Source organism: Agelaius phoeniceus, chromosome 6, assembly GCF_051311805.1.
Source record: "Agelaius phoeniceus isolate bAgePho1 chromosome 6, bAgePho1.hap1, whole genome shotgun sequence".
Classification (NCBI taxonomy): domain Eukaryota; kingdom Metazoa; phylum Chordata; class Aves; order Passeriformes; family Icteridae; genus Agelaius; species Agelaius phoeniceus.
Genome location: NC_135270.1, coordinates 52,753,935 through 53,294,917, shown reverse-complemented (window position 1 = coordinate 53,294,917; position 540,983 = coordinate 52,753,935). Strand labels below are relative to the sequence as shown.

At 39.2% G+C, this 540,983-nt stretch overlaps 4 protein-coding genes and 2 long non-coding RNA genes across 14 annotated transcripts; 2 read left to right on the top strand and 4 right to left on the bottom strand.

The window, feature by feature from the left end:
• Nucleotides 1–16,604: 16,604 nt before the first annotated feature.
• On the top strand, nt 16,605–23,891 carry HSP90AA1 (heat shock protein 90 alpha family class A member 1). Its single transcript, XM_054634375.2, has 11 exons — nt 16,605–16,765; nt 18,460–18,618; nt 18,713–19,079; nt 19,560–19,693; nt 20,164–20,472; nt 21,028–21,193; nt 21,463–21,653; nt 21,770–21,917; nt 22,265–22,533; nt 22,654–22,987; nt 23,147–23,891. The coding sequence occupies exons 2-11, from the start codon at nt 18,460–18,462 to the stop codon at nt 23,254–23,256; spliced, it is 2,187 nt and encodes a 728-aa protein (XP_054490350.1). The 5' UTR covers nt 16,605–16,765; the 3' UTR covers nt 23,257–23,891.
• Nucleotides 23,892–33,854: 9,963 nt separating this feature from the next.
• On the bottom strand, nt 33,855–78,715 carry DYNC1H1 (dynein cytoplasmic 1 heavy chain 1). The gene is made up of 78 exons (XM_054635707.2): nt 78,371–78,715; nt 75,902–75,989; nt 75,136–75,309; nt 74,657–74,912; nt 73,570–73,756; nt 73,138–73,409; nt 72,802–73,029; nt 71,255–72,331; nt 70,749–70,928; nt 69,671–69,820; nt 69,258–69,404; nt 68,971–69,111; nt 68,662–68,838; nt 68,439–68,549; nt 68,237–68,356; nt 67,769–68,008; nt 67,106–67,261; nt 66,618–66,731; nt 65,933–66,043; nt 65,645–65,854; nt 65,112–65,258; nt 64,718–64,884; nt 63,885–64,058; nt 63,024–63,189; nt 62,755–62,943; nt 62,483–62,671; nt 61,531–61,813; nt 60,070–60,170; nt 58,452–58,611; nt 57,925–58,168; nt 57,549–57,732; nt 56,855–57,067; nt 56,450–56,688; nt 56,193–56,349; nt 55,570–55,797; nt 55,077–55,307; nt 54,820–54,960; nt 54,363–54,596; nt 53,545–53,751; nt 53,326–53,447; nt 52,811–52,976; nt 52,415–52,578; nt 52,020–52,149; nt 51,104–51,237; nt 50,732–50,846; nt 50,449–50,610; nt 50,157–50,371; nt 49,866–50,070; nt 49,555–49,728; nt 49,335–49,454; nt 49,090–49,210; nt 48,305–48,500; nt 47,537–47,654; nt 46,363–46,578; nt 45,598–45,810; nt 45,281–45,408; nt 44,725–44,878; nt 43,843–43,989; nt 43,610–43,760; nt 43,169–43,422; nt 42,884–43,018; nt 42,695–42,789; nt 42,432–42,606; nt 41,529–41,604; nt 40,388–40,548; nt 40,050–40,161; nt 39,907–39,967; nt 39,398–39,521; nt 38,956–39,069; nt 38,504–38,674; nt 38,140–38,357; nt 37,843–37,946; nt 37,254–37,465; nt 36,657–36,810; nt 35,708–35,850; nt 35,147–35,315; nt 34,660–34,787; nt 33,855–34,243 (listed from the first exon to the last, which is right to left on the bottom strand). The coding sequence occupies exons 1-78, from the start codon at nt 78,639–78,641 to the stop codon at nt 34,115–34,117; spliced, it is 13,950 nt and encodes a 4,649-aa protein (XP_054491682.2). The 5' UTR covers nt 78,642–78,715; the 3' UTR covers nt 33,855–34,114.
• A 4,724-nt stretch (nt 78,716–83,439) lies between these two features.
• Nucleotides 83,440–155,050, bottom strand: PPP2R5C (protein phosphatase 2 regulatory subunit B'gamma). Of its 4 annotated transcripts, XM_054635883.2 has the most exons (16): nt 154,895–155,050; nt 153,264–153,329; nt 137,841–138,000; nt 105,962–106,161; nt 100,757–100,867; nt 100,043–100,135; nt 99,812–99,942; nt 97,256–97,315; nt 96,791–96,899; nt 95,640–95,693; nt 93,737–93,907; nt 93,059–93,186; nt 91,409–91,510; nt 89,471–89,543; nt 87,055–87,171; nt 83,440–86,362 (listed from the first exon to the last, which is right to left on the bottom strand). In XM_054635883.2, exons 1-16 carry the CDS (start codon nt 154,919–154,921, stop codon nt 86,231–86,233), a joined length of 1,734 nt encoding a protein of 577 aa, XP_054491858.1. In that variant the 5' UTR covers nt 154,922–155,050; the 3' UTR covers nt 83,440–86,230. The 4 variants fall into 4 exon arrangements, with proteins under 4 accessions (XP_054491858.1, XP_077036827.1, XP_054491860.1 ...); XM_077180712.1 differs by lacking the exon at nt 153,264–153,329 and having other exon boundaries at nt 154,895–155,029; XM_054635885.2 differs by lacking the exons at nt 153,264–153,329; nt 154,895–155,050 and adding an exon at nt 125,775–125,898 and having other exon boundaries at nt 137,841–137,961.
• LOC143694248 (uncharacterized) lies at nt 146,236–152,929 on the bottom strand. Of its 2 annotated transcripts, none has more exons than XR_013182593.1 (2): nt 152,871–152,929; nt 146,236–147,737 (listed from the first exon to the last, which is right to left on the bottom strand). It is a non-coding gene; the product is annotated as an uncharacterized LOC143694248 (long non-coding RNA). The 2 variants fall into 2 exon arrangements; XR_013182592.1 differs by lacking the exon at nt 146,236–147,737 and adding an exon at nt 152,073–152,697 and having other exon boundaries at nt 152,871–152,913.
• A 15,454-nt stretch (nt 155,051–170,504) lies between the features above and the next one.
• On the bottom strand, nt 170,505–285,159 carry DIO3 (iodothyronine deiodinase 3). 5 transcript variants are annotated; one of them, XR_013182891.1, is made up of 6 exons: nt 284,930–285,159; nt 275,613–275,698; nt 190,429–190,537; nt 173,507–173,727; nt 172,499–172,712; nt 170,505–171,877 (listed from the first exon to the last, which is right to left on the bottom strand). XR_013182891.1 is itself a non-coding variant. In XM_077180711.1 (3 exons), exon 3 carries the CDS (start codon nt 214,066–214,068, stop codon nt 213,376–213,378), a length of 693 nt encoding a protein of 230 aa, XP_077036826.1. In that variant the 5' UTR covers nt 214,069–214,075; nt 275,613–275,698; nt 284,132–284,657; the 3' UTR covers nt 213,349–213,375. The 5 variants fall into 5 exon arrangements, 2 of the variants coding, with proteins under 2 accessions (XP_077036826.1, XP_054491626.1); XM_077180711.1 differs by lacking the exons at nt 170,505–171,877; nt 172,499–172,712; nt 173,507–173,727; nt 190,429–190,537; nt 284,930–285,159 and adding exons at nt 213,349–214,075; nt 284,132–284,657; XR_013182889.1 differs by lacking the exons at nt 170,505–171,877; nt 172,499–172,712; nt 173,507–173,727; nt 190,429–190,537 and adding an exon at nt 270,125–271,196 and having other exon boundaries at nt 284,930–285,148.
• LOC143694418 (uncharacterized) lies at nt 285,041–517,314 on the top strand. Its single transcript, XR_013182892.1, has 6 exons — nt 285,041–285,466; nt 314,654–314,773; nt 324,633–324,740; nt 438,241–438,345; nt 455,381–455,446; nt 516,913–517,314. It is a non-coding gene; the product is annotated as an uncharacterized LOC143694418 (long non-coding RNA).
• Nucleotides 517,315–540,983: the final 23,669 nt, after the last annotated feature.

Sequence of the window (540,983 nt, the reverse complement as noted above, 5' to 3'; positions counted from 1 at the left end):
TTTCTGGGACTTCTGATGCCCAAAACAATTTAAGCATTTAGTGTGACTGGCTTAAGAGTCAACAGAGTCCAAAGCTCTGCAATGTGTCAAATTTTAACAACTTTTGAATGTATGTGAGTTACTAACAGGTACACAGACATGTAAGGAGCACATCTGAACTAGGCAAAAGTTGGTGCTGGTGGGAGGATGGCATGAAAGTTCCATTTAATATGGGGAGAAGAAAGAGGAAATATATTTCCAAATACTTACATGGTCTTTAAAGTACATTTAACTTGCTTTCATCATGAGAAATTATTGTTTCTGGCATAGTTTCATAGCTGCTTATTTGCATTAGGAATCTCTTCTTAAACACTGCATACATTTAACATTAAATATGTGAGGTAATGCATTATGTATTACAAAGTGAAAGGGTGTTACAAGGAAATTTCTGCTCTCCTAGAACACATTACATGTTGTTTATACTTGTATCCCTCCACAGAGGAGCAAGAGCATGTGAAGCATTTTGTTTTCATAGTGTGGCAGTTAATTGCTGAGAAACAAATGGGTACTCTTGAAAACAGACATTTGGATTGAAGGAGGCAAGGTAAAATGAGTCTGCTTTGTAGCTGGGACAGGATGATGGGTGAACTCTGTTGTTGTCTTTGGAAAACTTCATTCTGCTGTTTGCAATCAGGTCTCTGTGAGTTGTCTCCTGAAAAGAGTACCTTGCCTCCATAGCCAGGAGTGCTGCTCATGTCAACAACAGTTATTATCTTGGAACTGTAGTTGTCCTGGAAATTACATTCTCTGAAGATAAAGACTGAGATATTGAAATTAATTTAAATTCTACGGAAAGCCAGAGAGATTGTTTTGATATACCTACAAATGACTTGTGTTTCTAAGCTGTGCTGCAGCATTATGTACTTCTCAAAACTCCCTAAACAGGGAAGACATATTGTCCATATAAACAGTACTGCTGTAATCAGTTGAGGAATGACAACCTGTGAATAAATAAGGTCTGATTGTTGGTGAGCAGCAGCAGCTCTGTTTCTCACAAAACTGGAATTTCTAGACAGTGTTGCAGTGTGAGAATGCAGTGCCATTGAGACAGCCAAGGACACTCCTGAAGTGCAGTCTGCAATAGACCCTTGAATGTTTGTAATTCAAGAAACAATAGATTCAGCAAATATGTGCTTCAGAATTATTTTTTCTTTCATCTGAACTGGCTGTTTCACTCAGCTGTTTTTCACTGGGAAGCTCGTGGTTACTGAGTTACAATAATGCATGGTTGGTTATTATGAGTCTTGTAGGTCAGCCAAGCAACCTGCAACAGTGAGTTAATGGTCATCCATGCAAGAAAAGTGGGCTGCCAGTGTGTGATTTAGGAGTCCCTAAGCAGAACAAGAAATAAGGAAAGCTGAGAAAGGTGTCCTTGGAAAGAACAGACTTTAACAGTCAAAGAAAGGGAAGCATTACCAGCATTAAAAAAAAAAAAAAAAAAAAAAAAAAGTGTCTTAGTTTAAAGGTGACCAGATTCAGGAGCCTCTGAACATTTTGAACATAGGACAGGTATGTGCATGTGTATCTTAAGTTTATGTCAGGTTCTTCAGTGTCCCCCAGGTCACCTACCTAGCTGATGGTGAGATCTTTCTCTGTCACTTCGGTGAATTACACAAAGAGGAACTGAAAACTTGTTAGCACATTCTTCATTCCTTTATCACCTTTCTCACATCTCAGAGGTTGCAGAGAGCTTCAGTAAAAGCATGGCTATCTGCTTTCTGTCCAGTCACAGGAGGAGATTCTCCATCAGTGTCACAAGCATAATTTCATTTCCATGGCTGGAATCACTGTCTCCAAATTGTTTTAGATGAAGCATTGAAGCTTTAGATAAATGATCATCTAATGGGAATTTTTATGAGTTTTTCCATAAGCTCACTGAAGCATGGGAGCTCTGGATACTGCACAGCACTGGCTCTTCATTCAGTGCTGGTTGAATCATTGCACATTTAAAGAAAGGAGAGCTTATTTCCCTGAATTATGTGCTGGCTCCATTCTGGTCATCATTATGTGCTGGCTTCGTTATGGTCATGTGGTCGCTGATTTTCATTTGCAGGTCTAGAAGGGCATAAGTTAAATTCACATGGCTTTTCCATCCATCTGGTGTCCAGAACTTACTCATATATAGGAAGATTATATACAACCTTATAGATAAAATTTACCAGTACAGTATTTTCCATCAAAGTGGCGATAGCTTTTTTATGATTGGGGTTTTGTCACCTACAAGATAGGCTGAGGAGAAAGGGTATTTATTATTATTACATATGTACTCTTACATCATTACCATAGCTACCTTATAATTTCATCACACACAAAATTTAATTAATCATAAAAAATTATCACCACTCAGGCTTTCAGCAGCCTAAGTGCCTGTCTAAATGGAAGCCTGACTCTCTCCATGCCTAATGAGACCTGTTCAGTTTCTCTCTCCTCACTTTCTCTCACTGCATACATAAAGCTAGGGATGGTATTACTAAAGAAAGGTGTGATTTAGAAGATTACCTGTGTAGAGTAGGCTCTTGGGACCCTGCTTTTCTGGTTTATCTGAAACTATCATCATTATGCAGCTCATACAACATTGTTCTTACATAACAAGCACTTCTCAGTAATCATGTAATCAAGTACACACATTCCTGTGACATTCCTTGTCTTTAGCCTCCATCTTTCTAAGGCCAAGTGCTAGGTATAACAAGATTTATGTCATTTTCCAATAGCTGCTCTGTTGGTTGAGCTAAATCCCATCTGAAGTCTGTTTGTTCACTGTCGTTTTTCTTTTCATGAGTAGGTATAACAAGCTAAAATCAAATGTAGGGTAGATGTGTATTAAATCTTCATGTATTTTCCTTGTTTTCAGTAGTAAAAATGATGGAATTGCTTCTTATAGGCATGGTAAAATACAGACAGCACCAGTCTGACATCTTTCACAGGCAATTTCTTTCAATTTCCAAATACTAACTTCTTGATTCAGTGATTTGACACAGATGAGGATATTTGATATATGCACTGGCATACAGATATTTCCTTTTTTTTTTTTTTAATCAGTTAACTAAAACTCTACTGTGATGTCTAAATATGTTGAATCTCTACAGGAAAATAAATCTGGGGGATGGACTTCTGTGACAGGATCAGTCTCTGCATCAGTGTACCAAAGGAGAAGGGAAAGCTCTGCACATTTATAAACAAACTGATTTTTACCACTTTCACTTATTTAAACAGAGATAAAAGTATAATAACTAGGAATTGATCTTAACATAAACCTTCAACTTTTATATATGTGGTTTTATAGTTGTTTAGAGTTTTTTAAAAGTTAAAAATAAGCAAGCCTGATCCAACCAACAGATTTCCTGAGACAGCTATTGGTTTGTGGAGTGGGAGAGAATGGTTGAATAGTTAAACATATGATTCATAGAAAATTAATTTAACAAAGTATCTATTAAAAATAATGGACTCATTGAGGGGGTTAACTTAAAAAAAAGAAACCAGGCAACTTTTATAAGGTCAAAACTCCTGTGCCATATACACAAATATATATTGCTCTCTCTACCTATCTCTACAGATTTGTTCAATATGACTCCTATAGAGAATATTTATATTTGCTGTATTAGCCCCATCTGGTGAGTTCTAACAGCATTGCAAACTGGACAGCCCTGATGCTGCTCTCTCATGTCCCAGCTCTTGGGTGGGTGGCAGGGCTTGCACAGAGACCCCTGTATTGCTCCCTTTGCCCACTGCACAGGGCACAAACAGCAGCAGGAATCCTCATCAGCATGGCAGTACCATGGCTCATGAGCTTCTCTTGTGCTTTCACGGATTCAACTCCCAAGTCAGGGTGTTAATCTGTTTGTTTGCATCCAGAAACATGCCCAGCCCATCAGTGCACCTGAGTCAGCCCCATTCCCAGGAAATCTGCCATTTCTGATCCTTGGTGCTGTTCCAGCCAAGGCCACGTGTGCCAGGGCTGAGCCCACTGCTCCTACACAGACTTTACCTTTCAGTGTTTTTCTGGGAGGGCTGTGGTCCACTTTCTGTGACTGCAAAGGGATGTCACCCATCAATTAGCTCATTTCAGAGCAGCTGCTAGTGGACACAGTAATGGGCAACCTGCTCCAGGTAGCCTTGCTTGAGCAGAGAGAGATGAGGTGGCCTCCAGAGGTTTCCTCCCATCCTCAAACACTCCATCATCCTAAAAGTTTGCCCTTAATATTATAATTTATTTAATATCAATATGAATAATTTATTCAATAGCAATATGAATCAACACTGGTTTGGGTAGGAAGCACTTTACTTACCTTCTGTAAAAAGAGATTTTTATAAAATTTTTTTGAAGTGCAGGATCATGCTGTTAGTTTCTAAACAAGAAACAAGGAGGCTGCTTGCCTCTAGTAAATGAGTTAGCAAACCCTGTCAGCCTTTGATATTTGGTAGGTCAGACTAAGACACTCTCCATGGCTGCCTTGACTTGCTCCATGCCTAAGGAGTCTTGTTCAGTTTCTCTCTACTCTCCTTCTGTTGCATGTCTAAACCAAGAGATGGGCTGATTTTTAATGTTTTTTTTTTTAATTTTATTTTTTGGTGGCTTAAAGGTTACCTACACTAATTCTGTAGAAAGATGAGTGATGACAATGATTCTTTTACTGCCAGACTTAGCTGATGAAGATTAGTTGCTCTTCTAATATAAGCTGAAATGTGGCTACAGGCTGTTTCTTTCCATCATTTCCCTTTGGAAAATTCAAACATAATCTCATCATAGTATTTCTAGTCAGTTTAAATTATAATTGATTCTGTTTCTTCTGTCTACTTTCCTTCCCACAGCTGTGACAGGAGAGAATTGGGGCAAAATAAAAACAGCTAGTAGCCAGACACAAGGGCCTTGTGGCCTTTTTTCATGAGAGGTGAATAAAGGGGGTTGTTAAGAAGAACTTAAATAGGAACAGGAAGTAATAGCCTATCTTAAGGAGCAAATCTACATCTTTAGGTGGTTTCAGACTTGGTTTCTGTTAAATGATCAAGAGAAGGGACATTGTAACATGTGCCTTCAACAAAATGTGTTTCCTTCAGTGTTATTGTGACTTGAAGGGACTGTAAACAAATTTGTGTTAGTGTCATCATTATATCAACTAAGCCAGTATCTCCCATTCCCCAGAGAATTTTCAAGCTTATTGTTAAAATTAAAGAGTTACCTCAGAGTATTCCTGTTGAGGCAGTGTTTCAGTTAAAGGAGAGTGAAAATCTTGTGTTTATTATTCTGTCAAAACTGCAAAATTTTATCTCTGGGATGTCCTAGAATGTACAAGAGAAATTAATTAGTGAAAATAAATCAAATCTTGTGATGACTTTTCTTACTTTATAATACAATCTAACATGACAATATTAAAAAGCCTATGGATTTCCTCTTGATTAAACAATTATTCATTCTATGTTATCTTAAGTAAGTAATCAGTGAAAAATCTAAAATGTATATTGGATTATTAATGATACATCTGAATAATTAAATTTCTCTGCCCTATGCTCTCAAGAAAAATTATTTATATTTTGTCAGTTTAAGAACATATGTGCCACTGTGTCAAGTGTATGTGTGGGTGTACATGCAGTGAGGTTTCAACTCTGTGTATCCTTATTAACTCTGAGTCTGTGCAAACTGAAGATCAGCCCATGGATGAAGACTCTTGCCTTCCAGGCAGAAATAACTGCTCACCAACACTTTCCATTCCAGCAAGAAAAACTTTCTGAGGGAGGCAGTTAGCAAATCACTGGTTGCAAGTAATCTGGCTATTAATGTGACTCAGGCAGTAAAACACAGCCTGGATTCTCAACTGTAACCCTGAGAATGCTCAAGCCTTCTGTTGTGATCCCTGGACAGGATGAGACCTGAGGCTGTGACTGACCCTAACAAGCTGGATTCTGGGAATGATGGGTCTGACAAGCACCACTGCACTCTGACCATCCTGGATGCAGGCACAGGATGACCAAACCTTGCATGCTACTGCAAGGTCCAGCAGAGGAGTTTCTATAGAAACATGGCTTGTGCTGGTGTCTCTGGGAATGGCCAGTTTGGGGTCAGCTTCTCTGCCTCCCTGGTTGCCAACGTGATCGTGGTCACAAAGCAAAGACAGGAGTAGGAGGGTCACCTCCATTCCAGGTTCTTGCTGTCATTGATAATGGTGAATATTTGCTAACAGAATTCATTGCTCTCTGTCTCGTGGCTGGTGAGAGTGAACTGAACATTGTGCAGAACACAGTGGGAGCACAGGTGCACAGTCTGATGGCACAGGATCTCTACCTTCAGCAGCAAATTTGCCTGGCTGGGTAATAATCATTGACTGAACTTTGTGCAGCAGAGAATGAATGTGCATCACACAATACAGCACCAGTGCTGTGTTTCATTTCTAGTATGTGTAACATTTAAAGAGAAAGGTCAAACTTAATGAATTTCTGCTTTATAGACTTCCTCTTGCAGTTCATATGTTATATTGCTGTCCTTCATGAGGGCTTTGAAAGCTGGCAGAAATACACATTGAAATGGTATAATTGCTTTAGTTGTTCCATTTGTTGGAGCACAGAACAGGTACAGAACACCAGCTCAGCATTATCAGGTAGTCAGTGATGATTAAGAATTTATTACAATTGTATTAACTCAGAAAAAGGTTGCTGTTTGTCCATTTGTGCTGTCACTAAAATACATGTATTTCCTTCATGGGGAACCACATGACTGTAAAACAAAGATTATCCTATATCTGAAAGAAGACCAAAGAGAATACTTAGGAAAAAGGCAAATCAAAGAAATTGTGAAGAAGCATTCTCAATTCATCAGCTATCCAATTACACTCTTTGTAAGTGCCTTGTTTGAGATGCTAATTGTACATGCTTTGAAACACTAGCTGCATACCTAATGTCCTTGCATCATTCCCAGATGCTACTAGTACAACATTAACTGAGATGGCTCTGTACTGCCAGAATTAACATTTGCAAGAAGGACTCTTTATTGTGTGATAATTTCTTGGTTTCCTTTCCTAATGAGCTCTGAAAGAGTACTGCCTATGTAGGACAGAGTTATACCATATATCAGTCTAGATGCTGAGCTTCTCATCCACCAACCCAGAGGAAATCTTATAAAGATAACATTTATCTTAGTGAATTTAGTAAGACACAGTTCACTTTTTTGTTAAAATCTGGACTACTTGGCAATGAAAATATGTGCTTCTAGCTGAAGATCATAATTATTCAGGTGAAGCAACAAACTCTGATTATGCATTTTATATTGATATCTACTAAAGCTGTGCTTTTGGGGCCAAAAAAATCTCCTGACGTATTTAGATATGCTTCTGAAAGAGGTCTGGTTGGCAGTGACTAACTAGTAATTCTGGATTTTAGGCCAGACTTATTATGGCTCTAGTTCCAACAGTGAGAACAGATGAGCAGAAGGCAATTTAGAAAGGTACTTTCTAAAGGTACTTTGAATGCCAGGTGCATCAGGATTATTTAATGAATTAATTCTACAAAACTGCAAAGCAGAGTTGGAAAGACATCTCATATGACCTGTAATTATGTTTATTCATACAAACCCAAGGACATGCAGGGAAGTTCATCAAGATGGAAATAACATGCAAATTAAATAATGTATTAGGAATGTGACTTGCAGAGGTTTCTAGAAACAGAATGCCCTCCTGTAATTTTCTGTCTTGAACTACAAAGAAGGAGTCCAAGCCATCATAGTTATTCTTAGTATAAATTCAGAACTGTATTTCTGTCAGATGAAACAAACTTGAACAGGTCTATAGAACCACAACCAAGAGAGAGATTTCACTTTGAACAAATGGTCTGAGGAAACACAATTTTAGGTAAGTCATTAGAAAGAGCGGCTATGCCCTAAGGAAGAAAAGCTGAAAAATCCCTTCTTTTACTGTCCCAATCCTTTGATGCCTCTTCCTGCAACTTAGCTTTGTAGATCTACTGTGAAGACAGCCAAAACAAGAAACAGAAAATGCATTCTGTTATAATTTTTTTAATAGTTTTGCTTTATAATAAAGAACTTGACTGGTTAGAGTAAACTTGCTGATTCACTAGACATTTAAAAAGTAACTTGAATTTGACAAAATAAAAGTGCTTCCACTCTTTCAGATATATCTAATCCAAATAAAGCAGAAGTGAAGAAATCCTGGGCTGTCAGCATCTGAAACAGTTTTAAATTTGTCAATCACAAGAGTCATTGCAATTCCCACAGTGCTGAAAGACCCATTCTGGAGGGGTTTTCTTCCTTGTTTTGTTTTATCAGTGATGTGGGGAGAATAGGCAGAGGTACCTCCCTGTTAAGTGTTTACCAGCACCCCTCTGATTAGGAAATAACCTGGTGACTTGTAGTAGCTGTGGTCTGTCCTACTTTCCCAGCACAGAGCAGCTGCATTATACTGACCTGCATATTAACTGGCTAAGAATACCCTCGGCTCAGCTGACTGCAAAGCAGGATTTCAGCATAAAGAGCCAAGTTACATCAGAAGATTTGCCTCAGTATGGCAGCAAGCATCTCCTTGAAAGGGATGAAACCCAATTTTTTCCCTCTAATTCACTATGCCTGGTTCCTGTAGCCCACAGATAAATTTGTAATGATTAATCAAGTACTTACACAGCTCTTGACAAAATTTCTCAAAGTACCTACTCACAGTCAGCTTTAATCAGAATATCTTACTGCTACTATTCTTTTTTTTTTTCCCCAGCATTCTTTTGTGGAGAGGAAGCTGGGATTCAGGGTTCTCCTGTTTTTTCACAAGAAATAAATCTTTTGATCTGTCTGACACAGCAAGAAAATAACATTAAACTGTGCCTAAGCAGAGTGTTCATCACAGACAGCTATTAAGCCTTAATCTGTGATTATCTGAAAGCACTCCATAATTTTAGTATCTTGTTTTTTATCCCATCAATATCTTGGTAATAAAATGAAATTACTCTCTGGAATATGAAAAAAAGGGTCAATCTAGAATATATGGACAAATATTTAACTAATTTCTTGCCTTTTTTTTTTACAAGTATAGAGTGTCAAATTAAGGAGCATATCCTGTTTGAAATACTAGAAGAAAATCAACCTTATTGACATCTGTTTTAAATGCTCACAATGTCCCATCCTGAAAAATGTGGATCCTGAGCTTGTAGATTTTAAAAATTTCTATGACCTCTAAAACCTTTACTGAAACACGCTTCATGATGAAATTTGAAACCTCTAGGTGTGTAGCAGACTCACAGTATAGCATACAGCATATACTGAATTCTGAATAGCTGACTTCAAATATTTTTTCACAGATAATGCAGCACAGCACAATTACGAAGGTGACAATAATAAAATTTTTTCCAAATTTTCCTTGACCTTCAGAAGGAAAGAAGACAGCAAGTTTGCACACAGCTCTCTGGACTGTAGGGTGTTCTGCCTGGACACCTCTTTGGCCTTGGCCAAGACTTCTTACACATCTTTTTCAAAGAATTCCTTTCATACTGGTCACATCTGTGATTCCAGAGCTACTTTTGAGAAGTAATTCACACTTAACACATAACTGAAAGTCTGCCACGCAAATTCTTTCTAGACTCAGGTTTAACAAATTAGCACAAATTTAAGCAGTTGTTCAGCAAGATTCTTAAATTCTTTCCATTTCTGTGCCCTCTTTAAAGTAGAATGATTGAGGCTGTTGCATACTCAGTATCCTCAATAAAAACATGTAATTGATTTTCTTTAACCTAGCTCACCCTGATTCCAGCTATCACTGCTTAGTAAACCTACTTTCTCAGCTCTTTATACAACTAAAATTCCATTCACAACTAAATCCAAAAGTGTGATCTCCATACCAGATTGCTCTCTCTTTCCCTGATTTCTAAGGTAAACCTGTCTTTGAAGGACTTTTTCCCTGTTTCTAGGAAATGTGCTTATAAAGACATAGATGCTTTGGAAGTGTTCCTGAACTATAAAGGCCTTTCCAACAATTTTTCTTCTTCCTTTTGCTGAAGTCAGCAGAGCAATTTGATCCCAAAGATATCTTCTTTATAGAAAATCTACCTAATGCCAAAATACATGATCTTTCTTATCTGCTTAAAACCCAGGACTAAAACTTAGCTCCTGTGCCTCTGTTTAAAATGAATTGAAAATTTATTTCCTACTATCACTTTTCTTTCATGTCATAATCACCTAACTTCACTTTGAAAAGTTGCCTGTCGTCAATAATTTGCAAAATCAATAATATTGCATCAAGAATGTTAGTGAAGTACAGAACACATCTTTGTGACATAATTACCAACAGCATCCAACATTTAGAAGGTGGCTTGAAGGAGAGTTTTGTCTCCAAATCTACCAGGCACACAAAATAAGTAAATAATAATAAAATATGCAGCAGTGCTCAGCTGTTATAGGTACTAAACCCCCAACCTTTACTGTTATACTGAATTCAACTCCTGCAACTTGAGTATGTACAGGGGAAAAAGTGTCAGGTTTATTTCCATGCTCACTGATACTGGGGCTCTATTAAGTTATTTTTTAACCATGTAACTTTACCATCACTATTGTTTTTAACATCTTCATGGGAAGTCCAGGGTTTTGTTTGTCTAGGGACTTTGTAAGTCAAACCTTCTGCTGTCTGGAAGGGCTTTTTCTCCAAGCTTCTTGTCCTTCTGAATTAGGATCTATTGAAACTTCTGGCTATGAATAGAACAAGGCTCTTAACTATGGATAATAAAAGTTACAGCTGCCACTGTACCTCTTGTTCTCCCTCCAAAGTTAACAGTTTTATGTAACTGTTCCTGATTTAAGGGAGCTCTGATGGGCATGACATTCTCCTGTCGCTCTCCAAGCCATGTAACTGTGTCCTGGTTTCTTGGTCCCATCCTACATGGAGATCACACACATTTCCACAAAAGGCACCACAGTCGTCTTAAAATGCTCTTAAAACAAAGAGCAGAACCAGAGAAGAACTTTTAACTTGGTGGAAGACAAAGTGTCTTGTATAGCTCAGCTGGCATAGGTATGATGCTTGATTTGTACATATAACTTCAGCTAAGAAGTACAAAATGATGCATTTATACTGGGAAAGTGTAAAATATTATATAAGGTCAAAAACTATAATGAAAATATGTTTTGTTCCAGACAAAGGGAATACTAAGATGAGGAAAAATTTAAAATATCAAATTTGAGTTGTTATAAGGTTAACCTATAAATTTTGTAACGAACACCACATAAAGTAATTTATGATAAGCCTGAATAATTATTCTGGAACCTTATTAATGTCCCATGAATTAATAAGGCCTTTCCATGCTCATTCTCTCAGCTTTTCTATGCAGCTAAGCTTTAAATATCTATAGAAATATATAATATATGTTATATTTTATATATATAAAATATAAATTATAATTGGCATTTGTTGGTAGTGGAATTGTTGACTTTAGCTATAACAAATATATTCTTGTTCAACAGTAAGTCCCTTTAGAATTCCTTCTGAGAGAAATGACTGACAGTTTTCACAGTCCCTGACAAATATTTCAAGAACCATAAGCTTTTAGGGAAAAAGAACGTGTACACACAGCCTATGGTCCATGCAATTATTGCTGCCACCTGCAGTTCTTCAGTACAATTACATTGTATGAGATCGATTTTGTTCTTTGCCTCTTAAGTAGCTTCTTCACCAGTGACTATCGATCCTATTTCTAGAATGAATCACCTTTTTTGGTGACCTACAGATCTTATGATCACTTTAGCTTCCAGCAAGCAATGAGAAAGCACAAAAGAACACAGCCTGGGAAATAGTTTTAAGAAAACATGAAGCTTTGCTCAGACAAATATCCATTCCCAGCTTTACATTTCATTATGATAACACAGATTTTACATGCATAATTCCATGTGTTAAAGCACACTAGGCATATAGTATCACATCTTTATACTTACATCATTCTTCTGAAATCCACTGTTAAGCAGTTTCAGTTAGTGCTGTTTTGTTTTCCTTCAATAAACCCTGAAGCACTGAGGTAACATGGCAAAACTGTCTCAGAACTCAAACAAAATTAATTTTAAAGCAATGCTATAAAAGCATTAAGGCTACAACACCAAACACTCAGAAGTCAATTAAATGCTGGAGTTCAAATTCTTTGTGCAAACATTTTTTAATTTCTTTGTGGCTTATAAAAAACAAAAGAATCTCCAGCAACACAGAAAAAGCCTTTGATTGAATTAAGAATAAACCCAGGTTTTCCTGTGTGTTATTTCAACACTGAACATTAAATACCTTCCTTTCAGCTTTTACTTTGTTCTTTTTAAGTAATATAACTTTCACATAGCAAGGAGCTCTATGAAGTTGTGTAATTAAAGATTTTAAAGATCCTATTAAAGAGGATGAAAATGTATACAGAGACCAAGCATGGAACTAATCCTTAGGAAAGCAGGAAATGCACAGTTGAGACTTTCTGGTAAGGAGTGTCCTGTTGGTGAGTTGGGGTCAGCTGTCCCAGCTGAGTCCCCTTACAGCTCCTTGTGCCCCCCAGCCTCCTTGCTGGGGGTCAGTGTGAGGAGCAGAAAAGGCCTTGATGATGTCCAAACACTGCTCAGCAATAACATAAACGTCTCTGGGTTATCAACATTGTTTGCAGCACAAATTCAAAATATAACTCCATGCTGGCTGCTGTGAAGAAAATTACCTCTACCCGATGAAAACCAGCACAATCTCTTGGTTGAAAAATTGATCTCGCTCAGAATTTCCTCCAAAATTAACTCTGACACGAACCAAGTTAGGAACCTTATTTTTTTTTGTGCCTAAAAGTGAAGCAATAAAAAACTGGGACCAGTTAAAATAGAGTAACCATAGGAACAAAATGTCTATATTTGCTAGCCCTCACTGCATAACAGAACAAAAAGACTACAGGTTATTCACAAGTCATGAAGAAAATATGTGTTTGACACAGTCACAGAGGAACTCGGATTAAGCAGAGCTGGGAAAACTTCGATGGTTTGGTATGAGATTACATTCTCCCAGTGCACTTGTCAAACAACTTTGACAAAAGAAATCAGCCTGCTTTTGAAAGCTGAATAACACAACCACAAAAGAGAAAACAGAATGATGTGACTGGAGATTAGGCATGTGATCCTGCAGACATATGCAAAACCTTCCATAGGTTTTCACATGCTTGAAATGACATATATCCCTAAGTCTGAATCACCGGGCCCACATTAATCGAGAGATTAGAAAGGAAAATACTTTCTTAAATCTTGAATATTATTATAAAAGCGGCACCCTTAAAATTCTAGACACCACAAAAGGAGAGCACACAAGCAAATTTAGCAGGATATTGCTGGATAAAATGCTTGGACATATATTGCAATACTTCAGCCATTTTCTGAAGTACAGAAGTTACTTTGGTGCAAATACATGTTAGAAAGCATTTCCCTCCATGGAATCTGAATGTAAGAGGGTTTCAGCCTAAAAGGCACATCCTATAGTATTTATACTATACCATGACTGTTTTTTTAATCTAAGAGAACCATGAAAGTTACATCATTATGCCTGAGTGTAACTGCCACACTTTATTAGGGCAGTGGTAAAGAGCCACTAGGCTGCTTTATGGAAGCAGACAAGCAAAGCAGCTGTCAGATCACTGAAATCACAGTCACTGTGCAAAGAAAGGAACCTGTCGTACTCAAGAAAGCATTTTGGTGCACAGGCTCTTCATACAGGCACGTGTCTGAGAGAAAGGAAGAGAAATACATTGAGAAGCCCCCTAAAATCCAGCTTGAAGACAGTACAGAAAACAACCAGCCAAATAAGTACCAGGAAGGTGACCCAGACGTAAGTGTGGAACTTTCAAGCCTGAGCACTGGCTGAAGGCCAACTTTTCCAGTGGCTTAGAATGGTGAGCAAATAACCTCACCCTTACAGTCTGATTTCTCCTGTGGGCTGAGCAGCAGCTCATTTACACACCCTTTTACGTTGTTGACACCATGATTAATTTTTCCACCTAATTAACTAACCTGCAGGATCCTGTATTTTGGCCAGCTGCTTGGGTCGGAGCTGGAGCACCAGGACTGAGAAGAGCAGAGTCCTCTAAGACATTGCACCAATGCTTGTTCTGATCCAGATACTGCAGAAACTGCAGCAAGACAAGCTGTAATTTTAATTCCTTGGTGTTCCTGCATGTTTTACATGTGTACTTAATGTATCTTCTTGTCAGAATACTGAAAACTCTCTGAAAATATAATGCTACAATGAAATCAAGCCAGTGGACCCCAATTCAATCAGATTTGCTTGTCTGGGTTAAAACTGCAGGATAACCAATGCAAAGGACATGAATTTCAGCATGAGGATTTTTGATTAAATGTGTTAATGGATATAAGTACTGGAATATTAATTCATGCTAGCCAGTCTATTTCAGATGCTCAACTTGGAGAAGGGCAAGTTAGGCAACTTAAACTTCAATTCCCCAAAGTCAGACAGATGTTGAATAGAAGTCTGGGGCACATTTAAGAGCCAAAAGAAAATGGAAAGAAGTTGCACCTGAGATAAATTTTTGCAACAGAAACATTCTTTTTATTCCTCAAACAGCCATTCTTTAGAGCAAGGAGATTTGTCTAAATTCATGCTTACATCAGTGCATAATTTTAACATGTAGTTTCTCTGGGTATTTATATCCTCGAAAGTGGATCAGCTCCAAGAAGAAAGTTTTAGAAGGCTGGTCTGGAACACATGGGATGCAGATCATTCTCCTGAGATGCAGAAGATCTGCATTTAACTCCCTGCTCCCAATCAGGTCATTCAGGATATAAAAATACCCGCCCTGCTAAATGCTGCAATCACAGAGCTGCTTGGTATAATGAGATGTGTACATATCAAAGCCTTTATGCAGGATATGTAAATGTATGTATAAAGGTGTGTCTTGTGGTGCCCTTTGAACATCAACCGAGATTTCCCAGATGAACTGGCAAAGGCCACGTTCAGGCTGAGAATCCCAGCGGGTTTCAGGCTTTGGGCTGTTACAAACCCAGCAGCACTGGCCTACGCCTCATGTCTACTATTAGCACTTAAATCCTTAAGTAACTGCATAGCTATGTAGGTCTGCTGAGCCGCTTGGCTTCGGTCCCACGGCTCTTTGCAAGTGCACAGGCCGAGAGGCAGAATTCTGTTAACTCGCAGACTTATACTTGCTGCGTGAGAACCGGTGTTGTTTTCCCTGAGCAGGCGAAACGCGTTACCACAGCATCCCTAAGCTGTGATTCACCCGGCTACGCCCGGCAGCGCGACCGGATCCTGCCCGGCGAGCAGGGCAGGGGCAGCGGTGCCGCCCTCCCGCAGCCCCTCGTCCCAGCCGAGGGGACGGCGGCGGCTGCACAGCCCGCACACCTCCACTTGCACACACACACAGAGCCACAGAGCTGCACACCTCCACCTGCACACACACACAGAGCTGCACAGCCCGCACACCTCCACTTGCGCACACACACAGAGCCACAGAGCTGCACACCTCCACCGGCGCACACAGAGCTGCACACCTCCACCTGCACACACACACAGAGCCACAGAGCTGCACACCTCCACCTGCGCACACACACAGAGCTGCACACCTCCACCTGCGCACACACACAGAGCTGCACACCTCCACCTGTGCACACACACACAGAGCTGCACAGCGCACACTTCCACCTGCACACGCACAGAGCTGCACAGCGCACACCTTCCTGCACTCCTGCACAGCCACGCACCTTAAATCCTTAAGTAACTTAAATCCTTGAGCTTGCACAACTGCACCCGCATACCTGAGCACCCGCACACCTTCACTTCCGCACCGCCGCGCTCCGTCCAGTACACTCCCGTATCTGCACCCACACTCTCCCAGCCTCACACACCCGCACCCTCACGCACCCTCACACACCTGCACCCCGCACACCTCAGCGCCCTCACACACCTGCACCCCGCACTCCCGCACCCTCACACACCTGCACCCCGCACAGCTGAGCACCTTGCACTCTCCCACCCTCACACACCTGAGCACCCCCGCGCTCCCACACGCCAGCGCACCGGCCGCGCAGCAGAGACAGGGGTTCAGCACAGGGAGACAGAGGGTGACCGCAGCCCCACACTCCAGTCCTGGGCCATTCCCGGCAAGAGTGGGGGGGGCACCCCGAGTTTTCTAGGCCCTTCCCTGCCGCTCGGCGGGGGCGGGGGGAGAATGGGCGAGGATGGCGGGGGGGGGGCAGAGACCCCGGCCCCGGCCCCGGCCCCGCCCCCTTCTAGGACGTTCGGAGCGGGGCTCGGCAGCTAGTGATGTCATCCAGCACCCGCGCAACCGCTCTGGGCCCCGCCCCTTTGGCACCGCCCCGCGCGGCTTCCGCGCACGCGCCCGCCTCCTTCCTACTTCCCCCTCCCCCCAGAGTCCCGGCCGAGCCAATCGCTGGGGGCGCAGCGGGGCGGGGCGCGGGGAGCGCGCGCGCTCGCGCCCATTCAGCCGCCGGTCCCGCGGCGCCTGTCGCGGACGGCTGCGATTGGCTGCGAGAGGCACGGCCCCGCCCCTCGGGCGGCTTGTTCCGCCCCCGCCTCGCGGCCCCCTCCCCGCGCCCCCCCGCGCCGGCGGTGAAGGTTCCCGATGGTTCTGGAAGGAGGCGGATCCCGCCGTATATAAATCGGGCGGGCTGTGGGGAGCGCGCACTAGAGAGGCTACAGCGGAGCGAGAGGGCTGTGTTACAGCGTCAGTGCGGAGAGCAGCGCCCCGTCCCCCTGCCAAGGTGAGCGGTGGGGGCAGCAGCTGGCGCTCGCCGGCGGTGGATCGGCGCAGGGAGCGTTTTCTGACCGAGCCCCGGGGCTCGGTGGTTGGGGCGCGGGGCTCGTGCTGGGAGTTGCGTGGGTGGTGGGGGTGGGGTGTGCTGTAGGAGCCGCGTGGCGCTGGTTGTGCTTTCTTCTGTGCTTCTCTAGATCCTGGGAAAGGTGATCGGGGCTTACAGTCTGGGTATAGGGGAAAAGGAGACCGGGGTTGGTGATTCTGAAGGCAGCTTACTAAATTTGCATTCTTGTAAGAATGGCGGCGGAGGTGGGGAAAGCGAGCAGCTCCGTGGGGGGGTTCCGGTATGGCAGCGGAGCGGCGGGCGCAGAGGGCGGTTATGGAAGGCTGTTCTTGTCCTGGGCTGCAGCTGCAGTGCCCCTTCCGGCTGGCAGCGTGCGCGGGAGGGCTGTGGGAGGCTGACCCGAGCACGCCTCGCTGCGGAGGTACCGGGTGGCCGGAGAAATCCCCTCTCAATGAATGGGCCCCCAGCCATGAGAATGCAAGATAGATGGAGGAGCGGGGGGGGGGGGTGGAAGGTGCCGGACCGGGAAAGCGGAGAGGGGGAAGGGGGGGGGGGGAACGGGGACGGACGGGGTCGGGAGCAAGAGAAAAGGAGTGGCGGAGATAAGGGGGAAGAAAGAGGTGGCATAAGCAGAAAGAACGGAGTATTACGGGGAGAAGGAATAGGGATTAGAGGAAAGGAGCGGCGGGGGGGAGGTTGAGAGTGGGGGCGGCAGGAAGGAAGGAGCGGGATAAAAGCGGGGGATGGAGGAGGGGAAAAAAAAGGGGGGTGGGGGAGTAAGCGGCGTGAGGGGACAGGCAGGCAGGAGATGGGGCCAGGAGCGGGTTCGGGGGCTGCTCTGCTCCGCAGCGCTCTGGGGGGGTGGGGAATGCGCGGGCGGGAGGCGGGGGCAGCCAGGGAAGGCTCTGGCAGTTTCTAGAACGTGCCGCGGTTCCGGCGGGCGCCGCCAGGGGGCGCTGCGCCGCCGCTCCGCCCGCGGGCTCGGGGCGCGGTCCCGCGCGGGCGGGGGGAGCCGGGGCCGCTCGCGGCGGGGGCCGGGCCTGCGCTCGGTGCCCTTGGCTGTGCGGGGTTGGACAGAGCTCTGTCGGGTGAAGGGTCGGCTCCTGCAAGGGGGGCAAACGGGCAGCTATAGCCGGTGAAGGACGAGTATTTATTAACGCAAATATTTGTCCAGAGAAGCGAGTCCAGCTAAATAGTGTTGGTATCCAAGTCAGAGGTGGGGATAGTTGTGTATGCAAAATAGTCAGGGGATGCGGCTAAGAGAGAAGTACTCCAAGTAAAAATTTTAGGTACTTTCGTGAAACGGGAAAATAAAGGTCGTATATCAATTCATAAATTAAAGGAAGGAGAGGGGAGCAGTCCTGTTTTACCTTAGGTGCTGCAGGGTACAATGAATGTAAAGCAAGCCTGTTGTAAGTCTTATAATCTATTTTCTGCGTTCTTTAAAACTTCTGAATAGTCACTAGCTGTAAATAGAGTCTAGGAAGGGCTTTTTTATGTGTGTGTGTGTTCTCTGGTACTGAAACCACGTGGTTAATAAACTTGATCTCAGAATACCATTGTTACTGCCTGTAAGAGAGGATATGTTAGGTAAGCTGTTCTGGATGGAATTTCAACTCCTCCCTCTCCTTTCACAGATGCCGGAAGCTGTGCAAACTCAGGACCAACCAATGGAGGAGGAGGTGGAGACCTTTGCCTTTCAGGCTGAGATTGCTCAGTTGATGTCTCTGATCATCAACACTTTCTACTCCAACAAGGAAATCTTTCTCCGTGAGCTGATCTCCAATTCCTCCGATGTAAGTGCCAAAAGTTATTCTGGTTAGTTCTGACAATTACTGACATTTTCTAGGAATAGCCAGGGAATGCTCAAGCATGTCTCTTCTCTTACAGGCTCTGGATAAGATAAGGTATGAAAGCTTGACTGATCCAAGCAAGCTGGATTCTGGGAAAGAGCTGAAAATTAACCTGATTCCAAACAAGCATGATCGCACTCTAACCATTGTGGATACTGGCATTGGCATGACCAAAGCTGACCTCGTCAACAACCTTGGTACCATTGCCAAGTCTGGCACCAAGGCTTTCATGGAAGCCCTGCAGGCAGGTGCTGATATCTCCATGATTGGTCAGTTTGGTGTTGGCTTCTACTCCGCCTACCTGGTTGCCGAAAAGGTGACAGTGATCACCAAGCACAACGATGATGAGCAGTACGCTTGGGAGTCCTCAGCTGGAGGGTCCTTCACTGTCAGACTGGATAATGGTGAGTGTTCAGTGTTCCTGCTCAATGACATCTTCTAAAGATGTTTGGCAATGGTGCATAGTCTGCCTTGGAAAAGACACAAGATAAACTAATACAACTAATGTGCCACATCAGGCATAGATCCAGGTCTTACCTTGTAATTTCTGTTAGCATAATTTGATATGTATGGAATGCCCAGGTAAATGGTGCATTAAGCTTTCAAAGCTTACACATGGAAAAGTATTTGTGAGATCTCAACAACTTTGTATGCAGAGTCTTTAAAGACCCTGAACAGAGTAGTAGACATCTTCTGAAGCTTGTTTGAAATACATGCAGTAAACTTGAGAAAGCATAACCTAGGCTGTTTTTATACACAGAAGCTCCATTTTGCTAAGGTGAAAAAAGAGCTGATAGAGCAGTGTGGTTTTTACAGAGTTAATAAAAACTCTATAAAAGTATTGCCCTGCTACAGCAAGGTGAAACATGTAAATTCCATTCTAGGTGAACCTCTGGGCCGTGGAACCAAAGTCATCCTGCATCTTAAAGAAGATCAGACTGAGTACCTGGAGGAGCGGCGAATCAAGGAGATCGTGAAGAAGCACTCTCAGTTCATTGGCTACCCCATTACACTCTTTGTACGTATCTTGCTTGAAATGCTAAATAAGTATTATCAGTTTCACAAGTGGGAGTTCATGTAAGAAGGAGCAGTCAATCTTTCTTTGGCTAGTTTCAGTTCTCTCAGATAATACACTGAGGAAGCTCTGGGGAAACGTAGTTCTGTTACTTAAAATTGTATTTCACAGGACTGTGTTAAAAAAAAAGTTTTCCAAGCCCATAGTATTTGTTTCCAAACAGTTAATCTAGGTGTATTGTTAGGAGCCATTCAGTGTAATGAAGCTGAACAGTAAGAACTTGGCTCATAGCACATGGAAACACCCACTTGTGTCAGCACCCAGAACGAGAGTCCTCAGAGTGTGGGAGGGAGAGCTTGACACCATGTTCCTTGTGAGGTTTGCTGGCTTTGTGAGGCTGCAAGGGATACTTTAGTACTGTTACTTACTAAATTTACAGCTTTTGCAATTCAAGTACTGATCCTGTTTCATAGGTGGAGAAGGAGCGTGATAAGGAGGTGAGTGATGATGAGGCTGAGGAAAAGGAAGAGGAAAAAGAAGATAAGGAGGAAAAGACAGAGGATAAACCAGAGATTGAGGATGTTGGTTCTGATGAAGAAGAAGAGAAGAAGGATGGAGATAAGAAGAAGAAGAAGAAGATTAAGGAGAAGTACATTGATCAGGAAGAGCTCAACAAGACCAAGCCCATTTGGACCAGGAATCCAGATGACATAACCAATGAGGAATATGGAGAATTCTACAAGAGTCTGACTAATGACTGGGAAGACCACCTGGCTGTCAAAGTAAGTTTTTCTCTAGAGACACAGCTACAGTTGCTGTATCTGTAGATATATAAACTGTAACACACAGCACTGAAGCTGGAAGGTTGCTTAGCTTAGCATGCTGCTAAACTGATCCATTGTGTATTGATGTTGATAATCTGGATTAAACCTGCAGTCAGGAAGTGCAGGTGCCTTCCCAGTTAATAGTTTAGTCACCATGTGTAATTGAACTCGAGACTAGGTTATATACAAGTACATAAACTGATCAGGTTTGTAATTTGTCATTGAAAAGGTTTTGTGCCTTTTGTTTAAAGATGGGAAGTACCATTGGAGCACATTTGCTTTCTAAATCTCAGTATACTGTGTAAGGAGCTGAATGTGCTCTGAATTGGCCATAATGTGACACTAATGCAGTGTGTCTGTCTGAGGACAGGCTGTTCTCAGCAGTGTCTCAGCTGCTCTGTAATCTGATCTTTGATGGGTTGCAGTTTGTGTTCTGCATTTGAAGAGCTGTTAAGTGGTTATCACAGTGGAACCAGGCAAACTGACTAAAATTATCATCTTGTTTTCTCACAGCACTTCTCTGTGGAAGGGCAGCTGGAATTCAGGGCTCTCCTGTTTGTCCCACGGCGTGCACCCTTCGATCTGTTTGAAAACAGAAAGAAGAAGAACAATATCAAACTGTATGTGCGCAGAGTTTTCATCATGGACAACTGTGAGGAGCTGATCCCTGAATATCTGAGTGAGTATAGTTCTGCAGAAAGTGTTCCCTGAAAAGTTTGAAGAACTGCTTAGCTATTCTGTAGTTTCCTTTTGTATGTAAAGAAATCTGGAAGGGGGAAAATTTCAGTTGTAAACAGCTGTTGAGCAGTTAGAAAAGTATTGCTTACTTCATGTTTATTGGGGTTCTGTGGAAACAGATTGACAATTTCCAGTGGACAGAGGCAAATGTAGGTAGAGTGACTGGTAATACTTGTTTGAGACTAACAAAGGTAATTCTGTGGTTTGCAGATTTCATGAGAGGTGTGGTAGACTCTGAGGATTTGCCTCTGAATATTTCCCGTGAAATGCTGCAACAAAGCAAGATCCTGAAAGTGATCCGGAAGAACTTGGTGAAGAAGTGCTTGGAGCTTTTCACTGAGCTGGCTGAAGACAAGGAGAACTACAAGAAGTTCTATGAGCAGTTCTCCAAGAACATCAAGGTTTGTAGTCTTTCTGCTGAGCACTGCTGATACTTGCAGTTGCAGATGGGTGACTGTGGCAGTTCAGTATTTACCTGAAGGAATCACTAAGTGATTTTTCTTCTTGCTTTTTGTAGCTTGGCATCCACGAGGACTCGCAGAACCGCAAGAAGCTCTCAGAACTGCTGAGGTACTACACATCTGCATCTGGTGATGAGATGGTTTCCCTGAAGGATTACTGCACTCGGATGAAGGAGAACCAGAAACATGTCTACTACATTACTGGTGAGTTGGGACCTCAAATGGCCAGGCCAACACTGTGTGTAGATTTACTTTCTGGGGGATTTATAAATGCTGTTACAGGGTCCCCATTTCCCTTGCTTGGCAGGAATGGGAAGCATTTTTTACCTGTAAAAAATATATTTCAGGAAATAAAGATTTGCTTCCAAATCAGTTAGGAGTATTAAATGCTGGAGTGTCAGTTTAAACAGCTTTGAGTATCTTTTGGGCTGTTGATGCCCTTTTTTCCCTGTGGTTGGGCCACAAAGCACCACAGCTGTTGCATAGGCTCTGCAGAAGCTGAACAAGCTGCTGTTAGTGCTGAGGTTCATCTGTGGTGGTGTTTGTTGCAGGTGAAACAAAGGATCAGGTGGCCAACTCTGCTTTTGTGGAGCGTCTCCGCAAGCATGGGCTGGAAGTGATCTACATGATCGAGCCTATTGATGAATACTGTGTGCAGCAGCTGAAGGAATTTGAAGGCAAGACCCTGGTTTCTGTAACAAAAGAGGGTCTGGAGCTTCCAGAAGATGAGGAGGAGAAAAAGAAACAGGAGGAGAAGAAAGCAAAGTTTGAAAATCTTTGCAAGATAATGAAAGATATCCTTGAAAAGAAAGTAGAAAAGGTAAAAATAGTACTTGGTTTACCTGTGTGTAAAAGTCAGTCTAAAATGAATTTTGGGTAAATCAGTTGTACTTGTTGAAATGCTTAAATTGCAAACTTGTGCTTTGCATTCCCTCTGCAGGTTGTTGTGTCCAATCGTTTAGTTACTTCTCCATGCTGCATTGTAACAAGCACGTACGGCTGGACTGCCAACATGGAGAGGATCATGAAAGCGCAGGCCTTACGGGACAACTCCACAATGGGATACATGGCAGCAAAGAAACACCTGGAGATTAATCCTGATCATTCCATCATTGAAACACTGAGGCAGAAAGCAGAGGCTGATAAGAATGACAAGTCTGTGAAGGATCTTGTCATCTTGCTGTATGAGACAGCACTGCTGTCCTCTGGCTTCAGCTTAGAAGACCCTCAGACACATGCCAACCGCATCTATAGAATGATCAAACTTGGGCTGGGTAAGTTACCAAATCTGTCCTGGCCCCTGTGAACTTGGGGTGTATTGTCTTGGTCCTGCTTGGTAGTGTGGAAAATGAACCCTCAGGTGCTGAAGTACTGTGGAGATTAAAGGTTTGGGTTGTCCTGTCAGCATTAATGGGTGTGTGTTTCCTGCACAGGCATCGATGAAGATGACACTGCTGCAGAGGAAGCCAGTCCAGCAGTCACCGAGGAGATGCCACCTCTTGAAGGAGATGATGACACATCACGCATGGAGGAGGTGGATTAAACGAGTTTACAGGAACTCATGAATGTTTCCTTGGCTAATATGAATAAGTTATATTTTGTATATTATGAATGTTACCTGCCAAAAAAAATCTTTGACACTTTGTCTGCATTCCCTCTTTATATTTATTTTCGAAGATGTTATACCTTTATTTTTGTTACATTGCTTTTTCAGCTGATGTGAGATAAAAATGCCATTGAGGGAATATTTTCTTTAACACTGTACAACCCTAAACAGGCAAGTAAGGAGTAGTTATTTTTGTCTGTATTAGCTGGTTGCAGGTGGCAGGGTTTTTGACTTATTCTTAATTGCCAGAAATGTGGAAAGAAGTAACGAAGATGGGAAGACATCCGGGTGTTCAAGTTTGTTTAGTGTTACACAGCTCTTCAATTCTTAAGTGTCTAACATACAGTACCTAGTAACTAGGTATCTAGGAGAGCTGAATCTCTTGGGGAAGCTTTAATCCTTCTGCTCCTAACAAGGTCTTGATGTTTAAAGTTGTTTTTTATACTGTTCAAGGATTCTGGATTGCACTCTACCATAGAATAGAATCCACTGTAAATCTCTATTGTGACTTATGCAACTCTGCATGTACAGTTCAAACCTAGAACTGTAAGAATAAAAGTGTTAAGAATTGAGCTGTGTCACTGACTTGTCTGTTCACACTGAAATAAAGCTGCTCTGCCCCATGCCCACATGAGTTGCTGTTCTGGATCCTGAGCTCCAGCTGCTGCCCTCAATATGTAATGAACAGGGTGTGCTTGGTGATCCCACTGCAACACCAGTGCCACACCAGAGCAGGAAGGGTCTCTGGAAAAGTGATTTGCTCTGAGTTGGGGTATAATTCACAGGGATGGTTCAGCAATTTTCTGAAGTCTGGGTGAATGGAGCTGCACCCCTGTTCCATGGTGCTTCTGGGAGGGTGATAAGAGCTTTTTACCTCAGAAGTTGCCAGTACCATCACAGAGCCTGCCAGGGAATGAGGTGGTTGTGCTGCATTCTGTATTCCTTGGCATTTGTCTTGGAGAGTAGCAAAGATAAATTCTTTGTAAGCAGTTCCATTCAGCAGTTGGGCCTTGGTGCCTCTTGGGTGCCCTTTTGCTGACTTTAGGCAGATTGTATTTGGTGCATTGTCTTAAATTCAATGAACTGATTGGGAGTAGGAGGGGTTTAAGGGCAGGTTCTGACCAGCTTGCCCTGCAGGTTTCCTGTGTCCATTTGTCCTGCTCCATGATACAGGAGTTCCCAGTATAAAATAATTCACATATATATATTACACTGGTGTGTTGGTGTTCTCCTTGTAGTAAGGTGAAAAGATGGAGTTTCTGGCTCTAAGTATATTTATGGGTACCGAAACTGGGTTTCATGCAAACCAATTCAAAATGAGTTGGACAAGTTGTGGTTTGTAAGGAGACCTTTATGTCAAAGCAGCCCTTGGTGGGGAGAGGCTGACCCATTTTGTGGCTACACTGCAAGCTGAGGAATTCAAGCTGGTGTCTCTATATATGTCAGTTCAACAGACTGAGCTGGTCACACAGCTCTAAATCTGAATCCTGTATCAAAGATGAGAAATAAGATGGGTATGAAAATCAACTGCTTCAATGCTGCTTACACAACTGCTGAAGGCTGAACATACGTAGCATGTGGGGCATTTGTCTTCCACACCTCACATTCTGTATCATGACATGAAATGTTCAAAATCATTTCACGTGGTAGCCTCATAAAAGCCTGCAGAAGAGGCTGGTGCCTGCCCGTCAGTGAAAGCAGCACTGTCAAAGCAAGGGCATCATTTCCCTGGGCAGTGAGGCAGGAGCTGCAGCTCCCCCACAGCCCTGCCTGGGGACTACGGGGTGTGCTGTGATCTCAAGTGTCCTGTGCCTGGCAGGAGCTGTTTGCTCAGACTGGCTGAGGTGTCCCTGTGTTCCATCACCACCCCTCCCAGTGATGGATGTAATAACTGCTGCTGTAATAACAAACATGGCATCGAGCCAGATGCAAAAAGGGAGTTACAGTTTCTAATGTGTGCACCATTATTGACTTCCAGTTTTGTGTGTGGGTGACAGAAACAATGATCAGGAGGAAAAGACTTTCCTTCTGTGATGTTCAGTCTTGGAGGTTATCAGAAGAGCAGACTTCAGCAAGCTTTAGCTGTTGCTTCAAGACCTCAGTGTCAAAAAATAGGATTCAATAGTATCAAACCTAAGGGAGATTCTAAGGTATGTGTGACTTGTAACTAAAATCTATTCTACAAGATCTTGCATAAAAAATGGTGAAAGTGTCTTCCAGTTAGTAACACTGGGATTTAAAATTTACATAATGCTAAAGACTTTTCCACTTGGTCAGTGATGGCACAAATCTTAACCTCTCTTGAAAACTAATTTAAGAGAATAATTCAGGTGAAACTTGCATGTTATCTGCAGTATTTCTTGCCCTGAGAACGTGTTGGGTGTTTTTGAATCATTCCCTGCATTACACTGGGCAGCCCGACCATAAGAAACCTGGACTCAAGGGAAATCAGAGCTTGTGGGGCTGGCACAAGTTCTGTGCAGGGCCAAGAGTGATGAGGAGTGGCAAAGCACTGGGAAATGATGGGAATGAACCCTGGAACAAACTTGCTGCACCCCTGGGACCCTCGGGCCCCCTCCTCACCCCCACTGCAGCCACAGGGCTCAGCAATGGCATCCCCTGTGTGCCTGGAAGGGGGACACCCAGCTCTCCCTTGGAATGCTCTGTGTGACTGTCACTGCTGCCTGGCCCTGCCCAGAAGGGCTCAGGGGTGCTGTGGGGGACTCGGGCTGTGCTCCCCCTTGCAGCCACCATTTCACCTGCAGCCCCTCGCACACCAAGCAGCCCATGGAGCCCAGACCTTGCTGCTAACAAGAATCTGTAGCTAATTTTGAGCAGCCTTTGTGGGAGTAACGAGTCCCAGCCTTGTGTTTGGGTGGAGCAGGATTTGGTCATTTGTGCTCATTGAGCTCAGCTGGTGCTGCAGGCACTAACACTAAGTGAGCCTCCTCAGCTCCCACTTCAGCAGTGGGAGGTGCTGTGGGGTGGTGAGTGAGGTTCTTGGTTGCTATGTTTTGAAAATGGTTGGAGATTCTGAGGAGAGGGAGTAATCATCAGATTTTTAGTCTGTGTGGAGAAGCTAAGGAGATGGAAAGGCAGGTATGGGGAATAAAAGTGCAGTAAGAACAGGGTCTAGCTCACCTGGAGGCAGAAATGGGGTGAAGGCTTGTGAGCTGCTCCTAGTACAGCTGCTGTCACTATCACCCCCACTGGGACTTGTTCCTGGTGCCTTTTCAGAGCAATAACCCACTGCTGGCTTTAGAGTGAGATGTTTGTTTTGCTGAGGTTTTTATACAGTAGTACCTTCTGCACTGCAGAAAGATGCAAGAAAGCCAGCTAGGATAGAGATAATGGCAAGAAAAGGAATTTGATCTGGAAAAAAAGTAAAGGGAGTTCCTAATTTCCTATAAAAAGAAGAAAGGAAATGACAATGTGGCTTTTAAAGGGTCAAATAAGATGTGCTTCTTTGTGAAAAACAGACCTGATCCATAGCTCTCTGGTAACTCTGAAAAAATATTGCTCCTGGTATTTAAAAATAGTAAAATTGCTGTGCTGGATTGTAAAAGATTAAGAAGATGCTCAGAAAGCTCTTCTGTGTCCAGCTACAACAGTCCCTCTGCTCCAGAAATCACAGAATAAAGATCTCTGGTCGCCCTGGCTGCCTCTGGAGGGAGCAGGGGGTGCAGAGGGCCTCCACTGCTGGCTCTCTGTCAGCCCGAGGGTCCTGTGAAGGAAATGGGCTCCAGAAAATAAACTGGTGAGAGCACAGGGGAAGCGCCACACCCCTGGCCACCAGGCCTTGCAAACTGGGGGTGTGTGCTTTGAAATATACATATGTATAATATATATGTGTGTATTTTGTATGCACATGGGAAATGCAGTGACTAAAGGAGTGCAGGCCCCACAGAGGCAGCGCTGGAGCCTTGCAGTAGCACAAAGGACATTCTTTCACAGGAGGGTTTCACTCCCGAGTTTTCTTGCCGAATTCCGTGTTCGGAAGGAGCAGCTCCAGGTGCAGGGGGTTGAGCAGGGCCCGTGTGAGGGTGCCGGGCCCGGCCCATAAAGCGGCAGAGGCGGAGGCGCCGGGGCCGCCATGGCCTCGGCCGGGAGGAGGCAGCGGCGGAGGAAGAGGCGGGAGGCTGGGCAGGACATGGAGCGTACGGGAGAGAGGGAAGGGGAGCCCCTGTGACAGGGCCCTGAGGGGGGAAGGGGATGTGGGAGTGCCCAGGGACTGAATTTTGGCAGTGGGGACCTGGCACAGGGGGTTGGTTTATGGCACAGCTTTGCATTTATCCCTCTCTAGTCTGGTCGGTTGTCTTCAGCACAAATACCTCTTAAAGCATTCAGAAAACTTGCAGTGCCTAAAAGAAAAGGAAAAAAACCCTCTATGGTCTGGTATAAGTTCTATAAAAAATTTATATTTTCCTCATGAATGAAGGCTTATTGTTATAGAAGACAGTCGCTGCTTCTTATTTATTTTTAAACAGAAGCTGCCTTTGATTATGTGAAGGACTGATCAACTTTTCTAGCATAAAGGGAGTAGCCATGTCTGGGCATTTTATCTCAGAGAAGGTTTTCTCTAATGTGCTCTGCTACTCTACCTGTTTCAGTAGATGCTCAGGAAAAGGAGGATTCTGTTAAAAGCCCAGACTGTGTGGAAAGACTGGCACGAAAATACATGGTAACTTTTTAAATTGCTACTTTTTCTACCTGTCTACTAAAAGACAATTCAGAAAGTATTTGTTGGTTTGCCCTTGGCCTGATGGTGCAGCTGCCTCGGCTGGAAAAGATTGCATGAAGAACAGGTGTGGATGAATTAATTTAAATGGGAGGGATGGAGGCAACTCCTCCACTTCTGTGCTACCCTCTGGGGACGAGGGGAGCTGTTTGTTTGTAAGGTCTCTTTCTAAGCAAGAGCTTTAGAAGAAATGAGGATGTTTTGAGTCATTCATGTGCAGTTACATTTCTGAGCTGTAGGGTTACCAAATGCAAAGAAACAAAGAGAACCACAGTGCAAATTAAAAAATGTGTTGTAAAGTTACTCACAAGGCTGGAGTAACCATTGTTAGCAAGTGTGAGGCATGCTCTGGACTGCTTCCCTTTGTGGTTTTGGGGTGAGAAGTGATGAGAGAGGCTTCTGTTTTCCCCTTATATCTCACTTGCACAACCCAATCAGCACAACTGTGGGATATTTGGGAAGACAAGCTGGCTTCAGATGGGGAAGCTTTGGAGAAACTCAGCACCCACAGTTGGTACTAGAACTTGAGCTTCAGCCTGAAGCTGCAGTAACTTCTACTTTGAGTGGAATTTCTTTCCTTTCCTCCTCTGCAGCAGAAGTGCACAGTGGAGTCAAGCACAGAGTCTGAGTCTGAATCCAGGGCAGAGGTAAGGACTGGCTCTGCAGTGTTCTGATGGTGATGTGATTCCCTGATGTGCATCCAACCCTTCCTTCAGCCTCAACAGGGAGCCTCCAAGACATGTTGTGGGGTTGTTGATTTTGTGCCTGGAAAAAACCCAAAACAACCCCAAACCCAATACTCCCCTTTCCATTGGGCTCTTTCTTACAACTGTTATTAACTTTAGAAAAGTTGATTCTAGGGGCATGAGGCAGGAAAGGGACAGTGTTTTAGGCAGACACCTGCTAAGAAAATGCTGACCTGAGCTGTTCCTGGTGGTTAACTTTCAGCAGCTCTGGTCCAATGAGATTTCTGCAGCTCTGGGTGGAGAAGACCTGATGCTGGAGTGGAGAACAAAATACTTAATTTGTGGGTTAATTTGATGCTCACTGTTGGTCCATGTGAATCACTGTGCTTTGGGACTTGGAGAAACTGCTTGCCACTACTTCACCTTCCAGAAAGGTCAGGGCAAGGCTGGAGTTGTCTGTTCTCCTGTGAGAAACCAGGCTGGAAGTGCAGCTGTGTGATGGCAGGGCAGGGTGGAAGGGGGGCTTCCACAGGTCCCAGCCTGAGCAAAGAGCTGGCTGCTCTCACTGAGGCTGCTGAGGCAGGGGCCAGGACTGGGGCATTTCTGTGCTCTTTGGGGGTGTCTCTGTCCTTGAAGCGGCACAAGAATACATGGTCACAAATGGGCTTGGACTTCACCTCCTCTGATAAAGCCTTTGGTTTCCTGTTGAGCCCAGATTCCTGAGCCCTGATTTGTCTCAGCTGTGCTCAGTTCTTCCCCTTCCCACTGGAAGCAGCACAGCACTGACTGGCAGGGTGTTCTCTGATCCACCTGTGGTGGATCCTTTTCAAGAACTTTCCCACTTTCCTTGCTGTTAACTTCTTTTCCTTTGTGAGACTTGGTACCTGGGGTTTGCTTTCTAAAGGGAGTCTCCCTACATGGCTTTTTTTTTTTTTTTCCCATTAATAGGCCCAGACTCTAAGCACTATTTCAGAATTTCAAATCATCCCCATGTGAAAGAACAGAAAGGGACCTGAGTGGGAGGGAAGGTCTGTAAAATGTATCCTGACTATTATTATTTAAGTACTAGTTTGGTTTATTTTGGTGCCATGTAATTACTCATTGTTCTCCTTAGGGCAATGCTTTAAGTGCACAAAGACTTACCCTAGCTCTATTTGAGGTTAACTTTACCAAGCCTTTACAAGTTAGACTGAGACACATTTTTTATTCTTTTAGCAAAGTGATAATCTGGCTTCCTATTCTCTAGGATTTCCACCTACTCTGTTTTTCATTTGGCAGCTTAAGGGAAAGTGCCTGATAAACCTATGTTAACTTCTCTTAAATAGGTTGTGCCTAGCCCACTTGCTGGAGGACCCAAGAAAGCAAAGGAATCCAGGGGACTACAAGTAGGTTTTGGGTATTACACAGTTCTTGGTCTAGCATCCAAAAACTAAAACAGAGGTAGGGAGTGTATGGATAAACAGAAAAGTTTCCACAGCAAGTCTGTGACTTAGGTTGGAAGGGATTTTAAACTCCATTGTATGTAGCATCTTGTTTGGTTTTTTTTTTTTTTTTTTTTTTTAGGGACAAATAATCATCCACCATGTTTAGAGAGGTTTATTTTAGTTTTCAGATCCTTATGATGGTGATTCAGAAGATGCATCTGTTCACACTGACTGTGGTATGAAAGATGCACCATGGATAAACAGTGCCTCAAAAGCAGTGCCTCTGGAGGACGCTGATACTTCAGAAGGTGAAGAATCCTTCCCTAATCCTCCAAATGTCAGAGAAATTCAGGCAGTAAAGGAGTGTAGAGCAGCCCTGGAGAAGGGTGTGTTGCAATCACCGGAGCCGCCTCCAGGCACAGAAGGCTTTGTGCTGACACCTGGCCACGCCTCACCGAGGGCTGTTAACCCTTCAGCCTCCGCAGAGCAACCCGCAGTCCCGGCTGACACTGCTCCACAGCCCCTGCTCGCTGCTCACTGTGATGGCACAATGGCCCAGCAGCCCATAATTAAAAGAAAACAAGGGATTCCTGCTCCAGAGAGTGCTAGTGAAAAAGTAAAAAGAAAGAAATTCCGTGCAACTTAATCTAAGGGATGAATAAATCGTTGGACAGACTGTTCTGAAGGATCATTCTGGTAGAGATTTCTTTTGCAGTGTGTACCTGAACTAAGCAGGCTGCCTCAAGCCTGTTACAAATGCACTGCACTGTACAGTAAGCTCTGAGATCCACCTGAAAAACTGAACCAAAAAAGTTGTGTGATAATTCCAGTGAAAACTAGCAAAGTTATACCCACAGCATGAAAGACAAGCTCAGTGCCCAGGTCCTCTGGAAGCAGCAGCCCCAGCTCCTGTGTGCAGTACCTGGAGGCAGCTGCTCAGTTTCAGTGTAATTTCATCAACACTGACAAGGGTTTGTGGAGGAGGGAAAGAAGAATGACCCCTTGGCTGCAATTATCTTCCAACAGCTATGGCTTGTCTGGCACCTGCTGGGCATCATGTTTGGCTCCTGCTGTGTCTGACCTCCCTCGAGTGGTGAACGATACAGGTTTGACTCCCCACAGCTGCACTGCATCACACTGAACTGACTCCAGCTACTGGCAATCCAGCATTTATTTTCTCCTTCAAAGGAGGAGAAAATGTCTAATTGCTGTTAACACAGCTGCTCCTTCCTTGTTTGACCAACGTTTTGGGCAGTTTCTGTGTAGCTGCCAGAAGAGTGTTTACAATGTGATGTGGAACGCATTAGCTCAGAGCTGCTTAGTGAAAGCAATCATTCAGGAGCTGCAGGAATGGTGCCCACAGATGGGAGGCCAGTTAGGGAGCAAAAACTGTCTCTCTGATCTCCCTTTCCTGTATGGTAATTTATTTAATCAGGTTTAGAATCTGGGTAGTCCATTTGTGTGGGAGGGAAACTACTAACTATGAAAGTATAATGATGGCTTGAAAGATGTTAGTACCAGCAACTTGTGAAAGGATTTGTTTTGTACAACTGGCAGAGACTTTTAGTTTCTAGTTTCTTTCATAGGATGGAAAGCTGCTTAAAATGTTATTTAACTGCTAACATTGCACCCTCTCCCACCTGTGTATTTATTTTATTAAAGCAACTTTTCTTTCATCCTTATTCCTCCAGCTGGAAATGGTTTTTAATCAGCTTGGAACATATGTGGTTAAACAGTAAGTTTCAGAGGCCTTTGCCCCAAGACAGAAGCTACTGTGGTTGCCCCTTGACTTGTCCAGAGGCAAAGACTGCTGCAGTGAAAACTGTGAAGTTATTTGAAAAAAACCCCAAACAAACCAACAACCAACCACTTGCAGCTATAGATTTGTGTGGACTACAACTAGGCTACAGCTCTCTCTGGAATGAAGATGTGTGAAAAGATTAAGAATACAATATTGTGAGGGAGCCAAGCCCCTCATTTTAAGTCCTAGCTATCAGACACCCTAGCTCTCAGCCCCATCAGCTGAGGCTAAATAAAACTGAACCCCCTGACTTTTAAACTGCAGCCAAAACCCCATAACTCACCTAAAGAGGATTTCACTTAAAGCAGCTGTTTCACATGGAAAAATCACAACAGGAGAGGAAGGAAGGGAGTGGAAAGGTAAGCCATATAGGACAGTATCTACTCATTGAAATATGTTTATTCAGTATGAGAATCCAGATGTAGATTAACTTGTGGCCTGAAATTGTACCTTTTGTTAATTCAGGCCTAATGCAGAAGTTAACATAGAAGAGCTGAAGAGTTTGGGAAGCTCAAGCTCTAGGATAGTTGAGACTCTTGATCTCCCCATCAGTGTTTGCCAATAGGTGGAACTGGTTTGGGCAGAGTTTTAATAGCAGCTGTAAGTGGTACCACAGCCCAGGTCTATGAGCTGGGCACAAACAGCAGCTGCTGAAAGGAAGGTGCATGTTCAGTGGAGCTGCCAACAGCCAGCTCTTGGTTTAAGCTAATACTTCATACTGCAGCTGGTACCCAGAGCATGCTGCTTTTTTTCTGTACAATGTAATTGAAACTATGCTGGAGGCAGTGATACCAGTTCCAGACATATTCTGGTGCTGGAAAGCAAAGTCTCTCAAAGAGGCTGAGAGAAAGCAAAGGCATTATAGTTACAACTCATCTTGGATCATGATGCATGCAGTTCTCATCTCTGTTCCTCACAACTGGGTAAGAACTGCACAAAGATTATTAAACTGCACATGATTCACTGGTCTGGGATTCACCCTTTGTAAAGTAACAAAACCAGGACAGTTTAATCTCAGGGATTAACTTTGCAAAACAGTATGGAGAGGGCAGACAGCAGAATTCTGTTTTAGTAAACAGCAAGCACTGACCAAAACAAGTATGTGAGGCAGGCTGAGATAGATAGCAATTTTTCTTCCCAGTCCAGGCTTGTACTATGGAACCCTTATCACAGAAAAATACTGGAGCTGATGAAAGTCACTGCTTTCATAGGAGCAGCTGGGGAGAAAGGAGCTCCCAAGATTTCTGTTTTGAGATTAGAAAGCTGTGTACCCACATTCTTCATACATGCCTTTGAACACTTGACTTCAGCCACTGTCAGAGAGGACAGCTGTGCTGAGAGGATGGTCAGAAAGGTAGAAATGCTGAGCCAACAAATTCAGGATCAGAAAAAGCAAGCAAATGCCCAAACCATTACAGCAACCCAAGCAAATAGCAGGAACTCTCAGCTTTCCTAATTTAGTAATGGTTGGTCACATGTGTGAGTCTCAAATAATACTGTAACTCCTTGTGTAAGCATTTAATAGCCTCCTCTTGGGTTACTGAGACATAAATCTGGGGACATATTTCACCATAAAAGCAGTTTGAGAAAGAGAAGCTCTGTGGTCAATAGGACAAGAAAGTTTAGCTCAGGATGCTCCAGCTTCTCAATGCATTGTAGCAGGTGACTTCAAGTAAGACCCAGTCCATTGCAATTAATTAATGCAATGGCCTGAATTGTCACAGTAGATGTCAGGTTTTGTGTATTACTGCACTACAGACTTACATTGCAAGGTTCCTGTTACTGGAGGTTAGCTTGAAGAGCAATTCATAGTTATTCTCTGAAAAGATCATGGGTATAGGTTTTCCAGACCGAAAACATCACTAAGAATTAGATTAACAGAAATAGATGGTCAAAATTTTTGCTATATATTTTATTTAATATAACATAATCCATCAAATATCACATCTACCAATAACCCTCTAAAAACCTCATTCAATCTTCCTTCAAAGAAATCTCTCTGGCCTATCTTCCCACTGCACTGTTACCTTTCCAGCCAACTTGACACAAATCCATCTGTTAACCTACCCTGATTACAAAAGTACAGGTGAGCACTACATAGAAGACTGACACTTACTACAGCATTAACCAGTGAAAATAGGTTTGTTCACTCAGTGCAGAGAACTGCAACACCACGCTCATAGAAGCTGCGGGGATCTTCCTTGGTGGCTATTTCAAAGTCAACGGTGAAAATCAGATCAGCACGAGTGAAGTTCAGATAAACTGGTAAAGTAACCTGGGGAAAAACAAGAATATAGAGTTCTATAAGACAGCTGAAGAGTGTCAGAGGTTTCTCTAACATTATATGATATCAATGAGATGGGAATTCAGTCTCAGATAACTCAGTACTCAAAATATGAGGAAAAACCCCAAGACTTAATAAATTCACAGATGCTGCTATAGATATAAATTTGAGTTTTGACTTGAACAGCACTGAACAGCATTTTTGGATGTCTCTCCTTTTTATCTATCTACAAAGGAAAGACACAGTCAGCACTAGGTCTGTTTGCTGCTAGCCCTGAAATCAGATGCAACTGACAACAAGAGTAATTAGAGAACACTAATTTGATTTGTTGTGCCCGGTACAAGTATCCATAAAGCCTTAGGAAAGAATTGCTAGGGATATCTAAATATTTTCATCATCATACTTACAACATTTGCTTTTTTATCAGCGTTTGTCTGCTTGATCCAGCGAAGCTGTGTAATGGGCAGGACAGTTGAAATAGCATTTGAAAGCGACAGCTTGTTGTTACTGCACGTAGCTCCCTGGAGCTTCAGGCCTGCAAATTGCAATGCAGTTTAGAGTTCTAAGAGCTTTCATACATCCAAAGGCTGTCTCCTTCTGTATCATTTAAGGGCTAAGTCCACTAAATGAGAAGTATTTCATAATGCAAAATGAAGAGGTTGTAGGTGATAGACTATGCAATACCACTTCAATATATATTCACCCTGGTCTTGAGATTTATTAGCATTTTAAGTACTTCCCTTATAACTAATATCAAACTAATCTGAAAATACTTTCAGAAAGCATGTATTAACTTTTGCAACAACAGCCCCTTTTTCATTTAACATAGCCCATTTAATACAGAAGCTTCTGCAAACATTTCAGAGGAAGCTCCCTTCCTTCAGCTCAGTTTACCTGTGACTCCAAAGCTGCAGGCATCCAGGACTGCGTTCTGGGTAGTTGTAACATTGACCTCAAGACAGAGTTCTTCAAGGGACCAACTGTTTGCCTGGGCAACATATTGTCTTGTAGCAGTAATATATGCCTCTGGCACAAACAGGCCACCCAGGCACACATGGATGTTCTATTTAAGGAGAAAAAATATAGGGGAAAAAAAGTATTTCAGCTGCAGTATTAATGAATTACTATTATAAATACTTAAGCAATCTATTTACATTAAAATGTTCCTGCTACTACTGGAGCACAGTGTAACTGCTAAGATGCTTTTTGCTCTAAGGCTTTGTCTCCCACTGTCCCACAATACTAATGCTCCCTCTGATCTCTGTGCACAGGTACCCTGCTAAGCCTCATCACGCTGCGATCAGGAGACGCTCAGCAGTATTTTTTTTACAGACATTTCAGAGAGCACTGACTCAAGTTCATTGATTGAGGGGCTACTTAGAAGTCCTGATGTGAAGACTCCAGAAAGCAGTTACACAGCTCCACCAATAACCCCGAGAAGTCAGCACAAAGTACCTTCAGTTCTTTTGCTCCACCAGATGCAGCTGCCTGGGAAATATTCTGGAGCTGTTTAATGCGCTCGCTGAAGTCAGACACCCACTGGATAACAGTCATACCAGCTGGCACTGTGTAATGAGACCAGCTACGAGGCAAAATACCTACAAAGATGTGATTAGAATTAAGTTTTGTTCATATACAAGTTGAAATTACACACTATATTAAAACTTTGAAGACTTGGACTGGAATATCAGCCTCTATTTTAAAAGGCCCTTCAGTAAGTGAAAACACTTTCAAGGATTACAGAGCAAATGGCCTCTAGGTCTACTTTGTATTTAAAATGCCGCCCACTTACAAACACCCTTCAAGAGCAGCTGCAGTTACACACAGCTATTTACTGCAAGACCTAATCTTCAGCTCTGCATGAAGATTTGAGTCCTTTAGAAATAGCTGAAGAGGTTGAGTATCTGTGTTTTAGGAAATGCTTTTGTTCAAATCACCATGTATTACAACATGCAGCATTGTCTGTGAAAATTCCACATGTACAATCTTTAAATAGAAATTCAAAGAGCTTGAATATTTTCTAGATTTTATAGGACCAATACTGCTCATTTGGTGGTATAAATAGCTTTGTTCTGTCACAAGTCAGAAATTGAGAGAACATAGTAAGGTTTCAGCCTAGAAATTAAGCTGCTAATGTAAATTGTACAAAAAAGCCTAATATATTAAAGCTGGACTATTATTATTATTATTATAGCCTAAATATTAGGCTATTATCAACCTCAACTTGGAATCTCATATCAAGCCAATTTTATGCTAAAATTTAAGTATTACTTGTGTTAAATGACAAAATCTATCCACATTTTTCTACCATTTTTGTTTTTTTTTAAGCTGCTGACCACAGCAGCCTCTTACAGAGTGCAAGCAGCAAAGAGAGCCCTGGAGATGCTAGTTTGAACTGCCATACCTTTCACCAGCTCATTTATCAGTGTACGCAAATAATTGGTTTGTTTCTTTTTCCCTTCACACACTTGAACCACGTCCGCCAGGTCCTGTCGAACATCCTGGAGCAGCTTAGCTCCCATTTTCACCTCTCTCTCAAAGAACCGGAACAGAGGATCCTGATGGTCAAAACATTCAAAGTAAGACACAGATCAAAGTTCTTGCTGGAAAACTGCTACGAAAAACAACCCCCAAATTCTGTGTGGATAGAACACTCTGACTACAAGCACTGTGGTGCAGAAAGTGATTACAGAAGCTATTTTACAACCAACAATCTCCTCTCCCTCGGAGAAGCAAGAAATTAGAAGTCACAGTTGAACAATTAATGCAGACTGCCCAGCTAGACTGTTTACCATTGCATTTCTTCAAATACTACCCAAAAGACACAAACCAGGTTTTGGGAGCATTTCAAGAAACCAAGCAGGTCATTACATGGCTATGGCACTCAAAATCAGCATTGACACAGGTTCCATTGACCCCTCAGCAGTGTAGTTGGTACTTCCAAATCACAATGCACCTTGTGCTTTTCCTATGCCCCCATTAAATAAAACACAGTTCTTACTTTAATGTTTTCCACAGTCCGCTTCAGATGGTTTAGAGTTTGTGGGATAAGGTGAAGCCAGTTAGAGGCTGTGGTATGCAGTGTTCTCATCCAGGCTGGCCGTCCATCTGATGTAGAATCAGTTCTTGTCTTCTTCTCAGTTTCTGCATAAGCCAGATCATCCTCATCCTCCAGCATCTGCATCTTCAGCATTTTACTGATCATATCTATGCCTAAAACAGAAGATTTGCTGTTAGAGAAGCAGTGGCATCAAGGCTACAACATCCCACTACATGCAAGAACCAGGACTTTCCATTATTCCTAGTCTAGACCTAAGATTCAGAACTGCCCAGCTGTAGGTGGCTCCAGAAGCTTACAATAAAGCTTTCCAGAATCAAGATAGGAGCTTGCCATCTGGAAGACTAAATGGAACTGGCTTTTTTTGATTCACAGTCTCCTGGTCAGTTTTTCGATTACTCAAAAACCAATTATGTTGAGGGAGAAGAAGAAAGCTATTGACTCTTCAGCAAAACTTGTATTTCTCTTCTGCTTTTTAGTTAAAATGGTGGCCTGGTACTCTATGGAAGACATTGCTGAGTTCTGGATTTACCTTGTGTGGTGAGAAGAACTTTCTCTGCATTATTTGGCAGCCCCAGCCATGATGGTGTTTGTGTATCTGGGAGCATCTCAACCCACTGGACAAACTCTTCACGCCTGCAATGCAGAGTTTTAATATCCATTAAAGGGTTTCCTCTGCTAGAATGCCAAGTGAATGCTTTGCCTGAGACAGATGTTCACACAGCACAGAAATACAGGTTATGTGCTTGGTCTTTTTCATCTTTATGTGCAGTTTTCTAATTAAAAAAAACGTTTTACATAAGAGATCAGGATAAGAAAAAAACGATACCTGATTCCATCTGGCATCTGAATATCTTTGTGTCCATCAACCTTGCAAGCCAGTTTGAATTCACTGTCAAAACTTAAGGTGGTGAACAGACGTTCCAAGAAAGTGTTTAACAAACGCTGATCAAATTCATTATCGATACGTCCTCCATAGATAGACTGGGCCATCAGTGTCTTCAGTGCAGACCAGGGGATCTTATCAGGGGAAATGTTCTGGCGACCCTATAATCAGCAGGAAATAATTGTTGAATCGCCAACAGGTTTTTTGTGCCTACTCATTAAACTTCCTTAATTTTTCCAGAGCAGACTGTTTCACTGAAGATCTTAAGTAATGTGTTACCTGTGCCTAAGCACACAACACTACTTGCCTTTGCTGTATCATCCAGCCAGGTATCCACTGTGTCACAGGCAGACCTCAGGTCAGACTCTCCAAACTCGTACTTCTTGGACCAGCCCAAGGGAGCGTAGCGCAGGCGCTCTTGGATAATGGCATGGAACCAGGCAAGGAGGAAATACAAGCGAGCACGCTCGTTTGGAGACTAGAAGTGGGGAGGAAAAATCCAAAACAACAAAACCAAACAACTGTCACTCAAGTGAACTGATAAAACCAAAGCTGCTAAAAGACTAGAAAGTATCAGATTTAATGCTAAGTTGCTACTGAAACTGAATACATTCTACAGAAAAAGCAACTATTTTGCTTGGGTGAGGAGAGAAAAAACACTTCAAGTACATCTTAATATCTCAGGTTTTATCATCTAAGGTAAGATTTCAACGAACATGTTCTTCCATTTAGTTTCATCAAGACAAATCACAGCCTCACCTTGCACATCCTAGAAACTGGAATGCTGCTGAAGGTCCTCAGCATGTTTGCCTTTACACCAGGAGGAGGCTCAAACACAAAGATCCGGCCAGCACGTAACAAATTCACTGGCACCTAGAGAAGATCAATAAGCTCAAATCCAGCTGCTTTAGCCTTCACTAAATTAAATCCCACCAGAGTTTGCATTAGCTTCAAAACCTCACGGTGAGCACATGAAGTACTGCCTTTTTTTTGGAGATTAGGGGAATCAGCAAAAGGAACAGTATCAAGTTTACGGCTACAGTTCATTCATCAGAAAACAAGGATAATAACTGCCCTGACAGGCGTGTTTTCCTTCTTCTTTACTACAGAAGGCAGTCATGAGAGAATGTTCCCTGGGGAGCACTCTTAGCTCTGCAAGCCAGTTACTCAGCAAGATAATAAAATTTTAAATCACCATTACCTTTGGATTAATCTCCATGGTAAGGAAGAGTCTGAAGCAAGCATGGGGTTGCAGGGAATGCAGTTTCTTTTCTAGCTGCATGAGCCAGCCAGGAGCCAGGTGAACGTTCTTCAGCATTACCCATCTGTGAATTTTTGAGACAAAATAAGTGCTTTTTAGTGAACAGCTTATGGATCCTAGCTGTGATCATCACAAAGAGCAACAGAATATATCAATGCTACAGATTTTCCTCCCTCTTAAACTTGCCTTCTACATAGAACCAGTTACTATGTACTGTAAATGAGTTAACTTTTTGTTTTGCAGGTACAACCTACTTCTCCTGAAAATATTTAAACAGAAGATGTATGCAGATGTGCTTGCTATTATGAACTACAATTGAAAAGATAGGCCTGCTTTTTGTTTTAGTCAGTTTTATCTCTTTAACCAATAGATAACTTTCCCCTTTTACCTTCCTACCTTTCAGCTAGAATACTAGACAGTATTCTAGCTGAAAATGAAATAGAACTCACCTTCCAGATTTCACTGCTGTGTTTATTGCTTTATCTGCTTGGTTAAACCCTTCGGCAGAACCTAAAAGACAGAAGAGTTGCTAAATCTCTTACTGCTAACAACTTCATTTATGCTTAGATGTTGAAATAAGGAATGCTCTTACCAATAGCAATAGAAGTAATCTGTGTATTCTGCTCAGCTGCAAGGTCTTCAACATGACCACTGGCATCATAACCAGGCACTGAACACATCAGCACAGGGGTATTTGGTTTCACCTGTGCTCCAAGAAGTTGAAAAGGATATGAATCAATCACTAGATAAATATGAGAATGCAGTAAGCTCAGTGTTTCTTCCCTCTGAACCACTAAAACCATTATGTTACTCTTAGTTTTACTTAAAAAAAAAACAATCCACTCATCCCAGAGAAGAGAAAGTGGAAGAAATGTTCATTGTGGAACTCATGCAAGGTGGCCCTAAGCATTTCAAATCCAAGTAGTTTACCTCTGTATCCACAATGTGTGTCAGATCCAAAGGCTGCTCCATAATGGACATGAAAGACTCTCCAAGATTTGTTGAAACAAAGGTATGTGCCATGGCCAACAAACGATCTGGACGGAAGGCCTGGATCAGAAGCAAGCGATGGATGGCCTGTCCAATGGGAGCTGGAAACAGGAGACAGGATTAGATGGACCCTCCTCTCTTCAATTCTCCATTCAATTTCTCCCCATCTTGTTCTGAAGACTACATATTTAGAAAGTTAATTATCCTTTTGGAAGAGCTGATGCAACTTTTAATGAAATGCTTAATATTCTGCTTTTAATTTGACAACTGAAAAAAAAAATTAGCAGCTTCAGCTGGTTTACAAAACCTACAGGCTAAAATTATTGACAGGAGTGATTTTAATTTCCAGGGACAACAGATCTTTTCACATCTTCTCACTCACAAAATGCTTGACTAGCATGGACAGGGTAGATAACCTAGAGCTGCTTCAGTTAATGCTCCAGCAGCAGCTTTAATAAGCAGCTAGTAAATATGAGCTTAGAATCCTTAATTTAGATAGCTACAGGAATGAGCATGGAATGATCAAAGACAGCAACACTTCCTGAAATTACCTTTCAGATAGGGGAGGAACTGAAGGGCAACAGTTACCCTCAAGTTCTCACTCTTGAAAAATTAGCACTGACTACTAAAGTAGCAAGAAGTAACTTCATGCTTAGGTACAACTGCAGGTCTAAAACTTTACTAGACCAGCCCTGTCCTCAGAAGATATGTGTCTTGGAGCTTTTTAGAGTATTGAGATATCTCCAGATTGGCAATGGCTAAGGTTAATCCAAACCTTTAAGCAATCTAATGAGATTGTAGAATTACGTAAGGTGAAGCAACCAAATGTAGTAACTACAGCTTAGAAAAGTTTGATTTAAAAAAAATCCAGTCAAAACAAACAAACCTCCCAAAAAACCCCCAAAACAACCCAGTTGAAAAACGAGCTAGACTTGAGGTTCTTATACAATCCCAACTTCATGATTTTCTCAACCATTAAGGTCCAAATTTAAATTCTACTTTAGAATTGCTTTTAAAATCATAGTAACTACTTAGATCAGTACAGTAGGACTGATATGGACAACAGTGCACATTCACTTACTTGCAGGTTTTTCTTCAGTCCAGAGGTATGGTACAGTCTGTTCGGGGGAACTGCTGTCCAGCCAGATACAGAATTGCTGTATTGAAAAAAAAAAAAGGCAAAAAAACCTGAAGTTGACTTTCAAGATACCAGAAACATACAGCAAGGACATGGAAAACTCAAATTACACTTTGTCTATTATCCTATCTTTAGATGTGCCAAATCATTTCACTGATATGCCTCATGTCACTGATAGCCTCCAGCACACCTAATTCTACAGATCTTTATCAAGTCCCAGGCCAAGCTGTAAGTTATTTTACCCCAGGCTGAACAGTTTGAGAAAAATTAGATGTAGTAAAGAGAATTCAACTTCTAAGATAAAAATTAGGCAGGGCAAACCAAACAGGTAACTATTTAAGATATGGATATAATTTATGACATAGTTCACAGTCAAGACAAAGATGTATTACTCTTTGAACACTTCAGTCACGAGAAGGTGCAGCATTCAGCAGCTGAGTACTATCCAACTTGATTCCACTTAGGCATGTCCAAGAGCCCACCACAATGAAGTTATGTGTGGCTGGGCCTGCTCATCTCTACTGCATAATTATCACACAATAGTGATGCAGCAAAATACATGCAATGTCACACCTTCTGCTACCATGGGAACCAAAGCTGGTCAACCACAAAGCCAGAGGCATGGTGAAACTGTTTCTGAATGATGAACAGTGCTGGTCTTCACAAGTTTCACAGTGTTATGAGGGAAGTAAGAACATTCATTTCCACAACTACAACTAGTTAATCTTTAGAACTTCCCTTTCCACAGCAGGAGAGCTTGTTTGTAAGCATGAAGCTTTTCAAGCAGACACCTGAAAAGCTTAACAAGATAGTTCAGTGGAGAGACAGAACCTAGGCAACACTCACCTCATCAGCTTGAACTTTTGAAACAAGGTCTTTAAATGCAGGAAGGCAGCTCAACCTCATCATTGCCTCTGTTTGCTCTACAGTCAAACCATTGATTTTGGGGAGAGATGCAGTGTTTAGTACAATCTCCTTCCCTCTCAAGAAGTGCTGGAATTCTGCATCATATGTAGGCTCCCTAATGTTAAGGGAAAAGAAGACTTTAGCTAGATGCCTTCAAGACAGCCCTCTCTTTTTCAACTAAAGTGAAGCAAGAAAACATTTACCCAATAGTGCCTTTCAGTTTGATCCGGGCCAACAACATGGCAAATGTTATGTGATCCTGGTGCAGCATGCCACGTGCCACTCGGTTGAAGGCCACCTAGGAACAAAACAGAGTAGTAGTGTAAGAAGCTTTGAATTCTGACCCTTTGAAAATTATTAAAGAATTACATTTATTAATTAAAACACTGAACCTGAAAGAGATCCTTTGTGATGATTGAGAGACGATGAGTATGATCTGTAATTCCCTTCAGATTTGGGTTCTCATACAAGACATTGTGATAGATGTCCAAGAAAAACTGGAGGGAGTATTGGTACAGGAAATGTATCTGAAAGAGAAGAGAGTTTATTTTTTCTCTCCACAATCTTGCTGTTTGATAACCAACAGAGTACGCCTACCAAACTACAATATTGGGCAGTGCCTATTTAGCTTTGACCAGTAAACACTCAAAGCTCCTGAGAGGAAGAACTCAATTTACCTGTTTCAGTGATTCCATAGTAAAGTAGATACTGCTGCAAGCTGTAGAAAGAGGTAAGTACTGCTGGGAAACAGTCTCCACTTCTTGCATGACAATATCAGTCTCTTCTACTTTTCTGGTGACCTCTGCTGCTTCCTTCTTCAGGTTCTCAAGTGTAGTAATGATGGTGTCATCATCCAGGATACGTCCCTTCACTTCATTAAGTGCTTGGAGTAGGGATTTTTCCAACTGACGTAAGCGCAGCTGAAATTCACCTTAATTAGAAGAAAAGAAAGTCATACATACATATTGTACAGATATATTAAAGAATTATGTGAAATGTGTGTCTTTGCTATTGGGCATCCTGAAAAAAAGAATATGAAGATAAGAGCACTGTGTGCTCTTAGAGTAAACCCACTGTATTCTTTTAGAACAGGAGGAAGTTAATTTTGGCAAACATACCCTGAAGCTTGAGGAGGTCAGAGCGTTTTTCGTCAACATCTGGTCTTTCAGCTTTCAGGACTTCATTCAGACACTGGCTCTGCAAGCTGCTGCGAGTTACTGTGAAGTTCACAAACGTAACACGAGAGCAGAGGTCTGGTGGGAATTCAACCTGTCACAGGAAACATGGAAAAGTTTTCTCAGCTCTCTTCACGTGCCATTTCTACAAACAGGACTGCTTTGATTTTACTTACTGTTGGATCTCTGGTGGAAAGGAAGATAACGAAGGACGGTGACAAATCAATGTCTTGGTCTCCCAGAGTAATCAGAACTCTGCCTCCAGTTCTTCGGACTTCACGATTCAGAACAGGATTCAGAACTGGGTCATAGCTCTCCACATCCTAGAAAATAGAAAGATGTGTTAAAGACTGTTGTTTGCAAATGTCTCAAGCTAAAACTCCCAATCCAACAGAGGCTTAAAATTCTGGTAAGCAAACAACTGGTAGTTGGTTTGGAATAGGTATCACATTCAGAAGGTTTACACACTTTAGATGTGTAGTTGAGCTACACAGGTACAGAAGAGAAGTATTATTAGTGGCTGTAATTTTGTTAGCTCTACTGCAGGTAAGCCCTATTCTAAACAGCACAAGCAACAGTTACTGATCTTTTCCATTTCTATACTAAGAAGTGAAAAACATACCCATTTCAAGTGAAAGTCAATTATTCTTATAGCTGCCTATTTCTTCATGTTACTGAAATTTCTCCCTGATATTCAGAGCAGATTAAATTCTAGATAACTAACCATATTAGTTGCCATTGTCTGTGACAAGAGAAAGCACATAAAAACAAAGGAACAGAGAGGTTGCAAGTCATTTTACAGTATGGAAAGATCATTTCAAAATAAAAGAATTTCATCTTGAAATGGTGGAAAAGGAAATAACTTCTTTTGATTTTGTAGCTCACTAATTCTTCTCAGGACTAACACCACATGTATCACTAGTTTACTTGTTAAATTGTAAATTGAAAATAAAGTTGCCTGCATGTTAGTTACATGCAAGAGAACAACTGAAAACTTTTCTAATACATAGGACAGAATTCAAGAATTTAAATAGCTTCTACACAATCATGCCACTAACCTGAACAAGAAGTGGGTTACCAAATCTCAAGGCACTTTCCAAGTTCTTTCTGAAAGCATCATCCAAGAAACTTGTACGAGTTATCTTACGGTCTTTATATTCATTCATGATAAACTCTGTAGCTTGCCCAGAGGGATCGATGATCAATGGATACCTTAAGTTAACAATAAAACACTTTCATTGGTTAGGTTTTGACTGCAGACAGTGTCTAAGCAGTTTTATGAATTTACATTGCATTATTAGTCTCACCTCTAAAACCTTGTTTATTCCTTCACTAAGCTGAGGCAGGTTCAATGACTCACTTCAGTTTTGAGCAACAAAATAACTCAAATAACAAAATAGTCCAAGCCAACTTATTTTAACAGCTAAGCAAAAACGGCAAGCAAAGGTGGATGAAAGTTTTTACGTTTACACATGGTTGAGAAGCTTTTATGAATATTAGAACTTCACACCCCAGTGAAACAGTGCTTTGCAGGAGCTACTGTGATTCAATAGGTGCAAACCCTGCCTGCTTCGAGAATGTTGCTTAAGAACTTCACATCTTAGAATGAAGTACCTGTTGAAGCGTTTGAGCATGATGGCATTCTCTGTGCACAGGTCATCTGCAGGCAGGGAACTCGCCTGCCAGCGCAGCCGCTCATCGGCGTTGGAAAGGTACTCGGTCCTTGCGATGTCTGTGCGGAACTGCAGGAAGGAAACAAAGTTCATGTTTAACTTGACATTCTCCAACCAGCTGGTGAAGATATTTTAATCAAGTGCAGCTCTACAAAGCTGCAACAGCTTTCCAACAGCTCCATTCTTTACCTAGCGATCCTAAAGCTTAACTCCTGCAGTAAATCAATTCACGGTTAATTATCATGCCTGTATCTTTACCTGGATATTTGCTTGCTGCAAATGGTGAGACCACGTAGTGAAGAGATTCTGACGCATCTGCTGATCAAAGTAGCCAGCATAGGCAATAAAAGCTCCTGAAAGTAAACAATCTCCTGCAATAGTGGACATCTGGTTTTTGAAAGTTTCACTTGTCTTCTCCCATCTTTCACGTTCAGCAGAAAGACTCTTCAGAAGAGCTGTGCTACGGTTTACCTAGAAGTAAGTGGTGAAGGGAGATTCTTTAGATGATGAAATGTTCTTATATTACAAGTCTCTCAGAACACTTAAATTCCGACTCAAGGCCCAAGTTAAATTTAAAAGCTCAGAACGAGATAAATTTGGGGCTCTTCAGTGCTAATTTATTAAGTTGATTCTAACTGTTACCTTAAGGAACTTAGAAGTGCTAAGTACTAGCAGAGTAGCAACATACTAATGATGAGATCAAGTACATAGAGAAATCCATACTCCTCTCCTTGAAGTCCAGTTAAGACATTACAATTCCACTACATCCATGCCTGTTTTCAAAGGCTTTCTATATATTTTAAACCTTATGAGAACTGTCTTGTTAATCAAATAGCAATACGAGTTGGTATTTCTCTAACTTCAGACAGGCTTCTTGAGAAGCCTCATGACACCCAGAGATGAAACAGCTCAAATGCACTGCACAGGGGAAGCAAACAAGTCCACTCTCAAATTTGAAGAATGATTCAATTTCAGACTGTCAAAGACCAAAGAATAAAAAATTATTGGTATATGAAGTCTTACTTTTGCTTCAACAGCAGCCAAGTCTGCCTTAATAGCTTGAGCCTCCGAAATCAGTACTGCATATTCTTCTTTGTAACGGGCAATACTGGCCTCAAGGTCACGAATCATCTGCTCCACTTCATTTGCTTTCTGTTGGTTGTCTTTGGCATCATCCTCCAGCTTCTGCAGTTCATTGCGTAGAGGCTCCACTCTTTTCAACATGTCAGCATAGTTCAGCTGCAAATGGAAAATAGAACCTTTCCACTTTCTAAAATGACATGTTAACAGGAACCACAGCATTCTGGTATATACTATCAACTGCATCTTTTCAAATTTATGTACTTCTGACCTGTGTAAGAATTAATAACCACTTAAGAGAATCTCAGTATTGTTTATCAATCCCTAGGACTCTAGTTTAAACTAAGCACAGATACATAAGTAATTGCTTTTTGCAAGATCCTTGTACTGCTGTAGATTTACACAAAGCCATTCAAAAGGTTCAGACCCCATTAAGAAGTGCACAGCATTGTTTTACATAAATATTCAACGGGGTGTCCATGCCAGTACTGTGCTAATCTGCTCTTCTCAGCAGTGAAATGAATAAAGTTAAGCCACAGAACAATTAGGACAGGGCCTGTTAGCAAGATTCAAGTTAAATAGAGTCTCTCTAGATCATGCCATAACAAGCAGGCAGAGTTTTAACAAGCCAAGAATTTTGCTGTATTGGGACACCAACAGGCAAGTAAAACCATTCTTAGGTACCTCACTCTAGAGGCAAGATTCCCAAAGCTTATTCCTTCAGGAAACTTAAAAGTCTGCCTTGAGTGGGTCCTACTCTGAGGCAACACAAATGCAGTCTCATTAAGAGGACTGCATTGCATTTTCCACTGAAGAACTGTCTTGTACTGTAGAGTAAGATCACATACAGAAAGTATTCACCAGTGGTCACTGTAAACCCAAAGTCTTTCCGTGCAGGGGCCCTATCACGACTGGCCAGTAATTCTCTGACAGGGCACTATATATATATACATCCCATTAGCATTCATCTAAACCAGCATACATCTAAACCATTTCTTTGAGGCAAAATAGCTTGCAACTCAGCTGAATAAAGGAAAATTCAGAGTCTTTAGCCATTGCTATGTGCCTTCTGGTTCACTCTTTTCACCTTGCCTTTGCTTCCTCAAGCTGACTTTACCTGTGCAATTGCCCATTTCACCATAGGTCCACAGGCCAGTGATGCTCTGTTTACAATTTCATAGTTGTAACTTGGATTTGACAGGTAGTTTTTCTTCATCTTCTCCCGGATGGCATCACTGCAGGGGAAAAATTTTTACAGACAGCATGAGTACACTATGTCAGCACACAGGTGCTCAGTATCCCTTTGTCTAGCCTGCCTTCCCACAGCTGCCAAGAAACATTTCCTGTCAGTTTTGCTGAGTAGTAGCTGGGATGTTCAACATGTTGTTTCAGAAACTACAGCTTAAAGGTGCTAAAAAAATTTTATCAATATTTTAAGATTAGTCATTCACAAACTGCTCAACTCTGGAGCTGGAAGGGAATTTAGATGTCTCTAGTCTGACCTTCTGCTCACAGTTAGAGCCAGCTAGGAAGCTGACCTCCTAAGCTGAATAAAGCCCTCAGCAGCCTGGTCTGTTATTGCTGCAAAACCACTTTCAACTGACTGTGGCTTTGGACACCAACACATGCTTTGCAACCATGCCATTAAGTCACACAACAAGTAGCTGCTTTGCCTTGTCATGATACACCTTGGCTTCAGCAGTTTATTTCCTGTACCACCTGCACATTCACCATGTGCAATAAGCTGGTGTCAAAAGAAGTCAAGTGTCAAAAGTGTCAAAAGAAGTCAAGTCAAGAAAGCAATTACACAGAGGAAAGTCCAGTTAAGACCCTCTGTTCTTTGTAAATGGTTTGTTCACATAAATATCTCACAGTTGCACTTCACCTGATTTCCTCAGCAGAGAAGTTGACAATGGTTGGAATGAAATTCTCCCTCATGATGATGGAACGTATTTGTTTCCAGTCAGTGGTGCTTTCACCCAACAGCAGGCAGATGGACTCCAGGGCCAGCTTCACTGCTGCAGGGGGATTAGCCATGGAACGCACCTCTACCAAGTGCTGCTTCTTTATTGACTTCACAGCTAACCAGTGCCACGAAGATGAAGAGTGTTGATTGGGAAGAAAACAAACAAGTTAGCAAAGCCCAGCAGAGTACCCTGCAAAAATGCTTTAAGATTCTAAAAAGGAATATGAGGTTATTAGAGAAGCAGATACTACTGAAAAACTACTATATTACAAGAAACACATTCATGAATGTCAGCTTGCCAAATGGGCACAGGACTCTGCTGCCTAAAAATGATTCCTTCAAACCAGTGATTTGTCTACACAGTTTAATGAATGGGCAGGTTGACTGTATACTGTCTGTTCAGCAGCAAGGCATCACTGGTCTTTCTACAGCTGGCCTGCCAGAAACTAAGCCACAAGCCATAGAAGGAGTATCAAGAATCAGATTGGTACTATTACACACAGGAAAGGAAAAAAAAAAGGCACAAAAATCACAGCTCAAAGACTGTGAATTTAAAAGAAGGGATTTCTTCAACTCTGTTCAGCCCCATGCTACGAGCCTACACTTTTATTAGACAGGGTCAACCTAGATCACAAGAAAACACATTCCCATAGACCAATTTTAGATCCAAGACCACAGTGTGATCTCTTGGGGTGCTAACATACCATTCTGAGCTTCAATGACAGCAGGCTCCACCTTGTCCAGATCTTCTTTCACACTCATCTGCTTGTCTGCAATGACCTCCTGCTGCTTGTGCAGCTGTTCCTGAATCTCCTGGCTCATAACCTGTAAGAAAATGTCACAAAAATACTGCTTTTTAGAAGCTGAACTTCTTCCAGTACTTGGACTGTAGGCTCTGTTTTGTAAATAAAATAGTTCCTATGCACAGAGATTTAACAAAAATTTTTACCTTTTTCTTCTCAGCTTCCTGCTGGTCTTTCACCATCTTTTTCAACTTGTCATTGGCTGCAGCATTTTTCACTTCCAGCTCCTGACTCTTTATTCTTAGGTCACGCCGCAATTCTTCCACCTAAGATTGATTGCAAGATGGAAGAGAGAATTCATATTGAGCATTGAGATCTATTTACTCACTCCAGCTTTATAGAGGGCAAAGTTTTAAGAATACACACCTGATCAACTGTTTCCTTGATTTTTCTGAGACCAACATTCAGATGCATTTGCTGTTCCTCCAGTTCACTTCGTTTCTCATTGAACAAGTTGGCGTAATGGTTGATGAAGTCCAGATAGTGGCGTGGTGTGATTGCCATGGTTCTGCCTCCTCGTTTCGCCAGCCGAGCATTAGCCTTGAGGGAACAAAGCATTGTAGAGTATGTACTGTTTTAAAATTTATCTGCATGCCAAGGATCATAGTTTTTAGGAAACTGGTCAATGATGCCATGGCCTAGAGGTTAAGGCTAAGTTAAGCAGTGTAATAACATACCTGGTGAAGAGTCTGATGAACAAACACACAGCTATTAACAATAGCCTCCCTGTGTGATGGTGGTTGTGGCAGCTTATCATACACAACTGGCATGTAATCAGGCACAATGTAATTTGGTTTCTCAAGATCCATTTTGCTTGTGAACTCTTTGCCAACTTGGTACAGTGCCTCAGTTGACCAGTCTCCAAACCAGTTCAGGACACATCTGAAATACAAAGCATTTGTGAAGACTTCCCCAAAAGCAGTGTTTTAATGGTACCTGTAAAATATATTGGAATATGCAGCAATTACCTGTTGAAGAGAGCAGGAGAGGTAGCTGCCCTGTCCTTCAGGCCCTCAGAAGATGGGTTCATAGTGAACACTACATGGAGATTGCGAATAACTTGGCTGGTGAACCATTTGTAGAGTTCCTCATGTGAATCTAACATTAAACCTTCTTTCTGTGCTCCTTCTTTACACTGAGTCATGAGGGTAGCATATTCATCTCCTTCAAAGAGACCAGGAACCTAATTCAAAGGGTAAGTTTTGTTGTAGCTTATGGTTGCAAAAAGGTGCAAAAAATATTTATTTAAAATCTTCTTACCTCTCCATTGGCTAGGAGAGTGTTCATTCTCTCCAGGAATCCAGAATCCAAGACGTTTGACTCATCCATAATAAAAGCTATTTTTTCATTTTTGCAGCCAGAGCGTCTCAACACTGTCCTGAGGTCTTCATCAAAATCTTCACCTGTGTATTTTCTGTGAACCTGGTACGAGTTTACATTGGTCATTAACATTTTGGTTTAGCTTTTAATGGGATTTTAGGGGTCAATATGTAAGTGGGAGTTTTGACTCACAGGATTTTAGAAGTAAACTTAGCACACCAACCTTGATTTGGTAGACACTCAAACCATTCATCCAGGCAACAAATCTTGACAGGGTAGTTTTCCCTGCTCCACTGACTCCAATTAGCAGCAAGTGGCCCTGAGGCTGACGGAAAATTCTGAAAAAGAACACAACCAGGTGTGATTGATAAGTGTTAGCAACTTACTGAAGCATTTCCTAGAACATCTAAGCTTCAAGTTAGCACCAAAACTGACACACCTTTCCAGATAGGATCCTGCTATCTGAAGGCTGGCAGTATATTTTCTAAAGATATCAATGAGACCATGCTCCATTCTTACTCTGTTCTGAGGCTATTCTGGTTTAGAGTAATTCTACATACTGCTTATATGAGCAGCAATGGAAGTCTGAACTTACCGGTCAATTCTTAACACATGATCCAAGACTTCATTGAACAGGACAAGTGGTACATCAAGTTCTTCTTCATAGAAGACTTTAAGCCTAGCTTTCACATAGTCTCTCAATTCTTCTTGATCCACTGGAATATAATCCTAAAAGAACCAATACAGTCAATACAGTATGGAAGTTAACACGAGGGAATTTGCTTAGGGGTAAATTTATGAGCACACCAAAGCAGAACTACTAGAATACTTGAAGTAGCAATCCTCTACAAAAGCTTAAGAACCATGTAGCCATTTAAATTGCACAGGAACATGCCCACTGCCTAGAGTGCCACAGGTAGCAGCATGAGGTTCAAACACTGTATGCACTGAACCTACCATAGGCTGAGCCTGTGCTGCCAGTTACCAAAGAGACTGGGAAGTAGCACTACAGACTAAATCCCTTCCCCAGTTTATTTTGAACAGCATTTCCTAGTCATTTACTATTGGTCAGAGATGAGCAGTGAGCTAGGTGGACTTTTGCCTAAACTCACCAGGATTTGTACAACTTACCCAGATGGATAATTTCAGATTATAAGAAACAGGTCACCAGAAAATGTGTAATATCAGTATTGCTCAAGGGTCATTGCCTAATCCAAGAGATTCCAAAAGGAATAACTGTCATCTGGTAGTGTCACAGTATTATTGAGACATATTATTTTATACTGCCTTTACATTCCACTGTGGCTCTTACAATAGCATCCCTGGCAAAACAGGTATTAAATTTGTGGCAGAGTTCACTTCAGATAATAATATTAAAAATTTATTGAAGATCGATTTAACAGCATGATGGGCAATGATTATCACTTTAATATGGTCATAAGAGCTGCATCACTCAATTGCATCAAACTTATTTAATTTCAGGGTTTATTTTTTCTTAAACTTTGACTTGCCTTTGACAGCCAGTTGCTGTACAAGATAGGTCTGCTCATAGCCTTTTCTTTGTCAATGTTGGGGAAGTGTTTCAGAGCAACCATGTCAATGTTCTCATCAGTCCAGCGCCTCTCCTCATCTTCCACAAGTCTGGATAAAGAATTAAGTCAGTGAGTACAATCCTCTGTAATGGGAAGAATATAATCACACCACATGGCAGCACTATGGCTGAAGTGTATTTTTGCTTTGTACAGATACAACTCCTAAGAGAGTCAAGCTGCAGCGAAATGAAATATTCTCACTGGTATTCCAGTTATTTAACATAAAACACACTTTAGTCTGATGTTCTAATGAAAGTTGGCAAGGAGTAGGCAACTTTTTATGGTTTTGCTTCCCCAGCTCATGAATTTTTTACCTGTCCTGGAAGAGACGTAAGGCTTCGTGGGCCCAAATCCTGATAAGGCCTTCAACTGGTAAGGTTTCCAGTGGTCTTAATGCTTCAAATATACCTCTCACCCACCGAGTCATTTCACGAGGTGAGTAGATGTAGTGTGGCTGTGTGTCTTGAGTGAATCTCTCCTAAAAATTTAAACTTAATTAGCTACTTTATCTCAAAGTTGCACTGTATTTTTTACAGGACTTGGCATTACAAGATATTACTGTGACAGCATAATTCATTTTTGCCAGAACTCAAGTAATTAGTTGAGTTCTTGTACACATATTATCCATGTGAAAGGCTAACAACTCATGTTAAATGAAGCATAGAAGAAAGCATTCTAAGTGGAGTTTGGAGTTGCACTTAACAAGTTACCTGAGACATTGTGTAGAATTCTACCATAGCAGCAGTGAGAGGCTCTGCATACGTGCGCAGTGATGGGATCAGCCTCAGCATTGCACGGTTGAATGTTCCATATATCTGAGTAAGTGAAGCTGGTCCAGGATAGTCCACATAAACCACAGGAACATGTCGTAAAAATCTGAAAGATTAGCATATTACACAGTACAGAAAGTCAAATTACTATCTGTATTCTCTTGGTTATCTTTTGCCAAAATTAAAGAACTGCTTGATTCAAAACCATCAACAGCAGCTGTAGCTGGTTTGATTGCTCCCATTCTCAAGGGTTTCAGACAGGTGATTCAACAGCCTAATACTGAGTCCACTGCTGGGCTTTCACAGTAAGAACCAAGCAGCAGATAGTGCAAAAGCAAGGAACAAAATTTCAGCACAGCTGTTGTTAAACAAGTGTATTAAGAACAGATTATATAATCAATGCTTCAGTTTTGATTCCTATTCCATTGTTACCTAGAATTTACTAGACACATTACCTATGAGACAGAGGCTTTCTTCCAGGATCAGTAGGTGGATTACATGCACCAACAAACTGAATTCTCTCCAGTTTCACCCATGTCTGGTCAGATGTACGGTAGAATCCTCCATGTTCCACCATCTGGAACAAAAACATAAAAATAAAATCAAATCAATGGAACGTTTTATTTCTCTGTAAGTAGCTGTTCTGATACAGTTGATTACAAAGAAAAACAAACCTGTCTAATGAAGGATATGACTCTCTGTGTGCCATACTTGTCCATATCTGGCAAGTTGATTTCATCACAGAACAGCACCAGCCACTTTCCTAACTGCACAGGAGCCAGCACCACTCCATTAGGGGTACGCCTGTATTCACAGTAGTGATCAAAAGTTTTCAGCAGCAGTTCTGGAGTGGTAGCACTTGAAAAGTTGAGTCCAACCACCTTAAAAAGAGTACAGTGGAAAAAAAAATTAAAATACACTAAGGACTGAAAGAGAGTGCATCAAGAGTCCTGGAAACAGGTATGCTTGGCTGTTCAGAATCAAGTATATACACCATCCACATTACAGGTATATTACCACATATATACAGCTATGTACAGCCTAGATACTCCTTGCTTCCCACTGCAGGTTCTCAATTTACCATGCAGCAAAGCTTCTTGCCCAACCCTGTTTTGAACATGACAGCCTCATGTAACTGTCACTCCACCTAAATACAATACACTGAAGGATGAGAGCTACTCTTAAACATATGCACAGTATTTTTAAATACTGAATGCAAGAATGCTCCTCTGTTACTGAAGTGGCAAAGGAAGAAAGAAGAAATGATTTAGGCTAAGGAACTTGAGAAATGAATTTGCATTCTCAACATGAGTTTTATTTTTTACTATATATACACATGACTGACTGAGGTGAAGCTATCACTGAGTTTCAGCTAGGAAATAAGTTCCATGCTATCTTTAATCTTAAAAGGATTAAAGACACGGTACTACTCTGTAATTCACACACCCAATGTGCACACACACACACATACACACACACGTCTCTTGTGTACCTCCATGTCAGGCAGAGCTCTGAGAGCACTGAACAGGGTCATGGTCTTTCCAGATCCTGGTGGTCCACAGAGCACCAGAGGTTTGTGTTCTGCCAGCCAAGTGTACAGCAATGCTTCATGGCGAACTGTATCTAGGGTTGGCACTACAACATCAGGAGCTGCAACTTTGTGTGTTTCAACTTCAATTTGAGGAACTTTGGATTGCCATGGCACCCATTCACCTGTAATGGACACCTAGAAGTACAAAAACATGATTAGACAATTTAGAAGAGGAATCCAGCTCAACTTTAGTTAAATTAATTTTTTTAAGTGACATCAAATTTGATGTGTTTGTTGAAGTGTGAAACTGTAAAATTTTAGACAGTCTAGCAGCTTATTCTCCAGGTTTGCCTCCAAAATCTAAAGCAAGCTTTTAAGAAAATGAAAGAGCAACATTTCTAGCACAAGAAAGGTTTACCTCATAGTCAATGATAGGTATGTTGGGTGCAGTTGGCAGTGGCACAGTGGTGATTCTCCTAATGTACTCTCCCAGCTCCGCTCTCATTTTCAAACGACTGTCTCCAGAGAGAGACCACAGTATGGCATACACCAGGTACCTCTGTAAGAAGCAAGAGCAGCAGCTATTGGTTTTAGAGTAAGGGAACAAAGCCCAGTGAGTAACTCAATCTAGGCAAACACAGGAGTCACTAATGCAGTCATCCAGGCTGCATTTACCTGGATGTAACGCTCCAGCTGGTCTATCTGCATCGGGAAGTCGGGGTGGTTGGCGTTGTACTGGGCCACGTTGCGGCACGCCTGGTGCAACATGGAGAACAGGGAGCCCAGGCAGCGCAGGCGCGTCAGGTCCATGATGTGCTCCAGCTTGAAGGCGTGCTCAAGCGCCTTGGTCACCAGGCCGTTGGATGTGAAATATGGCTGCATTATTGTTGCAGCATCTCTCTGAATCTGTTGGGGGAGATAAACACTGCTCTAAGTGTTTGCTTCTCATTGGACTACCAGGCAGAAAGAAAAGGTTTTTTTTAAGGTTTGAAATGCTTCATATTAAAAAAAAAATAAAAAGGAAAAATATGTAAAGAGGAAGTCAGCTTTTCTTTGATAAAGAGATAAATTCTACTGTCATAAATTCTACTGTCATAAATTCTACTATGGTGTACCTGTGATACAAGCATTTTTACTACTTTATCCCATAATGAAATCCAAGTTATACCTGCAACATTGGGGATGCTGCTTCTTCTCCTTCATCTTCTTTGCCCTTTCGCCTGCGCTGAGCTTCCTCCTCACCTTCATCCAGAGGAATACTTCTTAGTCTGGCCAGGAAGTTATTGAATATCATGTCTGTACTGAGAACATCCTCACTGAACCAGACCATACCACACCTTGACACAGTAGCCAAAGTGGCGTATTTCAGATCCTGTACTTCAAACATGATACGCACCTGAAAAAAGAAATTTAAAACAACATTTAGGAGTAAAAACAATCAACCAAAACAATACAAACACTCTTTCCCTGAAAAAACAGAGAGCTTTTAAAATATGCAGATTTGCATTTAGACTCTGAATAATTAACATCAGCATTATACTCTCCCCTAAGGTAAGTTCATCGTTATTGACATTTACCATAAGACCTACACAATTCCCATTTTGTTTTATAAGGTCAGAGTAAGTGTAACATGAAATGTTTCCACAAAAACCCTGTACTCCAGCAAACCACAATCTGAACTCGGTACTACTTTGCTTGTGATGAGAAAGAGGCACAACACTAGTACATATTAAATTAAACCAACAAGCTTATACACAGCACATAAACACAATATAAAAAAAGTAACATTACATTTGGTGGGAGGCTGAGACGTTCTCCATTTGGCAGAGTCAGAAGTTTGTTGTCATCCAGAACAGAGTTCAAGTTCTCAACCCATTCAGGGTCTACATCACCATCAAAGATAATCCACTGACGTTTTTGTAGTTCACCTCTCACATTGTCTATGATTCTATATTAAAGAAAATATTCATTGAAGGAGAGAATTAAGGTGAGTTTATCCTAGGCACAAATGTACCAGACATTCTGTATTTGTGTTATTACAGACTTACTTTCTCAGAACATGTGTAAACAAGCCATCTGTCCATTCCCTGGTATTTGGATCCAAAGTACCATAGAGGTGATCTTTGCTGATTGCTTTTGGATCTATAATGTGAGCAACACCTTCCACACCCTCCAGCCGTTCAAGGGCCTTCAGCAGTACTCTCCAGGCCATGCTCTTTCCACTTCCAGAGGGACCAACCATCATCAAACCATGATTTATCTGTGTAATCTGATACAGCTGAAGAACCTGTGACACAATAATGTACCAATTAACTTCAGCAGGTAATCTAAGCTTTTAGGTACAGTTTGTTTAAGACAAGAAAAATTTAAAAGCTTTCAACTTTTCATAATATAAAAGGAAATTTAGTCTTTTACATAAACTTCAACTGTACATTTTCAGTTTTATATTTTACCTTTTCAACCCACATGCCACCAACTTCTTCTCCATCACCATAGGTAAGGTACATTTCCTGACACACTTTCTTAAGTTCCTCTCTCAAGGCTGTCATCTCTCCACGGTGATACTGCACTCCAGGGAATACATCAGAAAGGAGACTGAACAGCAGTGGAATGTCTTCTGCAACCAGTTTTGGCACCATAGTTTCACATACACTTTGGATCAGGATCTGCAGAGAGAGAGAGAGTCACATTTCATTGAAGATTTGTTAAGTTCACTTTACCAAACATGTTTGACAAGGAAAACTTCACTAAATAATTTACTGATAAGTACCAGACCAGGGTAGTCTTAGTCAAAACGACTGTTGATGTGGTTTCAACTTTGGAACTATCCAGTGATTTTCTAGTGATTTTCAGTTTATGCAAGTCCTTTTTGAGTCTCTTCATTATGCTTTTGGCATTAATTGCTGAGACGCTGTGCAGCAATAAATGTCATGGATGCACCACCTCATCTGAATAATTTTCTCACTATGATTCAGGGACTTAGAAGACATGTTTAACTTGGTGCTTTTAAGCTATCAAATTACCTTTGGTAACTAACATTATTTTGTTCACATGGCTTAATACTAAATGGCAAACACTGAAGGGTAACTTTCTTTGTTTAGTGTGCATCCTCTATCACAAAAGTAAAAATCTTTGCACACACATTACCTCTTGCTCTGGCAAGTTCTCAGCGATTTCTCCCTCATCAACGACTTCCCCACGCTCTTCCTTCTCCCGCTTTATCTTCTGAATCCTCTCCCTCTTCACATTACCTGCACTAACCAGCACACTCTTCAGTGCTCTCAGGCCAAAATCATAGTGACTTTGGGAGGACAGCTGTTCATCACAAAGCCTAAGAAGCACAAGAGACAAAATTCAATTTGATTCTCAGTATGAAACAACATAACACTCAGTAAATGTCATTCTTTACTTGAAACTTTGGCTTGAAATGACTGCTGCACAATGTGCTTAGTGAGTTGTGGAGAATATTACAGCTTTGAAGTAAGTTCTATTATTACTGACTGCAACCAAACTTGTTACTCACTTGAAGAATGGTACTATCTTATTGGCAAGAACTTCAGCAGTACGGAAACCTTGGGAGTACAGCATGACCTGGGCAATCAACTGACGGTCTGGTTTTGTCATTGCCAAGCTACGGAACAACTTCTTCAAATTGTCAGGCAGATTGGATCTGCCTGCATAGCCAGGATTCATGGTGATGAAGATAGCCATGTCAGGGCTCACTTTGACTTGTTTGTTCAGCAGCTCACAGGTAATGGGTGTTGCAGCTGAAAAGAGAGTGCATTTAGTTATACCGGAGTCAGTGATCCATCACTCTGAGAACTGAAGTCATACATTATTCTATTTTAGTTTCCTACAGTAAAGAACAGCAAGTTCTCTAGTACTGCAACTCAAACAATATGAATTTCTCCCAGCTGAAAGTGACATCAGATATTTAAGTTTTGACATAAAGTAGCTTCATCCTTGCACAGTTTTAAAGAAACATAGCTGAGCAACAGAACATGAAGGATGTTAGAGAAGCATGAAGGATGTTAGAGAAGAATTACATACTCTTGTCATAGTTGGGGTTGGAATGCTCTCTCAAGGCTTCCTGGATGCACTGAACTTGCTGTGAAACTGCAGAGAGCATCCTCTCCTCCAGTCTGTTGAACTCATCAAAGCAGCCCCATGCGCCCACTTGGCAAAGTCCCACAAAGATGCGTCCCATTGCCTGCACAGAGAGGGGAAAATTCACTCAATTGCATTGGCAAAAGAAGCAGAGAAGAGCACTTTCTACAATGCATCCAAGGCAGAAGAAGCTGCATTTATTTGTAGGTTACTGTATTTGTAGTATTGTAAGAGTTATGAAAGGGTTCTGAAGTTCAGCCTTCACTGCTTCACAGAACCACAGATCATAGCTCCCTATTACTTCACACTGTACTGCAGTCCTTCCAAAATAGGCAAACTAAGTCTGCTGCATAATGTTTTGTTTGCAGATACCATTAACATCAGGTGCAGTTCTAGTCCATTATCGCAAGGAGGGTACAAGAATTACAAAACATTTCAGAAGAGCAAATTGGATGGCCAGAGTATGATAACCTTTCTACATACAGAACAACCTTTAAGGTAAGATTCTTAGAGGGAACATGATGGAGGTCTGCAATGTACTGGTTTCAGATAAATAGGAATCAATTATTCACTGTCTTTTCTGCTACAAGTACTTAGGAATCGTTGAAAAAAGACAAAAAGAAGCTGCCCTTTCATGAAGTGCATAGTGCACAGTGTAACAATTTGGTAAAGATGTTATAGAACCAAGAGTGTAAGTGGATTTAAGGGGAGAAATGGTACATTAAAAAAGGTTCACTGGAGCATGAAGAGAGTAACACACTCCCACTGGGACATCCTGACTGTTCTAACTGTCAGAGGGAGGAAGTGAGCTGGGGAAAGGAGGATCACATTATCTGTGATATTAATACTCCCTAGGCATTTTCTTACAGTCACCCCTACAAGCCAAATGCTGGTTAAATGGCATTATGATCTGGTCAAATTACAGCTGCAGAGGAAAAAAACCAGGCAGAATCCATAAAGTTTAGTGCTTCCTTGTCCACGTTTTATATTGTTTTTTATCTATACACTTGACCAAGGATTTCATTTTAAGATAATTTGCTGTGTTACAGTTTAGAGACATTTCATCTGGTTCTCAGTTTGAAGATGTCAATAATCTTCAAATGTCTGGATAAATTTTCTTAGTTTTGAAGAATTCTTCACACATTGAGGTAAACTGCACATCTGTGTTATAAAGGATAATTTGGCAATAGTACAGCTACTTCAGTAATCTCACACTCTCATCTATTCCTCATTAAACTAGTCCTATCAATGCAAGCTACATAGTTGAAGATACTTTCCTAAAGCCAGTCTTAAGCCCCTGCCCCTGTACTTCCTTTCCCTCCATTTGCTGTTACAGAACTACCTGTTCAAAAGCACAGAACCTCTGCTTTGGCAATGTTCCATCCCACTTGTGCTTTAGGCATTTTTTTGTTATAGAGGTTCTATATGACCAACAGATACCAGCTCAGTTAGGACTTTACATAATCATCTTGAAAATAAACACTGCTGGCTGTTTCAGGGTTCTGAAGAGATTCCTACTGCTTGTTAACAAAGACTACCTTGTTTTAATCAAACAGCTTACCTGGAAGTCAAATGTTTCATCGCAGTTGAAAACCAACACAAAGCGGCCGAGCTGATGTCCAAGAGCTTTAACAGATTCTGTTTTACCAGTACCAGCAGGACCTGTTTTTGAAATGGGATGGACATGCTTTAGAGTTTATCATCTGAACAGCACTGCCAACTTGTGTAATCTGCCAGCATGTGGATTCTGAAGGTGCCTGTTCAATCAAGAGGGCTCAAACAAAATCTAAAACTCTTTTGACTTCCCCCAAAGACCATTTTGTTCTTTGCCATCTTAGTTAAAACTGCATGTTCATGTTAACACTGCATTGTGGGGATGCACATCCTTTCCCCAGTCCACCCCCTAAACCCCATCCTAGGCCACACCACAGTCTCAGCAATGCATGTTAGCCCTTGGCCTACATTAACAGCGCCAGTTAGCTCCCCTTGTGCTTATCAGAAATCCTGTCTGCTCCCACAGCTTTTCTTGTCTAACAAGCTCCTGTCTTCTACTTAAATAGCCTTGAGACTTCTCTTTTTTCTGTCTGAACAACAGAACAAGTAGAATAATATTTTTGTTGTTGGACTTTTCAAGGAAAGTTCCAGCAACCACCAACTCGGATTGTGGCCAGGATGGAAATTTACTGATGACTAAAATCAGTAATTTTGCAACTCTATAAACAGTGTTCCTAAGTGAGACGCTTTGAAATCTCCCAGACTGCAGCAGGCTGTGACCAGGATCTCCCTCCCAGTGGGATGCCTCTTGGAGCTTGTCATCTCCAGTTTGCAATGGAGGATTGCCATTGAAAGTTGACAACTGAACCTGGACTGATATCCCCCACTCCCTGAGACCCAACCCTTCATCTCTGGAGAGCTGCAAAGGCATCTGATGTATTTCACTGAATTTAAGGTGAGTTTTTCATAGGTATACCTTTGCACATACTTCATGTCTGTGTGCCTTTCAACTGTTGCCAATTTAGGTCCATAATTAATCTAAACTTTTTGATCAAATTACTGCTGTGCTTATAGAAAATCCTACTGAATAATTTTGTTTTAAATTAATAAATTGTTCAAGTACTGCTATTATTGTATTGATTAGGTAATTAAGTTTTGCTAAATCCTTTAGACCTTGACTTGATCCAGTCTGAAGTGAAGTTTGGCAAGGGAGTCCACTCTGACCCTTGTAACACAATAGCAATCTCCCTTACCCCTTTGCATCCCTTACTGTTATCCCTGCTTTTCTTTCTGTGTCCCCAGTCTCCACATACACCATTTTAGACTTATTTTCATCAGATTTTTCCTTGTGTGCTTTATCTATATAGTAAGTAATAGAATGAACCTTGCCATACGTGTTGTGCTTTTACAAATTCATATTTAAACCTGCCTTTACTGATTCCTCACTGGTGATTCTTTAAGTGACCTAACCCACTCATTCTTATATAAGAGAAGATAAGAATTTTATACACTTGTCTCACAAACTTACCAAATGGTGATCCTCCAAGTCTTGCCTCCAGGGCCTGTGTCATTGTCAGGTAGCAGCGGTCAGTGAGAGGAGTCTGCACCAGCTTATCCTGAACCCCAAGGTACTCGAATCCATAATTGAATTTGGCATTTGCCATCTGAATGGAGAGCTGCTGCAACACATCTGTCTGCTTTGGGTCAAAGTAGAACCGCATTTGGCTGAGCCACTCGAAGGATTTGGAGTTGTCGATCTTGCTTTTGATCAGTGATCTTGTAACATCTCTCTGGTGCACCAACTCAGTGATCTGGAGAAGGAAGGAACTCCTTAACACCACAACAATACAAGTCAATAAAGACAGGAATCCTACAGCTTCTCAGATGAGCACAGTGAAATTGCCATCACTTAGAAATCATGACCTAAAACCAGTCTCTGGTTTAAAAATTTGTTGCTACAAGGCCAAAACTAACAATGTTGCCTACTGTTCCTAATGACTTCCCTAGTTTACAGCAAAGCACTTTGGCCCAGTCAGTCTGTTAACCCATTACACTACTGAACTTGGTATTTTACTTGCCAGAAACCAGGTATTTCCCTCTAGAAATAACCCAAGATCATTTTAATTCTCCCCCCACCTCCAATCCCTATCTACAAACAGAAGCATATTATGATTACAATAATAAGCAACTTAATGACATATTTCACATTTGAATGAAAAAAATCAGTAACTTCCATACCTGGAAGATCCAGTTTGAAGATCAATTCACTGAGACAGTGTATCATATGATATCATACATTAAGCTGACTAGAGTGAAAAACTACCACCACCTACATTGAGGATCAGGCCTTAATGTAATTGCTTAAATCACACTAAATCTTTTCCTGGAGGAATAGTAAATCTTAGACTGATCAATTTTTTCATTAAAATTTAAAAATGCTCACCTGTAAACCCTGAAGAGGAAAGGAAGTTTTTACTTACCAAGTGCTCCAGTTTCCTTCTGCGAAGGGGTGGCTGCTCCATCAGCACAGAGTCTGCCAGGACATTGAGTGTGACCTCAACATTGGCTAGTACAGACTGGAGAGGACTGTTGTCTCCACCTCCACCATTGAGGGCTGACTCCACATTCTCAGACCAAGCAATCTGGGCTGACAGCACAACAAGCTGAGCCTGTGTAAAAAAAACCCTCATCAGATAGTTTTCCTTGCTGAAGTAACCAAGCTGCAGAATACTTAAGTGTTCCACATTAATACCTGGTATTTGTCAATCCAAGAGATGTAGACTGCTGGATCAATTGAAGTTGCTTTTCCAAAGATTTCTACTTCAGTAACCGACTCTGCAAGCAATTTAGCAAGGGTCACTCTCATCTCTTTTTCAACAAGAGTGAGCCACTCATTGATCTTGGGGTGTTCTGTGATGGAGACGGGTGTTTTGAACAGCACCTGCAAGAATTAAAGGTTTAAGTCAGTGCACATCCACTTATTTTCAGAATTTTATTTAAAAAGAAGTACTGCAGCTATACCTCCTCTCCTTCACGTGAGGATATTCCAAGAACCACAGAATTGTCTTCATTGAGAATAATGCTAGAAACTCCAGCAAACATTTTCTTGAAGTGTTTCTGCAACTTGGCCACATTTTTGCTGTTTCCAATGATTTCAAGCAAGTCTTCATCACCAACAAAGTAGAACCTATTAATCACATAAAATCAGATCTGTATCAGAACTTCAACTATCACTTTTAATTTATAATTTATGCTTCATCCATGGCCACTATATGGAAGCAATTGACAACCATTTCCTCAACACTGCAAGACTGCATGATCCACAAATTTGCCAGCAGTTATACCCCAGTGCTACCTTTAAGTTCAAGTGTATCATACAGAAGTGTATACATGCTCCATAGTGTGGATAATTTTCTTATCCATCTCTGAAATACCAACAGTGGAGTTTGGGATTGAATTGCCTGTCAGGAAGAACTCCCACTCAGTACCTCCCTCACTCTTATTTTCTCATGCTAAGTTACAAACTAATTGAATTCTACAGGTAAGTCAAAATCAATGACCTAAATACTGGACTGTGACAATTCAGACACTGTCCTTTAATCAAATGGCAGAAGAACCTCTTCAGTTTACAGAAATCAACTGCAATGGTTCCTTAGGCAATATCCAAATCCTGAAACCAGCCACAGATGAGCAAGTAAGGGAAGTTTCAGCCCCACTTCTGGAGAAGTAGCTGTAACTGAATTATGTATATAGACAATACCTAAGTAAATGGTCATAACATCTCATATATATGCACCACAGAAGGACTGGTAGAGGCTTTACAGAGCAGTACACCAATTCCTGCACAGAAACATCAGATTACTTCAGGAGTCAACTGCTTACCGAGGGAAAGAGGACCTCTCCCTTTCCAAGTATTCTCCCAGGGCTTTCTGTATCTTCCCAAGTAAGTCTGCCAGTCTCTCTAATGATCTCTGCACACCTTGAATGTTCAGAACATCCATCACAAGTGGAGATTTGGACACCTTTTTCATGAGTGCCAAGAATTCAGTGCTGATGCTGCAAGTAAAATAACACAATACATTAGTGCAAACTCAGTAACCACAGGCCTACAGAACACTGAAGTTATTTGTCTCTGAATGACCACTCCACCTCTAATGGCTGTACCAGCTCTAGAAAACAAGCCTAAATTCCCCAAATTTCTCTTCATCTGCCTCAAGCCCTGAACAACAAAATCTCACTTCTCTGTAATGTTCAATCTACCAAGTCCAGAGCAGATCTAATTATCTTTACTTCCTGAAGTGATGCATAAATCTGATTCTTTGATCTGACTGGAAGTGTGTGGAATAAGTATTATCAGACCAACTTAAAAGAGATGAAGTAAATAATGTTTAAAAAGTGAGATTAAAGGCTGCAGCAACAGAAACTTGCCTGTTTGTTGCAGCCACAATGCCAGAAAAACCCTTGAAGTAACTGACAGGAACTGAGTCCAAATCATCTTCTAAAAATTGTACATCACCCCATTTACTACATTTTCTGCCATAGTTGCACCTCTTTGCTTGATGAACTTGCATCCCGAGCAGCTGTAATCCAGCTGGACCAGGTAAGAATGCAGCCAGTATTTTAACTCAGAGAGTGCTACAGTGAGTCATGAAGTTTCAGGCCTGCCCACAGGGTGTTCCAAGGGAGGCAAGAAAACAACAAAATGAAGAAGTTACCTCTGGAACCGCTGGGTCTCCACAGGCAGCAAGTGCTTGATGTCTGCACTGCCAGTAAAGATTCCCTCCAGGTAGACCCACCGCCTCTGGACATCAATCCAAACATCAAAGAGGGCCATGATACGGTTCAGCTTATCTTCCCAGCTAAGGGCATCTTCCTCAAACACCTGAAGTTTAAACACTACATTAATATTCATTTTGATATTATAAAGTGTTTGTCTATTAATAATTATTAGAGGAAACAGTTTTTTGAGAGTTACAAAGTATGCATTATACAATTAACAGTCTGTCAGCTTTAAATGGTGAATATAGTCCCTGATGACAAAAATATAAACTAAACAGAAGGGGAAGGCAGAAATAAACAAAAATTCTTTAGCTTTGTTCTCCATTTTACCTTGTAGTATGGTGACAGCTTCATAGCAGACACGCTGTTAATGTGCTCCTTGACTTTGTTGAAAAGGTCATCCCATCCACGAATCAAACGACACTTGTTCTGGTAATTGACCAAGTCCAGTTCATAGGTGTTCCACACTTCTCTTATCTGAAGAAAAAGATGTTTAAGATATGACATCATAATTTCTGCTCCAACATAGTTACAAAGTAGAAATGTATTACAGTAGTCAGATACTATTTTTTTACCCAAAGATTCTGGCTTTATACTTAAGCTTTTGTTAAAAATACTGAGACTATGATGAAGTTCAAGGTGGGATGTTTGCAGTTACTACCAAGAACTGCTTTTCCCAAATAATGCAAGTTTCATCAGAGGAAGTTTACAAAGCTTTAAATTACTCCCCAAAACAGAACAAACCATGGAGTCTTGGCACTTGTTCCAACAGCTCAGAGTGACAAGTTAACAACACAAGTAGCCACTTAACAGCAACCCTCAGATTTGCTATTACATGCATACATACAAGGGCTGATACTAACCTGTTTCAAGAACTCTTCCAAAGCCATCTCTCCCTGAGCCACAAGCAGAACATCTTTGACAATTGCTTCATTTCTCTGTAGATCGACATCCCAGATCTGGCCCAGGGTCAATTCTGAGACAACCCAGTTAACATGAAGCCTCTTCATCAGCTGTTTCCAGTGTCGGTCTTTAAGTGCCTCGGATTTCAGTTCAATAACTAACATGTTTATCTGCAGAAGAGAAGAAAGCAAGTTACATCTTTGAAGTGAATATAAAACACATGCATTTTAGAAATGTGGGCAGCTTACCTTCATGTAGCCCTTCAGAAGTCTCTGGACATACTCATAGGAGGCGTACTGTCGCAAACGGGCAGGGAAGTTTTTCAGCTGGTTCAGCAGACCATCCAAGTTTTGTCGAAGCTGTCAGTAACACAAAAGCATTTTACCTATACATTTGTTATGGAAAACTTTCTCTAATGAGACATTAGCAACAGGACAGCATTTACAAGTGTTATCCTTGTTTGCCTAAGATGTGGTTACTCTGCAGCTGAGAATGTAATTTTATTGGTCTGATTGAGATTCATGATGCAGTCTTGTCACAGGCAGTTAGTTTATAGGTTAGTGTTCTTTCTGCTCTTTACCTTCTGAGCATTAAACTAAAATCAATGCTGTTTACCCAACTGTATAATGAAGTTTCTCTAATGAGGTCCAACAGACTATTTAAAAACAGCAGTTTCTTCTCTGTAGATGCAGTCCAATCTCAAACTATGGAAACTGCATAAATTCCCTGTATAATTACTTAAATTATGACAATCCTGTGAGTATTTTTTATCTTACCTTCAGAAGAAACATGTTCCCAAGATATTGAAAAAGGTACCTAAACACTGAAAATTATCTAGACTGATAATAGAGCATGTCTGTCTCAAGAGGTCTAATTCCTAATTTGCATACACTTGCAGCAGTTATATTGTTAATGTACACAAAAATGAAGTACCTTGCGAGGCTGTACTGAGACCCAGGGTTGTTCTTTCATTTGATCAATTTGTTCCCAGACCTTAGAGAGTTCAGACCAGACACCTTTGAGATCTTGCAGCTCTTCAAGGGCTACCTGTAATAAAGAATGTATCAAACATCATCAGTTATTCCTAATTTCTTCAAAGTCAATAGCACGGGTGAGTTAAACAAAATACTTCTAATCCATCAAAAACCGTTGGACAAAAACCTTTGCCAGTTCAACAGAACTGCAACAGCAAGTGACCAAGATGAAATTTTCCATCTCAGCTCACAAAACAGTTTCAAAAGAGTAAGACAGTCAAGGAAGAGATCATGGACAAGCTCTGAAGGCTACAACTGAGTCAGTGTGGAGACTGTGCCCTTGTATTGGTAGAGCACACACTACAGGTCACTCTCCTGAGGGAGAAAATGATGGAACTGAAACATTTTTATCCAAAACAGGCAAGAAGGTGTGTGAACAAGTTGTACCTGGACACGCTCTTCACTGCCACTGAGCAGCCCAGTGTCTGTAAGCTCCAGAGCTTCCTTGGCCTTGGCACACTTCTCACGGTCATCCTTCAGCCTGCCGAATTTTCCTTCGTAAATGGTCAGAGCCTGAAGAGCCTCTTCTGGACGCAGATTTCCCTAAAGTTTGCACAGGATACATTAATCCAATAATCCTACAGTTACGCTGAAGGCAAGTTAAAAGTAGGGACTAAATATAAATGTTGGTTTGTCTCATGTTTTTACATTTCTATTTTGCTGACAATAAGACAATATACCATTCCACATTCTCATTTAGTTTTTACATGCAGTTTTTTGCTTTGCTAAAAAGCACTTCAGAAAAAAAAAAAGGCAAAAAGCAGCTTGCTTCTGAATCCTCCTACCTGCATACCTCTGACATATACTAGTTTCAGACAAAGCTCTCTTAGTCAATGAAGTAATTTACTTTTCTGCACCTAAGAGAGGTCTATGTTTTAATGGTAAATTTCCCTCTGCAACTATTACCAAAAATCAGGCAGGTTATTATACAGGCAAGTTATTACAGAACCCTTAAAAAGAATCACCTAAAATGAAAAACTGCAAAAAAAGCATAAAAACAAACTGCAGAAAATCCACCTCATTCACTGAATGTTAACCATCACTACTTACTGTTACAGGCTTTGTTTTCTCCCAGTCTGTCAGTAAGTCAGTTGTTCGGCTCTCCACTGCACGATCCTCTTGAACTATTTTCATCTGCAGATTTGCTACTTGTTGTTGAATGGCAGAATCCTTCCTCCGCATGATGTCATTGAAGGCACCCCATTCTCCTTCAATGTTGTCAATGTAGAGCCAAGAGGAAGGGAACTGGAACCTTTGCTTCTCAAGCAAGCGCTGACCATTGCGATAAAGCTACAAGACACAGTGGTTTTAAGTTAAAAACAAAAAATTTAAGCTGCAAGGCTAAATAAACACACTTTAGTAAATGCTCACTATAGAGCTCACAGGATTTTTCAGAATACGAAGTTCAAATCTGTTTTTAAGAGAACTTGAGTATTATTTTATGATGAAGCTGCATTTTATGAGCTAAGCCTGACATTTCCACAAGTCAGAAACATTAGCAAAAGACAACAAACCTACCTCAACTTGCTTTTCAAACTGTTTGATTTTACGTTTCAAGGACTGCACATAAGTGATGAATGTCACGGCATCTGATGTGCTAGCAGTGTCCACAGAATGCTGCTCCAGCTCTTGACGGGACTGTTAAGGGCACAAATCAGTGTTTTAGCATTCTACAAAAGCTGATCTGAAAGTCAAAAACTGGAATTAGGACTTTTCTTACCTTAGAAATTTGTGAATGAAACTCTGTCATATTCTGACCAAGCATTTGGCCAAATTTGCTGAGCACCTCCTTGTGCCAGGAGTCATACTTCAAGTTCACCTTTGATTGTACCTACAAGTGAATAATGTTACATAACAGTAAGTTGTCACCCTTGCTATTTTCTGTTATACACCTATTCTGAAATTCAATGCATTTATCACAGCTAATAATTAAGATTTCTCACCTTGCCATAGTCTATGACAACAGGTCCAAACTCCTTTCTGGTTTCTGCATTGTCAAATGTTCCTCTTGCCTTTCTTATCTGAACCAAAAGGGCCTGCCACTTATTCAGGTCTTCTCCAAGACGGTTGTATATATTTTCAGCCTGCATGTCCCACAGACACTGGTACTGCAGCCAAACCTATTGGAGGTATTTCACAATGTTCAGAACTTCTCCAGTATATTCCAAAACACGTGTCTCCCTCCAGTCCCCAGGAAAACTGAAAGTCCATGTTAATTCTAGCTGTTCCATTATATCCTGTCAGCCTCCTACCTTGACATACTGCTCCACTTCAGTCACAATTCCCATGACAGCTGAGTATGACTCCTCCAGAGCTGCAGGGCCATCAGGCATCCTTGTCAATGCATTACGATAGAACTTCTCTTCCTCAGACAGCTCATAATGCACTCCAACCTAAGAGCCACAGTTACACTTGTGATATACTGGGATTTCCAGGGCACTCAGGTTTGGTTTTAGGTCAATACATTAATATATTGAGGACAGTTAATTAATAAGTGAAAGCAATTGCTCAGACTTAGATACAGCTTCATTACACTTACCTGGTATCTCTGACTTTGAATTCTTGGCAGTGACAGGATTACCATTTTCCAAGAAAACATTTCTTGGTAAAGTTTGTATCTACAGTCTTCAATTGGTGGATTCAAGTAGATCACCTGGTTGGTTATTCTTAGTTCATGTACAATGTTCTGCAGAAATAGTAAAAACACCTGGTTTTACTGGCAGATACTGCTACATCTAGACAAGAATTTTGAACTTCAAGAAGTACTTTTTAAAAATCAACTTGCACTTAAACGGAAAGAGGAAAATATTTCTCCAAAAACAGATGCAAGAAGAAATATTTATCTACCATACAGGCCTCAAAAATAATTTCTGCATTAGTTAATTGACAATACGGAAAAAAACCCAACAAACCAAAAAAATCTAATGCAAAAAAAGCCACAGGAAAACTTACTTTGATCTTGGGTTCACCACCAGGCTTATGGCTCACTTGAGGAGCATCTGTATCCATGTCAACTTCTGCTTTGTCATCTGCTTGTCCCAGAAGAACCTGGGTCCAGGCCCTCAGTCCAGCTTGCAAACGAACACCCAGGATTCTTTCAATCTAAAGAAAATGAGGGACATTGGAGGAAAAACCTGCATATTCACTGCATGAAGATCCCCACTATCAATATATTCTGACAGGCACACTACAGCACCTCAAAGAACTGCTCCTTTACTAAGCCATTCCAGCACCAGAAGGGGCCTACAAGAATTGGAGGGACTGATTATTAGGGCTTGTAGCAATAAGACAGGGAATAATGACTTTAAATTGAAAGAAAGGAGGTTTAGATTAGGTATTAGGGTGGTGAGGCACTGGAACAGGTTGCCCAGAGAAGTTATGGATGCCCCATCCCTGGAAGTGTTCCAGGCCAAGCTGGATGGGGCTTTGAGCTACTGAATCAGTGGCATCACTGCCCATGGCATGGGGCTGCAACTAGATGATCTCTAAGGTCTCTACCAATGCAAACCATTCCATGATTAAAGAGGTTTAGGAGTTTTGGTAAATTTGCACTGAATATAATTCAAAGCTTCTCCCCCTCCTCATGGACTTTATTGTAATTAGACAATTTTTACCATATTGAAGTTGGCCTAGCGACCAATAACCTGAAACTTAACAGGCAGAAGCAAACAATATGATGGCAACAAGTCTTTGCTACCAGGATAGCAAATTTCCACCACCCTTTATCTACCCTGCTCCCCAGCATCCTCTAGGCTGTAAAACTGCATCAAACTTTTTTTCTTCAAAGGACAAAATTCCCTTTGAATTAACTGATCCCAAAAGTTAACAGTAAAAAAAACCCCAACACGGGTCTTGCATCTTCTGCATATCAAAAATGCACTGAAATTTTCAGGGAATGAGAATTAACTCCCTGGTGTGACTATAAAGAAAAGTCTCCCTGGGTGACTATAAAGACAATAATCAAAAAATATTTTGCACATGAATAAAATGTTACCTCTAAACATATACTACTTCTCAATCTCAAACCTACCTCCATATCCAACTTATTGACCCAGATTGGCAAATTTGAGTATGAATGAAGATTTAAATCATCCACAGCTTTCTGAACTCTGTTCAAGATTTCAGAGAAAGTCTTGTGATCATACATGCATGTTTCCAATGATCTCACTTCCAGGTCTATCTTCTCTTCAATAATGAGCAGATCATCGACCTAAGACAGTTTAGAACAAATGGAATGTTGAGTTTGACAGGTTAGATCAGGGAAATAATAATTATTCAGTAATGGTTAATCATGTATTTTTATTTGGATGCAGCAAACCATTGATTTTAGCAATATCAAATGAAAACAGTATTGCTAATAGCAATTTTAGCATACTAAAAGATCCATCCAGTTGGCCAATTTGTGCTGACTCAATCAGCTACTTAAACCAAGAGCTGCAAAACTGGTTCTCAGCTATACAATGACACTTTTGGATAACCACACATTACTGAATTAGAAATGCAAAAGTTTTGCAGATTTTGAGAGAAAACACAAACCTTTTCCTGGAAACTGAAGACAGTCTCAGCCAAGCGCTGTACGTATGGATCCAGCTTGTATGATTCCCACACGAGTGCAATTCCTTCTGCAATCAAAGCCTGCACCTCTTTCTTCAGGCCAGCGACCAGCAGTGAGATAGTATTACGCTCTTCTACCTTCTCACATGTTCGCTCATATGTGCGGACACTTTCAATGAGAGAAATAGCAAATGGATAGAGCTGGTTTGCTTGGTGAGCTTTGTTGACAATTGCTAGTGGGACACGGAAACCAAGCCACTTCAGGTTTCGGACTTCTTTTGAAAGTGTAATTATTTCTGGCAAGAAGTTGACTTTCAGTTTCAGGACATTTCCAGTTCGGCCTCGAACACGAGTGCTTTCGATGGTGAAAATGCGACCAGACACGCCAAGGTTGCGCTGCTGAACTTTTCTTGCCCAGTCATCGAAGATCTCCTGAGTGTTGAGCTTCATGCGAAAGCTATCTCCATCCTGCTTCAGCTTCTGACCTTCCACATGGTTCTCCCAGCCTTTGCCAAGGACATCCTCCACACGCTTCATGTAAGCCGTGAGCTGCCTGTCGATCTGTTTTGCCCAAATTATAGACCCAGACACAGGAGGCAAGTCACGAACGTGACTCATTTTACATGCCTGACTCTGTGGATATTGAACTTTGAATTTGTCATGAAGAGACTCGATATCATCCTTCACACGCTGGATCAGCTGTGTTTGGTACTCACGAATGGCACCACGAATGTGAGGTCTCACAAACAAGGCATTAAAGCGTGAGAAGATTCGGAACATTTCATTGGCGTTCTTTGCTGTTCCGAGCTGGTCCCTCAAACGGGCTGTTATCCTTGTTTCAACTCTGTCAATTCTTTCATCATAGCGCTTCATCGCTGCCTCCCAGGCTTCTGTACCTTCTTTGGAAACATCCAATCCATCTACTTCCTTAACATTCTCATAAGCAAGATTGACTTCTTCAATTGCATTAGCGTCTGCAGCATCAAAAAGGACTTCTGCTACTTTCATATCCTGTGGTTCAGGTACCTCTCCTTGATTTTGCTGGGCAACAGCTGTTACCTGTATTAGAATCACAGTTTAGTGAGCTGGATACTTCAAAATTTCCCTGAAGTAGCAAAATGCAGTTGGTTCTAAAAAATATTGCACAAACCCTCAGCCAATCAGTGATAAATTCTTAACAAACTTCAGTCATGCTTCAGAATTAACTTCCAGTAGGAACAGGGCAGCACAGTTACTTTACAAACTTCCACTACTGTGCAGCATAATCTCATTTTCCACTGTGGTTTAGCCAAGTTCAAGGATTTAAACATTTATTAATCTCCTCTGTGTTATGTACAGACTTGCTGAGTTTATGAACATGAGCATGTATTATGCAATGTAAGTCAGAATTCAAGCTAAGCCTATTAGCAAGGGTTCAAAACTAAACATGGAAACTGAATGTTACACTACATCCGTATTGCTAACTTCAAGTAACAGTAACACTCTTGAAGAAGCCACACAGATTTTTGTTTTGTAACAACCAAGATTACCTGAGGTCGCAGGACTCTCACAATGACAGCTCTCAGCTGCTCATGCTGACGCCTGAATTTCCTCATTTGGTCAAGACGACTCTGGAGTTTCCTGTGAGCAGGATTGATGCGCCACACCATCTTCAGGTTCTCTTCCCTTTTTCTCTTCACGATATCTCTCAGCAGAACTTGTAGCTTCTCATATTCATCATCCCAGGTTTGGAATACTTCAAAGCATGCAACCATTACCTGAAAAAAGTTTTAGAACAGGAACTTCAGCTTCCAAATTTAATCCTTCCCAAAAGTCACCGTCCAACACAAAAATACAGCAACCAGTATCACAAAGCCATAACATACCTTTTCAAATTCTTCATAGGCCACATGCATCAGTTTTCTGGTACCCAACACCTTAAGCAGCTGAGAGCTCAGATCTCTTGAAATAGCCTCCACTAAACGCAATGCCCTTTGGATTGGGTATTTTGTGTTCCTGATCTTCCTCAAATGGGTAAATATTGCAACAAGGGCCTGTCTGATTTTGTCCAGCTCCGTGGCAGACAGCAAATCATTCAGTGGAAAGTCTTTCATCAGTGGATTATAGTCATTCACAGTTTCCAATGCCTGTTTCAGACCTAAATGGAAAAGATTTTGAATATAACTTTTCATTTCATTGACCAAAATCTCTATCTGGTTCCTCTAAACAGCACTGCTCTTTGTACCACAATGTTCAGGTTTTTTAACAGCTTAAGTTGCAGGACATTTGAGAAAAATGTTATTGAACAGATATTTTACCTGTGTCAGTATCAAAGCTGACAGTTGCATGGAAACGTTTGCCATGTTTCAGAATGTCCAGAGTCAGCAGAACTTCCGGACTTTCCCGTTTTTCCTGAATGCGGTACAGAGCCCTTTCCAAATTTAACCAGAAACTTATCTCCTGTAATGCAGTGCCTGATGCAGGATCTCGATCTAATTTGGTCACCTGCAAGGTAATGGAGAGAAAGAGAAGGGAGAGAGAAAAGCATTCAATTTATATGCTTCAGCTGTAAAAACTTGCTAAAATATAATTGAAACATTCAACAACTGCCAGGTTTTAACAACCCAACCTCAGACAGTTTTGGCAGTCATTCTTTGAAGAGTGTAGGAACTGTATGCAACATGTGTAATTCCAGAGATCCTAAAGGTTGGTTTTAGGACCCTCATGTAATAATCTTCAGCATAGCCTAAAAATGTCACCTGCCTGCTTTCCTGAGCAGTGTCTGTATTCTGGTTAAAGGCAGATGAGCCAGGCAAGATAACAAATGTTTTATGCTCTTAAGCAAGAAAAGACAACACTGTTCCATGAGCGATAGGTGTTTCTTGTGCAACGGAGGCAAAAAGCCAGACTAGTATCTCAGATGCTGCTTTTGAGTAACACCAGCAGAACAGCAGTACTTTTGAAAAGTAACAGAAGTATGAAATTATAAAATAGGGCTGGAGCAATCATTGTGGTTGTGGATGGACCAGGGGCAAATAATAAAACAGGCCAAATCAGATGTGTTCCTCAATCTGCTATATCAATCTGCTGCTCAATCTGTAAAGATCTGAAGAACAGTTACAAAATTCACAGGATTACTGCTAGTCACTTGAGTCTATTACAACATTTAAAACAAAGTCATATTCTTGGTTATTTGTCAAACAATTTAGACTAGGCTCAGCCTAATTTTAGACTAGACTTAGTCTAATTTAGACCAATGTCTCTGGTGAGTCAAAAACCTGGTCTGAGATCTTCAGAGCATCCTGCACAAGCAGCATTTTCCCAGTTAAACTGTGAAGTTGCACAGTACTACACAGAAGTGCTTATTACTTAGTTGCTTTTTCCCCCTGTTCTTTATTTGGTTACCTTTTGTATTTCTCTAATCCAGCGGTTGACTCCAGACTGTAACTGATTAAGGAACAATGGATCCTCAGCCTTCTCACCAAAATCTGTAACTTTTGGTTTTTCTCCACGTTCATAACACTGCTTGGCAACATTGGTAATGGTTGCATGAATAGGCAGACTGATCTCTGGAATTTCAATATTCTGTTGCAAATGCAAGAGACCCATTTCAAGCTCTGCAATCTTTTTCTCAACTGAAGGAGCCATTTTATCTCCATCCCTGAAAAAGCACAGAGGTTTACATATAAGAAGACAAACCAAAAAACCGTACATAACACATTTAGACCTGAACTGTTTCCCCAGAAACAGCAACAGCATCATACCAACTGTGTGCTTAAACAATTCATGGGATTCTTCTTGAAGAGTCACTGCTGTTTGTTACTTTTTAATTATTAAACACTTTAGTTCATTAGCACAGAAATGCAGCATTTCTACTGAATTACCTGTCTGCTTTGCCAGATTCTCGGATATAGGACTTGAAGAAGGGAGCAACAGCATTGCTAATGAAAGAGTGCAGTGTTTCATATGGAGAATCTTCACTGAGAGTGAGCACTCTGAGCTGGGAAGACACTGGTTTGTCAGCATCGATCACTGCTGTACGTTTAATGAACGCCAGGCTACGGAACAGAGGAGGGAGAGTTACTAACCAATCATCTGACACTTAAATGACACAACAGCTTAAATCTGACTGCAACTTTAGGAGTCAAATGGCAATCTGTATCATCATACTTCACAACCTTTCTTCTAAGAGACTTGAATACAAGTTTTCCAAATAAATACATCTTTACAGTTCAGCAATAAGCAAGCTGAGCTATCAATAAGGACTCTGAAATAGGGGCGCACTAAAGAAAAAAACATTTTACAAAGCTTCAGAGTCAAATATGCCTCAATATAAGCGACAAAGATGTAACAGCCAGACATAACCAAAGAATACTGAACCTAAGTTGTGTATGTTACAGCTGCATGTATGCCAAAATTAATAAAACTTTGTTTCTTTAACTCTGTAGCTAGAAGTCCTAGGTCCACTCCTTTCAGCCTCATGACACACCCTTTTTTATCAGAGCCTCTGCCTTGAAAAGCTTGAATAAAAACACTGCCTGAAAGCAATAGGTAAACCGAAGGTAAATTTGTAGGTAAAGCAAGTAAATTTGCTTATACAAGTGTTACATACATAGAGTAGAAATGTTAAGATCTATTTTACTAATTCACCTGTTTGACTTTATTCCATAATGAATGTCAGTGCTGATACTGTAGGAAATGAACTCTTTTTCCTCTTCTCCTTCATCTCCCACATCCTCTGCAAAAAAAATAGTATGTAAGAAATAATTTCTAACACATCTGCCACTCCTTCTGCTGTTACCAGACTATTTTCTAATCTTTAAGCTCCACACCAACTTAATTAACTAAATTAGATGAAATGTAGCTTTGCAATAAGTCTCAGATGCAGAATGGGTTCATTGTCTTTAAACAAATCTCCATTAAGATTTAGGTTGCTATAAAATAATAAAGCATTACAGTAAGTGAATTATAACTCACAGAAGAGTTATATGAGAGAGAAATCTGCAATACAGAATGTGCATTTATTTGCAGAGGTATGTTGCCAGGACAACTATGCTTCAGTAAGAACATTAAACAGCTGCTTTTTTTTTCCAAAGGTGGCTTTGTATTTTCAGACATCTACTTTGAAAATGATTTGGAAATAAAGTCTCTGAACAACAACAACAACAAAAATCTCTTGGCAGAACAAAAAGCCAAGCTGTGGGAAGTACTCAGGCATTAGCACAGGCAGTGCATCACAGATGATGTAATTGCTGAGGATGCAGGCAGCCGTGCTGCAATGCAGTGATTTCGGTGCAGAAGGTTACTCCCGGTTGGGGGACACACTCTGACTGGACACATCACAGCAGACTCTGTCCTGCTCTGTCCCCTGCAGGCTGGGGAGCTGGTGATACCAGAGAGCTGCTTTCACTATGCAGAAATAAGGCTTCTGTTTTATTGTACTTGTAATCAATAATCTACTTCATGCTATGCAGTCCATGGACAAGCTTCAATAATAACAGTTTTTAACAGTGTCAGAGCTCTCCATATGCTGCTGGACATTTCAGATCTGTTAAGTTTGAACACCTGGCTGTCATTCACAAAATCCACTCTGCCCAAGTAACTGCTATTAAACAAGAAGACATGGACAGAAATGGCATCTGTGCATCATAAATTAGTATTTGGCTTTTGACATGTAATGAGTCTCTCAATTTCTTTTTATGCATACATATATAACAATATCTATGCCATGAGCCTGGAGATAACTGATCACCACTATATTATTTCCAACCTGAACTAGGGATAACCATTCTTATGATCCAGGCATAGGAAAAATGCAGGAATCAACTGCATTAATATTAAATGGTTTTCTTTAAACCTCATTAAACACTGTATCATGAATTCATAAAGACAGCTGTTCTTTTGTTCTCTTTGAGAAATTAACCCTACTGGAAAAGACATCTCAAACTTTGGAAGGGGAAAGAGGAGGATAATCTGGATACAGGCAAAAAATAAACAATGATGGGGTGTTTTTGAGCAACATCTGAAGTTTACAATTAATAGACAGTGAATGAAAGAACCTTCTTGCTGTTTCTCTCTGTGTGCAGCAACTGCAGGGCATATATCAGGACGTTAAATTGTTTCTGTTGGCATGTTAAATAACGCAATGTGAAACGTGATTTTCTTAGGATTTGATACATACAGAAACAGAACCACCAACATACTAGGAGTAGGGATTCAGAAGTTTAATACAATTTTGCAAGCTCACGCTGGCAGGCAGGTAGCCATTTACGGACTGTAGGGGCTTGTTTAACAGTAAAACCCTGCATTATTGATGAAACCTTGCTGTATTTTGTCACTGTATATTAGGCTGCATTCTGTGACACTAAGAGCCTATTTAGCAACAGATTTGTTGACAAGTCATTTTCGAAATAAACAGTTACAGCAGCCGTGAGTAACAAAGACACTCCAGCCACAGTCTCAGCTTGGCTGCAGTATTTCATGCAGCATTTGATGCGGTTCTGAGAGCAAGTACCACGGCCACCAGGCTTTGATAACGAAACAAAGGCACGGCAAGGTCCACATCTTCCTTTGTCAATTACAGGACCTACCTATTTAACCATGAAACGACGCTTTTTACAGGTCGATTCAGGCTGGGGTTATTTTTTTCCCTTTATCCGGGGTTTTGGCGCTCTCGCTCTGTTTCAGAGCGGCTCTCTGCCTCGCCCAGGAGGTCACTTCCCGAGCAGCCTGCCCTGCCGCAGCAGCGCTGCCACGGCCGGCTGACGAAGCACTTTAGGTGCCTTTCCAAGCAGGACCGGCCGCGGCCGCAGCACGCCCGGATTTGCGCCCACAGCCCGGCCGCGCATCCGCCTGGGCCCCGGACCGCGGAACAAAGGCGGCGGGGGAGGCCGGGCCGGCGGCCAGCGGGACCCGCCCGCAGCCCAGGCTGTGCCGCCACCGCCTGAGCCCGACAGCGAACCCGCGGTGCCCGGCGCGGCGCCTCCCGGCCGGGGCCGCGCTGAGGCGGAGCGCGGAGCGGGGCCGCGGCGGAGGCGCGCCCCTCCCACCCGCGGCAGGGCGGCGGCCGCGGCCGGCAGCGGCCATTTTGCCACCGCGGCGGCTCCGCTCCCGCCTCACCTTTGAGTGTGGAGCGCTCCACCAGCACCGTGTGGACCTGCGGGTCGGAGAGGAACTTGCGCATATGCTCCACGGCGCCTTTCTCCTCCAGCGCCGCTTCCAGCGCCGCGGGCGCCTCGCCGCCATCCTCCAGCAGCAGCGGCACCAGCTTGCGCAGGTGCTTCTGCAGCACCGACACGTCGGCCACGTTCTGCACCGCCGAGCCCGACACCTCCATGCCGCCTTCCTCGCCGCCGGGGCCGCCGCCCCCGCCGCCGCCGGAGTCGGACATGCCGAGGCAGAGGGACACCGGCCGGCACCGCGCTCCGCCCGCCCGGCCGCGCCCCGGCTGAGCCCGCCCGCCGCGCCGCCAGCCCCGCCCGGCCGCGCCGCGGGGGAGCCTGGGACGGGCGGCACCGCTCCGCCCCTCCCGCCCCGCCCGGGCAGCGGCCGCTCCCCGCCGCCACCTATTCGTAGAATCACGGAGCGGTTTATGTTGGGAGAGACCTTAAAAATCATGGAGCTGTTTATGTTGGGAGAGACCTTAAAAATCACGGTTCCATCAGGCCTACCATAGGCAGCAACACCTTGTACTAGACCAGGCTGCTCAGGGCCCCATCCAACACGGCCTAGAGCACTGTCAGGGATGGGCGCCCACAGCTTCTCTGGGCAACCCATTTCAGTGCTTCGCCATCGTCACTGTAAAGAACGTCCTCCTAATAGCTAATCTAAACCTACTCTCAGTCTGAATCCATTCCTCTTGTTCTGTCACTACATGTTCTTGTAAAAAGCTCCTCTGCGTCTTTCTTGTAAGCTCCTTTCAGTTACTGAAGGGTTCCCCACAGGAACCCTTCCACGAGGGTTTTACCAGAGCGATTTATTCTGGAAGAAGAGGGCGGGATGTGAGCGAAAAGGGGAAGGCAAAGCCTCCCCCCCACTGCCCTGGCAGCAGCAGCCGGGAGATGTGTCTTGCCGGAAGATAAAGCCGGCCCGAGGCTCGTTTGTCCAAAGGACAATAGTGTTTATTTCATGTGAAAAATTAGGCCAGAAGCCATACGGTCAGGTGGTGCAAACGACACATTCCCGTGAAGAAAGCAGCAGGCCAACTGCAAGGCTTTTTCAGTGAAGTATCTCTGGTGCTTTGCATGCCCAGCCAGCCAGCTGTACTAATTACAGCTTAATCAATCCGGCACCCAAACCATTAATCCCAGTCTTTGGTGAGACTGCTTCCCAAAAGCAAAGGACATAAAAGGAGACAGGGACAAAGAGTACTTCCGTGAGAAAGGGGATTTTATTAAAAATGAAAGAATTTAATTTTTAAAAATTCTTAAACATCTGTTAGAGCTGCCACATCTCAATGTATGTTTGACTGATGGAGGTATTAGATGAGTTTAACTCACTGCTGCTGAGATGGACCATCCTGGTTCCTCCTTGCCCAAACTAGTCCCCCAGTCCTGGCTGCTGTTTGGAGGTGTCTGGGAGAGGGGAGGGGGCAGTGAAGTTCCAGAGCAATTCAACTGACTCCCTAAAAGTACACTAGGGATGGTGGGTGACCCATAGACTGAAACTCCAGCTTTTGCTCATATGGAAGTAGAAAAGGGAATGTTGTCCCCAAAAGAAAAGCAAAACCACCATACAAAACTGCATCTGAACCTCCCATGCATTTCCTCAATAGATACACAGGGAAATGCACAGACCCCCAGGCCCAGGATCTGTTCAGATGTACTGCCCAAGTAAGGAAGCTGGGGTGGAATATCCTGCCTAGCAGAGGAAGACCTGATCTGTAAGCCTCTACACAAGTGTAACTCAGAATTAAAGTGTTTATGTCCAGCTAGGACACTAGAAATCTGCAAAGCCCACTCACATATCCCAGTTCCTTTATTTCTACCAGGGGAAAAAGCATACTGTGCTCAGGCAGGCTCCTAGAGAATTTATGAGTCCAGTTTACCTTTGAAAAAACAGATTTCTTAAGTAATAAAAATCTCAAACATTCCTGTCTGGAAGAAAAATTATTTGTTCAGCAACTAAGTTTCAACTGCAAGCACCAAAACTAACAGAGGTGATTGTTTTTTGATGAATCAAACCTATTCAACACCCCCCTCCCCCAAGGTAATTTTTTTGATTAAGAAAAATACTGGTAAATACTTCTCTGAGTACTCTGTTCATAGAATGGTTACTGAGACAGTGTTTAAAACAGCACGCACCTATTTCAATTTTCTGAAGTCTAGTTTGCCCACACTTTGTAATTCTTCTACATGAAGGTTGTTCCTGGATTGTGTTTTGTATTAAAAAAGTGCTAACTTTGCATGGCTGTCTGAATTCCACCCAGGCCCCCATGTCTTGGCTGCCAGCTTTCCAATGCAGGGAGAATTAGCTACTTCTTACATCCACACAGTAAGTGCCAGCACAGGCCAAGCACCCCAAACCCACAGGTTAAATTAACATTCTGGATGTGGAAGATGTTCATTAGAAGGGTGTTGATAATATTCCTAAACAATCTAGATACATCTCAAGTGTAACTTGGCATCTCTTTGGAGGTGAGCTCAAGCAATGATTCCAAGTACTGGCATGTTCAGTTCTTCTGGAGCAGTCATCATCTGCTGTGCCAAACTGTCACAGAGTTTCTGTAGTTTACAAAGGAAGATACAGTATCCCCCTCCTGTAAAACTTGCCAGGAAAAAATGCAAATAAGGAAAATAAGGCATTAAGTAGAAGAAAGCAGGACAGGGATAGGAAATTAAAATTCAAGTAAATATTTATATATATTGCTGCTGACTTGCAGAAAAAGTAGGGTCAAAAATCCTCAAGTCTCATCTTACTGTAGATTTTAAAATCAGAAATGCTCTATGTGCAACAAGTCTTGAATTCTGATATCAAGTGTTAGGCCACTTGCAACTAAAAGCCAGTGTATGCAGAGACTTTGTATTTCTTTAATCACTTCAGCCTTATCTACTGTGCTAAGGGGAGCAGGAGGAAGATGCAAATTCAGTTAAAGGAAACTGAGGCAGAGACAAGATAAACTAGATAAACTAATTAACAAGATAAACTAATTTTTAACATAAGTTCTCTTCTGCAGTCAAAGCCTATGGAGAGAGGAAAGGCTTTACTTGCTCAGTCAGGGTGAAAAATAATTTGCCTTGATCTAGTTATAGTTAATTATCTATGTCCTTTTCCTGGGCACACAGAAGACCTGACCCTTCTTACAGGTGTGAGAAGCCACTGCCATCAGCCATCCAAAGGGAAAGACTGCCAGTATGACACATTTCCCATATAATTTAACTAAAGACACATACTTCAGAGGTTCATAATGAAAATAGGACTTGTCAAGATACGAGACTTACTCCTAGAAAATGCAATACAATGTATGTAGAAACAAAACCTTTTTTGTAATTTATAAAAGAAAGAGCTTCAGCAGGGGAAAAAAAAAGGATTTTTTTTCTATACTCAATATTAATTTGGTAGTATTTGAGACCAAAACCAAAGGAAAATACCCCAACAAGTAACCATTAGAGCAAATCACCTCCTTTCCCATCTCTAATCCTCTTGCTTCTTTAATTCTACAGCGACTGTACTAGAAAAATTACTATGGCAGGGTCTTCATGCTAGCATGAACCTGCTCAGTGTGGTTTTTTGGATCACAAAAATGCCTAAAATAGCTCAAGGCAATTATGTGACTGCACTCTCCCCTCCTCACCGCAGGGTCAGTGCTTACAAACCTCCCTGGGGAGGGAATGAATGCAGTCCCCGCGTGCCTGGCTCCAGCGAGAGCCAGCTGCAGCCGTGCTGCTCTTCAGTGAGCTGGGCGAGGAATAATGAATGCACTGCCTTCTTTTAGCTCCACAGTCAATTCTCCCTTGGGAATTTGTTCATACAAAATGTTTAACTACATCCAGTTTTATTGCATAAAGTAAAGACAGCCCAAGCCAAGTCTCCTCATACAAAAGAAACTGTAATCCAGGGAGACAGTGAGATGGTAATTAGAATGGCATTTCTTAATTAGCTATACACAGTCAGTCTCGACAATCACTGCACACAGTAAGGACAAGATACAAGGGGCAGAAGTGCTCCACTTCTAGGTGGGTGGCCCATAAAACAATGCAGAACATGGCTAACCTGAAATCACAGCTATCTCCTGTAGGCACCTTTGTGAGGTGCATAAAGCAAATGAACACATCTCCAAACACAAGCAATATGTGCTACACTAGCACCTTCCTTTCCAATTCTACAAAGCCAAACCATGAAAGCAGTGCCAAAAACCCACTGCTGGTCAAAGCCCCTGAGACTAATTCCCTTAGAGGGAAAGGATTAAAGGTCATTTCCTGAAAAAGCTGGCAACTCACTAACGTATTTATGTGGAAAAAATGTCATTGCTCTCAGTATTTTAAAACACTGTCTTTTGAGATGTATTTAACCCTGATTTCCAAAGGTGAGTAACTGGATCCTCAGTTGCTTCAATATTCAATGTTTTTCATTCATGATTTGGTGAGTTTACTACTGAGCTCATGCAGAAAACTGTTCTTTCACTACCCAGACCCAACTTGTAACTCCAACCTTACATTTGTAACTCAAGCCAGTCGTCAGCTCTTGATCCCAGGCCCAACCCCCCCAACTCCCCCAGGTACTGAATGTCAGCTTTATGTGACCAATTTCCTTAGTTCTTTTGCAGATTTTTATGGATTGCAGAGGGAAGACAAGCCTTACTGTAGACTTCAGTTTTTCCCCATATCCTTGCCACCTGATTATGTATTGAGTACCACAATATAATCCCAGACTTTATGGCTACTTTGCTTGAAGCCTGTCAATACAGGAATGTTTCAGGGGAAAATCCTATGGTATGAAAGATTTTTTTTTTAGATTAGAGTACAACCAGATTTCAGTACTGATTGCTGTTCTACAGGCAAAGTCTGCTTTTTCTACCTAATATCAATTATTCCTGCTTTTTCTTTTTTTTTTCTTAATGGCCTTTCCATAATTTTGTCTTGCTTTTGTGAAATGTATGAAGTTAATTTGTACATATGATTCTGCTACCAGTGATAATATGAACACACCCCCAAACACCTTGTGTTAAACTTAGTTTCATGATGAGCAAGTAAAATTCACATGTTCTTTATTTGTCCATATAATACACCTTTTTTTTTTAAGTTTTAAAATTAGATAAAAGCATATTAAATGGCAGGTGTATGAAGTTCTTCAGAAACAATGCCAGAACAAAAAATTGAATTACAAAATGTTAAAAAATATGTAGGTACATTTGAACTTAACATTCCACTAACGTATAATGTTACAGATATTGTCTAATGAAAAATAATTGTGCCACTTACCTAATTTTTGCTGTTTCTAGGAACTTTTTATTCTGTACATAGGACGATTCTGTACAAAATATGAAGTCTACATTTTTATTACTTATTACCATAAAACAAGGTACAATGTATGTACAATATTAAAATGAAGCCATACTAAAGCCACACTAAAAAGACACTTGTAATATTACTTTCGACATTCCTGATGTACAGGTGTAATTTTGGAAAATGGGGGAAGGTATCAGACAGAACTTTATGAAGAACAACAGTCACCAAAATTCTACTTTAATTTTTCTTTTTATTTTGGATGTATTAGTTTTAGAATTGTTTAGTACAAGATTATACGAAATATATAAATATTGATAACAAACATGCTAAACCATTAGTGATGGTAAGATTTTGGAATATTGCCTAAGCAAATGTTCGGTGACCCAAAATTTCAAATATGCCTTTATAGAGAACTTGAAGCGTCTAAATTACCACAATACTTCCCTTTTTGGTGAGTGTTTATCTTCAATAAAGAATAAAAATAAAATCTAGACAGTGAAAGATGTTCTTATACGTTGAGTATCACACAATCAATCAAACACTGATATACAGTTGGGTTTTTTTCCCCCCCTTGGATAACATAAGAATAATTCCTTTCAGCAATCTCTTGCACAGACATACTGAACACCCAAAATCAAAGGTAACTGATAATCTACCAGCTAAAGATGGAAGTTCAAACAATGGTATATCAAAATACAGAGACGTTGCTTTACACAATTAAAAAAGCACCCTTTTTCCCTCAAAAGTAGAAGGCATCTTAAACTGTTTTCATATAGTTTATCCTAATGGTAAAGCATTTTCTTTTTCAAGTTTTACAGGAAATGTTTTCAGACACAGTGGACATTCCACTTAAAGGTTGGGTTGGTCTTTAAATTTAGGTGTTGTAAGCCAATATTTACCACTCACAATTTTCTTCCAATAGACAATGTAACAAATATTGGAAATTGAATGTTAAATGCAACCAACGAACAGCAGGCACTACATCTGCACAAGGTTACTATGAATGTCTGCTTTGAGCAATACTTTTTTTTATGGATGCAGGAGATGTTATACTTCCTTAAAAAGTAAAACAAAACTATTTTTAAAGAAGCCACGTTTTTTATCTCTTTATGCATCAAGACATTAAACATTAAGTTATATCATGTTACTGCCAGAGACAAAAGAAACTAATCACCCATTTAGAATAGCAGAACACATTTCAAACAGCTTGTAAGCAGGATAAGTAAGTCAAAATACTGGCCACCCTGAGAGAAATCAAATATTGAAGACAAAGCACTATATTTTAAAAGAGATTTTCCTCCCGTGCTTTTCCATCTACAACAAAAAGCTCATTACATGCAAGTAATCTTGTGGAATATATAGCAGCATTTGAAGATCATCAGCAACTCAGATGCATTTTCAGTTCACTTGTGAGGTGTATTTGCAGCACATGTGCTCTTTACAACAACAACAAAAAAATATTTTCACGGTAAAATTATGGTCACTATCTCCTCAGCTCTTAGACTCATTTAAAAAGAAGCAGAATGGAATTCAAGAGCCTGTTCTTTTTTTCTTTTTTAAATTTTAATAAGCTTATGATGTTGTGTTCATCTTTCAGATAAAAACTGATGCAACTGAAATCACACATAATATCTGCCACAGAATATTGAACTCCTAGAGCCCAAGAAAAATGCTGAGTATTAAAAGCTCAGATAAGGGAGAAAACAGTGAAAGAATTATTTTATTGACTTGAAAAAAATTAAAATGAATTTTTATATTCAGTCTGTTCCCAGTCATAGTAAACAAATTTTCATTTTAGGAAAAATTCTTCTACCAGTTCGTATCTGGAATACTGGTGCCATATTACACACTAAAGACTGGAAGATATGGCTTTAAATATACATGAAGTATTAGGATGTGGTATATATAGATATATATATCTTTACCCTAAGCAAAAGAGAAATGAATTTACAGAATTCTTAGAAATGAATGACTGAGGATTGTCATGAATGTTACCAGTTTGTAAGCCATGTTTTATAATACGAAAGAATAACTGTATTTTCAAAACTGCTGGTATATAACAAGACAGCAATAATGTTGAAACAACTGTAAAGCTGAGAAATCCTAGAAAAAGTTTAATATTTATATCTGAAATAATTTTCCTTCTGAAAACACACATTTATCATTAGTACCAACTATTGGTCATTCACTTATTTAGATGGAAAGATTTTATGGAACGTTTTTCTCAAATGTGACTATAAAAACTGCATGTTATCAGCTAGTTGGTACTATGACAACACCTCCAGGAAATTGTGTCCACTTGATTATAGTCAACCCAATATTCTGCAAATGGAACTGGGTAATTTACCATTGTTTGAACTACTAATCTTGAGCTGCATACTCTATTAAGTTATTGCCTACAGAAATGGGTTGAAGAAAGCTTTGACTTTGTGTGTAACTGATTGGTATGGCACAAAAAATTAAGTTCTACTGTAGAACTGAGTCCAGAAAAGAAAACAACTTTTCCTCCAAAATAAAATTTCACTGTAATAGTTTAATGCCCATCATGTGATATTAATTCATCAGCTCTGCAATGTGATTCCAAGGCTTTCATGGTATAGATATCCTGAGGCAGTTCTGACTTGCGTCGCACAAGAGGACGATCTTTTTTCTGATCTTTTTGTGCCTGAAATAAAAATACAACCAAGTTAGCCAAACATACTAATTACTAAACATTACTTAAGAGTACTTCTTGCACATCAGTATACTCACTTACAGGAAAAGAAATAAAAAAATCTCTGGAAAGAAGTTTATACTTTCTCCTCTTTACCCCACCATCTATGCAGTTTCAAGTATTAATACCAATTTTTTTGCTAAGAGGAAAACTAGAAACAAGTATGAAATTCTCAGCTATTAACAATCATGACATCACTACCATTTTACCAATGCTCTCTCAAAACCAGACAATATTCCTAACAAAGTACCTTTGACTTTATAATGGTGTTTTTATGTAGTTCCCATGTCTGGCTCACCTACTCTAATTTGCTTGTTTATTTTTTTTTTTCCTATAAACAAGTCCTTATTAAAAATTGCCTGGCTTTTACTCAGCCATTTATTTATTGGCACGTAAATCACAGTCCAACAAAGTTTCTAAGAAGAAACCTTAAAAGAGACTATGTAGCAGATTCACAGGCATTAGAAACATAACACTACTTCTGGCTGCTAGACTATCATTTGAAAGTAGCAGCCCTGCTGAAGCCTATTACAATAGAACAAATGGTTATGAGGCTGAAAATACAAGCCAAGTTCATGATTAACAGTCACCTAAAGAAATTAATTAATAAATTGGAGCACTTTGCTATCTCCACAAGGCTTTACCTGACAAGCCTCTTCTTTCACTGTCTTTTTCAGCGTCTGCAAATCTTCAATTAAAGGCCCGTCTGTTTCCATTGCAACAGGACTGTTCAGCAAACTCGTGTCACTGTATGTTGGGTACTAATAAAATGCAAAACGTTAAAATAATCATTCTTAGTCACAATAACGAAACACTAGGAGTGTATTTGAGCATTTGATTGATATGACTAGTTATTTGAGATTAACTTCAATATTTTATGCATCCAGGGATTAAGTAACAGATTTTAGAATTGAACTCCAATACTTTCACACTTGGCAGAAATATCCTGCTGAAAAATACAATCAGCATTAAAAAAAAAAGATGGTTTGATTATCTGAGTCTCAATTTCAAAATACTCAGATTTTGTCAGTATTGCATGTCTACTTTGGCAATCTGAAACATTATTAATACATTCTCAAGTGCTCTGTGAACAATATAGTAATCCAAACACAATCATTTTACTTGCTGCTGCAATTTTGTGTTGGAAGAAAAAATACACTGTTAAAAGACCAAATATACCTAATATACATTTAATATGATTTCAAACAAAAAAGCCTCTTTTCTGTCTTTGGAAAGAAAACATTTATAAAAGTACTTTAGGAATTAAAAAACCCCAAAATCTTTGTTGCCCAGTAATCTCAATACATCAGATCTTATTTTATTTCAGATGAGGTGTATATAGTTTTGAATTCAGAACTTATTTATATGCACACACAGACCTTTTTATCAGTTTTTCCTCATAAATATTTTGGTATCTGAGTAATAACTAATAACCAGGTACCAATAACTCAATGCAAATGAGAAAAAATTAAAAATAAACCCCTAACAGCAAGAATTTAACAAATATAATGATTTAAAATCTTAAATGGTACTTTTGTGTCACGCAGAATCAGGAACAGGTCTGAATAACAAGAATCATCAGTTATTAGACAAACTGAAAAGTTAATAGACATTTCAGGAAAAAAGAAACTCCTAAAAGTCCATTATCTAGAGCACTAAAAAAAGCATTTATATCTTTATGTCAAATTCAGTGGAGCATTCAGTAATTTGTTTTTTAAATTTCTTCCAAATATTAGCTTTCTTCAAGCAGACTATGCAGAACATACTGTATATGGGTGGTGTTAACCAGTATCAGAAAATGTATTTACAAAAAGTTCCTTAGAAAGAAAAGGAAATTGATACTGTAGAACTCTGAATTTTTCTGCAACTCAATCCACTTATTTAGCTAAACAGGTAATAGCTCATCATTTGTGATAGCAAGTGACCATGTATATCAAATTCTCTTCAAGCAATGCTTTTGTATGACTTATGTCATTAGAGAAATGTTTCATCGGTGGAAGTCAATTATTGCATTCATATGAATAGTCCTTTCTGAGACATTTAATTGATTTGTTGTCAACTGACATTTTATTAATTTTAATAGATTTTACTTAAGCAGTTTAGTAATTGCTCCCTGGCAAATAATCCAAGAGGAAAAAAACATTTACGAATTTCCTCTTCTTAGAAAAAGAGATTACCTCATACTTTCTGTTTTAAAATAGCACTGAGATCAGGAAGTGTCCCACTTCTGTTTACAGAGTACCATTTCTCCCTCTTCCACCACTTTAAACTCAGCTAGATGGTTTTGGAAATATACAGTACATGAAGTTTCTTGCCACAGTATAATAGAATTCTGGCTGCGAAGTAATTTGAATGTTTGGAGGTTTTTTGTTCATATGACTGAGCTGAAAGAAAACTGGCAGCAATCTCCAAGGAAGTGAAGGGGGTGTGGGGGGGATCCAAGCCAAACCATTTCCTTCTCCTGTAATTTCAACATCCAATGAATAGTCTAAAGCACCTTTGTTTCGTTATCATAACTGAGCCACATCATTAATGCTGGACAGGATGGTTCCTGCAGGAAAGACCTGAGCAGCAGGTTCACCTTCACCAGCAGAGCAGCCCAGTGCAAGTATGGGAACAAATGCACCAGACAAGAAGGTACAGTATTAATCCATCTGACACAAAGGAAAACTGACCAGTCAAAACTCACAGTTTGCAGAAAGATCTCTTTTGTAATATATTGTTTGCAAAACAGCTTTTCAAGAGAAACCAATTATGGCCTCTCTATATTTTTCCATAATTTTGCACAATAACTTTTCAAACTGCAATACGGTATAAGTCCTATTATAAGGAAAGGAAAAAGTGCTTCATATCATACTTTTGAGAAATCTTTTTTTAAAAAAAAATAATTACTTGCACAAGAGAAAGGTTACAAATTTGAAAAGTACTTTTATTGTGTATCTTTCATAATACAGTTGGTGAAATTCCTTTATTTCCATGATCAGTCAGATCTGTTTCTCCCACTGGTATTTAACAAAATTAGAGTATTTAAACATGATCATGTTAATCTTTTCTAAATACCTGGGGATTTGATTTGGCTAGATTTTCTATTTTAACCCATGCTTCTTCCCGCTCCTTCAATTTTAGCTTCTCTCTGGAAAAAAAAAATCATATAGAAGTAAAAGAATTCAACAAAATAAATTATTTAGCTATACCTGTTTGAGTCTACTGTCCAAAAAACTTGCATCATATCCATACCCCATCATCTCAAAGCAACATTAAAAGGGAAAAACCTCAAGATTTTCTCATGAAAGCAACAAACCAGATGATACCAGCTTATCTTTAGCACATGTACATTGTTAAAAGTAAAAATTAAAACTGGAAGAAGTTTTGATCTAGGCTGAAAGCATATTTTTGTTTTATTTCTAATATTAGAATGCTATATTGGTAAATAAGAAGTTGATAATTGACCATGAAAGGGCAGATTTTTACTTGTCAGCCCAATGGCTTCAGGTAACAGGTTAAGGGAAAAGGCACCAGAGATATTTGGAATTGAACTCTAACAGAGAAGTACCCAACAAAACCTTGCTCATCCTAGGGAGTAGCAAGCCCAGAGCGATGATATAAATGTGGGTTGGTTTTTTTGTTTTGAGTTTTTTTTTTAACAAAGTAGAAAAAATTTGTTTTCTTATGCCTAATGCAATTTGAAAATGTAAAATCTAGGGTTTGTTTTCCTTTCTTTCTTACAAATAAACATCTTCTTGCAGAGACTAGAATGATCACCTGTCTTTGAAGGCCGGTAGAATTTAAAAGAATTTTGAACTAAGAGTGCTAAAAGTGCTCTCAATGCACAGAGCAGATGATGTCAAGAAAAAAAAGGAAGAGCAGTTATATCCAAGCATATCCACAATTTGCCTCCAGCTCTCAATTAAATTAATTCAAGATGGGAGCTAGGAACCCTTCAAACATTCCCTTTTCAGTTCTTATGTGGTGGGAGATTTTTTACTTTGGTTTTGTGTTGCTAGCTCATCACTCAGCACTCTGCTTTAGTTCACACTCAGAACATCACCCAAAAATGTTGTAAAAAAATCAGAAAATATTTGATTTCTCATTTAAAAGGGGTTCCACTTACTTGCAATCAGGAAAAAGAGAATTACAGTCTTTTTTTGAAGAGCCAATGCTCATATTTTGTCATCTACAAACACACAAACCTTAAAAATTTGATACAGTACAAAATCATTTCTTCTTGAATTCTAATTGGAAACTTCAAAACTTGGACAAATCAAGCTACATTGAGAATCTGTACTACTTCCAGTATACCAGTTTAAAATAGGTATATAATCTGAACCACTACTTGAAAGAATTCCTGATTACTTTGAAATTTAAAATAAAATTCAAATCCAGGTATTCTATATCCAGTTAGTGGGTAGGTACTAACCCACTTCTGCTAGTCTACTAACTGCTTCCAGCCCCTAAAATGAGACCCAAACCACTTCATTTCAGCAGGATTCTTCCATCAAATAAAATCTGTACTAGAGACCTGCACTACAGTAGAATAACCACTTGATTTTAAGTAACTTCTATAATAATATGAAGATATGCTAACACACAATGCAATGCTGAAAAATACTGGGAAGGTATTCTGGGACAGAGTGAGTGACAACATGAAAGGAAATAACACTGGGTAAATAAAGCATGCAAAAATAAACACAGGATGTGAACTAAACTGTTCAACAGATTCTCTACACTGGGCTCCACCATTACCAGATTGTCCCTCTCCAAAAAGTTAATTTTTAGGAAGATGGTGACCCCAGAAGTATTAGGTCTAAGCCTACATGAGATGCCTTATTGTTACAAAGATTTACAATTCACATATAACAAGAAGTTTCAGCAAGTCAGCTTTGAGACTGCTGGAATCAAATGGGCAACTTCCCACTTAAGACACAGTGGTTTTTCAGAGCTAAAGCTCTCTGAACAAATTACTCAAGAACAGACAGACACACTGACATGAAAACTTACTTCAGTTTTTCTGCTTTAAATTGCTGTGTGCAGTCATCGAACAGTTTTTGGTTCATCTCCATGAAGAGTTTCAGAGCATTGTATATCAAGCCATGTATTGTCCTATAAGTAAAACTTCTGGTTGAAACTCAGAGTACTTTAAACTTTGAAATCTACTTTTTCTGGTCAACAGTAGCCAATAGCCTACATAACTGGAAAATTACATCATTTCAGAATAAGTGGAAATAAAATTAATTAGTGGAAGTTTCAATTTACCCACAAGAGGCCTAACACAAATACTAGAATTACCAACTTTGAATGAAGTTTTCTTACTCTGCAGTTCTACTCATCACTTACACTGCTGACATTTGAAGTTCACTCTTAATACTACATGTATCAATCAATACAGGCCTAGTTGTGAAATTTAGTAGCAGACACTAATCCCATAAGGGTTAGTAGAGAAAATGCAGTATGGCATTACAGATCTTGATGTAAGTAACTTACTGGCAACTGATAAATTGAAGAAAAAAAGAGATAGTAATTAAAAGGAGTGCAAAAAAGACCTCATTCCTTTTGAAAATTGCCACACAGCAACAGCACTCAGTTCAATGCAATTACGCCAGAACTCTTAAGAAATGTGTTAGAAAAGTAAAGTTGAAAACATCACAAAAATTACACAAAACCAATCTGCTTTATAAGGCACTTTTACAGATTAATTTACAGCTCCAAGCTATAATGTACTGCTGCTCAAAAAGCAATCTGTTAAATGATTACTTTGTATTGTATTTGGAGTTACAAGTAAGAGTGCAGCTGTACTGGTAGCACGACTTTTACTCAGAATAAAATGAATGCATGACCTTGAAAGTCAGAAAAAAAATAACCAACAGCAACCCACATTTACTATGTATAATTGCATCACTGAATTGGAATTTTATTAATGAGTACATTATCTGTTACTGCTTGCACCCAGTGACAGTAAGCAACCACTTTAACATCACTTTATTTTCCATTTCTTTCCTAGTGTTTAATTGCAGACTGATTACTCATTCTTGGCCAGCTCATCAGCAGTCCTCAATTCACAGCTAGAGCCAGACTGGGATACTGTCACCATCCCAGCAGTTGCACAATAGCTCAAACAAAGAGGCACTTTACAATGGAACAGCTGCAGAAGGGAACTGACCAGGACTGTTTTCATGCGTAAGTACTACGTTATTGTGGGGGAAAAAGTGAAAATAATCAATGGAGAAAGAAGAAAAAAGCAGTAAACAAAAAGAAAATAAAAAGAAGGGGAAAAAATTCTACAACATATTTCACTAGAATGCAGAAGAAATGCAGATCAGCAAATAGGTTAGTGATCAGAAATCAAAGTTAAGTCTTTAGAAGTATCTGAACTACAGATGAATGCCAAATTTGCTCCATATTTATAGAAGAATGTCATGGATTAGATGCACTAAAACACTCTTTCTTGTTTAATTAAAAAAGGGAAAGCCATCTTCCATAGTTCTAAATACTTCCTCAAAATTGACAACAACAGTCTTTTTATCCAGCAACTTCAATGTCATGGAATAAACAGCTCAACACACTGTTAAACTAGCAACTCACAGATCCAAACTCTTCAACCTACAACTACACAGAAGTGAAGTAGCAGAAATTTGTACAAGTGTTTCTTACTTATTCCAATGCGTCTTTGAATTCCGGTACAAGGATGGAAACATGATGGGTAAAATCTTTGCTGCATTATCACTGATTAAACTCATAATATATTCATTATTCCAGTAGTATAATGCTCGCTCTGCAACCTAAGACAACATGAAAAAAGGAAAACTTCTTCAATCTCTTACAGAGCAAATAATTATAACATTTGGCAAATATAAGGGAAAGGTAAAAAAAGTTGCAAATCAGACTTGGATTTTTTAGTGCTAATGTGAGTCATGGAGCTGATGGAGAGACAGAAAAACTGCTTTTTACCTTGCTAGGGTCATGATTCAATCTATAACCCATGAACTCTGAAATTCAAGCAAAGAAATACTTCCAAAAGAACCAGTATTTGTAGAACTTGTATTACAAGTAATGAAATGCAAACACTATACTGAAAGGGTTCAGGTACTTCTGGAAACACTGAGTTTTTCAGCTTTTTTATGGTAAGCATAACACTGAAGTGAATCTCCCAAAATGAATGCACATACTGCACTCCTGAGAACAAACAGTAAAACTAATGTTTGGATCCCTGCAACTTGACATAGAATTGAAGACTCCTTTGCAACAAATAAAACTCATTATGGTGAATAATACATTACAAGTCTGCTTTACAAAGATTCTGCTATCATTATACATGCAGTAAATACAGACCTGAAAGTGTGGACTGGACACACATTTGGCTAGCTGTCTGAAGAGAGGTTCCATAACTTTAACAAATTCAGATGGCTCAATAACATCTAAAATTTCTTCTAGTTCATTTAAAAACATGACTTCTTTTGGACTGTGAGTCTTTGGCCAGTATTTCAGCAGTGCCATTACCACCTGTAGAGACAAAGATAAAATAATTTCATGATAATTCCACTTTACCTTGAACTCAATTATAATGCATTAATACGTCTGGTATTTTAAGCAGAACACAAAAGTCATGATTTCTTGTCCCATGTAACAGTAGTAATCAGACATGGTTTAGTGTCACAGAAATAACTGTTAATAGGTCCAAAATCACTTCTTCAGAAAACAATGTTATATGTCTGTAAGATATGTTCAAAAATAATAATCATAATACTAGAGAGAAAACCTAACATCCAACTTAATATGATCAAAGTACACACTTGCTACTACATTATCAGGAAAATTACCTGCCACTTAAGTGACAGCAGCTTTAAATCTCTACCTTCTTGGGGATGCAATCCAAAACTCAAGCAATTAAGTTCTATCAATATATTTTAACAAAATATTTATTATAAATGCCTGAATTACAGGTGACCAACTATTCTAGGTATGTTGCTCTTAAACTTTGATGTGACTATAATCTTACTATAATCTTAGTCTTAACTTTCTTCATGATTAATAAACTATTTACCCAGCTTGCTTACCTAGCAAACCAGGAACACTCAAAACACCATTCTGTGATTCTATGATTTTTAAATATAAAAGCTGTAAGCAGTAATTATTATCATCAGTGACAAGACAACTCTGAGAAATAAGTGCTTCTTTCAGGTATATATTATTCAATCATGAAAGCAGACATTATGTCCTCAATTAAGCCTTGGTTAATATACACAGATTTTTAAAAAACAAGATACCAAAAAGTCTCATGTGACAATTATAAAGGGAAGCAAAGACCAGGATCTTTTGAAGAGGAAGTCAGTACTTTGCTGATGTGTGCGCTAAGTTTTTAAAGAAAGTTGTAATCACATACTAATTTGGGATCAAAAAAGGAAACAAACCTGGTTGCAATATTAGTTCTAGATTTCTGGATTCCTACTAGGAAATATGCAACATCCTATCTGATGCTGGAAGAAAGCTAAGAAAACAAGATCTCATCTAGTACAAATGATAGAATGCCTGACATCTGCTATCTTATTAAATATCAAAAGCTCCAGCTAGGAGTGAACTCCTGCTCAGGTCTATACTTCCATTTGTTTCAAGAAATCCCATTTCCATTTTACAATGGAAATGGCCATAATCTAATAATGTGCACTTTCGTTAGCAGCAGTTGTTTTATTGATCTACTGATTAAACAGATTAGTTCTTACTTACTTGATATGGGGTGTAATGAAGCAAACCACTAGATACTATAGAGGACAGCTAAAACTATTCATCTCTGCAATTAAGTGCAGCCAGACCAAAGCCTGGTTTTGTCCAAGGCTGGTAGACATGAACAGGATCTGATTCAAAAGCCTTGCAATAGGTAGCTATGTGTCAGAAGTCTCTGTTCCACTGTAAATCTATCTCTGAACAGAGCACAGTTCAAGCAAGCTAATTTCTGACTAAACTGCTTCTAGATCCACCATCTCCTGTCTGCTCAGCCAGAACAAAATAAGCAGAATAAAATCTGTCTCTTCATAAGACCTGTACTAATAATTTTGTTTTAGATATTCTGAACGACTGCTGGAAAAAACTAAACTTGATAGATCAAAATGGTTAAATATTTGACTCAAATATAAACAATTACAAATAAATAGTTTGATCCCCAAACCTCCTTAAACAGTCTACAGATGTAAGGTGCGTTAATATTTCAAAATATGCAATAATAGAAAGATAAACTTACCGGTTCTGTAAGTGTGCTGTCCTTTTCTAAAAACTGAACTACACAGTATGCCAGCTACAGTAAAAGAAAAAGAGTTTTATTAATTCTCACCATGAAACTGAACACATTTTGAAGTCACTAGCAGAAGTCAAGAATAATTTTGAATGCTTCAAAGAAAATACAAGTTTCTTCTGTAATTAAAAAAATTTAAAATTTAAAAACCTATTTGGCAGACAACTTAAACAGAAGGGTAAATAGGTTTTAGCAATTCTTTCCAACCTTTGCAAGTGTGTCCTCATCTTTTCTTGTGTTATAATGTAGATACACATGATGATGCTTCCTTTTTGGACCCAGTACTTTGCATTTCATCACACTTCATCTTTTCAAATACAGGATTTAAAAATCATGACCTTGTCCTATAGAGTGCTTTCCACTCAATAACATTTTGGTGTCCTGTGCTGATTTAGTAAGTATATTCTATTTCATAACCTAAGTTAGATAGAAGTGCATTGAACAGCTGTAAATCTTGAGATTTTAAAATATATTAAATATATTAAAAATCTTGAGATTTTTAAATACATCACAATGATCACTAATGATAACTATGCCCATCAATGTAACTGATGGATTAAAAGCATGGTACAACTCAGGAGACCCCTTTTTTCTACGTACTTCTGAAAGGATATATTGAATTAAATAATGATGTCCTTGTAAATTCCCAATTCCTTTCAAAACAGGAAATTCAACAAACTGAATTCAGATGAATTGCTTAATGTAATTTAGAATAAAGTGTTTATAGATGACATTCATTAAAACCATACTTTTCTGCAATTTTTTATGTCTAAACATTACAGACAAGAAGATAAACAAAAAATGCTGTGTGGATAAATACTAAGAACTCTCACATTAACCAACTACTACATATGTTTCATCTATAAACACTACAGTGCTTTTAAAAAGGGTATTATTGCATACACACATGTTTTCTTTTTAATTTTTCTATCAGCAAGTCAAGCATTACAGACATATGTGTTGAGTAATTTTCCCCAGGCCGGTTAGCAAGGAAGTTTTGGAGCTTAGAACTGAATTTACAGCAGACTTACTCAAGTCCCCCAACCTCTTCAAGCAAGCTTACTTAAACACTAGTAAGAAAAACACTAAGTAAAATTTACCTGTGGATGGTAGACACTGAGTGATTTCACTTTGTGCAATGGTAACAAAACCTTCAATAGGAATATTTTGTGCTCTTCTTTTAATGGTAAGGCAAATCCATTAATTATGCTGCCGGAGAAAGAAATTAAAAATAAAGATCAGTAATTACATGGAAGTTCGCACTAATTGTGCAGGATATACAAAAATTCTTGGACTTGTTTTCTAATATTTACAAATGAATAGAATAGTCAGATCAATCTCTGTCCACACCTTAACCAAGTTTTAGAGCTGTCTCAAGTTCTTCTTCCAAGCTGCACACAACTATACCTACAGCTGAGACGTGACAAAAATTGTCATGTCCCAAAACATCCCCACAAGGTTCAAGTTTTTTCCGTGTTTCTACAATCTTACACAAAATCCCCTTAATTTTTTGAAGTCTACTCTTAAAAGCAAGTGAGTTAAATGAAATGAAATCTACAACTTACCTTCCCAGTATTTCCAGTAATTCTGCTATGCCATTGTGATGTTCTGTTTCATAAATAAACCTAAATAAATGAAACATTTTATTGGTTTACTGCTGAAGAGAGATACAAATCTAATACCATCTATCATTACCCAAATATTTCAGTCACTCAGTAAAAGAAAAAGCAGAGAGACACAATGGAAAAGAAACTTTGTGGAAACAAAAATCAGTAGCACACCCAGCTGCTTTCAAGCTTCACACCTGCTTGCTCTTTTCTCTCACATTTAACAAAGCAGCCTACACTCAAGCTTCTCCCAACACTCATACTTTATGCCATTTTAATAATGCAAAACTGAACACAGCAAATAACACTTTAAATATTAAAATAACACAAGAGTATCTGGCACAATTAAACACCATGACTCAACCTTCTATAGCAAATATGCAAGCACAAGGTGTTCAAACAGTTACTACTTCTGGATCTAAAAAGCTTTCTGGCATTACAGATCTCTGTGCATACAAAAGGCTTGCAATAAACAAAGGAAGTCACATTTTCCTGAATCTCCTTTAGACAGAGCACTGTAATTTACTAGGCAGTCACCTTTCAGCCTCCTACACCTGAGTGCAAATTTATTGACAAAGTTCTATGCATGGCTTCAGGTAATTTGCAGAGTTATAAACATTTACACTTAGGAGAAAATAGTTCAACTAATTCGAAAGCATTTTTTAATTTGAAAATTTGTCATAGGTTGACATAAAAGCTACTTTTAATCCAGAATATTTGAAGCGACAGTTTTTAACTCTTAAAGATCCCTTCCATATAATTCAGGATATAATTCCAAGCAAAATTAAACACAGTGATACAAAAAGGTTTGAATTGAAGTAATAGGCACATACAGGTTTCATAATTTTCATAAAAAGTATTTTACTTCTGGGAAAAAATAGATGAACACACTATGGGGAAAGAATTAATGTAATTCTGGTCAATGACTAAAAGACAAATGAAGGTCACACATTTCTTAGGTAAGCACAGTAATAAACTGACAACTTGAAGGTAAAAGTATAACAAAATTAAGTATTTTTAACGTTGTACATATACTTTATGTGTGTACACATACACATCCATTTCACACAGCCCAATTCACTAAGTCAAGGCAAGTTGGAACAACTTCTCCTTGGTGATCATAAACAAATGCACTAGTTTACATTTAGATGCAAAATTTTTAAATGTTGAGCTGCTAAATATTACACAGCTAAGTGAGTTTTTGTCTAAGTTTGTGGTTGGCTTTTCTTTTTCTCCCACAACTTCATAGCTGTGCAAATTATATAATCTCCCATATACATGTCAGACTGAAAACTCTCTTATACAAACTATACGAAGCTGATCTAACTTCCAGAAGATTTCTTAGTCTTTAAAAAACTTAGCACCAGAACTATCTGTATTTGAAGACTTTGCTTTCAGAGATAACGGAAGCAAAGTGCCAGAAATGGCAAATAAAACCACTTTTCAGAAGTGCATATAATGTGCTATGATGTTGTTTTATCATCTGTTCAGATATTTGACCAAATTATGCATTTTGGATTAAATTTACTCAAATCATTGGGAAATTTATTAATGTGTGGGGGAAAAAATCTGCATCTTCAAGATCCACTTGTACTTTTTCCTTGGGATATACTGGCTCTTCACTTGTCCTGTCAAGACTGTCCTGTGAAGTCTACTTCCAGCTGACTGCAAGACAGTACAGGCTCACTAATTATATTAGAGTAGCTCCTCTGTATCCCTTCCAAAGGCTCAGTTGTTACCATAGGCAGCTCCCTCAGCTCCCTCTACAGCTGGTACTGCCCAGTGCCATTCATGATGTGGCGCTGAGGGCCTGGCAGCTTTTTGCTACTTTTTTAAAGAGGTACCACCATACATTCATTGTGGGATGAAAACAGTGGCAGAGAAGGAGCAGAATGTAAAACTGATATACAGCATTATTATTTGTAGAAAAGCAAAGAATATAAGAATGAAAAAAGTCAAACAGGCACCACAATCTTGCATTCACACTAGACATAACAGCAGTAAAAACACACTTCCAAAGACCTTTGGTAATAGAGTGGTTTGTATCAGTGATAATACTAGAGTTCATTCTAGGCAGCAAACAAATATTTCACAAGAGCTCAACTGCACACGTCAATGCTGAGGAAAGAAGAGGTAGCAGACATGTTCCTTTAAGCAAATAACAGATCCCTCAGTCATTCAATTTCAGCCCATTTTCTGCATTATAAAGAACTACACCTTATGAAGGCATTAGTATATTACAAACACTACTATTCCCTCCCACCAAAAAAAAGCCTCCCACAAAGATACCAAACCACCCAGTAAATCATATATTAACTCAAATTTCAGCTGCCAGATATATGCCATAGGCAATACTACCCTAATTTAAATCTCCCAGAGTGGGATTAATTATTATTAGATGTAGCAATATTGAGTATAAACATATTAAGAATTTTAAAAATTGCTAGCAGTGTCTTGGAGTGTTTTAACTGCATACCTGATCACATGTACCATAATACAAAGATACTGACATACCTATAAAATATATTATTAATTTGTTTCCGGATGTAAGCTCTTAAGCCTAAGAATTTCCCATATATTCTGTGTAGGGTTGTTTTAAGAAAATCTCTTTCACGTGGATCTTCACTGTCAAAGAGCTCTAAAAGCTGAAAAGAGGGGAAAAAAGATGCACTTTAACTGAATCTAATGCATTGTAAAAACAATTTAGAGCTTGAAGTTAAAAAAAAAAATATTTTTTTACCTCACCTGTAATACAAACTTCTGATCAATATATTTCTTAGCTATATTAGGTTGAAAATCTGGAGATTCTAAAAACCTTAAGAAAAATTCATAAACAAGCTGGAAAAAATAAACAACAAAAAACCCAGGATTAGTCTTTTAAACAAGAACCATTTTATAAGCATCACATTACTAAAATTGCTGATTAGTTGCTCAGAACTGCAACATGTTTTTAGTTATGTTTATCTAAATAACACACAGTAAAAGCTTTGCTCTTGTTCTCCTGACAAATTACAAGAACTTGAGGTTATTTAAACTGCAGAAATTCTGCTGAGCTCCATCACTACACTTTACTCAAGTGACACACAGTCATCTAATATTTATCATGCCCAGAAGTCCATGTTCTAAGAAGTCTCTGTTCTCCTCTGTTTGTCATGATACCTCTGAAAGCTAAAGCTGTGCCAGAGCCAGATCAAAGCATTCATAGTGACAAATAGAAGCTCATTTAAAATCTCGGCAGTTACATCTCTACCATAAGAAACCATGAGCCTTTAACCTATAACAACTGATTTTTTAAAAAAAACCCCTCAGTTTTAATTCAAGAAACACATTTTAAAAATTACATGGAAAAGTAACTGTTTTGAGATAAACACATAACATAAACAATTTAGAATAGACAAACAATGAATTTAATGTCAAAATTCTGTTATAGACTGTGATGTTTCAGCCTCCATGAAGTACCTGTAGATGAGGCCATGCAGCTTCTAAGGTTGGTTCATCTTCCTCTGGATCAAATTCTGCTCCCGTTGGATTGGAAGATGGTGGTAATGTTCGAAACATATTAACTGCAAACTGAAATTACATGTGCCTTTAAGAACTCTGAAACAACTGACTGACTAAAAAAATAACTTCCAAGATAGTTTTGGCTAAGAATTCTTTACATCAACTATTTCAATTAACATTTGCAAAAATACATGCTATATAATGCAGTATTTTAAACAGTGAGGAACATTCATGCTTTACATAGTTCTAACTTGGAGAACACTTTTTTATGCTTTGTAAGTACTCTTTGAAGCACAAAACTACTGTCAGGATGTGTTTTATGAGGATACTGCTCTAATCTCTCTACACACAGACATGTATGTAAGCAAATGTATGTAAAATGTTTACACAAACTTTTTTATATATACACACTTCATAAGGCCTTGCAGCAACCTGCAAAAGTGTAAGCCAGAAGTAGAGATGCAAGCCAAAGATAACTCACATCTGTTCTTCTCTGTAAAATACTACTTTCATTTCACATAGCAGTTGCACACATATGGGAACACTTCAAAACCAAGTTTCACAACACCAACCTCCCCAGTGGTATTTCCCTTAAACCGTGTCCATATACCTGACATTACACAGCACCCAGGAGGAAGAACTACCCACCCTCATCCTTTTAACATTTGAATTCTGAATGCCCTGAAAAACATTTAGCATCCTCATGGAAGTGGACTAGTCTGCAAACATGAACTACTTATCAAGTTTGTTGATATAACTGTATTTTAGTGCTTCCAAGTGCTTGTCTACATACAAGGGCCACGGAGAATGTGTACGTCTGTCCTGCCATCTCCCATCTGACAGATGGCTGAGCAGACAGTGGGAGGCAGTATCAAACTGCATCAGCTAAATCTGCAAGGCTTACATTATACTCCTGTGAGGGAAAATACTGCAGAGAATTAAAACTAAAGCTGATATATCTTTATGTTCCCCTTTTTAAAAACATGGACATCAAGTGATTAACCACCTATGACTTCTGTTTAAAAAATATGGTAAAAATTTGCAATAATCAGTCTTCCAAGAAAACAAATCCAGAAAGATCAGACTTGAAATTTAAAACTTGTTGAAGTTGTTAAACAAACAAAAATGGAAGAATAAGCTTATCTAAAGAATTCTTAAAGTCTCAGGCAATCGCTATTAAAAAAAGAACGTCTGGGTCATGTCAGGTGTTAGCAACCAAGTTTTGTACTTTGTATTTTTCAAAACAGAAAACAGATTAAAAACCTAGAGAGTATTTTTTCCATGAGAAATGGAACCAGTGAAGCCTGATGTGATCTATTTTGCATTTTATATCCTTGACCAGCAGAATAGAAAACTGCTTAAATCAAGCTGCAGGATCTTGCATTGAAAGCACAAACCTGAAACTCTCTTGTCCTGTCTCTCGTCTACCCTACTGAGGTTTAGGAAAATTTACAATGAATTAATATCACCGAGTCCTTTACCCATTAAATGGCTGATCTTTTTTCTAACTTCTCAGTCTTGACCAAACAGACAAGACACAATCTGCAAAGCCTGATCTCCTCTAAGGCAAATTTCCCACAGAAGTATAAATAAATACAGCATAACTGAAAAACATTTCCCCCCCCAGCTCCTCCTCCCACCAATAAAATTCCACAAGACCCCCAAACTTATGAAATTAGAGTCTTTATGAACACTGGCCTAGTGTGCCAAAATTCTGTCAGTGCTGCCAGCACTAACAACACTTGACTTCAAAGGACATAACAGGAGGATGGGACAACGAAAAGGGAAAAGAAAACAACCTGCATTTTTATCAGTTCAGGGGCTTTTGCTGTAATGGTAGTCACAAATCCTGCTTTTCTTGTGGCCCATTTCATACAACATGAGAATATTTTCAAGCAAGTAGGCATCAGATACTATGCATTTTCTCCTCCCTTCTGCTGAGCAGCCTGTGTGAAGCTTGATGAGAACAGCTCTGAATGAAGAGGCACATAAACTGAAAGTCTGTGCCTTCTGTATTCATATGAAGAAAGCCAACCTTACATTTAATAGAGCAACAACAGCACACTTCTATTCACAGCAGCCCCTCTTATTCTAGAGCAAAGATAGAGAACACCACATCTGCAATGCCCCTTTGAACACAAAACTAAAAAAACCAACCAAACAAAAAACCAACAAAACCTCAAGCTCACATAGGTATAAATGAGTATGTAGTTCTAATAATGCATGAAAAGTTGCACTGAAAACCATGTCAGTTGCTGAATAAAATTAGATCTGCTCCTATATATGGTATCAATTAAAAAAAATAGTACTACCCTATGTGCTAATGCACAAGAGAATGTTGTTGTAAAGCCCTGCTTTCTGCTACAGCAAGCTAAAAAAAAAGCATTATTATTTTCTAAGTAAGATTCTGAAATGGATGCTTTTCATCACAAAACCCTGAATACATCATGCACATTTAGAAAATTTACTCAGAGATTTGCCTACACATTTTATAGTTTTGAGAAGAAGTACTTAACTATATTACACCTAGGAAATGGAACTTGTATAGCAAGCAGTTAATAAAACATTTCCTTTTTCATCACATCTTTGCTTAGAAATATAAAACAAATTTGAAGGACACATCAGCTGGCTCTTTGAGGAAGAAAGGGAAAATACTCTTGATTCCACTCTGAAAGAAGAACATTAAATCAATTTTAGAAATTAATTTCTCATATCTTTTGAAAAAAAGACTTAGGCTTAACACTAAATTATTAGCTAAGCCACTAGATGAATATATAGCTTAAAGAAAAGATCTTACTATAATTTAGTCCAGGACACCTAAAGTGGAAAAAAAAAGAAGGGTGGAATGGATAGCCATGACATGAGCATTATGACTATAAAGAATAAAGAGGAATGAAATTATAAGGTAAATGTTTATTTTGTCAGAGAGAAAGAATGTTTGAAGCTATGGAAAAGGAAACATTATTTTATTTCTAGTAAACAGACAACTTGTGAAATTCATTGCCCTGCATGACTAAGTAATAATTTAGTAACACCAAACAGAACTTGTACACACACACACACACATATATAGGATGTACACATGTACACAAACAAGTAACCTCCAAGCTGTGAAGTCTGGCAGAATGGCATAGCAAAATCCCAACTTCCCTGCCAACTCCACATACTTTACAAACTGAGAACCATTCTCAAATCTGAATATTTCTTGATCCTCATAATTTTATTGAAAATGCTATTCCTTACTAATATAATTCAGTGGCAGTAGCAGCACATAACTTATGAATGTTTCTTGGAAGAGTTTTAAAGTACATGAAGACATTACATTTATTTTCCTTAAAATTCCTACAACCAATTCAGATATGTCTAAAATTTAGCAAATGTTCATGACAATCTACACATACATGCCTGAAAGAAAGATCATTAACACTACTGGAGAAAGTATACAGTTGTTTGACCAAAGGAAATGACCAAAGGAAAAAAAACCTATCTGAATTTAACCTCAAAATACCAGTCCAGGGGCCTTCATTGACAGTGTCTCTCACAGTGCTGTGTAAAACCAATGCAAGAGAACTCCATACCCTTCAGACCCTTGCAGACAAAAAGCATTTTAATATCACCAAAAGAATTTTCAAACACCGCCTGCTACCAGCAAAACCCTGGCAACCAAGATAGCAGCCAAATTCTGCTGCAAGATTTGTTCAACTGACCAAAGGGCAGACTTGGTTACCATTGGGTACACCTGAAAACAAAGAAAGCATACATTCTCCTCAGTCAAATGTACTCTGGCCACAACTGTTTAGTGGAGAAAGATAATGCAGGCATAGAAAGCACAAGCAATGAACTATGGGCAGTTAAGAACTCTTGCACAAAGCAAGCACCAATGTCTGACATTGGTATTGAAGAACTCATCATGAACTCCACTTTACCCAAAGAAAGTCTCAGCAAGCTTATTCTCTTTCATATCTCTCCTTTCAACAGTGCCAAGTACTCCCAAAGAAGCAATCAATTAGGGAAAAAACCCCAGAGATATAAATAAGTTATCAAAACATGGGAAAAGCCATGATCCCACATCTCCCATTAACCATCCTCAGTGCTTTGGGTACATGTTTGACATCCAGAGTTATGTGTAATCCTCATATTCTCAGAAGTTCTCATGAAAATAACTTCTGTCTCAGTAAACACTTATGGCTGATTTAGATAACAATCTTCATCATAAGCAACATCCTACATATCCTTAGAATCTTTGAAGGAGCTTCAAAGTCTCTGATTTGTGGGAGAATTACTAAATTTGAAGTTTACATTCATGTTAAAGAAGCACTGTTTTCTCAACCCACTGAAAATTCACCCTAAGTTATAAAGCCTTGGGAAACACCATCCTGTTACACACAGTCAAGAGCTTCTTGTAGGCTTATTAGTTAGGAATTTCAAAATATGCCTTCTGTTCTCAGGGTTTTGCAGACAACAGCTACAGAACCCCAACTGCGACTCCAAGCCTCTGGTGTCTGCTCACCACCACGATGAGAGCTGAAAGACTCTGCTGTAATTTTGTGGCCTCCTCTTCTGGAGAGGACTTGCAGACAACAGAAAAATAAGCTAAGTCTAGCTAGCCAGGATTTGGATATTGAAAAGGGAGGGACAATGCAGGTCTGAGTGGCTCACATAACTTGCTCCAGCAGAAACCTCATCTGCCATCCTGTGTGCTTAATAAAGTCTGACTCTCATTCTCACCGCTGAACAAAGTTAGTCTCTGGTACCGAACAGGATTACAAGTGTCAAGCTTGCACATGTGATCTTAATTCTAACCTTCCATTTTTAAAAAATTTCAATTTTACAATTTACATGTCTTTTAAGCAGCTTTGCATATATACATACATATACATATGTATCTATGTATGTATGCATGTATTTAACTTCCCTATTTTTATAAATACAAGATTTTGTTTTTACCAACTTTACCCATCATCTAATTCTGCTTCATATATGTGTCTAGTTTCTGTCTTACAAAAAAGAAATATCAACACTGGCAATAAAATTTCAAAGTCCTGTTACTCTTTTGCAGATGTGCAAACATAGTTGATCTTTTCTAAAGACTTCATCAAAATTTCTTAAGATAAATTGATACAGGTGAAGAAGCAACACAGAATCATAAACAGGAACACTTACCATATGTACTACTTCAGGGTAAATAGGTTCTGTAATCACATTGCGATTGTGTGTGATATATTCTACCATTTCACTTAAAGCTGCTCGTTTTACTTCCTTCCACTTTAGGTCACTTAGTGGATCAGAAACAAAGTCAAAAAGTACACAACATTGTCGTAACTTCTGGATAAAAAGCTTTTCTTGATCCGCTGGAGGAACATCTGAAAAGTGAAAATAATTATACAGTGTTTAATATTTATATTATATTGTAGTGGATACACTGCCCTCCCAATTTTTACTTTGTGAAACACAGGTATAGAAGTGTTTAAGATGATAAGCAAACTTTCTAAATCGTCACACAACTTTCAGGAATATCACATTCCAGAGTATGAACCCCACTGAAATACTCTGTACATATCAGGATGATTTCAAAAATTGCAACAGTGATGCATAACTTGCCCTTGCCAGAAGCAGAAACTGCATGGAAAAAATACATACTTGAAGAAATGCCTGCATATGCTTTGTGTTTTGCTGAAGTAATCCCATGAGCCATTAAAATGACAGATATATGTGAGATTACAAATTATACATAGCAAAAACTTCCAGGATCAGGACTTAAATATCTAGGAAATACTAGATAACTGGCCAGAGGTAAAGAAAGCACTACTATGTTTTGACTGCAGCAAAAACTCGTGTCCAATTAAAATGGCCACACGATTACAGCACGAAGCTTAAGAAATGAAATGTGAACACACCACAGAGAATCTGCCTAAGTTTTTACCATAACACATTTTATGTTTCTGCATAATGACTTTTTTATTGTTAGATATGAACTACTAAGGCAATAATAGCATGTTAAAAAATAGGACTAGAGTAACTTTGTAAATAGTTCTGCAATTTACTCCCACTTCTCCTAGTTAATGAGCTTTTCTTTTTCCTTAGAGTTATCATAAAATGCTAAGAATTTTCTTACACAAGCAGCAACAGCTACCATCCAAGTATTTCAAGTGGTATTACTGAATACAAGCTCATGTGTATGTACAATCTAATTAACTGAACGTGCAACAGATCTACAGTCCAGTTGTTTAAATACCAGTTGCTCTCCTTCTAAGTGCCTGAAGAACTTCCTGTGATAACAAAGCTGGAATAGCTCCTCTCTTGAAGAGAAGCTGCTTTCCAAAGTATTTTTGATATAATAAATCTTGAAGACTTACTTGTTTAAAACAGCTGGCAATTTTTTAAAGTTACTTGTACCTAATTGCTCTGAAGAACAATTCCAGTAAGAAAACACTGTATAGTAATAGCCCTGGAGAACATACAGAATAAAAATGCAGCCTTCATGAAAGAAACCACAGCCAGTTATAGACTTTGGTGTCACCAAGACACCTGAGACAGTGCAGAATTCTAGAAGTAGAAAGAAGGTGCTAGGTAACAGGTGTCCCTATGCAGAGCAACAACTTTCTGACAAATCAACCAAAATTTCTGTGGGGTGTTGTGAACGAAGCCACGCAAATTTTGTATCTCAATACCTGTGCTTTTGTTTATTTGAATCAAAAAGTCTTGAATAATTTCTCCTGAGAAAATACCAAAAAAGTAATTAATTGAGAAGTCTGCATACTGAAAGCCAGCCAAATTTATGACCTGAATGTAAAAAGTCTCAGACATACAAAGTGGTTGGAGTGGTCACCTTTCCCCCATTAACTGTAAAACAGAAAAGGTTCAACCTGAAGCATAACAGCAGTTACACTTAGGGATACTGTGCTATGAATGCATACTCCACAAAATCCAAAACCTAAATACAGACTATAATTACACAAATAATGGACATACAATTACAGTGATTACAGTACACTAACCTTAAAGAGAGGAAGCATTAAAGATGTAATTACCACAAATAGAGAAAGTTAAAGACTGAAAACTAAAAAGATCAAGAAACACCCTCAGCTAGGCAAGCCACCTCCTTCGCCATTTATTCTGAGGTGGCTTTACTATTTTAAGTACCTCAGTCATCCTCATTATTTGAGACATCCTCTTTATACAGACTGAGAACCACACATGTTTCTAAAGAACTGTGTTTTGTTTATTTGGGTGAGACATAACTGCCTCCTTTAGGAGTATTCATCCACAGCTTTCAAGTGTCTGGACCTCACATCTCTTCTAGTAATGGAGTAATTGCCTTGAAATCAGGATCCCCCCCACTTTTAAGGTCTGAAAGGATGATTTCAGCATGATACCAAGCAGGTGGTTAAGAAGATGACTTGAGTAGCCCATAAGTTTTGTGCAGAGTTATGTGTGCATACCTGCAGAGCAGCTCTGGGACACCCAATTAGTCATTTATCCTCAGACATTTGCCAGGCACTACCTGGTTATGTTCTTTCAGTTAACTGCATGCCGATTTCTAAATCACCTTCCAGTTTAATTAAGCGATAACTCCTCACTTCCATTTGCTTAATTAACTGGCATATTTGAAGAGAATGCCATTAGGGAAAAAAATCCCCTACTTGTGCAACTCTGGTGCTCCATTCCCTGATGACTGTGGGAAGGTCATAATTATTCAGAAGCTACTCCTTGAAATTATACCAGAACTGATACTTAGAGCTACTCACTAAGCAACTTTTTAAAAAACTTCGGTTTTTTAAAAAAAAAACCCAAACACCATCACTTCCAATCAAACCAAACCATAATCCCATATATTCTCCTCCCCTTCTCCAACTGGTAGCAATGGTTTACATAATTTTCACAGGACTTGCTTCTGAACAGTAGCAGTAGAATAATCTTTTTTATTCACTCTGAACACTTATCCCTGTCAGTACTCATATCTTAAATGAGTACTATTTTTGCTCTTCTACTAGAACAGGAGTACAGTTTGTTGTAATCCCAAAGAAGGTCAGTCTTATATTTGGATTCAATCTCCAGCAGTTTCTGACACAGCTTTACAAAAATTTGTTATGGCATGTTTTATGCCTAGGCCTGCATCCTACAGTCCTTTTTGTAAGAGAGAAATATACACTGGGAAAAGTATCAAAAAATGATAGGTATTATGAAAGCAAGGTCCATCTTTGGGACTGAGGGATCAGCTTTTTGTCTCATTTGGGTTGTCCAGAGGCTCTTTCCTTACAATCACAGGGTAACTGTTCGATCAAGTTATACAACCGACAGATATGCAAACTCTGCCCCTTCTGTTTTAACAGTATTAATACAGAAACAGCTATTCAGTATAAAATTTTCAACATCATCTTAGCCTGTGGCCTTGCCAGATTTTCTCCATACTGATAAGTATAAAATAAGATACTTTCCACTTTATAACTGATACTAGCTGTGCTTTTATTATCAGATTACCTAGACCAATATCTCACTCTGAAAGGCATCACTGCCAGTCTATATTTCCCTTTGAAACAGCCAGGTAAAGATCAGAGGTCCTCAGCGACCAGGTCCTCAGCAGAACACAAATAATTGGCTGGAAAAGTTTAAATTCAAACACTGAACTCATGGAAACAGATTCTTTGGAAGCTTCAGGTATGTCTTCAGTAATTCCTACTGTGAGTTGACTGCAAACAGACTTCACACTGGGGTAGTTGTCCTTGACCTTGAGTGTTTCTCAGCCAGGATGTGGCACTGGTCTGCACCCAGGAGCTACCACCCCCACCCTTTCTTTAGTAATATATAGAGCAGCTAAAGAACTAAAACCTGTGAATATTCTAAAAAAGCAAGATGTCTTCATATTAAAACAAAATTTTCCTGTTTTTTAAGAAAATTAGCTAAAGTTAAAAAAAAAAAAAAAAAATCAAAAAAACCAACAGAAAACACTGAAGTTTGTGTTTTCAGTGCCTGAGCTCATGTTCAGTATTCTATGACACACAAGTATTTTTGCTGTGCAGGCCTGTAGAGATCTTACTGTTTTCTTAACTATATTTTTTATGTTCCTTCAAATCTAAAAGTCTTATTTTTAGTTATGTATTGTAACTGTGACATCACTGGGCACTGATGGCAGATCCATCCCCTACCTTTTTCATTGAAGCTCATTTTTCTGTGACAACAGTGTAATATAATAGCTGCTGAAAGGAGGACAAAAGGCAAAGCAGGGTAAGTGGGTGACCCAGAGATGTCACATGAAACAGTTGATTTCTAGTACAGATTGGAACTGAAATAAGGTTGAATTTCAAGTTTTAGGTCATATTCTGACACAGAGAAGAGCTGATGCAATTCCTACCACAAAACACAATTTGTGGTCAGTAAAACACACTATATTACATAATTTTAAAAACAGAAAACCAGAGATATGGTTAAAAATTTACAAAAAAAATACATTCCGACCACAAAATTCATTTCAGTTTTGTGACTACTTTTTTACTCATATATAAAAGCTTAGTAGAGGCATGAGATTTGGTTGGCTGATAGGTCCCTATTTCATTGAAAGAGAAGTAGCTCCTTTTTCTTAGAAGGTCATAGAAAAAAAGACAAACTAAACGTCATATGCTGAAAGTAACTGCTTCTATAATACACTGGTGTAGAGCAGATGATGCCTGCTTGCAAGTAGACAAAACATCTCAGGAAATCTGTCAGCAACCCTAATGAAGGACTAGAATTGTTAATGATTTGGAAAAACAACATTTAATTGTCAAGTAGAGTGTTACCTGGAGGATATCCCTAAATTTATTGGTCACATGGTCCCCTCTGCTAGTCAAAAGTATTAGTGCATTTCAAATTTGATGTTCATTGGCAAAAAAAGCAGCATTATTGAAGCTTGGTAAGATGCCCTATAGAACTGTACTTCAACAAAGGGACTCTAGTATCTTGCAATGTTCTCTTAAAACATTTCAGTTGACAATACCACAGCAGCATTTTTACAAAGAATAGAGTTCAGTGCCTTGAGTAAGAGAAATGGAAATTGCCAGACACAAAGGCAGAGGAGCTACACAGCATAGAAAGGAGAACATAATCTGTCAAAACATGGGTTTACCAGAACTAATACTTTTTCCAAAACTAGGGATCAAGTCCTTAAAAATGAGAAGAATTAGAAAAAAAAATTAGAATATTACAAAAGCTGAACCAACATCAGGTAAAATTCCATTTAAAATATTTACCTTATTTTGAAATTGTATAATTACCATCCTAATTCAAAGCAAGAAACACTACTCTGGAATGATTTTTATTGCATTTCTATTATGTGACCAACTCTTTATAGTTTTTAGTGATTTTACTGAAATCATGATGACAATAATTAACACTAATTAAAGATGACAGTCTCCCATTAACAGAATTATATCCTAACACATGATATTGGAGATAAGTGGGTGGCACAGGGAAGGAAACTTCCAATTCATGCATGGACAAATTTAATTAAAGCTATTTCTTCTAGCAGCATATAAAAATAAACTCAAGGAATACCAGAAAGTACTAAAATTATACACAATACATTTTATACTATAACTAGCAACTAATAGCAGGAATTTGGCTGCAGATAACTCAAAGCAGGCAAGTTGTTGTATGGATACACTGGACTAACAAATGCATAGAAGACATTGGTGTTTATATTGTTTTATTTATTGACCCTGCAGAAACATTTTGCCAGAAGAAATACTTAAAACAAGAAAAATGACCACAATTACCAAAAAGCCACAGGAACACTCATGGAAAAACAGAGTGCTAGTACTAAGCTCAAGAGAGCACCACATATAAACACTTTAAGCAGCACAGAAGAGGAACTAATTTCTGTTCTTTATCTCACCATTGAAAATTAAGGGATGTACATGTCAGTGTTGTAAAGTGTCATAAAGAATACAGGCTTAATCTAAAAGAATTGAACTGTAAGTTCAAGGTCCTTCTCCAACTACCATGTATGAGACCTGTAAACATTCCTGTTTTGTTTTTTTTAAACACTTCAGCCACTTCCCATCAGAAATAGGTCACTGAAGAGCAGATAGACTTTGTCTCATCTACAAGCTCATGACTCCCAAACAACTCTTGATCAGTAATTAAAAATATTTTACAGACACTTAGAGCTTCCTTAAGGATTACAAGAAAACACTTAACTACTCCAACCAGCTATTATCAAAGTAAAGCTGTTTTGTTCAAGGCCAGCTAGAAGGTGAGCTGAGAAGAGCAGGTGGGTGCAGAGGGGAAGTTTCCAGTCTCAGGCAATGCTTGGACAGCGAACCAAAACTTCCAAAGTGTGTCCTTGACCTGCATGAGCTGCCCTGCTGCAGCCCCATGATGTTCAGCACCTGTGCAGGTACTCCAGAGACATGGGAATGAGAATTAGCTGCAATTACAGGCCAATGCCCACTGCATTCAAGGAACTGAGCTGCTGCCAGAAATACCATTTGACTGTTCTTCAGATAACAGAAATTTGTAACTGGAGAAAACCCTGCCTTTCACTTCCCTGTATTTGAAGAAATTACACTGTTCCTATCTGCCACTGTTACACATTTTCACCTGAAAAGTTGACACCCAAAATGTGATAGACATACAAAATACAATTACTTCCCTGAATACCGATAGGAAAAAAGTTTCAAAACAATATCTAAAATTATAAATATGTAGCACATGTTCTACCTAAATTTCAAAAGCAAGTGCCTTTTATTTAATTTTCAAGTAGTTCAATTTTTGGACCCTCAGATACTCCATCTTATTTAAAGATGTCTTCTTTCCACCAAACAAGTTCTGTTTAGTAATAAGTATTCAAACTTTATATTTTTAATAAAGCAACAGCCCTGATATTGTTTCTATGCCAATCTGCAGCCTGGATCAAGCTGTAACTCCACTTACAATGAAAAAGTTATTTCACCTGTGACAGCTTGTGTATGAAAACAGTCTTAAGCATGTGCCCAACGCTGGGGTCCCTGACACAGGAAGGACAGGGACCTGCTGGAGTGAGCCCAGAAGGGATGAAGATACTCAGAGGGCTGCAGCACCTCATCTGTGAAGACAGGCTGTGGGAGTTGGGGCTCTTCTGCACCTAAGAGTACTCTGGGGAGAGCTTACAGCACCTTCCAGTATGTAAAGGGACTACAAGGGAGCTGGAGAGAGACTTTTTACAAGGAAATGGAGTGATAGGACAAAGGGTAATGGCTTTAAAGTGACAGAGGGCAGGTTTGGTGTAGTAGACATTAGAAAGAAATGCTTTACTGAGAGGGTGGTGAGACACTGGAACAGGTTGAGCTGAGAATGTCCATCCCTGGAACTGCTCAAGGCCAGGTTAGATGGGGGTCTGAGCAACCCAGTCTGGTGGAAGATGTTCCAACCTATGGCAGGGGGGCTGGAACTGGATGTTCTCTAAGGTCCCTTCCAATTTAAACTATTTTATGATGTGATTTTATGATACAGAAGTGGGGAGGGCAAAGGCAAGAACAACATGTTGGAATTCAGTAAGATACATAGAATTTAAGATTTTTGGTTTCTACAAATAGAAATCTCTTGGCTAAATTTTCATTCAAAATGTGGCTTTTCATTTGATTATGAGGCTTTTAAAGTAATATTTTTTTTTTCATGTAATGAAAAAAAAAAGGCTGTTAGAATCAAATAAGCTATTACCAGACTAATTAAACAGCAACTGAAAAAAAGAAAGAGGAGAAAAAAAAAAAAAGGACAACACCTCAAGAATCCTACAGTTTAAAGGAGCTGGAAAGGAATGGGAAACACATGTTTTGTCAGTCCCAGCGTGAAGCTCAAAGCAGGTGCTTTACAACACTAATCCCCTCTGAAATCTCCAGTCATTGGGGAATCCAGCACTGGTGGCAGCCTCCTCCTAACAGAGATTGCACTGTGGTTTTGAGGATAGAGGAACTAAGTAATGACATTTAACTGTCAAAGATTTAAGACAGGAGATTTTAAGGACTGATTAATAACGACATAGGAAAAAAGGTCTGCTGTCATTTTGAACTATTTGGCATAATTTTTACATACTAAACAACCTGAGGCACTGAAATTACTGCCACTAACTTTATTCCAGGTGTAAATCATAAGTCTGATGATGATAAGGGTAGATCAACAGTGAATAATATGCACACCATATTATCTAACGATTTTTCTAAAGCAGACCAATGCCACTCTGAACCAAGAGCCTGCTTTAAAAGAGTTTTATCAGAAGTTAACTGTTTTATTAGAAGCTATGTGAAATTTTTAAAAACCTTAAGAGGATATTTATAATATGGTTAAGAGAAATAAGGATTTTTACACTATATTAAAACATTTAAAAGCAGAAAGTGAAAAGTAAAAGCAATAATAACTGCATAAATATTTTAAAGGCAATGTAGCATAAAGAGGAAAATAGGAATGCTTATACAGGAAATAACATGTGAAACAAGCTGCAATGGGCTAGAGCTAATGAAATGGAAATTCTACCTGAGAATTAGGGAGAAAAATGGCAAGGAGGATAATCAAACAGACAATGGAAGAAAAAAAAGTGTCTTAATGGGGAAGGAGACAAACCAAACAAAGAACTCTCAGTGAAGCTTTTTGGCACACATCCAGTTAATATGACAGCAAATCTCACTTTTAAACACAAAACACTAAGAGAAAACCCCTCAATTTCATAGGCATTAGAGTGTACTTGAATCCACTTTCAAGTTACCCAACAACTTCAAATGTGCTTGAAAACTTTAAAATGGTTTTTAAATATATGTAACAGTCTGTCTGAGAAAATTAAGCACTACTGTTGTGAGACCAGACCTCAATTATATTCTGTAACATTACTGAAGTGCGTGGTGTAAGTCAGAAGGTTTGTATTAAGTAAACTGAAGAAATACATAAACCTGAATAAACTGCCACTCTGGACACTTGGCTCAAGTAAGAATAAGGTAATCAAGCCTACCCATCTGCTGTAAGCAAACGCAGTTTCCATTAACACACCCAAACTCCACACACCAACCCCTAATTTTAGTCAGATACCGCTCTGAGTCTGAGTAACTTGTCAGTCAATAGTACCTGTCACACATCCGTGATAAATACAATTCAAAGAACACTCAACTGCCAAAATGTAAAATAACTCAGTTCCTTCTCCAGAGCCTGTCAGACTGCCTCCCCCTCTCCTCACTCCCTGTACATTTGCTAAACCTGGGGGCTGCTGCCTGCTTTCTGCTGAACGCCAAAATTGGTGAATTTAACAATGACACTTAGAATAATCATTAACAGATATCACAAACTGGGTCTTGTGTAGGCTTAGAAACAGATTACACAATAGATTTTTCCAAGCAGGAAGATTTTTCCCCAGCTTTCCTGTGATCAAACCTGATGCGTTTTACACTCCAATGCAACCTAAAGCAAATACCCAGTACCCATGAAGGAACTCTGGGTAAAGTTATAAGCACATCCTTACTTGTCTGAAGCAAACATTTATTTTGAAATTAACAAAAACTTACATAAACCTTCCTTGAGGACAACCCCGGTTTTGTTTTCTAAATTCTCTATTTAAAATTAGAACTAGGAGGGGTAAGTCTTTTTTCATAGGAAGAACTTAAACAGCATAGGTCACACTGAGCCTGAGATGCAAACTAAGGTCCTGAATGGCTGATCAAGGTCCAAATCATCTCAAATTGTCACACATCATTTTTTGCATACAAGATATGCAAAAAATGTTTTCACCAGAAACCAACTGGGCTTTTGTGGTTTTCTTGAGAGCAATTTCTTAATAGACTTCAGTAGACAGCAAGCCTATCTCTAGTACAGGGTATTTTTTGTATGTATTTGTTTTGGTTTTTTTTGGGGGGGGGAGGGTAGGGTTTTTGCTTGGTTGGCTAGGGTTTTTTCTTGTTTGATTGTTTGGGATTTTTTTATATCCACTGGGAAAAAACCTCCAATTCAGTGCATAGTTTTCCTCAATGATCAAGCAGCACACAAACAATGATTTGGTAAGAAAATAAAGGAATATATTTAGAACTAGGTCAGTAAATTGCTTAGCAGTCAATGCTGGCCATGTCAAATGCTAAGAGCAATTATGAGCAGTTCTCTGATGGGAAATAAAAATTGCTTTCTAGCAATGAAAATTTCGACTCAAACAAAGTAGAAAGCCAACTATGCCCATTTAAAAATACATGTTTTCAACATCTAAGAAGACTGAATATACAATATACTTGTATGTTTGTCAGGAGTTAAGTGCATAATGGTTTCCCATTTAACCCAAAGATTATTCCTGCATAATCCAACATTATTTCCTCACATCATATTTGTCTGAAAACATACACATTTGCTTCAACAGATGTCTTCAGTCTCCAGTCATACTAACCTCCAGTCCCACAAAGGAATTCTAGTAAGGACTGAAAATGTACCTATTAGCAAAAGTGTCCCTATTGCTTGGCTGCCAGAAAAGCTGACATTCTGCTGATAATTTCCACCCCTCTCACACAGGAGGAAGAGTGAACTGCAGTGTGGAATACATTTAAATTGGAGGCTCCAAGAAATCTGTAAATTTACAGGGCACAAACAAGTTGATTGGCTGTATTAGCTCTGAATCCAGGACTGACTCCCTACTACATGTCCAGAAGCTCTGGACATATTAAGACATCTTACTCTCAGCAAATTTTTCAAAATATTCATTATTCTATTTATATTTTCCCTTTTTAACAGAAGATTTAATGTGCAATGAAAGCAGCTTGTTCTAATTTCTTCCATTTAACTACAAGTTTTGAAATGCTTTGTTCCTTAAGATACATTAATGATTACTGAGTTTCCAACAATATGAAATAAGAAAAGTTATGCAGTGAAATGTATGCTGAAAATTTTGCTTTTGAGAGGATGTGTAATATTCTGATTCAAAAGCCATAAAAATCTTAATTTTGTACTGGGACAAGAACAAATCAGTTTTTATTGCATGCAAACAACTTTAGGACAGTCCTCTGTGGATCAATTTTTGGATTTTAAGGCACTGTATATAAAGTCAGCGTAACAGGAGCAAAAAGTATAAAAGTATTATGGGAATAGGTTAGAAGAAAGGTTCCATTGTTACAACTAGTTTGTCTGGAAAATTTTTTTGAAGAACTTATTACACCCAAAGAACAGACATCCCATTGGTTTTTTGTGGGCTTTAATAATTTTGTTCGTTTTCTTTCCAATATGACTTGAATGAACACAGGACACCTTTGAAACATCATGGACACTGTTACACATTCACTTTAAATATAAAAGTAGCAACAGAATTTGGTTCTAGAGGCTGTGTGAAGCCACACAACTGGTAGATTTAATCCAAAACGCAAACTAAAAACCTTCCATAAAAATATTTAAAATTAAAAAGTGCTTCCAATTGGTAGGCTTCTACAATCAGAAAAGTCCCAAATGAACAATTTTAAAATTAGTTTTTAAATTTTAAACTTCATGTATAATTTTTCTTCATGAAATTCAGATCATTATCAGTAACAAGAGCAATTATGAAAATTGACACAAAACTGTCACTTCCACTACTGATAACAATGCAGAGTCAGATCCCACCCCTAAGTTTAACTATACTTTTATTAAAGAAAACTGCATTGGCAAGTTATAGCAGAAATGGTACCACATGATTTGTATGCACATTATGTGGAATTGATTGAAGGATGTGCAGATGTGGCTTTAAAACACCATGCACTCCAAGTGCCATTTATCTCAGTTTTATCACTTTAGACAGGGTGGTGCACACAGAGGGCAGCTCTGTGAGGCTGCTGAGACTCTGCTTTACCTTTATGACGTGTCCACCCCCAGCACAAAGGTTAGAGCACAAAAGCCACCTCCCCCAGATGAACATCTTGTCTACATATGATGCAAATAACCCTGTATCTATTAAATATTGCTGGTACTCACTTATTCTGTGTGGTTTACAGTGCAGTTTCAGTAACTAATTGTTTGATAGCACATCGAATTAATTTTACAGAAGTCTCAATTATTTATTAGAAGCTTCAAATAGAAATGGAAATGAAAATTTTCCACAGAAACAGATAATACTTAATTTTTGCCTTAAAATGCATTTCACAGCAACCATCACAAAACAGTATGAATAAAAATTTGAGGGCATCCATTTTTGCTTCCTTGAAAGGGCATGCACATTACTCCATGAGTCAGTAAAAGCAATGTAAAAATTCCAGCTGACTACCTCCCTACAATTTCATGGTATTTTTAGCTCAACATAAAGTCCCCTCTAGAGACATTGTACAGTCATGCCCTCAGATATTTCACATGCAGTGTGAACACTTAACATCCTCACTGTTTCCAGCAGAAGAACCCATACATACACTCTTTATATTGGCAAAGGGTCTGTGTGAAGGTAAAAACAACCCAAAAAAGTCAAGAAAGGAGGAGTGACAGAGAACAAAGAGTAAAGGTAGTAGCAAGGTAAAATACACTCTCTGATAGAAAGTGCTACATAGTAAGTGGAGAGTTAATAAGCCTGTCACCATGTTAAAGGCAGCAGGAATAATAACCAAATAACCTCATTTAAACCTGCTTTTGGTCAAATATTAAAACCACTCTGCATGAGTTTCTTTGGTAGATATGTTAAAAAACCATCAGTCTATGTCTGGCAATGTCTGAATGTCTTCCAAAAGATCTAGCAAAACAGTACAAGAAGTAATACAACAACAGAGCCATTTGTACCAATATCAGTCCTTTGATAATTCAGGTGATTATCTAATGCTAACATATGAAAGTTTTCATAATTTGATATATACAAGAGGCCTAGGTTCATTAAGAACAGAACTGCTGCTTGTCCTTGAGGAAGATGGTCTTGGTTCTATTTTTTGAGGCAACACTTCTAGAAAGCAACAGTGGATGGGTTTCAGAGCTAACAATTAAGGGTACAAGTCATTAAGCAATATTAAACAGCAGCAGGCTCAGAATTTTCTAGGAGAAGTTGGAAACTTTTGGCAAGACAGATGACTATGAGCTCCAGGAGTCAGGCCATGCACCTACGGAGTCCATGTGGCTTGGCAGGAACAGAACAGCCCAAACACAGGCTTGATACCTGTTCTCACCCCTGCAGGTTACCAAATTATAATTGGCTAATGGGGGAGAAAAGGGAACAACAAGCATTTTCATCTCCTTTAAATCTCAACTGAGGTTTATCCATTAGATCAACACCCAACTATGACCCACAAGCAGGATAAAAGGTGCCTGCTGACCATGGGAAATTCCATTTATTGGATTGGAAGGACTAAAAAAAGTTTTGAAGGTCTTTTGCATGGAAATATTTCCACAAAGGTACAAACAAGCCTTCCATTTTAAAATTTAAATTCACTCAGAGACATAACACAGTTCATCACTACTATGGAAGCATCTCAGAAGAAAATTAAGATGTCTCCTCTATACACCTTTCCTCCCAGGAAGACTTTGCTCACTTCTTACAACAAGGAGTGACTGTACCTTAAATATTGACTGAATTTAAATGTGCTAAAGAATTAAAGAAAATTAAGATTTAAATAAACATATGTGCTCAGACTGAATAAATTCACCATCCTTAAAATACCTACTTAGGTGGATAGTGCAAGATGCATTCAAAGGTGTAGATTATAGTTACACAGAAAATACAGAAGGAATAAACCAGATTAATTTTCTGCTGCAGAATATACTAAGAGGAAAAAAACCAGTATCATGAAATGTGACTGAGATTTTTTGGTATGCTTTTATAATCAGAATAGGCTAGTTTCAGAGTATAATAAAATATTATTACCCCCAAAAAGGCAAACTCAGCACATGTAAAGGAAATTATGCTTGAAATGCATCAAGTTCTTGGATAGTATTAGAAATTTGGTAAGTGACAATTATCCTGGGATTTTTGTATTTTTAACATAATGTTGTTATAATGCAGGAAGATTACTACAAACATGTTGTAAGGATGTGTTAGAAATGACACTGTTCAACATTTTCATAAACACCACAGAAGATGAATAGCAAGGTCACACAGTTTGTTAAAAGCTGTACTCATTGTCAATTCAAACTTGTCAAAAAAGGCTAGAGAAAAATCTCACAGTACTGAGCAAGTTAATTCAATCTATTAGAGCTCTCCAAAAGCTGATAAATGTAAAGAAATGTGGGTGAAATAGCTGTCTGTGTACATTTATTAATTCTATCTTATTCAGAAGGTATGGACTGCTGAGCTTCTAACTGAAGATTTAGAAATGAATAAAACATTCTTTTAGCATGCCAGTGTTTTTAATACTGCATGCAGTTCCAGTCATCCATCTTTAACAGTTTGCTAAAACATGGTAAGAATAATTTAAAACACCATTAACACCAAAAACTGTGAGTTAACAAAAGTAAAAGTACTACTAATAGGCATGCTAGCACCAAGTATTAAAATGTTTGCCTTAGTAACTAAAAAGAAAAGAAGGGGCATAAAGAGAGTCTACAGTAAGAATATTGTTCTTGAACTTGAAAAAAAAAAAGACATTTAAATTAATATTGTAATATTTTTATGCTACAGCAAGGTCAATAATTTTTTGGTCCCACAAGAACCAAAGAATGACAGAATCATAGAATAATTTTCACCACAAGGGACAGTCACTTCTGCTAGTTTAATCCCCCACTACATAAACCCAGCTGCTTTCCAGTCAAAATATTTCCAATTACAGAGATTTCACAGCCCCTTCTGGAATCCTGTTCCAGCTTTTAACCACTTTTATGGTGAAAATATTTTCGCCTTGTGTACAATTGCAATCTCCACAGTTACCAAGTCATATTGGTTACTTCTCATTCACCCAATGTGGATCTCTGAGAAGAGCATGGCTCTGTGCTCTACACCCTCCCATCAGTTAGTCAAGGATCCAATCTCCCCTCAACCTTCCTTCCTTTAGGCCAAACAAATCCAGTTCTTTCAGCCTCCTTTGTACATCATGAGGTAAATGGTTGCTGCTCTGCATGCTCTGTTTGGTCTGTACTGCTTCTGAAGTGAGAGCTTTGGGCTCTGCTTCCCTTTTAATTACAGAATGGATAATTTTTTATTCTTCTTTTAGCTCAGACACAATTCCTGCAAAGCAACAGTCTAGCAACAGTTTTTAGCAACTGTGGTTAGACAGAAGTATTTTCAGGTCAATTATTTTTCAAGACAAACACACGATGGATTCTTTCTAAAATGAAAGTGCCAAGCTTTTCTCCTTTAAGATATAAATTGCTCAACTAAACAAAGATCTTTCACCACCTTTGAAGAACATGCAAATTTCTATCTAAATACTCAGATATTTTCATCACAGAAACACTACCACTGACATTTTTTGCCCTGAAGAACACTATGTAAAGGTGGAATCTGAAATACCTTCCATGAGCCCTCACACAAGATGAACAAGCAGCACACAGAAAAAATGGACACAGTTAACATAAATCATCTTTGAAAAAAAGTCAAAGCATCTTCCACAAAATCTAAAGTAATTTAAATAATGACAAGTCAAATCTGTCAAAAAACATTTGCTGCTCTGGAAGGCAAAGGAGAAGGATGGACAATGAGATATGTGAAACACGTTATGGTCTACAGGAAGCATCAGTTTGAGTGAACATAGTATCAGGGTGTTCTCACCCTTCTTCCCACACAATTTTCAGTATGTCTTGCAAAACATCTTGAAAATAACTTTTGAAAAGCATGAACAGACATTACCAGTTCCAGCCAGTCAGCAACCAAGCCATTAAAGTAACCTTTACATTCTAATTCTGCCATTGCAGATCAGAACAGAGTTTTATATGCATTTTGTTCAAAATATGTCTTGAGTTCATGGACACATTGGCATCTGGACTACTTCTATGCTCTGACAAAACAATATTAAGGGATTTTTGTCATCAACACTGGTATCAACACATTTTCCTAATGAAAAACATCTCCTCCCCCCTGAGTATTCATAATCTGCCTACAGAATGAATTACTATTATTTTCTACCTGTAACTACACGCTGTATTACAGTTATGGTTTTGAACACTCAACAGTAAATATGAACTGGTAGCTCTGAAGTCTAGTGATGAACATTTACTATTTGTTCTAATCTATGCAGCTTTTACAGCTGCTTTCTCTGACTGAAGTGCTGAGATGGAAATAAAAATGTTTCCTTTCCCCAAGCCTCACCTTGTTTTTGTGGCTAATCCTGTCAGGGCCCTGAATGTACTTCATCACCCTGGGCCTTTGGCTGCCAGAAGGGCTCCATATGGAGGGATGCATCCTGAAAACACCATCCAGATCTGCTTCCCTCCTTGCTGTAAAAACACTAAATTCATGATACCTAATAACCCTCTGTGTCACCTTGATTTCAAGTGGCCTGTCAATGCACAAAGATCCTAAAGGAGCTCTCCATGCAGATATCCCATGATGAGTTCCTTCAGCTGTATTTGTTTCACAAGGTCAAGCCTCCATCCAAGATCACAAACCACAGCAGTTATTCCATGTCTGTAACAGCTGCTTAAACTGAAATTGTAATTTTCCTAGAAGCCTTATATCATTCCAATACAACTAAGTTTTCAGTTATGATGGCAATAAGTGACAATCAATTCAAGGGCATAATGTTCAGCTACCTTTGTACTCTGGAAAGATCAGTGCAGCAGCAGCATAGCTCAGATCCCCAGGAGAGCCTGTTGCTGACTAAAGACTCACTACCCCAGCAGGCCAATCACTCTCACTGAGCCAATGTTTTCAGCACAAACAGATAACACACAGCAATGGTGCCACACCACTTGCATTTAGCATGGATTAGGCTCTTTTGGTGCTTGTTATTTTCCACCAGTGGGTCAAAAGTCACCTGCATTTCTGATTTCTACACACTGCTCTTGAACAACTGCCAACAGTCTACAGTTGTGACAAAGGGCATAGTTTTGCAGTACCTGAATGAAGAAAAGAGAGCAGCTATTCTGACACTGAGCAGGCTCAGCTGACAGTCCTGTGGCTGCTGAACAAGTGCTCAGTGCAGAGGGACAGCAACCTGGGAAGTCAACACACCAGGATCCAGATCATCGAGGCACATGACAGGACAACCACACAGCTGAGGCAACAGCCGAGGCCACAGGCCTGAGCCTAAAGACAGCTCCTGAATCAAAGGGGAACCCCAACACACTCACAGCTCTTTCCACAGCACTCTGAGTCACGATTACGTGGCTGCACCATACTCAAGATGAACCTGCAGCCAAATGAACTGCTGGAGGACGGGGTATGTGGGGCCATGACACCTCCTATCCTGCAAGTACCCACTGCTCCTTCTTTTGGTGATGTTGGAGATTAACAGTGTCAGCAACGGCAGTCAGTAAAATTCTGACATTCTTATTTCCTATTCACAAGATCACAAAATCAATTGCATCTTTTTCCAACTGTGTTGCTTAGGTAAATCTGTAAGCAACCCAGACAACAAAGCTCCTTACAGTTCAGGATGCACAGGACAAAGGTTCTGATCTGGCATGACATTGTTGCTTGCTCAAAATTTCCTTTTAATTCTGCAAACATTACATATTTCATACGATCCAGGTACAGAAAGTGCTTTGGAATTAACTTTATAAGTAAGATTGCAATTTTTATTTTCAATAAAGTACTAACAGTATAGTCCACAAGGCTTCACATATTTTGTAGAAGCAAGATTGAGTTCAAATATGGTACCTATACCATCTCAAAATTTCAAAAATTTTATGGAACTGGTGCTTAAGAAATTTTTTTTCTATTTCAACAAACGATATATATGAGAAACACCCAAGGGGCTTATGCCCCTACCCCCTGTCCTTGACCTTGAAGTTTTAGCTCTCACAGTTGCCAAGAGGAACACTTCTACTAGAAATTTAATCCTATATTACAACAGATGATGCAAAAGGACAACTGTAAAAGCAGCATGCATTGGGACAAACAGTAATAATGTGTCATTAGCCTTCAGAATTACCAGCTAATTTTTACTGCCATTAATTTTGTATGTATTGCTCTGACAGGCTTCAATTTGGAAGCATCAGTACTGGTAGCATCAGCACAGCTGGTGATATGAGGTACACATAAAAAACCCAAAGGAACTTCTGAGGTACATATGAAAAACCCAAAGGAACTTCTGCACACTTCAGGATGTATGAAGGAGATGCTTTGCTCTCCCAGTGTCAAGAAACTCCTCTGGGCTATAATGCCAGAAACCCATTTCATTTCCTGCCACCTGAAAAATGAAAAACAATCAATCTCGCAGTAATTCTTTAACTGCTTACAATAAACTCTACTCTCATAATCCACTGAAAAACTGTAACCTACCAAACAGAAAAAAACTGTATCACCCAAAAACCCCCTAAACCACGAACCCCTTTAATTTCTACTACTGTATTATTCAGTGCACCAAAAATGTAGGTCTTGGGAAAGTAAATTTCAGAACAGTTTCTTAAAATCCATGGTTTCCACAATTATGTATTACATTGGAGGAAAGGCAGGATAAGGACTTCAATGACAAGAACCTTGTTATCATATTGAGACAAAGGATTAAGGACAATCATTGCAATATTTCATCATTCTAATTCCAGCCTTCGATTGTTTTCCTAACTTGAACCTTTAAAAGATGGTGCTTTTACCCTTCCAAAAGGCAGCATCCAACTGAAAATTAAGATGATTTGTACAGAGTGAAAAGCAAAGGCTTGTCCACAGGTCTGGCAGTTCCATGTATATTCCCTTGAAAACGAGCATAGTCCCTTATTTGAAATCATGGGAATTTTACTGCATTTCTTCCCCAGTCACAGATCAAAATTAGTTTTCTAGATTATCCAAAATTATCCACTGCGACTTCAGACAGAGCAGGTTATGGCTCTTTTAAAAGGTAAAGAGAAATCATGATTTTTAAATACTTGAACATCCATGTTCCTACTTAAAAGAACAGACTTCTGAACAGTTGGGGTTTATAAACTTCCAAAGGAAAATTTTTTCAGTGTATGGAATATTAATTTAAAAAAATTTATTTCCAGTACTGACATCCAGCCTATGGCAGTGAAAGCTGAGAAGCAAAGGTAATTAAGAACAGTACCAGCTATGTTTCTTGCATATAAATACCATTGTTCAAGATGTGCTCATCCCAGCTAATACATGTTCTGCCTTCATAAAGTTCTAAACCAGAAACACCCCACAGCAGATATTAAAAAAAGGACTGGTTGCTTAAGAGGCAGCTAAAAAAATACACCCAAAACCCCTCCAACACAAAGGAAAATTTTACTACGCAAAAAAATACAGAACAAGAGATACACGCTCGATATTGTACCGAAGTGTCAAACCAACATGTATTTTCAAATTATATAAAACGTAATTTGCAATGCACTAATTCTATAAACCCAAAAGAACATATTCCGTGAAGAACTGAACATTCAGAACTGCACAACACGGCAGGCACACAAGAGCTTGCTTGTTAAAGCCAAACCGCATCTCTTCTAGGAAATGCCTTCTAAATACATAAAGGATATTTTCATAGTAAGCATCACAGCTCCTTCCCCCTCCTTCTCTGACACTTCCAATTCTTTTACAAGCTGCAGTGCACTTTAAGGCAGATCTATCTGAACAATTCAAACAAAAAAGGGCTTTGAAGCACACCAAAGGTTTGCCCTTATTCTCTAGAAACGGTATAGGGATAACTTGGCTCTTCCCTGCCCCCCTCAGTACCTTTCTGGGGTAGTGACTTCACATCCTTTGACATCAGCACAGCTTGGAAGGGGGATGGGAGAGTTACGGCAGAAAGCTGTAAAACCTGCTTTTAACTATGTATGCAATGCCACCATGAATTCTTAAATCTTCCCCGAACACATTTAACAGAAAATGGGTTTTGCTCTCCGCCGGTTTTACCGCGGCTGAAACAAACCGAGAGGGACTGAGCTACAAAGGACTTCCTGCTCCCCTTCTCCGAGCTCCACAATAGCCATTTATTCGCTCGTCAGAGGGTCGCGATTCACTCTCACACGCACAATAACTCACCTCTAATATGCAAAAGGGCCACGGGCTGGAACGGCCCATTGGAATTGGCTGCGTCAACCACCATCCTGCTGCCAGCTCTGTTACATGTCAACATCTAGGCTCCAGCAGGCACGGCACTGTATTCCTTAAGGCAAGAAACCAGCCTCCATTTTAGTTTAAAAAAAGACAGAAACTGAACGCTCTGCAGCTGGAGGGAACTGGCTGGGGAGTGATGTCAGCGGGCGGGAGGAGCCCCATTGGCCGACGGCAGCAACTTCAAATGACACCGAGGAGGCCGCGAATGAGCGCGGCCGGTGCGGGGCTCCCCCCGCGCCCGCGCTGGCCCCGGCCCCGCGCCGCCCGCGGCAGGGGCGGAGCGGCTGCGGAGATGACGGCCCTGCTGCGTTGGGTTTGGGTTTTTTATTATTGCCAGGATGATCTCATTGCTGCTGTTGTACCCCCGCCCCCTCGATAATATTCAGTAGCACCTGCTAAGAGCGCATGCAGTTTTATTTTTCCTCTTTCCTTAGCCTTTCCTTCAGTACGGTTTCTCAGGATTATCAAACCGAGGTTTAATTTAACCGTGGAAAAACACAGCACTGGGGGTAACATCTACAACTTCAGCTTTCAAGAGCCATAACAAAAGGTAGTTGGTTTACAGTAAGATACAGGTCCTTAGATTATTACTGTTGATTTAGAAATATAAAATCTCATAAACATTCCTTGCACTGTTTCACCACTGGTTACTAGTATGTACATAACAAATAAAAATACACATATATGACAAGCAGCAGAGGAAAACCTCATGTTTCATGCTGAATATGTCTTTTCATCTAGAAATGGACCTGGATACTTCTATCAATCTAGAAATGGATCTGCCTTCAGTTTATGTTAATGTTCCTAAATTTGGATGTTGCAAAATACTGGTTTTCCTTTCTAAAAAGATCAGTAATTATAAATAACTTTTAAAACTATTACTGTAAAGTAAATAAAATTACTAAGAAGCAATATATAAGCATATGGAAGCATGATGTCAGAAGTACAATAAAAAAAGCATAGCTAACAATTTCTGAACTTGTTAGTTTGATTGTTTAAGGTATTTACAACAAAACTGTGAGCAGCCTTTTTTTGGTCATATGAGACTTGCAGATTTATTTTTACAATGAGCTATTTGAAGGACCATTTTGTCTGCTGGGAGTGATGTTCAGAGAAACTGGCACTGTTACTTGTGCTGTCTCCAGATCTGTCCTGCCCAAATACTGTAGGTCACATACTAGTGCAAATGAGTATGTAGATTACTCAATCTATGACACTGTCTTAACTTATATCTGCTCAAAAAAGAAAAAAAAAAAAAGGCTGCACATCAGAAGACATTTTTTCATTAAGTAACTTGCTGATGAAAATTTGAAATAAAAACAAATTATAGGGCATATGTGTACCTGGTTAGAAAAATTACATCACACTACAATAATATACTGTCAAAGGTGAGTTAGAGCTGTACTGGATATTATTCAATTGGTGAAGGGAAAAGACTAACTGGGATATAAAAAAGAAGAATATCATCCATAAGACACACAAAGAAATCAATTGGATTTAATGATTGCTGACAAGGCCCAATTTGAAGTAGTACATCCTGGATGTAAACCTGATGAGAAAGCCCAAAGACAACAAATCTTTAAAATATTACTTAGTTAAAAAAAATAAAGCTCTTCTGTTTGATGTGGTGTGTGGGTTGTTTGTTTGTTGGTTTGTTTGTTTGTTTTTAAATAGAATGGACCTGACTGAGAATACCCAAGTATTTTAAAGAATAATTATGGAGGTGGAAGGAATTAATTTTCTACATTCACTACAAACAGTAAATGCATCCTACCTCAAAGAAGATTAGGTTAGAAATTAAATTAAATCCTCTCACAATAAGCACACTTAAAAAAAAAAGACTGCAAAGTTTCTAGTAATTTAAAAAATGACCAAACATAATGTGTGACATAAATGTAGTTGATCCTGCTTTTGACAACATCAAAACAAACCACATGAACTTTTTAGACCTCTTCTCTAAGACTACAAAGATTCAAATCCTTTGTCCTTACAATGTAGGCAAAACCAGGGAAGGTGTATCCCCAAAAAAACCACGTTTTTTATCTATATATCCCTTAAGTATACCTAGAATCATAGGATCATCAAGGTTGGAACAGACCTTTAAAGTCACCAAGTTCAATGTGAGTTTTAGCCTTGCAAAATAAAAAGCTACCATAGACATATGCCTTTAAAAAAACTAGATTAAAACCAAGACTGACCTCTAACAAGGTTTTGTATAAGATTTTGATGGATGAAGGAAAAAACAAAACAACTTGGGTATTTTTTGAAGTATTTTCACATGCAGGATCTTGTAGCAAATTCTGTTTCTTTCCCTGATATTAAAGCAGAATTAGATTATTTTATAGTAATAAACCACAGTACAAAGGTGCAAAAAATAAGGTTTAAAATTCCAGTTTATCTGGTAACTATATATTTAAGAACAGCTGCTCTATCACTCCTCTCTACTCATGTCTGCTTTAATGGGCAGCTGCTGCTTATGTCTCTCTGAAACTCCTTACAAAGATTAAATGGCCAGGAAGGCTGTCCCTGTGGCCATGGACACAATTTCACAACAGAGCAAAAAGGGAACATTAGTTACAGTGCCATTTCCTAATTTATACATAAGCATGACTTTTATTGTTGGAGGTTTATTAGCCAATTTTAGGTAGTGCTTTAAGAGTAAAGCTCCCTAAAAAGTTCTTCATTAGACAAAGTAAACGTGACATTCACAGGACTAGCAGTCCTATTGGCAGATAGGACTCAGTCACATCCAGGAAGTTTTCTCTTGCAGAAATGTTCTCATTTCTTCTTTTTTGCTGGACTCTGTTAGGTCTGAGCCCAGTACTTAAAAAAACCACAGAGAAACTGGTTAAAACACCCATAAACCAGTATATTTCTAGTGTAATTCTGACAGGACGCTACTGAAGCTGACTTTGGTCTTCATAAGACCTTTTGTGGTTTAACAGCTCTACAGTTTTCTCACCATTGTACAGATTGAGAGTACATTCTGCTCAGGAGGTTTTTATACACTCCCTTTGTTTCAGTCTTAAAATATTTGATTTGCCACCAAAGGAAAATATTTACTTAAGTTGAATTATTTTGAGCAACTTCATTTGGAAAAAAAATTGCAAAGAAAATTGAGTTAGGAATTGATTTCCTAATGGAAGGGAAGGAGTATTAGTGCAAGTGGAGCAGAGCTAATGAATATCAATGGGAGGAAGAAGAGCTTACTTTAACAAATTTATGAAGACATTTCTGTTGCAAGAAAATGAAAAACAGTATTAAACTTCAGCTATCGATTTTTAGAATTAAATGAACAAAAAACCATATTGACAATGTAGTGAACCTGTAGCTATTACAGGTTCCCTCTGAACCCTGCTCATCACTTCTAACTTTCCAATGATGGAAATGAAGGAAAAATCCTATAAAGTTCTCAGGAAATAACTGTGTAACTTTTTAGAATTATAGAATGTTTTTGGTTGGAAGGGGCCTTAAAATCAGATCCTTTAGTTAGGATCCAGCTTTATAGCTAATGAATACTCTTTAAACTTGGAGGCTATGTGCCACTTTTTCAAAAACAAACACTCCATTTGGGTTATTGATTTTAAAAACAACCACTCACCCTGCTTATCATCCCCCCACAACACATATAGCAAATTCACCTGCCCAAAGGTTGCCTTTATTTCCATTCTACACCACCTACTACTCTAACAGATAATGGCAGAATCAACAACATTATAATTAAAACTGCACAAACTTCTACTTACATGAAGACATTTGGCTTGGTTACCTCTCAGACTGTATGAGTTTTCATTTTTTGATTGAGAGAGGAAGGGAAGATATTTAGTCTCAGCTTTAAGGTTACTAAAGGCACAATTGCTGAAATTGTAATTCCTCACCAATCTAAGCCAGCCTTGTTGCAGGCTGCTTCAGGCCCCTTCCTGCACTCCTCTCTGCTTTACATTTGAAAATAACTTGCTCTCATCTGCTTCACTGGTCATCAGACCCACAGCTGAGCTGGTGTAGTCCCATAAGCCAACAGAAAGCCACTTTATTGTCAGGTTAGTTTTCTGCTAACTTAGACTGTGTTCCATGGCAGTCTAAGCTGAGTTAAATCTACAGGAGCTACTGCTGCAATCTCCTCTCTTACGAGGCTCAGGTGCCCAAGTGTCTGAAATTGCTGTACAAGGGTTGTGCAGCTGCATGGCTGAACCAGATTAGGAAACTGAGCACAGTTAAAATGAGAAAAGGGTGAGTTTGAGCCATGTTGATTCCATTATCTGGCCCACCAGACAGACACCCAAAACGGGACATGACTTGCTTTTTCTGGTAGGAGCAATATAATTTACTTCCCCCCCCTCCAATTATAACTTACACTAAACTTACTGTTCTCATAAATGATGTCAGGCCATAAGAAAACATGGGTCTCATCACAACCCTGAACAGTGAGTTACTCAGACAGTAACTTTGTTTTAGAGAAGGAAAGGTACTGGATACTGAACATTTTGGAGGAGAACCTGTAGCAATAGGAAAGATATGGGCTTCTCCTTCTAGGTTGTGACTAAATCCAAAGGACAGCCAAGAGGAAACTCTTCAAGGAAACAGAGGCAGTAAACACCATGTTAATACTTAGCTATCAAACGAAATTCAGAGATAAGAAAAATATACTTACCTGGATAAATGAAAGGGATATGAACTATCATAAAGCTTCCTTAAAAAATTCCCAAAACTCAAGCACAGCAAAAGACAATTCCTCATTAAAAAAATTTAATATTCACTCCTTCTAGTACAGCAAAATTTGGTTAAAGAGGAATTGGTAAATGTCTGTTTGTGACTGGATTTCCTGTCTCTATCTGCATTTCCTAGTATTTGCACAGTCACTAGCACACAGGTTCAACAGTGCCAAGTTTTCCTTCAATCAATCTTGTACACTCAAGAATTTTTGTGAGTGGGGACAGGGAGAAAAACCAGTAGATATTGGTTGAGTTTAGAAAGCTGTATAAGACCATTACCTTAAAAGAAACCTGTTTCAAAAATAGCATTGGTACAAAAAAGTAATTCCTAGGGTAGATTGCAGAAGCTCATTTCAAATACTGCCACACTACTTTAATCAAGCCCTGTGCAAAATCCACCAAAATAACACCAAACTCACTAATGTCTGTGGCATTATTACATAGGTCACACATACCACTTTTAAGAAATAAAGTGTAAAAATAACATTTAAAGAGTAAAAATTTGAGACCAGGCTAGTTATCCAACAACCACTGATTGATATTCATGTGTAAAAATTCAATGTTTGATCTCTAGAGGTCTTAAGAAGAAGGAAGTTCAGTGCAGCAGCAAAAATGTGAAGGTCAGAGTATAATGAGGATCTATGCAATGGAACAAAATGTTCCCTTTGTGAGTGAGGGCATAATAAAAGGCATTTTAAGAGAGATCTAAATTGAATTCAGATACAGGTTAGAATCTAGAAAATAAGACAATACCACATTTTAAATCCTATTTTTATGGATTCTATCCAAACTTCAGTGGAAACAAGTTGGGTAGGAAATGCTGCCAGTGACAGATGTAGTGCATTCTTCTAACACGTTCAGCTGCTGACTAATGAGTAGGTGTTTGATAGGGCAGTTGAAATGAAAAATGGCTCATTAATCCAAGCCTATGATTTCATGTAAAACTAGCTGAAGGAAAAGAATTCACACACTCAAGCAAAGTATTTTTCCTCTACAACCTTCTTTTTTTGGAAGTTCTTCATTCATTAGGTATCATGTTTCTTAATCTTTAAAATGCTACAGAGCAATTCAGACTGGATAATTTCTAAATATTTAAATATTAATTATTTTATAACCACTGATAGATCATATGTTCCTGTATGAACACCAAACAATTGTCAGCTTTTGGTTTAAGAAATGTATATGCTCACCACAGACATTTTAATGATTATGTTAAACATCTAAAAGAAAAATCAGTACAGGAAAGTCTGTTTAGGCAGTACTGATAATACTTTTAAGGTCAAAGTTCAAGGACAAAGTTGCTAAAGTACAGGACAAAAAGCCTCCCCAGTTCCTTCACATGATACAATACATACATTCACTGACAATACATGCATTCAACCATACTCATATAGGAAAGAACGACCTTCTGCAGTATTTTCCATTATGGACTTTTTGTTTCAATAAATATGATACAACACTGGGCTGCCAAAAAAACCTATAAAAGCACAAACACAGTCAGGACCAGAAGGACAGCATTTAGCATGCTCAGTTACTCCACTATAGGTCACATATGAAGGAGAGGATGATGATCTGTTTCACAAAACTGCATTCATTGATATTTTCCATGAGAATTAATTTGTTTTGCCTTAGTGTCTTGCCTTTTAAATGAATTATGTATTATGGTAAATTATATTTTATAGCAGCATTATCTTGTTTAATCTACCATCTCACTTTGCATAAAATACTTTTATCTGAACAGGAATGCTACCACCTTGTAGTTGGACACAATTCCTGAATTGCCATGCATGCACAGAAGAAGTACAATTAAACTGAAAGGCCAAAGTACTGCATATTTGTCCTCTAATAAATTATGAGTGGCAGGAGATTTCTGCAATGAAAATGATCTTAAACCTTGAGATCTCCAATTTCAGCAGCTTATATGAAAATTGCTCCTCAAAACCCCAAAGCAGTCCATTAGTGCCATGATTCTCACAAATTCAATTACATTGCACACATCCAGTCAGTCTCTTTTGTACCATGAAAATAGATGCTAGTTTTAAATGAACAGGTAACACACTGCTTAAGTTTCAATGTATTCCAGTAAGAGCTTGTAGAAACTATCAACATACATGGCTGAATTTCTCTACAGTACCGAGAACAAAACTTGACTTGCTTTCTCATTTACTTGATATCAGTTTTGCTTACTTATTAGTACTCTGCACTTGAGAAAAACACACAATAATTTTACATTTCTGACCTCTTGAGCAATTCTCACATTTTCCTCCTTTCTTGTGGTTTCAACAGTTTTATCAATCAAAATTTGGTACTATTGTTTTTTTAGGTATTAGACTCAAACTGAAATCACCTCTTCTGCAATTTTGATTAATCAGACAATATTTTACAGATGATGAAAACAGAGCTATCTCCTAGACAGCCATTTACAACTTAAAAACATTAGGAAAGCTTTAATAATGCTTCCCTCCCTATCAGAGTCCTGTATCACAGGCAGACAAGTTGAGACACCACCCTGATGTTCTTTTACACAGAACAGAGTCAGAATTTGGCAGAGCTCTGAAGTCTCTGCTTGAAGAAAAACAAGAACCATGCTCTCTGCATGAAATGTGCTCAGAAAAATGACCTGCCATGTTCCTTTCTTTTCCATCCCCCCACTTTTATTGAGTAGGTTTTTTTGCGTTGTTTTTGGATTTTTCAAATAGATATGACTAATAGTACTTCTAATGTTGAAACCATGCTAAAGCAGAAGCTGACATCATCAGAAGATCAAAACCAGGACTGATCAAAATGTGTGCTAAGATCTTAAACAACAAAATACCAGAATCTGTTTAATCCTATCCCATGCAGATATTCTACATTAAAAAAACAATTCTATACTTCTCAGTACTAAAAGTCAGTACATATTCCTCAGCTGTCAATGTAGCTTATTTCTTCCTACCTTCATAAAAACATTTATAAGAATATTGTATCCACATGTTTGAGATCAGAAGTCCAACTCCAAGAGGTAAATAGTAACTTTTAAAATAAATTGAGAACTGTATTTGAAAATAAAAGCTGATGTACAATCTCTGTTGTATCTAACAATGTTCACTTTTATCTGAAAGAACCTCCCAAACAAAACCAACAAAAAACTTCAATGCCAAATGCACAAACTGAATCACGACACTGCATCCCAAGAGGCCTTTATATGGCTGTAAAAGGATTTTACCCAGCTTTAAAAAAGTATATATGAAAATGCTACCAAAAAAGCATATTTTTGAATCATGCCCAAATTTACATATGCATGACTAACATATGTTCATTGGGAAAGTTTGCAACGTTTCGGAATATTAAGTAGTACTGACTTATTTTTTCAAATTTGTTATTCTAGAACTGACAGAGAACATTGCTTTTAATGAATATTACTGGAAGGTTAAAGTTAGATTTGTGACACAACTGTATTTGACAGTGCACGAAACATTTTATCCTATTTAGGGTGTTTTAATATTATATTTTAAAATTCTCATTGTGACATTTTCTTACATATTGTCATGATTCAGATCATATCCTTAAAAATCTCAACACTTTGTAGAGTCATTTCTCTATTTTACAGTTTACTACATTTACTGTTTACTAAAATCAGCACATTCATGCAAAATAACTTACAAATACATTCACCTGTTTGCACAGTTAGAAATCTCACTTACCATGAAAAAATTACCAGTAATGTAACAATGAATTCATAAAGCTGAGGTGAGCATGCAAAGAACACAAACTCTCTTCACTGTGTCAGTGCTCAAGTGTGCACAAGCCTGGATATGCTACTTTTTAAATATATTTACATAATAATATTGAACACTTACACTGTTTATTTCACAGAGAACACATTTTTAAAGTTTTAAACAATTTTAACTGTTTATGTAATTCTAATATTTTATATTTAATATACTGATTTTAACATATCCTAAATTACTAACTGGTTTCTTAGGAAACTAAAAATTAAGAAACTGGTATGTTTCTGAAGGCTGAAGCACCCTTTGCCATTTGTATTTGATATAAACAAAGCATTAGTCTGCAAGCTTTCAAACCACAATAAAATAAAACAAAACACATCTTAAGGTCCAGTATAATTTTTTCTCAATTAACAATTTAAAATAGAAATCAACTTTCTGTAACTTAAGTACCTGTACTACCAACGTTAGCTAACAAATGCAACTGGATAAGCAGAAATCAACAAAGCACAAGTTTAATGGCACAGATTTTTTTTTTTTTTTTTTTTGGTGAAAACAGGTAAGATCTTTTCAAGATGTTTGGCACTGTTCTGAAAGCACTTCTCCAGAGATACTTTAAGTTATCTGTGGGCAGATGAGATCCCTGTTCTACCCAACTAAATCAGGTTGCACTGCACTGCGCTGCAGGGAGCATAACTAGTTTGCAGCTTTGCTAATATGTGGATCTTGATGTTCCACAAACCAGTTACATCACAGACTTCTCTTTTCTACATTCAGCTTTCTTCTTAAACTCTTAATTCATAATCTATTTCCCTTTCTTTGTGCATTATCTGAGCTATCCTGCTCCTCCATTTCCTGGATAATCAGAGGGTGCATACATTAATCATAAATTGCTCCCATGAACAGAAAGCATACCACACTAACACCAGTCACCAGGGCAAATATGCTGGAATTTCCAGAAGCTTATCATCAGCACTTTGGTATAACACCCAAGAGAAAGTTTGCAGCATGCCTGAAGATCAAAAAGCTATTTCTTAAATAAGAAATCTTGATGAAAAGCCACCTTGGCAGCTTCTCCTTTCCCTCCCACTATTTCAAGTGATCTGCTGACCTCATCTCCAGACCTGTGGCACAGAAGAAAGGTGGTTATCTCACCAATACCACAGGTCATTTAGATCTTACCAGTTACAAGCTTCCACATATCTCATATGGACCTTAAAGTATGCAAAGACAACCCCATTCTATATTTTGTGCTTAAAATACAGTCTCATGTAAAGTACATCACACCACACAGTAGTCTGTGCAACATTTGTAAGAAAATACACACCTCTTGCCCTACTACAGACAAAAGAAAGGTTCCCTAGGTACTGTAGCCATAGAAATGCAGCCACCTGTTATGAGTAACAGGAGTTTGAAAGCTGGTTAAGTGCAGCTAACCTGAAGGAACACTATGTTCTTCCCAGCACTTCACAGAAGTCAAACCTGTCTTAATCATTTCAGTCCTTTAAATTATAGCCTGCCAGTCCAATTTAACTCCTGTCCAGACACAGACATTAAACAACACACAAAGATATCCAGAAAGAAAGTTTCCCAGATTCACTTGACCCAATAAATGCACATTAAGTCAAGTATCTCTGTATCTTTTAGAGAACAGTGTGACTGGCCAACAGTATCCTCAGCAACCCCAGCAGGCTGGAATTACATCAGGAGTAAGCACATGCAGTGAGCACAGCCATTATGCAGACATCTGGCATGATCCAGGAGATTGGGTACAGCTTGGTAATAAAGCTAGTACTGCCTTGACTAGTGAAAGGTGGCAATTACTGCCCCTCAGTAGATCAACAGCTGCACCATGCTCCATAACAAAGTCTGGCCCATGACAACCTGGGGACATACACACAGCACCAGGGAGAAGCTCAAGATCTTTTCATTCCTTTCACCTGAGCGTGGGGGAGTGATTGCAGACTCAAGGCAATTACAATGCACAATACTCCTACCATTTCTTCACAAATAGGAACACTGTGTCAAAAAGTGCTAGAATGCTCTGAGAAAATACCTCAGACAGTTTATAAGAATTTTCTTTTTTTTCTTAATCCTCCCTCCTCCAGCTACAAGCAACATTCTTCTGCACTTCACTGGCCTACTGGTTTAAACTGCAACATAGCCAAGGTAGAAACAGATCTTAAACTTCACCTTCACTACTGTAGGATGGGTTAGTTCTCCCCTGTCCTATCTGCACTCATTTTCCCCATTTCCAGCTCTCTGTCCATACTGCTTCTAATTGCATGCTCAGTTCTGGTATCCCTGAGCTGCAGTCCCAGGCACTACTAGAACCACTCTCTTTAAAATATGACCAAGAAACAAATTATATTCTTTTTGTCTGAGTCTTTGAACAAAAGGTTCTGTATCTGTAACTTCTTATAAAAATCACTACTTTAATTTAGTATCTCTTGCTTATGTCACTCATGCCCTGGTTGTCACAGCTTGTGCATGAACCTTCTATGTCAGTTTAAAAGACAGAACATATTATTCATAATCTGTGCTGCTAAATAGTCTTATTAAAAATTTAATACATATATTGAAATGAACTAACTAAATAAGCAGTAGTTTAGTCTTGAAATACATTAAACAGCATCTTCTATATAGGCTGCTTAATTAATATGATGGACAGTATTTCAGATTCTTTTTGTAAAAACAGTATCTGTGTAAAGAGAAAAATCTTGCAATCTCATTTGATCTGAATGAAATGCAGTGTAATTCAGACAGGCTGAGAAGCAGAGTTTATTTTCAAGAAACACTAATTTATTATATTAAGAAAATGAGGAATGGAGCAAAGAATACAATAATTTTTCCCATAATTTCACATTGCCTACACCAGTACTACTCAACATTTCAGTGATCTATTTGGCTTTCACTGGCAATCTTGAACTCTTGAACACTGTAAAGCAGTACACACTACCTTTTTTTTGTTTCAAAACTGCCTTTTTTTTGTTTCCTCTAAATAAGCCTTCAGAGCAAATAAAAATGATAAAAGCTGGGTTAGTAAGAGAAGACCCATCAATTATCATCATCTTTTTGTCACAGATGGAAGTAAACATAAACCTAAGAGATAAAAATGCCTTAAAATCAACAAAGGAAAAATTCATATACACTAAAAAGGCACCACTCTGCCTGACCCATGCTCAGCAAAAACAGACCCATACATAGTGATAGACCGGGTCTTCTAACAGTATAAAGAGAAATTTTAGCACAAATGAAGCAAGGTTTGAGCACACTGCTCTGAGGACAGATGTCTAATATTTTGCAAAGAGATCCCAAATAGTGTGCTTGTATGTGAGATGAGTGAATATGCTGTCACACAGACATTGCCAAGAAGGCAACATACTGGAAGTCCTCAAATGGAGATAAAACAAAAGAAAAAACCATGCAGTGTAAGTATGTGCAGTTTGCAGATGTGCATACTTGATGTTTTATGTATGCTGTCCAGATATTAGAAGTATGACAGCTGAGGTGCTTCTCAGCCTCATGCCCAAATTTCCCCACAAGAGTAATTCCATTTTGGAAAGACATACCTTTTAAAGCTGGCAGTTTTTGAAGCTCCCTGTTATTGCTAACATTAAACCTTGAAGAACTCTGGCGCTTTTCCTTCTTCACTACAGTCTGCGGTGCTGGTACTTTGATTTTAGATAGTTGTGCTGGGGGAGGAGCGCTATTTGATTTTTTGTTTGACACCTGTTTAAAAAGAAATTAAAGCAGTTAATTACAGCTGAGCTTAGAAATAAAAATATTCACAGAAATAACTGAAAATTAATATGCTTTTAATGAAACTATTGCATCCCTCATCCTCTGAATGTATTGCCACCTATTCTGCTCATCTTTTCACCATTTATTTCTGCACCATAACCCTCATACAGATGGGAATAGATCACCTTGATATATGCAGCAGCCCATTTATTTGAAGTTACCAGACAAGTGAAAAGATATTTTCAAATAATGTAGCTCCTCAGCTACTCTCACCTCTCCCCATGTGAGAAGTCCAGGTCTCCTAGGTATTTAAGTTCATCTTCACAGGGACCAGAAAAACATGTCTATTTACAGCAGGTGAACCTTTCACTGCCTATTCATCCTGTGCCTTGCTGACAGTCCTAAGCTTGGCCAGGGCAGTCAGGCTTTGATACAAAGTTAAAGGAGCGAGTCTTACTATTGTAGTAGCTTTAACAGCTTCAAAAACATGGTTTACTGCCTACTCAAAGCAAGTTGCTCTTACTGTAATAATTCTTATTAGATTGTCACTGTACCTCTGTATGAAGTTTATAACATAAATCCAGAAAAATGGTTCCCATTACAGGTTTTCAGTTTGCTGTTATTCCACTGACTACACTTGCTCTCTCTCAAGCTGAATAAAATGCATCCTTAACAAAAGCCTGTCAGAACTTGTGGTGCTGCCTTTCTCATTCCTTTTCTTTTTTTTTTGAAGGAGGAAAAGCAGGTTTAAAGGAGGCAATAGTTAACTTTCAAAATATGGATAATTTCATGACATTCATTACTAGAATGATAAAACATCTAGGAGTGATCCACACTAAAAATATAGGAACAGCTGACAAGGACCTCTTGCTGCAATATTGTAATTCATTTTGCAGGCTTTTAATTTGCTGTAGAAGTTTCTCAAATTTGCAAACTAGAAGCACACACATCTTAAAATATACCTTGGCACTTCTTCCTTACAGGAAAGACCATATTCTTCTCAGAAAGTGCCCACAAGATAAGCAATAGGGAAAAAAATCAGATGGGAATGGGATTCATGATGGAAATCAAGTTGTAACACTGGTACTTTGGCAGTTTAACTTGATTTAATTAGAATTTTGTTAAGTGTTATAGGTATGAAAGCAGCTTCAGTCCTGCATGGAATAACATCTGTGGCCTTTTCATAGAGATAGTGCTAAACCAAGGGAAACCAATTTTCTTCATGTTCTAAAAAGTATTTCCAGAAAAGCTTATTCATCAACAATTTGCATAGTTTTGTAGTGTATACATTCAGCCTGCATGGAAATGTTACCATACATAAATGTCTACCTTTTGAGTCTCCAAGACTCAAAAGGTCACTCAAAGTAATTTAATTCCAATTTTGTTTTAGTAGTATGACCAGGAAAGAATATATACTTCAAGAATAGATTAACAATTGTATTATATTATACACACAGCACTTAATATATCAAAGATGACTGAGAGCAAAATTTAGGTTTCATTGAACCCATTTAAGATGACCATTTTTCAAATTTAATATTATAAAAGCAAAACCCCTTATACAGCCTTATAGAACAAATAAAGGGAGACAGTACAGTGAATATTATAATTCTCAGTTACCAAAAACACTCTAGAACTTGTTCCAGTAAAAATGGAATACATCAGCAAATTGAAAGAATTTATGTACAAGTAATACCTGTTACATTGCATTTTTCAGACTATTTCACTTTTCAATCTCAGACACTAAATGCTTGAAAATGTTTATGCTGAAATACAAGTGATCTGCAAGGTAATTTCTATCCATTAACTAAAATTCTAAAAAGCATTACAAACAAAAGTATTAATAGACTAAGCTAAAAGAAAAACAGCACTAAGAATTAGGAAGCAATAACTTACTGAGTATTAAGCAATAAATGCTAATTAAGATGCATCATAAACATTTTTACTGCACAGGATTCTGTACTTTCAATATTGTTTTTGAGCCTAATGGTATTTTTCTGAACTGGCTACTTTCCACTGCCACCTGTATTTTTTCATTACTTAGAACAGGAAAAGCCATTTTCCTGTTTCCTCTATTTCCCAAACAAATTCTCATTCCAAATTAACAGGTGCTCTCATGTGTCTGCACACATGCACACACCTCAGGGAAGCAAGTATTCTAAATTGCAGAAAAATTCTAAAATTAGCCAGAAGTGGTTATTTAAGAGGATGGGTAACATTTCTGACTAGAACTGTTGAAAGAAAGCATTTTTTGTTGCTATGGCAACTTCCCATCTAGAAGTGATGACTCCAGAGTAATTCTAGTCCTGAATCACTGGACCATTTATCCATCAGATTTCCTCCTGCTTCCTACACATCAAGCATGATCACCCCTGCTTTTCAGTCATGCTCCAGTCAGGCAGCACATACCAGAAAGCTGCCAGAATTATTTCTAAACCATGATTTCAGTGCCATGCAGCTATACCCAATGACCTCTGCAACTGGCACTATGGTGCTACCATGGAAGAGCTCCAGGAGCTTGTCCTCCAGGGCTTGCAGCAACATTGGACAAAAGGGCACCCAGAAAGTGAGTTAAGTCAACTTAAGCCACAAAGCTCAGCAATTTTAACCACATCTCTTCAAAAAAGGCAAACAAATTCAGACTAACAATTGTGTATTCATCTGCTAAAGATTTCACAGTAACACACTTTCTTTGAGAGTAAGGAGATTTTTGAGATCAGATGGAAGAAGAGCCAAGCTCAGCTTCCTCCTCCCAGTAACAAACCAAACTACCACAGACACCACAGCTCCCAAGAGTAAGTGCTGGACACTGCCACATCAGTGAACAGTTCAATGTATTTGACACCAGAACAGTCAGGCTACAGGCACCTTTTCATCAATTCTCTTCCTATGACCAGAGGAAGCAATATCTATTCTTGCCCTTGTTCTGGCAAACAGCTCCCTCCTACCCAAATGTTTATATGGACATTCAATTCCAAAAGTTCTGATAAACATCTAAAAATGTGCACAAACTGCTCTGTGAAATGTGCACAAACTGCTCAGCACAAACTGCTCTGAAAAATGCACATTGAGAATGTTTCTTCAAATCATGATTAAAACACAACCCTCAGGTTCTCTGATCAATTTATTTCTGAAAAGCTAGAGCTTTACATACATACTTCAATGAACATTAAGACAATCAGCTTAAGTGTGATTTCAACTTTTAAATTCTGATTTTAACAATTGAAGATACACAGTTGATGTTCCTCAGTGGCCATGACTAGGCTTAAAATTAATTCAATAGAGTGAAAGGTGGGGAGGAGAGAAGTTTTTTTGCCAGTCACAACAGTTCGAAGGCAGAGAGCCCTTGCATCCCTTTATCCCTTGAATCCTGCACCAAGCAGGAGGTGGTACATTCCTTTTCTTAACATCACTCTTTTGAGCAAAGTTGGATCTTTCACTTTTCTGACATTATACAGGCAGGTAAAGATAAGAACACAACACTAAGTTTGCAACCAGGGAAAGAAAGACACGAGTAGAGCAAGCACATCTACAGTTACAGCCAATTTTTAAGTTAAACTGATCATCATCAAGCATCCCACAATGCAACTTTTACTTCTGGACAACTATCTAAGACACAAGAGAGAGTATGGTGGGACTTGGGAGGAGGATCCACCCTGCATGCTGTGTACATGAAGTAGTCTTTCAGGAGAACCTACTCTTCCCTTTCTGACAGTCTCCCAGAAATGCTATTCAAGCTACCTCGACAAACAAGGGCAACCAGAAGAACTCTGTCTGACTTTACCTTTCAAAGCACTAGCAACTGAATTAGACCAAAGGACACAAAGCCTTCTGATCCACAAAATCAAAAGCCAAACCAAGCCAAGCCTAGAGTGAAGTCAATTCTATAACGATGCAGCAAGCTTGCATACTGCTTCCTAAGATATTAGAGCAGGGTGAGGATTTGAAAATGACAGTAAAATCACCTTGATGCATCTGTCATTAAAATACTTAGAAAACTGGATGGCTTTCTAGTGACAAGATCAGATCTCCTAAGCACAAGGCAATAGAGATCCTCTGCCTGAAGAAACATGGTGCTGGGTAGCACGCTATATGGTGTTTCTTTACACAGATCACTCTAAGACTAATATACACATTTCTGCCTTCTAAGTATCACCACTGAATTCAAGCTTATATCAGTGTGCACACCATTCCACAATGGCAGGAGCAAAACCTTGAGAAAAAACTCTGGACTATGGAATCTGGTAGATGAACCCTGCACCAATTCACACATGATTAAGGTTCCCTGTAAAATACAAGTACACAGAGCAAAAAGCACAGAACACTTTAAAAGAATCATCAGTCTGAATCTGAAACAGAGGGAAAATGCTTATTTTAATGTGGAATTAATCCTTTCCCTCTTTTCCTTTTGGTATAGTAAGTAGCCTCCATGGACTTATTTTTCATTAAGATAAACAGAGGTCTGATCTACAGCACCCAGAAGAGCTTGTTTCTTGCCAAGGCAGCCCCAGAAAATACTATGAAAGCATTCTGGATTACATCTAAAACATGCTTAAGATGAAATTGAAATACAGGTTACTGAAACTAAACACAGATCATCACAAAACATGAAAGGGACATTAACAACTTGATTTTCAAAACTGTATGAGGGCCCAGTATGTAACCAAAATAATTTGGCTAACAGGTTGAGGCTTAATACATAATCAATGTAATTAGGCTGAGAAGCTGAATTAAATTAAATCTCTTGAGATGACAACTGAAATCAAAGATCAAGGAGTCAAAATGGGCAGGGAGCAGCTAAAGAGCCTTCCATGTAGTTTTTTCCCTTCTGCAGTAACTTCAAAGTAGTGTGAAAAATCTCTGAATCTCTGAACACTCCAGGAATCTTGAACACTACCACAGAGCTCTCTCCTTGGCAGATCTTCGTTTACTGGTTTGGGGTGGGAACAAGGACAGATAGTATCTGGTATATGGCCCAGCTGTCATCAGCCTGGTAAATATATCCACACCATACCTACAGGAAGTGGGCTGGTGGTGTGACATCAGCAGCTGGCACCAAGGCAAGTTGTTCAAGACAACACTACCAGGAGAGCAGTATGTGTCACCTGATTTCAAGTCTGTGCTGTTACCAGCACCAATTCAACATGACTTGTAAGAGGATAACATCAGAATAAACTCTTTTTACTAATGGTATTAAAGATAAGGCCTGACAGAGCTTTCAGACAGTCTGCAGTAATTCTAGCACATGTATGTGCTGGCAGAGTTTATTATGGAACAAGTAGATATGATTTTTAACATCAATATTTTCAATCTACAGAGAATCAGTACAAATGATACAAAGCTTGATATGGAATACACTGGGTACATAAAAGGGAACACTGATCCATAAATAACCCAGTTAAAACCAGCAGGAAAACAACATGTTTGCAGGGTACCATTTTGGACAACAGATATTTCTGAAGTTATTTGTTGAAGATTCTTGCTACTATGCCATTATTATTCACTAGTTTTACCACCACAAGCCAGTCTGGACAGACAACTTAGGGAGGAGTCTCTGCAGAGGCAGCTTACGGTGCTGAAGACTCTGGGTGGTTTCACACAGATGGCAATTTAGATGTCTATTGTTTTTCCTCAACAAAATCATTTGCCAGAATGATAACTGGATTGGCTGCTAGAATGATCTTTGCAGCTGCCTTTCTAGCAAATATGCTTATTATTGTTAAACACTCTCAGTAGTTGAGATTACTGCTGGAGATTGCTATCCAGTCTATCTCAGCATTACTTACTATGTTTTTATTACAGCAAGAGCTGCACCCTAAAGCTTTGAGTATCCATGCTGTTCTAATGATAAGCAAAAAGATTAACTTTTCAACCTGATAGTAATGACAAACTCTGCATTTTAGCACTCACGGATTTATGCTCTAGTACTTGTTTAACAACTATGATTTTGCATTTACGTACAGCAGTGCTATGCTGGCTACTCTCAATGTCTGCCTATGGAGTTCCATTAGTGTTTTGCCAGAGACAGCATGGAGTCTGCTGAATTGTGTCAGTGCCTGGGATATTTCTTACAAGCACCAAGGGCCATCTGGGCCTCTTTGCTGTGGAGCCCACAACAAACTTGACTGTCACAAACCACTCTGAAGTCTTAACTTGCTGAAGCTTTCCTGCCTTTCTTGCTGCTGTTTATTTTTCACAACACAAAGCATTGCTTGTATTTCCTGTTAGCTGCTTATACACAGGACTCAAATTTTATCTTCTAAAGAATTGTATCACCACAGCTTTGTGTAATAGACCAGACTTGCAACACACCAAACCAATCCCATGTTTCAGCTCAGTGCGCTGCATCCTTGACATTAATAGACTATAATTTTACATTCACAATTAAGCATCAGTAGCATAAGGCTTGTTTTCCATTTGCTTCTTGTAAATTTAATTTTGCTTTAACTAATATACTCCAGGAACAAGCTGAGATTTGATTCTCTTTAGTCAGAGCTCAGATCTTCAGCCCAAGGTTGCAGAGTACTGGCAAAGATGAGAGGGTGCCCAGGCTCAGACTTCAAGTGGATCGACACTGCTTTGTTTTTGCTGAAACACCACCGTCAGTGAGCACCTGGTACTTCACAAAAAGCAGCAAAGCAACACTTGGTTCCTAATGTATCTTCTATCACAAAACTTCAATGCAAGAAATGTCCTCAGGAAATAAAAATAAATTGTTACCTGCAACAACCAGTTAGCTGATTAAATAAGATTTAAACCAGATAATGTCCTAAGTATTATTTCAAAACATTTATATGAATACAGGGATGAAGAATCTGGATAAAGGATGGCCTGGTTTCAATTACTTTACTTATTGATTTTCATTATAATTTCTCTCTGATGAACCTGAAGTATCCTTTTACTTTACAAAACCCCAAACCAACAAAAACTACCCTTGTTCTTTTTAGATATATGTATGTACATACACATATGCACACATATATATGTAAGGTTCCCACATTTGAAGGAAATCATACACTGACCCATTCGCTTTAGGCATCAACTCCTATACACTACTGTAAATTTTAATTACATACAGCTACTGATGAGCTAAGGCAACTGCACATGTGGCTTTACCACTGAAGTCCATATTTTTGTGCTCCCTGATCTATTCATAGAAGCTTCTCACTTCACACAGTCATACTGAAATCTTTTTTTACTTTGCATCCTGCCCACCAATTTGGTATTTGTATTAGATGCTCTTTGAGAGAGTTATAGTCCATGACAAGTAATCTGGTCTTTTGGAAGGTGTCCCTCACCATGGCAGGTTGGAACTAGATAATCTTGTGGGTCTCTTCCAACCAGACCATTCTATGATTCTATGAATAGTAACTGTAACTGCTTCTACAGAACTGTTACACCAAATCACTTCATCTTTGGCTCTCATATGCTTTTATTTTACATGTTGCCGAAATACTTGTCAGTATTTCAGACTGCTAAATTGAGAAGTGATGAGGAAGTATATAAAAGTCACTATAAATGTGCAGCAAATTATAATATTTGGCAGTCATCTTTTAAGAAGCATATTCAGGAATAGGCCAGGATTTTTTTCCTAGCTTTTGGCTGGTTGGTTTCTGTAAATGGCCCTCTAAGCCTGTTGCAGGGAAGGACACACAAAAAACCCCAAAGCCTACCATCCCACTTCTAGAATTACTAATATATTCTGGTTTCAAATGAAATTGAGGGGGGAAAAATGCACACAAGATATGTTTGTAGTCTGTGAACATATGGGTAGATTCAACAGCTACCTGTATTCTCACTGTATTCTCTAAGAAATAACTACATTAATAATTCTGTATTACATGTGTTAATGTACATCTGAGTACTCTCTGAGTGGTAGGCCTTAACTCTTATGAAAAAATTTAAGAGAAGCAATTTGAAACAACAGATGAAAAGGATATTTTCAGTTTACAAAATGCTGGTATCCATTTTTGAAAGTCCCTTTGTTCCTTTTGATTAGAACAGCCTTCACCTTCATTGCTGTGCTGCTTCCATTCAGGAAGGATTCAGAGAGCTTAAAAACACCATTAGGAAGTAGAGGATAGCAAGAACTAAACCACACACAGTTCTGACACCTCATATGTTACACAAGTTGTTGTCAGCCTTGTGTAAGAAGTAGAAGGGCATAAGATCCTGTTTTCAGAAGTGTCCCATTTTAGGTAATAAAATACTTGTACACAGCAGTGTTTGGTACACTTTAATAACACCATTAATTTTAGAAGCATAATGTTAAAGTTACATAACAAACACCATTAAGGTAACTCCACTATTCAGTATTAAGGTGCCTTTGCTTAGAAGACAGAAGGAAATTCTAGTTGTCAAAAGCAAAAAGCCAAGATGTCAATAAAAATTGGAAATAGAAAAATTACAGAAGTTAAAGACAAACAAAAAGTTTTGTAGATGCTCTAAGAATAACACATGGCGTCTCTTTACTCAGTAAATAGCTGAGGGTATATACACTCAAGTAGGTGTATACACTCAAGTATTTTTTAATGGTTATATCAACCCATTAAAATAATCTCTCTAGGAAAGAAAATCAGAACTTCAAGACATGATCAAAAATTAGTTTTCAAATTAATTCTTTAAAGAAGTTGGCACACCAATTTAAAACTAAAAGAAACCCACTCCAAAGCCCACAGACTTTATTTTGCATCCGTTATAACTGATTCAAGAGAAAATCCACCCCAACTTCATATATACTTTTGGTTTAAAATCCTGTTTTGCAAATGTTATGAGTAAAATCCCAAACTAATAGCCCTAGAAAGCTACATAATGGGTCTAACACTGTCTATTTATAGTCATTCCATGATTCAAACTTGAGAGGACAAATTGTTTGAAATTTCAATTTTATTTAATAATCTAACTCTTCTTCCACATGCAAGACCACCAGTTTTAAATCACCTTTATCTACTACTGCATGGGACTGGCTCATGAAAGCACTGGCCCTGCAGCCTGTCCAGCTGGGGCACACCACTGAAGAGAAGAGCCAGGGCCCAGCTAGGGTTGTTACGAGATGGAGACTCCTGTCAGTGCTAAATGTATCTCTTTGTTAAGGACAACAGCTTCTACCAAGAGCAAGTAAAGAACAATCTTACACCTCAAAGATGATGAATGCCATGTATCCAGAATGCAGTGCTACTGAGTTACAGAAACGGCCCAAATGGTGTGAGGGTTGACCCACCTGAAGGATGGGATGCCAACCAGAGGGGCCTGGACAAGCTTGAGAAATGAGCCCATGTGAATCTCATGCAGTTTAACAAGACCAAGTGCTGGTGCTGCACCAGGGTCCAGGCAACTCTGATATCAATCCAGGCTGGGGATGAACAGATGGAGAGCAGCCCTGCTGAGAAGGCTTTGGGGTGCTGGTGGATGAGAGGCTGGACATGACCCAGCCAGGGGCACTGGCAGCCCAGAAACCACCTGTGTGTGGGGCTGCATCCACAGCACCGCGGGCAGCAGGGCAGGGAGGGAGGGGATTCTGCCCCTCTGCTCAGGTGAGACCCCACCTGAACACCACATCCAGCTGTGTGGTACTCAGCACAGGAAGGACATGGAGCTGTTGGAGCAAGTGCAGAGGGATGGAGCACCTCTGCTATGAGAAAGACTGAGAGGATTGGGTTTGTTCAACCTGGAGAAGAAAGGCTTTGGGGTGAACTAATTGCATCCTTCCACCACCTGAAGGGCACCTACAAGAAAGATGCAGAAACTTTTGTTTACAAGGGCATGTAGGGACAGGAGAAGGGGGAATGGCTTTAAACTGAAAGTAAGTTTAGATTAAATATCAGGAAGAAATTCTTTACTGTGAGAGTGGTAAGGCACTGGAAGCGTTTCCCCTGAGAAGTGTGGATGCTCCAGCCCTGGAAGTGTTCAAGGCTAGGCTGGATGGAGCTGTGAGCAGCCTGGTCTAGTGGAGGGTGTCCCTGCTGATGGCAGAGGGATTGGGACTAGATAGTCTTTAAGGTCCTTCCAACCCATCCCATTCTGTGATTCTACGACTGAACAACAATGATGGATGGATTTATTCACATAAGTTGATAAATACCTACCTATGACAAGAAGGTATTTCCAGAAATTATTTAGGAGCAGTCCTAATGCAAATTAACAAGGAAGAGAAAACAATCACAGAACTTTGTACCCTCTCCACTCCCCAAACCTCAACCTCCTCTGCCTTGGTGCCTAAATGAACTGCCAAATTAATACTTACTTGTGCCAAGGCTTTCAAGTATAACTTAAAAAAATTCTGAAGCAGAAAATTCTAGTCTCAAACTGGAGACTGTGAAACAGTCCCCATCTTCAAGATCAGGTATGTTTGTTTCTCAGAGTAAATAGCACAACAATGAAAATCACAAACAGTAAACATGAGAAAATTAAGCAGCATATATAGAGAATATCCACTCAACATTCTAAGTAACTTCAACTGATCACAGAAACCTGTTAACACAAAATAGTGCTGGATTTATTGCTTTTGTCTATTCCTTGCTTTCCTTTAAATGTTAGGATACTTCCACATATGATCTCAGCTTAAAAAGCCATGCAAAAACATCAACACTGCTTCTACTACCCATTCCTTTGGCAACTTCCTACTTTCAATGGAAGTGACAATCCTTTGTGCTCATATAATCAGGAATTATTTAAAGAAGTAGTGAGAACACTGACAGTCCTTCCCCACCATGTGCTGGCTAATAGAGGAAAGGTGATCATGGAAAACTGGATAGCCACCTCTGGAGGTTCTTTCAGAGGGATGAAAATCATGACTTGTGCTGAAGTGTTTTGAAGATGCAAACAGATTTCTATAATGTTTTGGCAAATCCATTTACTGAAAAGTATTACCACTATGCTAAGTAGCTTAAGAAATTAACTTCTAAATTAAAAAGGCTTTAAAAAGCAGGGAAGAAAAACTTCTGAAAACAAAGCCTTACAAAATTTCTGCACTGGAACCCATTACAGTAATACACCTACTGAAAAGTGATGGCTGTGAGACAGTGGCAGGATAGAAGCATGGATAGCACTTAAAAGACTTTAAATTATTTTTAAAATTGGTCTCAGCAGTGATTATAGTCTAACATCAGCAACACATGCTATCAATAGATCAATTTCTTGCACAGCAAGAAAAATGGCTAATACAATTTGCATTTTATTACATTTTGATTTACCTACATTAAAAAGAAGAAAAAAAAACCCACAACAAAATACCTTTAAAGTAGAAAGAACCAACAAGGACAGCACGTGGAAACAACAAGATAATACACACACACACACAGAGGCTTCTCAAAACCACATTAGTTTTCCGTTTGCTTTTCTGCATGGCAGAAGAATGAGTTATAACTTCTGTTTTCATTTGCTGATAGTCACCAAGCCAATACTTTCTCAAACAACAAAAATATTCTTTGCCTTCTACAGACTACTCAGCATCTGGATTGAAAATGAAAGCAAATGACATTTAGAACTTTCATGCCAGTTTAGGCCAGTCCAGCTAGACACAGAAGAAGCCATCACTCCCTGTCACCTAGTTTTATACCAGACTATTGTCATGTATGAAAGGCCACCAGCTACTTCTGACCCTTCCATCCCCCAGGTGAATCACAGTAGTGAATTAATTGTCCTGAACTGTTCCAGTGACTGGTGAAAAGAGCAAGTTTTACCACCTACTCTCTCACAGACAAAAAAAAAGGCAGAAATAAAGAGTATATAGGGTTAGAATTTTAACTTCCTTCCTCTGTGGTAGTATTTGAAAACCACTGCTAAAGTACTGCACTTGAATTATTTTAGGTGTTAGGTTAGGTTTTTCTAGAGATAGAAAAAGGTCATGTTTTTCAACAGTCATTAACTATGACCAAGTCACCTTTTCTAAACAAATGAGACTGTCCATAAATTACTACTGCCTCCACTCAAAAGGAGACCTCCACACCCCTGTGACAAAACAAAACTCTACAACAAAGCTTATCCGGCAGATAAATAATTCCTTCAAAAGCCAGTTAGATCACAGGGCATATGGCCACAAGGTACCAATGGAATGGCCAATCACCACATCCAGCTGGATTTAATTTTCAGTATCAGTTTTTGGTGCAAGTATAGTTTTTGGGCACTGTTAAACAAAGGCCCCAAGAATTTACCAGAGCAGAGACACTACTCCCATAGAGGGGAAAACCAATACACAACAGATTAAGTCTTTGTTCACAACTTGAGGACCCTAATACGCTGGACTAACTGATGAAATAGGAGGTTATACTTAAAGGAATAGATTTAAGTGTTCTGGCAACTATTTAGTCTAATTTATTAGCATTTACTAACAGGTTACAAAATAAGCTTAGACAGGAGCTCAATTATATTAGTTTTTTTCTTAAGTGTTCAATAAATGAGCAACATGCAACTGGAAACTGGAATAATGGCATTGGGTACAGAAGGACAAGGTACCCTCACCTCATACAGACTGTGCATTTCTGGTACCTCTGTAACAAAAGGAAATGGAAACAAGAGAAGGACAATCAAAGTAACAGAAGTCCTCCTATGTAGGGGACATTAAGCAGGATTTTGGGGGAAAAAAACCCCTAAATATAAAATACATATTAAAAATATATATAAATGTCAATTACATAATTAATAATTTAATACTAATTTTACATAACTTCCAGTTAAACAACCTTCTAAACCACATACTGGCTTAAAGGAAAGTATACCAGGATGAAAGATCCTACATAAACATCTACTCTGGTTCTTTCTCCTCAAGCATCAGCAGTTGACCACATAGCAATTCAAAAGGGAGGTCCCTGCTACTTCACATGTAGCAAGGCTTCTTTAGAGTAAACACACTCAGCTAATGCAAAAACCATCAGCTTAAGTGATTTTCACCCTTTTAGCATGGGCATTCTGGACCTGGTATACCAGGAATCATTTCAATCCCTTTTCAAACTTGCTGTACAGCTTCCATCAACTGAAACCTCATTTCTCTGACTGCAAGACAGGAAAAGCACATGCTCATTTTTGTAAATACTAAGATCTGTTTTACTTTTTTTATCTATAGAAGTTCAAGGCATCATGAATTTAGTTAAGTGCTATAAAAGTATCTATAAATAAAGTATTTGTGGGATGCTGCTGCTTGTGTTGTCCCTGTTCTTTGAACAGCAGGCGGTTTCTAGTCTTTACAATCTGCCATTTGCATTAAATTCATTTGCATTAAATGCATATGCATTAAATGCATTTTGAGAAACAAAAAGCTGAAATGAACCACCATATTTCCAAACCTACTCATAGTCTAGGAGAGGATTTTTTAAAAGCCATATTAAAACATATGTAGGACAACACATGACAACAACCTTTTTCAAAGAGAAAGGAAACCTAAAAATGTATTAACAGGATGCTCCTGAATATTTCTGTATTTACCAATCTTCACTATGTTAATAAATAGCCTCCTTTCTGTTCATATAAGCACCAGCTAACATCCAGCAGGATTACAGCCAGCCACGTTAGAATGCAAAGTCTACACTACTATTTTGTGTGCAATTACCCTATTAATTAAGATAATGAGTCAAGCACTGAGGTGTTCAAAACTGTATGGAGACTAAATAATGCCCACTGGGAATGACAACCATACTGTATGTGCCAGTAACATTCCCAGTTCCTTTCCCATTCTGCCCCTGCTCACATATGGTCAAGTAAACTGTACTTTTCACTGGGAATTCTACCTGGATGGACAAAAGAAAGAGTGTATGAACACTAAAACATATTCTTCAATTGAGATTCATCTCTCTCACATTTCAAGTTTAAAACCCAAAAATCTAGATCTGCAAAGACAGGAAGAAATGACAAAGACACCCGCATACACATTTTTGGCTACCATACAAAGCTCTTCACTTATTATCTTGGGGAGCTTTACACTCAATCCTGAAGTACCAAGAGGGAATAAGAAAATTAGTCTTGGTCTCAGAAACTTGTCATTCAGAAGCTTGAGAAAATAAGTAGTCAACAAATGTACTCCAAAATGGTGATAATAATGAGTCTTACAACTACACAGGAATTAAAAATATGGCCAAGTGACACTCTCTTTAATACTGTAGCAATAATACTGCAAAGACAGAACACATCACAATGAAGTACATCTATTTACACCGCTATGAACATCTACACTGATACATTTCCCACTTCACTCTACAAGCTCCCCTGGTAGCTGAGATCCTTTCTAGTAGCTAGCTTCCCTCCATCAAAACTCAATCACTCTCACAGGAATTTACCAAAATACTTTTACACACAAATTACAAGTTTTAATGATCTTCTTGATTTATGACAGTAGCATGAATCACTCTGCACAACAGACAAATGAGAACTCATTGAGCTGCATACAATAAATAGTCCAACCCACCTACCCCTAACAGTCATTTCAGGACAGGAAAAATGGTAAAGCTGGATGAGTGTTTTGTTCTCAAACATTATCTTTCAGTATCAAGAATTGTTTAGAGGCTGAAATACATAACTTTTCAGAATGCCATTTTACATTTAAACTACCAAGAACATTTTAAAGAAATTTCAGGAAATTAACGTAAATGGTGGATTTCCAAATCAAACAAAACTACTAATTCTGAGTTTCTGGATGAACGTGTGCAAGGGAGTAAACAATGATTTAATCGTCCCTTTTCAAGTTGCTGTGCCTTGCTAGTGGGCAAAACAGAAAGAAATGGAGAAGGAAAAAAAAATCAACAGATTAATTAGTCAAAAATGGCACACTTCATGGTATACCTATAAAAAGGATCTACATAACACAACAGCTGGCAGCCTTTGATTAAGCCTAAGGTCTCCTGACAATAAACCAGGCTACTGACACTTACCTGACATGCCAGCATCGACAGTTTGAGAGAAGAGACCTCTGGGAATTACAGAGAATTCTAAAAACGACATTGAGCAACAAGAAGAGAAGGCCAAAAACTCACAATAAAAGCAGAAAATAAGACAGATGTGCATCTCATACCCAAAAAAGGGAATACATGAGCATTTAAGACTGTAACAAGCAAATATTTATTTACTCCAAATAAAACTGACTTCCTTAAAAGCATCATCTTATATCTTGCCAAATACCAGGGCAGTAGTTCCAGAGTCATTTTCCCTCAAAACTATCATCATGTCAAAATAACAATGTAGAAAACCTTAAAGCACTTTTTAGAAGTTATTACAAAAGACTGTGAAAGACTGTGAAAAATACTATGGTTTTTAGTAATATTTACCTCATGTTCTTGGTTATCTTGTCCATCTTTGCCACTTTTTCCACTCTTAACTGATTTTGCAGGTTCCTTAAAAAAAAGTTTGCAGTTTCAGTTTTTGTTTTTTTGGTTTTTTTTAAAGGAGATCTAGATAGATTCTTAAGTCAAGGAATCAGGCTTTTTTAGACATTTGCTAAAAGTAATAAAGTTGGCAGAATAAAAATGATACAATTTAACTGGAAGATGATAATATTGAACTGAAAGTCTCTACAAAGCCACTTTAATCATTTTTTATCTGTAGAAAGACTTTGGAGTTTTATTTATGCCTCAAAATTCATCTATAAAGATAAGCTTTCACAAAGGTAAGCAGGCAGGGACAAAAAATGCAAATGATTTGCACCATGTCTAAGAAATTACTTAGTTTTACTACCTTGCTGTCTTTGGTTTTTTGGTTCAGAAATATTTATATTTAGTTTAGCTTTGAAACTAGCATCAGTATAGTACATGTTTCACAGTTTATTATTTTGTCTGTTCTAGGGGCTAGAAAGTCCACTGTTAGAAGTAGGCCCCACAACTCAATTTTCTGCATCACAGCATTGTACTTACTTTGAATCCTTCACCCATTTTTGAGATTTGTTACTCTCAGAAAAGTGAAAAAAAAGTTTCAATGTTTTTAACATAGAAAGGGCCAAGGATATCGGGAAAATTTAAAGCAAACAACTCCCAAAAACCTCAACACTCAACCTCCCTACATCCAATTTTAAACTGACGTTGACAAACTAAAAGCTAAACAGAAGCAGTCGAGAGGCACAGCAGCTGGCTGAGGAGGACAGCACACTTCACTGTTTCTGACTTGCACTCGCGGCTAATTGCCTATCACACAAAATAAAGTGCAATCCAGCTAACTTCCTGCCGGGTTTGCAAGTTTTCTGCCATCGTTACTTGTGCAAGCCCCTTTCGTAGCCGCCAGACAAATCACTCCCGGGAGCCTGAGGCAAAGCGGGGCCAAAGCTAGGTTCATTCTATTGTCAGGAGAAGGAGCTGAAAGCCTCCGAGGGGCGATCAGTGCTCCTTGAATACTTATGGAGATCCCCCAAGCACAGCCCCCACTGCAGCCAGAGCTACGCAGCAGCAAAACTTCCCAGGACGGGGCCCGGGCAAGACGCCGTGGGTACGGACGCCCCCACCTTGCCATGGAAATAATCCCTTCCCCCTCCCCAACGCCCCCGGGCCAGCCCCGAGCGAGAGCCCCGCTCCCCGCTCCGCCTCAGCCAGCCCGGGCTGAGGACACGTTTCCCATTCCCTCCCTCCAGCACTCCCCCGCACGCCAAACCCACGGCCGCCCTCCACCGACTCCCTCCCTCCGACGGCCGCCGGCGACTCGGTACCAGGACCCCGCCTCGGCACCCCCGGACTAGGCCCCGCCGGGAGCTGCCCCCTCCCCGGCACCCGGGGGAGGCCGGCACACCGCAGCGAGGGAGGGAGGGACGGAGCTGCCCCTCACCCGGGGCTGCCCCTCGCGCGGCTCTCCCGGCGCCTGGGAACGGGCGCCGCTCGCCGCTGCCGCCCCCCACCCCAGGCCCCTCCTCCCCGCGGGGCCTGCACCCCACAGCCTCCCTGCGGGGCCCGGTCTCTCCCAATCCCCCCCGACTCACTTTCTCTTTCTTGTTTTTATTCGGCATGGCCGCGGAGGCGCAGCCCCCGCCGGCCCCGCTTCGCTCCGCGCCGCGCCCGCCCCGCGCTGCCGCTCCCCCGCTCCGCGGCGGCCTTGGTGCTCCCCCTTCCTCCCCCGCCCGCGGGGAGCGGGCCCTGCCCGCCCATTGGCTGCGCGCGTCACGTGGGCCGCAGCTCGCACTCGTCACCGAGCGGGCGGGGCTGGCGGCGCCTCCGCCCCCGGCGCTCTCTCGGCGGGATCGGGGTTCTTCCGACGGCTCCGGGGCTCTCCTGGCGGTATCGGAGCGCTCCTGACCGCTCCGGGGCTCTCCCGGCGGGATCGGGGCTCTCCCGATGGCTCCCCCGCTCTGCCCGGGCTCCGCCACGCCTTGGGGTGTTCCCGCAGGCTGAGCGCGGTAGCTGGACGGGCTGAGGTGCCCTCAGGGCCCCGAGGCTCCGGCGAGCTCGTCCTGTGGCGGCCCGTGGGAAGCGGGGGGTCCCTGCAGCCGCTGCCTCCGCCGCTCTTGGGCGAGGGGCACCCGTCACTGGGGAGCGGAAACGTTAAAGGAAAAAAAAACAAAAACAAAACAAACCCAACAAAAAAACAATATAGGGCATGCCTGAAGTTAGCTGGCAAAAACCGTGTGTCCATCATCATTTTGAGGACTTCAATATGCGCTTGCAGCATGTGAATGGGGAAGGTGAACTTTGGGAAGTTACAGACTGGTTTTGAAATGATATCTTGATTGCTTTTAAAAGCCTGAGTTTGGTTGTGCATGTTTTCATCATGCCCACCTGTACTAGAGATAATTTTTTGTCCAAACAAATCACTTTTTAATTTCCCAAAACCAGAATGCAATATTTAGGACAATCTTAAGACAAAAGAAATGTGCAAATACTCCATCTGGAAAATTTACAAACTGTATTTCTCCCATGGTCAGATTAAGCCACAAATTAATTATTGGCTGAGGAAAAAGTGCAAAGGACATTAGCAGTCCTAATAGCACCGTGACATAAAATACTTTAAATTTAGATTGGTTGTACTTGTTAAATTCTAATTGTGTTGTACTGCTAAAGGATAGAAAAAATACTACTTAATAAATACAGTGTAAAAGTGAAATTGATCTCATTCCTTACCCAGCCTGCAAGTATAAAATCCAGCATGAGCAAACAGATATGCTCTCATTTTTGGGATATGGAATTCCAATAAGCACTGGTATCTGGTAGGATGGTATCTAATGTTAGATACTTGTATCAGCTTGTATCCACTATATTTGAACCCTGGTTTTGCTGTGGTGAAAAAGACGAAGAAACTTTGCATTTTCCAGGCACTGCAAAGGAATTTACTGGCTGTGGAGAGCTGCTTCCTCTTACTTCAGTCCTCTTCCTTTCCTGTTTCTTAAGTGCTAGGAAACAAATTATGTCTGCCTCTTATCCTTTCTCTCATCTCTGGTTTGAGAGCTTAGAAATGAGGTGCAGTTATCACTATTGTGCCTCTGCTGAGAGCCAGTCATGAATGAGTTGCTACTAATAAATGACATTTCTGACTAACAGAATAATATGGACTTTTGAAATACTAATAGACAGCAAAGGAAAGAAATCTACCTCCATCTGTAGTCTGGAGTTTAATCAGTGTGTGAAAGGGTTTGCATGGCTAGGGATAAACTCAAGAGCTTCCACTTTGTTAGGTTACAGTTTTGTAGAAGCTTAAACTACTCTTAATTCCCAGCTGTTGTGCTCCTATCTCCCTCCCCTGCACTGATGCTGGTGCTGTGAAGTTTAAACCTGCTCATAGAATTGATCAAGTTGAAAACTATCCTCCCAAAATGATGTGTTGGTGTGTTGGTTTAGTTTTGGTTTGGAGTTTGTTTTTTTGTTTTGTTTTTTTTTTTGCCTTGAACTGGCACACCACCACCTGCTTCTGTAAACACTAACACTGGCTGAAGGAAGGGGGTGGAAATATGTGGCGGGGGCGGGATGTGACCTCAACAGCCTAGATTTAGATCAGTTTAAGCAGCTTAATGAGTTTCTCATTGGCTCTTGGCCTCTTTTGTGCTGCTAGTGCTCATAGTTTTTCTAAATAATGGAAAAACTCTGTCAGTGTCATTCTTACCCAACTACTTCTGAACAGGAGCAGCAAAAATTGTCTGTCCTTGTTTTGCAGTTAGTTGAGAAACCTTGAATCAATATGTTGAACTGAATACAGGTTCAAAAGTTGGCACTGACTCAGTTAACATTTATGAGGTTTTCTTTGTGACCACAGATGTAGAAACTCTTGTGAAAACTTGACTCCCCCTCACCTCGCTTTGCTGCAGAGTCTAATTCACCAGTAACAGAAAGCAATTGTGTTTTTCAAGGCCTGCTCTATTATATGAAATAATTAGTGGGTGGAGGAGGTTTACACGAAAAATAGTTCTGTCTGTATGCTCTAGTGCCTTCATAAAACCTGAGACTAAGATATGTGACTTATGTGATGAAATCTTACTTTTACTACAACAGTATGGCACTGTGGGCCTAATTATTCTGCTATGGAGTAGGAATAACTATGTAAATAAGATGATGTAATTTGAGTGTGAATATGACTATATTATTATTTGCATTAATTTCTGAACATTTTATGCAAATTAGGTGTTTTCAAAAACCAGAATATATTCACATGGATTAGGTTATCACTCTAATTAAAATGTCAAAAACTAATGCATGTAGCATAGTTTTCAATTTGCATTTTTTACTGTACTGATCAAATTCTCTAAATCTGCAAAGTTAAGCCACCAAATAATGTCAAGTATTGTGTAAAACACCTGGATAATACTTAATAGCCTGAATCTGGGCCAAGTGTCCTGTGTGCCAATGAAAGGGGAATATTTACACAATTAGTCCTTTCCAGCTGTATTGGATATTCTTGTCTGATTGCTTTTCATTTGTTTTTGTTGCTTGTTTTTTAATCCCTTTACAGTGGTTGAGCAGTCATGCTCTGGCCTGAGTTTACTGAACAGACCACTGTCACTGTGACAGGGATAACATCTTCCATCCCAGTTGTATGGCTTTATTGCTTCCCGTGCCCTGGCTCTGGTTTAATTGGGTGGTATGCCAGTTCAGCTTGTTAAAATGGCAGAAAACTAACTGAGCAGTGGTGACAGGAGACAATGAGACCTTTTGCTAGGAAGCTCTTAATTTGGCTCAGCTGAAACTATGCAACAGCAGTTGTGGACAAGGTTTTAGCAGCCAGTGAACTGTCATCGTAATACATAATTGTCAAACATTGTCAGGCTGTTTCCCAAAACATCTCTTCATTGACTGGTGCAGACTTTGGTTGTCTGGCACACTGTGTCAGATAGAGAGAGCTGAAACCTGAAGGGCCAATGGCAGTAAAGAGGCTGGAATAGATGAGTTGAAATAGAAACATTTTCTTTCTCATGCTTGCACGAGCCAAAATACTACTTAAGGTAACTTTCCTGGCAAGAATAAGTGGAACTGGCAGATTATGTCTGAAGGAACTAACTGAGGGAACAAACTACTTAATCAGCACCTGCAATAGATTCTGCTTCTGTGCAATCTAACACTAAAAGCTGTAAAACCAGTATACTCAGCTTCACAAAAAAAGCTTAAACATCTTTCAGGAACTTTCTGTACAAGCATGAATTCATTCTACTTACCCTGAATCACATTAAATAATTCTTGTGCTACTCTCAATCTAAATTATAAAGCTTTGATTCTCAATTATTTTAAAATCCATTAGTGTTGAATGCCCTGCTGTCACAATCTGCAGTATTGTAAAGGTTGCAAAACAATTTATTCACAGCAGCATAAAAGTCAGACTCTTTTGAGGTAATTAGTAATAGGTCAAACTTGGAGCTTCATGCATGAAAACAACATGATATTTTAGCCCTATATGTGACCACATAATTACAAATGGCAATTATTGGCATCACTTAACACAGAATCAGAGATACATGTTCAGAACCATAATTAATCACATGTCTGTTTAGTAATGTCATATTTGATGCCTTCTAGTTTACTCTGTATATAAGGCATATTACTCTGTATGTTTGCTAAATTTGGACTAGTAGAAAATGAAAAAAAATTCATGTATGATTGATTATGCTATCTGCATCTTAGCTTTAAGAATTTCAGTATTAACTAACACATGGATTCTGGATTTCTATTTGGGCCAACTTAATTTTCAAATGAACTTGAAAAACATAAATAATGAGAATGGACAGCTCATGCAGAATGTTACTAAAGCATTGTACTGGTTTTAACTGGGATAGTGTTACATTTCTTCATTGTAGCTTCTATGGGGCTAGATGTGCTTTGAATTTGTGATGGAAACAGTGCTAAGAACATAAGGATGTTTTTGTTATTGCTGAGCAGTGATTACACAACCTCAAGAACTTTTCTCCTCACAGTGCCCCACCAATGAGGAGGCCGTGAGTACACAAGAGGTTGGGAGGGGACACGACTGGGACAGTGACCCCAGCTGATCCAAGGGATATCCCATACTCTATGATGGCTTGCTCAGCACTAAAACTGGATGGAAGTGTGTGGAGCTTGGCTGAGGCTGGCACTACTTGGGGACTGGCTGAGCATCTGTTGGTGGTGAGCAATTCTTTTGGGTTTTTTAATATTTTCTTCTTTTCTTTTTTTGTGTATTTTCTTTTAATTACAATTAGATTGTCTTTTTCTCAACTATGAAGTTTCCCATTTTTACCCCTTTGATTCTCACTCCTATTCCATTGGGGGTAAGTGAGCAAGCAGCTGTGTGATGCTGAGCTGACTACTGGGATTAAACCATCACAAGCATCTATTCAGAGATTCAGAAGTATTCTGGACAAATAATATATCACAAAAATATCTAATAATATCTGATGATAGTTAAAACATTTTTATCTGCTTGTGGCCACAGTTACCACAGTGGTTATTAAGTATTAAAATGACCTACATTGGGGAATTCAGAGGATGATCAAAGTAAAAGACAGGCTATTAAGCCGGATGAACCATTTGTCTTATCCAGAATGCCAATTCCTATGAGAAGTGCCTGAATTTGTGTGCTGATACCCAAATTCCAGAGAGATGGGAATTACAAAAATAGTAACGTTAAAACACTTTGTACAAATCGCTTGATGTTCCTCTGCCTCAGTGAAGCAAATAAAAAGATCTTAAAAGCAAGACTTTGCTGTATGTCATGGACTTGAATCTTTTCAGGAAAAAACCTCAGAGACAGGCAACTCTGTTAACTCTGTTTGTGACATTTATAAATTAGGATGTCTGCTTTCACATTTCCTCTATTTCTGTGCGTTTATTTTTTTGTCTCTATAATGAGTTAAGCATTACTTGAAAATATTATATAATAATCTGTTTAAAATTTATTGTCTCTGCCTAGCATTTAGGAGGTAGAAGGGACATATTTATTTTTGATAGTTCATCTCTTTTTCATGTCCAAATTTAGTATTTTTATGGTGTGTTTTGGTGCAATTTTTAGCAGTCTTTGTTCATTCCAGGCTTTTGCTGCATTAAATACAATGTTCCCATACATGTACTAGCATTCCTTCTTCCCACACGATATCAAAGGAAAGATTAATTTTGTATCAGATGAGTGAGACTAGTAACATAAAGGTGATTGCAGCTAAAACTCCTACATTTTCATTTTTATCATATTTAAGTTGGTATTTATAGAATGAATGAAGACATCCAATTAATTGTACCTCCTGTTGATGCCATACAAGATTTTCTCCTTCTACACTTCATACCTTTTTTCTGCCGTTTTTAGGATTGGTCATAGCTAATATAGCTGTATATTTTTATCTCAGTGTGGGAAGAGTTGAAAGACATACACAGAAGGCGTGCTCAGGACTTAACCCTGCAAGTGCCACGAGTTTGTGGACTCAGGAGGCTGAGTGTGTCTGCATGTGCTCAGAAGTGTCCATCTCCTGAGATGATGCATACCCTGGATTTCTGATTTTCGGGAGCAATCCGTGCTGCCTTGTCAGAAAGTGAGGAGCAGCTTCTACCAGCAGCGCTTTTGGCTCGCTCCCCCTAGGGCAGGCTGCCTGCCGCTGCACCGAGCAGGCTCTGCAGTGATCTTGGAGAGAGCTGCAGGGATCTGACAGAGCTGCAGGATCTCAGAGAGCTCTGCAGGGATCTTGGAGAGAGCTGCAGGGATCTGACAGAGCTGCAGGATCTCAGAGAGCTCTGCAGGGATCTCAGAGAGCTCTGCAGGGATCTGACAGAGCTGCAGGATCTCAGAGAGCTCTGCAGGGATCTGACAGAGCTGCAGGATCTCAGAGAGTTCTTCAGGGATCTGACAGAGCTCTGCAGGCTTCCACAGCCTCTCTGCATGTGTGGCACAGACATCGCTCCTCTGCTGTGCTCACATCCTGCCATCAGGCCAGCTCTTAGGAAGGATAAAATTTGGGTTTAAGTATCATTGCCTGGGTCTGCACCAAAATCCCTCAGCATGAAGCAGCCTCACCAGGTCTGTTTTGGTAGGCAGGGTAACTCCTGCAGTCAGGGTTCCCTGTCTTCAAAAGCTGTGATAGTCTAGAGGCCTCTGCCAGACCAATTCCCTCTGGGCACTTTAAAGTCTATCTTTGAATATGAGACATCTGAACAATTGTGAAAGGTTCTTTAATAACAAAACCTTTTTGTTTGCCCAAGATAGAAGGATAAATGCTTTTGACACACCACTTATCTCCTACTATGCTATGTTATCAGAGAGACATGTTACAGGGTCATGCCAGGCAAAGGCTTGCAAGAATAATGTTGGAGGATTGGGCCAAGAGATTTTGTTCTCATACCATTCCTAGAACTACCTAGTCACTGAATGGCTTCTAGAATTTTTCTAAGAGCAAGCCTTGTCATTTTGATTCAGAGAGTATTCCAGGAATAATCAAACATGTGCACAAAGTGAATGCTAATGAAGAGGACCTTGGAACAAAACAGAGTTATTCAAACTGATACTGCAGGTGTGCTCAAAATCTCCTTATGCATTGTGATGGAAGCCTTGGCTTCTAATTCAGCTGTGGATTCTACTGGTTGGTAAAAATCCTGAGCCATAGAATCATAGAATGGGTTGGGTTTGAGAGGACTTCAGTGGTTCGTCTTGTCCAACCTCCCGGTCAAGCAGGGTCGTCCTAGAGCACATTGCACAGAGCTGCATGCAGATGGTTCTTGGGTAGCTCCAGTGAGAGAAAATCCACAGCTTCTCTGGACAATCTGCTCCAATGCATGGTCAGTGCACAGTAAAGAATTTCTTCCTCATGTTCAGGTGGAACTTGCTGTGCATCAGTTTCCACTCATTGCTTCCTGTCCTGTGCTCGGCATCACCGAGAAGAGCCTGGCTCCATCCTCTTGCCACTCTCCTTTCAGATACTTGTAGACATTGGTGGGATCCCCTCTCAGTTGTCTTTTCCTGAGGCTAAATAGGCCCAGCTACCTCAACCCATTTCCTCATAAGAGACACTCCAGTCCCTTAGTCACCTTTGTAGCCCTCCAGCTGGGCCCAGTCCAGAAGCTCCAGTCCAGTCTGTTTGTACTGAGGAATTCATAATTCTAAATTCAGCTTTTCAATATAAGAATTATTAAGAATAAATCACCTTCATCAAACCAGAATGTTTTTGCTCAGTCACATTTTAGGTGTCAGCTCCATTTTTACTGAAGGTTTAAAAAAAATCAGATATTCTGAAAGAATTTAGACAGAGCAATTAAACATTGGCAAAGCTTATAAGCATTTCAAACCAGAATCTTACAATAGGAAGTGTAAGACCAACTTAACTGCAGATTTCTCTTCCATCTGTATTTATATCATGCTGTGTACTGACTATCTGGTATGCCTGTACAAACTTTGCCCCAACATTCAATTCGTTTGCATCTTATGTTTGGTATTTATTTCAGAAATTTGACATAGATATGAGCTGTATTTACATTTTATCATCAGTTCTTAGGTATGTTAGAAATTCTTTTGAACATCAGGAAGTTGATTAGAAGTACTGGGTAGACAATTACTAAGTCATAAAACAAGGCCTTTGACACGGATTTTCTCCTGCATGCATTCCACAGAATCATGACACATAATCTTTATACTTCATGCATTTCCTTCACAGAGGTTCATGGGGTTTTTTAACTTTATGCTCCTCTTTTGCTGTCCACAGTTTTTTGCTGTGAAAATGGCATATATCAATGTCAGCACAGCTGATTAATCACAACTTTTCTCTAGAGTTCAATACCCAAACCAGCTCTTGTCTCTCCAGCATGCTGTATGTTGTCTGCTTTTGCTTTTATTGCTACTCTCACGTATTTCTTTTCAATTTTATCTGAAGACTCTTGGTTCATACATTTCTTGGCTGTTCAGAGAACACATGTAACATGATTCAAGGACCAATTGCGAAAGCTGTTCTTATCTTCCTTTCACTCAGGCTATCAAGACAGTTTTATGGGCAGCCCTTTGCCTGTCTTGTGTTTTCTAATTTATAGACTAAATGCCCAGATTTCCTTATGTAATCTTTTTTTTTAAAGGAAGAATTAACAGGCATTTGAAATAAAGTTATCTCCTTTTTAATATAAATTGAAATGAAAAATCCCTGTTGTTAGCAGAGAAAAGAAACAGATTGGTAAGTGCCTATTCATAATTCCCAGGGCATTTTACATTTAAAGCTCCTTTCATATATGTAAAGAGGATAATGGTAATAAGGTAAATAAAATGTGTACAGAAACGAGATAAGGTACATAAGATACACAAATAAAGGTTTCTTTACACACATTTATATAGAAATCCTATTCATCACCCCAAGTTTTCTGACTGCACCAACTTGGATTTGAATTTTCGTTCTGCTAAATATGTCCAGGTGTTTTAATATTTGTCTAGAATGTCAGAAACTAGATGAACTAATGCCTAATCTTTAAAGATTTCTTTATTTAGTTGTATTATGGACCTAATCAGGGGTTTTAATTCAAGGCTGAAGAATTATAGAACTGTAATTGAAATACTAGAGGGGAAATGTTCTTTTCACAGAAAGATCTTTTGCTCTGTCTTTCCCAAACAGTGTGCTCCAAATATAGTATTACTGAATTAAATGCTAAATTACCTACATGCATAGGTAAGAATTGTAGCCTAGATACCAGAATGAGGGGAAAGTGACCAAAAACTGAGCAAATAAATAGTAAATTTTATTAAGTATGCATAAGTTAAGGGATGCAAAGGCTCGCTAGTCACTGCCATGAGGGCTCAAGCTCTGGTGGTGCCTTTCCAGGCTTCTCAGCTGTGTCTAGGTCAGTGTTGCTTGGCCTGAAGGATAAAGTTCATCACCTGATGCTGCCCCTTGCATTCCTGTGCATGCTCTTGGCTGCAGAAGAGGGTAAGGCATCAGCTGGCCCGAGAGGCTCTTGTAGTGAGTGAACCTTAAATACATTTGGTGCAGTAAGAACGTTCAGGAGCCTCCTAGTCAACTTGATTATTTTGTAAATGTTACAAAGGAAGTGGAATTTTGATAGATGGTAAATTCAGATGCTTTGTGTTTAAAAGGTCTTTTTATGGTCTAACATTAATTAGCAACAGTAAACACTGATGGCTAATAAAAATGTCTTAGAAAAAGCCTGAGGGAATACTCTGTGAGCTCAGCAACCAACTGGGGTTTGAATGATCTGAATTCTATTCTTAATTTGCAGTGTGATTTTGGCAAGGTAATCTCTGTGTTTCTTTTTCACATTTTTTTTTTTATCTCTCTTGTCTATCTTTATGGCAATTTGTCTTTACAGTGCCTAGAATAAGGAAGAAGGCAAACTGGACTGTGATTCTAACAAGAGTGATAACAAGTAGCTTTAAATACAAACTGAATTTCAATTTTTCTTTTGAGGTATGATTGTAATCAGTTTTTATACACATACAGAGTTAATTAATAAGAAATTACACACATAATTTAAATTATGTGTTCAGCCACCTTTAACCTAAGGTATTCAATCCTGTCAGAGAGCAGTCTTTAGCATCTGTCTTTATGTTCTATACTGACATGAAAGAAACCATAATGTCCATGGATGTCAAGGAGGTAACAAAGTTATATTTTTAAGAATTCTGACTCAACAACTCTTATCACCTGCTGCTAGATGTCTGCAGCACTTTTACATGTAGAATTCCCTTTAATTCCTGATACATTTTCAAAAATATTATCATAAAAAAACATTTCATGATACTGACCTTATGTTTGAAATTGACTGATTAATTATGTTTGAGATGTCTATTTCTAGGCTTACTCCAAATATACCTGGATGGTAATTTTCTTTTCACAAGAAGAAGGCTTCTAAATTATGACTAATTTTTCTATCAGATTTGAGGTAATGAAGGCAGCCTTTGAGTCTGTATTGAAATCTCTTGAATTTCAGTTGGATTCCCTGAAAACCTAAGTGCATGGTTATAAAAAAACTTCTAATAAATTCAAAGCTCGTGGAGACTGCTGAACATAATGGGTTTTGTTGAGAACAGCAGATGCCAGGTTTCCTTCAGAAGGGAGTTACAATCACTTGATTTGTCAATTTTTTGTCAAAAGCTGTACTTTTTTTGACAGTACAGCTGTTTTGCATCCATACTGTATATTTGTATCCATATGAAAAATTTTGTGCCTTGAGTGTGCAGAACACATCACATCCTTCATTGAAAGCTTTGTGAAAGCAGTAGTCTGTCTCACTACACTAATTTTTTTCCCATTCATCTCAGGTTATTTTTTTTGTTCTGGTTGTCTTTTTATTTGTTTGTTTGTGTGTTTAAGAGTTAATCTAGTAATTTAAAAAAACACCTGATGGACATTAATGGAAACTGACCACTGAGCCCATTGTCCCACTTGCACCTGGGTTTCAATGGGTGTTTTGATGGGCTGACCTTTTAGATGTAAAAGGATAATCAAGTCTCCTGGCCTACTCAACCCTGAGTTTGAAAATAACATGGCAGCTTTGTTAACCAGATTGCACAGGAAAAGCAGAGTCTCTAGACTGAGCTGGCTATCACATTTTTGCTGTTGAATGCCTGTCAAATTGTACCTTTCAGTTACAACCCACTCGAGACAGACCTGACACAGATACTTGGAGATGAAAAGCTGAGTATCCTATTACCAGTCACTTGAGCTGTTCAGTGGCCATCTGCTGATTGGAGAAGAAAACATCATTAATAATGTATTTGTAGAATGTGGTCTAGCTTTTATGTTGCTATTAGTTCTTCCAGCATGAGCTATAGCAGCATTATTTAGCTTCTGAGCTCCAGCATCTCCTTAGTAGCCATGGCAAGATTTTTTGTATTTTCTGTTTTAGGGGATAAAAGGAATTAAAGCATATGACTTGAAATTAGAATTGATCCACGAGTATGAGTTTCTTTAGTATTTTCTTAAGAATCTATACTACATTAATATATTTTATTACTTTTTCAAAACAGTTTTCCAAAAGACAAGAGTGTGAACAAAGAAGAGTAACTTGTATAATAGTTTATTATAACTATAACAACTAATCTTGTGCTTGATAATATAAATCACTTAATGCTATGAAACAAGTAATGCAATGCTTTAGACTTAAGATGAATGCTGACATAGATTGATGCAGCTCTGTTGAAAAGTCAGTGCTAGAAAAATAGCCAGAAATATCTAGAGAATTTTGTTTGTTTTGAGCACTGTTTTAACATTTTAAATTGACAGTTTCACCAGGCACAATACAATTATTGCATTAGAACTTAGGCCATTCAAACCCATAATTTACAGTCTTATAATTTGGAGGAGCTGTTTAGTTTTTAAATTGATGAACAATATCATCTGAAAACTTGTCAGATTAAAGCCTCCAGCCAAAACAAGATTGTATTAGCTGTTAAGTTTTTAATGTCTCTGGAAGTGTTGTTTTTTTCTAAGTATTGATCTTTTTTTTTTCCTTACAAAGGGTGATTTGTATACACTTGGAAAATAATTATGTGCCTGGGAGAAAATGGCATGCAGGTTTCACCCTTGATCCAAGACATTTGCAAAATAAAAGTTCTTTTTAGCCTATTATTTTTTAAAAATTAATTTTAATATTAGATATTATGACCTGCCAAAACCACCAAAGGCTTGGCTGTTTACCTCTGCTACAGATCTCTGTAGGTTTTATGCCTTTGTGGCTTTGAGATTGTGTTACTGCAGTACACAGGGACAGAGGAGCTATAGCTATGGCAACCGGTGCCTGGTAGGTTACTGACAGCATGAATTACAGCATCTCTAAGGATTCACTGCAGACTGCTCTCCTTGCTGGTCTGATGGCTCATTTTGGTTTTAACCTTCAGGACAAGGACCAGCATCAAGGCCTTGTCTGTTCCTGGTATTCATCTTTCTGTAAGAAATTCTAAAGAGGTTATGTAGATAAACAGGTGCAGTCTTAAACTGGTTTGGATGGGGATTTTCTTGCAGTCTTATTTATTGTTATTCTTCAAGTGGGAGAAATTGTGTCTCATTTTTTGCTAGTATCAGTATTGCTACATCTACTGCACTGCTTTGAGCACTGTAACTCATTGGTCACAGCCTTGCTTGACTCAGTGGTATGAGAAAATTTCTGAGGTCAAACTCAGCTTCAGATACAGCCCTTATATTAACAATGAGATGGGTGTTATGGTGGAATATGAAACATTCTTGTTTTTATTATTTAGGTTATGCAAAAAGTGCCTGAATTACAAAAGCCAGCTGCAACTCTGACATTAAAAATCCAGGTCCTCCACAGTTACTGGCAATTGGAGAATATTTCATAGCCATATCACAAAAGCCAAGAGATTGAAAGGGGAGATATGAGAGAAAATAATTTCTTAATATCTCTGTGACTTGCTGATTAAATTTAAAGAATAATTATACTGATGTCCCTGGGTAATGTGTGAGTGGTCATGGTCTAGAATCTGAAATTCAGGTCTCCTTGCCCAAAAAACCCACTTAATGCTGATTAAAATACTTTCTAGATCAGATTTACTATCTCTGTTGACCATGTATTTGGACTTCTTTCTTATGAAAGCTCTTGGCCATTTCTGTAAAGATCATTTGCCAGCAGTTATCTACTCACAGTTGCTTAATCATGTACATTTAAAAGCAAAACTGAATGTGCCTGAACACTTATACCTACAGCCAAATACCTTGTTAGTGCAGATATAATAACATTATGTAATAGTAATAACAATGATTTAATTGAGTAACCCAGGACACATGTTCTGACATTGTATGCAATTGAATAGCTGTTGCAAATGTTTCAAGGAAAATGAAATTAATTTGTAAGAAAATGAGAACTGCAACTTAAAACTAGTTTCAGCAGTCATAGCCAAAAACCCCAAACTCTTATCTGAATGAAGCAGTTCATAGTATAGAAGATCTGATAGATTTGGTGGATTTCTTTAGAATGCAGAGATCACACACAGAATTTTATTGCTTAAATATCCTCTCAAACAATAAAGTGTAAAGCTTGATTATTAAGATGTTATTCAAAAGTTTGCTAAAATGGGAGTAAAATACGTTTATGAAAACAACCACAGCAAGGAGATTATAGCTGTAGAAATATAAGGCATAATGAAGCAGTTCACAGGAAAAATCCCTGTTAAATGTTTGTGGAGTTTGCTGGGTTCGAAATTACTCAAATTTACTTCATTTCAAATTAAGATGACCTAAAAAATTGTATTCCTAAGTGAATTTAAATAACTCCATTTGAAAGAAGAATGCTTCAGTTGTAGTGTGACAAAGCTGAAGCATTTGGGTTCTTTTGTTTTTAGTAGCTACTATTTACTTTTTCTAGTGACTGGTTTCAGTACTGTGAAAAAACTTTCAGAAATTGTTAGTCGAGTTTCCAAGATTGGATGTTTCTCAATATTATTGATGAACTGATAGCTAAGAAAAGAGGAGGGAATTATTTACATGGTCAGTTTTGTACAAGGGCATAGAGAGAATGTGCTAAGTATGTGTTCACAGCTGAAAGAACCTCATCAACAATGGGAATGGATTTTTCTCAATTATTAATAGCTTTTGTATGTACCTAGTTCAGATCTCTTTTCCTAAAAATGCCATATTACTATTGCTACTAACACAAGTGGACCTATCAGACACAATACCTTTTTCCCAGTTTGTATTGATTTTGCTAAGATTGCAAATGATTAGAGACTTTTGTTTTGCAACAGTTTAGGATCTTACAAGAATTAAAAATATGTAGGAAAGATAGAATATGCCTGAAGAGATGATCCATGATAACTTACGACTCTTTGTCAGTTTTCTTCTCCTGAATAATATATGACAAGCACCCTTAAATTTACTGAAAACTTTTGGTAGAGGTTTAACAGCCTTCATAGTGGGTCTAATTCTACTGCTTGGCAGAATTATCACTATGTATACTTTAATTCTTTTCAATGTACTATTCAACTAATATTTCCTGTGCTTCTTCCTGTCCTCCTTCTGGTGAATACATTGAGCAATAAATGATCATCTTTTTATAACTGCCTTTTTCATGTATAAAGAGAATTAAAGTTCTGCACTCTCAGATTCTTTGTCTTTCTCATAGGTTGCATTTTCTAAGCCACGTGTACTGTTGTTTTCCTTCTCCAAATATTAGCAAATATAGCCTACGGACTTTAAAAATTAAAGTAATACAAAATAACTCAGTAAATAGGCACCTTACTGTAGGTATTGTCGTGTTAGTAATGCAAATTATGAGCACTTAAGAAACATGAAGAAGAAATGCTCTCTGGTTCTGAAGGGTGTGGTGTTCAGTGTGTGAAATAACATCATAAAGTCATCATAGGTCCAAATGCATTGGCTGTATTCTGCTGTGGATTCCCACTGCTGAAAACGTGTATGTAAAATGTATCCTGGCCCTCTTCATGGAAGAATATCTCTCCATATCATCACCAGACTGAAGTTAGATTTTGATTTTTTTCTCACAGAAATTAGAATTCTTATTTTGAACATGGAGAAATTTGTAGTGCATCAGGTAGAACTGTGGGGGATGACTGAGACAGTATCTCCTCCTTTCCTTTCCTATTCCTGATGGCAGCAATTCACTATGGCTTTTTATTTAATATAGCATATTCCTGAAACTTGCACAGGTTTTTCTCCTAAGTGTGATCTGCACATTGTAATTAAAATCTGCCACTGATCTATCTCTGCTTTGCTGAAGTGAAGGTGTAAGTAATGTATTAGGAGTGAGTTTCTGATTCCCTGCTACTGCCATAAGTGAGTATTCCTGAGCTTGGCCTGACCTGGCTCCTACTGCTCAGAACACTCAGTCACTTTTCAAGTCTGATACCTGTAACTCTCACACATATCAATACCACTACAAAAAAATTCAGTTACCTGCTTTGTGCCAGACCCCTGCACCAAGGCTTTGTCCTTCCAAGAGATTCCCAGGTAGTACACTCGGCCTGAGGTGCATTAATCTCATTTCCTTGAAAACAAAGAACATATTAAAGATTACTGAGGCTGCATATTAAATTTACTAAGAATAAACTAATAAACAATTATGCCATGTGATTTTACTCTCTAATTTTTATTAAAAAATAGTCTTCAGGGCTTTTCAGGGAAAAAAATTTCTTTATTGAAATATAATTTTTCCCCACTGGCTTTAGAAAACAAGCAACTTGAACTTTACAGTAATTTCATGTACTCATTGAACCTAACGTGTGTGCATAGCCATAAGGCAACACTATCCTCTAGTGGCAGATTGCATTAACACAAGGCTCCAGCTCCAGCACTGGGGACTGGTTTCCGTGTGTTGAAAAGATGGGGTGTCATCGTTATTATTCATAAATTCAGAGTTTTGATTTGCATAACACAACAAGGAGTAATTAACTGAATGCTGCATACAAAGTGATGACATGTACTCAACCACCAACATCAGCAGCACTACATATATTTTAGCAGAATATATATATATGTATATTTATATGATTTCCTGTGATTTTCCAGACTATTGAACTTATGTAATTGTATTCTGCTGTGGTCACTTTTTCATAGGTGCTGTGTTTAACATGGTTGACCACCAGCTGGTTTTTAGTCTCCTCTTCAACACTGCTGTTAAAGTCTAACTCTCATGGTGAGAGTGTCTCTAGATATTGTTATCCACAAGCATATAAAATATTCTTAATTTCTTTTTTTTTTTTTTCGGTTTGAAATTTCAAAAATCCAGCATATGGGTTAAGGAAAAATACAGAAAGGAAAAATTTTGTGTAAGAGAGCAAACTCTGAGATTTCAATGCATTAGTTTTTTAAACTTACTCACTAAAAGGGCTGGTCTAGACTGAAAGTGTATTTGCTTACTGTGAGTATAGATAGTACAAAAAATTAAATTATTTCTCACTCATTCTCTAAAAATATTCCTGCTCTGGAAGTTTGGAAATTTTTCTATGCTAAAAATCCTATGTCACCTTTTTTGTGGGTTTTTGGTTGGTGTGGGTTTTTTTCTGTGTGTGTTTGTGTTGTTAGGGGGTCTTTTTAGTTTGTTTTTTTTTAGCAATTCTGACACATTTTGCAGAAATCTTATCTAAATATTTCATCAGGTATTTTGGGAATAACGAGGTTTTGATGCTTCATGATTCATGCATGCCCCACATAGATCCAAGGCCAAGTGGAAGCAGGAAACAGAGAAGCAAGTGAGAAGCAGAACAGTTTGGAATGAACTTGTTGATGTTCCCACTGCTCTGATTTTACTTTTTACTTTTACTTTTACCATTTGACACACAGCCAGGTCACTTGTGTATCAGGTCCAGTGAGAGGACCACATACCTGGCTTAACAATGCTTCCATTTTTCTTCTCCATACCCAGATTTAGCAGACATGTTTTAGGAGGTGGCATTATTCCTTTTAAATGTTACCATTTAATGCTCCATGAAATGTAAGCACTGGATACTAAAGGGCTTCTACTAGCATTGATATATATGATATCATTCATATAACTTACCTGTTTTTTATAAGGTAATTTTTAAATTCACAAGTGTATTTGTTCCTACTGTGCCAAGTTGCTTTTCAGTTCTGTACAAAGAATTCAAAGTAAATACTTTGTTAATTTCCATGTGAGTTGTTCTTAAAAAACAAAAGCAAAAAAAAAAAAAGAACATAAAAATGCAGTATTCTTTTCTCCAGCATTCAATTTATATTGCAAAAATTTTGCAGTGCTTTTTTTTTTCCCTCTGAGTTCTGTACTTGGACCAAAGGAAATACTTGATTTGGACAGGTCATGTGCACAGAGAGAAGTCAATGTCTTCTTGCCTTTGTTCCACAATCCACTTGAGCAGTGTTTGCTATAGTAATGTAAACTGCAGTGGTAAATTGCAATAGGAAAACAGCAAATTTGTGACAACATAACTGTAGCTATAGAACAGAAACAATTCTCTTGAAAGAAGCAACAACTATTTTCAAGGTGTCAGTAAGAACTAGTAGTACTGTAATTAGTGCACCACTATGAGTGAAGGCTGTTATTTTAGAAACACCATGCCAAGAGTTCAGATGTTACAACACTTGAAAGGTCTTACTCAGGGGCTTACATTGAGTTATGGATCCTCTTACTTCTGACTCATGAGTTTAATTCCAGTTCACATTGCTAGTGACAAAAAATTGTATGTCAGAGCATAACACTGTGTTTCATGACTTAACTGTACGTCTCCAGTCCCCAAAAATTCAGTTAGAAGTTACATTTCAGATTGGCCAATGACAGAAAGCACCATCCAGTGATTTTTTTTTGGGAATGTTTGAATTGCCAGTGAAGATTGACTTGTTCTTTTTTCCTCTAGTTCTTCTCTGAACGTTTTCACATTGTCCATGTGAAATACAGAGAAGTCCCAGAATTTCTGCCTCTGCTATGTGTATTCTGCAGATAAATGAAGAAATAAAGAGTTATGTCAGGAAGAAATAATATCCAGATATCCTGGGGGAAAGGCTTTAGAGGATCTGTAAAAGGGAACTCTGTGTTTGTGACAGGCTGTGATCTGTTTATGTGAAGACAGGTCCTACATCTTAGGGGACCAAAATAATTCTCTTTATCTCTTGAGCTGTGTAAAAATAAGCCTGTGATGTAGAAAGAATAAAAAAATTGCTTAAGTTCCACATTCTCTTCAATAGGTCTGTACTACCAGGTGAATCTGTCTCCTATTTCTATTTCCACTTCCCTAACTCTCTTGAATTCTGTGTTTCTTGATTCTATGTATCCAGAACTAATAACTTAATGGCATAAGAAAATAGTTTTAGTATTACATGGGTTATTATGTGTTTTAGTGTTCCTGTTGGCTAAAACCAAATTAATTTGATATTATGTTACTGAAAATTGCATACCCTTGATGACTGTGTTTTTTGAAATGTTGTCTTCTATGTACGTTTTTACCCTTTTAAAGTATTCTTCTGAAAAAAGTTCAAGTAATAAAAAGTACAATAAAACCAAATGTATAATTATAATTTGCAGTGTCACATGTTTATAATTGCAAGAATCTCACCTTAAATACAAATGTAGGAATTTAAGAATTATTCTGAAACATTTGGAAACATTATATTTGGCTATGTAGTCTCACAGTTTATTGCTTTGTATTCCAGTGCAGAGTTTTCTCAGTGTTTCATTGAAGTATAGAATGGACAGTAGAAGAGCTCTGTAATAAACACAGACTTTCTTACCCAATATCCTGTTTGCCAGTGGAGCTTGACTGCTAGCTCTGCAGAAATGGATTAGCAGGGCAGACAACTCAGGAAGAATAGTGAAAGCTCCTTGGATAATATCCTTCTCTGTTGACCTATAACATGGTTCATTTTATCTGCTCCTTTGAAATTCCTGCTGCTTGCTGATTTGCACAAAAAGAGAGTTCAATAATGGCAGAGGGCTCACTTCTGTTAGAAATCTGTAAAGACATACAGGAAATAAAATCATCAGATGTATTTCTCACAGGTCAATGCAGAGCTACAATGTCATGTGCAGGTGGCAGTTGCACACCAATGATCTGGAGAATGTGAACTTGCAGTCTGGCACAGTTTTGCTCTGTTCCCACTAATAACCACAGCCCCTGTCATGGTGTAGTGATGTGTGCAGTGCTTAGAATATTAGATCTTTCATATGGCAAATGTGTCACTTTTCAGAAGGCTTCCAGAATGCAATCCAGGGCAGTGTTCTCCTGTGGGTATAGGATTATTGTCTTGCCCTGAATAGGGCAGCACAGAGTCCCTTGGCTAAGAAATTGTGCAGGTGAAAAGTCTCAGTTTTTCTGGAGTTTGACTAAAAAACATAAGAAAGAATATTTCAGCATGTAACAGAGGAGAGGATAAATAAATACATTGAAGGAACTGACTTTGATTTGCAGAGTGTGTTTTTCAATTGCACCAGTGTGAAGTATACCTTCTCTTTCTCTCCACTGACACTATCCCATGCATCTGGAAGCAATCAGTCTTCAACAAAGGACCCTGAGATCTCCAGTGAGAGAAAGCAGACCAACTGCATGTGGCAGGGCTATGACAACAAATCTGAAAATCTGTCTTCATTGATTTCAGTTGCTGTAATTTAGATTTGATGCAAAACTTATTAAGTATCAGCTCACTCTTATGTGTATTGCTGCCCAAACTAAATATCTGGAAAGTATTAAGAATTACTTTTTAATATAAATTGAATAGACAGATCATATAAGCATGTGCTGAGAATTTATTTGATTTGAATAGGCTGCATAAGAGCCTAAAGTACAATGAAATGTAGCTGTAAAGTAGTTTTTATACTATAGAACTACAGAGAGCAGAATCCTTTTTCCAGTCAGGTTCTACACCAGCTGCTTCATCTTTCTAGAATAAAAAAGCCTTGTGATTTTCCATAATGTGAAGTCAGGAAAAAAAAGTGTTTACTAAGAAAAAATCTATTTTACTACTGAATACTTTACTTTATATGGTGGTGTATTTTTTGGTAACAATTTGTGAGCTATACTTTTTGAAAATTAAATTGTTTTCAATGTACAGCTTTGTGGAATTTGTGAGGAAAAAATACTGCATTATTTTTTCACATTGCTGACTTTCAAACAAATATCTCTAAATAGGTATAAATCAGAATCTGGGTTGTGAAAGTCATAGCTCCTCCTGAGATTCAGTGGAGACCTAGGCTACAGACAGGTTCATGTTCATAGAAATTTTTAATTTTATATGAGGAAAAGAGAAGTTGACTGGGGATGTTGAAAAAGAAGCTATGTCCTTCTCATTTTTTAATATTACATACTGTCAGTAGTATGAAACAAAAAAACCTACTAATTTATTACCAAGTAGAACAGAAGGCCAGAATAAGGGCACTTAAAAAATTAGTTGTCCTGTTTATTGAGCTGGGACTATAAGAATAAGAGAATAAGTACTCACCATTGTGAAAATCATTCATCTGGCTCTGGGAGCCCTTTGCTATTAAAGAATCTTTTGATGTGATGGGGGAGTTGGTTTTTCAGCTTGAAAATGGCACCATTTCTGGTTGCATGTTTTTTACTGCCCTTCTCTGAAAGAGAAGTTGCTGAGTGCAGGAATGAATGAAGAATATGGTCACTGACATATTGGTTTGGGATGGGAGATAATATTTCTATATTTGAATAAGTTAACAAGTGAAACTGATATGAAATGAAAACAACTTTCTAAATTAAGCAAGAGTTCTAAATGTTTTGGTCAAAATATTGTGTAACAAAAGTGCTACCAGACAGAGGAGTCACACAGCTTTTCCAGGGAGTGCCTATTTCTGTGTTTCAGCAGGTCTCTCCTGGGAAACAGTGCTACAAAAATTGCTGGTAACAGAGTGTGAGAGGACTAAGTGCTTTAAGAATAAGAAGCATTTTGCCTAAACCAAGTAGTGCCGTAGTGTTGATATAATAATCTAAAATAATATGAATTCTTAATTTTTTCTCAGTAATTATGTCACTTCCTGTTCTCTTCAGTACAGGATACCCATTCTTCATTGGTATTGCCTTTAAAAATCAATCATTAAATTCCACATACTCCTTTACAGTTTGAGAACACAAACTTATGAATAGAGGAATTAACAATATAAGTCAAATAGTACTTTTAAAGATGTTTAACTAAATACTAATCTTATATGCTGTGTGCTTTTTTTGCTTGTTTAGCTAATAAAAGAAACTCATGGCTTCTGATATATTGTAAGACAGTTAAAAAAATCCCATGGGAATCTGCATTCTAACCATTTTTTCATTACATGCCTGTTGTTTATAATACCGCTATTTAAAGTAATTTACTACTCAAAGGAAAAACGTTAAGTAGATACTTTCTACAAAAAGTTTGTTATCAATCACATTTCTTTTGAGGAATGGAGAACATGACTCCATAATTTTATTTTGTCTGTTAATCACAACAAACTGCAGTTTCTTTATTACCTTCCAAACTGTTTCCTGTGCCTGCACCCCCCTACTGTGAAATTATTTTACCCCTAAGAGTGTCTCAGATTATTTTCTTGCCAAAAAAAATATTTTTAGCACCTTACATTCTGTTCTTTAAAAGTATCAGAGAGGGTGAACTACTAAGCCAAATTCCCCTCAGGATTTGAGAATGTGACTCTGTAATCTTGTGTAAAGAGGCATTAACAATATTAGTCACAGTTCTCTGCTTTTTCTGTATTCTGGACTAGTCCCTGATGTGGCTGTTCTTTCACAACCAGAATTCTCACTGCCATTAACAGATTTATCAAATCATTCTAAAAAAGAATTGAGATTTGTAGAAGAGTACTCCTGTTGCTAAAAGGAACTGCATATTTTCTTCTTCCTTTCTAATTATACAAGTGGCACAAAAAACTTCAGAATTTTGAATAGATGATATTTTATAGTAGGGGATACCTGGGTGGGGACCAAGGGCAGGATTTTATGTTTCTGAGCTTCACTACAGCAAATAACCAGATTTATATGTAAGCACTGCCTGCTGAAGGATGATTCAAAATATGTTAATGATAATGGGCTGAGTTTTTTGGCAAAGGACCAGCAGGGAGAACCTTAGAACTTTCAGATTCTTAATTCAGTTTTACATCAGCTCTTGCAGCATTACAGATAGAGGACCAGTCAAATTCTTCACCTTAGTTATGATCCACATGAGGCTGGAATTTTGCTCATGTTCTGTGCTTGTTTCTCAATTCATAGAATCATAGAATGGTATTGTAGGGAAGGGACCTTCAAAGTTGTCTAGCCACTAGCTTAGACTGTAAGAGTTTATTATGTTGAATGGATCACAAAATGTGCCCCCAAAGGTGTTTTAGAGTAACTGACTTGTACAGGGAAGTGTTTAATGGAATGTGCATTCCTTTCAGTTTTATCAGCAGAAGAAAAACACCCAGATGAGGAACCCAAGATGTTGTCCTTACTGTGCTCTCTTTACCCTTTCATTACTTTTTTTTTTGTTATTGAGAATTTTGAGTACATAGAAATAGTCTGCAATCAAAGAATCAGGTTCTTTTTAGAGTATGTTACAACTTCCGTTTTTCTAGAATGTTCATATTTAAATTCACTTAGCATTTATTTGACTGCTTAAAATTTTTCTTAATTTGTTTTAGTCCATTTAATATAATGGTACATGCACGGAGTTGGGTTTTTTCTCTGACTTGCCTCTTTCTTCCTTGAATTCCTCACTGATTTCAGTGAAAAACAAAAATTGATTTCATATCAAAAGTAGGATTCTGAAAACTGAGTGAAGTCAAGAATGAGGTAGACTATGCATGAAAGAATATTTACTATTAAAATTTAGAGACCTAATATCCTTGTACATTCTGGACATGTGTGCCTATGGCTTATGTAACACTATGGAGTGTGCTTCAGATTGAAGTTTTTTTATTTTCTTGTAGTTGTTTTGGCCTTATTTTTTTGTGTGTGTTTGAGTAAGAAAATGCTCTTTAGTTTGGAAACTGATTACATTTAAATGCTCCAAAACTAGGGACAGATATCAATAATTATTTTAGATAATATAGATTAAAAAGTGTGTTTGAATCAAGGTGAATCAGTTGCCTGCTTTGAGATCAGCAATAGTGCAGCAATATCAAATTTGAGAAGACAGTTGTCAGCATTTTTTAGGATTTCTACCACTGATTCATTGGAAGGAGTGAGCTGTGACATATGTTAAATTGCAGTTCCTACATGGGATAAGAACAATAAATTTTGATTGAAAACAACCATTACACCATTCAGCTTTACTATTTGCCTCCAAAGGTGCTGGTGGCTCCAAAACTCTGTAGTGAGCATCGTTCATATCTGTCTTTTAAGTATTTTAAAACAGATTGTAGAATTCTGTCTCTTAAATTGTACTTAAAAGTAGAAAATCATTGTAGTGTATAAGACAAACTTTGGGAAAGTAGTGTTTCTACAGGGTATTGCCATCCATCTTTTTATTTTAGTTCATTTTCTGGACTGTATTTAATGTGATATAATGTTATATTGTAACATCATCCAACATCTGTAATGTATGACTTGGTGTGCACACCATAACTTTTTCTGACAAGCGTGCAGGAGTCACCTACTGTATCTATTAATAATAATCTATTAATAATTATGATTAATGTACTAGCACTAATAATGCAGTAGATATGGGTTATAGTGCAAATAACAATAGTAGGGACTTCTGCTAAGCAATTTCTAGTGCCAATTTTTCCAAAAAAGAGATGATTCTATGAATGGAGTTCTTAAAATATTGAATTTATACATTATTGTGTGGGCAATGTGCTAATTTTCTCACTGAGAATTTATTTGCTAATAAACTATCTCATGAGACTTGTTAAAAAAAGACTCTGCTAGTTGTATGTAGCAATTTAAATTTATTTTGTGACAATAATCTAAGAATGTGAAAGCACTTAAAATATTGATATAGTGAACATCTGATTACTCTGATAATGTTTTATCTCTTGCAGATGAACAGAAAGAGGCCTGGAAAGGAGCTGTGATGGTTAAACACTAAAAAGATTTGTTAAAGAAGTTGGGATATGTTAACCTGAGTGTCAAATACTACAGTAGGGGTGCTTTTCCCTTGTCTTGCTGGCTGCTTTCTTTCCACAGCTACTAATGGACTTGTGGAAAGTCAATCAATATTAAATTTACTTGGAAACAAAACACAAAGTGATTATACTTAAGTAAACAGCAAAAATTTCAAAAATTTTAAACAATTTATGTCTCTCAAATGGAGGACAACTTTTTCTTCCTTTTACCTAGCTTCTTGAAATTAGGAACATTCTTGTTAAAAAGCCAGTAATGAAAAATCCTTCTGCACTTCTGTTTCCATAATTTAGATTCCAATCAGATAAACTTCTGTCCTGTCTCTTCTAAAACTTTGTGGGAAATGTATCAATTACTTTAATAACAGAAATTTTAGGGAATTGATAAGCTCAATGTCTACATAGTTAAATGCAGTATGACCTCTAAGAATAAAGTCCAAAACATTTGAACTCATTTTTGCAAGCTTAGGTGCTAAAATGTAATTCCTTCACAGATTTGTAGACTCACAAACAGTCAAATTGCTGACTGACTTCCCAAAAGCTCAAGTCACTTTTGTTTCAGTATATAAACATGCATTTAAAAATGCAACCTTTGGGCACTGGTGACTGATTTGTAGGAAATTTTAATAGTTTGATGATCAATAAACGAAGTCCAGAAGACTCATTAATTTTTAATGCACTCATCACCACCAAGTTTGTAAAACTGCTGTGCATAAACTACTGAATTCTGCTGTGGTGTCTGTGAGGTCCTGGATACAGACATGCATCTTAAGTGACTGTCAGAACAAGCTCCAGAGGACCATCATTCCTCTTCTGCACTAATCTAATGCTGTCATTTGTGTTGAATGAGAACCTAAAGACACAGGCAGAAAGTTTTCAGTTTAGACAGATTATCAGTCTGAATAAATTAGAGTAACTGGATGATAAGATAAACTCTAATCCACATTTTAGAATCATGAGCAATGAGAATTTAGTCCTGATAATTTTAAAGATAAATAGGCATCTCCTTGCAGACTATAATAGAACAATATGTCACAGAAAAATTATGTATTTACTAAAGAATTTCCCAACCTTTCAAATTCAAGTGAGAATTTTAATTCTCGGTTTTCAGAATTATCTTAGTTTCTAAAATTAATGATATAGAATATAGAAACAACTATAGTAACTTGGGGATAGGTGCTGTATAGGACTTCAAGGAAAGATGGCAGTAGGCATCAGTGGGGTTTGGACATTATTAGTAGAACTGGTAAAAACAGAAGTAAACCAGAAGAAGGGTCAAATAAGGATAAAGGGCCACATCCTGCAATGTGCTGGGCATACTTTGAAGTTCTGCCCTTAAGTCCCGTTGACTCCTGTTGCAGGGAGAGTGGATTCAAAGAACGTGTGTATGTGCATGGTTGTGGAATCAAAGAACCTTATTTGAACCTGTCTTTGGGTTATAGCCAAGGACTTTAAGTCAAGACCATAATCAGATGCCTGGGCTATGGAGTTACTTAAAGCAAGAGAAAAAAAATGTGTATAGCTGCTTTGGTTTTGATCTTGCTCATGTGATAAAAGTTCCAATAGCTTTCGATCCTGCTGGCAGGTCCAAAGACCTTTTCTCATTATATTTATATAAATGTTAATAACTATTTCAGTATTATTAATGATGGCAAGATTTGAACTCATTAAAGGTGGGAAATTTGTGGGATTAATTTGCTCTAGCTTCTATTTGCCAAAAGAGCATTTTCCCAGCATTATTCTTTCTCCATATATATTAACTTTGTAATTGTGGATCAAAGCCTACACAGCTTTGGACGTATTAAGTGAATTTTACTGAAATAGAAACTCAGAAAGGCATTTTCTGCCAAAAAATGTAAGTGGAGAAGTCACGATTGAGTTCAGCTTATTAAGTCTGTTTACTCAGTGTGCCAAGTCATATTGGAATTTAAAAGAAAAAGTAAATATGGATATGCTTGGGCTGTGGGACATGACAAGAAGTATATTTTAAAAGAAGTAGTCCTGGGGTACAGGTTTGAGAAATATCAACAATACAGAACAATAAACAAGACCTTATAAATATATTGCCTGGAATAATATGTAGCTCTATGAGATGAAAATTATTCAGGAATTGTGAAAAATCAGAACTTCAAAGGCTTGTACTTTATGTTCATCTGAATATAAGAATTCCATCTGGTCCTGTATCCTGTCTCTGAAAATTGCTGATACATTTGTGCTTTCAAAAGAAGGTGTAAAAATGTACAGGAAACTACTGTGGCTGGCATTTTCCTGAACTCTAATTGCTAATCTGATTCACTTTAAGTAGCTCTTTCCATAAAAATAAATGTATATAAAATAATAATAATTGTAAGCATCTGCTCTATTTATATTATTTTTATATGAATATTTACATATAAGTTCTTGACCCCATTTACTAAATGTAATTTAGAATATCAGATCAGTCACATGAAATGAGACTAAAGGTCAGTATAGCTTAATATTGCTTCTCACTTGCTATGTGATGGTTCTATTGGTGAGCCTTATTATTTGCAGAGCAACAAAAATCAGATTATTCTTCTCTGTTAGCCTCTTTAATTACATTAATGACTTTAGTTATCCCAACATTAAAATTAGTCATCTTTTGCTTCCAATCTTCAGGATTTTTTAAAGAGAAGCGTCTTGTGGTGTTTTGTTTTTCTTTTCATAGAAAAAGAAAATCATTAGGGTTGGAAAACACTACTGAGGTCAACAAATCCAAACATTAACATAACAGTGCCAGGTCTACCACTAAGCCATGTCCCTGAGCACCACATCTACATGGATTTAGTACACTTCCAGGGATGATGATTTCACCACTTCCCTGCACAGTTTGTTCCCATGCTTGGCCATCTTTCTGTGAAGAAACTTTTCCTAATATCCAATGTAAACATCCCCTGGCACAACTTGAAGCCATTCCCCCCTGTCCTATTATATGTTGCCTGGGAAAAGAGAGTCACCTGCACTTCACTGCAACCTCATTTTGGGTGGCTGTAGAGAGCAATAAGGTCTCCTCCTGAGCCTCTGCAGGCTAAACACCCCCTGCTCCCTCAGCTGCTCCTCACAGGACTTGTGCTCCAGACCCTTCACCCTTCATTGCCCTTCTCTGGACACACTCCAGCCCCCGCCTGGCCTTCCTGAGCTGAGGGGCCCAGACCTGGACACAGCACTCGCGGTGTGACCTCAGCAGTGCCGAGTACAGGGGGACAATCCCTGCCCTGCTCCTGCTGGCCACACCATTGCTGGCACAGGCCAGGATGGCTTTGGCCTTCTTGGCCTTCTTGGCCACCTGGGCTCACAATGGCTCAACTTCAGCTGCTATTCACCAGCACCCCAGGTCCTTTTCTGCTGGGCAGCCCCTCTGTCCCCAGCCTGTAGCACTGCAGGAGTTGTTGTGACCCAAGGGCAGGACCTGGCACTTGGCCTTGCTGTCCCTCCCACCACTGGCTTTGGCCCATTGATCCAGCCTGTCCAGATCCCTCTGCAGAGCCTTCCTGCCCTCAGCAGATCATGTGCACCAACAAACCAACTGAGGGTGTCCCCAGTCCCCTCATCAGATCATTGATGGAGACATTAAACAGGACTGGCCCCGAGACTGATCCCTGGATGCAAATCCAGGCACCACCATTCTCTGGGCCCAGCCATCCAGCCAGTTCATTACCCAGTGAAAAGAGCACTGTTCCAGGCCCTGAGCAGCCAGATGAAGGTGTTCCATACTTTTATTTGTCTTTGATACTCTTTCCATAGTTTTATAGACACTATAGGATTGTAGAAGTTAAAACTATTGCTTTATAGGATCTTTTTTTCCGAGATGGAATGTCAAAACTGCATACTTTATACATGTTGGGAACATGGTAAGTTTTTGTTGTTTTAGAATTATTTCTGTTTCTTTCCTAGTAGTTTGTATTGTGTGCCTTTTTGAATCCTGGTGCAAATTTAACTGCTATTTTCAAAGAATTATCCAGAATGAGTCTTCTTCAGACCACCCCTCATTATGATAATATAAAGGGATTATATTTTTATATGATTTGACCTTTTGAATTATGCTGCCTTTATTGATTTTATGCATCTATGATCCATTTTAAGAACTTGAGAATGATTGTCCTAGGTTGAACTAGAGGTTAACCTAGGCCAGTTTCCTGCCTCTGCCACTGGCTAAAATAAAATGCTGGTGGAAAAAAAAGTGTTCAAACAGGGCAATAATGCATTGTTACTTAGTCAGAATATTCTCCCCAGCTCCAGCAGTTTGCAGTTCAGGAAATTCCAAAGTCAGAGATACTGTCTTTGTAGTTAATGAATTTTACTTCCTGGTCTCAGTATGGCATAATTCTGCAAATGCTAGCAGTAAGTTTTAGATTTGACAGTCCTGACTAATTGTTGTCATCAATAATGCTGCCTCCTATTCTATCCCTATACTTTTAGACTTAATTGAAGCAATAAAGCCAATTAGTGTTCATCAAACTTCTACATTTGTTTAGGTTCTCAATTAATTGGTCATTCCACTCTTTTTTTTTGGTCACATCTAATGTAGTTTATGGTTTTTTTTCAGCCCTTTCTTGACTCTGAAACTGTTTAATTTCCTACTTTGGTTAGTTTGGCTACTAGTTTTTTTTCACACAAAGTAGAAAACACTTATTTGAGGAAGAGATTAATCGAATTTGAGGCATCCTTTGACTGTTCAAGCCAAAGCATACTGCTGCTTAAGCTGTTGAAATTAATGGGTATTCAAAATGCATTCTGTACCAGCTGCAACTGTTTAAGTTTTTTGAGGAGTTATGATATGAATAGGGATAAAAGTGGAGAGAATTGATAAGTGTTTTGATTTAAAATATTTAAGTTTAACCCTTTATTATGTTCACATAGAATTTTTGCAATAAATACTGCAATACTTAAGAAATTGGTCTTTGACTAATGATGTACCTGAAAATATGAGTCTCTCCTCCAGTGTTACATATAGAATTGGATCCTGCATTGTTGGAATTAATAGCTTTCTGTTTTGACCTTGTTTTAAGGAGCAGGACCTTGGGCACCAATGTGCAGTTGGACACATTGAAGGATAAAAGATTTTCTGGGGTGGTTTTTTGTGTGATCAAGTAGAGAGGTAAACACTGTAACACTATTTACATTTTCAGGGCTATTGCTACTGTAGTTTTAAGGGTGATATTGTGTGCACCAAGAATGTGTGTCCTTACTCCTTTGAACAACTTCATATTTTAGGCATGGTATGTTAGTTGTGGCTTAAGGAAAGAACAGACGTGCAGTTTACCTTGTGGGAAGGGGATTCTTCTGGTATTTCCCTATTATTGGATAATCTCTTTGATGAGGAACAGTCCCCAAATTTCTGTTCTCCCTCTAAGTCTGGCACCTGCCCCGAATCTGTATTTATTTGAAGAAACAGGCCCCCAAAATGCCTTGCATATTTAGCACTGCTGTTTCCATTTACTGCCTGATCAACCTTTTCAGAGACTATATTCTTTCTTCAAAGGTTATTGTTGCTGGGGAAAAAAGTCAAGTCCTAGATATGCCCTCTGGTCTTAAACGGTATCTGTTCTCAAACCACAAGTTCTTGAAATGGGTCCATGTTAGCTATTACAATGGCTTTGCTACATCACAGGCACGCAAGATCCAAAATTTTGTCCTTGTGGTATAAGTAGAGGTGTGCTGTTGGTCTTCATATAAGGAACTTCTCTTGTTGAAAGGGAATGATTTGTGGATTTTTTGCAATTAATAGATTTGCTTCTCCTGAACTGAGGATTTAGTCCAAAACCTCATTTTGGTTGTGCAGAACATGCAAAGGTTAAGTCACCTGGCCAAGCCTACATGTGGGATTACCTTTGTTTTCTCAATTAGAGCCATATTTCTCAGGGGTTTTCTCTTTGCTGATTGTTCAAGATGCAAATACTGTGCAAAAGGCAGCTAGACTTTGAGGTTTTCTTCTCAGGAGTTAAGAAAGCTTTTGTATTATGTTTATCTTCTCTCTGATCACTAAAAGAGCTTATTCCAGAGAGTCTAAATTCTCCGTATCACTACCCATCACACATAGTGTATGTGTGTGTTTTACTCCAAGGCTGTCTGCTTCTTGAATTGGCTTATGTGGATCAACTTCCTCTCTCCTCAGTCTAAGTGGGCTTGCTTATTTCTCAACACCATTGCAGTGTTGGCTGCTGAAGTATTTGGCTTTGTTTTCTAGACACAGATTCAAATGGTTTCTTCTCGGTGTTTTTTTTCTCCTAATACTTCCTTCTCTGTTTTAATGAAGGCCAGATGGTCTCTCAGCCATGACATCACTCCTGACTGTTCTTGATATGGCAGACATAGTTCCCATTCTATTGTCCTACCTGTTCAGCAGTGGTGATTTACATAGTCACAGAACACTGGCCACCTTGGGACATACAATACTCATAGAGAATTTGCTGTCTAGTCATTCCTCCATTTTCATTTCCAGAATTAAGCTCCACTCTACAGTCTTTAGAATTCTCAGACCAGTTCTGTTGGCTAGGAGTGTTCTCTTGCAAAGGGAACAATGTTTTACTAATTACAGATATGAGATGATCTGTGCCTTGACAGGCTTTGAAGATTGTAAGCCTTGGCCATGCATTATTCGTTTTAGATTTTTGATTTATGTTTCCTCTGAGACAGAGAACTCGCAATAGACACAGGATGCCCCTATTTTCTACATTCTGTACTCAGATTTTGGATGGAGACTCTGGCTACTGAAAGAGATTATTGAAATAACTGGCAAGCTAGGCATCCTGGCTTCAGCATGTCTAGCAACCAAAACACTTGAGAGCAGAAGTCAACCAGTATTTCAAAGTGAATAAACTGTCTTTTACCAGAGGTAATTAATTACTAAAGGGAATAGATAGTACTGCATAACAGTAATATTCTATATGATGGAATTACTGTTAACCCCTAGAAAACAGTTCTTCAGGACTCATGATGTTCTTGTCTTTTAAACACAATGGAATCTCTGTATAATATCTCTAGTCTAGGCACTGCTAGGACACACCTGTAAGTTCCCCATCCAAACCTCCACAACTTTTCTGCATAGCTATTGACTCCATTTTGATTTCACAATGATCTCATGTTTTATGCAGACTTGAACTAGTTTTGATCTTTTCAGAGGTCCAAACATTTTAAGATTAATTTTTCCAGACACTCCTCGTTTATAGAACACTGCAGCTATGGACTTGATCCAGAGTATTTAGTTAGGATCTAGTAAGGTGTATGTGTGAAGGTAAGTATGAATTACAGAGGAAGCTTCTGTACAAAGCTTTCCTAGAAAAAATTAAGAATTCCAAACTGCTTTGCTGAACAGATTTTAGTATATGTGTCTTGGTAACAAAAAAAAGCGCAAACAATTGCATATTTGGATGCCTTATATTTTTATTTATCTGAATTACAGACTATCAGCATCTCTTCTTTTTTAGACAAGACTGTGAGTTGTAGTGACAAACAATTAATCTGTTCCAGAATATTTGTTGGATCACTGTTAATTACAGATAAACATTGCTGCAAGTTGTAAGCAGCGTATACAATGAAAAGTGATTGTTTAATGACGAATGTGAAATTCTAGGAGAGAACAAAGCCTTCAGAACACATTAATACTTCTTTTAAAACTGTGGAATGAAGATCTTAAGAATTAATTTTGAGAATTAGTCTATGATCATGAGCAGACAGAGCTGGGGATATCAGATTGCCAACAGATAAGTATTTTCACATTGGAAAAACACATCAGTATCCACCTCAGTATTTTCTGGAAAAAAGTTTTGGCTTTTCTCTGTTCACAAAAGAATTTCTAAATAGTTTTCTTTATATAATTTATATTGTTTAGACTTTTAGTATTAAAATAATCCCAAATTCATTGATACAATTTTGTTTTCAGAGTCTTCAATTCCCCAGGCGAAAAGAATGTTTCAATTGCTATCTAGCTTCAATTAAAATTTGGCTAGAAGGGGTTTTTTTCATTGGAAACATTAATCTGTTTCCATTCCAACTGCAGGCTAACATCCATGCTTTGGGATAAATAGCAATGAGCCTTCTCACAGTTTCTCAGAAGCTCTTTAAATAAACAATAATTGTGTATCAACAACCTCCTGATGTCAGAAGTTCTTTTTAAGAGGCATTCAGCCTGCTTTGTGGGTTAATATTTCTTCTCCAGATAATGTTTAGAATATGTCTATAAATGACATGAGATGAAATTCTACAAGAAGGAGCTATAGGAAGACAGAGTGTGTTGGAAAGTGAGAGTTAAACAGTACTAGGATTCTGTTTGTCTGTTCTGTCATAGCTTAGGAGACATTGCTGGACCTAGAGCTGCAAGTGGGATGTACCATGGAGCTGCCTAAGAGAAAGGGAAGAAAGTTCTGTTTAAGTTCTCTGTTATTAGAAGAGTGCTCTGAGTTGGTCTGTCCCACGTATGCTGACTGCCAATGGCCCCACTGGGATGATCCAAAAACCACAGGAAAACTTCACTTTGTGCCCTCTGGCTCTGCCCAGTGACTTGTTATTGGTGGAGAAATGGGATAGAGGGCACTGTGCTGGGGTTGCACCACGGGGAAAAAACTGCCTAGTGCATTTTTCTTAGAGAACTGAAGGTGTCACTAAAAATCATGAAGACAAATCTGTTCCCTGGAAGCCAGAAGAGGGAAAATCTGGGGAAGTGGTGAAAAAGATGAATCCTTTTCCAGTTGCAGAGTCTGATAAGCCAACATAACAGAAAGCAGGGTACTTTTTTATTGGTGTTAGATCTGTCTCAGTTCTTTATACATCTATGTCCTTAAAAAGTGCTAATTGTGGCTATAATTGGACTTAGTAAGTTCTCCTAGTAGTCATTATGGTAAGAACAGTCGAAAAGGTTCAATTTCCATCTGTTACTAGATCCATGGCTTGAATAGCAAACATTTTTTTTTCCTTAAAATTGGCTTTGTTCCTTGTGTTACACTTGTTTGTCACTGTGTTCAGTATATAGAGGATAAATACATGTCAATGTAAAATGTTTTAAAATTATTTTAAAATGCTTCCTCCTGAATAGGTAGAACTTCTGATAGTCATAATTTCTGTTTCTTTCTCTAGATTCTCTAGTGGTGAATATTGCTTATTGAAGTATTTTTTGTTCCATAATTCCTTCAGCTTGCTTTCCTTATAATTTAGGATCTCATGCTTTCTTAAGTCATGTCATAGAACATAATGGTATACTTAGTGGAAAGATATTGAAAATGTCTTGATAAGCATATTTTAATCGACATGATACTGAACACAGCAGAGAATGTAAGACAGTATTGCAATAGTTCTCCATTCACTCTACATCTTTCAGTTTCCTCCCTTTCAATTTTGACATAAAGTAATGTTTTAAGTTTCATCCTGGGCTGGAAGACAGAATTTCTGGGAGTATTTGCAGTCAATGATCTGTCATAGTGTCAAAGAGTACGTCAAGTATTTAATAAGACAATTACCAATGAACCACATTCTTTTTCTTTAACAATGGGAAATGAGCACTTTATCACTTTAACAATGAACAATCATCTCTTACCTTTCTACCAGGAAGCGTTATCAAAGAAATCATTAAATATCTACTTAAAGGGGAAAAAGCAAGTAGGAAATCGAGAAAGAGACGGCCACACAAATGGATAGCAGCAGGCTGAATCTAAAAGGTCAGTGTGTCTCTCTCTCTATACAATCTAGTACACTCTTATTGGGCTAGGGGTTGTTGATCTCTGCCTCTGAATGACCCTTAAATTGTGAATTATTTTAGAAAAAAAATCTTTCCAATATCAAACTATTGCTGGTTTCGATTTCAAAACAAGTTTAATATGCATGCAGTGGTGTGGTGTGCCAACACTTCCTGAATTGGAGGAAACACTGATCATTTATCCATCTGCAGAAGCAGTGTGAGGGCTAACTTCAAAACTGATTTGAGGAAGTTGTGTAATGGCCAAAATGGAAAATGCAATTACTTTTTGTCAAACATCTGTGGAAATATGAATTATGTTATCATGAAATGTGTTAAAAAATGTTTTGCAGAATTTATTACTTTGCTGATTTATGTCCTGTTGTACAAGGTGTTAACTCCGGAAATAGTTTGTGCCTCTGTCTTGCTAACTCTTTCTCATCTATCATCTATCAGTGTTCTCTGGCAGTCTTGTCTTGAAAAATGTATGTTAGATAACCTGATAATGCAGCTGGAAGCTTAATGCCATAGTTGAGTTTAACTTCTATGGGAAACAACATTGATAAAGAAAAGTGCACTTTCCCAATTGATTTTCCACTTTTGCCAAGTTTCTGTACCTTGTTTAACATCTTCAGCAGACATCTGAGGGACTAATACTTTCTAATTTTTAATATTTTTTTAAAAAAGGGCTTCGATTCGTTTTAAATCATTTGTATTCTACCAAAGCCATAAATAAAGCATCATGCACATCTGCCTGTCTTTCTCTACCAGAAAAAGCTCTATGCAGAGCTTTCCCACTTTCATTTTTCACTTCATCTTTATTGGCTGAAAACCAAACGCCTTCTTGTTTACTTTGGCAGGCAGTTGAAGGTTATGACTGAGCCCCTCCATTTTCTTTCTTTGTTACATTTACAGTAGTGATCAAAACCATGAAGTTTCCTTTATGTAGTTCTTTGCTGAGAATTCCTGTGAAATAACATTGTGGACATAACTGCTCTTGGCATTTACTGCCAAAATTTAATTATCTGATGTCTGTGTCATATTATCACTTATTCATTTCAGTCTCTTCTTATAATAGGGTCATATTGTGCCTGTAACCACATTTTCATTACTTGTCTTTGACACCTTTCTCTTTCAGCTAAACATCTCTTGAAGTGGCATGGAACACAATAGTCAAAGTTTCATTGCACCATCACTAACCTTTACACAGTTTATATTGCTTTCCAGCTTTTTTCTCTGCTGTATTTGATTCTCAGTTTGACGACTTTCTGTGTGAGTTGTAAAACTAATTTGTTTTCCAAATATATCAGTGGGTTTTGCATCACACTTATGTTAACTACAATGTAATGTATATTTCTCAGATTCAATATTTGAGTTTTGCAGTTTGTCATAATAATGAAAAAGAAAGCAAGGATTTTATCTATCTAGTTCATTTCACTATTTTTTTTTCTTGGAGATTATAATACTGTTGAGTTTCTAGTACAGCAAATGGAATATAAAATTTCATATAGATAAATTAGATGAAAATATTTTTTGTGAGAAATAGAATTGTCTAAAAATTTTCTACAAATGTTATAAGATACAAGGAACATATTTGTGTTTTATTGTATGTGAATGTTTTTAGTTGGTTGACAGATACTTTTTGTTCTGTTAGTGAAATGGTATTTGCAGCACTAAGCTGTTTGAGAATTCATTGTGCTACTTGGAATATTTAATATTGTGGAATACTTGGAATATTGAAAAATATTATGCTTGCACTCATATTCACATGTCTAATATGCCTCATATGTCTAATAAATACTTGTTAATTATCATAGTAAGTGATAAATACATAAGCATATAATATGTGTGAGTAATTGAGACAAATGATGACTTTACAATTACCTCCTGAAAGAATGTGCCACTGTTTGTGGAAACTCCACCTAGACTTACCTTTTACAGACCTGAATTTGTGGGGAGAGGATTTTTACTGCACGTGCACCAAAAATTTTGCTGGCAACTTTCCCCATCCCCATCCAGCACCACAGGAATGGCTCGTTGCCTTAAAGAAATACAAAGGAACAAGTGAAGGGAAAAGTCACTAAATGCCAGAATGAGAACAACCACAAGACTGAAAAAGAAAGAAAAATAAAACATTCAAAATTTCATAACAAACTGGAATTCAGATGGAGGTCAAACTGAAGGAAATAATAAAAGAGAAATCAAGAAGTACAGAATAATGTATTCATGTATGCTGATATACATTCAAAAGCAGTAATTAGTGATCCAAATTTGTAGATTTCTGCCACAAACTCCTATCTGGGAGATTTTGGCCATCTTCCTATGGGAAGGCAAGACTTTTAGAAAGCATGGAATTCTCACAGCTGAAAAGAGACTTAAATGTTGGCACACAGATGCTCCATTGGCTTCTTAAGCTGTTGATCTAAAAACATTTCTTATTCCAGCAAAGGAATATATGGTAGAGTTGCAGGCTGTGGATCATCTCCACTTTCTCCTGCAAGAGAGAAGACTTCAGGAAACTGAGTTTTTATGGAATGTAGAGCCATAGGAGAGGGTTCTTCTCCTTGAGTCTGCCAGGGAGAGGAAAAAGAAAATGGTGAACTGGTCAGAAGTTCAGTGTCATTAGTTAAATACAGGGGATGTCAAGGATGTTTTCTTTATATTGCCTTTCAGTTATGAAAAGCCAGTTTTGAAAGGATATTAAGTCCTGTCCTGAGATATATTATATGCTTAAAAATCCTACTGACCTCGCTGTAAATTTGTAATCCTGTGTAGGAGGTCAACCAGTTCATATTATGAACTCATTGCCTTGTTTTCCTTTGAGGTTGACTCCTGAACTACCCAGCAACAGAGTTCACTGTCTAGAATTTGCCTTTGCAGTCTTGTCTTAGCTTATCCCAGAACCAACATCTGTGTTCTTCCTTTAAATTCTCATTTGAGGGAAGCTGGCTCACTTGGCAGACAGAGTTACTGGGACAAATATAACTGGACCTCAATGTAATTCCCTCATGGGCAGATGTAGGCTGACATTTTTGCTACTTGTTGTTTGGCAAAAGGTCTTGTGAGGCCAGATTGGTTGTTGCCTATATTATGAAGCATTATAGATTATATGCAGTAGGAAACAATAGAAATACATGAAACCTGAAAAATAGAGAATCCATAATGCTTTTGCATCTGTGAATTTTCATTGGTTTGTGATGTAACCATTTGATTTTGGCATTGTACTCGTGTTCATGTCAATAAGTAAGATAGCAAAACCTCTTGGGAATTACTGTCTCTTAATCAAGCCCATCATTAAACTGTGTGTGCAGAAATGGGCCTAGAGACTGGAGTTCCTGCCAAAACCCCAGAAGCCAGAAAAGAACATCATGATTTTAAAAAACATTCCTGTAAGACATTTACCAGTGTTTATGCAAGTCTTAGTCCATCATGCTTTCAGTTGATTGAGAGCATAAGGTGCTGTGTTTCCTGTGAGTCAAGAGAAGCCTCTGGAGAAGCAGATAGGAGTGATGCCTTTTTTCACCTTCATGTCATATGATCTTAAATTTCCTCAAGGATTCCCTTGGATCCTCCTCTGGACTTCTGCAGTCTGCAAAATCCTGATTAAGCAAGGTCTCCTATTTGTTTTAATAGCTTTGGATTTCACTCCAAAAATACCACACTATGTTTGGAGTACCTGTGGACATTCATTTTAAATTGTCATCTGAAATGTGTTTACTGCATGCTCCTAGACTGAAATGTGTTTATTGTTATGTGCATAGAACATGCATTGTTATATAAATGTTTAATGTATGTATAAGCTTTATTATTTTTTTTCTTGTTGCATTTCCTTGTTGCTAAAAATGGTTCAGTCTAATTTGTGTGCATATTGTAAGAATACATGCAAACAAACACATTATATCAGTATTGGTATAAGCACAAACCTAATGGAAGCATCCACTTCATGGTCTGGTTCTGGCAAATATTTACTCTCACATGGTCACTGTATTTCAACAGACTGTGAGTGTATTATATGCACATAGAAATATACTGTCAGCTGTAAGGATCTAAAATTGAAAATCAGATCTCTAATCTTACATTTTCTGCATTTCCAGATTTTTTTCTACTTTTCCCTCTAATTTGAGCAAAGTTTGAAATTAAATTGTTGTCTTTGAAATTAAATAAATTGCAGAAAACACTAATTAGGCACAAATCAATTTTTTAACTCTTGTACAAAATTTGAGCCTATAATCAGAAGTGGCAAGGTCCAAAAAGAGTAGCTCAGGAACTAAACTGACCTGAAATGCATTCTTTTTACTGACTTATGTATCTTTCTCGAATGAAAAAACCCAACCAAACAAAGCTCAACAAACAATCCACACAATTGGTGCACAGATGGTACAGAGCAGAACCAGATTCCTCTGCAGAACTGTAAAGCTTTCATGCCATGCAGTTTCTACACAGATACAGATTTTACCCATCCATCTGAGCTGCTAAGTTTTTGTGCACCGAGTGTGAGACTCATAGATTTGGCTCCAGAACGCACTCACCCCCACAGATAGGGGTATGTCTTACAGACTTTCCTAGCACAGTGCCAGAATCTGTCTCCTGCTGCATGACCTGATCTACCAGCTGCAGGTGCTTGGCAGCTCCTCTCATCCCTGTCTCCCAGAGTGCTGCTCTGCCCAGTGGGACAGTCTGCATGGCCCCCAGCTCCTGCCCAGCTGCCAGGCTCCAGGGAACCTCCTCCCAGGGGTGTTTCTTTCCTGGCTGCAGCACAGCAGCTTTGGCCTCTTTCCCACCACGAACCCCAACATGCAGATATGTCATCTGCACAGGACCAGTCCACAGTTTTGTCTTGTTCATTGGAAAAGAAGAAACATGAGAGGATGGAGCCATTTTTAAGTGAAGCTATGCAAAGCTACAGTCAGATTTTTTTTTGCCAGAGCTTGATGATTTGAAAAATTTGTTCCCATATTTCTTCCAGCCTGTATCAAATATTCTGGAAAGTCATCTGCTTCTTCCAACATCTTTTTGGTCCTCTGTTGTATCTGGATAAATGTATCTGAGGACTGCTGGTTTAGTGCAGTTCTACTTTCATACTAATAATGCACTAAATTGTCATTATTTCCCAGACAACAAAAATAAATATTTCATTTGTTGTTCCATAACTTATTCCACTTATGTGGTTTCTTAAATTTTTGCTTATTTCAGGTCTGGCTCAGCCATATTTCATCAGGCAAAGCTGCCACCAAAGCTTGATGGGAGATTTGTCCAAGTAAAGGCTTTAGGATTTGACATGTATTATTTTGCTGTGTGTTTGTGCTGTTTCTGTCTTTCATTTGATTTGGAACATAGATAATTATATTCTAGATTTAAAACAACAACTTTTTTTTTTTTTTGTACAAATAAAATATTTGTTTTACTATACAACGCCTGGAAACACCTTCAAAGAGGTGATTTTAGTATCTTATAATTTTCTGTACACCATAAATAGTTACTTGGAATGTGCTTCTAGTTGTCTCCCCTAAAAGGAAAAAAATACTGACCAAAAGAATTTAAAGTGCTTAAGAGTTTTAACCACAAAGGATACACAGAGAGGCTAGAATGGCACATGGTGCTGAGCCTGTCAGATTCTTAAAATACCACCAATTTGGTGGTCTATAATCCTGTCACTCTTTTCATGTATCTGAAAAAAATGCTTAACATCCTTGTTAATTGAAACTATAGCTTTCAGGCAAGAGATTTGATTTTTTCCAGTATTAATGTTATAAAATCAGGGAGGATTTAGAGTAAGAGCATAGGACTCTACTTTCTAAAAAACATACTGAAGATTTATAAAAAGATTTTCCAAAGCAGTTTAATCAGAAGGGTTCTCTTGTATGTCATGTTATCCACAATTTCTCTTTTCCCATTTTTACTGTAGAACTTTACAATCTTTGTGTTTTAAAATCCATGTGCTCCTTTTTCTTCCTGCCCATGAGAATTAGTTCTTTCTCTGTGATTTCATTCCATCAAACTTTTTATGATGTCACAAAAGATTAGATACAGAGAAAACCTGAGGATTAATCAAAATTAGTGCTCAGAATTTCACAGGATTGAGATCACTGATAGAATTGCAGTCATGTTGAGGCATAATTTTCTAGCAAAAGCCTTTGAGCTTTAAGTGTGAAGTGGTCCAAGAATATATGAAGCATAAGGATGAATATTTCAAAATAATATGTTTTCCAACATTTTCTCTGAAGAGTCAGTTATACAATTCCAAAAAAAAAAAAAGATTCTTGTTTTAAAATCTAAGAATAGAAGGATTTTAAACCAGAAATGATGGTACTAAATAGCATATAATCTACAGTGTATGACCCTTATTCTAGATTAACTTGGAGCTTTGTAATCGTTATCACAATCATCTTATAATTATTTATTCCAATATATTTATTCAGAAATTTCTGCTTGTCTTCACTTATCTAAGTCTTAAAAGAAAAATGATATAGAAACAATAGGACCAATGAAGAAGTAAATTGCAATCCACATTAATGTTACTTGTTGAGCTACACATGGTTTGTGTTGCAGTTTGGGTTTCAGTGATTTGTTTGGTTATTTTGGTGAGAAATCAAGTCCTCTCCTCAACAGCAACAGTAGAGACAGAGAGGAAGGATCAAACCACTCTGAATTTCAGTAGGTGCATTAGTCAGCCTGCCAGTCTTTCAAAATAACCAGTTTACTCTTTATACAAACCATTCTTAGGTTCTTTCACTGAATAAGTGGAGACAGAAGAGGTGCTTCTTTCAGCAGACCAGCTGGGGGAAACTACCTTTATCACCTTCTGCTATATAGCACGTGCTTGCAGACATCCTTATCCATGTCTCATCAATGAAATTGTAGGAAATAATTGTTGAGGACAGGAATCCTGAGAATTTCTAACATGCATGGTGAGTCTATTTGATCCTGACAATAAGGTCAGACCTTCATTCCACTGAGGTCTATGCATATCCTTGAAACCTTTTCTCCATCTGACAGCAGCAAGGTGTACAGGAGGTTGAAAGTGGGCATCCTTCCACTAAAGGGGGTCATCCTTGGATTAGCACAGGATGTTTGTATAATGGGAAAAATGGAATCTTAAAAATCTCTGTCGACCTCCATCACTGAAACGAGAAGAGGACCACATCACAAATGTGACACTTATGTCATTTTGAAGGCTGACCATAGATTCCTGTATGCAAACACTGTGTGCATTTGATCTTTGTAGATACTGGCAGACTCTAATGTGGGAAAACAGCTGAGAAATTAGTGTTTTCTTAAATGGGACAACTAGCTTTGGTGATGTGTTTTGATTTGATGCTTGTCACATTTTAGATTCCATACAAAACAACCTGCCTGCACTGTGATGTGATATCCCTCCAACTTCTGGTCTCTCATTGGATGGAATGGGTTTTCTTCTATCATCTATTCTTTCTTCATTTCCAGACTCATAAGGTTTTAGAAAAGTCTTGTAACAGTGTTCATAAGCTCTTGTCACGTATCATATATTACACAAACTCTCCTAGGTATTCCTTGATTTCCAGGTTTTCCAAACATCTCTCTCCCAGATATTTTTGAATTATTATTTCCTTCAGCTTGCATTTTTCCAGAATGAATCTCATTTTGGGTGATTTCCAAAGCCCATTGAGGTCAGAAGAATGTCTCCTCTTTACTTCAGTGAGCTTTGGATTTGTTCCTTTATTTCCTATTTCCAGAAGCCAAATTCTGCACACCTTATTGTTTAATAGGAATTTTGTATCAGCAAGGCAAGCAGTGTTGGCTTCCATACTCTGATATTTTCAGACTCCTTTGCAAAGTATTTCACTCTTTTCACTAACATTTATAATGGCACAACATAATTTACAAATATAAGTGCTGTTTATCTGTCACCATGGATAGCTAATGGAAATCTTAAGTAATACTTAAGTTAGTGAACTCTGTTGCATTTGGTACCACCTCTTTCCAAACTTGATATATGTTCTTCCATTACCTTTTGCTTTGGTCTTTTAATTACTTTGCAGTTCATAAGGCTTTGTAAGGGTTTGGGAAAATATGAATAATTTGTGGGTAAAGTTTTGAAAGGCACTGTAATCAGATATAGAGTCCAGTTACAGGTTGTATTTTACATATAACATCTCTTGCCCAGATTCAGAAAAGTGCTTCAACATGTGCTTAAGTCTATCCCCGTTACTAAATGCAACTAGATTCTTAAATGCAATTGTGTAAGTGGGACTTCAATCTCATTAAAACTTAAGGAATACTTTATCTTCATTCCTGAATAGGGAGATCTTTTCAAATAGTGTCTTTTATATATTATCAGTTCTTTTCGATGAAAAATTCCAAACTGATCCAGAAAGACTATTCATCACTGCATTATGGTTATCTCTGAAGTGAGAGTACTATAGATCTTGCCCAGGATCTGTGAGTTCAATTTAAAACTGGAGCAAGCTTAGCAAAGGGCCACCAAGACAGTCAGGGATTGAAGGATTTGCCTCAGGAGGAGAAGCTGAGGCTTGTTCAACGTGGAGAAGATATGGCTTTCAGGGGGTCTTGGAAGATGGAGCCTGTGCTGCATAGTGGGATGATTAGAGATAATGGGCAGAAGTTGAAAAAAAGAAAAGGTCAGGCTGGATTTAAGGAAAAGCTTTTTTGCAGTTTGGCAGTCAAGAACAGATCAGGATCTCAGGAATCAGAAGAGATTGCTAAGAGAAATTGTGCAGTCCTTGAAGGTTTTCAAGACCAAGCTCTGTATGAATAAGTTGGACAGATCTCACAGCTGACCCTGCTTTCAGCTGTAGGCTGGACTGGATAAACTTCAGAGGTACCTTCCGACCTGAATTATCCTGTGACCTTTTGATCCTATTCATTTTCTACTGTTGCTTATGGTCCTAGTCTGCTCTTGATCTCTCACTGGGTCCATAAATTTTTTTTCCTAATAGCATGGATCCAATTGCTTTTCTGGAAGGAGAAGAGATAGTGGAAAGCAAGTACTGGAATTCCTTGGACTTCCTTGTGAAAAGTATTAACCGTATTTCTCTCTTTGGAATTTATTTCATTTCTCAGTACCTGTTCCTCTTGCCATACCAGTTTAATTGTCAGTGGTTCATAAATTATCTCAGTAATTCTTCTGTGATCTGTGGATACATATGCCCCCCTTTCAGTTTATATTTTTTCCTAGCTGTTTATTAAGTACTTATTATAAATAAATGTAGCAGTAAGATTCTGCCGCTCTAGTTGCTCAGGCACATTTTCTTTTTCCTTAGTTTTCTTGTTTAATATGATTGTTTTAATTATTCCTTTATTCTTCCATTTTTCCTCTTTAATATTTTGTCAATTTGAGTGATATTTCACAGAATCACGGATCATGGAATGGTTGGGGTTGGAAGGAACCTCTGGAGGGCATCTGGTACCATCCCCTTTCTCCAGCAGGACCAAATGGAGAAACTTGCCCCTGTCCAAATGACTTTTGAATATGTTCATGAATAGAGACTCCACAACTTCTCTGGCAAATCTGTGCCATCACTCAGGGACCCTCACAGGAAAAACAGTTTCCTGATGTTCAGATGGAAACTCCCAGGTTCCAGTTGATACCCATTGCCTCTTGTCCTATTCACTGGCCATCACTGAAAACCTGCACACCTTCAGGTGTTTATTTACACTAGGAACCTTCTTTTCCCCAGGTTATACAGTTTTCTCTGGGCATTTTTTAGTGCATGGGGTTATTTTAAGACATTTTAATTTCATACATAACAGAGGGCCTGCAAGGGTAAAGAATAGCAGCTGAAGAAATCTAAAAACAGGTAGTTAATATAAACTATTCATATGCCTACAGCTTTAGTTGGGCTGTATGTAAAATTACAGATTGACTGAGCTGGTGAAGCCAATTTTTCAGACCATGGTTCAGCGCTTTACTACCAAAAACTTGAAGATTAATATAAAATCCTCTATTAAAATTAGGTGGGGATTTTTCAGTATTTTTCCTCATCTGTCAGTAAAGGTTTTAGTTTCAGCCTAGGTTTGTCTGGGGCAGGACACTTCAGTTTTTTGTTTCAGTATCTACTACAAGTGCACAAACCTCTTGAAAGATATTTCAGGGATCAATAACCAACAAGGACATACTCTACCCAGGAAAGTTAATCTATGAAGAGGTAATTCTAGACAGATAATGTTTATACACAGGAGATATTAGGAATTTCTCAAAGGCAGCTTTTGTGGTGTTGTCTACTCAAAACATGTAATGAACAAACAGATCCTGATTTGGTCAGTGAATGAATGTGTTTGTTTTTCAAAAAATAAATTTATACTTTGTAAAATAAAGTCACCCCAAGTGGAAACAAGAAAGAGAAATTCTTTAACACCTCCTGAAGGGGGGGAAAGATGCAATTTAAAACTACTTTGGGTTATTTGAAATGTACTGTTTGGTTAAAATAAAGACAATCAGTTCAAACACTTGCATTTTTTTATACTGTGAAAATTTGAACCTTTCTTTTCCAGAAATGTCTGATTGAAATATATCTACATTTTAAAAGTTTTTTCCACTTTCCCAAGAAATGCATACATTTAATTTAATTTCTTTGAAGAAGGGGTTCAATGGAAATGAAAGTTTTCTGGTAGAGAACTATCTGACATATTTTTAGCATTTTGTGTAATTCCTTTAACTGAAATATCTCAGTTTTCATTCTATGATAGTTATATAGAAAATTAGTTTATATTTATGAAGCACTTAAAGAAAGAGAAGATTAATCTCTGAATGGAATTATAAAAACTATTGTGGTAGTCCAAAAGGCACCAATGAAATTAAAAGACACTGACAGGAATACCCTGAATCATGGACATAAATTAATATTTCATTTAATTAAGTCATTAAAATCTCTGTAGACTTTGTTGTTCAGAGTTATATCAGGCAGGCATTATGTGCAAAATGTCTACACAACTTTTTCTTCCCTACTTAGAAATGGCATTTGAATTCATCTGTCACTTGACCATCAAGTGATTTGGGACTGCGAGGTGCTTCTGTACTCTGCCTCACACAACTTTGGTTTTGACTATCCTGAGTAATTTTGGATCACCAGCAGAACATATAAAGTTTCTATTTACTCTGTGTCTGAGGTTACTCAGGAGTGGGAGCAGCAGAGATTCCAGCAGAGACCTTGTAACACCCTGTGAGCAGCTTCTTCCCTTCTGACAACTGGCTGCTCATCCCTTCCTCTCCCTCCTAACTTGAAAAAAGCTAATAATATTCAAGAGGACCATTCCTCTTGTGCCATGGTAACTTTGTTCTCTAGAAGGCCTGTGAATTTTCCCCAAGCCCCATGGAAATCTGTGACATATGCAGCAGAGTATCCAAGTATAGAATTGCAGCACTGCAGTTACCAGATCGCCCTATCCACATTCTCCTTTGGGCAAGCCTAATACATTTTTGAGACATGACTTCCATCTGCAGATCTGCATTGATTCTTCTCCAGTTAAAATCTCTGTCACAGCTGTAACTCCCATCATATTGCCATACTAGGGTAGACTTGTTAAAATATGCAGTCTTTATCTTCTAAATTATTTGGATACTTACCCTTTGATTCCCCCTAGTATTCCCCCTATTTTGCTTCTTTGTTTTTGTCATAGAAAAAGAAGGTAAAAGTGAAAAAATACCACTTATTTTTCTGACTAAATAATTAGCACCAGAGAGTTCATTAAAGAATGCTTATAATGAAAACCAAATTCCAGAAGTTTATTTTATGCAAAGAAAACAAAATGAAACAAAAAATCATTTAAGGTAAGGTCCTGCATCTCTACTAATTAGTTACTAACCTGTAACTAATTAAACATTAGTCTTTATGGGCTTTCTGATCTTATTTTCTGTGTTTTGATTTTCAGATACATATGTATCCAACTTTTACAGAAAGAAAATTAATATAGGCTTTGGCTCTCACTCAGCTACGTCTGGCATATACACATCTGAGATCTGTAATAGAAGAGGCTGCTTTAGAGACATGCACATTCACATCAGTATCACATTTCTAAATTTCACTACAATCTTCATTTTCAGGCCTTTATACTTCATACTTTGTGCTGGATTTCCCTATTGTGTCACTTGGCATTTCTGCCTGTGAAGTACTGAATAAAGCATCGGTAAATTCAGTTGGAAATTGCCTGTGCTCTTGACATTTTCTGCTGTTGAAAACATAGCAACACACAATTCAATTCTGATTTTCAGCTTGCCTTAAACTTACAGAAATGGTGTAACTGCTGCCTGTTTCTAATTATTCCTGAAAAGCCAGTAAGAGGTAGTATGAAGTATCATTCAGGAGAATGATTCAGAGTAACCTCTGAGTCTTTTTCCTCGGCTCTTGTTCTCTGACTGATGACGTTCTCCTTGCTAAGCCTGAAGTGTGCTGCCCAGCCCACAGGTTGTCCTTAGAGTCTCTTCTGCCCAAGGCACAAAATCACACTGATAGGGGTTCAGAGATGGTGAAGATATTATTTTTCTTAGAAATAATAAAAATAAAGAAACAAGTGGATTAAGGAGGTGCTCTATCGGTAACAGCATCTTCTGCGGAAAATTGAAATCTCTGCAGCTCATCAATGACATCAGCAGTTACCAAATGTTTGAGCTCATCACTGCAACACTCTTATGACAAACATTCAAAACTGGATGCCTGTATTTAAATAGGCTCCTGAATCTATAATGATAATTAATTTTTTAGATAGTGCGATGTTTGGCCAAGTTGTAGCTCGTAGTCATTCACTGAGATTTGTGGATATCTTTCACTGAGAATGACATGAGGGAGACTAAATATGGATTTAAAAGTTTAACATTAGGCTAAGAAATGTGTTAATATTTTGACCTATTTCCTAGAAATTTTTCTTTTGTTATCTTAAAAACGCCCACAGTGAGTAAAGCAATTTTTAAATGTCTTGGCCTGGTAGTTACAGCATCTCAGAATCATAGAATTGTTTGGGTTGGAAGGGACTTTAGAGATCATCAAGTTCCAATCCCCTTGCCACTTTCCACTAAACCACATTGCTCCAAAAGCCATCCAACCTGGTCTTGAACGCTTCCAGGAATGAGGCATCCACAACTTCTCTGGGCAGCCTGTTCCTGTGTTTCAGTACCCTCTGGGTAAAGATTATCTTCCTTATAACTAATCTCTCCTCTTTTAGTTTAAAACCATCCCCCTTTGTCCCGTTTGTGTAAAAGTTGCACTCCCTCTTTTTTACAAGCACCCTTTAGGTGCTGGAAGGCCACAATGAATTCTTCCTGGAGCCTTCTCTTCTCCAGGCTGAACAGCCCCAACTCTCTCAGCCTTTCTTTGCAGGAGAGATGCTCCAATACTCCGATCCCTCTCGTGGCCCTCCTCTGGACTCACTCTAACAGGTCCATGTCTTTCTTGTGTTGAGGACCCCAGAGCTGGATGTAAAACTCCAGGTGGGGTCTCATGAAGGCAGAGTAGAGGGACAGAACCACCTCCATTGACCTGCTGGCCACACTGCTTTGGGTGCAGCCCAGGAGTTAAAACTTACTCCAAATTTTAGTATTGGTACAATCAAATAAAAAAAGTGGTCAAGATTTCTTAGAGACACACAGAGTAGAAGCAAAATCCTACCAAAATGAAAAACAACTTTATTGCTTTTCCACACCTTTTGGTATGAGGCAGTGAGACAGAAAAGCCCTGTATGAGTAGGATGTAAAATGAGCAGTTTCAGTATGATTGTGTTTTATTTTATGTAGACAAATAAATATATGAGTAAACGTGTCTAACTGTGACTCTTGAGGAGTCTTGATCACTCATAGCTTCCTGGCTTACTGCATTAATGCTACTATTTAATATGGATTCTTTTCTATCTTGTTTAACACTGTTCTCACCTTTTCTTAAGTAAATCTCACTCATCCTACCTCCATTTCTCAATGATGTGTTTATTTTCACAGTTCTCTCAACCATCTCTTGCACAGGCAAGCTCACTGACCATTTTTCAGTAACTTTTGAGACCTAAGTATGTACTTTCTTCACATGATCAGCTGGTAATTTAGAATCTAGGTCTCTTCATCCTCTTATTTCCTGGCAGCTTTGTCTAAAAACTATCATGGGACAGCCAGCCATCCTCAAGTGCTTCATGCAAAAGCTGATATCTACAGAACTCAGATAACTGTTGTCTTTAGGGATCCTCTTTATCGAACACCCATTGTCCAGTCTCACCTTGTGTTATGTGCTCACCTTAAGGTATATTTATTCAGTATGTCACATGAGCACCTGCACAGCAGATAACAGCAATTTGTGGAACTTCAGTCCTAAGATGCAAATAACTCTTTCATAATAGAAGCTGCCTCATCCTTGTGCTCAAAAAAAAAAAAACAAACAAGCATCGAAACACAATGAAAATGAACAGATAACTTTACAATAGCTTAGTAACTTGGATTCTTTTTTCTAACTAAAATGGAAAGTTCTTCAAACAGTAGAAAAAAGATTTATGTTTTTCTTATCAGGGATAGTATTTACAACTGCAGCTCATGAAGATAACCATCTCCTCTGCCAAAATGCCTTTTTTTGCAATCACTCCCAGAAGCAGGCATAAATTCTCCCCTTCCTATGTTCACAGTTGGACCAGTGATTTCTGTGTTGCCTCTGACATACCAGACACATGGCATTGCTGGGATTCAGATAAGATGAAATATGGCCTAGTCCTGATGTTTCTTTTTTAGCTTTGCAGTACAGCATATAATATTTTTGAAGTATAAACCTGAATAAAACTGTCCCGTAAAGAAAGCTCTCAAATGGTCAAGGCTCAACGTCCCTCCATCCTTTTTACAGGAAGAAAAATGACTAAAACTTGAAGTCAGACTCTGGCATGCTTGAATACCATATGCCTGCACTATTGAGAGACTGGAGCAGAGTATCTGGAGAAAGATGAGAGAGTGTGGGTGGCAATAGAAAAAACAACCACGACTGTAAGTTAGCAAGATAATATCCTTACTTTCTTCTGTGGGTCTCAAGAGTGATTAAAAAAACATTGGTGTTTTAAAAATATTGCTGAGGACTACAGTGTGACTCATAATGCTTCAGAGAATGGAATTCTTGGAAGTTTCAATGTAATGCCAGATTTTAGAATGGAGGGCAGCAGAGCTGCAGAGAAGTAACATGAGGCTATGTTGATGGAGAAAGAACATTTCTGAGGAAATTCAAGTGAAAGAGGGAGAGAAAGGAAAAGAATGGGCCTGGGGAGATATGACAAGACAATTACTTATACTGAGAGCTGTTGCTTGCACTGATGGGAATGTTTCACTGCTTTTTGAGGTTTTATTGGCCAGCACGCCTGCCTACACAACACTTGGTCATATGCACAGCAGGGGAAGATAAGTAACCATGTTGACCAGTCAGACAATGAAAGCAATTCCAAGTGAGTCCAAAAGTCTATCCTAGAGCTGACCTTAAAGTTTCAGATAAACCCTTTATTTTTTTTTTTCTTTTTCTTTTTCTTTTTTTCTTTTTCTTTTTTTTTCTTTTTTTTCTTTTTTTTCCCCTTTTTTCTATGTTTTGTTTTGTTTTGTTTTGTTTGGAGTGTGTGTAAATTTCTGGTGAGTTAAATACTTTTATGAGGGAATGCATTGGTTAAATGTTGGGAAGCTTTCTCAAGTCAGAAGAGCCTTTCTGGTCAGAATAAAACAAAGAAGAATGTTGGTCATCTGGAATTAAATAGTAGCCTCACAGTTATGGCATGTACCTGATATTTTGCTTAATACTGTAACACAGCTGTTTTATATCCTCAGTAAGCAGCTTTGTTAGGAAAATGAACAGTCTTTCTCCAACCATTTGCCACAAGTGCTGACCAGTACCTCTTCCCTTAAAGTTCCAAGAAAATGGTTTCTGTATTTCACAGGCCATGACATTGTCCAGGTTATGGAATTTCCAGGTTCAGATCCATGGACATGGGCTGGGCTTGTACCAGAATATCCTCCTTTAAGTGAGTGTCTTCACTGTCTGGCAGCTGAGGTAGGGTTGAGTTCTCCTTATTGCTTATATTGGAAGCCTAAATGCTGAAATGTAGGCTTTTTATTTATTATTTTTATGAGCATTCTTATAATCTAGGTCTCTCCTATAAACTCTAGTTTGTGCATATCATTAAATAAAAGATGTTGGTTCAGAGTTCTGAAAATGTGTCAATGGCTTAAACATAGATAATGCTGCTGTCTAGAGAGAAAATTTGTATATCTCATAAACATTTAATGATTATTTGTCTGATAATTCACATCTAAAAAATGCCATTACTTGATATTTGATATTTACTTTGATATTTGGTATTTCCTCTCTGAAAAAAAAAAAGCCTTGTAATCAGCAGGGGAGCAAATATGACACCATTCATATAAGTGACAGTTCTATATCACAGTCAAATAAATATCCTAAGTGAACAATTAGTTGATACATTCTTGGCTGAGATTTCTTCATGTAATTTGATTGAGGAAATGTTTGCATAAATTAACTGATCAGTTAATTTATAACCAGTTCCTGAACAATTCATGAACAGGAAGACACACTACAGACCAGGGAATTTGAATAATGTATATGTTATTTCACTTGAAAAACTGGAAAATGTATATTTTTGAGTTGGCCAAAATGGAAAATGAATTTTTTTTCCTGGAAAATTTAATCTAGCTCCATTTAGAAATGAAACATCTTAAATGAAAAAGGTGGTCTATTATGAAAATCAGCATAAGGTGTTTCGTTTTAATTTTAATGTTTTTATGTTACAATGGATTCTTAGTGGACTTACATTGCAGTTTTCAGATGAATGACACATGGATTTTAACCAGGTTGAACTACCAATTGGGTGGATAAAAAATTTGATTAAATTTTTTCCAAATTTCCTGGGCTTATAGTCTACCAATTCCATCATTTCCCAAAGCTGTCAACTGAGAAATGTTTATTCATTTTAGGGTTAGTGCAACTATTCCCTGTCATCCAGTAAATTTCATAATATGTGAACATAGCCAGACTGCTACAATCTCAGAGTCAGCAGTAAAATCTACAATGCATGGTGATAGTAGGCTCTCAAATATACAGGACTTTGGATAGAATGAAAAAATGCACCAAAAATTTGAGTAAACAGCAGCAAGTCAATCTGCATCTTTCAGTTTGTGTAGGAGAGATAAGTCAGAGCTTGGAAACATTTTCTGTTATGCACATTAATGGATGTACAACTCATCCAATCACTCAGGAACTAATACTGCACTTTTCTGTTCTATGCATAAAAAATGTCATGCCAAATGACTCTGAGTGGTATCCATAATGATGAATTTACAGCCATCAGTAAGGAGAATTCTTCGATTGTCTGCATTAAAGCAGCAGATGATTATGATCCCATCCAGTGATGCTTTTCCTTGGTCTTATTAAGAAGAACAGCACACAAGGCAATCATACCCTTGGGTGTCTTTTGACTTGCTCAAAAGTATGACTTAAGTGTTGATTTCTTCTCCAGAAAACCCCAAATTCCATTTTGCAATGATGACACATCCATCGTCTAAAAACGAATGACATGGGAATTGCAAAGAACACCCTGATTTCTCACCTGGTAGCAAAAATAGCCCCAGGTTTCAGAGACAGTATTTATCTGTGCATGTCTGTCAGCTGTCAGTGCTGTGCATGGGAATGGATAATCTTCTCCCTCTTCTCATTGTCCCACAGTTTGGCCCTTATCTCAGGAATTTGTAGTGCAGTGCTGTGGTCCCTCTCAGAGCCCTCAGTGGCTTCTTCTCCATTGTCCAGCCCCTGAACCACTGCCCTGCTGCATTGAGCAAGAGGGGCTTGACAGATCTAGGCATGAACTGTGAGTCAGTGGGCACACTCAATAACTGGAAAGACAGAATAAACTCTGATTTTCCTTTTTGTCAAGTCTCTTTTCTTGGGATTAGATTTATTACCAAACCAGAAGATTTCAAAGTGATTTCATGGTGACACAGAATATGTGGCAAAAGAAAAAATATCTATCCAGCTCCCAGCAGTAGCTGCAGGAAGTGCTAATATACATCTTTCTGGGTAGCTTCCTCCCCAGCTTTAGAAAACAGATGTACTTCTAAGGTATGTACCAATTTGTTTCAGTTCTACTGGTAAATCACTATAGAGCTCCTCCAAACCTGTCTTTGTGTTCATGAAAAGGCAGCAGGAGACTTTTACTCAGTTAGTAAAAAACCTGAAGTGCAAGATCCATGACATTTCTTTCTCAGTCTGCTCTTTTTTCTTCCATTTTGTTCCTCCCAATAGATAACTTCTGGAATTTATTATGGCTGAATGAATCAACTGAAAACATCTCATGGGAATAGGAGAGGTCTGGACGGTCAGTTCTGGGGAACAGTTCCAAATTCTTCTGTTGCATTTGCTTACCATACTTTTGCTCTTATCAGGTAGATAGAACAATTGACTCAGTTTGATGTCATGGTAGATTACTTAGTATCAAAAATACTTCAGTCAACTAAACACTGACAGAAATGCACACCGATCTGCATGAGCATCAAATAAACTAGAACCCAGCATAATAATTCCAGTGGTATGCCTTCTAGAGAAGGCAATATAAAGTTAAAAGGAAAAAAAAACCATGATTAAATGAAATAGAGGGAACTAAACAACTGAGTTTTGTCTAATGTCTTCCATTTCCCCAAAGCTGTTCATTATTCACCATGCAATGGATGTGTTCCACTTCTGAGTGAGAATACACAGAAATTAACTTAGTAATTTAAAAAATATTTTGTATATTTATCACTTCTTGAAATAACTATTTTATTCTATAAAATGCCCAACTCCCTGCCTCTCCCTTTCCAATGTTCCAGATACACTTTGGGCTAATTTTGATCTCTGTGATTGTATGTGTCTGTGTGTTGGTGGCACAGTATGTTCTTTATGTCCATGTGCTGCAAATCTGCTTGACAGCAGCCTTGCACCCTATTCTTTCCTGATTGTCCTTCATCACAAATGGAAAATGATCAAATAAACAATATTTTTTTTTCTTGCATGGAATTGTGCAACTTCCAGAATTTCTTCAACTCAGTCGCATAGATTTTTAAGGGTCACTTCCATTAGAACAATTCTTAAAAGTCATAATATATACATTAAAACATTATCTATAACTTAATAACATGTATTTTTAATAAGCATATATTAAAAAAAATTATCCAGATGTTTTGATTTTTTTTATTCTTAGGAATTATTCTCACTATCAGGTCTTTGGCACTAATGATATCTTTGGTATAATTATGCTTGCGAAATTATATGAACTATGAGCTTAGATAAAGCTCTGGAAGATGTTTAAACACAAAGTTTTTAAAATTTATGATACTTGAAGTGAGGTTCTATGCAATTTTATTTCTGTAAGGTGGTACATAATTTGAGAAATTGTGCCTGACAACCTGTAGTGATTAAATAACTATACTGAATTTTTGTCACTGCAAGGGATTCGCTCAGCTGGTTAGAGCATGGTACTGATAATGCCACAGTTGTGGGTTTCATCCCCATGTGGGCCATTCATATAAGAGTTGAACTTGATAATCCTTGTGGGTCCCTTCCAGCTCAGAATATGCTGTGATTCTGAATATATATCCTGACTGACTCTTCAGGCAAGAAAATCAAGATGCAAGAAAAATAGAAATATGACCTGAAATTCCAGCCTGGGATGACTTGGAACGGAATGTGAAAATCTCATCAAATGCAGACCACTGAAGCACTAGATGCTTTATAAACCTAAGATGGTGAGAAGATGGGCATAAATGAATGAAAGCTTAGTCATGGTTCTTACCCTCATTGCTAGGGGTTTCAGTAAAATCCAAATCCGTTTATAATTTTCCATGGTGCCCGTTGCTTTATAATGGATCATGGAATGCTCTTCTGCTGGGAACTATGTGCCAGTTCATTCTTGGAGACTCCAGTAAGAAATGCAGCTCTTGGATACCTTTATCAGACTTTCAGGGATCACCTTCATGTTGGGTAATTCTGGCCACTGGGGTTTTTGTAGGGGGTTGAGCTACCTTACCCCATATGGCCATGTCCTAAAGGTCCTTTTAAGATGGAGGACATTTATTACTTGAAAGGAAATGGAAGCAAATGCTTCCATAAGCAAAGTAAGGACGGAGCTATTAATTTGCCAAAGAGGGATGAAACAACATACAGACCTGATATAAGATTGATTGGCACAGGAACTCCATGGACCAGAATGAGGGAGCCTTACTTTTGAGGGCACAAGCCCTGAGAAGGATTCTCATGCAAAACATACTGGCTGAAGGATTTTAACCTTGTCCTGTGATGCATTTTCACTTAGGAAGTACTGAATACTGTTTGTAATTCTAGTTAAGATGTTTTTGGCCATTAAGTGTTAGTACATTTACCAGTGTAAACCATTTCCAAAATCTCTGAAGAAGCAGGTGGAAGGCCAAGAAGATGAGAAATTCATGAGTTAGTCAATTAAGTGGAGGTCATAAATGAACCCCTTTTCAAGAGGCATCATCAAACTTTTGTCTGAAAAGAGAAATTTGCAAAGAGGGAAGCAGGTGTCAAATTCCCTTTTGGCAGCTGGGTCTTAAAAGCAATTAGAACGAAAAGCTACCTGATCTAAAGCTCAAGACACCAGGAGGATCTGTCTTAACAAGTGGAAGAAAACACATATTGATGGGGTTTACAGCTCTCATGCTGTAGGGAGGATGCAGAATGGTGAGGAAATGTGCTGACATGCCTAAATTGTGGCAGGATATAGGACCCTGGCACTGGCAGTGAGGAGGAACTTGAGAATGATTTTTGAGCTCTATATGCAAACAGCTGTCTGTCTTCCACAGCATGCTGTAGAAAAATAGAGGTTTTGAACCATTAGAAAAGCAAAGGAAGTGCAATAGCCCAGATTTTGATCATAATTACACCCAGGTGGTTCTGAAGTGACTACACCCGTGTCATTGAAGTTACACCAGTGCAAAACTTGTGTGAGAACTGAATCAAGCTCTTTGTTTTCCTGCATTTGTGTACCAAAAGAGTACTCTAACAGCTCTTAGTAAATAATAAATTAATAATGATATGATGATCTCCCTTATGACTGGAAGAAGTACAGAGAAATAAGTGTCAGAGTAAGAATTTTCTCGCAAGACTATTTGAATATGTCATTTGTATTGAGTATAGGTTGCTTTGCTGGACTAATTTTAATTTCTGGACCAATTTAAATTTTTATTTCAAACGTCAGAAACACCCAATGTAGTCAGATAGTATGTGGTGAACAACAGAAAGACTATAACATATAGGTCACAGTTCAAATGAGCAAGACCTTTGGTCTTTGCATGGCAAAGTACCTTTAAATCCCCAGCAGAAAGTAGTAATGAAAACAACTAATGAAGGCAAGTGCTTCTTCTATCTCCCTGCTGTAAATCAAATAAGATTTTAGTAGTTGGTTTCGTTTGTGTTTCCCCATTTGTGTCTCAGAATACACCAGATTGCAATGTTACATCACATTTTTAATGACTGGAACCATGACCTGAGATCCCCCTCTGATCACACCACAACTTCCTTCTTTCCTTTCTCCTCCTGGCTAGAGGACTGTATGTAATTATGATGAGGACATAATTCAATTAATTATTGACAGAACATGTAATTGCCACTCAGAATTCTCTCTGATAAATCTCTCTGCACTCTCTGACTTCTGTTTGTAGTGCACTAGGGAGGTGGAAAGGCACTAAAAATGCGTTTTAAAGATAGGACGTTTCTCAATCCTTTGTATCAGTCGGGGAGGCTTCTGCCGCCCGGGGCTCTTTAGATGTACAGCGTATTGTTCTCGTCTGTGCTAAACAAGTATCCCCGAGAAAGCTCAGTGGGATGGAGGCTTATGATTCATTTTAAGTGGAGGATATAATAGAAGCAGATAACTTTGATTTGTGCAAAGGAAAAGTGTGATCTCTTTCAGGGATTCCAGGAATTCATAGCAAATTTTTCTTCTGTTGCTGATTAAAGAGAAAGTGATAAATAAGATCTCTGTGTTCGCTTTAAAGGAGGAATGTAGCTTTAGAAAGCTGACTTATTTAGGGAAAAAAAAATCCTGACCTCATATAGCCTTTGACCAAGATCTGCTAGTAGTAGAGAGTAAAGATGAGGCTGTTACTGTTATTATTAAAGCCCACAGTGACCATTTCTGTCTGTATGACCGGAAAATGTCCTGGGGGCCAGGCCGGGGTGGGGATGTGCCCGGCTCTTGCCGTAACTTCGGAATTACAACTAAAGCTTGCCAAAAGCGGATAAAGGAAAGAGATAACGAGGTGAGAAAGCAAAGAATGGCTTTATTGTAAAGTCAGGAAAACTAAGCTGTTAAAAAAAAAAGAAAAAAAAAGAAAAAAAAAAGAAAAAAAAAAAAGAAAAAAGCAATCGCGTACACAGTCTGCCCTTGTAGCCGAGAGAGGAGACCCGCTGCTCCTCTGCCTTTGTTTTATACGGCACGACGTGCGTGGGGCTGGGAAAGGCGCAGCAGGGCAGGGCCAGGGCTGGTGCCGCGCTGAGATCCGCGGGCAGCAGGGCGGAGCGGGGGCTCTGCTGTCCCGCAGCGGGGCAGGGCGAGCTTTGCGGGGCTCGGGAGCCTCGTACCAGGGAGAAGCGCTCATTTTCCCTCCTGGGGTGCCGGGAGGGAGCCGAGGCTGATGTGCCCATGCAGGCGGGAGGCACTGACGGGCGCTGGCCGCGGCTCAGGCACGCACACACCTTTGCCGTGCCTCGGCGGGCGCTGCCCGTGCCGGGGGCAGCGGGGCGATGCCGGGGGCAGCGGGGCGATGCCGGGGGCAGCGGGGCGATGCCGGGGGGAGCGGGGCGATGACGGGGGGAGCGGGGCGATGCCGGGGGGAGCGGGATGATGCCCTGCCGCAGCCTGTCCTGCTGGCTCTGCCGCCGAGGCTCCCCTCCGCTCCGGGACTTCGCAGAGGGCTCTGTGCTTGCGCCCGGCGCCCGGCCAGGGAAGCAAGACCACCTCAGGGCGGGCTCTCGCCCCGCCGCCCCAGCATCAACCGGAGGCACCTGAGCCGGGCGGAAGCTGTGCCTTGAGCCCGGTGCCGGGGAGTCCGCTCTTGGGGGCAGAGGAAAGGTGAAGAAGGGCTGAAAGGGTTTCGACCCCGCCAGAGCAGGCGCAGTGGCCGGGCGGGTCGGGAAGCCCGAAGCGGGCACCTGAGCCGGATCCTTTGACACCTCAGCAGAGAGGCCCTATTTTCAGGGGGCTGCGGGGGCGAAGGGGACGGACGAGCAGGGTCGGAGCATCTGATTTCTCTGTGAGGGACCACTCGGTGCTGCTTTTGTTGCGGGGAAAGGCGGGAGCAGTTACGCGTGCTAGTCTAAACCGTGAATGTTGAAAGACTGGAACACTGCGGGTCCAGAGGAGCGTTGTCAAGGCAGGGGCTCTAACGCCCTTACAAACAGCTTCCCGCGGGTTCGGTTCAGCACTGCGGGCGCGACTCGGTGCCCAGCTGCGGAGAGCGGCGTCCGCGGCTCGCCCTGCTTTCGGGCCGTGCACCCCTCTCCAAAACTTAGGGGCTTAAAAGCTCGGGCGCCTCGTCCCGCTGCTCTCAAGGACGTGGAGGCGTTCAGAGGCGCCACGGGTGGTCCTTAAAGACCCACTGTCTTTGGGCAGCTTTGTATGGCTCCTGCGGAGATTGCGGGATGCTCTCCACCCCCTGTCTCACCTGTCGGGGTCCAAGGGAGCAAGGTTCGGCACCCCGCACCATTTCCAGCGTATCTGCCGGGGGTGGGGCTGAGCCCCGCACGGCCGGGCTGGGCGCTGCCCTCCTGCCCGAGCCCCTCAGCCGCGCTTCACCGCAGGTGCGGTTCGCGCTGCCCCGGCCGGGCTCCGGTCTGGCACAGCCCGCCCGAGACGAGGTGTCCTTGGCGGGGCGGCTCTCCCGCCCAGGACGGCTTTCCCCAGCCTGTTTTCGGTCAGGACTCACTTGACTGCTCGGCGCCGGTCAGACCTGCACCTTCGCCCTTCAGGGCTCAGGGCTCAATCCGGGGCCGGCTCGCCGGGGTCACTGAGGGAGCACGGGGTCCTCCTGACCGGTCTCCCCCCCAGGAGCCCCGGAGGTTTGGATTTCCCCATGGGGACACCCAGTACTCTCCCTTTCCTCCGGGTCGCGGGCGGTGCGCGAGGCTGAGCTCGCCGCCCCCGAGCCCCCGGCAGCGCATCCTCTCCCGCCTGCCGCTCCGCCTGCCCCTCCTCGGCTGCGGGGGGGTGCTGCGAGGTAGGCAAAAGGGAAAGTGAGCGTAGCGGTCTGAAGACAGAGAAAGGCAGTCAACCTTAGACGTGTAGTTACTCAACCTTTATTATTTAAAAAAATTCATAAAAAAAAGGAAGGTGAACGAACGTCTTACAAAACCCCCCCACATAAATAGGACATTCCGTCCAGCTCTGGCTATTGGCAGTTCTAGTATTTGACAACATCAGACGCGATTTCCTGGCATTAGAGAAACCCATTTCAAAATCGGTCATCACAAAGAAATACTAGAAATCCCAGTTAGCACTTGCTAGGCAGCACGGAGCACTTGTACACAACTTTTCAGACACACACCCGCGCACACACGCAGCCGGGAACAGATCCCGTAGGAAGAGAGCCTCCTTAAAAAATAGTAAACGCTAGGGAAAAAAAAAAAAAAAAGGAAAAAAGAGAGTTATTTACAAAACGCACATGGAAATACAGTATTGACAGAGCGTGGCTGGCAAATCAACATGATTTGAATAGAGAAAGGACTATGGCACGTTTTGCTCGAAAGCTCGCACAGCAGCCTCCTTCGAGTGTCCCCGCGGGAAGACAGCTCCTGCCATTCGCGACGCAGTGCCTTCTCCCTCCCCACCTCTCCTCCCGCCCTCCCTCGCCTCTCCACCCCTGCGCTTCTTGCCAGGTCCTTTTTACACTTGGATGACCACCGTGCTGGGGCTCTGGAGCCGGGTTTTGTACTGGTCTAGCCATCTCCTCAGCTCCGAGATCTTGTAGCCCTCTGGTCCTCTGCCTCCCTGGTACATCACCTTCTCCTCCTGGATGATGTAGAGCCTCTCGAAGTAGGCACCGTAGGCGGCGCTGGAAGCATTGTCCATGGTGTCCACGGCCAGGGGGCAATCGGGCGCCCCTTCCCTCATCAGCTGAGCTGCCCGCAGCCTGTCCTGGAGGCACTGGTGCTTGGGGATGTTGTAGGCTGCATCCGAGCTGACCCAGCCGTCGGAGGGGTGTGCTTCTTCAATGTACACCAGCAGGAAGTCGGCAATGTCCACGAAGTGCGCGGCCAGGCGCTGGAAGGACCTCAGGCGGGCCATGAACGGGGGTCAGGTGCAGCTGCCGAAGTTGAGGATGAGGGGTCTCTTGCCGCGGGCGAAGTCCAGGATGCGGAGCCTCTTCTGCCCGTCCAGCTGGATCACCTCGGGGTTAGGGGCCAAGGAACCCACGTGCGCCGACTTGAAGAAGTCCAGCTTCTGCCCGTGCCACACGGCTTTCAGCGACTCCAGCGTGAACATGCGGTTGGAGTCGGACACGCAGACCGGGGGGTCGTCGGGGGGCGGCTCCTCGCTGGCGCTGGCCGCCTCCTCCGCCGTGGGCATCGTCAGCATCTTCTTCCTAATGCACAGAAAATCCAGGAGCCAGAGCATCACGGCGGTGAGCAGGAAGCGGGGAAATAGGAGGATGCAGGCGGCCGCCTGGGTGAGCAGCTGCAAGGTGTGAACGCCGACGGAGTGGAGCATCGCAGCGGCTTGTGCTGCAGGGCGCTGGCTGCCGGGGGGCCCCCACGCACCCTGCGTGCCGGGGTCTGTGCAGCACAGCTGAGATCCCGCTTCTCTTTAAGCCCATTTTATAGTCAGGGATTTAAATGAAAAGTGACTCCACCTCCGTCCAGAACCCGCCCCTCTGGAACTTGAGCCTGGGGATTACCTACCCCTCCACTCTAATGACCTAAAAATACACAGACAAAAGGGGAGAGAGCCCCGGCGGGAGCCGCAAGGGACGTGCAACGGAGCAGGGTGCAGCCGCTATCAGGCGGGGCAGAGAGTCCGACACAAGGCACCGCCGGGGTCCCCGGCCTCAGATAGCGGCGGGCGCTCACGGGCAGCCCCGCCAAGGACAATGCAACAGGCACAGCCCGCCCCCGGCCCGGCTCCCCACGGGCTGTGCGGGCTCGGGCCGGGGCGGGAGCGGGGGCCGGGGCCGTCCCGGCAGCGCCTGCAGGTGACAGGGACAGGCGGCCATCGCCGCGTCCCTTCCCGCGCCTTCCTCCCCTCCCTGCCCCGGCAGCCCGGTCGCCCCCTGAGCGCAGCCTCCGCCCCACCGCACGCCCCGGCGCCGCGGAGCACCCGGCTCTCGAACCCGCCGCCACATCCTCCGGCGGCGGCGGCGGCGGGACGGGCGGCGGGCGCTGCCCCGGCCCCCCTTTTCCCCCGGGCCCGCGCTGGGCGGGCCGGGCCCCGGCGGCGGCGGCGGCCCCGGCGCGGGGGGCACCAGGTGGGCGCGGGCCGGTGGGCGCTGCCCCGGGCGGAGGAGGGGCGCGGGCGGCCGCCAGAGGGAGCTGTTGGCCGAGAAGCCGCGGCGGCGGCGGGAGCGCGGGGCCCCTCAGCCCCGGCCGGGGCGTCCGCGCCCGGCCCCGGCCCCGCCACCTGCCCCGGCCCCGCCACCTGCCCGCGCCGCGCCACCTGCCCCACACGGCACTCGGGAGTACGGGGCTGCATCGCGGCCGCTGCGGGGCCGGTGCGGCGGGAAGCACTACAATGGGTGGGCAGAGGGGACGGCGGAGGCGACAGGAGGAGAGCGCTGCGTCTGCGATGTCCCGCTGCTCTCTGGGGTCCTGCTGCATCCCCGAGAGCAGCGAGTCAGGGCAGACGCTCCTTTACGGCGTCCCAGGAGGAGCCGGCAGTACTTCTCTGCACCTGTCAAGTGACAAACACAAGCTTCTCACGGGACTGGGTCTGGCAAAATCCTTAAACTGAGGACTGAAGCGTCACCTCACGGGCATGGCCAGGCAGACCTGTGTGCTGTCCCCAGAGTGGACACGCGAGTCGTTGTGTATCGTTGTGTATCAGCAGCAAAGTGCTCACTATGCAGGGCTGAACACTGACTGGCCACCTTCAGTCTTCACCCATCAGAAGGAATTTATGGCCTGCAAATTCCTTCCTGCTGAACTAGATGGAGACCTGTCCCAAAAGTACAGAGCTTAAATGTAATTTGGTGTCTCTGCTCAGAACTTTGCCACTCCATTGCTGAAGGGTTCCCAGCTTGCAGCATGCACTTCATTTTCCCACCAGCTTCCTCAGAAAGGGATATTACTTGTCCAAAATGCTGAACACTGCCCTCTGCTATGCAAATGTGGCTCATGCAACCCTGAGCTACTGCTGCAGCTGCCACTCATCCAGGTGCCTGTCACACTGACTTTGGGACATGCAACCCAATGTGCCTGTGGCTCCTGAGTGCTCTGTTTCTGCCTGTGGCCAGTGCCAGGTCTCTGGCTGCAGATTCCCAAAGACCCTGAGGACCTGCAATTCCCCCAGGCGCAGTTTGTGCTCCAAAAGTGACTTTGCATGTCTGTACCTTCCATCTATCATCTGTGAAATGGAAAAATGAATGCTGAGCCTCCTCATGGGAGGCTAGGCAGCTTGCTTAATTTTTATGTAACTTATTACAAAAACCCTAAATAAAAGGCAAAATTAAAATCCCATTTTATTTTTTTCTTTATCTGGTTCTGAATAGGCTGGTTTAGAGCAATCTAATCAGATGGCTGGTTGGTAGTGCCCTGGTAGGTCATCTTTAGTTGGGGTCAGCAGCAAGGTAATTCAGCATTTTAACATCTGAGGGGAAACGTATGCTCCAGACCTCATAAAGCCATGTTCATCCACTAGCATGATTAATAACTCCTTTGGCATTCCACGGTGCTCAGTCCAGGGAAAATTACTGAGTAGATATTTACTATATTGTCAAACTTATTTTGAACTATTCATGTGGGCCTCTCACCACCTCTCTGTGCAGTTATGCAATCTTGAAAACCACAAATTAAAGCCTCTAAAGAGACGCAATAACAAATTGTGGTAGCTCTGAAGAAACCCCCAGGAAAAAAAATTGATCTCTCAAAGTGACCTCTTCAAACTATGCTGACAGACAAAAGCCTGAGTAAACAGATGGCTTTGCAACCCTGAATATCAACAAACTTTGCTCTACTAGATCAGTGAGAGATATTCTGAGGTAAAAATGCTATCTAGTCTTATATGCTCTATTTGCAGCTGGATAGGGACTTTGGAAATGACTATTTCTCCATTCCCTGTAAACAGCTTTGCTTTGTTTTTATAGCTAGAAGGAAATCTTTGAATTGGGGTTTCCTATTCAGCTGTGGATAGAGCAGAGAACTGAAGCATTTTGCTTCACTAGCCCAGTGCTACACTTTGCTGCAACAGGAAAATTCAAGCATGTCCCGAGGCCACTGTTTTCAGGTGGAACAAAGGGGGCTCTGCATGGCCCTACAAGCCACACTCTGATGGGCTCAGCTGAGGTGCAGTGCTCATGTATGAACTCCGTGGGAAAGGGTGGAATTCCTTCTGCAGCCCCTTGGTTCTCAGAAGGTTTGAAGTGATGTCTTGCTGCTGTTCTCACGTCTGTGTTAAGCTGGATGGTTTTCAAAATCCTGTGTTTTAACTCCGTTAAACCCCCTCTCTACTTCCCCAAGGCTGTACCTCCCAGTTGGAACTTGGATTATTTTTAGGTGTGTGAAGGTAGTCAGTCTTTCTAGGAATCCATATCACTGATATTAATAGTGTGGGAACTTACGTCTTCCTGTATACTGAGGGTTTCATAGAATATATCCTAAAATATGGGTTTTACAGTGGCACATCTGGTTATGGGTGGTTTCTACTCTTCTGCATGTGGTCTGTGGTTCAGCAGTCACTAACTTAAAAATACATAAGTTTGTGTGTGTGTGTCCTCGCACAAGTGCACATACATGGTTCACATTATTTCCTTTTTTCTGGGAACTTTATGGCTGTAGTTTTTCTTCATTTGATAAATGTAATTTATAACTCTTTTAAAGCTCTTTTCATAAACAGGAGCTACAAAATAAATTCAGCAACTTATAAAAGCAAAACCTCAAAAAGCTGAAATTAAAACCATCAGGTCTGCTTTGATGTAGAGGATGTGTTGAAATGGTATATTTACATGTTTATTTTCTATTTTATAATTTCCTGCACAAAGGCACGCAATACTTTCTGACAGGAACTGAAATGTATTTTGGAAGAGTTCCACTTCTCATGTCATCTAAGCTCCATGTCATTAATGTGGTAGAACTCTATGTGAAGGAAATGAAAAAGACTTTCCTGAAATAAGAGCTGGGCAAGTTCTACTCCTCTAAGTGGCTACCAGGTGACTGAAGAGAGATGAAGTGGTAAATTACTCACCTGTTTGGTATCTGTAAGAAGTGGGTAAATGTTATATTGCTGAAATTGGTGGTGGATAATCTCCATTTGCAGTTGTTTGCTTGGAGCAACACCTCTGGAAAAGTTACCATATGCTGGAGACTGTGCATGGGTCTGGCTGTCTCTGGAGCTGCTTCTCGCTTAATCTTTCACCACTTTTAGATGACACCTGTTCTTATTTTCCTCCCTTCTGTCTTTTTTTTTTTTTAATAAAATATATATGACTCAGAAAAAAACTTAGAAATCCAAGCACCTAGGCAATGCCTGAAGTAGGTTTGAGTATGGAAAGAAAAAAAGTGCTGTGCTGCAGATTTGTCTATAAAATCACTAGTGGAGCCATGGCCTTTGAATCTCCTACCCACCCTGTCACTCTTACCTTCAAATACATGACAAGCATGTCATATATGACAAAGAGGTTCCCTGCACTGAACCTTTCAAATTTTTTTCCCCTCACTTTTTGCTTACTCTGTGTTGAACTGGGAAAGAGTTGTTTAATTTGGGAGATCTGATTCTACAGCCAAAGGTCTGTAAGCTCAATGTTCACCCTGAGTAAGTGGAAACACACATTTTCTTGAGCCTGTGAGCCATCTACCAATGCTTTGCCACGTGACCAAGTGTACAGTTCCCCTGATGTGTTAGAGGATTTCTGCACCTGCCTCTCCATGGCTGCTCCCTAGTGCCCCTGTTGTGCCAGCAACCTGTCAGGCTGGGGTAGAAACTAGATAACTAAAAGGTTCTGGATTAGAGAATTCTGGTTTTAAACCCAGATGGTTTTGGTGAGTGGGTTTACTTTAGAACCCCTAAAAGAGTGTCTAATGGCATAACTTTCAGTGCAACTTGAATGACAAAAGGTGCAACTTTCTATCCCATTAATTCTCCCTCACTTCTGCTTGCACTGTGTCTTGTGTGATCCTGAAATTATCTGCAGTGATCTGCTTTGGGGACTAAGGAGGCAGAAGAGCTTGGCTTTAGAAAAAAAGTTATTTCCTGACAGGTTAGTTCCCTAAACTTGCTAATGATGAAAGGAAATGATCATCTGTGGTGCCGGGGAAGCACAAGAGAAATGGCCACAGCTTGTGGCCAAGGCAGGGCTAACAGGACCATCCCATCAGACTGACTTAGCAATATTATCCATCCACCCCTTGGTGGAATTGCATAGTGAGAATGTGTAAGAGTAGAAACAAGTTTCACTGCAGATGTGGATAGTCTTACCCTTTTGTGTAGTGGAAGAGCACAGGAGATGTACAGGAGGTGACAGTGGCTGTCACAGGGTCCTGCTGGGCCATGTAGCTGGATAGGGTGCAGAGATGGCTTCTGGGGGGAGCCAGCAATATCAACTTCAAGAGCAGCTGCTAACTGCTAACACCTCCATCAGTAGGAAATCAGATTATCCAGAACCCCCTGTGCCAAGCACATCCCTGCTACCCGTCAAGCAAACAGCTCAAAAGCTTCTGTGGCTCAAGACCTCAGGCTGGACCCCCTGGTAGTACAGTACAATTACAACCATCTGAATGGTTTGCTCTGCAGCAAAGACAACAGTCTAGTCCAGAAGTGGAGCCCTGTGGAGTTATACTTAAGCAGTGACTTTATACACAGTGAATACAGATGAAGTCCTTGTCAGAAAACAGAAAATACTTCTACCATTGTCTTTGTTTCAGGTGTGCTGTAGATGAGGATAAGGAGATGAAATTTGCTTGAATCTAAATCTCCTCTAAGAAGATTGTAACAAAATTCACCATGTGCAGTGTTTTACAACAGGATATGTTTCAGTGCATGATGTAAAAATTCAATATGCTAACACTAGAGAGATGGGGACAGCAGGCTGATAACTCAGATTAGTTTTTTATCTTTCAAAAGGCAGCCTAGCAAGAGTGTTTTCTCAAAATGTTACAACTGGGATTTTACTGGGATGGTTTGGAGTTGAAAGACTTGGTCTGTCAGGGTAAAGGGAGCGCTATTATGTCAGGGTAAAGGGAATACCATTCCTTTGAGATCCTTTGCCAAGGGGGGCTCCCACTGCTGTCCGTCAGTCTTTGTCACAGGCTGGTCCTCAGAGCCCCAGGGTTTGTGTGATGAAAGCTGTGAGTGATCAGCAGCAAAACTCCTGGTGCTTCCCTTGTGATTGTGACTTTGCCCAAGCCATGTAGTATGATAACAGAAAAAAGGGGCTCTGGAAACTCAGGGTCTAATATTCATCATCTCACTTTCCTTAGCAAGTTCAGTAGAATATAAAGAATTTCAATATAATATAGTTTAATAATTCTCAGGTTTTAAGGCAATTGCATGTGCCCTGCCTGAAATGATACACACGTTTGAATTTTCAATCTCTAACAGACTCAGAGGGGAAGGCAGGAAAAAATAGCATTTAAAAAAACATTTATTCAAGGAAAATCTTTACGGATCATGTATAGGATAATCTTCTTCAGGGTGACCCTCATTTTCTACAATATAATGGTTTTACCCAGCAGTGGTTTAATGGTTTTGAATAAGCTGTAGAGCAGAGGAACAAACATTTTAGCAAGAATGGAGGAGTTTACCAAGAAAGACAGGAGTATCAGCCTACTTTGAATATAGAATGGAGATGATTATTCTGCTGACCTTTTATCCCCACCATCACTAAAATGTATATTATGAACATAATGGGGTCTGGTTTTGTGTAAATGATTGCTGTGAGCATGACTGACTCGTTCGAAGCAAGGAGGCAGGAAGGCACCAGTGCTGTGCACTGAGGCTCTCATCAAACAACTTTCTTGCTTCAAGCCTTTTATTTGAACATAAATGTTTGTGAAGTTTTCCAGTGATTTTTTTCCTGGCATTCACCCCACGACTCTTATTATTTTTAGCCATGTAAAATGGCATTATGCAATTGCTGAATTTGTTTCTTTCAGACCATGATGATTTATAGGACTTAATTTCCAGGATACTCCCTTGAAGTTACCTTCTCTTTGTGACCTCAGGATTTCTCTTCCCAGACCTTTGGTATTTATTTTTACTATTTCTGTGGCTGAGGTTTGGCAATGTTGTTTTGGATTAATGACAAACATACATAAGGACTGGAAGGAATACATGTCTTAATCTCTAATTTAATGTGTGGATTGTTTATCAATAGTAGAAAGAAGTTTCTGGACAGGTTTAACACATCCTAATAATAGGCATCTGCAGCCAGATAGAAAGATTTTGATGTATCTGAACTACATGTAATTCTTCACTTGTTCCAAAATAGATGAAATTTGCTTATTTTATATTGTGATGCAGTATTTCTTTCTCAGACTTTGCCCAGAAAGAATTGGAAGTCAGTTAGTTTGGACAAGTATGCATTGTTTATATGGAATATTTTAATTGACATAAAATTGTGTAAACCTTCTAGCTCCTCTGCTCTTGGATGAAGAAAAGATCTTTGGCATGGCAATCCTGAATTTCTGTTCTATTTTTTACTTTTATGCAGGAAATTGCAAATAATTTAACGCACAAATGAAATTACTCAGCATTTTACTCAGTTGTTGAATTTTCCTCGTAAGCAGTATATTTTGCTTTCACCATATACCCACTAATTTTTTAACTTGCATCTTCTTATTTTTTGATTTCTCTTTATATTCTCATCTACCTTTATGGTTTATTTACTCATGCTTAATTCCTTCCCTACACAGCCTACTGTGAATAAAGTGTTCCTTTGAAAATGATTATCTTTGCACTTTGTTTACAGTGTAGTCTTGCAATGTTATATCTGATACTCATTAGCAGGAAAACAGAAATAAAAGGAGAAACATTAGTTATCACTGCCAATCATTTTGAATTCACTGGGATCAGGATCTGACCTGAAATGTTTAGGTTAGCTCAACAGCTCAAGTTGATTTGAAGGGTCTTAATGTTTATGCCTAACAGTGTGTCCTCCTATGACTTCTTATTTTTAACTGCTCAACAGTTCTCACTTTCTGTGAATTTTAAAGTTATTCTTAGACTAAGCAGTATAGTCTCTTCACAGGGAGAAACTGTGACAAGCTGATCTATGTGATACAGCTCATCATTTCTGAGGGCACATCACATCTACCTGAAGCTCCAGCAGGAAAAAAAACCCCAACCTAATACTAAATGGTTACTTTTAAACTTAGATATGAAACTTTGGGTTCCAATTCACTGTCTTTAATGTGTGAATTATTCTGCATGCCTGGAATGGTCTACCCTTCCATGTGGACCATTAATTTAATGGCCACACTACCACTCCCTTGCTACTCTGTCTTACTTGAAACCAAGAATGTATTTCTTAAAACAAGAAAATGCTGTCTTTTAAGGAAAGTATTAATAACTCCTTTTAAAAAATGGGAATCATATGCTTACATATGCAAATAAAATGGATCAAAGGGATCTAAGTCCACTTGTATAAAAGGGAAAGATCTCTGAAGTGCACATTTATTGCAAACAAACCCTGGATTTGTTAGGTAGTGAGGGAATAGTTTTTTAAGAACAATTATGTTGTATTTGGAAAACTTGACATTTTCTCTCTTAACTAATTTAAATTGGCATTGTGATCCCACTGAGCCAAAAAAACCCACACAAACAAGGAAGACAGCAGCAAAATATAAATATAAACTAGGAGTAAAGTGTCTTAGCTGATGAAATCATAGACAAAAGCCTCTGAAGCCTTTTTACAAGTACCTTCTTCAAAGTGGGGTGATCTTTGAGCAGTTGTGGCCCATGTCTATTCCTTGGCCTCTTCTACAGTTGTTGACATTGCACTGCCAATGAAGCAGCTGTCACTTTTTACCAGCACAGTGCCTGCCAGCAGCTGGCTCAGAAGTGCTGCTTTTAATTAAATTTCTGATTTCAATTGGATCTTGGTTTGCAGTTCACAGCTAACAAGATTTTCAGGATGGGGTCTTATGGGGCATCTGCGGGTGTTTCAGACACCTCTGTGGCACAGAGATGTGTTCAGAAAAATCAAGCATCACCTTAAAATTTGTTACAGTTTTTCTCCATTACTTGTGAGAGCTCTTCCAGGATCTTGCTGCTATAATGGATAGAATTATTCATATTTTCAGCTTAACTCTATCTATGGCATATTTACACTGCTTATTGGTGTGCCAACATTGTCTCTTTGCTGAGGCAGTTTTCCTGCCTCCCATATCTCTGTGAATTAAAGAATCGTAGAATCATTAGATTGGAAAAGATCTTTAAAATTCCTGAGAGTCCTACCCCCTGGGGCACCACTCCCCTGGGACTGTCAAGCCAAACTCTTGTGGGGTGTGCTGGCACTGATGGGGACAGGCAGACCCAGGCTCTCTGCTAATGATCTCAGTGGGCTGGGATATGAATTGAGCCTCTCCTGCTGCCTGTGGGGCTATGGCAGCGGAATGCTAAGCCTGGGCTTGTGAGTTCTGTGGGAGACTTCATTAGCAATGATTTAATTCAGGCCATGTAGATTTTGGGACAGTATGAGGCCAACTGAGGCTCACATTGGTCTGCACCTGTTTGTTCAGATGTGAGCACAGTCTATTCTCATGAGATGGATTTTCCATTTCCCTGATCCTTCTAGAAGCAATTTTCTGCACCTGTTTCATGACAAGTCTATTTTGCTGCATCAATATAGGAAGGAATTAATTGGAGAACAAAAGATGGCTCTACCCTCTCCTCCTTTTCCTTTCATGTGCATGCTTGGCAGACCATATGGTCACTGGTTCAGCACAATCATTCTCATCAGTCAGGTTGGCATCTGGAAGTCACAGACAAACACAGATGCAGCTTGACAGCTGAACACCTGGGCAAGGAGTGCAGCGTGTTGGGGACATGCTGGGTGTACCCTACATGTGCTGTGTTATTTGAGCACTGCTTTGCATATGGCTTGGATCTACTGGAAACTCAAAGGACAAATGAAAAGTTTGGGTACATTTTGTTCTGAAGCCTCTCTTGTTGTATCAGTCAGCACACCACAGAGTCAACCCATCCTGGTGAGCCTGGTGTGACCAAAGAGGCCTGGGCGGATTGTGCGCTCGCTGGCCATCTGGGTTCACGTTTCCACAGGCTGGATTTCCTGCTCATGGCATGGGATTTCCCAGGCACAAACATGGGAGCCCAGGCACATGCTCGGGGGCCGTGTGACAGGGCTGTGGCTGTGGAACTTCCCCATATGGAGCACAGCTGTGTCTGTCCTTGAAAGGAGTGACCTAAATTCTACGCAGTATTCCAGTGACATATGACCAGCACATCCCTCACTGCTGGATGCCCCATGTGTTTTTGAATTGTACTTGTTTACCATTGCTGCCTCTCTTTAGGGGCTTATACTAACCCTGACTTTGATTGAACCATCTAGAGTTTTCTCCTCCACGTGCAGCTGGCAAGTGCCCAGTTTATTGTGATATTTTTTGCTGCCAGCTTCATGAATTTGAGCTAGGCAGCTCTGGATTTCATCCTGTTCATACTGCTTCAGTTCTTGAAGTTGTTTAGTTCTTCCAGTGACATACTCCAGTCCTGTTCTGTACACTTATAGATTTCCTAAGGTTGTTCCCAATCTTTGTGCCCCAGTGTTCTATGTCATATATTTGGTCTGCTGACCATATTCTTGTATTTTAATTTGATCATGATAATAAGCAGACAGCAGATAACCTTAGCTGATGTAACTGTCACAGCTTTTGCTATCAAAATAGTGCTGGTAGTGTTCCCAGCTAAGGTTCTGCCAGAATGTAATTAGAAATGTACCTTTAAAATGTGATCTTTCTTTAACTACTGTAAACATCTTTTAAAAGAATTCCAAAAGCTTTACTTAAAAATAAAACTGTGCTTATGAAACACTTACTCTTATACCAAATTAACACTAAGGATGTAACATAATATTAAAGGAACTACAATATTAAAGGTTTAGATTTCCATTATGAGAAATATTTGCCCTTGTTTAACTCAGCCTCAACTTTTTCCTATATACAGAATTATTTAGGTTGGAAAAGAACTGCAAGATCATGGAGTCCAACCTTTGACTGACTACCACCTTGTCAATTAAACATAGCACTAAGTGCCATGTCCAGTTGTTTCTTGAACATCTCCATGGATGATGACTCCCTGGGAAGTCCATTTCAATGTTTGACAACCCTTTTATTCAATGCTTGACAACCCCTTCAGAGAAGAAATTCTTCCTGATGTCCAGCCTGAACATCCCCTAGTGCAGCTTGAGGCCATTTTCTCTTCTTGTCACTGGTTGCTATGAGAAGAGGCTGATTCCCAGCTGGCTACAACCTCCTTCCAAGTAGTTGTAGAGAGCAATAAGGTTTCCCCTGAGCCTCTCTTTCTCCAGGCTACACAACCCAGCTCCCTCAGCTGCTCCTCATATGACTTACAATGACCCCAGCTATTGTGACAAAGCACACACCTCTTTTTGAATCAGACGCCAAAGAGATATTGCAACAATCAGTCCTGCCATCAGTCCCTTCCAACAGTGGTGTTGAAGTTGGCCTTTAAAGCAGTTTTGTTCTGTTAACCTAAGAGCTGGGCATTATGTTGCTATTTTCTCTATGCCACAAGGGCTGTCTGGTTCCTATCTCCTTTCTCCAGCTTTCTGACTGTGAAGAAAACTGCAGCAATATAAACTGAATGCAGTGGTAAATCTGAAAGCAGTCTAGGTAACGACTCCAAGAGACAAGCTGGGCCACATCTCACATATGTTCAGCACTGATGATTGAAGTGTTGACATTGTCATGGTGACAATTAAGAAGCAAGAAGGGCAGGATCCTAGATCTGGCTGATTTAATGGGAGTATTTTGGTTCTAATATCTGTCTATTACTAAGAACCATCCAAATTTAGTCCTAGCAGGCTCCATGAATATGAACCCTTTTTAGGGGGAACAAAGCTGGAAAATTGTGTGTACTGGGGAAACAGGAGGGGGTCCTGTGCTGAGCAGCCCTGTTTTTTGAGAGAATCAGCTCATCTGGGTAATCAGGACAGGAGTTGCTTAGTTAGTGGGTGCCACCATCACTTTGGCCAGTTGGTCTGACAGAAGATGATGAAATTTAAACATGTGGCAATAGGAGGCAGTGATGCTGCCTCCAGCATTTAATGGATCACTTTTAAAGGGGTTTGGAACTTGTGCTCATTTCTAGGTTCTAATCAATCAGAGAAGGATTTTATAAAACATTTATTCTCCATTCTGTGTGTAAAAATGATTTACTTTATTTAGTGTTTGATGCAATTTTTTTCCCATTAGGACATCAAGCCATAATCTGTGAAACACCTGCATGGAAGTTTCCCAAAATGACCTGATATGGTGAATATGGTTATAGACTATAGGTGAAGAGGTACTTATTTTCACAGCTGTGGGAATTGTAGAAACAGAAAATATTTTTTCTAGAAAGTTCTGGCATCAACCTTTTTCTCTTATAGAGAGGTTTTTAGTATAGAATTAAAGTTGCATAAGTATATTTCCTAGCACTAAACATTCTAAAAATAATACAGGATGATAAATAAGGTGACATTTAAATTCAGTACAGTGCTCACTGCCATCAAACTCTGTAACCACAGCCCTCTTGTATAGATATTCAATTTAACAATACATCACCTTAGATTCACAGCTCTGAATAGCTGAAAAGTCCTCATGCAATGCTTGCCCCTGACCCCCAATAACTTGCCATTTGTTTGAATGGCATTCAATGAGTAAGCACTTGAAGCAGGGTACTTCTGCACATGTAAGTAATGTTTGTATGAGATTTAATTTAGCACTGTAATGTCTCAGGCTTTACTTTCTGGGAAAGGTGATGTGAGGAAATTGTTTAATTAAGTAAGGACCACAAAATTAATTATTTACTGCATGCTAATTTGATGTATAATTTTTTAATTCTAGATGAATTTTTGTCATTCAGCTGCTAAACAATGTAATTTTGGAGTTCAGCCCAGGTCTTTGTATCCCGAGGTACATGAGGATGGCAGTACTAAAGAGGTTGTTAGCAGCTTTCTGACAGCTCAGATATCTTGTGTGTTGGGGATGAAGTCACTCCTTTCCACATAAGACAGCTGTTCAAATGCAGAATTCCTCTCCCCATACGCATTTGAAGTGTGGGGTGTAAATTTTCCCTTCCTTTTCTGCTGTAATTGAGCTATATAAAATCACTCCAGAATTTGGTGTATTTTTAACTGGATAGTTATAAATGCCCAAAATACAACTCTTCTGTTCAAATTATATCTTGTAGGTTTTTTTTTTGTTTGCTGAAGTTTTGGTTTGCCTTTTTTTTTTTAATTTTTAAAAAATTTCTTCAGAAAGAAAAATGAAGTGCATTAAGTTTTTTCAGCTGGCCAGTTTGATCTTTCCCGACTTGAACATAAAAATGTCAAAGGAACCTGTGAGTAATCTGAAACACAAGGTGTGACTAAGGCAAAATTTCAAGGCCATACTGAAGCATGACATACTTTGAAAAAAAGCAGTTGGAAGTCCTGGTCCAAGCTGGCATGCCTTAGTTATGGTGTTTTGAATGGTACATCAGAAACTGCAGGGATGAATATAAAGCATTGTGCCTCTTTTCATCTCTGTTGCTATGCTTCATTAAAAGGTTATCAACCTCAGTTCTAACTTAGCAGCATCTCAGTCTCCCTCTCTGAGTACTGCATTTCTTGCTGTTACACTTTCTCCCCAGCATGTAGTGTTATCTCTCTAAAGTGGCTCCTCTCCAAGCTGTCCCACAATAAGCATGGGTAGATGTACATCTGCTTGTGGACCACTGGAGACCAGTCTTCCCCCAAATGTAGCTGCTGACCTACTCAAAGACTGTGCTAATAATAGCCACAGATCCATAGTTGCTGAGTGTCTCATGTGCTTGTCCAAGAGGAATTCATGGACCTACCAATGCACTTCACTCAATAACCACAAGTTCATAACAATTTTTGAATATTACTAATATAGTACAATACAAATGAATGTGTTAACAGTGCTGTTGTTGTTTGGAAGCAGCAGTATTGCTCATGAGAGAGCAGTTTCTATTTTCCTACCACAATTATTGAACATTACTATTCATTTCAATTGAAATAGAAATGAAAAGTCACTCAGGCTTTGGAATATGGACATTTAATATGTCTCTTATACATCTATTTTTTGTTTTAGCTTATTCGCCGTGTATGTTTTCTTCTCTCTCTCTGTATCCATTAATATAGTTCAAAAATGATTGGGTCTTTTTGAAATATAACTTCAAAAGAGAAATGTGATTTTCCCAGCATGCTGAAATCTTGGGTGGTATACAGCATTGTCACTAGCCATATAATTTAAAATTAACACCATTGACAAATGCTGCTTTAAAGCTTCTATTAAAAAATCATAATATGTGAGTGTGGTAGGGCTTTTTTGCTGATCTAGATTTACATTTGTGTAATTTACAGTTAATAACTGGAGAGATCCTGTTATAGCTTGATTATTCTTCTTCAGTATATCCCTTGTTTTGCATCCCAGTATTCACTCAAAGAGCTTAATTAAATGAATCAGAGAGTATAAGCTCACATTTGCTGCAACAATCACAATTCCCCATAGATAATTTTCTTTGGCTGGTCTTTCTGGGATTTCCAGGAAGGTTCCCAGAAACTGTTTCACAGAATAGAGGGATTTCTCTTTTTAAAACCCTTTTTTGGTGTTACACAAATCTGAGCCCAGAAGAGTTTAATTTTTGAGAAATAACCATGAATCCAACATGCATGTGTGACTCTATAGCAACAAAATCTTCAGAATAAATTACATTTAAGTTGAATCTTATTTGATTTTTTGTGGTTGGCTTTGGAAACATTTGGTAGTTATTTTCCATTGAAATTCATATCCTCTTGGGGCAGCAATGTGTTTAAGTTCTTCTCCTGTTATTTCTGCTCTGTAATCTTAATTTTAAAACTTGTTTTCAGTTTTTTTTTTCTGTTTGCTGTGTTGTGTGTACTTATCTTTCACATGGCAATAAATTATTCTGCATTTAGTACTGGTGGTCTTGGTCTTAGTGTGCATGTATTTGTGTTGAAGGGCTACAATATATAGCCCAGTAAATAGCATTGTTCTTTATTTTGAGAAAGAGAGAAGGAAGGGTTCTAATTTATATCCATATTGCTGAAATAAAAATGTGGCCTCTCCATTCAAGAATGTGGCTGTAGTTTTTCAAATTTACTTGTAAGGCTTAGATGACCCATTTATAGCTGGCTAAACTGGGATATTTTTAAGAAATAAATTTTTAGAGAAGGATGTTCAACACTATGGAAATTTTGACAGGACAAGCTGGCCCCAAAGAACCAGTAACACTGTCAGCTGCTGTCTGTGAGTGCAGTGCATCTCCCTTGGTTTCTGTTGCTTTTGTTGGGTCAAGATGCTTGATTGCTTGTTTCTTATTAGACATTAAATAATACTGCATCATGCCTCAGTGTCCTGACATTCTGATGGCAGGCATTAAAGATAAGGCACCATGTTATGAGTCAAAAGGGAGAAGCTGTTTTGGGATTTTGGGATTTTACTTTTGCTTATTAACAATTAGTTGAAGACATTTCTATGAGATCAGGTGAAAGCTTCCTCTGAGCACGTAGCAGACTGACAAGGTACAAGTCAGCTTGAATCCAGAAGCTGTGTCACTGTGTCAGTGCTCCACTGCTTTGCAGGAGATAGTAGCTCAGGCAAAGTCACCTGCTCACAGTGCTGCACAATGTTTCTGTTAATGCTGGGTTGCTTCTTGCCAGCCTAAAGGGGTCTAAAGTCTCTGACTTCTCACACATTCACAGACATGCATCCATTTCTGTGAGTATCAAAGGCCTGTTCTGAGGGTCCCCATAGCAGTGGAAGCAGTCCAGTCATCTCTAAGGCGGTTTGTATCATATCCCAAGAACTCTAACCAGAATTTATTGAGACTGTCATATCTAGGAGCTCCAGTTGAAATATGGTTTCAAATGGTAAATACAAAGTAAGACAGTAAGATTCTGTTTCCAAAACTTGAGCCTGAACTGGGAGGAAACTTAGATGGAAATGATCATCCAGTCCAATCTCTTGCCAAAGCAAGATTATATCCTGCAGGCTGTTTCCTAGCATTTGCCAATCTGGCTATAAAAGCACCAAACAAATAGGCTCCATTACTGGGAAGAGTCTGGGAGACTGTTCCATTGTTTAAGAAACATCATGCCAGTTCATTGTTTTCTGAAATTAAGTATTTGTTTTTTTTCTTATCTTACTTACATCTTATCCTTGGTTATGTTCTAAGATACCAAATCAAAATCTGACATTATTAAAGGCAATATAGTTCTTGGCTCTTACAGTCTACCTTTGTGTCCTCAAACTCAGGATGCTGATCACCCCATGGCAAAGGGCTGCATAGCTGCATGACCATAATTATTCTATATTACAAGGGCCAGAGCAAGCAATGGCTGTAAAATATCTTTTGCTGCCTTTTTGTATTTGGCCTCCTCTTTCCTAATTAACAGCTTTCTCCATCCCATCACAGCTATTGCTGTTCTTCTGTGAGTGTTTGCCAGCAGCTGTATCTACTTTAGTAAGTAGTGTGGTCTTGTAAGAGTGTGGGGTGGAAACAAAACTATATAGAATAAAATAGTTGGTGCTAATGGCTTAACATTCACAGTCATGCATGCCTTAAGGTTTTGCAGTTGTTCTGGGCTGGTCCCTCAAACTGCATGTATGTACTGTTTGGAGATTATTATATGGACTTCTGGAATGCATTTTCTGATTTAGTTTTGCCTGAAAGTCTGTGAGTATGAGTTTGTTTTGTTATGTGAATCTAAGTGTAATATGTAAGGATGAACTAAAATACTGGTGGCAGATACAATCCAGATATTTTTGAGTGTGTGCTGTTCAGAGCTGAATGCAACATTATATACCAACAAGAGATATTTGACTCAGACATCAGGAAAATGTTTGTAATGATAAGGGCAATAAAGCACTATGGAAGTTGAATAAAATCCATGCTGAAATGTTTCTAGGAACGGGATAAATAAAAAATAATTTGCTAAGAAGAAAGATACAGTTGTTCCTACATAGAAAAACAGAAATGGATTTTGGTCAGTTTATGGCATCCCTTCAGGCCAAATTTCCCCTGGAGAAAAGGAGGCTTGTGGGGGGGTCTTTATTGCTCTCTACAACTACCCAAAAGAAGGTTGCAGCGAGATGGGAGCCAGGCTCTTCTCCCAAGTAACAGGCAGTAGGACAAAAGGAAAGGGACTCAATTTGTGCCAGGCAAAGTTTAGACTGGGTATTAGGAAATTTTTTTCATGGAGATGGTTGCCAAGCCTAGGAAGAGACTGTCCAGGGAAGTGGTGAAATCACCTTCCCTAGGAGTGTTTAAAAGGCTTGTAGATTTGGCACTTGGGGACACGGTTTAGTGGTAGACCCAGTAAGTTTTAAGGCCTTTTCCAACATAAACAGTTCTATGATTGTATAATGGGCATCGCTTTTCCTTATGCATATCAGTTTAAATTTTTTCCATTTTAAAAATTTTTTGTCCATCTTTCCTGCCATAATTTTTTTTTCCTTGTCTATAACTTATAACTTGTGCTAGTTTAGCTACATCATGGGATGTAGCTCTCAGTGAGACATCATCATACATTGTCTCACTGCAGGCAATTTATTCTCCCAGACACCAAAGGTTTTAAACAAAGTTGACTCAAAAACCTTGTCTAACAAATAATATACATCAGAAGTGATAATCTACTGTGAGCTAGATTTCAAAACACATATCATGTTTTCTTTAGGTCAGTTTAAATTCAGGTTCAGATGAGAAATAATCACAAATGTTTCACTAAACTGATGGCATATAATTGTTTCCCAATGTTAATTTGTAATTAGGTCAAGCAGAAAACTTCACATTAATAAAACTGCCACCATTCTCTTCTTCTCTATTGTACAGTTTTGGGAATTATGGTCAATATAGTGTGTGTCAATACGCTCACTGTTGAGAAAGAAGAGTCTTGAAAGAGGACTGCACCCCACAAAATACACATGTTAGAGCCAAACCCCAAACAAATCCTACTCCCAAGCCTCAGATCACTCAAAAAGAGACTCAATGAATTTTGGCCTCTGTACCATTGAATTTTAATAGATATTAAGACCTTAAGTCACTAAGGTTCCTTTTAAATGCCTCCCTTCTGTATAATAATTCTTTTGCTTTATGCATTTTCTGCTACAGCTTGTGAAGATTCCAGTGTCCCAAGAGGATGGTATAAGTGTCCAGTTTTGACATAGAGAAGCAGTCTAGACTTGCCTCTTGGCTGCTGTTTAATGTAGTCTCTGGGAAAACATAGACTTAAACCTACCCTACTAAAATATTTTAAAATCCAGGTTACTTATTTTCCAGTAATTTATCTTAAAGCTGATTCATGCTCTAAAGATAACAAAGATTTAGAGATCCAAGGCCACTTCATATGTGTTCTTTTGTACTGATGATATTTTATTTAGAAAAATACATACTTTTTCAGGTTTTTCCATTTTGCAAGGATAAGTAATATTCAGAAATATTTTTTGATGTCCAAAATTATGTGTCTATCCCTACTCATTTCTGATAATGAATTTTGTAATGTTAAAGAAGAACAATAAAGGGGGAATGTTTTGTTACAAACATCAGTTTTGGAATGAAAACATTTTCATCTATGAGGCTCCATTTGTTCTGCAGTTAGCAAATACTTCAATTGACACTGTTGTCAAACCAAGGACATAAAACTGAGAGTGTGATATGTTATCTGCTGCCAATTACGTAAGTTCGTGATGCATAAGTTATTGCAAAAAATGGGGTCATGACCCCTAAACCAAGTCCTTTTGAAGTTGTAGCTCTTCATAAAACCTCCCGCATATTTGTATATTTTAGTTGGTTAACTCTTAACTGATTTTATGCAAGTGCTTATGAGAAAGATTATATAACATTAAAAAAAAAAGCAGACTTATGTCTACAGAAATACCAATTTGTTGATATGCTTATGGAGAGGTGAATCTGACTAAAACATGGATTTTTGTTCCTAATCAAAGACTAATCCAAGTTCTTATCAAAGAGATGCTTGAAAATAAATATTTTTGACCATCAAATATAAATATTAAAGTTATTGCGATATATTATCTAGCAGCAAGTAAAAAGATTGGGACTCAACCTCTCCAGTCCTTGTCTTACCTTTTATATGATCTTTTATAGCAATGTTACACTAAATCACTGAATTCTCCCTATTGTTTTCAGTAATCTTTCTGCATGACTAAATATGACTAAAACTCATATTTATCATGTGAAAATAGTGTGTAAGTAAAAACTTAATCCTTCATTTGAAAAATGCCAGCAAAGCTGGGAAGAATATTACGTGAAGAAATCACTCAGAACTGGAACAGTGAGGTCCTTTTTCATGTCTGGGACAGAGTTTCCAGCACCTTTAAGACTCAAGGTATTGTGATGCACCTTCACTCTAGTGCAAGGAGGTTTTCAGAGGATCATTTAACTGAAGTTTTTTTTTTCTTTTTTTTACTTCAGAAAGGAAGGAAGTATGACTTTTAAATATTAGTTCTTTTTAAAGTGTGGTGGAATTATGACCTTTCAGAGGATTGGACAAAGCCTCTCCTAGAACAACTAGAAATCCTTCTTCTTCCTCATTCAGGTCAAGGACTGAAAAACAGGTGATTCGTACTCTACTAGATGACTTTACCAAGTGGTTTTCTTTGCTTTCCTTGCATTTTTGGGACACCTCAGCTACCTCTGTTGCTCTGCAACCTGCTCACTTCACACAAGCAGTTACCTGTTCACTGACCTGGGGACTGACCAATGCAATAGTTCAATGGGCAGCCTGAATTCAAGCCCTTGTTCAATTAAGGGTTATTTATTTATACAAAGTGAAACAGGTCCAACAGGAGAGACAGAATACAAGAAGAGCTTGATATTTTGGTGGCCAGGAAGCTTGCCTGGAATACAGGATTCTGACATCTTGCCAAACAGAAACTTGAATTCTGGACTCCTGTGCCACCAGTCAGTGTCTTGATCATAGGATGATTATCTAGGAGGGGTGGAAGTTTTCTTGCTCTTTGATGTATTTCGTCCTAGGCATGAGAATCTTCCCCAGGTAAGAACTTCATAAGAACTGGTAAAAACCTGCAAAAGGTTTGGTCTCAAGGGAATATAATTTCTCTGTGAAAGAATGCATCGCTGTAAACTCCAACAGGAACATGACTGGAGTTCTTACGACCATGTAGGTCCAGAGTGGTTTGTCCATTGTGATGATCCATCAAGGCCCTGAGTTTGAAGGGGAGGTCAACAAGCAGTGCTGGAGGGCATGACTCTCAGGAAGCCTGCAGAATGCCAAAGCATATGTCTGCATAAGTGTCAGACTTGTAAATCAGCTGTTGGCACAAAAGTTTAACAATGGGGAAATGGTCACATATAAACATTCGTTTGGGGATTAGGCTTATGAGTCTGGCTGCTTTTAAACACTTTAGCTGACATTGATATAAAACCAGGAGGCTGACATGTGATCTGTTGCCAGTTGCCTTCAAATTACCATGTCTGATGAGAGAAAAAAGAGATGAAGTTAATGGAGAAATGGGACAGGTCATCTGGACTCTGATAATTAATGTTCCCTAGAAAATAAAAGTTTTGAAACTTTCCTGGAAATGAAGTTTTATGATCTGCTACAACAGCCCACAGGGGGAATGCTGCAACCTACACATATTGACAATTGTGGTATTACCAGACAATTAATTTTTATGAGTAATTTCCAGAGCAACCCTCAACCATGCAGTCACGCACACAGTGCAACAGTGTGCCATGGAATCGAGACTCGGCTAAAGGCCAAAGATTATACAGATTTATTAATATTTGCAAAAAAGTACCCAACAGCAGAGAGCAAATTGAGCAACAGAATGGGGAAGAAAGAATGGACTTGACAATAAAATGAGTTTTGTAAGGATATGATCCAGAGCATGGTGAACTCAACAGAAAAGATTTCCATTGGTTTTTTAAGGTCTTGGATAGATCTCAAGAGAAATGAGGCACTCCATCTTATACCTTTCCCCCTACTTTCTCCATCTAAATGGAAAATACATTCTTGTTCACAACTGGCATACCCTTTAGTGACCCAGAATTACAAGCACACATTTGAGATGTAGAGCCAAGAATCCCTACCTAAGCAGTCCCAGAAGTGGCTCTCTAAGGGCTAAGCCACTGGCAAATTCTCTCTAACAGTACTTTCATATTTGTATTAGACTCAGTCTTACCCTGTACTTAACGTTGCAAACTCATTTTGCTTTCTCACTTAAAAGACAAAGAATAATGAAGTAACTGGATTTATAATTTCATTTCTCTTAAATCATTCTCCATACACACCTTACTTGCAAAGGTAATGACCTGTTTAGTTGTCCTCTTATTATGTCCTCTAGTCTAAGTAGTAATAGCTGCTACTTGTAAACAGCTATTAAATACTTCAGTAGTTCTTAATCCATGCCAAGGAATACTTGCAATAAAAGAACAATGAAGAGAGATGACTGGAGATTAAATTGTAGAACTGGATTTGTTTGTATATCATTCAGAACAAAATAATAGTTCTTTCAAAGTCCCTTTTAAAGGCTGTTAGACAAAATGATATACTTTGCACAAAGTGAGGCTACATAGATCATGGATTATGGCCCTAAGTGATAGATCTCCCAGATAAGCTTGGTTATCTATTTTCAAAATTTTTCCTTCTGTAGGAACAAAAGATTGCTGCCTAATGTAAGGAGTATTTGAAAAACTCATCCTGCTGTGATAGCAACTCTTATTTCATCCTACACACTGAAGAACATAATTTATCTTAACACTAGGCATTGAGCAAAGCTAGCTGTGGGGAAGTAGTACTAATAGGGTTTCCTTTTACTGCTGAACTCAATTGAAATCTGCAGTCAAGCCAAGCCTGGTTTAAGTACTCTGCTGGTTATTTTCTTTAACATGGTGTGAAAGACCAAGGCTGCTTTATTGCAGTGGAAGGATAAGTTACCAGCAAGACATGCTGAGTTGAGGAGCTGGTGACAATACGCAGAAAGAGAAATTGGCATTACTTCCCATCACTTTGGAGATACAAGAATAAGCTTGCTTACAGAGAAAAGCAAAACATTTTCAGTGGAGAATGCTCAACAGAGAGTGCTACTGTTTGGTGGATTGCACCCTTCTCAGTGTCCAGCAGATCAGGAGTAAACACTTCCAGTTCCCTAAGAACAAGCCCCTCACCTCACCCAGGCTGTACATGATTGGAGTGCCTGCTTCTCATCTTCTCATCAATCTGGATTCCATCTGTATCAGAAAGCCCAAATTCCATGGTTTGTGGTTTTACCCACTCCCTTCACAAGCACTGTAGGTGCTGGCTTTCCTTCTGTGGAATCTTTCTGTGTTGTTTTGTCCAGGATCCTCTGAGGTGGCATCAGTGGAGAAAATTGTCCTTCACCTGGCCTCAACACACACACAAACCCCTTAACAACAGGCATTGGCATCTCCTTCTGCAAGGTGATTCTGACCTAGGGGGCACAGCACCAGCAGTGCCTAAAGCTTTGCAACAGAACAGAAAATATGCAGTACAATTGGATTAAAAGAACAGACATGAAAAAGACCTGCAGTTTTCTGCTGTTACAGCACTGGACATAGAACAGGATTTCCAGTTTAAACTCAGTCAAATGATTAGGCACAAATAGTGTATTGGAATTATCAGCTTAACTTTTGTCCCAGACTTTCCCGAGGACACCAGGAATTCCTCTGTGTTTGATAAGCCACAATAGAGGCTCTTTCCTCAAGGACAGGTAAACACATAGCCATTAACAGTCAGGTTGTAAAGGATAACTGAGCTTACCCAAGGACTTGGTTTCTCAGGTTCATCTGCACAATCAGCCTGAGCACATATGTGAAGATGCCCCAGCAGTCATGCAGGTTGCCCTCTTTGCTTTGTCTTGCCCTCAGGATTTTTTTTTGCAAGTTCCCTGTCCAGAAAGAATGATGCTTGAAAACCTGTCTCTGTTCACTCTATCACTGTCACAGCAGATCTAGTTTTTTACCAGCATGCCCCAGTGCTATGGCTTGAGGAATGAGGGGGACACAGATTGTATTTGTAAAAATTATAATAAAAACCTGGTATGTTGCCACAAATAGTGTCACAATAGAAAATCCTGATTCAAAAATCAGGATTCAAAGGTCAATATGAGTTTGTTGGGCAGAAACAATTATTTAATCCATGTTGTGGAGCAACAAGCCTAATATCCTGATCTTGATTTTATCTGGAAAGTGATGATAATGGCAAAGATGATATATTCTATGTCTATGACAAAATTAGCAGATTATTCTGTGGACCCCATCCAAGTACTATTGAAGGCTCCAGAAAACCCCCCTGCAAAACCACACAAAAACAAAGGGTGCTTTTCTGTGCTTGCATACCAAAGGAGATGTGTATCGGTTTTGCTTTTAAACACAAACCTTAGGATGCATACAGACTCATCCAGCACATGATTACACAGCTGATGTGTACATTTCTCCTTTTTCCACTCTCATCAAAAGGTTCATCAAAGCTGTGGAGATGTTTGATATTCCTGGTGAGATGAGGTCAGTGCCCCTCTCTTGGAGCTGATTCATATGAAGTGGAGGCTGAAAGGGGACAGAGGGCATGGGAGAGAATAGATACTATTTTTAGCACAGAGACATTTATCAGTAGTCCTGGCATCACTGGAAATCAGCAAAGAGAAGTCTCTGTTGGGGACATGATTCATGAAATAATATACAGAAGAAATGTGGCGACCTGCAAATAACAGACTCCCCTACTGTCATGCCATTGACACCTGTTTGCATTTGGATTCTATCATACTTGTGTGCCAGTAGTTCAGACTTATTATTTTTTCCCTTGGTTTTAAGGGGTTAGCACAGATGGTGACTTCCCTTGTGTGTATTGCCCTTTACACTTGTTTCTAGCGACCACCTGACTGCCTTCATTGTGGTTCTGTTCTTTTCAGAGCGCTATTGATTATATGCAGCACTTTGTGGGAATCTGATATAAAGGGACAGCTTTGTAAGCCACCATGGGCTCTAGGTATCTATTTTTATCAACCTAAGCAATTGTTGCTTTGAAAAAGAGACCCCTACTTCCCAGGCTGTGTGTTGCTGACCCCGGTTAGTCCAGACTCCTTTGACCTCAGTGCAGCTTAAGCGATGTGACAGCCGAGTCAGCCCCTTTAATTCCAGTCTTTGTGAGGCTCATGTGATAATCATGCACTTGCTCTGTCAGAGGAGCCGGCAAAGAGCGATTCTGTCTGTACTTGCTCCCTGCAGCAGACCTCTTTCTTGCCTTCTCCCTTCCACCAGATTCCTTTGATTTTGTTGGTGCTATTCAGGAACAAAGAGGACTTTGTTGAATTGTCTTTGTGGTTTATTTTCCTGAGCCTTGGAAGATAGCAGACTTTTGCCACTGTTTTATCCAATCCTTTATCACATGCACAATACCCTGAATGCTTAACTGAGGCTAGTGTGTGTTAGCCTATCTCCCTTTTTTTTTTTAGGTTGGAAGCCAAGGCTGACTTCTGGATGCCAAGTTAGGAATAATGGCTGGAGTAAAAACTCAGGGAGGGGTCTGTCCATGCAGCTGCAATAAAGGATTCTGTCAGAGGAGCTGTAGTCATCAGTAGATTTCATCTTGCTTTTCATGTTCTCTGGTCTTACTAGGCCCCCCGTGTCTAAGTGGAAATCTATTTCTTTACAGGTGTAGAACACATCTTCATCAAATGGGCTTTGGGCACATGTTCACAAAGAGATAAAAATGCATCGACTGGCCAGTACAGCTGTTAATATTTCTCAGCTTTTATCTGAGCCTGTGAAAGTGTTTTGACATGTTAAACTGCTGTGGTCTGCACAGATGCAGAAAGACAGTTCAAAAGAGTGAGACGAAGGACTCTAGTATAGAGATTTTACCATAAAAGTCTTCTCCAAATCTCAGGACAAGTCAGTAATGTGGTGAGGACTAAAAAGAGCAGCTGACTCTAATCTTCTGCCCTAACCACTGTCCCGGCTGCTTTTCTCATGACCTGCCAATCTACCTATTCCCAACACATAGCTCTTCATGTGTTTTCTTTATTTAATGCATCAAAACATGTTTTTTAAAACCATGGGAAATGTAGCCATTACTCAAGGCTGTCCTTGAGTGATAACTTTGTCTGTTTTGTCTATTGCCAGAAGGACACAGTGTGGTTCCTTGAGACTCTGGACAAGGTAATAACTGAGAGTTGCTTCATCAAACCTCTTCCCACGAGAGAAGAGATCTATAATCTTTGTTTTTAGTGGAACAGACTAACATCTCTGGAAGGCTAGTAGGCACGAAAATACAGTACTTCTGGACTCTGTATAAAAAAGGTCAGGCAGTGTTTAATCCTGAGAGTGACCTCATGGACCTTGAGAGAATTTCATCAAGGATGTATTTAGTCTGTATTTTGCAACAATCTGAAGGAAATAAGCTTGCCATTTCAGAGATAAAGCTCACAAGCAGCACCATTCCAGTCACTCAATGTTCTTTGTAAATGGGATTTCTGTGCTGTTTATTTCTAAAAAAGTCTCATGTTCCCTGAAACTTTCAGCCCTTACTTGAGCAAAAATTGCACAGAAACCAGTATGAATAGTGCCTAGAGCAAAGTGAAATAAAAGCTGGAGGATCTGGTGCTGTGTTATTTGGCTCATGCTGCAAAACTTCAGCAAATTTGTCTCTAGCGAGCAAAGTGAGCAGTTTTGACAGCTTTTATTATATTGAATTACAGTGACAAATAGGGGCATTGGTTTGCAGAGCATTTGAAAGCGTGATAAACACAGTCCTAATGAGAAAGATTTTTTTTTATTTGACAGAACACCACTGTTTTTACTCATGCATACAAGTGCATTAAAAAAAAAAAAAGACCTGGTTATTTGAGGCAAAATTCCTGAAATATTATTCTCTAAATCTCTAAGCTTTCACTTATTACTTTTTATTCACAAAAGTATTTCATGATTATATTGTCCACAAAAATTGTAGCAGTGATAAAAGAAAATAAAATTGTTAGTTCAAACATAGAGTACCACAGTGTTTTCTTAGAAATTTAAGTATGAATTTAAAATCAAACATGCTTTTCAACATTAAAAATCTTATTGTCCAGAGGATAAATGGTGATTGCAGAGAGAGAATTGCTCTTATATCCCTCATGAAATTATAGTCTTTGGGTTGTTTAACTTCAGTTTTACCCACCATGGTGCTTTTTGAACTTTGAAACCTACGGTGAGCAACTTTTACTACAGAAGAAAATAATTTAACTTCCACGTGCACACAACAGTTGTAGCAAGCTCACTGGAGAGAAATCTGTTTGGAAAGCAGCTAGTGTTATGGGTGCTGCTAAAAATAGCAGTAATAACAAGATAATTTTGCTTATCCACCAGTAACACTTGCAAATGAAGGCATTTTGCCGCAGCTGTTGGGGATTCAATCACTTCTAACAAAGGTGTTTAGTCCAAGATGCTGGAATTTTACATGAGCGTGGATTTCACTGAAAACTGTTCAGTGCTGCTGTCTGTTATGTTTCTAAACTTGCATCCCTCTCCATCTTCTTTAAACACAGAGTGGCTGCTGCCTGTGCAGATCCATTCTGTTATGCTGGTCCCTGTATATATTCCAGCACCTCTTTTATTTTTGATGTGGTAGCCAAATGGAACCAGGAGGTTGTTGCTGTTCAGACAAGCGCTCACACACTTGAGCCCTCCCCGCAGGTGCACCTGTGCATGCGCGCCCTTCACACACGCACAGCACATGCGCTCATCTTGCTGGTTTTCTAATTTTCTGAGGAACTCTTTCAGGAGACTTAGCTGAGCTGTGTCTGTGCTGGCTGAGTTATTTCCTTACTTCTTCCTTCCTTTTCACGTGCCCGTTCCCCTCTGTCCTGCCCGCATGCCCGCCTCAAGCTCCGCAGCCTGCTGAGCGCAGCCCGGGCAGGGACGCGGCTCCGGCGCCTCCCGGCAGCGCTGCCCCTTCTCCGCCCGTTCTTCAGCCCAGGAGCTCGCTCTGGGTGCGCTGCGGCGCTGGGCTGCGGTACCAGCCGGGAGCAAGCCGCCAAGAAAGCCGCAGGAGCGCAATGCATATGGAAATGAAGCAAGGTGTGACAGACCTGCCGCTAGGGCAGCCTCAGCTCACCCAGCTTCTCCTGACAGAGGTGCAGGTGAAGGAATTTTTCATGTGTTGTCACATCCTCAAAGCTTGTTTTTCAGAGCACAGAAATGCCTTTTGTTGTCTTGGAAGCCACCTCCTGCACATTTACAATTTTTAAATCAGTCTTACTCGGATTCAGCAGAATTAGGAATAGGGAACTCCTATTAGGTCTTATTATCATTTGAACTACCAGAGCAGTATTGTTCTATATGTTAATGTGCCAAGCACTCTGTTCCTGTTTAAATAACTTGGTGTAAACACTATGCAATTATTGTCCGTGTCTCTTAATACATATTAATGTGCTTGAATAAAGATTTTTAATATTTCCCTTTGAGTTCAAACACCTTCTTGCCTCTTTTTAAAGATTTAGCCATTCCTCCTCATCAAGAAGGTTATGTTAATTTTCATGAGGCAGTAGAGGGAGGGTGAAACTATACTGACAGCTTATGCCATATGTTCTTTAGTTAAATTGCTTTTGGACTCCCTGTTGAATGAACTGATTCCCTTAAAACAAAATCCAGAAGGAGCATTGTCTCTTGAAACCTCTTCAGAAGCACAATGAGGAAGGAAATACCTAGTTTGTCTTCTTGCACCCAACACAGATTATTCCCAGTGGCTGCTCAAAGTGATGTGTGAGACAGTACATGCTCTCCCATGTGCTCCAGCCCTTGGAGAGGCAGGAGAAATGGGAATAAGCTGCCATCACAGGCAGAGAGGAGCTTATTTGACTGAGATGATTTTAGCCCAATGCATCTACTCCCTGCCCAGCAGTCTTGTCCCTCAGCTCACACCTTTGCAGCCCCAGCTTTCTGAGAGACACCTTCCCCTCTCTCCCTCTGCCAGCCATTCCCATCCAGTCACACCCTGGCAACCTTCTTACTCCATGGTCAGGTTTCTGCAGAGTTTTGTGCTCTGGCATTGCATGGAGCATGTCTGGGATCTTGGGGCTGTGGTTAGCACTGCTGCAGTCCCAGAGAAATGAGGCACCTTCCCTCTGTGGAAGGGTTGCTGCCCTGGCCACACTGAAACCTTTAACAATGACTTAAATTAAACAGGTGTGTGCCCACAAGTAAGGAGACTTCTCACCAGGATTTTTGCCTGTAGAAAAAATACCTAAGACCAGTAAAGTGGGCCTGAGGCAAGGACACATGCAGGTGGAGATCTCTTAATACCAGATGAGAAGGAAGACACAGCGCTGGAAGTGTGCTCCTCGAAGGAAGGCTGACAGCTCTCACTGACACCATGGTGATACTGCCATGCTGTTACCAGCATCCCCACCACTCCAGGCAGCATGCTGCCCAGTGATAAAGGACCTGATGGTGCTTGTTGACAACAGCTGAACATGAGCCAGAGTGTGCCCAGGTGGCCAAGAAGGTCAGAGGCATCCTGGCTTGCATCAGGAATAGTGTGGCCAGCAGGACCAGGTAAGTGATCATCTGCACTGGCACTGGTGAGACCACACCTTGTGTCCTGTGTCCAGTTCTGGGCCCCTCACTTCAAGAAGGACATTGAGGGGCTGGAGCATGTCCAGAGAAAGGCAAGGGATCTGATGAAGGGTCTGGAGCACAAGTCCTGTGAGGAACATTTGAGGGAGCTGGGGGTATTTAGCCTGGAGAAAGGGAGGCTTGGAGAGACCTTATTGCTCTTTACAGCTAACTGCCTGAAAGGAGATGTGGTGAGATCAGTCAGTCTCTTTGTCTTAAGTAAGCAACAGGATGAGAGGAAATGGCCTCAAGTTATGCCAGGGGAGATTTAGAATGGATATTAGGAAGCTTTGTTCAACAAAAACCTTGTTAGGCATTTGGAGAGGGTGCCCAGGGGTGTGGTTGAGTCGCCACATTTGGAGGTATTTAGAAGACATGTAGATGTAGCACTCAGGGACGTGGTTTAACCATGGACTTGGCAGTGCTGCATGAATGGTGGGACTCAATGATCTAAAAGCTCTTTTCCAACCTAAGCAGTTCTATGATTCTATGGTTTTGCTGTAGCTGGTGTGCAACAGCCTCAAGCTGGAGAGACACCCACAGCCTGCTGTGAGTTGGACCTCTCTGCAGAGTGGTGGGTCATCAGGTCTCTTTATAGTGACAGTTAAAAAAGGAGAGGGAGAACATGAGACACACTTCAAAGGAGGAGAGAGTAGGCAGAAAAGAAATGAGGGAGCAATAGCCATAGTGTTGGCTTAGGAATCTTGAGACATATGAGTTTTTGGTTCCCTTAGGGTTACCTCTCTGGTCTGGACAGAGACTGAAGCTCCTGGTGGCTGGAACAGAAGAAAGAAACCTCCGTACATGCTGTGCTACAGGACAGGGAAAGGGACACTGCCTCTGAAGGGCATGTGGGGAGGAAAGACAGAGGAGCAAAAGACAGACACTGCCAGAATGATTTCTTGGTGACCTGGCTTATGGGTGGCTTACTGGTGGCCTGGAATGGGTTATGCAAGAGGCTGCAATGACCTGTCCAGCCTGTCGCCCCAGATTTGTCATGTTGAGGCCAAGTAGCTGATCACATGCTCTGCTGGGAGCTTGCAGGCAGCCAGACCCATACTTGTATTGATACAGGGCCTGAATCTCTGTAGGAGATTGTCAGTAGAGTTTGCCTAGGTGCTGAAAAGTGTTCTCTTGCCAATATCTGAGGTAGGATGAAAACCTTAGCTCCCATGGCACAGAGCAGTGTTTCAAATAGCTTCTCTTTTGCAGGTGTCTGGTGAAGTTGCCAGTTATCTCTGAGCCTTCTGTTTAAGACTCAGAAAGGGGAAGAGAGGAAATCTCTTTGCTGAGGTATTTCTGGAGGATACTAAGGAGTTTTATTAGTTTGTTTGGGTATCTGGAGACTGCACATAGGGTAAGAACCTGTACCAGCCTTCTGTATTTTCAGTGGACACATTGCACAAGCAGACCAACAAGCTAATCTCACAGACCTCTACCACAATTGCACCCATGACTCATAATATTGGTGAGAACTTAGAATGGCAAAACTCTCTAAGGCAACTGCAAAAGTTTTTTCTTTCACTACAGGTTTCTAGAAGGGGAACTGCAGGAAGTTGTTCTGATGAATATAGAAGTGTTGCCTCCCTCAAGGGTAATTCTAGATGCACAGCACAAACCCTTCCAGGGAGAATGGACACCTCCTGTGAGCATGAAGAGAGGATATCACTATGTCCCATGTCTGCCATCACTCTGGAGTAGCTGCCCTTATCTTTGGCATCAGTCTTGTCTATGCCTTGGAGGTCCACCTGACCAAGTCTGCCCAACTGACACCATGCACTGTTTTTAAGAAGGCAGATCTTGTGAGAGGTGGGAAATAGTAGCAAGAGCTGTATGGATGAGCACAAGCAACTTGTTTGGTAGAGGTGAAGCAAGGGGAAGCAGTGGTGATGCTGCTGCTGCCTGCATGTAGGACAAGGGATAATAGAAAGCTTGGAGCACAACCCACCTTTAATGTGCTTGCTGTGCTGTGGAACACCCAGCACAGGGGATGAGTGTGGCGCGTGGCTCAAAATGGAGCTGTGCATGAGGTGGTTCAGAGGCTGGGGCTCACTCTGGTTTCTGCTTGGTGGAAGTAACCCTGACCAGTGAGGCTTGAGCTCTCTGCATTATTGACTCTGAGAGAGGAATATCTGTGCTGTTACATTAACAGGGAATGGATTTGGACTTCCTAAGTCTCTGTTAGACTCTACTGCAACTCCAGCACTTGAATCTGTTTCTCTTATTGTACATTATTCTCCTCTGGGGAATCCCTCTTTCTCTGCATAAGAAACACAAAGAATAAGCCATAACAGACTTTATTAAGTTATCCAAGAGATGTTGTGCAGGACAGTATCCCTGGAAGTCATCCCCTTGCTCTGAGGAAAGATCACACTTAACTAGATTGTCCCTGAGAGAAATTCCTCTAACTCCTCCCTGCCACCTCCAGTGATGCAGCATCAATTACACACTGAGGCTTCAAAGCTTCACTCCCCTTGCACCTTGCACTTCATTTATTATTGCTCTCCTGACCTCAGTGTATCTTTGCTGCAAGTCAAGATTAAAATTTCTTGTCCAACTCTTGCCGCATATGGCAATGCTTTCTTTTGGTAACAGCCTTTCCTTCATATTGGACAACTCTTTGGAGGCCTCTTTCCCTCTAGCAAGGCCTCTCTTTTCCATAGCACTTAATCTTCCTGCTCTGCTCCCCTGGCCTCTCTCTGGCTCCCCTGCACTGCTCTTCTGGTGTGAGCCTTGTGTCCCTGTTGACCTTGTTAGCAATTTAGGTCTAATATTTGATGCTGAACACAAACCTAGGATTGAGGCAACTTGCTCCAAAGACCAGGATCCTGGCAGAGTTCTAGCATGTGGTGCTCCTAAAGAATAATAACTCCACGAGGATTTGGTGACCCCTCTGTAAGACCTGAGGAAGAGAGTGCTGGCCAAGGCCTGGGGAGTTCTGTGGCATGTTGGCCCTCCCTGCTCCATCTGCTTTCTATTGCGCTTGAAAAGGAAATTAACTGAGCTTAATGATTTCAAAGTGACATTCTCCACACTGCACTCTAATTCCATAATTGCCATCTCCATGCAGTTCCCAGTACTAAAATGTTTAAAATAACAGCCTTTGAAAAGAGCCAAAACTTTGAAAGGCCATGCACCACCTCTGCTGGAGTAGTAAAATGATGGCAGAATAATTTCCACATGCAGTGGATGGGTGTTCGGTTATTTGGGGGTTGAGCATAGTTACTTCCTTTGCCAGGAATTTCTCTAAGTCAGGAATCAAAATTACTTTTTTCCTTTGTGAACTCTTTTTAAATGCTGTATTGACTGATGTATCAGCCATTGTTTGGTCTACAGCTGATCTCTCAAACTTTCTGGTGCAAATTTTTGAATGGACACAAGAATCTTAATTTTTTTAACATGGAATACTCTGTATCTCCATATGGAGAGAGGGGAGAGATAAATTTTTACTTTCGGCCCTTTGATCTGATTAATTTCTCATGTGCAGTTCTGTAAATGCCTCTGTAGCAATGATAGCACAGGCTTGGTTCCGTCTGACACACATTAACAACATTTTCAGTGTGAGGTAACATCTGGGACAAGAAAGATAATGCTAAGTTGACAGCAGGCTGCCACCAAAGATGTGTTCGCCAGTGGTCGTTTGTGCATCATGGCTCAGGAACTGCAGGCTGAGAGACTTCAGCATGCAAAAACTGCAAGACTAATTGTGATTTTTCCTAACCCATTAGCTGGTTTGTGTTGTATTCTTTCTCTGATGTTATCTCCATTTGCTCCATGCACACCTTGTATTTTCTCTTCCCTTGTGTTTTTGGTGGGATTTTTTTATTTCTTGAAATCCTCCTCTGAATCAGTTTTGCATTTTTAGCTTAATGTATCTACCAGCATGATTGACTTTGCTGTGTAGTATTGAGTCCACTTCTGGAATTCATCAAGTTATTGTAAAGACTCTTGAATGTACTCCATTAAGTGAATGTGTACCTTGCCATACCTTTAAATAACTCTTCTGTTGATTTTGACAGAGAAAATTCAACTTTTTTCTTAAAGTAAAAAACAACCAGGATAAAAATAGCAAGCCATCTTTTCAGCAATGAGCAGTCAGAATTTATGTTCTCATTGGGCACGGCTCTGAAGACGTGATGATTCCATTCATCTGAGCATCAACAAGATCAAAAGACTTTGTTGAAGTGTAACTGTCACTTTGATCAGAGCTGTACTGGAAACTTAATGAAACGAGTGGCTTCTTTTGACAGTTGCTTCTTTTGACTATTTCTAGTTGTGGTTTTGATACTATGGGAAAATAACCTGACCCTGTTGAGTCCAGACACTGTGGTTGGATTTTGGGTGAGAGATTAGATCAGGCTTTCCTTTTTTTCTCCAGTAAATAAAGTTGTCTTGAATTTTGCCTTGAGTTTTGGATCCATCCAGCTGATTTCTGAAGTTAGACATTTTTTTTTCCTTTTTGCCCTGATCACAAGTTATTTCATAAATTTCAGATTTTCCAGCATTCTCAGTAATTCTGAAATGGATGCTCTTTCCTTTTCTGGGCAGCAGAAATGATCTGATGGCCAATGCCCCAGCCTGAGATTTGAAAAATTTTGGTAAAATTATGTGGAAAAATCTGTCCATATTTTGTGTGAGGGTTCAATGACTTAAGTTTGGTTTTGTTGCACTTCCATTGTGCTTGACTTTACGAAATAACTGTGGAGGCTAGACAGGACTGTAGAATGGAGTAGGGTTGGGAGGTTGGAGTCAGGAATGAACAATGCAGGTCTATATACAGAAAGATTTTTGACTGACCCTTCCTTTGCATTCTCTCACTTAGGTGGTAACTGAATTTGTCTTAGAAGTGATTTACCCCCAACTAAATGTAAATAGCTGGGGACAAATCAACCTGTTTTTTCAGCTTAGTTCTGAAGTTATGTATAAAACTCTTGGTTCAGTGCATTCTGCATTCTTTTTTGGGCTGTGATAATAGTTTCTCTGGAAAAGCCAATTTTTCTTCTTTTGCAATTGGGTTTTAACTCCTTTGAATGCCTCTAAAAGTCTCAAATTTAAAATTGGGAAATTAATTTCCTTAAGTCTTTTCTTTTACCTTGTAGTATGATCCTTAGAGCACTACCATATTACACACAACCAGATGGTGATTTCAACTTTTAAAAAATGATGAACAACCAATGAGTGCCTGCAGATGAGGTACTCCATCAAAGAGAGGCTCTTCTCTCTTTTCTAACAATCCTCTACAAGAAGCAGCTGTAGTCATGTTCAGATGTTCAAGTGACTAGATTTGGGACAAATGAACATCCTGAATTTGAATGCTCAGCTCTGAACTTTATGGCATTTAATATATTTATTGTACGCTAGACTTGGAACCACAGCTTCCCATCACTGTAATTTTGCTGCTCCAGACACAGGGACCATCTTCAGAGCTGGTGGTGCAAATGTTACACTCTGGTCCTCACTCTTAGAAGACATGGCAGTAGCCCTCTTCAATTTCTGCTTTTTACATCAGAAGCTGGTAATTTTGCTGGTATTGACTCTGTGGTGATATAGATAAGATGTCTGCCTTGTCCAGAGCTTGAACTGTCTCCTGGTCCCCTGCAGAAGGAGCTTTGTGTGGGAATATCCATGTATTTTTCCCCCAAAGGGGCACTTTTCAACAAGGGTTGGTACCAGACTTTTCAGAAAAAATTAAGCGGATGGCTAAGGATTACCTTGTGGCCTGAGGGCTATGGTGTTTTGAAAGAATCTCATTAAAAAAACCCCAAAAATAAACAACAGGAAAGGCCCAAACAAGAAGAGTAGTTTTGAGCTGTCTTCAGTAAAAGGAGCACTTGGGAGCAGAATGGCGTGACACCTTGTATCCCTCACAATGAATATATCTAAATTCTAATTTCCTGAACTCTGGAGAGGAGTCAAATGTCTGAAGAGAGTTTCTTTGCTCACGGGTCCAAAACTTCTGCATTCAGAGAGCTGGGCAGACAGCTTGTCTCCACTTTCTTTGGGAGTGCATTGCCAGATCTTGCCTGGCTGCTTCTGACAGCCAGTATTTCCCACTGCACGGCCAGCTGCTGCCTCCTCCTGTTGTCTCTCAGCTGCCTGTGAAGCCCAGCAGACAGTTTGGACTCTGCCATTCACAAGTCCTATTCACTAGCCCATGTCCAGTGTGTGACACAATCCCAGCATTTGCTAAACAGAAGAGAATATGGATGCTCCTGTATTTCTGCTGAGCAGACGTGCTCCCCACAGTCCTGGTGAGGCAGTGTGACTGCCTGGCCTCCACTATCACAGCCATGGGGATAAGCCATTAAATTTCCTCCTGATTCCTAGGTTACTTTATGCCCTGAAGCTTGAAAGCGTAAAGCTTTCCAAAGCACTTGGCTTTATCAAATGCTTGTAATTCTGTGTATTTTTTATTACCCATGTGAAGGTTTCCACCAACGTAACTTCATGGATTTCTAGCAGAATAGCCTTGATTTTTAGCCATGTGAGAAGAGAATCATTTTCCAGGACTTTTCAGCCTGGGACAATTATATTTTCAATTGGAAGAAACAGCATTTTGTCTACAGACATTTTCAAACCTAAATTATTCTACTATCTGTGCTCCACCAATTAATTTAATTGATGTTTTGATTTCTTGACCTGTTTAGGGATGGAAATGAAAGTCGAAATAGCAAGATTCCCTCCAGATTGGAAATTCTGTCTTCTGATTAGGTCTTATGCAGCATGGGATTCTTTTATTGCCTAATTTAACATACACACACACACACACACACATATATATATGCATCTCTCTGTAATGAGCACCTTAGGACCCTAAATAAAAGTTTATTACAATTGAGTGTTACTTGTAACAGCATTTGGCAATTTACCAACAAGCAGAGAAATGTCCAATTCTAGTCCTGTAGGAATTATATAGTAACTTCATGGATAAGCTTCATATTGATCAGCCCTCAAAAATATCTTGTAAGGAATGCAATAAATACTTGAGAATAGAACACTCATGTATTTACAAGCTAAACACAGCTTGTGGTGAAGAAAGTAAGAGAAGTAAAAACATGATACCAAGGTCAGTCTTATGTCCCTGATTTTTTTCTGTGTGGGAATTTGGCACAAGCAGATCTACTATGGCAAAATTAGAGTGTTTTGAGCATGCTGAACATCCCTTTTAAGCCCCCCATGGCAGCTGTTTAACACTCCCCTATTGTTGCTGCATTCCTCCTCCTCATCTCTGATATTTGTTGCTCTGCTGACCTTCATCTTTCTAAATCAACTTCTCTGCCTTGCAGACCTTTTCTTCCTTTTTTTCTTTTTTTTTAAAACAAAGGTTGACCTATGTATCTTTAAGCATGAAGTTCAAAACCTTTGTTTCACATTTTACTTTCCCTGCTTCCTTCTCTTTCCCCCTCTATCCCCAAGCTTTCCAAGACTGTGGCACTTGCTTTTAGGAGAAGCCCTTGAAGGGAGACAGAGCAAGCAAGGGGGCATCTTCATGGTTAGGAAAACACAGGGGAAAGTAATTTCACTTTGTCTCTCTCCCTCCAGCTAATATCAGAAGCTTTTTGTTGAGACTGGTTGCATGACAGTTTAAGTGCTCCTCTTCCCTATGGTCAGTGGGGACAATGGATGTTGAGCACCTCTGAAAATCCTTCTTCTTAGGAAGCCCTGGCTAGAAAGGCTGGGCTAGGTCAGGCTTGGCCCACATGGCTACAGGTCAGCTCTGATTTGGGCCTGGTCTCACCTGACATATGCCAACCCAATGGCTCAGCTAGTCTTTGGCTATTTTTGTCTTTTCTTTAGGGAGACAGCTTGACTGCTTAACGCAGCACTTAATTCTCAGGTCATGATCTGCATGTCTTCAGGTCATAGGGGAATTTTGGCTTGCCAAGTGTTAAACCTTCTGTGTTTATAAGCATTAAACCTTAATGTGGTTACTGCTCACTGCTCTCTGCGTTTTGCTTCAATCTTGTGAAGACTATGACATTTAGCTTAAGGGCACTGCAGACAGTAACTCAAGCTTTGTTTAAGATATGGCAGATAAAAAATTTTCATGCTACTAACATATTATGGTAATGTGGGACACTTTACCCTGTGTAAATACAAAACTAGCATGTTACGAGGATGAGGTATTTTATATTTTCTTGCCAAGGAAAATATTTACTTATTTTTATAATATTGATTTGTACATCATTAAAAAACCACCTTATTTTGTTAGCTTTTGTGTGAATTAGGGGATGGAATCTTAAATTTATTTTAAAAATAAAAACCACATCATGCAGTCATTTCTACACAATGTGGGAGTGCTGACTTCTTTAATCACTTCCAAAGAACATTTCTGGTTGGCTTTTCCAGCTGCTGCAGACCTAGCAGCCTGCAGGTGAATGACATGTGGGGAGGACTCACTCTCTTCAGTCCTCCCACCTTCTTATATCTCTGGTAGCTTTGGATCAGCACAAAATTCTTTTGCCACTGAGCATCTGCTGACCTCAGTGACCTGCTGAAGTCCATCAGCCTCTGCTGACCTCAGTGATTTCCCTAAGACCTATAGTGTATAGGGAGGCTTTCCTGTCCTTAAGACCCCTGTGCTAAGAGCCTGGCCCAAACCTCACTGAGTTGATGGCAAGCCTTTAACCAACCTAAATAGGCTTTAAATGGAGTCTTATTGTAGAATTTGCTAGTGGAATACAATGGGGATTTTGTGTCCTGGCATGTTTTAAGGAGTGCTTTTTCTGCTGGACAAAGAGGGTAAAGCTTTATTTGTATGGGATGGGATCAGTTCCTGATGTGGGTCCAGGGACATACTTGTGTGTAAGAGGCCATGAACAACTCCTTTGAAAGCACTGAGGATTGTTTAAAAGACCACCTGGCAGTTTTTAATCTAGCTACAAAAATGTGTATAAATCTTATTTCAAGGTAAGTGGAAAAAAACCAAATACCGAGCTGCTAAATTTAATCTCTATCCAGAACACTGTTATAAACAAAGAAGGAAGAAAATACCTAAATACCAAAGAACCATGCAAACATAAGTTTGCAAACATAAGTCTTTTAGGCTCTTGTTTGCCTGGACTCCAACCAATGCCTGGTTGTACATTATACATTTGCAGGTGGTATTTCTGTTTGATTTTATTCAGACCTCCAAAGCTATCCCTTCTCCAGGTGGAAATGTGTGCATGTGTTACTTTACATAGTTATATGAGAGGGTCTTACACAAGTGCTTGGATGAGGTCTGGCCATAAAAAGCAGTGATTATTTTGCCTTGTATGTACTGGTTTAGGGACCTATACAACAAGGTACTTTGCTCTTTTCCATGTTATGGGGGAATTGCTGGCATATTACAATGTGTTATTATTGGAAGCCAAATTCTGACCTCATTTGTAAATGTACAGATTTTATAGAATATGAGAGGCTTGGATGTGTGTAAATGAGATCAGGAGTTTACTTCATTTTTTAGAAATTTAAAATGAAATACAACCATAAAGTGAAAAAACCATAGAAAATCTTTTCACAGAGGTGAAAAGATCCTCAAAAGAACCTCAATCATCTGTGTGTAAAATGTAGGACCAATTATGCCTAGGTCATTCCTGTCAGCTGTTTATTTAACTTGTGCTAGAAGACAACACAGGACAGGAAAATCAAGATGATCTATTCCAATGCCAAGGTGATATGTTCCAATGATTAATAGTCAGGTTTTTCTTAAGTCAAATCTGAATCTTCCCTATTGCAATCTTAGCCCTTTTTGTCCTATCTACCATGCAGTATTGCACTCCTGATTTTTATACTGTTAGGAATATTTTCCCATGTTGTCTCTCTGGAGGTGTTCACAGACATGTTTTCCAACAGAACAATTGTAATTTAATTAAGGTGCTATGAGGCAACAAGAATAGAAACTATTACGTCTACTAACAACAGTCATATCTCTGCTTATCAGTATAATAGCAAAACAATTTAATTAAATGCATTGGCTGAGTCAAGTGAGTTTGCAGTCTGAATTTGCCATTCCTGTTAATGGAGCCAAATTTGTTTATTTTCAGGGATTCTAGAAATTCATGTAACCATTTTCCAAGAATGACTGTTGTCAGCAGACTGATAGTAATGTTGAATCATTTGTGTTGGTTGTAACAAGGATTTCTGTTCCTGAAGAGGTGCCCATTGAAAGGCAGGAGTACATGTAGTTACAGACTGTGATGGACATGTATGGTGCTGATGATGTAAAGAGGACAGAAGGCCCTTTAAAAGAACAGCAGCCAGACCACAGAGAGAAGGGGATTCAAGGTAGGGCACCATGGACTTGGCAAAGGAGATGAATATTTTGTCCTTGTAAAGGAAGCTTTCTAAAAATGCCTCACTGTTGGCTCTGCTCCACTGACATTAGTGAAGCTGGAAGACATGGTAATAGCCTAAAAGATCAAAAGCATGAGTGGGAGTTCTCTGCTGTGCCATACTGGTGGAGCTGGAGAAGGTCTAATAACAGTGGGAAATCCTTAGTGAACATCCCTACTACAGACAGGACACCATGGAGCTTCTAGGAGTTAAATCTGCAGGAAATAAAAAGATGGTAAGGGAGTGTGGGAGATGCAGTGCAGACCATTCCTAATAGGAGTAAAACTGAACGTAGCTCAAAATATAATATTGGGAATATAATTGAAAAAGATGTTTTTTGAATGAACAATAACCTTTAAATTCTTTAGTGTGTGTTCTCTGAGCTGTAGAATGTTCTGATTGTTAAGGCAATTAGCTTTTAAAAATAGTTATTTTTTTAGATTTTAATTACATGCTGCATTTTGCCTTTGTTATTAGATGGGGTCAGTAAGGTTACTGAAGTAATTATTGCGCTCTGCTTGGCACTGGTTAAAGCATAACTGGAGAAACTGCATTCAATTCTGTATGAAAAAATGTGGACAAATTGAAGAATTTAGAGTGGAAGAAAGATGGTAAGAAGTCTGGCATTCAGATCTAAGAGGAAAGGTTAAGATAACTTGGCACCTTTAGCCAAAAGGCAAAAGTAGAGTGTGGGGAACATAATAACGGGAGACATAAAGGAATGTTATAAAGAGGACAAGGATCAATTATTCTCATTAGTCAACAAAGATGGGACAAATAATAATTGGCTGAAGCAGAAGGGAAGTTTTAGGTTAAATATTAGGCAAAACTGAAGAAGAACTGTTCGGCAGTTGGACAAGCTGCCAAGAGCCGTTGGACAATCACTGTCGTTGGAGTTATTCGAGGCCAGACACCCATCTGCAGGAACAGTTATAGAATAATTAGATCAATCCTGCCACAGACAGAAGGGTAGGGTCCTTCTGGCCTCAGTGACCAAGATTTTGTTATGGATCTACTTTTTCAGGATTCATGCCCACCTGTTATTTTGTAAACTACGGTGTCTGCTTCAGCCTCTTCTAAAATCAAGGAGAGCAACAATTTAAAGCTGCTCTTTATAGGGTCAGAAAACATGTGAGACATAAAATTATCCCCTGATCTGTGGCCATGCATTTCTTTTTATGTTTTTTTAGAATGAGACTTCCTCTCCTCTGGGCGTCTCTGCTTTGTCCCTTTGAACATATGAGCTCTGGGAGCATAAAGTAGTAACCAAAACAGAGTAGAATGGCTTTGGAGTTATTCATTGCTATTCACTACTTTATGGCATCTTTTAGAAGTTGAACTGTAAATAATGTCTGTGTTTTATTGACAATATGCTCCTCATCTTCCCTACAACTTATATGGAAGAAACCAATCAAGCCAAGTGGAGACTGCCTTTGTGGTATCAGTAGATCTCTTCCCATGGATCTGTTGAGATGTTGAAAACAAAGCAAACCAGGAGTAACTCTACAAAAATTTGCTGTGCTATAAAATGTTTGCCAGCTGGATTGGACCCAAAGATTGGCCTGGACAGGTTCTTCTTCCAACTACATAGCGAATGTCAAGGCATGGCTCCAAATACTGGTCACTGTGTTTGCAAGCAGAGCAGATAATTTTTAGAGGTACATCACGCTGTTTTCAGCACATCCAAGACTGGAATCTGGCTGCATGATGGACAAAAACAGGGATGGCTTACATTTGCTCTGAGAGGCACTGCAGAGATGATACAAAGGGCAGTGAGCTAATTTGTATTGCAAAGAGTGGTCTTAAAACGGTAATTACATATGCAATTATAAACCATGAGCCCAGCTTGTTTATTTTTCCTTTCTAGTGCTAATGAAAAACAAAGTAGTCATAGTGTTTGTGAGATCCTGGTGCAATGCAAGCAATCGTTTGGCTAGCTAACTGGGAGGCAGAGGCACAGTATGACATTGGTTGTGTTAAAAAAGAAAAAAGAAAAAAAAAAAGAAAAAGAAAAAAAATGAATAAAAGATAGCCAGTGACAAAGATTTTAAATCCCCAGAATAATGGCAAAGTCGTACAATCCTTGTGTTTGCTAAGCCTCCTAACACTGAGCAACCTCTAGTGTCTGGAATGCCTTGGCTGGCTGTGCTCTGTCCACTTCTAGCTGGTAATATTATCTCAGAGATACAGGGATATGTCTGCCGAAGAGATAATCTCTCTGCTGAGTCACGAGACCAGAAAATGGTCAAAGAGCAGGAGATGTGATTGCAATGTGATGCACCACCCAAGATGCAACATGAACAATCCCATGACTGGAACCATGGGATGCCCTCACTAAACTCCATTGTTCTTTTTTTTCCCACACTCCTATTTCCTGTGACACAAAGCAAAAGGTGCTGAGGTGCTTTGATAGGGACTGTCTGGTGACTTGGGGACCCTGGGAAATCTAAGCAGGCAAAAGCCCCCCTGGGGAACCAGCCACGGGTCTGTGTGATGGCTGGTTACTTCCAGCCAAGAGGCAGGAAGGGTTGATGGTCCTGCAATTTGCTCCCCATCATGGCCCTTGTATGCCCAGGGGCTCTGTGAGGAACCATGGCAGTGTCATCTCCTGGCTTCACTCTCCCTCAGTCTGAGGATGCTCAGATAATTTTCTGCAAAGCATGTAAAGAGACAGGGAAGATGCCTTATGCCAGCCTGGTTTTCTCTCCTAGTAGTGTTGAAAGAGACCACTTCATACCATTAATTCTGTATTTATTTTCTAAAAGCAGACTGCACATTTGATGAAAAACTAATATTTAAGCAGACAATAGCCTTTGAAATCAGTTATCCTTGGAAAATATTATAGATATATACACATACATGTCTAACAGGTCATGCATCTAACAGGGGAGGAATGAACTTTTTCTTCTGTAACTCTGTAACATCTATTAATGAGTCTACGTGCAAAACTCCATCAAATGGTTTTTGGAACTATAAACCCTTCCTTTCTTGGCTTAGTTCTTCAGGCTTTGCTAACCCACTTTTTTTTTGATGCTGTGTCATCCTGGACTAATTCACATGTGAGTGTGAGGGGGAAGAGTACCTTCACCACCCCTTCAGTGCTGAGCTGAAGTGGTCTGGAGGGCCAAGGGGCCAGGCATTACTACTTACAAAAGTGGCCAATATCTTAGTGTGGAAGGCAATGCAGTCCTAACACCACTGGGACTTAATAACTCAGAGCTGCTTGGTGTGGTCATCTCCTTTGTGCCTGTGGGTCTCCTTGCCCTGTAGAACCCCTCTGTAACCTCGGGCACCCTTGGGACCCAACCCCCTTGCTTTTAATTCACTGGGGAACTTGTGACATAACAGCATTAAGCCTCTGCCTGCTCTGGCTTTTTCTGTGAAGGGGGTGTTTTAAATAAGATTTCTGCTGCAAAGTTGAAAGACTAGAGGAAGAAAATCTGACATGACTTAGGGGTAGCACAAACGAGTCATAGGAAATTCACTCTAGAGATATCTCCAGAGACTAGTCAAGACAAAAGTTACAGCACAAGCATTTGGAAGGGGGCCACTGCAAACAATTTGTCCTCATTCCAGTTGAGCAACTGTAAGCAGGGACATTTTCAACACAGGCCATTTAGGGACAGAAGGAAAGATTGGATGGCACTAAAAGAAACTACACAAATACGTGGTGATAGGATGACTCGGCCACCCGCCACACATACTCTGCTGCTTCGTTTTTCTTTCTCCTGTCATCCCGACATCTGAAAAGGTTCCACCCCAGCACAGCAGCACAGCACAGCGGAGACTGGAATAAATTAACTCCAGGTGACAAAACCACCTTCCTCATCTGGCCTATGTTTGCAAGGAAGGGGGACAGAGGTCATATGTGTGTCAGGAGCTGAGGACAACGGGGTGAAAAAGGAGCTGAGGACAACGGGGTGAAAAAGAAGCTGAGGACAACGGGATAAAAAAAGATTTTCCTTGTCTAAGTGAGCAATTTAACAAACATAGGGAGAAAAGATGCTTTGCTCTGTATTTTTCTCCCTGAGTTTTTGGGTTTAAGGGACTGCAGTCATCCTGTTTTTTAGAGGAAATACTTGAATACCGTTATTTCAATTTCTTTAATCCTTCTCCTCCCCCCTCATTTACAAGCTGTTCCTGCTCTACTATTTTACTCAGCATGCCAAGGCACCATACCTTTCTGTGGAAAGTTTCTGCCACCCTCTCTGATTTTGTATTCATGCCGCATAAATAAGAACAAGACCTCCCTCCAGCACCTTGGCATGATGTGGAGAGTTGGGTGGGAGGATGGTGCGTGATAGAAATATTATGTAAGCAAGGTTTGAATGTCTGTAGCCCTAGCTCTAGACAGCCGTTATCCACAGATATTTTAAAACTGCTTCTTTTTTCTTTTTTTTTTTTTTCCCTTCTGAGCATCACATCACAATACAGTTTCATTCAGTGAAGAGCTGGCATTCAGGGGCTGGATGGCTTAACCGGCCCAGATGGGGTGCCTTTCATCTGTAGGTCATTGCTTTGAATTCTGCCCACATTTTTGGCTACTAGGAGTTCTTCTCTTCTGACGGCAGTGCAGCAGCATATGCAAAATTGCTAGGAAGTCTCTGATCCTAGACACCATGTCTAGATCATAAAAGCTACCATAACAATGAGTCTAAATGGCACCCCTCTTGGCAGCTGAGGCAGAGGCCAAGCAATAAAAGGACTATGGAGAATGGGCTACTGTCTAGCATCTATAAGCTAAGAGTGAGGAACACTAGTGAGGGAGTGTGAGAAACTATGCACAGCCCATGAAGGCTCTTTTGGTTGAAGAAAGAGGATTTCAGTCTCCTAGGCTGAAAGGCCAACACCTTTCAATAGCCGACGAATCATTTACAAATGCGAGAACAAAACCATTGTTAGTCCTCGTGCCTTTAACAATGCTGCTTCCTGTTGGCATCTTTTGCTTACCAATAACACAGTCCCATGATTTGTATCTCCACAGTGCTACACGAGCACTAACTAATTAATCCTTTTTCACCCCTTTGAGGCAAGTGATTTTTTATTTTTTATGGTCTGTAGTGGAGACATCTTCCTTAAAACAGATTGCAGATATGTTTATAAATGCTACGTTATGCTGACTACATAGTGGATGCTAACATTAGGATTTATGCTTTTGATACAGCTATTCCAGTTCAGGTAGGCTGCACCCAGTTATATATTCTGCTGAATGGAGGTCTTAATTAAAATAAATGAGTACTAAATCTTGGGAAAAAAAAACCAAAAACAAGTCAGAGTAGGCCAGGGTCACAGTATAATGATACGAAACAAACAAACAGCCCCTCCTTTCTGCCCCCCAAACAAATCAACTCCCCTTCACTGGGATAATCTCTGGCTGTCTGACCTTATTTATTCAGATGCTGACATGAATCATCATCCGAGCAAGTACTCCCTCCTACACCTGCAGTACTTGGGGTTATAGCTCTCCTTGGTTTTCTGCAGCAATAAGATCTCAGTGTTACTTGGAGCCGTCTCCATCTGGCAGGCCATGAAGTCCACAAAAGCACAGAGGTCTTTCTGTAAAAAATGGAGACAGCCCAGATTGCTTTCCATTTACACAACATCTCAAGAGGACTCCAGACTTCTCTCTTTTGCAGTTACAGTCAAGTGTGCAGTCTTTTTCTCTCCTATCTACTTTTTGTGTGATGACCTCTTCTTGGGGTAAAGAACTGCGTGGGTGAGTTTGGGGGGAGGGGTTGTTCTTCTCTGGAAAGCCAAATTGCAGGATGCAGCACATCTTGAGCTTGGCAGCCTTTCACGCTTCCCCAAGAGGCAGCTGAAGGGCCCAAGCAGGGGTAAGACGTTATCAGCTCACTTCTACCCTGCCAGAGCATATCTTTACACACACACAGTGACACACTGCCTGCACCACAGTTGACCTTCGTGGGCCAAAGGAGGTCCTTGGCTGGCAGCTCAGGGAATATCTCGTGTCATCTGAACGCTGTTACAAGGCTGAGTACTTAATGAACGAGTAGCTCTGCAGCGTTAGCCATAAAGTGTGTGCAAAAGTGAAGGCAGAAGTTAAACATTATGCTATCTGCCAGTCATTCATTGTTTGGAGAGAATATCCCAAGAGCATGGCTGAGCATTGGTGTCATAAAGATCTATACGTTGCTGTTGAAATGAGGTCATTTGTCACCATCTGGGATTATACCACTAGCAGTATATGAATGTATTCAGCTCCATGTTTCAGCCATATGGAAAAAGTGTAACATAGTGAGAAATTCAATCCTTTAATGGAATCCAGAGCACCCTCCAGAATGTTTTCCTTAGTTTTATTTCTTTGCAATGCAGGCTTAATAACCATTGATGTAGCATTTAAATTGGAAGAGATGCGACATCTAGATAAGCTGGGAGATCTGCTGATACCAGCTGCCTTCTGATAGGAAAATCCCTTGCTGTTTCAGTGGAAAAACCCACCAGACTTACTAGACCCAGAGGAAGGGTATAGCACAGCTGTGGCATGCATTAACCTCTTTTGACTTTTGTCTCTGTAGCCACCCTGAAGGGCTCCCTTATCACAACAGAAATATTCTCAAGTAATTATCACTCTGGAAATTGTCATCCTTTTCACGCATTGAACATGAAAAATTCTAAAAGTATAAAAAAATTATGATTTGTGATAAAATCCTGATGGTGCACAAGAAAGCAGAAGTCCTTGTCTCCTTCCCTATCACCTATCCTTCTTTATAGACTACATTTGTCATAGAGAATTTGTGTTGATATGACCTCATGGCTTGTAGGAGACTACATTGGTCCATTTGCAGCTTTAACACATCAAAATGGTCATAAATATAAACTCAAAAGCAAAAATGTTTATTTCTATAATCTTTCCTGGTGGTGCCAGACTAGCTTCCCCATTGCTGAACAGAGTACATGGGAGTGGATGTTATGTTGTAAAGGATCTGGAGTGATGCTGGTGAAGCTGGGAGGAGTTCCTGTAAGAAATTAGCTCCATTGATTGAGGAGCAATGCTGTCTGGACCAAACTCTGCTTCTAGCTGGGTGTTGTCAGGAGTGCCTGAAGGAATTTGGTGTAATTCTGAGTTTCACATCTCCAAAAAGGCTGTTACTGAGATGTACTTGCCACGGCATTGTAGCCTAATCCCAGAAAAATAAAAATAAACCCTGAAAGAGATGGTGGGGTTTTCTGAGGCCAGGAGCAAATAATACATGTTGCTGTCTGGGAAAGGTACAAATAGCTGCAGCTCAGTGCAAAAGACTACATTATGGCTATATCTGGCTTAAGTGCTACATAGCTCTGTGGGCTGTTAACAGATGTTGCCAGAGCAACATGTTATGACAAGCTGTGTTGTATTTCTGAACCCAGTAATGTTACTGGCACCACCTCCTCCATCTGCCAGTGAATGGGAGTTACCTTTGGTTAAGTTCACAGCCCATCCCAAACAAATACCCTTGAAGCTCCATATGTGTATCTAATGAGGCTCTGAGCTAAGTTCAGTGTGTGTGACAAATAGCCCTCTGATAGCCAAATCTTCCTTGTTGCTGTACAGGTCCATAGAGCTTGTTAGGATATTTTAAGGGCTACATTTTTAGAGGTAGACCAGGGGAGCATTTGACAGTAGGGAGGAAGTACAGATTGGCAGAAAATGGGGAAAGGGGGATGGAAAGAGGCAGATGAACTCTGCAATAAAGTAGTCATGTGGCAGTCCCATGCCTATATCTATATTCTCAATCAGACAAAGGAGGGATCTCTACTCAGGTAGGTAGGTAATTTGCAATACAATTGAATTTGGTTGCATAGACCCCTTTGTGTCTCGTTTGTTGTAGAAAAGCTTGAATTCATTGCAATAAGTTTCAGGAAATTTTTTTGGAAAACTCTCTTTTTTTTTTTTAATCAATCAATTTACAGCTGTGTTAGTCAGGTTGTCAGGTTATTTTCCTCTCCTTATGAAAACCCTGAAAATAAGCTCTTTGGGAGAGGGTATGAATTGTGCAGTACTCAGCTATTCAGCCTAGTAGAGGATGAGCTTTTCACACAGTGAAACAGATAAATCAATGGCAGTGATGGAGGGAGGTAGTAAAATCTGTGGGAAAAAAACACATAGCATTCTGTAAGTCAAAATTCTATATTGTTGCTTAGTTTCTTTTCTTTCTTACTAATACAGAAGAGAAAACAATGCAGAAGCTCACTAAAGAAGATTCCCTCCTTACTGGCCCTTCCTGATGAGTAGCCAGAAGTGAGGAAAAATGAACAAAGGCTCCTTCCAAAGGACATCAGTGGTAATGGGTGCAGCTCGTGACAGCCCTCACTGACCCATCTTTCTTGGTTTGTGTGAGTCAAAGCAAAGAGTAATTGTGATGTAGTTCTTCATGTTTTGGTTTCTTGACAGAACAATAACACTGAAAGGATAAACGAAGTGATAAAATAAGCAAATCCTCTAACACTTTTATTATCTAATTGATTCCTTTCTCCCAGGCACAGTCTGCTCAGTAGCAAGATGGTGACTTGTAGTTTGTCAAAAGCAGCAGTTTGCTGGACCTGGAGACAGAAATGCTTTGAACAAGACGAAACTGTCTTTTCAACAACTTTGAAAAAACTGGGCATTTAGTCTCTCTGCGAATTTGATATGCCAAAAATAGCTGTGTCACATGGTCTGTGATCAGGAGCCATGCTGGTCACGGCTGACCAAAGCCATCAACAAATGGCGTGGGCCACCATTGCCAAGAGAAAAGGCTGATGCAGACCACAAGTGGCTTATTCCAAAAAGCAAATAACCTTGAGGATCTGATCTACAAAAGTGCTTAAGTAAATGGGAGTTGTGGTTGCTCAACACTTCCACGGGTCAGGCTGCTCTGTCCTCATTAGCCGCGCTGCTGCTGAATCCTATAAAACCTGGCACTCCTTTTCCTGCAGATAAGTTATCGTGAGGGAGTATCCCAACTCACCCTGCCAAGGCCCACAGTCCTACACCAAATGAAAGCCCCTAGAATACAACACTGGTATTCATTTTTGGTAGCTTAAGATCTGCAGATGCCTGGTTTTACTAATCCTGCCTGTGACTAGCTCAGGCAGGCTGGCTGATGCATTCTCAGAAAGATGGAGCTCACATATGCAAGATCAGGAAAACAGCCAAACCCTCAAAAGACCTGTGAAGTAAAGTAAGCAGGTTTCTGGGATTTGGACATGACATGTCTGCCATCTAGTAACTAGTCAGGGCTTGTTTCATGTAGAAAATGAAGAGTAAATAATCCAGTACCACATAAAAGGGGAATAAATTTACTGGGCTTTTGACAAATGAGAAAAAGACTTTCAATGGTATTTTAAATGAGGTTCTTGGAAAACAATGTAATTAATAATTAAAATAAAAATATGTGAATTCGTAAACTTGTTTTGTTTGGCTGTAAAAACAGTTGTATATGCTAAACTAATAGACAGGAATACAAGTGATGAAGTGTTACTGCAATAATGGAGTTGAAAACTCTGGGTCCCACTCTCAAATACAAAGAGGTTGTTAGCATGAGGTCCTGTTGGCATGAGATGTGATCTGGTAAAAGTTTGACCAGTGAAGTGGAAGCCAGGACATCAGTAGTTCTGTGCTGTTTTGTTCTTTGATTGATTGGGTAAGGCACAAATTGGCACAAAGACCACTTTCAGTCTCAGTTTATCCATTTGTAAATGAAGACGTATATCACAGTGATGTTATCAGACAGACTTAATTATTGTGATCTAATTAAATCTTCTCAAGTGTAAGGCATTATAGAAAGTTTATTGTTCCTAAAGTACACATAAGATTTTCAGATTTCCTAATCTTCTGCATTTGTATTTCATGGGTAACTTTAGCTGTGAATAATGTTTTCCTTTACACACACACATGTTCTGTAACATTCTCTTTGCTTTCTAACAAAGTTTTCTGTAGTGTGGCTTGGCATCCAAAAATAAGGCTACAGTTCTGCTGAGCATTGATTTAGTTTAAGCCTCAATTTAGTTAATTTCTCTGAGCCATGTAAGATGCTGACTTGCAGATAGTTCTACAATAGCTCAAATACTGTTTAAAGGCATAATGCTGGTGAACAGTTTATTCATTATATAAAAGACCCCTTAACTTTACAAGCCAGAATTGTTCATTATAATGGATGCTGATTTTCTGCACAGGAACTACTAATCTTAATTTTAGCTTTTTTGTACATAAAAGAGGATGCTCACAGCTGTAGAAGTACAAATGTTTGCTGTGCATAAGGGGAAGAATAAGTTAAGGGTCTCCTGATGAACATGCTACTGCTTTGGAAATACTGTGGCTCTCTTGCTAGAACATGATGCTGGGCTTGTGTAAAAAGATGTAAGGGGCTGCTTGGTGATACTCTCAGTGTCTCTCTGACTTCAGAATGTAGAAACACTCATTCAAAAGGGAAGGGCATGGTTCTGTCAGCCTCAAAGTTCTGCTCAAAGGTTGGTTTTTTGTTCTTGGTGTTAGAAAAATGCTCTCTGACTTACTGGCAAATGGGATCTTGTATGGCCACCTGTAGCCTTACTGTGTGTCCTGCTGCTACTCACAGCAGGATGTTATGAGTGGCTATAATCTCCACTGGACAATTCAGGTACTTGTGGTAGCACCCTGCAGCTGGGGGCAGGATCTTGGTGAGCAATAAAGGGGACATGGCAGGGCAGTGCTCAGAGCACATCACTGTGCTGTAGTGGAGAATGTGACATGGCTAAGAAGGAGTGGAGGTGAATACTTGGACCAAGAAATTTGCATTTGCATTGAGAGTTGAATAACATATGTGAGTAAACGGCATTAAAACTGGAGAAAAATGAATATCTTGCACTGAATATGGAAATTAGGAGCCAATGTCAGAAGCAGCTAATGCCTCTCTGCTGGGGGCAGCTATGCTTGTCAGGGAGCTCGGACAAGTGTCAAAAAGAGAGCACATTTCCAGGATATTCACTGCAATCTGTGTGCCAGCTCTTTGGCCAGGCAAACTGGCTCAGAGCAGCCCTGTTCTTTGGTCTGGGTCTGACTGAAACAAGTTGGTGTCACAGTAAAATCCAAGTATCTGATCTTCCCTGTGGCTTCCTTTGGGGTGGCCCCATCAAGTCACTTTTTCTCTGGTCTCAAACCCTTTTTTTTCCCCAAGCAAAGGTACCACAGACTGTGGCAGAAGGGCTGCTGCAGTCCCTGCTGGGGTTCAGCCCTTCACCAGCACAGCAGGCTGGGGTGGTCCTTGGCTCAGATGGACAGTGCTGGGGGCAGGTGGCACCTTCCCTTTCACTGCTTGGAGAGGTCCTTTTCAGGTCTAACTCTCCTGTCACTAATTTTAGTCTTATGTAATTCAATTACTTTAGTGAGGTTGCCTCCCGATTTATGTCATAGAGAGTGAATCAGCCCTTGAGCCTTTTGCTGAACAAAGTATGATGTTACACTATTTCTGGACATCATCATGTGCTGATTGTGCAACAGATAAGAATAATGCTTGGTAAGTCATTAGTACTTCAGTTCAATTTGTGCTAAAATAATCAGCTACATCCCATTTAGTTTCTAAAGCCTCCTCATTATTGCTGCAAACATCAGACCCATGACCTGCTTTTCACTCTGTGAGAGAAGGGTAGAGTGAATTTAATGTGATCTCTGCATTACAAAAAATCTGCTGCTGCTCCCTTGAAATCAGGTGGTGCCTTATCATTGACTTCAGTGAAGGTAGGATCAGGTCCAAATTTCAAACACTTAATTTTACAGCAGAAGAGAGTCAGGCTTAAATTGCTGCACTTCTTTGGCAAATAATGAATGGGACCTCATTATCTCTATTGGGACCTGACTTTACAGACGATTACATGCTGAAAGTATTCCACTGATAGAGTGGCTCTGTCCTGAACTGTGAAATCTGCACACAGAGTCTGAGACTGCTAACTTTCAAGACACTTCATTCATTCTCATATAATGAATGGTTTTGTCAATGAATGGGACTACTGACCTTGATGATCTAGTATTGGCATTTCCTGCTAGGTACAAGCACAGTGATGCTATGACTACTGAGCAATATCCCTGCATTCTTTTAAGATGAAGAGTTATCCAAAGTAGCATTAACCAGAATTTTTCTCCTTGTAAGGTATTACTGTGACCTTTTCAATTTCTAAAGTGTTTGATATGAAAACAGTATACAGATTAAGAATCAAAGAAGTTTCTCCAGAAGTTTTATGTAGAAAATCTTGATCTGAGTTTCTGAACATATATTTGTTAACACGTTGTAAATCAAGAAGTGACAAAATGAATTTGATTGACTTTATCCTTATTGCATATTACAGGTGAAATGTAAATAGCACAGGAGTAGAAAGGTTTTGACCATGATGGATCTATATTCTCCTGCCATGCATCCCCTGAACTCTACTTTTTAAAGGCATTTTGCGACTAAAACCAGTAGTTCATGTGTGCTTCTCGAGTGTCTATAATGGGTGCTGTGTAGAAAGCATGTTGAGAGTGCGTAAGAGACTTAATGATTTATGAATTTATTCTTACAAAACACTTCTGAGTCAGATAAATACTGTTATTGCTGTTCTGCACATGGGTAAATTGAGGGGCGGAAAGCTCAAGTAGCACGCACAAGATCACCCAGCAAGTCTAGAGAAAATAGGCTGGAACCAGAACGTTTCATTTCTATTTTCATGTTCTGTAAGTGTTAGATCATCTTTCTCCCATGATTAGCTGCTAGTCTGGCACAAACTCAGGACCATTATGATAGAGCTATTTTTCATACAATGGGATGAGACTGCCATGGCTTTAATTACAAGCATGTGTTCACTCCTTTATGGCATTGTGATTGTTATGTAAGGTGATGTGTAAAATTAATGAATTTTAAATTAGGAGTTTACATTACAAACGCTTTGGGGCAGGGAAAATTTGCTTTCTCCCTGTTCATACAGCACTTATTAACTTGGAGTCCTAGTTAATGACTGGGCCTTGGAACTGGTACACCAATGCAAGAATAAAAGTAATTATCAGATTATTTTTATTCAAGAAGAAAATGTTTTACTTAGATAAGGAGGAAATCCCACCTTCAGAAATTTGCAGAAATGTTTGTACTTCTGACTGAACATACTTCTCATAGAATTCACAACTGGGATGGGACGCATAGTTTTGAACTTGAGTTTAGGAGTAGAAACATCCTAAACACGTCCCACAACATATGTTTCTAAATTTTGTAAATTTAACCCAACTCTTTTGGAGAACAATATGATGATTTCAGAAATGAATAAATGATGATACATTTATAGCTTCTTTTCAAAGAAAAGAAAGGTAGCCAATCCTTATGACTAATAACTATTATTTAAAGTACAATCTGAGACGCTTGTAAAATTTCAGCCAGCATCTTGGCATGACTTGGTGCCCAAGAAAAGGATATCTATATTGGGAATCAGCTGCTCTTACACAATCTTTTTGATGATTTGGAACCACTTAAAAATAAGGGGTTGATGATATAATACATTCTTTGGATTTGGAGATGTTCATCCTATTCCTGCTTTGAATTAAGAGAATATATTGGTGGTTTAGTTAAATGTCTCTTAAGTCAAAATTATACGTCTTTGTTTATCCTGCATTTGAAGCCAGATCCAGCTCTTACTGTAAAAAGAAACACACAGGTGCTAAGAGCTTTCAGCTGCTCTAAGGGTGAGATTTCAAACACTGCAGTGGATTTGAAACTGTGGTCTGCAGACCACCAAAGACCTGAGGAGTGTCTGTAGAAGAGCTGGCTCATCAGATAGCATTGACTGTTTTTTTTTTGTTTGTTTGTTTGTGATTTGTTTTTTTTCCCCCAACAGTTTAATGGTGCTAAAAGTAGCTAAAAACGCATTAAATATTTCCTAGCTAGCACTTTCAAATGCTAACAGTTGTGCTTGCCTCAGGGCTGTTATTCAGCCACCAAAAACAGAAGGTTTCTGTATGATCAGAAAGCAGGGGTGAGTCTTAATGAGAAAACTTAGGAAGATGCTGCCTGTAGTCTGAAACTCTTAAGGAATCTCTGGCCTATGTCCTGATAAAACCTGTTGGTAAATGCAAACATCTGACTTCACTAAGCAACTGAGGTGTATTTATATCATTGTGAGAATGCAGACAGGGTGCTCATGAATTGTAATGATTTTTTCTGATGTGATACTGTTAGTACAAGTTATTTGGAGGACTTGCTGCTGGTAATATGCTCTACAGCAGCTAATGATCACCAAATAATAAAATAAAGGTATGATATATTATTTAATCACCTAATAGAACACTGCAATCCATGTATTTAATCTGAAAAGCTCATAAAGGATACAAGATTAAAAGTGGCAGTCATTGAAGTAGAATATATGCTGTGCATTTGGTTAACAATTATAAAAACATAGTGAATCAAAAGCCTAGGCTATATTTTTCTCCTTTTTAACTCCATCCTATGCTGTTCAAGTTATTTCTCTGCCACCTAAGGCAGAGAAATAAGGCACAGTAAAATTTAGCCACCCATAGGTGTGGCATTTCTAGATCTGGTGTTCAGCTCTTGAAGGCGCTATTTTCCCACCAAATCTAGAAGGCAGAAACTGTTTCACTGATATTTTTCTGCAACTAGAGAGCTGGACATAGCAGGGAAAAGCATGGGTTATCAAAATAGCTTTTGCTATGCAATATGCTTACAAATCAGAGATTTCACAATGCTATACACAATGCTTATACAGAGTTCATGATGGCAATTATCTGTTTGTTACAACTGGGACTACTAAAAGGATTTGTCACTGAAATTCTTGAGGCCAGAATAATCTTTGGCCATTTTTAGACTGATGCAATGCAAAATTAAAAAGTAAATAAAATTTAGATAAATCCTGTGCAAAGAAATAGGCAAAACTAGGGGAATTCACTCTAGGTGACTCGTATAAAAGAAGAAATTGATTTCAACAGCCACAGTACATCAATTGTGAATTGCTGAAACTATTAATTAAAGCCATTACTTGGGAATCAATAGAAAAGAAACTGTATCCATTTGCTCAATCCAGCAATTTAAATTTCTCAGGATGCCATGAATAAACTGTGAAATGTATCTTTAAAATAAAGTTTTTAATTAGAACTGGCAGTTCTGAACCTGCTGTTGGCAGGAGACAACCTACTGAAAAAGAGCCCGATGCAATAGACTGTAAAGTGTATTTGCCCGATGCTTTAGCATTTAACAATAAAAAATGAAAGAAAAAAAAGAACTATCAACCTATAATACTTTAGGTTCTGTTTCAGCATCAACATTAGAAGATTTTTTTCTCTATAGTTAAAGCAGTTTGGAATTTTCAACTGTCATTCTTTTACAATAGGTAAAAATGTGCCAAATAGGTGCCAAATACAGATGGTTTCCTGAAGGGTGAAACCTGTTTTACAGGAACACACACAAAAAAAGAAGAAGTAAAAATGAGTAAAAGGAAAAAAAAAAACCCACTTGTTATAGCAGATTCAGCAGTTTAAGTGCCACCCTACAATCCATGGCTGGACTGCTGGTGCCAGTAATCCTTCAGTGGTTGGGACCTGACTCAAGCACTTAGCCAAGCACACGCTGAATTCCACTTTGCTTAAATTGCATTGTCTCTTATCAGGACCTAAGCATGTGCTTAAAGTTCAATGTCTGAATTTTAAATAGGGTTTAGGCATGACACCTGCTTGGCAGAAATTACTCAGTTATTTTCAAATATGCCTCACTGCTTGTTCCCCAGAATAAGTGGTGCTAACATTTTTTAAAATCCTATCTTAGGCTGAGTAAAATAGGTTAATTTTTTACTTTGGTGAACATCCATGGTGAGGAAATAAAAGTCTATGTTAAGGGCCAAAAGATTAGGTGAATAAAAGGGCACAGTATCCTATGCCACCTGTCTCTGCTCATTCTTTTGAGAAACGTGAGTCCAACTGTGCTTCCCTTTCACCTGTGGTTTAGGGGCCTTGGTGGCTTCTGCATTCCTCTTCTTTCATGTTGCTCTGACTGTGATGCCTTTTAGAAAAATCCATTTTTTTCTGTAGTTGAAGCCCAATAACCCTTGCCACTGACCTCACCAGCCATGTGCTCAATGTGAGCATGACTCACAGTAGCGATGAGGAATCCTTATTCTCTCTAATTTGCCTTTCCCAAAGAAGAAAGGGGGAGTGGGGGTGGGGGGGAGTGGGTGGTGGTGGTGGTGAGGGGATGGGGGAGATTCTGGTATTTCCACACTCACTTGCTGGAAGTGTTGTGTCAGTTACGATAATTTGGTCTAGCACATAAATCCTTAGGCTGACTTGTGATTTCCAGCACACCCCTTGTAGTCTAATTGAGGAATTGCTTTTCTGTCAGTCACATACTGTGGTGGAAATGCAAGAATGTGGGAAACAATAGGAGCAGGCTCTTACTGAGTCAAAACAGATAAAGCCAAATTGCTTGTTGGACTGAAAGATGGGAGCAAGTAAGTTGGTTAGAAAGCCATTGCTGGTGCCTGTACAGAGGGTACTTGCTCAGTGTGGGAGCATGGGGGACAGACAGGCAAGCCAGAAAGAATGCCATGAACCTTTTCTTTATGAAAGAGGAAGGATAAGGGCATCAAAATAACACAGTATGCTAGAGCCTGCAGGGCGAGGAGAGTACTCTCCAGATTGATCTGCAGATAGGAGATAGCTGGGGTAAAATAAGCCCATGAACATGCTGGGTGTGCAGTGAGTGATGCATGGACTGTGTGGGAGTGAGGGATCTGTGCTGGGATCTGGGATCTGATGGGCTGCTCCCAGGCTGCCAACGCTCTGGATCAGTTCAAGATGGCTGCCCAAGGGAGCACGTGGCAGGCTTCTTTTCCTCTGGAGACTTTTGTTTGTTATTCCTTTTCTGGTTATTTCCTCTGATCTGAAGAACAAGATGTCCTTAATGAAAACAGATGTTTTGCTCCCTTGCATATGAAAAAAATATAATTTCCCCAAAATAGAATAAACTGAAAGAACGCTGAAACCAGTGATGGATTTCCATAAACCTCTTCACCAATGTCCTGACCTGCTGCTCCCTTTGCCCCTGACACATTGTGGAAGCTGTTGATGCAAAGGTCCTTGGTGAGACCTGGGTGTAGGAGGGAGTGAGCTGTGTGCCTCTGTAAAGCGTAAACACCACACTGAGCTGGCTCACAGCTTTCCTCATCCATGGTCTCCCACTGTGAGATCCTGGTCAATGGCAGCTTTTGTCATTGGCTTCAGTGTAACTCGGAATTGGTCCCAGTATTTAATTTAAAGCACAGCACACAAAACACCAAAATCATAACATCCCTGCTACATTTATAGAGCTGCATAAGCCACCGATTAACAAATGGATGAGATACTGAACTTTGCTTTACCATCTGTCTTTAATTACATAAAATAACTTGAAGCAATTAACAAGAAAGAAACACTGTGACACAAATAAATAAATCCTATTGATAGAAACAGATGAGGGAATACTTGAATATATGGATGAAAGTCACCAAAGCTACATGATCTGAACTCAATAATATTAGAAATACCATCTGAAAGATTTACACTGACATTGCCAATTATTTTTGAAAAAGAATAGTTACCTGTGAAGATGCAGAGAAACAAAAGGGAAGCTCTGTGTGTGTGACTACAAAAGGCAATGTGTGATCTATCCAACAGTCTAAGTTTTTCTTTCACAGATAAGAGAAATTAATATCAACAGAAAAATATACAAAGCATGAGGTTTCATAACTGTGGACCTACAATGAGTCACATAAGTCTGTGTGCTTGTAAGTGTTTAGGCACCAGCCCGGATTAGGCTTTTTAACACTTTCCAGGATTTAAGTTCTTAGTCCATTTTTTCAGCATTCAAATACACTTGTTTGCCTTCTCTGTCTAAGCATTTAATACAAATGAGTACTGTACAACAGGTATTGAGTGACTGCTGAGGGGATTAAGAACTGACTAACTGATAGGTGTCAAAAAGCAGCTGTCAGCTCTGAAGGAAAGCTCTGGAGTCACTTTGCAGAAATGGGTGTTACTCTTGGCGGGCCCCAGTAGTGCCCTTAATGGTTGAGAGACAAGTACATCCTTATTTAAATAATGCTTAGAAAATTAGGGAGGAAATTAAAATTGGTGGAATGATAAATAAATTGTGAAGATGGAGCAGCCCAAATTCAGTAAGCAGGACCTCTGCAGAAAAGAATCTTATATCATGCACAAATAGTGTCTGTATTGATGCAATAGAAATCATATCCAAAGGGTGGTGCTTGAAGAGTCCATGGTATCACTGCAGGGAAGCAACTGGACACGGGGCTCGATCTGATGGTGTGCAAGAGGAATAACATCCTCTTTGAACAAGTTAGCAGGGATGTATGAGTTGACTTATGTGGCTGGGGTGCGTTGCAGCACAGTGGGTGCTAGAAATCTGAAAAAGGGTGGGAGAAAAAGTACAAGAACTGCTTGCAGATTGGAAAGTACGTTTTGTTTCCCTTACCAAAATGAGATGACTGGATTACAGTGTATAATTACCTTCACAACAAGAAAAAAAGTGTCTTGCATCAGATGAATATATTACAAGAATCAGTGGGTGGAAATATAAGCCAAGTAAATTTAAGCGAGCGTTGAGGCTTGGATTTGTAGCAGTAAGTGTGATGAGCTGCTGAAACAAACAGCCCAAGAAAGCAATTGTGTACATGTCAAAATTGAATCCCTTTCTGGAAAACACATGTCAGCCAAGCAGAAATTTTGGGCTCCATATATAGGGAATCGGGTAATGTCTGCGACAGAAAATGTTAGACAGGACAGTTAATGGACATTTCTGACCTCAAAGGCCATAAATCAAGGACAATGTCTTTAATATTTTAGATATTTAATAACTTTAATATTTTAGACCAATTTCTTTTTGTTTCTTACAGCTAAGTTGTTCAACTAATCCCAAGGAAACACTGAGGCAAATAGTATCAGGAACAGCAAGTAGTATGGTCTTGCAAAAAGTAAAACATATTAAATATGCCTTTCATGTTAGTATGCAACATATAAATTCTATATAGTACAGATCTGGGGACCAAGGCTGTAGGCTGTGGCCAGGATGCTCCAAGTTGGCACTCAGCAAGCAAGGCAGTATGCTCAGTGAGTGAACTGAGAGATACACAGCCTGCTGGGAATGGGGGTGATGCTGTGTGGAGCACTGAATGTGTCATTTGACACAGTTTCAGGTATTCGTGTTGAGAGAAAGAACTTCAGTTGTTTTGGCGGAGAACACTGCTGTGTAGACTGAAATGGGAGAAAGAATGTAAACAAAGAGCAATGATCAATTGTTGTAGCTTGTGGAAATGTCCTATAGGTCATGTCAGGGACTTTTGACAGACATTGTTCTATTTAGTAACTGTATGATAATCTCAAAGTAGAGGTAAACAGCAAAATAGTGAAATGTGGTGATGATACTAAACCAGGAAAGAATGTAAACAGAAGAAAGCAGATAATGATATCAAAGGAATGGGAGATACTAGAAAGCTAAGCACAAAATCACCCAAACAATTCAGAATTTAAAAGAAAAAAAAAAGAAGAAAACAAACACCACTATTTATTGGAATGTACATGTCCTGGCCATCAGTATTTCTGACAGAGTTTCAAGGTACAGTGAGGAGAAGACCAGATGGGAGAGAGGTATGTATTTGCACAGTTATAAAAGCTGTGCACATACAGATATGTACCATGAAGCAGGGAGGTAAGAGTGCCTGTGTAAAAGATCTGTGCTATTACATTCAACTCTGTGTTCAATATTGCCAGCCACTGACTGACTGGAAGGACTTGGAAGAAATCCCACAACGATTCAAAGGCTGGAAAAAACACTTGGGGGAAAGACTCAGGCTCAAACCAAACATCTCATTAAGCATAAACTTAACTTAAAGTGTATGAGCCGTGCTGCAGATTTACAACTCCCTTTACAGCCCTGCTAGGTGGCTTTAACAAAGGAACTACATATCAGGTTAAACAGTGCACATGTTAAAGCACTTCATCAGCCTGGAGCAGGAAGGAGCTTGGTTAGATCTGGGAGGAAACTTGATCAAAATCTGTGAGCCCTTGGCCACCAAAAGGTGAATACTGGCTGCATCAAAATCACCAAGCAGTCATTTATTACCACAAGATATGGAACAAAGGTCTGTGAAATCTTAAAACCAGCCAACATTATACAAGAGAGAGAGGATGGCACCTAAATCATGCCTTTCGTGTGTATTTTTTTAAGGTGAAAATTGGAAGGCTGTCAAATGGTCTCTCAAGAGGAGTTCATATTGTTGGGGGTTTAGGTTAGGTTTGAGTAAAGCACTAGAGAATGTATGTCTTTACATTGGAAGGCTCAGTGTTCTTCCCTATCCCAAGAATTCCTCTAGTTACCACAGAGCCTTCACAATTCAAGGTGGGAGGAAGAGTTCCCTTCTGAACTCTGAAATGATCTCTATGACTGTTCATAAAACAGTTACTGTGAGGCTGAATTCCTGATGCTAGTTTTCAAACCAAAGAAAATTAATCTTTAAAGAATAGGGCTGTGGAATGCTGAACTGGAATCACAGATACGGTGGGAATATCTCTCATGTGTAACCATTTATTGTGCTTATAACTGAGAATTATCTGAAGTAGAGAGCAGTTTGTTCTCTAAGAATGGTATTTTGGGGGAGTTAGCACTCAGCTCTTTTGCAAAGTCAAGAGGAGGTGAATACCCATCTCTTTAGACTCTTAATCATTAGCACAGACTGAGAAGGGGCTTTTTATAAAATTTAGTCAGAAATAGTAGGGGAAAAAACTCTCTTCTGGAAAAAATTAACACTTCAGTGTTTTGCTTAAATAATGATTCTAGGCTTATAATACCGTAACTATCTCATGATTTTATAGCTAGTATTAGCAAATCACTGCAGATTTAATTTCATCATTCAGAAATAAATTAGTGAAGAAAGTGTTGACTTTGGTAGGGATTTAGTCCTGGAAAATTAGCAGGCACTTTTCTGGGCTTTACTAGTCAATAGCCACAAGAATTTAATAAAACCCTTGCATAGATGATGAAATAAGTAACAGGGAAAGACCCAATGAGTGATGATTAGGGCAGAGCTTCCTTTTAGAAGTCTTGATCGAACAAATTTTTCAAAGTCAGGTTTCTCATCAGAGGATTGAAGTCAGGATATAGGGTTAAATTATTCACATGAGTGAGTATCTACATATCTTTCTCCTTTTTCCTCTTTCTCACTAACCTTTACAGTCCAGTTTCATGCTGTACTGCTTTATTAATACCTTAGTGCTTTGCCTCTCCCAACAGGATGTCTCTATAAGATCTTTATGTGCCAAACTCACAACCTGCTGCTCTCTTCATACATTTGCTTATTTTTAACATTCAGCACTCAGTCCCCTTTGGATATTGAGTTGCTGCAGCAGTTGTTAAATATTTTATGTGCAGTACAATACAAAAGCTACCAAAAGAGGGCAACATATGAGCCAACAATAAGAAATGCATCCTGACAAGTTTACGGTTGTGTATTTGTGACACCCTCCCCCCCTTTTTTTTTGATAGAGAAAGACATTTTAGCAGAGCTGGTCAGTAAACAGAATTTCCATCCTATGGGAAATTCCAACACTTGGGGAAAAAGTGAAGGTGGTGAAGTTTTCAGGGACTGAGAATTCCAAGAGAATATATTTGGCATGGTGGAAGTGTTCTGTAAGTGTCAAATCATTCTCACACCAGAAAACCCGAAAGTTATAATGACATTAAAATATTCAATTTAGTAGGAGAATGTTAAATATATCAATGCTATATAAAGTTCAAAACAAGATTAAACAAAACAAGGAACTACTTATATGTTTTCACTTTATGGAAAGCAATAATTTAAATATAATTTACTGTAAATAATATTTTAATTTGTCTCCATTAAAAATGTTGTCAAAATGAGTATGCTCTCAAAAAAGCAAGCTGATTAAGATGAAGTTGTATTTCCTTGAAGAACGTTTCCCCTGAACATGGTTTAATTATCTTTTCTCTTCATGAAATGCCGGAGAGAATTTCAGAATACTTTTAATAACCCTGCAAGAGACTAAGGTAAATTGGCTGCATCCCAGAACTGTCCCCAGTGCTCTGTTTGTGAAGTGAGACAACGCCAAGTGCCCAAACACCAGGCGTGTGAGCTCTGGAGCTACTATACCCTGGACAACACTGAATGTGCACTCATTGCCAAACAGTTTACTATAAACAAAGCGTTTTAAAACCATTCCATAGCACTCCAAGGAATTAGGCAGTCTTGAACATGTGCCAGCATGGCAATGGGTACAATAAGCAAATATAATCTACCTCACTTAGGGTAAATATTTGGTTACAAATGTATTGAGAGCTCTTTAATTCTTTGTACACTTCTGTGATGAGAACCAGAGGAAAGGCAGTGGCGATGCAAGCACTGGAGGGTGATTTTTTCCTTCTCTTATCAGCTGCACAGATAGGCTAGCTGCCAGTCAAATTAAAAACCTCACTGGAGGAAATGAATGAAGACCTGTAGGTGTAGAAATCTGCTGTTTATACAGCTGCCTCAAGTTCTGCTAATGATCAACCAGAATCAGCCACATCTTCATGGAGATGTACAAAATTCTGTGGCAGTGTCCAGAAGGTTGGCTATGGAAATTAGGGCATCCCCAAGTTTTTTTTCCCCCCATTTATTTTTTTGTCTCTTTTTTTTTTCAAAATTCTGCTTTCTACCTGCCTCTATTATGGCTTAGAATGCTGGAAAGTATCTAGAAAGGAAAGAGGGTCAGATCTATGATCTACTTGGAGGGCAATGAAATATTTGGAAAGTTTGGAAGTACTCACCCATTTTGAAGACAGGATGTTCTGCTTGCAGGAGCAATACCGTATCTTCTCTCATTTACCCACGTCCTGCTTTTGCATCTGTATTTCTGCGGATCCCAAAAGAAAAGATTTATTCTTCCTAGCTAGAAACAAGCAGAGGTTTCTGTCTGGAGGGTTTCTGTACTGTCTGATCTATCTCATGAACAATGACTTCACATCATTCACCTGATGGAGGGCTGCAGAATCACAGGGTATCCAATGAGATGCTCAGTATAGGAATGACAGCAGGGCACACTATCTGTGTGGCTGGATTGAGTGTATTTGCTCTAATCACAAGGTTTTCAGACAGCTTCTGTATTCTGTATATGCAGGAAGATATTTATACTTGTCTGCTTGTCCTTCATTTTTTGTACTGCTCATCTATTTTTGATTAATGTCTTGATACCCTCTCCCAGGCAATGATGCTACTTTTGGGAGACAAGCAAGGAACAGTATGGAAGGTAACAAAAATATTTTTTTAGCATTGGGAGGTGTGGTTCATTGTCTATTTGTGTTTATTTGTAGGGAAAAAAGGTGACTTGCATCCCTAAATAGCCTTACCTCATGGGTATGAGCCTACCTGTCTGACTGCCATCTTATATCGACACTTCACCCAGCAGCCCAGGCACTGGTGTTTATTCAGAAAAGAATTGGCCCATGCACACAGACACACTGATTCTCACAAATGGTTCTGTGTATGCCTTGGCTTCTCGACTTCTGCCAAATTCAAGCCTAAATTCTAGGAAGCAACAATAACACTAACAGGAATCACGTCAGACTTGAAAGTGATTGCTTTAGCTCTGTGAACACAAAATGGACTTCTTTTTCTTCCTTAGAACTGATTTTTAAACATGCCTTGGCTTCTCTGAGCCAGCATAGTTTCACCCTGCCAGTCAGGTTATGAAGACGAATCTGTTACCCCCTTTTGCAGATGTGGTATGTGAGCCTAGTTACATCACATTTCAAGGCAGATGGATCTCTGAAGGAAGCTCCACTATTCAATCATGTGCTTTCTGCCCCTTGCTATTGATTCTTGTGGTTAGTCTGTTTCTGATTTTATTTTTCTGTGTAGTTTAAGGGCAAGTCTGTGGTTTGCCCCATATGCCCAAGTGAGGGAGCAAGGGTGCAGAAGACTGCTTGAAAATAAATAAATCAGAAACAGATAGACTAATTACAAGAATAAATGCCAGGGGATGGAGAACACACAGCACCCTCATGATCAGATATGCCTGGCCTGTTGGAGGAGGGATGGATGTTTCACTGTGTGATGTAACATTGGAGAAGAGAGTCTGAGCGTCCTCTTCCTTGCCTGGCTGAGTAAAACCCTCTCGTGTGGTTTGCCTGCATGGCGTGTCCCAGCACGGGGAGAAACAGCTTCCCTGAGGTAAGGGTGGGGAGGAGCAAGGCTGGGGAATCAGAGGCTGCTCTTGCCTCCCCAGTGCCTGCCCCAACAGCCAGCAGGGCTAAGCTGACACGAGGAAGGATGTAATCTACTCCTGGTTGTTTCATGCTCAGGGCACGTTACTTCCTTGCACGGACTAAGAGGATAGTCATGGATGTCACCCTGACTCACGGGCTCCTGGGGCAGCGTGGCTCTGTGCCATGCCTATAATCAGATGACCCAGGGGGTGAATTAGGAAGGCTTTTGATGTCATTCTCTGAGCACTGCACCACAGGAGACAAAGACTTCTTAACGTAACATCAGGCTATATCTTAAACATAACCATGAAACTAACTTTGACTTGCCAGCAGCTGGTACAGACAGTGGCCTCCCTACACCGCTCTGGCACTTAGCATAAGAAATGTCATTATGTGGGTGGATTAGGCAGAACCTGTCAAAGTTGTGTGCGTGTTCTTTGGCTGTGTTTCCCTCCCCAGGCTAATAATGCTGAAGAGATGGGGAGTGGGTTGACACATTTTCTGGCATGTGTCATGTAACCCAGTGAAGTGGAGGACATGCCAGTCACAAGACTTTAGTGCTTTAGTAAGGCGCAGGCAGCAGGGACATGCTGCAGTGGCTAGCAGCCTTAATCCTCTCTGAATTCACACCCTTAGCACCTTCATCATGGCTACAGCTTCCCCAGGGTTCTCTGACAGACCCACAGTTTTGTTTGGAGGAAAAGGTAAGGAGATGTATCCAGGCAGGTGTTGTTTAAACTCATGTTACCTACAGACCCTGAAGATCTTTGCAAGTTGACTGACATGATTTCCATAAGAACCACTGAATTTAGCACAGGGGGAAATATTCATTGCTTCTTTTGCAGTGTGCAGAAATGTTCTATACCAGTTCAGCAGAGGATAAAAAGAACAACCATGCCTGATAAACATTTTTAGGATAGAAGACTAAAGCAAGATAACCAGAGACTGATGAAATTTAGGACACAGTCACTGTTTCTGGTTTCCTAATCAAGAGTGGGATATAAATATGTTGATATAAATATTGGGCTGAGAATTCACACAGTCTATCACAATCTCAAGGTAAATCATTCTCAGGAGAATATGGAAGAACAGTGCATTCAGTCTCACAGAGAAGTTTGGTTTTGCACAGCTGCCTGCTTAGCACCTGTGCTGAGGAGATGAAGTTCACTCCCTGGGCTGAGGCAGTACGCCAGGTTGGTTCCTCACAAATCATCAACAGAGGAGCAGAAGATGGAAAGAGCATGTATGCCCTGTATGACAGAAATGCCATCTTCTGTCTCTGCCTGTGTGTTGCAAGCTAAGTTTGGTTGTTGGGAAAAGATGTATCAGCTTAGATGCTGACTGCATACCCCAAAACACACAGGCTATAGGTCTGATGTGACTTGTGGCTGGCACAGCACCCAATTCACTGGGAAGAGCTACTGTACTATTTTCTTTGAAGCTCATAATATTAAAAAAAAAAAAAAAAAAAAAAAAAAAAAAAAAAAAAGTAGAGTCAGTAGCTTCTGCAAGTAACTACAGCTTAATGACAGCTACTACTCTGTTGCAGCATCTGGAGTCTATCAGGTCAAGAACTGCCATGCCCAGGTGTCACATTCTCATTCTATGTAAAAGTGAAGAGCAGCAGCTGCATAAGTAGAAATAAGTAGAAATATAACTTGGCAGGCACAGAGGCAACCTGTGGAGGGGAACAGCATGATAACCCCACAGGACAGGAGGTGCCTCCTCCCTTCCCTTGCTGGTGTTGAGTCACAATGGGGGATTGTATTAAGGGGGTAACAGAAAGTGCCCCTTGGCTGTACCTCCTGCAAACACATCATTGGTGTGACGTGGGTGCTGCCCTGTGTCCCACACACCAGTTAGTCACTTGGGGACAGGAACCTGAGGGACTGCCATGGCATGCTCTGAGGGATGTCCTATGCCAAGTATGCCATAGGGGAGGCAGAGATAGAGGACAGTGATGAGATGGGAGATGGCTCTGACCATTTACTCTTGCTTGTACTGAATAACACTTGTGTGAAGTTGAGAAAACCTGCATCAACACGATGACTGACACAGAATTTGTATTGTCCCATGACCAGTGTGACCCTGCTCAGATTGCCAGATAACATCACATCTCCAGTTGTGTAACACCACCATACTCTGTAGATACCAGGTCTTAAAACATTATTGAGCTGACTGTTTGTACCCTGGGGTGGGAATTCAAATATTGTTTATCAGTGGAAATGTTAACTACGTGTCCTTTGTCGGGAGTAAAGCAACCTGATTTGTCATACTTCTTCTGGAAGTAGGTACTCATTGGAGAGAAAAAATGTGTGCCAACAGGGAAAAAGGAAGAGCTTTCATCTATGAGTGAGTACACAATGTGCAGGGTACAAAACAGTGTTTTGGTAGATATCAGTGTTTTGCAATTCAAGAATCACATGACTGGAAAAAAAATCCACTTCTGTCATGGTATTTTTCATTTACAAACAAATAAAAATTAAGTTAAACTCTGTTCATTTATTGCTGTAATTTCTCCCCACCTTGTTTGTTTCCCTGTTTTCTTGTATGGTAATGTGTATGTTGTTTGGTTCCTTGTTTGCTTTTATTTGAAATAATTTTGCATGTAATTTTCTGAACTCTTGCAGAGCAGAGAGACTAGTAAATGTGTATGTTTATGCACCTTTGTGCATCTACAAAGAATGATGGATAGTTAATAAAATGCACATCACTGCAATCCTTTCATGCTTAAGATCCCCAAACAGAAACTGTGAGTATTCAAATAAAATAGAACTGATCCAAAATGTACATATTTAGCTTAGATAATAGCAGTCCCCAGATATATGCCTCTTTCTGCAGTTGGAAATCTGTCAGTTGAACAAAGAGCAGGATATAGTGTGAATTAGGCTGTCCTTAAAGCTTTATGTGATAGACACACTTTATGGAGTTAGTTCCATTTCTCTCACATTTCAAAAGCAGACTCAGAGCCTAGTTATCACAAGGACAAACTCCACAAAATCATTTTTTTGTAGTCAAGGACTGCAATACTTTTTAAAAGTCAGAATACATGTTAAAAGAACAGTTTGTCCCAAGGCTTATGGTTCAGCTGTAGAAAGTTTCTTCTTGATCCATCCATCTGAGAAATTGTTCCTGAAAAGTCATTCTGCATAAGGGTGTTTTTGCTATTTTTTTCAGAGAGAAAAAGTATAAATGAGCTGTAAAGCTCGTGTTGTTCTGAACTCTTTCTCTCCTCTTTCACCATGAGTTCATCAAACAAAATTCCACAAGAAACAAATGTTATTATGAGATTAGCAGAATGAACGCCAGAGTTCAGATACTAAACATTTTTTTAAAAACCAGTGAGCTTAATGACATGAAGGAAGTTGTAGTTTAAACATCAAGGTCAATTATTTCGTTAAATATTATTTAAAAGTTCCTTGCCTTGAAACCAAACCAGAGCTATCCTTTTCACAAAAATGCAAACAGATTATACTGCCCTGTTTGTCAGCTTCACTAGATAGCTTCTATTTGATCTTGAAATGAAAACAGTTTCTATTTCAGATTTATACAACAGGCTGCCTCTAAAAAGAAAAAAGATCTTAAGTTTGGACTGCTGTTTACTTTCCCTTCTAATCCAGTGAGAAGATTTGCATAAGAAAAGCAAGTAGATTTGAGTCTAGCTTTTGCTGTCTACATTGAAAGCAAGAGCATCAGTCAGTCCTCTAAATTTATTCAGACAGAAAACGATTGTTTTGTAAGTCAGGTGAGTAGAAAATCTTTCAGTCAGTTCAGCTAGGTTCTTCTAAAAGTAACAAGGACTACTTATTAAGACTAAGTGGTGTTTAAGTAAATAATGATAACAGTCAAACACTGAGAGTTTAAAACCTAACCCCCCCAGTTGCATGTCTGTTTCCTCATACCGTATACTTGATTTAAAACAACATCCAGAATTGATGTTTACTGGGTCTTGCAAAGCAGCCCCCTATATTTGCAGATATAACAGCATCAGTGTCAGGGGGGATTCAGTGAGCAGAGCAGTGCTGGGTGGTGGTGGGAGCTCGGGCTCTCAGGACCCAGCAAGTGCCCTCAGCTCCAAGTGTGACCCCTGGAGCAAACCAGCAAATCCTCTGTAGAATGGGAATAGGGACCCGTACCTACAAGAATGCTGTGGAGCAGAGTAGTTTTATGTGTGCAATGTACTTGAATTTTTTTTTTTTTTGGTGTATAGAAAGGCAAATTATTATTTTTTAGGAAGAGTATTAAAAGGGATATTTTGGATCATGGGGTCAAGTTCCTTGCTGTGGGTGGTAACCACATCTCAGAAGCTGGTTCTCAAACCAGTCAAATTCCATCTTCCAGGTGCTTTGATTCCTTCCTGACTGCGGAAGGCCTTTCTGGGTCCTCACCACTCTGGTGGAGTGAAGGTGCTTTTCTTTTTCCATCTTGAATCCCTTCCTGGACAGTTTGTACCAATTCTTATATTTTATTTGGGAGAAGGGGAGGGAAACTGTCTCACAATTTTCAGATTCATTTGAATTTTTCTCTAAGCCCCAGACACCTGGTGGAAAGATGCCAGCAATGCTGTAGGCTGGTTCGATGTACCAATAAAAATAAAATTAAATTAAAAAAACCCCAACCCTCGTGTAAGAAAAGCGCCATTCTTAGAAAGCCTCCAGCGTTCCAGCTAGAGCACAAACAGCTGCTTATTTAGGACTCTTCTCGGGTAAATCCACAGTCCCGGGCCAAAGGGGCCGCACCCCTTGTGGTCTCGCACTAGCCCAGACCCCCCCGGTGGGGGAACACACAGGGGAGAAGGGAAGGAACGAGCAGGGAGAGGGAACCATCCTCAAACCGCGGCTGAAACCTCGCCTGAGGCGGGCCGACGCTCCGCGGGGTCGAAGCAAGGAGGAGAAGCCTCGGCGGGACGCAGGTCCCCGCCCGGGTTCGGCCCCGCGCCCCCCGCCCGCCCCGCCGGGCTCGGCCCCGCGGCCCCGGGCTCCGCCGCCCGCAGGAGGCAGCGGGGCTCGGCGGGGACGGACATCGCTGTTCTGCCCCTTGGCTCGGGTTTTCCCCTGCCCAGGGAACAAGCGCCTTTGTTGGAGCTGCGCTCCCCAGGGCTGGGGGTGATTTTTCGTTTTTTGGTTTTGACCTTTCTCCTCCGCTGCCTCCCGCAGGCCCGTCCCCGCAGCGGCGGCCCCGAGGGCGGACGGGGCAGCGCCGCCGCCTGTCCCCGGGAAGAGCCTCGGGCACGAAGAGGAGCAGCCTGTGGGGCTGGAACGGTGGCGAGCGGGAGGGATTCGGGAGCACTTCGCCGGGTGTGGAACAGAGGCAGCGGTCTGTGTCCCTCGGCCACCCCTGTCCCTGCTTGCCACTGGTGAGGGCAGTGTGTGCCCCCCGTGGAAACGCGGTGAGGCAGCGGCTCTGCCGGCACGGGGGCACGGGCTGCTGCTGGAGCCAGGGCCAGGTGAGCCATCGGGAAATGCCACCTCCAGCCGCGGATCGAAGAGCTTCCAGGCCGTGGCTGCACGGCTCGACGGGGGAGCAAACAGCCCGTCCCCATCCCCCTTCGACAGCTACAGCCCCCGCAGCCTCCAAACCCAGTAAAGCTGAAGAAGCAGTCACCAAACACCCTCGAAAAGACCCTGCCGGACCTCTGAAACCCCAAAGAAAACCGAACACCAAAGTGGAAACGAGCCAACAGGCCCACCAAGGAGCCCCCCCGAACTGTGGGGGAGCCGGTCGGCACCGCCAGCACAGGCGCAGCGCTGCCAGCCCGCGGCTGGCCGCAGGGGGCCCGGCGCCCGGGGGACCACCCTCACCCTCCAACGCCGACTGCTGGTTCCTAATTCCTACGAATTCAACCACATTCCCCTAGGGATAACGGGGGCGGGATGGGGTTTAACCCCCGAGTACAATTGTAGTGAAACCACAAGGAAACAGACGCAGGTGAAGGGCAGAGCGCGCCCGCTGCCGTGGTGCTACCGCAAAACCTGCGGGGGATCGGGGCGCCCCACACAACGAGGGGCAGCAAAGGGAGAGCCTCGCCCGAGGGCTCCGAGCGCGGACAGAGGAGCTGAAGAAAACGGGGTTTTCCCGGGAAGCGGGAGCGGCCGGCTGTGCGGGACCAGCCCCCGGTGCGCACCTTCCGCCCCCGCGCAGCTCCGCTGGGACCTGCGCGGCTTTTACACGGGCGATCGCGCCTGGCCGGCTCACATCGAGCAAGAGCCTTTCCGGGAACAGGCTACTAAGAGCAGCGAGAGCAGGAGGGGGAGGGTGGGTATGAAATAAAAGGCTAAAGAAACAGTGCGATTTTGGGACCAGGACCAAATCCTAACGTGTTACATAAAAGCCACGGGCGGTTCTTATCAGCAAGCCCGGCCTAAAGAGGAACAATCCCCAGGACCGGCTCCAAAACAACCCTGTTAAAGGAACAATTGTGAAATGCCAACTTCCCACCAGCGTATGAACAGCAGGAGCCGGGCATGTCCTGTCTATAACCGGGCTTCTGACAACCGACAGAGAGGGGAGGGGACGGAGGGGGATCCTCTCTTGACAAGATTTATCAAGAAACATTTAACTGGGCTTTAATCATATTAGCAAGAGCCCAATTAGGGCTGAGAGGGAAGCGAGGCTGGGGAGAGGAGGAGGAGCAAGCGATGGAGTCACTCGAGGATAAAGTCCTTTCATCAGGCTGCGCTCTCGGCAAACAGAGGAGTGCGAATAATCAGTGCCCTTCACTGGGGGGACGGGGGAGGGAGCGGCTGGGGAATGTGTGTAAAGGATCATTAAGGCCAGGCAGAAGGGGGTTTTTGTTGTTGTTGTTGTTGTTTTTAATTATTACGGCTATTAAGGTGGTGTCTCTGGGCTCCCTCCCGCGCTGTTCTCAGAGACGGAGCGGGGGGAAGAAGCGAAGGGGTTCGGAAGCACCTGCTGCACTGCGATGACCTGATCTGCGTGTGCGGAGAGGTCTCTCCCTCCCGGAGCCAAGAGGGGCTCCGTCCCTCCCACCCGACCTCACATCACCGAGGGAGAATTTCCTTAAAAGCCTTTTTCCCGGCTCTCGTCTCCCTGATGTCGAGCTTTTCCCCGGCTCATCCTACCTCCCAGCGCGGCTCCTCAGGGGTAACGCGGTGCCTCACCGCCCCCGGTAGAGCCCAGTCCGGTCCCCAGGGCTCGTCGAAAGCCCCGCGGAAAGCGGCGCTGGGAACGCCCGGGGCAGGGGCAGAGGGCAGAAGATGTCCTCCCGGGGTTCAAACTCTCCGTGCTTTCGCGTGGGCAACCTGCCTTGTCCTTAGGGACTCGGTCACTCCAGCTGTAGGGGATGGGGTGGGCGGACAGCAAAGAAATGAAGAAAAACTAAAGATGACAGGTGGGAGCAAAGGAAGAGGCTATGGATAAGCCCATGAACCCCCCTCCCCGGGTTACGCCACCTCGGGACACGGCGGTGGGAGCGCGGCAGCGGCCGTGACCCTGCTTGCGGCTTTCGAGACATCGCCAGCAGCTGCTGGCAGCTGCCCCGATTTCCTGCCGCTCCCCGCGGCCAGGAGAAGGGAGATAAGGCTGTTGGGCAACGAGGCACCTTTCGCCCAAGAGGAGCCGGATCTTTGCGCCGCGGGGCAGAGGATGCTGTTTTTTTTTTTTCTTTTTTTCAACAGGACAGGGCCCGTGTGCGGTTTGCCGTTCGCACCGACGAGCATCCCCGCTGTCGGAAGCCATCTGACCCGTGCCTAGAGCGGAGGGGCTTTCGCCCCCCACGCCCCCCTCCGCCTCCTCCTCTCGCCCTGGGCCGCCACAGCCGCATCCTCGGGGACGCGCGGCCCTGGGGGCAGCGCCTCCCCCCCGCACCGTGCCCTTTGCGTGACCGTGCCCCCGCCGCACCTTCCCTGTCCCACGCTTACCTTTCCGGCCCGGCCGCCGAGGGGCTGCCCCCCCCCGCTCCCGCCCCCCGCCCCGTCTCCGCCATCCCCGCCGCAGGGGTGTCGCACGCCGCCGCGCCGGCACAGCCTCGGCTCTCGCCTTGCGCGCACTCGGCTGGCGCTGGCAGCCCCGCCGGGTTCATCCGAGGACAGCGGCGGCTCCGCGCCGCGGCTCGTCTGGCTGCCAACGCCGCGGCGAAGCTGACGCTGCCTCGGCCGGGGGTGACTCACGGCGGCAGCCGCCGGGTAGCGGATCCGACAGTGGAGCGGCGAGCGGGCACTTCGGGCCCCATTCTTCGCCCCCTTCCCCGGGCACCGCGTGCCACCCGCCGCACCCCTGCCCCCTCCCCGACCCCCTGCGCTTCTGCCAAGTGGAATAAACGCCCGGGTTTCCGGCAAATATTCACCCTTCCGACACCGAACGGGAGGCCGCCCCCCTCCCGGCCGGCACCCCCGTCGGAGGCGGGCCGGGGTCCGTCCCCGCGGCCGGCAGCGCTCCCGGCGGCACCCGCCCCCACCGTAAGTGACCGTCGGGGCCGGGAGGGGGTGGCCGGTCCCTCGGCGCCAGGGCTTGAGCGGGCGGGCGGGCCGGGCCCGGGCCGACCCCCGGCCGTGGCCCCGAGCGCAGCCCCGGCCGTGGCCCCGCGCTGTCCCCGAGGTGTGCCCGGCGTGTGCCCAGGGGACAGCCGCCCGCCCGCACACGGACAAAGGCAAACACAGAAGAACCTTGACGCGGGGCGGGGAGGGGACCCGGGGCGCACACCGGGACAGGGACTCGGAGTCCGAGTGACGGGCAGCGTCGGTGTCATCACCGCTGTGCTCTGCCCTGTTCGGCAAACACGCAGCTGGGTTTTAGCTGCCTGCGGTTTCCATGGAGCCCTCCTGGCACGTCCCAGCAAAAGCGTATGGAGGATGTCCTCATGGCGAGCCTGCAGCGGGTCTCGCACCTTTTCTCAGAGCTCTCAGGTGGAGTGCTTTCAGATCCTTTGCACTGCGTGCCGCAGCACCAGCAGTGCTTTTGAGAAACATGCTTCGTGCATGACATCCCTGTTTTGAAACAGAATTTTGAAGCGAAGCTGTAGAAACACAAGTCTTTCAGTCCAAGCTGTCTGCTAGATGCACAGTTTTAAAAGCAGTGGCTCCCTGAAATGAGGGGATTATTAAAAGCTCATTTATTAAGAAGCTCAAGCCACAAAGGTAATGGTAATGAGTGTTACATACTCTGCGTACACGCTCAAGTTTTGGATAGAGGATGAAGGCATGAAGTCGGGCCTTTACTTAAAAATACTCTAAAGCTACTTGTCAGAAATGTGCTAAAATGATAAGCCATGGATTTAGTGACATGGATTATGCTGTCAGTCCTTCTACCTTAAGTTCATTTTTAAGTCCAAATTTCAGCCCTTTGAGAAAAGATAGGCAGAGGAGGAGGAGGAGGAGGAAGAGACTACTTTAATTGAAATGCTGACATTGCTAACCATGGCAGTGTGAATTCACTACTATAATAAAACCTCAGCTAGCAGCCTAATTCCAGAGAGGTGATGTTATCCAGTAATAATGTAATCAGTTTGTTGGCTGTAACATAGGAAACTGAGAATTACTTTATTTGATTGATATTTTTGGCCAAAATGTAAAAAAAAAAAAAAATCGATAAGATACCTGGATTGAGGCAGGTATTTTAAATAGCAGGCTTTGCTATTTAAAATAATAAACCAAAGTTCTTCATGAACATTTTTTCACTTCAGTGCAGTTTTACAAAAGCATACTTAAAAAGGGACAGCTAGTGAGAATGCAAGCTTTCAAGCTAGGAATTGGAAGACAGAAAGGCCCAAGGGTGTAACATTGTTAAAAATGAGAGGTCCTGAAAGCACAATGTTCGCTTTACAAAATAGAAGTTTTCTCCTGGGTAATTGCTGAATGAGTTTGCATTGATTTGCAGCTGTGAATTTAAAGGAAAAAAGGGAAAGAAAATAAATGAAGAAGACAAATGCCTTGTTAGTAAATTGTGATGCAACAATTAAGAAAATTGTGTCAGATATATGAAAAATTGGAATTGACTGCTTAAGCTTTTGAGTTTATATATTCAGGATTCTCCATCCCTCATATCTGTCTTTAATACTTGTTTTTAAGGAGTAAACATTCTGGTAATTTTCTAGGCATCTGGCTCTCAAATTACAAATAAAAGCAGAAGTGAATTAACTTGTAAGGTGCATGTACCAGTGGAGCCATATTAGTGAATTCTTCCAGAGAGGGTTAGTCAGTGTTAGTGAGGTCATGATTTCACCCACTGTGAAGGTTTGTTGTTGCAGAAAATTGCAAGGATAGACTGTATTATCCCTCTAATTCAGATTTAGAATTTGCTGTTGCTCTTGAAGGTGTTCTGTCTGTTTAACCTTAAAATTCACTGTGGTCAGTGGGACTCTTTGGGTTGGGGCCATGAGTTCTTTGAAGGAGCAAATCTTAAGTTTCTCCATGTTGCTAGGAAGCCTAGCAGTATCAAGACAAAGACACATGAAAGTATGTGAAGACAATGAAAACAAAGTAATGAGTATAGCCAAATCATAACTGCCATTTTAACAGAATGGCTTGTAAATAACAGAGCCCTACAAGAATACTTGGGTGTGTCTGAGTCAACCCATTTTGAAAACCCTATGATATGCAGCTGCAGAAATGACACAAATTCTTGAAAAACAAAACTTGAAATTTCTTGAAAATCACGTTTCCAAATACAAGCACTGTTCTGCATATAGATACATCACATGCTGTCCAGTAACTCTTAAGAAGTAGGCTAAAACTGCTACAGTGACTACCTTGTTCATCTGATCTACTTAAGGCAACATTAACCCTCTTTTAAGACTTGCACTTAACAAAGCATTATTATATGTATTACAATGATTTGTGAATGTGTATAGTCTGGGCTGTGGCTGACATTCACTGTCAGGCTTACATCCAAAAACATACAAGTTAATTTGCACTACATGACCATTGGCAGTACAGAGTAATGAACTGCAAAAGGTACTTTGAGAATATTTTCCAAAGCTGCCCTTATACACTTGCTTGAAGCTAGAAAGTAGACCTGATATAATGATAGCTGTTTTGGCTTTATTGTGGAAGATAATACCAGCTTGTGAGTACTGACTGGATGTGAAACAAAACTTTATGGTTGTATGGATTGGATGTGGTATTTCAGCAGTCATACAGGGTACTAATGGAAGCACTGTGAATTAGTTCTGTGAAAAGATTCAAGCAACAATTAATTACTGTTACTCTCAAATACAAAATGAGAGGGCATTGAAAAATTAATTGAGGAAATTTATGTATGGATATGAAACATGGTAGTTTGGGTGCCACACAGGAAATTCCCAAACAACTAACTGGAAATTATGGGAACTTATCAGGTTAGGCTCCAAACAGCATTTTCAATTTTTTTTTTTTGTCATTAGGCCATGACAGAGAGATTACACTGGCCCAATAGAGACATTTTTGCTTCCTTGGTGCATTATTCTTGAAGTCTTACCTCCTTTGTCATTGTTCACAATTTCTGAGTTTTTTATTTTTATACAAAATGTCACCTTTTTAATTGAGAGACTGAGCATGATAGTGTGGAGGTGGGTCCTTGTGTATACAGGAGGCAGAGAAGCAAGTGAAAGAGGAAAAGGGAAGAAGAGGGAGTTTGGAGGGCACAGAAGGAAGATAGGAAATGTGGGGCTTGCAGTGGAATGACTGGTGATGGGATGGGAGAGGAGGAGACCGGATCACTGACAGCTGTGTTCAGAGTTTGTTATTTGATCAAACTACTCCTTATTTAACATGCCCTGCATTTCTCAGTGGGGATACAGCTTGGAATCCGTGTGAAATGGTGAAAGACTGAGAAAGTAAAGACAGAATGAAAAAGCAAGAGACAATTCCCTAATTTGTTTCTTTTGCATTTCTAAAGCCTGCCGAGCCCACACATCGGGTAGGGTATGCTTAGAATCTTGGAAAAAAAAATAAGCTTCAGCTGGAACAAAGTTGGAAATAAATTCCAGTAATTTTAAAGATGATAAAAAATATCTGACCACTCTTTCTCCCTTCTCCCTCCAGAAGGTCCAACAAAATCATCTACCCCATGGCAAATGCTTGACAACAACATCTGTATCTACTCTGAAATCAGAGTTCAGGGTGTATATATATATAACTCATATTTTTTTCTTCTGATATTGTTTACCTGGAACTTTCACACTGTCATATTTTTTACTTTCTTTTTCACTCAATTTGCTTCTTTGCTTTTGGGACAGAGAATCCCTCATGCAGTGTGGTCCAGGTTATACTGAACCACGGATGTCTCATACAGAGCAGTATCTTATTCCACACATGACTTACTCATGTTTCAAAAGTAGGGTGAGTAATGGGTGCTGGAATTTAGCCCTAAACTGCGTTTTGTGTCTGGGGTTTCTGTAATAGGTTCATGAAGTTCACAGACTACTGCTAGTAATTTCTTAATTTTTTTATCTCCCATTCCTGCCTTTTCTCCCATTTCTCCAGAGGCTTTATGTGGTCCTGGAGGACTTTACAACTTTGCAAAATGATGCAGAACTATATCAAAATGCTCCAAGCTTTATAAGCACACAGTGTCTGTTTGTGCTGCAGAAATACCAGGTTTTGACTGGGTGTGATCCCATATAGCCCATATAGTCTTAGGGATGTCCACAATGTGCATAGAAGGCAAGCAGTGCTGGACTATTTACATTGCAAGTGGGATGGTTTAGATGGTACCCTGCAACGTCATCCTTGGCTACACGGAGAGAAAACTGATATGCCTGTGATGCTCTCAAGTACATTCTATACGCCTCCAAGTACAAGGGCAATTTTGAATTTAGAAAGAAGCTCTCCAATGTGCTAAGCTGCTGATATAGCACTTGCAGTGAGAAATATACTGGTCCAGATAGAACTCTTGGGAGTACACTCAGGTCAGACAAAGAGGGTCTCAGAAAGAGATGCAAAACAAACAAACAAGCAAACAAACAAACTGAAGTGTTCAAACACACAAAAAACTTATTATTTGATCTGGAAACAGAACAGAGGTGTTGCCTGTAGCTGCACTTTGTTCAACTTCATTTGAGCTTGTGATGTAACTTTAGTTAGTCTACCCAGCTCATGTCAGACTCTGGACTGTGGGTTTTCTTACTGATGATTCTGCAGCCTCTCAGGCTCCTGGGGCTACTGTGCAAGGGTCTGTTTGCTCAGAGATATCTATTCAGTGCAAAGAGGTGGTGACAGAAATTGCTGTTAATTGTTGCCGTATGGTTGAAGGTTGGGGGCTGCTGTGCAAACAAGTCTCCTCTGCTCTGCTCCAGTTCAAAGTTAAGCCACCTAGATGAAACTAGGGAAAAGTATTAATACAGCTAGTGCTAGATCTCAAAAGAATAGAGACAAGGAGGAAGGTAACCAAAGTTCAGACCCAGAGGGTGCATGCAGTTTAGATATGCTGGGTCCAGTCTTGTGTCCCAATAAACAGATCACAGTCATTTGTGTAAAAGGGTCTCATTCTTTCCAGGATAAGCTGGCTGTTTAGTTTGTCTTTCTAACCAGTCAATAAAGCTCAAGCAATGTTCTAGGAATTATCTTTGTATTGAAATTACCTTATTCCTTATGTGTCTACATCTATATTTGGATGTGAATTTTAGGACCTTGGATCCTAAAATATTTAGAGTCCAGTTAAATTTTGACATGAGAGCAACTGCATTATTTTTCTGTTCATTTTCTGAATCTGCAAACAAGCTTTTGTGCAAGACTACTGGCACTGAATGTCTGTTTGAAATGGACTTGTGGAAGTGCAAGAGTTCATAACCCTTCTGTTGCAGCAACTGGGAGTGCAGTCTGAACCCTGAGTGCCTGCTGTAGTGAGAGGTGGTGAGGTCTTCCTGAGGTGCTCCTGCAGAGCCCTAGGAAAGTCCAGCATTGCTGCCAGCTGCATGGCAAAGGACACAGATAGTGCATACAACAGCCTCCTCTAACCTGCCAGGAAGAATTAATAAGATATTTTGTTATTAAATTAAATTTGAATTAAAGCACTTCCTGAGGCTGAGCTTCAAACTCTTCAACCTGAGAATGGATTCAGCAGCATCTTGTGAGCTTTGGAGCTCACTAGGTTCCACTTTTACGGCAATAGAACAGTATTCCATTGTAACCTTTACTTTCTTGTTTATTTAATATGTATGAATTACTGTTGTTGGCTCAATATGTTAACAGTTATTTAAAGAATGATCTGGTAAATTTTTTAGTTCATGTATGGATTATAAAGTATAATATCTGTCACTATATTTTCTGGTCACTCACTTTATGTTAAGATTTCATTAATATGCTTTTCTTAAATAACAAACAGATCCTGCAGAGCTGGTTAGCCATGTGAGGACCATGTGGTGTAAGCAGTTATAAATACACCAGTAAAAAACATTCCAGAGAATTATAAATCACTATAATGTTCAACTCCAGTAGGTTGATGAATAGTATCTTTATTAACTTATTAACCACTTATCAAAATGATTTGCCTTGTACTTAGACTTAGGTTTATGTTCAGTGTAAATTTTACATAAAGCCTGACTTTGTTTTCTTTTGCCAGACGTATTTATTTCTGAGTCAAAACTCAGTCTGTTTTGCAAAAAGGAGGAGAATCAAAGAGGCATAATAATCAGCCTAAACTCATCCAAAGCACTTTAAAAATAGCCAGCCCACCTACTGCACTGGGAGATTTTATAGTGCAGTGTACAGAAGCACAGTGTGGAGTAGCTAAGGAACTGTGCAATATGTAAGCTGTTCAAAATGTACTCCAGGCTATGGCTCTCTAACCAGTACCAGATCTGTCCCTGCTGGGGCATCTGCCTCTCAGACCCTCAGTGTCTTACAGATTGGTGCCCACGGTGTTTAACTCTGCTTTCCATGAGGAATGGCCCTGCTTGGATTTTTGTTTCCCAATCAGTGGCTGTAGTGGGGAGATCTGTGGCAGGAGGTGGTTGGAGAGAGCGAGACGGCGTTGCTGCTCAGTCACTGGCGCGGTGGGTGGCGGTGCACCGGCATTGTCACTTGGGCTGTTACACAGATGGCCTGTGTAAACTTGAGTAAAATTCTAGCAGATAGGTCTGCAGAGGGATGCAGGCACCCAACTGCGCTGTGTGGGCCTTGCTAGGCTCCATAAAACCATGCCCAGCTGTCATCTCAATTTGTGAGTGTCTGAGCTCTGCCAGGGAGCAAGCTACAAACTGCTTGCAGGTTCTGGTAGGATTCTTGGGGAAGACCTTTCCTGAACAAGTTTTCCCTGCAGAGTCCTGTACAAAACTGTTGGGATCTCTCCTCATACAATGATACTGTTTCTTGGTGGATCCTGTTATTATCATGGTGAAATGCAAATACATGGTATATACAGACAGAAATTAAATTGCTCTAATTTTCAGAGACCATTTTTATCTTTACCCCTGCTCTTTCCTCTCCAGCAGGCTTCCTCTCTCTTATTATAAACCCCTGCTTGTGTGTTCCTCTAGCCAGTTTTTATCAGTTTTACCCTTAATTGGTACACATAGTTATTCAGTTTACCTAATTTCCCAATAAAGAATTTATCGGTGAAAGAGTGTTTGGCATGTGAACAGCACACATTGTAAAAGATGCTGCAGGAGGAAGGGCAGTATGGATGTGTATTACCACACTCCAGCTTAGGTCAGGTGGTCACATTGCTGTATCTGAGGAGAATCTTGCATTAAAATAAACTTTAAAGTTGACTAAAAAAAAAGAGGAACTTCCCATTGTAGAATAAGCAAATTGTACTATGCAGGGAAATGAGTTAAGTCAGTCTCATGGTTTTCAGCATCACTCATGCCTTGAAAAAAGAAAGATCTTTAGGTACTTTTAGATACCTTCAGTACCTAAAGAGATTGAAAAGAGGGAATTTTTACAAGGGCATGGAGTGATAGGACAAGGGGTAACGGCTTCAAACTGATAGGGGGCAGGTTTAGATTAGATATTGGGAACAATTTCTTCACTGTGAGGATAGTGACACACTGGTTGCTCAAGGAAGCTGTGGGTGCCTCATCCCTGGAAGTGTTCAAGGCCAGGTTGGATAGGGTCCTGAGCACCCTGGTCTAGTGGTAGGTGTCCCTGCCCATGGCTGGGGGTTGGAACTGGATATTTTTTAGGGCTTATTTCAACCTAACCCATTCTATGATTCTGTAATTTTAAAAGGGTTAACTACTTGTCATAAAGTGCATCTTATAAATGTAAAGCATCTTGGCATTTCCTTTTTGTGTCTGTCAGAGAATTTCATGAAACAGCTTTTGTTTGTTCATACTTTTCTTTCTTAACATTTGTATATCATCAGTAAATGTTATTTTTTCTGCAAAAGAGAAAAGGAACTTGCATTTTCTTCTCTATGAAGACAGAAGTCAAGTCATCCTATTGCTTTGGATAATAATTTTTATCTTGATTAAACATGTAAACTTATAGGCTTTTACTGCTCCCGACAACAAGGATTGTAAGAATTTGCATGCTGATATTTGATAATTTATGTGTCTGTAGAATTTGATCACTATAGGAATGGAGTATGATATTAGGCCTTTAATGCATTTTGTGAAGGAAAAAGCAATTGTTAGGGTGAGTCTGAGTTAAAACATGCAGCGGACTTCACTCTTTCCAAAGGGAAGGAAATTCTCTACTTCTTTACAATTTTTTTGAAGAACTTTGGTACCCTATGGTAGCAAATATGTTCTCAGGATGAGAGTTGTCTAGACTGTGCTCTCCAGATTATGGTAAGCATTTTATTCAGCTGAGAGCTGGAGCTCTGTAAATGGTTGGTGGGGTTTGAAAGGACCTCAATGTGCAAGGGGAAGGAGGAACCTGCTGTAGATCTTTTGGGTCTTCAGCTGCCAAGCATATAAATATGGATAAGCATGTCCCACTGACTGCAGCAGAATTTCAAATTAAGTTTTTTCAGAAGTTTTTCCAGAGTTGGGATTTTAAGCAGTTTCTGTGTTTAGCTACAGTGTACCAAAGAGTGTGTGCTTATACAGTGAGCTTCCTTGAGCCACTGCAAAAAATCAGGAAGGCTGTTATGCAATTATTGCTGTATATCTTCCTGCTTGTAAGCCTAAATTCCACTCTGGTTTTTTGGTGTGTTTTGTTTAAATCCCTGAAAAGATGTCATTCTCTTGCTGAATGTGTTTTTCCTCCTAAACATAAACTGTAAATACATACACAGATAATGTTATATGATTTTTTGAGTCATCTGCTTGAAGCTGTTATGTGTTTTATGCTAGGCAAATTTAGAAAATTATTAAACCTCATAAGCTCAGACATAAAAGCTCCTTGATTCGTCTTTGCCATGGAAATTGCAAGTTTTAACATGCAAGTGTATATGTAAAAGAAAAACCCCAGAGGTAACAGACAAGTAGAAATTTGTGGGGTTGTTACAGACACAGCAACATCTGGTTTGTATTGCAGTTAATGATTTATAATATTATGTGCCATTTTGTGTTATATAAGCATTTATTATTCATCTCCATCTCCTCTTACAAATCAGTTTTCAATGCTTTTTTCCCCCAATCATATATTGAAGAGCATGTTGGTATACATTTATGCCTACTAAAATAAAACTAAAGGTGTTCCTCTATATTAAGAATTTTTGAAGTACTTAGAGATGGTTTCTGGGTTCCCTGTGAAGTAACTGTTGGCCTAATCATTACCAGGAATTGAACCTGGAACTACCAGAGCTAGAGAATAGCTTGACAATTTGAGCTCAAAAAGGCTAAATCTTCTGGCTAACAGTTGTAGTAGAGTCATGCCTTTTGTGGCTCTGGCAGAAGTTACTTGTTGGAGAGGGAATTATGCTTGTGCAACTCAAAATTGTTAGTGAAATCCAAGGGAATTTGGGGGTTTGCAGGGAATGCAGAACTGGGCTCTTCCAGGAGCTTCCCAGTAAGCATGAAAGGGTTTTTTTTTTTGTTTGTGTGTGTGTGATGAGTAGTGAGAAATCCTGATGTCTGACAATGTTCTGGCTAAGTGTGCTCTTCAGTTTTCCATTAGTGGTGGCGTAGTCCATCAGTAAATCCTTTCAGGAGTAACCATCTGGCATTTCCTAAACCCTTGACTGTGTATCATGTAAAACTCAGTGTTACCACTGTAAAGAAAGACCTTGAAAAGTTAAATGCCATTGGAATTTAGTAATGTAGGCCACAGTGTAAACTGTGGTTAAGTTGAGCTGAGGCCTTCTTTAGAGAAAGAACCTGTAATTGATTAAACCCTGCCTCTAGCTAGATAAAAATGAGTTGAAGTAGATTAATATAAAAACGGTTAAAAGCTTCCTTGTTGTTGTCAGTTTTCAAAATTAAACTTGTCAAGAGTTTGGCAGAAAGAGCTCAAAGGCAGAGCTGATCTAAACTGGAGAAAACAAACCCATAGGAGCAAAGAGCAATGTGGACCTTCTCGTTTTTGGTTGATTTAAATGAATTTTCTAACTGAAGGCTGTGAGCTTTAAGGTCGTCCCAACCTAAATGATTCTATAATTCTATGACTTTAGGGCCTTCATTTCAACTTGCCAAGCCATTTTTCTCCAGACTACCATCTTCCATGATTTGTGTCTCACAGCTTTGCCTAATGCAGAAATTTCTTCTGTACTGCTTGGCTGATCTTCTCGTGGCCTTCATGAATCTTCTCTGACATTAAATGAGTGTAATTATTATGAGAGCATAAACCAAGGGCAAAACTCAAAAGGTAGTCTTGGATTCAGTAAGAAATAGTCTGAGAGAGAATTGAAATGGAGACAGCATAGCCTAACAGCTAGAATGCTGTCAGGCTTTTTGCTGGAATCTGCTTCCATCTGCCACTTTGCACGGCATGTGACCTCTGTGTCACACAGTTTGCCTACTGCAGGCTCACCTGCATCTTGGTGGCAAGATGGGGCAACTTTCTGTAATTGACAGGGACACAAATTCTGCAGTCCCAATGACGAGTGGAAAGTGAGACTTGTAGACTCTCCAACAAATGCTACCAAAGTGTTTATCAAAAAACAATGTTGATTTTACTTAGTGTTGCACTGGAAAGTCATTTTAGAACATGTTTGGGCTCTGACACCTTTTCTTAATATTTTTCCCCCATATCCTTTTGTATATACAACTGGGCCATGTTAGTGACCACAGGTATGAATCTCCATTCCATTGCATTGGTTTTATGCCAGAGTAACCCCACTATTTTTCACAGCATAAAAGTCTGATGAAATGTGGTGAAAAATTGATCCCATACATATTCTAATCTCTGAGTGACTTAATATTTAGTGCTAAAACATTTTCAACCTTTAAAAACAACACTTCTATCAGTCATGTTACAGATTTAAAGTCTGCTGTCTCACGACTTGCCAGAACTGCAGCAAATGCTGGGAAGTGAGCATGTCCTTAATCACAGCAAACCATGGGATATTTGATCCTTACATTTGACAGTCCTGTCAAATGGTGAGGGTGAGCTAGGACTCTTGTATATTGACCTCAGTGTTGAAATGTGCCTTTTCCCCCCCATTTCTATTTTAAGGTAAAATAATAGAATAATTTCCGTAGATGTAGGCTATTTTTTCCTTTTAAATCATTGCAGTTACCTTTTAATGGTAGCAGTTTGAAATCTCTATAGACTAGGAATGTTAGGGACTGAGAGATAAGTTAACAGAGGCCTTTGAGAAAGTAAATAAGGGAAAAGTCAGATGCAGAATGTTTCATGGGTCTGCAGGTTGTTTCTGGCTACGAAGTAAAACTTAAGTGGGATGTTGTTACAACAGCATACATATTCTAAATTTACATATTTCCATTATTACATACATATGTATATACATAGTCCCTCTAACTGTTAACAAATCTACTGCTCTGTTTGCAATATAAGGGAAGCATTGTGGTAGTTCTAGATTTCTGAATTAAATGAGCCTCTTCCTGTTAAAACTAGTTGCAAAGCTCCAGTTGATAGCAATAGGAGCAATCTTATTATTTTCAATGATCATAAGCTAGGACTCCTGACAACTAACTTGGTAAACTGAGACAGACTGCAGTCTCAAAGGTGAGATCATTGAGGAGATATCAGTGTGTAAAAGGGATGTAGAATTCTGTTGGATTTGAGGCTTTGCTACACCACAGATTTCCTGCATGACTTTTAGAGAACTTAATATGGTTTCCCTTTGAATCTATAAACTGGGCATAACAGCACATCCTTATATAAAAAAGAGTGATGTGCTCAAATAGTGATCTGTAGTACATTTTGTGATTGGGAGAGATTTCTCGTAAGACTCAGACATAAGTTTGATCTGAAACAGTTGGGTAAATAGAACCAGTAATTAATTAATTATTAGTTAATTAGCTCAGTTAATCAGTAACTGATAGAGTAACATCTGTTGCTCCTGCTTATTGTGTAAGGGAATTGTAGAATCACAAAATGGCCTGGGAAGAGACCTTAAATAAGGGAGTTGGGAGCCTTGCTCTCATGTGGTGCTCCTAATGCTGCTGTAGTACCACAGCCAAGTAATGGTGCTGCAAATCAATTATGCTTCTTTTCATATATATATATATTTTTTTTAATTGCTGCAGGTAAATGAGAGGTCAGTCCCTAACTTGAGATATTCTATAGGTAAAATAGAGGTGTTTATATATTTAGACTGGGCATATTTAAGGCAATGAAACTTGGTTTAGCCAGTAACAAAAATGGTTATGTTAAACCACATTGTCTTGTGCTACTTAAGGGCTGAGGATGTACAAAGAGTGCTTGATTCAGCTGGCATGTGGTAACTTGTAAAGCCTTCAGCTCATGTAAAGGTGGAGATAAGAAATTGCTGTTGTTCCTTCTGGTATTAACATCTCTGACTACAGGAAAACAGTCTGGTAATTTAAAGGTCTTGAGAAGTTTTATACTGGTTAAGAGTACTCCTCTCTCCTTTTCTCCCTTTTACTTCTTACTGATTTAAATATTTAAATTGGCTGAAGAAGAAGAGAAATTCTGGTTCATGGGAAATCTTGTTTTCTTTTTTTTTTGAGGGGGGGAGGAGGAGAAGTTTTTGGGTTTCTTTTCACTTCCCAGATCAATCAAAATTGATTTTGGGTTTTTGGGTTTCTTTTCACTTCCCAGATCAATCAAAATTGATCTGGGAAGTGAAAAGAAATTTTTCTGCCAACCAGAAATTTTGTGATAATTTCCTGCTGGAAAGAACAAACATTTTATTTCTGAAATCAATATGCTCTCTGGTTCCTGCAGTTTCTCAGTTAAAATGGCATTTGACAGGTGACTCTGACTATCAGCTCTGCAGAGTAGTTGCAGAGTACACACTATCAGTGGTGCTCTGGCAGCCCTGCTCTGTGGGCTGACTGGAAGTCTGTTGCAGGGCTTCCAAGCTCCCAGCTGGCAATCTGTTCAGCAATCAGAAAGTCTGGAAAATACTGGGATTTCCATGTTTTCTGTACCCTTAGTAGGAAGTACTTCTTTTACGCTGTACCCTTTTACGCTCAGGGTTTCCAGAATTTCCAGCTTAGGTGACTGAAACCATGAAAGCTTGATGTTTTTTCTCTTTGGGACATTCTCTTGAACAGATCTGTCTCCTTCTACTAAACTCACCTTTATCTCAAGTGCTGTAGGATGCAAAAAGAAGGGCCTCCTGTTTCAATACTTCACCCATCTCTTCTCTCTGGAGATGTACCTACTGGGCTCTCAACTAACTTGCTGGAGTGGGGGTAGCAATCCAGCTGTGGAAGCTGGAATTCAGCGTGGGCTAATTCCTGCATGCAGTATACCCAGCTCCTTTGGGTGTGTCCTGCATGGCTGCTAGACCACAATGGAAACTACCCACGCAGCTTCAAACAATGCTAATGAGGCGACCTCGCACCCACCACACCCAGCGACTGGAAGATTCTGGCCCATCTTGCAGAATAGCAACTATGCAGAGTTACAGCATCTGGCTCTGGCAAGGCTGCAGGCACAGTCAGTCTTTGAAACAAAAACAAGATCATGCACTGTTTCTCCCCATATTTACATGACTAAATGCTGCAGTGCACACATGTGGGCAGGAGCAGGAAGAATGCACTCCACCAGTGATTTGTGAAGGGACTTTAGTGGCTCAGCACCCTGCAGGATCTGCTGCTTGAGCTGATCTACAGCTTTTTCTAGCCACATCAAGGATTTCACACATCTTAAGCAGAGTTGGCATTTGCAATGTGAAAGCTACCTAAAAGGTGTCAGATTTGGCATTCCAAATTGAAGTTTATCAGACATTCTTACAGGCAGATTGCAATTACACCTATGCTTTAGCCCTGAATATCCATACATTTCACCAGAGGTGCAACTCTTTTCCAATCCTCCTTCTTACAAGAGTGATACAGATCTCCTGTGATTGACATACAGATCAGAAAAAATGGATTTCTTGTGTTCTTGCTTGTGTTGCTACAAATATACTTCTCATGCTGAAAAACTAAGCACCTTCAACTTCTTCTATTTCCCTCATTACTCTTGGTCTGTGGATAGCTGCATGTGGCAGGAGACAGCAAATATTTTAGATGAAAGATGATAGAAGAAAGCAAGAATTGTTTTCAGTCTTCATTGGCACAGCAGGTCATTTCTGCATTTCACTTTCAGAAAGGCTTATTCTGACAATGTGAACACTGAATGCACCTGATCTTTCATGGTTTAAGTGATCTTTGCATGAATGCATTGAGTTCTGCTTGTGCAATTACCTGTGTGGGTGAACAGATTTGAGCCCATAGAGACTCTTTTGGCTCTTCAGCTCATCCTTGATGCCTGCCAACCTTAGACTTTTACAGCAGGGATCTTGCGTAAGACCACATGTGCAAGAAAATCATCCATGCAACATTTAAAACCATTGTTTCTTCCATTAGTTAAGAGGAAACACAGACTAATTTCTTACTGAATGTGTTTTTATGGCTTTCTCACAGCTTTGATGATCTTGTGGGAGCATGTAATCATAAATTATTAAAAGGAAAGCTAAGCTGCTCAAAGCTAAATACATCAGTTATCTTGTTAAGGAGAAAAATGTATGTGAATGGATTGGTATGATTAAATCACTGCAGGACATCATAACCTTCTGTTGTGATTGCATGTGGGGAACTAGGTAATTTTAGTTGTCCCTGTCATAAGGGAGCAGAAAGGTATTTTTATGCCTGCATTTTATTACATAATGAAACATCGTGCTCTAGGCACAAAGTGGGGCAAGAGATTGTGTGCAAACACATATGTGTGCCTACACACATATTCTTTTGGTACACCTCCTTCCAGATGCACTTGGAGTCCTGGCTGCTGTGAGGGTTTGGCAGCTTTCTTGTGCAGTGTGGGTGTTTATCATTCTACTGTGATTGTTCATGTTGTGATGAGTTTCCCCTTGGGTGCATTTTTCAGGCACATGTTCCTGTCAACCAAGGTCAATGCTGAGCCAGAGAAGCAGTGCACAGGTGCTGTGTCAGACTTAGCTTCTTTCTTTTGGCTGCAGACAGTGACACTTCTTAATTTAACTTATGATTAAACCATTGCCCTGATACAGGTCCAAGTAGAGTCTTTCTACATGGATTTTAAAAAAGGTTCTTTACATAAACAAGGGAAGAAATGAGTGATTTCATAAAAATAGACTCTCAAGACCTGACCAAGAGCCTGTTAAAATTGATGGAAAGACTCCTTGAATTTTAGCAGGTCTTTAATGCATACTCTGGTGTTTATAATCCCAGGTGGGAGTAGCTCTTTGTTAAATAGGAGGTGGTTTCTTACTTTACTCTCTTTACTAGGTATAATGCTGGTGGCAGTGGAGAAAGCTCAGGGTGATGGGAGAGTTCATGACAAAGAATGATCTTTTTCTTCGTGGGCGGCAACCAGCTTCTAAACAAAAAAGCCCTAAGGAGAGAAATGCATCAGGGTCATTACAACTGTCATTTGGCACTTACTAACATGTATTCTTGAAAGAAACTGTTAACACAATTTTGCTGTTTCTTGCCAAGCAGCGAGGGCAAACTGGCAATGTTTTGAAGCCAGAATTGGACTGCAGGCTTTAGAGCTCCTCTCTAGGATCAGCTGATCAAGAAATATGGGAAACATAGCATCCTTAACAATTTTACCTGTGGAAATCCATGCTTGTCCACTCACAAACATGTACTGTGTTTCTCTCCAACTTCGGATGTGTAGTAGGGATTATGGAAAGGTCCATTTGGAATCAAATTTGGCAAGGGATGTCAAGGACAACAAGAAGGAGTTCTTCAAGTGCATCAGTAGCAAAAGGAATACTAGGGAAAATGTGGACTTGCTGCTGAATGGAGTGGGTGCTGTGCTGATGAAGGATACAGAGTATGTGGAGTTACTGAATGTCATGTTTGCTTCAGTCTTTGCTGCTGAGGCCAGCTCTCAGGAATCCCAGACCATGGAGGCAAGAGAAAAGTCTGGAGCAAGGAAAGCTTTCCCTGGTTGAGCAGGATTAGGTTAGAGATCATTTAGGCAAAGTGACACCTGCAAATCCAGGGACCAAATAGGACGCACCCACCAGTGCTGAGGGAGCTGCCAGATGTTATTGCTAAGGCACTCTCCATGGTGATGGAGAATAGAAGAGGTGCCTGAGATCAGGCCACTCTCCAAGGTCATGGAGCACAGGAGAAACATGTGAGGACTGGAAGAAAGCCAATATCACTCCAGTCTTCAAAAATGGCAAGAAAGAGGATCCAGGAAACTAAAGGTCAGTCAGCCTCACCTCCATCTCTGGAGGGGGGATGGAACAACTCATTCTAAATGTCATCTCTAAGCATGTGGGAGTGAAGAAAGTTGTCAGGTGTAGTCAGCATGGATTCACCTAGGGGAAATCATGCTTGACCAATCTGATAGGCTTCTAGGATGGACTACGTGGCTGGGTAGATAAGATGAAAGTGGTGGATGTTGTCTACCTTGACTTCAGCAAAGTTTTTAACACTGTTTTGCCTGACATCCTCATGGACAAGATCAGGAAGTGTGGTTTGAATGAGTGGGCAGTTGGGTAGACTGAGAACTGAATGCATGTCAGAGCTCAGAGTTTTGTGATCAGCAGCACAGAGTCCAGCTGGAAAGCAGCTCTGAGGGGAAGGACCTGGGGGTCCTGGTGGACCACAAGGGCCATGAGCCAGCAGTGCCCTGTGGGCCAAGAAGGCCAATGGTCTCCTGGGGTGCATTAGGGAGAGCACTGCAAGCAGGTCAAGGGAGGTGATCCTGCCCCTCTGCTCGGTCCTGGTGAGGCACATCTGGAATGCTGTGCCCAGTTCTGGGCTCCTCTATTCACAAAATACAAGGAACTGCTGGCATGGGTCCAGCAGAGGGCAATAATGATGATGAGTGGACTCTGGAGCATCTCTGAGGAAAGGCTGAGGGAGCTGGGCCTGTTCAGCCTTGACAAGAGATGAGGGGATCTGAGTGCATACAAATATCTAAGTGTGGATGCCAAGAGGATGGCGCCAGACTTTTCACTGATGCCCAGTGGCAGGACAAGAGACAACTGGCAAAAACTGAAACCAGGGAGTTCCATCTAAATATGAGGAAAGCTTCTTTGCTGTGTGGGTGACAGACCACTGAAATAGGCTGCCCAGAGCAGCTCTGGAGTCTCCTTCTCTGGAGGTATGGAAAATTTGCCTGGACCTGTCATAGGTCCTTTAGCAGCAGGGATGGACTAGATGGTCTCTAGAGGTCTCTCCCAACCCCAGCTATTCTCTAAAAGTTACCAGATTTTTGCCTTTCTTTGAGTAACAGTAATAACAACTTATGATGTGGTAATGCTTTAAAATCAAGGATGTTAATTGACTTGAAAGAAATTTATTCATCTATTTAGACTGCGTAATAGTTTTGCTTTCACTAGGAGTGGGTAAAAGCCAGATTTCAGTCTTGTTGGTCAGATTTTTCTTGTTGGGCCAGCACATACTGTCCAGAGTAAAGGAGGAGTTGGTTAATCCTCCCAGGACCATGTACTTTCTCTGTTTGTCCTGTTTTTCCTGGAATAAAAAGGCTGGAACTCGCCTCTCCCTGTGTCTAAATTGACAAGATCCATGATGTGTGAGAAGTTCAAGGTCTGAGAAGAGACACCTGTACCAACAGTCTATCACAATTTAGGATTTGCTGTGACTCCAGTACTGCTGTTGTGCCATGGCTGCATCAGCCTTTTTAGAAAGGCTGGTAGGTAAGCAATAGTAGATGGCAGTAAAAAAATCAGCAATTAAATATGAATAGGTTTTTTTCATATTTAATGAAAAATAAATTTGTGGTTGTTGTGGCTGTTGGGGTTGTTTTGTGGTTTAATCCCAGCTGGCAAGTAAGTATCATGGACCTGACTTTCCCCTCATAACCTTCCCCCTCATTAATTACCCCCTCACTCTGGTGGGATGGAGAAATTGGAGAGAACACTTTAATAACTGAAAAAAAGAGTAAAATAATATAATAATAATAATGATGATGATGGTGATGAAATCGAGAGGGAGGGGGAATAAAATCCAAAAGAAACAAGTGATGCACAATACAGTTGCTCACCACCTGCTGACCAGTGCCCAGCCCTTCCTGGCCAGCTCTCCTGCTTTATATACTGGGCATAGCCTTTTATGCTATAGAATGTCCCTTTGACCAGTTTGCTTCATCTGTCCTGGCCATGCCCTTCCCAGCTTCTTGTGCATCTCCTCACTGGCAGAGCATGGGAAACTGAAAAGTCCTTCACTTCAGGTGGGCACTGATCAGCAACAGCTAAACCATCTGTATTACCAGCATAATTCTCATACTGAACCTAAACATCACTGCACCAGCTACCAGGAAGAAAATTAACTCTGTCCCAGGAATTCAGGACAGTTGTGGCAGGAGTGATTACAATGCTTTGCTGAAGCTGGACATAGATATAAAATTATGTATTTATGCCATATAAATAAAAGGATATATAAAGGGTGGGCTAGAATCTAACTTGCTGTTTTCCCATTGCTGCCTTCATTCATTTGGGCAGTTTAATTCTGATTCTGTATCACTAGGTTATGTAAAATAAATACTGCTTAAATTCTTGACTTCAGCAAGTTCAGTGCAATCCACGTTAAGCAACCTCCTTGGAAGCTCAGAGAACAGTTTTCTTATTGATCTGAGGGACTTGTTGATACTAAGTTGGTATACTTTTTTAATGTGCTTTTGAATTTTTTTGGAGCATTTGACTGTGCCAAGCTTTGCAAAACTGTAAGAAATGTAATTCAGTAACTGTACAGTATAGAATTTCTTGTATGTACTGTGAATGTTGGCACAGATTGAAACTGGATTAGGTGAACAGTGCTGAACTCAGAGTATTTTGGATTTTTTTCTTGCACACATGAAGAAAAATATAATGAACTCATTTACTTGAGGTAATTCTGTAATAAATCCACTTTAATCAATGATGTTAAACTACTGAGGTGTGTTACTGATACAGCTGCATTTTATTACCTGCTTCGTAAACCACAAATAGCAGGGAGAACCAGGTAAAGGTTTTTAGTTTCAGATGCAGGATGTGTGATGCAATCCACTACAGGCTTTATGCACACATGCACAGAGCATATTTTTGAGCTACTGTACTTTGAAATCTGTGCCAGACATCTATGCAGCCAGACAGTAAACAAAGAAAAAGATACCTTAGGCCAGGAACCTTCAACAGACAGAGGGTTTTCCTCAGAGACTGGAAGGGGAAGCGTAGCATGTGTAAAGTCACAAAGGTTAGTAGGCCAACCAAGAGCAGCACTGTGCCTGTGAGCTACATGTATGGGATGGATCTGAAGTCACTGGGAGTTTTGCAACTAATTTCAAAAGAGGTAGGACTGCCCCAAGTGTTTTGACATCAGTTTCATTCCATTGGTATCAACCCATTTACTTCAGATTTGGTCAAGGATGCACAAGGTGAATTTCATCTGCTGTCAAAGAAGGTTGTGAAATTTTATATCTATTGCTTAATTCAAAAAACATTTTCCTCTGACTATCAAATGCTTAATGAAAATTTTGCCTGAGTCCATGTAAAAAATGCTTTCTAACTGAGCCATTGAACACAGATTCCACTGCACAATGAAGAATTCTAATTGCAGTGAATACTAACTGCAGACTCTTCCAGATCCCGAGATGGAACTTTGTTATTTAAAGTTTTGGTATGTGCCTTGCATTTCTTTAGAAATTCTGTGAAATTAATGAAAAAATTGAAGAAAACACTCCGGTATTTTGATTTTTTTCTTTCTCCAAAGCCAAATATGCGGTTAAAAGCAAAGCTGCACAATTGGTTTTAGACTTTAAGAAGGCTTGAAGGATTATTTCCTGTTCTTCAGTTGCGAGTGAATATAGCAACTAAGTAAAAATAAATATGGAAATAGAATATAAAGGATAAAATGTATTCATAGAAAGCAAGGCTGCTGGAATATGGTATTACCTCTGCTGATTTTGATTTGGCTTTTGAAATGTGAAGGTTTTTTTATTTAGTTAATTTTCAGGTGATTTATTTTTGATCCACTTGTAATAATGATTATTATGACATGAGTACAATAATGTCATGGCCAGCTAATGACAGTCTTCTGCACCATCAAAATCAATTTGTCATGCCTGTTGGGAAATATAGTTTCAGGTCTTTTCTTCCCATCATAATGAAAAACACCCGTAGTGTCAAAACTTGTTTTCCTTGTCCATCAAACAGTACAATAGAGAAATTTTGAGAGGTTTTAGAGTCTTAACTTCTTTCTTTGGAACCTCTGAACACTGGTTCTACTGAAGCACGAAAACGAATGTTCTGCTGGAGGTAGAGACAAAGTAGCAGAAGACATTTAATTGCAGAGAAGGCAAATAGGAGGAAAACTGCAAAATGGGATTTCTTCCTATGAATATTTGTAATCCAGAGGGTTCAATCTCTGAACATCATCCAAAATCTGAGGAGACTGGCAGGAAGTCTGACAGAGTTTGTACCAGTGATATGCTGTCTGGGAAAACAGCTTGTATTACCAAGAATTGGTCCTTGTATTTCGGTGGCGGTTTTGCAGAAAAAATACTCAGAACTGTAACTGATCTTTTTAAAGCTTTTAGTGATACTGACATGGACCTGTCTTCTTCTTCTTTCTCCCTGTATACTATCATTGCCTGAAAAGTAAAGAAAATAATAATCATGTTTCTTCCTGCTTCACGGGGTAAGAGTGTGCTATAGTTGAAAGACTGGTGCAGTGCTGTGCAGGGTAGGGAGAAACCAAGTTTACAATATAATACTGATCTGCCAACTCTTTTCTAATATACAAAAGGAAAAGGACTTTTGCTTTAGAGTGATCTCCCTACATTAAAGGGATTTTCTCAACAGAGTTTTGTGTTTGAGATTCTGTGTTTTCCTCAGGTTTCATCACAAGTCACACATCAACAACCTTCAGCAGTAATTAGCTGGATGAGACCTGTTAAATCCAAGAATTGGGTTTTTTCAGAAATGTAGTTGATCATAACATGCTCAGGACAAGAGAGGTGGTTAACCTCCCAAAGATTCTGACAGCTGCATGGGAACAACTGACCCTGATTACCTGAATAAGACATTTTCATGCCAAGGGCTGGATTTGCTCCCTCCCCTGCAAGCTAGTGGCCAAACCTAGTTTGCCAGTTTGAGAGCAGAGTTAGTCCGGAATCTGCCGTGTCCCTGCTCTTTATATGCCCGGGGTTGTATGGTGGTCCTTCCTATGTCTGGGTTGTAAAAAGATGATTAAGGTTCTTTAAGCACAGCACTAATAACAGAAAATTAAGGGCCCATTGACTCTTTACAGGAAGCCTATTAAGCTAATACCAACAAAGCTATTTTTTCCATTTTAACTAACATGGTTTTGTTAGTTTGTTTTAGCTGCTTTTGTTATAATTCACTCTGGCTTTTTCTCAACCCTTGCACTTTGCCTTTGTGATCTCTGTTTTCTTTCCATCCAGAGTTTCCTTTTCTATGCTTCTCTCAGGCAGATTCCTTCCATCCACTACAAGAATAAGTCTCAAATCAATTGTTGATTGAAATCTTGGTTCCCTGGGTGTTTCTCTCCACTGCCTTTAGTAGTGTCAGGATTCAAGATACATTTGTTTTTCTTTCTTGCCATTACACAAATAGTGCTCCCCAGTAGGACTTTGAAGTTCATATTGTATTCATTAATAAGATTTTAAGTCTTTTTGAGACAGTCCCTCCTAGTCCTTCTTCACCAGCAGGATGCGTAGCCCATTGCATATGAATTGGTTCCGGGAGTGGGGCCAGGGAGTAAGGGAATGGGGCTGGGCCAGGAAGCAGGAATAACTGCTTCCCTAAGTGTAGGTAAAGGGATTTCTGGGTCCAAGCTTGTGAGGGTTGAGGAGGTGAGAAGAGCTGTCATCTGCACTGAGCACGGAAGGGAGCGGGGTCTGCTAGGACCCCAGGAAGGTCACCCCAGGAACTTTTGAACCAGCTGTGATTTCAAAAGTTGGTTTTACCAAACCAGGATGAACTGTTTCCAGCACAGTTTTGGCTACCCACAACCTCTGTTGGCTTTGTCCTGTATTCCTGATGCCAATGCATTGCCCACTGATGTCAGCGGGTGTTTTTGGGTTTGCAAGGAATGCAGGAATGGGATCTCTGAAAAACAGAATCTGTATGGTAGAAATGTTCTAAAACTGAAAGATGTTTTGCAGAAGCTTGTCTGAAACATTTTGGCAAGAAAACTGGGCTCCTTCAGGCCCTTGGCTATTGTTTTTATGAATTATCCTTGCAGGTAGCTTGCATTCTTCCGTACTGTCATCAGACACTTTTGTGAAATGCTTTTGAAGGCAAATAACTCAGGAGACTGTTTCTGACCAAGGCAGCATACACCAATTGCCTGGCTGCCACTGAAGTTTGCAAGATTTTGAAGTACTTTTATGAATTATGCCTTGCCAGATAATCATGGATATTTCAGTGGATCTTTTGTGGAGCTGATAACATCTCTCAAGTGTTGAAGATTTTAGCTTTAATTGATTTTTGTCCTAGAATTTAACAGTATGATATTGTGCCTTCACTGGCCTTTGCTAATGTTTTCATTAGTTAGAGTGGAGTGGAGTCACCACGCTTCTTCAAAGAGTATTTTCTGCCAGAGTCAGTAGTATGGCTGTCTTTAACATTTCTTCTCATTCTTGGCAAAGGAGAAGACTTCCTTTTCTTTTTCTTGGTTTACTCAGTGATGTGTAAGGTCTGAGACAGGAATTTGGTTCTTTGTAGTAGATGTGTCACACATGGTATGAAGCAATGCCTTTGTCAGTGGGTCTGTAATGGACTCATTGCTGGGTCTTAAAATCTGTGAGTGCTTCCTCTGCTTTTCTGCAAAGAGCTGGTTCTAGTTTGATGCAGAAAATAGTATTACTTTTCTAATGCAATGCTCTAAATATTCAGGGATTCCTTATTAAGTGTCTGACATGCTTAATAAATTCACCAGGGTTATCCCCAGGTACCTTTAGGATGAAAGCTTCTGAAATGTGTTGGCTAGTTAGATGTTAGCTTTTATACTCAAGATGTCCTGGACACCAGAGAGTTTCTGCTGTTGAATCAATTTCCATGTAGCCTTCAGCCACTGCTGTGTGTTGGCTTTTGTCAGACTGTGACAACCCCAACTGTGTTGGGGTTTTCTTACCTTCTGAGACAAATGTCATTGGCCTTTTCTGACCTTGCCTTGTTGTCACACATGAGATTTTGAAAGGTCTTTTGAAATTACTTGGCTTCTCCCTTGGTACGATAATATTGCAGAGTACTACTTCCTGTATTTTCCTGCTAGAACAGAACAGTTTTTACAGTGGTAAAGTTTTAAATAGAGTTTGAAATACTTGGCATCGGGATAGAGGTTTTTGCATGCAATATATTAGTCAATGTGACTTACTAAACCCCTAAAAAGAGTGACTTGTGCAAGAAACTGCATATTCCCTAGTAAATCATAGAAGTGTAGGAATGGGAGGGAGCTCAAGCAACCAGTTCATCTCTCTGTTTTGTGGCTGAGCCAAGACTATTTTTGACAGTGATGTGTCTAACTTTTCCATAATGGACTCCAGTGATGAGGATTCCATGACCAGCCTTGGTGAGCTGTTTTTGTTAGTTAGTTTGTCCTAATAGCCAACAAATCTTCTTTTACCACACGGCAAGCAGAACTCTTCTTCTAACCTTGCTGAACCTGAAGAACAGTTGATCACTGTCATATTTATTACAGAATCTTGCATATTTGAAGACTTATGTCTTCCCTCAGTCTCTTTTCTAGACTAAACAAACCCAAATCTTTCAGCTTTTCTTCCTAGATTATATATTCCAACCTTTTTTCTTTTTTTCTTTTCTGGACTAAATCTGCATGAATCTGGAAAGATGTATTTCAAAACTGGGCTTTATTTTTGGTTTGAGGTATCACAAGTGCCAGAAGGTGTGGATTAGTTACCTCTCATAGAACACCATATTTCAAGAGAATTATACTTCTAACATCTACAGCTCTCTAGCTAACTTGCTTTTTTCTACTTTGTAGCTGTTCATTTGATTTTCTTGAAGGGCAGAGCTTGGTCTTCTTATTTCATCCCACCAGTTTCACAGGCAATGGGTTAATTGACAACCCTTTCAACCTGTCCTGTGAAGGTTTTTCTACTTTTCACAGCCAGATGCTCTGCAAATTTGAAGTCTATATTCCACCATTCTGCTGGGCTTAAGTCAATCTTTTCAAAACAAAGTGATAATAATACAGTTTTCATCCAGGAATCATATGGTAATGTATTTTGAAGAACTTTCTTCTACTGGTTTCCCGATGAAATTGCTGAGGGCATGTTGTGCAGCTTGTGTCACAATCTTTCTAAACTTAAGATCCTATTTTCTTTTTCTCCCTTAACCTGTGGGCCATAAACATGGAACAAAATAGGATGGTCTGAGATGATTTATTTTTCATCTCCATTAGGAAGATTGTCCAGAATACTTCCTGTGTCCCTGTTTCCCCAGCCCTTCCCTAGAGCCAGTAGTCACTTCTGGTTGGTCTGGTCTGAGTCACACCTGACAGTTTTATTAGTGCTCATGAACAGCATTGGGCAATGGCTGGATCACTGGCTGAAACTTGGCAGGATGTCTGCAATATCACGGATTTGGGCTTCTGGCAGGCAGGCAGCTGACACCCTGGGACACTGATTTGACAATGGACGTCTCTGTTCATCTCAGAAATAATTGTAACAGAAAAAAAAATCTTGCTGTGATAGTCATCTACAAAGCAGAAAAAAAAATTAAAAGAAAACATAGCAATTTACCTAGTGTCTGGTCTATTCACTAACAGGTTTCTCAACACTGAAATGGTTCCTCTTTTCTTCCCAAATTATTTAAGAGCAATAAACATACTCATCAGCTGACTTGTCCTCCAGCGGCTTTGAGAGTTTTTAAAGGGCTGCTTTATTTCCTCTCCTTCATTCCTGGCAAAATCACAAATATCTAACTGAACTCACATTACTTAAATAGAAAGTAATAGAAGAAATGGTCGTACAAGTAGTTCAGGGTCTGGTCACAAATATGCACTAAGCTGCTGGTTCTCCTGGGTGAATTTCACCTTGAACAGAGAAAACAATTACACCTTGTTAGCTCAAAAAAAGTAACCATCCTTCTTGTATTTTAGTCAGTCCAGCTATAGAGTGAAGTGGAAAGACAAAAGAGGACTCTAAAGAGCCTGATAACTCAGTGGTTATTTATAGCAAAAGAGAATAATCACAAAATAAGATGAAAATATTTTTGTTTTAGACTGTTATACTGAAACAAATCACGACCAATTTGAACCAATAAATAATGGAGTGTTTAAAAAGAAAAAAAATACTAACGAAAACATGACTTTTTAAAATGTTTCTTCTGGAAGTGTGCTGTGCCAGATGCAGTAGTAAACATACCTCCTTTGAATCACTGGAGATGAAAACCAGCCATATACTTGAGCTTAGGTGGTTCCTATGGCTTTATAACTCTTTTGTATCATTTGAGCATTCAGGAAAATACGGCACACAGATTTTTAAACTATGATTCTGGCTACAGAGGCACAACACATTCTTTTCTGTTTTTAATAAGTCTCTCTCTTTGTGCAACAAATCCTTCTAAAAAATGGTACCAGCAGTGCTAACCAATGGGTAGCAGCTAGAGGCTGGGGGGAGAGGAATTGCTTTGGCTGGACAGAGACTGAGGGATTTGTACACCCAAATTTCTATTGTTTTTAATAAGAATTTGGCTTCAGAAATCATAGCCCTCATATGTATTCAGTCTCTGAGAACTGGAGGTCTCTAACCACGCATTCCTGTCTTGTGGAATCCAATCCCCCCTGGCTGGTGCACCAGCGGGGCAGGCAGGTGTGGCACTGCACACGTCTCCCAGCAAGGCTCCTCCCTTGCCAGGGGCACTGCTGCTGCTCTGCTTGAGAGCATCTCCCATCTGATGGCTGGGGGAAGAGGGAACCCATGTCCCACCAGGAGGGCAGAGGGTACTTAACAATCTTAAGAAGGTTTACTGTGTTACAATATGAATTGTTTTTTCTTATTATTTCAGGGTCTTTTTTAGGAGATTAGGAAAGACCTCATGAAAATACAGGGTACTTGTGCATTCTACCTATATTCCATATGCTCTGGTAAATTGTCATTCTGATTCTCTCATGCAAATAACTGAAAGAGGTGGGAAAATTAACTTTAAAAAAATCCTTTTAATAAAGTTGATTTCCTTGTTTCTGTTCCAATGGGAAACCTGAGTAAAAATGTGGAAGTATTAAGTATATAACAAGGGGATAGTGATTTATTTTTTGAAGACCTCTGTGATCGTTGGGAACTCTGTGTTTAGGATTATTTACAGGAGGGCTAGGTGTTACTGTTATTTTCTTGTAGTCAGTTCATCAGTGGCTGATAAGTAAAGAATGTAACTTGGTAAGGTGTTGCAGGCAAAGGGAATTTTTGCAATAATGTTTGCGTTTTCACTACCTTTTCAAGGCACTCTTTAATTTGTACAGAAGAGAAGGACAGCATTCACTGCTACATTTGCTGGTTAAAAAATTTCAAAGGAGTGGATTCTTGAGCAGAACTTCAGTGGTGGTGCAGTTAGTTTAACATATGTTCACCGTAAGTTTGTTAGTGTGGGAGATGTGAGAAAAATGAGAAACTTTGAAACCTTGATCAAGGCATCAAGACAATGGGACACATCATTTTGACACAGGAATTTTTATGGATTGCATGAGTCTGGCTGTACTCCAGAATTAGTTCCAGGCTGAATTATGGTTCCATTCTGTATCTTCCTTCATGTTAGAAACCTGAGTAGTGAGTGGTTATTACACTGACCTGCATTACGTGCCCTGTTTAAGCACGCTGAGTACAGCACGTGGCTGTGACTCTATTTTTAAGTACACTTCTCTTTTATGTGTTTTTCCTTAGAATGGTTCTGTAGGTTAGTGTTGGACACAACTGTACACACAGTGTGTGTGGTTCTAGAAGGGAAGTCACACTATCTGCCAGTGCTGAGCATAAAGAAGAGGGGAAGTGCTGTCTAAACTGTATGAAAAGAAGGTATGAACAAGCATAATATTTTTACTTTCTTGCCATTACAGCTGCTGCTTTTATCTCAAGAAAATAAATGATCAGTGCAGATAAGGTGATGGCTGAAATTCTCCATATGTTTCCATAGATATGCAGCTTTTTGGCAGAATAGCACAATTCTTTGTGCAGGCAACTGAATCACCAGAACTAGTGGGCTAGATTAATGTGGGGAATTATATCTATTAATGTGAGGAATTATATTTAAATGTCTCTTTAGTGCTTAGGATATCTCTAGTGTCACTGGCATTAGCCTGCCTTCCCACCTACCTTTTCTCTCTCTATGCCAATCCTTTCTGGGCTAGTTTCTGCTAGTGAAATACCCACAGAACCTATCAGTCTGTTTCTGAGTTTGTGCCACCTGCCTGTGTCCTGACCACATCAATCCCTGTGGGGTTCAGCCCACATCTTAAAACTGAGGGAAATGTGTTCTCATCCTCTTTCTTTTCTGTCTTGCTTGTGGTTACAGAAAAAAAAGTGTGTAGAGAATATGTATAATTTCATCAGAAAAAGGCCTGTTTTGTGGTGTTGAATCAAGCATTCCTTAGGGTTCTTACCTTTCAGTCAGTAGATGTTGAGATTTTTTGCCTGTTTTGGTGAATTAAAACATTTCACCAGGAGAATGATGTAACACTATCCAGGGCTGGGGTTTTGTACTTGATGCCCTCCTACTTATGTTCCTGCTGAATTTTCCCTATGCAGTTTCTGGAGGGATAAGAAAAATAATGATTTCTAGAAAATCTATCTTAGTATATTTACTACAGAGGAAGGAGAGGTAGATGTATTTATTGAGACTAATAGGCATCTAGAAAATGAAATAGTATTTTTTAAAAAGGAAGAAAATAAAAGGGGGTGTGTGTGTGTGTACAGATGGTGGGCAGGACAGTGGGAACCTGCTCTGGCATCTTGGTGGTTGAATTTTTGCTGGAAGATGTAGGTTAAAAGTCTCTCAGCAGAGGAAGAGCAGAAAACCAAGGCTGAGATGGGGCCATTTGTGAGTGGTATGTGTGTGTGAGTGTGTGTGCAATCTTATACTGCACTTGTCTTTGAGTTTCCTAAGGGCTGGTTTAAGCAGCTTCCTGCTTAGTTTGCTGGTGTCTGTGTATTCCATTTCAATGTGCCTAGAGGCCTCTGATTGATTTATGTGTTACTGCCAGCTTGAGACAGCTAATGTGGTTATCACCTCTAGCTGTTTACCCCACTCTTAAAGAGCTAAATAACTCCAGTGGTTCAGCAGCTGGTTTGTGAACAGCTCAAATATCAGCTCAGGGAGAGTGAGGGGGACACTTGGGCACAGTAACCTCACCAGCTGCCTGAGGCTGAGCCATCTCTTCTTGTTCAAGTGAGCCAGTGTCCCCTCACATGGCACAGACCAGGCACAAAGCAGTTCTGTGGCCAGGTGCCCTTTTGAATATAGCTTAGATACACAAGAAGTAAATGTTACAGTGCTGAAGGTAGCCATTCTAGTATAGTTCATCTGAATGAAAATGCCTAAACTCTGTGTAAAAGGAGAAGCCTCATTTGCAGATGCTAAATTGGGGAGCATTGTTAACATGAGGACAGCCCATTTGGAGTGTACCTGGAAATGGGCACCTCGGGAATGTCACTGGGAAAGGAGCACACCAGAGACTGGGATTCAGTCACTTAAATATGTCTCTGCTTCTGGACCTGTTTTTAGACTATTTTAATAACTCTAAGTGGAGAAATGGATACTCTTTTACAGTATAGAGCATTTCTAATGACTCAAATAGGCCAAGTAATGGGGCATTCTAGCCTGTTTGTTCCTGCCCCATTTTTGCAGCTGCCTCCAGCCCACATAAAAGTTAATTTCTCTAAGTGCTCACCTACTGCTTAGTGGATTTTTGCAGTTTGTCTAGAGTCACTTGACTTAGGGTTCTCATCTTAGCAGTATGGTTTAGAGAGAGAAAAGAAACTTCTGGATACAGATGTCAATAGTATCAATTGCTCTGGGTTTCTGGGAAATGTCTAGCTGATACAAACTGTGCAAACAAATCTCTATGAAAAGGTATTTTAAATTAGAGTTTACACAGTTGAGGAAAAAACTTCTGTTTCCTTTTTCTGTCCAAGTTAGAATTACAAAGGTAGATGCATATAAATAATGTTTTTCCTTGAAATTTTTATCTAGTTATTTTCCATTTCTTTCTCTTTTTCTTGTTACAGTCTCAATGCTTATATAACAGCTCTCAAGAGGAAGCTGCTAACAAGCCCATCTGCTTGTTTGTGCCAGCTGTTTTAGTGGAGGCATGCTGGATGTGACTGAGCTCCACCTTCTTTTTTGAGGTACGTTATATGTGAGACACCATAATATATGATTCAGTCAGAATGATAGCTGCTTAACCTCTTGGTACTCTTTTCATTAATTCTTTCTTGGATCAGTTATTGTGTTTTGTCTGTCACAAAACTGGGTTGAAAACTGCTCTGGGCATGGAATGTGTCATTCATTTAAACAACATCAAGGCACACTGTTCATGTTTAATTATTACTTTAATGCGAGTGCTAAACTGTTTTCAGTTACATCTAACAAACATGTTTTCTGGGACTGGTTGCTGGCTGACCTCAAGTAAGGGCATGTTAGGCTAAGCCTTGAAATGCTGCATCAAGCTGTCATCTCAAATAGGAGTGAGCTCATTCATCCTCCCGTGAACTATCATATAGATGAACCGATGGAAGCAGGATATATTAACTGCCCACCACAAAGGACATTGCAGTGTGCTGATTTATGATGAGCAAATTCTAGAGTAATCCCATTGATGATGCCTAAAAACATCTGTTCACAGTGTTGCAGTAGCTAAGCTAGGAATACTGTGTGGTAGATGAAAGCCACCTGTTGATGAAATCTTTAAAAACGATATGTAAATATTTCTGTTGGTGCTGTTGCATCAGTTCTTTTTCAGGATATCCATTATGGCATGTCACATACATTTGGAAATGGTCAGAATATTTATAGGCCCAGTTCCAGTAGAACATGAGCATGTGACCAATGCTCTTACTTTCAGTTGCTCAAAAAACCAGTTTGATGCAATGTTTAGAAGTCACTCTCATGCTAAAGTAACTTTAATGACACAGAGAAAAAAATATCTACATAGAATTTTTTTCAGAATAAGTACTGTAGAAGGTAATGTAAACAGAATAAGGTAATGTAGAAAGCAAGGTCTAAGCTATCTCTATTTGAGAGATCATTCTAAAAGATTAAGAGGAAGCCACCACAATACCTAATGCCTTGGTTTTGGTAGGATTTGGGGGGTTTTGGCATGGTCCAAATAAATTCCTTCTGATTTTGGGACATCCACAATTACTTCATAGGGCTGATGCATTCTAATCTGAAACTAAGTCAGAGGGCACATCCACTTCAATTGACCTACCATTCATCCTGATATCATCATTACTCTGTCTAAGCAGTTGACTAATGTAATGACAGCACTCCTATAAAGGTGCAGACCTGACTTGAAACCTCCTACAGGCATGATCCTAAGGCTTGGGAGACTTGTTTGTTTCTGAGTAACATCTGTTGGGAAAATCCATTATATCTGTCAGTGGATTTGTTTTGACATCTGAGACCAAACTTTCCCAGGTTCTCCTTTTTATTTTCTTCCTTCCTGCCTATCTTTCCTGTTTCTCCACTGAAGGGATGCTCTATCCTTTCTTCCTGCCAGTGGCAGTGGGAGCAGCCAGCTGGGCTTCGCTTGACAAGCACCAAATGAAGCTTATATGTGCCAGGAATGTCTGCCTGTGTTAGTGACAGCCACTAGCTTACCAGTTATTGTACCAGAGTCTTTTGAAAGAGAATTTGTAAGTGGGAATGACTGTGAAACCAGTTGTCTTTTGCTGCTCTTAATGTAGAACCATTAAGAGCTTTAAAATTTCAACTCAACTTTTGAGTTTGAAGAAAGCTCTCTTTGTAAATTTCCTGGCCCAGAGTGCTCTTACTTCATGCTCTTGCCACGGTACTCTGTTGGTTTGTCGTGGTTCTAAGGAATAAATCCTGTTTTAAATTTCCTTGGTTTCTTATAACAAAGGGCTCTGGAGGAAAGAAAATCTTTTAATCCTCCCAGCAATAACCTGACACGACCTTCTAAATACACTATTAACTCAAAAATATTAGCAATATTTTGTAGCTGTCGTAAGAAGAGTTTACAATAGAGATGGACCAAATATTTAGAAGAATAATTATACTTAGTTCTGAGGAAATTAGTATCCATAACACAATTACACATTTAAAAAGGGCTAAATGTTAAAAACTATTTAAAAAGCCAGGCAGTAGGGTATTGTTCAGTAGCACTGGCAAAACACAGACAGTTTTCTGCATGGTCTTTCTAGGCTTGTGATTTCCTGACTGCCTTAGCACAAATTACTTGCCTTCTCTCTGTTCTTTAGTAACTCCAATCTGTTTTTTCTTTCCTTCATAACTGCTTAGTTTTCAGAAGATGTTAATTTTTTTTTTTTAGTATGCTCAATATGAGATACTTAGAAGGTCTGCAGGAGGAGACAGTTTTCTGCAAACCTGGCCTCTCTGCTATGTCAGTAGGCTGCCAAGAGTTGCACACAGCTTAAATATCGAATAGGTGTCCTGTAAAAATTGAATACTGTTGTACTAGTATAAGCACATTAAAATAACTAATTTTGAAATAAAATTATGGCAGTAAATAATCACAAAGGTAATAACTTAAAATTATGTATCCAACACTATACTCTGACTGGGGGCAGAGAGATGAACCTCAGCTTGGGATGCACAGCAGAAAAATTCAGAGAAAAGTCAGTAGGAAAAGCTAAAGAAAAGAAATTCAAGGTTGTTTTCTGTCCCTTTGGTTAAAATGCCTGAATTCAGAGATAAAATAGGGGTTTGGAGCCTGAAGTTTTTTTGTTACTTTTATGCTTCTCAGGTATGCATTTTGGTACGCAGCAAGTAGCAATTGTGCATTCCTTCATAAAAATACATGCTAAATCCAGCAGCCTTTAGTCAGCCATTCTCCATCATGAATTTCTATTAAATATCTGATCTAAACCTAGTGAAGTCAGTGAGAGTCTTTCAGTTGCTTTAAGCACAAATTGCAAAATATCAGCTGGATCCACGGAGGGACATGGGGGATATAGTGCTCCAGAGAAGGATGTACACAGGTATCCCCTGCTGCTATGTGCCAGCTGGTTGCCTTGGAGCTGGTAATAACCATGCTGTCTCTCTTGAGAGGAGAGTGCTCCAAAGGTGGAATTCCCGCTTTGAATTCAGATTTGAACCCTGATGAGCAGTTGCAATGGAAGCATATGCTTGGTGCCCACTCCTCCTCCTAGTATGAGAACATTTCTGGGCAAAGAAGTAAAACACAGAATCAGTAAGGTGGGAAAAGACCACTGAAGGTCATCTAGTCCAACCTCCCTGCTCAAGCAGGGTGCCCTGCTGCACATTATTCAGGACTGTGTCCAGACAGCTTTTGAATATCTCCAGAGAAGGAAACTAACTCTACAGCCTCTCTGGGTAATCTGTCCAACACAATAAAGAAGTTCAGCCTTATGTTTGAGTGGAACCCCTTGTGCTTCAGTTTCTGCTCATTGCCTCTTGTCCTATTGCTTGGCATTGCTGAGCTGACCCTGCCTTCATCCTCTTGTATAGTACAGGGCAGTATCAGGGGAGAAAAAGTGTGGCAGGAACAGCCAGCTGTGAATTTCCTGGGTCTTTGGTGTCCCACTTTTGCAGCCCAGGCCCTCTGTCATGGCAGAAGAGAACGTTTGGCACTGTGGAGGCAGGAGCAGCAGCTCCACTGTGGTACTCTAGTGCTGTAGTACTGCTGGCCCTAACACAGCATGTCCCTGTTGTGACCAGCACAATGGCTGTACTGTCCCTGGTCCCAGCCATGATCAGTCCTCCAGCAGCTATCAGTTTTCCCCAAAAGCCTTCTGCTTTTCTTTGAGGGTTCTATTGCTGTGTTGACCAGCCTCTGCAAACCCCTTTCTGGACTGTCTTCTCATTCTCCTGCTTGTTACTTTCTTCTGACAAGAAGTAGTTATAACAAGCAAAGTCCAACTCCTGCTTCTGTCTTTGACTCTGGAGGAGATCCCTCAGGCTGAACCGCCCAGTTCCTCCTCCAACCTTGTCATGCTGATTCGTGCTTTAGCCTGTAGCTTCTATTGTTATATTTATTGCTAAACAAAAGGAGTATTTTCTTGCTCCCTCAGTTAGACTGAGTAGAAGATAGTTATGTCCACCAGCTTCCAGGAGCTTTGTGGCTGCTGGCTGCTCAGAAAGCTTACTTGCTGAGCACCACCTCATCTCCAGCAAGGCAGGGTGCAAAAAGCCTGATGGCCTCGCAAATTTGGTAATTTTATCCAAGCCCATATGGATCTTATATTATTCATGGCTTCTGATGGGCTGCATATTCCTCACTGATTTAGTGGTTGACTTGTGATGTTTTTCAATGAGTCAAATCTCTGTAATAGTGACACTACATCCATGTATGTGGTAAATGTGAAAGAAAACAGATGTCTATAAAAATCACTGAGTCTGATTTGGAACGATGAACAGTATTGTGATTAATCAGAACTGTACAGCTCATGTGTAGTATTTTTACAGGATGGGATGGAAATTGCTTGTTTCACACCTATATGATTTCTATCTTAATATTTGGACTCAGTCAAAGAAAGTTAAGTGTTGGGCTGCTTATCTGGGGAGAAATGGCACAATTACTACTGAGTTTTAAAACTTCTAGTACAGTCATGCAACCTTGAATTCACTTCAACGTTGATTTTTTTCTGGCAATATCTGCACTGTGCTCATATGTAAAAGGAAACAAACAGTAGCCAATGAGTAAGTGTCATCTACAAATGTAGAAAGATAGTGTAGCAGATGCTCCTCAATAGATTTCTCCAAATAAAACATAAATGTTTTTAGTTTTTGTTCTTGCAAGTTTCCTCAGACCGAAGCTAAAGCATTTGCTGAACTCTAGATTAAGGACAGAATCCTAATGCAGATTTAATCAGACACTCTGAAGCACAGAGTTACAAAATTCCTGAGATCGGAAGGCAAAGAATTTCGCAAAAATAAGTATCAGCCAAGTCCTATTCCTGTAAGACTGGAGGTTGAATAATGGAAGAGCAGTGGCAGAAAGTAATAGCTGAACACAGAAAAATGAAAGGTCTGACCCTATGAACTAGCTTTAAGGTCATGAACAGGATCTTACAAAATCAACACAAATTCATTACTGGAAGAAGCTAGGATAAAATCTTAAGCACAGGGCAAGTGTGATGAGTCAGATCTGGTCAAGTGGTGTATACGTGCAAAATTCTGAATAAAAATAATCAAATTAACATGCAGTGAAAAGAGAATTTCCATAATGAAGTCTGTAGTTTCCTGAAGAGACTTCTCTAGATTGCTAAGCATGGTTTGGACAAGTCACAAGACAAAAGAACTCCTGTTTTTTTGCAAGGCTCTGTGTGCTCTGTAATAGGATTTTGGGAGATGGAGAGACAGTTTGCAGTGCAGACATATTCTTTTGTTGGATTACTTCCTTTGGTTTCAGATTGAGGAACTCTCATTTTCTGTGGAACCCTCTTAAAACCTTGTCCTCTGGCTTAAATAAAAACTTTAGAATGTTCTAAATGCAGCAATGAAGATCTGGGTTTTGTTGTACAGAGGTACATAGGATGTATGTTGGTAAGTGGACACTGAGTGTAGGTGTTAGATATTGCATTTTTTGGTCTGAAAGATGATATTTCTCAGAATAATGTGAGAAGGCTTGGAACACTGATTTATTCCTGTTGGAAAATCATTCTGCAAATGACTCCAAATTGCAGTAATTTAGAAATCTTGAGGTTCTTTCTATATTTGGATTTGTACATTCTGCAAGCTTTTAGTACAAATATATGGATCTTTGGTAATTACTTTAATTCTTGAATATAACTTTAACTGAAATAAATACATGAATGTACCTTACAGGGCTCAGGCTTTGTGAGACATTTCTGCTAAATCGGCTTATGAATTTCCTTTTGATGAGCTTAATTGTTGACAGATTTTTCAAAAGCCAACAACAGCTTGCTTTGCTAGCTAGTATTCACATGAACTGGATAGTCTTGTGAAGTCCTTTATGCAATTTGCATAATATTTTTCTTTTACTGTAAGATGAAGTGAAATCCTTTGTAGTGAACCTAACAATGTTAGCCATTGTAAAGACATCTATCCAAATAAAATTTAAAAAGCAGAAAAATTACCCTCCCAGCCTGTTATTCATCATCTCAGAATATGCATGGCTAGAAAAAATAGACTTTTTAAAAAAATAGTATTTTTCCCCCAGAGGACTATTTAGAAAAAGGTCCTAAATAATGATATGTGATCTCCTGATGAAGATACTATGAAGATGCTTTGCTGGTTTCTTCAGTAGTCCTGTAAATTGAATTTTCATTTGAGATCCCTCAAGTCAGAAGGCATTATATATGCAAATCTATTCATTAAATCAATAAAACAAACAAGCCATTTTGTCCATCCATGTGAAACAGATAGATAAATTCTGCATCTTATCTACCCAGAAATTTTTGTTGTTGGTGGTAATAGTCTGGAATTTCTGTCTTTGAATTCCACTGTCTGGAGCATAGGTGGGAAGAGAATGAAATGTGAGCTAAGCAACAAATCTCTATCCATTATGATGGTTGTGGATGTCTGAGTGAAATGAAGCATGTAGAAGCCTCAAAAATAACTGACCCTGTTTTTCTCCAAACATTTCTGAAGAATTCTGTTCTGTTAATAAGGCCTTAAAAGTAATAAAGACTAGGATCTGTGGATTCTAGCCAAATGAGGCCACATCCTACAGTCCTTGCTTTGTCTTAGTGGAGTAAATTTCCCATGTACTCATGATAAGATGGGGATGTAGGATTGAGTAAGGGTGGCAGGATGGGAAATGATTTGTCACCTCCGAGACTGCGTTTGCAAACTGCTGGAACCACAAATGAGCTCAGTGTTTAGCAAGATGGTGGATGCCAGCATGAAGCTTGGAAGTGCCAATTTTAATTAAAAACTGCATTTTCAAATCAAGTTCCTACTTAACAAAGGGTGGGAAATTCTTCCCACCATGTAAGCTTTCTGAATGCTGTATTGACTGTCAAGATGGGTACAGCTTCTCCTTCCACAAAAGTCCAGCTACCATCATCTTCCCCATCACCTCCCCCTGCCAGAAGAAAAAGACTACATTGTTTGTGGAATGTCTCCTCGTTCATGTCCTGCATTTAGGCCAGAATAGACAGATTTTATTCTGTCCTCCCCATCCCCCTTCCTTCATTGTTAACAATGGAGTGAACACATGAGATTACCATGGCTCTTGACATGGCTCAGTTGTTTGCCATTTGGAAACTACAGATTTTTTGGTTGTATAATTGTAAGAGGGGAAAAAAAAGTATAAAAAGATTCAGTCATTTTCTGTTTATTCCAAAGACAGGGAGAACAGAATACTAGGGGAGAGATGGGGGAAGCCAACAACAAAAAACAAATTAGTTTAAGAACCAGCATGTTCCCCTTACTTTAAGGAACACAGTAAACATTTCAAAAGTGCATGCCAGCTCATTATCTAACCCAGTCTTCATTGGCTTCATGAAAAACAGCAGCAGTTAAGCAATGTTTGCCAAAAGCAAATTTGGGTACATGCATTGCTAAAAAAATGTGACATCCGCTCTGTGCAGGTTCCTTAATCTCCCATACAGGGGCAAATCAACATTTCATCATTATTGTTTCTCTCTGTTTAGTCCTTTCATGATTGCTCTTCTAGTATGTTTTGATCACTGTTTATCCAAAACTGTGGTATGACGTATGATTTGAATTGTTAGCCAGAAACAAACCTCTGCAAGCATTTAAATACGCAGAGATAGTTTTGGTTAATTTAATCTCAAATGTAATATCTGTTTGCAAGTATCTTTCTTACAAATCTAGTTGTTTAAAAAAATCTTAAATGGATGTGAAATATTTATGAATTCCTTTTTCAAGATTTAAGATTTAATTTGTCATTAATTTCATGTATTTTTTAAAAACTAGCTTTGTTTTCTAGTTCAGGAATAACACAGTATCTTCCTTTTTCAGTCAATTTGGTGTGGCATATGCAGTTTACAGTTATACTGTTAAAAATACTGTGTCAAAGCATTGAATATGCTTTATATTCAAGTATTGCCATTTATTGTGATAACAAATGATACAGCATATTTCATTAGTTGTTCCTTATAGATAAGCTACCTATTCCTTAGTAAATACATTCCTCTGTTTGTTCAAAGTATATAAGTTCACAAATATTTTCAATCATATTGAGGTTTGTTTCCTTTGGGAATAACTCTTACTCAAGAGAAAGGCAATCTATTGAACAATTGTTTTATTAAATAGCTTAAAGAAAAATTCCCTTCAGAAACCATAGAAGATTTTCCCCAGAGTCCTCACATTTTCTGGTGTGCCCATTTGGGTCCTGTGGGTATTGATTTCTCTCATCTTAAGTCTCTGCCTTCAAAATTATCAGGTCATTTTAGTAAGCTTTATTTTGCTTTGAAATCTATGTATTCTTCTGCCATATGTTTAAAATTCAGAGTTGCTGTGCAGCTCTGATCATTAATTTGTCTATTCCACATATAGTACATTATACTCTTACTTTTTTATGAGCAAAGAAAAATTCTTGTTTACTTGTTTCTTGAATATAAAGTTTCTGATTTTTTAATTTTTATTTTTAAAAATTAGAAACCCTCTGATTCAGAATTTCTTAATGAAATGGGGAATTCTGTTGGTAGAAAACAGTGCCACTTGCTTATGTTTTTGAAATGTTTATCTCATTTTCCCATGGGGAGAAAGAAAACAGCTGGTGAAATTAGGATTTCAAAATGGGAAAAAAAATGAAATAAACACCCATTTGACATTTTATCAAAAGCTGGAAAATGCTGGTAAAATTTATCTTTGCTAATTTTCCCCTTCCTCAAAAATCCCTCTTGTTATTGTTGAATTTGTAAATCCTCGTGAGAACCTGGTGACAGAATGCAGATTGGATTGTCTTCTTTTTTTTTTTTTTCCATTGGCGGGGGGGAGGGGGGGGATATGTTTGATTTTTTTTAGGTAGTTATGTCCAAACCAGAGTATATCAATATGTTCCAATATTTATTTCAGGCTTTTCTTTGTGAAGCAAAGATTGCTTCACTCCCATGATGTGGTTACTTCAGTCAATGCAGTACAATCTGGGAAGGATGCTGACATGGAAAATCAAGGTGTTACACTGTGAAAGCAGTTTTTAAACAACAGGAGAAGAACATTAATGTGGTCAGTCAAAAGAACTGCACCTTAGCTATTAGTGTTGATTGGGGAAATATCAGAGAGAGGGTATAAGAGGAACAGTACATGCTTGTACCAAAAGTCTCAGCACATTTTTCCTGATAGCAGCCAGCAGAAGGTGCTCAGGGAGAAACACAAGAACACAAGAAGCAGGGCAAGTACAGAGTGATTCTTCCAGCTTCTGACACTCGGCAGTTTTAGGACTCCCTGTGCTGAAGCTGCATCTTAAGCATTGTTTTTATGAACCACTGAGTGAAGAAGCAACAATAAGAACAATGGATCACTGTTCAGCATCAGTGGCAACTGTGCTTAGAAATAAGTAACAGTGCCACTTCAAAACGCTTGACATGGACAACAGAGACAGAAGAGCCAGGAAATTATGGTAGTGCTAAAGCCACACCCATGGCCAGAGGCAACATCTCACAGCTCCTCCAAGTTGTGAACTCCTTGGGAGCTGAGAATCCCTACCATGCAGAGAGGTAGGAGCCAAGCTCACCATTATATAATGCAGCAATTTCTGCCCATGTGGTATCTTACTGGGATATGGTGTCTTGTTCTTCAGCGTAGGGGTTCCTGCCTGGGTGTTCCTGCTGAGATTTTTGTTTGGTGAGAGCTGGCTGACTTTGCTTCATACCAGTACATGATGCCACCAGTCACCTGATCTTTTGAGGTTGACTTCTGCATTCCCTCAGAGTTACTGTCTCATTCTCTGGTTCCTGTTCAAGGATCTGCTTCATGTAGGCTGAAAGCAGCCCCATGTCTTTTCCTCTGGCAGGCCTCTTTGTGGCCTCCCCAATAAGTAGCTCTGCACAAGACTTCCAGCACAATGCTTGCCCTAATAAGTGATCAGCGGTGTGTTTCTTTCCACAGAAAATCATTTGGAAAATGACACAGTCTGAAGAATAATGGGAATTCAAAATCTGGCTCCAAATTTCCCCATGAACCAGTCTGCTCCTCTGCATCTGCAGAGGGGGACAGGTGGGTTGCTGCAAAGGGCTTGGGAAGCAGCTCCTCAGTGAGCCCCACTGTTAGCCAGTCTCTTGACTCTGCATGAGGCAGTGACTCCTGCTGAGTTCCTGCAAGTATTTTGCGTGCAGCACTTCTCCCTGCAGAGTGGCAACATGCTGGTACACAAAATAGAAGGTCCTGTCCTGGTGTGAGCCCTGCACAGAACGGGAGGGCAGCTGTGATGGATAGGAACTGAGCTGTATTGGTGTTGAGGGTAGTTCCTGCTGTGCTTTGGAGACAGCATGTGTATGTTTGAAGTTTGCTTGGGGATGCAGGGTAATGTGCCAACACAGGTTTTTGAACAGCTCCTTGGGGCACAAATAGCCCCATTCATTGCAGTACATGGCTCTGAGTGTAACCCAGCTGCCAGACCATCATCATCGGCATGCGCAGCTCTTCCTTGTTTTACTTAATTTTGCTCTCACAAGAATGTTACTGAACCCCATGTAAATTTTGCTTTGGTAATGACTGTGTTAAATCATCAAAAAATGTCAGTAGCTGAGAGTAGATGAGAATGAAAATTGTAACAGTGTCCATAGTAATAACAAATGAAATGAGTTTTTCCCTGTCACCTGTCTCCCTTTTTCTGGAATTGAGATGTTGTGAATGGCAGACCTTGTTTCCTTTTGCAGTATGATTATTTTTACTACATCCTTTATCTTTGTCTTTTGGAAAGAGCAAATAGAAACAAAGCTTCACATTTTTTCTTGAAGATAAACTGGGACATTTTAACAGACTAACTTTGAATAACTGTTTACTTTTACATTGATCACAGCCAGTTGTTAGGGCTACAGCTACGTGGCTAAACTCCCATACTTTTTAATAAGAACTTGGGGGTCAACGTCTTTGAAAGTGTGAGAAGGATGGCATTGGTGCAAAGCAGTGGCTATGCTGCCCACTTTGCCTGAGAGAACTGCAGGACTGAAAATACAGCTGGTGTGGGTCAGTCCCAGGGAAGTGGCAGGGCACAATCTGTGAATTGCACTGATGTACACAGTTAACCTGAAGAGAGTTTTTCTGTATTTATTTTTCATGGATAAACTTTTACTACCTGCTAAATTTAGACTCTTAGACTCATTTCTGCAAAGCCAGAGCTGAACCACACCCTTCAAATGTGAAGAGCTGTTGCATTAAATCATTGTGCTTCTCAGAGGGCTCAGTCAAATGAGGACAAGATTGCAGGCAGGTGCAATTTCCTTTTAGAAAATTGATAGATGGTGCTTCTGCATTCTGTAATGTGTTGGTTTTAGTCTTTACAAAACACAGCTTGCCTTCTGTTATAACTAGTAACAAATCACACATCTGGAACAAAGAGGAATGTAGCTGAGCAATATTTTATATTTATCTGCAATCTGGTTCAGATCCCCTGGTTCCTTTCAATTTTAACTGTACAACAAATGTACTCCCAGTCTTCATTTTATCACTTGTTGTAACGTTTAACAAAGGTCACTGTGACCCAGAGGAAGCTTAAGAGGAAAGTGTTATGGTGGATCTTGGAAATGGAGTTTAACTATGATGATGGTGGGCATGAAGCCAAGCCCGGCTCTCCTGAGTGTATTTAATTTGTGCTCTTTATTTTTCCTTATGCTGGGCTGGATTCAATCAAGGAGCCACATATATGGATGAGGCAGAAATGTTCAGTAATTAGTACATCTTTCTTCTCTGATGCCTTTTTTCAAAGGAATACTTTAAATTGTTTACTTTTTCTGTGGTTGGATTGTTGAATTAATAACAAAAATGCAGCCACTGTTGAAAAGAATAATCTTCCAATGAATGCCTAAAATATTTAATTCTGTGCTTAGTAACCACCATCTTGTCAAGTCTGGTGACAAATTTTCTTTTAATGGGGATTTTACTTGCTCAGGTCACTAAATTCAACAACATAATGTCCTTGTTTTTTAATTTGTGATTTTATCAGTTTATATTTTGCCTGCTTGAAGTCTATCTGATTAGGCCTGTGCAAAGGAAATTATTTTTTGTGGTTCAGAAATGCCAAAGCTATCCTGATTTCCAAAATATTCAGATATAAATAATTGCTCATATTATTAAAATTTATTAACTATTATCTCAGAGAGATTTGTGCTATGCTTTGCACTATATTTTGCAACAGTAGAGAACCTACCCATAAAGTAGGTGTTTGTGTATCTAGCCACATTTATAGCTGCTAGTGCTTCTGAGTACAAAACAGTCAGAAGGTTAATTTCTAAGAAATTATTAGAGCTTTGGTGTATCACATAGCTTAGAAAATCTTTCCCAAGTTATTTTAAAGGGCAGTATCATGTCTTACATGGTTTTTTCACATGCATAGGTTTTACTGGCTCTGTAAGACACCATGGTGCTGCGTTTATCAAGTTTTTTGTGCTCAGATTTTACTAATTTATGGATTAATGTACTGTTGCATTGATTATGATTTCTTTTTCCTCTGAGGAAGAAATAACCTACAGTGCCTCAAAAGTGTGCAGTCAAGTATATGGCATATGTTAATTATATTGTGTCCAGTGAAAAATGTTCATGTTTTTGAAACATAATCAATTTTCTGCCTTTTCTCTGACTGTACTCAAAGCACTTTCTCTATTCTTCTGTTATTGTTCCTGTAGTGAAGTTACTTTTGCAAAGAAAAGTCCTTCAGTGATTGTGTAGCTCAAAGTATGTAATTTTTGTTCTAAATGTAAATATTCTTCTTTTGCATCTAACTGCAACATATACATCTTCTTGCATAGGAAATACACATACTGCTATTACTGACATTGTCTTGTAGTGATATTTCAAACTGAAATTGTAGATTTTCGTGTCTTTCTGTGATGATATTCTTCCTATTCATGCACTTAGTTCTGATCCTTATTGTATATTCGGTCAATGGAAGGCAAAATCACTTTAAAAAGACATGAATCACATTAGAATTTGTTACCAGGCTGTTCACAACAGCTCCAGGACATGTGTGTCAAATCACAGTATATTAGTAATATGTTTTCAGTATGCTTTCATTTCCTACCTTCCTCCCACCATTGTGTATTGGGCTACAAAAACAACTGGTGTCTCTAATCAAAGTAAGAAAATGTAGTATTCATCATTTCAGGATGCCATGAGCAATGAACCACCATTTCCTGTGGTTCTGTGATTAGTTTTTACTAAAGTGCATTACAAATGTAGCTTTAACATTGTCTCCAGTTTTCAAAAAATTTAGGAAAATGTATCAGGCCCTTTATTTGCCAGAATCACACTGAGTAAAAGTTTAACTATTGTGTCAAGGCTATCTTCTCAACAACACAACAGGCAAACTGAAGTGAATTAGAGAACAAAGTACAAATGTGTTTGCAACCAGCATTTCCATGAGTTAATTCACATTTCACTGTGTACTTATGGGATGCCACTGTGTCACTTGGCTGATGTATACATGCTGAGTAGGTAAGGGAGGGGGAATCATGTTGTTGCATACTTCCCTCATGGACTCATGACCCTTTCCTCACATGTTGCAAAATCCAAACCCAGCTAATTTCTACCTATTTTAAGCAGTGCATTCAATTAAAAATGTTGGAATTTCACTTACCTGTGAGTGAACTGCCTAGTGTGTTGGCCATTCTGACCATGATAGTCAAGGTGGCCATCTCACAGAAGTCACCTCTGGTCGACCAGCAAAGTTGCTGTGCAGTGAAGAGACTTCAGAGACAAATCTAGGCCCTGTTAAAGTCAGTGATGGTTTTGCTGCTGACTCTGTTGGCCTCAGAATTTGTAAAAATTATTTCAGTATGTCCAAAGATCTGTTTTCTCAGAACATATGTGCAAATGGGTCTCTTCTGCAGTGGCACTGTGACCTGGGACTCAGGATGAGGGAGTTTGCAAGGGGCCAAGAGCAGCTCATTGAAAACTTCCTTTCTGGACTAGAGAAACCAACAGGCATTTCTGAAAATACCAGTAAGAAGATGAATCATGTTATCTGGTATATCTTAGAACTTCTGATAAAGTATTTAAGAATTTATCCCTAAATATGCCAATTCTTTTAGCTAAGTGACATTGGTTTGTAGCAGTACAGAGACATTTTATTATCTTGCATGATTCTGTGGAACAAAACACTTTAAAAACTTGTAGGATGAGCTAAATGCCATTAAAATTTTTTGCTATTATTATTTTAAATGCTAGAACAATCACAGAAGAATTTTAACCTTACTAAGGAAATATATATTTAAAAATATGAATATTTTGCTTCTGCTTGTTAAAACAGTATTAAAACAAGGTGTAAATGTGTTTGTAGTTAACTCACTGACCCTTGGTGTCAGAAGAAATGTCACCCTGTCTTGTCCTTTTTAGGAAGGTGGCCTCTACCAGATGTAAGCTCAGAAATGGCAATTGCCATTCACTAAATGACTAGCAGGTTTATCCTGGCTTTCTCTGGGGCCATCTTGACTTCTGGCGAGAGGCAAAGAGCAAGACTATAAGAAAATAGTAGTTCTCATGGGAACAGTAAAAATATGTTGGCATTGTTTAATTCTTTCATAACATGCTAAATTAATTTATTTGTTGAATCTTTTAAAGTATTATGCCATTGGGGAATGTGTTTTTCATATAGCAGTCTTACAAATATATTAAAGTTTTAGGGAGAACAGTCACAGAGTAAACATCACTGGTTATCCATGTTGGGTAACTGGGAGACACAAGGGTTGATTTTTTGCTGCTTTATGTATTGTATAGTAATCAGCATCAGTGCAAAGTGATCTTATCTGCACATTTTGCAATCTTTTTGCACAGATGTAGACAACTGTAAAACATTCAGGATTGTGGAGTAGCAGATTCATTTGGTTCATAAATTCTTGCTAAATACCCTGTCATAATACTTATTGTTTAGTAGATGCTTTTGATTAGGTAGATACTTTTGACAGTTTTCCTGTTTGCTTCAAAATGTGTGGTACAACTCTGTTTCTTCCAGGCCACTGTTGGATATGCTTGGGACTAGGCCATTAATTTTGAGAGACACATGAAATTCAATCTTCAGCTAACTTATTTTTCAGTTGGATTATTTTAGTAGGGGGCCTTCATTATTTAAGTTGAAGGGAAATATTCTCTTTTCAATATACCACAGGTTAAAAAAAAAATCTCAATTTTTCTCCCCATTGTTTTATTGATAATTCATAAGGCAATATCTTTAAAATGCCAGTACTGCAAGAAAAACTAGCTTTACAGCTGTTTGGAGAGATACTACAGCAGAACCATGTATGCTATAAATGGTTCTCTTCTGTTTACATGGAACACTTTTTGATCTCTAAATCTGTACATGTTAAAGAGGAAAAAAAAAAAGCCAGGCCAGATTTTTCCAAATGGTTCACTATATTTGCCCATTACCAGGAGCATCTTCTGTTTTCTACCATACATCCTGACAGGTATTTTGAAGAGAGAAAAAGAACAGGAACAACTGAAAGCCTTTGGAGCTGCCCAGTTTTTCCAGATACTCTCCATATGTCCATTTATCATCTATAGCTATTTCTGTGAGTTGCCATACATATCTAGGCACAGAGAAAGCCAGAATACTGAACATTTTTATGAATGCTCGAATCTCAGAGTTAACCTGTGGGTCAGAAACACTTCATTTATTTGGAAACAGGAAGAAGCTGATGCTTGGACACAGAATGACAGGTTTCCCTTAGAATCAATGGATCTCTGCCAATATATGCCATGCTTCTCATTTGCAAAATCCCTCTCACTGAATCTGCTGATGATCCTTTTCAGCAGATATCATATTTTTTATTTCTTTTTGGTATTTTCATGAATTGAATGTAGCAGTGGTCAGAGTCATAGACTAGAAGTTATATACTTTACAATGAAGGCAAAAGAATCATAAACTAACAGACTGAAATTAGAAGGACCTATTCCTTTATGCAGGATTAAATTTAACTTCTGATTTTTTCCCCAGACAATTAACATACTTATTTTCCTCTGCCATAGCTGATAACAAACACGTTAGCCTGCATCTAGAAATTCCTGAGTGTATTTGCCACCAGCATAAGTCTACCATGGCCTAACTTGGGCTTTTTAATTTTTCACCCAAACCCTTTCTTATACATCCTTACTTGATCAACATGTTTCCTAATGTTCAGGCTTTTGACCTGGAAATTCATATCAAACAGAAGTTTTGTTCTAAGTCATCACTTTCAGATCTTCATGCCTTTCTTTATAGAATTATCTAAGATCAGCTATTCTCCTTTACCTGCAATCATCCACATGTCTCCTAACAAATATGAACTATTTTGCTTTGGTTTTTGTGGTCTTTTGTATTTTCAGCTTCACCTTCAGATGTTATCTCCAAACTGGCCTTCTATTTTGCAAGTGATTCCAATCTTCATTTCTAGTTTTTTATTTCAAGCAATTACCTTTGGGCTTTTCTTTCTACTGCTCCCAATGCTTGAAAAGAATTTCCTGAAACCAGCCACTAAAAACATATGTAGTCTTAATCTACACTCTAAAACTTTTCTTTTTGATTTTTGGGGTGGCTAAAGGAAACCTTGGCAAAAACTAGGTCTGTAGTGATTGTTCCTTACACGTTGGACTACCTGGTGCTGTGTTGTTGCCTTTGGTATTTGTTTCTCAACTGTTCTATGCCCATAATGTAATTTCATTGGGATAGAGTACGTATGTTTTACTTATGTTACCACAGCACCCAGTACAAAGGAAACTTCATCCCTAAATAGTGTTGCTAATCATGAAGCAAGTTTAGATAAGCCACAGCATTTTAGGAACTTTGAAAGTTCCAGTCCTCACTGATTCTGGGCATGTGTCCTGCAGGAGACATCAGCCTAGAGAAAACTCTAGAGAGCATCTGCTGCCTCAGCTTGTATTGGAGGGATGATAAATAAGTATGTCACAGAGCACTTGTCTTATGCTGGCTATCTTCAGCACTAGGGTTTTAGGTCATATATAAAAAAAAGCTCAAAAGGACTGTGGAAGCACATTGACAAAATCTCTGACAATAGAATTGTGGGTTCTCTGAGAGACAAGCATCTGAACATCTGGGAAAGAATGGTAGTGGGATTGTTCACAACTTCAGGAGGAAAAATCCTGCAAAAATGTAGGTAAGTATTCAAAATATAAGAAAAATGGAGTAAAATTAGGATTAGATAATTCTTAGCATGACTGGGGATAACTAATGTTCAGCTGATGAAAAATATGTGCTCTAAAAATAACAAAGCTAAACTGAAGATCAGGCTATGCTGCAGGGAACCCAGAAAAATGTCCCCATTTTAAAGATATGAGATGACAAATTTCACTTCATGTTTTCTCATTCCTTGCTGTGAAACTGAACTCCAGGTCTTATTATGGGAATGTTACCTGCAGATGAACTTTGTGTTTTTGTAAATAATAGATGCTTTTATGCCCAGGTTTAGTGGTTTTTTGCTACTCAAATGCTCACCTGGGGATAAAACCTCTCTAATGCTACGACCAAACTGATTCAGGAGCCTGAAATCCAAAGGCAATACCACAAGAAATGTAGAAGTGAAATACTAAGAAGAGAAGCAATGAGCAAAGGATGCTGAGAGGAAGAAAGAAAATATAGAGGATATAAGTCAGAAACACTGATAAGATGAGAAATAGGGGGCTAAACAGGAACTTGAATACAGATGGCAAGATGTTACAGAAGATGGGAATGAGTAATAATGGGAGAGAGAAATGGGGAAGAGTATGATTCTTATTTTTGCTTTTTAAAATGTCTCTTTCTAGCCTTTCAATAGCCATGATAATGAACTTCTGTTTTGGTTAAGCTGCTGCAAGGCAACCCTTTTCACTCATAGTAAATCCTCATCTTTAGAGGAAAATGTCACTGTTTCCACAAACAGTCATAAAGTGTGTAATCAAGTTCTCAAGCAGTAGCATACTTGAGATCATAACAACATGTATACATCTTCAGGAACATGAATCTTAAATTCACTGCTGGTATTTTCCCATGGTCTGGAAAAAGCAATGGCTAAAAGGAGCATTTGTTTTTCAAACTGTGGAACAAATGGTATGATGTTGCTGAGTAAAACACATTGCTTATGTTCAAGAAACTTTAAAAATACTGTAAAATACAAAAGAAAACCGCCCTTTCCTCAGGTCTTGCAACGCCTTTGCATTTGTTCTGGTTTATAAAAGAATCATAAAATTGTTTAGGTTGGAAAAAAGTTTAAGATCATTGAGCCCAGCTGTTAACCTAGCACTGCCAAGCTGGTTGTCCCTAAGTAGCACACCTAAATGTCTTTTAAATACCTCCAGGGATGGTGACTCTGTTACTTCCCTGAGCTGCCTGCTTGACAACCCTTTCTGTAAAAAGATTTTTCCTAATATCCAATCTAATCCCCCACTGGTACAACTTGGGGCTATTTCTTATTGTCCTGTATTTTGTTACCTGGGAGAAGAGACCAATCCCCCACTGGCTATACTCTCCTTTCAGGTAGTTGTAGACAGCAAAAAGGTCCCTCCTGAACCTCCTTTTCTCCACACTTAACAACCTCACATCCCTCAGCTACTCCTTGTCAGTATGTGCTCCTATCACTTGTACTCCAGACCCTTCTCCAACTCCATTGCCCTTCTCTGGACTTGCTCCAGCTCCTCAATGTTGTTCTTGCAATGAGGGATCCAAAACTGAGCATGGAGTTTGAGGTGTGGCCTCACCGTGATGAGTATGGGGGGGATGGCTACTGCAGTGCTGGCCACACTGTTCCTCACACAGGCCTGGATGCCACTGGCCTTCTTGGACACCTGGGCACAGCTGGCTCATGTTCAGCTTCTGTCAACCAGGACCTCCAGGTCCTTTTCTGTTGGGCCATTTTCCAGCCACCCTGTCTCCAGCCTGCAGCACTGCCCAGGGTTGTTGTGACCCCAGTGCAGGACCCAGAACTTGGCCTTGTTGATCCTCATACCATTGACCTTGGGCCATCAATCCAGCCTGTCCAGGTCCCTGTGCAAAATCCTGCCCTGCATCAGATCACACTCCTGCTTGGTGTCATCTGCAAACTGAGGGTGCTCTTGGTCCCCTCATTGGTAAGGTAATTAAAGAGTACTGGCAGCAAGACCAATCCCTGAGGAGCACCACTGGGGACTGGCTGCCCTGGATGTAAATCCACTCACCACAAATCTTTGGGCTCAGCCATACAGTCAGTTTATTACTCACTAAAGAGCATACCAGTCCAAGCCATAAGTGGGCAGTTTCTCTAGGACAGTCCTGTGGGAAACAATGTCAAAGCTTTGCTAAAGTCTGGGTAGACAACAAGCACAGCCTTCCCTCATCTACAGCTAGGTCACCTCGTCATAGAAAAGATCAGGTTAGTCAAACTTGTCAATTTTCTTTAATTTAATGCTCCTTTTATTTATTTTACTCAGTTTTTATTAGAGCAATAAATTTTTCATGGGCTTAGGAAGTAAACAACAAATCTTAAACCAGCTAATTCTTTCTAAACTGTATTTCTGAGAGTCCTGCCTTGACTTAGCATGAGCAGTCCTTAGAATGCAGAGGGAAACTAACACTCCTGTGTATTATCAGTTTGTGATGTAGTGAGCATCAGCTGAATTGGCCTGAATGACTTCTATGGTGGTGTTATAATTTAAACAGAAAATAGTCAAATACTTTGGAAAGAAACTCTAAGAAACTGTAAAATGCTTTATTAATGTTGTCAAAACTTAGTCACTAGGAACCATCAACAACTCAGCTTTTGCCTTGTGGTATGCTGCTTGTGAGAACAGTGCAGACTTTCTCAAGCAAATCTGAATCACAGGCAATCACACAACATGAAATGGAATTGACTGTGCCTCTACTGGCCTTTGGGAGGGATGGATATCTAAAAGGTCCTTTGTCTCCAAAGATATTGCAGGCAATGAGCCTGGTAAGTCCCATAACTGAAGCAGAGTACCTCTAAAGCTATGTTTTTGTCTCCCCTTTAATTTGGGGAGAACTTTGGGCTCATTGAGATAATCTGGAAATACAAGGAGTAATCTCTGTAAGCTTGGGGATGCTGACAGGTAAGACTAGATTTTCTAGCAGGGTGTAAGAGGAAAAAGGGCAGAGGGAAACATCTTGCTCTCATTTTCCTCCCCTTGCCAAAGCCCACCACCTAAACCAAGAAATACTGTACACGGACCAGGGACAATGTCACTGTTTATTTCAAACTACTGTTAAGAAGATGTTATTTATTTAAAACTTCAAACAAGATTGCAAAATTATGCAATCATAATCAGCAAAGGATGTTCTCCTTTCTCTACCATAACATAAACCACAGTATGACAAATTAGGAGAAGCCTGCAGCAATCAGAAAAACCCAAACCTTTGCTCTTTCTTCACAGAGGTTTTCAAGATAAAACACATAAATATTGAAGCTACCCAGGACAGTAGATGAAGGAGCTCACAATGCCACTGTCAGAACCTGGCTTTCCCTTGACTACCCCCATAAATCTTTTTAAGTTGGATGCAGAGAAGACTTGTGCATGCAGAAGATTCTTTCGTTTTATTTGGTGCCAGCCAATAGAGGACAAAGTACTTATACTAGACAATGATAATTTACACATTCTCCTTCATAGCAGACATAGAGCCTGTAGCAGTAACCTAATTGCAAGTGTAAGGAAAGGAGGAATGAAAAAATACTCTATTTTGTACCCTCATCCTGCTTGTCTTGTACATTCATATGCATTTTGGGTAGAATTCCATCTTGGAAATGACGCCTCTTGTAAAAGGCTAGAAAAGAAACTGGTGGTGGAGTTGAGGTCCTGTAGGACTTCAGTAACAGCTTGGGAAGAGAGGTGAAATGTCATTCTCACTTTAACTGTCCTGCTGGTTAGAGCCTTTACACTTTGGTGATGAAGGGAAAATGCCATTTGGTTTAAATAGGCAGTCTGAATGCCCTTTGGTGTTAGTTTCCCTTGTTTAGTGTGTGGGTATCATACATGACAATGGGAAAGAGAGAAATACTTTAGAAAAATAAACAAACAACTCCTCCCCCTCTCTCTCAAAAAAAAAAAAAAAGAAAGAAAAAACAAAGAAAAATAAGAAACTGTGGTTGTAAAACCACAAAAATTGGCATTGAGGCTCCAAGGCAAGTGTAAGCCTTGGAATTTCTTTTAGCTCTTAAAAAAAATAGTCCAAACCAAAAAAACCCCAAAGCACAACAACTGTCTTTCCATGGAATCCAGCTTAATGATGCTTCTCCCCCCGCCCGCCCCCCCCACTTTCTTTTAGGAAGATTTGAAAGAATTTATTTAAAGCCTTGGCACAAGTCTTCTTTGCTGCTTTCTGTTCTGTAAAGCATGTTGGTTTTTTGCTGTTTGATTTTTACTTAGAAATTTAAGAAATGCCAAGTCTGCTCTGTTATGGTTTTCCCGGTGATTTCCTGCGTATCTCAGAGGATAGGTATTCATTTCTTTCTCAAAAGAACAGCAGGAGTGAAAATGTGGAAGAAAATCTTAATCAAAGCCTGTGTTAGTTGCTGAAAAAATAAAAAGCAATTTAAAACAGAAGAATTTAAAAAAGAAGAAACAAAGACTTAAGAATAGTCTCGCTTTCGAAAGAAACGAATAATTTCTTTTCGGCAGTTGTTTAGTTTTCACTCTTGAGTTTGTAATATGATGTGGTCAATCATGAGAGTCATTGACAGCAGAATTTCTAATACAAAGAGAGAAAAATAAAGGGAAAGAAAAATGTGTGCAGCGGACTAATATTTAGAGGAGCTGCTCTTTGTGCTTCCAGCCCTGCATGGAACACACCTGGTGACCCTTTTGCACTTCAGTTCCTTGTCAGGTGAAGTATGGCTGGGAACACTTATTCTATTTTTTTGTCGAAGTGCACCAAGATACAAAGATGTAAAATTATTCACAAGTTTTTCTTTGTGTTGGAGAAGTGGTATTTGATTCTGATTTTGGGTGACACAACCTTATTAGCTAGCCCTTGTTGGCACTTGAAGTATACATATTAAACAAGTTATTATTTCTAATATATTGCATATATTAATGGGAGAAAATAAATCTGATCATTTAATAGATAATCTGGTTTGATGATAGTGATTAAAATAAAAGAAAAATTGGATTCCTTGTATCTAGTCCCTTTGAAGCATCTGATTCTTGCATGTTATCTAAGGGGTGGAAAATAAAAAAATTGCTTTTTCAGTTGCACCTTTGGGGAAGAGGACATCAATGATCAGTTTTGGAAATCTTGGCTGATAATCAGTTGTGGGTGAGAGTGGGCATGGTAGGGAAATGCAGGGAAAAGTGCATTTATGACTATTGACAATACTGGTTTTTCAGTGTGAGCTGATGAGAATCTGCAAACATTGAATGGGGCAACAATCACCATGGGAGGCCAAACAACAAAATGAGATGATTCAACTGCATGGATACTCTCTAATGACATGGGTCTTTAGTACAAGTGTCTCAAAGAGACTGATTTCAAACCAATTATAGGATAACTACCATGTAATTAATGCCTCAGGAATCCAGAATTCACTGTCTAATGTCTGAGACCAAAGGTTAATTATAAGCACAGTAGACATTAAGGCAACTGCTGCTATATGGTTTTATGATCTTTATTAAGATTAAAAAAATGAAATCTATTTTAATTAAAAATGTCAAAAGAGATCTTGAACTCTTTCTTCCCTTGTGCCCTCATCTGAAACTGGAATGTTCTACATTTCATGGGCACTGATTTATGAATAGAGATGGGTTAAACTGAATCACCATTCAGTTTAATATGATAGACATTCCAGCTGATCCCTGTGCTCTATTTTTCTCATGGAATTTGTTGTCTATCTGGACATTAGAAATGGCTAAAGTGTGCAGGTTGTTTCTGTTGAGGAGGCAAAGGTCATTTGGGGAGCATGGGGTCAGAAATTTCCAAGTGTAGATAACTACAGCTGAGGGGCTCCTTCATTGACAGTTTGAGCATCTCTGCCACTATGGGCAGTCATTGATTTAAAAACAAGGTGGGTAGAAATGAGCAGTAATAAAAGAGGATTGCTGCCATCCAGGACCATCATCCAGGACAGCCACTGACTGTCTTGTCTACATTCCCCAGGAGCCTGAGTGTTGTCTTTTGTACACACACCTTAACATGGACAAGACAAAGCATCTCAGTATCTAAATCACATACCAACCTAAAGGGATCTAGCAATAGAGTACTCCTTGCTCAGGTCTTCACATGTTAGTATAGAATATAAAAAAGTAGATCGGTTCTGTATGTGGATGGGAACATAATATCAGGTAACTGTAAACAGCAAATGGATGTGTTTTGTATGGACTTGCTGAGATGCTCTTTTTCATTTCAAGTTGAAACACAGCAAGCCCATTAGTCCAAATTCATGCTTTTCTCCCCTTTCCCTGTGTTTCTTTGGTATACTTAACAGTGAAATCTTGACATGGTTGAGATAAATATGGTTGGGTTTTGTTGACCACTTTTTTGGGACAGGGAAGAATGTTTTGCTAGTTTCAAGAGATAAACCCAAACATGTTGAAGCAACATATTTTGGAATAAATTAGTTGGTGTTTGAATAATGTCAGAAGACATGTAAGAAGAAGTTTAAATTAAAGAGGTAGATGATATATCAGTGTGGGAAAGGCAAAGTTGGTAGGTTTGTGAATTTCAGATGGGCTTAATCTGTAAGGGGTATTCACATGCTGGGATATTCAGTCATTTCACAAAAGAGAAAAAAAAAAAAAGAGTAGCAGCTGCTGACTTACAGGGGTTTCACCCAGCCTGAAGACTGAGATACTTGAGCAGAATGAGAATGCTCCAGTTCCCTTTTAACTAATAATATGAAATCCTACATCTTCCACCAAATGAATTATACCTAGTCTTTAGGTTGTCATTTAATCTTGGTTTGTGTGGCAGAGATTCTCCATGAAGATTCTCCATGAGATTCTCCATCTTACTCCATGAAGCTTTGCCACTGGGTAGGCAGTAGTCAACTGCTCACTCTGCAGTTTCACTGAGCATGCAAGTGAAGAAGGGCTCAAATTACACAAAGAGATGTGTTCCTTCTCCTTGCTCCCTGCATATACTGTGCATTTTCCATGGAGCTGCTGCTTGATAAAGTGAAGAAAAAGTCCTGGTAGAAGCGGAAAAGTACTCCTTACAAGTAAAGCTACTGACCTGTTGGGCTTCAATTTTTGCTGTCTGTCTTGGGCCCAGAGCTTCTTGACTGTGCTTCAGGGATTGAGCATACTTGCAAGTAGGAACATTTCTTTGGAGAGGTGATTTTGAGCTCCCTTGAGCTAAGAGGAGAAATGAGATCCTTTACTGCCTGGGCAATTACTGGGTGATTATATGAAGACAGGAGCCCATCTGCTTTCCTAACCTGCTTTTAATAGGAAAGCATTAACCATGGATTTTTTGTTTGTTTGTTTGTTTGTTGTTGTTGGGTTATTTTTTTTCCCCCCAGAGATAAATACGTAGCATGAGTCGAGACTTCTGGGCTCCAAAGACTCTGGAAATGAAACTGCTGCCCTGAATGATCAGGATTTAAAGCATAGCACTCATCTGGGCCACTTCTAGGGGGTTGCCTCCTGAGTATGTTGCCATCAGCTGCCTGCATGGTATGTTGGCTGCTTTGGATTAAATTCTGAGGCATTGATTTATCCTCTGAATTGAATAGAGAGCCAAGACTTTCCTTTTTGAATTTTCCAGTGGGATCTGATGTACTGAAAGATAGTGCCTAGCACTGAATTCCCTTACTCCCTTACTGGATCTTGCCCAATTTAGCTACAGTGTAAATTATCATCCTTATGAAGCATGGCTGATAATTATATGGACATTTTTTAAAAGAAAAAGGTCTTAGGAATCAATATGTTAGCAAGAAGCTTATTCTGCATAAGATTCCTGAAGGATTATGCTGCAGAATAAGCAAGAGAACCCCATTACACTGTCCAAATTATCATATCATGAAACATTACATTTTATATGCAAATATATAAAAGCAAAAATCTTAAAGGAGGATCAACAAAGCAAAGCTGTAATTTTCATTATTCCTGGGACTTTTTTCTTGCCTTCTGCATAAAAACAATTATGAAAGAAGGACAAGTAACTTACCACATTCAGTGGTATGGTCTGGGAAATCTTTATGTTAAGCATTATAATCTCAGGAGCATGTAAGTGAATCCTCTTCACACACACATACATGCTGTATGAAGTGCTATCTGGAGATCTGTTTTATCTTGTTTTGCACCTCATATTTTCCTCCCTACCCCTAGAAAAAGCAGTTAAGTAGCAAACATTAGTAACTCATGTACCAATGTAAATGACTTCACAGAAAGAACAGGGTAATTTTGCAGTTGTGATACCCCTAGTGGAAATAATTATCTCCAGTTTAAACACTATAAATCAGTGTTTAAGGAGGTGCATGTTAAAATAGACTTTTCTGTTTAGGGCCAAGTCTGCTTTCTCTCAGGAGTTAGTGCCTGAATGATAGGTTTTCTTGCTACTGCTTTTCTTCATTGGTCATGTATTACTTCTTCCCAGCTTGCCTCCTGCTGAAATAATTGTGGTGCTAATAACAATGTGTGGGGAAATGACCAGATGTGCTAGTTTTTTTAGACAATTATACCAGTTTTTCCAATTTTCCAGACATTTTTTCATTTCTTTATTAACTCACCCATGCCAGGAATTGGATTTTTCCAGTACATAAATCCTAATTAGCAAGCCAGAGAATTGAGTGCTCCATTTTACTCCTGATGTGTCATTTCCCCTCTGTTTTTGGTTAATTGGCGTTTTAAAAAGCCAACTCTTGTGTTTTTAAGGGTAAAAAAGGAAATACAGGAGTATTTTGGGACAGAAATGAAAATATGGTAAAGGGACAAAAAATTAAAAGAAGTTGAAGTTGGGATCAGGGCCTTCTGGTAGCTCTGGGATTGCAGGACATGGAGACCTGCAGAGTGGCTAAGCTGCTTGAGGTTCAGCTTCATCTTTCTGGCACTAGGGGTGAGTGAACCCCATCCTGCTGTGCCCGTGCTGCTCTCTGCTTGCTGTGGGCATGAAGTGATTTTTTATTAAATGGTGCTGGCCCTAGGGAACATCTAGAAAATGATTTGGTAGAGCAAAGGCAGGGTGTGGTGCACTGCTGACGTGAGTTGCTCTTACAGGCTTTCCTTGCAGCCTCCTTTTCTCCTTATCAAGGACTAGAGATAGAATGAAGTAGGAGGAGGAGGCAGAGGCTTGTCAGGAGTGAGGGTATCCTCAGATTTTGAGTCTAAGGATTCTTTCAGCCTTAATATGTGCTTAGGGATGCCCTGAGCCTGTGGGAGGGGTTGGTGGAGGGTTGTCAGGGCAGGAGGAGTGGTTGTGAGTCTCAGGGAGGATGAAGCACTATGTCAGGAGAAGGGAATGGTACTAAAAGGTGCTTTTCTGGATAGATAGGATTACAGGAAACAGAAGAGGTTTATGAGGTTCTGAGATTCAGAAGAAGGAAGAGGGAAGTTATTCCATTTATGAGCGAGGTAAAAAAGGTTGTGTGTTCCTGTTGCCATTGGTACATTGCAGTTTGAGGCTAAAAAAGATTCTCTACAAAAGACAAGATGACAAAGAGGAGGTTCTTGCCACTTTGTACTGGGCAGTTTGAATGCTGGGAGGAAAAAGGGGAATAAATACCAAAACTTTTTCTCAGCTAGGAAGGGGTAACAGTTCAGATCTTGCCCCATCTCCATAGAGGTCCAAAACTTGGGTCTTTTGAGGTTCAGAAAAGGATGATTAATTTTTTTTTCTTTTTTTTTTTTTTTATTTTTCTGTGCTAATGCATTAATTGGTTCCAGGCAGACAGGGAACAGTAGAGCCAAGATATTGCAAGCAAGGCTGCAGTCCAGGTAATTTGAGGGCTGTCAGGAGACTGAGAAGCACCAGAGGTCATGGTAAAACCTGGAGTCTTTCATTTTCCAAAATGTTTCATAGGTCCAAGAAGTCTGAACAGTCATGTTTTCATGTTTTTGGGTGCTCAAATAGAAAGGAGGGAGGGAGGGAGGGAGGGAGGGAGGGAAGGAAGGAAGGAAGGAAGGAAGGAAGGAAGGAAGGAAGGAAGGAAGGAAGGAAGGAAGGAAGGAAGGAAGGAAGGAAGGAAGGAAGGAAGGAAGGAAGGAAGGAAGGAAGGAAGGAAGGAAGGAAGGAAGGAAGGAGAGATAAGGAAATGTCAGAGTACTTTGGAGTTATTCCAGCGCTGCTATGCTGCCCTTAAAGGGAACCTCAGGAAATTGCCTCCTAACCCTGGGGACCATATTTCTGTCTCCTGGGATCATGCCAGCTGGACAAGATGAGTCCTTGGCACTGCATTCTGCACTCCCTGACCTGAGACACAGGAGTTACCTTTGCTTCTGACCCAGCTGGGTGCTGGTGTTCCTGGCTGTATGTGCCTTTCCCCTCTAGCCAAAGCCTGGGCCTGTTATTTATTTACTACTCACTTTGGTTGTTGCTGTTTTAAAATATGTCATTGCAGAATTCATGCCTAACAGGTGCTCTTCCCTTTTATCTGTCCAACTTGATGTATTGTCCTAATGTGAGTGCTGGGAGAAAAACAGCCCAACAAGAGCCTTTGGGGGGCTGCATGGCTGAATCCAGCACACTATCAGCAAACCACAAGAGCTTTCATATGAGGCTTTTGTTTAAAGGAAGTAAAAAAGCATGCTGGTTTTAGTCATAATTATTTCTCTTTTTTATTAGCTTTTAGGGAATGAGCAACAGTTCAGTGAGTTGTGTTTGTAGCAATACAGGTTATGAAATAAATGTATTTCATTATTTGCTCATTTTGCAATGAAAGACTCTCCAAATTTGTCTCCTAAATGGTTTAACTCAACATTAGAAATGATGCTGCCAAATACTGACTGATTCAATAGATGATGACTTTCAAATTCCTCTTTTACATGGGGAATGTGATATAGAACAATGACCTCAATTTTCAGCTGTGTCCTCAGATTCACCTCCTTTTTGGCTGTCTCTTTTTCTTTTTCAAGTTATCATAGTTTTTCAAGTCCTGAGGGTCTTAAGAGGGCACTAATATTTAATAATTAGGCACTATATCTCTGATGGTTCTTTTGGTGACATCTTTTACAACTAATGAGCATTTAATAGAATGTAATTAGAAGCTCTGATCCTTAGACCTTGACCTGTCTAGACCTTGTATACAAGTAAGTGACTAGACAGCCCTTAACACTCATTAGGAGTTATCTGCACCCCACTTTACAAAGCTATGTGAGGAAACTGTTTAGATTTAGCCTCAAGCCACCTGCTTCCTAATCTGTTGCTGTGCACTCAGTTGATCCTGCTGTCCTTACAGTAACTGGAAAGCTACCAATGATTTCATTTTAAAGCAAATATTCTAATTCTGGAGGCATAGGATGGAAACCTGGTTGCTGTATTTGACAGTATGAGATCTTCAGAAAGCATGTAAATAGGAGAGATTATTTTGATGTTATGAAGAAACATTTGCATTTTAAAATGAAAGAGAAACATCCAAAGGTAGTTAGGGAAGTTAGCAAAATGTGTTGATACAGTATATTCATCTGGGATATATTTAATAGGGCTCCTTTTACAGGTAATATATTTGTCTTCATATTTCTGGAAGCCCCTTATATCTTTAACATAAATTAACTCTTTTTGTTACTGATTTTAAAATAATTTAATTAAAAAAAAATCTTTATATGCATTTATGAGAACCAGTCTATTTGGCATGACACCAAGAAACACAGAGAGCAGGTTTCTTTCTTCTCCATTAATTTTTTAATGTATAAGTGCCTGTATTGTCAAATATTCTTGAATATATTTTACCTAGTCCATATGCCTATTTTGTCTCTTTGTCCTTTTTCTCACTTTAGTTTCATTCTAATTGCATAGACTAATTGTTGTCTGAGTTTTTACTCAGACTTTGGAGACCATTACCATTCCACATGTCTAGGGGTTTTTTAAAGATAAATGCAACAAATCATGTAACAAAGGAAAGGAAAAACAAAATTCTCAGTATTTCTTTGATAAATTTTCAGTGGCTTAGGAAAAGGATCCAAATACATTCTTAATACATTTGATCTTGATCCTTTCTGGAAATGATTATATGTAACCAAATGCATCCATATATAGAAGACAGATTTTTTTAAAAGAAAGTGTCCAAATGATCTTGCTAATGCTGATACAACATTTCAATTATTTGTCTTTTGAAAAGGGTTCTGTTTTGAGATATTAGTTGCAAATAGAGGAAATGAAGTGTTGATGTAGTAAGGAATAATTTACTGTGTCTGGAGAGTTCTAAAGCAAAACATCTGGATCAATTTGTTTACAAAGTCCCTGCAGATAAAAAGCACTATCTCTCCAAAGGATCAGTTTGTGCCCTTTCTGAAGAATCATTAAAAAAAAAAAAAAAAAAGAAAATTTGTTATCATCATACACAGAAAGCTCTTGGGAATTTGTTAGTAGGGAATCCAATTGATGGTTTGAAATCCTGTGACATAGGATATCAGCTAGTTGCTGAAAATGTGGTGTGGTTTTGTGATCTTATTTAGTCTGTCCTTCCCTGTTTCTCTGCTTCCCCCAAACCCTTCATCTTAAAAAAGAATATATTTTAGAAGCTGAGAGTAAGTACAGCATGTTAGAGATATGGCAGAACTGGATGTGGAATGAAAAATAAAACCTTTGGTTTCATATGGACATGAACATCCTCTCATAACTGAAGCTTTTTGAAGGTCCATCCCTTGGTGCTATTGAATTTAGTGGGAGGTAACCCCTGACTTAGACATAGGTAGTTTGAACTTGTGCTTGAAATGTTCTTTAGCAGAACAAAACAAGAACTTTCTTGTATTCATGTGTCACAACCTGGAAGAGCACAGAATGCTCTTTCTTGATACTGCTCCTGCTATTGAAAGGTAAAAGGTAAAGAAGGTAAAGAAGGCTTTGGATCCTTCTTTAAAAAATGTAGCCACAGCAATTAATATCACATTGGTGAAGTTTGCAATGACTTTATCAACAGGTTAAATTACAAGACTGATTTATTTAGAATGTTGGTACTGTCTCCTTATGGGACTATAGATGTTCTGCAGGGTCTTTGAAAGGCTTCTGTTATATTTAGTACAAGCAGCAGTTTAGCTGTGTTAGCAGTTAGTTGGTGCTGGAGGTCTGTACCAAATACTCAGTATTTTCAAGAGCTGCTTCATGCACTTCCCTGACTTATGTTTTTGGTTTTTTTTTTTCCCAGATATTGTCTTCATTTGTAGGAATTTTCGTGGAAAATGAGCCTGAGCCATGGCAGATAAAGACTTAATGGATATTTCCCCCTAAGAGGACACTTTTTACAGATCTTGTATGTTACCTTGATTTTTTTTTCTCTTCCAAGTTTGCCTTTAATGGATCCTTTTAGTTAAAACACCGATCCAAAATACTAACACTGAAATTCAATTTTGTGATTAGAGAATTTGCATGCTCACCTTCTTCCGTTACTTTCTTGAAAAGGTCAGAAACATGGGCTGGTAATGTCTATATGGCCATCCTTTTTCAGCTCCAAGGGCTTTCTTAGTATTATATCTTTTCTGCTGTTGAGAGAGGCAAAACCTCCATCCCTCCTGGGGGATGTTATCCTTGGAGTGTCAAGGGAATGAAACAACCGTGTAGAAGAAGAATGGCCCTGGGACAGAACATGGGTCTCATTCCATCCTAAGTTTGGTCATGAATCTGAAGGTTGTGGTTCAGACAAACTTCAGAGCCATTTAAATTCAATTTCAGCTCAGGCCTCCACAAAGCCCAGCTGAGAGTCCCGTTGTTGTTGACAGTATACTGAGCTCATAAAAACAAACTGGATCATTATATAAATCAAAAGAAGATGAAAGTAGAATCCACATCTTCCAGCTTGAATACTAAAAGTCTGCCAGGAGGAATAAAAGATACTTCCTGTAAGGGTGATGAGTTGAAAGCCTTTAGATTTTTCTTATTTTACATGGTAAAGAGAAGGGGAGAATGTCCTTATTAATCCCTATGTATATGGATACTTTCTCATTCCAACAGGTTTATTTAATGTTAGCAACCTATTCCTACTATTTTAATTCATTTTATGACACCAGCCCTGAAAAATGATGCTGGCTATCTCCATCTTGGGGCTCTGAAAGGATGAAGGAGAGTATTTTTGTTTCCCAAGAAAACACAGCAAAGTCATTATACTTGCCTGGACTAGATGTCCTGCTGTTTCTAGATCATGCAGTATTTATTTAATTCTGTGTTCCCTTGCAGAAGGAGTGTGTTTTCATGCAGATGCTGTGTAATCTCTCAGTAGTGTGGAGGACATTGCAAAGAGTTTTGTGCAGTGTTTGTATTTCTTGGTGTGGAAAAGCAAAGTGTGTGCATATACCTGGTTAATTAGGTGTCTTTATACATTTGTTGATAGCAGTTAAGCATTAGATTTTATGATCTAGCAACAGTAGGGTCTCAGAAGTCACTACATATATTTTTTATTATAAAGTAGTTTAAGCACTAGAACCACTGTTTTAGGTTTATTTTGCAGATGTGTTTTCTTTCATAATTCATTTCAGACCAGAAAAACAATTTAATACATTCTTTATTTTGTTGTTTAGTGAAATAATCTCATATTCTTTTGATAATTGCTGGAGAAATTAATGGAGTTTTTGGAAAAGGTTTTATGATATATAAGAATTTAGAGTGAGATCCAAAAAAGCACTTAGGTGCATAAAGAAAAACTTAGGCAGAATCTAGATCCCCAAATCCAAGGGAGTGATCCAAATGCTCTGTGCAGAGACCCAGAGAATGCACTGCAAGGCTTCTCATGTTGCTGAGAGCCCAAGGTTCTGCTGCTGCAGTGCCCCAGAGCTGTGTCTGTAGCACAGAGGATGCAGTGTCATGCAGGTGTGCCAATACAATGGGCATTAGAAAATGAGCTGCTGCAGCCAATGAGGCATGGAAAAGCCTGATACAACCAGCTTGGTACAGTTTTGCTCTTACAGACCTGGCATGCTAGAGAACGTGTACAGTCCACAGAGAGCAAGAATTTGGTGCTGCTGTGCCTGAATGCAGTTACTGCTTGAATTCAAATTGCAGAGGCTTGTGCTTTCTTTCGTTGATGCAAGATCTATTTCAGCCTTATTGAAAATGGAAAAGTGATAGAAGAAGAATATTGAAGGAAGAAATCAGTAAATTTTTCATTTTCTACCTTCCACAAATAAACTAAAATTCATTAATTATGTTACTTACAATTTCTAGAGACATAATGTTTTTATGCATTAGCAGTGAGAAGATACTTAAAAATGGTACATGGAGCTAAGAAACAATAGCAAAAGGGTTTCAAAAACTGTACTGAGATTCATGTTTTGTCTTTGAAATGCTGCTAGTTTAAATTTTACCTGTCTACTTGGGGAGCTAAACTGTCTTGGCAAGGCTCCACTCATATGTAGAGTTTCATTCTACTCTGTAACAGTTTCCACAAAATTCTAAGTGCCATGGAACTTTATGTTCACATCTTTAGTGTCCCAGACAAAGAACTACATATTTTTGTTTATTGTAGATTGATTTATAGTTAAAAAAAAATCTAAATTAATCTATATGTTGGCTAGTAGCAAAAATGTAAGAAAAATTGGTGACATCATTGTTCTTTAGCTGATAAGCTATTTCCTTCTGCTGTAAAGTGGATAGTTTGGAGCATACCTGAATAAGTTGGAAAATCCTACAAGATTTCTAAGTGGAAATGGGCATAATATTAATTGATGGCTGATTAAGTTAAAATAATTTTTTGAGACCCATAAGATGAGCAAGACTAGAGGATTCATAAAGCAGCTGACAGAAATCAAACCTGTCTGATTTCATGTGTTCTAAGTACATTTAACTGACTATCACGTGTTGCTTTCAGAACATGACACAACAGAAGCGGTTCATGACCTTCTGTGAGCAGCTTTATACATTGTATTTTCCTCACCCAAATGTCTGAAGACCAGATTAAATCTGTTTCTTCCAGAGAGGCCAAGATTTTCCAGGGCTTTCACTGCTTGTGGTGATTTATAGCATGGGCCAAAGTCCATTTGCTGGACAGGGGCAATCCCTGCTCAATATCTTAGGAACTACACGGTTTGTCTCACAATTGTGTTGATTGCATCTCATTCATATGTGAGAAAGTGGTTAATTCTTTTACTCTGGTGTCTCCTAGGAATTAACCCATGTGCATGACCTGTAAAGAGAGCACTGCTAGGTGGAAATATGGGTGGGACCCTCTGCACAGGGGAGCCTCCATCACACTTTTGCTTCTTCCCTAGTAGAGCTGGGGAGCAGAGTCTGGTGGAACTGACCAGTCTGGTATAGGTGACAGCCCAGTCAGGTGTAGAAAAGGACTTGAAGGTACAAACTAACATCATTTGAACCAGAAGTCCCAGGGATTTTGTTATAGGAAATTATTACAGAGTGACTTCTTCTGATAAATTGCCTCAGATTAATTTTCTGCACAAATTCTCAGACAAGTCTGTGCAAGACAAATCATACCAGAAGTTGCTATCTCAGGGGTTAATCTGAAAGATTTGCATTTAAATTCATGCTCTGCTGTAACCCAAACTAGCTTCTCTGTGTAAGTCAGTCTTCACATCTGTCAAGATACCGGAACTTCCTTTTCTAGTTATTCTTAAAAAACCCCAAAAATGTATTAGTAAGCATAGTTATTTGTTCCCCCTGCCATCCGAGGCAACTTGAAATTGTCACTGAATGGCAATTTCTGCTTTTAATACAGATGACATGGTACCCAAGGTTTTGAATAAATTACACTGACTGTTAAATTAACTGGCACTAGAAGTCAGTGGCAGCATTGTAATGAACTGTTACTAGATCATTTACAGTCAGGGAGCAACCTTATAGCATTTACGTGCATATGCTGGTCTACTGACATGGAAATTGGTCTGACACACTTGACCTGTGTTAGCTGTGGAAATTCTAGACTGAAGCCAATTGCTACACTTCCCAAATGCCACAGGCAAACCTGCTCTAATCTGGGAATCTCATTCCATGATATAAACTTCCATGTACTTTGTAGTACAAAACCAGAATGTATCGTGCTCTGTTAAAATAGTTGTTCTTCAGTTGATGTCTTCACTGCATTCCAGCTGTAGGAGAGAGGAATTTGAAGATGGCTTACTTGAGCCAAATTTTGCATTGTTTAATTGAGCAAAATATTCAAAGGGCAATATAGTTCAATATCTTTTCTCCTTTGCAGTTAATTTAAAGTGACATGATAGGCAGAGCTCTTCCGCTGTCATATTAACCTAGAGAATTTACTTTCATAAATTTCCTTCCCAGATCTCCAAAACATGTATTCTTCCATGGGACTTAGAAGAGAGATCTATGTGCAAAAGAATGTTTAAGATTGACACTGATCTTGTTTTTGAACACTGCTGGGAGTCTATGGGTTTCAAGGAAACACTTGAGGACAGCAGCACATACTCATAGCTTTCTCCCACCTGCCCTCCCACTCCTTGACAAATACCTAAATCTGTCATACTCACTGCATTTTACTCCTCATCTGTAAATGCTTTTAGACAGAAAACCATGGATGTTTTTTACCAAACCCTGAAGACTGGGGTTGAATTTTGGGTTCACTAAATGTTCCTTTAAAAAATTTAGAGAAAACAAAACAATCATTAAACCATCTGCATTAAGCACTGTTGATAGGTCAGAAAAGAACTGGGAGTAACATAGCTTAAAAATTTTCATATAAATTCTTTATTTATAAAAATAACCACAGAAAACATTGCAATGATGGTTTTTACAAACCACTGTTTTGAGAATATAATTCCTGTAAATTACTATGGATTAAAAATCTACTTTAAAGTTATTTTGGGCATGTTTAAAACCACACCTCCTCCCTCTGTTCTATTTTCTTCTGGCAGATAAGCAGCAAAGTGACTATATTTTAAAGTCATTCTTTTACTGTTATGAAAATAATATTTTACATTACTCTGTCTTGTTCCTTACCCCCGAGGATCTCAAAGCATATTAGATACCATATTGTATCTGTAGCAAGTGGTTTGCTTCCTACTGAAAAATATCCACTTGTGAGGCAAATGCAGCAACACATCACAGTTCATTTGAGGGGTCTATTCTGAGGCCCAAGGGGAATTTCTTTTGGTAGGAAAGGCAGAATTTCTTATGCAACTGAATTTGAGCATGAACTTGAGGAACAAGAGAGGCAAGGTCTCATCCCCATCCTCTTTCTGTCACATGCAATGAAGAATCTCACCAATATGCCATTTGATATGTAGATGTAGCTATGTTGATTATTTGTTGCAGAAGATTGAAGGTATTGCTTTTTTTTTGGCTTTTTAAGAACTAAAATGAGAACTCTTCCTTTACTTCTGCTAAAGTAGGCACAGGGTAGAAGAGTGTTAAACCTCATAGTTCAGCCAGTTTCTGTTAATCAGCAGGAACCTGGGAAGAGCACATATTCACTCTGTATCTTAATTGCTGACTAAAATGGTTTAGATAAAATCCCTTATCAGGACACGTATTCCAGTACTGAATGAGTGTGTACAGCACATCAAAGGGGTAAGGAGATAGTGTGTTTTAAAATCCAGGTAGAATGATGTCAACACAGCTCTGTTTTGGGCTCAGTAGTCCTCCTGAAAGATTTGGATGTTGAACCAATCACATATAATGAGTGGAGATCTGGTGTGAACTTCAGCTCCTCTGAGTGATTGGCAGGGAGGCTCTGAGCTGGAATAGTCTTGCTCTTGTGGAACAGGGAACTCTTTGACTAAATGGAAGGCCTTAGATTGTGTGAATGGGAGGGCTGAAAATTCCCAGGAAGCAATTTGTTTGTCTTCAGAAAGAGTACATGCTAAGCATGGCTTCTGGCACTATTTGTATTGATTATGTAATAGCAGGTTGTACCATCTGTTTGGCAGTGGTCTATCATGCTGCTTGCTTCTGTTGTATATTTCTATTGCTAACTTACCTTTGGGTTTCAGTTTAGGTTTGAAGTAATGGATGTTTCAAGAGAAAAATGAGCCCTGATCCTCTTCAGGTCTCTCTTATATTTTCTTGAAGTGTCTTTCTTCTATTTGATGGGTGGACAGCAGCATTTCTAACAGATGTTTTTCACAGGCTATTGCATAATTATTTTTCAAGTGGCTTCTAAAAGCAGATGTTCCCATGTCTTTGATCTTTCTCCTCCTGACACTTTAACACAAACAGCAGATTCCACTGCTGCTGTCCTTTAGGTCCAGTGAAAGAAAATACCATAACAGTGATGTTGATTTTTTTTCAGCCTATTTGGCAATAATAAACATGTGCAGGCACAATTCTTCTCCCTTTCTCCCTTGTCACTAGCATTGCTTACAGATACTATCTCAGGCTTTCGCTTTTAGAAATGTTGCCTTTCTCCATGACCTTTGTCCATAATTTAGTATTTGATCTTTATTTTCTTCTACAGCTTTGTTTCTGGTAACATTCTGAGTGTGCAACTGTGAATCTTTTACTCTCTGGGGCTTCAGTGTATAATTTTTTACATCATGCCAAGGTAAATCACAACATCACTGTGGCATCTCCGTCACTGTGAAGACCTTTTGACATGATATTTTTTTCCCAAATAACCTCATTTTATTTTCCTCTCTTGTGAATAGCTATTCAACAAATGGACTTTTTCATTGTTTGCAGAAATAACCATGCTTTCTTGTAAACCATTTTGTAAGAGGACTTCCTAATTTGACTACTTGTTCCTCAAAGACTAAGGGAATGCAACTAAGAATGAAATAAAGGGCAGGCCCAGACAAGTTTCATCCAGCCATAATTTATAATTACAAAAGATGAACTCTAGCTGTTGGTCTAAAATTATGATAAATGTTTGAATCAACAAAACAAAAGCTTTCTAGTAAATCTACTCTCTGTCTTAATTTAAACCTGATAGATTTTCCCTCCAGCATGTAACACGTCATCTGATGATGTCACATTGCAGCTACCTGACAGACATTCTATTCTCATTCTGGCTTATTTACTAATTAGTGTGGGTGTAGTAACAAGGATTCTGTTTTCATCTGTACTTCCTAGCACTGACTGCAGCCCTTTGAGCCATTCAGCTGATTGTCAGCCCACCTTCCTCTCCACTTACTTAACTCATATTCATTTTCTGTAAGAATGGTATCAGAGATAGTGTCAAAAGCCCTCCCAAAGTTAAAATAAATTACATCCAGTCTGTTTGTCCACCAGACTAATCTTATCATAGAAGAGGTGATTTCCTCTTTCTAAATCCATACTGACGAGGGGCTGTCACTTTTTTGTGCTGAGTATGTTTGGAAATGGCTTTCAAGATTGGCTTCAACACCTTCCCATGGACCAAGGTGAGGCTGACTGGCCTGTAGTTCTCAAAAATCTCATTCTTATTCTTCTTGAATACAGGAATCAGAATTTTTCCCACATAGAAACCTGTTCTGAGCACCCTAAGTGTTCATAGATAATTAAGAACTGTCTCACAATGGCATTGGCCAACACAATTGTCTGCATTTTATAAAGTCCCATGGACTCATAGGTGTCCAATTTGGTTAACTGTTTCCTGATATTAGTTACCCTTGGTGGAAGAGTAATCCTTGGTCTAGACTTTCCCACTGGTGTCTAGGGACTAGGATACATCAAGATAAACCTTTTTCTTCTATTAAAGACTGAGGTAAACAGGGCATTGAATATAAAATCATAGAATCACAGAACCAGAGAACCATAGAACAACACATGTTGAAGGAGACGTTGTCATATATATGGTCCAACCTTTTGCAGAAAAGGGAGTCTAGAGGAGATTATCTAGCACCCTGTTCTCTTGTATCTTGAAAAGTTCCAGTGATGGGGACTGCACTGCACCCTTTAGGAGGTTGCTCCAGTGACTGATTGTTCTTATGAAAATGAAAAATGAAAAAGGTCTTTCCTATATCACAATGAGCGAGTTGGCCTTTTTGATGTACCCTGTATCATTCAGCAGCTGGCCCACTTTTCCCCTGGTTTTCCTTTTGGTGCCACTGTACTTGTAGAGGCTTTTCTTGTTCCCTTTCCCATCCTTCAGCTGCTGGTGGGCTTTGGCTTTCCTAATCCAATCTCTGTGTGATTAAACACTGCCTTTGTATTCTTCCTAGGTTCACCTGCCTCTCTTTCTACATCCTGTATACTTTCTCTTTGTGGATGAGTTTTTTCAGGACCGCTCTTTTCATCCATTCAGGCTTCCTGCCACCTTTGCTTGAGTTCCTGAATGTGGGAACAGACAGTTTTGGAGCATAGAGGAGGTGGTCTTTGAAAATTAACCCTCTATCCCAGACCCCTCTTTGCTCCAGGACTCTCCCACAGGATTCTTCCTAAACTACTTAATCAGGCCAAATCTGCTCTTCTGAAGTCTAATGTTGTGATTCTGCTTCTTGCCTGATTCTCTCTCCTCAGGATCCTGAATTCCACCATCTCATGGTCACTGCAGTCAAGTTACCCAACCTTCAGGGCCCTGACCACTTCTTCTGTATTTACTCCTTCTGTTAGTGGCACCAGGAGGACAGCTTGAATGAATGACAGGACTTTACTGATCCCAGGAATCTTTGAGCCTTCTCTTTCCCAACAAAAATTTGAAGCTCCATGAAATCTTGGTTTTTTTTCTGCTTTTTCATTTTCTTCTTTCCTGGGTTGGTGATTATCTTAGTGTTTTAATTTTCTGGCAAAGTTAGTGATCACATCGCCAACAAAAACAATTTTTATCAGTTTTATTATGACATAAAAGTTTGATGAAGAATGAATTTGCATTTGACTTTTCACATTGTTGTTCTTTTCCCTGAACTATTTATCCTGTATCTAATTGTTTTTCCTGCTGTGTGATAAGTCCTGATGACCACAAAAGGGTGGGACATGACAGAACATGTAACAAATGAAGATGCACTTTGTTTCAATTTTTCTGTTCTCCAGGTATCTCTTGAATTATCTACTCATTAAGATGTTCTACTTTATCTGGTCTTTCTCATCTGTTTTTTCAGGCTCAAATTTCTTTTTAAAGTGCTGCTAGGCATTCTTAAGCCAAAAAAAAGAGACATGTTTACTTCAGCAAGTAGAGATATAAATGCAGTCGTGCAAAAGGAACCAACTGGTCAGCCTTGTAAAACCATGGGAAACTTTCTTGCAGATTACAGAAAATGAAAGAAGAAAGTTTGCTAATTGTAGTATATTTGTTAACTATGTGGAACAGTCTAAGCATAATCCCAGCTGTACCAAAAAAAAAAAAAAAAAGGGGAAAAAAAAAAGGCTAGTGGCTGCTGTACTGTAGTATTTCCTTCTTTTCCAAAGCATAATCCAACTTTTTCTTGAATTAATGTACACAAGTCACTTTAACTGCTGGCTGCATAACTTTTGGCAGTTTGTTTGATATTCCAGCCAATATTTGTATAAAAAATAATCTGAATTGTTTATAAGTTTGTCCTTCTGTCTAGAGTTTATTCCATAATCTCTTATTTTGAAAACAACTGTACTTACAGGATGCTATTAAGTAGTTTGGACGTTGCATTGAAAAGCTGTGGTTAGTGGGCAGGAGATTCTTAGAAGTTGGAATCATTAGACACATGTTTATCAACAGTTGAAAAAGAATAAAATAAATGAGGCAATTTCACCTAAATATTCTCATGTACTATTCTAATTGTGCAATATGAAAATGATTTAAGCTTTCACAATTAACTCTTTTTTGTTTTTTAAAATTCTTGGAAATATAGAGTTACAAAGAAATAAATGGCTTGTTAATTACTCTCTCCACATTGAATGTAGGATGGAAAGGGAGCTAACTATGAGATGAGGTTGATGATTATTATGACTATTTCTGCTGATTCTTTTTCCACTTTCAATGTGTGTATTATGTTGCCAAGGTAGGTAGGAATTTTTGGACTCTCATAATTGCACATTCATGGAATTTAGTAGTAAGCTGGTGTCAAGACTGTATGCAAACATGTAAGCAACCCTTTCATTTGCTTAAGAGTATTGCTTAGATTAATCTTGGCTTTGTGTTTGATTGAGAGGAAAGACAGTAGATGGAGGGCATTGCCATTTTTGAATGTGACCTGGCTCTGGCTGAAGTCAATGATGCCTCACTGTGCAAAAAACCCCTCTGGACTGTGTTTGAAGATTTTTATTTGCCATCTAAAAGCATTGATGCTTAAAGACTGGATGTGACATGGTTAGTTAGTGCCATGGTTTAGTTGATAAGGTGTTAATAGATTGTAGGTTGGACTTGATGAACCCCAAGGTTTTTTCCAAATGAATTGATTCTGTGATTCTGTGGCATTATTTTGTGTCTGGGATAAATTGCTCCGTGGAATAGGTTTAACTAGTTCAGATGCCACATTTCACTGATATTTCTGCACAGTGCAATAGTTTTTGGGAAGGAAAGATATGAAATAATTTTTTTTTTAGTCATCAGAGAATCCAAACGGGGCATTTATTCCTCATAGCCATAAGACTAAATCTGTATGTGAATGATCCAGCTTTGTTCCTAGGCAATAAATAACACATGCTGCTAAAAATAACCAGCCATTTCCACCAATTGTTTAAAAAGGGGAGAAAGGTTTTATTGAAGGGGCAATTAAAATTCCGAAATAAAACGCTTAAAACTCAGGAAATTGCAAAATGAACCTTCATGATTCTCTGTGTATTTTCACAAAGTTGCAGGTTTTAACTGCATGGTATTTAACTAACTTAATGGTTTCAGATTGTCTGGAATTTATGTAACACCTTTAGAGATTTTTAAAGAAAGTGAGGTTCAGAATAATTATAACTGATAACTCACTGAAGATAGGTGATAAAAAGGAAAAAGGTAGTGACTAGCTTTGGAAAGGAGGAGAATGAAATGTTAGAAAGAACAGACTGATCAATATAAATACAATTTCCCTCCAAATTCTGGAGAAATTACAAACAAACTAAATTCAAACACATAGCATACACAGACAACAGCATCCAATGTATGAAGAACAGTCAGTAACTAATTGCATCAGTCCTCTGTGTCAAGCCAATCTACAACAGAGCAGCAGATCCTGGATACTGCAGAATTAGCAAGTCTATACAGATTTTAGTAAGATCTTTGATATTGCTTTATATAACATTCTAATGAGAATAAAGGCAAATATTCTCAATTAACCTGCTGTGGAGTGGATGCAAAAGAGGCTTACTAAGTGCATCTAAATACTACTTTTTATTAGTTTTTTAATGTATTGAACGAGTATCTGTTGAGGTCTCCCAGTATTCAAGGTTTTAAGTAGTGTCCTTTATGATGATATTGAATAGGCTTACAAAGTTTGCAGTTGATACTAACTCTATATGCACTAAAGAAAATAATTAGAATTCAAAAATACATTTAGAAATGAAGTTCAGAGATTGTTTGACAGACAAGTAGAAGTTATTGCACTTAGCCAGGAGTAATCAACTGTGTAAATGCAGAATGGACAACCCAAGTAGAAATTGTAGAAAATCACTAAGGTAACAGTGGGTCTGAAGCTGAATGCCAGTTGACAAGATGATTTTAAGGAGAGATCTGAATGAGTTTGGCTTGATTAACCTAAAGAAGAGAAGACCTAAGAGAGGACATAGTGGGAGAAGAACTAGTAGCATCACCTGTGACAAGAAAGGTTCTGATTAGAAATAAGGAAAACAGTTCTAATGGCAAGGGAGGTGAAGTGCTGGAACAGATTGCTTACTGTTAGCTTGGAGCACCCATAAACAGATGAGACAAGCAGCTGTTAGGAATGACATGGTTACAACTGATCCTTCTGTACTGTGGGCTGGGGGGAAATGGGTAACCTCTGGAGTGACTCTGTATTTCTGTTTATGACATTTTCCTGCAGAAATCTTATTAAAAACAAGAGTTGCAAGTGGAGCACTTGTGATTCCTGCCTTCTACACACTGAGTATTTTTACAGCAGTGTATCTGCAGTATTCAAGGAATCTCCTTGTGTAGAAAGACAGTGGCAGTTCACTTTATTTAGCAGGTAAGCAGTTTACTAAATTCACTCAATTACCATTCATATTGTGTGGTGTGGGTTTGGCCCAAAATTCATCAACAGGCAGAATGGGTTAATAGAAAGGGCAGGCAACCAGTCTTGCTTTGCCGCTGACTCTTTTTGTAATCCAGTTTAAATCCCTTGGGCTCCCTTTGGATTCTTTCCCATGGTTGTTTTTTTTTTTTTTTTTTTTTTTTTTTTTTTTTTTTTCTGTATTTTTTTCCCCAACATGATTCAAGGTCTTGCTTGATGCAAGCACTGGTAAAAAGGGATTATGGCACTGTGGGTGTTTGTGTAGCACCTGGTATTACAGTGCTTGAACTTAATTCAATATTCAGTGTGCTACTGTAACACAAATAATAAGCCACAATAACAGACACTGAAGACCACAAGTCTTCCTGTTGACTCCAGTGGAAGTAATTGAATCAGGCCTTAAATGAATGAAAAGGGGATCTTAAAAGCATATTCTTGGTCAGTAGTCTCTCCAAATGTCTTCACGTCCTTGTGCCATCCTATTCTCCCGTTCCATTTCCTTGTGTGAGCTGTCATCTTTCTCTGATTTGATGTGTCCCTGCTGTAGCATTTTGAAATACAGATTGCATGAAATATGCCTTTCATATGAGCATGAATTCTAGTTTTGTTCAGACATGTCTGTGGTCAAAATCTGATATTCTCTGTCTAGTCTTATAGTTCAGAGGCCACTCTTTCAACTTATCTAGGAAAGCATATTTTCCTAGAGAACTGGCTAGTACATGAGGTATATAGAGAATGGAATATTTTAAAAATCATGTGTAACTCATACAAAAATGCAGGGCTAATAGCACAAGTCATAACATGCTAGATTTCAGAATCTATTTTAATCTGTTTTTTACTTTTCCTGTCATTTAAAGTCAGTATTTCTTTAAGTTTTACATAATGTACTTTTTCATTGGGGGAAAAAAAAAATCAGAGTCTAGCTAATGGTGAGACAGCTTAAAAATAATTGTAACTAGGAACTGGGCCATGATTAAAATTGTTCAGCTGTTCGTTTTATTGTTTGTTCCCAAAACCTTAAATGCACTCTCTGAGAACAATAACAACAGTTAGCATGTAACTCCGTATGGGCCAATTCATGCAATCCTCTCTCAGCCCTTTCTTCCTGCAGAAAAACTCCTGTTTAGGGGACTTTGTAAGGAATTCAGGGCTGGAACTATCTCTTCTAGCTATTTTTTAATTATAACCTGGAAACTACGGAGGAGAAAGGAGAAAAAAACAGAAAGAAGAAACAAAACTAAGGGTACCTTACCAGGAACATTTGAGGGAGTGAATAGAACAGAGCAGAACAGGCTGTGATAGCCCCTTTGAATAGTATCTGCATCTTTGTCAGCCTCTGTGATATTTTTGTGTGTGGGATATTTACTATTGGGTTTTCTACAAGAGGGATAAATCTCTGCAGTGAAGGTTCCTTGTGATAGGAACTGCAAGGAAAAATAGACAGAAAAAAGATGATGGCCACTTGCTGCAGTAACACAAACTGGTTTCATAAGTAAGAAATCATATTTGCTGTCAGTTGACCTTAGCTGAGTTGTGGAAGATGGCAGCTTCTTCAGGCAGTGGCTGGTTGACCTTCTTGGTTGCTTGATGTGGCCTTTCTGAGTCTACAGAACTAGGCACTTTTGATGGTAAAAATGGAGTTTTCTCCGACCCATCTTCTGAAATCCTGTTCTGTATGTCCACTTGCAGAACAAATTTTTAAGACTGATGGTGAAGTGCAGGGAATTGTAACCTATTGTGGCTGAGCTCAGAAGTGATAAGCCACATTTAGGGTGGGATTCTCAAAACTCCATTGCTTTCAACAACTGCTGGAAGATATCTTGCAGGTACCTGTGAAAGTTGCACCCAAAGTGCCAATTTAGAGCCAGATAGAGTATGTACAAAGATTATATAGTTCACAATGCCTTCTCACTATAAAACCTCTTATGATATTTATCTTTTGATTTCACTGAATTTCAGCTGGGTTACCAAGTGTGTATGGGATGAACAGTTGGGTCCTTTTATTACATAATTTAGGAAGAGCTACTGTAAGCGTAATTTGAACCTTTTCTCTCAGGAGAAGTACTGAAACCTCATTCACGTTTTAGGATGAGTAAGGATGTGGTGTCACTCACAGCAGGAACCTCATTTAGAGCCCATTGATGTCAATGGAAACACTTCCCTTTGCCTCAGTGGGATATGGACCAGGAATATGTGCAAGAGTAAGTGAACTGAGGATTCTGCTGACTGTATCATACAGTATATGCTGTACAGTTTTACTAAAATAAACACATTTACTTAGCCAAAATACCTAATGTTTAATTTAAAAAACATAATAGAAAAAGAATGGATTTTACTTTACTGATGTTTTAAGCTTTAATTTAATGTAACATAGTGAAAAAGACACCAAATATTCTAGTTTTGTTTCATTAGAACCAGATGGTCCATGAAAGACTTTTGGCTAAACTAGAGTTGGGAAAGCTTATAAACTCTGACTAGTCTGAAAATGTGCTCAAAATTGCTATATCAGATGATATGCCCAGTGTTATAATGTGAAATTCTTTGGCTGTTTTACTAACATCCTGGTAAGGTGCTGTACAATTTAGGCAATTACAAGAAACTCTTTTGGATGCTACTGTCATTATTGTTCTGCTTTGGAACTGGAAAAACAACAAAATTGCTCTAATGCAAGTGAAGTATCTGAGAAAACATCACAGTGATGTTGTTAGTGAAGAACTAATGAGGAAAAAGGATTGATGTTATTGACTTATTTTTTTTATATGATGAGACAAATTTGTTTGTCTCAAAAAATTAAAACCCCCAACAAAATGTCCCAACCCAAAACCTCATGACCTTCATCCTGAAAGAATTTTAAATCTTTTCTCTTTACTCTAACAACACTGCTGGTATGGTAAATATACATCCCCAGCTGACAGTGATCATCCAGAATATTAACACCAGAATTAAATAATAAAATAATAATGACCAGGAGTGATACATGCAATTTGAATTTACTTCAGTATTGTTTTCACAGCAGTACTGTGGCAGTCCTTCTGTGTCCTGGAAAGTATCTTGTGTGCTCTGATGAGTGGAAGGCAGACGCAGTTTTGATGAGGTAGACAGGTTGGAATTGAAAAAAAATGCTCAGGAGAAATACAGGTAACCTGAAATGTATTTCCTCTTCCTAATAGAAATAGAGAGAAAAACAAATGCCCATAATAGGTCACTAGGGTTCAACTACATTTAAGGTCAAAGGTAACTTTCAGGCATTCTGCTCTGACTTATATAACAGATTCAATTGCTGATTGCAATTGAATCAGAACATATCACGGGTCTTTGGTTGCCACTCTTAAAGGTCTTGATTACATTATACAATAGTTTCATACCTTGGGCATTAGGAATGGATTTTCAAAACTTTTTTCCTGTGATTTCCTACTAATCCTTCTCAGGTGAGAACTTCTTGCCTTGGCTGTGTTAGTGGCTTCATTGCTCCTAACTAAGCTGTTTTCATGCAGGAGGCAAACAGGATCAGGTTCTCTGGGCAGGTATGTCTTAGTTTCAGTACTGAAACATGGTCTTGCTCTGTTGTGCAAATACAGATTAGAACTGGTTTCAATAGGGCTACTGACTGAGTAAAGGCTGGGATGGAAAGTCCTTTCAGGAAGACAAACTACCTTTACAAGAAAACCAATTTTGCAACCATAGCAATATGAGGGCTACAGTAGGTAACACAAATGTTCGATTCAGCAGCATTGTATCTCTAAAGAAGTCAAAGTTATATATGTTCCATGACATTTAGTTGCTTTCTAACTTCTTACCCAAATCCCTTGTAGCTCTGCTAGCCTGATTTTTCCCCAAGTAGCTGTATTTGTGTACATATTCATGTATAAGTAGGTGTGTGTGCAAACACATATTTTCATGTATATGTCGGATAAGGGTTGTGAATTTATATCACTGATTTGCTCAACAAAGTCAGGTGGGTCTATATAGCCCAGCAAATATTGACAAGTCCTTTGGTCTTTTGTAGTTTCACAGTAGGGTGCTGGCTTAGGATTTTCTCTGCTTTTAATCTGTCTGGACTTAGGACATGCCTTTTCCTTTGAACATTGAGGTCTAGTGAATCAGGCACCCCTGACTTTATACATTGTAATTTACAATTTTCATCTATTAAGGAGTTTAAATGAAAAGTTTTATTGCCTCTACATGCTCAACCAGACCCTTTCAGAATTAAAGATAATTAAAAAAAACCTTAATGATCATTAAAAGGCATGACTTGCACAATTCTCTGTTCAAAATCATAGAATTGTTTTGGCTTTGCCTTATTAGGCATTAGCACTTATTTGGAAGATAACTTGTATCTTAGTGAGGTTTTTGAAAAATTACTCTGTCTGTCAAGTTTGTCAGGGAAATTGAAGCAAGAAAAACTTAATGTGACTTTGGATTAATATTTCTCAAGAGTGTCTATGTCATAAAACCCAAGACATTTATTTGCATAATTTGGCCTTAGGATACAGGGAGGAGTGGGGAATAGGCAGAGGAAAATGTACTGGAGGAGTAATAGAGATTTTGATCAGAGAGACTGTCAGAAGCTTGTGAATTTGTACAGAGCTGTATGTCTTAAAAAAATTAAGTGGAAAGAATCTTGACTCAGATGTCTATAACCATTTCTTAATCCGTGACCTACAATCTGTCCTTTTAGAAAATACAGACTCTTCAAACCTCACATTGTAAAATCACTGTGGAAATCAGAGCTCAGGCAAAGATTTAACTTTGGTGCAAGAAATTAGTTTTTATTAAAAGATATTTTATATTTTATCAGTGGACCTTGTTGTTGATCCGTTGAATGAATCATGTATCCAGACAAGTCGTGCAAAAAATTAAATCCTTCCCTTTAGAACTAATGTGTGTCTTTGCATTGTGCCCCTAGTATCTAGCAGCACTGGTGCCAGAATAGGGACCTCGTGGAGATCCTGACTTGTGCTTTTCTCCCTGGCTTCTGCTCTTGCTTTAGAGAGGAATGAAGGAAATTCTAGAAGAGTCAAACCATCTCTTCTCCCAGAATATCAACTCAGTGCTGCAGGTCTTCATGGTTCCAGCACAAAACCAGCCACTGCTCAACCAATTTTAAGCTTAAGTGTTCTCCCTGGACCATGTGCTCTGAAGTGGCCCATGCACATGGACATCTGTCAGCCACTACCTGCTCTGAAGGGATTGACCTGTACAAGGAAACTCAGATGCTGTAGAATGTCAAACACTCATTAGTCTTCCTGATAACAACCTTGGGCAAACACAAATGACTGTATACACTATACTGAGCAGTGTAATTACTTGTATTTGTTTAAATGGAGATGTCAGAACAGGCATCTTGTGGCTTCAAAGTTGGTTATAAATATGAAAGATAATATTAAAAATGTCTTAAAAGACCACTTATATAATAGGTAGAGACAATTTCTTCTTCTTCCCCACTCACTTTATAGCTTCTCTCTTCAATGTAAATAAAATTAGAACTGGTGGTCTGGCAACTTTGACAGTTGTAAGAAATGGTTATTGCAAATAATGTAATGATTTACTTGTGGCTCCATTTTTTGAATTTACATTTTGCCTTTAGGTCAGAAGATATTTGAAAGCTGGTGCTACATAAACCTGTGCTTTGGTCCTAGAACTAGCAGATAAACACAGGGTAAATACTGAAACCCCAAACAGAAAAAGCTGTTTTGAGAGTTTAGGTTGGAGTCTAGGAAGTCAGGAAAAGGGGGAAGGAAATACAGGCTTTTTAGTGATTGCTTTAAAGTTATTTTACATGTTAGCTCACAATGAGGTTCTGTAGCCCTGCATATGAGGAAAAAGTATATAGTAATTTCAAAACAAATTAGAGAAATATCCAACAGTCCCTTAAACTGTTTGAATCCATTCAATACCAAGAAGTGAAGAAGCCAGACAAATCCATGGCAGTGTTTTAGACTAGCTGACCTAGTTGAAAGCTGCCTCATAGGTGCTTAAGGCCACACATGAGGTAGTAAATGCAAAACCCTGTGAATGGGCAGCCATGTGGACCCTTACAGCCAAAAGAAAAGTGCAATTTATTTGAAAGTTATAACCCAGCATGACCATACTGACCAGGAGTTGTCAGGACAATGTGCAGCAGAAATTCTCATTCTATGTTTCATTCGGTGACAAGGTGACATCATGCAGTGTGTACTAGCTCTGGTGTTGACTTTGTGCCTGGGGGAAGCTGTTGGAGAAGAGAACAAGGAGGAATTTTTGTGCCACTGCATTCATTTGGCATTGGGAAGCTCAGTTCGTGTATTCAAGTCGTAGCTTCTAAGGGCAGAAGTGAGCACGGTGAGCGCTCCCCGGACCTGGTGTCGCACAAAATTTTGAAGAATCATTGCTGCTTCTGCAATCTGTTATGTAACTCTGTAATAGCTCCTATGCCAATGCATATCCACAGACAGGATGGTTTTAACATGAATCAAGCCAACCAGCCAGCCAGATGTTTTGAGGCACATAATGTAATTATTGATATGAAAATCAAAACAAGGTACCATATAAAGGCAGCCACTGTTGGATCATTACAGATGAGACCATCAGTCTTGTTGCTGTAACAAACTCTGTATTCATTATTTTTGCTTAGGGTATTTTTTTCTTTGCCTGAATTGGCTGTTCTCTTAATGAATATTGCAAATCATAACCCAAATTATATGCCTTGAGCTGTCTTGATTTTTGATTTGCAATGAAGGTTTCAGGAGTTTGATTTGTGCCATTGCAAAACATTTCCTGATGGAGGAAAGGGGGAGACATGGCATGGAGGGGTGGAGAATTCTGTGTGACCAAGCAGTGAATCAGATCTCTGATTCTGATTACAGAATAATCTCCATGCTGTGTTTGGACTTTACCCTGGACTCTCCTTCACAGGAGGTAATGCTGATTTTGACAGTGTTTTCAAAGACTTGAAGTGTTTCAACAAAGAAATTAAAGCTTTTACTGCTACTGATGTATGTCAACTCTGTTAGTATCATAAATGGAAAATTTTGGGGGAAGAAGTGAAAACATCCTGGAATTTTTTTTCCAAGCTGATATAAAAATGGAATTTTTAAACTTACTTTCTTCTCTCCAGGTAATGTGTTTTACGTTTTGAAAGATTGTGGATTAACTTCTGGTTGAAACCACAGCAAAATAGAAGAAAAATCAGAAGCAAACCGTCAACCCCAAATGTCTGTTAAAAGCTACTGAGACATGTTGTTTCTTTCAGTTGGAAAATGTCTATTTTTCAATTAAATCATATGCATATTTGACCTTTGTACAAAAAAAGCCATAAAGTTTTAATGACTGCCACGAGTTGCAATAAAAGTAGAGTTCCAATAAAACAATTATGAAGAATTTTAAAGACAAATTAATTAGCTCGGAATCCAAATTTTTCTGTACCATAACATGCAGCAAGCATATATGTCCAGTGGCAACTGGGAATAATATGCAGACACCTGTTAACATCTGTTTTTCTGTATATCATTTACTGTCCAAGCATGACACCCTCATTGTCACATTGACCTTAAACTAAATTCAGTCATGAAATAAGAACAATGAGTCACAGAAATTGCTTGGATCAAGCAAAGGACCAAAAGCTCTTGGAGCTGTTCACCTTCAGGGCATGCTTTATAGCCCAGCTTCTTGAACAGATATCTGGGGAGAATTGGGATGGGTTGGCCTCTATGAGATGGGGAGATGTTGTGCAATAGGATCTTCTTGCTGGCTGGTTCTTTCATGTGGGTGGAGTTTTGTTGTTCTTATTTTTATTGTTATGGATTGTGAGATGGGGAATTGTTTTTCCATTAGCAAAGGCAAAACAACTGCTTTCAGTGTAGAGTGACCTTTTTGATTATGTACATGAACCACAGACAAAAAGAACACAATAAAATACTCCACGGGCAAACATAGTGAGCTTGACTCATCACTATGTTACTCCAGATCTGTACCAGATCAGTTCAACTGAACAAAGATGGAACTTTACCACCCATACTATCTGAAGCAAAGGAGTCTCATTCTGCCTCTGACCAGAATGCTGATTTGTAGAGGATGAACACTGCTCATTCTTCATGGAGAGAGAATTATTATCCATGAGGATCTAGAGTGTGAAGAAAAGCTTGGCCCAGAATACTGAGGTGGAGGATATATATCATGTGGTATGTATATCGCATTTACAGCATGATGTATCCTGACATGGCTGTTTTATGAAGAATGTTCTGAACAATTAGACTAAACAAAAAGATCAGTAGAAGTTGCATTTTCTAGTTCACAATGACCTTCATAATATCAGAGAAGGTGTCAGCACTTTGACTGTTTTACAGAAAATACTTGCAACTATGTCAGTTCTAGGAAATAGGCCTTCTAATGGGTAGTGGCTGACATAACACATATGTCACACTTATCCTTGTTAGGATGTTTTGAGGCTTTCCTTTGAGTAGCTCCCTACCACAGAAATAAATCATCTCCTCATAGAGAGCAGATGAACAACAACATGTGAAAAGAGGATTTATGGCTGTGGCTGCTTTTCTGACTGCCGTAGGTGCCCCGCACTGCAGTTCCATAGTGCCTCCTAGAGGCACTGGCTCTAGGCAGGGAGGCAGGAGCTGCACTATCGCTGATGTGCTGGGGCAGCTCGCAGTGCCAGTTGTGTGTTTACCAGCGTGTTGGCTGATTTCCTCCGCAGCTGTTGTGACTTGTGAATATTTGATTCGTTTAATGCGATAGAAATGCTCGGTTCTTGGCCTCTTAGCCACTGTAGCGTGTCTGTCAAAATGAGATAGTGCTCTATGGTTTCTGCCTTCCCTTTATTCCCTCACTGTGGACAGCTACACCTTCCAGGTGAAAAAAAGGAATCCTTGTTTTCCAGGAGATGGCAAGTCTAGGTGAGAAGTATGCAATTCTGTGAAGGACAATCACAGAGCAGCATGTTGATTGGCAGACTTGACTGCATTGTAAACACTTTTAATCTTCAGCCAAATTAATTGCTTGCAAAACCCAGACAAATTTGTTTCAGATAACTGATTCCAGTAGGCTGTACTCCTGAAAACAAAGAGAACTGTACACTGACTATGCAAGCCATGGCTGTTGTCACAATCTCTAGATAGATGCTGGTTAGGAACATTTTCACCTGTGTCGACACTGGGTTACTTCCAATGTATAAAAAAGAATGTGGAATGCTGATTTAACAGAGGATAGAAAAGGATGAGTTTGGATATTTAACCTGTCACTTCTTTTGGCACTTGGGATCCAGATGGTACATTTCTGGCACCTGTATTGTCCTGGCTTTTTTTTTCTCAGTAACTTACCTCATTCCAAGTGGTTAGGACTGATATTACATGACACTCTTTTGTACAGACCATTAAACATTTCTGAGATGGGTTAAATCATTTCAGTGTGCTGCAAGGTTTTCAAATACTTTCAGAGAATGACCCATTTCTGAGCAGAAAAGCTTCCTGTTGGACACATCCCTTCTGTTCACAGCTGCTTACATCATTGCTTCCCATCTGTGATCCTGTTGTCCATTTACAATCACATTGTTTCCCTGTCCAATGGGGAATGCAGGATAGGACTACTAAGGAAAGCAGAAATATTTAATGTATCTTCCAACAGTCTTTACTGTGACAAATGTTCTTTCTGAATAGAGGCTAGTCATTCTGGATAATGCTACAATTGATTTGGCCAAACTGATGAACTTAAAAAGTTCATCATGCTACTCCTGCTCATTCTTCTATGCTCCTTTCCTCCTGTGTATCTTGGCTCCTTGCACCCACTTGTGATTTGAGCTCCTGTGGCAAATCTTATTTATACTTTTCATTATGGTTCTGGTATTAGGATAAGGTGTTTTTTCCTTGTCCATCCAGAATCAGAAGAGGCATCTGGAGCTTTATCAGGCAATTAAGCAGAAGTGCAAAGCAGAAGCAAAATCAGTGTAACTGGATAGCTGAAGTGTAATGGGAATTCTGTCAGAACTGATCCTTGGTGAGTGGTAGCTGTAGTAATAAGGATATAGTACAAGGTAAAGGATTAGAAAATATGAAATTAATGGGTTTATCTTGGTGTTGCCTTGCTTGTCATCTTCTTGGATCAGGGTAAGAAGGGTGCATGAGTGTGACACTACAATTTTCTGTTAAGTCTTGAGGCATTATAGCTTGGATTGGATAGGCTTTTGAAAAAAACTTGTTATTATTTTTTATTTTTATTACATTTAAATAGAAGTTTGACCTGGAGTAGAAGGAGACAGATGGTGTCTGATGGCAAAGCTTTGACCCTGATGGTGACATTGTATTTGGCAAGAAACCAGTTCTTTCTAGGTTCATGTGGATGTACCAGACTGTTTTAGTTTTCTTTTCAATGAAATCCTCAATTGTCACTGAGACTGAAGGGAAGACTTGATAAACCTCTGTATTGTCTCAGAAAAAAAATAATTCTATTGATCATATATGGTAACATCCAGTTCTTTGTGCAGGCAGACAGTGCAGCAAAGGGGAAAGAAAAGGGAAAGCAAGAATGTATACTGGATAAAATAGAGCCCAAATGCAGATTCTGTTTCATATATATGAGCAAAACTCAAAGGCTGTCAGGAATGTGTAGTGCATCAAAGCTGGCTGTGTGTGAAACCAGATGGGTTTGTAGCTGAAACAGTTCTATTTCTGAGGATGTCGAAAATCTGCCCTGTCTGAGTGCAACCTACTCCCCAGGGGTGTTCCTCAAGCAATTCTAGGTCTTGGGGCAATGAAATGCATTTATTTTTCTAAGACAGAATGTTGTTGACATTTACTTCTTGCAGGAAACTTGGAGGTGCCATATTTTGACTTCTGTTTAGAATGAAGACTTGTTTGGAAATGTGTGAAGTTCCTCCCTACAGAGCAGAATGTCCAAGTTTTTATCAGCTGTAGCAGAACAGTGGCACTCTCTGGAAATGGAGACCTTATACCAGATCTGCAAGGTCAAGTTAGAACTGTGCCCTAAAATTGTATTGCTCTCTAATTTAGAACTAAGTGTTGAACAGTAGATTAACTAATGGGAGTCATTCATTCTGCAAAAGTGTGCTTCTTATTCTCAGATAGGAAAAATTTAATCATTTGTATCATTCCCCTTACTCTTGAAGAAGTCTCGAGGTTGTTATAAGAAATTTTGTTTGGGCATTTAAAAAAAAATCTTATTTTTTTATTCTTTGAAATTGGATTAAGGATGGTATTTGAATGCAAATTTTTTATGCTGAAGTGTGTCTGAGGCTGAGAGTGGCAGGTGTAAACTAACACCTATGACACACACCTGTAGCAGCAGCTAAAGGACAGGACTCTATTCCTTTACTGAGTCTCTTCTGAGGCACTCTTGCCTCAGAAGGTGAAATACTCTATCAAGGTCTTCAGACATTCAATTTGCTATTGTTTCTCCAAACTTCACAATGCTGATTTTGGAGAACTGACCATTAAATCATCTGCAGTCAACTGACTGATCCATCATGTTTTAATTAAATCACTTTCAACAATCCCTATGAACAAATTCTGTTGTAAATTTTCTATTTAGGAAGTGTTGTCTATGTAATTTCAGATATTTGCCTCAGAGATAGTGCAATTAGTTTCTTCTTTATATGTGCAATTACAGATTTATCTGTGATAAGAACTTCATTACTAGTGTCCAGTATCTGTATCTGGCATGCCTCAGATTCCACCATAAATGCTGTTTGCACTATAAAAAAAACAACAGAACAACAACCAAAAAACTTGCAGAGTTAAGAAAGAAAAAAAAATATCCTCAAACAGGATAATGTACATTTAGTTTATGGTGCAGTCATGCACCTTTAGAAAGAGTTATGGGGTCTGTTCTTCTCTCTATGAAACTAAGTGATGAGGCAAGTCTTGGACTTATTTTGTTAACAGAATTTGAGCAGGTAAAAGCTCTGTGTTTTAGTGGTAAAATTTTGTGTTCATGAATAATTTTTCCATGAACTGGTACTTTCCCACAATGAAGCAGCTGGCTGAAAGTACAGTTTTCCCTGAGTTAGATGAGATTGTCAGTATCCAGGAAGATTTTCCCTGGAAGGTTTTCAGCACTGCAGGGATGGAGAGGTCCCTTGGAAGCTCTTCCTGCTGATACATAATTCAGGCTGTTGGGAGCTCTTTGCTATATGTTTCTGTAGCTTCCATGATCTGTAAACCATACTTGTGTGGTCAAAGTATAGCTGAAATGGAAAGGGGTGTTTGTGAGCTTATAACTGGACTAGCTGCAGTTTCACAGAAGAAAACCAGCTTTATCTCTCTAATCCTTCTGCTGGCAGGCAGGACATGAAAAACGAACATAAGACACTGTACCTATTTATTACTTAATTTTTCTCCATAAATTCTAACCTTGTGGTTAGAAAACCCAACAAAATCCAGTAATTCTCAAATGTAAACAAGTAGAAAAATAATACTCCAGAGTGCAGGAGTTTGTAAGTATCCAAACCCTAAATATGTTAACACAGCTGCATGTCATGTGATCCACAGCAGCTGTAACACAAAAATATGTGAAATGTTTGAAAATGTCCAGAATACTGCAAATTTCTGATGATCCCCTAACGGAGCAAGAGCAAAGCAACAATTAGAAATCCAAATGGAATGAATAAAGAGTTGTGCTGAAATGATACAAACAGCTCTTTTCCTTAGCTAATATTTAAAAGCTCCAACTAAAGCCCTCCCACAGTAAAGCTATGTAAGCTAGAGGTCTTGCAATGCTTTCTGAATGTATTACTCTGCCTGTGAGCAATCCAGCTGTGTTTTAAGGCATTCTCATCTGTTTGGGTTTTTGGGGAGGTCAGTGTGCCACAGTTCAGTGAGAGGCAGTTTCTTCAGATGTTGCTGAACAAGGTAGCACAGAAGAAGAAATATTCTGGCTGTGCCAGTGTGGTAATTCAGCTCGCTGTTGCTGGTTTCTGAATGTCTTGTCTGTCTTTAAGCAGTGTGTTCTGAATGCAGCTCCACGATTGAAGATGTTTGTGGCTCCTGGGCAGTGGCTGGAGTTCTGTGCCCTCCAACTATGCCCTCAGCCATAGCTGGGTTCCTGTGGCAGGTAAAGCAAAGCACTGGTGAGAACACCAGCTCTGTGTGCAACATTTAGAAGCTAAAATTCATCATTAGCCAAGAAGCTAACCAGTACACTTTGAACGCCTAAAGTGGAGTGAAAAGGACACAGAAAGTCACAAAAACATGGCAGAAAGCAAAAACAATTACTTAGAGAAGTATTATGGAATTTACTCAGTCATAAGTGTTCTCTGCATGCCAGGTCTTCTTTCAAAGACATGATGTTTTTTCCACATAGCTACTGTTTAGTAATAACCTTCTGCAAATGGCTTTTTGCCCCTGAGCAATAAATGGAGGATTCAGCTATAATGATAACTACCGGAGATTAGAAGTTAAGCCTCCATGAAAAAGAGAACAAAGGAAATTAAAGTGTATTGAGTAACATTTACAAAATAATTTTAATTCCATGCAATTTCAAAAGCTATGTTTCCATGTGTTAATAATGTCAAACAAAAAATAGCACTACTTTCAGTTTTCTTTTTTCCCCCCTTTTAAATATATTTTCTTCTCATCTCCACTACTTGAGTAAAAGTGTCATTTCTTGATTTAATCCTGCTCATAATTTCTTAAAAGGCATTTTGTGAAGTAAACTTTTCTACTTCATAAAATCTCTATTTGTCTTATTCTCAAACTCTGATGCTGAAAGAAAGGTGCCACCTCCTAGTTATTTGGTACATTCAAAGAAAATGTTGCCAAAATATATGGTGGTTGGTGTTGGCTTTTAACAGGTTTTAACTGTCTCTTCCTGGAAAAAGCATACTTGGAATTAAATTTCAGCAAGCTCAGGTACATAGTTACAGCATCTTTTCTTAGGATCTGTCTTCTGGGATAGGGTCTGCATTGATTCATGCCATTATTCAGCAAGTGTGAGTGACTAGTATGAGGTGAAAATATTCGATATTGATTCTCTGTCATATTAGAAATCATTGCTTCTGATAAATGTATTTAAAAGATATTTTTCTATTGCTATCACTGCCAAGAATCCTGGGCTGAATCAAAAGGAGTGTGGCCAGCAGGCTGAAGGTAGTGATTGTTCCCCTCTGCTCTTTGAGACCCCACCTGGAGCACTGCATGCAGTTCTGGTGTCCCCAATACAAGGAGGACATGGAACTGTTGGAGTAAGTCCAGAGGGAACCTTGAAGTTGTTGAGAGGACTGGAGCATTTCCTGTAAAAAGATGAAGAAATTTGGGGCTGTTCAGCCTGGAGAAGAGAAGGTGGTGTGGGCACCTCAGGAACCTTCCAGTGTCTGAGAGGGTCTGCAGGGAAGCTCTGAGAAAATTGATCTGGTGGGAGATGTCCCGGCACGTGGCAGGGTGGATTGGGACTAGATGGTGTCTAAGGCCCATTTCAACCCTTCAACATTCTGTGGTTCTGTGATGTTGGCATCTCTATAGGTGTACAGAACTTACCAAACAGAAGGGCCATTTCTTCACAAGCCTTCATGAATTCAGGTATTTGATACTAGTTTTGCTGCTTGTCCAACCAATGCCTTGTGGAAATAGTGCCAAGATGCAGAAAAGAGCATAGATTGTAGAAATGAGTAGGAATGGTGCAAAGGCTGGATTTTCTCCAGAACTTTTCTGTAAATCAGGCAGTTGATCTGAGATGCAGTGCCTTGATGCTTCATGTATACAAGCATTTCCAAATATGCTACTACCATGAGTATATGTGTGATCAACACGATTTATAATATATAACAGCCCTTATCTAGAATAGTTTGGTATTATATTTGCCAGACTTTTTGCTTTACTAGAGTCAGGATATTCCTGGTTGAAGGACTGTTCTTTCTCAAAAGTGTGTGTATACGTTCTAGGAAAATAAGGAAATATACCTTCTAGGAAAAAATTTAGTGTCAAAAAAGGTCACTTCTGGCATAGAGTGAATTATTTAGGATAATTTGATTCTTATCTACCAGAAAATTTCATCTGAGAATACTGGCAGAGGTGAGAAGGAAGTAGGCCTTCTACCTCCTCTCTTGGTGGTTAAGCTGTTCATCTGCAAGGATGGATGCTGTGGTTTAATTCTGCCTTCTGCTCTGGAGATTTGGATCCTGCTGTCCTGTCTCTTGGGACAGGACATGAGCAATGAGCAGCAGTGAGGTCTGCTTCAATGTGTTCTCATTTGCTCCTCTTTACACATTTTTGCTTCAGAGGAGCTCTCTGCAGGTCTGATGGCCTCTCTGCCAGGGGCTTGTACTAGTCAGCTGGCTTTAAAGATGGGGGCCACTTTTGGTGGTGGCCACTTAAGTGCTGCATGCAAAGTGAACCATTTTCAATACAAGGGGTGAGAACCTGCCTCACAATCCTTCAGTAATGAGTCACACAAGCGAAATCAGATCATAGCTCAAACCCCTGCTCTGTCCAATCAAAAAAGAAATTTGAATTTGTGTTCCTAACTCCCCATAGGAGTATCTCAGCAATTACTTTTTGTATAATTCCAAAATGGAACCAGTTCAATAAGCCACTTCATGTAAACCACTTCAGTGATAGTTGGGAATGAAAGAGCAATAGAGTAAGAATGATTCTTCAGCCTTATGTTAATGGTACTCACTTTGGAAGCTGTGGCTTCAATACAGTAGGAAGCATTCTTAGTATAACAAAGAGGGAACTGTATATAAAAACTCAGAGAGAACAATCCCTTTGCAACAATTTTGTAAATCTTGGATTGTATTTCCTTGTCTTTTATGTTTGCATTTTCCAAATATTTGTATTTTCCAAAAATGCTTCCTCTTGAGACACATGGAACATTTCATGTCAAACAAAGTACAGTGGGCTGGGTGGGGATGATAGTGGTTTTGGTGTGGAAACCTGGAAAAATTGTGAATTTGGTTCAGTTTGAACAACATTCTTTTTCAAATGTTTGGCTTGGCAGCTGAACTGAAAAACCAGTTATTTGACAGCCCTAAGCCCTCTTTTGCAGTTGAACCCTTGTGTTTTACTAGGAAAATTGTAGCATTAGTCCCTGGAGCTGTTCATGCATGGCACAGAGGCATGAAATGGAAATCCCACTAAAATTTAGGGTTGTCTGAGTTTTTTGGTACTAGGGGAACTCTGAAGTGAGATTAAATGATAGCATCCACAGTATGTGCATTACTGGACTCTCCAAGGACACACTGTTGTTTTCAGAGATTCCCTCTGTCACTCCCTTGTCAAAAAGATACCTTTGATCCTTATGGGAAATATTAGGAGGAAAGTTCTTGACTTGTGTGCATTGTTAGCTGGGAACAGAGACATGCCTTTTTTTAACTTGTTCATTCCATGATGTGAACATTTTAAATGAGGACAAGCAAATTGAAAATTGCAAGCTTTTTCCTAGATGTTGCTTATAATCAAACACGCCCAACCATGCTCTTAAATACCTCGTAATTAAATATGCAAAAATAGAGACTTAATTTGAACATGTAAATTAATCACATGTTGTAACAATGGAAATTCATAACTGAAAATCCATTAGCAGACAATGCTGTTCCTCATTCTTTTGTTTACATGTTTATACTAATCACGCAAGAGGATTTTTGGTGCATGTCACCCTTTGAAAATCAATTCTGTATCAACTTAGGAGATGTGTTCCCATTTCTATTGTATAGCTTTGCTCTATAAATGCAAATAATTGCAAATTAAGCCCCAAATGTCTAAAGAACAGCAGGAGTGACCATTATTTGATGTATGATGCACATCATGTCATTTCTGTGTCACTACTCTAGGGGTTAAATAAGTATCATGTTTTGGACATCTTAGGAAAATAATAAACAATGTAGCTCATCCAAAAAACATCTGCTCACATTTTCTTTGTTAAATAGTAGACAAATATATTTAAAATGTGTTTTCAGTTGTCTGCTAAGAAAATAAGTTTGCATAAAACCCACGCTTTTATCCTGAAAAAAATTGTGAATTTACCTTCTGTGGCAATTTAGAAAAAGCCAAAATTTATGCACATTGTGTATTTAGCAAGTAAAGAACTCAGTTGCTGTGGTGGACTACATTAAACATAGATGGATGAGAATGAGGTCAGTGGAGTGAACACAGGCTGTACTCCTCAGAGCTACTGTGCATGCACATGGCCTTAAAGATGTTTACCCAGTGGAAGTCTGTACTTGCCTGTGTGTTTCAGTGCCTGTGCATGATAGGCCTTGAAGCTTTGCCTAAAAAGCACTTGTGAAAGAAATATTCTTTGCACATTTGTATTTTAGTTGAACACTAGGAGCACTTCAGTTGACAGGGTGTACTTGACTGTGAGGATCTGAATTCACCGGAGGGTTTGGGCTCTTTATCACCTGATGGCCATTCTGGTCAGTAAAGCCTTTTTCAATGACTTGGATCAGGCCTTGGAATCCCCCTGCATCAGCTAGTGCTTACTCAGTTGAAAATACTGCCTTGAGCTTTCTCACTCATTCAGGAAAAGTTCTTCTCCATGGAACCTCTTCTCTGGTTTTATTGTATAAATCCCATTTGATCCTCAGTGTCCTGCTTCTTAAGGTACTACACAGCTGTCTTCTGCTCTTGACTTCATGCCACCCTCGTGTTACACCTCCCAGCAGGTGAGCCACTTCCACCCTGTTGCTTTGTTAATCTCTTTTAAATAACCACTTTTGTTATTGTGCTGCTTAACAGGAAATACCTCTACAGTAATGCCTCTAAATCTCTTACAGCCTAAAATGTTGCCATATGCTTCTTAAACTTAAATCCTCCTATACTGCCCTATTCTATATGCTAACACCATGCCAACAGACACTGCAGTGAGTTATAGTGAAAAAAAGGAGGAAATTTTAAAGGAAAACTTCTCACCTTCTTGCATAAGAAGTGCTAAATTCTGATGGGAAGCACTTGGACATACATAACAGCTTGGACTGGTGACCTATCAAACAGGGGTCTAAATAATGAAGGGGAGCCACACTGCAACAAAGTGTACTAAGTGTGAAGATAGGAAAGCATTCATAAAAATGCAGCAAACAGCTTTGTCATAATTAGTGGAAATGAGGTCACAGCCTGTCTTTCTGTCCTACATGAACCTTTTCTTTATTATTGTGGCATCACAGCTTATGAATCTGAGTTTTTAGTGGACTGGTACCATGTTTCAGTTGTTTTTGCTTTCTCTTTTCTCACAGTAAGATGCAACTTAAATTCCTAAACTCAAAACCCCCAAAAATTCAACCCGCAAGCCTCAGTGGTATTTGGAGTTTATGTATTCTTTAACCAAAGACCTTTGCATAACCAGATACTGGTACATTTTTTTAGTGAAATTCTTAAAGCTTTGGGCTTAACCACTGCTTCTTGCAGTGATATGTTTGAAAAAATGTCAACTATGTATCTGTAATGGAGGGCTGTGGAGTTGAGGTATGTCCATTTTCTGGAAGTGGTGTCAAGGTCTGGATTGACCTCCAGCAGGGTCCTGGCTCCAGCTTGAACAGTCCCATGGTGACATCAGAACTTTGGCATCTATCTTAAAGCATTTTTTGTGTTATTGCCATTATTTCAGAGAAGAGCTGATGATCTGGCATGAATGAATCCACTACAGACATATCTGCTGGAGTAAGCAGAGAACTTTAAAGCTTTATGAGTTGTGAATTGCATCATTCATTTTTCATAGGTTATTAATTCTGAAACTTTTCTCTTGCCTACAGCAGTAGACTTGGATGTGTATGGGAGAACTTCTTCAAATTGTAGGCAGAGACTTGATTTCTGAAAGACCAAAAAGGAAAAATACAGCAAAACCCTTATTGGAACAAGAGATCCAAAAGTGCTTAAAGAGGCTTGAGAGTGAAAGAAACACATAAAGGGTTTACTAGGCTGGAGTTAAACAGAACTAAGTAGGATTTAGAAATGTACTTAGAAAAAATAATCCTCAAAAAGAAGAGAACAGCATCCCTTTCCACCCAAAATCAAAAAGGAACACTATTAAAATGTTCTTAAACTTGTTCTTAAAGTATTTAGTTTCTTTTAATAACACTCATGATATGTTGGGTGGTCCAAAAGGATTGTGTGTGTATTGGCAAACCACAGTAGCCTTTTGGATGCTCAGTCTTCATCTAAGTGTGTTTCAGATCCATGTGTGATAAACCTCATTTGCTAAATATGGGAGGTTGATCTATTCTATTGCACAAAAATTGTGTATGATGTAATGAGAAATCTCATTGTCAGGAACCTTTTACGAAGATATTTCTGAAATGATGTGATTGCTTTTCTTCTGGATCCCCTATACAATCTGCATTGCGATTCATTTTATTATGGAACACTATTGGGAGCAAGCAGAAATAAAATCCAAGACCAGGCCTTTCTTTCCATTATATTTTTTTTTGGACAATATTCTTATTCAGGTACCATGAATGGGAACATCATCCATCAAGAAGCATAGGGTTCAGTAGCCAGAGTCTGGAGCAAAATAATCTGGCACTGCTATTCTGGGCAGTGGATCATTTGTGGCTTTAGACAGACAGAGCACATGATCTTTCAATCTCAGTTTCCCTTTCTGTAATGTAGAGTGATGAGAATAATTCACTTCTTATCTGACACAGTATTTCTATTTACTATAGACAGATGAAATGGTATGGAAATAGCCTTAATGAGGATTGTTTAAAATCAGATCATACCCATCATTCATAATTTAATTGTTTCAATTTTTCAGTGAAGAAACTGAGTTCATAACTGAAGAGACCAAAACATTTAAAGGTTGGATTTGTATTCTGGAGAGTATTCAGAATTTCAAGAAAACTACCCCCCCACTGTTTCATTATGAGAAATATTCTAAAGGCTTTCCAAAAGTTTTGTCTTTATGCAGAACCACAGTCTGTTTATTTCTTCATGCCAAAGATGAGGTTTGGCACAGGATTGTCCCATACCCTTGCCAAAAGCTCTCCTAAGAGCACACTCAGTTAGTTTATATTACTACTTTTGAGAAAGGAAACATTAAAGAACCCATATTTTTAATACAGTATAAAGGTCCTCTGAAGGCTGAAAATGCCTCCCTCTGGCCCCACCTCACTGCAAAGGACTAGGGTATGTGAGGGAAAAAGGAGTCCTACAGTCAAAGAGCTGCCTCTGTGTGAGGCCTGGGAGCAAGGAAAGCTTCATGCTAACCCTCATTTCCCTGCAGGCTACGTTTTCAAAAAGTACTTCTAAGTGTGGTTGCCCAAGTGGAGACAACCATGGCTTCATTTTCAGCAAGTCTGGGCACTCTAACACCTGTTGACTCAAGTGAAGGTGGACCTAGGCTGCCTCCTGCCAGTGCTTCCAAGCTTCTGCAAGTGCAGGGTACCCAGTGTCAGGTCTGTCCCTCTCCCTCTGTGTCCCTGATGCACTGAGGCATTGCCTTTGCAGCTTCTATAAAGGTCACAAAGCCAGAGAAAGGCCATGGCTATTCTATTTATGCATGTAAATATAACTTGCATATAACTTGCATTTTCTCTGCTCTTAAATTGGTGTAACCTGTAACTGGTGTCTGCAACCTTGGGCCTCTGCATGCTACCTAGAATGATGCACCAAATGTAATTTTTAATTTTGACTTTGGCATTGTCTTATATATTTGGGTAAGAGAGATTTGAGACAGTTTGAGGAATTGTCGGCTCACTCTGCTGCAGAGAGACTGCTGATCACCAAACCATTTCATTTAAATGCAGAGGGTTTATTTTTTACGCTTCTATGAAGTCTTGAAATCTGAGGTAATACAAAATTTGAACAAAGAAGTTCATTGTCATAGAAATGACTGAGTCTGCAGACATATTATGCACAGAGTGGGAGAGCATTTTAGGTGATTTTATGATGATCATTTTAAAAATGTGTGTATGTGTACCCCTGCATCTGTGTATCCATTCATCCACTCAGAACTCAGACTGTACATTAGAAATGGAAGCCAGCTGTTAAAGCTGTCAGCCAGCTGTGTATCTGCCTCCTCCTGGGGTGTCCATTCAGCCCCCCAGGCTGCTTGGGGCAGGCACAGTCAGCTATCAGAGAACTCAGCTGCAGCATGGAAGACACTTTTTTCCATTTGAGTTCCCCACACCATATGGCAGCCAAATTTTATTTTCAAATATGCTTTTTCTCCCCTAATGAAACTGCCACTTCCAGAATTTCATGTTCAATCATCTTGTTCAACCACAATGCCTCTTCTTCCTCCTAGGGAGGAGTCCAAAGAATTTTCATTAGTTGGCTGAATATCTAAATGTTAGGGATGTCTGTGCAAAATCTGCGTATTAAATCTGAATGTCCAGTCTTGCATCAATGGGATCCTTTTTCTTTTCTGTAAGAATAGCTGTCTTTGAAACCTATCAGAGTTGCACTGTTGTGGATCAACCTTCAGTGTCCAGGCCCTTAACACTTTTTATTGGGAGTTAACACTAGAGTTACAAAGCATTTCCAGTATGATATGAAACTGAAGCCATGCTAAAAATTCTTAAAGTATTCAAAGAGGGAGTTATTTTATAATTTGCAATTCTGCTCAATACTGGTATTTCTGGGCAGAGTAAAAGTGGAAAACTTTAATGGGTAGATCCTCCTGTCATGACTTCACACTGATACTCAGATGTCAGTCTTTGAAGAGCTTCATCCTCTTTTATGCTGTAAATAAATATTTTGTTTAGTTAACCTGCTGGAGGATTTAAAAGGAAATCAACATGTTCTGTAGACTCAGAAAGTGAGGACTGTTTATTTGTACATTCTGACTCCCTGCATATTACAGGCCAAAAAATATTTCTCTGTCACATCTGCACTGAGGCCAATTCCTTCCCTGTTTGATTAAAGTGTTACCTGTGAACACAATTTCTTTTGTACTGATGCTGATTTTGAAAAACAGTTGCTCTGAGCTTGAAATGAATAAAATACTGTATCCTATGGCACTGGATTCTCTGGTTTTCTAACAAGGCAGTGTCTAGGAAATTCCCAACAGCTCGATTCTAGTAGATTCTCTGAAGCTTAATAGGTTATGTTCATACTAAACCTTTAATTTATTAGGGTTAAAATTCTTATTAACACCATTCTGTTCACCCATCCACTGATTTTCCTGCCTGTTTTTAAGAACTTAATTGTTTCTGAGGTGTCTGCTTTTATCAGATGTAGTTGGAATTGGTGATTGTGTCCAAAGGATTATTGAAAGGGTAATATGCATGGGACCATTCATGCAGACAAAGCTTGACTGCATAAGATTCGTTTCCCTAGGAAATCTGGCACCTGTTAGACATATCTGAAATTCTGTGGATTTTTGGTATTCTATTCTTACTATTCATTAGAGGGGGAGAGATAAAGTTTCATCAGATGCAAATCATCATTCCCAGAGGATATCAGCAATGACCGATGGAGCAATTTCTTTCTGACATTCTGGCTCTTTCTGGGGTTGTATTGCGTCATGGTGGCTCTTTGATATATGTGTTTGAAATACACTGGCCTGATAGACTGGAAATGAGAGTTAGTAAATAGTTTAATTGTTTGTCATGTTTTCAAACTACTTCCTTATGTCAACAGTCAATAGGCAGGATGCAAGTGAAATGCTGAGACTCTGTTTGCCTTGACTTCTGTTTGTATTTGCTATATCTGAAGATGCTCCTAGATCTTGTTACAAAAATACTTTTCATTTAGAAATTCAGACCTCCTCTGATGTAAGCCCCAAACATTTCCATTTCTAAGTGCAAGAAGCTGATCCCTATGTAATTATGAAGTGATGCCAGGTCCTAACCACACTACCTTACCTACCCTAGTCCTTTGGAAATGTTTTACTTGCAACAACTTTATATACCAAACATGTTTGTTTAATGAAAATGTTGTTATGATAACTATAAACAACATATTTTTTATATGACTAATGTTTTCATGAAGTTGGTTTCATTTTCACAGGTCACTGCTTCCTTTTCCAGCCTCACAAACAGTTTTCTCAATCATTTTGGGCACTGAGTTGGTACCTCAGCACTTGGATTTGTGTCATATGATTTGATCTTCTTTTCAGTGTTCTCCTATTTGTCCCTGTCCATGTGCTGTTTTTTCTGACACTTTTTTTTTCCTTCATGTGTCATTTTATGACAGTGTTTCTCCATGATGTGCTTGCTAAAAGAAGTGAGATATCTGGAAAAAAATTAGACTTGTTTGTGAAAAAAAAAAAAAGCAACTGACCAATAGGCTACCTAGAAAGTAAGTAGTTTTACTTTTTCTAATTTCTTATGTGTGTGTATGTTCTTATCTTAAAATCTACATTCATGACTTTATCTATAACATAAGGCATATTTTGTAAATGAGCTTAAGCACTCTATCAAGTTGTAATTATTCATGAATAGTCTCTCTTTATTGCTAATGATATGCATCACACTAGCAGAGTTTGATATACTGGTTATACAAATAAAGTTCATCTGAGGTAACACAGTTTATTCCTTTCTCAGGCATCCAGCCTGGATCTCAGCTGCAAAGTAAGTACCTCTCCACATCTCATTACCAAAATAGCAACCTTCTTAATCCTTTGCTGTGAAGAACAAAGGTTCGATTCAGTCTCTGGAGCAGAAATAGGATCTTATTAATGCACTGGCAACTACAGTGTTGTTATTTTTGTTAGAAAAGAGAGAAACAGGAATTTGCTGATATATGTTAGATTAAGGGCTGTTATTGTTTTGAGATTAATTGGATTGTTAGCCGGGCCTTTCCGATGTCAGCTGAAAATCTACAAAATGCCTTGAAAGTTATTATTCTGGATGAGATCAGGAGCTACTTCCTGGAAATTAACTTCTATTCTTTGTATTTGTTCTGAAAGAATCACTGAGGCTATCAGTTAAATGGTGTATTGTTTACTGTGCAGGGAGAAAAAGTTCTTGAGTTGGTCTTGCCCGGAGTGCTGGCCCTGCTGGACTCAACCCTCTTGCCATCCAGTGGATTAAAGCTGAGACCCAAGCCACCAGCAAGGTACCTCATGCTCAGCCTTTGGGGAGGTCTGTGCATTGGCCCAGTGTCAGGGCTTGAATGTGTTACAGCTGACATATGAATTCACATTTTGGAGTGTTAGAGCTCCAGTGATGTTTTATGGAGTCTTTTCTTTCTTTCAAAATATTTGCTGTCATGTAGTGTTGGGCTGCAGTGGGCTGTAGCATTTGGGATCCCTGTGGAGTAGACTGTCTCGGCAGCTCATCAGGATAAAAGTTGAAATTAGGATTGCAGAGAAGAGCCAGAGAAATTCCACTTGGTGAATTAAATGTTGTTGAGCTTCAGGACCTGGAAAAGGGTTAGTGATGTATCTGGGTGAACTCTCAAATTGGTATGAATGACAGGCATAGGAGGTATTGCTTAGAGCAAAAATAAATGCAGTGTAACTGATCTGTTGAGACCAGCAAACAGTTTCTGGAAATGACTGGTGCTTGATAATTTTTAGTGATAGGCAAATGGCATACTCCAAATTACGTGTGGTCCATTGTGTAATTCTGTGTGGGTGTGGACCTTTGCAGGTTATTGGCCTATGCCACCTGGCACAAAATGTGTTTGTTTAAGTCTTAGCATGTAGAACTTTGGGTGTTTGTCTTCATGTGTATGTGAAAGGTTCAGGGTTAAGTGAGGAAGAGCTAACCAGAAACTGAGATCAGCAGAAGCACTCTGGATAACTGTTCCCAGGCCTGAGTAATGAAGACCAGTAAGATGGTATTTGCAGTGAACCTCAGCTCTCTGCTTCTATTCCTCATGGTTAGGACAAACCCTGTGTTTGGCCTCCAGGAGGTATGACAAGATGTGTCTATTGATGGAGTATGTAGTCTGAGACTTGTGGCTTGAGTGCGTGAACTTTTTTTTGTGAGTTGGAAGAGATTTCTGAGCATAGTCTAAGGCAATTATGTAGTATTAATTGCTAATTTATCCTGATTGTCCATGTCACCAGAAGGCTTTAAGTATCAAGTTCTGATAGAACAAGAATGTTTGAACTACCAATAGGATATTTGGGCCCAAGCCTGTTCTCTGTTATACCACTGCAAATTTGGGATACTTGTATTGACTGCTGAGTGACAGAGCAAAGCAGGACTGGACCTGAGAAACGAAGCTGTGAGTTGCCTGTGTGTGCCTTGGGCAGTGAAACAGCTGACTGAAGAAACAGCTCATGTACTGCTTGCATTTCCCCTTGATGATTTCCAGCTGTCCTCTTATCCCTGGCATGCAAAACATTAATTAGTTTCAGCTTATGAAAATAAGTGAGAAGCAGTGTGTGCTACCCACCTTATAGTGCTGCACATAAACAAGGCACTGCAAACAACAAACTGTGATCACAAATGCTAAGTGACATTGTTATTAAGCCAGGGGCTGAGTAAAAAGAAAGTTCCTCTGTTGCTGAACATAATCTAGATGGTTTCTCAGCCTGTGCAATAAGGAAGACATGCTTACATGCAGGAGATCAGTGTGTATTGCACCTGGACCATACATCAGAGTGTCACAGACATCATGCTTTCATCTCCACAGGTCTTTAAGTATTAACTGAGGCAAGAAAAAAGCAAAGAGCTAAATAGGACAGTAAAAGAAGAAGGCAGTATTATTTTTTTTCAACTTGTAAACACATATTTGTAGGATATTAAAAGTTTGGGGGGTTTTGTCATTATAGCTCTTGCATGTTTTCAGATTAGGGTTTCTAGATGGCTTTGTCAGAGAATATGAAGAATTTGTAGGTATAAAATGTATTCAAAGAATTCACACACCTTAATTTTTCAAACCTGTTAGTATATTGTCACAAGACTGCCTTTTTTTATGCTGCTGCAATAAGATCTGCCACTACCTTGCTACCCAGGCTGAAAGGAAAGTATTAGCAGAAAGTAGCTGAAATCAAGAGATGCAGGAGAAAATGCACTAAGCAAAGCATGAAAATCCCAATGTCTTAACACCATTGCTAGTCCTAAAGAAAGATTTTGCTGAATTGGCTGGACTGCTACTGACTCTGTTTAAAGCAAATTGAAAAGGACAAACTCAAATTTAAGTGAATACTAGAGACAGTGGACAAGGTTATGCAAAAGTTGGAATATGTATGGATGCTGCAGTCATGATGGAAGAATTTCTGCAAAAAGGAAAAGAAGGTGTTGACAGGCTGGTGTTGCCCAACTAGAAGTGTTGTATAAGCCTGGAGAAATTATCCCTATGATTTAAAAATATAAATAATAAATGAACTACAGATACTTGTATGGAGAAGAATGAGTCTGGACAAATCTACTACTAAAAAAATAATGATTAATAAGATTACTTGGAAAATGAATCATACTGGGGTCATCAAAACCAAAATTAAATGAATTGTGGTTGAAAGGTTAAATAGGTTTTTTGGTTTTGGTCATAGAATGTAACTGTGATGAATTTCTGTTATGATGGTGGAGGAGAAAACTGAGAAGAAAGCAGGAAATGTTTGGAAGGGTAGGGAGAAATGGCTTGTATTAATTCGCTGTCTTACATTTAACTCCTGATGCTATCTGAGATCAGAAGTGCTGCAGATCTCCAAGCACGTAGTTTCCACTTGATTTATTGCATTAACCTAGATATGCAGTGGGTAGAGGTGGAAACAAACCTACTGTTATGTGTTTTGCTATAAAAATGGTGAGTGAAAAGTAGCCTGAGACCTAGAAAGGGCTGGAACAGACATGATGGAACTGCACAGTAGGCTGGGACTGTAGCTGAAAGTGGAAAACATTCAGAAGCAATCCAGTTGTTATCTCCCATTTATGATTTTTACTATAGAAAGATAAAGCAATATGATATTTCTGCAATGTAGAAAGTTTAATTCTATTGAAGCATCTGATGTTTATCTCATTTCAAAGCTGGACGCTGTTGTAGGAAATCTCGTGTTGCTTAATTGACATGATCTTAACCAGAAGGTTTTCAGAGTGCTGAATTTAAATATGTCTATCTTGTCCATTCAGTAATACTTTGTGAGGTGCTGGTATTCCTTAGGACCTGTCACCCTACAGAATATGGGAAATTAAATTAATGAAATGAGTTTGGTAGAGCTGATTTTATGTTTTCTCGAGGAGGCGAATCCTGAAGGAACACGTGCTTTTGAGCAGGAGATCACTCTGTCCTCTTAGTGAAGCAAGACTTACTGTGAAGTAGGGAAAGTGTCAACCAAGAAGAGTTTTGATACTCAAAATAAAGAATAATCATATCAATCCAGAAGCAAAGGAAACTACCATTCTCTGGCAGGCTTTCCAAATTAGTGAGCAAAGCCAGCCTTTACTGAACTGTGAGAATATTGCTCAAGATCATCCTGCATTTCTACTCCTAACTGCTTGAATCACTAAAGGTATGTCAACTCAGGGTTTGGCAGGCATGTATGAACTCACTCTGTCCATGCTCCAAGCTGACTGGATGAAAGCTGCCTGGGAATGGGAATCTGTGTAGCCATCATTAGTATGTGGCTGAGCCTGAATTGGTAAATTGTGCTGGGAAGCAGAGTATATTAGTTTGGGATCAGAATTAGAGGGTTGCAGTTACCAGACTTTAGGATCAGAGGTAGCTTCTACCAGGGCATCTTGGAGCATTTGCAGAGGGAATTGCATCTTTTTGCAAATCTGCCATGGAATTCCATCCTTAATATGTTGAAAGGGTTAGCCAGATGTGATCTGGAAAAATGGTGCCCTAAAGATAGGATATTCTTTTAAAAGAAATCTTGAGTAAAAATCCAGTGCCAAATTCCAACTTTAGCAATTTGTTTTCAGATGCTTTCTCTCAGGTCTAAGGATTGATGTATGCTAGTGTTAGAGGGAAAGACTTAAAACTGTGCATTTGAATCTAAACCCAACTGGTCCATGGAAAGGACTGTGCACAAATGAGCACCTTGCAGTAATAGCTGCCTGAATTAAATGTCCCTCCCTATACAGTCTATTATGCAAAACACTTGTTCCCGTGTTTACAATGAATGGATGTCTCAGGCTCCTGAGTCACTTAGGTACTTTTGAAGATGTTCTCTTTCAAATTAATTTCTGTAATTTATTTCCATGCCTCTGACTTTCAGAAAAAAAAGCCCTGTTCCTAAATAAATCCAGGAGTGTTTAAAAATTATTTTGTCCTTAGCCTCAGGAGTCCATTAGTTGCTGTGTTCTGGAAGCAAATGAAAACAATGCATTCTGTAGGATATAAAACTATTCCTAACTGTGCCAGTGGATCACTGCAATCATTAGGTTAATACCAACTATTATCATCCAGGATGCTCATCTGGTTTTACTGAGCTTTGTTAAAGAAATGGAAATGATTAAAGTCATCCTGTCTGTCCCTCTAAAGTTCTGCCTGTGAATGAGTCACTGTTTTACAAATGGGTGTTGCCAGACACTGATATTGAATAAGGCTCCAGCCATCAGAGCTCTGGGTCCAGCACCGCATTCTTGGAGTCCAGACTGGAACACTGAAATTCCCATTGAAATCTGTGGGAATTCTGCATGGCCAAAGCCCAGCTACCTTTATGGCTGGCTGAGGCAGCTTAGAGAGAGCTGTAGCTCTATGCATGCAGTAGCCTGGGGACTCAATATGAATTTCATGCATCTCTTCACTTAGTCACTTGAAACCCAAGACGGAATTGAGGATACCACATTCCACTTAGGCTTTGTTTGCTTGAGGTCAGCTGAGTGCCCACTGCTGCCTCTGGACGTGACACCTTCCACCCCACTGGCAGAGCTGCAGCTGTGGTTTCTGTGCTCCCTGGGCACTAGAAGTATTTGCACACAGCAAACCCCAGTGTGTCAGCTGCCCTGCCCTGCCTGCTGCAGTGGTCCTGGCTGGCTGCACCAGGGGTGGAACATGCTTCAGCCTTTTCACAGAATGGAGCTGTTTGCATGTCCTGAAAATAAAGAGCTCCCAAAGATCTTCTTGTGGAGTTGCTCACAGTAAGCTGTGTCTTATGGGCAAGGTTGACCCAATAGTTAATTTTGCTTGTTTGCCTCACATATGAGGCAGGGATTGAATAGTCCTGGCTTTGGGGAATTTCACATCTGGATTCAAACTCTTTATGGCTACTGTTCCCTAATCTGTGCCATGGGCCGTTCCCAAGTCATAGTTCTGTACTTTTCCAAGCTTTGTGTTTCATATCGTCCCCTCGGGGTCATTTGTAGAAGTGGGAGGGCCAGATTGGTAGTTGCAAGAAAGAGAAGTCTCATCACTGACGTCAATGCAGCTCTTCCACTTTAGCAAGGGATCAGGCCCATCTACCAGTGTCACGGTCTGCTGGGGAGGAGGGGAGGCAGCCTCAGAAGTGTTGGGTTTGCAGTTCGCCAAGTGACAAACAGAGAATCTGAGTGCGGTAGCCAGGCATGTTACAAAACACACTGTTGGAGAGACAGCTCTCTCTGGAGGCTTCAGCCTTGATTTACTTACTCCTGGTTGTTGTCCTGATATTCCATGCTTTCAGACCATTTAAAAAAAAAACTCAGTGTATGGCCTTCTGTGAGGATAATTGGCTGAGACCCCTTGTGGGATTTCTGGGTGGTTTCATGTGGTATAGGAGGCCAGTTGTTGGCATAGCTGCTTTTGTGCAGCTGGGTAAGGCTGTAGTGGAAAATCCAAGGCTGGTTGCTCTGTGTTACCAAATGTATGACTACACATAGGTTTAAGGTAATTTGAAGCTTCCAAATATTTTACAAATCTTCAGATATTTTAAATATTTTTGAAAGCATGTATTTAAAGGAATGATGCTGAATTGAAGGGGAGTCTGAAAACTGAGTAAGGCAGAAAAGAAGTAGGGTTTTCTCAGGTGCAAAGGGGAGTAGAGGAGGGGGGAAAGGCTACAGAGCCTTTCAGAAAGCCACTAGTGCTGTTCCCAGAACTCTGCCTGTTTTGTGCATTTCTTCTCCTGTGCTTTTGCTCATCTGAGCAGTCTCTCCAGAAATCAGCAACTGGAAACACATAAAAAGTAATTCTCTTTGCCAGGTAAATGGGAACAATAGTTGAGTGGGAAAGAATGAATCACTGCCATTAACAAGAAGACTAGGGTTGCTCTCATCATCAACACAATGCAGTGTCTATTCTCAAATGTCAGGGCTAATAACTCACCATTTACAAATTAGACTTAACCCCCTCCCACACAAACCCACATAGCCCTTGCTAGCCTTCAAGCTTAGGTCATAGCTGCCTTTCTCTGAGGGCTACCAATAAAACCTTCAAAATACATATCCTCCAGACAGTCTGACTTCTTTCAAGATCAAATACTCCTCCCCTTTTCCCTTTGGATTTTGTTTTAATTACAGCTACATCACTGAAAATGTGGAAAACCCATCTAAGGCCCTAATTATCCTTAATGTAAGAGGGCCATTATTGTCTACAGATGAAATGAATAATACAACCAGTAAGAAAGATTCCAAAGTTTTGATTACCTTAATAAATTCCTAAAAGTGAAGGAACTCACAGATCTTTATCCAATGCAACCACAAATTATTAATGCAGGTGGGAGTATCAAAAGCTGGAGTGTTTCAGCTGGCATCTTACAACATCTGTTGAGATGGTGTTTTTCATCCAGTGTACTGATGGATTATAGCTATAGCCGCCCAGAAAAGGTGTAACAAGGATGCCAGTTTCCTAGATAACCATCATGTAGGTGTAGAACATGAGATGCTGCTAATTTCAGATGCTCATCAGGATATTAATAACCTCCATACTTTGAAAGTAATGGGCTTGTTTGAATTCCTGGTCCTGAAATATAGACGATATCTAGGATATGTTTTTCATTCTGAATGGCTTGTAAAGTGAAGTTAAAGCAGGTAACTGGAAAAAAGGACGCAGAAACAAATTTGGGACTTGTTAGTAGAGTAGACTTAGCAAATTCTGATTGCCCAGTCCAACACCAGCAGTTTTTCATTTATGAATAAATCATTCTTTCTTTCTCTGCAGATTGAAAATTCTTCAAAGTGATTTACATGCAGTTCTTAGCACAGCTGTTTGCTGGGGGTGTGTGCTCTGTGTGGGGGATCTATCAGCAGTCTGGCTACCTCTGTGTGATCTTGGGTAAGGCCTGGATAAAAATCAAAGGCCAGATTGTTCTGTTTTTCAAAATGTGTTGCCTGGGGCCTGCTAATTAATAGAATGTCTAGGAATGTCATACATCTATTGAAAAAAAGTGTCTCTTGAAAATTGCTATTGTTTTAATTGAATGTTGTCATTTTCACATAGTGACCAATATCTCAGCCTACCAGTCTTCTTGAAAGAGCAAACTGGAACATGGGAAAACTGGACACTCGTAGGAAAATGCTGCCTGTTTTTAAGTTATTTTTTAGTGTAAGTCTCACAGAGTCATAAATGCTCTCACATGTTGACTGGGGGCCTTATCCTGAAATCCAGACTTGTGTTTCATTCTTATGAGTTATTCCAACATAAGCCAGTGCTGGAGGCTGACTGTAAACAGGGGTTAGAGAATTGAGCTGATTTTGACCTAGCAATGGAGCATAACTCTGGAAACATTTGCCGGAGATACGGCACTTTGTGTCACGGACAGGCCAGCTGAAACTCTGAGGTTGTGCATGGCAGTAGGCATGCAGGGCTGTCTACCAGTAAGTGCTTGCAGGATTGGGTGGTAGGTGGTCCTAATTTATTTGCTGTTTTAACAAAAATCTGGGATTTGTTATGGAGTGAGTTAGTTCCTCTGGGAAAGGTGGGTGTAACTTGTCAGGACATGAAGGATAACTAACCTCAGACATTTGGGAAGTTGTGTGTGTGTGTGTGTTTTGATGCATATGATTTTGTTATGTAAAATAGTGAGGCTCACCCCCTGCTCTGCCTGTGGGTTTCTGCACAGTTCTTTTGAAGGAGAAGGGTAGCTCATATGATGAGGTGAGAAAGAAGATGAATGGAAATAGAAACCAGGAGGAATCACTTCTTCAGCTGAATAGTTATAAGTGCTTCTAGAAATCAAAAATTTTTGTCCTGTTTCACTGGGCATATACGGGGAAAAATAGAAAATGATCTAAAGGTTATATCTTGATTTTTACAAATTTATTTGGCCACAATTTATTTGTACGTGATGAGAGACATTTTTTATGATATCTGACTGTAAGCATTCCCTCAGTGCACCACATGCTGTCAAAAGAAGCTAAAATTCTTCTTTTTCTTCTCTCTAAGTCTTGGATTGGAAGCTGTTTTCATTTGATTTGTTTCTACCAGTGCATTAGAGCAAAGGTGTGTGCTTTGGACCATGGGGATAATTTTGAAGGCTTCTTATGTTGAAAACTCTCTCAGTTGGCAAATAGATCATTCAGTGCTATGTTTTCTGGAACCCAGCAAAGATGATGGCATTTTGGAGGCGGAAAGAAGCAATAGGGAATGAGGGGGAGTATCTTTTTATCTGTCAAATGCAGTTGTGGTATCTCTGCAACACTGCGCTTTAAGTGCAGTGTGCTGGTCTTGGCTTTTATGAGAGTTCTGGAAGAGTTTTGTGCACTGCACAGTCTGATTGACAAAGAGGTTTTCTGTCCTCGCATGACCTTCTTTTAATTTAAAAAAAAATTCAATAAAAGTTCAGCCACACAGCAAGGGATGAATTTAAAGACTGCACACCATGTGACAGTGGTAAAACTTTCATAATAGCCGTCATATTTGTTGGTTTAAAAATCAACTTCATTGTCATAGTTAATAGTTTGCAGCTGCTGTAGAACAGAGGCAAATTGCTATGTATGTGTCAGCCTTAAATGCAAGTAAGATCCACTGACTAGGAGGACTCGGTTAGTTTTTCCTATCTATTGGTAGTATTGCTGATCATCATCTCTACGCGATGAGAGGATTTCATTGCCACATTTCAGCACTGCTGAGCTGATTATGTGATCTTGCAAGTAAAATAAACTTGTTTTCAGTGTCCTGCCAAAATATATTCCACAACATCCCATTAAAAAGGCTTCCAGGGTCATGCATAAGTAGGTGCAACCCCCTGCAAATCTATGGGATATCATCGGCATTGATTTGACTAATGAAGTAAAGTTATATAAAAAGTGTTAAAGAATAAGAATTTAGCACCTAATGTGAAGCTCAGTAATAAAAGTCTTTTTGGAAGATCACAAGGTAAGTTCTCTGCCAACTTATAACACATGAAAGTAGTTATAATTTCTACCAGGTTTGTATCAGATGGGAATGGGAAGTAGATGAAACAATTCTGTCTCTGTCATGCTGGTGACGTGCAGAAGGTGTGTAAAGTCAAAATAGTCCAGTGGTCAAAGTGTAGCAAGCAGGCTGGGCAGGCAGAGGAGGAATATATGAAGTGTCTGTTGATTATCTTGGACTGAAGGCTATCCAAGAAAGCCTCCTCATGGCATTGGAAGTTGTGGCAACCATAGGAAATTATGTCTAAAGGGATCTGTTGTTCACTTAGGATGGGCAAATGTAGTGTTACTTTGATTTAGGGAGATCCTACTTTACTTGTCCTCCTCCCCACACTATCTGCTGTTAAAGTAGAACTCAATTTAAATTGTGGACCTAAGGCTCCAGAATGATGTTTGAGGGGTATCCCTTTGAAGTGATCTCAGAAGGACTGTGGTTATTTAAAGCAGGGTATCCCTGCTTGGTGTTTCAGGCATCTGTCTCAGTGGAGAAGTCACAGAGTTCAATAGGTGCAGGTCAGGCTGCCCAGGATGCTGTGTTCTCATGCCTGAGGGCCAGCTTCTCCTTCAAGAAAGTAAATAGTAGAGGAGCAAGAAAGGCTTAATGACTAAGCTTACAAGAAGACAGTACTTTTAATGCTGAAGTCAAAGACTCAGAGTCTAAATGGTGGGAAAATTTCCCCAGGGAAGAGGCCCACACAGTCCTGCACTGGATTACTGTTAGTGCTACTTCACTTATTTGGTTGAGATTTCTCATGTGTTTCCTGGACCAGAACCTGACCCTCAGGTCTCATTTACAGTTCAGAGAATTTCAGTTTGGCATTCCTGTGAACATTGTGTAATTGCAATAATTTCAACTCTTGTTATTCCTTCAAACTTGGATAATTTGTCAATGTGCTAGTTTATTTTATTCACATAGAGACCGTCACTAGCACTGAAGTCTAAAGTAAATACATGGGATATCTAGTTAATCTGTGGGGTTTTTTTTCTGCAGGCCTTCTCTCTTTATTGGTTGCTTTGTTTTACAAACAAATGGAAGTGCATACAAGATGGGTGAAAAAGCACCTTCAAAGCACCCTGTTCAGTGCGTGAGGGCTCTAGGAGAGTGTCTCTGGAGTCTGAAAATGCCACACTATAGGTACCTCCCCCCATTTCTGAAGTATATTCCCCATCCTCTTGATGGAATTTCCTAGCCCTGAGGAGTGAGGGACATCTGGACTGAGCTCTGGTTATTTGTCAGCCAATTCACAATTAGACAAAATGTCTTTCCATAGAAAGAGTAGAGAAGGAAGGAAGATCATAGAATCATAGAAAGGCTCAGGGTCCCATCCAGCATGGGATTGAACACTTGTCGGGCATCCAAAACTTCTGTGGGAAAACTGTTGTGTGTCTCACCTCCCTCAGAGTAAAGATCTTTTTTCTAACAACTAATCTAAATCTCTCCTCTTTTCATTGAAATGCCTTCTTCCCCCTTGTCACTATATGTCCTTTAAAATGTCATTCTTCCTCTTTTTAAATAAGCCCCCTTTAAGTACTGGAAGACAGCGATGAGGTCTTTCCAGAGCCTTCCCTTCTCCAGGCTGAACAACTCAACTCTCTCAGCCTTTCTTTGCAGGACAGGTGCTCCAACACTGATAACTCTCATGGCCCTCCTCTGGACTCACTCCAACAGGTTATGTCTTTCTCATCCTGCAGATCCCAGAGCTGGATGCAGAACTCCAGGTGGGGTCTCATGAGAGCAGAGTAGAGGAGCAGGACCACCTCCCTTGACCTGCTGGCCACACTGCTGGGGTGAAGCTCAGGATGCAGTTGGCCTTCTGGAGTGTGGGCATACCCAAGAGAGACTCCTCTTAGAAAAGGTGGGACAAATGTCTGGAAGATAACAGCTATAGATGTGTTGGAACTACCCCTTTAGTATTTGACCTGCATCTATTTTTCTGCCTTTTGGGACAGAGGAACTTGCAAGCTTTTGACCAATAATTCTCTGTCTCCAGCATCCCTGAATGTTTCCTGAAGATTGTGGATGAAAAGCCATATTTTTCTTTGGTGGCAGTCATTCGTTTTTGAAGGAGGCTTCTTCATTTAGGCCTACAAGGGCAGTTGGCCTCTGTGATTAGAGAAAGAGGGTGGACTTTATTTAATTAAAAGTAAAGACATCTGAAATGCAAACGTATGCTATTATAGTAGTCCTTGAGTATTCTGTTATGATCTGTAGATATGAAGCCAATGTAGTCAAGGGACTGTAGGTGCTGGCTCTACTTACCCTAGAGCAAACGTGTAAAATAGCAAATGGACTCTGTCCACAGCAGTGTCTCTATTTTTTAATTAGAGGGGAAGTGAGGCAAGAACAACATAAGAGATTTTTTGTATTCTGCTTACAGTGGTGGAACAGTTTGTAGAGATGGTGATCTGTATTTTATCTGCCTGCTCATGTTGCCTTCCTTCTCACCTCTAAACATTGACATAACTTTTCAGGGTAGGCATGAAGTAAGTCTGTTGAACATAAATTTTGATTTTTGTCATTGTAGCTTTGCCTGGAACAGCACATAATCTACTGGCATTTTGGATCTGCAGGAGAAAGCCAGAATGTTTCCACCATCAAAGGTCTCTTAGAGTTGTTGAAAGAAGGCTGGAACAGTCCTGGTTTTTGGACTTTCTTTTCTTAAGGGATTTTTACTCCTATCTGATTTCCAAAGAGGAGTCTGATTTTCATTTTACATTGCCCCACCCCTGTGGCATTTTTGACATTGGCCAGAAATGAGAAACCTTGAGTTGGAAAGGTGTCATCAAAACAATGACTAGATATACTTGGAAGAAACGTTTATTATTTGGCTTGCTGCTGCTGAGAGCTGCTAATTACTAAGCAATTATGACACAGACATAATATTTCACTGTCTAAAACTGCCTCTTGGGTTTAATATCTGTCAGAAAACAAAAAGCAGAAAATTTCTGAGGAGTCCAAAAAGGGCCAAGAGATGTATAAATATTTCCTCAGGGCATCCTTTGCTACCTTGGACTTCAAGGCCAGGAGTTTGGCTATCACTGCCTCCTTAGAAAGCATTCTTGGCTCAAATATCGTGATCCATCTTTTTTCTCCTGGCTTTTCAAATAATCAAATCATAAAAGTAGGGAAGTACATTTTGCATCTGTAACTTCTGTGATCTTTGGATGCTTTAGGAGTCAAAACTCCACATGGATTTGCCACAGCTGAGGGCTGTGTGTTTGACTCAGAAATCCTTTTGCACACAAATTAGAGGGCAACCAGTGCAAAACAATGTGGTTATAATGCATTAGCTAAGCAGGAAGCATGGAGATCTGTCTCTGCTGTGTCAGGAAACAATTTGTCTGTGGAAATGGCATGGCACACTGCTTGGGAAGACAATGCTGTGAGCAATGTTCAGTAGGCTGGCGGCCTGAGAAGGTCCTACAGGGGCACTGTCAGTGCATCAATAGGCCTGATTTATCACTGTATTATATTAATTCTACTCCATGGTGACTCCATTCAAGTGACTGAATTTATCATAGGGTAAAGCTGGGGGAAAATAGTGCCTCATTCCTCTTGCTTTTTGCATGAATTTCTTCCACAGAGCCACATCAATACTTTCAGTTCTGTCCTCTTCATACCCAGCTGTGACAAGGTGGGAGCTGGAAGCTTCTTATTATTGCACAGAGGAGCTGGGATATATTCCTGGTACTGGCAGAAATTTCTGAACCCCAGATTTGCCAAGTAATCCTTAAAAATGCTTTCTGGTGAAGACAGACACATGAATCTTACAGTGTGGTTCTTGAGAAGGCACTTTGAAAATGGGATTTACTGTTGAGGTGGAACTCCAGAGGCTGTCACACCACTAAGCTGAGAGTAAACAGAGAAGAAAGCCTACATGAGAATGCCATGAAAGTGGATATAAATGAGGGAGGGAGTAAACTCTTGCATCCAAACAGAGTTTAGCATTTGCCTGTAACATGCAGGTGCTTTGCCAGCATGAAGAACAGAAATGAGAAGTGAAAATCTACATCTCCATGTTCATCTTTCAGCAGGCTTCCAAGCATGCACATTTCGTTCAAAAACACTCCCAAGCTGTTTATGATACATCTGTGCCAACTGCAATGTTTTATGTAGTCATTGAAGCCAAATCACTGTGACCTGATGTGACTCAGTTTTCTAAAAGGGTGCATCTTGAGAATTCTCATTTTCTTCAGTTCAAAGTGAAACATTAGGAAAAGTGTTGGAATGGATCTGTAAAAAGGGCAGCATTCTTATGCAGAGGCAAGACTACCACTCAGGCAAACACCAGAAGAAAATCTGTCTTGGGTGTGTTTTTCAAAATGAGCCTGAAATGTTCATTGGAAAAGTGTCAGGAATATGAGACTTAAATGAACTCATTTACATGCTCTGATTTTGCCTGTATCTGTGGTATTGGGAAATGCAATAATAAATTCTAAGTGCTCCATTCCTGAAATTTTAGTTCACTTTTTTTTTTTCTCTGCATGGACATTTTTATAAGAGTATATGTGAAGTCTCAGTTTTTTTCTCTCTGGTTTTATATTTTCCCTCCATGTTTCTCTTTGTTCTTCTCCATATTTCTCTTAATATAAGTTTTATACCTCTATGTGACTTTTGAACCTGTTAAGGATATGGAGAAAAATTAAGTGAAAGCTTTTATCTTTTCTTGGTCTGCTTTTTAAATTTTTTTGTCTTTTCTTTTGCTGCTGTTTTTCTTGGATTACAGAAAAACTCTTCTTTATATATTTAGCTGTTTAGATATGTTCTTATGCATATATCATGGTTTATTATGCGTTTTATTCTTGTTTCCTGAAATACTGCTGGACAAATCAACAGTAGAATTTTCCAAAGTTCTTCAAATTGAGGTCAGATGCTTTCAGGATCATAAATCCTCTGGGTCAGCATTAGATATTTTGATACTTGGAATTTGTCACCATCTTTCTCTTCAGTAGCACTTCCTGGTTTTAGCTTCATCTGAGATTGAATTGAACAGTTAAGCATTGTCAGAATTTATAATTGACAGTTGGATTTATGTGTGATAATACTTACCAGTGATGCTGGGCTGTTTTATTTTTTAGAGCTTCCCACTACAGCAGACAACAACAGACACAGATAAAAATGGCTCGTGTTGTTTTCCCATGAAAGTTGTTAATTTAAAAAAAAAATATAGTGCTTGATGAGAGGCTTCCTTCTAATGAAATTAAATTCAGTATCATAATGGATGAAATAAGGAGGAGGAGATTACCCCAAATGACCTATGTCTCTGAATCCTTATTTGAAAGGAAAAAAGACTTTTTTGAATGTACTTCCAGATAGTATCTACATTTCTTAGAAACTTGCAGGGCTTTTTGTGGGAAACCCCCAAACTATTTCTATGTGGCTTTGGCCAAAATTATTTGGTTTTCTCTTACCAAATTTCAAAAAGGTTGAATAGTTGGCTTTTCTGAAGGAAAGGCAATACTTTCCATATAGAAAAGTCCCATTTTTTTTTAGCATTGCCTTTTTTTTTTCTTTCCACATTTCTGACAAGCAAAAGAGCACAAAAGTGCCTGGAAGTACAGTTCTTATGTCATGAAATTTCAAAGAGAAAATAAGATTTACTGTCTCTGGGTTTTTGCCTGCTGCAGCACCAGTCAGTGCCAATACATCAGGCTCACAATTTGACATAAATACAAACACAGATTAGTGTTTCTTCCTCTGCAACATTGCAAATACCATTATGGCTAATTGCCATTGACACCAGTCAGTGAGGAACAGAGGCTGCAGTTGCCTAAACAATCTGTACTATTACTTAAAGGGATCAGCTGCCCTTTTCATACCCCTCTGCTGCAGTGATTGCTGCAGTGTTCACGTTTGTGAAAAATGTGTCAGATAAGAAATCTTTGCCAACTGAAAGCTAATAATATGAAAAAAAGAAAGTTAATGTGGACAGAAGAGAGTGGCATAAACTGAGATAATGTAATTTGGTTGAAGTCTGAATTGATATTGCTTTGAAATTGCAGTGCAGTCATGTTACATGCTTGAGATTAGGCAGTGTGGGTGCCTCAGGGAATTACAGGTGTTCAGTTTTATGAGGCAGTTCTGTTTAAAACCAGGCTTGCATGCTATACCTGCTGGGTGGTGTGCTTTATGGGCTGTGTCAGCAGGACAGCAGCAAGGGACAGCCCTGGTCATGAATCTTTTTCCCTTGTGAGTGAAAGAGTCTGTGCTGGTCTGTGTTGCCTTTCCTAGACACATGGAAAGGGTTCTCAGGTGGTGGGTTTTTTCCTATCCTTGTCTCTGTAGACTGTGAGGATACATTTACAGAGTCTGAAACTGCTTTTCAGAATGCAGGAGTACAGTATTGTTGCTGTTCTGTCTATTTCTTATTTTAAACCAAGGGATTGTACCTTCTGACTTCCCTAAATCAGGCTTGGAGCCTTCAGTTATGATTGAAATGAAGATGAAGGCTTAAGTGCAGGGATTAGATAGTTAAGATGAGGGTTTAGAAAATACCCATTTATGCCACGAGATAATTTTGTGATATTTCTGTGAAGAAGGCTCTTCAACAAAAACTGGAAGGAATTCGGCCATGAGGAATTCCAGCAGTGAGAATTTGAGATGTTTGGGAAATCAGGAGCAAACTGAAACTGAGGTCTTAGAAATGGTGGTATTTTTTTTTCTGGTGCCAAAAAGCAAGCCAAGTTATTTTGTCCTGAACAATCTGTAGATTTAATCTCTCTTGAAGTGCCCAAGGGGTTCTCTGACAGAGTTTTGGAATCTGTGGTTCTCCTTGGTGCTGTGTTTTACAGTTTCATAACAAAACACTGAAGCTGATTTCTGTAATGGATAAAGTGGAGTTCAGTATATATTTGATCTCTTTCAATAACTAGAAACCTTAACCATTTTGTAAACAAAGACTCAGCCCAGTGTGAATATGCCTAAAAAAAGAGAAATTTTATTGGATTGTGGAAGTAGTGTATCTTGTATCTTCTTCACTTATTAAAACATAAGGCCTTAATTTCAGAGTTAGGAATAAGAAAGATGACAAAGATTAGCACTAGATTGGAAACTATGAAGCCTGTGCCTAACTCCAGTGAAAACAGTTATGGCCAAGTCATTTTGATGGAAGCATGTGTGGCCAATAAATTCAATGAATAGATATATGTAAACCCATGGAGGCAATGATTACATGACGAAACTTGCGAACAATATTTTAAAGTGTGTAAAGTTTTTTCATTTGCCATGAAGATGTCTACTATTGTATAGATTTCCTTTCTCTTTTGCACACTCTAGGAAAAGTGGAGGCCAGAAACAGCTTGAAGACTGAACATGGTATGTCTTCAAAATCCAGCCATTCTTGTGCACATCTGCCAGTAGGGGACATTCACCTTTTCTTTCCTGCTATGGGAAGACGTCATTCAGTTCAGGAGATATCAGAGAAGTGACACAGCTCTGGCTTAGCACAACAGTGACCCTAAAAAATGTGGCATTGAAAATCTTATTGTGCTGGCAAGCCAGGATCTCTGAGCATTCCCACTGCATACAGTCTTTGACTTGGTTAGCAAGGATAGTGACAGTTTAATCTTTGCCCTTCTCCTTTAGTTATAGATGTGACTAACAGTGGGAAAAGCTAATGAGCAGATGAACAGCAGATATTTTGACCTTTCAATGTTTCTGAGATATTTAGGTAAAGTGAGGTAGGGCAAAATTTTGTATAGAGAGGTAAAGCCTTTTACTAGGTGAAATGATAGAACTGGAAAGAAACAGCAACTCTCACTTGATCAAAGCTTGTCACTTTTCCCCAACTTTTACTTTAGTTGCTCCAGTGATGTCTGCAGTCAGGTAGAGTCACTGGTTTTTGTTACCATTAGTTATTAATTAAGTTTAAAGACAGAAGACAAAACAATATAACCATCTGCTTTGTGTGGATGTTGCAATGTGAAGTGATCCTGAGGAATATACTCTTCTGTAAACTGATAAACTGTGTTTTAGTTTGTGTATCTATCATAAAAAGTATTTAGACTGAACATCAAAAATTTGGAACTGTGATATTTTATTAGGAATATGTGTACTGAAATGTATATTTGGGTGAGGATGAAACATATTAACAGTGTGATGTTTGTGTCAGGTTACCCTTATTTTGCAAACTACCTGAAGTTATGTGTCTCACCCCATCACTACCATGTGCCATCATAGAAATTCAGTTTATTGAAGTGTAAAGTTCACTGCTATTCAGGAAACTGTTTCTTTTGAATTCCCTTTTCTCTGTTTTTAATAAATCTTGGTTTTGGCTATGATCACTCTTGCCCAGGTAATTTTACAGAAATGCCTGTAGAATGCTGAGAAGCTAATCAGCTTTATGAAGAAGACCTTCAGACTTTCCAGAACTTAAAAGTTCCTCTCAGTGCCAATCATTAGACAGGAAAGAGGTTATTCTGTTATTTTTTAGTAAATTTTGCCTGCCATCAGGCTCCAGTGAACAAATAAAAAAAAACGTACAGAATCTTGAGGACTAAAAGAAGGCTAAAAATCAGTGTTGGTGGGTGGCCATATAATATTTTAAAAAAGATGAAAACAGTTTAATTTATGCTTGGCTCTTGCAGTGAATGAGGAATGCCATCCCTTAGCCATTGTGTCATTTGGAGCATTAGTCACAAAAGGAGCTATGTTATTTGCTGATAATATCTGCATGTGGGAAATCCTCAGAGGATTTGTTAGGATACATCCATGACTGGCTGGATTCTTGTGAGCTGTCTGGGGCAACCAGAGCGTGTTGTATGGGCAGCTCTCTATCTGCACTAAGGTAATTTTGGCCTGTAAAAAAAAGCTGTCAGACATGCTGGACTCCTGTGTTGCAGGTGGGGTTTCAAATGCTGCAGTACCTGGATGGCAAAGTCCTTAGAAGTGATTCAGTGGGTTAAACCCAGAAATCTGAGTTTGCCAAGTATTGTCACAGATAAATTCTTTCAGCAGTTCTTCTAAGACAGCTTATTAAAACATAAGGCCTTAATTTCAGAGTTAGGAATAAGAAAGATGACAAAGAATAGCACTGAATTGGAAACTATGAAGCCTGTGCTTGATTCCAGTGAAAATAGTTACGGCTGAGTCATTTTGATGAGAGCATGAACAGTGCTAAGACAGTGGCTAAGACAGAAACTAATGGCTTCAGAAAAGGAATTAAAAAGAATTCTTACTCCTATTAGAAAAAAAACATTATGTCTGATTTCCTATCTGTAAAAAAATTCTCAGAATAAACACAGCTGTCTAATATCTTGAGGTGGAAAACCAATGTCTTCATGTTTTCTGTTCTATAAATTTAGTATGTCAGGCCCCTTGCATAGTAGCTCATAGGCATTTTGCACTAAGCCAGGTTGCATGGTGTGCTTGAAGATGAATTTTAAAGTAGCTGTTCCGATGGCTACTTTCAGCCTGTTTGACAGACACTTGTACAGGGTAAAATGCACAGCATAATTTCTGGCTGGTCTTTCAGCAGTAAAAACCTAACATCAAATTCATAACTTTATTAACACTTTAATTACTTTGTGACCTCATCCTACTGGGACCAGGTTGGGTTCAGGCAGGGGACATGATGCACTGATTATAGGACACATTGGCAACCTGATATCCACATGTAATGTGATGTGTGATATATGTGAGCTAGAATTATATATGTGAATGCCACATTTAGGGAGAAGCACACTTCCTAAAACATGACAAAATGAGAAGCTAACCTCAATTATTTTCTTCTATATATGTACATGGACGTAGTCTCTTACTGAACTGAACTTAAATAAACAAATAAGACTTAATTTGAACTTGGTAGAAAGTTCCAGCCTCTTTTCAGAGAAAACTTTGCCATTAGGTCTTAATGCATAATTAATTTTTCCCTTTACTTTCTGAACGAAAAAAAAATTAGAAAGTATTTCAGATTGACTCATAGTGAAAAAAATTGTTTATCTCACTGTAATGAAAAATCCAAATGTAATGCAGATAAGACATTGTTTCTGCTTACATTAAACATTTTCTACACCAAAATACTTTATTTCATATACTTGTGGGATTTTTAATTCTCCTTCGTTTTAAGTACATTTTTAAATAAAACAATTATTTTGAAAAGTCAAACCATTAAAAACAAACAAATATTTTCAAGGCTTTTATGTAGCTCTCTGCTATCATCCTAGCTACATTTTATAGCAAATAATCTACTAAGTGGGTTTTTTTAAATGTTGATTTCTAAATGATTCCTTTAGCTGTCCTGGTCATTTTCTGATGGCTGCTTGCCATGGTGTGATGTGTTTCGCAAAGTTTTCAGAGAATTGTGGTGCATACAGTTTGTGCACCTGAAAAATAAATATGGATAAATACATGTGAAGGCCCTTCCTTATCTATGGTTGGTGCAGGCTGCAGATTAGGCTTGTCTTAGTCTTAAACATCTTTAATTTCCACGGGGTAAGTGAACCTTCAGGCTTTGTTTTCTGTGCTTGGGAGGGAATCAGACTAACACTACATTATCTAATTCTTCATCTCCTCTAAATTTCAGGTCTCCATTTAGTTGATTTTGGAAAGCATGAAGTGTTTGAGAGGATTAGAGACAGCAGAAGAAGAGGAATTCAGAGTATGTATTGAGTAAAGGGATGTTGACTGTGGAGGGAGATTTTGGAGCTTGTTGTGTTTATGGACAACTACATTGCAGAGTTCATTTGAATGCTCTGGGGTTCATAAACTCGTGTAGCCTGGGAGGCAGGGCCCATTGGAAGGAGTCAGAATTTCAGTGCAAATGATTTACCCAGCTGTTAAGATAACACCTAAAGAGTTAGTGGTAAGATAATCTTTTTTAAAGGTCTAATTTATATTGACAAACACACTGAAAACTGCAGATGGGCTCAAGCTGAAAAGTAGAGTGTGTGAAGCCTTTCCAAGCTCAGGCAGGTTGGAATCCAAACCTTCTCCTACTGCTCTGGCTTTTGGTTGCTTTTAAATTCCTCTTAGGTTCTTTTTTATGTCTTGTGTAAATCTAAGATGGTGGGAACATCTGGTTACAGGGGATTTACAATTGTTTGGGTGGGTATGTAATGAGATTTCACTTTTTCTCAAGGGGAGCCCTGATTCCTGAGCTCAGTGTCCATTGATGCCTAAAAGTTTTCTGACTAGCTCCCAGCTCCAGGTAGGACTAGTTCAGTTCTACTAAAATTTCCAGCATACAAAGTACATGAATTTTCAAAAGCTTTGCTTCCATCATTTCACTGTGGGGCTGGTCTGCTCTCAGCCCCAGTGTGATGGCTTGCAGTGAAGAGGCCTCAACAGTTGCTCTGTGTATTTTTGGACAGTGTAGAAATATTATTATTGTTAGACACATATAATGCCATTCAACTCTTCATGCTACAGAATTGACAATTATCTGAGTGCTGCTTTTCTTCTTGAACAGTATTGAAGCAGTAACTAAAAATTGGACCAGTAGCCAGGAAGTCTGCAATTGATGGAGAGACAAATACTAAAGCCTGTTTTGATTTCAGCATTCCTCATTTGACATGTGTTTACCTAGACAGTGTGTGGTCAAAATGAATTGTCATTTTTTGCTACCCCAAGTATTTGATGTGTCAAAACTCCTGTGAAAATAGATAAACAAAATCTGAAATTTCCAGATGGACAGATGTACTGCAAGCAATCTACTCATGATTCAAGTTTGAGAATGATTTGAATCACTTGTTGCAATGCAAGCACATGTCTCAAAATATTAGGACTTTTATCACGGTAGACTTGCTGTAATAGTGAAAAAAATCTTAGTTTCTACTCAAATAGGTTATGTATTTTGATTTTGGTGGATCTGATTTTATGTAATTCTCCACATTTTCTTAGATGTCCTGCCATAGGAAAGCAGTGGAAAATATTCCCCAATGAGCCCAACACAGGCAGATAGATCAAAACTGTCCTTGGCAGTGGAGGTCTGCTCTATTCCTGTTCTGGTGAAATTTTGAAGAATGCTGTTGAATGTATTTCCTGTGACTTATCTTGTAGACTTCTTATACATTTCTGTGATGAGTACATTAAGAAGCAGACTGAAGGCCCAAAGCTTGATTTTTCATATATGTGCCCTCTAGTAGTCTTTGAGATTTTACATACTTCAAGTTAAGAAATTAAGTAATGTTGTTGTTCTGTATGAGGTTTGGGAGATGTGGTTTGCAGATATTTAAAATCTCATGTGTGGACCTTAAAAGTGTAGATACCTGAAAGTGGCAAGTGCAAATTATTTTGGAATCTTTTTTGCTCCCTCCTTCATTCCTATCCAACTCTGTCATGTGTGCCTACCAGGTAGAGATGCAGAAATGCACTTATAATGTGTAAGTTCCATATTAGCTCTTTCTGAGTGAGCCATACAAGCTCTGTAACTCTGCTCATTACCTGGAATGGTCAAGCTATTTTTTGTGTGGACTAGAGAGGAAGTTTACATCAAGATGACAATTTTGGGTTTAACTGAGGTCTGAAGGGCAGAGGCTCAAGCACTGAGATTCTGATACTAGTCATGAAATTTCAACAGCTTGTATAATTTTGTATATTACTGTTGAAAAGTTCATACAAACAGCTTCTTGAATTTTAGAGAAAATCTTCCCTGTTTCTTTCTCAGCTCAACCCTGAAATTTCTTGTAGTTATGTCAATTTTACATAGCCTTCTTTTCTGAATTTGGTCCTCATATGTAGAGTATAAAGAAAGACTCATATTCTGTGTGAAAGGGAAGAAAACTACATTGCCCTGGAGCCTCAATCCATATCTCATGTCTTGTCTTCATACAAGAGCTACTACCCCTACAGTAAAGGAAAGCTGAAATATCCCCATATCTGTCAAAATGAATAGCAGAAATTAAGAAGAAATTATTTTCTGACACCATACTCACAGACACTTATTTCCTGAAAAATGCAATTTTGATGCTGAATTCATTGTTCTATCTTGCATAGCTACAGAAATTATTATGATTCATTCCTTTTAAAAGTCCACTGACTCAGTGACAGCTAGGAGCAGTTTGTTCCTTAGGTCCACCACAGATAACACAAAAAAGTCTTCAGCATTTTTAAACTTTGAAACATTTGTGACAACAATATCTGAAAAAATTTTACTCACACAGCATTTTGTGTGGTGTGGGACTTTGAGACAGAGGAGAAAAATGTACATTGTGTAGTGTATTGTTCCTTTTGAAACACAGCCTAAATTATGTGTGTCTAAGTTAACACCTATTTTCATCTATGCTTTCTAAACGTGACCCTTTTGTTTTATTTAATGTTCATGTTTTAAACAGAAGGTGGGAGGAAGAAAGAAGGAAACAATGGACTGAAAAAATGTAATTTCCATTGTAAAAAGAGAATGGTGTTTGATACTAGCTGGTGCTACACAGATTTAGCTCATATTTCCACATTTTCTTTAGTGTAGGTCTTATGAATCTTATTATATACAGTGCAAAAAAACCCCTAACATATTAAACAGTGTCATGCATTTATATAAATCACTACAGCTTTGTACTCTGTGTAGGGGAACTAAGTATATTGGGGGGTTGGAATAGGATCTCTAAGGTCCCTTCCAACCCAAACCATTCTATGATTCTCTGATTTTGTGTGCTATATTACACAGGTATAAATTTTTGTGTGTGAGTATCTTGGTATGTATTGGTGAAAATCTGCATCTTAGATACATTTAATAATTTTATGTGGACATTGAACAGGGGAAGGGTTTTAGTGGACCATTATTTGCAGTCTTCTGCACTGGGGATGAACTGCATCATGTACTCCCATCCCTAACCTCATTATCTTTCATCATTAGCCAATGATTACTTTTTGCTCCTGCACTTCTTTCAAGAAGCTCTTTCAAGGCTTTGTGCAGCTGATTGTAAGGAAACTTGTTCTTTTTTTCTTTCCTAAATTAATTCAGGACACTTTATTTCCCTCCTAACATAACCCTGCAGTTCTCCAGTTCTTACCTCATGCTAACACAATTCATAGAGAGCAGCCACATTTCATCTGTGCTCCCATTTTTTTCTGTCCTCCCAAAGTAGACTCTCAGTTCCCTAACAAGGATGACTGGACCTTCCTTCCACCTCTTCTGGTATGAGTTCATCTTTGCACACAACATAACACAGAGCACTGTCTTCAGTTTGCTGTTATCTTTTATAATGACATTAATACATCCCAATTTCTATTGGAAATACTTTGCTTTTGCCATGGGCTAGTATCACATTGTACTTTATTATCACTCTGGTGACTCACTGTAATCTTGTGATTAAATTCTATGCCCAGGTCTTCTGCTGGATCTTTCATTTCCAGCTGACCAGAACATTTTTTGTAATGGTACTTATTAGTCACGGTACATTTAGTGAAGAAATATGTTGGCTATCATATTCAGAAATAAGTAGGTCCTACCATATTTGGTAGCATGTTTTTTCCAATATGTCTCAGAAATTTATGTGTCCACACAATGATACAATTGCTGATAGCCATTTTCCTTCCAACAAAATATTAATGAGGCCCTCATCCTGGTTCAGATTTGATCCATGTGAGGCAATGGCAAACTTCGGACCCTAATTCATTTAAAAGTCCTTCATTCAAATTGATTTTGACCTTAAAAGCTATGGTTTTGTCCACGTTACTACAGATTTTTATTTGCAGAAATGTTCTTTATTAAACTATGGCAGTATTCTACTCCTGATTTTGTTTCTAGCTTTCAGAAGATTATCATATATTTCAAGATCCACTTTCCAGTAATGAATGTTAGTCCACCAAGTCTTGTTATGGCTGTACTGTATAATTTCAGGTCCTCCCCTGTTGGTTTCACTTCCTCTGGTTTGTAACTTTGCCACCTTTCATTGGTTTCCAAATGGCAGAGTTGTCTCTGTGTTACCTCACCCATTTCAACTCAATTCTTTATAATCCTTTCAGTAACTGAACTGTCTCCATGACTACTCCTATATTCTCTGCTTATGTTTTTCTCTTTTCTGCTTCTGCTGATATTTTTTTTCTTTTTACTGAACCCTTTCCACTGTTTTTCTTTTGCCTGTGTAGCAAAGTGGGATTTGGAGAGTTGAACATGACTTTTTTCCAGTTTTCTTCCTTGGGTCTCTTAGCTTCTGAATGGTGATGCTAGTTTGAATCTTACAAAATCAGTCCCTCAAGAACTCTGGTAGAGGCTGTTTCATGTGGGCATTTTCTCCAAATGCTACCTGGTATATTTATTTTATTTTATTATTTTATTTAAGGTATATGTCAGACCTGAATCATAACATGGTTTGGTTCTTTTTTTCCCTGTGGCAAGAGGTTAGAATATTTGTTGAAATATTGTCATTTACCGTAAAGGGATGTAAACAATTTATTCCCCTGTTCAAGAAACAGTCCCTGAAGAGAGTGTACAAAGTCCAGAATCTTGATTTGGCAGCATATTTATTTAATGTAAATCTCATGTAAGCCACAAAGGAAAGCTGCTTTTGGATGTAGTGTATACACTGACAAATCTCCTTCCTGTCATCCTGATCCAAAGAAATGTCCCTATGGAAATACCTCTAGAGAGACACATGATCTTCAATTGGCAATCCTCTTTTTTCCCCCTTGGATGCCTGGCTTTTTGCTAGGAAAGACCATTTCTTGATTAATCTGAAGGCAGTTTGCATTTATCCTATTTCTGGTTTCTTCAGATGCCTCTCACTGCTCATTCCAGCTGACTGGACAGCTGGCTTATTCTGAACAGAGCCAGGTAATGCTTCTTTGTGGAGCAGATGTCATTGAACACAATCAGTGCATTCCATTAGGTCTGCCAGATACCTCTGACTTAGTCAATAATTTTCTGTTTCATTTAAGGGGCTTGGGAGGGTATAGGGGATCCACCAATGTAAGAATACATTTGAAAAGAAATAAAGTCATGTTTAGTTTCATCCCCTAAATCCAGTCCAGTCTCCAGACAATTCTAAAATCACAACTATTTGGTCATCAGCCTTCTAATTAAATAGTTGCAGGGAGTGTTACTGGCTCCAGTAGATGCTACATCTCTCCCAATGTTTAGCAGTGGGTCATCATCTTTTAGAAGAATTCTGCAATAGAAGATTCTGGCACTTCATGATCACTTTTTACGCTCTGTCTTTAATGACTGGTTCATTCATACAAGAACTTGTGTTTTGAAAGTGCAACTATTATCACAAAACTCAGAGATTATATTTCCTTATGTGCAAATTGCCAGAGCAGATGTAAGCTGAGAGTTTATACTGTGGATGAAATTTGCACAGATTTTCACTTCTTATAAATTTGAAAGCTTTGACATCCAGAACACTGGAGAACAAAAAATTCCTCTTGTACTTCTTTCTGTGGGAAGAAAAAAGAAAAAAGAAGAAAAAAGAAAAAAAAAAAGAAAAAAAAAAGTGTGGACGGAACATTTTCCACTGGTTTATTTTCTGTCTTTGTTCCCATCTACTTACACTCAGATGTTTTCATGTGGCACTTTGGCATATACAGGTGTATAATTCATGCTGATTCTTTTGTCTGCTTGAAACAGACTTTTGTCTTTGGAAAATTTGGCCCTATCTATTCATGGACATTTTTGACAACTCTATGTATTTTTTTTTTCCTGTTGTTTCAATAACCTCTCGGTTGGCCAAAGGGACACTGTGTTGACACTACATTGGCCAAAAAACCTCCTGCAGTTTCAATTGGCAGGGTTATTTTCCAATTCCTTCTCTTCATTACTGGGACATGCAGCTAACTTTATGCAGCTTCTTTGTTTCAGCCAAAAGATGGGAACGTTTTGTGGAGAGAGAAAAGTGTGCCCTCTTTACATTCTGTTTATTTTACATTTGAGGTGTCCTTGAGGGAGGATGTTCTACATCACTTCATAGTTTTAATAAGGAAGCTGTCAGATTTTATTTACTGAGCATTATTAAGTGAAAGGATACAAATACTTCAGTCCAAACATCTTTATACATTTTTTCCAGCAACTTGCTTCACCACATCAGTTTTTCAGAATCTGTAAATGTAACACACTTTAATGACACATAATGGGATCATAATGTGATGTAATGAAAAGCTTGTTAGTCTTCAGCACAAGTAAATAAAAGAAAGAAATTCAAAAACCTTGAATTTAATTTGTGTTTTTTACTTGCATGTTTTTCTTTGCATATCTTAACATCTACTGCGTATTCCTCTCTTGCCTACTCCTGTTTTTTTTAGTGCTGCTTTTCCTGTACTCTGTGAGCTTGGAAATAAATAGGTAAAGGGGAGAGGAGGTAAACTGGGAAAAAAGAGTTCCTGTCTCGTATTTACCACTTGCAAAAGTGGAGACTGGCCCCTTTCTGATACAGTGTTTAATTTATTTTTTAATCTGCTTTCATAGTAATTTTTCTTAATAGCTTATTCCCTCCAGCTGAAGCACTGAAGGCGGCAACTTCAATGCTCAGAGAAATCACTTGGCACTGAGAAATGACCAATTACTTGTTAAAACAAGGGCAGGCAGACTCTACTGGGGCAAATCCATTGCCATAACAATGAATTTTGACTGATTAGACCTTTGGGTTTTTTTCCTTGTATGTATATTTTTGCAACTATATCTGCATCTATATTTCGTTAAAAGCTCAACACCCTCATCCTTGTCTTGTTTCTCTTACCTTCCAAAAGATCTGCTTTCTTCACATTTTGGTCTATAAATCTTGTAAGAAGTGTCTCAGCATGACATAAATCTCACACGTATAAAGTGTTCCTGTTAATGTTCAAAAAATGAAATGCAGTTAGACAAGTCAAAGGTGGCTATCTAGCTACTTGCAGAGTAATGAATAAACTACACTATTTTGGTATAGGAAGTTTATTTTACCTACAAGAAGGGCAATGTGAATGTTAGCTAAATTCTAGGATTGCTGAAGACCACTCATTCTCATTCATAAAAAATTAATACCTTTCATTCAGTATCAAGCAGCTGAAATTGTTGACAGTAGATCTCTTTTAAGGTCAGAACAATGTATCTTTCTCCTCTCCTAGTTTTTAATGGTGTCTGGAATTTCAAAAGAACCTATGGGATTTAGCAACAATTTCCCTTTAAAGGGCACTTGGATTTGAAAGTCGAACTCTTCTAGGTTCTTTCAAAAACGTAAGCTGTTATTAATAAACTATCATCCAATGCCTGTAACATTACATCAGACTTTAGGTTTTTTTTAAGTCCAGGAGACCATATGGGTAGTTTATTCTCAACCACTTCTAGGAACTTCTAGCTATCTTACCAAATATTTAAGAAAATTTGTTTAGGAGTGAGAGATCACTGGTAATTTGTTGTCCATTTGAGGAATTCAGGCAAAGAGGGAACACTCATTATTTACAGAACTGCTTTAATGAACTACTGAGCACTGTAATGATAATTTGATTTAACTGTGAAGGTGTTTTTATAAAGAGAGATTACATTTGCTTTAATTTATCTATTTCTTCATATCTAAATGATTTGAAAGAAAAGACCTACATCATAAGTAAATTGGAGTAAATTTTATAATAATATTTTCCATGAGTAACTGGGAAATCATGATAGCTTTTGGAGATATTCAAAGACATCTTCCTAATGGTAATGTGCTAATATGAGATGTGCTAATATGAAACCATTATGAAATCCTATTTTACACCCCTCGTATCACTTTTCTATGGGAAACTGCTTTTACCAGGATGTGTCTAGATTTATTGTGGAGAAAAAGTGAAAGTGTTTAAAAAAAATCTGTCAAATAACTTTGCAGTTAAAACACGATTGACACAGTTTCAGGACTAATTCTTCAAGTGTATGCTTTGCACTTTAGAGGGATGATTCTTGAAATAGTAATCTTTCAATTAAAGAGAAAAAAAATACATTATTAAATTTCTCAGGTTAGGTCTCATGGACAGCAGTTGTGAATTCAGATCTCCTTCTGTATGATATTACTGTGATTGAGGCAATCATATTGTTGAGACAGGTCCTGCAAATGTTTCCTCACTGTGATTGCTACCAAATCCTAGCTGCCTGCTGCCTCCTAGAATAAACATATGGCAGGAAAGCTGCTGGTGGAAATTTTGTTTTATATTCAGTGTAACAGGGTAACAATGGTAACAGTTGCCACTGTTCAAAGAGAAACGACTTATTCAAAACAAAACCTTAACCTGGCAACCTGTCAGAGTGAGACAAGCAGTGATGCCAGTCAAAACAGCAAAGGCTGTACTGTTCCTCCTCCCTCGGTCTTTCTCCTACTATGAAAGGCTGTATTATGTTTACAGTGTTTATTTTATCTCTGAACCTTTTGCTGATGCAGTTCTCCAGTGCTTTTTTATAGTCAGTTCCTGCTTAGGTGGAATGCTTGAAGAAGTTGTCAGTCTGTTCTGTCTGTTGCTGTCGTGCCTGTGCTGCACTTCAGTGCCTAAAGTTTTACTGCATGTTTCACAAAGCTTCTGCCTTGACTGGAACTGGAGAAGCTGCTCCAAGAAGGGTGGGATGTAGCTGTACTGTGTTGGGAATAGGTAAGAGAAGGAGCAGTGACAGCCAACAGCTGCAGGGGAAACTCTGGCAAGGCATCCAACAACATCTGGCAGCATCTGGTGATGCATCTGACAAAACCCCTCTCATCCCCTCTATCACACATGGACAGAGGGAGGTTTTGGTTGGGTCAGGGTGGGACTGCACACCAGGCAGCTCAGCTCTTGACTGTGGCTGTTATAGTTCAGCATTTTGGGCCCTCAGATCCTGCACTGTGGCAGAAGGGAGGAAGAGCCAGATGCCACCCTGGGGCACCCCAGATTTGAGGAGGAGAAGCAGCTGACCGCTGCTATAACTCTGCAGCCTAAGCATAGAGCAGAAACATGAAAATTAAACTTATCAATACCTCTTGTGTGGAAGGTCAGTCACCTTAGAATGATACCACTTTCTGTGTATAGATTGGATAAGCCTTTACTGCCAAGGAGATCCTAAAGGGAAGCAGTCAGCTGCTGTCACCTGAACAGCATTCTACACTGCAGTGTGCTCCTTATAACACACTTCAGCAGTGACTGTAGCCCAGAGCAGATTAAAAAGAGATGAGCATAAGTCAAATTGTCAGTCATTGACTCCTTGAAAACAAGGTCTTCCATGTTGGTAAGGGCAATAAACAAATGAATTACCCAAAAAAAGAATCACAGATACTATCTGCATTCATTGGAGCCAATAGTTCCCAAATAACCTTCTTAAGCCAGGAAGAAACTTAGCCAAAGTGCACCCAAAGGCCTGACCTTTGCCCAGCACCTCCCATACCTTGGTGAGTGACTTTGGCCAGGAATGAAGCAGAGAAACATTGGCATTTCGTCTGTCAAAATATTATTCTTCCCCCATGGATGTAGGCAGTCTTTTCAAAATATATTCAATTTTTATCTGCAAAACAACAAGAAAATTTCCTCACAAGAGGAAACTTTAAAATCAGCTACTCAGAAAAACAGCTTATTTGAACCAGACTATTTACAAATCCAAACAAATATGCTTGGCCAAAATACCAAGATGGAGGCAAATAAATATTTCTCCTGCAACTGCAGGGTTTTAGATTTAATATCCTTATGCCTCATTTGGTGAATTTTGTGGTTTCTTTTGCTGCTGCTGTTATCTTCTTGTCCAATGCATTTGCTTGTTAGGGACTTGACCATAAATTTGGATGGCCTGTGTAATGGAAGGGCAGGAGGGAAATGCTAGATGTAACCATAGCTGTATCAGAGAGGGAAATATAGTTGAAAAGTTAGTGTGGTACCTCCCTGAAGTACAAGCACGGCTTTGTGTGGAGCTCTCTCTGTTAAGATGTCAGGGAATTGACCACTGGTGCAAGGCTACTGTCCAAAGTTCTCCACAGCTGTCTTTTGATAAAAGTATTTCCCACTTTTCACTTCATAGACAAAGGCCAGGGTCTGATGCCACCTGATAATACAGACCAAGAAAAATGTCAAGCCATTGCAGCTGTACCAGCTCTTACCAGGACAGAGCTGGTCATGAGTATTTGATGTGGCAGACAGAGGCTGTGAGTGAAAGAGGCTATTTGCTGGAGAGACAGAGTCTCCCTCCTCCTATTCTCATTGCAGTCATTTTACGTATTCATTTTCAGCTGAAAATTTTTATTTGGAGCAAAGTAATGCTGTGGTTACTTTCCCTATCAGCCTTCTTGCACCCACACTAGGAAGGCCTGTCTCCTTGCTCTAAAGACTTTTTCTAGCATCTAATCTAAGTCTTCACTCACACATGAAGCTAATTATTTCTTGCCATCCTTTGATGGAAACAGGATATGTGATGAATTTAGAATTTTTAAAGTCAACATTGCCTGATGTTTATAATTCTGTCTTCAGTCTTCTGTTTTTTCCTGATAGGTCACATTTTATAATTTTCCCCTTGTTCTTTGTTCTCCTCAGGACTCTTTCCAGTTTACCACATCTTTCTTAAAATTGAGAGACCAAAATAGATGTAGCAGTGGCTTTACCAGTCATTAGTACAGCGGATAATTTCCTTCCATGTTTTATGTAGAGCTTTATTTTTAATAAACACAGAATTATATTATTCTGTTTTGAAACGTTCATCTACAGTTGACTCATATTCAGTCTGTGATCCAACTTACCCAGTTGTTTCTTTTCCAGCCTTCCCTTTTCAGTACTGTATATTTGAGTTTTTCTTTTATTGCAGAACTTTGAACTTCATAAAATTTCATCTAAGTGATTTCATTCCCCTCTCCCCACTAATTTATCACGCTTACTTTGTATCTTCTCTTTCAAATTGCTTTCAGTCTCCTCCACTTCTCTTTGCCCAAGTTTTAGGACTATTTCCTGTTCCACCAAGCTATTAATGACTCCAACTGTTCTGAGGCCTTCTCAAGCATAATCTAGTTTGAAAATGAGACATTGGCCTTTGCTTTTTTCCATAGAGTTGTACACTCAAACTATAGCAATAATATCTAGAGAATGTTCCACTAACTCGCTTAGTGAAGAAATTGTTTTTGAGAGAATATATATATATATATATATTTATGTTTATTTCCCTAAATTTATCCTTTCTATTTTTTTTTCCTGGAATATAAATATTCTAAAATATTTAAAAATTGTTCTTTGCATTTCACTAATTTGGTTTCTAATCATCTTGGATGAAATTCTTCAGCTGGTGGTTAATTAAGTTCATCTATAACACAAATCCTTTTTGGGTGAATAAGATTCCTGGTTGCTGTTTGTTCTTTACACTTTGATGAGCCAAGGGAACACTTTGTACAAAATGAAGTGTGTTGCTTCTAAAAGTGCATGCCTTCCTATCACATTCTCTTTCCTGTTCTCTCTCAGTTAGGACTACACAATTTTCTATGGTTTACAATATTTTTCTAATTGCATTTCTTTCATGTGATGTTTTTGGCTGCTTACTTTCTTTTCATTCAAGTCTTGCATTTGAACTACTTATTTTTAAAATGGCCACTGTAGATTTAAATGTTTAGATTTTCATATTTATCAAAATAGACTCTGGATTTCCCTTGAATATGGGTGGGTTTAAAATGTTTCAGTTTTTAAAAATTGTCCATTTTATTTGTCTATCTACTTTTTATTTAGTTTAGTCACCTTGGATAATATGGAGCCCATATTGTATTTCTCCCCCAGCATCAGTAAAGTTTCAGATTTTAGTAAAGTTCCACAAGTAAAGTGCAATATTAAAATATGTTCAATATAAAGGACTATATATATTGCTAATTTTTATAAATATTATTTTCCCTGGCTCCACTAAATCTTCCTTATAAAGAACCATTGACTTCAATAGTGCTGGAGTATTTTCTAGTTATGTAGATAGATACATCTAGTAATTTTTGTGGTGATTTTGTAGAGCAAGGCTTTACTGTGTAAGAGTTTGAACAATGGGATAGGACTGTTAATATAAATACAATAATGCACAGATAACATAATGCATAGTACTTTTTTCAGGTCCTAATTTTAATGAAGCTTTTCTGAGGCATTGAAACATATTTCCACTTGTGAACTCAGTGCAAATACACTTGGACATTAGACAATGTTCTCTCTTGGGTGATTTCTTTTTCAATATTATGTCTTCAAATAAGATTTAATGAGAAGAACTTTTGCACTACAATGAGACCCAAGCCAATGTCTAGAATGTGTTCTATTTTTTTTGTTGAACACTGGCTTTTAAGAACTGCTGCCTTTTATTAATGATATTAATGATAATAGCCTTCCTCAGGGGTCAAAATGTTACCAGTGCTGCCTGACTTTGGTTGGTGACATGGACACTGGGATTGAGGGCACCCTCAGCAAGTCTGAGGACGGCATGAAGCTGTGTGGTGCAGTTGACAGGTTGGAGGAAAGGATTTCATCTCTCCAGGCTGAGAGAGCTGGGGATGTTCAGCCTGGAGAAGAGAAGACTCCAGGGAGAGCTTTTTGTACCTTCCAGTACCTAAGGGGGCTATAAGAGAACAGGAGAGGGGCTATTTATAGTGGAGTGATAAGAAAACAGGGGATGACATCAAACATGCTAAAGAGAGTAGATAGGAGATGTTTAGGTTAGGTATGAGGAAGAAATTCTCTTCTGTGAGGGTGGTGAGGCACTGGCACGGGTCACCCAGAGAAGCTGTGGCTGCCCCATGCCTGGCAGTGTTGAAGCCCAGGCTGGATGGGGCTTGGAGCAACCTGGTCAAGTGGAAGGTGTTGGAATGGGGTCATCTTTAAGGTCCCTTCTAAGCCAAACCATTCTGTGATTCTATGATACTATATGATATGAAATAAAAGTAAGTCAGTTAGTTGAAAGTAATCTGTTGCAGCAGGCATTAAAAATCATGAATCAGATTAATCTCAGTATCAATCTGTTTGTCCCAACAAACAAATTATTATTATTTGGATTTAATTGCATTCTGGTTTCTAATTTTTAAAAACCATTTTCTTAATTTTGTGAAGCTTGTTTTTCAGTTGTGACAACTTGAGATTTAGTTATTTCATTTGAAATTATATTTTCTGTTCTTTAGGATTTTTAAGACCTGGAGATTGAAGGAAAAAACAAAATTGTTGTAAACTATTCAATAATTTCTTCCAATATTATCTTATTTTTAACCTCTTGGTAGGAAATACTTGTATTTTCTAAAATTAATACCTGTTTGGTCTCTGTGTTTTACTTCTGTGTGCTACTTAGTTTCTGTTTGATTCTGAACAGTCATAATGTTTCTTGAGTATAAAAAAGTCTAGGCAAAATGAAACAAATTACATTTATGAGTTATAACAAATATTGCACAAATAACAAGGGATAAGGGCTCACTTCAGTTTAAAATATCATATATCTCTAATGTCACATAGTTAAAAAAATTATTATTGTTTCCATATTTAATATGTATTGAGTTGATTGAAATCTCTGTTTTCCAGCAAAATAGTTTTATGTAGCTCTGTTGCAGGTTATCTGCACTGAGGAACCTGATTCACTAGATATACTAGAATGGGACAAAAGCATTTAAATAGCTAATATTAAAAGTTTCTTTGTGTCATGGTTTCTAAAGTAACTGAGTCTCTGGCTGCAATCCACATTAAAGACTCCTACTTTCTTGCAAAATTTCATATCAGTATTCAAAAATGTTGTGCCTATAATATTTATACTCTCTAATAACTATCTTTTTCTTCAAAAATTTATAATACCCTTTTCTTTCCAGAACAGCCTATTATTTCACTGGTGTCAAATAACTTATTTTTTAAGCTACATTATTTGTTTTTATTTGAAGATTTGTTAGGTTAAGTGGTTTCTTCAGCCTACATTTATTTTCTCTGATATGTGACATTATCCTAATGATAGCCTTCATGTTGAAGTCCTATGTTTGACTAAGTGATTTTGCTGAAACTGTAAGATAAGATCAGACAAGGTTTCTTCTCAAGCCATAATTCTAGTAATTGAATCTGTTTGTGTGATGTGTATTGGCAGAACAGAATGACTAATCTTGCAATGAATAATTTATTTGATAAATGTAGATTCTCACTTTACTTCACTACATTTTAAGAACAAAGCAGATATTTTGAATTATTCATGATTCAGATTTAACGAATTTTATAATTAAAAAAAGATTGTTATTGATAATTTCACTGGGAGTATTGATTCAGATAAATTTGAAACTCAAGTGTAATTCTAAGTGTTTAATTTCTGGTGCATGTAAAAGATGGCTTTTGCTAAAACATTGGATAAATTTTTGAGTGCCTGGCACCATTGTTCATCATGAAGCTTTAAAATATGGTTTCTATGAATACTTGTGCATCAGTTGAGGAGCTCACTGATATATATATATATATAGTATTTGTACCATATGATTGCTTGAGCATTTGTGGAAAGCACATATAAACAATATTTGAACATTTTCAAGTTGTATTTGTTTATAAATACATGGGAAGGGAAACAAACTATTAATTTAACATTATTTTGGCTGACTTTATAAATTATGTAATTGGTAGCTGCACTCTGTTGCAATTCAGATCTGCCAGCTTCATTGGAGGAAGGCTTTGCACCAAGTGCAGAACTGGGGGGCTGCTGGAACCCTGGATGCTGAGATTTTTACCCTTGACAGGTGACAATGAGGAAAGACCAGGCACAGCTTTCTACCCTTCCAGCTGAACCTTTTGGCTCTGGTTCTTCTCCTGAGTCTGCCTGCTTTGTGCTGTGTCAGTGGAAAACTGTCCCAGAGTTACTCCATGTGAGGCATCCCTGTGACAGGTCTGTGCTTCTCCCTGCATGATTTGCAGCTTAAGGAGATTCATCAAAAATCTCACTCACCTTGAACTTGGGCAGCAATTTACTGGAAGTGCCAGGATTTTTTCTCCCAGGATGACAAATAAAAATTATATCTCTGCTTCCATCTTTTGCCTGTAGTTTACCAGAAGAAGGTGTGAAGATTTCAGGTCATGACAAAATCTTTCAGGAAGACAATGGGGTGTGAAGTTTTGGCCCTGGGAGTCTGTTTGTTGTAATTAGATTGGTGGGAGAGATTTTTGCTTGTTTTCTGAAGGGAACTCTCTATATAGAAGATAAAAACAAATTTTTTTAAAATAGGAATTCCTATCTGGAAAAGTTAAAAATGCAATTCAGTTTTCAGCTATTCAAATGCAGGTCAAATCAGAACATATTCTGAACTTTTTGAATAGAAAAGAATAAGTGCAGGGTCTCTAAAATGTTATGCTAGAAATAATATTCCTGAAGAAAAGAAGAATTGATTTCCATCTAAATAGACAATACATGCTGCACATATTTTTAGTATTTGTGGGAACATCAGGACTACTTCCAGCAAAAAAAAGTTAATGTAGTTTTGTGTCTCATTTTAGGTTTATTTAGTTTAGACAGACATACTGATCCTCAGTGAAAACCTCAGTGCTAAAAATGGTAAATAATTGAAGATATTTTGTGGTAAATATTTTAAGAATTTCATCTGAGTTCTTCAGACCTCACCTCAACTCTCAGTATTGTCAGTATCCTGATAAAAATGTGTTTTTGATCTCTGGCATTCCAAGTTTGTAAGTAAATAATTCTGTCCTTGAACCAGAGTGCAGATTAATTACTGGCTGGACATAGTTCCTCTTGACCAGAGAATATGAAAGTTTTTAACAAAGGGAATATTCATTAATCTTGTGAGATGTTTTTTTTGGAAGACAAATATGTATTTCTGAGGGGAAAGGAACACTTACAAGGTTTAAACAAAGGGCCAAATTTTCTGTATACTTGTGTATCACATGTTTCCCAAACAAGATGATATAATAGCTGTGTGTCCTTGTAATGTCAAGTGCAATGTCTGGCTACTATGAACCAGAATATTTATTTTGAGATATTAAAGGATTAAATATGTATTATCAGACAGTCCTGTTTTAACAAGACGCTTGAAAAAAGCAATTGCTAACAGTCTGAGGAAAATGATTTAAAGGAAGACAATGCAAATATGTAGTAAAGTAGACAGACATACATCATTGATGGGCTGTGTAATTAAAATCAGTGGCTTCTCTACAAGGAAGTTTGATCAGTTTAGGAGGTGGATGGATAAAACCAGATGTATATATGGTTACCTTCATTAGAGTTTCCTACATTTTAAAACATTTCATTTAATGTGTTTTAGTCATGTTATTTCAGCATTAGGTGAAGCAATGTCAGTGTCGCTCTGGCTTGTTTGTTGCCTTATTTGAGGGAATGCCCTGGGTTCTCTTTAACTTCCTTTATTATTTAATTCATATGAGGTATTATGGTGTGTCTGTATTATATGTAAGTTCCTTTGATACACAGAATATCTGAATCTGTTACAGGTTGTAGGTGGCAAGTTTGGTTCAAAACCTTTAATTTTAGAGCACTCCATGGGTCATAGGAGTCTTTGGAGCAGTTTATCTTATCAACAAAAGTTGTGAATGCTTCACAAATGCTAAGGAAATTTTTGAGTTGTAGACTAATCTGAGTTTTTCAACTGTTCATTCCTCAATGGAGTAAAATTAGATAATTTTTCTGTGTAATGGAAAACCCCATTTTTCATTTAAATTCATTTTTGAATTTAAAGGGTAGAGATTCCTTCTGACACAGAATATTTAGAAATATGCAAAATCTTTCTTGAACAGCTCTAAAGCTGGTACTTTGGATCAGATGCATTCTAAAACACCACAAGTTGGAGAAATCTAAAGAAAAAAAAAGAAAGATGGAAATATTCAGGACTGCTAAAGACTCTAGGTCCTAAAAGCTAAAATTATGAGAAAGGAAAAATATCACAGTAGGAAAGAATAGGAACAAAGGGCCACTTAATAAAGTAAGACTTAATGAATGAGTTTGCCACTGATTTATGTCCACTAGAAAGGCTGTGCTTAACACACCTTAACAACATTGTTTGCCACAGAGGTATTTTTGTGCACAGTTGTGTATGCAGTATAATAAATATTTGGTCATTGTGACAAGAGCCAACAGCAGAGTTCAGGGCCATGGGTGTTAGGAGAAGAGTGTGAGGGCACGAGTGTTTGTGTGTGCCATCAGGTACTCACAATAACCAAGCCCACGAACCCATATCTTAAACAGTTACTGCCAGGTAATGCTGAGCTACTGGGAGCAAATGCTTGAAATGAATTTCTTGCTGCCATCTTGTGTCTAAAGGCTAAATGGCAAGGAAATTTCTGGAGTTCCAAGTACTGATTTTACATTCAACATCAGGTTGTTCCTCGTATTTCTCTTAATGCCAAAGCATAGACAGAGGCTAGTCCTAAAATGAGTTTTCAAGGTTTACTCTTATGAAGAATGGGAAAATGAAATTTAGCTTATGTAAGAGATTTTGTGAATTTTTTGTGAGAAATACTTAGTAGAGTGGCAGTTCAGGTGTTGAAGGTTGCTTTCCCCAAATGTAGTCCCAGCAGAACAGAATTATGAGACACCAGGAGAAATAACTAATAATCCTACCATGATAGACAGGGTGGAGCCCATGTTTGCAATATTGGTATCCCTATAAATTTTCTTCTTGAACCCATACATGGGATACCTTCTAGCAGCATGCTTGTTGTGCTCCAGAAAGACCCCAAAGGGCTGTTACCCTGTTATATATAAAATCTAAAAGAACAACATTGTAGCCTACAATAGGGTGCTTTTCAGGAGTATCCACAAATCTTTGATGAAGATGACATTGCCTGTTACATAATTTTTTATTAATTCCTCTCATGGTTTTTTCTTCATTCCAACTATTCTTGTTCATGAACCTTTGCTGCCCTGAGTTCCCTTTTCCATATCCCATCCAAACTTTAACTGCAAGTCCCATCCTGTCATGGTTTAACAATCCAAACACACATCCAAACTTTAACTCTTTCCCTTCTCAGCTGAACTGGAGCTTTTGGCTGATGTGAAGGGCTGTTACTCTGTGCTTCTTTGCAGGAAAGCAGAGCCATTTCCATTTGTTTGCTAGAAGGCTGGCTGTGAGAGACAAGCAGAAGCTGGCTGCATCTGTGGCAGTTTTGGAGTTAGGAGTGCTTGCAGTAACTGCTGACTGCAATGATGATGAACCCACCCCACAGAGCCATTCGCTGCACCAGCTTTATTGCAAACATCTGAGGAGACTCTGACCACGTTTAGCGTGTGATGAATGAAGACAGTGGTTGCAAGAATTAATTGAAGGCAATACAAAATCTGTTCACCTAAGTGGGTTGGTGGGAAGGCACTTCCAAAGCAGAGGAAAAGGATGATCTTGCGCTGAGAACAACCACCCTCTGTGTTCCTTGGTCCATGCTAAACTCATCATCTAGATAATTCAGTCCTTTAGCAAATGCTTGACTTTCTTTCCAGGCTGTACTTGCCCCATCATGAGTTTTTTTTGCCAACAATGAATGACCATGCCTTTTTGGGTAATTTTTTGAAGATCCATATTTCTCCTGCTCTCCACACACCAAAGCATCCTCAGTGCTTTTCCAATTGAAACAGTTCAGTATAGGAAATTGGTCCACCTCTTCCTACTCCCTGTCAAACAAGTAAACATCTTGGGGATTCTTGGTGTGAAAAAAAAGTTTGATTATATTAAAAGTAAAGACAGTCAATGAAACTTAAAGTTTTTGGCTTAAATCAGTGATGGCTGAAGTCTGTTGATTTTAATGAATTTCTGTCTGCAGAGATGAGGGCTGGAATTATATAAGTGCAAAAAATATTTCTTCATTCTGTAGGCTCTGGAAATACTGTTGGCGTAAACCACTGGAACAAACTACCCAGAAGTGAATTCTTTCTCTCTTGACATTTCTAAATAAGACAAAATGCCTTTATGGAGGATATATTTTGTTCAAACAGAAATTATATGGCTCACTGCAAAAGTACCTGGATGAAACTCTGTGGCCTCTGTTATACAATCAGATGTCTTTTTGGATCTCAGATTTAGTGATCTTCAAAGTTTTCTTTGTCTTACTTGTAGCAGTCCCACGTTGTTGGTTATATTTCCTGCTTTTCAGCAAAGACTGTCGGCTTTTGGGGAGCCAAAGCCTTTCTGGAAAATTGCCTACAGAAGGACTGTAGAGAAGCTAGTATGTGGTTGAGGGCTACTGTCCCACTCTCAGTAATTCTGAATAGTTATTGACATATTGAGTGACTGAAATAAGAAGTCATTCTCAAAAGAATAGGGAAATCACTCTAACATGCTTAAGACGTGAAATATATACATAAAACATATGTGAAATATATACATAAAACATATGTGAAATAAATATATATAAATATATAAATAAAACATATGTGGAATAGCAGACGTTCACTTGATATGGGCTGTTATTAGGGTTCAGTGCTGACTTGATTTGAGGTGACTTTCAGGTTCTACTTCTCAAAAGCTATTTGCACTTTTAAATTTTTTAATTTTTTTTTTTATTTGCAGCTTCAGTCACGCATTGCAGAGTCAGGTAATATTTGTTTCTGAATTTATAACTTATCGTTACAACTCTGAACTTTGGACATTCCTATATTTTTTGGAGCGGAAAGCTGGCATAGAAGAAAACAATCTCCTGAAAAAACTGTCTGGACTTGAAATCTATTCTCAAATTGGATCAGTTTAGCCTTGGCAAGTGGCCATTGGTAATCAATCTTCTGATGAAACAGGGATAGACTGGCTCCTTTCCTTGGGTTAAATAACTCAAACTAAGATTTGGTATCAGTCCTTGGTGCATAAGTATCAATCTGTAAATAGAGTTGGCCACATTTCTACGAGGAGATATTTTGACAAATACAGTGTTGTCTGCAGATCTAAATAGAGTCTGAGGGGAAGGGCAGAATTTACATTTCAGCTGACCTTAAGGAAAGAATTTATATCACACAGGATACAGATAACTTAATGCTCCAGAAATGCACTTGCTGGGGATGCACTTTCTGATGAAAGATTGTCATGGAGTACAAACAGAGACAGCTAGATGCCCTAGAGCAGGTATTCTTCACTGATATAATTTCAGCATAGTGAGGTAAACACTTTGCTAATGTAATGCTTAGATGTGTCCTCTGTCATAATAGAGGAAAATCCTAAACTTTTGTACTGAACTGTGGGGGCTGTTATTATTACATTTTAATGTATTTCAGAAAAAAAACTCAGTGACCTAAGAGAAACTGTAATATGCTAAACAATTGTGTTTTAAAAGCAGTACATAATAAGTGCAGTTTCCATACAAACTCAAATCCATGAGAACTCACAAGGTTTTTAGTGACATTATGACTGACATATAATAGCAATAATATTAGTTCCTGTGTCATCCTTATGCATTCTGTACATGTTTTGATTTCCTGATACTGTTTTCCAGAATGAAATCTGGAATGTATTTCTTCATTTCAGAAATGAAGAAGTACTCTTTGTATACACTTCCTTGAATTTCTGCAAATTCATTCTTATTCACAGAAAATTTATTTAAAAAGAAGTACAGACTAAAAAATTTGGGATTGATTTGGAATTAATCCCAAAGGATTAATGCTTGGAAATCTTCTTGCTGCAGGTTCCAGCTTTAATCCAGGCCAGACCACTAGTGAAAGTCTTTTAGAGCTGGTAAGAAAATATCTTTCAGAGTTGATAAGACAATATCAGATGTGCTGATAAGAAATTGGACACATTGGATCATGGAACCCTGATCACCCTGCAATGAGGGTGACCTTTTCTAATCTCCTTTTACTGATCTGAGCTAGGGTCACTTGACAACATCCCAGAATTTGGTTCCTACTTATGATGGATACCTCCTGATATCTAGGTTGTATTCAATAAGCTGGCACTCCCTCTTCTCCCTGCTGGAATCTGCATGATATTACAATCTGCAACGTGTGTTACTGTGATGATTTTTTTGATGTGCCCAAGGCAGGCAGGAGTGAGAAAACCCTTGGAGGTTTTCCAGCCTGATAGGACAGGATGGACTGATGCATCTTTAGTATTGGGAGCTGCTCCAGAATATGATCTTCTGGCCCAGTCAAGCCTCTTGCAAGGGTAAATGTCCCAGTTTGCCTGCTTGCAATTTCTTCTCTCTCTTCCCTTACCTTATGTGTGCAGATGGCTCTATCTGGAGTATGTATCTACATTAGTGACACATTTATTAATTTACAGTGTAGTGTGTAAGGAATGCATAAGATTCACTTGTATGTCTGTCCATCCACAGCAGTACAGAAAGTCCTATGTTGCTCCTCAGATAATGGACCTTACCCAACTTGTAAACCAGCTCTTTAACAAAATAACAGAATTGATTCTGAAATATAATTTTGAAGTCATTGTCTCCTAATGGGGTGGATTTGCTTTGAGACTTCCCCTTAAAGAGAAATCCTTTGTCAGCATGACAGACCCATTTAACAACATATGTCACTGGAAATAAACATAATGTATTTTATTGGTGTTCCTACACATTTAACTGTGGAGGGAGGTGAGCTCAGACATTGAATATGCAAGGCAACAATTGACAATGTAATGGACAGCATTTGCTTGGTGTCCAGCCAAGGATTTGCAATGCTTTTAAAATGGTACAGTACATAGCAACTATTTGATGTGCCAAACCACAGAAGATGGTTGATGATGCTTATGGAGTGGAAGATACTCTGTAAGTAGTCCCTGTAGTGTATTTACAATACTGTACATTTTGCACATGCTATTTATTATACTGCTTGTTTGTAGTCTTTTCTTTCCGATAGTATATTATCATGAACAGAGACCCTTTGGGAAAATTTTCCTTATTGTGTGATAGGAATTGTACTTGCTGTCTCCTTCTTCCATAAAATAATTTTCAGCAATGGACAATGCCGAAGCATTTTATTACCATATAGAAGAGTGTACTGGAAGCAAAGTTAGATGTAACAATATAAAAAAACCATAAACAGCGCAAACAGAAAACCAAGAGTAACACCCCAAACACAAAGAGAATTGTAGTCTTCAGGGAAAGGGAAAAACATCAGGGAAAGCTGATGTTTTAAACATCTTTTATTCTCGTATAAATTACGTTCCTTATTTCTCCATTCATTTTCCCCCCCCATCCCATCCCATCCCATCCCATCCCATCCCATCCCATCCCATCCCATCCCCACATTTCCTTTGTATTGACTTTTCTCATTCTGACATGCCCATAGCTGAGTTTTCTGCTGCAGTGACGACATGACCTGGCTAGTTGCGAACTCACCAACTTACTTGCCATGAGCAATGCCAGAACCCAGCATATGCTGGACACCCTGGAGGTGGGAGTGCAACTGCTGTGCTTCTAATAATGTCTACACTGGATGCTACATCCCAATGGCATTAAAACATCTGAAAGCTTCCAGGGGGCTGCCAGTGTGCTTTGTTGTCCAAATTTGTCAGATCCTTGGGACAAGAGGTGACTTGGCATTTGTTTTGTATGTGGCCAGACACCCTGCAGCCAGATTGAGTGCTTGCCACGTAAATCTGATCCTCCATTAAAACTCTGTGAGAAATCCTAAATTTTGCATTTTTTCCCTCAGTAATTTATCCTGAATGATCCCTTGAGTTCTGTTCTGTTTTCACTTGCACTGGTAAACTTAAGCAAATTAGTTGAATTCTATTACAGGGGAGCTAATGTGTTTTTAATGTTACCCTCAAAACCAATTAAAACAAAAAAAAGAAGTTTGTCTGGTGTTGCCTGATTTGAATTATTACAGGAATATCTAAGGTCTACATGTGGGTTAGTTTTCAGCATGAAAAACCCTACAGGACTGAGACTTCTGTTCTTCAAGTTCTTAGGCAACTACTTACCTTTAACCTTGTGAGTGTCCCATTTGAAGGTGGAACTCTTGCTTAATGTTAAACAGGTATGTAAGAGTTTGTCAGGCTGAAGTCTGCAACTTCCTTCTCCTCTATGGTTTACTCTGTGTGTTTGCTAGGCAACTTTAGGCAAAGCACCTTTATTCTGTTTACATCAGCTGTGGATCCATTTCCCTGTGTTTGTGGAAATCCACATTTGGCATTTTCAGAGATGTCTGAGCCAAGCTCAAACCTCAGTGTTTGGATATGGGGTGATGGTAGACACGTCTTGTCAGTTCCCCAGTTTTTGTTATTTTTTAAAATGTATTTGATTATGAACTGGGCTTATATAATGAAAACAAAACTTTCATTAGTCTGGTTTGGGAGGGACTGCGGTTGAAAATGGGAAAGAGAAAAGGATCATGGGGATGGAGGCAGGGAAGGTTGAGGGAAGACAAACAACCAATGGTGCTACAGCCAGTGAGGAGAAAAAGTCTGGAGCAGCATTTCAGGGATTGTTCAAGGGCTGGGTCTCTCCAGCTCCTTTGGAGAAGTGGAATGGTGATGCAGATGTGTTTCTGAGTCTGGGCTGCAGTTACATTTCTGCCTGGGCATGAGGCACCCTGAGCAAGGGGCTTTGGAAGCCTGAGAATCCTAGAGCTGTACTTTTTAAAGGCTCCTTTCCTCTCATGCTTGCAACTTCCCAGTGGTCAGAAGAGGATACCTGGTGCCTGCTGTAGCTGGGCTCCTCTGTTTTTCAGGGAGAGGGAACAAGGGAGCTAGAAGGATCAAACTGAATGGGAAATAATAGTATCTTCAAGACTTCATTTCAGATTAAATAAGAATTATTTCATTTTGATACTAAGTTTTTTATAGATTTGATGGTACCATGGGACCTGATCAATGGACAGCCAGGGGTGAGCAAAGCCTGTCCATATTTATCTTTGCTAAAGATGTATTTCACAGGTTGGAACTGCAACACTGAGTAATTACAATACATGGATCTTAGCCAGACAGTCTTGGACAGAGTGGCTGACCAGTCACATCTGTTCTGTGCCTTCTCCACAATACCTCTTCTGAGGTTAAGAGAAGTAATGAACTTAAACCAAAACTGATTATTTATGGTGATATGCAGAGCATGAAAGGAAATAGGTTGTGGTTTTCCTAAGCCTAGAAAGACAGAGAAACTAAACTGTAGGTGAAATCTCTCTCTCTGAAGATGAAGGGCAAGATTCTCAACTGATGTACATCTCTGCAACTTGGCATCAGTGAAGCTATGTTGATTTACACCAGCTGAAAAATCTGGAAGGGAACAATGCACTTTTTGTTTAATTTTTATGTGATCGTCAGACCATCCGTCACATTCAGTTGAAGAGGAATAACATTTGGTAGATGTTTAGTCTTGATTTTTTTTTTCCTGAAATGGGAAGTGAATTAAATGAAGAGAGAATAAGGCATTTTTATTATTTGAGCTAGCTGAACAGCCTGAAAAATATTAAATTAAAAAAAAATCATCAAATAAAGTATTTGACATCACAGCAAAATACAGTTAAATGAATTATTTCTTAAAAGAATTGTTAATAGGAATTTAGAGAAATCAGTTGTGCTGGACATGACTGGATTTGCAAAGAGTTGGCTGTGTGAAACTGTCTGGCTAATCCATCTCTTCCACAGCATATGTTATATAGCCCCTGCCTGTTGCACATGTATCATCCACTGGCATCATTCAGTGCTGAATGTCATCAGGGGACCCAAGGTACAAGGATTATCAGTTCTGTTTTAGGGACTGGAAGGAGATTTGGGCTGGTGTCTGTGTCTACCTGCTGAGCTCATTTTGCTGCAGTGGTGGAAGCTGTGCATGAATTGCTGCATGCCCTTTGCAAATGGCTTGCCCTGAAGGGAGGGTGGTACAGTGGTGGCTTACACAGAGACAGGGTCACTGTGCCAAGGCAACAGAAAGGATTTGTGGACTGAGGTCCCAGCTCACCCAAAGGAACCAGTGATTGTAAGGGGCTGCTTTCTGTTTCTGCCTAAGCCTGTTGTCAGAGGTGGTGGGGATAAACAGGCAGTGCCAAGCTGCTCTCTGTCTCCTGTGCAGGCAATGTTTGACTGTAAACAGCACTGAAAGCCTGGCAGACTTTTTGACTATCACAAGATTTGCATCAGTTTTGACACAGACCAGGAAAGGACTGGTGGAGCAAAAGTTTTGGAACGGGTAATTTCCTCATTTCATTGAATTGAAACTCTGGGAGTTCCCATTTGGGACTTGTTCCGCTGCTGGGGAATACATATATTAAATTACCATGATTCCAGCCTGATGCTAGGTTACAGTCCAACCTCTATTACCTTTAAAAAGCCAGTTTTTTAGGGTGCTGCAGTTTAATATGGAAAAAATATTCCTAATGTATTATTCTCATGGCTACCAGCCAAGTTGTGCAAACCACCCTTGCAGTCAATGACAAATAGTAGTGTGAGAAATGTGCTTCCTCTTTCATAGGCAATTTTGTAATTTCTAATAATGGTAATGTGCATCCAAAATCAGAAAAGAATACAAGTATGTGATGTTTTCAGTAAGGCACGTGTTAAAAATCCCTAAATCTGATCTTGGAAAGTCTCAGTGGATTTGGAAACACTGAAAAAGCCAGGCCTACCTCCCAGGCAGCATGGCTAGGACAAAGAGCTGAGGAGTCCAGGAGCAGACCACCTTGCTGCTTAGCAAGGCAGATGGGACAGGGAAATTGTGAACCAGCCACCAACCAGCCTTGATATCAGGGGATTCTCAATCTGAAACAAATTTACCCTCTGTTAACTTGAGGTTAACCCAGTGTGAACTGTAGTGGGAGAGGAAATGCCAATGAGCAAAAACCCCATTTCTTCTGCACGGGGAACTGATGTTAGAAAAACAAGGAGATTTTCTGGCAAATTGCTTCTTGAAGAAAATGGAGGAGAAATGTTCTTTGGCTTCTCATGATGGGTGAGCAAAATTTGAGTGTGCACTTTTTTTTACCTACAAACTGCATGTGGAATGTGTATTTTCTTGTGAAAGTGTGTAAGGCAATCTAATGTTATGCCCTTTACCAAGGGAGGCAGTTCATCTGGGTTGAAAGTGGAGAGTTTCTTGATGTAATATAGCAGCTGAAGTGAGTGAATATTATGTGGGTTGTGCTGGTACACAGTAGTACACCAAATGTTGCTCACACAGCTTTAGAGGTGTTCCATCTAATTCAGTGGCTGCCCAACAGGTTTAGTGCCAGAGACCTATATAAGAATATCCTGCTCTTGGACACATAGTTCCTGAAAACATAAGTCCCTGTGTGTGGTTACTGTACAACCAGCATCTGACTCATTGCTTCGCAAAGCACTTTTAGTTGCTTGGGAAACATGAGGATATGCACTACACAAACCCAGAAACTGCGGTGCTCCTCTAGCAGTCTACAACCTTGGAGCTGTCAAGAAAACTTTGTTCTCTGTTACCCACACCACAGCCACTAGGAACTTCATGTGATGACCCACACAGAGCCCTGTATCTCCAGCCACTCTGAATGCATCCCCTTGGTGTTCCAGCTGATGGGGAGCCCTCAAGAGGTGTTATTAGCACAGGCCACATCTATCATACAGTTTTCTTTCCATACAGCAGGGGGTAGTAAAATACTCAGAGACTACATGTGCAAGAAAAGAGCATCAAATAGTAGAGCAACTGAATGGAAAACAAACAAAATGTCTATTTTTAAACTGAGCTAAATCCATATAATTTTCAATAGGGAACCTTTTGAGTCCTTGTAAAACAAGTTCCTTAAGGGCTTGAATGATGCTATTTAAATGTGTAATGACTTGGCCTGTTAAAAACCCAACATATTGATTGCTGCACTTTGAGGATGAAAGTATTAAACATTTTAATCGTGCTGTGCATGTTTAGGATGCAAACAAAAGTCCTCATTGTGAACCTGCCAATTAAAGTAGCTGCCAATAGGGAAAGGAGACATGCCTGTGGCTTTCTTTGGGTTAGCTGAGGTCATGGCTACAACTAATGCAAAGGTTCTTAAAGAAGTTTGGCATCTGATTGCATGAAAATCCCAAGCAATACTCCTCTCTTTCTATTAAAGATTTTGGAGCTGTTTTGGACTGACAACAGTATTTACAGAACAAGATCAAGGCTTTTTTTTTTTTTCCTTATATTAAGAAATATATAACACTTAAGAATGCAAAGGAAAGTCTGAGATGTTAGTGCTAGAAACCCAGTTACAGGACTGTTCTTGAGCTTCAGAATATTGTACATGATCATTATATAGTCCAACAGGGAGCTCATAAACCATCAAGGAAACCCAAGGGAAGCCAGTGGGAATAGTTATGTACTTCTAGAAAAGGAGTGGTTTAGAACTTCACTTACAGTTTTGAAGTAACAATTTAATTTCTATTAAGTCATTGCCTCCATATTTCTTTACTACCATTTACCATTTAGTACACAGAGTAACATCACATTTCTCTTCCAAACAATGCAGAAAAAAAAAAAAATCAAACTTCTCATTTCCTTAAGGATTTCATAGATATGCATAACCTGTGAAATTGGTTCCTAGTCACGTTCTTACACCAGTTTAGCCTGATAAGGTCTAAATCCCAGCACACCTATTCCAGTGTATGTTAAGAGCAATCTGAATGGCAAACACCCAAGGTACACTGGTGTAGAGAGCTGTGAAGAGCTGAGTTTGGCTCAGTGTTCCCTATTGCAAGAGGAAATCTGTACTTAAACCCATGTATGACATGGGATGTGTTTATTTTACATTTGTGCAAAGGTTTTTAAATTTCCATCTAAATTTTTGTCTGTATTTTTGTCTCAGCTGATGTGGCTTCATAGGAAGATTCTGAGGAAGACACAGAAGTCCTTTGGTGAATGTGTACTGAACTTGGGTTATATAATGATTTGAATTTTATTGGTAACTATTACTAACGATTCTGAAGTAAGTTAAAAAAAACAACCTGGAAGCCAAATCTACTTTATTTTCAAGAATCTCCAGCTATCACTCACATATCCTTGCCAAATGTGTCATTTCTCTTAGCAACAGTTTAGATGACTTTAACAAGTATTTTTAACCTGTAAAAGAAAGTCATAGAGCTCACTTCTGAAATCTGAAGTTCTGTGCAGATACCTAAGGGCTGGATTCAGTGGTAAATTGCTTCCACTCCTGACAAGACCATGGAAGCTTTCCTTGCAGGGAATGCTTAGTAATCCAGTGAAAGCGGTTTGGATGGATTTTTGTCTTTCCAGTTGAATCTGGCTTTACTTTCTTTCTAGTATTATAAATTATTGTATGTGTAATAAAACATGTGCACCTCCTGAGAAAAATGTCAATTCTACAGAGAAGGAGGTTGATTCAAAGATAACATTAGCTGTAGATGTATTTGTCTGTAATTAATCCACACTTTAAATTATCACCGAGGTTATCTTGGAGCAATGGAATCTTGGTAGCCATGGTTTTACATAAAATGTCCAAAATTTTACTTGCAGTTTTGCCTGTAGACAATTTGTAGTGCAGTCTTTAATGCTCTTTTAGATCCCTTTAAAAACAGATATTTCTGGAATGACAGATGCATTGGAGATAGTTAGCTGGTATTAACCCGCCAAAGTAAAAAACTGTCCAGTCTTTTGCATCCACCTTGTCAGTGGTTTCTGTCATCCCTGTGGGTTGTATAATGCAGAGTGATGTGGCAACAGCTGAATCTGGTTGAATGTGTGCCAGAACCACAAATATGTTGCTGAATATAATGTACCTTTTTTCCATCTAATGAGCAAAAGCACAGATGATACACAGGGGTTCTCACATCCCACTCTATCTCTCATTCCCATCTTTGGATTGCCTACCAAGTGCTCCAAGTGCAAACTAACCTCTGAATTTGATATACCAGATGCTGCTATCTCATTTAAACTTGTGTCTTTTTAAAACATATAAATACTTAGCAATATCGGTTAGATAATCTCTTTACTCTTAAAATTTATTTAATTGGATGGCTCAGGCATACCTGCAATGAAATCACATTCTTAGTGTCCCTTTCTAAGCCTTCTATAGCATCCTGTCCTCTTCAAGGCTCTCTTTTAGATGCTGAGTTTCATGGGGCAAGCATTATTTATTGCTTGTTCAGTGCTAAGCACTCTTTCACTGTTTTAAGTTCAGCTATAAACTTCCAAAAATGTACTTATAATAAGAGTTTTACCTGACCCACTGCCTTATTATTGTTCTGTAACTGTTTTTTGATCTTTTGAAGGAGTCCTTTTAATACGACTGTGGTTTAATTCACCAGTTCTTGAACTTTATTCCGGATTAATAATTTTCGTTTGGATTTAAATTTAAAATAAATTTTCAAAAGGTCATCTTATAATGAGATACTTGTGTAGCCATCAAGAATGAAAAAGGAAATGGATATGTTCAGTTCTTCCAGAAGGCTCCTGGTATAGATATAGGTAACCTATAGTTAGATTTGAAATTGAAAAACAAAAAGGGAGAAGGCTTGAGAACCTATTTTTGTGTCAGATCCACATGACTGGCAGGAATAAGAGTGTTGATATCACTGGGGGTGAATATCTTTAATTTTTTGGTTAGGAACTGGGGAAAGATAAGGTATCAGAAAGGAAGGTTGTACCAAGTCTGATTTCTGCTGGATTTGGAAGAGTTCAGAAGGAAGCTAGTGTAGTCATAAGCAAATATTTTATTTTCAGTATTCCTGGACACATCTTCCATTTAAGGAAGGCTTGGGATAAGGCTGGGGAACTGGAAAAAAACATGTCAGAGAGAGTACTATGGCGTAGGCAGGAGCATATGCTTCATATTAGGTATTCCAGTACAGATTCTTCCTCTCTCTACAGTACATGATAATTTTAGGGCTAGGACTGGAATCAGGTTTCCAGAAAAAAAGGTAGAAAGCCTTTTTATTCTTGCATTTTGCAAGGCTGGCAGAGATAGGATGAAAGTGTGCATAATCGGGAACAAATGCCTTACAATTGGATTTACTATACAAATTGGTCACTTTAAATAAAATAATAATAAAAAAAAAGAAAATAAAAAGAAAATTAGGCTTAGGTTTAGCGTGGCATTATGACCCAAAAGAGGGAATCTTCCTCTTCTGCCAAGCTCACTGATTAGGATCAATAGAGATTATAAAGAATGTTGTTTTCTAATGAATCTCAATTTTTTTAATGAAATGTTCACTCAGTTTTATTTCTTTTTTTTTTTTTTGTCTTAAAAGCAGGATTTAAGAAGAAATTGCCATTGACCCTAGCTTGTCACTGGGTCTGGAATGGCTTCAGTGGTAGGAATGCAGGTTAGCATCATGAAGGGGGAATGCTGTTATTCCTTACAGAATGCCCTGTTCACTGGAGTGGGAAGGGTTATTTGGGGAGACTATTGGTAACTATACAGTTACTCTCTGTAATGCTCTTTAGCTGCAAGAACTAGTTTCCTGCCCATATAATAAGTGGGATTATGTTTGGGGTTTATATCATATCTGGGAAGGAAAAGGTTTGACCTGGAAAGTTAGGATGACAACTTATATCAATAGCTGATGTTTCATGTTTAGAGATTCTTGCAGGGATTAGTTCTACAGTTGCTTTTCAGGTTAGGTTAGAATTAATTTAAGTTTTGAGTGTAGAAAATAAGTCTTGAGGAAGTCAAGGTCCTGTTGGATCCTTTATGTTCTCAAGTGATAATATCCATTTCTCCACATGCCATTAATTTCTGCTGGGTTTCACTCTAGCTGTTGGTTACCTGGCTATAACCATAACCTCGTGAATGTGTAAGGAGTGGGAGACTCAAATGCACATTGCTTCCAAGAAGTTATTAAACTCCATATTTCTGTAGAAGTGCTTACAGAAGAAATTGTTAATAATGAACAGCAATAGATGATGTTCACCCAAGGGTTCTAGAGAAGCTTGGAAGGTGGATTACTGTAAATAACTGTTTTGAAGGACCAGTGAACAGGAATTAATATTGTATATTGGCAGAAAGTCAATATGGATTTTTTAGGTTATGCCTCACTAATGTAGTAGCATTCTTCAGAGAAGTCAATAAGTTTGTAGATAAAGAGGTAATGGTTTATTTAACCTATTAGGTTATATCTTTTAAAGAACCTAAGTCAGAGGATAAAGGAAAGAGACAGAAGTCAGCAATAAATGGTCAGTTTTCACAGCAAAAGGAGGTTACCAGTGAAGTATCCATGGGATTTGTCCTGGGGCCTGCATTGTTCCCAATGTTAATAAATGGTCTAGAAATGAGTAGGAGAAATTTTTGAGGTATCTTAGTTTGCTGACAATACTAAGTTATTCTGAATGGAATGATAGAATCATAGAATAGTTTTGATTGAAAGTGACCATTAAAGATCATCCTGTTCAAACTCCCTGCAATGGGCAGGGGCCTTTAACTAGGTCAGATTGCTCAGAGACACATCCAACCTGACCTTGAATGGGAAAGTCGTTCCAGTGTTTCACCATCCTCATTGTAAAAAATTTCTTCCTTGTATCTTCTGTAAATCTACCCTCTTTAAGTTAAAAAACAATCACCTTTGTCCTAAGTTCAACAAGCCCTACTAAAATGTTTGTCTCCATCTTCCTTGTAAATCATCTTTAAGACTGAAAGACTGCAATAAGTCCTCCAAAGCCTTCTCTTTTACAGGCTGAAAAACTCCAGTCTCTCAGCCTTTCATAGCAGAGGTTCTCCATCCCTCTAATCCTCTTTGTGACCCTCCTCTGCACTTGCTCCAACAGCTCCATGTCCTTCCTGTGCTGAGTGCCACACAGCTGGATGTGGTGTTCCAGGTGGGGTCTCACCTGAGCAGAGGGGCAGGATCCCCTCCCTCCCTGCCCTGCTGCCCACGGTGCTGTGGATGCAGCCCCACACACAGGTGGTTTCTGGGCTGCCAGTGCCCCTGGCTGGGTCATGTCCAGCCTCTCATCCACCAGCACCCCAAAGCCTTCTCAGCAGGGCTGCTCTCCATCCGTTCATCCCCAACTCCGACGCCAGAGTTGCCTGGACCCTGGTGCAGCACCAGCACTTGGCCTTTTTGAGGTTTATGAGCTTGGCAAAGACCCCCTTTTCAAGTTTGTCCAGGCCCCTCTGCATGGCATTCCATCCCTCAGGCATGTCAACTGCATTATACAGCTTGGTGGTGTCTGTAAATTTTCTTAGGGTGAACTCAGTTCCACTGTTTCTGTCTTTGGTGAAGATATCAAACAGTTCTTTTCCCAGTACAAACCTCTGAGGGACATTGTGTGTCACTGATCTCCATTTGGGCATTGAACATCCATTATACCACTGAGCTGTCAACCACCACCCTCTGGATGTGACTTCCCAACCAATTCCTCATCTACCAAACAGGACATCCATCAAATCCATCCCTCCCAGTTTTGAGATAAGTTTCTTTTTGGGGGGCCATGTCCAGGGCCTTACAGAAATAGATGGCATCTGTAGCCCTTCCCTTGTCCACTGAAGTGGTCATGCCATTGTAGAAGGCCACCAACACTTGTTCTCCATCTGCCTTAGCACAGCTTCTACGAGGATCTGTTCCATTAGCTTTGTAGACACAGAAGTGAATATGTAACATAATTTTACTGTGAAGAGTTATAGAAAGGAGTAGTATATGTAAAGTGAAACCAGGAAGTGTCAATTTTTTTAATAGGAAAAAGACGTACTTTTGCCTCAAATTGCATTTTTAAGCTGTCAAGATTCTTGCAACAAGATGCTGTGGACAGTGAAAAAACTCTCAGACTTGAAAAGTCCAAGAAGAAACCATTAAGGACTATTAAAGATAGAATTGCTACATCTGGTTAGTTGCTGCATCAGCCACAAATCCCAGGAGGCTGAAAAATATTCTGGGGAATTAGTGCTGTATATTACACTGTTCTCACACTCTTTCCTGGGATCTGTCTTAGACACCATCAGAAATGGCTGCTGGGTAAATTGGAAGCTTGATCTGGTAAAATAAAATAAGGGAGGGTCTTTATAAATTAATCTTGTAAAAAAGAACCAAATATTCACTGTATCTGATTATGCATAGGTGTTATTTGAATTTTCCAAATAGTGCCATTATCAGTGCATAACACTTGCTATGCTTGTCATATTTCTATATGCTTAAAAGGACAATACAATTGCTTTAGTAAGATTAATTTGGCACTCTGCACTCTGAGAACCTTTTCATATCACTTTATTTGGAATCAAATAAATGGTGTATTTTTTTCCTTTTGGGTAACTGTCCTCTGTTCCAAAGTCAAAACTGAAAATAGAAAATTAGTTAATTAAAAGCATAATATATGTTACATATCATGAGCTGTCTTGCAAAATAAATTTCACAGTTGCCAATCAAGCAAGCCCACAAGCAAGACTACTCAGGTTTAAGGAGCTGCTCTCTCAGATTTCTTTTTCTGCTTTTGCTGTGATTATAGTAAATTTACCACAGTACTATCACTCAAGCTTTAGGACAGGACCCTCCCTGGCGGAAATCAGCAATAGTTCTGTTTAGGCATTTAAAATAGTATCAGAGAGTCATGAAGGAATATTTGGTCCTTTTAGTTGCATAAAAAACCTAATAGAAATACTGTGTTGCTTATAAATAAATCAAAAGAGTTTGCAAAATGTCAGGTGCAGAGAATTTTGTGGGAGATGAGATCCCTTTGAAGCAATATGCTGTATACTGCTGGTTATAGGCTTTCATTAGCTTTATTAGCTTCATTTCATTAGCTTTATTAGCTTCAGCTTCTTAATTTGTACTCCCGCCATCAAGTCCTTGTCTCCATTCTCTCACAGACACTCTCTATAGTCTGGGTGCAGGAAGCTTTGTTGCTGTATTTTGCAAACACAGTAGAAAGTGGCAATATTGTTAGACATGTCCTTGGATGCCCTGTGACTTGCAGCAGCAGCAGGAGTGATGATCTTGTATTTAGTATCAAACAATAGCTCACTATAGAATTTTCTAAACTAGAGTTGGCTTCTCACCATGTCCCAGTACCAAGCTGGCATTTCACAATAGAGGAATCAAATGTCTTTTGGCAGCATCCGATGTCATCATTGCTTAGGGCCTGATCTCAGAATTTGGCTGTCATGAGTCACTTCATCTACTCAGTTGTGTAAAACAGAAAAAATGTGGGCATCAGCAGTGATGTGACCTTTATACAGTTTTCAACAGATTGAAGGAAAGCAGAACTGTTATTACTTATTTTAAACTGCTAATATATATTGGGCTTCATCAATCCATGAAGCTAATGAAACTCTATCACCTGAAGTACACACCATATTACTTTAAAGGAAGTCTCATTTGAACCCAAGAACTCACAAGCAAAATGGCAGTGGAATGTGCTTGGAGAGAAGTGTTGCACCTCATTTTGCACTGTCCTGGGTAGTGTATTTGTTGGCTTGAGGGAAGGACAACTCCTATCTTCCTTTTGGCATATTAGCTAGAGTTGCATTGAGAAGCAAAAAAAAAAAGATCACTTTTGGTTTCAAACATCACACTTGGTATTCAAAATTATAGTTTAAGTTGAAGATCTACTGAGATTCTTCACAAGAAAATATTCTGTATAATATGCATTAATTGCTAATCTGCAAAACCTCTGTGGCTATTGGGATAAAACTGGAATTTCTTTCACAGCTTGTGATCTGGCCAATTTGGTCTGCTTGTAATATACAATATCACTTGTGGAGCTTGACCGGTATAATAATTGGGTGCTACTTAAGTAATATTTGAGTAGGAGTTAAACTGTAAGTGAATTATGGGATGATTTCATATGGTGGTCATCAGCCACAGACTGTTATGTGAGGAAAATGGACCAGAGCTTCATATTCTGATCCTTTCCTATATTCTTCTACCTTTAGTAAAGTTATGTTGCTCCTGCTTCCTGTCTTATACAGGTACTGATCAAAGAGAAGAATAAAGTGTTTGTATAAGAAAGGATTTTTTAATATAAACATCATATTAATAAACAGTAGGTGTTAAAAGATTACCAAATTAAATAAGGCAGAACAAGTTTAAGATTTCAGAGGTATCTTCATTGTGAGTTGTGTGGTACATGTTGATGCCTGAAAGTTCATTCTTTTGGGGACGTGCATAAAGTTTTTAATGTTACCTTTCTGACTACGATAGCTGCAAATAAAATTTTAAAATGTGGTGTTTAAGGACTACAGCAGGAAAAGATTTGACATACTAGCAGTTTGATAACAGTCTGCTAGTTGTGCCAGCTTTCAGTTTCCAAATCAAACTTTTTGTCTGTGTCCTTCTGGTGGTCTTTCTTGGAGAAATTGCAGTGGCATAATTGGACCATGCGGTTTCCTCAGTGAAATTGTGTAGGTCTGTTCTGATCTGTTCCCACTTGAAGCCTGGGGTTGATGAAATGTTCAGTCTCCTTCTGTTACAAAGATCACAGTCATTTCTGCACACCTCATGCTGTATTGTATATACTCAGAACCAGAATTTATCTCTGGCAAGAGCTGTGCTTCCTGAATTATGTTTGGCATGCCTGTTCTCAGTTGTGAAGTATTTATCCATTTCCTGGTGTCAGCTGCTGAATCCAAAGGGATTATGGTCCCTTTTAAATAAAATCCAATCTTGTCATCTGCTACTGAATCCAAGAATTATTATCACTTGTTTCATGGGCTTCTTATCAACAGCTTATTTTGGCCTATTGGTCTTGAAACATTTTCATAACACCTCATCAGCACCTGATTTTGCTAATTCATGATGTGGCTGAAGTTGAAGTGAAGGTGGCTCTGCCATCTAGTTTGATTTAGATCTATTGCTGACTTAATAATATGAGCAAAAATGGCAGCTGAGCGTCTGTCTGCCTTTTTCTGTAATAAATGTACATAAAGAATCTCTGCATCTGCTAACTGATGTTGCAGATTGCTTTCCCTTCAGTGGAAGTCTTTCCAAATAGTCTCAGAAGCAGCAAGAATAGATGCTTGTGGTTGTTTTTCCTGGCATATCAGTGGTGTATGGAGATACCTCGTTTCTGCTTCCTCTGTTTCTGTCACTGCAGTTTATAGGTTAGCCATTAATTTTTCTGTCAAATTGCAGTGTGGAGCATATGTGTTAGATGGCATCTACAATACATGGCACCTGCATGCTCCATACTGTTTGCTTAGTTCTGTATCAATACATTATCATTATATTTCTTTCACTGATCACTTCAGTTGCTCTTTCAATGAGTGGCATGTTTAGACTGGGTCTGTTGCTTTAAAAATGTAGGATTTATTTGCTTCCATTCTTTCTGAGATTAATTGTGGGTGCCAAGAATGAGAACTCTGCAGTATAAACATTTTTTTTTGCAATTACTTATTCAGGTAAAGGCAAAACAAAACACTTTTGTATCTGCTGTTTTTTCTACTGGGCTTCTTGAATATGTTGATAATCTGTTCCAGCATTTGGGGGCATTATTCCAGCAGGATTGTCCTGATCATCTTCCCCCCACTATAGCCCCTCAGTGTTATACCAATGATTTTTTTTTTCTCCTTCCATTATAAATTCTGCAGGGAGACTTAGTTCTGGTGTTCAGTTTTACTGCTTGGACACAGATTTTGTTTGGAAATCCACCATACCTGGCATCACTCCATGCTGATGATTTCCTTTGTTTCTCACTCTTATTTTGTCTCTTTGTAAATTGTGTTTTCTATATTGTTGTGGAACTCACAAGATCGATCTCTGCTGTCATCTTCCATATGCCACATGCTGAGTAGTAACATAAGAAAACAACACATTTCTTAAGGCTTTAAATTGCGAGAACTGTAACAGAACTGAAGCCTTGTGGCAAGCCAGTGTTCCCAGATGGGAAAGACTACATTTAAGGCCTTTGGTGCTATTAATTTTTAAAGGCTTCAAAGAATGAATAAAGTGTGAGTGAGGCCTGATGGCTGACAGGGATGGAGGGGCCTGAGCTAACCGTGCTACACCAGTGCCCCTGACTTCTCCCCTGGCTTCATTTTGGAGCAGTTTCAACATGAGGTCAGGGAGGCATTTCCAGTGGGAATAGACTTGCCAAAATATGCCTTTATACTTCAGTGCTGTGCTGGCAGTGATGTGGTGCTCAGCAGGTGGAGGGGCTGTTACAGAGATATTTGCACTGGGAGAGGTAGGATTCAGGTGCAAGGTTGTTGAGCTATTTTGAGTGTTTTTCACTCTTTTTAGCCCATTCTGATTAGCTGATATCTGAGGGCAATATTTTTTACAAATTTATGATGAAATGTAATCATTCTTTGTTGCAATTCTGTCTATATTTACAAACTTCCAGTTCCCTGAATGTCAGAAGTAAACATGAGAGGCTCATTGCTTTAACAGTCTCCTCAGATAATTGTCTACCCTAAGCCCCTCTTTCTTGCTTCATTTCTTTATCAAAATCATCCTACATGCTCTCTAGTTGTCTCTGGGGCTTTCCTGCTGCCTGCTCTATCTGTGCCTGTATTTTTGCCCTTTCTCATCCTTGGTGAACTCAACTGAACAACATTCATTGCCCCGAGTTTGAACTTAGTCCCTAAGGAAAATTGCAGTGGTTGGTTCTTTTACTAGGCCTCTGTGTTGGGTGCTGACCTTCAGTGTTTTTTCTCTTCCATGTAAGTGTTGTAACCAGCTTTTTACATTTAGCCTACTACGTTATATTCAATAAAATGTGACCCCCAAATTCAACTCTACTATCAGAGAGATTAGCTATTCCTATTTATAAATGTCACTGGGGTTTTTTTTGTGTGCTGTCAAACTGCAGTTCTCCTTTTCCCCACATCAAATTTTACTTGTTTTGCATAGACCCCATGTTTCAGAATAGAAAATAATGGACTTTTAGGGTCACTCAGGGAAGATATTTTGTTTTCCCAGGTTTCTGGGCGGGGCACTTCAGCCAATCACATTTCTTGAAGAAGATCTCTCAGACATTTCAACTTGGCCCTATTTCCTGCCAACAGCACCTGGCAAGAGAGCTACGTAAGTTAAATTGCAGATATAGTAAAGATTTATTTTAGGTAAAGGCTGTTTGTAAGATGTTTGTGTGCCAAGTTATGTCTGGAGTAAACTTTTATAGCAAGCACTAAATCAGAAGCAAGCAGTACAGAAAGAATTGTAAAGGGGAGTGAAATAGAAAGGCTGACAGATCTGTAACTGTAATAAAAATGGTTGTGGAGAATTCTATGGCATTAACTTAGATAATTGCCAGAGTCGTAAAATCCAGATTTTTCTGTCTTCAAGACTCCTGGGAACTGCTGGAGAAGAAGAAAATTAAATGTAATGGTTCATATATAATTCAGAATTTTGTTGCTTTTTATCATTCTCAAAAGAGTAAAAGTGACCTACTTTCTATATGTTGTAGTTTAGTGGGAAATTCCCCTGACTCCCAGTGTTAGCATGCTTGTTCTCCTCTTAAGCAGGTGCTAACTCCCATCTCTGCTTTACTACTGCTGGCATAGTATGTGCTAAATGTGTTGTGACATTCTTTCCTCTCAGTGTAGAGTGAAGATGGTTGTGCTCCTTCCCAAATTCCAGTTTTGTTAAGCTTCTGGGATTAATGCAGGATCTAAATTAATTTTCTGTATGTTTCTTGTCAACCACAGTAGAAGTGATTAAATAACAAGCTCTCCTCTAAGACTGATGTTTTTAGAATCAGTAAGTTATATGTAATGATGACTTAAAAGAGAAAAAAAAGATAAAGCTAGAAGACATGGATAAAAAGGCACCACTTCTTCTTTATTTGTTACAATATATATTTGGAATAAAGTGTGAAAGGATAATTAGAAATGTTCTTGGAATTCTGACAAGAGTCAATATTAGCTTCAATGTAAGGATGGATTAGAACTGGAAACATTTCAATCCAAAAGGCTTCTTCCATTCCATGTTTACAAAATCCAAGGAGGACAGTCTAAAAAATCTGGGTGAGGAAAACTAGGAAATTGGACTTAAGGTTACACATCAAGGCTGTCTTCATTTACAGTACAATACTTTAGAAGTATGCTAGAGAGAGTATGAAACCAATCAGTTCTGATCCTGCCCTCCAAGAAAAGCCAATATTTAGTTTTCTGGATCAAGCTCTCTGTGGAGGAAAAGGAGATATAAACTTAATGAGTTTATACTTTTCCATCACGTTGCTGAACTTATCAATGATTGAGTAAATTCTTAAAATTTTTCACTTCTTTTCCTATTACCTTCATAGAGACAGATAAGAGAACATGTTAATCCTCTTTTGCTGAAAAAGGAACTTTATTGACCAATAAGGGATTCTGGGCTGTAGGATGGACATTTTTCCAAAGAGAATTTGCTACACAACTTGATTCTCAGGTATATATACAAGAAGAAAAACAAAATAATGCTTTTCATTAAATGAAATGTATCCTTTATCCTTCCTTTCATTAAATGAAATGTTTGCGGGGAAATGTTTGAAAAATAATCATGGTTTTCTTTAGCCATGTTCTATTTAGTTATTTATTTGAAGTAAGCAGTTTCCTCCAGCTATGGGTATTAGACCAGTTAGCAAGAGGACTTGTTCATATATTTTTACCTTTTTGGTCCAAGTCTTAGGAGTTGGGAGTTCGGTTCCAAAGGGAATGAATTTACGTATGCAGGACACGTTGTTCAAGGAGCTAATACTTACAGTAAACAGAGGTTGCCTAACTGTTGAGTAATGCTACAATAGTTATTTCCAATATTTTGCAAGAAACAATGTTCATGCAATGTTTTACCACTAGCAATTTGTTAGTGGTTTTAATTTAATGCCAAAAAAATTGCTAAGTGCTGTAATTTCAAAAACATGGAGCATCACATATTGGGAACTACACCCTCTTTATATTTTTGTAAGGTAAGACATATATAAAAGATGCACAGGTTTTTTTTTTCTCCCATTATTGGTACTTTAAAATCGAAAAAGTGTAGGAATGCTCTTGTAACATCACAAATAATAAATTATATCATTGAAAGGAGATGCATGTGTGTGCAACTTATGTTGCAGGTTAAAGAGAAAGTCTTTAAAAAATGCTTAAAAGAGGTCTTTCTCCAATGAATTAGGTCAGGAAGGCAGATACAATCTGAAGTGGCTTTATTTCATCTTCTGTTTTTGGAGAAGTGATGTGTTTACATTGTAGTCAGGTCAAAACTAGCAGTACTACAAGTCTATATGCAATTCTTTGTGCAGTGTATTACATTTATTGTGATTAATATTTGAATAGAAAAAAACATAAAGTGAATGAAAATAAATTATCTGTAAAGTGTCCCTAGATCTCCCTCACTCCAGATCCTATAAACATTCAGAATACTGCTCTACTTAGTGTAGCAATACTGTTAAGCCACTTCTTTGTAGCTTAACAGTATTGCTGGAAGTTTTCCTTTCCACTGGAAATAGGAGGCAATTTCCTAGTGCAGGTCAGCTTTAACAAACAGTCCTATTAATGCAATTATCACCAAGTTCTTCCATTTGAGATAGAAGCAAGCTCTTTCTTATTTTAAAGAGGGATAGCTAAAGGATAACGTGGATGAAATTCCTTTGAAATGTCTTACTCTTGTTAAGTCACAGAGAGAAGCAAAAGATTTATCTCCTATGCTTTTGCTTTCTCTACTGCTGTGGCATTTATGTAGGTATGCATATCTATGTAAGTTTACACATATTTACATGTCTATATTTAATAGAGACATAGTCCTCAGCTAGATTTGATTAAAACCTACTTTTCTCTAATTGGACATTTGAGTCCAAAGTACTGGATACTAAGCATGAATATTCTGAAGGGGACCTAGGAGTTTCCCAACATTTCTTCCACCAGTTTAACAACTGTTTGATTGCTGGTGCAATCCTATCATTATCACCTTCTTTAAAAATAGCAACATAATTGTTGGCCTGAAGTTAGTAAATTCATGTGTATTTTTTCATGTGGTATAATACTGTGCATACATACATACACACAGTTTTTTTCACAAAAGTATCTACATTGCATTAGCTGTTGTGGGTTTTCATTCAGTTCCAAGCTGATTGGTCTTTGCCTGCTTCATTTTGTTAAAATCTGAATAAAATTTTAGGTGGCCTTTTGGAAGGCTTGCCTTCAATGAGGGCCTAGAATTTAAGATATGAGACATATTAACTGGTTATTATTTCCATCAAACTCACTCCCAATTAACATCCACTTGTGCATGTCCAACTATACAAGTAGGTTTCTCCATAATTTCTCATTTCTCTAATCATTAATTTTTTAATAACTTGGAGCAGAACCTGTACCAGGGAGTCTGTGTGGCTACACCTGTACGTTTTAGTACAGAAAACCCAAGAAATATTTAGGTATTCACACTAATGTCACCCTCTAGATCTTGCTTTGCAGATAATCTGTTCCTTTAAAATACTCCATGTCTCATATTATTTGATGAAACATCCATAGAAGAAGATTGGCTTTCCATACACATGGTGGTACATGGAAAAATATCTGTAAAGGTTTGTCAGACACCTCATGAAATTTTTGATGGAATGCTAGCTTGTTAGCTTAAAAGCAAATATGGAGCCATGTCTTGTAACATGGAGAAAAAAGCCCGGTACTGATACAATCACATGAAGGAAAGAAACCTGTGCAGGAAATCTGTGACTCTAGCTAAAGAGGCAGGTTAAGTGTAATGAAGATGCTGGCAAAGACTGTGCTTTGGGGTGGAAAAGAAAGCATACCGTTTTCTGGAAAATGACTGTGAGAAGGAGATGAAGACATGCCGAGCAGGACAGGTTCCAACCACCCAAATACACATCAGGGGTGTGAGTGCTTGGGCAGATATCTGCAGCAGTGCAAGACATGATGTAATCACAGATGCAGAATGAAATAGCTGTTCTTTGTTGTGAAAAATGGTTCCACATCCTTTCTTCGGTGTAGTTAAAAGAGCTTAAATAGAAAGCAAAGGAAGATACAAAATAAAAGAGAAGAAATTAGTGCAAAAAATGCAAAGTGATGAAGAGGAGCTAATGAGGTGGATTGAGATGTGGAAATGGTGTTAACAAAATGAAAATAATGCTTCTGTCAAAATTATGTATGAGAATGATGGGAGTCAAATGAGAAAGCTGAATGTAATTCCGTTACTGTGGAACTGAATAGCATGAAAGGAAAAATGAAGGAAATGTCAAGGAGGCAGCAGATAAAAGAAAGGTTGTGTTAGGGTGATATGTCACTGAGGAAATTATTTTCACAGATTGGTGTATTGTCTCCAGTGTGTTTCACTGCTTATTGCCTTTCAGAACTGATAGCTTTCTGATGATTGGATGTCAGAATATTTTGTTCCACAAAGGAAAGATTTGCTTATGGGATTTCATATACCTGTTTTGTGTGCTATTTCTTGTCATTAACCATGTCTTCTTCCTACTGCCCTTTAAACTTGATGTAATGCTGGTTTATACATCTCCTCCTAAAGAAACACTCGACATGAGCAAGTCATAAAAGTATTCTACAGAGTTTGCCAACACTTGAGGGCAGGAACACTCAGACATTTTTGAATACTTTGGTTCTAATTTAGCACTAACTGGAACATACCTCATCTCCACAGTGTTATTTTCTTTAGAAAAGAACATTGGTTTCATATACAGAACAAAAGGATGATCATTAAAACCCATCTGTGGGCCTCTTTAATAAGCAGAAGCATGAGATAACCCAGAGAGCTTTTGCACAGCAGTACATTGAAACTTCATGTCAGCAAAGTTTGCAATGCTCAGAGATTGTTGGGAAGTAAGAAAGTAGAAATCCTTAACTGTTAACCAACTGAACCAGTAACCAACTAAAACTCAGTCCACACTCTAGCAGATATGAATGTGTCCTTTGATACTGCATTCCTGGAATCCCTGACCAGTATCAATGAAGTGTCCTTATTTGCATATCTAAACATTTATGGGGAACTTCTTCCTCTAGAGGAGTAGAAATACATTTGACATAAAGAGTGCAGCCTTTTTAATATCCACTTGAAACACACATATTTTTCCACCAGTGGACATTGCTTGGACCAGTACAGCTGTGAAATACACAGAAAAGCTGGTCAAGAAAAGGAAAAAATTACCAAGCAGGAATACAAATTTTGAAGCATGAATTATCAAAAATTCTCATCTTCCATGTGAGTGGATGCTAGAAAATTTTATTATTTTAGATTTAGTTGCATAGGATCTGGTAAAAATTCAGATTTAGATATTGGAGACACATATAAACACTTTACCATATGATAAAAAATTGTACTTAATATATGAACCATTATTAGTAAAATTAAAAATAGCTGGTCACCCTGTTTTTCTGGGTTGTGTGTAAGGTTAAAAAAAGTCCAAAACTGCACCATTTTGCTGTTGAAAATGGGTGACCTTCATATTTCTTTTCCTGAAGGTGAATGTATATGAAAGAGATAAGCTAGAATGGGAACTAGCAATATGTCAGCTATGGCATGTGGGTTGTTCATATCCAGGCTGTTGCCAATTCAAAAATGCAAACTAAATGAAGAGCCACTTCTCCATGGTGTAAGGTGGAAGAACCTACATTGCATTCATGGCAGGACTAGATGATGTACTATAAAAGGCTGCTGTATTTTACCCCTTGATCTCTAGAATACTGTAAGAGGGAAAAAAATATGGGGAACCTTGAAATTCAGAGCCAATTGTTCTTCCCAAGTTTTGCATGGTTCTCAGGATGGTGAGTAATGGGTTGCTGTTCTGCACAGCAGCACAGCTGTACAGCTACTGGATTTGCTTCAACAAAACATCAACTTTTCAGTAAAAAATTGGCTGCAAGAAGATAACAGATGTACAAAAGAAAATAGGGAAAGAATAACTCTTAACATCTTTATATTTTGTTTACTAGGAATTTTTAAAGGGAGAAAAAGCTTAACTGTTATGGCAAGTTGACATTTTTGCCCTTATAAACTATTTTTATTGTACTAATTTGTTCATATTATTGTACCACAGATAAGAGCACTGTTGTTACAGCTTGGCAGGTTCATAGTCAACCTTCCTTTTCCAAATACTTGTATCTTTGGTACTATTTAAGTGGCAACAGAAGCTGGCAAGAATCTATGGCTACACTTGTTCTTTTTAACTATGAAAAACACTCTGGTTAACTCTTGTCTTTGTTTAGCTTATTGTTTCAGTTTCTTTGAAAAGACAATGGCAGACATTTTATGGGAGCGAATTATGGTTCAATCTCTAAGAAGTTTATTTCTGTTTGCTAACAAACTAGTCTTTTGGGGGTTTGTATTTCTTATAGTAGCAGACATGGACACTAATTCCCAAATATGGGCTTGTAATTCCTGCATCGGGTTATAGTCACAGAAATATAAAAGGCACAGGAACTAGGAATAGTGACATAATCCCACAAGTGTTACAGAAAGAGAGGTCATAATGCCCTTTAAGTGAAGCTGTGACTGGAAATGTTCAGGACTTACTGTCCCAGTAAACCTATTGTCCTCATTATATGAACTCTTTGCGGGCACCAGACAAACACATAGCAGAAAAGCTGTCTTCTGCCCAGAAAAGCTTATTTTCTAATTTACATCTTCTTTGAGCAGCTACTGTCCATAATAAATCTCAAAAAGTTGCTTTCTCTTAATAGTGCATTAGAGTTTTCACTGAAGCAAGTGCCGAGCTCGGGCAGCGCTGACCTGCACCTGCTCCCGAGTGTTTCCACTGGAGTGGCTCTGGTGCTCACAGTCCATCCTGTTCCTGCCAGTGCCATAAAAGCTGTTTGCAGAGGCAGGGAAGGGCAGGGAAGCAGGCTGTGGTACTTCCTGAGAACAGCTTCCCAGCTCTGCAAAACTTAGAAAGTCAGGGACTTCTTGAACCAGAAATAACCATGTGGGTTTGAGGTGTCTTTGCCTCAGGGGATTTCTCTTCCAGGAACTTGTCTAGTTTTCTATTGAACCCATGTCATCTACACTTGGGGCAGAGTGTTCTGGTCCAAAATTGCATATTGTTCTGAATGTGACTTGTTTTGCTGGTTTAGAGGCTGGTACCTGCAAAGTTTCCAGGGTAGGAAAGTAGTGCTTGTTAGGACAAGCAGTACTTTCTAGGGATGGCCCCAGAGTAACCAAATGCACACTTTTTTTTACAGAAAAAAATGATGAATATTATGATACTGTACCAATGCTTTAAAAAAATTGTATTTTAATAACTAAAATCTTCTATAGGTGCTAGCTAACCAATATAATGTCAGGAAAAGTCACTAGTGATGGGAAAAAACCCAAAAAAACCAACAAGAAAGAGCCTCTAAACAATTGTTCTGCCTAGAAGACCCTGTGTACATAACCAGATAGTCTTGTTCACAGCCTTGGAAGAAAAGACAGACAAACGTGTCTTTTGTTTATGCATCACTGGATTTTTTACATATAGTGGTTCAGGAATTACATCACACAAGGGTTTTACTCTCCATCTCCTTTTACAATTCACTTTTAGATATGGTATGTCTACAACATAGTTATAAAAATTATTTAAATTGACCTACCCAGAACATCATGCTGCTGCAGCTAAACTGTGCAACTGGACTCCTAGTTTACTGCCAGCAGCAGTGTCTCCTTTCCACTGTGGTAAACTGCCAAGTAAACACACACCTTAACTTCCAAAAGTGACCACAGGAGTCTTCATTTGCTACTCTTTTTTCAAATGTAATTTTCACTACTTGATAATTTGAATGAGCAGTTATCAGAAAGAGGACATTGAAACATTTGCATATCTTGCAAGTGAAGTTTTGCATGTTGTAAAAACAAATTCACTCTATAGTTTCACATGAATGCTTAAAATAATTATTAAACAAGTCTTTGTTTTCATGCTGGGCTGAGGTTTCCTTCCACATCTGTACTAAATTGTCCTAAGGAACATTGATTCAAAAGAACTAGATTGTCTTTTAGTAGCATGGTAGGGATAGGCAGATGAGTCATGAAGAAGATTGCTGTTATAGTTGATGTCAGGAAAAAAAACCCCAGTTTTATGTATTATATTTCAGCAAGTAAAATACATAAAAATTTGGTCTCTTTAGCAAGATCATCTGGTTTCACTAAGTCTTGTGTCACCCTTTGAGCAGTCTACCTTCTATGTCTGAGGGATGAAATGCTAGAATATTAAAAAAAAGTTAGAAGTTTTTCTGCCAGTGTTATTGCCACTAGACAATTTTCCAGCATGTGATTGATGGTTAAGGTTTCTGCATCATACATAATAATTCCAGGTGACTTTTGTAGACTGCATTTAAGTTGAATGGCATCTGATGTAATTGGATGAGCAAATTGTCCTTTATCTGAACAGTGGACCCTGGACCACCAGTTCCTGCAGGCTTTCTCTCCAAGAAACATAAATAATTGTCTTTTCTGAGTTATTCCTTTACCTTTTTTTTGGAGGGGTATTAGATTTCATCTATCTTCCTGGGAGTGAGGGAGAGCTGCGTTACACTCTTAGGAATAATCTGTGTTACAAAAGAATGCTTTTCTTCATAGTACTATTTTGCAAAGTATGTATGTGTGGCAGGAGAGTTACTTTTATTTTTTGAACTCGAGGCAGATAGTGTATAAAGTTTATAAAGTTCAGTGGAAGCCCATAATCAAATCCTGTCTGACCTATTATATAATAGACATATTATACATTAGGATTTGAAGAAACGACATTAGTATAATATAGGAGGAAAACCCAGTGTGAACCAGCCTTCTTGAAAAGGGATAAAAAATACATTAATTTGTGATAATACTTATTTTAGGGAGAAGGAAATGAGCCAAAGTAGAAATTATATTAGTCTTTGCAGTCTTGCAAAGAAGAGTGATGTATTTAAAAAAGCAGCTAAATAATTGTGGAAGTTATGCTTTGACATTTGTGTTCTTCTCTCTTAATTCTATGTATGGCCACATGTATCTAAGGCAGGTGAAGTCAACTTTTTGGAAACAATTCTAAAAAGTTCTGCTTTCAGCTGCAAATGTCAAATATCATCCTAGTGCTGTTTCTGATTTCTCTCTTGTGATGGGCATTGGCAAAAATCCAGAGAGCAATAATGTAAACCTGATTTTCAGTTTTGAGTTAGACACATAAAGAAGAAATTTCTGATCTTAAATGTAATTTGATGTAGAATTTGTCTTATACTTAGACAAGAATTAAATATTCTGTCCATATCTGATTTGCTTTTTATTGATGATCTATAGATGGTGTGGCCATTATTTCTGTGAAAAACTGCTCAGTTTTCTTCAAACATTTCTCCCTATGCTGTTTTACCATCTGGTGATGAATATAAGTAAATATTGTTATTGTAAAGATAGTCTCTAGTCTGGCCTGTAACGTGTGATCCAAATTAAATCTTGGCTCTCTGGGGAGTTTGTGATTTTTAGTGGTTCTGAGTATATGTGACTGAGAGTATGTATAAAAACCACAAACCACCAAGGTCATTTTTATTTATTTATTTATTTGCTTTGGAGACCCTGCCCCTACTTGGGAAGGGGGTGCTAGAAATCTGGGTGCATGAGGTAAGTCCTTCTTACATATGGAGTGAATTAGGAAAGGCTGAGAGAGAAAAATACTGCATTTTCCAGCGTCCATCATTATGAAACTGGAATATGTGTTAAGCAGCTGCCAACTTTACATGCTGAGCAGAATACTGACAGTAAGCTTGTCATCTTTAAGTTGCTCATTTTACCAATATGTTTCTCTTTGGTCTTGATGGAGGGAAAATCTTAGGCAATCTCAAATATATTAAGTAGTGAAGCACACCAAGTTAGAATTGTTTAAATGGAAAATTTAGCCACATTAATAGTGCATCATCTTTTTTCTATTAAGAAAAAAAAATAGCAAAGGTTACAGGACAAAATTTAAATAAAACCAAGTTAAATAAAGACAGAGTGGCCCCATGGTGGGAAAAGAATTAGCCTAAAACAGCTTGAGAGGAAACAAACACATAGCAGGTCTATTTTCTGTATCTGTAAATAAATACAAAATTAAACACTGAAAATTGACCTAAGAGGCTCTCCTTGATTTTGGAGGAGATAATTCATTGTTAAAGTCAGAATAACAACAGGCATAAGTCAGGTGTAGTTGAAAAAAGAATTAAATTCTTAAATATTATTCAGAAAAGTATTTAAAATAACACCAACAGTGTGTGGAATGATATTCTTTTGGGCTGTAGTTGTCTACACGATATAATTCTCAGTAAGTAAAGGAAAACAGGGGAAGGGCTCACTTTTCTGATTTTTTTACAATGTGAAATTCAGCCATTTTTCCAGATGTCTCTGTACAGATGTATCCAGTTGGGCAAGCCAAAAGGGTATTCTGCTGTTTCATTGAATAGAGCTCTTTGTAAATTTAGCACACTACATTTATATAGTATTTGGCTAAGCAGCTACCTGAACTGATGCAGAGAAAGCAGATGAAATATACTCAGATTTAGTATCTTGTGGTTTCACTTGTTCTGAGAAATATTTTTCTCACTGAAATGTGAAATGCTAGTGTGAACTGAAATTAGGTCCTTAGAGTAAGAAAACATCTAGGACTACATTTTCAAAGATATAGAAAAAAAATGACTGCAAAACATATTCTGTGAATCAACCATATAATTCCAATATGAATAATGAAATAAATTTTAATTGCATTACTAGAGGATGAATTAAGCAGTTCCCAACTGATTAAAATGACATTGTGCACTTTGAAACAACACTGAATAAAGCACCAGATTGGAAACCTTGTGAAACCTTGTGATCAGAGAAATATTCATAAGTTCTGATCAAGTATATAGTAAAGACAGGCCTGACTCAGTGTCCTTTGTACCCTTATCCAAAGTAAACCAAAATGGTGAGGTATGTAACATTCCTGTTTTTAATGTATCATTCAGGATAACTTCCATGATTCAAATTAACGCACTATGAATACTCCTGGCTTCTATTAGGAACTCTATGTCCCCTCTTCTGGACAGCAGAAATTATTTTAATTGCATACCCTGCATGCTGGCATAAAAGAAACATTTTCACTTACTCTCTCAGTTCCACAGTTTAACTCAAAGTGTTAAAAGTGCTTCTGCTAAATATAAACCAGGTTTTCCACTAGCTCTTTTATATTTTAGATTTCTCAATATTTCTCAGTATTTCTCTTGATTTGGCAGGTCAGTCTGTTTATGGAGGCACTGACCACGATTACCTTCCGTTGGTTTTGCTTTTGCAGGAGGCAATAAGAACTTTGTAGAATCAGAGTTTTTTCTTAAGTTTCCAAAGTTCTTCTAATTGAGAGATGAAGAGAGACAGAAAACTTGATGGCTTTTTAACAAATACATTTTAAAGTGTATTTGCATGATGGCAACATTATTAATTGAAACTATTTTAAAGAAATATCAAGTTTGTCCTAATCTAAAATCCTAAAATCCTAAAGTCCTATAAAAAGCAACACTCTAAGAGCTAGTAGTCTAAACATGCTAATATAGAATAGGTCTAGTTTAGGAACATAAAGTTGGTGAGGTTCAATCTCAAGTTGCTTCTTGAGTCACTGCTGTGATCTACAAAATAGCTGCCATTTGATAGTTCTGGTTTCAGCTTTATCTGAAGCATTTCAGTGTGAGAATTGTACGGGAAAAGTACAGTTCTACTAATAAGACAAAAACTGACAGAACTGATTTTGCTGTAAGCAAAAGTAAGCAAAAAATTGCTGTGAATTGGAATGAAATTTGTTAAGTATTGGCACCAGCACAGCTTGTTTTAGTACTACAATTAGAACGAGTCTGCAGCCTTCATATATCCAAACTGACATCAGTCTGGAATGACTTTTCCAGAAAGAGTAGTATGGTGAAGAACAGAATAATGTGTAGGCATCCTCAGCAGTGGCATGCCAAACAATGAACCATGTGGTTTACTTGTGCAGTTTTTAAAAAAAGAAACTGCTACAACTTGACTGTATTTCCCTACATCCACCCAGAAGGCTGGACAGCGTGCAGAAATGGATAATTTAAGTGTGTAACTGGGATGCATGTTTAAGAAAGATCTACCCTACACCATAGTATGAAATGATCTCATGATGTGTAAATAGTTTTTCCAGATTAACTATAATCCTGAAATTCAGGAATATTTTAAATCACCCTGATTACATAGATAGATTATAGTCTTTATGTGTATACACATGATATACATAATTAGAGAAATGTGCTTCATTCAAACCAACTGCAATCATGAAATTACTTTTTCCCATTAAACTTCACAGGAGGCTGTGATTACATCCTTTTTATTTTTAATATGAGTTCCCTGCAATTCCCAAGCTCTCAAATGTTTCAAACCAGCTGTAGTAGTAGGACTTTTAATTATACTCTTGCTTAGTGAGTGACATATAGCTCTTTCTCAGTTTGAATTAGCCCTGGAAAAACAGATAGGAGTAATATGAACTAAAAAATTAAATGCAGAACAGCTGTGGACAGAAATAAATGCCTTGATTGAAAACACTCCCCTGGTAGTTTCCTTGAATGTTGCTATGGTAGAAAAATTGCATTTTTATTATAGGTTTTCTAAAGTGACAGGTGTTCTTTAGAGCACCTTTCCTGTGCTTTTACCTTTAATTTTAAAAACTAGGTTGTTAGTTTGCAAGTTGCTTTGATATATTGAAAAAGACAGCACATTATTTTTCCTACAGTGACTATGTGTAAATTTACCATATGTAAAATGCATTTGGACAGAATCTTTTTGGGAAAGGGTCTAGCCTGCATTGGGTGGAATTTTTGATGATTTAGAGGTTATTAATAAGCTTCCTGTAATTGAAAAATAAAAAATCATGAAATTGAACTGAAGGTGATAAGCTTTATTAATTAAAAGTGTATTTTTTGATAAATTGTATTTCTCTTTTTTAAAACTTTTAATTTTGAAAATATGAACATTTTGTTTTAAAAATATAACCTGTGCCACTATATACAAATTTTTAATTGAAAACTTTATATTTGATGCATTTTTACTTAGGGTAAAGCAGGTTAATAGTATCTGAAAAATGAACCTGAGCCTTATTTCCATCACAGTAGCAATTCTTCAGTGCCATGGGAGTTTTCAGAAAATAAGCAGGAAAAGTGTAACAAAAACACTGAAACAAGTCTGTCTTAAAGTATGGTCTTTGGAAATGGCACTTCCAACTTCCCAGGTGCAGTTGGATTGTTAACTGTGTCAGTAATTGCTCAGAATCCAACAGATTCTGGGTTTGGTGCTTCTCAGCTCAGTAGGACTTTGTGTAAGCAACCACACAACTTTGAAACAAACAACAACTTGGGGCAAGAATCCAGAACAGTTGCAAAAGCATGGATTTTTCTCTTTGTCTTGAAGTAGTTGTGTCATTGCTGAGCATGACTTTTCATAACGGGCTGTGCTTCTAAATTCACTTTCTGTCAGCTTTGTCTCGTTCATACTCAGGATTTAGCTAAGTGTTCAAATAGACATCACAAATCTCTGTTGACTTCCATAGCTAACCAATGACATGAACTGAAATTTAGAGACTTGCTTTTGATATCAGCATGATATTGGCCTGAGATAAGTGTTACAATGCTTGCTGGGGACTCGGTACGATTAGAGACATGCCCCTGCAGAGTTGGCTGGCAGAAACTGTGGCAGCATGGGGCAGAAAACCTCAAGTTCTTTGGAATGGCAATATTTTAGAGGAGTGATAATACTTGTTTCAGCTCAAAACCTCTTAAGGACATCCTTTACTTTGGGAAGTTGAAAGTATGTACCAAACTCTCCCTGAAGAGTCAAATGGGAAAAATTTCTCCTGGAGTAATTCAATCCAAAAATCTAACTCACATGTGTTGACTCTCTCTTCTGCTGGAGGAACGTGTCTCTCTTAACCAGTTACAGAAGGTGTCACAAGCAGCTAGTTTAGGTACCTAACTCTGACATGTGGCTTGGGAATATGTGTAAAATACCCAGAGCAGTGTTTCAAAGACATTTTGAATGGTGTCATTTTTGTCCATTTCACAGGACATACTACCAGAAGAAACTACACCAAGCTCCTTTTGAAATCTCTGACTTAATGCTCAAACATGCAACACTGCTAATGCTGAATACCCTTTTTGCATATTTTTTTTTGCGTAAGAAGTTTCTATAAGCCTATGTAGTTCTCTTGAATCAAGCAATATCACTACTCAGAGTTTAAATTCTGGATTCCTTGGCCAGATTTCTATTCTTTGAAAGGTTATAGCAGTCTTCTAGCTGGTATTAATAAATAAATGTGATATTTTCCACTAGAAAAAATAGCTAAAGTCAGAAAATTTCAGTTCATATAGCATAAATGGCTGCCATTTCTGTCACCTGCAGCTTCTCAAAGATTGATACATTTGCAGTTTTTATATTGCAAGATAAGCTTCATGAAGCTGTACTAGAGAAAGAATAGAGAATGCAGGCAAATGTGGATTTTGCCATTACATCTGAGCATAAATCAGCTTGCTTCATATTGCTTCCAAGTTTTCTGTTCTTATTTTGGATTAAAATGAACTAGTTTAAACACAAACTAACGCAATTATGGAGAAAAATTATTGTTCTTTGATTTTTGTGTTTTGATAAAAGTGATGCAGTTTTTAAAAATCTGATGTTCAGCCTGAATACTTAGGCTATTTCAAGGATCGTGTCATTTAGCTGTACAACAGCTAAACTTTCACCACCAAAATTTAAACTTGAATTAATACCTTCATCCAGGCTGTCTGAATGTGAATTGAGCATGTTCTACAAGATCCTAAAAGTAGGCTACAAAAATGCTGCTTTCCTAAATCCATTTGATTTAAATGGATTCCTATGTAGTATTTTCAGAATTCCTCACCACAGTTAGTTTTGTTCTGGAATTAGATAGCCAGTTGCTTTTTCAGCTGAAGCAAAACAAAATAAACAATGCAAAATTGTCCTCAAAATGAACACTGACAATAAAAGCCCAGCTGCTGTAAGGAGAAGCTGTTAATTCTTACTGGTGTAGGGATAAATCACAAACTCTAAAGGGCTTTCCTAGGATACATCCAGAGAGGAGTGGGAGGACAGTCATTGCCTTCCTTTACTTAGGCAGCATGAGAAGGACATCTCAGCCAGATCTTGGACATGAAATTTCTTCCCACTAATGAGAACTATTTTTAAAGCACTTAGAATGTTTTGTTAGCTATAGCAATAATAATGGAGTTATTAATATAGCTTCACTCTGTCTAGACAGATCTATATCTAGCTGAAAATGATGAGAACAAAAAGAAGAGAAACAGATTTATTTCTGAATTCAAACATCTCTAATTCCAAAAGTTTCACTGAGTTCCCACCACCCACCATGCTGAAATGACACTAGTGTACAAGAAGTTGGCAGAACAAGATGCTTATGGCAAGTGTGCACCGTTACTTTTTTGGATTGCACCAAGCACTCACTGTCATGTTTAGCAGCCAGGGCTCAAAGGTTACTCAAAGGCTAGAGCTGATATCAAAAGTCAGGTGGCCCAGTTACACAAATAGAACTAGAATTTGGTGTGAACCAAACAGATGTGTCACCAAATGTGAGAAATAAATTTGTAAAGGGTTCTCAAAACCTGACTGAAAGCCCACACAGTCTTGTACCTCTGTATGTAAACTCTGAGATAAGGTGTGCTGACTTAGAAAGGCTATGGAATAGAGATGATGCTGTGAGAGAGAGATTGAACTAGAAACAAGTTTCAAACTATGGCCTTACATAAAAACCAGATATTTTGGAGAATTAGAACTGTGAAAGATGCATTGAAGCAAGACCACGTGGGGTTAAATAATAGATGATTGGTGTTAGAAGTGTTAGCAGCATTGTGTGGCAAAAGCTAATAGGCAGAAAAACATTTATGACCAAGAAATAGGTTGGCTTCTGATAGAATAGCATTGAGTTTTATATCTCTTGTGTCTCACCCTGCTACGAGACTGATAATGGAATAAAATCTTTTAAAACACCTCTCTGTTGCCCCATCTCTGTAGAGCTGGGAGTTTCCAACACCCAAACTCCTGCAGATCAGCACAACTCACCTGTCCTGTCCCCTCTGGAAACCTATGGCCCTGTACCTTTGCTCCACAGGCCAAGCAGCCTCACAACCTCTCATCCTTCCAGAGCAAGCAGGTGCTCTGTTCCCCCTGCAGCAGCCACGTTCCCTCCTGCTCCAGGTAATCTCTTACAAACCTGTGCCATGTGTGACCACCTACCCCCAGAGAAGCTGTCCACTTCCTTCCTTTGCTCAAGGAGAAGCTCTTCCTCTGGGAGGAGCTCCCTCAAGTCAAGGAGCTGCCTCAAACTTTCCTGTAGAGCAAACTGCCTTCTTCTTGCCTAAGGTGCTATTTTCCCCCTACCACCTACCAGGTTCGTGGTTTAACACTTATCCAGGATAAATTATAGCTCTCATGTAGTAACAGTATTGTGCAGTTTTTATACCATGTATTGTCTGGCACTGGAAATTTGGGTAGCTCCTGATGACAAAGATGATTCCCCAGACTAACTCTCACTCATTGAACCGTTCATTCTTTTCCTAATGTTTAAATGTGCATTTCAAAATTGTTTCAGGATTTTGTGGGTCTTCCATTTTTTTCTGCTAGAATGTCAAATGCTTCAACTCCACTGAAAGTAAAGAGCATGACTGCAATGTTGACCATTTTTCTTTTAGTGGTTCATAACCCTCCTCAGGCACAGTGCAACTCTGTGGAAATATTCAGTGGTTTTCCATATTTCTGGATGTTTTAAACTCTACTTATTACTGTAATTTAGTATTTCCATCAGTGAAAAAAGGTCTTGAGAAAATGTGCTTGCAGAGCTCCTCATTGGGAGGGGAAGGAAGAGGGAAATACTGGGTATCAGTAGGGGTGACAGTGTTACTGTGGTGAAAGCATCATGCTGTTGTTATATCCTTGATGCCAAATTGGGAAACTGCACAAGGGTCCTCTGCTAGCTCAATCCAAGTTTCCAAATCCTTAAATCCCCCAAACCTGTATCCCAGCAGATATCACCCAGCCAGCAATCTCATCTTCCCTGATCTCTATGTACCAAGGCCTTTCCATCCATGATCAGTTTACTCCAGTACTATTGTTGCTTTTTCTTTGCCAGGTCACCCCAGACTCCTGAGATTATGTCTTGAAGCTTTCTCCTCCACTGTGTCCTGGATACTCATCTGTAAGTTCCCTATTTCTGTCTACATTCAAATCCTTTTCCACCTGGGCATTCACCCCATTAACCTCCCTCCCCATTCCAAGTCTCTATGTCTGTAGGAACAATTACTGACAGGTCCATTTATGTTTTTAAAGCTATGGATTTATGAACCTTCCCCATGTCTTCTTTCATTCCCTTGGATTCTAGCGCCTTCTAGCTGGCTGAACGTCTCCCCTTTCTTGGATTAGCCCTCAGAAATAAACATGCCCCAGCCCTTGTTTCTGGCAGAACTCTAAGAAAACCTGGAGTCTGGCTGCAGTAATCAAAAATCTGCTCAGAGGGCAAAGAAAAACAGAGACGTTTGGGATGAAGAGTCCATATAGAGCCCTGTATAAACTGCTGTCCTTCAGTTCTTGATTTATTTTACCCCTGGTGCACGCTTTGCTCTTGGTTCTGTAATCACTCAGGGCAAGAAGGTCAGCTCCTAAAGGCCCACTTAAATCAGCATCTGTGGTCCAACTGATCAGCGTTACATAAGATGAACTTCAGCATAACATAACCGGTCCCAACTGAAAGGTACATTGCTCCACAACATATGCAAAATACATGATCATGTGAAAGATGAACAAATTGCTTGGCTTCCTTCTCCAATTCTGTAATCTCTTCCATGTGGGAACATGCCTGCACTCATTCAGAGCCCCCATGGCCTCCATGGAGTTCTGTCCTTCCCTGCTATGGCTCTGGCCATGAAGCAGTTTGACACGATCCTTGAAATGACTTTTCTGAAACTCTTGTTTCCATAGGTTGTTTTGTGAGGCTTTAATGAGGCTGAGGGAGAAGCAGAATGAACAGGGAGAGAGGAACCTGGGTTTGTGCCAGAACATGTGGTGGATAGTAGTAGTCTGATTTCTAAAATGGAGGTGTTGCAGCCAATGAGCTCAGTATTTCCCATATTAATGAATTTTAAGGTTGGCAAGAAGCTGCTTAGACAAACACAAGAAGCGTAACTAGGAAGGATAAGAGATACTCTGTTAATATTACTCTCCCCACCCATATTTGTATGTACACAAAACCCCCGCTGTTTATTTTAAATTCTACTCAGATTGAACAGTGAGATGACTTTAAATGACCAGTTTGGCAGCAGTTTGGAAATATTATATCCAGAGAGAATTTTATTCCCAAACTGAATTATATGTAGCAAACTGCAAGTTAATAATTTGGCCATGAAATAAATAATAAGATAAAAGTATTTCTTATTATCAGTCAGCCATGTGTATTCCAGAACAATTAGTGGTTTTGATTATTTGGATGAGGTTTCTGTGTTGGCACTTGCTGGGAATGCAGCAAAGTGACAGTGAAAAAGAGTAGTATAAAATTTAAATTCTTTTGATACTGTCCAGAGTAGCAATATTTTTTCCCCTGAGTTATTGACCTAAACATCCATTTTGATTTTATTTAATCCTGAAGGGGATGACGCTTCAGGCTTTTTTTTCTTTTTTAACTAAAAATGAGTTGAAACACTAATTTTCCCAGGTTTCTTAGCTTTCCAAAGCCTGCTGAAAGGAGACAGTATTTGTTTATACCAGACTATTCAGTTTTTTGAAGGTTTCCATTGGAACCACTGTAGAAAGATAAAATGTTTTGCACATTTACTACTGTATATTCTGTTGTAGTTCTAACTTCAACACCAATATATTTCCTTTGCATTTGTGCTTTGAATTGGTTTCACTGATGAAGACACAATAAATTATACATAAAAAGAAAGTGATCTTCTAAGACGATGTTCATTAGGCAGTTCTAACTTGTAATGCATCAGAAACCATATGCTTTGTGCATTGGCTCACAGCTGTAAAACTGACTTGAAATTACCAAATGAAGGCTTGGTGCCAGTTTCCAGTGAAACCAATGACAAAACTTCATTTATTTTGATGGTTCAGAGTGAACTGTGCAATATTCACAACTACAAATTAAAAGTTTTTGGTATTGAGCCAGTCTCATTTTTCCTTCTGCAGGTTTGTAATGCTGAAAATATAGGCAAACCCCCTCCCCCCTTTTTTAGTGTATGAAGATATTAAAAAATCTAGTCTGTTTTTCAGTCATTTTAGTCCCTTCTGTTTTTTCACTGCAAACCAAGTAACCCAGGGAAGTCAGGCTATAAGGAAAAGGAGACTGAAGTGTCAAGTGTTTCTGGTCACACCTCAAGTGATACAGAGAGCAGCACGCCTGTGTGAGCCCTCATAGCCTCTCAGGGGGTTGGAGGGGCAGGTGCTGTCCATCAGTGTCCATGGCATTGCCAGATATACCATTCCACTGCAGATTCCATTCATAATCTGACCCTGAGCTCAGGTAGTAAAAGGAGAGACCATTTACTTTGTGGGGAGAGGGCTGTTCAAGCACCAAAAGGGCATTTTGGGAAATGTTCCCAAAACATTGTTAAAAATAGATTTAATTTATTATTATTATTGCTCTATATTGTATGGAACTGTCTATCATCTGCACTAGGACAAAACTTGTAACATGCCTCCAAATTAATGATGGAAGTCTTCCAAACTATTGAAGGGATTTCTGAGCATACATCCTCTTGAAAGAAAAGTGCATGAGTGGTATCTCTTTCACATTTCTCTTTTTTACTTTCTGAAGTGCTTTTCCAACTTTTAAAAGATTTCTGCCCCTTTTAACCTTAGAAAAGAGGCTAGGCTTGTGTCTTTTAGACTGAAAGTGTTCACTGTTTAAGAAGTCTGAGCCTCTTAGCAGGGAGTTCATACTGGACTTCAGGTGAAAACCTATCCATAATCCTGGAATCATCATGAAGCAGAGCATGTTTGAGGCATTTACAGCTGCCTGGCATTGTTGCTGAGGGACAAATTCAAATGGCTGATCTGCCAGGCTTGTCAACACCTTTGAAATGTGCTGCCTAGCCTGGTCCCTCAAAAGACACCTTGGAGAGAGACAGGGAGCCAAAGTGACAGACAAATCCAGAGTCCACCTACTTGTCGCATTTTCTCCCCTTGTTTCCTTTCCTATTTTATAATTGCCTTTCTTTTTGCTTGTTCTTATCCCAACACTAATGTTGTAATATTGGTAAGTGGTTTAATTAGAAGATTTATTAACTTGTGTTTTTAATCTTTTTACTGAGAAAAAGTACCAAAAACTGAACATCAAAATAAAAGCTATTACACAATCCAATAGTTGGGTGCAGTCTGTCCCCTTTGAATTCCATGGCTAAATTCCCATTGGCTTTCATGGGAACCTATTAAGGAACTGGCTAATGTTATTTTGTAATATGTATGCCACATGGGGTCTCAATTTAGTCACTTAACTAAAGGCACCCAAACAAGTGCCCTTCTTTTTTATTGATGTGAATGACTCAAGTAACTAAAGGGGAAGACAAGTGCCTATTTTTAGTACGTCCACAGTTGAATATGGTAACCACAGTCCAGTACCATAACATCATTTATATGGGTTGGCATTCATCAGTCACACTGGGAATGGCTTAATAAAGAGTGCTTCAAAAACACTTGTGTTGTGTATATCCCATAAATCTAAAGTAAAAGCAGATAGCAAAAGAGAGAAGTAAATATGAAACAAAAATCTGTGATTTGCTTGACAAAACTAAATTAATACCTGTCTGAGGCTTTGTTTCATGTTAGTAATTAATCACCTTTTTCAGTTAATTTCTAATATTTCAAATAATGAATGTCTTAAAAGTACGAAGCAATTTAAACTGTCATCAGAGCTGGGATAGAGCTTGTCTGGAGCAGCATTCTGCAATTTGGTGAAGATCCAAGTGCTTAATTTAGAGCAAAAAGAGTTCAATGGTCTTGGTTATTAAACACCAAACTATAAACAAGTGCTTCAATATTTGGGAGATCATGACCTCCAACATCACCTAATTTTTAAAAATTAGGTTTCCAAGTCACAGTAATATAAACTAAGACTCTTAGAATTTACAAAGCCATTGTTTGCTCTTTTCATAGGATGAATATTAAAATTTCTCTTGTCTGTTTGAGGATTAAGGCCAAATCTGATTTTTTGTTACACCTTTGTAAAGAAAAATTGCAAGTTCCACTAGTTTTAAAAAACTGTATCTATTGAGAAAGTATGGTCTTTATAAGAATAGATGTATAAGTATCTCCTGGCTTTAAGTGTTAACCAACATATGCATCACACAGAGCATATGCATACGCCTGTCTCTTGAGACACCATATTTTATTCCTTTAGCACTTTGGCGTGTGAGCTTTGTGATTTATGCACATATATATAATGAGAAAAGTCTCATAATGTTTCCCTTCTCAGTGACACAATTGTGCTGGAGTTCTTTACTTTTTGACAGCTTTCAGTGTGTGATTATGGGTTAGACTTCTTTTGGTAAACCCTGAACTATTCTTCATTTCCCCTGGGGAGCTATGTACAGCTTCTGCATATTTATATCCGTTCTCCATTTTTTATTTGGATCTTCTCAAGAAAGTGACAGAATTACTTCTGGCTTGTACTTACTGGTGTACAAGACGCCTTTTTGTTTAGGACAAAGACATATTCCAGACTTTTCTAGTGTCCACCTTTCAAGCCTCAATCTTACAGGATGGGAGATCCTAATCTTCAGAATTATCTCTGCCAGTGTTCTTGCTTTGACCTTGTTTGGGTCTTTGAAACCCACATATGCTTGGTCAGGTTGTGTCATCCTACTTCAACAAAAGATTTTGTCCAGCAAAATTTGGTAGGGCTTGAGAAGATTCCTTCACCCTGAAAAACTTTGTTGCACTCATCCTTGTTTTTTTTGGCTGTTAACCCCAGAATCAAGGCACCAGTTAAATTTGCCAGGAAAGTAATTCCAAGAAAAAAGGTACTTACCATATTCTATGTCTTTATCCCAGGAGATGTCTGGGTCCTAGCAGGTTGACTGTGTCACTGTTGTCACAGTAGCAAGTCCACTGTGAGTAATGCAGTCTTTATAGACAGTGTGAGTACACAATCTTTTGGGATAGTGCCAAGTGGTTGGAAGCAATCTCTGCGTTGTCACGATTGCTGGGACATGACACAAACCCAGGCCCTTCACCACTGACATGGTGAGTGTCCTCAACCCTTTGGGCATCTGTCTCCTGCACCAACTGTCTGAATTGATGTGTTAAGACCACATTTCCCTCATTAGCCCCAAGATCCAAACCAAGATTTCAGTACCAGCAGAAGTTCCTTTGTTTCTCCTCTGAATAAAAAGTGCATTTTATGAGAGGCAATGGATGCAAACAACCATGGGTGGGCAGAATGTCTGTTGGAAGCTCATTCTTCAGCAGAGACAATGCCTTTCTGCATTGCTGCTGGGTCTTTTGATAGGCTTCAGAAAGAGCAGAAGAAAAGGAGTCCTTGGCCTTTAGTGATAACTGCCTAAATTTCATTCCTAGAAATATGTGGAGTGTATCAGGATGAATACTTACACTTCTTTCAGACACCAGCTTGACATGTTCTGCTTCTGTGGCTGTTTTGTTATCTTTTATCTTTCTCCAGGAACAAGTCAAGCCCTGGATATTATTGAAAAGACTAGTGTGCCTTTTCATAATTGATTAATTGAGTAAAACTTGAAGGTGGTGCTAATGACCTTCACTTACATCCTTTCTGTGAACCTGCAGCACCTTCCTCACTGACATATCTGTCAAAGATGTGTTTATTATTGAACAGTGCTTCCTTTGGAAGGATAAGACAATGTTTTTCTATCATATCCATTCTTCATGGGAAGTTTCTTTCAAGAGCTATCCTCATTTCTGGGTCAGAATTCCATCTCAGTCAGAAACTTAAATTTTGTCAATTATTCATGTCTTTCCTCCACACATTGAGTGCTAGTAAAGCTCTATCTTATTTCTTGTTTCTCTTCTTATTTCTGATTTCTGACAGGATAAGAAATTCCAGGTGTTTTCTGAGGCTCTTTCTGTCAGCAGCTTAACGATCTGGAGATGTTATCATCTTTGTGTGCAGACTGTTCATACAGATGAGAGGTTGTCATGGCCTGTTTTGAGACTGCAGTCAGGACTGCACCCATGATTGGAGAGAATGCCACTAGCTCTTCAGCTAAGTGGGTGGTAATGCTGAGAAATTTCACCTTCCCTGTCATCTGATGAGCATGCCTGTGGTGCTCTTTTCAATTTCATGAGATCCTTGGCCATCCGGGAGCAGCTGGGAATGGTGCTGCACTTGGCAGCGTTCTTACAATTTTTATTGGTATGAAGAACTTCCATTACCTCTCTGGGGTAAATATGCAGCCTTCCTCTGGGCTCATGTTGTGTCAATATACATGTGTGCAACCACTATGAAATAGAAAACCAGCTTATTTAAAAGTAAGACATTTTCTTCTAAGTATGTGTAGAGATTTTCTGCTTGCAGAGGACATAAAGAAAGACAAAGAATAACCTTTTCCTCCAGACAAAAGAGTGGAAGGGAAAATAATATAGAAAGAAAAATTACATAGTAGAGAAGGGGATATTTTCCCTACCTTCTTCCATGGCATGACCGTATTTGTGTAGTACATCCATTTGATGGTAAGTTGCCTCTCTTCCTTTTCAAAATCTGCATGTCAGAAATGCTAACAGAACTATTAGCACATTGAATGGGCCATCATACTGCTTTTGGGAAAGCATTAGCCAGGGATGCTAAATCTCACTTCTTGCTTTCAAAGTCTACCACATGAATGAATATCACTAATCATCACTGTTAGTCATTAGCAAGTAACCACTTGCAACTACTGGGATCTAGAGGCAATTTTTTTTCTGAACTTGCTTTTCATGCTGACATTTGCTTAATTAGTAGCAATAAGGCAGCTATGCTTGCTACTGGGGTGAAAAAAATCTGACACCTGCTGCATCATGGGTATAAATATTTCATAAAGATCCTATATTTTCAAGTGATACCCAGTAGTTCAGGGTTTGACTCTTAGCATGAGGGAGCCCTTGTCGACTGCTTGTGTTAATTTTCCTGTTGCTTGCCTTCTTCCAGTGCCCTTGAGAAACTTGCTTCACCTTAACCCCAGTTTTATGGATGTCTCCTTTTTTGCATCATAGATAAGAAAGATTTTGTGATGCTTTTCTGTGCTATGTTTAGAATCTTAAATTCAAGACCTGGATTTCTCGGACAAATCCAAAGTTAGTCAGGACCTCCCAGGGTCTGTCCCCCAGCAAGAACAGAGAAAAAGGAAGCCACTGCAGTGGTTGAAGGGCTGAGTTATACAAAAGGTTACTAAACTGCCCTGGCACCCACCTTCTTTCTGGGCCAGAAGCAAATTTGAAAAAGAAACTGCTGTGCATCACTTCCCTAGCAGAACATGCTGCAGACAAAAGGAATCGAAACCACAACTAGAGAATTGGATTTCCCCTGCTTTCTCCAAAATAAATATTTGTTTGCAACAAAAGCAGCCGGAAGAATGAGACTTGTACCTTTGACACTAAAAGCTTGTGTGTTTGTGCCAGCTGCAGTAGAGGTATGATCCTCCACTAAGTGCTACCTAAGGTCAGGCTGAGCTCCATCTCCCTCAGCTTGTGAATTAACATCTTCAGCTACTTGTACTAAACCGAGAGAAGAAGAAGGCCTAGGGAGTCCAGCAGGAATCTATAGCAAGTGAAAAGCAAAATGAGCAGTGAGGCTGCCTCTTGGAGTTGCTCCCTACAATGCTCCTTCCAAACAGCAGCATCATTTCCTCCACAGCCATTGTCCAGCAGCCTCATGTGCTGGCTTCTGGAATGAGCTCCAAAGAGATGAGATTGGTACAAAAGTTCTGTATAGGGGCCCAAGCCCAGCAGGCAGCTCACAGCCATTTTCTGGATAAGCAGCTCCAGGAGATGGTTAGCAAAAAAAAGAAGAGCAAAAAATGAAGGTGAGTTCTTGGGAGTACAAGGAGTGTATTCACTTCTGGATGCTGCCTTTGAAAGGATCCATGCATCTCTTAGCAGGCTCATTCTTTAAACAAGCCCAGTACTACAGATCTGTGCTTTGAGCAGCAGCTTAGCAGTTAGAAGCTTAAACTAGAAAGTGGACAGCACTGGTCACAACACCCTTCCCCTCATGGTTTGAGTGGGTTTACACACCAGTTCTCCATTTTCTCAAAGGTGGCCCAAAAGAATATATTCCTTCTGTGAGTGGTAGGAAAGGCAACAGATTACTAGTAGAGGACATAGCAGAGCACTGTTGCTAGCTGATGGACTCAGCTGGAAAAGCCATTTCTGAACTCTGGAGAGCTGTTCATCAAGCATCCTCATAGAGAGGCCGTGCATGTGACAGATATTCTTGTACTTTGAAAACTGAGTGCCCCATAACTTGGTTTTTCTTTGTTTTTCTTGTATCTTATGTTTCACTTTTTGTATAAAGGTGAAATAAAGAAAATATATGGGACAGAGATTTGCCATTAAAGGGTCAATTTTTAAAAGCAGTTACCACATGAGATTATCTAGAGCACCACAATTATGGCCTTTCGCAAGCTGAGGGAAATGTTGTGGTGTCTCATATGGCACCATTTGCTAACACTTAGCCAGAAGAGATTTTTATGGCCAGCAAGCACTCTAAATTCATAATGTTTAGCTTCACTTTTTTTTTCTTGTCCACTTTTCCAGTTCTCATTTTCAGCTGTTACCTGGCATGAATTTGCACAGAAGAACCTCCCCTGTCATCTGAAAGCCAGAAAAATCCATTCGGATTAGGAGACGGAAGGAGATTTAGAAAGAGTCTCTCTTGGATCATGCTTTTGCCTTCACAAAAGCCATATTTTTATTATGCCCTTACATAACCTGTCCCCTGTTTCAAATACTGCTTGAAAAAAACCTCATTCGTACAAGAACATGACCAGCTGAGTAAATAAAAAAACCTGTTGAACTTGTGGATTGTACTTACTGAGGTCCTAACTATTTTGATACATGTGCCTGCATAGCAATACTTTGGAGAGAAATTGTGATATTGAGACACATGAAAACAGTTGGTAAAGGCTACAAGTTAACCTGAAAGCATATTCCTGGTAACACAGTTAAAGGAAAGGGAGAGGTGCTCAAAGGTAAATTCAGGTCATTGGCATCTTCAAAAACAAGACTTGGATGACTTATAAAACAAAGTCATATGCAAAGAGGGAACAAGTCACAGAAACACCAAATTTACCACAGTGTCATGAGAGTGGAAAGGAGGAAAAAAAATGACAAAAAAGAACTCAGCAGTAAAATGAATATATTCATGCAGTGTCAGTCTCTCCAGACAAGAAATGGTGCCAAGCAGAACCGCATCAGCGTGTGGCCGCTTCTTGCACTGACACTAAAAACATCTGTTGAGGTACAGCATTTATACTGTCTGCCAAACAAGAGTTTTTTAATCTTAAAACATATGCTGGAAATAGGAAAATTTGGACAAGAACAAAAAGAAAAAAGAGGGGTGGGTGGCCAATAAATTAAAAGTGAGAAGTGGGGAAGGACAGATTTGAGACAATGTTTTCCACATAGTGCATCATAGTTAATTCAAGTCATCTCAGGTCACCAAGGAAAGCAAAGCTCATGAAGGAATTCTCAGATTGCTCAGAGAAGTTGAAAGAAACAAAGTGATGTTCTTCATGTCAGGCTTCATCCTTTAAAAATTGGGTTTTGAACAGTTAACCATAAAACACAGGTTTTAACAAAGGTTTGGGAATACATCTAATTTGAGATGCAAGAAAGGATGCTGACAGCAATACTCTTATTTTTCAGGCATGCATATCTCACATTTTTTGCAGAAAGCATGTATTTAAGCCCCACAGCTGAGCCAGGGCCTAATATTGGTTCTTCAGAAATTGTGCCTCCAGCCTATTTGGTTAAACACTTACCAAGTAAATGTGGATACATACAATGAGTAAATTATTTAAAGATTATCACCTTCACATTTATTTCTCTAGTTGAAGAAGCTAGAATGCAGAATTCAGAAATATTTCAGTGAGAATAATTGTCAGATATGACCAAAGTAGTTATTCCATGATTTCTATTTTCTATTTCTATTAGGATATTTTTCAAATAAAGTCCCTAAGTATTCCTTATGATAAAATACTCTCATAGAAGGCAGCTTATTTTCATTTCTGAAATAAACTATATATTTTCAAGTACATTATTTGGTGAAGATATCTAAGTGATTCATTTCCTGAATATCATAAACATGTGTGAATAGAAGATTTGATTTTGTGTCACAGACCCTCTGAAGTCAAGAAATCCTTTCATTCAAATGAGCGTCTCTTTGGTACCATTTCAGGTTTACAATATGTGCTACGTGTCTAAAGACAGAAACAGACAATGAATGCGCTTCAATACAATTTTCCACTCAAATAATTCCATGTGAATTGTGCTTTTAAAAGAGAAAATGTGCCTAGAGTAAAATTCAGGCCCCTTAGAGATCAAAGAGGAAACTCCCACTCTCCAGCAGATTTGAGATTTCAAATCTAGAATACTTGACTTTCAAGTACAAAAGATTTATGCCTAGTGAATCACTGGATATGGTAAATTTCATGTTTTCAAAATCTACATTAAATTAATTGTGCTGTATATCTTTCAAGATTTGCTTTAATTTATTTTTGTTCCATTTATTAAATGTTATATTTCTGAAAAACACCATAAAATATTCAGATGAATGGATTATACACATCATGGTTTACAGAAGTTTTTGTTCCTTCTAATATGTCAAATGGAAACTTTAGACTTTGGATTGTGGTAGATTACACCCACTGTAGACAATTTATTTCTGGGATATAAAATATTTTGGAAAATATGAAAATCAAATACTAAAATGAGGTGATTGGATGAAATGAGAGATGTTTTCTGAGGGCAACACTTAGAGCTACATTATTTTCTGCCTTATTTGATAATTTTTGGCTTTGATGGAGTTCTGTATATTAGGTCAGTATGTAGCTGAGTTTTATTGGACTTGTAAAAATACAGAGATTTTGTGTGCCCAGATAACAGTTATTTTCAAATGTTTTTGTTTCTTCCTGAATCATAAGAGAATATTTTCTATGATCATCAAAAAGCAAAAGACAGTTTAAGCCTATGGATATCTCTCCCTTTGTTGTCAGTGCATCACAGTTGGAAAAGCTGCAATTAGCATAGGCACTGATGAAAAATCTCATTGGTTCTTCTGTTAAAATGCTGGTAACAAATTGAAGTTATTCCTTCAGGATTGGAAGACAACAACGTTTAGAAAGACCACTAAGATATAAAGTATTCTAGGCTGAATTTTCAAATCAGATAATTTCTGTTAAAGTTCAAGATTATTCTGAGGTTTCAGAGCTTTTTTTCCTCCCAGTAGGAGACCTTCCAGTGATCTGCAACAAGTGGCAACATAGATCACGTGGAAATCCATCTTGCAAAATCCTTCTTCCAGTGAATGTTGTTTCTTGTGAGACCAAAGGTTTGGCTGAATCTTTGGTATTTTTTTAACACATCCTCACTTTTAGGTCTGTGAACTAAATTTGCAGATTATTTCCACTTTAATTTTCATTATTATTTCTTAAAGAAAGCTGACTAACCCCTTCTTCCTTGCTCAACATTTGTTTCTCTTCTTTGGTGAGAATCTACACACTTCTCATTGCAATATGGAAGCCTGAGCTGTCAGTGAAATTTTGGTGACTAATAACTGTTGACCTCCATGTCCAGAAAAATTTCATACATAGTGGATTAAATAAATACATATATTAACATGTGATTAGAAAATTCATCCTCTGCTACTTGTCTGGGCTCAATTGACCATAATCAATGACTGATTTAGGTCTTTGATTCTGTAAAAAAGCCCCAAAACTCCCCAGCTGGTGTCATTTGCATTTTCTTCAAAACTTTAGACAACATAAAGAAAAGCAGTTTAAGGTTTTACCAAACTGTTGAGTTTTGAAAAAACATTTTTCCCCTTAATTTGAACCATAATTTTCTCAAAGAAAATTAAATTTAAAAACCAACTGACATGTTTTTGTAATTAAACAGAGTATTGAGCTATGCAAACAATAAAGATCCTTGTTTGAAATTAATTCTTGTCCTGCTTCTGGGATTACCAGGGGAATAAAATTATAGCAAAACAAAACAGAAAAACCTGCTACAGCCTAGAATTTGCACTTTACCGGAAGCAAAAGGAAATTTAGACTCAATAGTTTAGAGTTCTATTCTGTCTCCAAAAAGCACGATTCTAGAATTTGTTATAAATTTGACAAAATGAAAAATCTCATCACTCCTGTCATCAGAAGCCAAAGTTGTACCTCTAATTTTTATTCTTTACAGCTCACTTGTTTACTTTTCTTCCTCTGTACCAAAGGGACATAGTGAGGTGATTCTCAGGAATGGGAAAATAAGAACAGTGCATCCAGTCAAGAGACATTAATTGTCTAAATTTTAGAGGAAAAGATTCCTCCTAGGGCAGGAAACTTGCCTGGAAGTAGGAAAGATCTCATAGAAGAGTCTGAAAACTTTTAGGTTTATTCTATTCTTTTATATTTATTTGAAAATAAAAAGGAAACCAAAACCTCACAAACTAAACCACAAGAGGCAAAATCTGACCTGTGACACTGTGTTTAAAAACCCCAGAAGCTGTTTTTAGAAACAGGTCATATTTCCATGAGGAAACATTGCTTGTCAATTAACATAGTGAAACACTCAAATTGGCTGCAGAAGGTTAAGTCTTGTAAGATATTACGGTATTAAATATATCAGTTTTGGGGTCTCAGTCTTCTGAGGGTGTCTGTCTGCTGTAACTACCCATCAGTCATTTGCTCTGTTGAAATCTAACCATCTGTTTTGTGTTGAGCCTCTTGAATAAGCTACTGCTCCCCTTGTTCTTTGTGTACAGAGCTGCCTTTTGGAACACAATATTTGGTCAAGTTCCTTGGCCTACAGATTTCTTCTTCTTATCCAGTTGTCCAGCCCCAAGTGCCCCAGTTGTGCTTGGGCTCTCAAGAGTCCAAAGTCAACATTGTAGAGGCATGGGCATGCTGAGTTTGTGGTTGAGGGCACATCCAAATATTGCTACATCCCAGATTTGGTTCAAATACTTAGCATAGCCCATTTATTCTAATTAAATAAATTATATTTCTCCAAAGGAAAGAAGAATGGGGAGAGAAAATGAGCAGGGATCAACTGCTGAAGTGTTCCCTGTGTCAAAAAAACATGAGCATTCCTGTAACATTACACTGATTCTGTCACCAGGGACACAGCGGCCTGGTTTCAAGTTTTTGCTCAATGCTCCAAGAGTCCCAAGTCACAGAGCTATGCCCATGACTTAATACTGCCAGCATTAAGCAGATTTTCTGGGGAAAATTTTCAAGTACTTTTTTTTTTTTTTTTAAATAATGTTTTCTTCAAGTTGAAAAGTCATATTGCCTCCCTAAGGGCCAGAGGCTAACACGTGGAATAGATATCAATGGATTGTTTTCATCCTACAAGCTAATCACCATGTCAAAATTCCTTCAGTCTCTTCCTTCTCTATTGAGGAGTTTTAAAAATAAAATTTCTTTGCTATGCCACCTATCAGCTAAATGGTTTGTTGACCGTTTTTATAAAGTTTATGTGTACATTTAAAATGCTTAAAAATGTGTCAGAATGTTGATTTATCTTGTTACTTTATTTTTTTTTGTTCCAGCTTCAATTTCTTCGGGCTGGCATTCAACGATATAAATTTTCAGCGAATGCGTATGGTTATTTTATATCCTTTTAAGACAGGGGATTTTGCTGTATCACTCACTACATAATAAAATAAATGGAGGAAAACTTCTCAGAGCGCGTACTGCCAATTTATCCTAGAATGTCTCGGCTTGTACTGGCGCGTGGCCTGACCACTGCAGCAGCACGGCGTGCTCGCCGCCGCGCTCCGGCCGCGCCACTCCATCGCCAGCTTGCTGTGTGGCCCTGGGCAAATAAACGAATCAACCTTGGTTTTCCTTGCTGTGAAGGATGGCAGAGCTCATCTCCAGCGCTGGAAGAACGAGACTTGTGAGGGTGGAATGCATGAGCAGCGCGCTTTGATCCTGCAGCTGGGTACCGGGCAGAGCGCTGGCAGCCCAGCCGGGCTGGCTGTGCCAGCTGGGTCCCAGGCAGGATGGGCAGGATTCACTCTGGGAGTCCTCCTGCTCTATTGCTGGCCAGGGGCTGTGTACACGTCATGAACAGGACAGGACTGCTAGGAACGTGCCTTGAGCTGTTTTATTTTTCAGCATCAGTCTCATTACATGGTTATGACAATAGGAAGATGCCATCAGCTCACATCCCAGGTAGCAGACCAAGGACTTAATGTTACAACTTACTTTATAAGTTCTTTGACCAATCACACAAAGCAAAAGCTTATTGACAGTAGTTCCATCCAACCACTGTAAGCACACGTACCTTTGATTAAAACAATGTTTGCTTATTTCAAATACAATACCTGTTTATAAGCCTTAAAACACAATGCACAGAGCTCCATTATTAAGCTTAAAACTTCCTAATATATTGCTAGATAATTTTTTTTTTTTTGCTTAGGGAGTTATTCTAGACAAGTGTTAATACGCAGACCATTGTTCTATTTGTCCTTGCTTTTCTACATTTTACATAATTTTTCTGCTGACCTATCTCATGGCTACTGCTTAGCTCTAATCACAGTTCTGCTGTCTCTGAGGCCTGCCTTTTTCAGCTTTCCCAAAACTCTCGGATTTTATGGATTCCCACACTGCTGAAGCCATGGCTTCACTGAGCTCTTCCTGAGTGTTTCATAAGTTAAATGAACCCCAGTGAAGTAACTGTTCATGATACTGTGAATATGTAAAAATGTCTAAAACTGTAATAGAAGAGCACACTTTGTGAGTATTGTTGACAATTTCACTACCATGAAGAGAGCGTTTCCACCTATTCTAATATTTAACACTACTTTCAAATAGATGAGCAGATCATATCTGGGTTACAATGTGAGCAATATTAGGATCCAAAACTTAATTCAACTTTTTTTTACTTTTGAAAAGTGAAAACTTGCATTTGCCCCATATTGTGGATGACTTGGATCTGCATATAATATTAAATCAGTTTTCTTAGGTCACTAAGTGGCAACAAATGAAGAACAGAAATAAACCAGTAAATTTCAGCAAGAATCTAATTTTTGAAGTGTTACAAGTCTAGAGAAAATTTCTGCCTGGATTTTCAAAATTTTTTTAGAGATAACCTAAATTTTGTCCATATATTTAATCATTGTCTATTTAATGCAGGAAAATTTATTAATCTCTAATGTAAGAAAGTCTCTTTCTACTTTTCCTTTTTCCTGTTTTGCTTTTTTTATTTTTTTTAGTTACTTTTTCCTCTTTTCAATTTTCTTTTTCTTTTTTTAAGGAATTGTTTTCTGAACAAAAATAAAGAAATTTCTAAAACGCATTCCTAATTCACTCATTAAAGAAGATAAACTATTAATACTTTTGCCTTTTCCCACCCCAAGAAAGAATGATGGTGCAGGTCAGGATCTGCTACAATAGATTTTATATTTTAGAAGATTTAATCTCCAGGGATGAGTTAATATTTCCAGGGAGTGGCATCTCAATACTAGTTAATATGTCTCCCTCTTATAAATATGATCTCAGATGGTTGAAAACAAAGTTTGAATAATAAGGCAGTTAATATAGTTGGCTCCAAAAGGCACCAAATAATCTCTCCTTCAAAACAATCTCTAAGTGGATGAGGTTCTTGGAAATACTATGACATACACTGTAATAGTTGGTTGTAAACATAGATCTGGAGCCTTGTTCCTGACAATAACAGAAGATGCTAGAACAAAACAAATTACTCCTATACATGCCATTGTTGCTTCCTGGAAGGATAATTTATTCTTCTTTTAATATAGATATTCACTCTTTATAGCCATAGAATATGGGTGTGCAAACTCTGGAATACATTCAGACTCATATAAAACCAAATCAGGATTAGAATTTGCATCTGAATTCAGAATTAAAAAATTTAGCATAATGTTATAATTCCAGAATTTAAACAGCCAACTGGCAGAAAACTTTCTCTGTGACCAGGTATAAGTAACACCTTTTGCCTAAAAGGCAATAGTCTTTTTTTGTGTCTTGCTTTAATGTATTGTAGAAGGAGCCAGAACTTCAACAATACCTTCATTTATTTGCTGGGAGGATCTTACTTGATAAAGAAAACCCTTATCTCAACATGTTTGTGAAATTAACTTTTCACTGACACTTGATTTCAGTGTCTGAGTTAAGGGACTTCAGTAGTGCCAGTGGGTAGGGAAGCAGAATAGAGAAGGAGCCATCAGAGAGACCTGAGACACAGCCAAGTTCTAGGGAAAATATGCACTATTATGGCTCATTGTAATTTAAGTAAATACAAAAGAAACCCAAGAGAGAGGTATATTTGGAATCACACCCAGAGCACTCATTCTTTTTGGAGTGGGATGAGAACTTATGTACTAGTATCATCCTGTTCTTAATATTAACTCAAAAAACTGTAGCATAAATACCAAAATTTCTGAAAAAAAAAAAAAAAGCTGCATCTATGTATTCTATGGAAGACTGTCAAATACTGGTGTTGTCTGTTAAAATTATTAGGTATCATCACAGATTAATCTATTTTTTAATGTGGGACTTGGAAAAATTCAAAGAAATCTTACATTGTGTGTGCAAAGGACACACACAAAGTCCAAGTCTCTTTTCTTTGGCACATCTGCAACTTTAATATGTCTCATGCAGTTTTTGAAATGTTTTTTATGAGAAAATATAAAATGTGTATTCTTATATGTCAAGGACCATATAAACTCATTTGTGAGGTCACATGGGCTTCACTTTGCCCTCAGACACAGTCTTTCCTTTGTGTGTAGAAGATCTGAACCCATCTGTTTTTACCAGCAGAAGGAGAACAAATGAAGCAGTGTTTCAACAACTGAAAACCATCACAAGAGACACAGATCAGCTTAGACTAGAACTAAACCAATGTCAGAAATATCACCACCACAATCCTCCCGTCCTTTAACTGGTACTTATCTGACCAATGATGGCTGAAAGCCATCTATCATTGCTTAAACTACATGATGATAAAACCAGAGTCTGGAAAATATCATTACTTGATCTATTTGGTAAACTTTCAAATATTTCTTTCAGAAGATTTGCCAGGCAAACAGCATAGTATAAAATTTAGTTTTATTTAATTTGTGTTTTATTGCTTTTAAATTTAGCTTGCAAAAAAAGACATGATTAAAGAGCTACAGCTGAGTGAAGGTACAAAGCTTCTGTTGTAGAAATCTGAGTGAGTCTGGGTCTGTAGATAATTTGTAGCTGCATTTTAGCCCAGAAAATTGTGCTGCAGGGGTGTTTAGTGGGTTTAGATGTGTGTCTGAAATCAGCTGGATAGGTTGACAGCAATATCTTACTCGACCTTTTTCTTTGTTATGGCTACTGTTGGCTGTGTCAAGGCCAAAATATTGGTACATCCAGACAGGGAGACCATCCATTCCTTATTTCAAAGTAATATTACAAAATTCATTCTTTCATTGCCAGAATGAAAGAAAGGCTCAGTCAACAAACCAGTCCTTTACTAAAACACAAAATAATGAAACTTTTAATTGATCTTTGTTTTCACTGTAGAATTCAGTCAAAATAAATCCCTTCTTGATGTAAACCTATCCACAAATCTTCCTACAAGTGTCTTTTGGATTTTCTGAAGATCTCACTGCCTTGCAAACCTGAAATAAGAAAAAATCCATTTAGGTTTATTTTAAATCTTTTCTCTTAAAGGCAAAAAAAGGACAGAATTTTATTTACAGAGATCTTTAGTTTTACATATGTGACCCAGGAACATTTCTGGACAAATTTCATTATCTCTTCTGTATACAGGAAATGCTTGGTGCCTATGAATGCTGCTAGGTGTATTGCTGAGTTTTGATGGGCAGCATGCAGGATTGGAACATGGAAACATTTTCTGAGCTGCTCTTGGGGCTGTAGAAAAGGAAGCTTCCCAGCTAAGCGGGCAGTACTGCAAAGAGGTTTTCTTTGGGCTTTAGGCAGGACAGGTCGAGGCTTTGAAGTCTTTTGAAGGGAAATGAAAGTTCTGCCTCAAAAAATTGAAGTGGACACCAATCAGCTCCTACATTGAGATCACTGCTGGAACACTTTTTCTTTTGTATTTGGTAAAAGAAAAGAAAAGAACCAAGGACTGATAGTGATTTATGCAAATTTGACAGGATTTGCTTCTCAGGGGGAGATTTGATGAGTGCTGAATCTAAAGCCTCTTTTCCAAAAGTGTCTTCATTTCCCCTGTCTGAAAAGAGAGGCATGTGTAACTGAGCTCAAGCAATACCAATTCGCATTTATGCAGCACGTTCAAAATCAAAAGCTCCCAATACTTTTTAGTAATATGCATAGCAAAGATTTCAAAGACTTTTAAAATGCAAAAGGTGGTAAATGCATTTTGGAAACAGCTGCAGACATTGTGAAGGAAATTGTAAAAATGCCCAAGCTTCAATTTTTCAAAGATTGTGATTTTTTTAGTTGGGTTGTTTTTTTTTTTTAACTGAATAGACAACCTGTGTGTATGGGCAAATATCTAGGAGAATAGACTCAGAACACATGTAATATAGAGCAGAAAAATTATTTAATATAAGTAAAAATTTACTAATTAATATGAATTTTTGTATTTTATTTGCTCAAAAATTATTTCTTAAGTACCAGGAAAGAGCACAATAACTGTATCAAGATTTGCTGTAGATAAAGCAAAAAATATTTTAATCCTTCATGATGAAATTATAATAGTAGTTCCAGCATAGTAGCTAAGAAATAAACAGAGAATTTTTTATGAAACAAAGGTAAAATTATAGAAAAATATGTTATGGCAGTTTTAAAAGTAAAAAACTGTATGTTCATGTTATTATGAACATTATGAAAATTTAAACCAGTTCAGTTTTCTGAAGTTCTCTCACAGAGTATTAATAATAAATCTTCGTAAGAGAAAATCTTTCTATAGTCAACACTATAATAGTTTTCAACTGTAAAGACAGTTAATTGAAATTATTAATTAAGTAATTAAATAAATAATTAATCAAAAAAAGGCTTTTTCTTTGTGATCACTAATGCCTAACCTGCAAAAAATATATAAAAATAAATATCAAGTGATTGTTATTCCACAGTTGAAAGAGGAAGAATCAGTCTTCTGGACAATATTTTTGAAGATAGGAAAGAAATAGCAGCAGTAATATGACAATACAAGATGAGAGATGCAGGCAGTAGTTAGAACTTTGACAATGCACCAGCTTTTGAAAAAATGCACGATAATGGTCTTGCATCTGATGAAGTGTAAGACAGTGTAATAATTGCAGGTTAAGTCAATGACAAATTGTTTGCTGAGAAATAGAAATATAAAGTACATATACATCATGTTAAACTAAAAAGGGTTTCACTCAGTAACATATTCAGCTTCACAAGTATCTGACTTCGTGTTTTGGTTCTCACCACTGCCAGTGAGGAAAAAAAACCCATTCTGGAAATCATAAGTACCACTGAGACACTGACACCTCAAAAAAGGTTGAACACCATTTCTTTGCATAAAGGACTGTGCATAGAAAGATTACATAGTACATTTGGATGCTTCTAGAGTATACCAGAAATTTTTAAACTCTCTACCTTACAGTTGTAGTGCTTTCGATTATTAAAACCTTCTGGGGATCTTCATCTCTCTTCTTACCTCAATGCTGTAATCAAGAAAATGTTCTCCTTCTGTAGATAGACGTGCAAGCAGAAGCTATTTGATATTGATTCTGATGTGCCTGAGCTACAGATTAGAATTAATTAAAACCATGTGCAACAAAGAGTTTAATGAATTAATTTAAAACAATTATGTATGGAAATTATACAGACAAGCATAATTTAAAAAGTAAATTCAAGTGTCAAATAATTTAATTGCATGCTTGAGGGTTTAATTGCATGCTTCAGGGTGTTTTAAACAAATGATAGAAAAAAATGTTAAGTGCTAACAAAAGTGGTGCATCCTCTAAAGCACTGCCTTTCATTTTTCACATTGTTCCATACTCCCATTCTAGGAGGACTGCCATGCTGTTTCAGAGACACTCCATAATCAGAAGATGCTTTCCAACACTGGGCCTTTATTTCAGAATTTTAACAAAAGAGTAAAGACTTGAAACAGGCACTGTTAGTGAATCAACAACATTGAGAGTACACAGAAGTGATTAGCATCCTCTAATGCATTTAGAGATTGAAAAATAGCTCAGAAAGCAAAGATATTTAATGCAGAACAATGGGTAACAGGGCACTATGGGCATTAGAAATATGAGATCAGCTCTTCGGCAGGACACCATGAGCTGGTATAAATATCACCAATGTGTCTTCCAGTAAGTTAATTCAGAAACAACTTCTGAACTGTCAAGCAACACAAAAATGGACCAAGGGGATTTGCAGAATGCAAAAGCAATCGAGGTAGCTCCAAAGCAGTAGTAGCTATGAATCACCTTTGATTGACACATTACTTGTAGCAAGGAATTTTTTGATTCTGTTAATTTCATTAACTACAATATTTGAAAATATGCTTTGGGAAACCATGAGGATACAATAACTAGTTGTGGGGAACAGTACACTGACTCATCTCTCACTGAAGTCAATGGAAAAACTCTGATTTACTTCAACAGGTTTGACCAGCTTTATCTGAAACAAACAAAATCTTTGACAGGCTTCATGAATCATGAGATAAAAATATCCTCAGGTTGAGGCTTTGAACTTCTCTGTATGTGAGATTTTTGACTTTAAAATACCAGGGATAGACCCTTCAATTTAACCTTGGACAACTCACACTAGTTGCTGTAAATGTCTCTCTTCACTGCATGTCGGCCAACATTTGGTGACACTGAAAATTATTTGTGAAGAAGAGTGGCATGCCCCAACAGTCTCCCACGCTCACCAAGAACACAAAGCTCTACAGAAACCTCCTTTTGTGTTCTCAGAATTAAAAAAACATTAATCAAAATTATCTCCTCTAATAATAAAAGGACCCATCATCTGCCTAAAAATAAACACTGGAAACAAAACATAAAAACTGCAAACTTTAATTAGAAACACAGAAAATTGAACATGTCTGATTCAAACTTTTGGCTTGAGTTTCTACCCTGAAAATAGCACAGCAGATCTTGGCTAAATGCAGGATTTGTTCTGGATAGGCACCAGGAGCACCCAGGCTTCTCAACACTGCTCAGCCCCGGCCCAGGGCAGCCTAGGGGAGGATTTTCCCAGGTTCCCCTCACCCATGCACAGGAGGGAAAAGATGCTTGCTTTGGCTGATCCACTCCAGACACTGCACCAAGCTTCCATCAGCTTAAAGACCAGCCTAGAAAATTTGCCTAAGTCTTGAGTTAGCTCTTTTAGATGCTGTTGAAGGCAGTCGTGCCTCTCATCCTTTCTTCAGCTGGTTTTTCATGCTGTCAATGAGAGAAAGTGAAGCAAACAGTGGCTGTAGTCAGTAGGAAGATAACTGTCCTTTTACTCAGAATTGCAGGAATTTTGACTCCCTTGGTAGTTGTTGCAGGGCACTTGCTAAAATATTCCTGTTGTGACTGAGTGCAGAACTTCCTGTTCTAGGAGACAAATCTTTTCTCTGACTTTACCTTATCAGACCAGATGATACCTCTCTCTAAGGTACCTGATATTTCTATCCATTTCATTGCACTAGTATATATGAAGTCATAAAGAAACCCTGCTTAAATATGGGAATTTTTCTGAGGCGGGGGCTCCTTCTCTGTGTAGAGCCAAACACAATGAGATGCCAATCAGCCAAGAGTGGGGCTGCTTACCATAATCCAAAGAAACAATTGAATAGTTTTCCTTAGTAATTTCTTTCCTTTATGAATGGCATCTAATTACGTTGAAATAGAAAGAAATATAGGAGGTAATATATGGCAATTTAAAATGACAGAATTCTGTGTTACATTTTTTTCCCTAAGTTCTTTAGATGTCTCAGGAATTAATTAAATTTTTGTTTCATGATGGCCTTGATCTGCCAAGCATGTTAGAGGCAGTAGTTTCATGAGGAATCTAAATGACTTCTTCTTTCAAGTATCTTGCATCCCTCATACATACATACGAGCACAGTACACAGAACTGATACTGATTTAATCCAATTTTTCAAGACTAATCTTTCCATAGCATGCCATTGAACTGGTAAAGAGGGACACACTTTTTAAAGTACTTATGAACAATTGTCTTACAAACTTTTATGCAGCCACATAATGGCTAACATCTGCTGATGCTCAAACTACTACGTCATGAATTTAAATCGGTTTGTGAATTCTTTTGTCCTTTCTGATTAACTCTTGTATCTGCCAGGTACAATTTGTACTGAAACATGGGGGTCTAGAGAGAAAGGTTTTAAAATAAACACAGAACCCAACTATTTGCTGGTCCTAAAACAGCATTGCTGAATCATATGGCTTCTCTGAGGCAACATGTGAAAAAATTTTTTTGAGGTTACTGGCAGATAGATGGTTGTGTCAGTGACTTTGCTGGCCTGGGTTAGCCAAGGATGGGTGACAGCCTAAAACACACAGGTCTACTCTTACTTCCCTTAAAGTGAGCTCAGGCCCTGTAGGCAGGCACACTTCATACCTGTGTAAATATGAAGGACAAATCTCTGTTCTTTCTGAAAACAATGAGAAAAAAATCTGATTAACCTAAAAGTCAGTAAAGATGGTTTCTTCTGTGGTTTTGAAGAAAAACAAAATAGGAAATTATTTCCAAAACTGAGATAAGAAATACACGAAGATACAAAACTGAATTAATTAATGGGAGTTTGAGGACCAGAAATTCAGAAAGGAATACAAAATAGGGTGAATGTAAAAAATGCTATCTGAGAATAAAAGTAACAATAACTGAGGTGAAAAAATAATTTTAAAAATGAGAACCTGGATAGTATCACGAAAATGTAGATAAGAATATTTTTAAAAGACGATAAAAACATTTTTATTAATGCATAAGAAAATAGACCAAAATAAAGATCAGGCAAAGGATAATATACATGATTTTTGTGTTCAAATCAGCAGAGACCTGTAAGTTTCATATCAAGCATTCAAATGTCTAGCTAAAGCAATCTGCAAAATATCAGGATTGTTCTGAGAATTTATGGGGTATAGAAACTGGAACAGGCATTGTCTGTCTTACTGGCTGTGTTGCTTAAATTTACCTCCTAGAAATTATCAGCACAAAGTACTAAATTATCGATGCATATTAGAGGAATGATCTTTTTAGAGTTAGTCCAAAGCTCCATTGACTTCTCTCTTTTCCCCTGCAGTGGCCAATAATGTGTACTCAGTAAGAAAATAAAAATGGAAAATACTCCAAAAAACTTTTTTCCAGCATACTCTTCCAATCTTCAGTGACCAGTGGCTCAAGTATTCTTTCATGTTTAGTGGTCTACAGTGGATTTATAGCTTCTTATTGTGTCTGGTTTCCTCTTGGACACCTGTAACCTTTTATCATGAGCACAATCACGCAGCAAGGAGTTCGGCATCTGATGCACAGGTGCTGTAAGGAACCATATAAGGGAAAAAAACAATTAAAATGGCTTGCAGGACTGATAGGAAAAGAATGTCAGAAAGGCAGTTCTATTTGCATGACAGAACTCTTCCAGTGATTAAAGAAAAGTGGATGACATGATAAACTGTGATTTTGGGAAGTGATGGATTTTGCCTCGTGAGTTTTCATACACAAAGAAAGAAAACAAGTTATGTGTACACAGAGCTGAGAAAAGGAACTATGTGTTGCTTGCAAACAAAGAGGGAGGTGGTTCTGACAGAAGCCTGAAAGGTTTTGATGATAATCGTATTAAGATGAATGATGCTACCCCTTCTGGAGGGTTGAATAATACTCTTGAAAAAGTTGCTTGTGACATGAAAGGAGAAGGAGTTGCAAGTGTCAGTGAGTCAATTGGTATCAGAAGGAAAAAAAATATGAAAAATCTTTCCAGAAATCTCCTATGGAAATAGAGTTCTGTATGAGCACTTCAGGACAGAATTTCAAAGATATTGCAAATAGTCTTAATTCTCAGATCAGTTTCTGATGCAGCAAGCTGCTTACCTCAGAGAGGTACGTGTAATTGCAGGTTGAGTGGTTTTAATTCTGAACTGAAGTGTAACTACACTGTTGTCAGTGGAATAATGCCAAAGTCCACCACCAGTTAAAGATCTGGTGCTTGTGTTTGTTTTGTTTTACAAAGAAAAAATGTAAATCATAACAGAAAGTTTAATAAAAGACACTCTCTGATAAGCTTACTGGATGAAAGTTTTGAAAAAGTGTCTTGGGATAGTGAAGTTCTGAAACACAGTGGATCCAAAGCAATGGTCAGTTTGTGAGTGAGTGTTAATTATACATGTTCAATGTTAAAATATTTCTTATATATGAAACACATTAATGCATTTATGTAATAAAACCAGAACTAGTTGAATGCCTAGATTCCAGAATGGAATTCAGTGGGCTGAAAGTTCAAGGGTGCCTGTTGGCCAGTGAGCAGCCATATGAAACCTCACTCTCTTGACATTCAAACTGGATCCTGCAGGCCAGACCTACAAAGGAATTTAGGTTCCCCTTTCTTTTGCAGAATCCCAAAGATGCTTAAGTAGGGGTTGGGAGCCTGAAATCTTTGTATGTCTTGGCTTGTATATGCAACATTTTCTATAGACTTGTGCACAAATCACAACCACGAAGGAACACCTGGGGAGGGAGAAAGAGGAACTGATCTCACAGCTTCATATGTTTTTTATTACTAGGTAACTCTTTCCATGCAGTGTGTGTGTACAGAATGGTTGCCGCACTTGGAGTCTGGCTCCCAGGGAGGGCAGCTTACATCACAGAGTTGGGAATAAACAGCCAAAAGTTCAGCACTATTTAGTAAAACCCAGACCAAGCTACTTGATCTTCAGACATAGAAAATACATCTTTTGCAGTCTGTGGAGTACTTTATTAGCTGTCAGTAGATATGGCATGACTTTCTTTCCAATTTCCCATGGCTGCAGTGTGTCGCCAGAAGTATCTGTTAATTTTGAATATGTTCTGTGTTGGTGGATGGGGTGCAGGACAAGGTTGAAATGTCAAGAAATTAATCTGAAACGTTCTGGATTTCTTCCACGTTGTGGGATCCAGCCCATACTGCAGGTGGTGGTCCTATAAAACGGTTGTTTTTCACAAATCATTCTGCCTTGCTCATTAATTTAATGAACCAGAGGGACATTTCCCTGCAGTCTTTTTTAAGAAAAGGGCTATCCAGACCTACATGCCTGCTCTCCATAGTCTGTAAAGAGTTATACCTCCCTTGTCAATGTATATGCAAAGACAGAGGATTCATTGGGCGTTATGGACCAGCCAGCTGAAAAGGGAGACCAGATCTGGAAGAAGCAGAAAGTGTTAAAGCCATTTCTCGTGTGAAAGTTATTTCACTTCAAATTTCTGAAACTGCAAATTTGTCTCATTTTTAAAGCTCTAAAGGACAGTTTGGACAAAAACTCAGATCAGCAATAATTAACATCTGTGGAGTTCATCTATTGGACATACTTTGTCCTGTTCATGAAACAAACACAGTTGCACAGGTCAGCATTTTCAAAGATTCCAAACTAAGGGTCCAGGGAGGACTTGCTAAAATACAATTAGTGCCCTGTTTTTTTGGTGGTGTTTTTTTTTTTTTTTTTGTTTTTTTTTTTTTTTTTTTGTTAAAGGTTTAGGGGTTCCAACAGTTATGTAGTCTGAAATCAGAGCAAAAATAACATAATCCCATTTTTGTTTTCTGAGGAAACAATTTAGAGAGAAGGTGCTATCTAAGAAGGTGCACCAGACAAATGGTTGGATCTTGGACCTAGAAGCTCTTGGTAAGCACCTTCCCTGCCCATAGAATTGCCAAACAGGTCTTTCTGCAGTCTCTCCTCTTCAGCCCTCAGTGTTCATGTAAACAATCCAGTGTTGATTGAAGAAGACAAAAAAGGAGAGACATTTAATCTAGATACATCTGGGAAGATACGTTGTTCAAAAAGTTCACATCACCAGGTCCTGCATACCACATGGCAAGTGTTCTTTCTCCCTCTTCAGTTGCACCCTGGCTCTGAGATGATTTCAAAACAGCGTGTTTCTGTGGACTATGCAGAATTTGCTGCCTCTAGCAGATTCACTGCTTCTCCAAAGGAGTCTTTTGAAGGGACATTTCAGATTATGTTCTCCAGTGGTGCTGAGTGTGTGCGTGCTAACAGCCCCCACTGCCTGTTCTCACTGGAAAGGAGTTAGAACAACTTTTGACCCCAAAAATGCTGTAAGGCATGAGTTAAATGATCATTTTGATTCCTACAATTTCCTGACAAACAAGGGCTAACCTATAGCTTACAAATTCAGATAATTCAGCAGGGAGCAGATACTTGGAAAGAAGAAATGATAGATGAGATGGGATATAGAAGAGCTTTTGTACAGCAAACCAGATAAAATTATGTTTGCTCCTGAGTGCCTTTGTGTTGTAAGGTCAACTCTTTGGTGGAGGGAAACAATACTGGCACTTAAACAAGATTAGGAGCAAGAGGGCATGGTTGCAATCCAAGTTTGGGAGGGGCGGACGGTACTTTGAGGAAGGAGAGGAACTAGGGACTTATGAGAAAGAACGCTGTAAGCAAGCTAAGGAAATGAAGGGCAATTTAAAAAAAATAATTGGCTGACTATGAGCATGAGCTGGCTATTTAAGAAACTTGGGTTCACTTTTGCTTGTGCCAGGTACAAACTGTTTCATCTGCTTCAGGGAATAAGTCTAAGATGTCACAAGATGAAAACCTAGTGTAGTTTGGAGAAGTTGGAAAACTTATGTAAGACGTTATTTTATTCATTTAGGACAGTCTAAAATCAGGTAGTTATTCAGCCCCTGTCTGCAAGGTAGTTTAGTCCTTGAGGAGAGACAAAAAATGCCCAGACAACCCTGAAAGAAGACTGCATCCTTCATTCCCTTCCCTTCTGCCACTATCCCATCCATTGCCTTTCCTCTACAATTGCAAGTCTTTGTGCAGCTAGTCAGTGAAGATGATTGGAAAATGAATCAGTTTAAAAATAAACCTTGTGCTGAGTTAGTTTTAACCTGAATTGGTTTCCTGATCTGGTTCATAGTGCAGCCAACATGGCTAACAGTGTCTGTATCTTGCTTTACGGCCACACTCTCTGCCTTCTGTGATTTGCATTAGCCTTGCAGCTGCTGCACGTGTGCTCTGTAGGACTCTCAGACCACACTAAGGAACACTGTGCTATGGAAAGAAAGGGCTGGGTCTTCCATGTGGGGAAATAACACTGTATTCAACTGGAAATGTTTTACTGGAAATGTGTCTATTGCCATCATTCAGGCTAAGCTTACACAAAATAACTCAGTGACTGAAATATGCATGCCATAAAACTACCTGTGCTAATTTCAGACTTTTCTGTGATTTCATGACTACTATAAATGTTCTTATTCTCATATAGCATTGCCAATTAAGAAGCTTTATAATTTTGTTCAGAAACTATTGTGAAGCATTCTTCCTGTCCTGAAGAGTGGCCCTTTCTAATGGACCTTTCTAATTCTCAGAAGAGAGGTCTGAAAATAGTGAATACAAAACCCATAGTTTTTACTGCATTTAAAAAACCATTTTATACTCATCACCACTGGACTTTACTTTTTCATTTCTGCTATCAGTCTTGCTGCACAGCTGTGCTGTCTCAAATTTAATTGTACTCTCATCCTGCAGTTCTGCCCATCTCCTCACCACCTCTAAGTCTCTGCTTAAACTCTCCTTTTCTCTTGACAGGTCTTAGCAATTTCTGCCTTTGATATTTTCTCTTTCTTTCTTTCTTTCTTTCTTTCTTTCTTTCTTTCTTTCTTTCTTTCTTTCTTTCTTTCTTTCTTTCTTTCTTTCTTTCTTTCTTTCTTTCTTTCTTTCTTTCTTTCTTTCTTTCTTTCTTTCTTTCTTTCTTTCTTTCTTTCTTTCTTTCTTTCTTTCTTTCTTTCTTTCTTTCTTTCTTTCTTTCTTTCCCTCTTTCTGTCTACTCACTCTTTCACTCTCTTTCTGTTTTTTATTAACATATGACACAGTATCTCCTCTTGCTATTAGCTTGGTACCCTTTCCCTGCTTTGCAGATTTATCCTTCGTGGTCATGAACACAAACACACTTCATGTGTTCTTTTCTGTTTACATCCTCTTGCCCTCCTTCTTCCCAGTTCTTCATCTCCCATGTGCCCATTCTCTTCCCTCTCTTCCTTTCCTTGACCTCTTGGTCTCCTCTCATTTGTTGTTTTCACGGTTTCTAGTCTGTTCTACTTGCTATACCATATGTTAAATATCTCACATCATAAATAAAACACTTTTGACTCCTTCCATCTCTAGCTACTGGCCCATCTGCAGTTGTTCTTTCATCTCTAAGCTTTCTGAATATGCTGTTTACACTTTTTCTTCCTAGAGCTTTTCCAATCTGGCTTCCATCCTCTGCCCTTAAATGAAACCATTCTTTCCACAACATCTAATGGCATCTACTTTGCCAGATCTCAGACTCACTGCTATAACCGTAACTTCTCTTGGCCTCTCTGCTTCTGCTGTCCTTGAAATCTCTCTGGGATTCATCAGGTCTGGCTTTCCTTGGCTGCTTCTCTAATAATTTCTTTAATACATCCTCTGGAGGATCGTCCAGTTCTTGGTAAAGAAATTGAGGGTTTTTAGCCTTGTGTAATTTTACCCACAACCAAAAACTTCCTTGTCATCTCTTTGTTGAAGATTCACAGATCTACCAATATATTCCTCCCCTGTCTCCTTCTGTCCTAAATAAACTTTTAATCTGACACCTTTATAAATGATTCACTATTTAAACTTAATTTGGCTGAATGACAGATTTTTCTACCACAGACCTTTTCCCTATGTTCTTCTCACTAACTATGGACTTTAGTGTGGTTGACATTCCTACTCTGATTGTTATCTAGGTCCTCACAGCCAAGCAATGTATACAATTAACAAAAATGTAATCTCCAAGACATTATGCTTCCTAGCCATGCAGGTTGCTGTAGCTCCTGTCACAGAATCAGAGAATCACAGAATAGTTTGGGTTGGAAGGCATCTTTAATGGTCCCACTATGACCAGGGACACCAATTAGATCAGGTTGATCAGAACACCCTCCAACCTGGCTTTGAATATTTCTAGGGATAGGGCACCCAACACCTTTCTGGGAAGTCTGCTCCAGTGCCTCACTACCCTCACAGTTAAGAATTTCTTTCCAATATCTGATCTATGCTCTTTCAGTTTGAAGACATCACCCCTTGTCCTATCACTGTGACCTCTATTAAAAAGTTTGCCTTTTCCTTCTACTTTTCTTTTTTCCTGACAAGCTATGTAGTATATTTTTCTCAACCCCTATTGGTCCCCTAATGTTCATTCAGGAAGCAGGAGAAAAGCAATATCCCTACTTCAAAGTTTAGGGGTGTTTTGTGTATCTCTCATGTATCTCTGGCTTCATAGCCTTCAGTTATAATCTTCTTTATTCCATCAACGAGAGCACTATCTACTGTCAGAGTCAAAGCTCTTTATACCTACTTCCATTTGCCATAAATTATGAACTCCTGCTCCCCCTTGTTAACTTCCCAGACAAGGATCCTTGTGGTTTTGATGGCCAAATTTCCTGTAAAATATCTGTAAATCTGTCTCATTGCTTTGCCTCAAATCCCTCTCTAAATCCCTTTCCTTTGGGAAGCCCAGTTAGGCAGCTTAAAGTGATGATACTAAAGTCTCAGGTTTTCTTTCTTTGCCTTTGTTTTATTCCATTGCTTACCCTAGACAACCAGTGAAATTTTTTTCAGATACTTTCATCTTATTTATTCTATCTATATTCACTACATTCTAATTATAACATCTATAAAAAGCAGAAAAAATAAGTCACAATTGTACAGTAGTTAATTTTGAAGATTCTATGACTGCATGAAGTTTTTTGTGTACGTATATGTATATATATGTCACTGGCAGCATGAGATGGGAAAGGCAAATATTCCACATCTTGCTATGTAAAGCTTTAAAATAGGGGGAAATTTAAATAAATAATAAAATGGACATCTTCATATACCTGCTGTCAATGTCTAGATTTTTTTTTATCTCAAAATTGAATACCTGATGCTATATGCATATATATATACACACACATATGTGGAGACATATATATATATATAAATGGATATATATAGCCTACTGAATATTCTACTTGGCTGGTAGTATGTGTTGAACTTTTGATGTACTCTATGAAAGGTGGAAAAAAATATGTAAAGTAGTTAAAGTGGTGTTGACTGATGAGTGAGTAGCTCTTAGTAAAAGGAGATAGTGTTTTTATTCTGCCAAGTGAAGTTATCCTTTGTGTGGGGCAGGCATTCTGAACCTTTTTTTTTTTTCACTTGGTGTGTGGTCATCCTGAAATGCCTTAGAAATGTCTAGTTTTCTTCTTGTGAAGCAGATTTGTTTTTCTTTCCTTCTTTCTTTCTTTTTTTCCGTTTTGGTGGATAGTTCATTTTCCTGGTAGGGAGCTGTTGTCTTGTGGATTTTAAGTTTTTAGAAGTAATATGTGTTTGAGCAGGAAAGAGACAGATCGTCAGATGTTAGCAACTGGCAAAGCTATTTTGAATATGAGTCTTATTTGAAGATATTTTTCATGATACTTATGTATTTCATATAAATTAAAAGCCAAGAATAATTTATTATTTAAATTGTTAAATAATATTTGGAGAATAATAATTTTGCTTTCAAAACCAGGATTTTTTAAAAATAATTTTCACAAATGCCCAGCAGAAATTAACATAGTTCTCATTCCAGTTATAATCAAATTACACCTTAAAGGAAGCTTTTCAGAATATTACATATATTAGGCTGCCCACAAAAAAATATACACAAATGCATCTGTATTGTCTTTTTGCAGATGAAAATCGATGAAAATCCTATTTTAAAATATAAAGGTCTGGTCTAAACTCAAGGGTGGGACCTTAGCTATAGAGGGTCATTCCAGATTGCCACACCTGAATGACATTTTTTGTTTGCCTGTTATGTCCAAAAGCACTGTCTCAAGTTGCGCACAGATGGACAAATTGGAAGGCTCTTTCCTCACATCCTAAATGGAGTTAATGGTTACAAGATATAACTCACCAACGGTTTCCTTTTCAAGAGCAGAAATTAAATCTGTCATCGCTGGAAAATGCCACAGTTATGAAAGTTCCATCCAAATTGAAAGAAACACAGAAAATGGGCTATAAGGCTGTTAAGAGTACTGGAGAGCCTCTTCTATGGGAAAAATGAGATTGGTATGTTTATCTTAGTGATACAGAGGATGAGAGATTTAAAACCTCTCCCTCAGTGCTTGTGGGGAAGAGGGCATTTCAGGCTATTTCAATGAATGGGGAGATGAGTACATGCCAGTTCTGATGATATTTCTGCTGTGATCAACAAGAAAATGCTAGTGGTCAGAGCTTTCAGATGACAGTCCTAGTAGCCTAAAGATCACGACCCATGTCCAAGCCCTATTAGTTTCATTACGGGGCCTATTACAGTCCTGAAAATGTATGTTCAACTTGCTTCTGTAACAGTCATGTGGATTTGCGGTCCCAAAGTGCCCCTTCCCATCCTCCATCCTTATAATAACTTGCAACATATGAAGATGTACTTTATTTATCTTTATTTTTAAATAAAGGTTTCAGAGTGTTCATGTCCTCTTTACTTTCTAAGGCAGTTTTACTTGGGAGTTTAGTAAACCTTCTAACATTAGAGGCTGATGGACAGCTCAATGACCAAGCAGAACAATGGTGGAAACCTCAGACAAGGTTAGGAGAGTTATTACTAAAAATTGAATCTCTACATGAGTCTAAGAAATAAGTGCAAACTGACTCTAAAAATTAGAAGACAACTCTCTGAATACCACTGCAAATGCCACTGGCAAGAGACACGTCTCTAAGCTGTCTTCAGACTCCAGAGTAAATAAATAAAATATTTCAGAGAGAAGAGGGTTGTATATGTTGGCAGTATTTCCTGACTTTGTGTGTAAAACCGAGCACGATTCGAACTTCCACTAGGTAAAGACACTGACACAAGAAACTCATTTAAACTGGTCAAATTCTAACAAACATTTTCTGTGAAATTTTGGTGAGGTGGAGTTTGCCAGAAGTTTTTCCAGGAATTAACAACCTCCAAAGACTGCAAACACTTTTTCTTCTGAGCATCTCTAGCCAGAATCTTTCTCCAAAACTCATAAAGCAAGAACTTGAGAAAACCTGCCTGAAAAGCAGTCTGCTTTGTAGAAATATAGTAAGAACTTGCCAATCTTTGAAGCCAGAGAGAACCTAAATAAAGGCAGCGAAGACTTTGCACTCACTCTGCTTCCCAAGCACTATGGAAGAAAATGAGCAAGTTTTAAACAATCCACTGGGGGACTTGACCTTTTTCTGTACTCCCTCTTCTTCTTCCAACCTCTTGATTTCTCTACAGGAAAGTCATATAAATGGCTGAGCTTGGTTCATCTCTATTTAAACTTTGGGCCTCTTTCCCTCTCCTTTGGGCCTCTGTACCTACTCCCTTTCCCCACTCCTAGCCCTTGGTAATCAAAACTTGGCTTATACTCATTCCAACTCACCCCCCAAAATCAAACAAATAAAACACCCACTTTCAGTATGAGATCACATTACTCGGTGATGTTGGTTCTGGTGTTACCTTACACTTTCAGCTGGTCAATTATCTCTTTGGAGCAGTTTGAAATGTTCTGTTGGCCGATTGACTCAGTGCCACAATATTTGCTCATTTCCAGCAAGCCTAATGGATGAATGGCACTGAGCACGTGATCTTGGAAGATATGCACTTGCCAAGATCTCTGGCAAGAATCAGCTCTGTATAAATCTTAAGAGGCAAAGTTGGTCTGTATTTTGTTTTTGTTGTTGTGATTTTTTTTGTTTTGTTTTTGTTTTTGGGTTTTTTTAACATGAGAAGGAATTAAACATTATTTTTAACCAAAAGGGATTTTAACTTTAGACACTGCATATGCACAGTCTCAATAAGGACAAGGGTTGTGAGAAACAGGATGATATTTTGTTGCATAATTTAAATTGAAGGAGATTTACATATATTTTTGTTAAAAACAATGCAAGGAGCATGCATGCTTGCAGGAGATTAATTTGTCAAATATTCAAATAGTTGGCGAGCACAACTACATTAAATGTCCAAATTTTTAAAAAGGCAATTATCTAAGATAAAATGGTCATTTGTGCCTATGCAGTCGTTCATGTTCTCTTGACTTTGTAGACCTTAAAATTTTACCACCATCTCACAACACCTGACCTTTGGCATGCTTTGATCATACTTTCAGAAGTCTTACTAATGAATGGTTAATTCTGTGGTGCATGAAATTTGCACAATACTAACTTCATTTTTTTCTTAATGGAACACATTTTTACTATTTTGCAAGCCATTCGCAAGTTATTGCTTCATGGTTGGTTTTAAAATACAGTTAGGAAAATCAAAACAAGTCTTGATTACAAATTAATTATGCAGTGAAATAAATTAAAATACAAAATAAAATGAAGTAGCTTTCAAGTGAAATGTTTAATCAGTTTCAAGTGTTCTGAAGGGAAATGATAAATGATATAGCACCTTTTACAGAAAGTCTTAAATATGTTAAAAATTTTGTAGACTGTAGCTGCATAAATAGTTACAGTTAATTTAAAACAGCTTTCAAAGTACTACAGCAAGATAGGTTTTGGCGAAGCATAGTTGAATAGAAAGAAGGTTCTATTTTTTCTCCCTTTCTTTCCTTCTTTGCCTGCCATCCCTATAGCTTGTATCAAACTCTGGTGTATCATCAAATCGTGTATGACAGAAGTCTTGACCTGTTGGAATGATACTCCTGAACCAGAGTTCTGTCTGTAGGCATCTTCAGATCACCTGGACTCCTGACCATTCAATTACAGTGCACTCAGGCACAGCCTTGCCCTCAGCTAGACCAATGACTTCATTGTACCTGACAGGCACCTTTGTCTATTTGTCCATGTGTTACTGAATTCTTTGTCCCAGTTAGAGGTTTTCTTGGATAAGGATGGCCTTGGTTTCTCATTGGTACTATTTCAAACATAATGTGATTTTGATCCCTTTGAACCATAGTTATAAAATTAATAGTGGTAATAACAGGAACAACATGAATAGAGGTGTATCTGATAGGTAATTACTGTGGGCAGACATGGGACCTTCCTTTATTTTCTGTTGAAGTTAATTTTAATATTTTTCATCCTCAAGTACTTTTTCCACCATTATTCCAAGAACTATGTACTTTATCTCCAGTCAAGTATCAATGGTTCCAGACTTCTCTGTGGAACAATCTACAGTCTAAGCAGTAGGAGGTTCAACACTCAAGGATAGTTCTGAAGCCCAAAGCTATAGGATCACTGCATGTCAGAGTTACATCCCTGATGGTCTGAGTTCTGTGCCAAAACCCAGTTCAAGACTAAGAAACAAATAATGTTTCCAAAAGAAATCTGTTCATATCCTCAGGAAGCCTGGAATCCCTTTGGCCTACCATCAACACTTCTATTCTACCAGCAGATGACAAAGATTTTTCTTGTCTTTATCATGAACAGATAAACGTTAACTCCAGTCAAGATTTTTTCCCATATTCCTTCATTTCCATTTCATTTCTGAAAGCTGTTCTCAAAAAGTTGTGCTACTTCCCAGTTAAAGACTACTTGATGCCAGCCACTGAAATGTGGACTATGTATATGCTAAACTTGAAAGAATTCTATGTGTTTTGACACCATCTTGTCTATCTTGAATACCTAAGTAGTAAATACCTGCAGTAAAAACATCTCTCATTTGCTTTTATTCAGTGCATATTGCTGAAATATGCACTTTCTGTCATTTAGTCTTAAAGATGAAATTCTTTCATTCAAGTCCCTTTGTGGTAAATCTTTACAAAACTTCCCAAAGCCTGTCAAAAGCAGGAACTTGAAATTGCAGTTAAAATTTGTTACAGGTGCCAGCAAATATCTGCTAAATGAAATTAAGGATATGGCATGCCTTCAGAAGAAATGAATTCTAAGACAATTCTATCAATTGAATCAATCAATTTTTCTTAAAACAACCTTGTACCAGAGATCTGAATTATCTGTGGGACTCATGAGAGTTTGATCAGCAGCTGTGCTGGGGAGCTTAGCCCCAGAACACATCAGAATGACCACATATTTCATCGCCTTTTCGATCAAAGGAAAACACTCACTTATTTGACGTTGCCTTCCCACAATAATTGCATGTTAGAGAAAAGTAAACCAAAGCATCTGATGCCCTAAATGAATAGGCACAATCAAAGGACAGAACAAACAACGTAACATGCTGTTCCACCTCAAATGCTCTTGCTTCCCTCTGCTCTTTTACTCCTCCAAAATGCCTTGGAACATAACCATCATTACACACTAAAATGATTCAGAGAAATTTTCACCAAACAAGGAATAAATTATGAAGACCCACAGTGAGAGTGCCTATGTTATTTCATCCTGTGTGGTGACATGCACTATGGCCAAACATGTCAAACAGTTACCTCTCAGAATATTAAACTCAAACAGAACTGATGTCTATGACTCTATCCGAGTATCTCCCGTCTCTTTGAGTGTTCCCCTTATCTTTGAATTTCTTTGAGTTATTTCAGATTTTTCAGTCTTTTTTATCTAATCTGGATTTCTTGTAGATTGTAGAGCTACTTTACATAGAACTTATATAGCCACATACGTAATATTTTAGGTTTTAACGGCCAGGTGACCTTTGTGTTACATTTCCCAAGGAGTCTCTGAAGAGTTAAGAGCTCTGGCGTTGTCTGCAGCTCAGAGGAAAGGCTAGCCATGGATTCCGGCATTGCTTTTTATTATGTTGCAGCTGTACTGCACTCAATTCTACTTGGACAAATTCCTGAACAAGAATCTATTTCCCTCACTTCACTTTTGGAATAAGTACTGTTTTGGTTTTTGGCTCGGCTTTGAAGCAATGTTCTTTTTGTCAGTATTGAAGGAATGAAGGGTATATTTAAAGAATAAACTTGGGATGTGTTTGGTGATTTTGATTTAGGGTGTAGGAATAAGGTTCTCAAGGGATGGAAAACTTGAATTCTAAAAATAATGAGCATCTAAAGTTTAGTGGAGGTATTATTATTGCATTGACTCATATGGGCCTTGCTTGATTTAGTTGTCTGTTTAGGAACAGGGAATTTATTTACAATGCAACAATATTTATAGCAGTTAAAATTTATAAGTGCTTTATTCCAGTAGCTATTTAAATAAAATTATTAAAATTCAAATATAATATATTGTTATACCTAGAAAATCCATTAGCCAGAGTTTAGTTTACTGCAGTTCTTAAACACTGATGCAAAATCACTCATTCACTTGTGTGATCTTTAGCTGGGTGCAAAACGTGAATAAATTAAGTTTTCTGAATATGTAGGTCACTTTAATATACCCATGGACTATTTTAAAAAGACAGTTCTTGACTGCCATTTCCTCTTTGAGGCCTTAACAGAATTAAACCTCAATATACATGAGATTTGATGTTTCTCAAAATATTTGATGTTTTGATTTAATAGGACATCCATTGGTTGCTTATCCCATCCAATCCCTGCACTAAGAACTGTATTAGCTCCATGGTGCCAGGGGACACTGTACAGCAGAGTCAGGTTTTGGATCTCAACATTTCCTTTGTTAAATAGCAATGTGGAGAGAAAACAGCAGTACAATACAATTATAGCCTAAAGTTACCACTTTGTTCATTGCCTAAAGGCATTTACATACATTTAATGGTATGCTTCACTGCTGGGTGAAGGTAATTCATACAGCAGAACAAAATCTTCCAAAGAGGTTGGCCAAGAGTTGTTCTTCAGTTGCACTGTGGCTTGCAATTATGGAGTTAGAAAGAAGAAATTTTGACAAAATAGCAAAAATAAAGTAGACCCTAAACCAGAAAAATCAAAGGAAACAAAGCTCATTTTCCGACAGGGTGAATTATTGACAATTCTTGCCCATAATGGATAAAAGGTTATTTCAGATTTCCTTTGGAAAGGTCAGCTTTCAGAATTAAATCATCTTTTGGTTGGTGCCAGTAACTAATCAGACAAAGCCCTTAGCAGAAGGTGTGAAACAGGCTTTTCATGAGAGACTCTACACACCTCTGCTTGTAAGAACAAGTCTACATTGACCAATGACTTTCACTGGTGTGTTTAAAGACTGTGTTGGGCAACCACCTAATAGCAGGTCAAGCAACAACTCACTCCACACAGACTGGCCCTTTGCATTGCAACACCTGTGCAAATTAGGAAGCACTCCTTACCATGAGCCACACAATGTCAATCTCTCACCCACGTTTATTTAAAGAGAGGTATTTTGGTCTGCAAGCACAGTCGAGTTTCAGCAATCCCCTTTTCCCTCTTTCTCTTCTAAAACCATTAATATGTATTATCTTCGCTTAAATTATGTTATTTTCCAGGAAAACAGAACATTTTATCTCTTTCTAAATCAGGAGAATAGGAATTTGTTACTGTATCCCTAATCTGACCAGTGCTGCTAAATTGGTCAATTTATGTACCTCTTTTGCTCTCTTAGACACACTTTCTTCCCAGAAACAAGACTTTTTATAGTAAAAGAGCACAAAGCAAATGGTTCATTCTACTTTCCTGCCTGATAAGATTTTGCATTGAGCACATTTAAAATACTTTTTTATTGCTCTATGGTAGAATTTAGACAAACACGTTTATTTTTGTAGTGATCAAAGAGATACGGATACATTTGTCATCTGTTACAGATCTAGAGGCAATAGAAGGAAGACTCCCCAAATCACATGAAGACATTTCTGCCCAGTTATGTATTCTTGGCTAGGTTACAGCTAAGGGGCCCTGGTCTGGCAGAAGTGACACTTTCATGTACTCAACTTCATGACCACAAACAACAATAAGATGAAATGAAAAGGTCTGCTCTCCAGGTGCCAAGCTAAGCATACATTTTATACTCCAAGTCCTGAAAACTTCACTGAGACTTAGCTGAATGTCCTGACTCTTTATATTATTGAATATAAAGTTCAGTGGAAATTTTGCCACCTGTGACAGACCTGTAGATGACAGGTCAAATAATGGAGTGTATGCACTGGGAGTATGGTGTGAGAAAGCCTAAGGGAAATTGCACTGCCTCCTGAGAAGGTGTGAAAGGACAGGCTTAGAAAGCAAGGAGACTGAATTGCCAGTATGTAGCCAGTCTGTAGGAAGATGAAGCAAAATAGCACTTTTTAACATTATTTTCCCTTTCTGTATAAGGATAGGAACTAGGGACTCAGTCAAGACTTCAAATAAGTCAAATAAGTCAAATAAGAACCCTTGCTCTACATTCAGGTAACTCTTTTACTTGTCTTTTTTTCTGATAGCCCCATATCTGTAGTGCAAAGATTGATGTTGGAGAAACACCTATTTGATTCACTGTTTATGTCATGATGGTGGCATGGGAGTATTTTAGAAATCCCATCATACACATTGGGCCAACAGGACTGGGAGCATGTTTATGAATATGTCTTCAAATAAAGAGATATTCATTGCATAAGTTATCATACATGCTCCAAGCTGCTTAAGAGTTGGAAAAGTAGAATATTTTGCATCTGGATAAGAAGCCAAATTCACAGTATGAGATAGTTATCATATATAAAATTTCAGAGAGATCAAAATATCTACCCACATGCTTATTTTCAGAGCATGGTTATGAAATGTAAGCTGTCTTCACTATCTTTTTTGTGTTGCAGTGTGTGCATGTCTTTTATGAATTTCTAACCTATTTTCTCATACTGGAAACATGACTTTTAAAAATGACAGAGAAGTTTCCCTTTTTTTTTTAATTTCAGGAAATATATATCTTTAAAAGTAGATTTATATTGATCCCATTATTCAAAACATAAAAGACCTCAAAAGCTTTGAGAAATTCTGTTTAGAAAGCTGCCAATAAAATGAGTTTCATAACTAATATCAGTTTTGATACGAATAAAGCTGTTGAAGACACTGCCAATCCTTCATTCTCCTCCAGTTCAAATGTAGATCTTTGTAGGGATGACATCTCACTACACTGACATCTGGAACATAGCAACAAAATGCTGCTGGCTCAGAGAAACAGGAGCAACATGCAATATTCATTGCCAAATGTCACTTAGCAACATAATGTGCAGAGTGGAGGAAAACTCACGTCAGCCATACCCTACCTCTCCAAACAAACAAAAGCTCCTTGTAAGACATATTTTGAAAAGGCAAATTATATCATTATGCTACCTAGGAAAATTTTCTGTTCAAAATACACAGAACAGAAGGTATCAGAGTACAAGTTCTGGTTCATTCCATCAGAGAATGGATACAAGATACAGTTAGTCTTTGCATTGCAATGACAGCTCCCCCAGCCCCTTGGAAAAAGGATGTTCTGAGTTAAGAGGTGCAGCTGCAAAACCTCTCTGGCATATTATTGAACTGTTGTTTAACTTAAGTTATATAATTCCAGGGTTATATATCAGCCAAGTAAAGCTTTTTCGATCTCCATTTCTTTTCTTAAGTGCCCAGTTGCCACCTTTTTCTCCTGTGAGTGCCTAAATATTTATGTCCTCTCTGAATGTGTAAAGAGCCTAAAGTTCTGAATGGACCACTGCATCCATGTGCCAAGTGCAGTGCAGCACAGTTTGGAGGAATTTCTCTAGTTTTTAAAAGTAACAGAGCTGCTGTTTCTCAGCCTAAGTAGATTCAGTATTTTGATTTGGATTTTTACCTGAAAAACACAGAAAAAAGAGAAAAAAATTATAAAACACAGCAAAAATTTACCCAAGGAAGATATGCTAAAGCAACCAAATACTTACATGCATTTTCTACCAGATATTTTTCTAAACTGTATCTCTTCTATCTTGCCTTGGGATTAGGCATCTTTGCAGGAACTGTGAGGAAGACAAGAAGTTGGTTTGCAGAGGATCAACAACAAATACTTGTAAAAGGTTGGCCATTAAAAGTGGCAAGAGTTACAAAGTGTTACTACTGACAATAGTTTGCACTTTTCTTATGTTTGTTTAGGGATTTATCCTATATAAAGATGTCAGTTCAGTCTTCCTATTTGGAAGAAAAACCCATAAGTTTGTGCTAAAATAAAAGTCCAGTTATCCGAAGTTGAGGCATCACTAACACAACATGATATCATGTTAAAGCACAAGAGAACCTTCAGGTCTTGTAGAGATTAGATGCCATTATGTAACCTAAAGAAGCAGTAATAATAACATCTGGTAGCAACTAGGGGCTTAGCAGTTAAATGTTTGTGAGAAAAGTCTAGAAACACTTGTCCAGTGCACTAGGACTACGTGCTGTCAATGCAAAACAGTTACTAAAATACAAATGTACAGTGGTGTATTGGGAATTTGCAAAAAGTTAGACAAGTATCAAAGTCATTGACAGAACATCTGTGGGAAATATTAGTTTGAGTGCTCTATTTAATCTGGAGAATTTTTTCAAGACTGATGAAGAGGAACAATGACGAAAATTATTAGTGAAGGAACTGAAGGAATATGGAGTGGTAAACAACAATTTAAAAACTATTTTGGAATACCAAAAAAAATAGTTGAGAAATTTTGCATTATAAACTTTAATTTGAAATTACAAGAGAAGTGAATTAACTTAAAGTTCTGCAACAGCATAATTGTGGAGAAGCTTAATTGATGGTACATTGGAGGATGATCTCTTTCTGAAATGTGAACTTCGATAAGAACACAAGATTTTCCTCTGGTTGTAGTAGTCATGCCTGAACCTCACAATAGTAAGTAACACAATAGCTTTCCTAATTAAGGAAGTTGTAAATTTTGTCAATGACAACATAGAAATTTGTTCATTACAGTTTGGCAATCATCCACATTTCCTAATTTTATGAAAACTCTCATATTATTGTTTTTTCATTGTCAACAGAAACCAGGTCAAAAAGTAGAAAGAAAAGCTGAATGCTATCATGACCTTGAAATTTTATTTACTGAAAACAGGGCACTCCTACTGAAGGACTTTGTATTAATTGTGTATTTTCTGACAAGCTGCATTTCACAGATGTGTCCATCAGTTCCTGTCCAGATCATACAGATTTATCAAGTGGAATTTCTTAAAAGCAACACTTAATAAATCAAGATCTTAATTAAAGGATGAGGATGAGGTGAAGACCCTGGCCCTAAGAAATGTCTCAGCATGTGTGAAGAGGGATCTGGTTCCATACAAACAGTTTGTGTTCAAGTTTTAGGCTTATTTTAAAACCAGAAAGAAACATCTATGTAGGGAACTTTCCAATAATTTCCTCAAACAAAAGAACAAATTCCCATCTCAGTTTTCTTCAGGGACTGAAAACAGGGTTGCCCACAATATTTGCTCAAGTACAGTTGCTGTCCTGGGCCTTTAATTCCATTGGATATTCACATTGCACTACCTGAATCTCATTTAGTTCTGTATTTTGGTAATGTCTTTTGGCACATATCAAATATTAAACCTGCTATTTCTTCCTTCTCTTACTGGTTTAAACACTCAGTCATAGGCAAGAAAATTCCAAAGGATAAATTCTTGAGAGAATCTCAGTAAACATATAAGAAAATAGATTCTGATTTTGCATGACTAGCAAATACATTAGCACAGTGATTGAATTTTCTGGTGGGAAAAATATCCAGTTAAACTGAAATTTTTTAAGAACTTTTTTTTAGTGTCTATATCAATATTACTTCCAAACTTCATTACATAGCAATTAAACATCAGTCTCAGAAGTCTGTGGGTCCCTGAGACTCTTTAGAAATTAATTTGTTATGAGAACAGACTCTTAGAAAAACAAAAACAATGCCCAAATTGAGATAAATTGTTTCATAGATACTTTGAGGCTCTGCAATGATTGATCGTACTCTGGGCTTATATAAACTTATTTTTCAGCTTTAGAATGTGGTGGGCACAAAAGACAACATAAAGTATTTTCTTTGGATGGTTACTTGCCATGTGATGAGGATCAAGAAACACTTCAACAAATAGTGTGGGAAGGTCTACTAGATAAAAATCTATGGATGCAATTGGATAATCACCTGAAAATAATTTGTGAATGACTGAACACTGCAGATGAGACCCATGAATTTGAGCTTCTTGGCCATAGAGGAGACATTGTTTGTAAGGGCAGTCACAGTGATGAAGTGAAGATTTTCTTAAGAAATATGATCTTCCAGAATTGTTTTAGGTTTAATTCTAGTTCTTCTCATTTATTCTTTTTTTATCTTCAACTTTACCTCAAGGGGTTGATGTCCCTTAATGATAAGTTAGGAGTTTAATTTTAAAATATAACCCTCCATCCTGGTATGTTAAGAGTATACTGGAAGTAACTGAGTATACCACTGAGCATAGCAGTTTAATTTTTTAATGTTTTCACTTTGTTGAAGTATTTGTTGTGAATGGTAAGAATTAAATATAATTTTATGTCAGGATGCCTGAAGGGTCTTTGTGATGTCCTTTAAGGAGATCTTGTAGCTTCTGTGTTGTAGTAATGCAGTGTCCTGCAGAGGTTTTTGCACACTCATCATAACACTGAGAGTGATCAAAGAACAGGGGCATATCTGAATTGCCTGGCACTGGTCTCTCCTCTCCTCTCCTCTCCTCTCCTCTCCTCTCCTCTCCTCTCCTCTCCTCTCCTCTCCTCTCCTCTCCTCTCCTCTCCTCTCCTCTCCTCTCCTCTCCTCTCCTCTCCTCTCCTCTCCTCTCCTCTCCTCTCCTCTCCTCTCCTCTCCTCTCCTCTCCTCTCCTCTCCTCTCCTCTCCTCCAGAACATGTGATATTGAACTAGACTATTTTAAACTCGGAATTTTGCTTCTTCTTCCATTCTCACACATCCCAGTTTCACCCTGGTGGTCAACATTACTGCTCTTACCTGCTCTTTGCCTGTAGAAAATTATTCCCTTTATATATATTTTCTTTAATTTTTTTTTCCAGAGGTCAGGGCATGTGAATGAAGAAATCTTGCTCATTTTCAAGTGCCCAAGTGGCTAATTTAGCTTCACAAATTTCTGAGAGGGAGCTCAGCTGAGGTCATTTAAAGCTTGGGTTGTGTTTTCTTTTGTTTTATTTCTTTACAGCCTCATGAAATTGACTCCAGACCTTTTCACTGCACCTGGCAGAAAGCTGTAGTTGCTTTCCAACCTCTATCTGGAAATTAAGTTCTTCTCAAATGAGACTGTTCCCTGTCAGATTTGTGTCTTTAATAATGTTAACAAGAGCTCTGTTCCCCAGTCTCACTGTACTGGCCCATGGCTGATTCCCAGGACTGCAACAACATTATTTTGCTCATTCTTCTTCCCTTGGATGATTTAGACCCAAAAGGATTCTGTTTCACCATTTATTCTGCAGAATACCACATAATTAACTTAAGATGGTCACAACTGTTTTAACCAATTTGATTATATGGTGACTGAACTGTGTATATTCTCCACCACCTGCATTCTAGTCATGAGTGTAGGCCCACCGGTTTTTATTATAATACCCAGTTTCTCAACCCATGCTACTACTAAAACTCTTCTATTTTGTTGTTCAAACTGGTTGCATTTACTATGTGAATGCTTCAGTTGGGCTTTTTAAAATTAATTCGTATTTTATGGCTCCTGTGGCAGACTACATGCTTGCACAGTAATTCTCATTGGTGATTTATTTCTGCTGGAAATATTCTGTTGCCTCATAGTTTTTTTAAAAAAAATTTCATTGTATTCTCTACATAATTTCCCTGTACATTGAAATCAAGTGAAGAAATTACATGAGCTTGTCCAATTTATCTCCTTTTGATTTTTGTTACAAGTTCCTCTGAGCTACAATGCTGTACCACAGAAAACAGTGTACCTTGTTGCATAGGCATTACCCTGCAAGATAAGAGTTCTCTCCAAGAAGGTATCTCACAGTTCATCATTGACACCTTTCTTTTGGTCACTTCTCAAACTGCCTGAGGTTGCTGAGAGCTGATATCTTGCTCTGCAAAGAAATAAAGTTCCATTGCATATAAACTGATCTTCATTTCTCTCCATACCTTGCTCAGTTTCATGGTATGACAATGAGCTCATATTCCCATCTCACATCTTGGCCCCACAAGACCCCTTCCCTTGCCCTCTGAAATTTCCTCCACTTTGTCTTCATGCAAGCCTGCCTGGGTGCAGGCTGGTCCTTCCTTCTGCCCTTCCTCTTCTTTGTCTCTGCCATCTCATGATATCTTGTAAAGTTTTTGTTAACTACAGACCCTATCTCTTCACCATTCCTTCATTTCTTCTTGTGGGGTGACTGCTCTATTTTTTCTATTTCCCGTTCACAAGGAGCCCTTGAGGAGCCAGTGGGTAACAGATGTGAAGAGCACTCATGGGCACCATGCACTCACTGGTGGCCCTGACACCCTCAGCACAAGACACCCACATTGCAAATGTCTCTACTGCCCTTACAGCACTGCCAGAGGCACGCTCCTGCTCTCTTAACATGCTGGACCTATTCAAGGACACTGCAAGAGTGAAAGTGGCACAATTTGATATCAAAGACAGCTTCACCTGTGTCTGTCACATGATGCAAAATTGGTTTCATACAAGACAGAATTTAAATAGGTTTACTTGAAAAATGAAAATACAGAATTTGCAATAAAGTTATGAAAAAATAGAGCAATAGGATCATACTACAGATGCTTTGTAGCTGCTCTAATTTCTAAATGAGTTTTTCAGGTTAACTGAATGGCCTCTGCAGTTCACCTCAGGCCAAGACCAAGAGAAACTCTTCCCCCTGGTGCAGAATGCCTGTGCTGGGTGACCTGTTCTTATCCATCCCAGCAACACAAGCTTTTTTTCCTCCTTTCTTATTTGCACAAAGCAAACTTCATTTATCAGAGTGTTGAGAAATCTCACTGGTATTTTTCTGCAGAATAAACTATGTCTTTTGTCTTTTCTCATGATATTATTTTCACTAACATTTCTTCTTATATTCTAGTTATCCCATTCTGAGTTTGGTCTGATTTTACTGTTATATTTTTCTGAATATACTATAGTAAATACTGAAACTGAAATATCTCAAGCACAGACCTTTGATCAACTTCAAACTACTTCAAACGGTGCCTCCAAGCATTGTTTTAAAGTAAAACATTCTGTAATTTATAATGAAATTGAGCCTAGGAACTCAAAGAAAGACACACACCTGCATGCAAACTTACTTCTGAAAGGAATCTCCTTCTTCGAGTTGACAGATATTCAGATAAAGATTCAGGCCCCAAAAAAATGGTTATCATCATTTTTTTTTCATTTTAAAAAGAAAAATTTCCTATTTGATTTTTGACCCTATTTGATTCATGTTTTGAAATTTGTATCTCTGCAAAGGAGAAGCATAGACATTTATTTTTAAATTAGATTTTTAAAACGTCAGGATTAGGATTTCAGACCTCCAACTTTCAAACAAATTCCAGGATAAGCAGATATTATTTTACTGAGAGACTAAAATGAAAATCCCTGCTTTTTCTACATTATCAAAATGAGTGTTTTGACATTATAATTTGTGTTACTTTGGGAAGAAACCACCAATATATTATGAACTGTAAGGTTTTGTTCAATATTTTAATATTTTATATCTATATATAAATGCCTTTTGTGAATGGAGATATTTTTAAAAAATTAGTTAAGTGAGATGGATACGGGCCACTGAAGATGAATCTGTAGAGTTATCTTGCACATAAACTTTGGTTTTGTAACAATTAGCACTATAGGTCCTTATATTCAATTTTTTTGAGAGTTAGATCTTTGGACCTAGTTGAGTTATGCAGTAATCTCTCCACAGGGGTATTTATATAGAATATACCAAATACACTGTAACTGCTGAGTGTGCTCTAAGTGCATTTCTGTCACAGGTGGAGGGTTGCACTCCATAAAAGAGAAGTAGCATTATGTCAGCTGATATAAAGCAGCATGACTTAACAAACTTTCATTGTAAATAGTAGTTTAACAGATTTGATGGGAAGGTACAGTTGATAGGGTCAGACAAAACTTTCAGAGAGACCCTCCCTCTGATTTTGGAAGTTTAGAAATTATCCTCTTGCTTTCTAAACTCCTTCTCAGAAAGAAGTATAGGTGCAGCTGAATCCAACTTACTTCTAGACTTGGTCAACAGTTCACATCTAAAGGATTATATCCGCTCATTCAGCCTTTTATATCACCTGGCTAAGATTTCAAATTTTCAACATGTTTCTTCCCAAACCACTTTCAGAGTAACAGATGCAATTAAGATTCTCTTTGACTTGAGGAGTGCAAATTTTGTCTACTCCAGGGGAGATCCTGGCATGCAACCCACTGGTGTGCAGTAGACCTCAATGGGTCCTGGGCATCCCACAGTTTAAGGAGTAAGATAATGGACTCATAGTTGTATCTGCATATCAACTGCAAATGTTTTTTCCAAAGTTGGCTTGACTGAGACAATGACCAGCACTGTGGTTAGCTGGATGCATTGCTCAAATTTGCCTTTGGCTATTGTGTTCTTATCTGTCTCCCTCAAAACCAGTTTGAGTTAGACAGAGCCCTAATGACAAAATAAACCATTGCAACCAGCGCTGGTGATTACCACCTGAGCAGATGATGGGATATAAAATGGGATATATATGGATATCTATGGGAATGGAGAGGAGAAGCACACCCTTATAATTTCCTTTGCAAATCTTGAAGGCTACATCTCAGTGCTTCATTATTGTCTGAGCTGAGTGAGAAACTTGCCTACCATGTGGATTCAATGCCCTCCCAGCCTGCACAGTGTGAGTGTCACCTTGTCCCATCCTGAAGGACTCCCATTATGTCAAAGAGTGGGATTGGAGACTTAAATGTGTAAAGAGTAAAGGCGTGGGGTCTGGTTGTCAAACCTTCTTTATTTGAGACATAAAAGTGCTCTCTGATGGGGGGCAGAGACCATTAGTCATAATATGTGATTTTATTAAAACCACTCAAAGGGCATCAGACAAATGAAATAAAGAAGCAAATACAACAATTAGCAACAGATTTACAGAAGTTACGTAAATGGACATAAATGCCACAAAAAACAAAATCTCCAATATGTGCAGGAAACTTTAAAGTGTTGGAAACATTTTCCTGGAAAGATGACAAATGGATCTGCAGGCCTGGGTGTTGGTGGGCATGCCACGCCGATTCAGCAGGGATTTTCTCATGGCCCACATTTGTGGCAGCACAGTGCTAAATCTCCACTTTGTCACTAACTATACCTGTCAGGGCATCTTGGAGGTAGGTCTTTGCAGAATCTGGAATATTGATGAGAAATGTGTTGGGAGGAGGCAGATGTTTTGGACTGGTAGATGCTCATTTTGTCCCACAATATTCCCTTGACATGTGGCCCAGTCCTGCTGTACTTTGATGTCTGACTTCCCTCAGGAGCAGGAAAATGGCTTTGACTACACTTCCCATTTTATTCTTCATGTTTGCCTGCATTTCAGACAGAATCCCACTTCCCAAAGGTATACATATTAGTCTATCAAAGTTTTGATTCATTCTTCATTTCCTTTTGTCAGCAATCCCTCATATAAACAAAGTAAAATAGTAATGCCATTAATTATAGCAATAGTAATGCCAATGCCATTAAAGTAGCAATAATAGTTTTCATTGGTCATTTGTTAGTCTTATGTTACCCCAAAGACAACAGGAAGACCTTTGGATAGAAAGGGTGATTGTAAAGAACTGCAAACTTGGAAAATGACACATAAGGAAGTTACGAAAATCTAGTCCAGCATCTTTTCTTCTAAGGTGGATGTACAGCTGGTTAACAGAATCCCTCCAGTTTATCAGTGATCGGAACAAATAATAAAATACAGGAGCAGATTAGGAATAACACTTCATTTTTTTCCTTGCAAATTTTTGAGAACAAGTTAGACAAAATATCCCTGAGAAACCAATCAGTTAAAACTCATCCTGGTCCAGTACTGTAGAAATTATCTTGATGGTCTTGGGACAGAGTGTCCCCATCTACTATTAATTTGAAATCTGACATCAAACACTACAATGCTAAAAGATTCAAAACATTTGGAATAATCACCTACGTTTGAAATTCTAAACTTTTGGTGTTTTCCATGACTAATTCTTGGTTTTCTTCAGTTCCAGAGCCTCCCAGTTTCTTGCCATGAATCAAAGGAACTCCTCTAAGGCAAAATTTCTCAACTATGAATCATTCTAATGAGATTGTTCACTAATAAAACCTCCACACATTTTTGGTCTTTTCTCCTTAGCATTCCTTCTTTCATGTGCTCATCTTATCTACAAATATGGTACTGTCACTCTTCAGTTTTTTGCAATTCTCTACTTTCTGTAGCTTTCCTTATAAAGAAGTCTTCCTATTTAACAGGTCTTTGCAACTTTTTAGAGCTATATCCTGTTTCACTTGTGCTCGTGAAAGATGAAAGAAAATCTAATGGTTCTGACATTTGACTTTACTTCTTTCATTAAAAAAGCTTGTATGTTTAAAAACAATGTCAAAGATGGGAAGTTGAGCAACCATTTCAAACAATGCAGTATGGACAAGGGATGTTTGCCAACCCCATTTCTATTAAGTCTCCCTATGGACCTTAATGGGAGGTAGACTATAGACTACCCTATTGTGGCAAACAAAGTAAAATTTCATGTCAGAAACAAATAGAAAAGGCTTCAGGAAGAATGTTCAGATGTCTAAGAGAGGCATGGTATAATCATGTCTTCCCTAGCAGGTCTAAACTGCCCAGCACAGGGAGGCTTTTCAATAGCCCCTTATCTCCCCAACTGAAACTGATGCTTCAAAAACAGGTCTACTCATGTTCTATTAAATGCATTTTTCCCTACTTACCTGAATTCCCAGAGTCTACATTACTGTCAGGCAGTAAGGTAATATCATTTTTATAGCCAGCTTTTCCCCTTTCTACCAGCAGTGCTGAGCAAAACTCTCCTTTGTTTTGTTTTTTTTAAGGAAAGCATCAGCTTACTCTGTGGTTTGAGTCACAAACAGTTCTGATCCATATGCCATAGCTCTGGTCCAAAAGCTGTAAATTTGTGCTGCTGGGATGCTGTTGCTCTTTGGAAAGTTGTGTAACTGTTATCTTCCAAAACTGTACTTGGAAATAAAACCAATATTTACTGAGAACCTTTTGCAGATGCTATAGCCTGTCTGAGGAATCCTAGCATAATACAAAGGGATAACCTTTTCAGTATTTTTGATGGAATGTAATGGAACAAGATGAAAATTCATGACAATGTTTCATCACTCTTGCCAGTAGCTTCTAGCAAATATGTCTCTGAGTTGATCAAACCTAAAGTTAACTTCAGACTAAGGACAAAAAGAAAAAAAAAAAAACAGGAAATTGTCTTTACAATGCTTTTAAAATTTAAATTCTGTGTCAATTTAGTTTTGCAACAAGCAAAAGCATTGGTTACAAAATTACAAAGTTTTACAAAGGGATCAAGTTGCCCATTGCCCTTGTCTGGTTTTGGGGTTTTTCATAGTGTGAAGCCTAAGCATTTTGTTTACACACATTAATGGAATTTCTCAGAATTTACAGTGTGCAGCAAGGCCATTTCTTTCATGACAATTGAATATTTAATTTAACTTCCAGGCCACGCTTAGTTTACTGAAATTTAGGCACTTAGTAGGGCACAACTTCACAGGCTGAAGAGGTAGTGTCAGATTAAGATGTCAGACCCAATGAGCTGGGAGTCCTAATTATATCTGAATTGCCCATTACTCATTGTTAACATTACTGGTTCTTTGACATATTCTTTATTTAGCATGTATCAGTGAAAATTGTTTGGCCTGATAGATGCTCTTTTTTACTAATATTTTCTAGATAGAAACTGCAAAACCTATCAGTGGAAGTTGGGTTTCCTGTGTATGGCCAGATGTCCTGCTGTACATAGAGACCTACAGATGAAACTGCTCTCAGGTCATCTCTGCTACCACAAACATCAGTGGATGTGGTAACAGCAAGGCAAACAGAATAAAAAGCAAACCCCAAATATAAGCAAGGGTGTAAACCTTGGGCCTTCACAGTACGGAGGGAAAGTGTCCAGTGGAAAGAGTGTCCAGTGAGATAACCCCTTTTTATACTGTGCCTTAAAGAAAAAAGTAATTCAACTAGCAGCAGGATTGAAGGAGTTAGGTTTCTTATACTTTTGTATAATGGATACAAAGAAGAGAGAAAAGAAACCCTGAGGCCTAATCTTTGGTGTGCTGCTACTACCATGCTTTCCTTTTCATGGCTCTTTTTTCTCAGGAGATATACCATCAACCTTCTGGCATGTTTGAGACTGATAAACAGGGTAAAATTTTACCAGGAAAGGCAAGGGCTCTAGGGTACTTCTACAACTGCCCTTTCCACAAACACATGAAGGATATGATCTCACAATTCTCATATTATTAGGAAATCAGGCTAAAAATACCACACTTTTCCACAGAAATGGTAAGCTTTGCCCAGGACACAGCTGTCACTGGGATGGGAAGGGAGAAGAACAAAGAGGACATGGTGGGAAGACAGCATGAAACTTCCCTTGGGCTTGTTTACACCAGCACAACGTGCCCTCCAGTTACACCAGCATAACAGATGTTCCCTAAAATAAATGGGTTTCAGGAAAGGGATGGAGATTTTTAATAGGAGCCATGCATTTGGGAGCTGGGCATGATTGTGGGATTGTGTCAGATTCTGTATATGGCTCCATGACAGAGGCAAACCCAGGTACTTCTCACTCAGTTTGCAGCTGTGACACCCATCCAGCTAGTGTGAGAGATCTTGCAGTGCACAACAGAGCAGAATGGCTGATTCTGGTCATGTGCTGTGCAGATTTTTGTCTCTGGCTCATTGGAACAGGGACATCACACTCCTGCCATACATCTTCTGAGGGTGAACTGGTGCTACACCTCTGTGACAGGGAACACAAGTCACCATCTCAGAGTCTCACAGTAGGCTCTGCTCAGTCTACTGATAAACTTGTGTGGCAACAAGTCAAGAAAAGAGAAACTACAACGAGCAGTAGGCAACTTGCCTTGCCTTTTGGTTAAAGTGAGAAGAAACTGAGCAAATAGGGACTGCACATCTTTCCCAGGGCACAAATGAGTGTCCTAGAAGGTGCCTCTGTTTGGTACAGGGTTGATGAGAGAAGAAACCCAGAGACCATCCCCTCTGAGCGGTGCCTGTTTGCACAAAGCTGAATCTCAGAGAAGAAAAATTTATTCACAAAGAAAATACCTGCTTTTACAAGGAAGTCACAGAGAGCTAAACTCAATACAAGAGACAGAATAATCTGCTGCAAGCTAAACCAAAGCCCAGAGCCATTTGAAGTATAAAAGGGTTGAATTGACATCAGAGACTTATCGAGCATTGAATAGTTGCTTAATCATGAAGGCCAGAAACAAAAGCATTAGAAAGAGTTAGCCAGGAAATTTTTCTAGGAATGTCTGCTATGTTTCTCCCCAATCACAGGTAAAAAATACCTATTTGTAAATATTTATTTGATGAGTGGCACCTAGTTAATTTGATTAAAACCATTCCTAATGTGCATCTGAATGGAAACTCAGTCAAAATAACTGTTAGAGCTCTTGTAAATGTTGAAGAATCAGTTGTGAAGGACAACCCATGGAGTCTGGTAACCCTTTTTAAATATTTAGATAGCTATATAGCTGACACTGAAACCTCCTTTTAGTGTTGAAAAAATCCTGGTAATAACTTTGTTCAAAAATAAAGGATGAAATAGGCTTTTTACTTTAAACCAAACTAAGGCTCAGATGAGCTGTATTTTATTTGGATCCCAAACCCTAGCAGTTTTTGTCAATGAAGAAAATTTTGGCCATAGACACTTAGGCATCTTAGAGGTTTAACATACGGAGTTGTTGCTCTATTTTCCTCCACAAAGGCACCAGCTCCCTGGCAGGATCTGGCACACTTTTGTAGCATGCTCCAGCAATTCAGATATCAGGACTACCCCTCCAGTCACAAAGGTATTGCTCCTCTGCTTGGAGGAAGCTATGAGCAATGAATGACATTTTGCTCAGAGTACAAAGCTTTATATGACAAAAAGGCAGCCTGTGGTGATGATGAGTTAATAACACTTGATGAAGACAGAAATAATGGAACCAACATGTAATAATGACCCAAAGCTGCATAGCAAGCCCCACTGTGTCTGGCTTTTGTCTGCTTGAAGAGAGCACATCCTTGGGCTCCTGATGTACTTTTTATGAAGTTAAATTCTTGGCTTCAGCTTCTAAGATCCTTCATTAGCCATTATGTTCCCATGCCCCGATTTCCTTTCCCTTTCCACTGTGTTGTATCAGCACTCACAGCCTCATATCCCTTTAATTACATTCCCTCACAATCATCTTTGTGTTATACATTTTTGCAATTATTTTGTCCTTTCCTTCCTACAGACATGCCAACACCAAAACATACTTAAACCATCATGGCAGAGGCACACACACAAACATCACAACTTGTCTCTCCATTCTTCTCTTTGGTTTCTTTTTCTGTATTCTCTTGGTGTCTGATCTCTCTACTGCTCTACAGATGGATGTCTGGGCTTTGGGAAATGTAAAGGGTGCAGAAAGACCACAGCTTTTGCTATAAAAATTTTGGAAGTTTAATGGAAGAAAAATGGGCTGAGCCCTCAAAGAAACAATGGAGCTACCCTGTCCCTGTACCACTGCAGTACTCACATCATAAAATATCTAACTACTAAGTCCAAGTTAGGAGGCTTCATTCACTCCTCTTAAAATCACTGGAGACACAAAAATACCTTTTCAAGCAGTGTTTCAGGACACATCCTGCTTTGAATTCCTCTTAAGGAATCAGTTTTTTTTCCATTTGCTCCATATGTGGGGGACAGGTTGGGGAGTTCAGCCTCCTAATGCTGATCTAAATGTACAATATGAGCTTCAGGTCAGTGGATGGAAATCTTCTTGTCATCCTAACAATTCTGGGAGCTCATGGATCTGGCTTGCTTTGCAGGCAGCTGAGCTGGCTGGCTGAAGGAGGAGGGCATATTCAACCCACCAGTAACTGAGCTCTTAAGGCCCCTCTTCTGTTATTTTTTATTGTACTTCATCCAGGTGCAACTGGTGCCACATGTCCTCCTAAATCAGAAATATTCTGGGCACAGGAATATGCTGATTTTTAATGTTGTGTAAGGTATAAATTACATAATAAAAAACTATCATTAATAATTATAGCCAGAGCAGCATACTGTTCACATTATATCCCAGGATACCAAGTACTGTGGTTACAAAAAAAGGAAGATCTGTTCTCTTCCTAATAAGAACATTTAATTGAAGATGAAGGAAAGAATTGATAGGATATGAAAAAAAAAATAAGTGCATATGAAAAAATCTAAGTGCAATAGTATTTCTTTGTGATGTACTTGATGTCTTTGTAGATGTAAAAACTGTTGTGCAAACTGAGACTTTGCTGTACTATAAGGCAGTGGGTCAGAAAGAAACCCATGGAACAGTATTGCTGAAATTCAAAGAAAGTAGTAACATTTTGAATTCAATGATGCTTTGATCTAATTTAAACCTTCTTCAATAATTGTGGATCCACATGACCCAAGCCATATGGCAGGATTCAAGAAAATGGAAGGTAATAAAATAATAATAATGCTTTCATCATGCTTGACTGAAAACTGGAGGTAGACTGAAATATTTTTAATTTTAATTGCCTTTTGATATTTAATTTGATTATTTGATCAAAAGATTCTGGGTTGACTCTGATAGTGCCATAACTTGGCTTTAAAAGTTTTCTGTATTGATGAGACTACTAAAAGAAAATATCACAGATAAGAGTGCATATAATATAAGAAGCTAGCTTTGGTATAGAGGTAGGGATGGTACTACAGAACAAATTTATACATGAATTTACAGTGCTTGAGGTTTATTGCTTAGTTACAGGTGATTTGAAGACATTTTTCATTGCAAAAGTTAAGTTGGGCAAATTCTTCCTGCCGGGTTTTCTGTTCATTATCCTGATACCTCTCAGGCCCAGGGAAAGAATTTTGTGTTTACTGAACAGACTGCATTGGACTTTATACAAATGTAAAATTGATGTGGCTGGAAAAGGATGCTCTTTATTAGTGAATTGAATTAACCTGCAGGAGAAATGGCATTAAAAGATCTATTTACTGTTAAGAAATAGATAAAAGGAGATAAAAATCCAGAAGTATTTCTGTGGAGCACATCCACCTACAGCTGGTCAGTGTTTTGTGATGGCTGCTTCCTCTTTGGAAAGTTCTGCTTTCAGTTTGGTTTCCCTGGGAACGATATGTAAGAGATAGTCTCTGTTGTGCTGTCTAGAGGCTTGATTATTCATCAAAATACCCATGATATTCCCCTGAGACACAAATGCATTCATATCCAGAGATAGCTGATATCCACTGGCCTAGCTCACAGAAAGGCTTAATTTAGCAAAAAAAACAGCTGACCATGTTGCTCCATCACTCAGATAGTTGTTTTTCTACTTGGTTTGTAATACAAAGTTATAAGAGAGGGGTCCCAAAATTCTGTTTTCAAGATTAACCACTTCAGGAAGTGAGTGTTTTCCTCCCAAAACCAGATGACATTTAAAAAAAAACCCAAAAGAACCTGTTTATTTTAGCTTCTTTTGCCATATTAAAAAAAAAAAAAAAAATCAACAACCCCCAAAGAATATTTGCCAATAGACTAAAATTTTCTGTTCTGGTTTGAGTAAATATTTTTGATGCAAAAATAAGCAGAGAATTAATTACCTGACATTGAAACTTTGTTAAAATACCTACGGAGAATGTCACTTCTAAGGGCCTAGAGAAAACTGTTCCATTAAAAAATACATTCATTTCTGGTGCCACTCCTCTTTCAAGCAACCTTATAAAGTGTTATACACTTATATATTGCCTTTAAAACCATAACTTTAAAGTCTTACTATTCAAGTTCATGGGGTTGATGTAACACCACAGATTCCCAGCCCTTTTTTGCACTGGTGCACAGTAGGCTCTAATCAGGCAATGCTACAAGCAAAGTGAGCTCCAGTCTTGTCCACGAACTTGCCAGAGTTCAAAGTTCTCCAAGCAGAGCTTGGAGATGAGGAATGGTGAATGTTGCTCATGCTCACTAAATCTGTCACCAAGCTGGAAATTTGCTTGGAACAAAAGTGTCAATTTTTGTGTGAAAGGGATGTCTGAACCGAAATGGCAAAATCTAACACACCTAGATATTGAGCATCCTGAGCCCAGTGAAGTCCCTAGAAGTTCTGAGTGATAAATACTTCTTGCAAGGCATTGAAGGAAGTTTATTGCAAAACCTATTGAAGTATAAAGACTATCACTGATTCCAGCAGGCATCAGATCAAGCTCAGTGTGAATGAGTATCAGAGAATGTCTACATAGCCTTTTGCAGGCAGAATACAAGTTTTTCTGCCCAAGACTTGAGCCAGTTGGATGTATGACAGCCTTGAACTGGAAGCCATGTTACTGCATTTACAGTGCCGAGCCCAAGCTAAAGCCCCTGCTGAAAGACAGAAAATAGCAATTTGTGCTCAGCAGAGTGCTCTGTCCAAGGATGCGTAGCGTGAATGCACATATGCTCAGAGCTCAAACAGAATGATTTCATGCTTGCCTGCAAAAGACCACGTAGAAAAATGTCTTGAAAGGAGAAGAAGGTCTCAACTCTGACGTGAACACTAAAATACTCACTCTCCTGGACCCAGGGAAACTGAGGAAAAGAGAAAAATGGGATCTTTCCTACCAATGTTTTTCTGGTTTGTTTCTTAGATGGAAAGGAAAGAGATAGCAACAGAGCTCTGTAGATGGAAAAAAAAAATAATTTAATTAAATTCCAAACCCACAAAATTATCAACTTTCACTGGCATGAGTTCTGCAAGCCCCCAAACAATACTTTAAAGTGTTTAATTTTTTCACATCAATTTTAATTAAGCTCTCATTAGGCTCTTGTGCCCCTAGAATTTGGCGAACAAAAGAAGCTGCCTTGCCCAGCGAGTTTCCCAAGCCTGCACAGCTCTATTCCTTAGGAGATTTATCGCATTTTTTTCCTCCTCTTGAAAGAACCTTACATGAACCAATTCAAATGAAAACCACATGGACTAAAAAAGACTTCATCATGCCAGATACCTTTTTATATCCAAAGCAGTGAACTTGTAGTCAGTTTGTCCTTTCATGTGTTGTTTTTTCTGGCTTTGGGACCTAAGAATGATTTTTTACTACGTGCAGTAGTAAAACAACATATTATGCAATTCTATTTTTCAGGGGGAACACTATGTAATTCATAGACTTTGCAATGCCACATTTTCTGTTTAACAAATACAAAAAGTGGCTTCTCTTGCCCTTGTGGGTAGACATCTAGAAACTTTTATTCAGCAAATGATATTCCAACTTATTTATTTGGGGTTTTGGAGTTTTAACTATTTCAAAAGTGACTGCATAATGTAGCAATAAACAGCTTCCAAACTGTATTTTTATCTCTGTCATTCAAGAACCTGGCACACACAGGGTTGATAGCTTTTATCCTTTATTCCAGTCAAAAAATTCAGGTGAAGACACAACATACTATAACTAGCTTGCAGCCCAACAGATCTGATATATGAGGAAACTCTTCCCATAAAATACACATGATGGATTAGCAGCTGTGTTGAAATAACTTGTTGGCAATGTGCTCACTGGGATGATTCTGAGGATTATGCCATCTTCCAAGGAAAGCTTTCAGAACTCCCATATTTTCTAAAGCCAATCTCTGAAAGAGTTAGTTAAAAGTACACTTTTTAAATTGATGCCTTTGTTTTTTAACTTGAAAGTCATAATTCCAGAAGACCAGCCCTCTAACCCTTCTACGGATTCATGTGGTGCCTAGTATCTCTTCTGCATGCAACTTGCTGGGCATGTGTTCATATGATGGACACTTAGATATTGATTTTCCCAAACCAAAGCTCACAGCTAAAGAATTGTCTTTAATGTGCAACTGGGAATATTTTCCCAAAGAATTTACTCATCTATAACTCAGAAATTTGAAACGTTATGATAAGGAAGATAAGATTAGACTACAGAATGTCTTCTTCTCATGCTCAGCAGTGGTGCTAAAACAAAACACAGCTGAGCCTCCTCCAAGTCATGAAAATCCATTTGCAATCTTTCCAGACAGGTTCATGGAAGAATAATTCATTTATTGCTACACAACAATACTGCATCAGGATCAGGAAACCTTTGGGTTCTGGCTTTCTAGAAGCTGGGAAGTTTTGCTGTATGCTTGTCTTACTATTGTAGTCCTCTTTACATATCTAATTTTCATGTCATGGCCCTTCTGTTTAATGTGTGGGTGTCTTTGAAAGGGAGGAGCAAGATCCTAGAAATAGGTAGTGAAAGAAAAACCCAGAACTTCTGTAGACTGGTCAGGATTGACAGGTAGTGAGGTATTCACTGAAGATATGTTCATGCCTTCCCCTGGAAAGAAAAGTACTACAGCAGCCCTTCCCTCTGCATCTGGATATCCTTGTTTATCTCAGCTGACCCCCAGTTCATCCCAGCTAGCAACTGAGAGAGGCATCAGTGGCAAAAAAGATAATTACATAGAAAATAGAGCAGGCTGAATTGTAAAGCATGCAAAAAGGATATCATGAGACACTGTCACCCTCAGCCACCAGGCCAGCACTCCAGACACAGCTGACCTTGGCTGCAAGAAGACAATGACAGATGCAGTGGAGGTTTTTCCAAATTGTCTAGGGAGACATGATCTGTTATTTCCTTATATGTCTCTGTTGGGACCAGAATATCTTCCCCCAGAATGGTTCTGGAGATCTTGATGGTGTTAAAAACCATGAAAAGGACCAATCAGTATCAGCATCAGGTTAATATGTGAGGAATAGAGCTCACAATTCCTGTATCTTGCTGGCTGTTTCTGCACAGACAGGTAGGCTGCTGGAGAGGCTATGCCTTTGTCCTGTTTGTGGTTATGCAAGCCTAATGTTTGACAGCCCCAAAGGTGTTGGAATAAATACACTCTAGACTGAGTCCACTGGATCTTGTAGCAATTTGTACCTTCTAAGCCAACACATCACAGCTATCAAGCAGGACAGGGCTGTGCTCAGGCACAAGTAGGAGGGAGTGCTAAGCACACCACACCATGTGGCAAAAAATGAATTTCTGGCCTGCCTTGTCTCTGCTTCTTTACTTTAAATAATACTCTTGAGAGAAATTAGAAGATAAAACATAAGAGGAGATATTACAAGACATGGCAAAGATGCTCTTCAGTTTGCATTTTCCTCTAGCTGGTCATAGTGCCAGAAAGTTTATGATGGAATTGAGCAACCTTTCCAGAAGACAAAGGGGTATTTTGCCTCTTATGCAGTCCCTCTATTCATGAACTCATATTCTTTTAGCTCTTTGCCCTAATCCTTCCAATTCAGATGGGATTCATAATTTCTCTTGCAAGAAGACCATCCTTTCTGAGGGTCCCCTTGCATCTGTTCTCCCGGAGGAGTATTCCTTTTGACTTGAGTTTCCAGTTGGAGCCTTGTCATCTTTCCCATAAGTATCCAGCCCCATAGACATCAGTGACATAAATTCCTGTGGTATGTAGTAATAGGGGAAGAATACTGACAATATACTGACTACTGTCCAAGTGAAGTGAATGACTTAAGATATGTCACATTAAGTGCTCTAAGAGAAAGCTGCTTTCATAGTCTTCTATACCTTGCTTACACAAGGTAGGATGGTTTCGGGCATTATATGAAACTTCAATTAATTGCTACATTTGAAAAAATTTGATAAATGCAAATGTGTGAGACATCACTCACCCTTTGTACTGAAAGCATTGTCTGCTACACTTTAGATCAGAGTGGAAACCAAATTCAGTTGGCTCCCGCTGTTCAACCATGCCAGGACAAGCAGACTAGGAAACAACCAAAAAGGAACAGAACCAACTAATGAAAAAGTACCTCTTTACCTCCTCTCAGTGCTGTTACACTTCTTGATATTGAAAGTCCCATATTCTTGTTTTAAATCTGTATGTTACATCATCTCCACTGTGATTTCAGCAGTACAGGCAAGCTTGGAGGATCTTTTGAAGCAGGTTATTTACTCAGTGGTATTTCCATGGTTGTGTGTTGTAAAGATCTCCATACTTTTCCAGAAACTCTAGGAAGTAAATCCTACTAAAAAATCAAAATGACTTCTCTGATTGACCTCTACATCTTCTGTCCACTATTTGTTTAGAAATATCATAATTTGTAACATGTCCAGTATTTTGCCTTGACATGTGGTACAATTCCTTTTTCCTAACTAGCTGAGTACAATTTCTTGGATCAGACTGCTGCTGTGAAATCTCTATGTTAATTTTGCATTCACCTTCTGGAAATATTTAGCAATATTTAATTAAAATTTACTCTGAATATCCCTTTTTGCAAGACAGTCTACAAGAATGCTTTGTGGGTGAACCTGCCTGAAAACAGACCGAATCATTTAATTTGGCAAAACAGAAAGATTTTCATAGAAAGTTGGTTGCCTGCCTCTGCTTCAATATACTGTATGCACTATGTTGCTGTAAGATGCTCAGTAAGCAACTTAACTTTACAAGTTTAATGTTACACTGTCAGTTAAACACTTTCCCCTTAGTTTTTGTTCTTTTTAGGAATGTGTTTAAGGACAAAAGATTTAATTTCTTCTTAAAATAATTGAAAGGGATATTCTGTGACTTTTGATAACCTTTTGGTTCAGCCTCAGTGGAGAATTATGCAGGTGGGAAAAAAACATAAAGATACTATATGGCTGAGACAGTTCAGGATTTCTCCCTTCAGAACCTATTTCACATTTGCCAAGGAATCCACTGCCATCTTACAGTTTCTCTTACTATCAACTGGAGAACTGTTCCAAGACATCTTCCAGGCTGAGAACAGTGGAGATGCTCTGCTCACTGGCAGCATTAAGGAACTATGTTTTTTGGCAGACACATCATCTTCCAGTATAAATCTGTGGACTGGGATAGACATGAGGCTTTCCCACCATCTGGGAAAGCCTGTTACTCTGCCATTCTTGACAGCTGGATTTTAAGCTGGTCCCTACATCTTTAGGAAGTTGAAAGAAACAGAAACAAGGGCAAAAAAAAAATAATCATTGCCTAGACTGAAGGGCATCTCTCAGGGTGACTGAGCTCAGCAGATCACCTCACCAATGCTCCAACCTGAACTATGCAGACAGTTTTATAGCTGTTGTCCAGTGGCAGCAACAAGTGAGTGATTGGAGTATATCCAGACTAGGAATTTTCAAGGACTGCCATGTAAAGCAGATGGTAAACTTTTTCCACCAACATGTACAGAAAAACTTGCAGATAAACCAGAAGGTTTTTATTTGGCCAATATACCCTGCACAAACTGAATTCATTCTGAACCATCTGACCCCTTTTGGTGGCTAGAGGGAATAATTTCATTGTGCAAATTCCTTGTTAAAGCTTTGCAGTTAAATTTTGTGTGTGAAATAAAAGTACATCTGTGTTTAATTTTGCAAGTTTGCCATACATCATAACCTCAGAAGAACCCCTCAAGATCATGCAAATTAAAAGCAAGTATGCAGATGATTTGCATACATGTTTTTCTGGGTTAGACATTCCATTGGAATGCATTGGCAGTGAGTGGCTGTGACTAATGTAACAGAGCATTACATTTAACGTGCTGCATTATACAGTTTTATGCACAGTAATGTAATAATTAGGTTGTCAAGATATCATGCTCAGTTCAAATTTAAATAGTGTTGCTCTCTGCTGGTTAGTCTTGTGAACTACATGTTTCTTAATGTGAAAACTGCCCATTGAATTGTTCTCAGAGGTAGGATTTCAGGTCCCATTCCACCAGCTGCTATCCAAGCAGGGTGATTTTGTGAGAATCCAGGAGGTACATGCAACAACAAATCACTTTGATCGCATTCACTCTTCTCTCTGCCAGGTTTTATTAAAAAACAGCCTTAGAGACTTAGTTCTTATTCTACAGGATTTCTGCATGGGTCCTCATTAACCCATCTTGTATTTTTGCATTTGATCATTCTTCATATTCTTTTCTATTTCCTCTTCCTCCTAGATTTCCCATTTCCTGAATAAATATTCTGAAGAGCAATATTTAAGGATGTTTCTCTTATCCTTACAAAAAAGTAGCAGCCCAAACTACATTTTCTGAAGAATAGGAGCTAGTCAGCGTATTATGTATACTTTGATTTTACCACTTGGACTGAAACTTTAGGAGGATTTTTTTTCTGTTTTTTCTACCAATACCTGACTGAGATCTAGAATTCTCAAATACAGTGCAAAAGTTATTCACCATGGTTGCAGATACAATCCTACATGCTGGGTGAACTGCAAAGCCTAGGCAAATATCAGGTCTTTTAGTAGCAAAGAAGGATTTTGGTTTGCACTTGGGCATGTAAGTTAATTTCAATCCCTGCTGACCAAGTTGTTGATATCTTGTTTTTCTTATACACAGGTGAGGAGCCTGGAGAGAAGATGAGGTAATGAGACCATGCAAATCATTCTGTGGCACAGAGCAAAGAGTGATTATCTTTGACTCTCTATCATAACAGGTGCACAAGAGAACAAGTGAAAAAAATCAAAATATGTCAAGAAGTGTGCATGCTGTTCACACTGATCATAATGTTTACCCTGGTAATCTTGCCAGTTTTGCTGATTCTGCTCTAAGAAGTACCAGCTCTGAGAGATATCACCTTTAAGTTATTTTCATCCCACTTACCTAGAATACATATCTTAACTCATTTTAATGTATGTATCATGTGTTGACTTTATGAAATGAATACCTGACATTTATGCTAAAAATTTGTTAGATGATTATAGATAAACCAAATTTTCAGTGTAATTATTAAATAAAGTATATGTGGGATTTTTTTTAAAAATTGTGCATTCTTTAATTTACTTCAATTCTATGTTTTAAATTCAAATCTTACAAGCTATGGTGTAAGTCTTTCCTTGGCTTATGTTTTCAAGTACCAAGAACATTACAATCCAGAGCTTTCGTATCTGATCCTATTTATGTCACTAGCAAAAGCTCCTTGCTGTGTTTACTTCATCACAGATGTGCATTGTAGGATTTTGAAGAGATCTTCAAATACCTCCTGGTCTATTTCTCCTTCCAAACAGACAATCCCTGCAAGTGTTCTGATTTTAATTTAAATTATGTGCATCAGTTGCTGCCATAAAACAAGTTAGTTTTGGCCCTGATGTTATAGGTTGTCAGGAAACATTTTATATGGAGAAACAATGAACAATGCATATATGATATAACTTGTGGAAAAGTTGTGCTCCTGCAGTTTTGACTCAGACATTATTTCCACTTATTATGGTCTTTGCTGCCAGTGTTTTCCAAAATGGCAAAATCAGAACTCAAGAAGAAAATATGAGTGAGGGACAGCATGTACTCAGAGCAGCCTGAGGGTTTATTTTGGGCTGTAAAACAGGGACACTTCAGCAAAATTTAAGTACATAATATTATGTGACAAATCTCAAACCAGGACAGGGAGTGTGCCACATAATTTTACTTTAGTACCAATTAAATGTAATTTAAAGGTAATGGTAGAAGATGAAAAGATTCAGAAAATCCAGAAAAGATTGCAGGGGTGTGAGATAGCCAGTTTTTTCCCCTTTATAGCAATCACATAGTAAATAGTTGGGATTCTTTTTTTTTCTTCTTTTCTGTAAACATAGCTAACTCCTCTATTCCAATCCAAAAGTGTTACATTTGACTAAGACAGCTTACATTGGTCATTCCACCAGGGTTCCTGACTAACAGTCAGAGCCACTGGTGTACCATGCCTTTTCCTGCTCACTGGCTACTGCCTAGGGGCAGCAGTGATTCTCTGCAACCACCATCTGCCTTTCAACCTTTTCTACATCTTTATACTTTTTAAAGGCATCTGTAGACCTTCTTGTCCTTTAAGGTCAACCCAATGTAAATAATGAGAGCACAGAGAAGAAACTGAATCTTTACTATGGAGAAAAATCTACATCTTCTCTATAAAAAGGCAGGCCTTGTCTTTATCCAGAAAGGATTTTGCTTCTAAATAGGTCTTGAAATTTTTCTTTTTATAGCAAACTGATTTTTATCTACATTTAAAAAAACACAACCCAAACCTAACAAAACCCACAAACAAACATAATCCCCCACCAAATATATTTTATGTAAGGAACACTGCAATTTGACTGTGATAGAGTTTAATATAAGAATGTTGAACTGAATTGAAGGAAAGGCAGATGAAGTACAATAGCATTTCTTTTTTGAATAGAGCTACATATTATCATGAGAAAACTAGTTAACAGGAAGTTAAAAAAGAGCAACTAGAAGACAAATTTTTATAGCTCACATGGAGAAAGTTTAAAACCACCACATCTGAGGATTGCAGCTAATGAACAGTGCTAATTAAACAGAACCATTCAATGAAAACAGAACCATTCAATGAAAATCCAACCACAAAATGAAAAGGATTCAGCTTCATGAAACAGTCAAATTAGAGACGAAAGTAGCTCTTAAAAATACATCTTCCCAAATAGATGGAAGTCATATATAGTTGGGGAAAAGAGAAAAGGGCATAAAAGCTACCAAAGGAAGAGCAAAGAATACTAAAGAGGGAAAAAGTTGTAGAATTTTGGGAAGCTGTGAAGAGGCAACTGTCAGAGAATTTATTTTGTTCACAAATTATCAAAATGCAACAGGAATTCTTAAGGAATATTTAAGCAGCTTGAAGGAAAGTAATCTGAAATCTTGGCATTATCTTCCATGATAGAGGAAGTTTTGGATAATTGATAAGAGCAGACAAGACATCAACATGCTGCTTTGAATGATACATATTTTGAACAGTGTCTAGATCTGGTCTTTCCATACAGTAGAACTGGAACTAAAGGAGGTAAAGTAGATCTAGGAAAGGTATAGAGAAGAAAAAGAACAACCAGAAATTTGAAACAATTGTTCCATGTTAAGCAACAACAAAGGACTTTTCAACTTGGAAAGGAAAGATCTATAAAAGTATGAACAATGAAGAAATAAAAAGGAAAACTGTTGAGCCTTTCTCTCTATATACAAGTGTGGAGACGCGGAAGTTTCAAAGCAATAAAAAGAAATAGTTTTAAAAGTACCTTTCCCAAATTTAAATATTTACATTACTGAATTCATTGGTAGATCATACTGAGGAGACAACAATTCCATGTAAGTTTAAAAACAAGCAAGCAAAATTGGCCAAGAAGTAAACAGATTCACAGGGTAGAATCTCCACAAATTAAACATCAGTTCAGGAAGCCCATGAACTTAAAGAAGTAGGGAATTATAGCAGGGGAAATACAAAAACCAGAGTATGTTAATAGCTGAAACAGTCTCTAAAACCACATTTTATGTTTCTTACCAAATTGTCCATTTCTTTATCCTTAACAACAGCAGAACATTTAGTGATCAACACTATGTTCTCTTGTATATTTGTTGTTCAATACACGCATCAGTAATAATTTTGGTGTCTGAGCAGAATTTTTGTGGATGTTGCCAAGCTTGGAATGTTGGATGGTGAATTAGACACTGATGGCTTTCCTGTCTTTTGCCCCTTCCTTTCTACTTGTCTTCAACCATGTTTTGCCAAAAAGAGAGATTTCATTTCTTGAATAAAAATGATCCTTCATTTACCCTCTTGTTCATTTAACCTCTTGATTTTGACTTGTTCTTTGCTTTTTTTCTTTAGTTTTTGATCTAAATGTGTGTTTTCTCTTAAGCTTCTTTTCCTACATCATTCAGTTTGTTTCCCACCTCATTCAGTTTGCTTCCCTGCATAGAAGGCTTGCTCTTGAATCTAGCTGAGGTAGCCTGTTAGTCTCTTCCAGCAGGAGCACAGGGCCATCCCCAAAACATAATGATCAATACTGATTGATCTGTTGCTGCCTCAGCACAGACCTTTTACAGAGACCTGTTTTCCACTGTTAACCCACATGTAGCTGGATCAGTTCTGCATCTGAAGAAGCATGGCTTTGTGCTCATAAAATGAGAGAGATTATATTTTAGCTCTTCGGAGTGCTCACTGCCTAACAGACTTTGCCTTGGACCTCAGACTACCAAAACTTCTGTAATCCCAGAGGAAGCAGAGAGTCCTCCTCCTAGGAGATGGAATGTGCACCTTCCCATCAGCACTAAACCTTTCCCCCCTGCTCATCTTACCCCTCATCCTTTGGTGGGGTTTGTACCCTGAGTTTGAAATGCTGCTTGACAGTCACCATTGCATTTTCTGGTCTGCGTTGTAAATTCAGGCACTTACAACATTGGGCCATTTTATGCTGACAACCTGATGTAAAATGAGCTCCTCCACATGGAAACAACTCTCAGGAGAACAAGTTCCTTCCAACTGGCTTCATATTTTGTTTACTAAAGCAGTTTGATTGTCTCTGAGTTATACTCACATATCTTGCAATTTTTCAGTACTGCTCCTATTACTTTTGGTAATTTCAAACTTTTGGGCCAGGTTAAATTCTCCTCTGCCAACAATCATCCTTTGAATTCTCTCCTTATTAATACCATAATAACATTCCCTCTAGGACATTTGCAAATGAACAACATTCAGTGAGCCTTCCTTCTACCACACAGAGCTGCTGTTTCCTCTTGTGTCTCAAATTATTATGAAATTTATCACATTCTACAGAAACACTTAGGTTTCATGAGCGAACTTTTAAGATCTTGTGTAACTCTTCTAAATTATTACCGTGGAAAATGGAACTGGAATAAATCTTGTCCTGGATCATCCTTCTGCACTAAGACAAGAGGAGTTCTACCTGACTGAGCTGTTGTTTTCCTAAGACTGTAACAAACTGAGTAGGAGGAAGTTTTATATTGCCATTTATTAAAAGTTTTTCTTTATCTGCAGATCTTGTCTACAAGAACAGGGACATCCCAGCTTGCATAAATTGCTGCCAGCCCTTATTTGATTCATTGTCTGTGTTCAGTCTTCCTGAAAAACAAAAATTGCTGTTACGATTACTACTTCCCCCTCCCACACCGATTTTGTAATTGAATCAAGCGTCTGCAGTCCAGAACCTACTTCCTCCTACAGCTGAGCTGGTGTGCAGCCCCTGGGTGCTCCTTTTGCTTACCTTACAAAACAAGCTTGCTGCTCTGAGCCCCGACTGGTTCTTGGTGTTTGCTGCAGAATCCCAGTTCCGGCACCTTTCAGACACAGCTCTGAGCCTGGTGCTACAGAATGTCTTTCTCTTGGCAACTCCCCTCCCTTATTTCAGGAAGGTAAAGTTCTCTTTAGTCATAAAGGGAACAGATACAGCTGGGACAGAAGTCCCAGATGGGTCAAACACCTAATTATTTTGCCCAAGCTGCATGTCTATGACAGTTTCAGAAAAAAAGCCTTAATACTTCTAGTCTCTGTGCTATTGAAAGCAGACTATGTATTTGGCTGGATAATTTTTATATCTCCTTTGGCCTTGTCTTTTGCAGCCTCTTAGTTACTCAGAGAGACTTTACCAAGGTTTTTGTGTCTGGTCTTACAGATGTAACACAGGGCTCAAGGGAGATGACATATTTTGGATCTGGTTTAGACTTGGCTTCTCAGGGAAATGTTACTGTTATGATTTTACTTTGTAACTCAATACCATTTTTATATTCAGCTCTGAACTCTGCAAATGTTAAGGAGCAAATATTTCCTATTTCCCCGAGAGGTGCAGCATAATTTTATGAACATTGAAGGTAAAGAATAAAGTAGTGAAAAGAATTTATTGACAAAGTCCATCTTAACCTGGACTCTCTCTGCTGATTTAATCACTAGACAAAGCCCATCTCTTTCACCCTGTAAGTACCTTCCAGCCATCGAAAAATCTTCTAGCATGTCATGCAGACTGCAGGAGGGAGGAGAAGAGGTGTGCTGTAAAATCTCTGTGGTCTGGATAGATGAACCTTTGACTTCTTTACAGTGCTCCCAAAGGTCTTCTGCACTGTACCACTTTTCACTGCTGCACATGGAGTGTGCATTCTAGATTCAATAAGAATGAGATAAAATGCACAGTTTATTATTTAGCTGCATTAGAATTTTCCCCCTTATGTGCCACTTCATAGGCCTTACTTTTATGTATGTTTTTGAAAAGCACAGGGTCCTTAAAAGAGTGATATTAGTTTTGTACAACATCTTTATCAGTGATCTGAGCAAGGACACGCCCAGGGAAATTTGCATGTTTGCACCTGATGTTAAACTTTTTTTTGGATCATCTGATACCCCATTGGTAGTGAGAAAGATCAGAAAGACCTCACCAAACAGAGAGAAAGGGGAGGTAGGAGGAGGTGGTTTTCAACTCAGCAGTGCTGCAAACATAGGGTTAGGCATCAAAGGAACAGCAGTCTAGTCCACATCCACGTTATGCTGAGCTTTGAGCAGGCACATGGAACCCTTGCTCCCAGCTGCTGCTCTACCAGCCTTGCTGATCTGAGTGATGGGAGGGCGGGTTCTCCTGGCCCTATAATGCTGAGAGCTGCTCTCAGGGCTGCCCTGACAGTCAGTGTTCTAGTGGGACCCCCTCTAGGCTTTCCTCCTGGGATGCTGTAGCATAAGAGATTGAAGTCCAGTCCACACAAAAATGTATCTTCTCACATTTCCCTGCCATGTCCACACTGTGCAGTTTTACCATTATCATTTCTTTTTGCAGGAGAATGGACAGGTGTTGCACATACTGGGTTGATTCATCTTCCCTTAGAAATATTATTGTAGAGCCCTAAACCCAGTCAAGTGTCTATGCAGAGTACAACATAACATACAAGCACACCAAAAAAGACTGAATTTTAGACTACTTAGAGGGTTACAAAATGTCAGACAAAAAATAAGAGATGCTGTATTGCAAGAAAGAGATGTACTAAGCACATATTTACCTCTTTTGGCAGACAGACAGACAACAGAAAAATCATCAGAGACTGTCGACAGTTAATTGTTCATAATAATGGCAGTGATCTTATTTTATTCAATTACCTTGTCCCTCAGGTTCTCATAGATCTTCTTTGAATATAAATTCAAATGACTTGCCAGATAATATTAGTATATTGTTTGATGTTGTTACCAAGTTATTCTTTGTACCTTGTAAATAATGTTCTCTCTCTTTCAATGCCCCCTGTATGAGATCAATTCATAGTGCAATTTGCTTAGCTTTTTCCTTGGATGGCTGATAGCAATCAGGCACTTTGAACAATCTATGTAGGTCATTGCAAAGCTAATTAATCCTGCTTTTCAGGCTGAAAATTATTTTCAAGGAAATGTATTCTAAAACAGCTGTCCCAATGATTTTAAATAGGTTCTAATAATATGCACATTTAGTGCCTTACCAGTATTTCTAAAAAATAAAATTGATTGAGATTCATTGACAAGACTGAAACAGAAAGTGGAGGGTTACAATTCTGGCTATGTGTTTCCTGAGCAAGGGAAGGAAAATTGCAAAGCTAATCAGTTTCTGAATGAGCAGTATAAAAGAAAACCAGTAAAACAAGGGAGCAAAGGAAGATAGAACTGGGTTGGTATTTTCTTCCAAGAGGGAAGCATTTGAACCGTAGAAGTTTAAGGAGGAATTATGTCAATGCAATAGCTTTGCCAGGCTCAACATGGGAGTTTCTTCATCTGTCAAATGCTTTTCCTAGTGTATCTGACTAAATTTTAAAGGTCTCTGGATTCAGAAAGCTGTAGATTTTCTGTTGGATTTTTGGTCTATGCCGGTACTGGATCACCACTTTTTAATTTCATTTTTCTGTGAAGAGCCTTTTTTTTCCCTCAAAGAATTGTGCAGTGTGGCAAAAGAGAAATTAATCTGTGAAATTCCTCACATGGTTTCTGCAAAACTGTCTCCCTCTGTCTGCTAAGGTGGCAGTGGCACCACTATTTGTTGCAGTTGCTTGTTGATATAAGAGAGCTGATAGCCAAATTTCATGCATGCAACAGCAACAAGCTGCTTACCTGATACAATTCACTTGAGTTACTTTCTTAGCAGATGCATCAGGGAGAGCAATCAAAGGATTAAATGTGGTCATCAACACATTAATACATTAGACAACCGTGCTAGGAACCAAGATATTGCTCAGTCTGCAGTATCTCCAAAGCTCCTGGGGGTTGTGTTTCTCAAACTGTGCTTTATGCATCACTGGTAGAGTTTAATACATCAGTCTGTGAAATTTGAAAGAAACCACACATATTCCCTGTACTTCTAAGAAAACAGACTTTCATTTCGTAATAAATGAACATTCAAACTTTAGCCTAATTTTAAGTTGCTTGTAAATGAAGACAATTGTGGGAACACTGTAGTCATGGTCTGTGTTTTTCTTTTCCTGAAAACGTCCTTACAGTCATTCAATTAAATGAAGTTAAGAAACACTGGCCTACAGAGTGGATCTTTAAAATCAAACTGTCAGCAGGAATTACAACACCTGGAAATAAAAGATGTATGTTTCTAGGTCAGACTGTCTGCAGTGTTGAATTCACAGATGAAAAATGAGGATAAAGAGATTTTATATAAAGCATGAAACATGTCTTTCCTGTCTTCTCACAGTGGCTCCCCCCCAAACTTTTTGTTGGGGTTATGTTCTAAGCTCATAGGTAAACCCAATTCTGAATCCATTCCTTCCTTCTCTCTTCACAATATTGGCAAAGAGAGAGGAGGGGAAGAAAAATTCAGGGCTATTTCAAGCATCTGGTAACTTGAGATTTGATCACATTTTCCTTCAACTTTAATTTTCACAATTTGACCTGATAGAAGTTTGATTTCACTAGATAATTTTAGGAGGTAAATGAATCTTCTCAAAGTGTGAGAACATATCTGAACAGGTGTCCCAGTCTTGATTGAAAAAATATTGGGGGCTGTTCTATCAAACAGTACTGGACCCTGACCCTTGCTCCCACATCCCTGATTCTGAGCTCTCAGTTCTCCTTCTCCAGAGCACATTCCTGATGGACACCTTCATCCTGTAGCTCTCTTCCAGGTGCTATGAGTGCTGGTCCCCCTCCACACTCAGCCCTGATGGCTGGTGCTCCTGATGAAGGTGGAACCACATAAAGGGGCTTCTGTACCTTTGCAGCTCTCCTGAGGCTAAATCTCTGCATGCCTGCCTGCATTCCTAAAACCCTCAGGTTTGTGAATCCACGTTTCATGGAGTCATCCAACCTGTGCTTACATTTAAAAGCCTAAGCCCATGAGACAGACAGGATTTGACACAGCTGCAGATGTTTCACCTTTTCTAGAAAAGCTGGTTTATCCTCTCTGCCAGGTCACAAACTGGCATTACACCTCTGCCATTTGCTCACTCTTTTGGGGGCTTCAGAGCTCCAGATTTGAAGGGATGCATCATCTTGTTTCTTCTTAGACTTGTGTCAGGTGACAGAAGCAGTCTGAACATTTGATCCACAATTTATAAGAGACTTCATTAAATGCAAGAAGTGTTAATCAAGGAGGGGGAAAAAGCTCTAATAAGCATTTCAGCATTGCTAATTTGCACAGATGGTTGAATTGGAGGGAATATGCAGAAAGAAAAGATAGATCCTGAACATACTTTGAAACCAATTTTTCACCCAAATAGAAATAATTTTGTGAAGCAGCCAAATACAAAAACTTTGCTGAGGCAGCAGCACAGAGGCCAGGTTCAGGCAGTAAACAATTGGGTGACATCATGATGGCAGCACACTATTAAGAAAGATAATGAAAGTGTTTTAAAGAAACATATCATAAAAAGAAGTTTTGTAGCTCATATCTCTACTTTCTTCACTCAGCATAACCTTGCATTCAATTTCTAGTTATGTTTCAAACAAATGCTGGGGGTGAGCATACCATACTCTCATAAGCAGGACAGAGAGAACATAAATCACTTATCACCCTAAAATATGTATGGTCCCTGAAAAACTACAGACTGTTTGAAGGGTTACAATTATGTCTATTGAAATAAATGATACCCAGACATGGGAAGGCTCCTAACTCTTTAAACTATATTTTAAATAGATCAATCCTGCTTTCTTCCTCTATCATAAGACTGGTGAAAGAAATATGATAAGGTGCTCATCTGTAAAACTACTGCAAACACAATTTTTGTCAACTGTAAACACAAATTCACTAATTACACTTAGAAATGGAAGACTGAGAAAGCCTTCCTGGTCTTAGATATTGTCCCTGTGCTAATCCAAGAGCCATATCTTAAGTGGTGCCAAAATCTGGTCTACCTACATCTAGAAAATAGTTTGGGACTTTTTTTCTGCTTTTTGACAGCATTAGGACAAATGTATGAATTACACAAAATAATATTCCCTTTTAATTAAAAATCATGGTTGCCTCAGGTGATAATGGATTCAAAAGTTTTTTGTATCTATTGAGGAAGATGTAGGCTGATTTCTGCAGTAGCCTAACAAGCAGTATAAGTGGACTTGGCAAAAGGGATACAGAATTCTTAAACTGTAATCACAAAGTAGCTGCAGTTTGGGTTTGTTGCATAACTAAGAGATTGCAACCAGTTCTTAAAGCTTTAAGTTTAATATATGGTTTAGTTAATACTCCAATGTGAGTACACTTGGTTATACATGGATTTATGTGCAAACACATACACTCTTCTAACCATAAAGAATTGATTCATGCATTGAGCTTTTTAATCATCAGAACCAGTGATAATTGCAAGCATTCTAAAGCATATGCTAGCATAATTCCATTGTAATCTTAGAGAGGAAAGTCTCATCTTTTGCAAAGGCAGTAGCAAAATTCCCAATGCCATCTCTAAGCTAGAGTTTGCCTTACTATAAAAATTATTAGCAACGAGCTAGTAATTGTTTTCTATCTATTAAGTGGGACTGTTTAGTTTAACAGGAAACACAACTAAAGCTCCTTCAATGCTTTTGGTGTATTCCTGGAGCACAGACCTGGAAAGTATAGGTCAGATACCACATTGTGTGAATGAGCTCTTAGTCTGGCAACAGGACAGACATTTTCTGCTTCTTTAATGTGACACTTGGAGCGTGCTTTAAAAGGATACTGAAATAGAAAATGGGAGTTCTTTGTGTAGGTGAGAAAAAGCAGAGAATTACAAATGTAGTGAATGACAAAGGAGATTGTGGTGTAGGTAGAAGCCAGGCAATGTATATGACTGGCTACTTCTGTTTTTCTGTCTCTTCCCTACCTACTGAGAAGCTGGCCCATATCTCAATATAGATCAACTTTTCTGTCCTTCAAAGCTGTGTAAAAATCATTTGTGTCATGTAAATTATTGTAGCTGTACATTTAATGTATTTTTAACTTCAGGTGATACTATTTGCAGACAGAAGAAGGAATTAAAAGTTACAAATAATGAGCAAGTATCTCATGAGAAATTTTAGTATCCCTACTGCAATGAATAATTTCAGCAACTGGACTGTTTGCAGAAACATTTCTTTTTAGTAGGTATTAAAAATGTCCATGGAAAATGAGTCAGAAGAGTCATTATCTTCACCACAGACCCCCTTACAGAATTAGTTTCAGCTTTCTGAAAGAAAAAAAAGGCCATGTGACTTAGTCATCCTACCAAAATTACTGGAGAAACTGGATTTTAAATACTGATATCACACACTAAACCATTAATGAGCAATCTATAAAACAAAATAGGTCTGGGAATGCTTGCAGGCACTGTAATGCAACCCACACTCTTCATTCACTCCATCTCTTTTATTCTTTTATTGCATATATTAAACTGAATGGATAATTTAAGCAATTAAAAGGCAAAATAATTTTCCTGGCCTAAGAAATTACATTGGTTTCATTAGGCTTGTTAAGTTTTATATAAAAATTCAGTTTTTTAGTATTAGTGTAAATAAAGAAGGGGTTACATGGATTAGAAGGGCAAACATGAAATCTCCAAAAGATTAAAATGTTTACTACTTGACAAAGGCATACATAATCAAGCTGGCACCTCCTTACTACAAATGCATGCTTGAAAGTTTAGGTTTGGATAGGTTTTAAAGGATTACTTTTATTAAAATATCTCAGGTTGCTAGAAATAGACCTCATGGTAGACAAACAGTAAACAAGGTCACATACTTCCTACCTGTTGAATAGGGAAAAGCATGCCAGATGTCTTTGCCAAAAATCCCCTTTTGTGCCTTTGTTCTGAATAAACCCAAGGCAGCTCATTGCCAGAGCCTCTCTGCTTCCTGCACCCCCTCCCACTTCAGGCTTAAGATTCCATTTCTAGAAGCAACAGATAATTGGGGATCTTTTGAAATCAAGTATTGAGTTTTCTATTTTTAGCCACACTAATAAGGATGAACTGAAATTCTTTCCAGAATTTCACCTCTTCAGCTTAGGAACGAGTAATCAAAATTTGTAATAATGCTTTGGTTTGTGTTTCATGTTAATGGCTGAAGTGCCTCAACAGCCTTGGGAAGGGAACAGCTTGCTTGTCTAATTGAAGCTGGCAATATTTCCACGTCTTATTTCAGCTGGTAGGTACTGTAGCAACCAAGGTCATGGAAGAAAATTTCAGCATATGGTAACAGCTGTGCCTGTGATTGCAATATTTTCTGCAGATGGTTTGTTCATCATTAGATAACAGTCATGATTATTGAGGGACTAATTGGATTTTCAAACAGCTAATCTTAGAGGATGGAAGAATTACAATAGAGAAGTTTGGTGTAGTTTAGGGAGTCTCTTTATTCAGCTCCTTTCCAACTCTCAAGTTTTTCTTATATTAAAGAAGGTATTTTCTGTCTTTATTTGCTTTCTGGCAAACAATTTCATCACCTGCTAGAGAAGCAGTCTCCCCAGATCTTCTAAATACTAATGTCATCTTTCTGCCATGTATGGTACCACCACCAAAAAGCTGAATTTTGTTTATAGCATTTAAATGCCTGGTATTCTGTACAGTTCAGCATGTCAGAATCCTTACTCAGGACAGCCTTGCACATGTTTGTACAAGGTCAAGGAGATCAGATTAGCAAATTAATGAATTACAGTACATGGAGAACAAAGCATTGTTCTTTACTTTTAATCATCAACAAGACACTTTTTCCAAATCACAGCCCTAAACAGGTTTATGTCCAAAAAAAAAAAACAAGCCAGGAAAAATCCAGTTATGAGACTGGTGCAGATTGTGATAATCCCAGAGTTATCAGAGGGGGAGTTATGGTATGAGAAGTCAAGCACAGAGGTAATTTGCATGAATGAGTGTTTTAAGATCAAACAGAATTGTTCTTCTGATCATGTGACCAAAATTCCTTCCTAGGAGATGGTTTCTTAACCAAAATAGGTTTCTCAAAATGCTTTTATATTTTGTTAAGGCAGGGCCATATGACTTCTGAATTGATTTAGGAGGAGTACTTGAAGACCAGAGTACTACACAGGAGCACAGGTAGCAGAATTCCTTAGAGGATATGTCTTGAACTCCAATACCAGCATCTTGTCTAATAACAACAACAATAATAGGATCAGGTTTTCATAAAGATTTAGACTACTCAGTAACATCCTATGTTTAACAATCCATCAGTATTTAAGTATACAGTCTTAAAGAATTTTAGCCCATGATAGTTCCTGGATGTGGATTATTAGCTACAAAAACTCACATACAAGTCTTCACTTCAGCAATTAAAAAAAGTACTATTTAGTCTTGCTGGATTTCTACATTAAAATCTGCTCTTTTAATTCCTTTCTCTGGAAATATGTATTCTTTTGTTTCAGCTCAACCACAAAAAAGGCTAGACTAAAAGAGTACTGATGTCTTACATAATAGAATTTTTTCTCTATCTGATCTTTATTCTTTCTAGGCTGATTTTGCAAGTAATTTAAGGACACCTTAAAGTTACAGTGCTCCAAGAGATGGATACAGTGGCCACAGCTCTAATGTTATGCCTGGGATCTGTGTAGTATTAGCAAATACAAGGCATGACTACTGCACCTCTTTGGAATATGTTATGATCAACATGTTATGGCACATTCAGCCACAGGCATAAAGTTTTACTCTGGCAATTACTGAATGATAACTGTGCTCTGGTCAGTTTAAAGACATGATAGGCTGAGATCTACTGTGGGAAGAAAAGGTGATATTCCATCCTCTAATCCCCTTCTAATGACAGTAAAACTCTGCTGGGCTTTGATCTTATTGAGATATGGAAAAGATGGGACACAAGCTAGTGAATGGAATAAAACCATACTAAGAACAACAGTCTTAGAGGAGAGACAGGAGAAATTGGCAACAGCTGGCAGGTAAAAAGTTTGAGATCTGTACCTGAACAGCAAGTAAAGAACAAAGAGGGACAGGGACTTATAACCAAAATAAAATATTTAGGTTGGAATAAAAACCTTATTCCCTCAGCACAGCCTGACCAATGTAGACCCTCCTAACAGACAGGGAGAGCAGGTACCCAGGGAGATGCACTGCTGAAGGAATTGCTGTTCTTAGCCTAAACTGCAATAGTAGAAAGCCAGGTCTGAACACAGAGATATCATTACACAGGGCTCTTCTTTCAAACCCACTTCTATAGAATTTATGAATTAACGTTACTTGACATTTGAAATATATTTTTAGGAATAATACATGAGGATACAAAAGGAAATTATTAGAACAAGGGATAAAATTAAGAACTGAGAGTTGTACTCCACAGTTACTTTAAGCAGATTACAGAAACTCTGTTTCTTAATTTACTGATCTTGTACAATGAGGATAATCTTTATCCACAGGGTTTTGTGAATGGAATTTGTGAAGTGCTTTGAGGACTTCTCCATGAAAGTCCTATAATCTGGAATTGAAAGGCTTTATGAAAATGTTTTAGTGTGTCTAAGAAGCAAGTAAAGCAAACATAAAAGCTGCAAAATTATTATTTAAAACATTTATGAGGGCTCATTAGTATGCTGAAAGTATTCTGAAGCAGTAGTTATAATGAACTAGTATACATGGATGTCTGTAGGACTTTACCATACTAGACTTTCTGCTTTTTTAAAATATGAACTTAGAAATTCAGTATGTTATTAGAAAGTTTATTAAAATACAATGCACTCAGCAGTGTGCACTATCTTTTCTGTTTAATGTCTCATTTCCAGTATTTTTCTACCACAGTATCATCATATTTAGCACTGATGAACTTTAAATTATCTTGAAAGATACAAAAACCGAAGTGTCTTAAAAAATTAATATAATTTACTTTATAACATTTAAAACTTACAAAAAAGGGTAAGTGTAACAGCTTATTATTTTGTGTTCCTCTTTTACAGCATAGATAATTCTTATTGCAGATTCCTTGTATATTATGCCTATCAGCTGTGTGTTAGCTAGTTTGCTGAAAAACCAAACTGACACGTTTTGCAAAACTCCCTTCTTTGACTCTTTATATAAACATATATTGTGGCAAGCAAACAAGCTATAGTGTCCTTTTAACTGTGTAGCTAACCTTTGTGTGAAGAATTACAGGGATAAAAAAATCCATTGCCACACTAGGAACTTTGCTTCAGAGGTTACTTGCTTCATTTACAAGAAAAATGAAAATAGATTCCTGTGCGTTCATCTGACTTCATCTTCCAATTTCTGAACAATTATGACTTTTTCTGCCCACCACCTCATGCAAGTACTGAGCACCACTGTGCCATGACATCTTCTGAGATACCCCTATGTTCCCAGAAGCTCACCCTGTGTCCTCTCTGCCTGTTTCTGCCGCCTTGTAGCCATGGCAGCTGTTGGTAGGCCTGAGAAAACAAGCCCTTGCAGAGAGCAGGATAAAGTCACATGGATTCAGCCCACTACTAACTTGGTTATCCAGCAGCAGGTGGAACCAACCTCTACCTCTCTGGTTCTGAAAGAGGACAAAAAGCTTCCCTGTCCTGGGTATACAAGCTCTACTTCTACAGCTCTCGCCCACAGATAAGGTGAAAAGGACCCAGGCATCCTGCTGGACACTAAATTGAACATGCCTTTGCCACAGAAAAGGCTGACAATATCCTGAGCTGCATTACAGTGCAGGTTGAGGGAGGTGACCCTTCCCCTCTACTCAGTACTGGTGTGGCCCCACTTGGAGTGCTGGGGCCAGTTCTGGGTTCCTCAGGACAAGAAGGACATGGACATGCTGGAAAGAGGTCAAGAAAGGCTCACAAAGATGATTAAAGGTTTACAGCACCTCTGTTATGAGGAAAGGATGTTCAGGCTGAAGAAGAGGAGGTTTGAGGGGGATCTTATCAATCTATATAAATGCTTGAAGGATGGTACAGAGAAGACAGTGCTAGGCTCTTCTCTGTGGTGCCCAGGGACAAGATAAGAAAGAGGAAACACTTTTTACAGTGGGATGGCTGAACACTGATTCAGGGAAGTTAAGGATTCTCCCATCTTGGAGGTATTAAAAGTCTCTTTGGACATGGTTTAATAGGAGCTCTGCTTGAGCAGGGAGGTTGAGCCAGATGAACTCCAGAGGGTCCTTCAAACCTCAGCCATTCTGTGATCTCTGATCTGTGATTTTAATAAAGATTTTCTGGCACAGACAAGAATTTGTCAATAAGTTTTTGAAGAGCTCTAGAGATGGTGTGTGAAGTTCTAAATGTTTGTTGTTGGATATACTCAATAATGTAGCTGAAACCTTTAAACCAATAAAACCTCCAAACCAATAAAACCTCAACCTAAGAACTTGCTTAAACTGCAGATGGGAGAAAGAAGGAAAGAAACTTTGGAAACAATGAATTCCCTTCATGTTAAAGGGAGAAATGCAGGTGTACCAAAGCTCAGCTGAGTATTTTGGTGATCTCCTTCAATAGCCTCTTCTGTGGCTATTAAACCAGATTTTAAATGAGCAAGGAATAGAAATCCCTCATAATACTCATTCTAAAATTAGAAACAAGGCTTAAGAACATGTTTCCACATCTAATACACAGCCAGAGTATTTCATTATGGCAGTCACAAAACATTTGAAGAGAGAGTGATTTGGGCCAGTGTTGAGCTGATGGAGGTGGAGTGCAGAATTTAGAAAATACTTGTTCCTTTTTCCTGCTGCTAAAATTAGAAAATCTTGGCATATTGTCAGGTCACAGACCAATTTGTATCTTTGTTAGGTGTCCAAATGCATGAAATTGTACTAACACAAAAGCAGTAAGAGAAGGGTCCAAGTTTAAAAAGAGAGATGGATCAAAGATACACTATTGAAATCTTATCAAAACTTCTTAAACCATGTTGAAAAAATAAGAGACAGGCAAAACAATTTTCAGTCAAAATTATCTGAAATTTCAGTAAGACGGATGTTTCTCTGAGAATAGTTCAAGTTACCTGAAGAGGAATTTTTGAAGCTGTTTCAAAATTCTGATAATTAAATATTTCTTTTACCCAAATTAACCTGTTTCTCACCCCTATCCTGGGTACCTTCAATCTGCTCCACAATACTTAATTCCAATAAGGTGTTTTATTTCATTTTCCTCCAGGCCAATTCCCCCATAAGGGCTGCAGGTCTATTTATCTTTTTGCTGTATTAATCAACAGTGCTTTACCACAACATCATTATCTCTGCTGAAGTGCAGTTTGGTCCTACTTTCCAGACTTCTCCTCATTCTTCATTTCAGGTTAGAGGTTTTTTTCTGTTGGAAATATCCAGGTTACTTCTGAACCTTGTGGCACAACCCGGATACACATGGCTGGTGCATGGCTGGAGATCTGTCCTGAGCTAACTGAGCACTGTGTACCAGACCTTCAAGCCAACAAAGTCATTTGCAAAACACAGTTTACACAGTTTACTGTTTAAACGAATCTAATTTTTTTGCCTCTCATCTTTTCCAAGAAGTCTGGAACAACTTCCCATGGAACAGGACTTCCTACTCTTACTCAGTTCTAATTTGGATCATGTGTGCCTGGAAAAATAAGTGAAAATAAGGTTTTGGGGTGACTTTTTTGCTGTTTCAGTTCTAGTGCATGCACAGCTAGCACAGGAGTGTAGTGCTGGTAGATGGGAACAGGATGAAACAGCCTCTTGGTCAGACAAATAAGATGATCTGTGTTTACTGAGCTGCAGGACACCTCAGGTCTATGGCAATGCTCAGCTTCTTCCCTATTCCTGGTGCTGTGTGTGTCTCAGTCTGCAGCCCCAAATGGGTCTATGCAACAATAGTCTCTGTTGTAGCATGGGAGCTGTGAGCTCATCCACTCACCTTTGCTGCAACTATTCCCTTTGTATGAAAAGTTTTTTGAGGTTATGGGTAGTAGTGCAAGTAGCAGCTACACCCAGGACAACAAGGAAGAGTCTGTGCACCAGTCCTGTGTTTCCTGTGGAATCTCAACAAGAGGGGGGAATAATCTCCCACAGACCACCCCAAATCATCAAACCAGTATGAACTGTACTTGCCATGCCAAGAGCCAGGCATCAAAGCTCAAGTGCTTACATATTCTATTAAGTGTTTTAATATTAGAGCAGGGAGACTAGAAAAACTGCAACCTTTTGGTTCCCTGAGGTCTCCTAAAGAAGGCCATGAGGGACAAAACACTGTATTTTTTCTGTTCTTTTCTACAATATGAAACCACTTAATAGAATATGTAAGCTCTTGAGCTTTGATGCTTGGTTCTTGGCATGCCAGAGGCTTTGTTACATGTTTCTACAGTAATTGAAAGAAATATCCATCTGTAGTAATTTCATTTTTTAGCAAGCTGAACAGATTCTTGGGAGGTAGGAGCTGCAAACATATGAAACGGAATAAAATAGTTTCTATCGAGCTCAATTCTCTTAGCTCTGCTTTTGAGGAAACAATCACAGAGGAGTGTTGTAGAGGAGCCCTGGAACCAGAGCTGACATATTTGCAATCTTGGTTCAAATAATGCTGCCTGCAGCCAGCCCTGGGGATGCTTACAAACCTGCCACACCATGTCAGCAGACAGGGCTGGGGTTGTGCCACCAGGCTCAGGGTGCAGGACAGCAGTTCCAATTATCCAGCTCAGACTTTTGTGAGTCACAATAACTGTTAACCAAATCTCATCCACCTTATCATGGTTCATCATGGTTCATCTTCCCCTCTTCTTATCCTTTACTCTGCTATGGTTTGTTGATATGATTTTGGGACAGTGATTTGTCTCCTGCCCTGTTTGCTTACATTGTGCCACAGTGGGACCCTGATCTTGGTCCAGAAATACAGATGATGCTACATTACAACTAAAAAGCAACAGTCACAGAACAGCTATTCAAAAATCAATTAAAAAATGGAAAAATGGGATATGCTACAAGCAGAGGTGACCTTGGAGGAGTAGGATAAAAGTGAAATGGAACCAAGAAAGAACTTAGGATAAATTTGTAAAGCCAGAACTTTGTAGACGTTTGGCAAGGTGCTGAACAGGGAAAATTTCTTTGAATAGCGGAGAATCAAGTTTCCACAGTGAGGTTTGTTATGGCCTTTGAGAGCTCAGAATTTTACAGCTTCAGCAGATGGACTTCACCCAGGTAATATGTTATTTTTTTGGAACCTAAGATGTGTGGTTAGCAGCACCCCCACCAACATCTTTCATTTCTGAAGTTGGCACTGTTTTGGGGATTGGCAACCAATTGCCTACGATGCATGCTCACAGCACTGTGACATCCTGACACAGAAAATCTCACCACTCTGGAGTGCTCCAGTAATACAACTTCCAATCTAAAGGCACAAAACTCCCCAAAAGTAAGGTTCATGCACTATCTTACCTTTCTGCTGATAAGCAGCAGGGATTTGTTCGCTGTTGTTTGCCCTACACTATTCTCATCTGAAATGTGTAGCTGCAAAGAAGAATTACAGTGAGATTCCTTTTCTTTCTGCCAGGTATTAGAGTGAGCTCAGTTGTGCATTTAGCTGGTCTCTCCAGGTAGCTGAGCACCTCAGGGCAAAGAGAGGTGCTGTAAGGCCAGCCTGTGAAATACATGAGATTTTAATTTACATTATGAACATCATAAGCCTTTGACTTTACAGCAGCCTCTAGAGAGCAAAGCCAGAGCATCTTTTCTAGGCAGGGATGATCCCAGCAATATCAATTGAAATGTCAGTTCAGAGCATGCTGTTCTGCACAACTCCTCATACTGTTTTATTATTTTATTGATATTGTGAAAAAAATAGAATGGTAGAATTGGTTGGGTTGGAATGACCCTTAAAGGTCATCGTGTTCCAAACCCTTTGCCAGGGGCACAGACACCTTCTGCTAGACCAGGTTGCTCAAAGTCCCATTCAACCTGGCCATGACACATCCAGGGGTGGAACATTCTGGGCTCCTCTGGGCAATCTGTTCCAGTGCCTCACCACTCTCAAGAAAGTGCTTGAACATTTTATGTAGCTGACATCCAACCTGCAGTTGTCAATGTCACCAGAGAAATCACTGCAGAGCACAACCATCCCCACAATTACCACATTTTGATGACAAGGGTGTTTATATTTTCTTTCCTTATAATCTGCATCTCCACGATGACAAAACAAACAAATAAAAGGAAAAAATATTACCTTCAATCTGCAAAACGTAGGTTTATAATGTTCCATTACTCTGACAAACAGAAATCTACTTGCAGAACAGACTAACTACATTTTTAAACCAAACGGCCTTTGCTCACCATCTCCTTTGGGGCACAACCCTTTTTCCAGGCTGTTCCAATCCACTCCAAATCCAAAGTGCCCACTCCAGTTGATTGTGTCTTTCTTTCACCACGGAGGCCTGGCTGCTATCTCTCACTATCTTCTCAGCAGTCTGTTTGCAGGGCAAGCTCCTGGCTGCTTGCTGCAGCTACTCCTGTCTGCTGCCTTGCCTTGCCCTCTTGTCCCCTCCAGGCACAACCTCTCCACTTTCACCTGAAGGGCCTCCCTGACCCAGTGCCTCTCCTCACAGGACACAACACAAAAGGAAAACAAGCAAATTAATCATTTCACAGGTGTCTTATAGCAAAGTGTCAGTGCTGACTAAAAAAGATTTGAGAATAGCTGTAAGTGTTCTGGCAAAAAGGAAAAAAATAAAGAATGTAATCCTTGATAAAATGATGGAGGTCAGCAAACTGCAGCTAAAAATGGAGATAGCAATGAGATAAACACCAGCTGTTTTTTAAATCCTTCTGAAGCAAAGTACGAGGTGAATTTCAGGTGTTTAAGAGGACATATGCAAAGTTCTTGGAAAACACACTGCTGTAAAGGAATATTAGAGGAAGAAGGAATATATATGGTTGTTGCCAGCCAGGATAAATTATTATTAATGTTTGCAATGGATGCCCAAATAGCAGGCACCAGAACAGTGCAATGGTTTGGCCTCAAAAAGCCTCTAGACACCAAACTTTTTCACATAGCAAGATGTAAAAGGTCCAGTTTCTGTGTTTTGCATTAGTAGGGGGGAAGTGAATAGAGAAAGCTGACAGCTGCCAGATGGCACAAATAGCTCCACATTACCAAGTACATAAGTTTATGACAGAAGACTTGCAGTTTTGCAAGAGCTCAGCCTTCAGAAAGTACACCTAAAAGTCCATATATTGTATAAATCAGGGTGACTGAACAAGGTTTTCAGCTTCCTCTGGAATACTCTTTATCTCTGGAATTTCTGGCCATCATCCTCAATCCCTTGCTTCAGTGAATTCTGAATGCCACATTACTACCCTTCAGTCCCCTCTCCCAGCTCCTGCAGTCCTCACAACATCTTTTCAGGAGGTGTTGGAACTGCTTAGGGCTTACCTTGGTGGCTGTTTCTCCTTGTATCCTTTACTGCCATGTGTGAATTCCTGATACCACCCAGGGCAAACCAGCATTTTCATTGAAAAGAAAAATGCTGAACTGCAGATCCTGTAAAATGGATAGGGTCACAGGAAAAGACACAGGATATTGTTTTTTAATCTTGCTATCAGTTCATGGGATTTCTAACTTCATGCAGATTCCAGAGGAATATTTAAACTGGGCCCTTTACAAGGGACACTGAGCTAATCTTAAGTAAAAGATGAGAGTCAAGGCTGAAGACTTCTGTGACCAGCTATGAGTGAAGATCCACAAATGTAACCGGGGAATGTAGTTTATCTGCATGCATCCTCCTTTCTGGGGGTTTCTGCATGTAATTCTGCTTATCTGAACTAGCTAGAGGAGAAAATTTTATTGCTGTAAGTCATATTTCTTTTCTTGTAGAACAGGACAGAAGTAAAAGACCCTACATGCTGGTTAGTAGTAAGATCGGATAAGATGGAACAGGAAAATTTCCCTTCAAATATAAAATCAAGATATCCTTAAAGAAAGTCTGTAGTCTGGACACTTGTGCAAGATGCCCCTTTTGCTCTGGCTAAATTTGTCCCACTCCTTCTCCAGGTATGTGCACATATGAAAAGAATCTCAGCTCTGAGTTGGTTTTGAAGTTTCAACAACACAAACAGGGAAATCTGTTCTGTGTCATCAGTATTAGGCACTGAATTTGTATGTCTGCAGTAATTGCCAAAAGATTTCTCACCCCAGCTTTGTTGTGATTCTGATGTTCTCTAAATGTCAGTGAAATCAGATAACCGCCCCTTCGCTAAATAATGTCTGTCCTCTCCCTCTGTCCAGGGGACGAACATATTGCCAGGGACTTTTAAATAGAATGAAAGATGGGGAGTGCTGAAACAGCCACATGTACTTCAAATTCTTCTTATAAGAGTGGTTGTCATTAGCACAGAGTATTTTTGTTCATTGCATATGTACATTTTCTAAATAAAATTCCCAGTACTATTGCCCCTTTCTCAAAAAACCATCAGGCACTCAAGCCCAAAGTTATAGCAAAAGAAAATTTTTATCTCTTTAGAAGGCAAAATAAATCATTCTTTGGGAACACTGCCAATCAGAGACTTATTGCAAATGAAAATAAAATTACACAATTATCACTGTATTTGGATCAATGACACCTGTTTCTAGGTAGATTCAATGCTACTGTTATGTGTGCAGATGTACACACAGATGATGCTATTATTTATAGAAGGGTTCACAGCCCATTAGAAACCATCTTGTAAAAAAGCTGACTTTAAAACCTCTGAAGATACTTTTATGGAGCTTCCAGATGTTTGGATAGTCAGCCAAATCTCTGGTCCACAAGAACAGGATGGAGATCTAAAAAAATCAGGTTATGTTTTTAATTTTCTCCTGCAATATCTCGCATTTGGCACTGAAAGAAAACATAATAATTCAAGAGAACCAAAATCAGTCTGAGTTCAAAGGAAAGTTTCAGTTCAGTTTGTGGATATCCAAACTGGCATCCTCTCCCTACAGGTGGTAAATGCAACTGATGTCTCTCATAATCTTTTCTATAAATAACATCAGCACAAAGGTTTGCAAGACACGGTCCCAAGAGAAGGAGGGTAGTTGATATTCTACTCTCATCTGAATGAATGCAGTCTCGTTACTGACCTCCCTTTCTTGTTAGCATTGTTAAAAACTTTACCTATTAGTAAAAGAAATTTATTATTTTGTGTAATTTTATAGACTTATTCTAGAAGAAAGAAAGCACTATCTGGGCTTGATCCTATTTAAGGAACTGAAATTAATGAGTGGACAAAAGACAGGTGCAGAACTGAGTTCTGATTGTGCAGTGTTCATGTGCACAGCCAGAGATGCAGAAGTATTTCTACTGTATTTTCATCCATTTACTATTCAGTACCATGACATGTTTTCATATAGATGCTGTACTTGAGCTCACCTCTTTTGTTCTTTCACTGACCTTCTACAGAGCTGTTAAGCAATGAAGAGTGCTTTTTCTTCAGTAGTGCTCTGTTCCATCAACATTTTCTGCTTCCACACAGTGAGAAATACACTTTCCTCCCAGCTTGCACAATTTAAGTCTTATCACGTAGGTAGAAGCAGTCTATTGGCAGTCAAAACAGACATGTCTTACTTTGCATTTTTCATGACACCAATACCTGTGAACAGAAACTTCACAGATTTTCAGATTTAACTACTACTGGCTTAGTTTACTTTAAATGATAAGTTGTGGGAAAAGAGAAAAGGATAACTGAATGTGAATATGAGAAAGAACGGAGTTATTTCACTGGTCTTTTGCTGCCTGTCCCTTGGGTTCTGTAGGGCAGTTTTAGGAAGGAAGTTTTCAAGGAAGCTGAATGATACTGGAGCCCTCAGTCAGCCAGTCTGGGCAGGCTGCAGTACCTGGAGGAGTGGAGCAGCACCAGTGCTGACTGCACAGGCTGTGGCAGCAGAAATAGCACAGCTCCATCAAAGCACTGCTGTCCTGACCTAAAAACCCAGCTAGGGAATGAGTTCACAGCCACAGGGGCAGTGCTGAGCTGACACAGCTACCCTGCTCTCCCTGCTCATGCTCTTCTGAAGACACAGCGTAACATCCAGCCTGCACTACATATTTTATTATTTTATTTTATTTTATTTTATTTTATTTTATTTTATTTTATTTTATTTTATTTTATGTTATTTTGTTATTTTATTTTTCATTTCTTTACTCTAAGTCTTCAGAGCTTCAGTGCTATGTAGGATTTAACACATCCAGCAAGGCACTAGAACAAAGGGCCATGCCCAGAAAAGTAATGAACACATGCTGTCATAACATGACAGTTAAAGTCACCTCCCTGCTCCTGTGAAACCTTCTGTTTCTTCAGCCTCCTCAGCACATATGCTTTACCAACT

Coding starts and splice junctions, on each gene's coding strand:
- PPP2R5C (XM_054635883.2), bottom strand. CDS start 154,921: ATGCCGAATAAAAACAAGAAAGAGAAA. Junction 99,943..100,042: donor ATCAGAAGTTTGTATTACAG/GTGAGGTAAAAA, acceptor CCCTCTTTTCAG/CTTTTAGAGCTCTTTGACAG. Junction 89,544..91,408: donor TTTAAAGCAGAAAAACTGAA/GTAAGTTTTCAT, acceptor TTTTTTTTCCAG/AGAGAAGCTAAAATTGAAGG.
- HSP90AA1 (XM_054634375.2), top strand. CDS start 18,460: ATGCCGGAAGCTGTGCAAACTCAGGACCAACCAATGGAGGAGGAGGTG. Junction 19,694..20,163: donor GCTACCCCATTACACTCTTT/GTACGTATCTTG, acceptor CCTGTTTCATAG/GTGGAGAAGGAGCGTGATAA. Junction 20,473..21,027: donor AAGACCACCTGGCTGTCAAA/GTAAGTTTTTCT, acceptor GTTTTCTCACAG/CACTTCTCTGTGGAAGGGCA.
- DYNC1H1 (XM_054635707.2), bottom strand. CDS start 78,641: ATGTCCGACTCCGGCGGCGGCGGGGGCGGCGGCCCCGGCGGCGAGGAA. Junction 70,929..71,254: donor TCTTCAGTTTCCAGGAAAAG/GTTTGTGTTTTC, acceptor AAACTGTCTTAG/GTCGATGATCTGCTCATTAT. Junction 48,501..49,089: donor TGTCATTGAAGCTCAGAATG/GTATGTTAGCAC, acceptor GGCACTGGTTAG/CTGTGAAGTCAATAAAGAAG.